At 46.6% G+C, this 505,076-nt stretch overlaps 1 protein-coding gene across 1 annotated transcript; it reads left to right on the forward strand.

Annotated features, from left to right (window-relative positions):
• The first annotated feature begins 27,709 nt into the window (after positions 1–27,709).
• Positions 27,710–325,858, forward strand: CPB2 (carboxypeptidase B2). The gene is made up of 11 exons (XM_069640447.1): positions 27,710–27,846; positions 106,096–106,171; positions 172,695–172,819; positions 172,919–173,027; positions 174,933–175,034; positions 187,233–187,337; positions 189,347–189,457; positions 245,786–245,879; positions 267,895–268,097; positions 280,984–281,068; positions 325,578–325,858. Exons 1-11 carry the CDS (start codon positions 27,776–27,778, stop codon positions 325,760–325,762), a joined length of 1,266 nt encoding a protein of 421 aa, XP_069496548.1. The 5' UTR covers positions 27,710–27,775; the 3' UTR covers positions 325,763–325,858.
• The last annotated feature ends 179,218 nt before the right edge of the window (positions 325,859–505,076 follow it).

The following is a 505,076-nucleotide window of genomic DNA, read 5'->3' on the forward strand; positions in this document are numbered from 1 at the left end:
GGGGTGGTGGGAGACATGGGTGGGGGCCTGGTGGAGGCTGCCCCTGGTGGCTGGGGGGTGGGGGTGGTGTGAGACATGGGTGGGGGCCTGGTGGAGGCTGCCCCTGATGGCGGGGGGTGGGGGTGGTGTGAGACATGGGTGGGGGCCTGGTGGAGGCTGCCCCTGGTGGCTGGGGGGTGGGGGTGGTGGGAGACATGGGTGGGGGCCTGGTGGTGGGTGCCTCTGCACTGCTGGAGGGGTGGGGTGGTGTGAGACATGGGTGGGTGCCTGGTGGAAGCTGCCCCTGGTGGCTGGGGGGTGGGGGTGGTGGGGAACATGAGTTGGACATGGGTGGGGGCCTGCTGGCAGGTGCCCCACAGTGCTGGGGGGTGGGGGTGGTGGGGAACATGAGTTGGACATGGGTGGGGGCCTGCTGGCAGGTGCCCCTGGTGACTGGGGGGTGGGGGTGGTGGGAGACATGGGTGGGGGCCTGGTGGAGGCTGCCCCTGGTGGCTGGGGGTGCAGGGGGACATGCGTTGGGGGGGAGTAGTGCAAGTTGACATGTGGGTTGGCTGGTGGGCATGGCCATGGTGGGTGGGGTGCCTGCATGACATGTGCTGGGTAGGCCCCCGTGGTGTGAGCCACCTGCAGGGGCCGTGGAGGGTTTAGAGGGAACACCTGGGAGGACCCACACGTGCAATTCACGTGTGCTGATCCCCGCGCACCCCTGTAATACACGTACCCTGTTGATATTGCGCACACCTGTAATACACGTACCCTGATGGAATTGCGTGTGTAACTTCCCGCGCACCCCCGAAATACACGTACCCCGCTCAATCGCGTGTGTAACTTCCCGCGCACCCCCGAAATACACGTACCCCGCTCAATCGTGTGTGTCACTTCCCGCGCGCCCCCGAAATACGCATAGCCCGCTCCCCCAGGCCCGATCGCGTGTAAATGTTCACGCGAACCCCTGAAATACACGTAGCCCGCTCCCCCAGGCCCGATCGCGTGAAGAAGTTCACGCGAACCCCTGAAATACACGTAGCCCGCTCTCCCAGGCCCGATCGCGTGAAGAAGTTCACGCGAACCCCTGAAATACACGTAGCCCGCTCCCCCAGGCCCGATCGCGTGATGAAGTTCACGCGAACCCCTGAAATACACGTAGCCCGCTCCCCCAGGCCCGATCGCGTGTAGAAGTTCACGCGAACCCCTGAAATACACGTAGCCCGCTCACACAATTGCTGTATGTTGCCACTTTTGTAATGCGCAGGGACGCTACCGCCTGCCTTCGTGTGGCGGACGTGTATCGGCTTGTGCGGGTCTTTCGCTGTGCGTGGCTTTGCCCTATTTGATTCCATGAATACGTGTAGTTCGGGTGCCTGTGGGCGTTCCGTCTGCTTCCCTGCAGTACATCCCCAGTTATGCCCTTGTTTTCGCGAGTTGTTCCCCATTCCACGCGTTACGCCCTGTGTACCGCCCACTTTCTAGTGTATGCGCCGAGGTTGTGCGCTTTCACTGTGCGCGTCGCGCACGTCTTTCGGGATGTTGCAGTGACGTGTGCGCCATGCACAGGTTTGGCGCACATCCCGAGGTAAACACGCGCAGGGACTTCCATGAATCGCACGCGTGCGCCTGTTTTTTTCCGCTTGCGCCTGCTTGCGCGAAGATTTTTGGCGCACGTTTGTTCCATGAATCGGCCCCTAAATCTGGATAAGCTGATGGAATGGAGCCCACACGGTAGTGCCAGCTGAAGTCAGCTTTTTTTTCCCACTTGATACCATTTTGCTGACTCATGTTTCAAACCTACAGTAGTGCTTTCTCAAGTCATTGGCAATTGCAGGCGCAATAGCAAGTGAAATGAAGCCTGTGTGATGCTGACGCTCTGGTTTTTGACAAAAAACATTAAGGGTGACTTTTGAGCGAAAGCTGAAGCGTCCACTACATAGGCCTACAATTAAGTTACAGTAATCTATTGCACTTAAAATTGCCAAAGCCTTGAGAAAGCTTCATTTTAAGCTGAAAACAACATCAGCAAAATGGCATCTTGCGAATTAATAAGATGTCTTGTACTAGCATGATCGCGAGGGCCCACTCCATTCAACTTGCCTTGATGTGACCATGTTTTCAAAGGACTGAATGGAAAACACTACAAACTAGCCACAACTTGAAATACTGTTACACTGGCGAAGCAGCATATAATAGAAACACAACTAGAAGAGGCAACACATGTGAGAAAGATTTAGCAATCTGGCATCGTAGCTTCAAGGAATTATACATTTAAAGTGGAAGCAAGGAGGCAAATCAGACAGAGGAATTCCTCCTGATCATTTCCAGAGCGCCTTCCAACATTATGAAGAAACAAAAGTCAAGTAAGATCCATTAATTAGGCAAAGATTAGACATCTGAACACCCAAAGGTCAGGCAAGCCCTGGTACTGTTCTTAGGAAACGTCTTTAATGATATTACTTCAAATAAGGACTGAAGCCACTCCTGTATCCTCTGTATCTTGCTCGCCCTCCCTCCTCCTTCGCCCTATTCATCCCACCACCCACCCGTCTGTAACCAGCACCTGGATGCCTGCGGGTTGTGCCGCGTTCTACAAATGCAAAAACAAATAAGCAGGAACTTATGGTGGATTGGCATAATACTGGGACATCATTTGGGGGTAACCAGGGGTCGCAGTTGCGATCCTCTGAGGTTTCCTTTGCTACCCTTGTGGTCTCCCTTGCTACCCGTAAACAAAAACAAAAAATGAAAAAAAATTATTTAAAAAAAATTATGTTTAATGGCTGTGGCTAGTGCCTTGTGGTTTCTGGAGTGGCTGGCTTTCTTGTTCAGGCTTCATTAAAAAAAAACTGGGGGTTCCACAAGTGTAACACTTTGAGCAGTGACCCTAAACAAGAAAGAATAGGAATAGCAAATTAATTGTCTTTCTGGAATTCTATACAATAATTGCTAGACTCATTAAAGGTTTATTTAAGGCACACTTCAGGGTGTGAGTCAATGATTTAGTCTTTTCTTAAACACCTCAACTCAGCCTTTCATCCTTCTGAGGTCAATAAATGAGTACCAACACAGGTTGGGTGATATTGTAGGTATATTTGTTCTGTATAAATCGCTTAAGCGTAAGTGCTATATAATAACACATCATTATCATTTGGCCTTAGACGTCTGCTTGCATTCACAGTAATTTGGTAATATGGGCCTATACACGCTGATATTAACGATACATATGGGGATCCATTCTTGTATCAAATGGATATCACATTATAGTGATATTGTAACCAAATTGTTCATGGTGTAGTTAGGAACAATGCTATGTGATACCACTTCCTGTTTTGTCAAGGGGTGAAAGGTTGTGTTCCATTGCTTCCTGTGATGTCACTTTGGGATGGGGTCAAATTACATCACTTCCTGTGATGTCATCAGAGGTCAAGGGTCAAGTGATGTCACTTCCACTACCCCTGGCATTTTGGTGAAATGACGTCCCTGAATACCTCGTATAATGAACCCTGATACGAATTCTTATACACGTTTATTTGCTAAATATATTTGCAGAGAGACTCTTCCCTGATTGTAGCAAATATCCTAAACAAGCGATGTTATCTCATTTGGATTCAACATTCATTTGTAAGCCGATGAGGCAGTGTTATTTTCATTTCCATCCTTCAATAGATCTCATGTCCTCTTACTACTGAGTCATGGATGGCCACTATCTCCGCCTTGACCACTCCGAAAAACAAAGATTCATATTGCATACATGAATGGTAGCTTCAAACTGTTGCTGACCACCGTTTACTTTGAAACACTGCCATGATAGCCCATTTCAGGCTGGTTTGTTGAGTGGGAGGCATATGCACTCCCTTTCTACATGTGCTTGTGTGCATTGTTCCGTTTGGGCTACTGTCTACTGTATCTTCTTGCAATGTAGATATGTTTCGCGCAGTGCTTAAAATACGTTCAAAGGCTTAGGGAATGGTCTGACTTCGATGGTCCATGTACTCAAAAGCACCCTGGTGATATGCAGAAAGCACTACCAAAAGCCAATCAAAGAGAAACGGGTGTACATGTTTGCACACAGCTCTGTTTTTTGCAGCACACCTGTTAGTTTTGACATTGCTGTGGAAAGAAAACAAGCTACCACATAGAGCTCGATCCAGAATTATGCATCTTACTTCATTTTACAACCTCATTTATAATGGGACGGCATGTCATCTGAAGGAGGAAAAGTGAGGCGCAATGTTTTTTCGCCTCCATTTAAGGCACTGTCCCATTTTGGAGCGGTGACGAGCCGTAGAAGGAGCATGGAGCGAAGATTAAACCTCCACCATCTGGACTCCCCCATCTGGTCAGTTCATCTCGAGGTACCCCTGCAATAGAGTTTCCTGGGTCTGGTACGCAAAAGACAATACTAATCCGTTAGTCAATGCCGGGTGCATAATACTTTTTCACGAGACGGACAGGAAAATGAAAGAGTAAAAGCAAGTTTGCATTACTGTGAGTCTTTACTTCTCTCCTCCGCTTCGTGAATGTGTAAAATTGCCTGCAGGGGACCACACAGCACCTACGTGCTAATGTTGGTGCCAGGGGTGTTGCTAGGCCTGGAAAAGATCCTGGGCTATGCTGATGTCGGGGCTAGCTATAGCCTTTTGATTGTAGCCCCTACGCTTCTATCCGGGGCTACAACCAAAAGACACAGGGCTATAGCCCCCCCACCATCCCCTAGAGACGCCTTTGGTTGGTGGTCCCCTTGCCTACAATTTGCATTTCATACAAAATAAGGCGTTTAGTGTTTCACCAGAATAAATCACAACCCCTCTCTGCCGCAGTCATTCAGCTGGCCAGCGGGTCAAGGTTCTGATGCATGTAGCTGCCCTGCTCCAACTGCACGGACGGTTCCCAGATACGACCTGTGACCTTTCAGAGTCCGTAGGTTGTTTGTCTAAGACTTGTGTACACAGCTGAGTGGGTTGTTGTTTAACAAAGTTCAGAAAGCTGGTAAACAGAGTTTTCAGAATTACAAAGCCATGCACCTGTGCCTCCAAGCAGGCTCTTTTTTGTCGGCAGGATTGTTTTTCCGCTATAGTTTCTTTAGAGGGTATTGTTTGAACCTATTATGATATCTTAACTAAAATCTCATTTAAGATGTAATAACATTTTTATCACACACATCGTGATGCTAGCATTTTATAAAACACAAACGAAAAATGTCAGTTTAAATCTCAATGTTCTCCAGGGCCACGTCTCTGAGCTTTTTGCATCCACTCAAATCTCTCAAAGACTCATGTGAAACATGAACTGCCAAGCAGCAGGACAATAAGCCACTCTCCAGCTCCATAGAGAACACTATTCCTCCTAATTAAGAACTTCCCATCCGCAGTGCACGCGCTCATTCTGTCGCCATTTGGTGAAATGCTCTGCTCACAGACCTTTACATTCAACATGTCTCCCACCACGGCGCAGAGGGCAGCTCACCATGCAGCGGTCAATGTATTCCCCAGTCATTGCAAATATGACCTGATCACACATTATAAACTACACTGACTGGCCCTCACCCAGCATTAGTTTCGGGACATAGTGTATCATTTGAAAAGTTATCAAACACAAGAAACTGCACTGCCTAGCAACAGCGCTCTCCCTAAACTCTGTCTCTCTCTCGTGGTGCCTTTTGATTAGGAGTGTGACAAATAGTGAAATTCCTATTCGACCGAACACTGAATAGTTGGCCCAACTAGTATTTGGTTGCTAGCCGAATAGTGAGCTAATTATATATATATTTTTTAACACAACATGTCCCAGCATTTGATAAACACCACATGAAAATAAAACAGGACACCCAATTGTGCTTTCATGTTTATTTTACTAACCTTATATAAGAGCACAATTCATTTCATTGAAAGAACCAGAAAAGGCAAAGAGAATTAGTTAGCTTACTTTACCCACCACAATATCTAATTAATATAATTTCCTCTCACTAATATTGTACCGTCCCGCCCCTGTATCCCTGTGACAGGTTGGCTAAAGCTTTTGGCCCTAGATATTCTAGCCAGCAGCTTACCTGCCTTATCCCCTTCACCATATCGCCTAGTCTGGATATTTTCGGATATGTATTGTTTACCTGGCCAGCCAGTTCATGAGACTTTGCCCGCTGCTGATGTATCAGTCCCAACACAACCCCATTCTGTGTCCTGCCATTTTCATTCTCCAACCCCTTTAATTGCCTCTGAACCTCCTTCAACTCCCGCTGAAGACCCTTAAGAGCTCCAGCCAATGCGGAAAGAAGCACCCCTCTCAGCCATACCTGAAACGCCTCCCAAACTGTAGAACTCAGACACACTGAGCCCTCATTGTTTGCAAAGAATTCAGCAATGTTAACGTGTAGCGTCTCTGCCAGGTTTGCATTCTTTAGCACAGCCGAGGCCATTTTCCATTGGAGCCGTGGACCATGGCAATGTGCCAACACCAATGACAGCACAATAGGGGAATGGTCAGATAATGTTTGAGGACAGATGCTACAATCCTGAACCACTGACATCAACTCAGAGGCAATGAACCAGAAGTCTATGCCTGACCTATAATCATGGACTGATGACTAGTGGGTATATTCTTTTGCACACAGGTGCAATTCATGCCACAGGTCTACCAGGGGAAAGTACAACAATAACTGTCAGAGCATCTGGGACGCTCTGGTCAGCACCCGTGGGGCACTATTTGTTCTATCCACTACATTATCTAGGATAGTATTGAAATCCCCTCCCCAAATAATCAGCGCCTGATCAGAATTCATCAATGTGTCTGAAATTTGCTGGTAGAGCTCAGGGTCAACCACATTCGGGCCATGTACATTGACCAATAAGATCAGTGTGACTGTCAGAGCGCCCCAGACTATAACATAAAGGCCCTGTGGGTCTACAAAACTCCTAGAGAAATGAAACCTCAGATAGGAATGCACAAGGGTAAGAACGCCCCGTGAATGCGAGCAGTAGTCAGTGTAATATCTCAAGGGGCCATAACTGCGTGAGAACGTTTCATGAACCCTACCCAGGGCAGGCGTTTCCTGGAACATAAGTATTGTGGGCCCATGCCTGTCGACATAATAAAGTATCTTCCTGGCCTTAACAGGGTTATTAAGCCTGCGTACATTCCATGTGAGCAGTTCAATCAGGAGTCTGCCCCGCCTATTACATCACTTGCCATGGTCGCATGTATACGTCCAGTCACACATTGCACTGATCAACGATTGAGTTACAGCTGCCACCAGTTTAACCGTGAAACATTTTAACTTCAACTGTGAATGTGAAGTTGGCAAGGGTGAACCCGACCGAGGGATGTTGACGAGAAGGGGGCAAGTTTAAAGTCCCAGGAAACAGTTTGTTGACAAACGTGAGCCCGGCCGAGGGATGTCCACTAAGAATTGTTTGAAAAGACATTAAGAAGACAAGTGCACTGTCCTGATTGTCATTTGGGGTCCCAGCCCGACCGAGGGAGAAATCAAGAGGCAGTATAAGGCTAAGAGAAGTACTATCCCGTTTGTCATTTTAGAGGTCCGAGCCCGGCCAAGGGAGACCCAAGGGTGAAAAGCTACCATAATTCATGGAGAAAATAACTGTTATACAATTTGTGGAATACAATTTGTGAATGGGTCAGTGCCCAGAAGAGGGGGACCAAGGGGGTGAATCTATCACCTGAGAAATACGTAGAGTAGAACTTTGAGTTTGTTTGTTTGTTGTTTTTCTTGAGAATCCTATCAGGCCCACAGGATCAGGAAATCAAAACCCCAAAGGCCTTGACATCGATAAGAACTGTTATAGGATCTAAAACCGGAACAGGGAGATCCAAGACATGAAAGCCTATCACCCAAGATATCAAGGAACAAGGGTCAGCACCAGAAGAGGAGGATCCAGGGGTGAAGAATCCTCACCCAAAGCAAAAGCAGAAAACAAACTTTCATTTTGTTGAAGGAACTTTTTTTTTTTTATTTGAACACCTCAGGCCCTCCAGACCTTCAAGGAAACAAGACTTGGCCATCAACGGTCCTGATAGCTGCGAAGGATACTGTCGACTCATGCTGGGAAAGCTTCAGTGTGTGCTCTGCACCAATATTCCACTTTACCCCATGCTCAAAACGTGGGGAAGGAAGAACCAAGCTACTGCATCCTGACATATTATTTGAGAACACTTCTTTCTTTTCTTGAAAACCATCCCACACCCTTTTTTGTATTAGCTGTAAGGTTTGGCAATAGGTTTCTCAGTATAGGCCCTTTTTTCTTTTGACACAACACCACAAGGACTGCATTATTTTCATTTGATGGTCGACGCTGGTTCCCATCTTAGATTTAAGTTTAGTATAGGTGTTTTTCCACCCTGCAAACATTGTTCAATAAACACCCTTGTACTGTGATCACTTGTGTCTGTCTTTACTGTTGCCACCATGACTTCCCCACATATGGTGTCAGGTGTGGTACATGATTCAACTGATAAAATTGAAAACCCATGCTAATAATTGTGGTACCACCCGAAGGGGAAAATAGAATAGTTGATCTCCTAGACTCTGACTGCGTATCCATACTGAAAGAGGTATCATCAATCCAGTTACTTATTCCATCTAGTCAACAGGATGTATGCTTCAAAACTCAAGTCCTACTGGAAACCTTTCCTCTATAACACTATAACATACAACCCTGAGACCAAATAATTTGGTATTTTTTTCATTAGACCTAGTGCACTGAATCCTCCTTCCTCTGAACCTTTTGTTTTTCAAGGTGTTCAGTCTTCATTGGCGGCAGGACCATCAGGGTTACAAATCAATCTAACCCAATCCACTCCTTCGATAGATTCAGAATCAGAGGACACCAACGATTTTGAAACCTTTTACGATGGAGTCGAGCGTTCTTTTTTTATCTGATTCAGACACTACAGAGGGAACCCTCACACCCCCAGAAGAAATTGCTGACCTAACCAATATCATTGTCCAATTAACAGCCTATCAGATACAGGCCGAAAACAAGCTGAAAGAGAATTTAACCAAACATATTGAATTGCATGCAAGGCCTTCCCTCCTCCAAGGCGTACTCCAACCATATCTCGAAGGCTAAGATTTGGGAAATTCTTTTCGGAACTTCCAACTCCTGGCTTAACAACAAGGGTGGGAGGATAACCTCAAAAGATGCTATTTGGGACCTTTGCTAAAGGGGAACTCCAAACTTCATATCAGCTACTCAACCTTGCACAAGGAGCCTCCTTCCTGTCCATCAAGGAAGGCCTATTAAAAAGAGTAGGGTAAACCTGCAACTTCTATCAGCAGAAATTACGAGCCATTAGGTTGAACCTGGAAGAAACTCCTTTAGAAATGGGTGAACGTGTTAAAAACACGGTGGCCCTATGGACCAGTGATACAACTCTATATGAACTGACAGAGACAGAGATTACCTTGGAACAATTTACCAACTCCTTGCCCCCTTTTTTTTTTGCAAAAGTCTGTCCTTCAGTTGCACCGACCTACTCTAGCCATGGCCATTGAAACGGTGCAAAACCATTCAGATGCGGCCAAATAATTCCACCTAGCCCACTAATGGGAAGATCGAAGAGACCATAAACCCGTCCATCAGTCTCAACCCCAAAGAAAAGATAAACAAGGAGGGTCATATAAGGTCAACAAAGTATTGCCACGGGAGAGAATAGAGATCAGGAAAACTGATACGAGGCCTAAAGAGCAAAGTAGAAGGGAAGAAATAAAAGGAAGCAAACCATCTCCTCTGGTAGGTTTTTCCTGTAGGGAAACCGGACATCTAGCTAGACACAGTCCAAAGAATATAAAAGACGAACCTATGGAAATAGGTTGTTTGAAAGGTGAAGAGTGGGAGGAAGCCAAGGAAGAGTTGGATACCTTTAGCATCTGCTATGTCAAACCCCTACCAAGTTCATATATGAAAATGCTTGGGTAAATGGGAAACAGGTAAGGGCCCTAATCAACTCGGGTAGTAAGCAGACCGCTATACGGGCCGATTTAGTTACAACAAAAGACCTAGACCACACAGCCCTAGTCCAAGTAACTTGTGTACATGGAGACAATGAGGTATACCCTAAAATCCTAGTACATATTGAAATCCGGGGTGAATCCTGTAAAATGCATTGGCCATCCTTCCAGGACTCCCCGAGGGAAGTTATTCTGGGACAAGACTTCCCCATCTTCTCTACTCTCTTACAGGAGTCTCCCCCTCCATTCAGAGATTTTTTACCGCAGAGATCTTGGCAAGAGACCTACGACTCCCAAAACACACATGTATGGGACTGGGAAAACTCAGAACCAAAAAAAACCAAGACCATTGAAACCCAGTTCATAGGTTATTATCGGGAAAGTGATAAGACCACTATACCTTTACTTAATAAAAACCAATCAGTGGGATATGCAAGAATCCATGCACATCTCTCATCCGTGTTCTCTGCCCTGACCAAAGAATAGGCATATCCACCTTGCATAGGGGAAAGATATGTGAGAAACTGAAGGTGTCTCCCTAGCTGGTGCCCGGGGGTCTTCCATCCAAGTGGCCAGGACAAAGCCATCGCTATTGGATCCAGTTCCTGTAGGTGGACCAGTGAGGGAGGATCACCTGGATCGGGGTTCTCGGGGAGTGGGATTTGGACACCGACGGGTGAGACGCTGTATCCCCCTTCTTTCAACACCTTTTCCCCATCCTACCACGTAGGACATTCGAAACCTCCCCCGCTTTCCCGACATGAACGCGACATACCAGAGAACAGACTGACACCAGAGCCATTTAACAGACATGTCACAATACAAGGGTGAGGCAAAGTCAGGCAACTAATCAGAATGACACCCACCTGATGGCCCTTTCCCTTCCCCACAGGGATAAAAGGTGGAGCAGGAGAGCACAGTACGAGCAAGGCACACCGCACGACAAGACAGCTATCCAGGTCTGGCAGTTCAAGAGGAGGAGAAAGGCAGTGAATATCGAGAGGCTGAAAAGGAGAGACACAACCTTGCCCTTTCCCACGCAGACCGGCAAAACCTCTGCAGAGGGAATCGTAAGACCGAGGACAATAGCCCAAGTGTGCTGCAACAGATGTCAATGGTACATGGAGCGTGTTGACGCTGATAAGCAGGAGCAAGAGAAAGTCCTGCTACCATGGTACCGGCCTTCACTCCAGTTACAGAGAAAGCCAAGTGATTTATCACTGCCAGTGAGTCGAGGGGACAGCCGATAAGAGCCAGGCTGTGGTGGATGAAAGTTGCGAAGTGGCAAAGTGAACTAAGTTCAAAAGAACTGTAAACGTGTTGAGTGGAGACCAGCTGCAGAGTGAACCGGCACCATGTGCCGGTCTGATAGCACAGCAAGTAGAGCACTCGCTTTGACATCCTGCAAAGCCTGCAGGTGCAGGTTGAATCACCAAACTAAGCCTTTCATCCTTCTGAGGTCAATAAATGAGCACCACACACTGTGGGAATAATAAGCAGCGCTCAGATGCCTGAGGGTTCGTAGCGCTATATAAATGCTAAATTATTATTATTATTATTATTATGTGGGTGCTAACTCGAGAGACTCTGGTTGATCCACATGTGAATGAAACTACAGCAACCAGAAGGCCGTAGGAGAGCCGCCAAGTTAGGTCAAAGTGGTCATACAGGAGGTCAAGCAAAATCCCTGTACACTTGAAAGTCTTGGATCTATGAACTTGAGAAAGTTCACAACTGCAGCAGTAATGGTGGCATCCCAAAGGTGGTCTTGTGACACTCAGTGCATGTTTCATCTGAATAGTAATTCCCCAACAGTATCTTTCAGGTATGTAGTTCACTAATGGCTCTTCCGCTATTGTGGCTATGTTAAGTTATGTGGTCTAGGGTTAGCCCCAACTGGAGCAGCAGCTGTGCCAGCCACACAGTGCTCTGGTCAGGTCGGCTCTTTCATGCACCTCACCAGGACTGCAGCGATGATGGCAGCCTTCGTGCCTTGAGGCGTTGTGTTTCAGAGCCTGCAGCGCCTGCTCGTCCTGCTGTTCAGGATGTTATGTGTGCACAATGGGCAGGATGTGTTCGGTGGCTCCAGCACGCAATCCACATCCGCTGTCAGCTTGCGCACGCTGCCATTCTGTCCTTCCCCTAGGAGCCGCTATCAGACCACAGCCTCACGGGCGCCCATCGCTCACCAGGCTTTATGCTCAATTTCACATCTTAGGCATCATCGCCTGCTGCCACTCTCAGCCACCAGATCTGCAGCAACCGAAGTCGGATCTTCAAAAAATCATCCAGTATGGAGCCGCCACAGTAAGGAGTTGGGCGCTTGCCTCAAATTGCTCTGCTAAGCTGATCAAACGGATGGTATTAGGGCAGGATATTGTCGGACGTGGAGCTGTGAGATTAAGCAGCCATATTTGTTGGTGCTCAGCAGCACCCCCCATGTTAATCTCTGAGAACATCAAAGTTGTTGAGGTTTCCATTGGGAGCCCTGTAATGTTCTTTATGAAACCATTCTTTATCACTAATAGTTTATTGGTCTTCATGTGCCCCGAAAGGTTGCCTGCCGGGCCTGAAGCCTGTATGCTTCAATGGACGCTTTCTAGGTACGACCTCCATAGTCTCTGCCAAATTTAGCAATCGATACACTCAATTTCTTCAAAACCACATTAGCATTCTCCACGTGTTCATGTCAGGAGCCTTTTGTGTTAAATATCAGCCCAAGGTAGTCAGAAAAATGTGCTTGTTCAATTTATTTTACCCTTGTGCATGATCTTGATACCGTGATTACATTTCCACTTCCTTGAGATTAACATTGTTTTAGTCTTGGAAGCATTCACCTCCAAACAATTATCTTTACAAATATCTTTAAAGATAGAAAACTGTTTCTTTAGGTCTTTGAGGGTCAGAGAAAGGAGTGCTGTATCATCAGTGGACATCAAAGAAGGACACATCACAGCTTAACGACTGAGCATCGGTGGGTGTTACAGCCTTGGTGCACTCCTTTTTGTATCACAAATACCTGCAAGGTTTTACCACCAACGCCCCATTTAACCGTGGCCTCATTACTGCTGTATAATAAATGGATATTGATATTTATATTTTATTTCTATCGCGCTCGTACACAAGTGTTTCAGAGTGCGACAAGGCAAGGGAGGGGAACAGGGGAGAACAAAACAGCAATCTTACTAGGCCCAGTGGCATTGAGAACGCGCAAGTGCATGGGAGAGGGGGAGGGTAAAAGTGCATGGAAGGGGGAGAAGTGGAAAGTGCGAAGCAGAGGAGAAACAGATAAATAACAATAAATAAATAATAAAGGCAACAAACAGTGGTAGTGCAGCCAGCAATTTACAAGTGCTAGGTTAAAGGCAGCAGACAGGGTAGGCCTGATAAGTGCAGGAAGAAAAAGGGGGAAGGGGAGCTGTATGGGTACAGATACAGACCCCAGTGCAATGGGTGGCCCGGAGGCAGTGCAGGAGGGTGGCAGGTGAGCAGGTACCTGGGCCCAGAGGACAGAGGATAGCAGTTCAAATGGGAGCAGGAGCTTTTAATTTCCATAAACACTCCCATAACCTATTTTAAGGGACACAGTCAAATGCAGTTTTCAAATCTGCAAACATTACAAAAAGATACTTTTTTCGAAGGACCAAATATTTTGCAATATTGAGATTTAATCGAAGACATTGATCAATTGTGGTAACACAGTGGTGAAAGCCTGCCAGGAGGTGATTACTAGGTCTTTCCTCCATAATCCAAGCCTCCAGCTGAGATAGCACAACTTTAGCAAAACGTTTACCTCCTGAGTCCAGCAAGGAAATTGGGTGAAAGTTAGACGGGGACTCACGACCCCCTTTCTTTGTTATAAATTAGCACAATCTCTGCACTTGTCCGGGATTTAGGGATATTATTGGACATTTGAGTCAAGTATGGCGTCCCTATTCTAGGTTCTGATTCATAGAAATCCATAGGGGTTTTATCCAGAACAGCGGCTGTATCTGATTTTATTTAGCAATTATAGTGTTGTGCACTTCTTCTACAGTAAGAATGAAGGGATCAGATGTTACCATTTCCTTAAACTGTGGATCTAGATTCTGACGATCCCTCATGCCATCTGCACTATAAAGCTTCTGGAAATTATTTACCCATATGTCTGTTGGGTAATTTTCTTTTCCGTAGTACCGGAGTGAATCAATTTCCAGAAGCTTCGATTGTCCTTTTTGTGAATAGATTCTAACAATTTATCAGATTGAGTTCCTATACTCCCGTTTTTATTTTCTACATGGTATTGTTATATGTTGTCCTTGTTAAAGTAAGATCTGCTTTATCTCTGTTATGTATAGATGTAACACAGCAGATTAATGTATCTTTCACACCCCTTAATTCCTTGTTATACCAAGGGCATTTTTCAATCGTCCTTGGTGTATTGACCTTACATAGATTTGTAACATCTACCTTGCCCCTCTAGCCCATTTGATCTCCACCTTCTCTTCTCACTTCCAGTGTTATGCTGATGACATGCAGCTCTCATTGAAGTTTCCCCCCACTGCCTCCTCTTCTTCCTCTCCTTCCCAACTGTCTGACTGCTATTCAGGCATGGTGTGCTGCTAACGATCTCTGCCTTAATGGCAGTAAGATTAAGATCCTACTCATTGGGACCCCAGCTCCCTCCTTCCCTCTTACTCTCTGGCTGCCCTCCATGGGCCTCCCAACCCCCTCTTGTGAGGCAAGAAACCTTGTGTCATCTTCGACTCCCCTCTCTCTCCTTCTCTCCTCACATAACAGACCTCGCCAAGAAGGCCCACTTCCAGCTGCACATCCTCAGAGGCATTCTCCCTTTCCACACCTTCCCCAGAAACTCAATGTCCCGGGAGCTCTGGTCCTCTCTAGGCTGGACTACTACAACAGCCTCTTCCTCAATCTGCCTAAGCCCTCCCTTTGCACCCTTCAACTAATCCAGAATAGGACTGCAAGACTTATCCTTGGCCTCCAGCCCAGGGACTGCATCTCTACAGCCCTAAATTCTCTCCACTGGATCCCGGTTGCTGCGAGGATCAAGTTGAAGACCCTCTGCATCATCCACAAGGCTTTCTGGGCCTCTGACCCCATTACAGTCAACTCTCTCTCCCTAAATACCTCCCTGCTAGAGCCCTTTGGTCTTCTAGCTTCAACTCTCTGCAGATCAGATGCTTTTCCAAGCAGAGAGTGGCGCATAGATCTCTCTCTTCCGCAGGTGCCTCCCTCTGGAATGGCCTCCCTGCGTCTCTCAGACTTGAGCCGTATCTCCTTAAATTCTGGGAGCTTCTCAAAGCCCTCCTTTTCTCTTCCTTCTTCCCTCTCCCCTCTCCTGCTAATGTTCCCCTCTGCCTCATTTTGACTCGCTGCCTGGTTCCTTCTGATTCATATAGGGCACCGGGCCCTCCTTAACCAGTCTACCCCAGCACTTGGTCTCCCCTCAACTGCCTCCCTCCTAACCTGCACTTGCCCTACCGGGCTCCCTTCCCCTGTGGAACTTTCAAAGGTTGCATTGGCCGATTTGTCACCAATCATCCTTCCGTTGAATGCTCTTAACTTGAGATTACACCATGTTTGGGCCATTTCTCATGCAAATGTGTGCTGCATCTTGGGTTTACCAGCCACCAGTTCTGGGATATCGCATGTCTCACCCTCTTCATCCATCAATCCAACCATTATATCAAGTGGTTCAAATTGGATATAAATGTCTCCAACGAATATTATAAGATGATTAGATAAAAAGTTGGATAATCTTCATGCCAAATTCTAATGGCCGATGGTTATATACATTAATCAAAAGTATCATTTCGCTTTTAACTCTAATGTGGAGTTGTTGAACGTCTGGGCTTCTGCTTTTGACTGAGGTTACCACTGACAAATCTACCCATGTACGCAGCAATCCACTCGGTCACAGTCCATAGCTTACCACCAGTACCTTTCTCTGACTCTCTTCTTTGTATGTATATATGTAAGTGTGGCTCCAAAGTGTCTTTTGTGAGCCTTCTCTGTCTTCTAATATGGGTCTATGGTAGCTTAGGTTTAACCTGCAAACTAATCAATGTGGAGTCTCCTGACCTATTATGCATGGTTCTTGGATTCAAAGGGGGGGTCTACATATTCTCATTTTGAATATATATGTCGGACAGAATCATCAAGCAATAACACAAAAGTGGCCCTGGCTAAAATAACCGAATGCACTGAGAAGATCTCTTATAGGGCCATGATATTTTTGGGTGACTTCAACTGCCAATTTGAAGACACTCATTTGTCTTCAATGGATCTGCCCCAAGAGGATGATGCGTGCAAGCTCCTCCCCTGGTTACATGATATTATGAATAATGAAATAATAGCTAATTCCAAAATAACACATTTCTTTTTTGTTGTTTTTTTGGGGGGGGGGGGGGTTTCCCACCAAAGCCCCCCCCTTTTTAATAATACTTTTCCCCACCCCCAAAACCACTATTCCATCTCACAACCCCATTTGTAGTTCTTTCCAGAATTGTTATTTTGGTATTAGTTGTTTTTTCATTTGTTATTTTTACATTAGTTGTTTTGTATTCGATGTAATCAATGCATACCTCTCCCCCATCACGCAGTTATCCCTTTGCAGGATCGGTTCATGCAATCCTATATTCGCATGGATTAAGAGCCTATAGTGATCGGTTTTCAGAGGACTTTCCAGCTCACCCTCTTTTTGGCACCCAGGTAAAATCAAGTTTAATTGACTATATAATGGTGTCTGTGGATTATTGGGGTTCATTTGATTGATTCGATGTCCTTGAGCGCTGGGAAAGCAACCACGACCCCTTGATAGTGAATTGTTCACCAAATACAGATTGCCTAAATAAGTGCACTTCTCCATCTGAAAAGTCTAGAACTGACGTACATTCGTATTTAAAAACCATCGGATGGTCTTCCATTAGGAATAGCGCAAAGTTCCCTACTATATATGCAACTCTTTTACCCTTATTGCAATGGCACTCTTTCACACATTGATTCTACGATTCCTTGGTAGAAAGGTTGCTACCTATCTTGACGAGAGAAGCTCGAGTGAGTGAATCTGACTAGAAACAAGAACGATCGAGGCTGGTAAGACCAAGAGTGCAGAAGAGCTAAATCTGCTCTCGTTTTAGTGCTGAAAACATAGGATGGAAGAAATTCGGGAAGAGTCAATATCCTAAGAAATGGATATAAGACTTTATTACTAAAAAATAAAGCCGATTACAACGAGGCACTCTGGTCTGCGCTATATACTGCAGTTATGGCGCATAGCAAGGACTTCTGGTGCCTGGTAAGTACTGGCTCTAATTTTGAAGAGAACCCTGGGCTAGGTAATGTTGCTCCCGATGTGGGATCTAAAGACTTTGAGTCACTTTACCATCATCACCATTTATCATCATCACCATCACCTCCCTGGTCCCCGTTATGTCCGTTGTTGCCCCCTTTCCCTGGTCCCCCGTGATGTCCATTGTGGCCCCCCTCCCTTGTTCCCGTGATGTCCGTTGTTGCCCCCCTTCTCCCGTGTGATGTCTGTTGCCCCCCTCCCCGATCCCCCATGATGTCTGTTGTTGCCTCCTCCCTTGTCCCCTTGATGTCCGTTGCTGACCCCCCCTGGTCCCCTGTGATGTCTTTTGTTGCCCCCTCCCTGGTCCCCTGTGATGTCCATTGTTGCCCCCCTCCCTTGTCCCCTTGATGTCCATTGTTGCCCCCTCTCCCTGGTCCCCCGTGATGTCCGTTGTCCCCCCTCCCTGGACCCCCTTGATGTCCGATGTGACCTCCACCTTCTCCCTGGTCCCCCAGTAGTTTGTTTGCCCCCTTCTTCTCTGGCCCCTCATCCTGCTTTTGCCCCCCCCACCCTGCTTAACCTGATCTCTTCTTCTTGCCTTCCCCTTCTCCCTATCCCTTCTTCCAGCCGCCCTTCTCCATAACCACTGCTGGAGTTCTCTTGATACACTATGGTTTCACCATCACCGACCTGTTGCCATTGATTGGATTTGACACATTGGGCCTGATTCACAGAGTGTTTTCCTATGGGATTACGCCATCGAATATTGTTGCTTCACCTTCTCAACTCCCATGCTGGACCTCCCCTGGATGTTGTACCGAGGGTGGCCCTGAACCATTCTGTGGCCATCGTCATCTTGAATCCCTGCTAAATTTTCTTGTTCCCTGCAACATTATGTGTTTTACTGACCTCTGCAACTGTATTCACTCTCCCCTCTGCTTCTCCGCTCTTTTTCACTGTTTTATTCTCTGCTCTTTCCCTCCTTACTTTTTTCTATGTACTTACTCTATCAAAATAGTCCTCGATCTAGTATGATAGCTTGAAATGTTTGTCTCCTCCCCCTTCCCTTACTTGTTTCTTTCCACCGCCCCTCCAGCACTACCTGAAATGTCGTCTGGCTAGAAGTATAGTCGCTTGTTTTGTTCTTCACTCCAACGCCCTCTTTGCCCCCCCCCCCACCTATTGTTACATTCCGGCACTACCTCAATTGTCATCAGGCATAGTAAAATAGCCGCTTGTCTGTCTCATTCTGCTTCCCACCCCCATCCCGTCCTTTTCATTGTCAATATCTCTTACTCTATCACTAATGTCTCGTGACCTGTTTGATAGCAGCTTGTTTGTCTCCCCCCCAACCCTCATTTGTTTTCTCTGCCCTCTCCCCCTCCGGCACTTCAGCACTATCTGAAATGTTGTCAGGCCTAGTATGCTAGTCGCTTGTTTTGTTCTTCTTCTTCTCCCTATACTCCAACCCCCCCACCTATTGTTAAATTCCGTCACTACCTCAATTGTCATCAAGCATAGTAATGTAGCCGCTTGTCTGTCTCATTCTATTTCCCATCCCCCACTCCCCTCCATTTATTGTCAATAGCTCTTGCACTATCTGAAATGTCGCAGGCTGATTACGATAGTTAATTTCACATTCTGAATGCATCAAGGACTTGTAAAAATGTCACTGTATTCTCCCCTTGTTCACTCTCTGCCTTGAAGCACTTTGAAACACATTGTGTATATGCGCCATATAAATAAACAATCAATCAATCATGAGTGTAGCCTTATGTCGACTCAAAATGAGGATCGCTGCAACACTATGAATGAAGTGCTAAACCCCATTGATGATACAACCCAAGTTATTAATTTTACTGCTGCTGAAGTGGAGCAGGCTATTCTTTCTCAGTATTATGGTGAAGCTCCTGGGCCAGATTACTTACCAGCTGACCTTTTTAAGAGCAATCCAGACATATGAGTCCGTTTTTTACTACATTTTTCAATGAAGTAAATCGAATGTCCATTCCCCCTAAAGTTGGAGGGGGCAACAATAATAGCAATTTACAAGAAAGGTGACAGAGATTCTCCTTCAAATTATAGACCCATTCATCTGATTCACGCTTTAGGGAAAATATACTTAAAAATCATGTTGTGCTGCCTTGAGGAATAGGCTGATAATTTCAATATTTTTTCGCATGCCCAGGCTCAATTTTGCAAGGGAGTGTCAACTGCAGACAGGTATTTAGGTTGGAACGTATTCTTCAAAAAACTGTGATCCTGTAAGCCCAATCCATATATTTGACTTTTGTAGACGTATAGATGGCGTGCAATACAGGGTCTAGAAATCCCTTATGGGAAACTCTAGATGAACTCTGAGTACCTGCTTGCCTTAGCAGCACAATTAAATCTCTGTACCCAAATAATTAAGCGCGAATGCGGTGGGGCTCCGTGGGGCGAACTACAGTCTACACAAATCCAGAGTGAGAATACTCTCATCTGACTTGATGGTATATAAGGCCCAGTCTTTACTAGCTATTTCTTTTGGAGACGAATTGTGAGGCCACATACCATGTATTTCCCTTCAGGTAGCTGGGAAAAATGTTTGAAGCATCTCTTAGGACTACCCTGGAGCGCGCCTTCAGCCCCAACAGCACTTGAACTGGGACATATAGAGATCAAATATGAAATTATGCTGAAACCCTTATTACACTGGCTTAAGATTTGGAACTCTGTGGAGCTTATGCTTTATCGAGAGGGTCTCGCCAATGTACTAGATTGGAATGGTGACAGATGATTGCCGTGGTTCAAGTATGTTAAATCAATGTTCTTGAAGCTTGGTCCTAAAGTATTGTGGCTTGATCCATCTAGATCTGGTCTGCAGTCCAAGGCTGTTCTCAAGAGGCATTTATATGATGGGGCCTTGAGAACTAGGTTGGACATATATTATGCGGACCACCTATCAGCTAACTATATTCCAGTTAAGTCTAGGTTGGCAATGGAACCCATCTTGCTTATCAGGTGGATAGGAAGATGAAGTGTATCTATACAAAATGTCGCCTTGCCATCCTCCCTCTTGCAAACTTCACTGCTCATTGGGAAAAGGATAAGTTGACATTATGTCCAGTCTGTGCCACCCATGATGAAGACAAATTGCAATTTATATTTATTTGCCTTTTGTTTGATGCTGCTGGGCGTAAGTGGTTCAAACCAATGCTGAATCAGTTTGGTGCGCGCGCTAATGAAACACTGCTCCTATTTTACAGTTGTTAATGCAGTGTCTTCATTTTTTTAAATTGTGGCTTTTAAGTTGTTGTTCCCTTCTCTGTATTAATTATGTGATGCTGCTGTTCATTGTGATTATTAAGATTTTATGCTGTTTTAATACTTTTTCTTGTTATGTAAAATTAATGGATTATGCATTTTCTCATACCTCTGGGTGGAGTGAACATGTCTGGGTGCACAATGAAGTCACCTTGTGTTGAAGCAAATGGAGTAGGTTGCTCTCGCCCAGCCATTGTGTGGTCGAGAATCTTCTGATCCTGTCCATGTCCAGGCCTTCAACATTGTGGTGGTTCCATGCGTCTTCACTAATTAGGCGTTGAAAGACTGACGCGTAACCCTCACCTCACATGCTTTTGGGGGGTGCCTCGCACAATGTAATCACTTCACTCACACGCCAAGCCCCTTACACACGCTCATACACTTCAATGGGCTCTCGCTTGCCAAAAACAAAATCATCTGTTTTCACCTGCCCAGGGGAGAAAAAAGGTTGAGAGTTATGCTGACACCTCAGATGAAAGGCTGAAGGGCATTCTAGTGAACTGGTAAATTCCCACCTGGGGAATTTATCAGCCATTATGAAGGCTGTTAATTCCTTCAAGTTTGTATGCAGCGATGCCTGATGCCATGCGTTCCTAATGTCGAGCTACATGAATACTGTTGCATTTCCCACAAGATGCACGAGTTCAGAAAACTTCGGAAGAGGGTAGCTGTCCATAACAATGTTTTTGTTGAAGCTCTTCAGGAAAACACATAGGCGTAGCTTCTCTGATTCTTTCTTTTTGTTAGGACAACCGGGCAAAGCCAACTGGTCGCCTCTATTGTCACTAAGGTTCCTTTCGCTTCTATGTCTTGAAGAAGTGTCTGTCATTCTTTTCTGACAGTGACTGGGACAGGCTGCACCTTGTTTTGCACTGGTGTCATGTCTTTCCTTAGTATTATCTTGCGCCGCAAACCTTCAAAAATGTCTTTGTGGAATTTCAGAATCTCACTCATGGGCTCTGCAGCTATTGAGTACACTTGTTCTTTTCTGCAAAGGTCAAGTTTTATTTTTAGGCTTCTTTGTTCATGCCATTCCAGTCTAGGATGACCAATGTCAGTGGCATACATTCTTCTTGGTGCTCTACCCTTTGAACGTTTGTTGACAAAAGTTGTATCCTGTTAGCTTGAGCTTGTTCCCCCCGTAAACTCTAGCTCTATGTCCGATGGCTTCATGGCTTGAGATGTAAATCCTTGGCACCGACGCATTTATGAGACATCAGTTTATATTTTTTGTAGAGCACAGGCCAGGAGCTCTGTCTTCTCTTCCATTGCCCGTCTCTCTTCTGCCTGCATATGCCTCTTTTGTGTGCACCCGCCACTCCCCAATGCTTACCGCGTCAAACGTAGTGCGCGCAACGGCTCGGAGCAAGGAGGAAGAGAGAGAGCTGCATGTCACAAGCACCTGTAAAATACAGTCCTTGTCATTTCATACACACGTGGCAGGCAGCTGGTCGCTGCAGGGCCCCCATGAGCGTGGGGCCTGGGCTATGACACAGACTGGCCATGCCTAGGGCTGGCTCTGCAATTTAGAAAGATGTATGGAGGATGTCACGTTGACAGTTTGGTTCTGGGGCAAGGGGGCGGGATGGGGCAGGGGCGGGAGAGGTAGAGAGAGAAGCGGCGAGGGGAGGCATGGGAAAGGGCAGTAACATGTAGAAAATCAGAGAAAAAGATGTGCTGTGTTAACACTGGTCTCCCGTGTCTTCTTGCACTGTGGAGCGCTGGCGCCGTAGTAGGCGGTCCCTCACCACAGGCCCACTGACACTGGCAACGAAGGGGAAACACGCCCAAGCGCCGGAGCACGAAATACATGGAAGTGGAGGTCCACAGGCGGTAGAAGCACCCGTGGCTGCGGCGGTGAGGGCATTGCTCCACCCATGATTTGAAGAAAAAGGAGGTCGGATCGAACCCAGGGCTGCAACAGTGATTGTTGGAAGCAGCAGTGAGTGGGGGAGGGAAACAGGAGTCGAGCGGTGCTCGTGCCTTGCGGCGGCTGTTGTCAGGAACCAATCCCTCACACCTTCCATCACAGTGTTCGTGCCTTCACAGGCAGCCGTATGAGGTACTAGAAGTGTCAAGGGGATAGAAGGAGCCGTGATTCCTTGTACGTTCCAGATATGTCTGCACAAGATATTCCACAGGCTGTCAATAAGGATGTGCAGGCAGTGGTTCAGGAAGCTCCACATGCTGAAGCACCATACAGACTCCCTGACTCTCTTGCTGTGGAGTTACCTGGAGCATTTGATGTGGCGGACACAAGCAATATGGGGCCCAGGTGGGCCAAGTGGATTAGAAATGTTTATTTCTACATGGGGGTAACAGGGCCCATAGATGATGAAAGGTAAAAATGCCTGCTCAAGTTGGCTGTGGGTGCCGCAACCAGGGACATCGTTGATGAAATGCCTGTAAACTAAATTAACTAAATCCAGGACTTGAACGCTGCATTGGCTGCTTATTTTACACCGCATACCAACGTTGACTATGAAACATCACCTATTTCACAGTACAAAGCAGGCGAAAGGTGATACAATGGACGCCCATGTCATGCGCTTACGAATTAAGATGAAACATTGTGACTTCGCGAATTACTCGCATACAGAGGCCCTACGCTCCCAGATCATTGCAGGCTGTGAATCCCAATCTTTTTGGCGCAAACTACTTCAAAAAGCTTGAACACTGGACAAAGTCCTAACCCTTGCAAGGGCAGAACTGGCCGTAGACATACAGGTCGAGAGTTTCAACATGACCACGCCCTCGGAAATGGTACACCGACTACCGAATGACAGCAGACAAGAGGAACCTTTCTGCTATCAGTGTGGGTATGAATATCCGCATGAGGGAACTTGCCCGGCAGTCGGCCAGAGATGCTCCGCCTGTGGCAAGGAAGGACACTTCAAATCAGTATGTCACGTGGCAAGAGAGGGCAAGACAGGGGGAGAGAGTCCAGTGCTTGCTACAGGCCCAGACCCCTCCTCACGGTGACACAAACATCACAAGCAGCTGGCCATTCTCAACACAGGTCAAAAGAGACAGAACCGAGGGAGCAGGAATCTGGCGAGGACAAATACAGGAAGGACAAGAAGGAGAGACAGAGGTGCATCACATGCTCAGAGCCGGGCCGAAGATCAAGACGCCGCATGACGTATCTCATTGAACAGTCTCACTCAGACATGAAGATCAGTTAGTTTAAAGGTGAGCAGAAAAAGAGGGGATACGTGTACGCTCTGGACAACTCTGCAGCAGCTGAACATAGCCCTACCCTCCTCATGGAGCTCAACAAAAGACCAACAGAGTTCCTAATAGACACCGGCATCACTGTAAACGTGGTCAGTGAACAAGTGTACAACGAATTACAACGCCCCCCAAAACTCAAATCGGTGACTGTAGACATATGCTCCTATGAGGCAATCGCTCCCCTGAAGTGCCAAGGACAGTTTGAAGGCACCTGCCGATACAAGTCACAACAAAAGAAAATACTAATACATGTGCTTGCACTGGGGTTGAAAGCGGATGCATAATCAGTTTCCGAACAGCAACAGACATGGGTTTGATACACGTGCTATACAAATTAATGGTGCACAAGTAAATCGACCCCATGAGCATGGTTAAGGAGCTGCACCCCAAACTATTCAAGGGGATAGGAAAACTACATAACAAACAAATCAAATTGTACATAGCCGAGGAAGTCCTTCCGGTAGCACAACACTGCAGAGGCATACCCTTCAATATACAGCGGAAAGTAGAGGAGGAACTGTGCAAACCTCTGGAGCAAGCTATAATTGAACCATCCACAGGCCTCACAACATGGGTATCCTCCATAGTCCCTGTTCTGAAGAAGTGCACAGACACTATCCGTTTGTGGACATGCAGAGACCCAACCAGGGCATGAAAAGAGTGAGATACATGGTACCGCTTATCACAGACATGATACATCTGGTGAATGGTGCCAAGGTCTTTCCAAATTGGACTTCCAAAAGGGCTATCACCAGCTGGTACTAAGTCCAGAGAGCCGAAACATAACAACATTTGTGACATCTTGGACTCTATATATACAAAAGGCTCAGCTTCGGGATGTCCTCTGCAGCCAAGATTTTCCAATCCGAAATCCACAACGTAATTAAACACATCCCCAACTGTCTCAATTACAGTGATGACATTTTGGTCTTCGGCACTTATTTAGGGAAGAATGACGAAACCCTATCTAGAATGGGCATGGCATTGGAAGCAGCCATTCTCACCCTCAATCCGGACAAATGTGAGTTTAGAAAGGGCATACTAAAATTCCTCTGTCATTTATTTTCGGAGTTAAGATCCTTTATGGGTCTTGCCAGTTATTGTACGCGGTACATCAAAGACTTTGCCACAGTCACCAAACCACTTTGTGCTCTGACCAGACAGAATGCCATCTTCCAGTGGTCGTAGGAATGCCAGCAAGCCTTCACGACAGTTCGCGACCAAGTGCCCTGTGCCGAGAACATGTCGCATTTTGATGCCAACCGAAAGTTGGAAATGACAGTCGATGCAAGCCCGGTCGGTCTGGGGGCGATTTTAGCCCAAATTGACCCAGATGACCAAAAACACGCCCACATAGTTGCATATGCCAGCCGCAGCCTATCAGCGACTGAACAAGCATACTCTCAAGCGGAGAAGGAGAGTCTCGCTGTAGTGTGGGCATGCAAAAATGTTCATCTTTTCTTGTATAGCAAGCCATTTAGGGTGGTGAGGACCATCAAGCGCTGCTTTCCCTATATGACAACCCCCAGGCCAAGATGTCGCCCAGCATAGCTCGGTGGGGACTCAGACTACAAGATTACTCATTTGAAATAGTTCACAGGCCAGGGAAGGAAGAGAACTATCTATCCCATCATCCGAGAAGCGTATACACGCCTGAACCATCAGCGGCAGATTGCTACCTCTGGTACCTTATTCAGGAAGCCATACCCAATGGCATCGACACAGCTGCCCTCGCCCAGGAGACGGAGATGGACCCAGCATGCCTCATCGTCAGTGAAGGACTCAAATTAGGGTGGTGGCAAAGGGCTAAAGAAAGAAGTCGCCTCAAATCAGAGGACGTCAGGAGAGAGGTAGAGAGACTTTTACTGGTGAAGGAGGAATTGGCTTTGTCTGAAGACAACTTACTACTAAAAGGACATAAGATGGTGATCCCGGCCTCACTCCGAAGGAAAGTGGTGGAACTAGCCCATGAGGGGTACAGAAGTATTGTGCCCACAAAGCGCATGTTGAGACAGAAGCTCTGGTTCCACCAATTAGATGCGCTGGTGGAAGAGGTGTTAAAAGAGTGTCCGACCTGTTGCCTCATCACACCAAATAGAAACCCAGAACCACAACTAATGTCCCAGTTACCGGAAGGTGTGTGAGAAGCAGCGACAGCTGACTTCCCATCGAACGAGGGAAATATGTCCTAGCCATAATGGGCGAGTACTCTCGATATCCAGAGGCGCAGCTAGTTTGATCCACGGCAGTTCACCATGTCATCCCAGTCATGGACCTCATCTTGACCGCATATCATCCGTAGTAGAGTAAAACGGATAACGGGTCCCCATTCGCCGGCCAGGACTTTGAGCGCTTCAGTGCATACATAGGCTTTCATCACCAGATCTGCCACTATGGCCAAAGGCGAATGGCTTAATCGAGCGTTTCATGGTGAATCTTAAACAGCACTACAAGTGGCCCGGCTAGCTACTCAGGGACTATCGGAGCACTTCCCACAGTTCCACAGGGAAAAGCCCAGCGGAGGTAATGTTTGGGAGAAATGTTTGCACCGGCTGCCACAGCATGGTCCACAAGAAATCATGCGGCCCGATGACAACAAACTAAGATATCACAATCAAACTGCCAAGCAGAGAATGAAGGAATATGCGGAACTGCGCAGGAAAGCTCGGGACTCCACGTTGGAAGCCGGAGAGATTGTGATGGTGAAACAGCCGCAAAATCACAAACACACAGCTCTGTTCAAGGATGAACATCTAGTGATCACTGCAAGGAAGGGCTCGATGATCACGGTCCAGGGCGACCATAGATCCACCACCAGGAACTCGTCACACTTCAAGAGGTTTCTACTAACCATCTCATGGTAGTCCTGTGGGAGAGGGGACCTTTCTGATGAGCTTTTAATGGACAATTCATACCACAGAGCTTGAGAACACCCCGACACCTCTGGCGGGGAAGACTCCAGTGAGCTTGAGGAAAGAAGGGTGAGAGAGACAGAGAACTCCAGACCCCAATGGACTAGAAACAAAATGCTACGTCTCATTGAAGAAATGGGTTGGGACTCATCATCCCAGGGACGTTTTGCACCCCCGTTGGGGTATCTGTTTAATTTGAGGGGATGTCATGTTGACAGTTTGGTTCCGGGGCAAGGGGGCGGGATGCGGCGGGGGCAGGAGAGGGAGAGAAGGAAGTGACGAGGGGAGGCACGGGAAAGGGCAGTACCATGTAGAACTTTGGAGAGTAAAGATGGGTTAACACTGGTCTCCTGTGTCTTCTTGCTCCACTGAGCGCTAGCGCCGGGGGAAGGCGGTCCCTCACCCCGGGCCCAATGACAGAGGCCATTTGCTCATATTTGGAACGAGTTCCGAAGCATGAATAAAACTAGTGCGCCGGACAGAAGTAATACCTGAGAAAGCACCATTGGTAATGCACACAAGCAGGAACCCACATAAGTTCTCTGGAACTGCACCCATGAATGAATAAACAGGAGCAGGTTCCACGCTTGGTTTATTTACATAATAGGATGCAACAGCTATCTACCTGACAGTACACACGACTTTTGGACCAGACGCAATGCATGTGTTTGTGTAGCGTTTTGTTATTCAGGCCCAAACTCTTATCATAGAAATACACGAGACATTGCTAGGTTATGTTTACATGAGTGAATTCAGCTGGATAGATTTGTTTAATTGCAAACTGACCATCCTCTAAATTCGCTGAAATTATTTTATTATATCTGCAGCAGAGATTAGGGACCTCCAGATCAATAAAATGGCCGCCGTTCAGAGCAAACAAAACATCACTAACCAACTTCCCAGCAGGATCTACAAGTTTCACAAAGACAGAGGGCAAAGTATTTTAAATGTTAACCACTGTGTAAACATTTCTAAAAAAAAAATCAATTCTATGCAAAGATCGCGAGACCCGTCGCCGTTCGCCCCCAGTGGGTCTCATCTCTTGGCTGCGAAGGACGGAGGTCTTGAGGCATGTGGCGTATCCTTCCCCTTTTCCTCCTTGCTCTTTGCAACCAGCTGAGCGATGTCACCGCCTTCCAAAGGTACATTTCATTTTAAGTGTTAGATCTCGGCTGGGGAAAAATGGGATCTGCTTCGAAAAGGTCACACATTACGTTGCTGTTGCAAATGGATCTGTTTTTTTTAATCTCCAATGCATTTTCATTGCTTTAAATGTGCTTTGCTCTCTGAACTTGCACGTTATCTCTCCAAAACACCCCTAATCTATAAATAATCCTCCCCAACCCCTTTTGTTATTTTCTGCAATTTAGAATATCTCACCGAAATTCATTTCTCGGTTTCCAAGGAGATTTGCTATTTTTTTGGTTATTTCTTTCGGTTTATGGACATTAACTCATTACAAGTAATGCACGACTAGCATGTGCAGAGTAACTTGTCAATTATGTGTAATTTTTTAAATCACCTCAGTCTATTGAATTTGCCTGTTATAGAATATTTTCGCTGAAATATTTAAAATAGAAAAACCCTGATTTTCTTTTGCCATTACATCTGAAAAGGTTGGTAGACTCGTCGTCCAGGGTGTATTTGTGATTTCTGTAAAAGCAGTGTAGTCTCTTGATGATTAGCCTAACATATAATTATTTCCCCAAATCCAGAGACAAGCGCCCTGATTCACAGAGCAGTGGAAAGTGTATTTTTGCATTGCAAAGTCACTTTGGTCATGGAGGTCAATTAGGGGTCGCCAGGAGGGGTCGCAACTGTGACCCCTGAGGTCTCCCTTGCAACCCCTAAAAAAGAAAAAGGGTTTTTTTAATTTTAATTTGAGGCTCCTGGGTTGTGCAGCATGTGTCTCTTTGTTTAAGGAGTGGCTAGTTTTCTGATAGCGATAGCCGGTAAGATAGCTCAGTGGGTTGAGCGTTGGCTGCTGCAATGTGTGTGTGATCTGCAGGTTCGACTCCCAGCAAGGTCAACTCAGCCTTTCATCATGCTGAGGTTGATAAATGAGTACCAACACAGGTTAAGTTATATTGTATGTATATGTGTTCTATATGAATGCGCTTAAGCGTAAGTGCTAACACATCATTATCATTTGGCCTTGGACGATTGCTTGCATTCACAGTGACGGGTAATATCAGTCTATATGCACTGATATTAACGATACATATGGCGATCCTTTCTTGTATGAAATGTATATCACTTTACAGTGATATAAACATATTTTTTGAAGTGTACTTAGAAACAATACTTTTTAATGCCACTTCCTGTTTTGTTGAGGGTTGAAAGGTCGTGTTCCATCCCTTCCCGTGATGTCACTTCAGGGTGGGGTCAAATGACACCACTTCCTGTGATGTCATCAGAGGCCAAGGGCCATGTGATGTCACTTCCGCTACCCCTGGCATATTGGTGAAATGACATCCCTGATCTGTGACTGAGTAAAAAGGAGATATGGCTGCTGGATCCTCTGCCTGATCTAGTTCAGGGCAGAGGCTAGCTCTTTAGCTGGCATGATAATGTGGTCTGCATGCAGCAGGTTTAGGGTGTAGTGTTCCCATGCAAGGATTGGGTAGACCACATTTCGAAGAATTTGTCAGTGGCTTCCATGATATTGAAATAAGTATCTTGGGAGTCCACCTTGTAGCGCTGTAGAAGAAAGTGATAACTGTACATACCCAATATCAAGAAGAGGTTTTGTTTGTGCTCTTAAATGCCAATCCAGATGTTCTTATAGGCTGAAGAGCTGGCATTGATTAAGCGCTTAGGTCATGCTCATTGTTTAGTTTTGTGTTTTATGCTTTGATGTTTAAGGTAAGTAGACCCTGATGGATCCTGCCAGTATGATCGCTGATTACAGGTGATTGGGTTAAGTGGTTCTCATTTTTGCCAATATGGGATCATTCAAGCGATCAGGGGTGCCTGAGATTTGAGTGTAAGGGAAGTTAGTTTTACATGTATAAGTGAGTCCCAGCCTACATTCAAGGATAGCAATGATTAATTTCAATTCTTGAATTGAACAAAATATTATATTGGTGAGAATGTTTGAAAATTGGCACAATTATCTATTTTGGAGTTTGGGATCATTGTTAGTGTGTGGTTTGCCGCTGTCTATCCTGAAGTGACAAAAACACTACATCAATAAACCACCATACTTTCAATATGGTCGACTGTTACATGAGAGTTCCCGCCTCTCTCCGTCGTGCACCCTATAGCCTCTTTCCAATGCTCTGGAAGAATCTCTGAGCCGTGTGTTTAGGGTGTGGCTTTATCATCTCAAACCTAAGCCAACAGCTGACCCTTAAGTCTTCCCTGGCTCATCTAGTGGGAGACAAGTCAAACAGTCAAGTTCAACTCTAAGGTGGTGAGTGGGGTAGACTAGGGGTTGGGGAAATAGTACTACTCTGGATAAAGTGATATCCACACAGAGGTCTGGTGAAAATATACTTTATTTCATTTAATTTACAGCAGAGCGTTCACAAAGTCTCTAGGAGTGTTCTTATAGAGTGACCGTGCTCATTAGGGTTTAGAATAAAATCAATGGTCAATCGAGAACTTCAAGAACCATGTTTGACAGTTCATAACCCTGGGGGCTACCTCAGAACATATATGTGCTCAAACGGGATTCAGTCCTTTTCAGGAATCAATGGAAGTACCAGAGTCTGTTGTCCTGTGCAGGATACCCACCCTCGTGCTGTGCGCGGCCCTCAATGGGAAGTTTAGGACCCCATATTAAAGATGGAGAGCAAAGTTAAAGATAGGACTTGACTTCGGAATCATTCAAGCCTTTCTGAAGGCAAGCTGAATGTTTGTGCCCTCGGGTTGCACTATTCACAGCAATTTAAAACCACGGGCAGACAATGTTTGGTACCTTGCAAGGTAAGAGGTCAACAGTGGCGTTTCCTATGTTTGATTGTCCACTGGTGGGTTTGGTCATCAAGAAGAGATCTTCAAGTAAGAAGGACTCATGTGAAGTCACTGGGGATGCTGTTGTGCCAAATGGAAGGGCTGGAACTGGGGGTTAGGTGCAGTTGTCCATTTAATGGAAGGTAACTGAGAAGGGCTGTTCTCTAGGTTTGTAGGGTGCCATCATAGTCTGTGATAATGAACTAAACTTCCTCCACTATTTGAAGGCATTGCTAATGCATGAAAACATCAAACAGACAGAGATGTGTTTTAGATTCATGACATAGTTATTTTTAAGAAACCAAATGAAAGTGTTTCCTCTGATAAAGTGTGAATTGTCTGTTATGAGGTTTCTTATATCACACTTCATTAAACCGTAAAATATTCCACAACCCTGTTAAACCATTCAGTCTCGAAAACATTTTATGCGACCGTCACCTCTTTCATTCCATACTTTAGCAATAGAAATCATTTATGCACAGTTGCTTGCTTACTCTTGGTACTATATAGCATTTGGTGATAGTCATGATGTACCCCCCAACAATATTGTCCTTGTCTGTGGAACAATAAGACTTTTCACGTTGAGGAGCAAGCTCTGTCGCTCATATAGTTTACACAATTGTCATTGGTTGTCCTACTAATTATGTCTCTATGTGCACACATTTCTTTCTGTGGCCACTGAATTCTGCAGGGCCTAAATAGAAGACTGGCGGGACTGTAAGGCTGTAGAAAATGTTGGCGCCATAGGTAGAAACGTTCTCTAGGAAGCACGTCTTATTGAAAAGGGCAAGGGATATTAGTCCTTGGGAACACAGCTTCTCATTGTTGGTGCTTATAATGTATCATACTGGTGCCAGATAATTTGACAATCTTGGGATGCAGGTGGTCCCAGTTAATCTGCATGGGGACACGGCATGCAGGTGGAAGTATAATCTTATGACCCTTTGAGAATAATAGTGAGAAACACATCCTGGTTATTTAAAGGAACCAGAGGTAAGGGGCGCATGGATCAGTGGATACGTTGAGGCAGTAGATAACTGTTGTTAGAGTGAAGTTGTTATGAAATAGGAAAACACACTTGATCCACCAGGATAGATGTCCAGCATTGATGCCAATGTACTGGTTGGACTGTACTGGAGGGGCCATTACTGTAGAGTTTGCAGGTGTTACAGTTACTGAGCATGTACAGACTAATTTCTATATGCGGCTCACAGGAAAATCCAAAAACACATAAAAATCCACCACTATAGTAGAGTCAGCGGATCACTACTGTTTGTCTGATCAAGTGTGGAAATATGGCCAGGAAAAAATGCTGGCTCATAGAGTAAGTGTGGGTGCCGTACTGGCAAGAGTCTCAATAAATTAGCAATGCGTCCGAGAGTTAATGGCAAAAGATCATGTGCGACAAATGCCTTGAAGTCTACAGAGAAAAAGAAGAGTCAATGTTCCTTCACTGACAGTGCAGTACACTGGGTCTGGGTGCGCACCGCAGTAAACATGCAGCGTTATTACCTTTACTTAGTAGTGGTAGCCATCTAGAGTGGTTTGGCTGTAGAATCCTTTCTTCGTTCCAAACACATAGGAAGGCTGGAATATTATCATGCAAATAGGTTAAAAGTGAGGGTATAACCATTGATGAGCGCACTTAGGCTGCTTGAAATATGTAGTGTGGCAGGCTGCGTCTTCCGAGCCAAGGGGTCTACCCACAAATAACCCCTATATATGAATTAAGAAAAAATATTGGTTGGTGTGGGAAAGTCGCACTATACATCTATATTCACACTTTGAGTATATTTATAACTTTAGTTGCAAAAAGTCTGTGTACACTATAAATCAATCATTAGCATAGAAATAATGAGTTGATCATCTTGTTCAGAATTTGTTATCGAGTTCCAGCCAAAACGTGTTTCAACATTGAGTTGGGCTTTATCCCGGGTGCAACAGCGTGCAGCACCCGGGATAACGCCTGTATCATTGTTGAGGAAGGAACGGATCAATCCGTTAGAAGCAGGATTTTTTCAGGAAGTAACTGCAAGCAATAAGGAGAGTAAGCAGTACAGAGATATTGATGGGTGGCTCAATACACTTTTGTGGAAAACTTCACATTAAGCAAGGATAGCGCGCACGTAATGGTGATTTAAGAGATAACAAATCTTTAACTCTTTTGGCCTTGAAAACGACTCAATGTCGAAACACGTGTCGGCTGGATCTCGATAATAAATTCTGAACAAGAGGCTCACCTAATTATTTATATGCTAATGATTGATTTATGGTGTACACAGACATTTTGCAAATAAAGACATAAATATACTAAACGTGTGAATTTAGAGAGGTAGCGCGACTTTCCGGCACCAACCAACATTTCTAGATTATTATCCGCCATAACATGAAGGACCTGAAACTCTTCCAGGGATGGCGGGCCAAAGAGCTACATGGCTGTGTAAAGAGACAGGAAGCTGAGTAGTGTATATTTAGCTCTACAATAACTAAGGATGTTGGTTCTTAATGGGGTGTACATACTAAATTTGGAGGATGTTGGTGCACCAAGCCTAATGCTCCCCAATGGTACATTTGATAAATAGCACCACTCCACTAAAGAGATCCCATTCCAAATTGGGGTACAACCAATGACCACTCTACAGTGCTGTGCAGGTCTCAAATTTGACCTGCGAGTTTTATGATCCAGCATTGTTCTATTCTCATTAGTCATTTGTCTACTGGTTCACCCGTCTCATTAGGTTTGACAGTTTTTCTCGTGGTTCATTGTACATCTCAGTCGTCACGTTTCATCTCCAAATAGTTTAGCACCATTGGTGACTGGGTGTTGCCTGATTTAATGCACGTACAGTGTTTGCAACTTCTCTGTGATTTCACAAATAGTTTAACATTTTTCCCCCATAGAATTTCAAACATGGACAGGGGATGAGATGCACACATTTCTTGGTCTGAAGTTTGGTATGTGTCTTAAGAGAGCATTGATATTGATATTTTATTTCTATCGCACTCGTACACAAGTGTTTCAGAGCGCGACCAGGCAAGGGAGGGGAACAGGGGAGAACAAAACGGCGATCTTACTAGGCCCAGTGACATTGAGAACGTGCAAGTGCATGGGCGAGGGGGAGGGGAAAAGTGCGCTGGAAGGTGCGAGAAGTGGAAAGTGCGAAGCAGAGGAGAAACAGATAAATAACCATAAATAAATAATAAAGGCAACAAACAGTGGTAGTGCAGCCAGCAATTTACAAGTGCTAGGTTTAAGGCAGCAGACAGGGTAGGTCTGATAAGTGCAGGAAGCATGAGTAGGTAGTGATTATGATGTCCTTGGCTCTTGCGGGAACGGGCAGGAGATGCAATTTCCTCATAGGTGGTGTCCACGTATGAGTTTCCATCCCGATGGCAATATCGCTTCTCAGTTGTCCGTAGGATTTTTGCCTCTTCTAGAGGCAAACATAGGGAGGTCTCGTAATCACTTGTGGCTTCTAAGAGCATCCAGGTATTGCTGTTTAGATTTTAATCTCTGTGCTGTATGTGGAGAATGTCAACAAGACTGCAATTTCAGGCTCTGGTGTTTTAGACACAGGGTTAATCAAAGCCTTCAGATCGTGTATCGAGCTTGTTTTTTAACTGCTCCGAGCAGCTGTCTGGGGCATCTGGAGTCTACGCAGTTAGCAAGGATGTTGGCTGCTTTTTATACATATTTGCTTCAGGCTTAAATGTATTGTCCACAAGGCCAATTGTGTCTGTGTGGTCTGTTAAAGTAAAAGGGGATTTTAGTCTGTTTCCTCCCTAAACATTTTAGTTTTCAGGTTAACATCTTGAAGGCGCAGCCTTGATAATATACAAGGTAGACAGTGTTCAGCAGTGGCTCTTCCGGTAGGGACTAGATTTCTCAAGTTCCCATTGTTACATTTGGTTTCTTTGGGTGGCGTATAGTTTTTTTCATGGGAAGCAACCGCTGTCATTTAGATGGTGCCATCAGTGTTTGTGGTTCTTCTCAGTATGTCGGTCTGCCCAGGAACTGAGCAGCAAGTCGCTCCTGGGAGCAGGAGAACATTGAAGGCATGTGACTTGACCGTGCCTGCCAGGTCAAGGGAATGAATCACCATTTGGCAATTTTTCTCTGGTCGGTAGAAGTCAGGTGACCACAATTACCAGGCACAGCTTTGCCATCAGTGCAGTTCCTTGCAGGGATCAGCAGAGCTTCCTTGTGATTCGTCTTCAGGTAGGCATTTTCTACTGTCATTCCTGGCTCATCCTCAAATGGATGCAGGTCATTGGGTTCTATAAGATTTTGTGTGTAGGATGACTAAGTAACTCAGCTGCTGATCGCAAGCTTATATTAATTCATACTTTTGTCTGTCAACTAACCACTTGGTGGCTAACTCATTCAACCTTTGCAGGCTTCTTCCCAGACTTTTTCTCAGATGCGGATTCAGGATTGGCTCCAGACACCATTCACAAAATGTTCATATCTGGTTTAAGCAATGATAGCGCTTGCTTTCTGAGGTAGACAATAGCTATTATTATTATTATTGTTATTAATATTATTATTATTTATTACTTCTATAGCGCCACACGCCCATTGGCCTCAGAGCTCACATAGAACAAAGGACAGACAGAAGAACAAAAAAGCAATCATAGGACTATAATGGGACCAAAGAAAGAAAGGTTCAACCCAGTTCAATGTTAAAAATGTGTGTTTTCACAGCTTTCTTAAAGGAAATCGAGGAGGGCAACGTCCGGATCGCCAGTGGCAAGACATTCCAGCAGGGGCGTTGCTAGGGGGGGCTAAGGGGGCTATAGCCCCTGATCTTTTGGTTGTAGCCCCGGATAGAATCTCAGGAGCTACAGCCAAAAGACTAGCTAGCCCCCAGTCCCAACAGTTCTGACATCAGCTTAGCCCCGGGTCTTTTCCAGACCTAGCAACTCCCCTGCATTCCAGGCTTTAGGGGCTGGAACACTTCAAAGCTTGCTCCGGCAAATTATTCCACTTTAAATCGTGGTTGAACGAGTTTCTTATCGTTGTTAGAATGCAACGTTCTTGTGGCTTCTGCGACTTCCAGACGATTCTTCAAGTAATAGGGGCCTTGCCAGATTGACATTTGTAGGTCAAGGACATAAGCTTGTGGGTAATTCTATGTTAGACTGGCAACCAAATGTAATGAGTGTCTGGCCTGTGTGAGGTGGTTCTGTTTAGAAAGCCAGAGAGGGTAGGCAGGCACCAGTTTCTGATGCTATAGTAATGTTGTTCCTAGATTATAATTCATATGCATTTCAGAGTGGGGTGCAGCCCACGTTATTACGCCACCATGCTGGGCGCGTATTGAACTAATGGCGAAAAAAGAGACTTAGGCTAAGCAGCCTTCGGTGTGTGCTGCACATCCTAATTACCACTCGAGTCGTTCTCTTGAATCTTGATAACTTTGTTCATCATTCACTTGTGCTTAGTAGCAGCTGTCTGTGGATATCTGGTGTGTGACACCGAAATAACACACCTCTGAGAAATTCAAAAGCAACAAGTGATTTATTTGCAGATGCAAGTCTTTTGTATATGCATTTCGGACTATTAGGAGTCCTTCTTCAGGACGTTTAGCTTAATCAGATCAAAACCAAGGTTGCCATTCAACCCACAGTTTATACATCATAGACAACAAAAAACATTCACACCAAAATTGATTCCGATGCAAAAATGATTAACAGAAGATATCAGCAGTAATTGATTTCAAATTGTTGATTGCATGCAGGACACATGACAAGGACAAACACAGCACATTAATGTTTGGTAGAACATTCAAGCCAACAAGAGAGAGATAAAAACACCATTTCAGAAATCAGTTTGTTCGTATGTTGGCAGCCAAAAGCATTTGGTCAACATCTATATTTATCAGTATGTGTGGACTAAAGATTCCCGTGCCTTATGCTTTAATCATTTAGTTCTCTACAAATTCAGAACTATTAGAGAATATGCAATTAAGAGTGGTACTCTTATAATCTAAATGTGTTTCTCGTGATTTAGCCAGAGTAGCTCTGTGTTGCTGATTCCTATATCTTCGAGTCTTTCGATGAGTGTTTCATGGTCGTCTGTGTCAAAAACAGCTGATAGATAAATTAGTATTAAAGTTGATTTGACATTGGAGCCTGCGTTGGTTTTTAGATCGTCCCATATTGATAATGATGCTCTTTCCGTTCCTCTCATGGGTCTGAACCCTACTTGTATCTGGTCTAGTGTCCATTTGTTTTCTACATGTGCCAGGATTTGTTTGTAGATGTAGTTTTCTAGTAGCTATGCCAAGTATGGAATATTTGGGATTGGTTGGTAGTTGGTTAGGTCTTCCGTGTTTCCCGATGGGTCTTCAAGGAGTGGCTTGATGTATGCCAATTTGAAGGCTTGTGGTGGCACAGCTCCTGTTGCTAGTGAGTGGTTAAAGAGGTTGAAAAAATATTCTGCTTGTGTTTTCTGGGTGAGGATAGTCTTGTATACGACTGGTGGGCAGGGGTCTGCTGGGGAGCCGGCTTTGTGGCTCTTGCTAACCAGGCTGTTGAATTTTTCTGTCGATATTGGTGGGAGGTGGTTTAGTCTAGTAGATGGTTATGGTGATGGCTGGTAAGGGGGGGTGTTGCTGTTTTAGGCATGCTCTTAAAACTTTCTGGGTGTTTGTTATTTTATTTTTGAACTGGTCTGCAAGGTCATTGCATAGTTTTTGTGATGGGCTAGTGTGTTGTTCCATGCTGTTTGGTTTCTTATTTCATTGATAATGGTGAATATCTGTTGGGGGCAAGGTCACGAAGGAATGAGAAGTAGGAGAACTGACACCACAAACATGCTTTTAAAGACCAATACTGGCATATATTGGGCAGAGCCACCATGAAAGAGACAAGACATCCCTCAAAGCTCTTTACAAACATTTTATCTCCTCTCCTTAGAGTCTCTTAAAACAAATTACAAAGTTGACTGAAGAATCTAAGAACAGAGAGGTTTAGAGATACAGATCTGCCATGCCTAATTTTCTGCCATAATAAGTTCAGGAAGACCTGGTCCTTATCCTTACTAAAATAGTTCATTCTATGTACTCTAAGAGCTGGACAGTATATAACCAAATGCATCAACCTTTCATTCTCTCCCGGATCTGTGCAAAAACGACATTGTGACAATAATCCACGACTATCTCCTCTAATGGTCAATATTTAATTAGTAGGCAGGACAGTAAGCCGGAATCACATAAAGATATTTCTCAAAATCTTGTGAGGGAAGTGAGTAAAATATCGCTTTGTCATGCCCACTATTTTTTGCGTTGATAGGATTTGCAAATAGAGTCGAGACACTGAAACCAGATCTAGTGTCTTGGCCCAATCAACGTGTAGCACACGTTTCTTCACTTTCTGGGGATTAGACAATAAAGTGTCCAAAACGATCCCCAAGTTCTCCAATGAGGCTAGACATTCTTGATAAAAAGTATAAATGAAACCCACATAGGTTCTTCCTTCCCTAACTTCTTTGCTAATTAGACTGTAGAGACTATGTCCCGCACTCATGAAAAACTTTCTAAAAAGGGACAACCTTCGCCATTCTACTCTACTTAGATTGAATACCCAATTCATAATGTATGACGGAAAACGGGACACATTTAGGAATCCAGTACATTAGGACTCTCCACATCTTTGCTTCATTTAGATCCACTTCCCGTATGGCACACTTTGGGAAGAATTCAAGGCCATAGCACATGCAGGGGGTAACTTTGGCTTTATAGAATTTTAACACAGGCAGCAGGGAGAATTTCCCATATTTTATACCAATCTTCTTCATTTAGGCAGCCTATTTTAGAGACTTGACTTTAAGATAGTTCCTATAAAACATTTTGGTCTGATGCGTGATGATGGGTAAACACAGATATATAATATCCTTTTTCTCCTGGGTTTTATTATGATTCAAAAACCATGAGAAATTAGAAGATTTCTTTATTTCTTTTGTTTATTCATCACCACAATCAAAGACCTTTGTGGGTTAATACGCAGGGCGTTCAACGGAATATATTTACTAAAGGCCTCAATCAATTTTTGTACACCAATAGAGGTGTGGTCGAACAAGATACAATCATCTGCGTAGGCTGCCCACGTGATTTTAAGGCCACCAATTCTTTTGGGGGTGGGAGGGGTGCCAACAATGCTTTCTCAAGGGCTAGGCCCACATCAGCTACATAAAGATTGAAAAGACGGGGTGCTAACAGGCAATCCTGTCTGAGGCCATTAAAAGTGGCAGTGGGAGTTTACGAGGTGACTTCCTGATTCAATCTAACTTGGATAGAAGACTCCTCATGAAGGTGTGTCAATATACTTAACAACCCCTGGAATGCCCATCCTAGTTTCAGCCAAAGCTTCCTGTGATTGACCAGATTGATGCAGCGTATACCGGGGCAGTGATTAACACCCCATGCCATTCGCTGCATAGAACATAGCATTAGGGCTCCACAGTCCGTCCCCATATTTTTCCTGAATCAAATTTGGCGGGGTCAAGTATACTATTCTCTGTGCACCATTCCACCACATGCTCCAGCACTAGCCCTGCAAACATTTTCGAATCTGCGTCCATCAGCACAATAGGGCTGTAGTTATCCGGGGATAACTTGTCCCCTTTTTATATATCGGGATCACATATTAGATCTTCCAAGTATGAGGGGTATAACCTACATCCAAACTATCTTTTAAGAGAACAGCTAGAATACTCGCCCATAACTGCCTACTTTTTTTAAACATAAGGTTTGTGAGTTGGTTAAGACCGCCAGCCCTCAACGAGCTAGCTTTTGTAATTGCTCTCTCTCGACCTCGTCCACAGAGAAAATCAAATTCCATGCATTTGCTTTAAGTGACTGCCAATCCCACCCCCACCCACTTCTTTGGTACTATGTAATTCATAAAAGTATCCCCTCCAGATATCCCCTCCAGGTTTCTTCCGCTATGGGGTTGACCATACTGGTTGAATTACTTTTTAGGTTTCCAGGCCATACAGTAGAGTAGCTACTACATTTTGAGTCCAAAACATTATGGCTGACTTGATAGAGAATTTACCGTATTTAAACAAGATTAATCTTGTCTGGCTTATGGCTGAAGTACATTTTTGTTCAATTTTACCCAATTGGGAGTGTGCAGAGGGAAGGCCATCAAAGATAAGGCCCAAGTATACATAATTTGGGACAGCCTCAATGGTGGTATTCTTGATTTTCCACTCCAATTTATTTCGGCGAGATCCTCTAAGTGCATACAAGACAATTTGTTTTTGTTTGCTGTTGACAACCAACTCATTAATGCTGAAGTAATTACAGTGGGCTGTCAACAAGTGTTGTAAACCAATAGGTGTTTTAGAAACTAGTACAAGGTCGTCTGCATACCAGAGGGCTTTTACTTCAACACCATTCATTTTTGGGGCATCAGCTATTACCTTATCAAAAATCCATTTGACATCATTGATGAAAAAATTTAATAGAGCTGATGCAAGAATACATCCCTGCTTCAGCCCTCGTTCTGTCGCTATCGCAGCTGATAGCAAACCCTCGGAGTTCAGTCTTATATGCACAGCAGTGTCTGAATGTAGAGCATAAATGATGTTGCTCAGCGTGGCTGGACATTCCGCTTTGATAAGTTTGTTCATAAGTTTAGATCTAGAAACTGAATCAAAAGCGGAATGTAGGTCCACGAAGGCAAAATACATTGGTTGTCTGGTTGCTTGGGCTTGCAGTTTAATAGCATTCAAAGTGATCAAGTTAACAGCGGTCCCCAACCCAGCAACGAAACCTGTTTGTTTAGGATCACGCTGATGCGCCTTAGCGGCCCAAATATTGAAATTCCTTAGGACCAAGCGTGAGAATATTTTTCCAGGCGCATCCAGCAGAGCAATGGGGGGATAACATTTAGGGTCCTTGCGATCTTCTTTTTTGTATATTGGAACAATCAATGAGGAGCGCCAGGACCTGGGTAGCTTTCTGGATGACAGAATATGTTGAAAGGTGGTGTTAAGAATAGCCGCCCAATGTTGCAGATTTTGCTTAAACATGTAATTCGTGAGTCCATCCGTGCCTGCTGCTCGTGATGATGATGATTTATTGATGAATTCTTTCACAATATCTTCAGAACATGTTAAATACCAACGATGGGAATATCTATTTGTATAAGTATAATTACTCATGTGGTCGTCAGAATAAAGTTCGGTAAAATGCGAGAGCCATTCTGCTTCAGGGACCCCTTTGATTTGATGAACAACTTGAGTGTTAGTGTTGCATTTATTTAGCAATTCTCAAACCTGTGCTGAGTTTTTATTATGACACGCTGACATAAAGAGCTCACCATCAATTTCAAAGAGATGAGCTTTCCTAGAATGAGCCCAATTACGATACGAACATTTAGCCGCTTTAATTGCCCTATCTCTATCTACCAGATGTAAGTTACGTAATTTCCGCAGCTCTCTTTTATAGGCAGTTTTCCTCTGTTGTAGAGCAAGATCAAAGCCATGATTGTGAGTGTTCGAATGTCTGCTAGTACACGGTAAGATGTTCCTAAATGTATCTAGTACATCTACATATGACTCAAACCCATTCAACCTTTGACCATTCATGATGGAATCATTCAGTGAAGTTAACTTGTCTTTTGACCATCTAAATCGATTTTTTGCATTATTAACCACTATCATTTGTTTGGACCACTTCTGTAATTTGACGATTCTCTGGTCAGAGATGGTATACAATGATAATAAATGATGATCACTTTTGATTTGTTTAACTATTGCAAATTTGCTAGCAGTTACAAAAATGTTGTTACTCAAAAAAATATAATCAATCGTGGACATGGACCCACCTCTTTCCCAAGTATGATTTGGCGAGATATCACCTTGAATGGCTCCATTGGCCATTCTAAGATTTAATTCATCTGAGAACCGAATCCATCTCTGACTTTCTCTACTAGACTTCTTATTTTCTGACTGGATGCACGTGAGGTTTAAGTCACCCACCTCCAAGCTAGCAGAAATATTAGTGTTCTTTGCAATTTCTTCAAAAAGGGTAGACAAGGCATGGTAGAAAGCATCATCTGTAATCCCAGCAGGGTTACGAAATAGATTCATTAAAGCATAGGTTTGTGTTGCATAAGTGATTCTAACTAGTTGGATAACATTATTTGGTGACATCCAAGCTGAAATTTGAAATCCCCTGCTAGATTTCAATGCTACCAGCAGGCCTGATGTAGGTCTGCCTTTGCCTGATGTAACGGCTGGTAACAGAATGAGATCATGATAATCCCACACCGGAGTTTGTAACATCCAGGTTTCCTGTAACGCCACAATGTCAAAGCAGTTCAACTCATCATTTGCTGCCCACTTTAAATGCAGAAAGCCTCTCGTATTCAAACTTGCCAGCAAGATTTCCTCCCTTTTCTCATTAGTTAATTGTTACGATTGGATATTAGATGGCAAAACTTGCGGCGAGCTGTTCTCTCTAGCACAGAAGGCGCATAAGCATGTAATTGTCTCAGTCCCATGAGCTCTGGACAATCTGCAATCACATGTTCCAGAGTTTCCTTAATGGAATGATTGTTACAAAAACGACACCAATTGTCTTCAATATTAATTAGATTTCTTCGAGCTTGCACATCACGGGTGGCCCATAAATTAAAACGAAAGCGTAATATTGCATTTCTCACTGAAGGAGTGGTGCTTTACAGAGATAAGATTCAGTCTCTCTGTATCTCTTTGGGCCAAACACGTGATTATTAAAATCTTTATATTTTATTCCATCATATGCAGTTTTTTCTTTGCACGGTCTGGATTAAACACAAAAGTATCAATTAAAGGATTACGAGTATGGTGGTGCAGTAAAATCAGCATTAATGCTGCAATAACTCTGTTACTGAGGCATTTCACTACATTACTACCGCATTACCACACTGCTGTACTATGCGCTTGAAGGTAAGGTGGAGGATAAACCTCCAGAAAAAATCTCGAGGTAAATCCTCCACCTTACCACAATAAATCGGCAAAATCGGTGGAATTACCAATGGCAGTCATTCTACCGAAATTCGCAAGTCTTCCTTTGAACGCCAAACATGAGAATTTACACCACCCTACCGCCACTCATAATCCCGCAGTAAATCCGTGGGACCAAGTGGCTGTAATGGTAATTCTGTGGATTTACTGCCAGTATACCACCAAACTCGTAATGATGCCCAATATTTTTAATGACCAGGCAGTGAACTATTTACAGCTAGTACTTGCATGAATCATCATGTTCATCTCCTTCTCTAGAACATTCTGCCTACGACTGGTTCATCTCTCAGATGCATGGGCTAACCCCAAATAGCCGACAGGAGGTTATTATAATAAAGGTGGAGCAATTTTAAACGTCTGCATTGTGAAGAGATATTATGAAGAGTAAAACAAGGCAAAATTGCCTTTACCCTTCACTTCTGTGCTGTTTTGCAAATAAATCAATGCAGCTTGAAAATCACGCTTTTCAGGCAGTGTTTATTAAAGGATTCCATTGGAATGCTCCTGCTATTTAGCAGATGCAAATGTGAGGTGGATTGCATAGGGATCCCTTGGTTATACACCTGCATGAAAGTCCCATGTAGGCATACAACTGGGTGCTCTTCCGAGACCAGGGAAAAAGGCAACGGGGAGATGCCAACTCCTCTTTATACCCCTACAGTGCCTTTGGAAATGCTCGAAAAATGCAGAGTAAATCATTATGCCTCTGTTTTACTCCTCCATTTAACACAGAAACCCCTATAAAATGAACCCCCTATTGTTCTTCCATATCCATGAAGTATGGTGAACAGGTTACCGGCAATGTTTCACCTCAGTCATTGGTTCATGTAGTCTTCATCAGGATAGTTCTATTCTTGCTATCAATTACTTTGTATTCCTTATACCAGTGCTTTGCCTTGATACCTATACTGGACAGAGCATAATTGTATCTATTGATATGCCTTTTCTTTCACCAAATAGACAATTTGATGAGTTTCATATAATGGAGGTGTTAACATACCTAGTGGGATCACCTACAAGGAACATTTACCCGAAAGGTTATATCTAAACCAGGCCATTATATGGCACCACCAAGCTGATTTCATTGGCATCAAATGACCTACCGTTCTTTAATGCTCACCCAAAATGAACACGTGTGGAGGCCCAGCCTTATGACCACCCATATTTAATGATGTCTTCGCGACCAATCTAGCACAAAGTCTCAACATTCCCAATGTCGTTTTGCATGTGTGTGCAGATGACTCTCAGCATCATAGCTTATTCCATGAAAGTAATGTAGATCATCAGTCTTATGCAAGTTGCCTCATGTATGTAAAAAAATGGGTGAATATAAACACCCTGTGTCTAAACAGCTCTAAGACAGGGATTCTATTAGTCGGCCCAATTGACCCAAACATTGGCTGTCTCCCCTTTTTGTAGCCATCGGCACTGGGACTGCCTTCTGCTACTAAATCAAAGGTTGCACTCAAGGAATTACATTTTATTTTTTATGTGTGTTCTGATTTCGCAAATAATTTCGCAAATTGACAATAAAATTGAACACACCGAACAATAGAAAGTTTTTGAGAAACATAAGGCAACTCAGTTAAATACAAAGTCACAATCATTATCTAAAACCACATTGCACTTCAGCAGGCTAAGACTGCAGAGTTATTAATACATAGTAAACATCATTAGCCAAGATCGTTTTTTATAAGTTTGGATAGAGCCAAAGTCAATGATGTAAGAATGCCTGATGGCATTCTGTGCCAAAACAAATCAGATGTTTAAAAAACTACAGAGTTAATGGAAGGACTTAAAAGTAAACAACGATGTTGCTAGTAACCTGTGCATTCGCCTAAATAATGTCTGTCCATGTTTTTTACAAGATTTACATGAAACTGCCATGTTGGTTAGCCCTGCTCTTATGTTTACAATTTCACGATTTAGGAAAATGTTGAGTCGTAATCTTAAAAAACATGTATCTATGATGCAAACTGGGCAATTTGAAAATTATACCAATTTGTTTTCTTCCTCGGGTAGTAGCTTATTGAGCTTGTATTTGGCTAGTCCATCGTGGGTGTTCATCCAGTCAGTTCCCCAAAGTTTTAATGGAACAGGTTTTGGGCATTCTTTAAGGGTAAAGGGGTCTATGTTGAAGTAAACCAACAGAGAATTGCATTTGAATGTGAGCATATTAGGAACATTCTCTTACCGCGTCTCCTGCGAGTTTCTAAATAGGCAAAAAGTTTGTTCTTAGAGAGAAACAAAATCGCGGGCTAAAGTAATAACAGATTCCACTGTATTCGAGACTTGAGGCCCAGTTTGAAGCATATTGATGAAACAAGGACACAGTTCGGCAGGCGAAGAAGAGTCATCCATAACAGACCCTCAAGTTAAGGTAAACATGACCAATCTGACGTGTCATAATTCCAAACCGCAAACTAAGCTATGTATCACTTTGCCGTTACAGAATTCTGTTAAAGCAAAGAGAAATGGCAAGATCTGTTGCATATGTACCTCCTATGCGCAGAATGGAGTAGCATCTACTTCCTAAGAGGAGCATGTAGCAAGTGTGAGCTGTTCTTGTCGTATATTTTAAACCCTAGCTATGTGACTTATTTTACTTGCTCCATTTTCTACCCCTCAAGAAACCAGTTGAATGAAGTAAGCTTCTTAGGGCCTGATTCATGGTATTATTTGTGCACAGAGAGCGTGGGTGTGGCTTGCGCAGAGGGCAGGGAAGGGGGCAGAACTCGTAAAATGAGGACGAACAAGTGCAAATGTGGGCGTTACGAGTGACGGCCCGCAGGCAGGCCATCGCATGGCCTCTATTGCACGGAACAATACATATTCCTAGATCCGACCGCACAACCTCTCAACAGGGAAATGGCCATGCAAAGCCCTCATTCTATCCGCCACCCGAAGGCTGCCGTACAGACACTTGCGCATAGGATTCACTGCGCAGAGGTAAGATCGGGGGTTGGATTCAGGAGTGTGTGTACACAGCCGGGGTTCCAATCTAACTTAGGGGTGCGTGTATGCAGTGTAGCGGGGTGCAGGAACGTTTTACGGGGGTTCGCACACAGATTTTCGGAGCTTTACCTGAGTTACGATAAATCGTACGCATGTTGTCCGGGTGCTGGTAACAGTTACAGGGGACCACAGGCAGGGTCCATGAGATGCAGGCCTGTTTGCGGGTGACCGCATGCACTGTTTTAAGGGTGCATGTATTGAATACCGGGGAGCGTGCAAAGGTAGCTGTTCCTGGCTGTTTTCGCCTTATGTGGGGACATGTCGGGGGCGTTCATACAGCAACATGCGGCTACAGTTACTTTGCACGAACAATCCAGGAATAAGCTGGCCCGCGCAGAGTCGTTCTCAGCGCGCAAGCTGCAGGATTTCTGCACACCATTCCATGAATCGGGCCCTATGAGTCCGAAAATTAATGTTTGTTTTCCAAATAGTCGGCTCTTATTAAAAATTACATCTGATACAACAATCTCAACCCCAGTTTCATTGTGAATGCAGTCATTCTGTCAGCCTACTACCAGATGGGACTGATTAGTGGGGTCTACCCTCTTAACATACTATTAAGCGCAGTACCATGTGGAATGCACTGTACCGAGTAGGAAACTGATAGCCCATAGTTTATCAGCACAATACAGCACCCTTTTTTTTTGGAAAGATGTCAAGGAATGCCAAGTGCAACTGCAACCAAGCGAAGTTATTTATTAATGTGTACTGTGTACAGCGCCTCTTGCAAACCATTGCCAATTTAGTGCATTCGCATTAAGGCAGTGGGTTAGAAGCAGTAAGGGAAAAGGAGCGGATCAAGATGGGGTGATGGAAGTGCATGGTGGAGGCACACCTTCACAGCAATCCAAGGTAACACATTCCCTTACTCCTTCGTCCTCGCCCCTTTCCTCCAAACCTAGGGGCGAGTACCAATACGTGTTGGGAAGATGGCATGAATGACATCAGATATGACATAGGTACAGAAGACATGTGCATACCTGTACAAGCTCCCTCTGCCAAAGATATTTCAGAGGACTGCCTGCCCTGACAGTGTACCCAGAGAACAATGCCTGCATAAGACTTCAGGTTTTGCCCAAGTCACTCCCTGCAGATGTCTTCAAGTGGGCCACGATTCTGGACAGCCACGGACACTGCTTTCGCACTCACTGGTGGGAGGGGGCAGGTAATAGGGTGCCAGCAGGAGGCTGGGAGGTGAACTGAGCACCAGTGGGGAGCGGGGCGGGAGGCATCTTCCCCTCTACCCCACTCCCCTGGCTCTGCCACTGGACCCTCTGCACCTGCTGTGATGTATTTTCCATGTGATCCCCCTATACTTGCTTCTCTCGCTGGGTAGATCTTTCCCAGTGCAAACCATAAGCTGAGCGGCGGGACTTTGTGAAGGGCAAGTCTACATTTCTTTTTTCACGGACACCTGGCTTAGCATGGGTTAGTAGGGATAGTGTAAAAAGATCCCGCAAACATGCAAGATATACCAGCCCAAAGGTTAACTGAACAGTAACTGTCAACTGTATGATCACCACAGCAACATGTCACCCTATGACATAATGCTGGCCGGTGACCTTTGTAGCATGCCCTAAAGGGTTCCATGCTGGCTAGAGCAGCCACATCCCAACAGCCATGCCTGTGGCTTCACGGAAGACTGACAAAGGGTCAGTCTTTCCCGGGGTTCGGCAGCACCGGGATCGCAGGCACAGGCAGGACCATCTCTCAGACCAGATGGAGGCAAACCTATTCACAGCTCTAACACTGGAGACTCCAAGCCCAAGAACTACCTAGCTGCAGCAAATGACCTTTTGCACCCCAGCAGGGGATGAGGGAGATGTTTTTATCTTCAGAATTGGAGGGATATTTCTCATGATGCTTGGGCACGGTAGATGATTGACAAAGTGTATTGACTTCCTCTTCCCCTGCCCCCTCTTTCTTCACTATCAGCCAAACCCTTTCCTCGTACGCAAATTACTGTATCTGAGAGCTTTTGAGTGGGTTATACCACAGGAGGAAACCAGGGATTCTGCTCTGGATTTTTCACAGGTGAAAATGATAGAGCTGACTTTCCTTACCATCCTGGATCTTTCCATGTTCAACCTTGCTCTTCCCAGAGAGAAGTTGAACTTGACTCTCACAGGGGGCCAGGTTCTTCAGAGTGACACTGCGGATGTCTCCCTGCACATTCATATTTGGGCCCGCCATAGCAATGGCCACAGTTTCAGAGTGTCAGAATTTCTCGAACAGGAACCTTCACTTTCATCACAAAGGTCTCTAGAGCTTTTCCAAATTGATGGGAACCATGGCGACTCCTCTCCAGCAGTGGGCGGTCACTGTCCATACTGAACGAAGCAGTGTCCCCTAAACAGACCTCTTGCCCTTTAGAAGGTTCAATCCACGTTGTTCATTCTAGGCCTTTCTATAAACTAGAAGAAATCTCACCTCAACCCTTGTCAGAAGCTCCACCTCATTGGCTTCCTGTGGGACACCGAAGGGGCAGGGATTTCCTGCCCCCTACGGGCATTCAAGCCATCTCTGGCACCTCTGCCCCTTTCAACTACTGAACATCAGTTCCAGCCCTACTTTATCAGAGGCTCCTGGAGCTCCTTTCAGCCTGTGTGTTGGTGGTGGCCAAGTTGTTCATCGGGATCAAAGCACCTTTTGCCAATTGGCTGTCGTTCTAGTGCTCCTTTCAGGGTTTGAGAAGCCTGATTGGTGGTCTCATGTGCCGCACCTTTCGGTGGGGGTTTGCTTACATGCCCCTGACCCTCCTGTCTGTTTGAACATGGATGCCTCCTTCGCAGGGTGGAGAGCAGTGTTGAGTCATGAGCAAACTCATGATCTCCGGACTTCATTGCAGCAAAAGTTACATATAAACCTCTTGGTGCTGAAAGCTGCTTTTTTAGCCCGCTGGTTATCTCTGCGTGCCTTGCAGGGCCCTTGTGTCCTGGTACACAATGACATCAATCCGCTATGGTCTACATCAACAAACATTTGAATTGGGCGATTGCGCCTGCCATTTATGAGCCAGAACCATTGCATTTGATTACAGATAAGGAGAAATAGCATATGAGGAGACACACAGCTTGTAGGTGTTGTTTGGGTATTTGCCAACCCATTGATTGCCCATGGCCATGCTAAACCCTATGGCCATTCCCACCCAGTTCCTGCCCCTTCCCCGCCCAAAACCCGTCCTCATGGGAATTCTGAGCTTGCTTTAATCAAGCCTTACCATCGAACTTTGCACTGGAAGTGTCTGCCAGTAGTTTTTCACAGCAGTCTTCTGAGAGTTAATGACTTAATTGGAGTTGTAAACCCGCTTTTGGTGTAATAAAAATGTATTAACCAGGTCTGCCTTCAGCTACTCGATGTATAAGCCGTATGCCTGTCCTTCACTGAAGTCCTGTTAAAAACAAGCATTGGCAAAGCTAAACGTGTTGGCTTGTGTATAAGTATTAGGCATTTGCCAGGCACTGCTATTAGATGTGCAGGTACTTGCACCATTTTGCACCTGTTACCATCAATGGCCAGTTTATACCACTAAGGCAGTGCCTGGCAAGTGCCTTTCCCATGCCTACACAAAAGCCCAAACTGTTGGTATTGCTAATGCTTGTTCCATTTACAGTTCATCCCTTATTGTGGAAGCACATGTACTCAGTTTACAGGCTCACTCCCCTCGTAAAGGGGGAACTTAGTAACCTGGTCTTGCCAGACATCTGGATCCAACTGTTTGTCGGCACGTTCACCATGGCTTGCAGTATGAAATGCCCCTTCTTTGTACCGCTAACGGTTCAGGGAAAACACTATTTTTCTTTCCCATGTAAACAACAGATTCTATACGCATTTTCCCTATATCTCTAACAGGCAGGACTTTAAGTGGGCTGGGGCCAGCTGAGGCCAGCCAAGCCCCGGCAGGCTTCGAAATCTTGTTATGAGGCGGGGCGCTGCCGGGGCTCCCTAATCTCCCCTGGCAGCCCCGGCCACTACACAACAAGGATTTTTTAAGCTCTCGCTTAATGCTTCAGAAAAGAATGCCTTTCATACATAAATGTGGTGCCGCACCTGGAAGGCATCCCTTCAAGCAAGAGATGCCAGTGGGCCGGCGCCACCATTATGGAGAGAAACATGAGGCAGCTGGAAGCAGAGGCCTTGTTTTCTAAATCCTGAAGAGCCTGCACGTTCGCAGGAGTTTCAGTCTTTGGGAAAAAGGCCTCTGTTTCCAGCGGCCTCACCTTTCAGCCTTAATGGTGACGCTGCCCCTCCCCAGCTGGCGAGGGGGCAGCGGCTCCCTGAAGGTTGAAAAGGCGAGGCGCTGTTCCCTGCCAGGCAAGCCTATAGAAAATAAATTCAGAGATCAGCACCCTCTCCCCAAAAGGGGAGAGGGTGCTGAGCTCTACAAAAGGCTGCCTGGCGGGGGTGCCTGTAGCCCACTGAGCCGGGGCTTATCAAGGGGGCATGGCCTAATGAGCTGGCAGGTGACCCCCCATAGTTAGGCCACGCCCCCTTGATGAGCCCCGGCTCATTTTGCAGTGCGACTTAAGGTACTGCTAATTGGGAAATGGATATACACGCCGAGGAGATCCCCGCACTGTCACCTACTACCCATAGCCCCTCTGTGGCTGACGAGGAATTGCTACAGATCGTTGGACCTGGTGGGCTCTCCTCACCAAGGCTTCACTGTGTCCTGAACCTGTCTGAGACAGCCAGGAAGGTAAGCGGTTCACTCCTACCCCAATTGCTGTACTTTGTTATTTGGTCCCTGAGAACTGAATTTGGTTAGGTGGGACTCTCTGATGACAACCTGTGACTTATATGGGCTGCTTGAAAACCTTCCATTTAAGTTATTGTGTTTCTGACCTTGGAACCACTCCACGCTTCACGGGCCTCATCATGAATTGGGCAGTATCCCGGCGGTGTTACCACCAGATTACTGCTAAACGGTCCGCCGCTATTAGCGCTGGATCAAGGGTTGGGCGTTAACTGTAATTCCCCATTGGGTCCACTGGACACAATGGGGAATTTTCGGTGCAATTAGCGAGCGCTAATAGCGTGGCGCTAATTGTGCCCGAAAATGGGAAGCTCTGAGCTGGGGCTAAACACGCCAGACCCATGGTTGGACGGGCCCTTAAAAGCAGCAGTAAAAATAGTTACTGCTGCATTTAAGGGGTACCGCCGCATGTACCTCTGTCTCAACCATTGGGAACTGTGTGAATTTGCACAACTCCTTGTTCTACTAGCAGAATCTGGTGACTAAGAACCCCTTCCATGGCCTAATGCAGATCTTTCCAACGCTATGCCAGCTTCATGCATGAAGGCACCTCAGCAGTGATCTGCCGTCACTAGCCCATAAACAATTTGAGATTACGCAATAGGTACATTTTCAAACAGTGATGGAGGATGGCGGCTCGTATGTCTGCTAGACTGATTAGTGATCTTCTGGCTTGGGCAAATAATTAATTCAGTTTCACAGAGATACAAATCATGCTTTTGACAAACCTGTCTTTTGCTCCCAAAAGTGGGTCATGGAATTCTATACCAATGAGGAGTTACACGTTCTTGTGACTGTTCCGCCAGATGCCTCTGATGAGCAATCAATAACCTCACCTGATCTCAAAGTGACAAGAACACTAACACTGCCTCCACGATACTCTCCATCACTTATAGAGGCCCAACTCCAACAAATAGTGTGCGTAATCTTCCATCAGTCAGTAGATTGCCTCCAGCATTCGAAAGTACTACAAATTCAGGAGATGTCACCCTCCAGAGGGAACACAGGTACCCTCTGCTGTTGGGTACATGCAAGGCAGCTGCTTCGTCTACGTCACATGCCTTCTGCAGCCCTGCTGCTCTGAGGACATCTTGGGCTGACTCTACAGCTCACAGGCTAAGCCGCCATCCTCCCTCTTGCCTCATTGGAGGAAAGGGGATGGGATGCAGCCGTACGTTAAAGTTACTCACCATGGTGACTACTGCACTCCTAGTACATAGTCTCTTTTCCTCCATACACCCTCCCTCCATTCCCACCTTCCGATGTTAACACTTGATGCAAAAGGGACTGGTACCTGGGATATGGGTGTGCCTGAAGAGAGGTGCTGGCAGACATGTTTGGGCCATGCATGAGCTGCAGCTCTTGTTTCTAAATTATTGCTGCACCAAGTGGGGCAGCCAGGTCTCTGTAGGGACGAAGTTGTGCAGGTATGGAGGAAAGGGAACTCTGGACTAGGAGCACAGTAGTCACTACAGTGAACAACTTGAACTTACTCTAACATTGGTGAGGATTCTGAGGCCAATTATTTACATGGACAAGCACCTATATGAAGTGAAGTGGATACTGATTTGGGTTTGAGAGTACCAATATCAATGGCTCTCCGAGCTCAGTTGGTGATAGCCCTTTATCATTTGACTGCAAATAAACATTCAGAAGAGAAGCTGTTGTGCTGTTTGTTTATAAGAGAAAGTAGAAATCAACTGGAAGTCCATCCTTCCCATCCCTCCCCCACACGTGTGTTTATTTATTTTGTTGTGTTACACGCACAAAAAAACAATAGGCATCAGGGCAGGAGACATATACATTAAAGACATAGCATAAACCATGAGACATGACTACTAGTTAACCTGGAAACTGGGGTTGCCATGGGTGTATTTAAACAGGTTTGTTTTCAGAGCCTTTGGGAACGCTAGCAAATTGCTTTCCAAGCGCAATGCCGGGGGTGGTGGGGCCATTCCAAACTGTAGCTGCCCTATGAAGAAAGCATTCACCATTTACTCTCACCATCCTGGGGCGTGGGCAATTTAACTGCATCATATTGCTCGATGGCAATGCTTTAGTCGGCTGGTAAATAGTTATCCTCTTTTTCAAGTAGTCTGCTGTCGAGGTCTGGACAAAAGACAAGACACGATTTGTGCTCACAGGTGTTTATTGAGACACCTCTTGTGTTATCATACATGGGGTATTTATAGTTCTGGGCAGGGCTAGATGTGTACTCACTGCAGTCCAGTCCAGGGATGTAGTTGGCTTAACTACATGTGAGTGTGTTGGCATTCACACACTCAGGTTAGCCAGAGCCCCCACGAGACTACCCTTAGTCTTGGTATTATGCTCTGGCTAACTGGGGGCCCCTGGGGCAGGCTCTGCCTCCGCTGTAGTCTTCTGCTAGAAGGAGCACTGGGGCTGACTCACCGCCTAGCCTCTGGCAGGTTCTCTTTGTCTTCTCCGCCCGTTTCATGGGCTTCAAGCTCCACCCCCGTTTCGCTCCGCAAATCTCCCGAGATCATGTGTGTGTGATCTCGCGAGACGGAGTCCCACACACCTCCCTTGGTGGGAGAAAGGCAGACATTAGTTCATGACAAAGTCAGTGAACCTGGTGGGCCTTCTTCTCTCTCTTCGGGGTCTCTCCAGACTGGGGATGACGCCTGGGTCTGGGTTGGTGTTGCGTGGTGCGTCCAGTGGTGTGAGGTCCCTTTGGGTTGTCTCCCAGTGTGGTTCTCGGGACTGGGGTAAGGGGCTGAGGTTGGCATGTTCTCTTTGGTCCTTTCCTCCTGAAGCGTCGATTTCTAAGTGTTGATGATCACTGACCGAACCCCATTGGTCTTGGTCGCTTCCAGCTCCCGTGGAGGGGTGGTCCATAGATCCTCTCTTATGGTACACAGCCACTCTTTCTAGGTTCCATCGTCTTCCGTCACTGGTGAGGATGTGATTGGTCCCTTTGTTGGTTACTTCAACTGCCCTGCTATATTTGGAGCCGGTCATGGTGTCTTTTTTGGGCAGGCGTATCTTTACAAGGGCGCCTTCACTGACCTCTGTGCGATGGACCACCCGGCGTTTCTCACTTTGGGACTTCATTGCTTCTTTGTTCTTTTGCATGCGTAGCATGCGGAGCACAATGTCTCTCATGTCTATGTCTTCGTCTTCTCTGATTTGATGTAACCACAGGGGTACTAGCATGGATGCAGCCCTTTTCCCCCTCAACAGTTGAAAAGGGCATACCCCGGTGATTGCATTTGGTGTGATGTGGTGGGCTGCCACGGCCTCTTTCACTATCTTGTGTGGTTCTAGGCCTGATGCATATGCCAGTTGCAGAGCGCCTTTATCAAACAGTTCACCCTTTCCACCAGTCCATTTGCTTGTGGATGGTACAAACTTGCCTTCAGTTGGCGAATGTTGTGCTTCCTCAGGAATTTTTCCATTTCTCTGGAGACTAACTGCACACCATTGTCAGTTACGATCTCCTCTGGGAGCCCTTCCGTCTGAAACACAGTGCTGAGCACCTCAAGGACCGTGCTTGTGGTGATGTCTAGCACAAATTCGACCTCTACCCACTTGGAAAAATAGTCCACCATTACTACCCATATTTCTGACCTGGCGACATGCCATCTAGCGGGACGATGAAGTCCAATTCTAATTTGTACCAGACGCCGTGTGGTATCTCTGTGGGCACCATGGGTGCCTGTCTTACTGTGAGCCGCTTGTCATGTTCGTGCACTCGTGGCACCTTTCAATCATAGCCCTTATTTCTTGATCCATTCCGGGCCACCAATAGGCGTCGCGTACTCTGCACCTCGTCATGTTGCTGCCCAGGTGCCGCGAGTGTGCTCTGCAGAGTATCACTTTGCGGATGCTTGTCGTGGGAATGACACGGTTACCTCTCAGTACCAATCTGTTCATCATTGTGATCTCATCACTAACTTTCCAATACGGGTGGAGACGGCCCTCTCGTTCGGCCATCCTTCACAGACCCACTTTGCTACACGGTGCAGCACGCCATCTTGTTCCATTTCTTCTTGCCAGTGTCGCTCGCCCATCTCCATGAAGTCTCTGTTTTCTCAGGTCACTTATGGAGGCCACTAGGCATTCGTCTTTGAGGAAAATGGTCCCTGGGGTGTTTTGGTCTGCAGTCTGCTTGGGAATTTTTCCAGCCTGCAATGTGGGTGATCTCATAGGTGTACTCCTGGAGTTTCGCTGCAATTCTGGCCAGTCTCGGGGTGGCTGTTTTGGTGCCGCTGGGGCTCAGCATGTGTATCAAGGGCTTGTGGTCAGTGACCAACCGAAATTTGGTGCCCCAAACGTATGACCTGAAGTATGACCTGAAGTATTCAACGGCCCAGGCGCACGCCAGCATCTCTTTTTTGACAGTGGAATAGTTTCTCTCCGAAGTAGAATGTGTTTTGGACGTGAAGGCCACTATATTTTCTGTGTCGCCCCTTTTCTGGGTGAGTGTGCGCCCAATCCATCAGTGCTGGCATCTGTCGTGATGCATGTTTCCCATTCAGGATTGAAGGGTTTGAGACAGGGTGCGTGCAGGATCCTCCTATTGATCTCTGCGAATGCCTCATCTTGTTGCCATTCCCATATGTAGGTTGCGGCCTTTTTTAGGAGATCCCTCAGGAGCGACATGGTTTCCGAGAACCTGGGGATGAACTTCGCATAGTATTCTGCGAGCCCCAGGAAGGACCGAAGTTCGTCCTTTGACATTAGGGCCGGGGCATTGGTTATGGCTTCTAGGAGGTTTTTCATGGGACTTACCCCTTTCCTCGAGATGCAGTAACCCAGGTATTCAACTTCTCCCACGTTGAAAATGCATTTTTCGTGGCGCAGGTGGACACCCGCATCTTGTAGCTTGCTTAGTACTTCGTTCAAGGCTTTGTCGTGAGTGACAGTGTACTTGGCGTAAAACAGGATGTCGTCCTGGAAGTACGAAACATTTGCGATGCCATGCAGTACTGAGTTCATCGTCCTGGAAGTATGAAACATTTGCGATGCCATGCAGTACTGAGTTCATCATCCTCTGGAAGGCCAAAGCTGCTGAGGACCGGCCAAACGGCATACGTGTGTATTGGTAAATGCTGAAAGGGGTGATGAAGGCAGTGAGCGGGCGTGGGGACTTGTGCAGGCTTATTTGATGGTATGCATCTTGCATGTCAAGCCTTGTGAATATGGTTGCTTCTTTCATCATGAGCACTATTTAATTGATGCTGGGAAGTGGGAAGCTGTCGGTGACCACCTCCAAATTCAAACTGCGTAGGTCTATGCAGACTCTCAGCTCGTTGGAAGACTTTTTCTTGAGTACCACCGGACACAGCCATTCTGAGGATTCCACTGTCTCTATCGTGCCTTATTTGCCCATCTTCATGAGTTGAGCTTCCAGTGCTGACCTCGCTGTGGCTGGAACTGGTCTGACTTTGTGTTTCATTGGAACAGCATTCGGTTTTAGGTGAATCTTGTGTACATAGTCTTTTATCTTCCCTGGCGTTTTGGAGAACAACCCGGGAAACGCTTCTCTCAGATCCGGCGCTCCTTCTGCTGAGACCAGCAGCACTTGATCTGGGGTGCTGGGGTCTAGCTGTATGCTTAGCTTTTTTTGGTCGCCCCATCCCAACACTGCTAGGCCCTGGGATGAGAAATAGACCCTTGTAGTGGTGGTCCTGTCCTTGAATCCAATTTTCGCCTTTATATATCCTAAAAGGTTCACTGTGGCCCCTCCGAATACTGTTGGTTTCTGTCTGGTGCTCCTAATCTCAAGTCAGTCCCATCCCATCATTTCTTTGTACGTCTGGATCGGGAGGTTGGTGAGGTCCGACCGTGAATCTGCCATGACCCGCGTCTCCATCCCATCCACTTTCACGACACAGTGGGGTTTTTCTCTCCTGGCCTGGAATGCGTTGACCATGATCACCATGGGCCTGTCATGCCGGTCGTCTCTAGAGTCCCTGTCGCCGTCGACATGAGTGACGGCCTTCCCCCGCCACGTACAGGCTGCAGCCACGTGGCCGAAACGTCTGCATTTGGAGCATTCTTTATTCCGGCTGGACAGTCCGGGTCACTTGCCATGTACTTGGTGCTGGTGCATCTATAGCACTTTGGTACTTCTCTTTTCCTGGGAACTTTATCTCTGGCAGGATTGTGGGGCTGTCTGTCCTTACGGGATGAGCAGTCAGCTCCGGGACTGGTGAAGGCCCTCTGACTTCTTTGCGCCTTCTGGAGGTTTCCTCTTCAGCCCTGGTGATCTGTATTGCCTTGTCCAGATTAACCTCTTTCTCCTGAATAAACTTGTCCTGGACTTTCCTGGAATTCGTGTGGACAACCAGCATGTCGCAGATGACTTGCTCGATGTTGTCGCCGAACTCACACGATGCTGCTAGTTCTCTCATTCTGGTGATGTAGTCATCTACGGGTTCATTGCACTCTTGTTTCCTGGTGTTGAATTTGAGTCTGTGAAGCACCACATTTTGTTTGTTGGTGAATCTCTTCACAAAGTGCGGCAGACCGCCTCCCTGTAGACATCATCATCATTGTCCAGCACGGGCATTGCTTTAAGCACTGCAAAGATGCGCTGTCCCTCCACCCCCATGGCTTTAGCAGCATGGCCTTCTTCCTGGCAGGTGCGTATTCAGCACCGCCTAGAGCCTCCAGGTAAGTGGAAAACAGCGGCTCCCATTGCTGCCATGGTATGGTGGGGGTGCCCGGATAGGCGAGGAACGCGTGGGGGAAGCGTAGCGCCCTGCATGGTCTGCCCGGGTGAGCTCTATTCCTCATCACCAATTATGTAGAGGTCTGGACTAAAGACAAGACACGATTTGTGCTCACAGGTGTTTATTGAGACACCTCTTGTGATATCATACATGAGGTATTTATAGTTCTGGGCAGGGCTGATGTTTACTCTCTGCGGTCCAGTCCAGGGATGTAGTTGGCTTAACTACATGTGAGTGTGTTGGCATTCACACACTCAGGTGAGCCAGAGCCCCAGGAGACTACCCTTAGTCTTGGTATTACCCTCTGACTAATTGGGGGTCCCTGGGGCAGGCTCTGCCTCAGCTGTAGTCTTCTGCTAGAAGGAGCGCCGGGTCTGGCTCACCGCCTAACCTCCGGCGGGTTCTCTTTGTCTTTTCTGCCCGTTTCAAGGGCTTCAAGCTCCGCCTCTTTTCGCTCTGCGAATCTCGCGAGATCATGTGTGTGTGATCTCGCGAGACGGAGTCCCCCACATCTGCGTTGCACCATAAATGACTTGGTGGTCTACGACAGCCATGTTAAAGTGAATTCTAGCCCTGTTTTATGATACGAATTGCATCATTTTGCACCACTTGCAGTGTATGCATGTCTTTCTTGGAAGCTCTGCCCAACAAAGCATTACAATTATCTACTTTCGATAAAATAGCAGCTCTAGCTAATGTTTCAAAGTTTTTAATGGAAATTAAAGGTCTAATTTTTCTCAAAAGCCTCCGGTCATAATGCGTAGTATTAGAGGTGGGCGAGCCTGGCATGGGCCGGGCTGGCCAGGGCTCAAACAAGGATTCCTCTCGTTTTGGGCCGGTACCCTCGGACGTCACAGTCCTGCCACAGGCCCCCCTATGGCTGTGCAGTGTCCAGTCCACATCGCTTCGAGGAAAGGCGAAGGAGGAAAAGAAAGGAAAAGCAGCGTTGCGTGCAAGTACCGCCCACCAGGGAGTCAATGGAGAAGCCTTAAAGAGGCAGAGGGGAGGGTCTTTTGCCCTTTTTTCCTATCAGCTCTTTAAGGCTGTTTCCGTGAAGTGGCTGGGCAGGAGACTGGAGCCCTACCAAAGCGATAGGTTTCTTTCACCCTCCCAGCCCTATGCATTCCTCACTTCTGTTCCCGAGGCTCCCCGGTACCCTGGCCACCATTTATTGTCTTTCCTTATTCTGTATTTTTTTCAATTTTTGCCCACACTGCTGCAGTCCGGGAAGAGGGCTGCAGCAGTGTGGGCAAAATTCGAAAAAAAATACACAATAAGGGAAGAAAAATAAAGGCAGTCCTGGGACCCTCCCTGCGGCACCTGAGTAACCATTATTTTCTTTCCTAATAGGGCTTTTTTCCATTTTTACGGCACCGCTGCAGTCCGGGAAAAGGGCTGTAATGCGTGGGCAAAATGGATATAAATACATAAAAAGACCAAAAAAATGTGGCACTGGTGGTCACCCTCTGGATTTATATGGCTGCACTCTTGGCCCGGCCCGTGGTGGGCTCCTAGAGCCAGGCCTGACCCCCACGCTCGGCCCTGGTTCGGCCCCGCCCAGGATTTCCCTATCTCCCCCAGGTCTACGCAGTATGCGCTCTCCCGTTTACTTGGGCATCAGCACTCACAGAGCAGTCAAGGTATTTTCTTAGGGTTTTCACCTGTGACTGGGTTTTGATGTCACATCCATCTATCATGAAATTTGCGTATCTAGTGTCTAGCTTGTCTCTCATGCGTGTTGACCCAAATATTACTCTGTTTCAGCGTCATTTAGACACATCCAGTGCTTTGTCATCCACTGTTCTACTGTTTTAAAGATAGCATTCAATTTAGCAGTATCCGCGTCATATCTTCCCTCTGATTTAGCAAAATCAGCGCAGTTTGTGAAATAGATGCTTGTATCTTCCTGCAGCTCACACAGTGGTTTTATATACAAGTTAAACGAACCAGGCGACGGATATGCTCCCTGCAGGACTCCGTAGCTAATAGGGGCATATACTCTGAATCGACATCACCCCAGTGAGTAGCGAACACCCTATCTGTCGTGAAGGAATGAATCCACTTGACAGCTTTGGCTGAACACTTGCCCTCTTTCCTCAATGTGTTGCTTCTTCTCGTGGATTTTATAGCCACTTCTCTCCCCCACTCTAACTCTTCTTTACTTAAATCCCTCAGTGAGGGTGTTTGCTTCTTTAAACAGATATTTAATCGGCTCTTGGTCTGGGTTGGTGACCGTTCTTGAGAATAATTCAAAGGTTGTGCTCGTGCTTTTGTGCTTGTCAGTGAATTATGTGAATTTTAAGAAAATTACCTCAAGAAACGCTTTCCGGATTAAAGAAAGATGATTAAAAATACTGATGAATTTGAAACTAAGGAAAGTAAAAGTGAGGAAATTAAATCATAACACTAAAATAAACAGTGTAAAGTAAATATGCAATACTTACAATGACCACAAGAGGGATGTACTCTCAAACATTTCAGGTTATAGGTGAAAAATAACTGTACACCCTGTTTTGGCGCCGCCGTTTCGCTGCGGGCCGGTTCGGCGCGGCCAGAGCGGCCGATTTGGCACGCCTATTCCGGCGGAGGTGGCTTTCTGGTGTGGGCGATTTGGCGCGAGGGACGTTTGGACGTGGCTGACATTGTAGCCACGTCTAAACTCCCTCACGCCAAATTCAAAAGCATAACATGCACAGCCAGCTGCCCCTGCTATTTCAGGCCCGGGAACACACATAGCTCTTACAATGCACTCTCAACCTGCAGACTCCTTTTTGGCTTACTGCACAAAAACCCATACTCATTTAAAAGTGGAAAAGGTCGCTTTAATGTGACAGGCCAAAGCTTACAATTCAAAATGCTTAACTGGCTCCAATGGCCTAACAAACTAAATAAATATTTCAACAAACAATTAAATAATTAAACATTCTCCTTTTTCATTTTCATTTTCCCAACAATTAAATAAATAACTCAGCTATCTCCTCCCTACTTACCCCTTGGAGCCTACCGTCTCCTTGCCCTTTTCCCAGGCGTCCCTCTTTCTCCCAGGGGCCATGCCCCTCCAGGCTCAATACCTGTTCCCTCGGGGTGACCTGCTTGTGCAAACAGCGCCACCCCATCCTTTCCCGTGTCATTCCCCATTGTGCTTCCCTCCCCTCACATCAAAAGGGGCCATGCCCCCGGCACCAGAAAAACCCTCCCCTGAGGAGTTCTTTCTGCCCCACTCCCCCCCCCCTCCTCTATCCTACCTCCAACTTCTTACCCAGTCTCCCAGCCAGGAACTCAAGTCCGCCAGGTAATGATTATTCCCATACATGGACAAGTGTACTCCGTCCTCTCTAAAAATAAGGAGCCCTTCATACGTTATTTCTTTGTGGTCCATCACTTCTACCGCCACCGAGGCACAAAACTTAACCATTTCCCTGTTTATCCCTTTCCTAGTCCTCTCTATTGCTCCCTCATTTCTCGCCCCCCTCCAAACTCTCCGCGGGAACAACTTGGTCCAAACCACCTTTGCTTGAGGCCACATTTCCCTCATCCAAACTAAATCCCTCTTCATTTTCCTTCGCAGAGAGACCCCCGTATCCTTCACCAGGTCATTCTCTCCCGCGTGAATAATCACCACCTCTGGAACCCCATAGCGTTCCCTCATCCCTGCTAATATAGGAAGCAGCTGATCCCAGCGCAGACCCCCCAAACCGTGCCATCTCAACACCACCTCCTTATAGCTGCATCCCAGCTGCCTCCCAAACACCCTTTTCTCCGCCTCTTTCCCAGCCCACTTAACAATTGAATGGCCAACAATCCACACTTGCGCCAACTCCCCTACCTTTCGCGCAGCATCTGAAAAAGAAATTAAAAATCACTGACGAGTCAAAACATTACAATAAAAGCAGTCGTCCCAAAATCCTTTCCCTCCTTTCTTCAAACATTCCCCTTATCAAAATCCCTGACGTACCCCTTGTATTTCCCAGACCTCCAACGCCCCAAGCTTTTCACTTTGTCTTCGGAAAATCCCAACCTACTGCCTTCAGATGCTGCGCCCATCCTAAAAGAATGAGTCCCAAAATCCTCTGCCTTTTCACCCACTGCCTCCAACGCCTTCCTCAATACCCCCAGCACATGTGCCGCTGCCACCGGTGATCCATCCTCATGCTGAAACACCAAGCCTGTCCTACCCCCACAACGCTCCTTCCACACCATTCCTACCTGTACTGGACATAAATCCTTACTCCCCCTACCCAGTAGAACCCAAGAACCCCTCCCCTTCTGGTCAGTCTTGGATCTTCTGATCTTGATGTCCAGACCTTCTTCTGTAATTCGAACATCTTCCCATTGCAGTCCTCCTACCCCCCCTTTTCCCCCTACCAACTCAAAAACCCTGAAAGCCCCAAAAAATAACCAAGTAAAACAAGTCACAAACAATTCCCCTTCCCATACCGACCAGCAAACTCCCCCCACCACCTCGATCAGCCTCTGCAACAATTCCGCCGATATCGGCCTCCTCTTATCTTGTCCCTCTTACTCTCCCTTGCCCATCCTTCCAACATCCTATTTGCCATTTCCCCCCCGCTTGGTTGAAAACCCCAAAACCATTTCCCATAGAAAGCAATCCCTGCTAACTTCCCCGCAATCGTTGCCTTTGACCACCCCCTGTCCATACACCTCAGGAGAAAATTCATAACATCATCTCTCCTCCTCTCTTCCGCGTCCCATCTACCCTTCCAACTACAAGCTCCCCCTCTAATAAAATCCTCCCAGGCCCTCCTATATGCCTCCTTAGATGCCGAGGCCAATGACCCCTCCACCAGTGAAAGCGCTCTCAGCTTCCTATCTTCCACAGCTCCTCCGGAATCTGTTGCCCCTCCTGCTCTGCATCTGGAGCCAATCCACGGAATTTCTGCCATTGAAAACGAGATAATGCATCAGCGATGCCATTATCCTTCCCCGGCACATGTGTTGCCTTAAACACCACATTCCATTCCATGCAGCGCAGAACAAATTCTCTCATCAGTCTCACCACCCTCTGATCCTTAGCTGACTGCCTGTTCACCACATGAACTACGCATTCATTGTCAACATTAAAATTCACCTTCTTGTTTTGAAAATCTTTCCCCCACAACTGCAATGCAACTAGTAGTGGAAAAAATTCAAGAAATGCTATACTCCTTCCTTCCTTCAACCACCGCAATGGCCATTTCTCCGCACACCACTTTCCTCCCCAGAAAACTCCGAAACCTCCCGCTCCTGCTGCATCAGAAAATATCTGTACTTCCCAAGTCACTGGGTCTCCCTGCAACCACATTGACACTCCGTTGAAACTCTCCAAAAAGCGCAGCCAAATTCTGCAATCCTCCCTCACTGTCCCTGACACTCTTATCCGATGATGTGGGCACTTCGCTCCCGCCATAGCCCTCGCCATGTTCCTGCAAAATGTTCGCCCTGGGGCCACCACCCTGCATGCAAAATTCAGATGCCCCACCAAACTCTGCATTTCAACCAGCATCATTTTCTTGGCCGCCACCGCTTTTTCCAACAAAACCACCAATTTGCTCACCTTGTCGTGCGGCAAGCGTGAGGTCATGGCCACTGAATCCAGCTCAATTCCTAGAAATGTCAATACCACTGCCGGCCCCTCTGTTTTGTCTTCCGCTAAGGGCACCCCCAGCTCCTCCATCAGCTCCTGAAACGACTGTAGCATTTTTTTACAATCCTCCACTCTTTCTGCCCCGCTAATGAAAAGAAAATCATCCAAATAGTGCAGCACACTCTCCCAACCCGAACTGAATGAGAAGACCCACTGTAAGAAAGAGCTGAACCGCTCAAACAAAGCACAGGAAATTGCGCACCCCATTGGCAAGGCTTTGTCTATATATATACATTCCTCAAACTGCAAATCCAACAACCAAAAATCCTCCGTGTGCACCGGCAATAACCTGAAAGCCGCCTTGATATCACACTTGGCCATGAAGGCCCCTCGCCCTTCCTTCCTTATCAGTTCCACCGCCTGGTCAACACTGGCATACACAACTCCACACTCTTCCGGGGCAATAAAATCATTAACTGACATACCCTCCGGCCATGACAAATGATGTATCAGTCTGAACTCCCCCGGAGCTTTCTTCGGCACCACCCCCAATGGGGATATGACTAAGTCACCCGGCAGGTCATCAAATGGGCCCACTATCCTTCCTGCCGCTATTTCTTTGGTCAATTTATGTCTCACCACTTCAACATTTTCTCTTGCTGACTTCAAATTTTCAGCCCACCTGCGCACTCTTGGGCCCTGGTACCCTAATCTGAACCCCTGACAGAAACCCTCCCTCAAGATCTTCGCCCCTTCTCTGTCCGGATAAAATTGCAACCATTTTTCGAGCACCCCTACTTTAATTTGAGTAAAAGCTTTTTCCCACAACCCCTCTACCTGCCCCCCTCCCCCTCCCCCTGTCTCCCTGTTGGAAACACTGCGTGAGAGGGTGTTTTCCACCACACTTGCTACACTCGTGCCTGACCTACACAGGGTCCTTGTGCAGCCGTCCTTATTATACCCCCAGCACGCTGCTGATGACTGCCCCCTACCTCCTCCCCCCGCCCCATCATAGGCGGGGCGACCAAGAAAGGGCCGGAAAGGTACGGGCAGCCCGCTCGCCGTGTGCAGCATCGGGGCAGGCCTCGTTGGAGCCATCCATTGCAACCAGAGATCCATGTCTATCTCCCCCCAGACCACCTGACTGTCCTCCGCCAATCTCGCTCTGAATTCCTCATCATACCTTACCCATGCACAACCCCCAAAACTCGTGAAAGCCTTCCTGATAACATCCATATATTTGAGCAGAGCCACGCAACGCTCTGGAAATTTTTCACAATAAACACTGGCATAAATGATAAATGCCGACGTCCAATTCTCAATAGTCACCGGGACCCTTGGGCGCGACGCCAGTTCCCTTTCTTCTTCTTTAGACCCCTCTTTTGCTCTCACTTCCCTATGCAGCAATTTGAACACATCTACAAATTCCCCCGCCTGAATCTTCTCCCTTGTCGTTGCCATCAAGTGTGCCCCCAATGGTTTTGTTATCCCCATGTACGGCAATTTTTTCTCCTTTCCTTTCACTTCATTCTCTTTTTTATTTCCAGCTTGCACTTCAAGCACCAATGGCTCCATCGCCTTGTCCGTTTGGGCCTCCACTGAGCACATGCTCTTTTCAACCCCCAAGGCTCCAATGGCCTGCACACCAGCTTCTTTCCTTGCCCCATGCAAATTCGTCCTTTCATTCCCCGTCACCCTTCTCGTGACCCCTCTCTGCCATGCAGATGACCATTCCCGTTCCTGCTCACCTCTTTCCACGCCTGCCGTCTGTGGTCTGGCGTCCACCCCGATGCTCCTCATCTCCTTTCTTAGAGGGCTCCTACTGCGGGGACAAAACATGTCAACAGACTCACCCAGCCAATAATTTCCCCGACCCCCTACCCCCCTACCCCCCTGCACCTGCCTTTCCATATCCCACCTCAAACTTCTTTTCTCCTCCCCCCTTTCCCTTGCCGATCTATAACCTTCTACCTCCCACTGCCCCACATATTCCTCCAATCCAACTTCATCATCCCTTATATACCACTGCTGATGCGAGCTCATGCTCGAGTTGAGACGATCTTCTTCTTGCGAGCCCGGGGCGTACGCCCCGTCACTTCTTTGACGTCTTCTCGGCGGGGCCGGGGGGACCCATGCCTGGTCCTCTTCTCTCGGGCGAGGCGTTCCATCCTCCACCCTGTAATCCTCATTGCTAGGGGCCGTGCTGCTCCCTCTAGGCTCTCCTTGTGCTGATCGAGGCGGGGCGTACTAAAACCCTCAACCTCACTCTGACCAGCGGGGGCTGCGCAGCGCCCTCCACCCTCCGTCCTCCTACCTATGGGGGCCATTCCGCGCCCCACTCTAACCTCCTCAATTGATGGGGACCACTCCCACCTTCTCCCTCCTGCACTCTTCTGCAAGTATTTACCCCCTCCTCCCCTCTGCCCTGCCATCCACCTCTGTACCCCCTCACTCGCCTCGCTCGGGTTCTCAAGAGCCCTCTCCATCTGCGCACTCCTATCTTCCCTAGGGCTATTACTCACTCCCTCCCTCAGTGGCTCCCCACCCGAAATCATCTCTCCCTCAGAGGCTCTCCTGTCTATCTCCCTTCTCAACCTCCTTCCCCTGGATTCCCATACCTCCCCTCTCCCCGCCGCGGGGGTGCAAGCCACCACTGCCGCGAGAGCCCCATCAGCCGCGGCTCTGCGCTGCGGCCTGCCCCCCCCTACCTCCTTCGCACCCGTGACCTCCCCCACCGCCCCCTCCAGCTGGGCCTTAGACGCCCGGCTAATAATTTCAAGGGCCTCCCTCAGGGCCCTAGCATCGACCATACCCCTCTCACTAGCTCCCTGTCCCACCATGGTGCACTACTCCTCTTAGAGTGCACTAATATTCCACCCTATGAAGCTAACTAGCTAAGCCCCCGAGCCAGAACCTACCCTTGGAATGTCCTTGTAAACTAGCAACCATTAAAATAAATTGCTATAAAGAAAGAATTAAAAATACCTTATAATACTATATAAGGATAATAAATAATTATTACCCCAAAAACGAATTAAATTTTTATTTTTTTATTTTTAATAAACCCCTAATAACAATTGCCTAAATAGCACCACTTCACAAAAGGAACCCCTGTATAAAGTTTGCACCAAAAATACACCCAGATAAAATATACTTAGGTATAAGATTTTTTTTTTTTTTTACACTGCCCCCTGCTTGATACACGACCCTAAAGCACCGTCTTAAAATTAAGACACGGTCCCTTTAAGAAAATACCGTGCCTCTCCTCAGGAGAACGCAATGCGCGCCGCTCCAGGAAAAGAAGCCGACGTCCCAAACCTAAGCAGAACGCTGGGTCCTGAGGAAATATAAACCCGCGGTAAATCCCGCTCCCTCCCAACACAGATAAAAATAAAATCCTAATCCCTCCACCCCCTCCAAGCCGTGCAGAGACGCCCGCCCGGCCCCCGAACACACAGAAAACGCTCCCGCCCGCGACCCGCCCCAACACGCAGGTAAGAAAACAGGGGTGTCTTATTTACGGCACCCCTGAATGAAAATAAATAATTTCTCTTTTTGTATTTTTTTTTTTTTTTTTTTTTTCAATAAACCAAACCCACTAAACCCTACCCTACCTCACCTGACTACGCTCGCCCACACAACTAGGCCTGGCTATCTCAGGGAAGGCTCGGGAGCAGGCGACCTGGACTGACAGCAATCTTCAAGTCCTAACCGTCGCCTGGCTCCCGAACCTTCCCTGAGCCCCTTAAATACCCCGGGAGGCGCTCTGCCTCCCACGGCCACTCGCTGGCCGTGTGCAGCGCCAAAAACTCCCCGGGGGGAAACGCTTCGCGTTCCCCCCGAGGCCCCCCTTCTCTAGCAGAGCACATCTACCCATTCCTCAGTTCCAGCAACCCTGCTATTCGAGTAGTGAGATGCCCACACAAGCTGTTAGCATTGCAGCAGCCCCTGCTATTTCAATAGACTTCTGGCTATTTCGTCAGGTTCTAGAACACACCAAAACCTCTGACCATGCAAAACCTGGCGCGAAGCCCTGAAGCTGCTTTTTATGTGCTGAGGCCCACACTCCATTTTGCGAATGCATCGCCACCCGTAAGTCAGACACAACGGCTCTGCGAGGGCACATAACGACCAACATGTGTCCCTTTTTGCTGCTCCAGTACTGGTGCACACGGATACCTAGGGAATTCGGCCCACCCTGATGCACCAAGAATACACTGCCAGCACTGAACTTCGCGAGCAGATGCAGTGACCCCAGCTTTAATAGTGATGCCCACGCCACTTTGCCATTACACCAAAACCTAAATCCCCGTGCACCTCCTGATTTGCAGCTCCGAAGCCAACAAAGAACTCGGTTAATGCACCCTAACCCTCTGTCCCTCCCACAAACCCCAAAACCTCGACCCACATATAGCTCTGATAATGAGCCTCAGACCGGCCTTGCAGAACGCCCTTCCATTTCAGTACTAACACCCACTGCAATCATTGAAATGTCTTCTTTGTTAAATGATGACGCTGAAGGTGGCATCTTATCATATTAATTAGCGATGGTTAGTTTTACGCAGTGTTCGTTGTCTCGGAGCAAAGTGTAAACCTAGAAGTAAACATAAAGTAGTACCCCCGCCCCGCCCCAACACACACACAAAAACTAAGCACTCATTAAATAATGCACGAAAGACACATAGTGGGCAGAAAGAACCATAAAGGGTGCATACGTAGTTTGCCAGCATCCCTCGCACCAAAAGATCCCAGCGGCGAATCGGCCCGCTGCGCCAAAGCGATCGCGACGAATTGGCCTGCGCGGAACTGGCCACGCCAATACGTCCTGCTCTGAAAAAGAAAATGAAAAAAGAAGAAAAGAACTAGCATTGACAAAGGCAATAGTTTTGTTGTTTGCAGTTGTTCTTTGCATTTTACATTTATAGTTACGAATGCAGTAAATAATTGGGCTCTACAAAGACAATAATTCCAAACCTGTCTACAAGTTAGTGCTGGCAGACAAATAACACAAGAAATAGACATAATGGAAAGACGTCTCTTGATTGTGGTGTTAGGAAGTCTTTTACTATGTGTGTTACTAATGCTATATACCAGCAAACACTATAAGGTAATCATGGTAATTTTAAGATTTTAAGGTTGAGTTACAGTGGAGAGGTTGGGGTGAGCTAAGGTGGAAGGTGGAAAGAGTGAGCTAAGGAGGTGCATAAGTGTGGGTGGGATTAGTGAGGGGTTAGGAAGGGTGGGTGTGATAGAATATGATGAGACAGGGTGGACAAAGGCAGGTGTACAGTGGGATGAGGAATATAGTGGGGGTAGAGGGTAGAGTGGAGTTGGGGATACATTGGGGTGGGGCATGGGAGTACAGGGGTGTGGTAGATTAGGGGTGGGTGTAGATTGGGGCAGAGACATAAAGTGTAGGATTGAGGTTAGTGTAGGTTGGGCTAGAGTGTGTAGAGAGTGATGTGGTGGTGCGGAGTGTGGTGGTGTTGAGTGTGAGCTGTGACTGTGGTGTTGTGAGGGTGTGGGGAGTGGTGGGGTGTTGTAGGATGTTGAAGTTTGGGGTTTTTGGAGTGGCAGTGTGTATGGAGTGATGGTAGGAGATGACACTGGCAGGAAAACAACCAAAAAAGGAGGGAGAGAGTGCTATGTGCTTCTGCCGGCTGCTTAGGACTCGCAGGAGAGAGCGCCCTGAGGCCTGCGGGCATGTGGCGCAGTTTATAAGAATACCAATAATAAATAAATACATTCTTCCCTCTTACCACTGAACACTATGTACTGATGTGCTTATCTGCCACTCTTCGAAGTTGTGTGGCTGTGAGGGGCCAGGCAGTAATCTAAGTGGTATGCGAAATGAAGGGGACTCTAACCAGGCACAGTGACCTTAATGTTGGCCAGGGCCTAGAGTAATGGTTGTGGCCTAATGGGGGCCGCACCACTCAGCACAGTCTCAGATGGTATTGTTTGCATCCAGCTTGCATTTTGTAAAGTAATTTCTCTGGGGTTTGTAAATTAATCCTTTTATCACTCAATATGTAAACCATTCAATCAGTGAGTAATTAAATCACCCTCATTCTCTAAATAAGATACCCTTGAAAACAGGGAGCAGGCACAAGGAGCACCAAAGTGGTTCCTGGCAATTTGCATAAAATTAAAGCGAATTTAGGGAACATAAAAATGACCCCAGAATTGAAATATGTCTGTGATACTATTTCAAGCAAGAAACCCTTCTGGGCATGTGATGCACACTGGGCTTTCTGCTCATTTAATATATCACAATAATCACCCGAACCTCAAAATGTCTGCAAAGCACCTGGCATATGCACTCGTTTGGACAGGACCTAAAGTTCCATGTGAAGCTTCGGCTATTCCGTTTGGGCCAATGACGGTTCAGCCCCCCCTTGCTTACCACAAGTCTTCTGAATTATACTTTGCACAGAGTTGCTCATGGGTGACAGCGGGAATCCTGGTCTGTAGCCTTGTTTAGTGGCATAGGAGGCAAATGGCTGCAGAAAGGCAGAGCCATGTTCCTCAGCCAGGCACGTGGCAGCCAGTGGGAATATGCATTATGTTCAGTGACAACAGGGGGCGGAATGAGCAGCAGTAGTGTATGGAGAGGAAGGATCTGGACGAGCATCAGCATGGCACCCAGGAACACCCTGCAACAGTGGGTCCCTCTTGCTTGCAGGTCACCGTGAGAGTAGGAGGAAGAGGGACCGCTTTGGCAGTGATGCCCGTTGCAGAAAACCAATAAAGTCGCAGCTAGTAATTAGGCATTGTGTTCCCTGTTTTCCCTGTTGCCATACCAACCAGAGAATCTTCTTTCTAAGATCCCTTGCACTCTCCGTTACCTGTAGCAATGTTTTGGCCACGTAGGTTGTGCTAGCACCAACACACAGCATGGTTTGTAGGCTCCAGGAAGAGGGGGATTTCCCTTTGATGGACACAATATAAACAAAGGCACTGCGTGCACGGAGAAACAACCCAGCTTGCAGAAGCCAAGTGTTATGTTATGTTAAAGGTTCGTATACCGCGCACTGTCGCTACCTGCCTGGTTTCTTGGTGCTCCGGCTGATCTGTAAAGCAAAGTGGAGGGGGCAGGTTTGGTTAGTAGGAATAAGCAGGAGAAATGTGCAAGAGAGCTGTGATGTGATGTTGGCAGCTTCAGTTCGGTTGACACTGTTTGGTGAGCATAGGAGTGTTTTCAGTTGGTAGCCGCCATGTGCTGTTGGGTGAGACTATGGGCCTCATCACGAGTTTGGTGGTAACCCTTAAATCCGGCGGTAGCGCTATTACCACCGGATTTAAGGGTCCGCCAAATCAGGGCTTCGGCGGATTTCTCCCCAGCCCTGAGCTAGGGGGAAATCCGCCAAAAATTCACGCTCATACCGCCGGCGGGAAATCTGCCGGCGGTACGAGCGCGAAATTTCCCCATTGAGCCCAATGGGGAATGGGGCATTCCCGAATGGGCTCAATGGGGAATGGGGACTTCCGATACCGCCAAACCCGTGATCCGGCGCTAATAGCGGCAGGGGGGTTTGGCGGTAGGGCAGTTACCGCCCAACTCGTGATGAGGCCCTATGTGTAGTTTGTTTCATTGTTGTGGTGATGTGGTGAAGTGTGTGCAGTTTGTTGTGCTGTAGAGGGCTGGTTGTTTTCTCATCACGGTTTGAGAGGTGTATTGCGGAAAGATGAGTTTTTTAGTAGGATTGGTTAGTGGCAGGGTCTTATCCTGCCCCTTCTTTTTTCATTGACTGTGGCCCATAGCCCTTCCCATTGCACAATCTGGTGTGTAACATTTATCGCTCCTAAATTGCGTGCAGAGGTGTGGGTCCTCCATAGGGCTTTTCAGTGGTAGTACCTTTTCTACCCGCAGTGTTAAGACTATGTGCTGCCTTCCCTGTTGCATAATATGGTGGGTAGCAGTTACCCTCCCCCTCACAGGTTCCTTCAGAAGGAGGTGTTCTCTGGGCCCTGTTGTCCATCATTCCGTGTTCGGGACATCTCTCTCTCCCCTTTTCCTCTAATGCCCTTTACCAGAGGACCAATTAAGCTGGATCCCTCTCTCTCGCCTGTTTCCTGTTTGACCTCTATAGGGAATGGTATGTCAAGGTCTTCCTTCCAATCAGACACCTCCCTTTGCCTGTATTCCATTCCTTTCCGTCCTACTCCCTAGTCCTCCTCAGTCTGTGCTCTTTTGCATGGTGCTTGTCTGTTGTTCATTTGTTTTCATCCTTTTCATCAGAGTTGACGAGCCAGGCTTTTAGAAGTTTTCAAAAATGTTGGTGGTCCTTCATAGTTCGTATTTCTCTGGGGAGGGAGTTCCAAACTTTTACGGCTAAGAAAGAGAATGCTGGCCCGACAAGTTTTTTTCCTCCTGTATGATTTCGGCTCAAGGCAGATGTTGTGAGTAAACGGACAATTAAATAGCATATTTGAAACATATGCACACATCAAAGCAATTCGACAGACTTTCTCCAAATACAAAACAGCATTGATTTCTCTTGGAAAATACCATTGAGTTCAACTTAACCAATCATTGCCCAACATTTATGTTAATGTTAATGTTAAAGGATATTTATACCGCACACTATCACCACCGGAGTGGTCCCCTGGCACTCTGGTGGCTCTGAAAGAGGAAAGGAGGGTGATTTAGTGGGAGGAAGCAGGAAAAGTGCAAGAAAGCAGTGATGTGCTGTTGGCGGCCACAGCCCGGTGGGTCCGTTGGCTGGGCCTGGGGTGTTTTCGGCCGGTACTCGTCGTGTACTGTTGTGCTAGTCTATGTGTGTTTTTTTTGTTTTGTTGTTGCAGTGTAGTGAAGTTTGTGCGGTTTGTTGTGCTGGAGGTTTGTGCTTGTGTTTGGTTTGGAGTTTGAGAGGTGTATGCAGAGGGGTGAAATTGTTAGTGGAATTGGTTAGTTGGCATCTCTATCCTGAATTGGCGTGTTGGGCTCGCGCAATCTCACAAGATGGTAATAAAGATCAAAATAAAGATCACAATCTTTTCACAAAGTACATTTCGGGAGACCACGTTTCTTCAAGCTGGGTTCTTGTCGGGTCTTTTAACCTGGACAACTTAACTTTTAGAAGGATCGCTTTTGTTTTAGCCATTCCAGTAGCCTTACCTTTTCATGAACCTCCTTCTGCTGCCTGGCTATAATCCCCTTTCTAATCCAAAATCCTCTGGTGCTTGTCTGTTTCGCAGCAGTAGCCGCCATCAGAGGTGGACCCATTTCTGGATTTGAGTTTAGGTTTCCTATTGATTTATCTGTTCCCCAGTTATTCAAATCAGTGCACAAGGGAGTACCTAAACCTGAATGTTCTATTTCAGCATTTTCCCTTTTATAATCCTACACTCCATACTGGCTTCCTTCTCCCACCCAACTCCCATACTTGATGTGGCGGCAGCAGTGCTTTAAGTGGGCCGGGGCCTACCGGGGCCGGGCCCCGGCAGTCTCCAAAAAGTGGGGCTGAGCCGGGGCCCTGCCGGGGCCCCGTCCCACCGCCCGCACCATTGGCAGGATGCATTATCCCGTCGCGGCCGCAGCCGCGACGGGATAATGCATGCGCCTGCCATGAAGTCAGGCGATCTGACAGAAGTGGCCGTGACTGGCTGCCACTTCTGCCAGTCATAGTAACTGCATCTGGTGACCCCTCGCGCGAGAGGTCACCAGAGGCAGTTACTGTTCCTTTGTTTCCCCAGGTCGCCGAGGCGTCTTTAACCCTCGGCGAACCTGGGGATTCCTCGACATATTTCGAGGTTTATAAAAGATGGCTTTGAAAGTACACATTTCAAGCCATCTTTTATAAAGCTTTGTGGACGGACAATTTTGTCCGTAGTCAAAGCTTTATAAAAGATGGCTTGAATTGTGTACTTGCAAAGCCATCTTTTATAAACCCGAAAACATGGCCTGAAAACTAGGCAAACCGTAAGGTACGCAAACAAATATATATACATGTTATATATCTGTGTGCGTACCTTACTATGGTTTGTGTACTTTGCAGGCCATCTTTTCTAAACATAGAAATATGTAACATATTTCTATGTTTAGAAAAGATGGCCTTCAAAGTACACAAACCATAGTAAGGTCCGCACACAGATATATAACATGTATATATATTTGTGTGCAGACCTTACGATTTGCGTGCTTTTTAGGCCACGCCCCTCCCAGAAGCCACGCCCCCAAATGAGGGCCCCCTCTCGATTTCTTACCCCACTTAAAGCCCTGGGCGGCAGCTCCACGTTTATGAAACAACATGAGTGACTCAAGAGCGAGTAGAGCATTCAGCGAAAGGTTACCATATCGTGGCCGTGGAGGGCCAACCATGTGTTCATGGGCCAGCACACCACTCGTCCTCTCCCACTGCTCGAGCTGCAAGAGCAATCCTCACTGCCATCACGCTGGGAGAGCCAGTGGCCCACTTGAACACCCCAGAGTGTCACTCAGTGTGTGGGCACCATTGCTTCCATCAAACTGCAATATGGCGGTACAACATTTGAAGACTTTGATTGCCACCGCACGGCTCTTTATAGTACATTATTACGAAAAATGTAACCAAAGATTGGACACAAGGCAAATTATATGAGGCATTAAAGGAAGCACGCGTCTTGTACCGACTGTGAAGATGGAATACGCAATCACACAGAGGTGTTCACACGTTGGGGGGCAACACGGCATTCGAATTTGGATAACTGGATTAATAAGCCGTAGTATAAAAGGACACGAGGACCTGCAGGGAGTCTTCAATGTGCGGCTACCATCTTGGAGGCAGAGAGAGGCAGTAAGGAGAGTCTAGGAGAGAGGTGGTCCATGGGAGAGACCAGAGGAAGAATCTGAGAAGAGAGAGAGAGAGATAGAGAGAAGAGGAGTGCGAGGTGGAGAAATGTGGGGGAGGAGGGAGAGAGAAGCTACAGGGCTATATCTCAGATCCTGGCAAAAGTCACACTCCATAGATTTGAAGGAGCCACCATCCTGCTGATCGCTATTTCTCACAATCAGCGGCGGAGCCCAGAGGAAGAGAAAAGAAGCATTGGCAAAGCCAATACTTTTGCCATTTACTGCTGTTCTTTGTATTTTGCATTTATAGGCACCAGCGTGCAAGGAGGAGAGTGCAACGTTTCAAAGGAGAATGCGATAAGAGGCGCAGGAGTGCAAGAGAATGAGAAGGAAAGAGAATACAGTAAGGGAGAAAACGATTGAGAGAGAGTGCCATTGATGATGAGCAAGAGGATATGTGCGCGAGAAAGGTCGAAAGTGAGAGGGTAAGAAATAAAGTGAGAGTGTGAGAGGAAGGATGAGAGGGGGAAGAGGGTAAGGTGGGAGAGAGAGAGGGAGAGAGGAAAAAGCTAGAGGGCTATATTTCCGACCCTGGCACAAGTCAGATGACAGATTGAAAGGAGGAGAGGGAGCCAGCATCCTGCTGATGGCTATATCTCGATCATCAGAGGATCCCAGAGCAAGAGAAAAAAAGAAGACAGAGACCCTGTTTGGGGCTCTTTCCCAGATGTTGGGAGGAGACAAACACTGAGACAGAACCAAAAAGATCACATCATCTGGCTGTTGGGTTCAAATAACACAGCCTGACAAAATTCCAAAGCAAGGGAGTAGAATTTCTTGCTGCTAGAAGTGTGTCAAATCCTATCATCATCATCCCAGGTGGGAAACTCGTGGCTAGGGGTGATAATATCAGAGCCGAATTAGCATTCTATTCAAGGGGGAGAAAAGTCTTGCTGGTACGTAGAGTCAAGAGTATTGCTGGTATGTGAAGTCAAGAGGTTAGTTGAGTGATATAAACACAAGACCGTGAAGCCAAGAGGCATGCTAGGGTGCTGTATCCTAAGATGGCAAGTGTAAACCAAGAAGCATACTAGGCATGTTATATGTCTGGAACTATATGCTCATTAGGAAACCAGGCATTTTCCTAGTTAGGGACTTTAATCACTCAGTGAACCATCCTGACACCTTTAGTGCCTACATCCTTTATTGTTTCTAGGCCATTTAGCTGTTAACCTCACCAATTCTTATATCATACAATATAATAAAAGGCCAAATGTATGTTTGTACGAAGCCGCTGCCTTACGCATACAACATTAAGACTCCAAGTTCCAAGTTCATCTTCCAGGTCGAACAAAATGTGTTTTTCAACAGTATCACCGCTAGAGGGAGCTGTTGCCTTACACATACAAAAATAAGACTTCAAGTTCATCTTCCAGGCAAACAAAATATTAAGTTGCATTCACTAAAAAAAATATACATTTTTAAAAAAGACATATAAACAGAAATTCAATTGATTAAGCACTATTTCTCTTACAAAATAAATTACTTTTTTTCAATGTACTTATGTATTATGTAATTATTCATTGTAATATTTCTTGGTTTGTATTATTATATCAATAATATTCTTCATGTACATATTAAACTTTTTTTGACTTAATTTTACTTTATGCTGTGATCTCATGTCTACTTCGAATCATGCTGCAGTGAATTGTATTACTCTGACATCCCTCAACAATATATATGAGTCCAAAACCCGTAAGTGGAATCCAAGACAATGAGGAGCAGATACAACAATTGGCCGTATGTACCTTGTTGAACTTTCAACAGATTCTGTGAGATTTTGTTTGAGGTTACTACTCCTCCACGTAAAAGGAGCAAGACCCATTGCAATCCTTTTTCTATTAACATAAATACATTAAAATATACCACATAATATATTGACACTCTGAAAATGTCTTCCTTTAAGCACATTAGCCCGTGTACACAGCTTTCCCACTAATATTGAATAAAAGTTTACAGCAGCCACATGATCTATGCCTTTGTAAGCATTACTGCATAGACGTCCGCTCGCACTCTGATGCAGTTTTGGACAATCAGTTCTTAGGAATCTTTTCTTTTAGACCAGATCAGGTTCCACCTTCCTGTTTATTTAACTGCTTTTTTAATGCCCATACAGTATCGAGGAAAGGGGACAGGACATTGGAGTAAAAACATTTACTCATCGTAGTGACTTTTGTGGAATCTATGTCATCACTGTGCTGCCAATAACTGCCCCGACACAAATGTCGATGCCAATTACGGCACGGCACAATGATCAGATAGATCACTTCCCCCCCACAATACTCCAATCTCTACCCCACTTACCTGTACCGTGGCACACTTCTGTGTGCCGCCGACTCCCTTGTACCCCTGCGGCGTCCTCCCACTTACATGGGGCGGTGCTGATGCTGCATAGTCCTTTGTAAAAGAATTGTTTTTCTTTTTTCTGTCCCCCGCTTACTGTAATGGTAAGCGGGGGACAACCCCGCAACCGTGACTCCCATTACTGTGACTAAGGAGAGCGGGAGACCCCCCGCAACCCCTGCTCCACATGAGCGCAGAAATGGGAGTCGGCATACTCTAAAATGCTGACAGGACAGTAAAAGTGCAGTCGGCATTTTAGAGTCACCGTTTTTGTATGTTTACACTTCTGTGCTCCTAGTCCAGAGTATTGTTCTCTACAGCCACCCTCCCTCCAGCCCCCTCAAATCAGTTACCTTAGACCTTCAGAGCTGACGTGCAAAAAAAGGGAGACTGATGGTTAGGCACCAGGGGGGCACGGCGTACGCAGCAGAGACACGATACGCTGCAGCGCCCATGTATGCCATTGAAAATGTAAAGGGGCAAGCATTTTTGCAGTGCAAAAGGCTCTGATCCAGTCCCCTTTGAGAGACGCCCATACATTATGGAGAAAAGGGGACTCTGGACTAGGACTTTAAAATTCACTACGGTGAGTAACTTTGTCTTATTCACCCTTTTTGTTTCTGCTTTGGAAGGGACCATAGAGCTCACCACCGGGATGCTCCCTTCCACACATGAGTGTAGACCAGTAACAGACATGGGATACTTGAGCAGCACTCCCCAGACCAAGTGGGTGCCGTTACACCAGGCATCTGTTTCTTTTTTTCATACTTCATAGCCCCTTTCTCTTCCTTTGGTGGTGACTTTTTCTTCACAGAATTATGTGGTTCCCCTTCTTTTACTTTGCACAGTAAAGCGAGTGACCTACAGTTAAAAAAGGCCACCTTCAACGAAGATACCTTCATGTTGGTTTCTGAGGAACTCCAAGCTGGCCATTGCTGGGCCACCGGTTGGACTCCCTGACTACTGGATCTGTAAAGTATGCTACTGGACAGCTGTGCTGTATTCAGCACCTGATCCCATTTGTCTCTGACCCAGCAACATATGATATAACTTTGATGGCTTAGCGTTAAACCTGGGTTCAGAGAGAACATAGAGATATACTCCTGAAGCAGGCAAAGCTTTGCAGGCCTGTCAATTCCTGGGAGTTCTTTCTGGAGAGACTGTCCTCCCTCCACAGACCCTTGTGAGGCACTGAGCTGAGTGGTCTAGAAATGGCTCTTGCGCTCACCCTCCTCCCCGTCTAAGACCACGAGCAGGGCTGATAACTCCTCGCAATGGGTTTGTGGAGAAAAAAAACAGAAGGCCTCATTACGAGCATGGCGGTAGCCGTGCCTGTATGGCAGGCACGGCTACCGCCATGCTTGCTACCGGCACTGCCTCCCGCGATTGGGCAATAACCGGCCCATTACGAGATGAATGGGCCGGTAATTGCCCATTCGCGGGTGGCGGTATTGCCGGGCACCCGATCCCCATTCTGCTCCATAGGGCAGAATGGGGGTGGGGAGCATGGATGCGCCGGCAGCGTTGGTAACGGTGCCGGCGCAATTACGAGTTATGCTCACGGGTGCCGCACAGCCCACCAGGTAAGACCAGGCGGGCTGTCAGGAAACCGCAAGCAGAACTTGTAATGCGGCGGGACGGTATGAACGGTGCCGGTGCCTTACCGGCACCGTTCATACCTTCACCGCCAGGGTCCTAATGAGGCCTATGTTGAAGAGAATAAAGCCTGTACTACTGCCACCCGACGCAAGGGGGAGCGTGCCTGCAGCTGCATTTAGTTCTGTATGGATCAAGCTTTCACTCTTCAAATGCATTGTTGTTCAGTTATTTGTACGCAGGTATTGAAGTTATATATTTCACTTCGTATAACAAAGCCTTACCGTATGTTGCCAAAGCAGGGTGGTAAATGCATTGCCATCTAATGTTTGTGTCGGTTTATCATTACACAACCTGCTGTGAACTTAACCTGAGGTTTGCAGCTCCGGTATACGTGGTTTAAGGAATAACACACAATGTTGTAAAAATGTGTATATGGCAACTTTTGTGGCACACCGTTTTCCCCCACTCACTTGGCAGGGGGCTTTTTCATTTAGATGTCATGTCCGTCGCTCCCAGCCCCAACATTTTCAGCAAAGTTACTCCACTGGGTATAACATGAGGGAGAGAAACATGAAAGTACCCCTCTCAGTGCTTAAGGGAAGGTTTCCTGTGTGGTGTTTATTCTTACCAGTTCTTGTCATGTGTGTGGTTGCAGCCACAGGAGCACAGTTCTCTAGTCAGAAGCCTTTGCAATTGCAGATTCACATGTATGCACTGTTCCCAAGATTGCCCAGGATCACACCTTCTCACCCAATCTTTCTTGAACTCCGGGACGTCCCTACGGTGGCAGTGTTGCCATTTCTTGCTCAGTTACAAACAGGACGCTTTCCATTTTTCATTCCGGTGCAGTTTCATGGCTGGTGTGTTCGCTCCCCCATATTGCCTTATACATTACTAGTGTGCAGGCCCAAGTACACGGGCCAAAGTGCAGGTTTTCATTCACACAGTAGGACCACTATATATCCTAAGCCTACAGCTCTCTCTAGTGGTGGCAACAGGCATAGCTATGCAAACGGGACCACTGTATATCCTAAGGAGCGTCAGGGCAGCCTCTATTGTGCATGGCGGCATCGGACAAACAAACAGCTGGTCTTTTATTATTGTTTGATAGCACCAACCACTTCCCAGTACCTATGTGACCCGCTATATCAGCGTAGTCAAAGTTGAAGTGCAGTGACCCTATTTTAGGGGAATATTGGATGCTGAGTACAAACTCTTGACACCATTTGGAATTTGCCACAGTCAAACCTTTGCGGAGTAACGGATTTCCATCTGCTAGTGAAAACCTTCCACGGTTTTTCAAAATGTCGGGAACTCAAGTGAATGGATTCTCCATTAAAAGGCAGCTCTACTAATCCGCATCCCTTTCATAAGGCGCTGTGTGTCCTAAAAAGTGGTGTTAGAGGTATCTAGCCAGACAGAGCTGCCAGCCCTTCGGGTACATTAATGAATCGCTAACATGTGTAAATAAACATGTAGGTGTACGTTCTGATTTGCATGACCTACCAGCACGTAAGGTCACAGAGCTTAGCTACCTAACAGATCATTTGTATACACGGAGAAAATGTACACCTGGAGGTTTGAACGCACTTGCTCTCAGTCTCGGGAGGATAATTCAGGGGCAACGTGCTCTCCTTGGAAGCAAAACAAAGCAGAACAACACAGGTTCGATTCCCGATCCGCGCTAAGAATCTTCTGGGTAACCAATTATAATGATATGAAATGATGCTTTAAAACACATGCTGCCTTTAGAATAAGTGTCTTGATGATATAGAGTTGTCACTTGCACCCTGATGCAAAGCAACTGTCCAGGGAACGCATACTATTTACAACAATGACTGTTCAGCTCCAGCCTTTATGGCAATGCAGCCATAAAGGTAAACATATATTGGGCTATTGCTTGGTCCTTCATACCTGGTAGCAGTGTTTTGGCAGTTTCAGAACTGCAGGCTAGACAGCTGGTAACCTGACGCAGCTGTAGTATGCATAGAAATAAATCTATGGCTAATTTTTAAATGTGCAAATGGAAAACGTAGTCATTTGTCACGTAAACTCCCTTTAAGGAACCCTCCGGCCCTTGGGATAGGAACTTCGTAATATACAGCTAGGTATAATGTCGGAGAGAGTATATGTTTCATAAATCAAGTCTCTAAGGCATAAATGTATCCTGGAGGCAAACGTGTGTGGGGACATCACGTGATCGCGGGAGCGTGTTCTCGCGAGATCTCGCGAGACGGGATCTCGCGAGCCCACGCTCCGCGGGAAAACGTTCCCGCTTCAGAGTTGGCGACCCTGCCAGCTGAAGCGGTCGTGCAGGAGCACCGCTCCTGACTACATGAGAAGGAGAGTGAGTTGCAGAACTCTCACCACAGCTCCTAGGGCATAACACCACAGCCACTGGAGGCTTCATGGGAGCCCTAGGAGTTTACAGCGTGCCACCGGTGAGCACAACCCATCCACAGTGAAGCAACTGGGGAAGCACAGGACTTGGTCGCATTGAACAGTGAGTAAGCGCCCCGCGCCACCAGGCCGCCTTAGAACCTCTCCACTTGTTGCCAGTCAATAAAGACTGTTAGAAACCCTACAGCGTCCTGTCATCTATTTAGGCCACAACAACGTGTTTTAGCTTTAAATTCTAAAAAGCTAGTAGTGAGGGGATGAGGGTGGGCTGAGTTGCTACTTCTCGCTGAGCTCAGCTCATCGCCCGCTACACATGTTGTCAGGACCCTTGGGCCCCACTCGCAAGGCATCTTGGTGATCCAGGGCTACCTGCAACTTATAAAGGATGGGTAAAACCCTAAAAAGCAGTGCAAAATCGAGGATGTTTGCCTCACTCCCTGCCCCACCCCCATATGTGCAACCATTGGGGAAGCTCGGCGGTGAATGGCCTGATCCTCTTTCTAACTGGTGTAGCGACGCGGCTGCAGCCTTAGAGAAAGAAAGGCGGGCCTGAACGATAATAGCTTGCACTCATACGATCACAGTGAAGCTTGACTTCTTGCTCTCAAAGCGGGCGGAATAGCTGGGAAGGCTGTGGCCTGGAACGGGAAGCAGAATGGAGAGTCAGTGATGCAGAGAACTGCTTGACGACGTTAGAGGAGAAGCTTCCGGTGGCCGCAAGCGGAAGTGACAATGCCCGTGGCCAGACTGGGGGATCAAAAGAGCCACACACAATGTAGTAGTGTGTATGAATTATGGGGGTACCCGAACGGGACCGCCTGGGTTTCATGGACGTGTTTGCGGTGTGCACGGTGCCCAGAGCGCTCCCAGACAATGCTCTATCTGATTTTCTTTGGGGGAGATCTGATTTTCTTTGGGGGAGCAGGCACACAGGGCTCCAGGACCACATCCCCTATTAGGAGAGGTTCCAATCAAGAAACTCCTCCATTACCAGGACCGGGATTCCATATTACGAGCTGCATGAGGCATGGAAAGGTTGCACTCATAGCTCTCAACTCACACGCTTTTGGCAGGTGTCACCCGCCTTGTAAACAGCTCTCTCACCCGCCAAGCCTCCTGCACTCCCATTCGTTTCAATGGGCCTCTCACCCGCCAAAAATAAAATCGGGTGTTTTCACCCGCCTTTGCGACATAAATGGTTGCACTAGGTAGGCAGAAGGCACATAAAGAATATGCCACCGTCAAGGCTGCCCTCAGGATGCAAAGTATCAAGTTTCCAGTGCTACACTCTTCAAAATTGCTGGCACCTGTAAAACTCACTTTTGTACTTCCCCCAACAAACCCATGCAATACATTGAACATACGAAGCCTGGTGCTGGTCAAGCAAGGTATCCCCCGCAGAAGCGTTGCTAGGGGGGGCTGAGGGGTCCATAGCCCGGGTCTTTTGGTTGTAGCCCCGGATAGAAGCTCAAGTGCTACAACCAAAATGCTAGCTAGCCCTGAGTCCCGGCAGTCCCGACATTAGCTTAGCCCCTGATCTTTTCCAGACCTAGCAACACCCCTGCTCCCCCGTGATATGGCATTGCCAGATCGCACGGCCCCTCAAATCCGGGTTCATTGATGGGAGAACTATTAGACTGAATATCTACATGTGTCCTAGCTGGAGGGCACTTTGGGTAAATCATTCAGCAGACTCCTTAAGTGCCTGGCATACAACTGTGCTGTCAACTGGACCTCACCCTAAGGAACGTTTCGTTTGCACAGGTACCTCTAGACTTCACTTTATAATTATGGAGCACACAGAATTAAGGGCATTAGACCTACATTCACTCCACTTGTTAATTCAACGTTGCATGTCATGGAGACATCCGGGGGCAGTTTAGGCCCTTACGAGGATTCAGAGCTGTTTAGGCTTACATGCCACAGATCTGCGGAGCAGATTTCATTCCATTTCATCATATACACAATTGGCATGCCCTTCCCCCCAGAACTGTTAGCAGCCGCAGCCACAGTGGTTTGTGTTCTAGAATCTTCTCTCTCACTTAGCGCCTCCTGTCCTCTACCAATCGAAAGGTTGCATATTGTTTCATCTGTTTGAAATGTGTGGTATGTTTGCATAGCACGTGGAAGTTATAATATTTGAGCAAGGGGGTGAGAAGCCTATATTCCCCTAAAATTGAAATGCTGGAGTATCGCTTGTCCTCACTCTCATCTGCTCCCCTGCCTCCCTCTACCTCTCGTAGGCCCTCCTTAACCTCCTCCTCTCCTCCCACTCTCCTGTCACACCTGATGAGGTTTCCAGACAAGTCCAGTTTATGAAAGTCTCACCCAAACAGGTGTCTCCCTTCCCCTCCAGAACCATTAGGACAACATTGACTCTCTCGCCCCAGCCCTGGGCCTATCTCTGCAACCACTCCTTTGCCACTGGAGTTTTCCCCTCTACTCTCAAGCACTCCTTTGTGCACCCCCTGCTCAAAAAGCCTTCTGCCGACCCCTCCATCATTGTAAACTATCACCCGATTTCTATCACTCCTTTCCTGGGCAAACTCCTGGAGAAAATGGCTATTTCCTAGCTAACGCTCCACACTGAATCTGTTGGTTGTCTCCATGACCATCAGTCTGTCTTCAGAACAGCCAGAGGCATGGAAATTGCACTGCTGAACACCCTTGAACATTTGCTCTCTAACCTTGACTCTAACTCTCCCCCTGTCCTCATCCTCCTCGACCTTTCTTCTGCCTTTGATATAGTGAACCACAAAATCCTGATCACCCGTCCCCGAGATAACCTGGGCATCACAGATCAGGCTCTGGCGTGGCTATCCTCTTTTCTCTTGGACCGACTTTCCCAGGTTGAACTTCCTCTCCTCCATCACACTATGAACATGCGGTGTTCCCCAGGGATCTATCCTCTCACCCTGGTTTTTCAATGTCTATCTGGCCCCCTTGGCCCACGTGATCTCTACCTTTTCCTCTAACTTTCAGTGTTATGTGGATGACAAAGGGTTGTATACGAATTGTTTGTTTTACAACTGTTCGAATTACAATTGACCTTTTCACAATTGACCAAATTGTGAAGGTCAATTGTAACATATATGCGGGGGGAAACCCCCCGCAACTCCCCACCCAACGCAAACCCTCCCAAAACCCTATGTATATATATATATATATATATATATATATATATATATATATATACGGTCAATTGTGAAAAGGTCAATTGTGACCCTTTAAAATTGGTCAATTGTTCTTTCGAACAATTGTAAACAAACAATTTGGGTAATACCATGACAAAGAGCTCTCTTTCAGGATATCCTCAGCCTTTTCCTCCTCCTTGCTCATCCCAAACTGTCTTTCCACTATTCAGGCATGGTGCGCCTCTAATGATCTCTGTCTTAATGCCAGTAAGACGGAGATCATTCTCATTGGGACCCCTGCCCACGCTTTTCCCCTTTCACTCTGGCCGGTATCCCTTGGCCCTGTGCTCTCACCCTCTTGTGAGGTAAAAAACCTCAGGTTCATCTTCAACTCCACTCTCTCCTCCTCTCCACACATCACGGACATCGCCAAAAAGTCAAATTTACAACTGCTCCTCCTCAGAGGTATTCTACCTTTCCTCACCTCCCCCCAGAAGCGCACTGTCTCCACAGCCATGTTCTCTCTAGGCTTCACCATTGCAACAGCCTCTTTCTCAATCTACCTAAATCTACCCCCCGCCCTCTGCAACTCATCCAAAACAGGACCACAAGACTTATCCTTGGCCTAAGCCCAGGGACCGCATCTCTACAGCTCTAAAATCCCTCTACTGGCTCTCAGTGGCTGCAAGGATCAAGTTCAAAACCCTCTGCATCGTCCACAAGGCTTTCTGGGTCCAGGGCCTGTACTATCTCCAGCGCTCTCTTCCTAAGTACCTTCCTTAAAGAGCCCTCCTCTCGTCTACTTCCAATTCTCTGCGGGTGAATCGCTTCTCCAAGCAGAGACTGGGTGGTAGATCTCGTTCCACTGCAGGTGCCGCCCTCTGGAATGGCCTACGTGTCACTCTCTGCTCTGTTGCGGAAGGTCCTCAAGATCATCCTTTTGTCCTCTTCCTTCTCTCTGCCTCTCCCCTTATGACCTTTCCCCTCCTCCCTTTCTCTCTGCCTTCCCTTTGCTATCCTTCCCTTCCTCCTGCTCAATTACGTTGACTGGCTGCCAAGTGCTCCTCTGAGTCATATAGGACACCTTCCCCCCCCCCCGTCCAGTCCCTAGCACTTGCCTTCGGCCCTCCTGCACTTTCACCTGGCCTTCCTTGCACTTCCGGGGCTTGTTCCCCTTGGAGGACCAGCCTTCCTTGCACTTAACCCAGGGCACTGTTGCACTGGGTGCACTTCTCCCCGTTCCTCTCCCCTGCACTTCTTGTCTGTGCACTTGCACAATCTAAATGATACTAGTCCTATTAAGATCATGTGTCTTGTTCTCCCCTGTTTTCCCCTCCCTGCCTGGTTGCGCCTTGATACACTTGTGAATTGGTGCATTATAAATAACCTATCAATCAATCGCCTATGTGGTGGGAACTACACTGTTTTCGCTTTAGTTTGCCTAATTTCTCTGCTGCATGCAATGCTTATGTCCTATTGAATGAGCTGATGTTATGGGTGTATAGAAATTATTGGTGCTCTTTGCAGGTGATTGTTTCCCTGGCGCCCCGTTACGTGATGATACCTTTTTGTTTAACCTGCTTGTGTTTTGACCTTAAGTGTACCTGGCATTTGGAGAGACCAGGAGAGGGTGGGGGAGATGTTAGATGGGAATTGTTTAATCCGTTCTATGTCGACATTGAGTGTATTATCGAGAAGAGGTTACACAGTAACAAATGCAGGCCTAACCCTTCTACATTTCAAGGCTACGATGGAATGTGAAGGAAGATTGTGTTTGAGCCTGCCTTCCCCTGCTGCATTAGAATCAATGGTTTATAGGGCCGGTGCAAGGAGATTTCCCGCCTTAGGTGAAAGGTAATTTTGCTGCCCCACCCGTTACCAGCTCTGTCCTGACCATAGCATCCTCTACTCCAAGATGTGTCTTCACCCCTTCAAATACATGCCCTGCCTACCACAATCACAAAGCACTGTTTTGTCATCATGGTTTAGATGTTTTTTTCATAACATGGTCAAATCTAAATAATCTTACACACAACACAACACTCAGGCAGGAGCATGAAAAATCCATGATATCAGGTATAATTAAAAATAGTGACCATTATGCATCCCTGCACTACTCCCCCTTGCCCACTAGACCCACACACACACACACACACACCCGCTTCTGTGAGCCATTTGACTGGGCAAATGTGGGCCACTTTCATGGCCTACAGTTGGTGTCTTAAAAGGATGTACAAATCAGGCATCCACTTCCTTCCAGCAACCCCGCGTGCTGTCCACCAGCACCTCGAGATTTGATGTGCAACTACAGCTGGCTTTGTTTGCAGCATCTTTGCCCTACCTCTTCTACTTTCATGACGGCGATTACTTAACTAACTAAACAGGAATAGCACTGGCACAAACAATACAAAACGTATTCACACACAGAAGTACTGCAGATGCATCAGAATTTGAAACATACCTGACATACAGGTAGCCCTCTCACAAAGATCAGGCATAGCAGAGGAAGCAGCATGAAAACATTCACTCACACACTGGACAGATACATCATAGACAACAAAACTGCATGCAACTGTCACAAACCGAATAGGGGCAACATGGTTAACAGCAGTGCCAGCTTCCCTCAAAGGCACCCATAACAGTCACTACGTAGGCAGCAGCACTGTAAAGTACCACAAAGTAGGTGCTTTCTCCCAAATACAGCAGATACAGTTACTACATGGGCAGGGCCAGCACAGGCCTCCCTCACAAACAGAACAGGCATAGCATAGACAGGGCCAGTACAACCCTTTCTTGGAAAGGTACACTAGGGATAGGGCCAGTGCAAGCCTTCCTCAAACTATCAGGTTCAGCATGTGCAGGGGCAATGTAAGTTTTCTTCCCAAACGGTGCTGCATGATTGATGCATGAAGGGTATGCTTCTCTCACAAACATTTCAGCATGGGCAAATTAAGGTTTTCTCTCAAAAAGTAGAGCATGGGCATGGTCAATGCAAGTTTTCATCATACACAGGTAAAGAATGAAGAGGGTGAGTGCATGCTTTCTTCACACGCGGGTAGACATGCAGCATGGACAAGGCTAATACAGGTTTCCCTAATGAATGTATTGTCAAGCTGTGCCACCGTGGATCCCTCGTACCTGTACTCCTTGATCTTCTGCGGTCTATGTTCTCCAATGTTCCGGTGCCCCTCCTAGGCCACAGCGCAGTATGGTTAGGGAAAGTGCCACTGGCTCCCCTATCTGCATAATGGAACACAGCCAGACACAGGGAACTCTCTTCCAGCACCACGGAGAGCAGAACATCTGTGTGTTTAACGTGTGGCTGGAACGGCACGAAGCGTCGACGTGGAATGTTCAGCAATGATCGAGAAGGAAGGTAAAGAATTGGTAAAGGAGAGCAGAGAGAACAAGGTAAGGCAGAGGGAGGCACCAGGCGGCAGACAGGAGATCCGGAAGGAGCAAGACCTCTGACCGGTGGAAACAGAGAACAAGGGCTCATAGAGAGCCAAGAGTGTCACCCTTTCTACACATGGAAGAGATTATGATGCACGGAGTGCGGTGTCGCAGTGCCAGTTATAGTGGTATGAGACCGAGGCTCATCCCATAGAATGCCGTAGAATGGGCACCATGGCAACCCTCCGTAAGCAAAGCATGAAACCCAGCAGCTGGTTTCCCACACATGCGCACAGTGTCCAACATGGCTGCATCCATAGGAGAACATCAAGGTCCCGTACTGTGCTGTGACAGGCCCAGGGACAGCCGATCATGGAGACACCATCAAGTCCTCCACAGCAGGTAGGCATGTCGCCGCAATGCAAGCAGCGTCATGACACGGATACAGGGACAGCATGGGCTGGAACAGGTCAACATTGCCTCAAAAATGGGTAAAAATACAGCACGGGCAGGGCCAGTGCGAACATCGCTCTGAAACAGGTACTCCATGGGTAGGCTCATTGAAAGCTTCCCTAACAAATAGGTATAGCCTGGACAGGGACATTTCATGCTTCCCTCACAAAGAAGTAAAACACGAACGGGTCCAGTGTAAGCCCTATGAAGATGTGTAGTGGTACAGCATTCTGAGGCCACTGCAAGTTTCCCTTAGAAACATCTGTCTGCAAGGGCCTGTGAACATTTCTCTCATAAATGGGTACAAATATAGCACAAAAAGGACCGGTTGGCCTGGATAAACCTTCGGGATGCCTATCTGGCAGTCCCCATTTTCAAGCCACATCAGCATTTCCTCCAGTTTCTTTGGCAAGGACACAACTGGAAGTTCACCTGTCTCCTGATCTGACTTTCTTTGTCTCCCTGGCATTTAACCAATCTGCTCAAGCTGTTGGTTGCCAAATTGCATGAGTAGGGAGTCAGACTGATAGTATACCATACCAAGAAGATATTTGCTTGATGGTGCACAATGTCCACTGGCTCCGCTCACAGGTGAAGGAAGTGAAAAGTCTCCTGGAAGGATTGTTGTTTCTAGTGAATTGGAAGAAATCCGAGATAGTCCATTCACATAAGTTGGAGTTTCTAGAATTCATGATAGACTCAGTTCGCAGACCCTTAGTCTTCCATTGCAGAAGGCCAACACCATCAGAAAGAAGATCAAGGTAGTTTTAGCCAAGGATCTGCTATCCTTAAGGGAGCTGGCAAGGACAGTGGGGCGACTAGCGTCTTGTTTCCAGGCAATTTTCCCAGGGCTCCTGGATTACCGGGCCCTACAACACCTGAATGTTCAGCATCTCAGGAGATAGTCGGATGCCTGTTGCAGATGCTGGAGGAAGATGGTCAATGAGCGGGATCAAGTTACATATCAACTGCTTGAAATTGCTATTGGGTTCCTTCACAATCAAATACTTGACTCAGGACAAAATCCAGTGTTGTATCCTTTTGAAGATGGACATCTCACCCATCCGGTACATCAATCAGCTAGGAGGTACGAGATCCAAGATACTGATGGAACTAGCCAACGATTTCTGGCACAAAGGATTGTGCCAGAATGTACAAAGGCTTGAGTGTGACTGCAGAATATCTCCTGTATTTGGACAATCAGGTGGCAAGTTTGAATTTCATGTATCTCAGAGACCCCAGCAACTAGCAATTAGACAAGTCAGTGTTTCACAGTTTGGTGCAATTGAGATGACCGTGCATGATAGATGTCTTTGCATACAAACTGGACTGCCAATTGGTGCTCGTACAGCTGGAGACCGGATTTGAAAGCAGCTCCGACAGACGCTTTCTTATTGGTCTGGGATCCCGGGATGTATTACGTTTTTCCCCACTTTGGGGTGCAAGGACCTTAGCGCAATCCAGGAAGCAGCAAACAAGACTACTATTAGTAACATCAACCTGAAGGAGTCAATTAAGGGGTTCCCAGATCTTCTAGATTTGTCTTAAGACAGACCAATCCTACTTCCTGATCATCAGGACATACTGTTGGATCCGGCAGGGCATCCACATCCCCTGGTCATTAAGGGAGCCCTCAGACTAACGGTGTGGTCAATTTCAAGAGTACCTGTCAAAAGCCAAGACTTTCGTGAGAAGCTGAACACTTTATCGAGTAGCCGTGGGATCCTAAAGCAGCAAAATCCTACAGAGCAGCCTGCGACAGATGGCATAGCTGGTGCCTGGCAAGGGACGTTCATTCAGCTTCAGCTGATGTGATTCACATGGTCAATTTCCTTGTATCCCTGGCGGTGCAAGGAAAAGCATATTGAACAGTGAATAAGTTTAGATCTGAACTGGGCCGGGTACGAACGTGTCAGGGACAGACCTGTAGATGAGCATTCCTTGGTTTGCAGGTTGCTCAAAACAGTGATATCCCTTCATTCCTGATTCCCAAATACTTTATGCTCTTTCTGGGTTCACTGGATGACTGCAACCTATCCAAGAAGGTCCTCTCGACCAATGTAGCGGTGCTGTTTTGCTTGCTATCCTGCAAGAGAGTGTTTGACTTGGGCACCTTGGAGATAGACAGTAACTCTTATTCCCCTGAAGGAGTGACCTTTCACATCAAGGGAAGAACCAAGACAGCGATTAGGTTGGTTACTTGCCTGGCTCTTTTGGCTCATCCCAAACTTTGTTCAGTCAGAAGCCTCAAGGCTTACAAAGCGAAGACTGAACGTCTCAGACCGCTGGGAGATTTACGCAAATCCTCCATAGCAGTATCGGTAGCTACAGGTGAAGCGGTGCATGCATCAAGCAGGTATAGACACAGCCTATGTCGGTGCACACTCAACGCGAGGGGCAATTATTATTATTAGCATTAATTTCTTATTACGTGCAACACGCCCAAAGGGATCATTGCGTATAAACTGCATCTAAGGTCTTCACTGTCGGGGCCTATGAGTCTATATTTTACATTCACAGTAATAAGTAAAATGAAGTTTATTTGTGTGCACAGCTATATTAATGACAAAATATGCACACTAAGACCGAAGACGGACAATCAACCTGTTTTTGCGGAAGGTCTACGAACCACGACTCAGCTCACTGTCCCTTTGAAGGATTCAAAATACCTATTTGTGGGGCGTGGCCAGGCACCGTTCGTAATGGAGGCATAGCGCGCTAGCTCTGGCTCCGTGAGCACGTTTTTATTTATATACTCCGCAATGATTCATTTTTAAATATCAGCAAAGGGCCGCTAATACTTTCAAAATCTTCCTGGTGGCCCTTGGAGCTTTGGAACACCGCAGCTGCTCCATAACACAGAGATCCCGTGACTCGCAGGCTGACGTTCCCATCAGCTGCTCTGCTGAACTCTGAACAGAGAGTCCCCAATTCAAGCGGGTTACTATTTTCAACATAACACAGACCCAACAACTTTCTTAACACCATACGCTGTTTATTGGAAGTGTTTAAAGGTACAGAGCATATTTTCTATTTTGCTTTTATACAATTGCTGAGATAAATTATAACTCCTTTCTTAGCCTAACACTAAAAGTCGACAAACTCTATTTTTAAAGGCTATAGAAATTTTGTGGAACAAACTATATTTTGCTTTGCCATACCTTCTTCTTGTGGTAAACTCTGGCTATTATTTATACCACTACTACTCTTTTTGGAGAAAACCCTAATAATCATTGCACATTTTATGCCGGAATTGACTCTTCTCACACAATAAGCAGGTCTTTGGGCTGAGCAGATAGGAAACGCTTTTTGAACATATTGAACTTTATTTTGTAGAGAACTTTGATAATAAAATTCTACCTCGTCGCCAATTATTAATTCCTTCTCACCTTTATTGTCAAAGGTTGGTTAGGCCTGTACTTTTCATCAATTCTACGTTAAATCGCTAAATTAAGCAATATATGCTCAAAATGGCGTCTAAGAAAATTTAAGTGAAAGATATAACGATTTTCACCCCTAACAAAAGGTCTAAAAGTGAGTCACCACCACCCAATGAAGATACTTCTAATGATACCATGCAAGACATTCTTATGGAAGTGAAAGCATTAAAACCTTTTATGGAAGCAACTAACATTAAGTTACAGCAGATGGATGACAAATGGACCAACTTCGAGACAAGAATAACTGAAGTGGAGCAAAGAGTTAGCAACGCCGAAGATGTGACAGGAAGAGTACAAATACTCAAAAACACTGTTAAAACACTTCAAAAACATGCTAAAAACCTAGAAAATTGCATTAGACTGAATAATCTGTGAATTATTGGTTTACAAGAAGGAGCTGAGGCAGATAACCCTATTCTATTCACAAATACCCTCCTAACTACAATTTTGGAGCTTCCATCCTCAATTCAACTGAACATTCAAAGGGCTCATCGCATTGGTCCCTATATTCCAATGCAATCGTAAAGCACTGATACTACCAACCCCTCAAGAACGATGATATTTGCTCTACTCGATTACACCCATGTTACTATGGTTCCAGAGAAAGCCAAGCTCAAGAAACACCTCACATGGAACGGGAGGAAAGTTTTAATCGCCCAAGATGTTTCCAGCGCCACAGCTAATAGAAGGAAAGAACTCCTAGCCCTTAGACCTGCACTCAAGCAACTTAATGCAAGATACAGCATCGTGCATCCAGCTATCCTCAAAGTCACCCTTAATGGTCGTACCTCGTCTTTTCAAGATCCTGTTGCCCTAAGGCACTTTATACAAAACCAAAGGAAAGACGACATGGACACATCAAGACCCCATACCTGATACACCTCATCTACCATCTCTTTCTTCATTGCCTATTGCTCTCTGATGTTCCTGCTCACGGGGTGGGATGCTGGTCTGGCTGTCCTCCTTTGAGGCTCCTCCTCCCCCAACACATTATTTCTTCAATGATCAGCATAGATAGAGTGGTCGTTTCCTGTTAACCACTACTATCATCAAGACTTTTAAAATTCCATCTTCATATTTTCTATGCTGGTCATGTTGGACCTCCCCTCTCCCTTTCGTGTTATCCCTTATGTGTCCTCTAGGAAAATATTCATGCAATTGTTGCTAATTCCTCACATTATATTTAACGTTTTTGCTGCATATATCAGGTATATCAAATTAATGGTTGTCTCTCATATTAAGGTATTTGTTAGCCTATTTCCATTTGTCATCATTTATAATAATCTCAACACTTGAACATCTACTTTTTCATCTACACCTATGCCGCTTAACATAGTCTCATGCAACAATAAAGGTTTACATAACCCAATCAAAAGACAAAAAGTACTATCTCCCCTCCATAGATTGAAATCCTCGATTGCCTCTATTCAAGAATCACATCTTTCTAATGAAGAAGCTACAAAACTCAAAAGACATTGTGTTGGTCAGGTTTCCCCCAGTGCGGCTCATGGGAAGAAAATGGTGTTATCACACTAATCAACAAAGCTCTTAAATGTAATATCATATCTAATGAATCTGATGATCTAAGAAGATGGGTTCTACTTAAACTATCTATTGACTCCAAAAATACTCTATACTAAATATTTACGGCCCAGCATCTCCAGACCCTAACTTTTGGAAGCTACTTAGAAATCGTATGCTTCATTGCAACCCTCAAAACTTAATCGTCTGTGGGGACTGCAATCAAATCATAGACCCGTTTCTTGACAGAAGATCTAAGGTACAATTTAGTAATTACTCATCCCACAAGCAATTCATCAAATTTATAGCTGATCTTGGCCTTGCTGACACATGACGCATAGCTCATCCCACTGACTCTGAATTTACTTTTCATTCCACACCCCACAACTCTTTCTCTCGACTTGATTATATATTTATACCTAATTCCATGGTTAGCCTTCACCTCACAGCTCAAATAGAATCTATTACCATCTCTGATCATGCCCATATATTTATCCGACTCACATCTCCAACTAACCCTAAATATTCAATAGGTGGAGATTTAATACTTGTCTATTAAATGATGACTCCTTCTCACCTTTCATTACTGAACATCATAATAACTATTTTGCTGAAAATATAAGTCTTGACACATCTGTCACAAACAACTGGGATTGCTATAAGGCAGTTCTTAGAGGCCATATAATCTCTTTTGTCGCTAGCAAAAAAAAGAAACTTAAACAAGAATCAGAATCTATCGTTAAACGGCTGAAACCCTTAGAAATTCAATTTGCAAATAACAACTCTCCCTCCATTTTTAAAGAGATTCTTACTTTACGATTCCAATATAATAAAATCATCACGCAATATTCTTGTACTAATATGCTTAAATATAAATCGAAAATATATCAGCTATCTAATAAAGCTAGTAAATCTCTAGCGTCTTACCTCAAATTAAAAAAATAGAGGTCTATGGTAGTTGTCCTTAAAGATCACCTGGGAAACAGGAAATTCTCAGATAAAGATATTATCAACATATTCTCTAAATTCTACTCTAAACTATATACCTCCGAAACTCCTCTTGATAACCCCTTCATAGATGGATTCCTTCAAAACATACCCAGAACCTCATATCCCTCATTAGATCTTCATTCCCTTAAGGCTGCTATCACCGCTGCTGAAATACTTACGGCTATTAAACATCTTAAGAAAGGCAAGGTCCCTGGCCCTGATGGCTTCCCCACTGATTTCTATACTCACTTTTCCAATCTTCTACTCCTTAAACTCGGTGAACTTTACTCTCAACTTATTTCACAAGAAGAAGCTCATGGATCATTTCTAGAAGCCACACTTATAGTATTCCCTAAGCCCAATAAAGACCCAGAACTCCCTCAAAACAATCACCCCATTTCCGGATTGTAAGATTTATGCAGATATCTTAGCCAATAGACTCCTTTCCTTCTTACCTAATCTTATAAAACAAGATCAAGTTGGATATATCAAGAATAGAGTCTCAGCCTCCAATATTAGACACTTTCTGGATATTATAGATCTTATTTGTAACACTACAGAACCCCATGTCGTAATAGCTTTAGATGCGGAGAAAGCATTTGATAGAGTGGAATGGAACTTCCTCTTTAAAACTCTTGAAAGGCATGGTTTCAGTACACCTTTTCTGTCTATGATAAAAGTCCTTTATTCTTCACTTAAAACGGCTGTCTTTGTCAACGGACAATCGTTGTCCTTCTTTCCCTTATCAAGGGGGACACGCCAAATCTGCCCCCTTCCCCCAATCCTTTTCATACTAGCTCTTGAGCCCTTCCTTGAAACTATTAGACAAAATGAAAACATCATTGGAATCCAATACAGACACATTCATGTCAAGACAGCATCATATGCAGATGATGTCCTACTGTTTCCTAAAAATCCTGAACACAGTGCCCAACACTTACTAAATACAATTTCTGATTTCTCCAAAGCTTTGGGTTATAGACTCAACACTGAAAAGTCTGATATCCTTCCCTTTAATGTTCACTGCACACCTCACCATACAGTCCCTCTTGGAATGAAGTGGTGCCCTATAGGCCTTAAATATCTCGGGGTCAACATTTCTGATTCCATCAAAAGCATTTGTAAGCAAAACTCGGATGCTATACTCACTAGAGTAAAAGATCTAACGACCTTGTGGTCCCCACTATTCCTATCCTGGTGGGGTCACTTAGAGGCAATAAAGTTGATGATATCATGATGATATCACCCATCATTCTCTATCTCCTATATATGCTGCCCATTTCCCTTCCCCTATCCTTTTTCAAAGCTATTGACTCCTGCTTAACTAAGTTTTTGTGGGGGAGGAAAAGGAATAGAATTTCATTAAACAAACTTTAAAAACTCCGCTCCTGGGGAGGGGTTGGTTTTCCTGACTTTAGAAAATATCACATGGCCTTCGTCATTAAACAAACAAAAATGTATTTCCGCCAGGAATAACTGATGCATTTAACCAATTGGGTTGGCCTGGAGAGAGTCATGGTTTCCCCAATCTCCCTTGCGGATGTCCATTTTATAAAAGGCAAAAATAAATTGACTACCTACACTTGTATTCGCCAATACATGCTATACCTCAAACTGTACTTATTCCCACTCTTAAATAAATCATCCATCTTCATTTCCCCTTACATGTGGCTTAATCCTCTTATTAAAATTATAGGCAAAATGATATTGTGGGGATCAGGGCAGGTATTAAGTTTTACAATCAATTCTTTGTGCAAGATGTTCCTATGAACTTTCACGATTTTGCTATCAAATATCATCTACCTATATCATTTTTGAAGCAGTTTGTGATGATTGTCAGAGTCCTTTTTGACAATTGCGAACTTTTTATGCATGACTCCAACATACCAGATGCTCTAAGACTATTGAATATACTAAATCCTGATCTCACAGCCTCATTTTATTATAAAATGTTCATCAACCGCTGTGGCTCCAATCTTCTCCATGATGACTGGAATAATGACTGCCCATTACTAGATCATCAACTACGTTGGCCCTTGCAATGGAATTGCATTTCTAAAATCACTACCTCAGCAAGTTTGACTCAAACCCTTTTCTTTTTTCAACATAGAGCTTTTGTTACTCCTCTATCTCTTTTCAAGTATAAACCTATACCTAATGATCTTTGTTGGAGTTGCTCACAAGCTCAAGGATCGTTTAAACATATGTTTGTAGAATGTCAGCATGTTCAAATCTTTTGGCTCAATGTGTGGAATACAATCATATCCATTTTTAATCTCCATCAAGAGTTCTGTTTTGAATTTCTTCTTTATGGTAGTACATTTCTAAACACTACTCATACTAACACATATATTAACTTTCTGTTTGACTTATGTTTAATAGTGGCTATCCAAACTATTACTAGCAATTGGAAAAACTTAACTCGTATTCATCATAAAATATGGTGGAATAGTATTTGTAATATCCATAGATTGTAACATTGTATTGCATCTTCTCCTGAATTGTTGTGTAAACACCAGCACAAATGGCAACCATTTCTAGACTACCTATCCAATGCTGTACCTCACTAATGTTAATAGCATCACCAGTTATGCATGACTTAATTAATGACTTTGCATTCTCTCACTTCCTTTTATTCTACCCTCTCATGTATGTACGGTCCTGTCCTTCAGTATGTCTCTATTCGTCCCCCTTCCCCTCCATTTTTATCACTTAAAATGTATGTAAAGTTTATTATCTAGTTGCTGAGATGTGCTTGGCACCTTTCTTATACAAAACACTTATATACAATTGTAATTGTATTATCTCCATATTATTGCTTACTGTATACTTTCTATATTTGTTATGATTATTAACTGCCATGTGTATATATGTATTTCAATAAAAACCTTTGAAACCAAAAAAAAAGAAAATACCTATTTGCATTTCAGTCCGGTCCATCCCACAAGGACAGTCTAGCATCTAAATGCTAGACAATTCTAATCTGATCAAGCGCACCATCAGTGAGTTAAATCTGTGCCTCTCCAAGCATGTGATTGGAGACCATCCTGAGTGGGAAGCACCAGCAAAAAAGGTCCTTAAGCTATGCTTGTTCCCAGTAGAGGGGCCCCCCATTTTTGCAAATTAATTAAAATACACCATTGCACACATCTGAATAATGTATTATCATTAGTGCCTAAAATATATTACTTAGACAATGTGTGTATGGAATTGTGCGTACATTCACAGTTTGGAACTGATTTCTCTAACATTTTCTTGGGGTGTACCTCACCTCACCTCCAGACTCCTGTTCATGCTGACTGCACATTCGCTCGAGAATTCGGGGGCAAGCAAGTACGCCCCACCACAGTACAAAATCACCAGCCGCCACCTGCTATCGGGCATCACTCAGTAGACAGGAGCTATTGCTGGGGGATCCAGGAGCCAGTACACAGCACAGCACAAACTTCCACTCAAGAGGCAAACGTCTCATTTTTGCCCATTATATATGATCCTATATTTTTAAATGTGTCCTAATTCTTCCTTATTAATATTCTCAAATACCTTAAAGTTAATGTGACACATTCACGTTTATAAGGTACCCGTTGGCTTGGGGAGGCAAAAGTAGCTTCTGGTAGCTGCTGGTTTCAAGTTAACTTGCCTCTCCTAGACTAGAAGCAGGAGCTAAATACCTCCCAGCAATTTCGAACCCTGCAGAAGACCGCACAACTCGCCTATAGAGCTGCGGTAGCATGTCTCATAGTGATCCTCCTATGCAGGACATGCTTTGTTAATGATTCCTAGATCTGAAAGGTGCATATGTTTTATATTTGCGCCATATTGCAATAGGAACATATATTCTATTGGCAAATTTGTGTTTGTCCTGTGCACTTTCTTCAACTGTGAAAGGGAAGTTGAATGAAATTTGCATGTTTAACGTATAGAAGTGTTTGTTTCCTATGAATTTCCCAGCAACAATCTCGCACGGAACAGCACTGATTAAAGCTGGATTTGATCAAACCTCAACAAGTAGGAGGTCCCTGCTGTGTCTTTTCTGGCCCAAAGTTTCAATATCTCTTTAGCTTACCTGGCCCATAGTTTCCACATTGTAGAATATTGATAAAGATAAACAATGGGAAAAAGATTTTGCTTTCTTAAAAGAGAAACTGTTTCCTTGACACCAAATGTCTGCTCATTTATTTATTTTATTGTTCATTTCGAGTGGTTTCTAAGTCTGGATCGGGATTTGTACCTGTGTTGCACTGCGTGTCTTCTTTCCAAGACAAACACGTTGCCATACAGGTAATATCTTAGGGTTGTAACAATGGATGCCCTTTATGTGGGTTTGAAACAAAAAAAAGTGCTAGTTCCCAATATAATTTCATGTACTTAAACTAAACAAACCTATCCTGAATCAATCCACCTATACCGTGATCCTTGACCCAATCAATCAACCAACATTTCATAACAAACATTTTTGAAAATCAATAATTGTTGATTACAAGTCAGCTGCCACAATCATTCATACATATAATAGTACACACAAAAAATGAAAGCAGTGCATAATGATTATGAGTTGAAACACTGCAGAAATAGGGCAGGGTCATTATCCCAAGCGCTAATTAGCCCTCCAGAGGTCTATAAGGCTACTAGCAGATAGTGGCAATATATGTTTTGGAGTGTTGTGGTGAAGTAAAACATGTTACTTTAAGGTTGTGTAAAGTGAATAGGCAAATGAGTTTGTCAATTAAATGTGGCTTTATTTTGTAGTAGTCAAATACCATAGGTGCCCTTATAAAAGAAGCATTTCAATTGCAAACTTGGTTGAACTGAAACAAGTTGAACATGGAATCCGGGGAGGAAGGATAGCTCAGGGGCAACGTGTTTGTCTTGGAAGGAAGACACGCAGTGCAACACGAGTACAAATCCCGATCCAGGCTTAGAAACCACTCAAAATGAACAATAAAATTAATAAATGAGGAGACATTTGGTGTCATGTAAAATGAAACGCCTTCTCTTTAAGAAAGCAAAAGCTTTTTCCCATTTAACTTTCTCTTTCGTGTGTTAAATAGAATGTTGCAACAAAAAAAAGTCCTCTCAAAAAGGAAGTGTCTTTTTGAAAGATATCTTGCCTGGTAATTGCATCGTTGTTTCCCTTTCTGCTTTTGAAGACAGAGGGCCTCATTATAAGTTTGCCTGTCTGGTAGCAACCGTACCATTAAGCTTGCCGGTACCGTTGTTACCGGACCGGCAAACTATGAGGTCTGACCTGGTGGGCGTTCCGGCACCCGCGAGCAGAGCATGTCGGATGCACCGGCACCATTCTGAATGGTGCCGGTGCATCCAACCTCCCCATTGAGCATTTTTTCCGGCACCCGCGAATGGGCAATTACCGGGACTGGCAGGGTCGTAATGACCCGGTAATTGCCCATTCGCAGGTGCCGGAAAAAATCACAAGTTTGGAGGCAGCCTGCCGGTTTTACCGGCAAGGCTACCGCCAAACTTGTAATGAGGCCCAGACTGTTCAAAACACAGACAATACCAGTAGCTATTGATTTCAAGCTGAACATCCTGATGTGATGAGAGGAGGTCAATAATGATTTCCATGTGCTAATTAGCAATATTCTACAATGTGGAAACTATGGGCCAGGTAACCTAAGGAGATCTGGAAACTTTGGGCCGGAAAAGACACAGCAGGGACTTCCTACTTGTTCAGGTTTTGATCAAATCCAGCTTTAATTACTGCTGTTCCGTGCAAGATTGTTGCTGGGAAAATTACATACAATATCGTGAGACCCAAGCATGCATCCTGGCAGCAGGTATTTGGAGCGGTTTACCTAGTGAAGTATGTGTCCAGCAATTATACTGGAAACATATTGAAGCAAGACTGCAAGAGGAAGTACATGGACTGCATGCTTTTCTTGCACAGCTGGCAATGCAGATTTTCATGCAAGTGTCACATATCCCAACGATCGTTTTTACTGTTTTTCTATAGAAATAAAATGGTTTGATTGTGTGATTTTTTTTAACAAGGATGGTCTGTATATTAAAATCCATTTTATGTGTTTATATGGTAGATGACCAACGAAATACATGTTATGTTGTCTATTAATGCAAACCTGTGACATACAATCAAACACAATGCAATTCTCATCCATTGGGCCAGGCATCAGCTACATGTTGTGGAGATGGGGTGTTACTTTCCCACCTGCTGTTCCATTCGTGTGCTCCGAGAGCATACATGGGATCATATCTTCATGGTCAGTGGGTGGCAGACTCATTCCCAGCACTCTCTAGGACCTAAGAGTCTTTAATGCAGGCAGGAGATCTATGAGAACCACTGTCTGCTGGATGCTCACATGAAGCCATGGTAGATTTCAAATTAAGTATGTCAGGCTCTTTTCCCATCACCAAGCTAACTCTCACAACAGTGCTTGAGCACTGATTGTAAAAATGGGATGACTCGTTTAAACGATTGTTGAGTTGGATGTTAAGCAATCCTGAGGTTAACTTTTGTGAAAATAACCAAGATAGAGACCAGAACAACTGTGCCTCCACTGCCAGGGAACTTGAGAGGATGTTATTTTCCATTTGCCAGCACTAGAGAGCATGTTAAAGGGATGGGCTACCACCTTCATGACTTTCTCCCCCTGACTTTTGAATGGATTGCTCTGCTTGCCTTGCCACCTGTCTTGCCTGCTGGTTGACAGCCCTGGGCTGAAAGGGCCAAACTCATGTCCTGAGAAGGATAGAATAACATTTAGATCAAGCCAACCAATCAGTAAACAAGCCTGCTGGTACAAGAGGGTATTAGAATTCTATGCGGAAGAAACCATTGATTAGTGTAAATAATCAACAGTAGTCATTGGGAGAGAAGGAGGTAATGGAGAGTGGATCTAGCTGGAGATGAGAGACACGCGGCATGTGAATGGACAGGGATTTGCACTAATGACCTTGATGTAATCAAGAGGCAGATTAGTGGGGGTGTATGATTTGGCCAGATTTTGGTGAGAGTTTGAGCCTTAAAATAAAAAATGAGGGGACTCTGACGCATCATAGGAAGCGAACACTTCCATAAGTTAAATATGCAAATTTCATTCAACTTCCCTTTCACAGTTGAGGAAAGTGCACAGGACATATACACATTTTCCAATAGAATATATTTTCCTATTGCAATGCGGCACAATTATAAAATGCACGCACATTTTAGATATAGGAATCATTAACAAAGCATGTCCTGCATAGGAGGATCACTATGAGACATGCTACCGCAGCTCTATAGGTGATTTGTGTGGTCTTCTGCAGGGCTCGAAATTGCTGGGAGCTATTTAGCTCCTGCTTCTAGTCTAGGAGAGCCAAGTTAACTTGAAACCAGCAGCTACCAAAAGTTACGTTTTCCTCCCCAGGCCAACGGGTACCTTATAAACGTGAATGTGTTGTTGGATCATACCTAATGTGCAGAAATGTTAATTTTGCCTCTTGAGTGGAAGTTTGTGCTGCGTTGTGTACTGACTCCTGGATCCCCCAGCAATAGCTCCTGTCTACTGAGTGATGCCCGACACCCGGTGGCGGCTGGTGATTTTGTACTGAGGTGGGGCGTACATGCCCCCGAATTCTCGAGCGAATGTGCAGTCAGCATGAACAGGAGTCTGGAGGTGAGGGGAGGTACACCCCAAGAAAATGTTAGAAACATCAGTTCCAAACTGTGAATGTACGCACAATTTCCCACACAAATTGTCTAAGTATTATGTTTTAGGAACTAATGATAATACATTATTCAGATATGTATAATGGCGTATTTCAATTAATTTGCAAAAATGGGGGGGCCCCTCTACTTGGAACAAGCATAGCTTAAGGACCTTTTTTGCTGGTGCTTCCCACTCAGGATGGTCTCCAACCACATGTTTGGAGAGGCACAGATTCAACTCACTGATGATGCCCAACAAGACAGAAACACACGTGCAAGGTTGATGGTGGCGCGCTTGATCAGATTAGAATTGCCTAGCATTTAGATGCTGGACTGTCCTTGTGGGATGGACCGGACTGATATGCAAATAGGTATTTTGAATCCTTCAAAGGTACAGTGAGCTGAGTCGTGATTTGTAGATCTTCCCAAAAAACAGGTTGATTGTCAGTCTTCGTTCTCAGTGGGCCTCATTACAAGGCTGGGGGTAAGGGGTTAACGGCACCGGTAAGGATACCGGTGCCGTTAACCCCCTACCGCCGCATTCCGAGGTCCCTTAGCGGGTCCCACTAAGGCCGCTGGTTTTACCAGCCGCCCTTAGCGGGAGCCGCTAAGGGACCAGGGAGCTAATAACGGGCCCGCTATTTGCGGGCCCGTTATTGGCTCCTTCCCCATTCCCATTGAGCCCTATAGGGGCTCGAATGGGAATGGGGAATGGTTTTCAGAATGGGGACTTACCGGGTCCTCCAAGGTTGGAATGACCCGGTAAGTCCCCATTCCGACTACCTGGACCCGGACACGACTTTGGAGGCAGCCATGCTAATAGCACCATGGCTACCTCCAAACTCGTAATGAGGCCCAGTGTGTATATTTTGTAATTAATATAGCTGGTACTAAAATGTTGTACACACAAATAAACATCTTTCTAAGTCACTGGGCAATCGGTGAACGAAAAAATTACACAATAGGTCTAATGGGGCGTTTGACAGAGCCTTCCTTGTAGTCAGTTAACAAAGCCAGAGGCCCAACTTTATAAAGCTAAGCTTGTATGAGGAGACATCTGGCAAGATTCCAATGAAGGACCCAGGAGAGTCTGTGAGGAATCCAGATGTGTATTTATGTTTCTGCATGACACTGGTGGCTTGTTGTGAGAGTCTTTGTACTATGGGGACAGAAAGGTAAATCAAGCAAATATGCCCAAGGAATGATATGATATGATGTTGCACAAGTGTTTCAAGGCGCGACGAGGCAAGGGAGGGGAAACAGATGGAGGACAAAGACAGCGATCTTACTAGGCCTAGTGACATTGAGATCGCACAAGTGCAGGGGGGAGGGGAAAAGTGCTGGACATGGGGTCAAAACAAGAAGTGCAGCCAGCAGGTGGCAAGTGCGAGGGTTAAGTGCAGACAGTAGGTGTCCAATAAGTACAGGTAAGGGGATTGTTGGGTTGCAGATACAGACCGAAGTGCAGGGGTTGCCAGGAGGCAGTGTGGGTGTACAACTGGGCGGGCAGGGACCTTGGCCCGAATTCAGAGGGTAGCCAGGTGACCAGTGCAGTATCAGACAGGAGATCAGCAGGGGAGAGTAAGAGGAAAGGTAGAAGCAAAGAGAAAGGACTTGAGGTGCTTCCGGAACTGGAGATGTTTCTGTTTCAGTTTCAGAGAGGCAGGGACGCTGTTCCAGAGGGAGGCACCTGCTGAAGAAAGAGATATACCCCCAACTCGTTGCTTGGAGAAGCGACTGACCCTCAAGGAGTTGGAGGTGGAGGAGCGATGAGCTCGAGTAGGAAGTTATTTCCGAAGAGAGAGTTGGAGGTAATGTGGTCCCAGGCCAGAGAAGGCCTTGTGGACAATCAAGAGGGTCGTGAACTTAATCCTTGCAGCCACTGGGAGCCAATGGAGATATTTCAGGGCTGGAGAGATATGATCCCTGGGCTTGAGGCCAAGGACAAGTCTCACAGTCCTGTTCTGGATGTGTTGAAGAGGGCGGAGTGTAGAGGCAGGCAGATTTAGAAAGAGGCTGTTGCAGTAGTCCAGCCTAGAGAGATCCAGAGTTCTGGAGAAAGTGAGCGTCTGAGGTAAGGTGAGGAAAGGAAGAATACCTCTGAGGAGGTGCAGTTGGTAGTTTGACTTCTTAGAGACGTCAGAAATGTGAGGAGAGAAGGAGAGTGTGGAGTCGAAGATGACCCCGAGGTTATTAGCCTCACAGGTGGGAGCAGGAAGAGGGCCAAGGGAGGCCGGACAGAGAGTGACAGGAAAGGAAGGTGCAGGTGTGCCAATGAGGAGGATCTCCGTCTTACTGGCATTAAGGCAGAGGTCGTTGGTGGCACACCACTCCTGGATTGCAGACAGACAATCCAAGATGAGAGAGGGAGAAGAGGCGGCAGAGGGGAGCCTGAAAACAAGCTGGGTGTCATCCTCATAGCACTGAAAGTTTGAGCAGAGAGCAGCAAAGTGGTGGGAGAGGGGTGCCAGGTATTTGTTGAACAGCCAGGGAGAAAGAATAGACCCCTGGGGAACACCACAGGTAGAGAGTGAGATAGAGTAGAGGATGGACCCAAGTTGGACCTGGGAGGGTCAGTCCGAGAGGAAAGAAGTCAGCCAGGCCAGGGCCTGATCGGTGATACCGAGGTTATCATGGAGACGGTTGAGCAGGATGGCATGGTTGACCATGTAAAAAGCAGAAGAGAGATCGAGTAAGATGAGGACAGAGGGATGATTAGCATCAAGGTTAGAGAGCAGGTCTTCACAGTTGTTCAGGAGAGCAGTGTTTGTTCTTTTGGCTGCTCTGAAGCCAGACTGATGGCCATGGAGACAACCAACATATTCAGTGTGAAGATTAAGCTGGGAAATGGCCAGCTTTTCCAAGAGTTTGCCCAGGAAGGGAGTGATAGAGATCGGGCGATAGTTAGCCGGACAGGAGGGCTCAGCTGAGGGTTTTTTGAGAAGAGGGTGAACAAGAGAGTGATTCAGCGGGGAAGGGAAGGTTCCAGTGGCCAAAGAGTGATTGCAGAAGTCAGCCAAGGCTGGAGTGAGGGTGTCAATGTGGTCCTTGATGTTTTTGGAAGAACAGGGGAGAACCTGTTTGTGTTTTGATGAGACTTTCTAAGGTCGGACTTGTCTAGAAACCTCATCAGGGGTGAACAGAGGAAAGGCAGAGAAGGGGGAGGAGTGGTGGCCGCAGGAGGCCAGAAATAGAGGAGAGAGTAGAGGGAGAAGGAGGAGAGGATGAGAGGGTAGACAGAATGTCCTGAGTTTTAGAGATGAAATGAGAAGCCGGGGACAGGAGAAGTAGAGACGGCAGCAGAATTGGCCAGCTCCTTGCCGATTTCAAAAAGTTTGGCCGAGTTGTTAGATGCCACAGAGACGCGGGCTTGGATGTGAGCTCTCTTCTTAGTGAGGACAGAGAGCCGGTATTGCCTTCGGAGCAGGCGGCAGGCCAGTTTGTCAGAGGATGCACAAAATGCCAGCAATTTCCTCTCAGCCACACTACACTTGTGTTTAAGGGTGAGGAGGTCTGAGTCATACCAGGATTTGCACTTGACTTTGGGCTTCAAGCGGATCCTCATGACATGGGCAAGTACATCAAGAGTATCAGAGATAGAAGAGTGGAGCATGGTAAGGGCTGTGTCAGGATGTGAGTCATCCAGAGGTGGAGGAGGGGGAGAGAAAGTGGCGGAGAAAGCCACAACTGACACATGCTTCATGGGTCGGATGATCGAGAAGGTGGGTGGCAGTGTGTGGGTTGGCTCGGCCTGAGGGGTAGAGAGAGAGATGAGAGGAGGGGAGAAAGTGATCACTCCAGGAGAGAGTAGTGGTGAGAGAGTTAGAGAGGGGGATGTCTGAGGAGATCAGAACATCTACAGTGTTCCCTGCAGAGTGAGTCGGGCCAGAGGGAAGAATAGAAAGAGATAGTCGGTCAAGTGGCACAGCGAGTAGAGTGCTCGCTTTGTCATCTGTGCAGAGCCTGCTAACGCAGGTTCGAATCCCAGCAGCGCCAAACTCAGCCTTTCATCCTTCCAAGGTCGATAAATGAGCACCACACACCGTGGGTAATAATAAGCAGCGCTCAGATACCTGAGAGTTCGTAGCGCTATATAAATGTGAAATTATTATTATTATTTTTTATTATATAGAGTCGCAGAGGTCGCGAAAGAGTCCAGAGGAGGGACAGGAAGCATCCAGGTGGATGTTGAAGTCTCCAAGGAGGAGGAGTCGAGTGGTCGAGGCCAGGAGGGAGGAGGAGCGGTCCGCCCACTCGGAGAGGAATCATAGAGAGCGTAGGACACAGACCTATGACGCCAGCACAAGAGATCACCATTCCTACCATTCTACTCCCTAGCCAACCTTCACACAATACACACACTCACTTTAAGTTGCACGACCCACTGAAGGTTACCACTGGCAAACCGGCAGTAGATTACAAATCCTACTACACATTTCGATGTGGATAAGGCTGCAACAGCAGGCACTGTCCCAATGACAAAGGGTTGTTTAAAAGCTGCCGACCACACTCAAGACATACAATGCAAGGTTTCACTAACCTATTGATCATCCACCGCACGCACACCGACGCTACAGATGATTGATCATCCACACGGAAACACCCCTCATGATATCTTTGACCAACCACCATGTGATTGCATTCCACAACCATCAGACCATGGTGCACCACCACCAACACTGAAGCATCTCCGCAAACATGCATTTCTGATTCTCTGATGCCTTGAACTACACGCATTGCACACCTCTGCTCCCCAAAGCAAGTGTAGTTAGGGCACACAATCTTGTAGCCTGCATATGGGAAACTAGATAATTAAACATAAGGACACCAGATAAACTTCCAGACTTTACCAGACTACACTCAGTTCCAGTCTACACACACCCAATATAGCCCACAAGACCCAGTCAAGACCTCCTGCGTCATTCCACAACCGATAACCTTCCTGCATATTGCATATATTTGCATGGCTCCTGGCAGAAACAGCCCAGAGAATGAGCACATGACTCATCTATCTACACACTACCCTACTTACTATAGACACAGGTGTTGAGGAAAATTGTGCAACTTCTGCCACCCTAAGGGTGAACCCTTCTCAGGAAACTCTACACCCAACAAATGTCAATGTACTAGTGAATAGAGGAAGCAGAACACAGTCCCCCGCTACCTTTACACACAGAGGCTTTCGGGAAGGTAGCAAGACCCAACTTCCATTTTGAGGCCGCTCTTTACATGAACACCCAGCCAGCAGATGACACTCCAATACTGAACATGAGCTGTCAGCGCGAAGAGACCTGTAAATAGTTGCACTTAAAAGATGCCAGTTGCATAACTTGATAAAAATAGCTGATGGGCTTTGAGTGTACAGCCTATTGGGGGAATTGTTCTGCAATGTCTGCCATTTAGTTAAAGCGAGCGTCCAACGTGCATATGTTCCTCTGTTTATGTAGATATTAATTGAGCAAAAAAAGCACCGTACTTGCTGCATTCCTTGTCTAAAATGCTCAAAGCCTTGACAATCATGATTTTCAGAATCAGTGTCGCCCTTAATGCATTTTCTAAAAGCGTTATTTATTTAATTCCTAGTGGGCAGATTTTCTCAGTTACCCCACGGACGGACACGCAGGTGGAAGTGCTGAAGAATGTGACTGCCATGATTGAGGTACAGTATGGAGCCAACAGGGCACCAATCTAGTTTTGAGTGCATGATGAAATAAAAGATTACGAAGACCACTCAGCAGTGCCCGCTACCTTGTGCCATATTGGGTTACCTTCAGCCAGAACTGGGTTTTTGGCCAACAGAACTTTGAATTATGGAATCTGTAGCACAGAATCATCTCGCAATTTGTTGGCATGCATGATTTCTGGCCATCAGAAGGTACCTACTTCATTCAGCTTAAGAACAAGAAAATCTAATTTGTGGACACCCAATTCTTTATAAAAACTTTGCAATCTATTGGAGGAGTGAAATATTTAATTTGAACATTTAGGAGTGGCACATTTTTTTTGAAAACCTTATGAAAAGGCACTGATCACTCATGTTGAATATAACCTGCTATGAATACTAAGTAGCAAAGCAATAAACAACAATAATGTTTAGTTTACAAGCATTCTCCTTGACTTTTATTCAAATATTTCAGAGCACTAAGCCACACAGCCAGTTTGGCTATCATCCTGTTGCAGGGCGCAGATGAACTACTCCACTAAAACTACAGTTCGCATTGTGATTGGGCCGACACAATACTAGGGGCTGGATCTTGCGACGTCAGCTATTGAATTTTGGAAGATAATTTCGCCATAAGGTTGACATATGCTTGCAATTTGTCATCTTTCAGCTTGAGATTGATGTATGGATCCTGGGCCATTTGTTACAACCTTTGTATCGGTTGCTCCAGCTCCTCAATTTCTGAAACACGTTTCGTGTCAGTGTCTGCTCTGGCCCGCACAATAGTTTGTGGCTTTGTATCTCCTCTCCCCCTCTCTTACTTGTATCAGTGACTGCTCACGAGTATTGGTGTTGCTCATTCAGTCAGCAGTTTCATTCTCTAGAGCTGGTCTGCAACCTGTGGCTCTCCAGATGTTTTGCACTACCACTCCCATGATCACTCCACATTAGCTATGCTGGCTAGGGCTGATGGAAGTCATAGTCCAAAACCTTTGGAGAGCCAAAGGGTGCAGAGCGCTGCTCTAGAGGTTTCTCCAGTGTCATGATCTTCCTCTCTGACCTTCCACATCAAAGTTAACAGATCCTGGTCTCGATCTTGCAACCTTGCTGTAGAGCTTACCTGAAGTGGCAGCTTCTTTCCTTGCCCCTGCCAGCGCACCTCTGCCTTTACTATCCCGCACACACTCCTACCTACGCTTCCCCATCTCCATCCACCTTCCTGTAATTAGAAGGTCTGCGGCTCAGCAGATCTATCATGTGGTGGTGACCAACACAAACGATCAACTTACAATTTTTCCGTTATTGCTTCCCCAGAAGGGTTGCTTCAGAACATTATCAAAGAGTGAGAAGAGCTATGGCGATGTGTCACAAAGTAGGTGAAAGACTTTGAGAAACATTGACCCTAATCTTTTATTAAGTTATTTATTTATTTCATGTTTATTTGGATTTTTTCAATCCATAAAACCATCACAACAAATTATATCATGTATACAAAATACATCAATTCAGCATATACCAACGAAAATCTAACATAAATTCATATCAACGATTAAAGGACATACAGCCTACAATCACATCAAAAGAACAATAATACAATATATAATATGATTTATCAGAAATTACATTAGTCAGCTCAGGGAGATATTTAGATCATATCCATAGTGCCACTTGAAGATTGCGCTCCAAACTCCAGCTCATCTTGTATCATCTTGTTGTCTATAGCCCTCATAAATGATATAGGGTGTTCTTCATTTCAACACACACTCCTGCTATATTATGTCATTGTCTCCATCATGGCTATCTGATCTGCTGGTAAAGACTACGCAACATTGCATAGAAAAAATAGGGGCACTAATGAAGAAGAGCTTGCTGAATAAGACATTTTGAGTCCTGATGAAGGCTGTATAAAGAATACAGTGAGGGACATGTGGTGACTGTGTACCTACCCCATGTCAGAGACCGAAACACAGAGTGTCAACATTTACATTGGTTACACCAATTTTGAAAATTGACAAAGACTCAGTACTACAACCTAAAAATGGCAAGTGGAGCATGCCATGCAGACAGATGGCAGATGTAATAGCAAGTGTTGTTAAGAACTAGCCCACTGCTGTTCGATTTTAAATATAATGCTACAAGAGGGGGGCCAACAGTCATGTACTGAGGCAGCAGACTATAGAGCTCCTGCTAGATCCGCCAACTTGATCCTAATAACAGTCTGGTGGCTAAGTTACAGTTACATTACAGCTGAAACGCCACTGACTAGTTGGGCTTGTGATTGCAGAGTGTGAGCGCACGGAGAGACCGCAGTGTTCGTATCATTCAGACTGAATTAACTAAGGTGGTGGCGAAGCACCCTGCCAGCCCGAGGAAAAGATACTGATCTGCGCTGCCGTGAGGAGCACCCAAGAGGATGCGGATTGAGCTCGGGTGCAGAGACAGAGAGACAGACGGGCTGGCAGGTGAGACGATGAACGCCACTGGTAGCTGGTACTGCCTGGCGGCGAAGTGGCCGCAGGCAATGACCAAGGCACTATCCCCTCGACGGCTACGTGAAGTGGCCTGGACCAGGCACCGCACGCTGGCCTGATTTTAGCAGCTGTCCTGAACGCAACAGCAACTCTGCATGAGATCCTGCAGAGGGCCAAAATTGAGCCACTCTGCAAGGGGCAGTTGAATGGAGCCAGAGCTACACATCACTAATTACGGCAGCCTGCCTGCACCGGACACCAATTTACCACATGTGTGCTGTGGGGGAGAGTATGAGTAAGAACCGGCTGTGCCCCTTTGACGGCGGCCAGCGGTCCTGGTAGTGCTCGTGCAGGTGGGTCCTCAGTGCTGCACCAGAATAGGGCACTGATACACAGCGCCAGCACACACTTTGAAGCTGCATGCAAATTGTAAAAGACCCCAGAGCCTCAAGAAACTGAGATAGCATGGACCTCGATGAATGAACTGAGCAGTGGTGGCAGAGACGCATTGCTACCACCTAGAATGCGACAGAAGTGCGTAATCTGACTTCTCAGTGGAGCGAACCACGTTAAACGTGCTGGAAAACACCCTGGTACCGGGTGTCGGAGGGGCGACACGACCACGGGGAAGCACGCAACAGCTCGCCAATACCCTTAGGGGCACTAAACTTCCTGGCCCTGGAGGAACAAGAAGACCATAAATCAGCCACGCAACCCTCGCCTCACCAGCCCCATTAACAGCCGAAACATACTGAGTTACACTGGAACTAGAAACTGACCTACGCAGCCTGTATAACATGCTGGGCTGCGTAGTGGGCTGGCTCTGGTGATCCTGAGCACAAACCACATCTACCCCAATCAAAACAATCATAGGCAAGATCACTGCTCGAAATGCCATACAAACAGGGTAGCGGTAAAGTCAAACAGACCATCATGGAAGCCTATGCTCACAAGGATGAAAGTGGTCCAAACCCCCCATAGACCCCAACACAGTGCAGCCCAACCCGCAGGTGCAACATCAAGAAGAAGGCCCTATCCTGGTGGCGATAGCAGCACTAAATTCTGCGCTGGAACACAAAATGGACGCAGTGATACTGGATGTGGGCTTACTGCGTCAAGATGTGTAAGCCCTGGCGGACAGGATGGGCACTGCAGAACACCAGGTACAAGACAAAGCCATTAACATCACCAGTTCCCAAACCCAAATTATGAATATGCTGGGGAGAATACAAACCTTGGAACAGAGAGCTGAGGATGCGGAGTGCAGAGCCCGAAGAAACAATATCCATATAATGGTCCTACCGGAGGGAGAGGAGGGGAAAGACCCTACGAACTAAAGAAATTGGCACAGGCTCACTGTCACAGGCATTAACGGTAGAGAGAGCCCACAGATCCTTGGCTAAAAGGCCACCTCCTGGTTCCCTCTGCCCCGAGACTGGTGATAGCTAAAATCATGACCTTCAAAGACCGGGAAAAGACCGGGAAAAGATCCTTACTTTTTCGAGAGAAGGGGGCACAATCACAAGGAACTCCTCGAGGTTGACAATCTACCCCGATTGTACGGTACTGGTGCAGAAGCGCAGGGCAGTGTTTGGTCCAGCAAAAGAGCGTCCCGGGAAGGCTAATCTGTGGTACATGTTGCTATAGCCTGCACAACTGCAGATCCTACATTTTTGAGACTACCACAGAAGCCCACTCCTGGATGAACGAGCAGGGACTGTCTCAATTAGCGGCTAGACATAACGACAACACGCCTGGATGACCGAAGGTGACAACCTTTGCCACAGTGGCCTGGGTCACAGAGTGGACCCTCGCAATCGATATGGAAATGGGAGACTCACGTGTTCAAGTTGCCGGTGGCAAAAAAGCAAACTGCCCTCACAGACCTTGAAGTAAAGTTCAGATGCAAGTTAGAAGGCATTGAGCTGCTGCATGCTACTCACTAACAAGTGGGAATGTGCAGTAAAGGCAGCTAAGCTTGAGCATGGGAAGGGTGGCTGGGCATTCGTTTACAGTTGAAGTTTGTTGGTTAAAAGTTGAAGTTGAGACGGGTGGATACATGCTTAATGGTGGGCAGTCAAGGGAGAGTATGTCGGTCATGAGTACACAAAGGATGGTCAATGGTGATTTTAGTGCAAACCTGAAGGTAGGATTGACCCATTGAGAATTTTGCCATTCAATCGTGTGGGATACTAGAGCAAACGCTGTGTTCAGTGGTACTGGGTGGGGTGGACACACACTCACGATGACCTACAAAAGATGGAAAATTGGCTGCATAGAAGGGAAACAAATGGGCAGATGGGAAAATGCAGGCTCTCACATTAATTGGTGTGTTACGACTTGAGGGCAGGACCATAGTCACAGGAAACGTAAGGGGGGCTCAATAATTATGTCAAAAGATTAAGAGAGTATGCCTGGTTGAATAGAATGAAGATGAAAGTTGCGCTATTACAGGAAACACACTTGACAAGTGACAAAATGACCATGATTGCAAAAAAATGGGGGGTAAATGGTTCAACCTATTCTACCTACGCCAGAGGGTGTTGACATGGGTCTCTCCCAGCATTCCCTTCCAGCTTTTAGCAGTCAACAAGGACGAAGAAGGCAGGTTGGTGATAGTACATGGCCTGTTGGAAAATAGAGATGTATGTTTTATAAATAAATATTCTCCAAACCAAGATGCCATAGGTTTCATTTGGTCACTAGGTCCCCAAATATCACCATATAGAGGAGCTGCATATATCTGGGGTGGTGACTTTAATTGTACACTTAACCTTCTATTAGATAGGTCAGATGTCAAATTTATAAGACCAGCCCCACCAGCAAAAGCCCTAAAGGCCCTCCTAGGCCACCTAGATGTGGTGGACATTTGGAGGGAGAGGCACGGAGTAACCTGTGGCTACTTCCACTGCTCCGCCCCATACAATACATATACACAAATAGATTATGTCTTCACCGGAGCAGAGAACTTGGGCGAATTTGCAGGAATCGAGTTTAAGGATAGGAACCCTCTCGGACCATGCCCCACTGATGGCAACATGGGTGCACACAGCCGATAGACCCCCGATACCAACATGGCGACTGCGCGCAGAAGCCCTGTTAGATGAGGGTTTTCACATTCATTTGTCGCTGTGATAGAGAAATATTTTCAGGTAAACACGGGGAGTGGTAGTGCGGGGCGCAGCAATCAGAAAGATGCAGGCCTTAGAAAAGACATGCTGAGGGAACTATCAGATATAGAAGAGGACATCGCTCGGGCAGAAATGGAGGCAGGATTGACCACGGTGGAACCGGAGGAGCTGGTGTCACTGCGACTAAAATGCATAACAATATGGGAGAGGCTCAGGAAATTGGACTACATGAAATATACAGAGAAGTTGCATGCAGACTGCTGGTCTGGTTGACAAAACGAGAAGCGCATAGAGACGCGATTAGCGCAATGCGGGATCTGGACGAGGAGAGACCATCAGAACCCAGAAGGCATCAATGAGGTCTTTTCCGTATTTTAAGAAGGATTGTATTCGTCTGTCCAGAGCCTAGAAGGGAGAGACAGACTGTTGATTTGTTTGTGTTACTTTGTGTTCTAGTATTGACTTGATAACTGACTGGTCCAAGTTAGTTGTGTCGGCCTGTTATGTGGGTTATGTGAGAAAAGAGGGGTATCCTATGCGAGCCCATGCGCATTCGAAATAGTATTCCTCACAAATTCCCAATCCTATAATGATTGTGAGGTACACACTTGTTGGTGTTTATACAGTGTTATGTTTTAATTCAAATAATTCCACATTCATCATAGATAAGATAAATCTTCACTTAGTGTCATTCATTATTGAGCTTGTGCCTGTAACTTTTTGGGTGACTTTGTGTCATTCTTAAATAAACCTGTACCAACATTTCTCCCCACATGCTATTGTTTCGCCCTTCCTTGGGATTTGTCAAGGCACTGAATAAATTTTTTTGTGTGTCAAATTGATTAAAATCTACAAATCATGCAAACATTTGGTATCACACATTTGTTTCTTGTAGCTCCTGAATGAACAGATTTCCGTGGTTCTGAGGAGTTAAGGAGGGGGGAGATTTGGTTAGTCTTATCTGCTGGTGCAAAGGAAGGAAGCACCATGCAGTTAAGGCATTTGTGATTGTTCAGTTGCTGAGAGGCAAGCACAAGGCTCACCTTTGGTATCGAGTGATGAAACTTTTTCTGAGGTCCTGGTCAGCAATCAGATGGCTGTAACTGCATACAATCCATCTCTTGGCATTTGCCACTCTTGTCTGCGACTGTTTATATCAATCCCTGTTATTTGACAGAATGAAAATGAATTATTGTAACATTTTGGTTATGTTCTGTCCATCATTCAATTAAGCCAGGTTATAGGCATTTTTACTTTCCATTTATTTTTGGTGGTTGAAACGTTGTTCGCCCTCTTAAGTGCTCCCCTGTGCCTTGTTGGCTGCTGGTGTTACACGGGGTCAACTTGTGAGCGGTTTACTCTAAGCAGTGGGGATCGTGGTGGACCTCGTTTTATCTAAACTCATCAATTGTCACTACGAATATCGTTCACAGACTCTCCACTGCTTAGAGTAAACCGCTACCAAGTGTTTTGCTCACCGATTTGAATCGCGATTTCCAGACAAGGGTATCCAGGGATTCAAGAAACATCAGAAATTGGGCAATATTCTTCTAGATATTATCAGAAGTTTTTGACCTTTTGGATCGGGCCTTGACAAAACTACCACACGAGAGAAATAGGGCACCTTCAGTTCAACCTTTTTCCCATCCTGATGAAGGCCAACCACTTGCCAGCTTTACGGATCAGCTGACTAATGGCCTAAACACTGTCGTTTTGACTCCTTCTTCCCCAGTGTGTAGTGTCAACACTGTAAATATTGTACTGTTATGTACCATGCTCACATGTTATTTGCTCACCACGATCCCCAGATTCTGTAAGGGGTTACACATGTTCACTTGCACTCATATCCAGCAAATTTGACTGAAAAAAACATCAATGTATATATTTTTTACAGATATTGTTATGTTATCAATTTGTGTCCTGTTTTGAAAAACAACTTTGAAAATTACGTTTTATGCATTAAAATAATTGGGCAAAAAGCCAAATTGTTTATACTTCAATCTAGAACGATGTCTTTTATTGTGTAGGTTCTAATGTGAGAGTGTACATACGTTCAGTCACCCAGATCATTTCTTTATATAGCAAGTGGGAGGATGAAATGGGGAAAGCACTCACTGATGAGGAATGGAGGAGAGCCCTTCTGTATATTAAAGGGGTTTCCAGAAATGCCAGATTTCAATTAACACAACTGTATGTGACACACAGAGCATACCTAACACCGTATAGATTATCCAAAATGGGTAGTAGAACAGAGCAGACATGTCCAAGGTGTGCCTCTGTAAATGCAGACATGTTAAATATGTTTTGGGCATGTCCGGTGATTGGGAAATTCTGCAAGGAGGTCACGGTACGAGCGGCCACTGGTGGAACCCAAATGCATGCTTGGCCGCCAGAATTCTGCCTATTGGGAATATTTATGAGGGGTAACAAACAGTCGGTACACCTAGCTAAAATGAAAGATTTAATGTGTATCCTGGCAAAGCGCAGAATCGCAGTGGCCTTGAAATCATCCACCACCCGAAGATAGAGACATGGTGGGCCGACCTGAGACGCTGGTCGTTCACTGAGTCAACCGTGTGGCATGGAGCATTGCAAATAGGGATGCATGAAAGCCGTGTGAGGATTGAAGCTTGGAATGCACTGGTACTTACAATGTTCTCTTCTTAGGGAGTGACCTGACCCAGTGAGTCCGAATGGGCAGTAGTAGCATCACCAGCATTCTTGTATACGGCACACAGGTCTGACCTGCCAGGCGCAATGGCCCAGTAGGCAGAGTTTTCACGGAAGCAACAGCACTGGTAATAATGGTGCTAGTGCTTCCGTGAACCCAATCCCATGGAGCCCTATCGGACTCCACAGGAATCGTGACTTCCCCAATCCCCCGCCTGATATCCCGGGCTGCCGGGACTTGTAATGTAATATAAACGGTGTTACAAGTCCGGCGGTAACTCGACAGTAACAAGGCCCAATGTCTCTGATTACATTCCCTCCTCATTTACTCTCTCCCTAGCATCAGCTTCATACATTATACTTACAAATATTAATATTATTAATAATACAAATATTAATAATAAAATAATATTATTCTTTTTGATTTTTAAACACCATTTAACTCTCTAATACATTCTCATCCCATTTGTTTAACCTCCCCACTCTAGTTCAGAGAAAGGAAAGGATGTAACACATGGGTGCACAACATATGACCCGTGGGCCAGTTGCGGCCCACCATGCTGTTTTGTCCGGCCCGCGAGGCACAAAGACTTTCCTAATGGAGGGCGGCCCGCAAGCCGCATCGGCCGCCCTCCATTAGGAAAGTCTTTGTTGTCTTCCGGGCCGGACAAAACACTGGCCGTCATTGCCTCAGCACACACGCACCACATCGCTCCTACGAGCCATGTAGTGCGTGTGTGCTGCACCAATGGAGGGCCAGCACTACGGCTTGCGTGGGCAATAAGGCTTGATGCCGGAAGGCATATCAGCCTTGCTTGCCACGCCAGCCGTAGGACCACTCCACTTACCTCGCCAGCGTTCCAGCTAGCCTGCCTTCCAGCACGTCCGGTAAGTGGTCTGTTTGTTTGTGTTTGTGTGTCGGGTCTGTTCTGCTGTATGTTTGTGTTGTGTATGTTGAGATGCAGGGGGTGTCGGATGTGCATGAATGTTTGTTTTTGAATGTTTGTGTTGTGTATGTTGAGGGGGGTGGGTGGGGGGTGTCGGATGTGCATGAATGTTTGTGTTGTGTATGTTGAGATGGGGGTGGGGGGGTGTTGGATGTGCATGAATGTTTGTTTTTGAATGTTTGTGTTGTGTATGTTGAGATGCGGGGGTGGAGGGAGGGTGTCGGATGTGCATGAATGTTTGTTTTTTAATGTTTGTGTTATGTATGTTGATATGGGGGTGGGGGTGTCGGATGTGCATAAATGTTTGTTTTTGAATGTTTGTGTTGTGTATGTTGAGATGGGGGTGGGGGGTGTCGGATGTGCATAAATGTTTGTTTTTGAATGTTTGTGTTGTGTATGTTGATATGGGGGTGGGGGTGTCGGATGTGCATAAATGTTTGTTTTTGAATGTTTGTGTTGTGTATGTTGAGATGGCGGGGTGGGGGGTGTCGGATGTGCATGAATGTATATTTTTGAATGTTGGTGTTGTGTATGTTGAGATGCGAGGGTGTGGGAGTGTCGGATGTGCATGGATGTTTGTTTTGGAATGTTTGTGTTGTGTATGTTGAGGTGGGGGGTCGGGCGGGTGTCGGATGTGCATGAATGTTTGTTTTTGAATGTTTGTGTTGTGTATGTTGAGATGGGGGTGTGGGGTGTCGGATGTGCATGAATGTTTGTTTTTGAATGTTTGTGTTGTGTATGTTGAGATGTAGGGGTGGGGGGTTGTCGGGTGTGCATGAATGTTTGTTTTGGAGTATAAGTGCGGTGTATGTTGAGATGCAGGGCCTGTATGTGTGCATGCTTGCTAGTTTGTATGCTGATTTGGGGGGTGGGGGGTTCGGGTCTGTATGGGTGCATGCTTGAGAGTGTGTGTGCTGAGTTGGGGGTGGGGAGATTCAGGTTTGTATGGGTGCTTGCTTGAGAGTGTGTGTGCTGAGTTGGGGGGTGGGGAGTTCGGGTCTGTATGGGTGCATGCTTGAGAGTGTGTGTGCTGAGTTGGGGGTGAGGGGGTTCGGGTCTGTATGGGTGCATGCTTGAGAGTGTATGTGCTGATTTGGGGGTGCGGGGGTTCGGGTCTGTATGGGTGCATGCTTGAGAGTGTGTGTGCTGAGTTGGGGGGTGGGCGGTTTGGGTCTGTATGGGTGCATGCTTGAGAGTTTGTGTGCTGAGTTGGGGGTGGGCGGTTTGGGTCTGTATGGGTGCATGTTTGAGTGTGTGTGCTGAGTTGGGGGTGTGGGGTTCGGGTCTGTATGAGTGCATGTTTGAGAGTGTGCTGAGTTGGGGGGTGGGGGGTTAGGGTCTGTATGGGTGCATGTTTGAGAGTGTGCTGAGTTTGGGTTGGGGGTTTGGGTCTGTATGGGTGCATTCTTGAGAGTGTGTGTGCTGAGTTGGGGGGTGGGGGTTTCGGGGGTGAGGGGGCCATGGGGCATAGTGTTTGGTTGAGGGTGAGGGGGCCCTGGGGCATAGTGTTTGGTTGGGGTGAGGGAGACATGGGGCATAGTGTTTGGTTGGGGGTGAGGGGGACATAGCGCTTAGTGTTTGGTTGGGGGAGAGGGGGCCATGGGGCATAGTGTTTGGTTGGGTGTGGGAGCCATGGGGCATAGTCTTTGGTTGGGGGTGAGGGGGCCTGGGGCATAGTGTTTGGTAGAGGGTGAGGGGGACATGGGGCATAATGTTTGGTTGGGGGTCAGGGAGCCATGGGGCATAGTGTTTGGTTGGGGGTTAGGGGGCCATGGGGATAGTGTTTTGTTGGGGGTGAGGGTGCCATGGGGCATAGTGTTTGGTTGGGGGTGAGGGACATGGGGCATAGTGTTTGGTTGAGGGGTGGGGGCCATGGGGCATAGTGTTTGGTTGGAGGTGAGGGACATGGGGCATAGTGTTTGGTTGGGGGTTGAGGGAGCCATGGGGCATAGCGTTTGGTTGGGGGTGAGGGGACCATGGGGCATAGTGTGTGGTTGGGGGTGGGAGCCATGGGGCATAGTGTTGCACTCCAAGAGTGAACCCAATAACAAAGCTAAAACAGGCACAGTTAGGAGATGTACATCCTTTGATTTTTGAGGAAACCTGACTCAACGAAGGCCATACTCCTCTTAGGCAACAGACGATATACAATAACTAAATAGAAATAAATTATAACAATGGAAAATGTGTAGTACAAAATGTAAGTTTGAAATGCAAATAAAAATCGTTACCCCTCAAAAACATATTCTTTTTCCATGAGTTTAATGCAAATTGGGGGTTGAAAAAGCCTCCTGCCACGCCCCGCCTACCACCCCGCCCACATTTACTTTTCGGCCCACTACAGCCCTCATGTAAGGTACTTTCGGCCCTCTGTCAAAATCAGTTGTGCACCCCCGATGTAACAGGACCTACGAAAGCACTTTGTCCTTGGTTTGCTCTATATGGCTCCTCTTTCAGAAGCAGAATGGTGATGCCTGCTCATTCCTCAGATTATCCCCCTACAACCAATTGCATGAATCCCCGTGGCCCAGGGATCCATTTGCACCTTCCACAGCGGTGTCAGGTATGCCAGGTTGGACATCTTTTTACGGTTATGTTGACGAAATGCACCCTGAATATAATAATAACAGTATTAATTCTGATGTTTTATGTAGCGCCACTTTCATGGGCAATCGTTTTAGAGCCCTTGGCCACCAATGTTACTTATTACCATCATTACTATCCATGATGGGGTACACAATTTATCAACTGGTGAGGTTGGGGGGGACAGGTGAAGAGCTCCCCCTCCAAGGCAAGCAAGTTGCGCTTGAGCCACCTTCCTTGGTAATAAAATAATGATTAATAAAGAAATAAAATATGCAATCTCAACATTCCCTGTAGGCATCCCTTTGGCCCTCATTTTGAGGTTGCCACCAACCCTTTTTTTACTGTTACCGCCGCCTGATATCACAAGTGGCGGCGGTAACAGTTACTTCCCATTTCCGTTGAGTCCCACAGGACTCCATGGAAATGGGGACACGGAAGCACCGACACCGTTGCTAACAATACCAGTGCTTCCGTGACAACCATGCCGGTAGGGGCATGGATCCATGGCCCCTACCGGCATTGTTGTAGTATGGCAGTCCAGAAAGGGTGCCGGTATTTTGCTGCCATCACCCTTATTTCCGGACCGCCATACTTGGAATGAGGCCCAATCTGTCAATGCCCTATACAAAGGCATGATAGTGATCCTTGTTCTGCAGGACTCAAACAATGGTCTGTCTTTAGTGAGGAGGGTAGATTGTGCCTAGTGGAAGGTTGATGTTAAGAGTTGTCTGTATCCCACTGTGTCTAGAGAAACTGTCTGCTAGTGTAAGTCCTGCATCCACCATTTGCAAATAGTGGACACATAACTCACATGCAACATTTTTTACATCAACTTTCCGCTCGTCCACAACCTGCCCACTACACGACATGCAGCACCATTGTTTCGAGCCCTGAAGAGGTCATGTGCCAAAACATGTGTTGGCGCATTTCATTCAAAATATTGTGTTCAACCCCACAGTTACAAGAAAATGGGCCTCATTAAGTTTGGTGGTACTTCAACAGTAACTCTGCTGAAATACCACCAAACAGATTTACTGTGTTACTGTCACTTGGTCCGGCAGAATTACCATTGGATTACAAGTGTTGGTAGGCAGTGTTAGTCCCCATGGGGATTTTGGTGGAATTGCCACCAGTGGTAATTCCACCAGTGGTAATTCCACGAATTTGCCAATTTGTGGGTGGTGAGGCAAAAATGGCCAACCCCATAGTTTGGTTACCTCCAAACCCATAGTTCAGTGGTGCGGTAATGTAGTGGTAATTTATTACCACTGCATTACCACCGTTTTTGGCCACACTGCAGAACTCATAATGACGCCTAATGTGTGTTCTTGTTTTAGTAGTTGCTGCATTGCAAGAGGCACTGTGTTCACACGCAATTCCCAAAAATAAGGAATATTACTGCCACTGTAAGGAAGCTTCAGAGCCCCAAATTGCCCTCTGTTTGACATAATGTTTTATCTTATGCCTCCATTTTAATGATCAGAGCACTCCCTAGAACCACTCCACCCCTCCTCTCCAGGTATTAGCCCTGCTTGGGGCTTAATTTTATACATTTTTCAGCAGTGCTCAGATCGCTGAAGCGCTCACCCAGGAACCTTCCGTGCTGAGGTCCAGCCACCCCCCCCCCCCCACTACCCGCTCTCGCTGCATCTGATTGGTGTTTCCAGGCCACGAGACCCAGAAAACTAAAAAGACATGGCAAGGGCAGGCAAGCCTCCCATTGCGGGTTGCAAGCCACAAAGAACACTCTTCAGGGCCTTGCAGCCCTCCAGATCTCCTCCCCAGGTATTACCCCAGCTTAGGGCTTGATTTTATTTATTTTTCTGCAGCTTTCCAAGGACCCTTTCAGGCCAAGTCCCAGCAACTCCCCCCCCCCCCCACTGCCTACCCTCACAGCCTCTGATTGTTGTTGCGGGATCGATGTGATTTTATCGAACCCAAAAGTAAAGAATGACATTTTAACGAACCCAAAATACAGAGAATCTGTTTTTCAGGGGAGCGGGGGGGGGGCTCCCGCCGAAGCACCCTGTTTCCCCATGTTCAATACCCCATCCTAAACCCCTCCCCACCATATTTAAACCCTTACCCCACCCCAACATATCTTTATATTTAAAAAAATCTGTATTTCTTCAGTATTTTGTTTTGATTAAAATTTAATTCTCTATTTTGGATTAGGTTAAATCACTTGATACCACCCAGCCACTCCTCCCCTTCCCACTGCCCTCTCTCACTGTCTCTGATTGGTGTTTCCGGCCACGAGACCCGGAATACCTATTTGAGCCCTCTTCCTAGGTCACCCTTGTCCAGGCAGCCAGCTAATGGCACAGGCAAAGGGCTCCTCCCTGGGCACCTCCATCACCTGTTTGCCTGTTTGCACTGGGCGCCCCAGCCCCTGCCAGGGCTCACCCCCGTCTGCTGCAACATTCAGGTAAGGGATGATGAATTGTGTTCCCTTCGTACTGCAGCAGGTCTGTTAAGTGAATTAGCAACTGTCTACTACTGCAGGTCTGTAATTTTGAATTTAGCTACTGTTTTGCGCCACTACCCATCATCCTTTCCCACAGGGATACTACTGAAGGCCTGCAATTTTTTATTTAGCCACTGTCTAGTACTGCAGGTCTAGTCCTGCTTCTCCTTTCCACAGGGATAGTACTGTTGGCCTGCAATTTTGAATCTAGCTACTGTTTTGTACCATTTCCCTGCATCGTTTCCCACAGGGATAGTACTGTAGGCCAGTAATTTTGTAACTAGCTGCAGGTTTGTGCCACTTCCCTGACTCTTTTTTACACAGGGATAGTATTTTAGGCCTGTCATTTTGAATCTAGCTACTGTTTTTCACCACTACCCTGCATCTTTTCCCACAGGGATAGTACTGTAGGCCTGTACTTTTGAAGCTAGCCATTGTCTAGTACTGTAGGCCTGTAATCGTGTATCTAGTTGCTGTCTTGGGCCACTACTATACATCTTTTTGCACATGGGTAGTACTGTAGGCATGTACATTTGCATCTAGCTACTGCTTTGTGCCACTACCCTGCATCATTTTCCACAGATACAGTACTGTAGGCATGTAATTCTGAATCTGGCCACTGTCTAGTACTGTAGGTCTGTAATTTTGAATCTACCCTGAATCATTTTCCACAGGGATAGTACTGTAGGCCTGTAATTCTGAATCTAGCCACTGTATAGTACTGTAGGTCTGTAATTTTCAATCTAGCTACTGTTTTGTGGCACTACCCTGCATCATTTTCCACAGGGATTGTACTGTTGGTCTGCAACTTGGATCCAGCTATTGTCTTTTGCAGTAGAACTGTAATTTTGAACTAAGCTACTGTTCAGTGTCACTACCTTGCATCTATTTCCACAGGGATAGTGCCACAGGCTTGCTTTTAGCTCCACAGGAATTAGCCACTGCTTCTCTCAACTCACATGCATGCCCTCTCCTCCTCCTCTCCAAGCCCCCATACACAGTACACCACCTCAGAGTTTCTCCTGCATTCTCACAGAGCTAGCGTGGACATAGCACTCGACTATGGCTGCTCGTGTCTCTCTTCCTACAATTGCACCCCCCCCCCCTTTAGGGCTGAGGCTGCAGGTGCTCCGCCCTGCCGAGCAGCTCCAAAGTTAGAGTGGCACGCTGACACTCCAAAAACCTCTGCACCCACCCACCCAGACCCCGCCCCTACTCACCACCCCTCCTTCCTCAACCTAGCCCCCGCCTAGGGAGAACACAGTTCCCCCCACCTTCCCAGTCCAACCCAACCACCCCTTCTACACAGTCCTCCCATCAGACTCTCCCAGACCACCTCAACCTCACCCGGCCCCCTTACAAACCCCTCCTCTTCCAGACCTCCTTTTTGCCTCTCACATACCTTCCTCCCATCCTCTCAGCCATGTCCCACCCTTTGCATCCATAAATGCTGCCCTGGCTATCCCAGCAATTACTCATCAATCTGCTGCCCTGCCGACCCTCATACACACACCTCAGGGACCCCAGAATCCCCTAAAACTCAGCCACTGCACTACCCAGGCCTTTTCCTCACTGCACACCTCACTCTATCCCTCTTCTAGACCCATGACACCCTGCCCCCTCCCATACACCCTTATGGCCTCCCTCAAATCACCCAATCCAGTGAAATCCCTCTTCAGCCTATCTGAAAATCACTCTGGGCTGTGAGACCAGACACCCTCACCCTGCCCCCCCCCCAGGGAATCCCCCTAATCCAGTATCCGACCATAGAATACACTTACCTGGCCTCTCCCTTACAACATCGATCTGGCATGACTTCCCCAGTCGCTGCCCTGCACACCTACCCTCGCCCCTCTCCAACCCAGCATCCACACCCCTTTCCAACGCAGCATCCAAACCCCTTTCCACGCCTCAGAACAGGGATTCCACCCCACTACCCACTCACTCACCCCCACCACCATTAATCACAAGGCCCGTCAATTCTGTTATGTGATGAATCCTGCTAATCCCTCACTACATCCCTGCCTAACGTCTCCGAGGAGGAGGCCAGGGAAAGGCAGATGCTTCCTGATCCTGACCGTGGGGGTGGTGTACTGTGGAAGGATCACCTTGGAGGAGATACGGCCCAGGGTGGTGAGGAGACCCCCTGGGATGAGACACAGTATTTATCTTTAAAAGGGTAGGACCTTTTAAAGGTACCAAGATATGTAATGGCTTATTGTTGTTACGATGTGTCTGAACCACTCCTTAAACCTGTTGATGTGAGTAAAGCTTATGTGACATCATTAAATATCCCAAGAAAGGAAAGACCGGTTGAGACTTCCAAGGTCAGAAATCCCTTTTACTCCCAGTAGTACTGTTAGGAAAGATTTCTGTAAGTGTAATTTTCCCTCCATATTATGGATCCCCCCAAACCTTTTGCTTTTGCTTGGCTGACCTAACCTGACGTTTTGCACTGGAACACAGCCTTCAGCTGCGCTTTCCTGGACTTTTGCTCATTTGTTATGGGGAAACTCACACGTCTTCAGGCTGTCAGTACTGGGAAACTATGTTTAGTCTTTTACTTTGTTGCCATTTCTTGGTAACTTTTTTATCTGTGCACCAAGTACCTTACCTACCGCGCAGAGGGGTCTTTTCGTTTTATGGGGTCTTTTCGTTTTATGGCCCTAGAGACACTCTAAGGAATTTTTGGTGGTGAGACAAGTGTACATAGGAAGAACTGGTGGCAGCAGTTTACTTTACTGGTATTTTTACCTCTTTTTATCGTACCATCCTGTGTTTATCGCGATTGGTCCCTGACAGTCGCCAGTGCCGAAAATGGCCATGCAACAGTCTTTTGTTCTGTCCTTTGGCCATCTTGTCCCTTAGCCTTCCCACAGGTCGAGCTGACTCAGGACTTTTTTATATTCAGAAGGGAGACCTGCCATTAAGACTGGCAGAGAGGAGATATACCATTATAGCATAGGCAGAGGAGATGCTACGCTAGCACTCGCAGAGAAGAAATGTCCCCATAGTACATACTTAGTAAAGATGTGTCATTTGCTCGTGCCATGGAACAGAAGTGCAATTAGCATGTTGAACCGAGATGTGCCGTTAGCATGTGCAGAGACAGGATGTGGAGTTTGCACATGCTAACTACACATCCCGTCGCTGCACAGGGTGTGCAGTTAGTAGGTGCAGGGATGGGATGTGCAGTTAGCATGTGCAGAGAGGGTATGCCTCATTAGCATGTGCGTAGAGAAGGCGTGTCGTTAGCATGCACAACTCCGGGCACATGTGTACATTTAGTACGCATGTACAGAGAGCTTCCAACTAGTATGTGCACAGACAAGATGCACCATTAGCAGACGAGAAGAGATGTGTAAATAGCATGCGCAGAGAAGAGATTTTAGGTCACAGTGGGTAGAGATACGTCCTGTCAACGCGTGCAAATATCAGGCTTGCTAAACAGAAAGTGTTCTATCATTACGTGAAAACAATCTCTGCCATTAGCATATGCATATAGATGTGCAAATTACACAAATGTGCTCTTCAAATGCTAAAAGCACATCTCTGTAAATGCTGAAAATAGATGTGCCTTTACCAATGTGCACAGAGTATGGCACGTGTTGTACTCGTTAGTATGCGTCAAGAGGTGAGGCGTAGCAGCATGTTTCGAGGAGGATATATGCCATTATCAAGTGAAGTGGTGTGCTGTTACTATGTGCTCAGACGGGATGTGCCGTTTGCATTTGGAGTGAGGGGCTCGGCACAAGCCGGACAACTTTGATCTACAACACTTTTGATCTACGGGTCTGATTTTACATATGCACTGGGTGTATGTGTTGGATAAGTTTTACTCTCTTGCAGAGGAGAAAACTCATTTTTACCCTCTTGAAATTGCATTTACTCTCTAATTTGAAAAATCATGCGTAAAATACTCCCACCACCTCAAAATCTTATCTGGAGCACTGGTCGCTAGGTTGTGGTCCTCGGCCCTCTACTGCCAAATTTCAAAGGCCTACCTCCTCTCGGTCACAAATTAGGAGAGTGCGCCACGGCTGCAAGACTGTTCAGTCCATGTGCCACTATGCTGTGGTGATGGTCGCTGTGGGTGTCTTGCCTGCCTGCTCGCCTGAGCCCTGAGTCCTGCTGCACCGGAATTTTCTTCATCCTCCCTGCGTGAGCGGAGTAAAGGCTACTGTCCCGTCACGGATAACCGTCCTGTACAGCAGCCCCTGAGAGCCGGAACGACGATTAACGGTAGGGTTTGAACCTACCAGCGACCTCGACTAAACTGGCCAAGTTTGGTCCAGAGTGTGCAAAGGGGCGGTGAGTACTTGCTTAACTTACCGGTGGCCCCTGGCACATCCATTGTACTTTTACACATGACGATTCCTTTTAGATCCTCACTTTGGCTGGGATAGCCTGCTCACCATAGCTATTCCCGAACATCGAAAGTTGCCCTACCTATAAGGGAAGACCCTCCTTGAATAGTGGGACTTTATTCTTCATCACCTCAAGCCCCTTCCCAAACTACTGCAACCCCCTGAAGAGGTACCATTTTCGCTCTTTTGCACGACCGCGCGTTGTAATTGTACTGCTGTACTTTTGAGCACAAGGCTCCCCACTTCGTAAGGCTGGACTGCTTAAGTTAGGGATTTGATCCTGAAGTCTGCCCAATGCAATAACTGTGTTAACCCCCCTAGTATTACAGGTTGTGGATGTGTTTTCCCCCTTACCGCATTAGGCTAAAGTGATTGTATATATGTTACATAGTGATACGCTAGTGTGGTAACTGTTTCTCTATTACTGTGGTTATTCGTGGTTGATTATAAGGCCTATAATAAATGTATATGTTTTTTTGATATACACCTGTCTTACAGTATTTGGTGGTTCGTTACTGTGTGTGCTGTTTGTGGACTTCCAATCACTCTCACCCCTCCTGAGACCTAGTCCTGACTGCCCGCACAGCTACCTGGATTGGTCTGGCTTGTCCAGAAGGTTCCCTGTTCCACTAAACCTCTGCCCACCAGGTCAGAGACAGGAAACCTATAAAGAGAAATAAATCTGCATTTAAAAATAAAAAGGAAGCCTAATTCTGTTAGTTGGGACTACAAGTCCCACAATCCCCTAAATACTGAGACGAGAAAGAGGGCTGTGAGGGGTCAGAATTGCAAAGCAGACAACTGCTTGCATTTGTATTCAATTTAAACATTTGTATTAAAGATTAAAAAGTGCAAATTAATTCTTACTAAACCTACTCTTTCAGGGAGTTCCCTACCTAGTCTAAGGGATTACTCCTAGCATAACAAAATCTAGCCCCCACACTAAACAACAAAACATTCAAAGTAAATCATAAATAACATAAATTAATGAATAACCAACGACCAACAATTAGGATGACCTTCACCTGTCATGGGTAGATCCCTTCCCCTGGATTGTTCAAAGTCACTTCCTCCAAATGTTCAAAGTCTTGAACCAGTTCTTGTAAATTCCAAAGGAAACAAAAGTTCACCAATTAAAAATCCAATGGTAAAAGTTCTTCAGCTTTCTATTAAAAAGTTCCCCTTCCAATTACAGCTACAAAAACAGCACCAATGGTAATCCTGGATATCCTCTTTCCAAGATTGTATTGCCACAGTTCAAAGGATAAAGAAACAACTTCTGCTTCAACAACTTTCCATTTATTTATTTATTGGTTATTTATAATGTGCCTATACAGCAAATGGTGTTTCAAGGCGCAGCAAGACAAAGGGGGGCAAGGATGAAGAATAACAAAAACGGTCCTACCATGCCTTGCGACATTCGGATTGTGCAAGTGCAGTTACAAAAAGTACAAGGGAAAGGGGGATGGGGAGGAGTGCCGGTCAGAGCGTAGCATGCTAATGCTGTTTATTTATACATTTATTCATTGTAACATTTATAGCAGCGCCCAGGACCCTGAATTATCACAGCGCTAGCTACATTAAGTGCAAATTGTCAATTTAAAGGAAGCATGTTTTGGCAGAGCTGCACCCCATGGTACGGAGGGCTACATCAAATATGCTGGTACAAGTAGGTAAGATGCAACTATTAGGATGGGTGCACAAATTGGGAAAGCCTCCCCTCATGGTACAGGGGGCTACATCAATATGCAGGTATACTAGGTAAAATGCAACACTAGGATGGGTGCACAATTCGGGAAAGCCACACCTCTTGGTCAGGGGGGCGACGTAAAATAGTAAGGTAAAATAGGTCCAATGCAACATTAGGATGGGTGCAGAATTTGGGAAAGCCTCACCACATGGTCATGGGGGCTATATCAAATAGGGAGGTACAAATAGGTAGTACAGCGAAGGCTGAAAGTGTCAATCGTGTGGTTGAAGTTAAGTAAAGTACAAAACGCAGCAGGTACAGAAAGGTAAACAGCGGTATCATTGTGAGTGTGCAGATTGGAAAAGCCTCACCTTGTGGTGCGTGGGGCTGGAATGCAGGTTAATGGGTGCAAAGCGATGACCCAGAGGGTACACAGTCCAGCAGAGCCTTACTACATGGTGCAGGGGGGCTACATTGGTACATTGGCATGGATAGCGAGATGGGTAGCAAGCAGACAAACAAGGGTATAGTAAAGTACCCGTCGGAAATGTATGCAGCGCTGGGCTGCCGGGAGGGTAGAGATCAAAAGCAATACAATCTAAATTGTAGGCAACATCAAAGTGCAATGTGGTTTCCGACAAGGTGTGGAGAAAGGGATAGTGGGCCATAAGGGCATCAACCTAGTTTGGTAAGGCCATTACACTGGCAGGTGTTACTGCAGTCACTGAGTCAGGTATGCAGATTGTAAGAGGATTCAATTCAGCACTACAGCTAAGTTAACGCCTAGTCTAGAATACTGAATGAAAACCCTTATTGATATATCTTTATGTCCAGTTCATGCGTTCTGGATGACTACCCCTATATAATACCCCTCTCTTGGGATCCCCCTGACCCCACTGAGCCAAGAAGTAGTTCTGTTTTGCAAGTTAAAAAGGTTTATTTGAAACTTTAAACAATATGGATATCACACTTTATAATAAATTAATAATTGAATAGCACACTTAATCTGATATGATAAAGATCAACAACGGAGAATCTGGCACTAGCACACTTCTTATAATCACTAATGAGTTGACATGAAATGGATAAGGTAGCACACTGGTAAATAGGAACAAAAGTATAATGTGGTAGAGGATGCTTTATGTAAGCTCAGGTGGATGCAATATTCAATGAATGCAGTACAGAAAATACTCAATATGATTTCAACCAAACAATGTAATCACTTTTCTCTGGCAATCCCCTCCCCCCTTGATGCAAGGCAAGGAAATGGAAGGAAAACACACAGTTCTCAGAAATGCAATCAATGTAAATCAGTTCACCCCAGCAAGCTTACACTACAGAAAACAGATAGGAGTTTTGAAAACACAGGCAAAATGCTTTGATATGTGCTAGCAATGGATGAGAAATATGCTGGAAATGCTTTTAATTCCCTTTCAGAGGTTCAGGGTGAGTGGTATCTAGTTAATATTAGTCCAGGCTCACACTAGCAATGATGCAGGGATAGTTAGCAGGTTAAACGAATTTCTGGCAAATGGAAGGCAAGCAGCAGCAGTGTTCCTCGATTGCGGTAAAACTATAAGGCGGTTCTAGGTTCGTAGGAAAGCCACGATTCTAACCTTTCAGATGAAAGTTATTGCAAATCTCTAGCACAAACGGTTGCGGAGATATGAGCGATTTTGTGAAGGTCGTTTTTAAGATTTGAAATTTTAAAGTTCAAAATGACAAGTGCAGCTTGCAACTAGGAAATGACAAGTGACAGCTTTACAAATGACAGGTGACAGTTAGGAGGCAGTTCTACTTAGATTAAATAGATTGAATTATATTATTTTAACTAGGAGATTGGTTCTGCACAGTTTTCTAGGTACTCACACTATATTCTTGAGTGAAATGGGCCTCGCCATGGATCTGGTCAGGTTTTAAACTCGCCTCTGGTCTCTGCACTTCACAGTGATCTGGGTCAGCTCTCTCTGGTTCTCTGGTCTGGGTCTCTAGTTCTGGATAGATTGAAGTCTCTAGTTTGGCTCTCTGGAGGTTTGATGGAGGTAAAGTATGGATTTTTCCGGCAGAGCTTCCAGCGGCAGATGGATTTGAAAATCCCTATCTGTCCTGTCTGTCTGCTTTTATGTGTTTAGAATGTGGGTGTGTTCTAGCATCACTGACCCTACCTCTCTCTCAGAATTATGGTATCATTTATAAAATTTTCACATGTCCGCTCTATGAATGATCCATCTTTTTAAAGTTATGTTCTGGCTCCAAAGGGGTGTGGTTTCCTCTCAGCACAAGGTAGAAATACTGGTTTATCCAGTTCTGCCAAGCCAGCTTGCTCTCACAGGCAGTGCTCCTCCCAGCTTCTGCCAAGAGGAAGCTACATTTTACGACCGCTGTAATAAAACCTTTGCCTGAGTCAAGACAGGCTTTGTTCAGAGCTCCTGTAGAGCACAGGTAATTCAATTATCAGATAGATGGCATATCCTTAGTGTGAGCAGCAAAAGGGCAGCTAGGCCTGGGAACACAGCTGTGACTCAAGTTTCACTCCTGATGGGGGTAGTTGCCAGGCAGAATTGGAATCTCTTTAAGCCAGTTTCAGATAAAATGTCACTTTTTGTTCCCCAGTTTCTGCATTCAAATAAAACTAAACATTTTCACATATGCAGCTAGAATGCTGATTCTAAGTGCAAAACTATGACATTTCAACAGTTACAAAGGCATGTGACACCAAACATAGGTCACTCATTTAATCTAAACATTTTCGATTTTAGTGTCTTTAAATCCAGTGCAACTTAAACTGCTGACTCCATAGCAGTTTTGTTATAAGCATTGTTTTGGGCTCTTCATTTCCCAGATTTTGTAGGCACACAACACTCCATTCTACCAAATGTCTGCTGGTGTCCAGTGAGTTTTTAGATGTGTTGCAATGTTTAAAATAGACAGTTTGAGCCTGCCTTCAGAGAAACACAGGGTGGTTTTAAACTGCCGGCTTTTGGATAGTGGTGAGTACTGGTACTGCACCCATTTTTGGGATTTAAGAAAATGAATTCCCAACAATTCTAGGTTGCATTTGGCAATCAGCATTGCCATTCCCAATGGTTTCAGACTACTGTGCGGGTAGTCCAATGGTGATTTTAAAGCGCTTTGAAGCTAACCGGCGCTACTGTTTTTCCTTTGGCAACCCATTTCCCTCATGGCAACCCGGCCTTTCATTCTCGCACTGGTGGGTGGCAAGTGAGGCAACCATTTCGGTGTGCGCACAAACTGCACAGCTTTCCTGGATTTCGGCACACATGTGGGTTTTCCGCCATCTTGAATTTTCTAAGCCCACAGCACCAAATGTTGTGGCATGATAGCTTAAACGTGGGTCAGGACACCCAACAAGCCCCCCCCACGTGACTGCCCCTTGAATTTGAGTCGATGGGGAGTCGCGTGCCCAAGGGTTTTGACCCACGCACCGGTCTGTCCGCATAATCTTCTTCCTCTTCTGTGGATGGCACAGTTCAGCATCTTCTTCTCCATCCGGTACTGATCGATCGGTTCTCCTCGCCAGTCCTGATGGGAGTATTGGGCGGTCCACTGGGCCCATTGGATCTTCGTTCCCGGTCTCCGGATCGTCCTCCTTGGCCAGTCTCAAGGTCTTCTTTCTCCTAGGACGACAAAGGAAGAGCGGAAATACCTACTCATAGACGTTTTTCCACCACTGTTGAGATGGTGGGACAGCATATGCATTTCATCATGACGAAACATCACATTCTTATTTTGATAAAAAACAGTATAACTAAGAGACAGTTTCATGCAAATCACAATATTTTAGAGACTAGATGTGGTATGTTTTATGATTGGAACAGAATTAGTCTGAGACAGTACCCGCTAGGATTCCAGAGGATTCCTCCAGTTGTTGCAGAGCGTGCCTGGGATGGCAACATTTCAACTGGTTTATGTGGACCCACTTGTCTTCCCCCGCTGCCAAAGGACCTTTGGGGATGTGGATTTTGTAGGCCACAGGGGAGATCTTGTCGATGATCTCAAAGGGTCCCTTCCATGTAGGCAAAAATTTGCGCTGCTTGGCCTGGTTCCTTTGGAAGTTGTATAGATAGACCCGGTCCCCCACCTGATATTCCGTCCTGGAAGTTTTCAGGTCATAGTGGGTCTTCATGCTATCAGCTGATCTTTCTAGATTCCGCTGAGCATAAGCAAAAGCATGTTGGAGGTGTTTCCTTAAATTCTCCACATACTCATGAGTAGTGGAGGCATTTATCAGTGTCTGCTCTTGGGTCCTGTAGAGCAAATGCTGAGGAAGCACCATCTTGCGCCCAGTCATCAACTCAAATGGTGACATTTTGGTTGCAGATGAAGGGGTAGATCTGATAGCCATTAGGACCAGAGGTAATCGGATATCCCAACTTGGCCCAGAATCTGCCACAAACTTCTTTAATATGCTCACAATTGTCCGGTTATATCTCTCTACTGCCCCAGAAGAAGCTGGTCTATAAGCAATATGCAGCTTTCTCTTGACTCCCAGTATCTCCCACATCTTTGTCATTACTTCACTGGTGAAGTGGCTACCTCTGTCTGACTCAATCCTTTGAGGTAGACCAAAACGGGAAAAGATGTGGTTAATCATCAAGGCAGCTGCAGTTTCTGCCTTGCAATTTGGGGCTGGGAGACATTCCACCCACTTGGTAAACAAGCATGTCACAGTCAACATGTACTTATTCCCCCTAGCCGAGCGAATCACAGGGCCTACAAAGTCGATTTGTAAATCTGACCATGGCAGTGTCATGCCCCTCTTTTGTAAAGGCGCCCGGTGCGTAAGGGATGATGGCTGAAATTGTGCACACACAAGACACCCCTTCAAGTATTGGTCGAGGTCCTGCCCCATGTGTGGCCAGTATGCAACCTCTCTTAAGATTTCCAATGTTGTGTGAAACCCCCTATGACCGGCGGTGGCCGCATCATGGGCGTGACTTAACATCAGGCTTCGGAATGAGGTAGGAACCACCCACTGATCGTGGCCAGCTTTGGATTTCCTTACCAACAAACCGTCTTGGATTCGGAACATTTTTGGACATTTCATCAACACTCTTAGGTCCTCTTTCCCAATGTAATCGGTATCCGTCAGGGGAAAGTTCTCAGGGTCCTCAAGGTGCTGGTAAAATTTACCAATTATTGGATCCCCCTTCTGAGCCGTAATCAAATCAGCATCAGGGGTCTCCTTACTCCATTGTGCAATTGAAAGGTCGTTGTGAGCATTTGTCTGGGACCTAGTGATGGCAGTGACCTGGATTTCCCCCAACAGGGACTCAATCTCAATTAGATCCCCTTGGATGGCTCCGGTTTTGGCCAGCTGATCAGCTAAGTCATTTCCAGTTTTGTCTGGTCCCTCTACTTTGGAATGACCCTTGATCTTTTTCCAATAGATGGTCATCTCATTCGAGGTGACCAGATCATCAATGTTTTGGATCAACTTCCCATGTTTCAAGGGTTTGTTGTTAGCACATAACATGCCTCTGGTTTTCCAATTAACCAGGTGCTCCACGAACCCGTTCCGTACATAATCCGAATCTGTGATTATGACCAGTTCGCGGAGTTGATGCTGGACAGCAGTGAGGATGGCCTGATGCACAGCCATCAATTCTGCCACCTGACTACTTCGGGGACCAATTTTGTATCCAGCGGAGGGTTCTGGGGACTCATTCACCCATGCATTCCCTACGCCAGCCACCAGTTCTTTCTCCCCGTTGTTGTCAACATGGTAAGAGCATCCATCCACATAGACAGTGGGCATTCCCTCACACTTGTCCTCTTCAAAGACTTTGTGTGGGGAATTAAGGTATGCCTCCGTGTTGTCCTTTATTTTTAGACTTTCGTCCTCGAGACAGTTTTCTCTGGCACAATCATGCAAGTCAGCCAGACCTTGCGCGAGGGGACTCTTCTTGTTTTGGCCATATCTGACCTCCACAGGAAAGCCTTGCATTGACAGAATCCAGGAAGTAATTCGGGAATTACTCACATTTCCGGCCCGGATTCTGTCACTTTGGAGATATTGCAGAGGCTGGTGTGGAGTCTCCACTATGATGTGTTCCCCCTGGATAAACGGGCGGTAATTCTTCAATGCCCACACCGTTGCCAGGAGTGCCTTCTCACAATCGTTGAATTTTTCCTCCACAGAGGATAAAGTTTTGCTCGCATAGGAGATTACTTTATTGACCTTGTCATGCTTTTGGTATAATACGGCCGTCAAGCACGTATTAGAGAACCCTGTCTCCAGGAAGAACTCCTTGTTTCTGACAGGGTAAGCTAGGCAAGGCGCTTGTGAGAGGCTTCTTTTGAGTTGTTTTACTGCCTCGGCTTGTTCTGGACCCCATTCCCACTTGACCCCCCCCCTTCAGGAGATGAATCAGGGGTCTGGTGATCTCTGCGTAGCCCTCAATGAACTTTCTGCTGTAATTAGTCAGTCCAAGGAGGCTCCTTAGTTCCCGCAGCGTTGTGGGGTCTTTCAGTTTCTGAAGTGCTTCCACTTTCTTTTCCTGGGGACAGAGGCCCTGAGGAGTAATCTCATGCCCCAAGAAATTAACACGGGTTCTACACCACTGTGCTTTCTGAAAGGAAAGTTTTGCTCCGGCGGCCCTCAACTGTGTCAGAACATAACGGATCTCCGCTATGTGTTCCTCCACAGATGAACTTTTGATGAGGACATCATCTACATAAGCCAGGTTACCCCTCGCACCCAGGTCGGGCATGGCCTTATGTAGGAAAATGTTGAATTCATTGCCGGAGTTGAGGTATCCGAAGGGAGTCCGGGTCCAGGTGTACTGCTGGCCCCCAAAGGTAAAAGCCAGTTTGTATTGGTCCTCCCTGCTGACAGGCACAGTCCAGTATCCATTGGTCAGGTCTATTGCAGTGAATACCTGTGACCCCTGGATCTGGGCCAGCCCTTGGTCAATGTAGGGCAGAGGCCATCGGGAAGTATGGACCCGTTTGTTGAGCTCCCTGAGGTCAGCGCAGAGTCTCCACTGGCCGTTTGGCTTCAATATTCCCAGCACCGGATTATTGAAGGTGCTGTGGACTGAACGGATTATTCCCCGGGACTCAAGGTTCTTAATTATTTCCGTAAGGGACTCCATTGATGCGAGAGGCAAGCGATATTGCTTCACAAACACAGGAGTCATGCCAGGGTCCGTGGGGATTGTTGTTGTGTGGATGTCAGTGCGACCACAGTCATATGAGTCTACCGCAAAGAGATCTTGGAAATCCAAGAAAACTTGTTTCAACTTTTGCTTTTGTTCCAGAGTCACACAGGCATCAGCTAGGTTGACTCTCTCTTCCACCATCTGCCTGAAGCCTGGAAAGACTTCTGGTTTGGCTATCTCCGCGGCCTCCTCCAGCTGGGTGGAGAAGTCCCTGGTCAGAGTGCTGATTTGGACCGGAGGCTTCAGGTGGGCAAGGCAGCCTTCATGAACCTGGAAAATCACCTCATCCCTCCTGAATTCACAAGTCACATCTTCCTTACCATAAGGGCAGGAAGTGTACACCAGGAAGTTCCCCCCATGCCGGGTAAAAATCCTGTCTGGTGTTGTATTGTCCTCACTGTCACTGTCAAAACAGTCCTTGGGGATTGGTCCTAACAGTTCATTTCTAAGATCAATGGAGAAATGTCGGTCATCAACCGCCATTCCAATAATGGTGCCTGCGGCTAGAGTAATACTCTTTAAGTCGCTGTTATCCACCTCTATTAGAATGGTGTCATGTTCTATGTTGACTAATGGAGTTGGGTTTACCCCCAACCCTTGCTGTTGGAGAGAAGCATTTAGATGTATGTAAGCATCAGGGTTTTTCAACTCTTGTCCCCTTTTAACCTTCACTTCCAGGGAGAATTGTCGGGTCCTTTCTGGGATGGTGACTTCCTCTTTAACCTGAATTTCAACTGCATAAGGTAGCAATTGAGCTGACCTAAATGCTTTTTCTGGATCATCAAAGCCCATGGGATTATCCGCTAATCGGGACCAAGCTTTGAAGTTTATTAGGTCCAAACTAATGGCAAAGCGATTGAGAATGTCACTGCCTAAGTAAAAGGCGGCAGGGACGTCTCGCACGACCCAACAATTGTGGACTATGCTCTTGTTGCCAATGGAGATTTTGAGCATACACCTGCTTGGCAGGAGATGTTTGGAATTAGGTGCTTCCAGGTCCATTTCCCATTTGTCTATCAGTTTGAAGGTGGGAATGGCTGGATCTTTTGGGAGTTGGCGGAACATGGCTTCGCTGATGAAGCTCTTACCGTTGTTCACACACACTCGAGCGAGAACAGAGTCCTTCCCATCATTTAACTGAACAGGGATGAACAACTGCTCTCCAATTTGCTGAATATCAGCCAGGCTCTGAGCTGATTTCACATCTTTCTGGACTATAGGAGTGGGAGTTTCAGATTGTGGATTGGTATAGAATTTCAGAGTGTTTCCTTCCAGCGTGGAGTACCACTTTAGACTGGAAGGAAGGTTGATTTTCAGAAATAGAGAGGACCCTCCACCACCAGTCTCTTGTCCTACTGCTATTACTGTCACGTCTGGAATTTGGCTATTCTGGAAGTGAAATTCTACTTGGTCAGATTTTTGTTCAACCATGTGGCAGGTGCCGTTTAAACTAACATGGTTGACACTCTGTTTTAATTTTATTGGTCGGCTAGTCTGGGTCCAGAGGACCTTGTTTACACAATCTATTAGGGGTGACAACCTTCTCAGGAGGTTATTCCCTAGTAAACAAGGTGTGCCCTCCGGGGTCACAACTATGACCGGGTGTTTCAACTTGTGTCGCCCAATTTTAATGTCCAAGTCTGCAGTCCCCTCAACGGGAATTTCCTTCCCGTCAAAGTTCTGTAGTTGTCCCGGAAGAGAGGTGAGAGGAATTTGGTAATTCTCTCCCCTTCCTGCATTCAGTTCGTCAAAGGCCCTTCTGGACAGAAGGGTAGCTTGAGATCCAGTGTCCACCAGTGCCGAGATTGTACCCTGCCCCCGTACTTGTACCGGGGCATAATATCTTCCCTCCTTCTCCTCAAGGGGGCACAGGTAATGTACATTTTTGGACAACTGGTGGGCTAACTTTCTGGTTTTGGACATTGCTAGCGAAGAGATTTGGGCAGAATTCTGTGGAGAGTCTTGGGAATCTGAAAGAAACAGTTGGCAACTGGAGATCAGAGCCATTGTGGGTTCCCCTGGTTCCGGTTCTGGGCCGCCCCCCCCCTTTTTGGAGGCAGTCCCCAGGATGGGTTTGACCCAGGGGATTTTCTTGCTGTTGGTTCTGGGATGAGATGGTGGGCGGCGGTAGCTCAGTCTCCACATCTCCCCAGTCTGGATTTGCATCCCTAGGGACCCATTTTTCTTTGGGAGGAGTTCCCCCCTCTCTGAAGGAGAAGATCCTTTTCTCAGGATCCTCTGAGGATCCCTCTCCCTCAAATTGGAAGATCTGTACCTCCTCCTCAAACTGAGTCTGTTTGGGTCTTTTGTTTCTCCTACCCCCCCTCTGCTCCTTAGGAGGCAAACTTTCAGGGGCAAGAGATTTTGTTTCCGGTTCCTGGGTTTCCAGGGGCTGTTTACAAGTGAGGAAGGAAGCTTCCTCCAAGGCTTTACACCCCCCTTCCCTTTGTGCCTCCTCCCTGGGAACCGGTGAGTTATCGGGGTGCTGCCCCGTCATTGTTCTGGAGCACCAGGTCCAGAGTTGGGTGCGTTCTGCGCCGGCACGCCCATCTGAGGGTTCTGCTGAGCCCTCAGTATGTGACCCAGATCCCGCGCCATGTTTTGAACCTGGCGCTCTAACTGGGAAACCCGCTCAGGCTGATACGGGGCCCTGTTTTCTCCCCTGGGCTGATCCCGGGAAGGGTAGCTGTCCCTCCTCTGGTAATACCCCGGGTTGGGAAGATTTGGGTACCCCTCCACCCTTGGCCTCCCCTCTCCCGGATTCAGTGGTCTGGGCTCAGGGAATTGGGGAAAGAAGGATGGATGGTTTTGGGGCTGAAAGTCGGGTGGATATCTGGGGAAAAAGTTCTGCCCAGGGTTTGGTAAATTTCTGCCCTCCTGTGGGAAGTTTGGAGGGAAGTTCCCTGGGTTAGGTGCTTGGCTGGATCCCCCCCCTTGGGCTGGAGGAGTCCACACATAACCCAGGATGGGTCGATTTCCCTTGTAACGGGGACTTACATAATCAGGAGAGCGAGGGACCCCATTTGTGGGGCTGCCTCCTTGGCTCCCTGTCTGTGACTGACCCGAGGACCTTCTGGGCCTAGCATTATTAGGTGCAGGTAGGTTTTTAGGCCCCCCCATCTCCAAATCCAAAACGGGGGTGAACTTTACCTCTGCCACCTTGGCAGCAGCAGGGGTGCTGTTGGCTTTGGGGTTTTTCTGGGCATTACTTTTGCTATCTATCGGTTTCTGCACCTCATAGATCCGGGTAGCCTGTTCAATGACCCAGTCTAAAGATCTTTTCTCGTGAAAATCCCTCACGAGCTGGGTCATGATATATTTGGGCAAGGCATGGAAAAACGTGTTAATAAATTCCCTGCTATCCGTGCGCACCCTTCTTGTGGTCTGTGCAAAAGCACGCTTTAACTCCTGCACAAATTCTTGTGGGGCCTGATCCTCCCCACATTGCAAATTGTAGGCTGCCTTGCGAGCCTCTTGAGGATTTCTGTGAACAGAAAAATGTTTCAAGATGGCCGCCTTATAGGTGGACCATCTTAAATGATTTTGGTCCTCCAGCCCCGCAAAGAAACTGGAGTATTCCGGGGAGAAGGTCCACTTTACATATTGAATACAGCTTTGGCTGTCCTTCAAATGGAAAGTCTCCATCGTTTGTTCAAACAACTCTAAGTGCTCCCAAACAGAATACTTAGCGTTCTTATGGTAAGGCGTGATGACGCTCCTGATCGCCTTAATCTGCTTTAAGGGGTCCTTAAGCAAGGCCCTTTTTGCCTTATTGGCCTTTTTGGTTCGGGTAACCCTTGTCCATTCGTCCTCGGACTCAGAGGCACTGCTCCCAGAGGTTCCCGTCTGTTCTTCCAGGTTTTCCCGGATTCTGCGAGCCTGAGAATGGCTGGCAGAATGTGGGGACCTGGTCTCCTGTGTCCTGCGCAGTTCAGAGGAGTCTTCAGATTCCTCCTTGCTGCCAGGATTTGATGGGTACCCCCTCCACTGACCTAACTGGGCAGAGGTTTTCAGGATGCCCTTAATGGGCCTACTCTCCTGGGGTTCCCCATTGAACTGTACTGTACTTGGGTGCCCATACCCGGATGCCCACCCCTCCATTCCTGAGTGGTACTGGCCTATGAGCCCCATACTCTTAGCTGGATAGTAATCTGCCATCCCTGCGGCCCTGTGCTCATGTGCGCCAGGGGACATGGGGGTGGTAGAGTCCAGGGACTGGGGGAGATGAAGGCCCCTGGTGTTAGGGCTCCTGCGGTTATGGTCAGGAGTCTCTCTTTCCCAGTGGACCTCATCTCTATCCGCCCCTGCTCCCTGTTGCAATGCAAGAGCCTGCATTTGTGCTTTCAGTTCCTCTGTTAAGGCCTTACTCGACTCTATCAGTCTCTCCTGCATCGCTACCTGTTGTTGGAGCCTATCATTGTGTTGACAGAGGGCCTCATTTTCCCTCTGTGCTTCCTGGTTGGTCCTGGAGAACTGGGCCAGTCTTTGCTGCAGGAGGGTTACCTCCTGAGCTGTGTCCCTATTGGCCTGCTCCTTTCTTGCTAGAGCATCCTCCACCCTCCTGGTGTGCTCTAGCAAGTTCTGGTGTTCTTTTTGGAGGTCACCCAGTCCCTGGTGGGTCAGGTGATTTTCTTCCATTTTTCTTTTTAAATGGCAGACTTCCTGGCCTAAGGTATCCCTTTCCTGACTGAGAGCCTGCATCTGTGCTGCCAGGTCGTCCCTTTGCCTTTGGAAGGCACCAGCATTCTGGCGCTCCTGATCAAACTCTGCCTGGGTATCCAGATCTTTCAGAATTAGTTTGTTGCTCTCTGCCTTCACTCTATCTAGGTGGCCTTGAAGGGTGACTACCTGCTCAGCACATACCCTGTTGAAGTCCAGTTGTTGCTCCAGCTTTTTCTGGTTTTGCAGTAGGGAGTCCAAACCTTCTTGGTATTCCTTCTGCAAGGCCAGAAATCTGGTATCCTGTTCTACCTTTTCGTGTTGCAGTATATCCATATCCTCCTTTATTTTAATGATGTGCTGCCTGCTGTCATTTTCTGACTCCTGGCTCCTCTGCAGCCTCTGCTCAGAAGAGTCCAGATCAGATTGGGCCTTCTGTAATGCCATCTGTTACCTATTTGCCAGATTTTGGCTTTCAGCACATTTATCCTGCATGTCTCCCACGTATAGGTACAGGTATGCTGCTATCCTGGCAATCTTATTGTGTTCCTCTTTGGCTTTAGGAGCCATATATAGTTCACTCAGGGCCACATGTAAGGGACCCTGATCTCTCTATATATCTGACCTTGTTTCAGTGACCTGTTGTGTGATGGCCTGCAACCACGCATCCTGGCCCTGTTCGGTCCATTCACCTCTCACAAATAGCTTATGCAAGAGGTGCTCTCTGGCTATTTTCATATCTACCAAGGTCGTCATTCTAGAGATTGGTCTCTGTCCTGACTTACAGAAGTTAGTATTTTATTTTTGCAGAACAGAACTTTTCTTGGAGTGTCCCTTTTGAGGAATGCTTCACAGCGTAATGCAGCGTGGTGGTCCGACCGGATGTATGTATCCCGTCAGTTAGCACACTGTATTAAGCTGCACAAGTGGTAAATCTAACCCAACGTCTCGGCTCGAGCCCCCAATTTGTAAGAGGATTCAATTCAGCACTACAGCTAAGTTAACGCCTAGTCTAGAATACTGAATGAAAACCCTTATTGATATATCTTTATGTCCAGTTCATGCGTTCTGGATGACTACCCCTATATAATACCCCTCTCTTGGGATCCCCCTGACCCCACTGAGCCAAGAAGTAGTTCTGTTTTGCAAGTTAAAAAGGTTTATTTGAAACTTTAAACAATATGGATATCACACTTTATAATAAATTAATAATTGAATAGCACACTTAATCTGATATGATAAAGATCAACAACGGAGAATCTGGCACTAGCACACTTCTTATAATCACTAATGAGTTGACATGAAATGGATAAGGTAGCACACTGGTAAATAGGAACAAAAGTATAATGTGGTAGAGGATGCTTTATGTAAGCTCAGGTGGATGCAATATTCAATGAATGCAGTACAGAAAATACTCAATATGATTTCAACCAAACAATGTAATCACTTTTCTCTGGCAATCCCCTCCCCCCTTGATGCAAGGCAAGGAAATGGAAGGAAAACACACAGTTCTCAGAAATGCAATCAATGTAAATCAGTTCACCCCAGCAAGCTTACACTACAGAAAACAGATAGGAGTTTTGAAAACACAGGCAAAATGCTTTGATATGTGCTAGCAATGGATGAGAAATATGCTGGAAATGCTTTTAATTCCTTTTCAGAGGTTCAGGGTGAGTGGTATCTAGTTAATATTAGTCCAGGCTCACACTAGCAATGATGCAGGGATAGTTAGCAGGTTAAACGAATTTCTGGCAAATGGAAGGCAAGCAGCAGCAGTTTTTACATGTGAAGAAATTTGCAAATCGCGGTAAAATTCGCGAATGCGTGTTCCGCGATTGCGGTAAAACTATAAACGGTTGCGGAGATATGAGCGATTTTGTGAAGGTCGTTTTTCAGATTTGAAATTTTAAAGTTCAAAATGACAAGTGCAGCTTGCAACTAGGAAATGACAAGTGACAGCTTTACAAATGACAGGTGACAGTTAGGAGGCAGTTCTACTTAGATTAAATAGATTGAATTATATTATTTTAACTAGGAGATTGGTTCTGCACAGTTTTCTAGGTACTCACACTATATTCTTGAGTGAAATGGGCCTCGCCATGGATCTGGTCAGGTTTTAAACTCGCCTCTGGTCTCTGCACTTCACAGTGATCTGGGTCAGCTCTCTCTGGTTCTCTGGTCTGGGTCTCTAGTTCTGGATAGATTGAAGTCTCTAGTTTGGCTCTCTGGAGGTTTGATGGAGGTAAAGTATGGATTTTTCCGGCAGAGCTTCCAGCGGCAGATGGATTTGAAAATCCCTATCTGTCCTGTCTGTCTGCTTTTATGTGTTTAGAATGTGGGTGTGTTCTAGCATCACTGACCCTACCTCTCTCTCAGCTTCTAATTGGTCAAACTTCCATTTATCATTTGATTGGGGAATGAACTGTGAGTCAGAGGGATGTCATTTTATGGCTTGCAGATAGGACACTCCTCTGTCAGATTGCACACATTCTATATTTGATAATAAAAGACATATTTCACAGTTACACAGTTGCTTGAAATTACATATACATGGTGTGGCTGAATTTAGCCATGTCTCTGTCCAAATCTGCTGTTTCTAAGAGCTTGCATTCAGAAATGGCACATAATTGACTTTTTAACTGATTTTTCAATTTCTGACATTGACCCAACTTTACATACATGTGTGCAGGGAGTATGGACATTAACTGATGAAGTTTCAGATTTTTAACATGCATACATTTAGAGTAATATCCACTTTTCCGCTAAAACCCCCCTGAACATACCACCGGTTCTAAAAACCTCTTAAACTGTGGGCAGAAAAATCACAAGAATTATGGTATCATTTATAAAATTTTCACATGTCCGCTCTATGAATGATCCATCTTTTTAAAGTTATGTTCTGGCTCCAAAGGGGTGTGGTTTCCTCTCAGCACAAGGTAGAAATACTGGTTTATCCAGTTCTGCCAAGCCAGCTTGCTCTCACAGGCAGTGCTCCTCCCAGCTTCTGCCAAGAGGAAGCTACATTTTACGACCGCTGTAATAAAACCTTTGCCTGAGTCAAGACAGGCTTTGTTCAGAGCTCCTGTAGAGCACAGGTAATTCAATTATCAGATAGATGGCATATCCTTAGTGTGAGCAGCAAAAGGGCAGCTAGGCCTGGGAACACAGCTGTGACTCAAGTTTCACTCCTGATGGGGGTAGTTGCCAGGCAGAATTGGAATCTCTTTAAGCCAGTTTCAGATAAAATGTCACTTTTTGTTCCCCAGTTTCTGCATTCAAATAAAACTAAACATTTTCACATATGCAGCTAGAATGCTGATTCTAAGTGCAAAACTATGACATTTCAACAGTTACAAAGGCATGTGACACCAAACATAGGTCACTCATTTAATCTAAACATTTTCGATTTTAGTGTCTTTAAATCCAGTGCAACTTAAACTGCTGACTCCATAGCAGTCTTGTTATAAGCATTGTTTTGGACTCTTCATTTCCCAGATTTTGTAGGCACACAACACTCCATTCTACCAAATGTCTGCTGGTGTCCAGTGAGTTTTTAGATGTGTTGCAATGTTTAAAATAGACAGTTTGAGCCTGCCTTCAGAGAAACACAGAGTGGTTTTAAACTGCCGGCTTTTGGATAGTGGTGAGTACTGGTACTGGACCCATTTTTGGGATTTAAGAAAATGAATTCCCAACAATTCTAGGTTGCATTTGGCAATCAGCATTGCCATTCCCAATGGTTTCAGACTACTGTGCGGGTAGTCCAATGGTGATTTTAAAGCGCTTTGAAGCTAACCGGCGCTACTGTTTTTCCTTTGGCAACCCATTTCCCTCATGGCAACCCGGCCTTTCATTCTCGCACTGGTGGGTGGCAAGTGAGGCAACCATTTCGGTGTGCGCACAAACTGCGCAGCTTTCCTGGATTTCGGCGCACATGTGGGTTTTCCGCCATCTTGAATTTTCTAAGCCCACAGCACCAAATGTTGTGGCATGATAGCTTAAACGTGGGTCAGGACACCCAACAAGATCAAAAAGAGGGTGCATAGCTGCAGTCTTACCCTTAGCAGCCTATCTTGTGAGGCAGAGCAAAGCGGTCTTCATGCAATTAATACGGTTAGTAATGCTCAACCTGGTCCAGGAGCGAGGGAAGAAGTTGGTGTAGGGTCAAAGAATGTGCACCAGGCCCTGACAGGACCAGACAGGCATGTAGGTGCAGGCCTTAAACAAAGGCCTTTAACAGGGCCGGATTCAGAGAGGAAGAGAAACAAAAGATGAAGAGTGCCAATCGGTGGACCCCAGAGGCGGGTCCATGGAGGGTCTGCAAGCTTCAGTGTCAGTCGGCATGCATATGGCTGCCATGATTAAAGGGTAAAAGAAGAGCAACAAAATAGGAAGCGGGCCAATCAGTGGACCCCAGAGGCGGGTCCATGGGTGGTCTGCAGGCCTCAGTGTCATTCGGCATGCATCTGGCGGCCATGATTAAAGTTCAGAATAGCTTTTAAAATTCTAAGCCCAATGAGGCCTACCTGTAGCTGCAGAAGACATGGGGGGACTTCTGAGGCACTCCAGTACCACGTAGATGTTGGTAGCAGGCGAAACAGGAGTGACAATTCCATGTATTTAGGACCTCTGTAATGTCTTTAGTATAATTGTCAGGATGCTTCTTCTTAGGGTGTTGTTTTCCTCTTGACAACCACCCTTCTACTACTGTTACAGTGGAAACAGGCTTCTTTGTTCCACAGCATGCCACTACTTCAACCACCTTTAGTGTAATATGCTCTGACACTGTTATACATAATCACAGTTCTGGTAGTTCTGCTTCAACTTGGTAACTTAGAATTTATTTTAAAGACAAGACTCTTTGACCTCCGCAGGTAGGCAAAGCACTCTTCTTTCCTTTTTTTTTTTTTTTTTTTTTTTTTTTTTTTTGCAACTTTATTTTAGAAAAAGAAGAAAAGACAATAACATATTCACAAAAAAAAAATTACATACCAGTTCACTGAAACATCAAAAACAAGAATATTTTAAATACAAAACCCAACCCAACCCACAGTTCACATCACATTACCTATAAAATCAAACTCAATACAGATCCAAAAAAGTCCCCCATATTTTTGCAAACAAACCATTCTTACCCTGTTTCCTATATATACATTCCTCCATAGCTGCCAAATCTCGCATTTCACTTATCCACAACTCTTTCTCCAATGCAGCAACAGATTTCCAATTTCTAAGGATAATTTTCTTACCCACTGCAGCTCCTCTAAATAACCATTTTTTCTGGCATTGAGAGAGATCATCCAAGTTGAAGTCGCTCCCCAGAATGATTGTCTCGAAATTAAAATCAATTGTCACATCCAGGATTTCTTCACAAATTACACCGACATCATTCCAGAACCCTCGAACCTTCACGCAATCCCACAACATATGCTCCATTGTACCATTCTCCTGAACACATGCCCAGCATTCCGGACCATCCCTTAAACTTCGCCTCCACAATTTTTCCGGGGTCCAATAGACCCTATTCAGGATCTTAATCTGTCTTGTCCGCTCAGTCAAACTCAAGGAACACAGTTTGACATTCTCACACATCCGTGTCCAAACTTCCACAGAAATGTCCGTGCCAATTCTCCTACTCCATTCAAATCTTAGAAAATCATTGCCTTTATATTCAAGCAGAATCTGCCTGTATACTCTGCTCGCTAAGCCGCCCTCATTCACCAAAGATTTCCTCGTAAGAAATTCCAGGTTCAGACTATTTTGAAAATCACACACACCAACAACCAACTTCAGTTTCCTGTAGTCTGAAAACTTGAAACCCTCAATGCGAAATTCTCTCTGCAAATCTCTAGCGCTTTTCCATTCACCCTCAGTGAAGAGGTCACCAACCCATTTGACACCACCTAAAAACCATTCAGGCCAAAATATTGTTTTGCCGTTTAGTTTGATAGAGGGATTCATCCATAATGACGCATTCGGATCTCTGCATGCATCCACACCTAACAATGCATTCAGATTCTTCCAGGAATTTCTCAATGATGTAGTCAATATATCTTTCACACCTTTCGATACTGTGGTCAACAATGCCCTAGGTGACAAAGGGCCATTAGCACTCGCCTCGGCCACAGCCCACACACTAGGATTTGTTTCCATGAAGTCAACCACAAAAGCACAATTAAAGGCTAGATGATAGGCCCTGAAATTTGGTACTCCTAACCCGCCTTTCTCCAATGGCAACTGTAACTTCCACAAACTCAATCTTGGCGGTTTCTTGTCCCATAAAAATCCTTGTGTAAGCCTGTCTAATTCTTTCCAATAAGAAGCCTCAATATTCAATGGGATCATACCTAAAATATAGTTGATTTTAGGGGCGGACACCATCTTCAAAGCGTTAACCTTCCCCCAAAGCGAGAGATACAGTAATTCCCATCGTTCCAAGTCATTTTTAAAAGCCACAGTAAGCATATTCATGTTCACTCTTACCAAGTCACTAATCCTCGGAGTGATCCAAATCCCCAGATATAACACCTTATCTGGACACCAACGAAAACCCAGATCAGTGACATATTTTTTGCTACATCCAGGAACCAGCGGCATCACTTCCGATTTGCTCCAATTTACTCTATAACCAGAAATCTTCTGGAATGAAGTTAAGACATCCATTAATGCTGGTAAAGATAGATGCAAGTCCCGCAGGACCAAAAGTATGTCATCTGCAAACAACCATATTTTCTGTTGTAAACCCCAACACGAGACACCGTCAATATCCAGTTCATTTCTAATAACAGCTGCCAAAGGCTCAATCGCCAGAACAAACAACAAAGGCGAAAGCGGGCATCCCTGTCTCGTCCCCCTTTCCAGACTAAAAGGAACAGAGCGGATCCCATTGGTATTAACATCTGCTGTCGGCTCCGAATATAAGAGCCTGATCCACGATCTAAAATTCACTCCAAATCCCAATTTCTCAAGGACTAAGAACAAGAAATCCCATTCCACCCGATCAAAAGCCTTCTCCGCGTCCAATGAAAAAACGGCTGCATCCCCTGACTCATCCGTCGCCTTATTAATCGTATGGAATAAACGCCTGATGTTGCTAGATGTTTTTCTCCCTTTCACAAAACCCGATTGATTTTCATTGATCAACTTCGGGAGAAGATCCTCCACTCTAGAGGCCAAGATCTTCGCCAAAATTTTGTTGTCCGTGTTAATAAGACTAATCGGACGATAACTCCCAGGAAGCGTCTCATCCTTTCCCTTCTTCGGAAAGACAGATATCATGGCGTGTCTAGTCGAAGGCGGCAGTAGGCCACTAGCCAAAGAGGATACATACATGTCCCTAAGTAGATACAGGGCTGAATCCGGCAATATCTTGTAGAACTCAACCGGAAAGCCGTCTGGCCCAGGTGACTTCCCAACATTTAATTTGCTAATAGCCTTCTTAATCTCATCCAATGTCAGGTCCTCCTCTAGTGTCTGCGAATCAAAATCAGAAACTCTAGCAAGGTTCGCCCTCTCAAGAAAGTCCACACTCCCGAGTGGTTCATCGATTTCACTCTTATATAAATGCATGTAATAATCCCGAAAAACACTGTTAATTTCATTTGGCATAAATGTGATCCGGCCATCTTTATCCTGAATAGATGCAATCGACCGTTCAGATTCCCTCATCTTCAACCTATATGCTAACCATCTATCACACTTCTCACCTTTCTCAAAGTACTCACATTTCAGGTTATGGTATTTCTTTTCCGCTCTCTCCTCAATTATATCACTAAGTTCTCTCTTTAGTTTTTTCAATTCATTAAGACCATCTCTGTCAAACGGGTCAGTCATGACCACCTTAGATAAATCACCAATCCTCACCTCAAGTTCCTTCTGCCTACCAGAATTCTTCTTTTTCAATCCACACGTCAAATTAATCAGATAACCCCTCATAGTGCATTTCAAAGCTTCCCATACAACCTCAGGACTCAATTCGCCCGTGTGATTTACTGAAACAAAAAAATCAATTTCTGCCCTCAACTTCTCCACCTCCTTATCCATCTTCAAATACGTATTATCCATTCTCCAAGTATATTGCTTCTGAACAGGACCTCCCAAGCTAATACACATCACCACGTGTGCATGATCCGTCAGTAAGATTGTGCCTATTTCACTGGATTTATAGTTCTTCGTCATTAGTCCAGCTGTCAGCAACATGTCCAGTCTAGAGTAAACCGAATGTGCACCTGAGTAAAAACTATACTCTCTAGCATGTGGATGTTCCAACCTCCAACCATCCCGCAAAGCATGTTCCTCCAGCAAGTCCTTCAGAGAAATCAAATGGCGGTCACTATGTCTATAATTTCCAGACACACTTCTATCCAAATCATTATTCAAAACAGTATTAAAGTCACCACCAAGAATTATATTATCCGAACCCAAGTCTTGAAGCGTCTGAGCCACCTTCCTAAAGAATGAACCATCATCCACTGATGGGGCATAAATATTACATAGCGTCACAAAACAACCTTGAATATTAACCAGCAAAGCCACCATCCTACCCTCACCATCTGATATTTCCCGTACAATCTTCAATGGAGTATTCTTCCTAATTAAAATTGCCACTCCCCTTGATCGAGTGGAAAAACATGAGCCATAGACCCTTCCAACCCAACCTTTATTAAGGGTACTGACTTCATCTTTAAGCAGATGAGTCTCCTGAATAAAACAAATGTCGCACTTCAGCTCTTTCATGTAATTCATGATCTTTAGCCTTTTCTTTGAATTATTTAGTCCATTAACATTCCACGTAAGTATACGTAAATCATCAGCCATGTTCACTGACCCACTATCAACGCCAAATTCACCAAATATAGGATCCACTACCAAACCAGAAAATCTTAAAAGGTAACTACAAGATGTGAACAAACCCTCCCCCCCTCTGAAATAGAAGCAAGTCAGCAACAACAGACAAGTACTATACACTAGATATAACATTCTAAATAGCCCAGTGTCCTGGACACCCCTCCTATAAGCTTATGAACATTATCTATAGAAATAATCCCCCCAAAATTTACCAACTAGTCAAACGCCACCTTATGTATATTAAATTCGACCTTGACAACCATCCATATATTTGTTACAGTTTCCATATCTCCAAAAGCATTTCACTCACCAATTAAGCGCTCATCCCACACCACTGATAACACCTCTAGCAACATGCATCAGCCTCAAATAAACCTAACAGTATCCCAAACCCAAGAGTCAGCCTCTTTGACTTTTCTGTCTGTTTTATTGCCACCAATATAACCTGCCTCTGCTTACAAACTGCTTTTCTTTGAACTGCACCCGTCTCAGCATTACAGGTTATTGAATGAATCTTCTTAAAAGCACCCAGCTCACTTCCACGGCTTCATTCACACCTTCTTGGTTCCAGTAGCTACCCTGAAGCTGTATTGCCAATCTTCCAGCTTTGGATAACGATGTCACACTTGTTTCAGAGGACACTGGGCCTTTAACAACTTTAACAACCTCAGAATGCAGGTGGATGGATTTCAATAGGGTGGGGTTCACTATAGAAAGGAGTTGCTCAGTGCCTTGGGTAATGCTTGTTCTTTGCATCAGTTCAACCACTTCTACGTTTGCTGAATACTTGTTCTGGATGTTTGAAGTTTCACTCTTCAAAAGGGAAACATATTTATGTACACACAGCCACTCTTTAAGGAAGATGTTTAACTTTAAAGACCCATAAGGAATTGTATTCCTCTTGATGGCATGGAGTTATACGCTGTCTTTAATCAGGAATCACAATTGTCCACACGTGACCTCTCTTTGATAGAATATGCATTGTAACAATTTTGTGAAAGTCAGCTTTAGGTTTTCCGAGCGGTTTAGAAAGTGCTCCCCTTCTTATTTGGAGACACGCGACCACTCAGGCTACTCTAAACAGTTCAATAATGGAAAGTGAAAGCTTTTCTTTTATACGCAAGCACTCCGACTTGCATTCGAACTGCGCGTGGTACATTTCCATTGTCAGCAGGACTCTTCACAATTGACGAACAGTTTCTACTCACTCTTTATTTTTGTTTTTATTCAATCGAACACAAACATATAAGGGGCCTCATTACGAGTATGGAGGTAGCCATGCCACTAAAAGTGGCATGGCTACCTCCATACCGGGTTCCAGGTCCGTGTCTTGCAAAAGGGGACTTACCGGGCCATTCCGACCTTGGAGGGCCCGGTAAATCCCTTTCACAGGACCCGGGCCCGGTACATCCCCATTCCCATTTGAGCCCCCATAGGGCTCAATGGGAATGGGGAGGATGCTAACAACTGGCCCGTTAATGACAGGCCTGTTGTTAGCATCCTGGACTGCTAGCAGGACACGCTAAGGACGCCTCGTCTGACCAGGCATTCCTTAGCGGGTCCCGCAGCAGTCCTCGTAATAGGGCAGCCCGTAATGAACGGTGCCGGTCCCATACCGGCACCTTTCATTACAGGACCGCCAGGGTCCTAATGAGGCCCAAGGTGTCTGATTCCACCCACCGCCCACCCAGCATAACATTGTACACATCAGCAATACATAAGACATTGGTTTTGCCACCATTCCACCCTACGGTATCAGTCCGCTGTTGCAATCAAATATTGAATATATGGACCCCAAACCTCCGGCGGGCAAGCATGCAGTGGCAAAGTTCAGATAAAAGCAGTCTCCACATTATGACAATTTGCAACATCCTGAAGCCACCCCTGTACCCTGGGGGGTAGCCCTTACCCCAGGCCATGGCCACCCTCCTGCAAGCTACCACGAGCAAATGCCCCGCCAAACTCTGCATCCCGGGCTGCAGGGTCTTTGTGCATCCCAACAGAGCCATCATGGGGTCTGCCTCCAACGGTTCTCCAATGATCAAGGAGATTTCCATTAGTACCTCTGACCAAACGTCAGAGACCCATGGACACTCCCAGGCCAGATGCAGAAATCCTGCCGGTGCAAAGCCACGTCAGGAACAGGCAGCTGGTGCAGCAGGGAAATGTCTGTGGATCTTGGCCAGAGAGTGATAGACTTGATGTAGGAAATTGAAGTATATTAGCTTGAATTTGGATAGTGGTACCATCTGGGTTTGTCTCAATATATATGCCCAATCCTCGTCTTCTATGGTCTTGCCCAGGGCTCTCTCCCACCGTCTCCTCTGTGCCTCCCAAGGTATGTCTGACATAATGCTGCTATATATCTGCGAAACCAAGCGTCCCTCCCCCTGGGATTGAATCACCCCCTTCAATAGTGGCCACGCAGAGAGTTGCGTGGGAAACGTAATGCCTTGAGCGTGTGCCGTACCTGGAAATAGAGAAAAACATCCAGCGCCGAGTCGCCCCCTTGTTCCCTTGCCTGCTGAATCGAGAGAAACTCACCACCGACCAAGAAATACCCAAAGGTGACAATACCAAGTTCGCCCACTGCAAATAGGCACGCTTGCTCGTTATGGCCACCTCAGGCACATGTCGTACCGGGAGGAGAGGCGAGTGCAGAATAGAAACATCAGTTTTCCCTGCAATTCTTTTCCAAACCGCACAGGTGATCTTAACAATGTTCATGGTATTGGGCGATACCCGGGATGCCCCAAGAATGGTCACACTCAGCAGGTCTGGGGGAGGGCAAGCACTCTCTGTACATGCAGCCTCACAAAATGAATGGCAAACCAGTGCCCAAGAAAGTTTGCCTGCGCTGCCTAATAGTAAGAACGTTTGCCTGCGCTGCCTAATAGTACCAATCAAGGTCTGGTAGAGCTAAGCCCCCCTTGCCATTGGTTGTATTAATGTGGTATACGCCACCCTCACAGGCTTTCCCACCCACAGCAAGTCGAGGATGAGCACACGCAATAAATGGAAAAACCTACCTGATAGCAGCAGGGGGACACCGCACAGGTGATCTTAACAATGTTCATGGTATTGGGCGATACCCGGGATGCCCCAAGAATCGTCACACTCAGCAGGTCTGGGGGAGGGCAAGCACTCTCTGTACATGCAGCCTCACAAAATGAATGGCAAACCAGTGCCCAAGAAAGTTTGCCTGCACTGCCTAATAGTAAGAAAGTTTGCCTGCGCTGCCTAATAGTACCAATCAAGGTCTGGTAGAGCTAAGCTCCCTTGCCTTTGGTTGTATTAATGTGGTATACGCCACCCTCACAGGCTTTCCCACCCACAGCAAGTCGAGGATGAGCACACGCAATAAATGGAAAAACCTACCTGATAGCAGCAGGGGGACATTGAGGAAAAGGTACAGAAATTTAGGGAGCACGATCGTTTTGACAATGGAAATGCGACATATTAGCATGAGCGGGCGTGCCCGCCATCTCGCCACTGCCTCCTGGAGCTTCCCAATTGTTCTCCTGTAATTGTCATGAAACAGGTCATCCCAAATGCGAGATACCTGCACCCCCAGGAAACGAACCACGGAAGACTCCCACCCAAGGTCGAATTCATCATCAAACCTCTGTGTCCCCTCTGTGAGGGGGAACACCACAGATTTGTTGTGATTGATCCTCAAACCTGAAAATTCCCCAAACCTCAGCACCTCCCACATCACGGGCTCAGGTTGTTAGCCAGGTTATCGATAAAGAGGGCGCAATCATCCGCATACAAAGAGATAATCAGCCTGTGCTGGCCAAGATTCAGCCCCCTCTGAACATGGCGCTCTCGCAGGATCACTGCCAGAGGCTCCATCACAAGGGCAAATAAGAGTGGGGAGAGCGGGCATCCTTGCCGCGTCCCCCTTCCCATTTTCGAAGCTTTCGGAACACACTTGCCCTACCACAATTTTCACCAAAGGGTTGATATATAGTAGAGAGATCAGTTCAATAAAATAAGAGCCAAGCCCTAGCTGCTGAAGTACTGTGAACAGGAAGGGCCACTCAACTGAGTCAAAGGCCTTTTTGGTGTCTAGAAAAACAGCGACCACTTGAGATGTTTGCTCAAGCGCAGCAAGAACCCCGAAAAAACGCCAATGGACAAACATGGTGTTCGTCCTAGGGACAAATCTGGTCTGGTCCGCCAGCACCAAGCAGGGCATACAGAGGGAGCAGCAGGATCGCAAGCACTTTAGCAAATATTTTGTTGTCCACATTAAGGAAATTGTCTGGTACGAGGCACAATCCTAAGCCGGCTTCCCCTGTTTGTGTAACAGCTCAATGTTTGCCTCACGCAGTGTGGGAGGAAGTGTCCCGACAGCAAGCGATTTCTCATATACCCACAGAACCATCTCCAACTCAAGCACGGGCAACCCCCAACCCACCCGAATGCCCCCCACCCACAAACCATAACCAGTGCTGTGCTCAGGGCACAATCCGGTTTACCAACAGCCCCGGCTAGCAAAAAGATGGGTCAGTGATACATAAACAGTTGCTAAACCATTCTGCAATTCTCTCCCCGGAACATCTGTCAGGAGACTCTGGCTCAGGGGTCCTCCCGGCCCTGGTCCCTGGCCCTATTCCAGGGCTTCGCTCTGTCAGGGTGGAAATGCCCACCAATCTCGTCCAGGAAGGAGCTTGCAGCCGCTGGGGAGGTAAAGAACTGTGTCTTCCCATTGTGCTGGATATGGAGCTTTCGCTGGGAATAGCATGGAGTATGGAATACTGCAGTATCTGAGGTGCCGTTTGACCCCCGCAAAGGACCATCTTGATGCCTGCAGCTGCAGATAAATCTGGACCTTGTCGCCGTCATATTGGATGTCCCTTTTCTGTCTGGTCAGGCAACTAATCGTAACCTGATCACTGTAGTTCAGGAGGCAAGCAATGATGGGGCGGCGGGCAGCCCCTGGTAACGGTCGTGCAGCCAGAATACAGTGGGCCCTTTTGACCACAAACAGGGGAGAGAGTTTGGGCCCCCAAAGACCTCTCTGCACAGAGATTCAACGAATTCCACCATCTTGATCTGCCCGTGACGTTCTCTGATGCCAACCAAGTAAATATTGTTTCTACGGGTCCTTCCCTCCAAGTCCTCATTCATAGCAGCCACCGATCTGAGCTGTACCCCAAGGGTTGACACCCTGAGCCCCAGCGATGTCGATCCATCCTCCAGGCTGGATACTCTATGCTCCACTTCATCCAGGCGGTCGCTATGTTTATCCATCCGATGTTGCAGCATGTCGACCTTGGAGGAGACCTTGGAGGAGAGCGAGTCCAGTTTGGAGTCCAGCCCTCCAATGCCCACTTTAAGGTCCAGCAGTATCTCCCTGATGGCCAACTCTGGCCCCGGGCGGCCCCTCCAGCCATCGCCCCTCGAGTCCCAATGCCTCTGCCTGTTGCTGTGATCTAGGGCTCTCGGAAAATGGGCCCCCCTTGAAGGTTAGCTTCCTCTGCCCTTTCCCAGTTCACCTGCGGGGGGAAGTTCACCTGCAGGGAGGTTAGAGTACACAGGGGAACGGGACGCCCTATGGCTGGCAGGGAGCCCGCTCCTCCGAAGCCCCCGCCTCCAGGCCAGGGGCCAGTATCCTCGTGCCGGGTCCCACAATGTTACACTCTGCTCAGTGTGGCCTTCTCTCAACGTGAGCCAGCCAGAAGGATGTATGGTGGTTGTGCAATCCAGTCCGGCCCCCACCTGAGTACCGCTGTCTCAACCCCATCAGGACCAGCTCAAGCGGCCTCCAAAAAGGGGGCAGAGCGCCCACTGGCACCTCACCAGGATCACAGGGAAGACCGGGGTCTACCGGGGTTCCAAGGGGGAGGGCCACAGGCATGCGGAGAAGATCAGGATATTCAGGGCCCCGGGAGCAGGCTCCAAACTGCCTCTGTGCAGCAAGAAGCGTGCCAGGGACTGTGGCTGAAAGCTGCCATACAACCAAGGATCTCAGGAGCGAGAGGAGCTCTGTGACTGCATGGCAGGGACAAAGTCACCTACACCAAGGAGGAGTGTGTGTCCAGAAGAAGCCAGAAGCAGTTCAAGTCCTGCAGCACGCGAAGGGAGCAAGACAGAAGCCGGTGAGTCTTACTGAGCGGTCTGAACCCTTGCACGAACAAAGGCAGGCAACTGTAGACAAGCAGAATCACTCGTGTAGGAGTGGAAGCAGTAATAAACCAACCATTGATTGTCGGACAATGGGAGGTTACAGAAGTAGCACTTCCGTGTGAATAAACGTCTTCCGTAGCACTCACATAAGAGTAAAACACTCTGAACCACTTCAATTGAATCTTAAACCCTCTGAATCAGATGAAAGACTGGTTGCATGTTCTTAAAAATAACTCTTAGGTAAAGGTTAACCAAGGAGTCAATTATGAAGCTGTTGAAGATGATGTGTCGCTGAAGGAACAAGTTACTTACCTGTAACTGTTGTTCTCCAGCATGGGTCTGGCATGGATTCACATGCTCATGAATATTCCCCGTCGTCAGGCTGGGAATCCTCGGTAAAGAAAAAACCAGTATCAGTTTCGTTTCTGATCTGTCTTTCGTAGTAATAACCAATCACTGGTCTCTGCGTCATACTGACCACAGCCAATGACTGCCCTCTACCTAAGCACCGCCTCTGGCAGCCATCTTCAGATTTGGAAGCACGTGAAGTGGCAGTATGACCAAGTGAAGAGCCGCAGAGGGGTAGGCGGGAGGGTTCGCATGTGAATCCATGCCAGACCCATGCTGGAGAACAACAGTTACAGGTAAGTAACTTGTTCCTTCTCAAGCATGGGGTCTGGCATGGATTCACATGCTCATGAATAAAGAATACATAGCAGTACACACATGCAAAACCACGGGAGGTGGCAAAGGCTCAACATTAAGCATTACATCAAACCCAACATTAAGCATCTTACCTCCTCACCAGGCTCACCTCAGGCGAACAGGTTGCGCAGCACTGCTTGGCCGACCCTGGACTCCTCCCTGGAATCCCGATCGATGCAGTAGAATTTCGTGAAGGTGTGCGTCGACCTCCACGTAGCAGCCCTGCATATGTCCAGCAGGGGCACACCAGAAAGGAACGCCGTGGTGGCTGCGATCGCTCTGGTGGAATGGGCTCTCGGACGGCCAGGCAGCGGTCGGTTTGCCAACCGATGACAGTACATGATACAGCCGGAGAGCCATCTGGAAATGGAAGCCTTCGAGAGAGCCTTCCCCTGATTGACAGGTCCAAAATTCACAAAGAGTTGTGACGTCTTCCGAAAACACTTCATGCTGTCCAGGTAGAACTTCAGCGCTCTAGCCACATCCAGCGAGTGAAAAGTCCTCTCAGCCGGCGACGAAGGCGACGGGAAGAACACAGGCAACACCAAGGGTTCATTGAGATGGAAGTCCGACGGTACCTTGGGCATGAAGGAGGGGTGTGTCCTGAGCACTACCCTCGGTCGTGAAAAGTCAAGTACGGGGCCTTGCAGGAAAGGGCCTGGATCTCTCCCACCCGTCGTGCAGAGGTGATGGCCACAAGAAACGCTGTTTTCCACGACAGAAACTTCAAAGGGGACGAGTGCAGAGGCTCGAGCGGAGGTCCCATGAGCTTGGTCAGCACCACGTTGAGCTCCCACGCCGGGGCCGGAGCCTTCACCGGCGGGAACGATCTGAACAGTCCCTTCATGAACTCTTTCACCAGACGATGAGACCACAAGGACGTCCGGCCCGTGGTCCTGGTGTATCGGGAGATCGCAGCAAGATGAATCTTGATGGACGTGTGTGCCAGTCCAGCTTTGGCCAGCGTCAGCAGGTACGGCAGTACCTGGGGAGCCGTAATCCGTAGCGGGTTGATCTTCTGTGCGTGGCACCAGACAGAGAACCTCTTCCATTTGTGTCCGTAGCATTTAAGAGTCGAGGACGCCCTGGCCTTTGCAAGAACCTCTCTGCAGTCGGCCGGTATGTCGTATCCTCCAAACTCTAGCGCTGCAGGAGCCAGGCCTGCAAGTTCAGCGATTTCGGGTCGTGGTGGAGGATGGCGCCTCCTTCCCTGGAGAGTAGATCCGCGTCCACCGGCAGCCTGATTGGCGGGGACGCTGATAAGTCCAGAAGGTCCGGGAACCATATCTGCCTCGGCCACGCAGGTGCGACGAGGATCATCCTGCACCGTGACCTCTTGAGCTGGTTGACGAGCCGGATTAGCAGTGGCAAAGGAGGGAACGCGTAGAGGAACAGGCCCTCCCAGGGGAACGAGAAAGCATCGCCCATGCTCCTCGCCTGGGGAAACCTGCTGGCGAACCTCCGGCACTTGGAGTTCGTCGCCGTCGCGAACAGGTCGATCTGGGGTGTGCCCCACCGTCGGAAGAGGCGATCCACTAGATCCTGCCGTAGTTCCCACTCGTGGCACGAGCGCAGCTCCCTGCTGAGTGAGTCGGCGATGGTGTTTTTTATCCCTGCCAGATGAAACGGCACCAGAAACATCCTTTGGGCGACCGCCCAATGCCACAGGTCCTGCGCCTCCTTGGACAGTGCTGGGGACCTGGTTCCGCCCTGTTTCCTGATGTAAAACATGGTGGTGGTGTTGTCTGTGAAGATCCTCACCACCTTGCCCTTGAGGGACGGAAGGAAGGACCTGAGGGCCCAGAACACTGCACGGAGCTCCAGGACGTTGATATGGAGGGACTTCTCCGTCGGGAGCCAGAGGCCTCTCGCGTGCAGATTTTCGGTGTGCGCTCCCCACCCTTCCAGGGAGGCATCCGTGGTCACTGTCTCCTGGTGGTCTGGGGTCTGGAAGTCCATGCCCGCCGTCAGATGCGCGCGGGTGCCCCACCACCGGACCGCTCGGCGGAAACTCTCGTCGAGTGTGATCCTCTCCTCGAAGCCGCCCGTCGTTTGGATCCAGCGCGCGTCCAGGAACTCCTGCAACGGGCGCATCCGGAGCTTGCACATGGGAATGAGGTAGATGCAAGAGGACATCATTCCGAGGAGGGACTTGATGGGCCTCACCTTGGCCGCGTCGGAAACAAACATCCGCTGTACCTTGCCCAGGATGGACCTGGTCCTTTCCTCCGACGGGGAGGCCAGAAGGGACACTGTGTCGAGCTTCGCTCCCAGAAACAGTGCGTTTTGCGCGGGTACCAGGTGGGACTTGGCGTAGTTCACGGAGAATCCCAGGTCCGTGAGAAGTTGGACGGTCCTTGCCGTGTGCTCCACGGCGAGGTCCCTCGTCTTGGCTCGGATGAGCCAGTCGTCCAGGTAGGGGTAGACGTGGATCCCCTCGCGGCGCAGCTGCGCCGCCACCGGTGCAAGGCACTTGGTAAATACCCTGGGTGCCGACCGTAGTCCGAAGGGGAGGGCTTTGAACTGGTAGTGACGCCCTTGGACCACAAACCTGAGGAATTTTTGGTGCCCCGTTAGGATGGGAATATGGAAGTAGGCATCCTCCAAATCCAACGACGACAGGAAGTCTCCTTCCTCCAGCTGACCCAGGACGTGCTGGAGGGTGACCATCCGGAACTTCTGCGCCTTGATGAACTTGTTCAGACGTCGCAGGTCTAGGATGGGGCGCCATCCTCCCGTCTTCTTCTTCACGAGGAAGTATCTCGAGTAAACTCCAGAGCCCCGAAGCCTCTTTGGGACGAGTTCGATGGCGCCCTTCCTGAGCAACGCCTTTACCTCCAGGAGAAGCTGAGGGAAGTGAAGCTCTCTCCTGGCCACGGGGGGGACGCGCGGGCACCTTCTTTGAAACTCGAGCGCGTGGCCCCGGGCTAAGGCGTCCAGCACCCAACGGTCGGTGGAGATGGACTCCCACACGCTGACGAAGCTCGCCAGCCGGCCTCCCACCGGGGTGCTTCGGTGGGGGCCCGACCCCACGGCCGGTTCAATCCTGTTTCGACGAGGCTTTGCCGCCTTGACCTCCTTGGCGACGACGGCGGGGTCCTCCAGACTTGCCTCGTCCTCTGTAGGCCTCTTGAGACGACGAGCGGGCCGCTTGATGGTAGGTAGAGAAACCGCATCCGGAACCTTTGGAGGCGCCCTTGCCTCCGCTGCTCCGAAAGGGCGTCCGTCGTTGCTGTAGAACCCCAAGGGCCCGGGCCGTCTCAGTGTCCGCTTTAATGGCCTGAAGGGAATCGTCCACTGTTTTCCCAAACAGGTTGTTCCCATCGAACGGCATGTCCAGGACTCTGGTCTGTACGTCTTGACGGAAGTCCGTAGCCTTGAGCCATCCACGCCGCCTAAGGCACACGCCGTTGCCCAACTGGCGAAACCCAGTGTCGGCGATGTCCGTCGCAATAGTGATGGCGTGGTCCAACGCCACCTCACCTTCCTGTAGGATCTCCAGGGCATCCGCCCTATTGTCGTCCGGTAGGAAGTCCAGCAGGGGAGCCAGTTTGTACCATAGCTCCCTGTCGTAGCGGGCCACGATAGCCAAGGCGTTGGCCGCTTTAATCGTCGTCGCTGCAGACGAGATGACCCTGCGTCCCATAGCATCCAATTTCTTTCCCTCGCCGTCCGGTGGGGAAGTCGATGTGGAGGCCGCACCCCCCCCGCTTTCTTCCTGGCCGCCGCAGAGACGACGGAGTCCGGGGTAGGCTGCGCCCGGAGGCACAGGGGGGCCGCGTCCGGGACCCGGTACTTCTTTTCGTACCGGTCTCTTCTAGCTGGCGTCGTGGAAGGGTTCTTGATGAGGGCGAGGCCCTCATCCCAAATGTCGTCCAGTAGAGGCACCGCGAGGACCGTCTTCCTCTTGGCCTCGCGCCGTTGATAAAGGAATCCTTCCTTTTTCTTCTCCTCAGGGCAGAGTTGGAAAAGCTCGGATGCCCTGGCGATCATGGAGTGGAACGATCCAATCTCGTCGGGCGGAGAGGCCCTGGTGGGAGGTGACGACGGGAGATCCTCGTCGTATACCTCGTCGTCCGTACCCGTCGCTGCCGTGTCAGTCCCCGTATCATCCCCTCGGGTGGACAGGGAGGAGGGCTGGACGGGTCGCGACGGCTGAAAAGGAGGTGGAGGGTGAATCCTTCTTTTCTTGGGAGGGGGAACACCAGAAGGTCCCGGTTCAGGATCCCCCGACGGGAGAGGTTCCTCCGTCGGCAACGGTAGTCTCGTCCTTATCTCTGAGCATAAGGACTGTATAGCCAACAAAATGGCCGCCGAGTTGTCTTGCGGCGCTGGCAGAGGGGAATCCGACGGGCGATCAGGGGCCCCGTCGGCACCCTCGACGCTGTCGTCGTCACCTGCGTCGGGATCCATCCCGACGGGCCGGTCTTCATCCACGCCAAGGCCGTGGCTTAAGACCTCGATCAGCTCTTCCTCTGAAGCCGAATCTACGACAACGCCCTGCCCCCCCTTTTTCTTCCCCGCCGGGGATTTCACGGGGGTCCTATCGATGGGCACAAAAGAGGACTCCCTCTGAGGTGGCAGGGAGACTCTGAGCCCCGAGGTCGCCACCACTGGTGTAGCCTCCACAGGCTGAGCCAGGGCCGCCGCGACAGTATCGATAGAGGGCTTGGCCGGATGGATTAAGGCCTTCACCACCTTAGGTGCGCTCACCGCCTTATCCTTGAAGGGGGGACACTGCCTCGCTCCCCCTCCGATGGGGCCTTCGAGCTCGACCGGGGCCTCTCCAGGAGCTTCGCCGGGTGCTCGCCCTTCCTCTTACCCGACCCAGAGCGTTGGCTCGTGGCTGAAGGTGCCGGGGAGGGTGCGTCCTGCCTGGCGCCCGTAGAGCCCGACCGTTCGGCGCTCCCGGTGCCAGCGGACTCGCGGTGCTTGGCCTTGTGTTGGACCTCCGTCGCCGGGGCGTCCTCAAAGGTCTTAGAAGGCCGCTCGGATTTCTTCCTCTTCTTCTCGCCTGACGGGCTCTTCCCTTCCAGCCAGTTGGCGAGGCGTTGGTGGCGGTCCTTCATGGTCCGCTCTGACATATTGCCGCAAAACGCACAGTCCTTCTCCACGTGCGTCTTGTCCTCATGTAAGCAGTAGAGACAAAAGGAGTGTTCGTCCTCCTTAAAGACGTTCTGCAGCTGGCATCCAGGGCAGACCCCGAACAGCTTTCCGGGCGTCGAGCTTCCCTTCTCCTGGGCCATGTCCGGGCCTGAGAAGCTTCTGGAGTCCTCCAAAACGTAGCTCGACGAAATCTTTACCCTTGAGGGGCGCAGACGAATCCGACATGGGTCCCCGTTGATCGGATGGAGAGTCGGTGGAGCTTGAGGCTCTTTTGACCGGAAAAAACGAAGTTTTGAGAAAAAAACGTGAAAAATAGCACTAACGCTCGAGAGCAATAGCACGAGGATCCCAACACATGAACGTGTGGTAAAAATCTGAAGATGGCTGCCAGAGGCGGTGCTTAGGTAGAGGGCAGTCATTGGCTGTGGTCAGTATGACGCAGAGACCAGTGATTGGTTATTACTACGAAAGACAGATCAGAAACGAAACTGATACTGGTTTTTTCTTTACCGAGGATTCCCAGCCTGACGACGGGGAATATTCATGAGCATGTGAATCCATGCCAGACCCCATGCTGGAGAAGTTAAGTGACTGAACATTGAATTGTGAGTTTTAAGGGAACCAGCATTGCCCAAGCCAAGAGTGAAACAGGCATTGCCCAAGCTAAAGATGAAACACATATTTTTTCAAATCCAAGCATGTTGCAAGCATTATCCTAAGCCAACTGCCCAGGCCAAGAGTTATGCAAGCTTTGTCTTCAGCCAAAAGAGACTAACAACAGGCATACAAATAAGCTTCTTTGGTGAAAGAAAACAAAAAGATGAATGCAAGGTTGTTAAAAAGTATGCCTGCTGAAAATAAATGTTCCCTAAAAAACTCACATTACTAACGCCATAAGTAGGAAAGGTAACATTACACCCTTAAGGGTAAAAGTTTAGGTGTTGTGGCAGTAAGACAAGAGTGGCGAAGAGGCTGCCCTTTTGACAGAGTGATTTTTCAGTGATTTTTACTTGGAAGTGTTGAGGAGCACTAAAGTTCTTGTCTTTTCTGAAAAACTGTTCAAAATCATTAAGGGGCAAAAATGGTTGTGGTAAATACTAATGCTGCAGAAAGACAAAGGGCAAAGAGACTGCCCTTCTGAAAGGTGAATGTTCATAGGAAGAGTGCCTTGCCTGCACAAAAGGTTTTGAGGAGAACTGATGTGAATATTATCTTTTCTGAAAAGTTACTAAAATCACAAAGTTGCAGACTGTTGAAGCTGTGATAAATCATTTGTTGTCAATAGATTTAAAATTCAGAAGCCCAGTTGAATGTGGAACACTAAGGGGCAGACGAGTAGACCTGCTTGTTGAATTCTTACAGAAGTTAACCTGATATGAGAATTATCCAGGTGGAAGTAGTGGTGCTGTGAAGTCATCCTGACAAAGATATACACCTTGATTCATAAAGCCATAAAGAGAGACTTGAGAAGTGCTACTAAGAGGCTGTGTTTCATTTACCTTGCCAGAGGTTGTGTTTCTTTGAATCTGACAAGGAATTGCATGTCTTCTATATCATTTCTAAGTTGTGGAAAAGCATTGTGACCCAGAACATCATTGATGCTATTTGGTGAAGTGGAAATCATTATTCCAGGAAGAAGAAGACATCTTTCTGTTGGTTGAACATTGTTTAAAGGATGTTTTCTTTGACAATGTGAAGGCATCAAGAATTAAGTCAGAACTTTGTTGCAAACACAGATTTCCTTCTTTCTTTATGTTGAACATTGGAACTGAACTTAACTTGAAACCTGGGGAAGGGGTGCTCACCCACATTATGAGGAAAGACTGTGAATATGTGGGAAATATCATTAGTGATGTTTGTTGTGAATTGCCATATATTTTCTTGTGTATTTTATGTTTAAGTGTGACGGCCAGATATCCTTTGTCAGAGTGTTGATAGGCAGGGAAATCCTCATCAAGGTAGGGATAGTGAGGCATTTGATTAAATATATAATTTTAAAAAATGGCGCATTTTGAGAAATTATCCTAAAGTTGTCCGCCTCACATTTCTGACCCCTCACAGTAAGGACCCTAACCTCACAAGCTCTCTTCTCACATTCACTGTCAATACACTGAGCCTTCCGCACCACACCCCGGAACAGAGACCGTATTCCCACCCCTAGTAAATCCTCACATCCTCACAACTAAAACACTCCACTCTGCCCCCTCAATCCCTCCTTCACTACAAACTGCCCTCACCCACGGGACTCCGCCAAGGGGATCTCAGATCGAGCCCTCACCCACCCTATCGCCCACTTTACCCTTGTACCCCCTATCTGTGGGCAGCCAACACCATTCTCCTTGACATCCCCATAATCCTCCCCTCCTCAAAGCAAACACCCATCTTAGCATTGGACTAACATGCATCCTAATTAATGCCAGATCTATCGCTCAAAACTGCCACAACATACATGACTTAATAACCTCTGAAGGCCCTGACATCCTTTTCATCACAAAATCCTGGTTCTAAAAGGACTTCCGCCCCATTGCGCATGAGGCCTTCCCTCTGGGCTACACGCTTATCATGCACAACAGAACCAGCAGGTCAGGCGGAATTGCCATCTTCTGCAAATCCAGCCTCTCCATTTGACACTCCAAATAACAAGCCTATAACTCAGACTCCGAATCCCTCCTAGTGAAGTTTCTCATCAACCCCACACTTACTCACAGTTTCCTTCTCATATACAGAACCTTGGGCTATAACCAAAATGTTACTGATAACCTCAGCGACTCCTTAGCGGCCATCGTGGTTACCCACCCCTCCCTCACCATGCTATGGCTTTCCAATATATAGTTCAATGTCCCACCTAACCCTATGACACAAACATTCCTGGATAAGCGGTAAGCCTTCCACCTGACTCAACTGGTATCAGGCCCCACACAGTCTGCAGGCGAAACCCTAGACACAATCTTTAGTTCATCTTGAACGGAACTCCACGCTCCCTCCTCTGCCACTAATCTGGACGGACCATGCAGCCATTTTCTTCACCCTCGCAACAGAAGAGTCTCCTTCCTCCTCGACTAACCCACTATGGAACAAGGTCAAAGTAACCCCGGACGTGGCTGACTCCCTGCTGGCCTCCCTACCCTCCCTTCCACTCAAAGCAGGGTAGCTCCCCAGCCTCCACTTGGTGTAAGGTAGCCATATTTTACATTTAGCCTAATTGTGTATGGTAGCCATACCTTGCTTTTAGCCCATTGTGTTAGTCAGCCATTTCTTGCAGTTAGCCTAAAGGTGTATGGTTGCCATATTTTGCATATAGCCTCAGTGTGTAAGATAGCCATACCTTGGTTTTAGCCCACTCATGTTAGTCAGCCATATCTTGCATTTAGCACAAGGGTGTAAGGTTTTCAAACCTTGCTTTTAGCCCGCTTGTGTTGGTCAGACATAGCTTGCATTTTGCCTAATTTGTGTAAGGTAAACCTTACCTTGACTCTAGCCCATTTGTGTTAGTCAGCCATATCCTGCAGTTAGCCTAATGGTGTAAGGTAGCCATATTTTGCATTTAGCCTAATTGTGTACTATAGCCATACCTTGCTTTTAGCCCATTTGTGTTAGGTAGCCATAACTTGCATTTACCCCTATTGTGCAAGGTATATAGATGTAACCCAGGAAGTAGATATGGTTGCTTGCTCAGCTAACCCATTTCTCCTCCTGCACACTGCACCTTCTTAACATAGCAGAAAGCACAGGCTCATTCCACACTCCCTGCACTCACATATAACACAAACACTATTATACAGCACCTCTGCCATAAGAATGAAGCTACCTTTATTGACTGAAATTCGAATTGTAGCTCCCCCCATAATTCTCTGTCTCCTTAACCACAATCCTCCCCATTTAATTCATAGTATACCTCCTCTGTGGCCATCCACAATGAAATTCAGACATGGAAGATTAGCAGGGTCTTGGCCACACTCACATAACTTTAATGGCTGAAATGCACACAGGCATAACAGCACCTCCCAATTTCCCCACATTTGGACTCTTGTCCCTCTCAGGGTGTTAAACCAACGGTGCGTTGGGACCATAAGTATGGTGAAAGGTGCTATACAAATATCAAAATGAATGAATGACAATGGCTCTCCAAAGCTCATAGCCCTCTCACCTCTTTCAGATCCTTCTGCAACAGACAAGGCCGCTCCCCCAAAATGTCCACCCCAGCCCTCAAATTCCTCAAAACCCAAAGCCTCTTCCTGGAATGCAGATGGCGGGCTGACTCTTCTCCACAGAATAGAACTTCATACACCCAACAGATCTAAGCCTACAGGGCAGAAATTCGGAAGGCCAAAAAATCCTTTTACTAGTACAGAATCACTAATTCCCCTAACACCAGCAGGGAACTCCACAAGATCATCTCAGAATTCAAGGACCCTCCTTTCACATCCTCCTCCCTATACCACACCCAAGCACTCTGTGACACTCTCTCTGACCATTTCCACAACATAGCAATGGAAAGAAATCTCACCATCAGCTCTAAATTAGCGTCGCTCCGGCCCCGCTCCTGTGCACCCACGTCCGGGCTCACAGACCCACCCACCATCCTCCCACTCCTCTACTCCTTCTCCCCCATCTCTCATCCTGAATTCCTTAAGCTATTAGCCAGCAGCCGTCCCTCAGGATCTCCTGGAGTTCCCTGCCATCCATCTCTTCTAAAGGAATTCCTTTCCTCAACCTGTGCTGGCAGCATTGCAAGATCGATCATTAACACATCCCTTGTTGCCAGCAGTTTTCAAGAATCTCACATCAAACCCCCGCTCAAAAAACCCTCCCTTAGCCCACTTCTACTGGCCAACTACAAACCTATCTCAAATAAGCCTTTTATTGCCAAACTAACTGACTGAACAGCATACACCCAGCTGTGCCTTTTCACTGAAACTAACCTTCTCCTTTACCCACGCCCAGTCCTGCTTCGGACACCTACAAGGAACTGAATCGTGCCTAGTCTTCATCTGGGATGATCGCAAAAGAACCTCAGACTCAGAAGGTTGTGCCACACTATTATTATTGTTATTATTATTAATATGGTATTTATTGAGTGTGGACCTAGCTTTGAGAAGCAATGGAGTGCTTTACAGAGGTATACAACAATACAGATACATAATGGAGCGCTTTACACAGGTATACAACAGTACGGATGCAAAACAGAGTGCTTCTCAGAGGTAACAGAACAGATGTACATCGAGGGGGTAGGATTCAGAGGGGCAAAGAGGAGGGGTACAGCTGTACAGGGTTGCAGGGAGGAGAGGGCGGATGGCGTCTAGCGGGTCAGGTGGTGCGACGGGCGACTTGTTGGCCTAGGTGCTGAGGAGGGGCGGCACGTTGAAGAGGTGGGTCTTGAGTTCTTTTCTGAATTGTAGAAGAGTGCGGCAAGTCTAATGCTGACGAGGAGGAAGTTACATAGTCTTGGGGTGTAGGCAGAGAAGGCTTGTTTTCTGGTCCTTTCCTTTTTGTAGCGGCAGATTTCAAGTCTCCTCGTGTCATGGATTCTGGTGGTGTGCTGTCAACCAGAGATGCTGAGTTTCTCCGCGAGGTAGCAAGGTGACTTGAGTGCGACTGCCTTATAGTTGATGCAGCAAGGCTTGAAGGTGATTTGTGAATGCAGTCCGAGCAAGTGAAGGTTAATGAGGGCTCATGTGATGTGGCCGTATCTTCATAGACCCTTGATGAGGCATGCGGCCGCATGTAGGACACTTCTCAGGGGCACAAGAGAGGAAGACGAGAGGCCTTTGAGGAGTGCATTGCCTCCATCCAGGAGGAATACGACCAGTGCTTGAACAGTGAATCTAAAGCTGTCCGGAGGGAGGAAGGGCTTGATTTTCTGCAGGAGGGAGAGCTGATACGAAGATGTCTGAGTTTTCTTAGCTATGTGTGTCTTGAAGGAGTGGTGTTTGTCGATGTGCAACGTGAAGGACTTGGCGCAGAAGTTGATCTCGGGTGTGAAGCCCTCAGAGTTCATGGTTGATAGCCAGGACCGTATGTCTGGGTGTTGTGGGTGAGGACTAGGAATTTGGTGTTGGAGAGGTTGTGCTTCCAGTATGCACTAGACATCCAAGAAGGGATCAACGAGAGGCATGTTTTGAGCCTATGGATGTCCTTGATGGAGTCGATCTTGAGGTCTAGCTGTGTGTCATCAGCATATTAGTGGATGTGGATGTTTTGTGTGGAGGACGATGGAACCCTGCAGGATGGGTATCATTGGCAATCTAGAGGAGTCCATCTGAACAAACATCTGGCGGTTGACAAGGTAGGACTTGAACCAACATCGAACAAGGTTGCTGATTCCCATGTGCCGATATAGGGTGTCAATACGTGCCTGGTGGTCTACTGTGTCAAAATTGGGTGAGATGTTGAGTAGAACCAGGAGGCAGGGGTGGCTGCCATTAAGGATGTTGATGGCGTTGTCGACCACCTGTATGGTTGCTGTCTCCATGCTGCATCTGGGTCTGAACCCAGATTGATGGGTTTGGAGGAGATTGTTGGTTTCTTTAGTAGAGAGAGGATTTGCTCTGTCTTCAGGGTTGATGGGAAGGTGCCTTGAGTTAGCAAGCTGTTGTTGATCTCCAGGTAGGGAAGGAGAGCGTCTGCGGAAAGGGTCTTGAGGGTGGATGCTGGGAGGATGTCATCTGTATATGATGTGGCTTTAAGGGTGGCCAGGGCTTCTACTAGGTCCTCTGTCGAGAGTGTCTTGAACGTTGTCCAGGGTGTGGAGATTTCGCAAAGAGTGACTTGAGGTGGGTCTGTTGATGCAGAGCTGGTGTCTACGTGCTGGTAAATCTTGCTGATCTTGTCGATGAACATGGTGTTGATGGAGGTGGATTTCTCAATGGAGTATGGTGTGGCAGGGTCAGGTAGCGGGTTAATTCAGTCCTTGACCGCTGTGGGCTCTGCTTTTGTTGTCGGCTTGTGCTATGGTGTTCTTATAGTAGGAGGCCTTGGCAGTGTTGATTAGTTGTTGGCGGGTTGTTCGGAGTTCCTTGAGGAGCGCCAGGTTGGATGCGATCCTGTAGCAGTGCCAGGTTTTCTCTTGTTTCCTGATGACTCTTTTGCTGAGGTTGAATACTTGCCTGTACCAGGCTGCTGACGGTTTTGGTTTGTAGGTGCGTTTCTTCAGAGGAACGTGCCAGTTGATGGAGGCTGAGAGGGTGGCGTTGAGTGCTTCCAGTAGAGAGTCGCAGTTTGGTTGGGGGTGTTCAGTCCAAGGTGGAGGTTGGCGAGGTCTTCCGTGAAGGCTTACACAGGGAACTTCATGAAGGACCTGAAGGTTTGTCTGATGGGTTTCTACTGGGAGTGCCTGATTGAGGTGGTGTGCAGGATTTTGAAAGGCACAGCTAGGTGGTCCGACCAGTCAAGCAGGAGAGGAGAGCTGGAGTGGAGTGAAGACAGTGCAGTGATGATTAGTTCGAGGATGTTGCCTTTCTCGTGTGTTGAGTCTTTCGTGTGCTGTGTGAGGCTGAGGGTGTCGAGAAAGCTGAGGAGAGCTTCCTTCATTGGTTTGGTGGCCTTGTTGCCTGGAAGGTTAAAGTCACCTAGGAAGAGGTTGCCTGGATACTTAAGGGACATGGTGGTGACCAGTGTGGTTAAGTCTCTGATACCAGACTGTCTGGCCGCAATTCAGGACTTGTGTGCTGCCAACAATATCTGCCTTAATGCCAGTAAGACTGAGATCCTCCTAATTGGGACACCTGCTTGCTACTTTCCTCACTCTCTCTGGCCACCCACTCTGGGCCCTCTTCCTACTCCTTCCTGTGAGGCCAAGCACCTTGGTGTCATCCTTCTCACCTCACATTCCTGATGTCTCTAAGAAGTCAAACTATCAGCGGCACCTCCTCAGAGCTTTTCTTCCTTTTCTCACATTCCCCCGGAAGCTCAATGTCTCTAGAGATCTGGTCCTCTCTCGGCTGGACTACTGAAACAGCCACTTTCTAAATCTGGCTGCCTCTACTCTTTGACATTTACAACGTATCCAGAACAGAACTACAAGACTTGTCCTTTGCCTCAAGCCCAGGGATCGTATCTCTCCAGCACTGAAATCTCTTCACTGGCTCCCTGTGGCTGCAAGGATCAAGTTCAAGGCCCTTTGCATAGCTTTCTGGGGCCGAGGACCACAATACATCCAACTCTCTCCTCCTAAGCATCTTCCTTCTCGAGCCCTCCGCTCATCCACCCCTAACTCTCTGAAGGTCAGGCGCTTCTCCAGGCAGAGAATGGGGGTAGATCTCTGTCCTCGATGGGGGCCTCCCTCAGGAACAGCCTCCCTACCTCTCTCAAACTTGAGCAGGACCACCTAAAGTTCCGGAAGCAACTCAAGACCTTCCTTTTTTCGCTTCCGCTTTCTCTCTCTGTCTCCAATGTTGATGCTCCTGTCTGCTGCACTAACTAGTTACCTGGCCACCCACCCAGGCCCCTGCATGGCCAGTTGACCCTTGCAATGCCTTTGGCCTGCCAACCACTAAGGGGCTGTATCTGCGGTATTGTATGTTTTTACCGAGTAAAAACGTCTGCAAGCCTCAAAAGACCGAAAATGCATAGCACCAAAGGTTCGCACACCAAAAGTTCGAACCTTTGGTGATATGCAGTTAAGGTAGGTACATTTTTTTTATAATAAACGGGGGCTGCGGGGTGTCCCCCGCAACACCCCACTCACTACACTTTACAGTATAGTGAGCAGGGGTTGCGGGGGACATGCATTTTGCATGGGAAATGTACGAACCTTTTGTGGTGCGTACATTTCGCATGCAAACTTTTCTGTCGCATGAAAACCAGCTGTGAACGGATCACGCAGATCCGTATCTGCAACCCTACAGCCCCCTGACTCCCTGCACTTATTGCGCCACCTCCCTGGCAGCACTTATCGCGTTACCATTGCACTCTCCCTCCCCACTTCCCTCCCTGGTTCCTCTCCTCCCCACACCCCTCGCACACATTGTGCGAGCTGAATGACAAGGCCTAGTAATATTGTTTGTTTTGTCCTCCCTCTGTCTTCCCTTCCTTGTCTTGTCACGCCTCGAAACACCTGTGTACTGGCACGTTATAAATGTCATATCATATATCATCCCTCCTGCCAAAAACAAACAGAATAGGGGGATCCTCCTTCTCCATCCAAGCACCCACAATATGGAACTCTATCCATTTCCTCTCATATCCCTCCATTCACCTCATAGACATTCACCTCACCTTCCGGAAGGCACTCAAGATCTGGCTCTTCCCATCTGCATCATGATTGACCTAATCCACCTCTTAGGTGAATCTTCACCTCCAGACAGGTAGGTGCGAGCATCGATGAGTCACATGGGGAGACATCAAGAAATTACTGAGCATGCACAGAAAGGATTCACTTAGACCGGCATGATAGGACCTGCACTCAGTCATCAAAACAAGAAATCAGCCATGATTCACGTATCGCACTCTATCTCAATGGAAGATAGCAGTATCGCTGCATAGGCACGGCCACCCACCCCATACATCAGCATTCATCAACTACTTGAACTCATATTTATTTATTTATTTATTTATTTATTTATTTGCAGGAGAAACAATGCTCGTTTGATCACAAAAGAACATAAAATACATAAGAAACCAGATTTGACAGAAAGCAGTGAGCTTCTTACAATGGAGTGAGTTTGAGGTTCATTCTGATCAGGTTGTGGAAGGGAGTAAATGCAACAATCACCAGGGACAATACATAGGTGGCCACACATAGATTAAGGACATCCAACATTGGACAGTTTTAAGTGTACGTAGCTCGTACGGCCAGCTTTGCCTGGGATGTGACCATGATTGGTGAAGTGCTCGAGAGGAGGCAGACAAAGTGAGGGACATTGGTGGGTTAGAGGCGAGGGGAAAATGTTAGCTAGCAGGCAGATGTGAGGTATGTTAAGAGGGTAACATGGAGGCGAGAGGTAGGCTTTTAGTTTGGTTTTGAACAAATCAGTGTATATTGTTTTTTGGATGCCTGGGGGAAGAGAATGCCATGGAAGTGGAGCAAGAAGAGAGAAAGAGGGGAAGCTAGAGGAAGCACAGGGAGGACGAGGAGCAACGGGGCACTCAACGTATATCACACATCACTAGGATGCAGCTAAGTCCCACAAAATAAAATGTGGTCTACCTGGGCACATAATCAGTCTTCTTGACTTGCGTACACTCCCGACAGCCCATCACAGCACTGGTTCATAAGCTAGTTCTCCATGGGTGGCAAACAGGGACTAAGCCCCCCCTACTTACCTTCTTACTGGATAAAATGCACACACACATTCTAAAATCCTCTTACTAATTTCTCATACCTCAGACTTCGGTCCTCCAAGGGCGTTCACCTAAAGTGCTTTGAGGCCATAACAATGGCAGTATGCGCTATACAAATTCCATATGACATAACATGAGATAACATCTGGACAGTGGGAATAATAGAGGCGAGGAGGTATAGAGAAATGTAATGAGCTGGGGCTAGTGGAAGTACAAAGGCACGAAGGGGCACATACACACATCCGGTTATAAAGGTAGAAGGGCATTGAGAGAGGTGAGAATAGTGGAAGAAGTATGAGGAATGATTTTGTAAAATTACAGAAAACGTGCTGTATGTTAGGGCTGGGCGTGTTAACACGTGGACCAGTGAAATCCAGCCATGGTTTCAGTTCCCAACACATGTGAAATGAATATCTGGTGAAGTTTCTTGTATGTATATTTTTCTGACACATGTCGTTTGTGGGTACCCTGAACACCTGGCTGGATTGTTTCTCTGGCTGGGTTGACGAGCTCCGCTCTGTCGGTGTTCTACATTCAGCGACGCCTGACAGCACCACTGACTGACTGGCATCAGCAATCAAATGCAGAGAGACAAGACACTGGTTCGCACATACGCAAATTGTGTTTGCGCATGTACCTAAGTGCCAGCGGAAAGACAGCACAGGTGTATTTACACCAGGGCGATTGAACACTGCTGCACGCGCATGTGCAGAGGTGCCGCAATACCGCCCTTATAGGACTCTCCAAATATGTGTATTTACAACCAAATATAGTGTTATAATTGGTCATGATTAAGTGTTCACAGGAAAACAATGTAATTACACTAATGGGCCAACCCAACCTTTTACACGACTTGCATACTTGAGTGATTAAGATGGGAAACATTCGTGGAAACATGGTTGACACCCCTGTGGCAAATATAGCGGGAGAGAGTGGAAAAAGTGGCGTCCACACATTTGACACACAATTTGCCAATGGAGAATAATCTGTAGCTCTTCGCAATTCTATTAAAGCAAGCATTGGCAAAGCTAACAGTTTTGGCTTTTATGAAGGCATGGGCACTGCATTTTCAAGGCACAGCCATAATGCTACTACCTGGCCATAAAATGGCAACAGCTGACAAATTGTGTTAGTAACTGGACATATGATTGCAGTGTCTGGAAAATGCCTATCTAATGCCAATACAAGAACAAAACTGTTTGTTGTCAATACTTGTTTTTAACAGGAACTCAGTGCCAGGAACAGATGCAAGGGCACACATACTGGTTGTAAATCAAATGGATGGACGCACATTCTTTTAAGCCATTTTTATTACACAAGTACATGGTTTACAGCTGCAGTTAAACCATTATCTTTCAGAAGACTGCTCAGAAAACCCCTCAAAGAGGCGGGATGTGTTTTGGGACAAGAGAGGCAGGTAGTGGGTGGGAATGTCCATAGGGAGTAGCATGGCTGTGGGTGGACAATGGGTGGGTAAAAATACCAAACAGCACCCACAGGCTGTGTGTCCTTCCACGCATCCCATTGTTCCCCTTTCTTACTTCCCATGATCCCCCTCTGGCTTGTATTCAGCGCTTGCCGCACCCCTAATAGCCAAAGCTAAAATTGTGGTAATCCAGCAGCACACCAAATCAATATATGAAAAGGATTCAATAGAAGAATTAGTGTGCCTTGACATACCGTGAAGCTCTTGGACGTTTTGTAAACTTATTGTAGCCATAAATGTAAGGCTAATTGTTAAACGTCATAACTCTTCCGAGAAAGTTATAAATATGTATATAAATGACTACAGAGTTTAATTTGCCCAGCATGCCAATACAAGCAGTTAGGATTAAATGGCGTTTGATATGTTTAAGAGCAAATGTTTTGTGTTGACCGCAGAACGAGCAGGCTCAGATACTTTTCAAACAGTAGTTCGCTCTCTGGAAATGCTAGTATGTGGCCCGTGGCAAAGACATAGGGCCTCATTCCGAGGGCGGAGGTAACCAAGCCGCTATTTGCGGCATGGCTGCCTCAGAACTCGTCCAAACTCCGGCCTGGTGAATGGAGTAATTACCGGTCCATTCCGAGGTCGGAGGGGCCGATAATTCCCCATTCACCAGGGCCATTCCCCATTCCCATTTGAGCCCCCATCGGGCTCAATGGGAAGGGGGAAAGCGGCAATAACGGTACCGTAAATTACGGTACCTTTATTGACCCCGGAGTCCCTTTGCGGGTCCCGTCCTTACCGCCTGCTTTTAGGACCAGCAAAGGGAACTCGTAGTAGGGCGGTAAGGGTTTAACGGCACCGATCTTGTTACCGCTGACCATTAACCCTTACCGCCCTACTCGGAATGAGGCCCATAGACGTAGCAAAGACATAGAAGAAATACTGAAACATAAGCAAGAGGAGCAAGGGTGGCAAATTAGCACCTAGATGGCTTTGTGTGCCGTAGTTAGTGCTTTAGAAGTTTAATTACATTACATTGCAAAGTATAGGACATGTCAACATAAGCCTGACTTTGCCACTTCGTGCTTCTATTGCCAGTATTTGCTGGCGGATCACATTTTTATGTGCAATGAAGAATCATGCCACGGAATACAATCAAAGGAAGGAATGATACACTGGCAAATAACCTTCCAAAGTTATGAGGACTTTATCTAGAGGTAATATAATAACACAGTGGCCCTCATCAGGAGGTTGGAGGTAACCATGCCGCTTTTAGTAGCATGGTTGCCTCCTTACCGCATTCCGGGCCCGGGTTCCTCAAATGAGGACTTACCGGGCCATCGCAACCTTGGCGGACCCGGTAATTCCCCGTCCAAAGAACCCGGACCGGGTCCATCCCCATTCGAGCCCCATAGGGCTCAATGGGAATGGGGACGGAGCTAACAACGGGCCCGTTAACGACGGGCCCGTTGTTAGCTCCCTGGTGTCATTGCGGGACCCGGAATGGACGCCTGGTTTTTCCAGGTGCCCACTGCGGGTCCCGCGAAGAGACCTCGTGGTAGGGCGGAATGGGTTTACCGGTACCGGAACCTTTACCGGTGCTGGTAAACCCATTCCGCCAATCTTGTGAATAGGGCCAGTATCGTGTGTTAATGAAAATATGTACTTTGTTGTTGCTGCTTCCATTTGCTGAATTGACAGAGATATCTGCCTAACTGTATCTGCACATAGATGCCAGGTTTCACTACCAGGCTTGAGATAAAACCCTGCATTGCAATTTAATGGTGTGCTAAAGTTAACACACATATATTTTCATTGCCTTGAACGCCTTTTAAAAATTCTTAGGTTGTCCTCTGCCAACCGGACGCCCCAGAAAACATCATGAAGAACAACGAGGTCCACTTCTACGCAAACGTGTCCGATGTAGAGAGCGTGACGCTGCTGCTGAACGAGTCCTCCATCAGATACCGGTATAAGAAACATAGTTATCCCTGTGAAAAAATAGCAAATGTGAAAATTGCCTGCACGAGTTACTCTATTGACATGCATCGTCTTTTCCTACTGTTTAGTGTTTTGGTGAATGACGTGAAAGAACTCATAGAAAAGCAAACGTTCAACGACACCGTGAGCCTCAGGAGCAGCCCAACCTACTACGAACAGTATCACCCCTTGGAAGAAGTAAGAGCAATCATGACGTTTCACCGGAATCGGTTTCCGGAATCGGTTTCACTTCCGCCCAACGTCATTACATGTCTTAACATTACAAGCACGGATAAACAGAGCAGATTCTACATCATGCCATACCTATGAAACATGCTAGTCTTCACTACAATGAGTTACTGAGGTTTCGATTCACCTTTTGCTGACATCACCTGCTTTCCTCGCATGTTGTTGAAAATGTGCTGCTGCGGAGTGGTTTATATATGGTCTGGTGCTTGGATGTAGGTGCCGTAGGGTCAATAGCCAGTTTCAGCATGAATTTATTACAGGATCCTGAGCACAATGTATTCGTGCACATTGTGAGCATCTGGTGGCTTCCTTGTGGTGGTGCAGACAAATTTGTGATCCATCGAAACTAACAATTAGGATTTGCCTTCGCGGATCTACCACGAGAGGGAGGGATTTGGTGTGTATATGGCATTCAGCATAATACAAACCCACAGCAACAGAAAGTATTGTCCAAGAACACATGCATTTCATTGATGTGTGCTGCTTCTTTTTAATCCAATGCTACAAGCTATTGGAGCAGCCTTAATCAATTTTGCACCAGAACTGTATGCTCAAGTAATTCCTTCCGCCAACAACTACAGAGTTCGATGCCCAAGGAACTTCAAAAGAGACACATACTTTATTCAGTAGAGAAATTGTAGATTTTGTATTTCATTTGAATAAGATAGCATCTGTGTTATTCTGACAAATAGTTTCTCCCATCATATTCAACTTTCCGCATGACCGGCAATATATAAATGTATATGAAGTTGCATGTATACCGGCAAAACTCTATGTTTTGCTAATATTGCTATAGGGAATGGAACTGTAGTGAACAGCACTGAAACTACATTTGAGGACTGTGACCAAAGTCACCCAGTTAATAGGAAAGGTTAAGGAAAATGGGCAGATATAGTTCCACGGGCTGTACGCGCTTGAACACTGCATGGTTCCATAGAGGAACTCAGGAATGTCCATCTCTAGAAAAAAGGAGTGTTCCCTTTACATCAGCAACCTTGCTCGATGAGCCCAGTGTCTTCCACCAACTATGCCGAACGGATATAAATGGAGGGTATGAACATGATCAGTCGGGGTACGTTAATGGCGCGTTAATACAAAGTATGGTTCATATGCACGCAGCGTCATTTGGACTCAAATGCATTATAATCAGATAATTGCTCATGGGTTTCATTAGCCAACAGGTGTTTGACACTTCGTCAGGGCTGTGTGGTGCAGCACGAGGATGCCAGCCACAGGAAAGTCCATGTATGGTGGCCACACTGGCCATGCATGCCGTGTCTTTGAATCTGTGGATAGGACTATGCTGTGTGTCGGGCTTGGAGCGGTTCCAAACTACAGTTGTGCTCACAACTGTGAAGCACGCGCTGGCTAACAATGGATTATTGGGTATAAATTGAATACTATAAATTTGCATTCAGGTAGCACAATGTACCATCTGAAACATGATTTGCATTAAGCCTCCGTTAAAGGACACTAACTCTCATGTTCAATTTACATAAGCACAGAGTGGGCTGAAGGCGCGATTGGCGCATAGGATCTTGAAGTTCAGTTCTCTCACAATCCCTCCCCTGTTTTCTTTAATAAGTGGAGGATCTGTCTTTCTGCACCATGTGTCATAAGCTCTCGCTGAAGAACCAAACATTCATTAAGATAGTTAAAATCCTGCAAACTGAAGGGGTGGGAGTTTCCCAATGCATTTCTCTCATAACCATGTTTTTGCTGTGGCTGTGGAGCAGGGTTGAGTGGCGGCCATGTTAATAGTCCTAGTATCACATCCCAAAAAGGAACCATTGTGACATGTTGGCAGTGTTGAAACCATTATTGTGAATCTTTTGTCTGTGTGCTTCTTTGCAGATTTACTCTTGGATGGAGCAAATGATAGAGCGGCATCCAAAAATGCTTGAGCAGCACCACATAGGATCGTCATTTGAGAAACGCCCTCTCTACGTTTTGAAGGTATGGATGGGACCTTGGAGTGGGTGAGACATGTGATTGAAAGAGGTGACATTGAAGGTATAGTAGGTATGCATGTGTTACTGCCTTGGAACAGAAAAGACAGAATGGCAAAGGATCTTTCTGGATGTCAACATGTATTTCACCCAGCAATGTGGGGATGTCATTGTCCCTGGTGTTTGCAGCCTCTGTGACTCAGTTTGCAAGTACAAAAGATAATTTTAGTCATATGTAGCCATTGCAATTGGTAAGCTTTATAAAAGAGCCAATACAAATGCACTGTGGTTGTTTAGTGTACCACTATACTAATGGAGTGAAATATAATTTATGGATGATTTTCAACAAGTAGGAATTCTTTAACGCCTGCGCCTTCTGCATTTTGCACATTGGTTCCTTGCGGTGGCACCTGGTCACCATTGAATTTCTGGCCCAGTGAGACAGACAGCGCATAGTGGTAGGGTTAGGGCACAGAGGAGCGACAACATGAAGGAAAATTGTCAAAGCCGACAACCTTAAAGGTTAACCAGTGCAAACTGTTCTGACAAGCTTTGAGCGAGAGAATTGCATATCAATGGCAGTTTATGGCACAAGGTAGCATGGTGAGCATGGAACATTTGCTTTAGGTCTGGATTTCAGCATATTATGGGCCAACAGTGACTGAGAGCTTTACTAAATTATCGTTGTTTTTGTTAAACCTGTTACTAACTGAACCTTTGTATCTTTCTTTTTCGCATTAACATCTTTTGTCAGAGACTAATAGAGACATGATATGGTGTGTACCTACTTTTAAAAGTGCCTGTGGCAATATGGTGTTACAGTTTTCCCTAGCTGACCATCATCTTGCTATTGTTTTTGCTTGCTGTTCGTTTTAATTAATTGATGAACAGCTTAATTTTTAAGCAAAGCACTTATCCTTTAGGAATACTATTAATCCATGCAATTGGATGTGTGCTCTTACCTTGAAGAATAGCATTTCTTAAAGTGTGTTTCCTATAAAATGTAGAGCCAAGTGGTTGTCATTAGCAAAGATAGAAAGATCCAAAGAATTAAAGGGACTCATGGCAAGTTAAAATCTACATTTGCTGTGTTCCTATTTAAATAAGTGTGCTAAAATGTCGACTCATCCAGTGTCCCAAACCAAATCAGAAATATCTCATCAATAAACTGCAGTGACAGGGCTGCATGGGACCTCAGCAGGAATATGTTCTCAAAGCAAAAACGCACCCTATCTCACAAGTCCCTAAAATGGTTGGTGTAGGAAGGAGGTGCAAACCTTGTCCCCATGGCAGTGCCTTGCACCGCTAGGCAGGAATTGTTGTCAAATGGTGAATGTATTGCATAAAAAAAGAAAAAGGTCAAAGTTGCTTAAGAAAGATCACACAAAGATAAATCGGGGTAGCTTTCAGGTGACTCTGAAGGAGATAGAGATCTAAAAAGAGACTGAATAAAAAGTAAGTGAAACAGATCCATGTGTGGCAAGCATTAAAGTGAGAAACAAGAATAGAAGGAAATTAATCAGTGATAAAGATGTCACTGTATGTGTGGGCTAACCAATAAAATACAATGACAAAAACATGAACATGATCAGAGCAAGCATAATTAAGACCCCTGCAACATTCGGGGAAGTCAAGTGAATGGGAGAAAATGTCAGTTGTTGGCTATAATTCACAATGAGAACCCTCCGTGTGCAGCTCAGAAAGGAATTGCATTTTGCAGATAAATGGCTGTATTCCCATTTTCCAGCTGCCTCTACTCCATTCTGTCCATGTACTTCTTTTTGGGCCACCATGTCTCTCCCCAGGCCTTGGCTTCTTTGCTCATCTCCTGCTCTGCTCCTTCTGGGGCTTTACTGAATGAGCTCCCTTTGTTCCCTTTTTGGTAAATATCAATGACTTAACAAAAAGCAAAACAAACGATTTGCCGGTCTATGCTTGAGCGCTAATCACAGTAGAGACTTTGGTTTCTGTCTGTAACATCTTGTGATGGTTCTGCATCCCTTCTTACAGTCCATGAGTTTACTCAGTCTATATTATTTGGGCTGGCGGGCCATTACCAACTTGTACAGCCTGCTGCAACACGTGTTATTGCTTAGGTAGATACTTTTCAAGGTTTGGGTATATATAAGTTCAAGGTCACCATCCAGCCATGGCAGAATATTCCAATAGCTAGTATGCACTCACTGCAGGGTCCATGCCCAAAGTGTTTGTGCCCCAACTCTCCTAAGAGAGAGCTCTGCTGAAGGGAAATTGCAATATTTGTAACTATAGCCTTGGCAAGCACGACTTCAAATCAAACATTAGAACAAAAGAGAATGATTAGTAATTTAGAGTGCACTGCCCAGAAAAGCTTGCGAAAAGTTGAAAAGGTTGTGACACGTTATCCACCCTTCCTGGAAATGATCGAGTGAGCTGTAAATGCAATACCTATCCCTAATAACTGGCTGTGAGGGCTCTTTCATGTGGAAAATGTCAGAAAAAATAGGCAAAATGGAACTTGGTAAAACACATTTTTTCCAGAACAATTGGCTTCAAAGCTGTAGGTTTTGGTTTTACATGTATATCTGAAGCAAACTCATGGAAAAGTCCAAAACCTCATGTCAGGACAGTCACAGTACACCAGAACAGCGTTTTTCCTCAGCTGCCAATCGTGTATATGCCAATCGGAAACATACAAGCTGGATGTAAACACTGAATCCCTAGTGCATGGTGCAGTGTGTCCCTACACAACTAGGGCCCAAGCTGAATCTTTAATTGGATACCAAAAAATGAAAGCAGTTTGAAATTCTATGCCAAAATAAATGAACACATCATTGTTTTGGTCCTATCAAAAATAAATGTACCAGAAAAAATACAAAATACAATTAGATTTTCTATTATGTGCTATGGAGCAGTCCAAGTCGATATGAACACATTGCCATACCAGTTTTTACATAGCCACTGTAATAAATACTAATTTGCACATTACCATGTCAATTTCGTTGTGCCCTCAAAAAACCACCAAGCCATTTTTAACATTTCAACAGTTATCCGCACATTACAGTGGTAGTGTTTACACCGCGACGCCCCCACCCCGCCACCCCCCCAAAATATATATTTGCACTTTCTAGATTTTGGTGAAAATGTTACATTGCGCCCACAAAACCTGCATGCCGGTTTGCACACTGCCATGACATTTTCAAATTTCCGCAAACAATGATAAGGCTGGTATGAATACTGCAATGAAAGATTTGCATTTCCCCATTTAAGCATAATTGTCATGAAAGAATCTACGTTACCTGCACACATTTGCTTTATGTATGCCCAGATTACCATGACAGTTTCTACATTTCCCCGGAAAATAAAACGTTATGCCAGATTCCACTTTACCTCATTTGTCACATATTTCCAGGGCAGTTTCTACAGTGCCCACATGCGATTGCCATGTCTCTAGGCACATTGACATACCATTGTTATGTTGGCCCCGCATTATTGATTTCTCGATTGGACACAGGTAAGGCTGTTCCCTGGCTGGCCTGTCCAAAATCCCTGCGTGCCTCTACAGCCCATGTGATTACAAGGGTTAGAATGTCTGACCAGATCACTCGCATCCTGTCTGCACTACACTGGCTTTCTCTGCACTATGGCATCGAATTCTAGTTTGACTATTTTGCTTTTAAAATCCTCACTTTGGTCCAAATGGGGTATCTCAAAGAGAAACGTTGTATGGGTGGGAAAAGAGGTGCCCAGATTGATAATGACCAAATTAAGACTTTCATCTTTCTTTAATCAGGCGTTCACTGCAGTGCCATTTTAGGATTCACTCCCTCCCAAAATCTATTTTGCCCAACTTCCTCCAGTGGCGGCTGGTGAACTTTTTAAGTGGAGGGGCATAAATATTTCTCCCAGATATGCCATAGCGACCGAGCATAGCAAGGGAGCCCCAAACAATCAAGGGGAGATCCGCTCCCTCCAGGATTTATTTTTCAATAATGGGTTAAAATGTTGTAGTTTAGAGCATACTTTGAAAAAAAATGGGGTAAAAAGTCAAACAGTTTGCATCCCTGTCCCCTGGGCCCCACAGCGCCTAATACAATCAACGTGATTACATGTGTATGCAAGGCTCTGGGGGGCCCAAAGAGAAAGCATTTTTGAATGGATATCTATGATAGATGTCCAGTAAAAAAGTAACAAAATACCATCATTGTCCCCTGGGCTCCAGCACCTCAGAAGGAGAGCTGATTTTGGCAGGTGGGTAGGGGGATTGTGCAGGAAAGGCATCTTTTAAATGCCTTTGTTGTACAACCCTCCTTCCTCCCTTACCCTCCACTCGCCAAAATCAGATCAACAGACCAACACAAACACACACATTCACACAGTACCCATCACCATACACTCACTCATAACACAAGCTTACACGCATCCATACACATATTTAAATAAAAAATGAATGAACCTTCTACCCCGTCCTAAAGTTTCCTCCACGGCGCTCCAGCTCCTGCATCATGAACAGGAATCGGGAAGCAAGAACTTCCTGGTTCCTGCACATGCATGCAAGGGACTGTGCATGGGTGCTGAAACGCCCCACTCCAGCCTGCTCTGTGTCTACATGTGCAAGGAGGTGCAGGAGCCCCCCCCCCTCACACATGCAGACATGCAGTTCCCCAGCCAGCATTTCCCATTTCCCAGGAGCTATGCAAGTCTGGCAAAGAAAAACACCCTCAGCCTTGCACAGCTCATTGAGCATGTGCGGCTGAGGAAACATTGTTTCCCTTTGACAGTTCAGCCAGCCCAGGACCACTCCCTCAGCAGGAAAAAGCAGCTGAGGGAGTGCTCAGTGTTTCAGTGGGTGAGGGGGCCACTGGGTTAATGCCTCCCTCACCAATTATGGATGAGCCTCCCCTGCCCATGGCGCCCCCTGCCCGCTAAATCTTTCCTTCATTTAAAAAAAATAATTAAAAACATGTTTAGTTTTATTTTAGCATCTCAGGCTGGGGTCTCGTGTCCCCACGGGGATGAGCCCGCTCCCCCCCACCCCACAGTGGGGAGGTGTGCCCCACAGTTTGAAGACCTCTGCTCTACAATGTGACACGAGGAGAACAGGTTTTGTCCAATCATCAGCAACTTCCTCATATGATACAGAGGAACTTTAAATAACAACAAAGAGGAGGTTCTAGAATGGCTGGCAGTGGAGTAGCAGCTTAACTCAACTGCACTGGACCTCTCCCTGAAGCTATTTATATTGAAATTATAATGAGCTCCAAGAAAAAGATTGGGGAAGCAGAAAATCCAGCCTCCAAGAAATCTAAACAAGTTCCTGAGATGGAAGAAACCCCTAGCCTTGGCGATGTCTACAAAACCATTCTTCAGGTGGCCCAGGATGTCAGTGATATTAAACTGACAATGGCTGAGCTCAATCTGAAAACCAGTCAGCTGGATGGCAGAGTCACAGAACTAGAAAAATCCTCTTCAACTATGAGCTCTGAGATTGCTGGCAGCTTCCAGGCATACAAAAACCTACAATCTGACTTGAAGACTGAAAGGGAACAACACTTGGATTTGGAGATGTGAATCAGAGCAAGAAACATCAGATTGGTTGGTGTAGAGGAGTCAGATGGAGATGAGGAGGATCTGCCATCCCTGGTCTTACAGATTTTTAAAGACAGTTTCCAGTGCTCTGCAATCAGGAATGAAGACATAGATAATATCTTTCGGATTGGTAAACATCTGGGGAACAGAGCTCGGCATTTTTTGGTCACTTTTTTACATATAAGATCTATGGAACGTTTGATGAAAGCTGCCAGACAGGTTGGGAAAGCCTTATTCAAAGGTAGATCTGTTTATGTCTATCCTGATTATCATAAGGAGATCCTACATAGAAGAAGATCTTTCCGGAGTGCTAAAGAACTGGCTAGTCAACTCACTTTAAAAGCCTTTCTTAGCAGAAATAATGTTCTTACTGTTGTGTTTCCTGATGGGGACAGAAACACATCTGATCCTGCATTAGCCTTAGATTGGCTAGAAACATACAAGAGGGGCCTTCCAGCACCACCCATGAACAGTGAGTGACATTGTTAGTGTCCCCCCGCCCCACCATGTCTGTATATTTTTTAATTATTATCATTATTTTTAACTATGTTCTTTTGATATTCGCTTTTTAAAATGGCGCCGCCAGATTTTGGCAGTTCACGTTATTTGAAATTATTGTGGAACCCCCCCACCATGCCATTCGATGGAATCGAATTGCGTGCCTTTGGATCCCGACTCACGGTGATGTACCGCGTGAGGAAAGGACCTTTCAACATTTGCGTGAGACGTGTGCGTGTATGCGTCATCACGGCCGTTGAATACGGAAATGCCGCTCGCGTCGTGTCCAGGAACCAGCTACGGCGACTTCAGGTGTGGATGGTGCGGAGACACTGCGTGCACGGCCCGGCTCCGACAACACCCTTCTTCCCCGGATTCCTGGCGGTAGGTGCTGGAAGGATTCTCCCGATTCCCCCTTGAGGGCTGTGTCCGGACTCTCCAGTGGCGCTTGCGCCCAGGAATGGCTGGGAACCTCCGGACACGGAGAGCAGCATCATCTCCTCCAGCTTGGGGTATGTGCTGTCCATGTGGGGCTCGGGTTGTCAGGACTGTCACCCTCGTGTCAGGGGCTGTGGTATCCTGGGGGCGCTCCCGGGCTGCGCAGGATTCCCTTGCAGCTCTGTGCCCCTGGGGCATATGGTAATCACAAGCCATCAATTGCAAACAAGGCCCTTTTTCGGAAGACTTCTGGTGGGACTGTTAGACTGCCATATTGCCTGTCCGGTCTTTTCTTTGATTCAGAGCCAGTGCAGTCATCTTACAAGCATGCAGACATCCGCTCCTCACTTAATATATGATGAGATATTATACTTCATGGCTGAGACTACAGCTGTATTGTGTTGTGCCCAGGATGCAGTTCTTCCTTTTACTCCGCTGTGGTCACATTGGCACGCCTTCACTGCTCATGAAGTTGGGAAGTTAAAAACTTGTGAGGAATGTCAGTGTTATTTCAATTCCGGCAGTCTTCAGTCGCCTAGCCTTGTGACCACAAAGGATCTTGTTTACAAAGGGGACTATGGAACAGACTTCTGGTCAATTATGGCTGATTTTAGTACATGTGCTCATTACTTTGGCTAGATTAACCACCAGGAGGCACTGCCTTTTCTGTGCTATCCTACACATATTGTATGTGGATATCCAAATGTTCCTTTACCCATTACCTTTTAACTTTTATTGAAAAGTTGCCATTGACGTGTTCTTAGCCGCCTCAGATGTTTCGATGTTTGCACCATAGTGATGGGGTAGCCTGGTGTGCTGATATTGATGTTCGATGACACTGTTTAGATATTCATGAATGGTATGACCACAGTGCTTTTACATAGTATATATATATATACATTTGAAGTTACCTTTCTAGCCTTACTGTTTTTTGCACGGTTCTTTCGATGTTGTGAATAGGTGCAAATTGGTTTTTGTCCTATTCTGGTTACTGTTGAGTGTGGGGTGGGGTTTGACTGTATGTTTTAAAGTAGCGATTGTTTGCTATACCTATTCTGTGATTGTCAGTGTGATTCTCGATGGTGGGGTTTCTTCTTTTTGGGGGGATGACTGGGGGTTTAGGTTTTTCATTCATTACTAACTATTGTTATCTTTCTTGGCAGGGTTTTCTGACCACATAGATGTCTTTTATTGCATCATAGGGAGGGGTCCTGGGGATGGTTCTCAATGTTGTTCAATTTTCTTTTTGGGCTGAATAGACTTCACTGTCTTGTTCGTTCTTTTTATTTTTTGCTTATTGTTTTTATTTGTTTTTGTGTTCCTTTTACTTTTGATTTTTTTGATATTCGTAGTGTAAAGATGACTTCCCACTCAGGTGGGACTTCTGATGACCTACGTATTATTTCCTGGAATGTGAACGGGATCAATAACCTGCTCAAGAAAAAGAAAGTGTTTCAAATGTTGCAGGACATGCATGCAGACATCCGTTTCTTACAGGAGACTCACATATTGGAGGATGAAATATCTGGGTTGGAAAGGGAATGGGTTGGTGTAGCTGTTGGCTCTTCCTTCACTTCCAGATCAAGGGGGGTGGTTATTTTGTTTCGAAAGAAATTGCCTATGAAAGTTATACGCAAAATTGCAGACAAAGAAGGTCGAATGATTGCGTTGTTGATCGAGATTCAGGGGGAATTGTTAACTCTCTGCAATGTGTATGCTCCTACGGTGGATGATGGATCCTTTTTCAGAATGGTGGCACAGACTCTTTTAGAGTTGAATAATACTAATGTTCTGCTTGGTGGTGATTTTAATACAGTGATTGATCCGAAAATGGATAAGAGTCAGAACGGCCGTGTACTTCGTTGCGATCATCATTACCGGGCACTTAGGTCGCTTTTAGAGGAACATAGTTTGAATGACATATGGCGTCTAGAGCATCCGGACAAGAGGCAATACAGTTTTTATTCCAGTGCACATGCAGTGTTTTCTAGACTAGACATGTTTTTCACTGGTGGGACAGTTTCAGACAGTCGGGTCTCTACCGATATCGGTAATATTGTACTGAGTGATCATGCCCCTGTTGTGTTGCAATTGAGACTTAAATTTCAGTGTAAAAGAAGCTTCTCATGGAAAATGAATACCTCTATTCTATTAGATGATGATATTTTGGACCGGATCGTTACTGAAGCTGATTATTTTGTTAGGGTGAATCGCTCAGAAGAGATCAGTGTGGCAAATACATGGGAGGCCTTTAAATGCTGTATGCGTGGTGTGTGTTTAGGGCTGTCTAGTGGTAAACGGAAGAGAGAAGAGGGTAAGAGGCGTGAGCTTGACTTACGTATTGGTGAAATTTCTCGGGATCTGATGCTCGATCCAACAGATTCAGTGAAACTTGCTGAATTGAAAAAACTCAAAAAAGAAATGGAAGATTTTTTGTCAATGAGGTCCGAGCGTAGTTTGTTCTACTCTAGGTGTACATATTTTGAGAAAGGGGAGTGTTGTGACAGATGGCTGGCATACCGGTTGCGAAAAAGGATCTCAGAGTCGGCTATAGCTTCCATGATTGACAAGAAGGGTAGAATCACTTTTGATCCAATTAAAATTAACTCAATCTTCTGCGATTTTTATGAGAATCTGTATGGCGATGAAGCTGGTATTACAGGTAGGGGTGAGAGCTTTTTTGGTAATTTGAATTTGCCTAGGATCCAAGTTGCTGAGCGTGATCTTCTTGGTGAAATGATAACAATTGATGAGATTAAAGGCGCAATTTCCGGGCTGAATGTGGGTAAATCTCCGGGGCCGGATGGCCTTCCATGTGAATTTTACAGGGTCCTCCCGAACTCGGCTTTGGAACTCCTGAGAGATATGTTTGTGTCGAGCAGAATAGTTGGGTCGTTACCTAAGAATACTAACCATGCGTCGATTTCGGTCTTTTTAAAAAAGGATAAGGATTGCAATCAGCCAGCTAGTTATCGTCCAATCAGCCTTATCAATACAGATAACAAGATCTTGGCCAACGTTCTTGCTTTACGCTTAGGACAGTTCATGCCGGTTTTGATTGGGGAGGAACAATCTGGTTTCATGAAGAGTCGGCGTACGTCCAGTAATATCAGGAAATTGTTGTTAACCATGGAAATGGCGGACAGATTGGTCGGTGATGCAGCCATCCTGTCCTTAGATGCTGAAAAAGCTTTTGACAGAGTTAATTGGAATTATTTATACTCGGTATTGAGGGAGATGAATCTGGGAGAGGATTTTATTTCCTGGGTAGCTCTTTTATATGCCAGTCCGACGGCTGACGTTAAGACTAATGGAGTGGTGTCGGAACCGTTTTGTTTGAAGCGGGGCACGAGACAGGGTTGCCCTTTTTCTCCTCTGTTATTCATTTTAGCGATTGAACCCCTCGCAATTTACATAAAGAATGAACCGAATTTACAGGGCATTGAATGTTGGGGTGTGGTGCAAAAGGCATGGCTTTATGCTGATGACCTCTTGTTGGTGTTGCAGAATTTGGACATGTCCCTGCCATGTCTGATGAGGATTTTGTCGAATTTTCATGATTGTTCTGGATACAAGGTTAACCACCTGAAGTCAGAAGTGTTGCCTCTGTCTAACAGATGTGATAAATCCCTGGTTGTGGGGCTGGGGTTTACTTGGTGTGATAGGCGCTTACGCTACTTAGGGGTATGGTTGACAGTTCCAGTCTCCCGTATGGTTGATGAAAACATGAGTGTGGTGGTACAAGATTGCAAATTGGTTTTGGAAAAGTGGTCTTTACTTAATCTTTCACTATGGGGTAAAGTCAATGCCCTGAAAATGAATTTGGCTCCCAGGATTAACTTTATAACCAGCATGCTTCCTCTAAGAATAAAGTGTAGTTATTGGAAAGATCTAGACCGCCTTGTTCAAGAATTTCTATGGGACAGGAAACCGCCCAGACTTAGTCTATGGAAATTGCAGCGTCCGATTTATTTGGGTGGTCTAGGAGTTCCGAACTTTAAGGCCTACCATTTAGCATTTTCTGCTCATTCTTTTGTTCCGTTTTTGGATGGTAAGCTGGACAGATGGGCGGTGGCGGAGTCGAATGCATATGAGCCACTGGGCCCGGAAGCACTGTTGACCACTAACACAAAGATTCCGGGTGGTAGTTTGTTAACCACGTCCCTTTTGCGCAACTCTTGGATTGAGGTCTTGACATTGCTAGGTAGGGACGCTTTTAAGTGTAAGAATGCCTCTATCTGGCTGAATCCTAGGATTAGAGATAACTCCAGGACAATTTTTTGGCCCGAATGGTTCCTAACGAATGTTAAAAAGGTCTCCGACTTGGGAAATGATGTTCGGTGGCTGACTGCTGCTGAGCTGAGAGAGAGATGGAGTTTTGAGGATTTGTCGGACTCGGCTTATAGACGACTCAAGAGGTCTGCCGGTGAGGTGGACTGGTCTGACTCCTTTGACATGACTATTTTTCTGACGGATTCTAATGGACAGGGAGGTGGTTTAGCCAGTAGGTTATACAATCTTTTCGTGTCGTATTTTCGGAACAATGACAATTTACGGGAAGTGTGGAGCGAGAGAATTGGGTCTGATATTGATCTTGAGGCCTGGCAGAATATATGCGGAAATGTCTCATTATGTTCGCTGAATCTGGGCGAAAGGTCTAGACAAATTAAGATCCTGAACCGTGTGTATTGGTGTCCGGAAACGTTACATAGAAGGGGTATGACTGACAACGCTGATTGTTGGGGTTGTGCTCTGGAAGTGGGATCATTGGAACACATGCTATGGGCCTGCGTGCGGGTCAGGGCTTTCTGGATTGACATTTGTGATGTGTGTGTCAGAATCTTGGGTGAAGGGTGTGTCCTGGACTTTAAGACAATGATCCTTGGGGAAGATTCTGAGCTGGCTGAAGTCAGCTCTCCCCTCAAGAAATGGCTTTTCAGAGCAACCATTGTTGCTAAAAGGTTGATCCTTCGAGGATGGAAAGGTCGGATCCGTCCGTCATTTGAGGAATGGGTTCAAGAAATGCATAGCCTGTCTAGAACAGAAAAAATGATCTACAAATTGAAATTTAAGTTGTCCTCATATGAAAAGATTTGGAACATGTTCAATGATTTTATTTGATCCGTTTTTTTTTCTATTCCTTGTTGTTCCTCTGTACTTTGATGTTGGTTTTTTTTGTATATACTTGTAAATAAATAAATAAATAAAAAAAAACAACAAAGAACTGTGTGGTCTGCTATGATGCTCCATGGTGGATCATCATAACAGAGTTTGGAGGGTCACGTGCATATGCAAAGATATCTACGGTCACTGCATACATGAACGGTTCACATACATACACCTCTGGTGCACTCTTGAGCCGGTGTCACAAAACAAACCCTCCCCTGTGATAAAGTCTCCCCCGGGAGACAGAAGCCACCGTGCAGTACTTGCAAATGCCATTGACTAGGGGCTTGCATCTAGCATCTCCCCTTTACAATACAGGCTTATGCACCAGGCGTGTCATATGTCACACTATCAGACACACGTGTCAAGCATGACCTGAATGTGTGAAGGTTTTGCTTTGCTATAAATTGCTTTCCAATTCACATGCATATTTTATCACAGACTTTGCATTTGCGAGAAGTTTCTTTTTTGGCTTATCGTTCACTGTTGTAGACCTGATTAATCGATGGTAATTATGTATCTAATTATTTTTTAGCTTTCTGGTAAAGAGAAAACTGCAAAGGGTGCTATCTGGATTGACTGCGGCATCCATGCTAGGGAATGGGTGTCCCCTGCATTTTGTATGTGGTTCATAGGACATGTGAGTACAGCATAACATTTTCTCTTCTTACTGTGTGTTTATAAACAAATCAACTAAATTGCGTGATAGGATTTCCCAGGGCATGTGTTATAATTGTATATCTGAAATTCACAATTCCAAAACTAACATGTGTGTTCCATATGGCAGAAACAAGTCGCTAATACTATTCAAGACTTTGAACATTGTTCTTTCTTCAAACAACCGAACCCGCTGAAACAAATGAGTGAAGCCTACGAACCAGACCCTCTTAGTACAAATATTTAAAGAAATAGTTAAAAAGGTATCTGTAAAACAATTCCACGAACAACTCTATTGAGAAACATTTTCCGAATCTAATGATTTAAAAAGGGGACTAGTACTATTCCCAATGGGTGCAATTGCTGTCAAATGATTCAAACCAAACCCAACATGTTTCTGCTTGAGGAGTTGTGGCATTCATCAGGGAAGGAGGGCACATATGTACTGTGTCAAACATGTGGAAATATATTCAGTAGTATGCTCACAGGTGTAAGACCATTGAATACATGACCCTCAGTGGGGGTGCACAAGGGGACTTTACTTCCTCTCTGGAGAAGCCTGCCACCCACCCTAAAGAGGCATGCACCTGCCATGTGACTAGGCCCCAGGGCCTGCCTAAGTAAAACGAAGGAAAAGGGGCAGTGCAGTCTATGCATCGTAATCAATGTGTTTATAACTATTGAACTGACAGTATTGTCTGCTTTACAAAATAGCAACTTCTTATTTTTAGATTTATAGTTTGCTCATTGTTTTGTAGGAAACAGCCACAGCAAAACAGCTGTTTACAGGAGCAGTAAAGAGCATACGTGTGAGCTATGTTAGGAAGACTGTGTCCAACTAAAACAAGCGGCTATGTTAAATAAGCCAAAGAATACTGGAGAGTGACCCTTGTGGTGTTACTTCAAAAGGCCCAAAATACATTTTATTTTTGAAGAAGCTTTTATTTATTTCAACATATGTAATGCTACAGTATTGTAGCCTATGGACAATGGGCGACTTGTTAGAATGAAATCCCGTTCTTTTTTGACTGAACATTTTGAGAAATCCTTGATATTGTTTGACACATTTTATTCTCCTTGATATGACAAAAATCAACTTAGCTATGAGTTTGTTTGACGCTCAAACTTCAAATCAATTTGAATAACTTTGGGGTATTTTAGTATACTTGGTGTATAAATGTGGGGTTATCTACCGCTGAGGCCTAGCCTCCTTCTGCGATCAAGAGCCTCACAGCTAAATATCATGAGACCAAGGGGCCTAAATATGAAGACGCAGAATTGCATAAGAGGGCAGCGACTTTGTATCGCCGGTCCCTAAAATGTTCTCTGGGATATGAATTGTCCCTCGATTGGTTTCATAAACTTGACAAATGGTCCATGTTATTGAAAATGAGAGCTAATTCCCTACCACTAGAAACCGAATGCTATATGTGAAGTGGCTCCTGCGATGGTGCTTGCAAAGAGGATTTTATTTACTTTTTACTTTTTTGTCCTTTTCACGCTGCTATACGGTGGACCTTTTTATTTCTAATATTTCTAATATTTCACTCTTCGAGTATCAGGCGAGTCCAGGTGGCTGTCTTTCGAGTGCGAACGCTGCGCGCAAGGGATGGGCAATAGGTGTAGACCGGTTTTTAGTTAATCCTTTTGGAATTCGACAACCAATGTTACTAACTTGAATTTGATTGTCTTTATGTGTTATGGTGTATTGTACTGTTATGAAGATATGTCAATCTTCAAAATAAAAAATGGACACATTTTCCATCTGTGTGGCAAAATAAATCACCATGGAAATTGTAAATAAGAATGGGCTGAGCAGGAAAGATCAGTCGCTGTGTAGGGGCAAATGCTACAGAAACAGAAACTGCAGGTGACGCAATTTCTTTTACAGAAAAATGTTATCCTGTGCTGTTGCCCATGATCGTCCATAGAGCGTGTGCTTTATTGTATCTAGATATTGAAACGTGTGTTCTGCATTTTCTTGCTTTGCAGGCAACCGAATTCTATGACAGAGACTCGCTTATGAATAAGCTTCTGAAATATCTTGACTTCTACGTCATGCCTGTGATGAATGTGGATGGATATGAGTACACCTGGACAAAGGTGAGTTCACTGCTCCCGTTGGAGTCTGACCAAGCAAGCAGCCTTAGAAAGTGGGGACTGTAATTAATTACACTACATTTCAACTTGCCCCACCTGTGTTATTTATGGGAAGAGTGCCTGCATAGAAATCCACATTGCCACACCCGAACAGCATTTCCTTTACATTTTAGTTTGGACCCACAGTTAGTGCTGCTACAGTGCCACTTGCATGCCAAAACTATTGGCAAAGCAGCGTATATTGGGGAGACGACACATGAGGTGGGACTCACACCCTGCAGGCGTCCTTTCTCTATGTGGCCACCCCCTACGTGACTGTACGCATGCCATAACCGGTCTATATGTTTGCCAACTTCCCATCCATCTGCTCTCTATCCATGCTCATAGAAATACCCTTGACCTGCATTACAAGAATCATAAGTACACTTAACGTGGCACCCTTTTTAAAATAAACTATGCAGCATCGCCTTTTCAGTATTCAAATTGGTGGATGTCAAAATGGCCGCCCTCAGCTCCTCTCTTAAATCTCTACTGGTGAAGGGAACGGGAGGCAGAATACCTGTACACCCATAACACAAGGGTTGGCTGCCTAGCAGCAAGAGGCCAGACTTCCAGATACACACCTGCCCCACAGTGAAGAACAGTGCCTGCGCACCCACCTTCACTGTCCCATGAGTATCAAGTCTGTTCACTGCTGGGGAGGGTGGGATTGGGGAGGGGCCTGGAGTGGGACTCCAGTGGCACTTCTAGGACTGGTGGTTGTACACCTACAGCAACTCTCAAGCTCTGTGTCAAGTCCAAGGGATTCCAGCATTAAGGCTCAGAGGAGCACCCGACCAGCATCAGAATGTGTGCGCTGCCACGCCCGGTGCACCCACATAGATCACCAGTAGACTGGCTATTGGGAACAGGCTCCCATGTCTCCCAGAGGGACCCACCTGTCGAGTGTTTTACTCCCGACTGCCCTATAGCCGAGTCACATCTAGCTCCATAGCCTGGGCGCTAACAAGCTACAGCAGGTTAGCCGACCTGCCCTTGTCTGTGCTTGCCCCCTTTACTGTTAAATGTGTTAATGGCCCCTTGTTTCTTGTGCTATGGAGGCCACAGATGACGTGAAAGGGACACCCCATCTTATAATGGGTAATGTGTCTGAAATGTGCAAGACCGGTAACTAGCCACAGTCACTAGGCCTTGCTTTATGGAATTTCTCAGGGCCTGAAGGTAATTAGTAAAGGAAAGGACATACGCATGTATTTTGACATCCATCAATCCTCCCACATACAAACATTACCAGTATGTTGTTAGGGCTGGAGAAAGCCCAGGTCTCCATCTTTTATTTCTTTGGGAAAGGGATCTTTTTCCAGAGATACCACCCTAGAGATGTTAGCTCATGGATCTGCAAAGCTAGTGGGTACAATTCTGGAACTGGAGCTACATCTGTTTCTTGGTGGCAATCAGATTCAGAACGCCTTATTTATGGAGAGGGGAGGGCTCTATCAGCAGGTGGCCCTGCAAATGAAGCAGTGCCATGCCAGCTTTGGTTTGTGTGTAAGTATCACAAAGCCGAGCCAAGAGGTTCTTATATAAAGGCAAAATGCATTAAATCGTATTTGTGTACTTTAGAAAATGTGGACCAAGGAGGCAACTTAAAAAAGGGAAAACAACTTAAGTCCAAATGTCACTTTTGTCTCCTCCCCGGGGTGAGCTAGAAAGCAACGGAGTGCTGTACACGTCTACATATCGTTCTCCTTGTGGTTGTCCTTGACCGGAAATAGCAACTCCCTACTTCTATACAATGTAAAGGCTGTGTTTATGTCTGACCTTCTCCAAGGAAATCACTTGCTCACAGGCATACATAAGGAGTGAATCATTGCATAGGGTGGCAGCACATTTTGAGCTATAGGCAAGGATTGCCGGAGCATTTCCTATTGTGCCCCCTATGGGCATCCTCCTTCTGGCAGACTCAGATTGGAGGGGGACCTGCTAGCCCTAGCAGGACTTTAACTATGCCCCTATAGTCCTGGTCCACCACTCCTACTCCCACATCAATTCCATATTTTAAAACCAGTCCTGACTTTGCTGTTATCCATCAGTGCCTAAAGGATGCTAAATTATTAGGCAAATGGAAACCAAAGCGCAACCGCCTGACAAGATGGCCACATCCTCATTGCTACATCAATCACATCTACTAGAAGGAAGCATGAATGACCTCGTAACTCTCACCCCCCTCAAGGTAGCTCTTGGAGATTGTGGGTAGGCTTCTAGGACTCTAAGGATCCCACTTCTGACACTTCTATCATGCAGCTGAGTGTCTCTCACACAAAGGAACAATGCAAGAATTATCATTCAACACAATTTAGGGAATGTGTAGATTGGGGTAAAGGTGGGAACTCGGGGAAAAAGTGAAAAAGAACTTAAATCAGAACGCTGCTCTTGTCTGACCCCATCAGTCGCAACCTTTAATCATTGAAGTATTTCTTGTTCTTCCTGTTTTCTTGGTGATCTTGGTAGATGGTTTGAGGGTGCTGGGGACCTCTCCTCCCAAGTCCCTCTGGTCTGAAATAGGGCTCAGTCCCAAAAGATTGGGTTGAAAAAAGTTTCTTGCAAATTGTCAAAGATGTAGACACAACAGAGGTCACCCCTGAGATCCTACTGGCATTGTCCTTGGATTATCACCCTCTTCATTCTCAGGGTCATGGTGCTGTGCTCCCTTCCCCTCCCCTCAGCCTCCCAATACTATATTTATTTTCTACTCAAGGTTCGGGCACATGCTCATACCTAAAACGCCTCTGTTCCGAATTCTTTCCACCACATCAACTGGCTTCGCCTTCACCTCCTTGATGCTTCACAATGCAATTGTTCACCCACTTCTGGCTCCCTTTTTTTAAGCTTTGGGTTCACCTCTACTACCCTGATTACCTTAGGGCCTAACTTACCATTTCCTGCAACCTTCTGCTGATGTTCACTTTCCCCTCCTTCACTCTTCCCGACGGCTTCCTTCCTTCCTTTCCCCACCCGATGTTCTCCTTCACCCCTTGCCCAGGCCTGGCAGCATGAACCTGCCTCTCCAGGATCTGATCTGGTGTAAGGATAAACCCAATCCTTATCAAGATTCTCTTTTTTTCTGAGTGGCTTGAGCACACCTCGGGCTCATCACGCATCCAATTACTTCGAGCCTCAACTGTTTTTACAAACAAACTATCATTCTTCCAATTCTTTACCCAACGCATACAGAGCCCACTTTCCTCAACTACTGTCATTCTGCCCTTCTGAGGACTCACACCAGGGATGTCATTTCACAAAAATGCCAGGGATAGCAGAAGTGACATCACACAGCCCTTGACCTCTGATGACATCACAGGAAGTGATGTCCTTTGCCCCACCCCAAAGTGACATCACAGGAAGCGATGGCACACAACTTTTCCCCCCTTGTCACCCCTTGACAAAACAGGAAGTGGCATCACAGCATTGTTCCACGGTACACTACGAAAAATATGGTTACGATATCACTGTAATATGATATTCATTTCATACAAGAATGGATCGCCACATGTATCATTAATATTAGTGTGTGTAGGCCCATATTACCAAATTACTGTGAATGCAAGCAGACGTCCAAGGCCAAATGATAATGATGTGTTATTATATAGCATGCTTAAGCGCTTTATATAGAAGAATTATACACACAATATCACAAAACCTGTGTTGGTACTCATTTATCGACCTCAGAAGGATGAAAGGCTGAGTTGGCCTTGCCAGGATTCAAACCAGCAACCTGCAGATCACACACACAATGCAGTAGCGAGCGCTCAACCCACTGATCTATCTTACCAGCTATAACTATCTCACCATTATAGTACAATTAGCAATTACGTGTCTGAATGTTCTGAAAGTCAGAAAGCAAATTACACACTGTATTGGATATCATTAAACTGGTAAGTGAGACTTAACAGCAGGCCAGTTCATCTACAGGTCTGGTGCAAAGTTGGCCGCATATCAAGCCTGTGTGGATCTACTTTTCAGGCTTCAGAGTTTGGCAAAATACATGCCATTGGGAGGGTTCATAACTGTGTATTAAAGCATTTAGAGTAGCGCAGGGAAAGCAGCCACTCAGACAGTATCCTGTACTCTGGGCACTGGTTACCTTCTACATACAAACAAACATCCTGAACAGCATGCCAGGGAGCTACGAAAGATAGACACATTACAACAACGCATTAATTGTGGCAAAATGAAATCAAGTGCCACTTTGTGTGCAATGGTAAAACATGTCTACACTATACACACGATTTTAGGCACAAGGATTTTGTCAAGTGAACGAAAACACCAAGATGGACTGTCTTGTGATGATCGTAACAGAGACAACAGCATAAAAAACCTTCTATAACTGCAACTTGCGAAAAGCAAAATACTTAGTCCGAAATAGATGCTCATTCTACTTTAAATGCTTTTTGGAAGTTTTTGTCTTCATTGTGAATTTGAGGTGTTTAAGAACAGACTAAATCAGTGAATCACCCCCTGAAGTGTGCCTAAAATAAACCTTTAATGAGTCTAGCAGTTATTGCATAGAATTCCAGAAAGCCAATTTATTTGTTATTCATATTCTTCATTATTTAGGGTCACTACTTAAGTGTTACACTTGTGGAACCCCCTCTTTTTTTTAAGATGCCTGAACAAGAAAGGCAGCCACTCCAGAAACAAAGAGCCACATGCCAATGGCCACAGGCCAGGACCATCCATTATAAGGGGTAACAAGGGAGACCACAGGGGTCACAACCGACCTCTAGTGACCCCCAAATGATGTCCCTGACTCACACACACCACACTATCACAAACATACCTCTTTCTGGCTACATAACCCTTACTGATGTCTGTCTGTCAAAAGCTTCCCCTGCTCCCCATTTCTTATCCTCACTACTCTTCCATCCTTTTTTTATTTTTTACTTTCATTTCCTCTTCCCTCCTTAAGGTTTGAGCATCCCTGGCAGGGACACAATACGCCTAACTCCTAGACAAGTCAGGAGCTTGGGGACCACTACAGTGGTGATTTGGCACTGAATGAAAGCTCCATAACATAACAGTTAGACATTTAAATTAAAGAGGAATATTGCAGTTCTGGTCACTGCCTGACTCAGAAAGTGCCACCAAACAACGAGGAGATGAGGGGGAATTAAACTGTTTGACCAAACAAACCCCCTGATTTAGGTACACCTAAACATCATAAACTAAAGACTTGGTCAACAGTATGTCGTCACAGGGTGAGATGTCCAACCTCACCTAAGGAGAACCTGAAAGGGGAGAAAAGTTAATTTCCGGTACCTCTAAAAGGTTAGTAGCCACCTAAGTGGCTACACAACAAAAAGTAGATTAAGAGTAATGCACATTGAACAGATTATTCACATATACATTTTATTTAAATATTCAACATTAATTAAGAATCACGATTAAAATGCCAGGGAGGCATAATCCATCTCCCAATTAATACAAATCTTTGGCACAGTCCATAAGAAATTGCACAAAGGGAAACAAAAACACAATTACAACAACATAAGCACACCGGGATCGGGAGTGTGCATAAACCATAAAGAAATGTACAGTTGAAAAGTTTAAAGACAGGAAAGCAAAAATGTGTGTCTAAATCAACTGTCTCTTATCAGCCCAACCTAAAATAAGTTGTCTAATATCCAAAAATGAAAAGCTAAATTCACCACTTTGTCCCACACTCCTTCACTCCCATTCAACCCAACATGTTTCATTCCTCACTCATTCTGAACACACACAGTCAGGGGAAATTCATCATGCACTTAAAAACAATTTGTGCCAAGGTTATCAATAAAATTAGCGAAGGTATATCAACGCCAAAGGACCTAATTGATTGCGATCAGGGAGTGGAATACTCTCAAAATGTGCTCAACCGAACCACGCACTGGTAATGTCAGGTGGGTGTTGACTGCTTAGAAGCACCAACAAAACAGCTATTTCCTGCTACTGTGGTGAGCTTCAAATTTCCTCCAGTGGAGGGTGGACATCAAACACCTGTGAACAAACAAAGAGATAGAAAGACCAATGAGTAAGACCTCTCTCTCAACAGACTGTTAAATCACATTGTCTGTGGAGCTATCATATGCTCCAATTTCATACACCGAAAGGGGCGTCCTACCATGGAAAGGTTCATTTCTGTTAAAAAAATACTGGCGAAGGAAGGTCTAGGGATGGAAAGTTGTCACTCATTCTATCTGGTTATCAAAAACTTGTTCATCTAGCCTCTACCGGGAGCGGAATGAACCCATTCGGGCAAGTCCCAATGAACCGAAATCTGCCATACGAAAAACCAGAAACATCAGCCAACCTGGCTCTAACATCGAGTTCAGCGAGATTACCAAAAAGGGGACTTCAATAGCGCACCCTAAGAAGGTGCGGGTCACGAGCCTGTGATGGCTGGTCCCGCACGGCAGGGACTCTCAATCAGTCCAAATTCAATCACAGAGTCACTCTTCGATTGAAATGAAACGACCTGTAGATAATGCAAATTAAGTAATATTACTCGTGCTGAGGGCCAACTTAAATGGGGAATAGCTTCAAAGCTTGTTCCATAACAGTAACTCTTGTGTCATTACCTTGTGTTCATTCACGGAGCATATATGTCATGTTCAGCTGGGGGCGTGGCTACGAGGGCCATGTAGGAGTACGTGGTCTGGAGGAGCTCCTGAGATCCTGAAGTGATCCTGGCGAAATAGTGCATAACAAAGTGCCTATGACTGCCGAAAATACACATGCTGGTGTGTGAACGGGACGGCCGTGCCCAATGAACTTTTGGAGTGCATAGGAGGGATGGCGACGGAGTTTTGAACACGATAAGACTGGGAGCACCGGGGACGGAGGATGAAGCAAAATGGCCGACCGATGGCCGGAACAAAGGAAGGAGTCGGCCGCGTGACGGCCAGGCCATTGAAGCGGACAGTGCGCGCATCTGTAGTGTGCGCGGAACGAAGGATCCCTGTGACGGGATACAAGCGCGGATCGGCCTGAACCTCCGAAGTGCTGTGGACAGAAATTGGTGGGGTGCCCTGCACGTGTGGCTGAGGACCCCTCGCGTAACATAGGAGGGGTTCGCGAACCGCTGGGACGGCTGTGGGTCACAGCGGCGGCATCCGCTCTCACGAGCTGGATGGGGACAGGAGATCCCTGGTAGTGCGATCACAGCGGTAACAGTACATCGGGAGGACTACAATGTATCTAACGGGCGCATAGCCCGAGTGAACGAAACTGAGCGAGAGGTCCCACTTGAGAGTTCCCGAACTAAGGCAATGAGGAGGAGCCACGGTACGGCTTGCAGTCAGCGGGAGGTGTGCAGACTGATAGAAGGACTTCTGCAGAGGTGCAACGGCAGCGCAGGGTTGGAGTGCGCTTGCACACGTTAAGCAGCAGCGCGACTGGGAGCACTCGTGCTCGAACGCGCAGGAGGTATTGCACACGCGGCACGGCCCGCGTGCGGTGCCCCCGCAGCCTACAACAGGCGTCGGCCCTTAGGCAGGTAATAAGGAACTGGGCCGCGCCGCAACATGATAACAGTAGCGAGGCACTGCGAACGAGAGGCTTTGCTTGGGAAGTTCACAGTGTTCTGCACCGGACACCCTTGATGACACGCACGCTTTGGCCATCACAGGCCTCCTGGTGCTGCCAAACAACTGAGAAGAGGGAAGAAGGTGGACTTGTAGGCCATCGCGGGCTGCCCGGGACGGGTTTAGGGGGAGGCTGGATGTGCCTTTGAGGAACTGACGCCCCCGCGCCTGGGTGGGCTGGTGATATTTGGACTGTGCTTGGCCCTCCCCCAGCCCGTGGAGTGGCCGGAGTGGTGTTCATACAGCTACGTGGGACAGCGCAACCCACTGTGGCAGACGGGGCTCGGCTGGGTGTGCCTCTGGAGTGGCCCCCTGAAACCTGATCCAACGGTCGCAGAACCATGTCCAATAAAGCTGTGAGACCGAAGGGCAGGCAGCCCACACTGGACGAATTCTCCAGGACGTCCCCTGGTTCGGAAAGCTCCAAAAGCAAGGATAAGCCTTCTGCGGGCGGCATGCCTGTCACGGGCACTAACCAGGAGGTCCTGGCTGCGATTGCGGACCTGAAGGCGGCTTGGGAGGCCAAGCTTGAACTAGCTGTTACTGAGCTGAAAACGGCATTGGATCTTAAGGTTGGTGAGGTGCAGGAAGAGGTGAATTTACTCCGGCAGGACGTCAGATCCCTGGCGGAGCGCACTGAGACCCTCGAGAAAGAGGTGAGCCCGAACACTGCGGACTGTACCTCACACAAGGCAGAATTGCACGCCCTGGTGCAGAGAGTGGGCAACCTGGAGAACAGGGCGGAGGAAGCGGAAGGACGCGCCCGACGGAATAACATCCACATAGTAGGCTTGCCAGAGGGATCAGAGGGCCATGACCCCACAGAGTTTATCGAATCCATGCTGCTGCAGGAGATACCTGGAGGAGCTCTGTCTCAGGGATTCGCGGTGGAACGTGCGCACAGAGTTCTAATGAGGAAGCCGCCGCCAGGTAATCCACCTAGGCCAGTAATTGCCAAGATCCTTAACTACCGGGACCTGGAAAGGATACTGGAACACTTCTGAAAGGGTGGAACAATTAAACGAGGGGCGGCAAACATAACGGCCTACCCGGACTATACCATGATTGTGCAGCGGAGTCGCATGAACTTTGGGACCGTTAAGGGAAGATTGAGAGAAGCGGGCCATAAATACATGCTGCTTTACCCGGCGAAATTGAAGGTTTTTCACAAACACAGGACCTTGTTTTTTGAAACTCCGGAGGATGCCATGGGATGGCTTGAGCGCAGGGTTGCCCCCAGGAGCCCGACATTCAGATGGGAAAAGGAGATGGAGGAGATAAGTAGTGAACGATGGGGACCCCATGGGATGGAGCGGTGTAGGACTATGGGACTTGATTATAGTCATTGGTGCGGCCATTAGGCAGATAAGGCCAGATTTCTCAATAATATGTGGCTAGCACTGTGACTATTGCTGTTATGAAGAGCCTTGCAGAGCTGGTCTTTATACCCCATTTAGTATTCATAGTTAAGTGGCCATTAGGGCGACTTCACCCTACTGAGCCCTGGGCATAGGTTTGTGCTTGCAGGGCTAGATGTGGGGGTGCCTGAGATCCAGGGATGGAGCTGGGCAGCAGTTGGGGAGTGTGGTGTTGGGGAAGGGATGGGTGGGGGCAGGGGAGGGAGGAGGGGAGTTTGGGGTGTATATAGTTATGGGGAGTTTGAGTTTGTGTCTGAGCCTACGAGGAAGAGCTAGAGGGTTGTATCTGTATCGCATGGGTGGGCGGGATTGGCTGAATGGAAGCGAGGAGGATATTAACGAGCTATGGGAGATCTTAAGATCGTAACCTGGAATGTCAGGGGACTTAACAGTTACTTAAAGAGGAACAAGGTCATGCTGTATTTAAAAAGACAAAAGATATTGCATTGCTGCAGGAGACGCAGCTGACGCGAGGAAAATTGGAGCTGGTTGGGAAAAAGTGGAAAGGTATGGTAGTGGGTTCCCCGTACTCTGCCTATGCTAGGGGAGTAATGATTTGGGTGGCGCCGCACGTTCCGTTCCAGCTAATACAGTAAGTTGTGGACACTGAGGGGAGGATGGTTATAGTGAGGGCGTTGGTAGAGAATAAAGAGGTGTGCATTGTAAACACGTATGCCCCCAATCATAACACGGCGGCATACTTCAGGACTTTGTGCGCCAACCTGGGTGCGTGTGTGGGTGGTGCGGTTATCTGGGGAGGGGATTTCAATTGTGTGCTGAACCCCAAGGTAGATAGATCTGATGGCAAGATTGAGAGGCCCACCCCAGCAGCTAGGGCATTGCAGACGCTGCTTGACGATTTCGGATTGGCAGACGTGTGGAGATTAAAGCATCCTACTGAGAAGCATTATTTCCACTACTCAGCCCCGCAGCAGCTGCACACAAGACTTGATTATGTTTTTGCCACGCCAGATGTGGTGATAGAGACTACTTAAATAGAATATAGGCGAGGGTCCTATCAGATCACTCGCCTCTGGTCCTATGGTGGCAATTTTGGCAACAATATGACACTATCGGTATTGAGGTAGGGGGAGAGAAACATCTGATATCCCTGTATGCGGACGATTTGTTATTATATTTGAAATATCCTTAGGAGAATCTACAGTATATTCTGGAGGTAATGGAGAGGTATGCGGGGCTGTCTGGCATATTGGTGAATCCCCAAAAATCTAGCATATTCCCGCTGGGCAGCTACAAGGGAACCCCCTTAGGAAGACTACCAGTGTTGCCAATACCATGGGCGGTTAGTTCCTTCCGCTACCTTGGAATAGATGTGTACCACACGGCGGAGGAGGAATTTAGGCATAACACCGAGATAGCCATAGGAAGAATCCGTAATAGTATGAAGTTCTGGGAGAAGTTGCCCTTAGCAATGATGGGACGAGGGGCGATGCTGAAAATGGTGGTCCTGCCTAGGCTTTTGGATTATTTTAGCAATATCCCATATATGATACCCAAGAAGTTTTTTGTCAAGTTGAACAGCATGTGTAGAGACTTCCTGTGGCATGGGACCCGGAATAGAGTGGCGCTCTAGAAGTTGGAGAACTTCCATGAGAGGGGGGTATTAAACTGCCTAATTTTGAGGTCTATTATGTAGCTGGTCAACTGCAACATGTGGCCAAATGGCTCTCCGATGAAGCAACCCCCGAATTTAGGTTGTTTGGGCAGGACTGCATCCCGTTCTACCTGAAGGAAATTATCTGGTTGCCTGGCTCAGAAATGAAGGAGCTTCAGGGGATGATGTTTCTTGGGTGGAAAATGTGGCGTAGAGCATGCCGGATGATGGAGGACCCGTACCCGTGTCCCCCGCAGGTGCCGCTGGTTCCCCTGGCGGGGGGGATCAGCAACTGAGGGTGGTTATCAGAACCTATTGGGAATCGGTCGGGCTGGTAACGGTGCGGGATATTTGGTAAGAGGGGACCATCAGAGATTTCGAAGGACTAGGGGAAGAAGCGGGCTTGCATAAGGGCCAGTATGTCACGTACCACAGGTTGGTGCAGAACATTCGAAATACGTGGCCTGAGACAGCATTGGCGGGGGCACCAGATGCCACTATGGGGATAATATATGACATATCAGAAGGGGGGCATGAGATTTCGAGATTGTATGAGATGGTAATGACTAGGGTTGGGAAGGAGTTGACACATTTGAGATTGAACTGGGAAGCGGAGGTGGGAGCCCAGATGGAGGATAGGATGTGGGAACAAGCCATGGGATACCACAAGAAGGTATCAGGAAATGCCAGATTACAACAAATACAGTTGTATATAACGCACAGAGCATATATGACCCCTATGCGAATATCTAAGTTTGGAAATGCGGGGCGTGCCCTAAGTGCGACCAGGAGAACGCTGATATGACACATATGTTTTGGGCTTGCCCAGTAATTGAGTTTTTCTGGGGAGAAGTGGCACAAAAACTGGCGGGGAAAGGGGTCACGATCATTATAGATACGGCCTGGGCCTGCCTACTGGGAGGGTTCCCCAAAGCACGGAAACTTAGACATGTTGGGAAATTGAAAGATTTGGCATATGTGCTTGCAAAGCGGAGGATTGCCATGGGATGGAAACAGTGTCATAAGCCACGGGTGGAGGTGTGGTGGAAGGAATTGCAGAAATGGGCGGAGGCTGAAACGGTGGTATGGCAGGAGGCATGTAGCATGAGTGGGGAAGAAGAAATGGGCACCCTTATGGCATGGAAAGTATTAATAGCAGGACTGTTTGGAACAATATCGGATTCTGCGGATTCAGAAGAAAGTGATACCCTGCCACATGCAGCAGATACTGAATGTGTAGGACAAACAGGCTCTTGAAGGGGGGTGGGACCGGGGGAGCAGAGGTCAAGACTAAGTGATATTAATGTGATGGTTGTGAAATACACTGCTTCTTCAATTTGTATTGTTTGTTGGTTTTGGAAAAATTAATAAAATTTGTTTAAAAAAAAAAATGAATTACAAACTGTCGAGATGAGAATGTGTTAGAACATCAACAAACATCACAACAACGTTTGGCGTATACACTGGAGTAACACTGAATAGTGTCTTCACGTATAGTTCATCACAAAATAAGTTTATATTGGATTTAACATTAAAATAAAGTACATAAAAACAGTAAAATGTCATACAATGTGCAATATGGAAACACACATGCACTATATATGAATATAGTTATATACATCAATTTCTGTTCTCATTTATACAATGCTCTTTCGTTGTAGCCAGTATGTTCCTTCATTTTGCCTGTAACTTACGCTGTGATACCTCCGGGTTTGGGCGTACAAACAAATACAATAAATAAATAAATACAAATATAATTTCAATGTCATAAAAAAAAATAATAATAATAATATATGTCATGTCCAGCTCTAGTGGGGACAGTTACATCAATGTCACTCCTCCTGGCTGGGCGTATCTGTGGATACTAGGAAAAGTATATGGAGAAATGTTAATTCTACTGTTAAGAAGTGCACCAGTCTCCAATTATATCGTGTACGGGACCAATTTTAATAGCTGCCCTGCTGCAATGCTATAGGATATACCTGGCCTGGGATAGAGGGCTGGTCTTTTTCTCCACAGCTGTGAAAGAATGATCTTCCTACTCCCTGGCCAAGCTGCCCTAGTGAACTCGAATCGCTAACATGTTGCCCAACACTACAGTGAGCCCTAAGGCAGCCTGCAGTGCAGCAAAACCATTGGTTGCAGCAATATCTCATGGGTGATGCTAAAAATGCCAATGCAGTTGGGAAAAAAGTAATGCATAGTACATTCACTTGCAACCGGTATAGGGAATGTGTTCAGTATGTAATGCAAGATAAACCGAAAGAGCTAATAGGGTGAATTTACCTAAACCCAAAAATTCAATTCTTTCATTTGGTTTACTTTCCAGTAGGTGGAATCTTCATGCACTCACTCCAAGTCACGTAAACCACCCATTTTCAGTCAATTACTTACACCGTTCATTCTGTAACTCCCTCAGGTACTCATCCACTCATTCATTTAGTCACCCATTCATACTCACACATGCAGTGGTGTGGCACAAAATGTGGGGGCCCCCTTGCGAGCCATGCTGAGGGGACCCCCCGTGTCAGCTCACAAACAAATCATGGGTCACGCCACACTCTAGTCCGGCCTAGATTACCACGCTTGCGCAATATGCACAAACGTTCTGCTGCAGAGGTACGCTGCACACTGCCCTTGGAGAAAGATATAAATATGTGTTTTAATGCATTATACAGCATTATAAGCATCTGAGAACAATTGTCTAAAAAAGTAAGAGCATTTGCAATTGTTTTGTAGAATAACCCAAATCCAAAAATCCAATAAATGCAAGTCACGAAAAGTGCACAGGAACATTAATGCTTTAATTAATTGAATACTTTCTATTAAAAATGTCATGCCACAATGAAAGCATGTCCAACTGGCTGCACAATGTAGACCAGTCCAGGTACGTAATAGCATGTTACAGTAAAGCATGCCAGGCCACATTTAGACATACATAGACTGGCTGCACCAAAATGCCAGTTGAAGAAATAACACTTATCATGGTTATTTTATCACAGATTCCCAGAAAAATATACAATGCTACAGTAAGAAACGGCTAGACTGGCAGCACTCAAATGCCAGTCTAGCCAGGTAATTACACTTAGCATGACTTTTTTTCAGAGATGCTGAGTTAAAGAAAAGTCAAGCCAAACTATGAAATAACTAGACTGGCTGCACCAAAATGCCTCTTTAGCCACTAATCCCACACATCATGCCTGCTTAGCCTGGACATGGATGTCCATTAGGATCTATCCCTCAATCTCGCCCCACACCACCCTCCCACACATCCCCTCTCCTTCCCACCACCAACCCCAAACTCCAAAATGAGTTCCTCCGTCAAGAATTACCTCCATGTCCCTGTTCCTTGTCCCAATGCTTACGTGTGAGGCGCCTTGCCTCATAGGTATGTACTGGGATGAGGAAGCGTGGGTCTAGGAGTAATGAAGGTTATAGGTAATTAAGCCAGGCATTACCTCCGTGTCCCTCTACCTCATCCCAGTACTTGTGTAAGAGGCAAAAATGCCTCATACACAAGTACTGGGGCGAGGAAGAATAGGACTTGGAGTAATGAAGATTATCAATAAGTAATCAACATTAAACACAAGCAGTGGTGCAGCACCATTGAGCTGACTTGGCTACAGTCCCCCCGACCCCCTAAAATGTTGGGCTATGTTGACTCGACCTGGCTGCCCTACAGAGCGGTTTCCGGACAGAACAGGACACAGATGGTAAAGGGCGCCTGGGTTTCTCTGTTAAGAAAGGCCCACCAATTACTAACGTAAAGCATTACACTGTTAGTACCTGCAATCAAATGCTTAATTTTTTAGGAAATTCAAATTGTGATGTGGGTTTAGTACTTGCATACCAGGGGAGTGATTCGAAGGGTAGAGAGGGGACAGGAGACCACTCATTCTCACCGCTGTCCACAAGTGGGTGCTTTCAGACCTAAAGGAGAGAGTTATCTGCATGTAACATTGAAGCTGCACTAGAATAGTCTCATCAGAATGTGAAAAGAAGTTAGATGCCCCACACAAATAAATGTGTCCCTCAACCATCACTTGTGAAGTTAGCACCTCTCCCATCATTTGAAGGGTTAGCCCCCAAAATGTATGCTTCGTTGCGCACCTGTACTCAAGCACACACACCTTTCACCATACACACACACGCACACCCAGCCAACCATACATTTAAGTGTGTTCCCTTTCACCATATAGGCACACCCAGGCAGCCACCCATACAGTTAAATGTGCACCATTTCACCAGACAGGCACACCAAGGCAGCCACCCATGCATGTAAGTGTGCACCCTTTCACCATACAGGCAGACCAAGGCAGCCACCCAAACATTTAAGTGTGCACTTGAAACACTTGTGTATAGGCGCGATACAAATAAAATATCATATCATATCACCCTTTGACCATACAGGCACACCCAGGCAGCCACCATACATTTAAGTGTGCACCCTTTCACCATACAGGCAGACCAAGACAGCCACCCATACATTTAAGTGTGCACTTGAAACACTTGTGTATGGGCGCAATACAAATACACTATAATATCATATCACCCTTTCACCATACAGGCACATCCAGACCTTCACCTATACATTTAAGTGTGCACCCTTTCACCATACAGACACACAGGCACACCCAGCCAGTCATGCATTTAAGTGTGCACCCTTTCACCATACACTCACACAGGCAGCCACCTATACATTTAAGTGTGCACCCTTTCAACATACACTCACACACACCCAGCCACCCATACATTTAGGTGTGCACCCTTTCACCATAAACTCACATAGGCACACCCAGGCAGCCACCCATATATCATGCACGCACTCATTCAGGCACATTACATTATATAGATATATACACACACTTACATGCACGCACACACATTAAAGAAAATAAATGTTCTTACCTTTAATCCATTGGTCCAGAGAACGAGGCCTTCAGCTCCCTGCAGCACCCAGGAACGCTAGTTCCGTTACCTGCAGAGGATCTTGTGGCCTCCATGTCATGGGGTTGAGGGGAGCCCTATTACTTCAACATCATAGGGCTCCTCCCACCCCGTGACATGGAGGCCTCCATCCTGGAGGCTCCCATGTCATGGGGTAAGGGCAGCCCTCGGACTTCACAAAAAATAGTTTCTTTTTGAAGTCACCCTGCCTTAACTTCAAAAAGAAACTAGTTTGTTTTATTTCATTACTATTTTTCTCTTTGAGGGGCCTCCTCCCAGGACATGTACTGCTGGAGCCCCCGCAGCAGAGGGGCTGCGGGGGACCCCGCTACGCCAGCACTCACATACAAGTACTCACTAGCTCACTAAGGCGTTCCAGCATTGTATTGTGCAGGGACTTTGGTTCAAGACAGACTTGAGGTCCTTGCTCTGTGAAAAATGTATACCTGAAATTGATAAATTAGAAAGACTCATACTCTGCCCTAAAGATAAACGGTATACCCTAACAACAGGCAAATACAACAAAAAAGCACAGGGAGCAAAGTGCTCCCAACAATAAAATAAGAAGGACAGACACAGAGATCCTGCTTCTGCTTCCACTCACACAACTCCACAGATATGTTCGGATCAGTGGTAGCGGCACAGTAGCGCCGCAAGAAAGCGCTCTAATATTTATTACTAAGCTGTAGTGAAAATGTAAGGGCATAAACTTTGTGAAATACAAAAAAGACATAATTTAAATGTTAAGAAATATTTGTGTTCATTTAAAAATACCCTCATTGGCAATGGTATTACTACTTTTACTCCCTACAAATAATTTTAAACCCCACTTCAAAAATAGTGCGTAAAATGCTGCCACTCCAAAATCTTAACTAGAGCCTTGCTCTAGATATGCACACATAATGAATGATTCGGGTGATTTCAAAAAGATGGGTGCGTGTCTCTGCAGTGTCACGCTTCCTAAAAACAGTCACTCTGACTCACTCCGACCCACTCTGCAGGGCACACTATGGATGTTCTGATCTCCTCAGACCTTCCCCTCTCTATCCCTCTCACCAGTCTTCTCTCCTGGAGTGATCACTTACTCCTTTCCTCACAGCTCACCCTCTCTACCCCTCAGGCCAAGCCTCCCCCAGCATTGCCACCCACCTTCTTGGTTATCCGACCCATGAAGCATGTATCAACTGAGGCCTTTGCCGCCTCTTTCTCCCCCCTCCCCCTTTGGCTGACTCACACCCTGACACAGCCCTTTCCATGCTCCACTCTGCTATATCTGACACCCTTGATGTTCTTGCCCCTGTTATTTTCTCATTTATTGTTTTTATTTATTTACTGTTATCCCATGTACTGCAGTTCCGGTCTAACAGATTTTGAACAACATTTCCTAAGTGACAATTTAACATCCTACCTCATCAAATGGATGGATATAGATTTTCTGTTAGTGGTCTAGATTCCTTGTCTCCATATGGCCGAGGCAAAAGACTGTAGCGTGCTGTGTGGCAAGCCTCTGGGCTGTGCTGCATGGAGCGCAAATGGATCAGGAGGGAGGCAGCCGGGGGGTAGGAGCCGGCAGCTGGTAAGTGGGTGGGGAGGCGGGAGGAGGCAGAGCATGCTGTGTAACAGTTAAGGTTCAGGGAGAATCCCCAATAGGGAACAGGAGAGGGGAGGTTACAAAAGGCTGCACCTGTGGAATGCAGCCTTTTGTGCTGGAATCCACAGGTATGACCTTTTGTAAGCTCAGTTTATACATAGATCCAGATTTTCTTATCTTCCTATATTCCCTCTCTTCCTTTGCATTGTGTCTCCCCAAAGTCAACTTTTACACAACCAACCCTTGGTTCGGGCAGATGGCTTAGAACTCTCAATGATCCACCGTCCAATGTGTTCACCGTGGATGAGAAGAGTAGGTGGAGCAGAAATTAGCACAGATAGTGTCAAGAATAAAATAAGTGATATAGAAATAAGATGAGCTATGACGAGCACAAAGCTGTGATTTCAAAAAAGATTTGAAGTTGGAGATGAAGTTCGTGTTAGTCTACTGGATAGTTTAAGAGTAGTCACAAGTGTGGTTCCATCTGTGTAAGGTGGCAAGCGTGTATCATGGTGCGGCCGATGGAAGAGTGTGGAGCAATAACAGGATATTGTGAGACAGGCATGGTATCAAGAGATGACACAAACAACAAGCGTTACAGTTTCTTAAAACCTTTATTGAACATTTTGGGTTGGTTTAACGCCTATCCTGCCCTATAAATAAGGCAGGGTTTTCCCTATCTAAATAAACTAAGAAAAGTCTGTGTCTGTAAGTCCAAACCAAAAAGCTGTCTGAGTCAAAACCTATGCTTTCCCTCATGTCTAATACTAAACAAAGTGTAGGGATGTTCTTAGTTTACTAAACGGTGTCCAAAAACAAATATGGAGCTAACTCTAGCTCCCTTCCCCAAGTTCAGTACACAGTTCCAGTATATGCTTGTTTCAGCAAATTCGCCTAGCCTTGGGATTTCCTTCCCCAAGTCCAAAACGCATTTGTTCATGACGTACAATGTTCTGTTAATTTCACAATGTGCCACCAGAGCTCAGGATTCCCTTCCCCAAGCTTAATGCACTTACAATAGTCAATTTGTTCACAATAGTTGACAGGAGCTCTGGGTTCCCTTCCCCAAGCTCAAAAGTACTTCTCCTCAAGGTTCAATTGTTACAATGTTCAACAGGAGCTCAGGGTTCCCTTCCCCAAGCTCAAAAGTACTTATTTCCTAAAGTGTGTTTTTCATGACTTCAAATGTTACGGGTTGGTTGGGGCTCCCTGGTCTTGGCGTAGTTGACAGACCACACGGTCCACCCACTACAAGTCACGCAACCAGTTGCCCTTGTAGTTTCTTAATTGTTTCCTTAACTGGGTTCTTACTTGGTTTCTTATTTGGCTTCTTTCTTGCCAAAGCTTTTTGTCCAAATATTCACTGTTAGGTGACTTGCTTTCTTTGTCACCCTTTCTCATATATTCGATTTTGTCGGCTCCCACTATTAGCCTCTTTCTCTGTTTAAAAGGATTTCCGGGTTGAGCTTTTGCTCACACTTCACCGCTCCTAAAAGCACTTCTGCTGTTTTCTAACAGATCTTTATTGAGTTCTTGCTTGTATTACTTTCAATTCACATTTAATTGTTCAAAGACCTTCATACGCTTATGATTTCCTTATGCGCAACTACTCTGTTACCTAGTTTCCAGACGGTACATTCCTGGTATCACATTCACTTATTCCCTCATTGTCTCTAGATCAGAGACTTTCGACAATGTGCCGGCAACACGTGACCACTCCGATACAATGTATTTCAACAGCTTTCATCGGCAACTTTCATTCGCTCGCATACCGGCTACTTTCATTTACGTGAAACTCACTGGTCGCACTGCTGGATATCACGGCTTATCCGGTCACACAGCCTTTTACACCTGAGGCCAGGGTGTGAAAACAAAATCAAAATATCGAGGCTGAGTAATCCACAAGGAAATACACCGAACACGGGTTACAAAGGAACATACAAAGATCTTTAATTTATACTGAATCAGTTACAAAGAACAAAACAAAATCAGATAGCTATCGGCCCTCAGTGCAACACAGCGAACTGCAGCGTGGTTCGGTGTATTCAGTGAGAGGCGCTGTACATTAGAATTCGTTGCTCTTTTATACCATTTGCGAACACGATGTCCAACCCTACTTCGGGTTAATATTCCTCTAATACATTACTGATCTAGGGTTCATGCCGAGTTCGCATATCCACATGCAACTAGTTTGCCTTTAATACATACATCAACAAGCCTACACGGCAACTGTGTACTTTGGGATTCCCCATACAAGTCTTCTCAAACATTAATACAATGTAGTTAAACAAGTGTTCTTACTTAGTTCAGTATTTGAATACATTGTTCTTAACATATGCTCGCGGATTAGTTTCATTGACGTGAGTAATCCTTTATACACAGGTCAACGAAGGACAAGGTCTCAGTTCACGACCTCAACAAGTGGCCTGCAGGCAAGTTACATATTAGCTACACACAGAGGTCAAGACGGCCATGTTGTATTTCGGAACGACATCGTCCACCATTTTAACTCACAGGGTGACTTTACAAACCAAACCTAAAATGGCGGATTAACCTAAAATGGCAGTTTACATTGATTCTAAGGTCAGACCTTGGAACACGGATTTCTTCGCAAGTGGCTTACAAGCAGCTTGGCGTAGGCCAATATACACATATTCGTTGCAATAGGAGGCACGATATAATTTCTCATTTGACAAACCCTCCTTTTGGCCTATGCCAAGTGCTAAACTACTTATGATCTCCTTGCAAATAACTCCATGCATCATCGTCCATGCACCCTGAATCACTGTCAGAAATATCTATTGCCATCAGATCATTCGCTAAAATTTCTTTTAACACGTATTCCTTGGAAGTTTTATCTGGGGCATACAATTTATGTCCTATCGTACTTACCGCTTGTGCGCAACATCCCCCTAGCATCGAACATATACTAGGTAGACACTGAATACAACAACAAAGGAACAACAGAATTCCCAAAATGATCAGTAAGACCGAAAGTACCTTCCAACCCCAAGATCGCAAGAAGTCCCAGAAGGATGCACTAATATCCCAGTTTCCCTCGGGTACATGCACTTATGAACTAAGGACGTGCAGATTCTGTATTGCATTGAAGATAGTTGGGGAGGAATCTAGCACACAAACACAGCAAGCTGACCCCACTAATTTACACACTCCACCACGTTCAGCCAGAATGACATCTAATGCCATCCAGTTCTGAAGCGCTACTAGTCTTATCGCTTTCTGTTCTAATGTCATATTAAAGAGTATGTCCGTGGTCCGGTTGATGGTTCTTTCCAGTACTGTCGCTAGTCTTCTGATATCCTCGGAATTCGCTATTTGCCCCCAAAAAGGCACAACTGATTTTGCTATATCGCCCAAGATTTGTGCTGAAGTGTCACCATTCTCGTCCCGCCGTGGACGAGCCTTTGAAACCTCTATTGTACTAGCTATAAACACCCCCAGGTAACAGGATCCCTAAATAACAGGTTCCCTGACAATCCCTGGGCAACCATGGAAATGCTACATTACTGCAAACAAAGTAGACAGGTTCGCCTACATACAAAGGTCTGTCTTCCCCAGTCAAATTTGCAACGTTGGCACAACCTTTAAAATCTCCCATTGACTGAGTACCATTCCTCTGTATGCAAAAAGAAACTGAATCGGGGCTATGGTTAACAGTGTAAGAAGGAGGCATGGCATCCTTATTGCCTATTGAAGCCATCTTAAAGGAAATCAAGGATTGGAAAGGACGAGACAGTCTATCAGAATGCCTAATAGAAGCAACGTTGTGCTTACTCCTATTTGTGAAAAGCGAGCATCCCAGGGGAGTCAGAACACGTTTCTCAAAGCTATTCAAATTAGCGCCATCAAAGTTACCCGAGATGCTATCGTTCCAACGGCCAAAGAACAGTGCTCTTAGAGAAGCATAACAAGCAGTTGTCAAAGGTAAAGGATGAATATACCAATCTAGCCCCTTATCCCCATGTTGCGGTAAATGTGAGCAGACCCAACAATTAGACTTATTAAAAATGGCATGCGTAGCATTCATTATAAGTAGCAGAGTATTATTGTGGTACCTTGGTCTATGCTGGGAGTCCCTAGAGAACAGAGTTTGCAAATATACAAAGGGAGTAGGAACAGTAGGTACATTTCCAGTCGGTAACAAGGATTCTAAAGGATGCATTTCCTCGAGGTACCATAAGCCTAAGACAGTGACTATTATAAAACCAAATATCATTATAAAAACACAGCAATACGTTTTCGGGGCCCAAGCTCTATGTCCATTGTCCCGGTTGGTCACACAATCATTTACAAGTCCCATACGAGCGGTAGCGGTGGCAGGCATTATGGTCTTCAAATGAAAACCCCATTGTTCTTTGCTGGCGACCTGCCGGCCACGCAACTTCTTAGTCCTTCCACAACCCTAGCCAACAGAATCCCCTTTCTCAAAATTGGGCAAAAACAAGCCCTCGATGATCCTGTCCTTCTCCGAATGCACAGCCGAACCGTGCCGTAAGTCTATTTTCTTGGATGCAGATTGTACCTTGCTTTTCCCGGTACTGATTGATCAGAAAACAATGTGTCGTCACTTCCCGTTGGAAGCAACGTATCAGAGACAAGTGAAGGTGCCGAATTTGAAACAGCAGTTTCCGGAAACAAAACCTTTGGAGAGTGTGGAGACGAAATGGCTGGTTTCCCAAGCCTCACAGGCTCAGAAAGATTCACCGATACACTCTCAATGCTATCTACTGCTTTGGGATCGTTGGTTGCAGCGTTAGCGAGGGGTTCTGTTTCTTCTGTATCGTGTGGCACTGGGTGAGGAAGTTTCTTGACGTGCGATGCATGGATCCAGTTCTTTCTTCCGGAAACCCGCACCACCGTTTGTGTGACCAACAGGACCTGGAATGGGCCCCGGCAGCGAGGTGCAAGGCAGGAAGAGCATTCAAATGCCTTGATGAGCACCCAGCTTTCAGGCCGTATGCTGAGGCCTGGCCCCTCGTATCGCACAGGTAAAGCCTCTCGCACCTGGTGATAAATCAAATACAGGTTTTTAGTTAACTGGCTGCAATAATCTGAAAGTAATACATTTTCAACATCTCTCAAAGATCTACATTTTGGAAGGTTCCGGATATTGGCAGTTCTTCCCATTACCACCTCAAATGGAGAGAGCCCAGTCTTAGTTTGAGGAGTTGTACGCATGGATAATAACACGATCGGTAAGGCGTCCGGCCATTTTAATTTAGTGCCGGCACACATCTTAGCGAGCTTGTTCTTGATGATACCATTGTGTCTTTCTACTAGTCCGGCGCTCTGAGCGTGTCTGGCCGTATGGAACCGTTTGTCGATCTGTAATGCCGCACATATCTGCAGAATTACAGCAGCGACAACATGTGGACCATTGTCCGACCAGATGACTCTTGGTAGGCCAAACCGTGGGAAGTACACTTTTAAAATGGTTTTCGCAGTAGTCATGGCTGTAACATCTTTGACAGGGAAAGCCTCAACCCATTTACTAAAAGCACAGATGACCACTAATACGTACTTCATATTATTACAGTGTTCCATTTCAATAAAATCAAAGTGGAAGACTTTGAAGGGGACAGAGGGTGGCCCAAAACTTCCCCTTGGAGTTGCTGTCCCCTTTCCCACATTGTGTTGTAGGCAAATCATGCAATCCTGAACATAGCGTTGGGCAGTTTTCGAAATTTTGTCATTTACCCAAACTTTCTCTAACATTTTCGTTACTTTCTGGGCACATACATGTGTAGAACAATGGGCCATGATGACCATCATCATTACATAAGCGTCAGGGAGTAGCCATTTCCCTTCAACTATGTCCACCCAACACCCGTCATCATCGAGTTTCCCCAAGCCCTCAGCCCACCTCTTGAATTCTTCTAACGTGGCATCAGCTTGGATATCCCGTACAGACCCAACACTCTCGTCCATTACATAAGCATTTCCAGTCTCCCTTGAAACATACATCTCCGTAAAGAGATCGGTAGCAGTTTGTCTAGCTATCTGATCAGCGAAAGCATTCCCTTTTCCTATGTCATCTGTAATTTTTCGATGTGCTGCACATTTCATAACGGCTAACTGAGTAGGGAGCGCAAGCGCTGAGAGCAGTTGTACTATTAGGGAGCCATGTTGGATTTTGGTGCCATGTGAAGTTAAGAACCCCCTCTCTGACCAAAGTCTCCCAAAGTTGTGAACCACCCCAAAGGCATACTGACTATCAGTATATATGTTTACTGTAAGCCCTTCGGAAAGTTCACAAGCTCGGGTCAATGCTATAATCTCTGTGGCCTGCGCAGAGTTATGCGTGATTCTCTTGGTTTCCACAACCGTGCTTAATGTGGTGATTGCATAAGCAGCGTTGGATGTACCATCTGGAAGTTTGAAGCAGGAGCCATCACAAAACAGCTCTCCTTGCGGATTAGCCAAAGGAGTGTCTTTCAAATCAATTCCACCCTTTGTCTCTTGTTCGGTAGTATAAAGACAGTCATGTGACTCTTCATCGCCGCAAGTAGTACCTTGCGGGAAAGGTAGGAGTTCAGCCGGATTAAGAACACAACACCTCTTAATTTGGATGTGAGGAGCAAACAAGATCAATTCATATCTCGTGAACCGTGCGGACGTGAGGTGTTGCGTTTGGGTTCGGTACAGTAGAACATCTACAGAGTGAGGCACCATCAGGGTTAGATCATGGCCTAGGACCATTCCCTCACTCTGTTTTAAAGACGCAGCAGCAGCAGCGACAGTTCACAAACATCTTGGCAACGCGCATGCTACAGGATCAAGGGCGGAAGAAAAGTAACCGCACGGCCTATTCTTCCCTCCATGTTCCTGCGTTAATACAGCCAAAGCACATCCATCACATTCATGCACAAACAACACAAAGGCCTTTCCATAGTTTGGTGTGCCCCGAGCTGGTGCAGAGCATAATGCAGTCTTGAGCAAATCAAACGATTGCTGGTGTTCCGCGTTCCACGGCAATGGCAAAGAAATGCCCTTCTTTGTCCAAGCCAACATCGGTTTGATCACTTGTGAAAAATTCTGGATTCACAACATACAGTAAGAAGCCATACCTATCAATGCTCTAACTTCCTTCTGTGTATTTGGAACAGACATGCCAGAAATGTGTTTTATACGTTCAGGTGTCAATCTTCTTCCCTCCTTTGACAGGAGATAGCCTAAATAGGCGACCTCCTGGCAACATTATTGAAACTTTTTAAGCAAAGTTTTGTGACCATGCTTAGCTAGATGAATAAGCAATAACACAGTGCCCTCCTTACAGGCGCTCCCAGAATCAGCAGCTAAAAGCAAGTCTTCAACATACTGAAGCAATGTACAAGTAGATGGCAATTCAAGGTATCAAGCTGCTCTTTCCAAGCCCTACTATAGATGCTAGGACTCTCTGTGTACCCTTGAGGTGCACGAGTAAATGTGAACGAGCGTCCCCCTAAGGTGAACGCGAACAAGTATCTACTATCCTTGTGTATAGGAATACTAAAGAAAGCATTCTTTAGATCCACAACACTAAAGTAAGTAGCTGTAGCTGGAATCATGTTTAATATTGTCGTCACATCAGGCACAATTGCGGAGCGACGACTTTATTAATGGCACGTAAATCAATTATGAAACGGAATGGAATTGCATTATCGCCTTTTTTGTACATGGGTAAAATCGGACTATTGCACAAACTTCCTGAAATTTCCTCAATCACCCCGCGATGCACAAAATCGGAAACAATGCATTTCAAAGCTTGCTCGCCCTCAACTGAAATCTTATACTGGGGAATGCGTGGCAGCGCAATCCCATGTTTCAAAACTATCTTAACAGGCTCAATCTGTAAAACAGCGACATCGTTGTCGTCAACAGCCGATAAGCTCTCTGGTACATCAAGGAATTCTGGCGGCAAAGGTCTAGTCAAGAATTGCGAGACAGAGAATTGCTGTGGTGAAATCGTCAAGCGCACTCCATCAGAAGAACAATAAATCACTGCATTTAATTCTTTTAACAGGTTCAACCCCAGCAAATTCTCTCCACAATTCGAAGTCAACAGAAATGGACAGTGGTCCGTGAAGGGACCCAAAGAAATAGGTACCGGCGAAGAAACTGGACAAACAACTGGCGTGCCAGAAAACCCTACAGAAACATTGGTTTGCCCTGACAGTGGAATGTTTGGAACCCGTGAATGATCAATGGAACACTTCTGTGCTCCAGTATCTATCAAAAACTGATGTTTCCTATTTCCCACCACCATTTCAATGTAGGGACCTTTCTGATTGACGGCAATAGGAGTAGGTTCCAAACCCTGCTTCCGGCAATCCTAATGAAACAGAATATCATCAAAAGGAAGCTCTTCAGATAGATATGCAGCAGAAGGATGATCAAATATGTTCCTAGTATCTGCACTCAAAGTCTGATTATCCTGTGAAAAAGGTTGCTGAGGATCCTGTGCAAACTGACCTCTACCAGGGCCCCTACACCCGGGCGACCTCTGGATCGTCTACCCATATTCCCAAATGTGTTGTTCGACCTCTGTCGAAGGACGGGGCATTGTGCACGCCAATGACCCTCTTGTCGACAATAGGCACACTGGTTAATGTTCACAGGACCCAAGGGCACATTCCCTTGTGGAACATACTGACCTCTAATCTGCGAACTACCCCCTCTGGGGCCTGTAACAATTTGCTGTAATAGTACTTTAGTCTTTAAATCACCTTTTCGTTTTTCAACTCTATCTTTTTCATTATTGACACGATTCTCGTAGTACTGACCCATATGCAGTGCTTCTGATTGGGACTTCGCCTGCCAAGCGCTCTCAGAAGACATAATTTTGACTGGATGTCAGGCAGCAATCCACGCACACATTTTTCCACAAATAACCTTTTCCCAGACTCTGTGCCTAAGTCTTGTACGCTGAAATCCGAGAATACCTGTTCGAACCGATTAAAGAACTTGGTAGCACCCTCAGACTTCCCTTGGACACAGGCCGTAAGTTTGTCCCAAATAATTATTTTCTCGGGAATTATGGTTTTTAATTTTGCAATGATTCTATCAGGCAAAGTTAGTATCACCTGGGGCGGTCTTTCACCAGCTGGTCTTTCTCCATCGAATCTAGTTATATTTGCCCATGTATCTCCCAACTCTGGCACGTCGTCTATAGTCCTAACTTGTTTCCACAAATCTACGGGCAGGAGTACAGGAAATAACAAATCAATATCGCCTATGGTGAACACTGAGGACTGCAAGATGGACTCTATTTCTTTATAGAATCCTGTCGGATTTTTCCTAATATCAGGAATAGATTGTCTAATAGTGTTCACTTCTTGTCTTGAGAACGTGAACAAACTGTGATATATAATGTGCAGGAATGTTCACAGCGACTATACCCTTTGCAGCATCGGCCGCAATCTCAACCTTCGGGACAAATGACAGAGGAACCTCTCTCATAGGCAACTGAAAAGTAGGTGAATCCGAACGCTTACTAAGCAACAGAGCTAAGTCGAGCGCTAAAGCAGTCGAAGAAGTGTCAAGTGAAAAAGCTCTCTTATAAATACTCAATAACTCTGTGGGACAACTAATCTTTTTTTTTACACAATCATCCTATAGGTACTCTATCATTACCTGTATCATTTTCCTCTGCATTTCTGGCGTATACTGACCATATGTGTCATATACCTCAACTGGAGTTATCGACATATCTGAAATCCATTTAAGCGCGTCCTTCGTACAAATTCGTGCTTCCTCAGATATCGATTTTCAACAAGGAAGGAACTGTTTCTGTACATACATACTTTCCCCCTCGTCATCCTCATTCTGTAACCTTTCCAACTCCTTTCTATACTCAAATAACCTCTCGACATGCTCATTTACTTTCTCCACAGTGTCTCTTGAAAAGGCTAAAGTGTTTAGATCCCTTAACCCTTGCGGGAGATCTGCATCATTGAATTTTCCCCACATTACACATAAATTAATCCCTAAACCTTCAATAAAAACATTTTTCTCAGGAAAATTATCCATATTATAAAGTGTGGCAAAAACATTAGCTTGATCATCCCTCACCATACAATGCTTAGCCCATGCAATCAAATCACGTTTCTTCTCTGGTGGTACAGTATTGCGAATGACAACCTTCGACCCCGCACCTTCATCGACTACAGGCGGCACAAGACCACTTGGAAGAGGGGGAGCAGGCAAATTCAATGGAGGTACTGTTACTGGTGCAATAGGAAAGGGTGGAGGAATAGGTGGAAGAACAGTAACTGGAGGAAGAGGCGCAGTAGGAGGAGCAGGAACAACAGGAACAACAGCAGGTAGAGTAGGAATAGCAGCAGGAAGAGGCAAAGCAGCAGGAAGAGGAACATATGGAGGTGGCGCAGAGGCACCAGGCCTTCGTTCATTTAATAATTTGTCGATTAATTCATCGGAAACATTAAGATCTTTGGAAGGATAGATTTTCTGAATTCCAAGTGAGAAAGCCCTATCCATATTCCTAGTCGACTCAGAATGTTTATCTTGGTCATACAATAATGCTTTTTCGGCGTTCGTCTTATGATGGCGGGCATGTTTTTCTCTACTTTTAAGTTGCTGCAACGCTTCTTTTTTCCAATTCTGCAAAACATCAAATGCTGCAGGTCTAGCCTTTTCTTTAATAGAATTGACTCTAAATACTCAATACGAGGGATTTCAAAACTACCATTGATTGGCCACTAAAGTTCGGAGGCATGTCTGGTTTGTCTGTGCCAAATATCATTAAACACTATACTTCCAATGCCATGCTTACAGTACATAGTACACGCCGGCGACCCCTCCTGTGGTGCCGGACGGCTAAATTCCAAAGATTGTCTATCACTGCGGAATAACGCCCTGAAGCAGGTAGACAATTTCCCAGGCATATCAAATTATTCGTGTTACCTGGTCAATAATTGTGTCTGCAGATACAATATGCCAAAATCAAATTATCAGGATTATTTAAGAGTCGGGTCACGACTTACTTGATCGATTTCCTAAGGAGGTCTGATCGGATTTCAAAGAATCTTACCTAACTAATCTTACCTCGTGTGTGGTGATTTCAGCAAATCTGCCCGCCTCGATAAGTGGACCCTCGTCAAGATGCCGTTCTCGGACCACAAGCTAATCGTCCAGGGATTGGGTCATGCAGCGCTGCTGAGGTGTCGCGTCTCGTTCAGTGGGGCCCCTTTTTGTCACACCTTTGGATCGCAGTCCGATAGCGAGGGTCAACCTTCGATAATCCGGCGTCAATCTTGAGGGTCCCTGTTCGGGCGCCAACTGTGAAAACAAAATCAAAATATCGAGGCTGAGTACCCCAAAAGGAAATACACTGAACACGGGTTACAAAGGAACATACAAAGATCTTTAATTTATACTGAATCAGTTACAAAGAACAAAACAAACTCAGATAGCTATCGGCCCTCAGTGCAACACAGCGAACTCCAGCGTGGTTCGGTGTATTCAGTGAGAGACGCTGTACATTAGAATTCGTTGCTCTTTTATACCATTTGCGAACACGATGTCCAACCCTACTTCGGGTTAATATTCCTCTAATACATTACTGATCTAGGGTTCATGCCGAGTTTGCATATCCACATGCAACTAGTTTGCCTTTAATACATACGTCAACAAGCCTACACGGCAACTGTGTACTTTGGGATTCCCCATACAAGTCTTCTCAAACATTAATACAATGTAGTTAAACAAGTGTTCTTATTTGAATACATTGTTCTTAACATATGCTTGCAGATTACTTTAATTGACGCGAGTAATCCTTTACACACAGGTCAACGAAGGACAAGGTCTCAGTTCACGACCTCAACAAGTGGCCTGCAGGGAAGTTACATATTAGCTACACACAGAGGTCAAGACGGCCATGTTGTATTTCGGAACGACATCGTCCACCATTTTAACTCACAGGGTGACTTTACAAAGCGAACCTAAAACGGTGGATTGACCTAAAATGGCGGCTTACATTGATTCTAAGGTCAGGACCTTGCAACACGGATTTCTTCGCAAGTGGCTTACAAGCAGCTTGTTGTAGGCCAATATACACATATTTGTTGCAATAGGAGGCACGATATAATTTCTCATTTGACAAGGGTCTCACCTCCTGCCCCAAAGACATTCCTGGGTAAGCTTCCTGGCCCAGGAGGATGAGCACTGCTCTGCCACAATGAAGGGACCGACCCGCCACACGGTTCCCTTCTTCAGACCTCGTAGGCTTCCTGGAGACACGGCTCCCTTGCCACGCTTCTGAAACACTGCTTTACTCTGCAACTTTTCAGTGCTCCACTCTCCACAGGCTCATCACGGGCAGGACTGGACTTCCTTCTGCTCTCTCCTGATGACCTTCCTTCTGCTGTGTGCTCCACCTTTTATACACCTAAACCCTATCAGTGGCTTCTTCCTCTTCTCAGTACTTTGTGGGAACTCATGGGGTAGAATAGGTCATGAGCGGAAATAGCCCATGAAGGCTGAGGGAAGATAGGGTAAATCCTTGTTAGGAAAGGGGGGTGCATGCCTCGCCCTTGGGCACTCTCCTCTTCATATTATAATTTTTTGGGAGTAGAGGGAAACTGATGGATTGGGTTTTACAGTAGGAAGTGTTTGTTCTCCTTTTTTCCCCACACCTTTTTTCCCCACTACCTGAATGGTGATAGGAAGTAGATATTGTTTGCTGCTGTTTTGTTCTCGTCCTAGCATTTGATTATGGTTTGTAGTAGGAACGTGATATTACTCCATATTGCCTCTTTCTGACCCCTGCACCTTGTAAGAGTGAAGCTGGAAGATGGCAAAGGGTTGGCAATAACCCATAAACTTAGAGGGAAGGTGGGGAAGGTCATCATAATGACGTAGGGAATACTGCATCTCACCCATGGGCATTCTCCCCCCAATCCCCAAGGACCTTCCACTCAGGTGATCCTCCCTCGTGGATCCACCCCTGGGATCAAGATCTGGTATCCTTGCCTCTCTCTTGGTTACCAGAGAGGAGGTCCTAAGAGGGATAAATGTATCAGATTTCTCACAATGGGCCTTATTACGAGTTGGAGGTAACCTGCTGATGCTACTGGCAGGGTTGCTGCCAAACTCGTAACACCATTCCGCCGCCCGACAGCTTCTGTGCTGCATGAGTGCCAGATGCTGCAGGGTTTGCTTTGGTTGGTTGGGTCTCAGTCTGCTGCCGGTTTGTGTCTGGGACATAATATTACTTCCCATCAGGTGCATCTCACTGGTTTCGCTTGAGATTCGGATGTCTCTAGGAGAAATCAAAGTACACTGTATTTTCTTGTGGATGCATATCTGGAGAAAAAAGGTGGACTGCGTAGATGGCTGGTACTAGGGCTGGCAGGAATTGGGGTCATCTCAACTGCCCCGTGCACCCCAGGGTTAGAACTGGCTCTGGATAGTGGGCCTCACACCCCCAGCTGAGAGGGGTTCCCATCCCATCTTCAAAAGGCCAGGGTGCTTGCACTGTCACATACTTGCACCCTTTTTCCTAAGTCCTCCTCTTCTTCCCCCTTTCCCTTTCAACTAACTGGCTGGGGATATTGGGAAGAGAAATTCTACTTTGGCTTATATTGTACCCGCCCTGTGTTCTGCTGTAAATTAAAATGGTTGTTAAGGCCAAGAGCCACTTCAGGGTGTAGGGATTTGTTTCTTTATTCCTGGCCATCCAGACTAGTGATGGGCTTTTAGGTAAACAATGGGGTAGTTAATTTTTCTGTGATGGAGTTTGCATCTTTTCTTCTTCATTTTCTACCTGCAAGAATGCTGCACCAAGCCCAACAGCAGGGACATCTGAAGAATGCATTCTTTGGTGATGTCAGGCATAATTAGAATAAATCTTTTTCACAGGGCTCTCTTTAGTTAGTTATTGCCGATCTCAGATGTGGTTTCCAACTCAACGATGTTGGAATACCCCTTCTTCAGTTTGTTGTTCAGGGGTCCTCCTGTTTCTGAGAAGTTTGGAATAAAGCAGCGGTAGTATCCAACTTAGCCTAGAAAGGCCCAAATGCCCATCTTCTCAATAGGTCAGGGTACTTGCTGGACTGCTTCGACCCTGTCTCTCTAGTGAAGTACTTTCCCATTTCCCATCTCGAAACCCCAATATTTGACAGATGGATGGGCAAGATGGCTTTTAGTCAGGTTGGTGGCTAGATGTGCCTTTCTCAACTGTTTGCAGACGGCCATTAGATATTGGAGATATTGCCTCCAGGTTGCGCTATACACCATAATATCATCAAGGTAGGACATGGTCCATCAACCTCAGCAAGGTCGCAAGGGCTCCATGTTCTGTCTTTGTTAGCTCAACCAGGATAGTTACTCCCAGCAGTCAATGAGCAAAGGGGTCTTCTGGGTATTATTGCCATATGGTAAGAGCAAATGTGGTTTGCTATTTCGCGTCCAGCTTTTGAGCTAGTTTATCTGGTATAGTTGGGAGGGCCAATGAGGATCTGCCTGTTGTACTCTGTAGCTTAGTGGGGAGACTACTTCCATGATGGTATATGGCCTATGCCACCTGGCTTACAATTTGTTTTGTGTGGGCAGCAACAAGATCCTTACCTGGTTCCGCACTTGGAACATATTTAGCCTGACATCTCGGTTGCATGCCCTCTCCTGCCGGCTTTGGGCTTCCCAAAGATGGGATTTCACCATTTGCTATAGTTTCTCCATGTATTCTCTGGAGTTGCAGATTATGGGATTGTCACTAGTTTGCCGACTGTGGGGACCCTCCCATTCCTCTTGCAGCATATCCAGGACATCAAAGGGGTTCCACATGTACATCAGCTCGAACAGGGAGAACTCAGTGGATGCCTGCTTGTGATATTTTCCTTACTGCGAACAGAGCTCAAGGAATTAGATCATTCCCATTGCGCCCCTATCCTGAAACCAGCTTCCTAAGGATGTGCTTCATGGTTTTGTTGAAGCATTTCACTAGACCATCAGCCTGGGGATGGTAGATGGAAGTTCGTAGAGTTCGGATCTTCGGCATGAACCTGCTCCACTGGTCTGTAAGAATTTCTCTGGGAAACCTCACACCTATGAAGAAATGGTGAAGTGCTTTTAGTATAGCTTTGGGGGTGTTAGTTTGCATTGGGAAGGCTTCTGGATATCGAGTCACCGGATTAGGACCAGTACTGGGGGATGACTATGACCATACAAATCATGTGGAAGGGCACCTCAATGATTGGGGCCTTGGTTACATCATCAGGAGAGGTGTTCTGTCAGATGGGACAACAAGTGCAGAACTGTTTGGTCTCCACATGTACTTCTGTGTCTTCTCTATGCACAGATGCCCTACTGTTGGATTGGAGTGGGCTAATTCAAATACCGCCTTCTAGAACTGTTTTGCAACCAATGATTGGTGATAGTTAGCACCATCTTTTCTGGGATTCACATGGACTCCAGACAAGAGTCCTCTTCTTTCTATGAAATGTGGGGTCTTCAGGGTTTGGCTCTCAGCCTCCAAAACCAGGTTCTTCTGAACTTCTCCCAGAAGTGGATACGTTCTCTGAGCCCCTGCAAATTCAACCGAAGTAGGCCCTGGGAGGTCTCATGTTTGGGCATTCATTTTACTGAACCCTGCTTCTGCTCTGTCAGTAATGTCAAGCGTTTCTACTGGCATATTAGGGACTTGTATCTTCTTGGATATAAGTTGGGGGATGGGTTGGCCTTGTTTAACGTTGAAGGGTGTATTCCCAAGGTTTAATAAGATAACCTTGACCTCTCCTCTGTAGTCCTCGCCAATCACTCCTGCTCCCTCCTCCAGTGAATACTTATGGGCCAACAATGAAGTGTGTAGCCACTCTTCCATATGGTACCTCTGGTATCTCCATTTTCAGTCCATTCCGAACCATGGCTTGGCCTCTGGGAGAGATGATTACTTCTTTGTCTCCATGTAGGTTGCACCTTGTGTCTCCTGGTGTGAGTCTGGTGGGAAGCCGGGCTGTATTCATCAGTCACATAATTCTTAGCACCTTGGATGGCAATGTACAAACTCTGTATCAGGGTCTAGAGGATCCGGATCTACGTGATCACTGAGAAAAATAATTCCGAATACAAAAATACTGATTTTCTTTCTGCACATTTTCTTGCAATTATGTGCGGATGAGACCCCCCACAGCCTCCTCCCATACTCCCCTTATATTTTGTATTACCCTATACCCTCCCACACATATAATTGCATAGAAATGTGCTTTTCGTAATAAATTCTGTATTTTTGTCTTTGAAATTGTCTTCAGCTCATTAATTGACTGATACAGAGGATCCCACAATTACACCATGTGCTATAGATGGCACAAGAATCACTCCAAGGCTCAGAGGCAGATGAAATGTTTTTATGTAACAGTGACCGGCTGGTCACTGTTGCACAGATGGAGGAAAGGAACTTTAGTATTCCATCACGTTCTTCGGCAGCCGAATGCAGCGGTCTAGACTATATTCAAGATGGCCACCCGCATTGCGGCTTTCCTTCAATTTACCGGCAAACTTGCAAAGCACACTGTGTTGCAATGCTTATCCTCCAGATCCTTTAATTGAGACACTGGGCTTCATTACACGTTGTGCGGTAAGGGATTAACGTTACCAGTAAGGGAATACCGGTATTGTTAAACACCCGCTAAGTACGGTGCCACTAATAGCGGCTAGTTCACGGGCGCGCGACCCTTCATCCCGTAAATAGCAGCATGGCGCTAATAGCACACCATCACAAGCCATCCGGACATGCTAATAGCGGCATGGTAAAGCCCCAAAAACCCCTTACCGGCATGGTGCTAATACCGGCATCGCGAATCACCCTTTAAGAGAACTGAGCAGTGTTCCCACCTGCCACAGGTGGACACAATCAGCACAGGTGGAGGCAATGTGGCTGCACAAAAGGAGCACACCACACCCCTTCCCAAACCAAGATGGTTCCAATACTAGCAGCATTACATGGGCTAGAGGACATGATTGCAGTGCAGCAGCAACAACAACAGGCAGCACAGAGGAGACGCAGGAGGACGAGGAGGAGGAGGGCAAGACAGGCACAGCAAGCACCACCAGGGCACCTAGTAATACCACAGAGGCAGCCACCAATCCCCAGGATCCGAGCCAGTCCATTTAACCTAACCCCTGAGCAGATACACACGCTGTACCGTCTGGACCGGGATACCATCACCAGCATCGTGGACATGATACATGACGACATTGTGAGCCTCATAGACATCAGAACTGCCATCCCACCTCTACTGAAGGTGGTGACTGTGCTCCACTTCCTGGCCACAGGCACCTACCAGCATACAGTGGGGCAGATGCATGGCATCTCACAACCAGTATTCTCACGCACGCTGAACTAGGTACCCAATGCCCTCCTGAAGCATGCACGTGAACACATATTCCTGCCACAGACTGCCCAGGAGATCTCAAACGCCAAAGTTGGCTTCTATTCACTGGCAGGCATCCCAAGTTGCATCGGGGCCATCAACTGTACCCATGTGGAATTGGTGGTCCCACATCACAATGAAGTAGTCTACCGAAACAGAAATCGATTCCACTCCATCAATGTCCAAATGGTATGTGACGCAAACAAGATAATCACACATTGTTGTGCCCGATTTCCCAGATCAACCCATGATTCTATGGTCCTGCGGAACTCAACCATACCACGCTACATGGAGCGACAAGCCGGGCAACGTTCGTGGCTACTTGGTGAGTACCAGGGCAAGCACATGGCAGTGTGATTGGGGGGGAGAGATACATACTCCAACTGGGTGTGATTGGGGGGGGGGGAGATACATACTCCAACTGGGTGTTGACTGTCATCCGTAGGACAAATGGACATACAGATGTACGCCAATGTCCATCAGGGAAGGCCACAATGTACTTGAGAAGAACCCACATGCAATTTGAAGCTGCACAACATTGAGAACAAACCAGGTTTCCAAATATTACACATCCATCCACATCCACATTGCACATCATGCCACACCACATAATAGACAAATCAGCAACATGGCGTCAAGATAGTTATACAGAATAAGCGCAGCACAACATGAATACAGCAATGTGCCCTTGAATGCATGCAAAGGGATCACCCCTAGCCATAGCATTGAACCACACAACTATAGCACCAATGAAGTGATGCTTCACAGCATGGCAACATCGATGTCGGAATGGCAGTACACTAGCAGTCTGGTACCAAATTTGCCTGGGCCCATGAATCGGGCATGTCCACTTGCAGGGTCGAGCTCACCTTTTCACATTGCAGTCACACAGATCGTCTGCATGCATGCTGGTAATCGTGGATTTCAATCACAATGCAAAGTCGATTTGTGTGATATGTACAGGCTGCTCTTGAGGTGAACAGTAACAGGTCCCCATTCTTCCCCCCATACAGGTGATGCCGGCTATCCCCCGAAGAGGTGGCTCCTTACCCCTGTACGGAACCCACAGAACAGGCACGAAGAGGACTACAATCGTGCACATACCCATACCCGCGTCGTGATTGAGCAGACAGTTGGCCTTTTGAAGACACAGGTGCATAAGCAGGTCGGGTGGGGCTCTCCTGTACGGCCATGAGAAGGTGGCCAAGATCACCATGGCATGTGTCATGCTGCACAATATGTGTATCAGACGGAATGTGCCACTGCCCCCTAACGTTGAAATGCAACCACCTGATGAGGATGATGATGGTGATGAGGACGGAGGTGACGGGGATGCTGGTCATGCAAGAGGCGATGCCCAGGAGGGACGCGATGTGCGACAGCATCTGATCAACCAAATATTCTGAGACACGTGGTTTAACTCTGTAGGATGGATATGGGTATTAGTGCACTGGTGTCTGTGGTGAAGCGCACAATGGACCCTGTCACCAATAAAGTACACATACACAATGACGAAGTCCAAGCCTGTGTTTAAACTAGTCACCAGTGTATTAAGGTATAATGAGATGAAAAAGTGCATGTCCCCAACTATCCCACCACCCTTTCACCCACCCCCTACAACATTCCAGAAACACCCTTTCCCCCTTCTCCCCACAACACTCCCGAAACACCCTTTCCTCCTCCCCCCACAACACTCCCGAAACACCCTTTCCCCCTCCCCCCACAACAACCCCATGTTTGGCTTGCACAATGTTGGTGTCCTGCTGCACACATGCCAGCTAGACCCTGCTGTCCCTATTTCCCATTGCCACCACCACCATTAGGAGGTTGGGATGATGTGCGCCTCGTGGTGCGCATGGAGCGACGGAGGGGACTTGTCTGCCTTGAACTCGCAGATGATGAGGGGGCTGTCTGTCCCTGTGGTGGTGGTGGGAACTGGCGGTCCATCGCGTCCGCTATGCGCGTGAAGACCTGCCTCAGTTGGCCAATCTCCATGCACAGCCTGTTGGTACAGGCTTCCATCTCCTCCCTCGTGTGCCTAGCAGTCTCTGTGATCTCCCCCCTGAGATGGGCAGCCTCTTCCACATGCTGCCCAACCAGCACTGTAATGTCCTCCTGGCGCTGCCTGATGGTGGCCAGGTCATGGCCACTGTGGCCAGCAGGTGAGGCCACCGGTGGGCTCCAGCACCCTCCCGTGTTCTCTTCACCAGACTGGCCATGGACACTGGATCCTGGTGTAGGCCGTGGAGTTGCTTCTGGGCTTCCTGGGGGGTGAGGGGTGCATTTGCATGGTGAACACTATAAGGTCCTCCACATCTGACAGCGGCACTGTGGCTGCTGCCTCACCAGTGGAACTTGTGGCAGCGGAGGGTGGGCCCTCCGTGGGTATAACCTGTGGTGGGGGGTTCACATCAGTGGGTGTGGCAATTGTTGCTGGCGTAGACTGCGGTATTGGTGCAGTGGCACTCTTGCGATTTGTTGACCCTCTGCAGGGGCTCACTCCTCCCTGTGCCCCTTGATGTGGTGGGGGTGTCCCCTGTCTCCTGTGTCCTGGGTTTTTTCTTGGCAGGGGGAGCCTGAGTCGCAGTGGCAGTTTCTTCGCTGTCTGTATGTGAGCCTGTGGGGGACAAAGAGGGGGATGGCATTGGTGATGGTTCAACGTGCTTCATGCAGATTCAGTTCATCATGCTGTTCTGTGCATTGGGACTTCATTGGTGGGGATTCAGGTGATGGGGCTGTTGAGTGGGTCATCCATGCATGGGTCTGTGTGGCACTTGTCTGTGGTGATGCGTGCATGTGTGTGTGTTGGGATGTGACACTCACATGGGCAGGGTTGTGTGCATGTATGATTGTGGCCGCATCCATAAGGTGAATCTGGGATCACATTTGGGGGGTGCCTCAACATTCACAGTGCATTGTTTCATGTGTACACTCACCTCCATCGGATGTAGTGGCCACACCATGCTCCATGCTCCCGACTCCCTCGATTGATTCAACGCCAATCGTGCTGGTGCAGGTCTCCTCCCACTCCTTCAATTTAATTGGTGAATCAGCGCAACCTCCTGTGGCCATGGCCAGCTCGCGGTTCGCAGACAGTATGCTGGGGACCCGGAGGCGGAGATTGTCCCACCGATTCCTGCACTCCCTGACGGTGCGGGTGGTGGTGACCACCGCAATCACTTTCAGGGAGACCTCTGCCCAGATGGCCTTTTTCTGGATCAGAGTCTCCCGCCGCATGTCGTTGGCAAATACCACATCAGAGTTTACTGCTAGGGTCTCTGTCAGCATTATGAGTTCCTCGTTCGTAAACTTCTCTTTACGCTGGCGGTCGGTGTTTTTTTTATGGCCTTTGGCATGGTGAGGGGATCCTTGTGGCTTTGGGATGGCACAGTTGTCGAAACAGGTCCAGAAGGCAGAGGATGGCAATGGATTGTGTTTTTAAAGATGGCCGCCGTGCTCTTTCCCGTTCCTGTGCGATGATGCTATTTCCGGTTCCGCTATTTAACGGTGACCGTTAATAGCGGTGACCGCTATTTGCGTGGTGCAGGAGGTCGGAAGTGCTATCAGCGCTTTCGTCGGTGCCGCTAAGGTTTTTTTTGGGGTCTTTAACGGCATGGCAGTAGGGTCATTACCGGCATGGCGCTATGCTCGTGTCCGCGTACTCGTAATGGTACGCAATTAGCGGCCTCTTGCCAAGGCGGACACGTTAATAGCACCATGCCGGTAAATGCTGTTTTTTACCGCGTACCGTGTAATGAGGCACACTGTTTTCATTGTACCCTCTGGTACCTCGCTTCCTTGTTTTCTTCCACCCTCTTCTGCTTCATCACTCGCGGATTTCTCTCTAGCCTCCACTCCCTGTGCACTCTATACATATAAAGCAATGTTTGGTCTTTCTTCAGAAACCTTCTGCCTCATCTACTTACCTGGAGGTTCTCAGCTCTGTGCCTTTTGAGTATCACTATAGCCTAAATTCATCATATGGAATTCCTTTTCTGTGACTGAGCTAACCACAGCTGCAACAAGAAAACTTCAACAGCAAGGGTCTTTATGCCTACAGGCTTTTCCCTCTACATTCTGGATAAGTCCTACTTGTCTGCCGCTTTGTCCTTTGAATTACATTTTACACAGGGTCATAGTGGCGGCGGGTGAGGACTGGCCCTATCTCTTCCAGGAAAAACTATGTGATAAGTCAAAGAATAAGAAAGCATCCCTCAAGACCCATCGAAAGGGATCAGAATAATCAGACACAGGTCAGAGTTGTGAGATTTTATTGAAATCCTTGTGGGCCCTAGGGCCGTCCCTCTTACTCTTGTCTAGATTTGAACCTCCTGCCTAACTCATACATCACTAACTCCAGGTTAGTAGGTACAGAAAATTGGCCCCTACTGTCTAAAGCTGCCTTCGACCAGATGTAAAGACCTAAGGTTAAAACCCCTTTTCGCACTAAATACTCTAATTTGGAAATTGTGCTTTACAGACACTCTGTTGGATTCAATCTTTCTCCTATCATGCTGACTCAACTACGTCCTTCCTGAAAGTTCTGCTTATCAACACAAGGTTAGCTTTTGCTCACGGGATGACATTCATTCCATTTTGGAAGATCTGAAGCCTGATGTTCTATGCATTACAGAAACCTGGTTTAATACCACCTCTGGGCCAGATATAGTCCAAATGCTCCCCCCCCCCACCCCTGCGTTATGGCATTCTTCAACTTGATCGGCCGGCTCCCAAAACTGGGGGTGGAGTTGCCATAATGTTCAAGAAGTCATTAAGATGGTCAACCATTGCCTTAAGTCATAAACTACTGTGTGAATTGTTGCTAATTAGGATTCAGGTCTCTCCTGAAAATTGGACTCACTTCCTATTAGCCTATTGCCCCCATGGCTATGCTTCTAACCAATTTCTGGACGACTTCACGCAGCTAGCTGATGATCTTTCCTTGACATACTCTATATTAATCATTCTTGGTGATTTTAATCTGCACCCTAACAATCCTTTTGATCAGCAAGCTAAAAAGCTGGTCTCTTCTTTAGCTGACTGCAGTCTTGCTCTGAGAAATCATTGTCCCTCACACACTGGTGGGAATCAATTAGATCTTATTTTCCCGGAATCTAATACTCTTCAGACCTTTACCCCCAAACTCTGCTGTGGTCTAATCATCATCTGCTCCCCTTTTCGCTCCTTCTTCCACTGTCCACAGTTAGATCTAAGGTCCTATTTAAAACCCTGACATCACTGGTCCAATGTTTCTCCCGACGCTATCGCTAACTCTATTGAAGCTCTCACTGAAATGGGCATTGCAAGTGATATTAATCCCTGCCTTGCCTTGGTTTATGCCTTAAAAAAGACAACGGACTCCCTGGACCCCCCTAGGGTTTCCCCCAAACATGCCTCTCGGTATTCATTGGCGCTCTATAAATGTACATACAATACAATAATGTGATAGCTGTCAATACACACTTTATCCCTAAAGCTTGTTTCTTTCACCATAAAAACATAAATATTTAACAAAATACTCAAACAATCATCACTATATAAGAATTGTGCACTGCCTCTGGTGTTCCAAGAAAATATAGCCTGGTGATGATGCCCCCCCCAGATCACTTCACAATTTATTGCTGGACAGTGTCTCTGGGAGCATTCCCAAGTCGTGTTCGGCAGTAACCTTATGATTTTTGATCATGTTTTGAAATTGATACATTTCTACCCTGACGGATATATGTGATTTTGAGGTTATCATATTCGACTCCCTTCCCCATGGTCGCATCTATGCCATCATCACATATTCTGTCAAAGTAAAAGCCCATTTTTAAAAAGTCTGCAGAGAAATCCATGACCAGGTTAGCAAAGTGGTTAGTATAGAAGTGAATAGAAGTTCCTTGTGGGGAGAATTCGATGTAATCAATATCTGCCGAGGTGACAACCCATAGGAGTGGGTTTGTAGATAGTAAACACAGAATCACAGATCAATTTAAATATAGCAGATGGTCTTCCTCTGGGAAAAGTGCTATCACTTAAATGATTTGTGTTTCACCACTGTTGGCATTTTATGGTTTGAGTTGTGGCTCGGTGGATAATTGCTGTCGTACTGCTTCAGTCGAGGGGTCGTGCAGACCTTCGATAAACAAGTTGTGACAGGCGGAACCAGCCAAGCCACTCCCTTCCATCGCCAGCAAGGCAACAGATGTATCCACGCACTCACTCAGCTCAGCCTCAGTTTGTCGAACTAGCCAGTTATCGAGGGTACATTCATTTTATTTCTTTTTCCTTCTTCCCCTTTTGTTTCTCAGCTTAGTAAGTTCACCGACTTCATATTTTCCATCATCAGTGTCTTTCAAGATATAGCTAACTGATAGCTAACTGAGTCGGTGCCCATTTTTATGTTGTTTTTATTCCACTAATTGACATGTAGCAGTGGATTTCTTTTTGTTATACATTTGCCATTTTAAGGTGCTTTGCAAATTATAGCGCATTATTCATCCTGTGTACCAAACAACTGCAGATCCCAAACAGGATATAACAGATGCAGCAGCTTAAAGGATAGTTCCGGGACTTTTTTTTATTGTTCCTACGGTTCGGCCATGTGTTTTTAAGCATAAATCGGTAGATCGTAGAAAACTTTCCTATGGATCTTACCCGACTTTTCGTCCATTAACGCACTCGAAATCAGCCGCCATTTTGTGATAATCCTATCATTTCCCCCCATCGACCTGGCTCACCTGCGTTTGCGGCACTAAATCAAATCCCCCGCCTCTGAGCCTGACATCAGCAGACGCGTACCGCCCATTTCCCAACGCCAAAGCACGTTTCGTGTCAACAATTGCTGCGCCTCAGCTAATGAAGTGTCGCCATGGAAATGGCAGGACGCCTCTTTCCTCAATAAGTATAAACACACCGTTTCACAACACACAGCAGCAGATTTTCGATTCCATTACTCTCTCTGTGTTACTTTGAGTATTCTGTGACTCGTTTCTGTGCTCTGGTCAGCTACCTTCGCCGCTTCTAGGCCTTGTGAATACCTGTACCATCTCTGTAAATTATTTTACTTTCTTTACCACACAATGGCTACAATAATGCCGTATATGTACGAGCCCGAGTACACCGAGGAGGAACTACTGGAAAGGCAAGCACGCGAAAACGATGGGGATTCGGACGGCAGTTGGGAGGACCAGTCAACGGATGAAGAGCCTGGACCATGTCGCATGGACGGCGTCTCCACCTGGTGCACGTGCAATCGGTGCGAGCTAATGCCAACTGAGGAGGAGAACTGCTGCTGCCGTGAAAATTCCGGGTGCTTGGCCTACATTTCGGAAGGCGAGCCAAGTCCCACACCATCACCGAGCTGCCAGAGTTCAGGGAAGCCTGCCTCTCACGGACCGTGTTGAGGATGATGATGGTGCTTATGCACGAACTTCGCGGCACTGTTCGTCCGTGTAATCCGAGTAACGAGTAAGTATACTCTGGTTGTGATGTCAGTGATGACACTACTATTTCATGGTCGTCTCCCACATATACAATTACATCTACATATCATTCGAACGCATGTAAATTGGTTCCATATTGTGCATTTTCTAGATAGAATTTTTTTCAAAGCAGAATGACATTTTTTACCTTCATCGACATTGATAAGAAAGTTTTGTCATTTTAATACCGTTTGCATCTTTCTTTTTCACCGGTGGTACAGGCTGGTGGCCTATCGTTGCTTCACTTGGTGGCTTCACGGGAGGCTCGGACACCGCGTTCGGAGAGTAATACCTGCCTGTGCGGTACTTGCCATTAGACAACATTTCCCCAGCGACAGTGGACAATACCGCGGATTTTCCCTGGATGTGCTGCAACCGGAACTTTACAATGTGTAATGTTTATTATTTATGTTCAATTGAAATTAAGATCTAAAATAAAACCCAACATATATTTTAACAATGGTTGTTTTGATTTTTTAAATGAATCTAGTGTGTCTCCATTGAATAGTCTTCCTGTGCCTTGTCTTGTCACACCACATGTCTCCGGCCAGCATCCTCCCTCACGCTGGCCGCCCACCTTCAATCCACATAACCGTTGAACCCATATGCAGCAGACATACATATGTTATTTTGCGGGTTGGCATCAAGCCTCCCGGCCTTGCCTCCTCCCCCAAAAATACTTACCACACCACTTTGTTCAAGCGTTGGAAATAAAAGGCCGTTGGATTTTATTGATACAAAACATGGTTATAGGTAAATAATCAATATGGTTGATCATAATAAATCATCCTTTTGGGCACCGGGTACAGAGATGACCCCCTCTGGCCCGTGCCGCCTTGCCACCACAGGCCAGCCTGCTGCTGACTAACTGCCTAGGCATCCAGGGTCTCCAGGGTGAACTGCACCCATATATGCTCCTGGGAGGGTGAGGTATTTATAAACTCACCCCCCTGCCTTCCATGTACTAGATCCTGCAGCCTGCCTCTTACATGCAGTTAGATGGCCTCTCCTTGGTGAGGCCCTGCGGCAAACGAGTCTTGTCTGCACGACCACCGCCCCAATCCACCCCCCGCCCTATCAAAGGCAGTTCGCACCGGGGTACTTGCGCTGGCAAGTGGAGCTGTCAGGGAGCGATAAAAGCCAAGAGGTGCCAAAGACCATGTACACTTCAAAGTGGTCTATAGAGCATGGGTTGTTGTTCCCATGTCTACCTCCAGACCCCGTGTCTCCTGCCAAGCATCCCCCCTCACGCTGGACGCCCCCCTGCAATCCACATAAGTGTGTCTCCATTCACGAGTCTTCCTGTGTCTTGTCTGCACGACCACCGCCCCAATCCACCCCCCCGCCCTATCAAAGGCAGTTCGCACCGGGGTACTTGCGCTGGCAAGTGGAGCTGTCAGGGAGCGATAAAAGCCATGAGGTGCCAAAGACCATGTACACTTCAAAGTGGTCTATAGAGCATGGGTTGTTGTTCCCATGTCTACCTCCAGACCCCGTGTCTCCTGCCAAGCATCCCCCCTCACGCTGGACGCCCCCCTGCAATCCACATAAGTGTGTCTCCATTCACGACTCTTCCTGTGTCTTGTCTGCACGACCACCGCCCCAATCCACCCCCCGCCCTATCAAAGGCAGTTCGCACCGGGGTACTTGCGCTGGCAAGTGGAGCTGTCAGGGAGCGATAAAGGCCAAGAGGTGCCAAAGACCATGTACACTTCAAAGTGGTCTATAGAGCATGGGTTGTTGTTCCCATGTCTACCTCCAGACCCCTTGTCTCCTGCCAAGCATCCCCCCTCACGCTGGACGCCCCCCTGCAAACCGCATAATGCCACGACATATTCACGTCATTCATTCACAAACACACCCCTGTTTCGAATTCTTTATAACCCACTTCATATTTCTAATGAGAACTTCTTTGCGCTTTGCTAGTCAACCCGTGAAGGTGCTGGTTATCTGCTCTTCATCTCTGTGAACTTCCGTGACCACTTCGAGCAAACTCGTCAGATGCAACCTGTGAACTGCTCCCTGTTCTACGACAAGAAACTACTCTGATCCCTGCATCTAACTGTTTGTTCGTCAAGGTAAGGCCATGTACCATAATCATTTTGCGTCCAATTTTTTAATTTATATCTATTTGCTAGTAGTCATCAAATTGCATCCATGTTTTCTTTTCGTTCAAGACAGTACATGCAAGGAACTAGTCACATGTTCTGAGTTTAGTCAAATTATTTTTCTATTTTTTTTAAAGTTATTCAAATACTTATCCGCATGTGAATAACGTGTATAGTTCCAAGAACCAAAACGAACCTTGCATTGAACCTTTTATGTGTCATTTAATTTTTTAACACATTGGTATTCGTAGAGAATTGTTGATCTTTACTTTTCAGAACTTTCCACAATGCCTGCCTGTTCCATTGGCGGTTGCCCTTCGAAGACCCATAAAAAATCTGAAGGTACTATAATGCATGTTTTCCCTAAGACAATAGATCAGATAAGAGAATGGGTCCGATATTGCGGATATCCACCGTCTGAGCTTGAAAGTAGAGTCCTAGAAGTCTTTGCGGACAAGAGGGGTGATCGATACCGCATCTGCAGCAGGCACTTTAGCTCAGACATGTACTACACATCATTGCTAATAAAGAAGAACACACCGCGAGCGAAGCGAAAATTGCTCTCAACCGCTATTCCCACTCTATTCGTCCACATCCCTCCACTGGTGAGTCAAGTTTACGGATTTAGCTCTCGGCCTTGCGGTAGTGTGTAGCATTAGCTAACAATAATTTCCCCATTTATGTATCCACTCAATATGAAGGCGGAAGATTCTCCATCCGTGTCGTTATTGCAGTCATCAGCCACTTCAAGCGCCTATCGGGTAATCTTACTTAGCTATTCTGCCACTGACTTGTTTTAGGCATGTAAATCAATAGTTTTAATTTATCGTGTAATTATTTTACCTAATGGTACACCCTAGTACTCGTCCTCTAGTCTTTGTTTTCAGTTATAATTATTGTTATCCAAAATAATGCAAGTACTGTCTTTCAGGGAGATGCGGAGGAGTCCAACGCATTGACGACAACCGTTGATGTCACTCAGATGCTCGAGGTACGTTTCCGGACAGTTCCATCGATGGAGATCATCAGATCTTGCATTCTTGTAGCGTGATTGTTACACACAATGTTTCTTTCGTTTTTAGCCATTGATATGTCCTTCTGTCGTCGCCCTCCTATGTGTCTTCTTTTTTCAATATTGTGTTCATTACTAATGAAAGTCCTATGTTTCAGGGAGTCGATGGAGCATTAGTCCAAGAACAAGGGGGAGCATGCAGTTACGGGTCGGCGCAATGTTCTAAAAGAACATCACCCCTAGTAGTTGATGCAGATCTCTGGGTGGTGACACTTCCAACGATCGAGCAAATCGAATCATATTTAGATATCCATTACTTATTTTAGACAACTGATCATTTGTGCAGGTCTATTTAGATGAGCCGTTGACGCCTGCACAAAGTTTATGTTCTTTTTAACAAAATAGAAAACCATACTAATGCAATTACTGTGTTTCAGGGAGTTGCTGAAGCGTCATCTTCAATAATATCATAAATGGAAGTGTATGCGGAGCCCGAGGTATGGATCTTGACAGTTCCATCTAACTAGATCAACAATGCGTGAATAATTGTCGTTTGAATGTTCTACACAATGCGTTCATTCGTGTTTTGCTATTGAGATGTACGTGGGTATTGGTCCCCAAGTACATTTTGTGTTTCTAATATTATTATACATACTAATGAAAGTTCTATGTTTCAGGGAGTCGATGGAGCGTCAGTGCGTGATGGATGTGCTTATCATGAAAATATAGTCGTTGCAGCGCAAGAGGAAGTGGAAACATGCACACACGAGTCAGAGCAACAGCGTCCTGATGTTGAAGTTCGAGGCAAGAATGTTTCAAAGAAAAGAAAGCAAAAGAAGGTTAGTGTCCTGGTCACTATATTATGTTGTTTTTCACTGTTAATAGTTCAATACTGTAAGTTGTGTTTAAACTGAACATCCCTTTTCCAATCTGTCCTCTAGTTGCGAGTGGGTGTACGAACTAGATCTACACAGACAGTGAAGCGAACGAGAGATGTTGCTTGTCAAACCTTTTGGCAGGGACTTGAGACTGGAGATGCATCGTGCCAATGGGAAGAATATGAAGTGATTGACAACAGAGCTATACCACCACCAGCCATTGATAGTGAATGTCCTCCTGGTAGTTCGGATGCAGTCGGAGATCAATTCACAGAATCCACACCCGCAAAAACTAAGACCGCAAGAAAGTTGAAGAAATTGTTTTATTCACCCATCGCCGGAGAAGGAACAGATGTTGCAATGGAAGAGAATGAAGTGGACGACAATGAAACACCATCAATATCACTGAACATAGCGGAAGACGATATCAGAGATTCTACCTTTCATGTGAGTGACATGTCCTCAACGTTACAGGCCGAACCAGCTGGGATGCAGAGTGACAGTATAAGGAAAGAGGCCAAATTCATTGTATTCGATAGTTGTTTGATTGATATTATTATGAGGTTGAAATGTGGGCATTCGGTTGGTGGGGAAGTATGTGGGGAGCCATTGATTAATGTGACTCGTGCAATTCGAGGCACTAACCTTAAAATACATGCCACCTGTACAAAATATCATCCTTTCTCATGGTCTGCACAACCCATGCTGGGGCAACTGCCAGCAGGCAATCTACTTTGTGCAGCGGCCGCACTTTTTAGTGGTTCAAGTTTTAAAAAGTTAGAGTATTTCTTTCAGTTTGTGGGAATCCATTTCATTGCGAAAACTCAGTTCTACAAATACCAAATCGATTATCTATTTCCAGCCATTAGCGAAGCTTGGAGAATGGAAAAAATGTCTATTGATAGTACATTCACGGGCAAACGGTTCAGGCTAGCCGGTGATGGACAGTGCGACAGCCCAGGATTTTCAGCCAAGTACTGCACCTACCACTTTCAGGACATGGAAAGTAAGAAAATTGTGAGTTCGGTGGTCGTGCAGGTGTCACAAAGTACATCCTCAGTGGCCATGGAGAAAGTTGGCTTTGTAGCATCATTGCAAGAACTACAATCGCGGGGAATGGTGATCGACCTGATAGCCACGGACAGACACGTTTCCATTGCCAAGACAATGAGAGAAGAGTACAAAAATATAAATCACCAATTTGACGTATGGCATCTTGCAAAAACAATCAATAAAAAAATGTCGGCTGCAGGTAAAAAAAAAGATATGCAAGGTATTTCACAGTGGTCCAAGTCAATCAGCAACCATCTTTGGTGGAGCTCAAAAACATGTGGAGGGTCGTTGGAAATTCTACTGGAAAAATGGCGGTCAGTAATGCTACACTGTAGCAACGTTCACCGATGGACCACAAACCAACATTTCCACAATTGTGAACATGGCCATTTGTCCACAGAGGAGGCACGGAAGAAGAAGTGGTTGATTCCTTCATCACCCACTCACAAAGCCATTGAAAAGATTGTATTTGATAAAACTATAACAAGAGATTTGAGGGGACTCACGGAATACTGCCACACAGGAGATTTGGAGGTGTTCCACAATATGTGCCTAAAGTACAGGCCAAAACGATTGCATTTTGGCATGGAGGGCATGATAAATCGGACTCTTCTAGCGGTCTTGGCACATAACCATAATGTTGGCCGTCAACAAAGTAGGACGACCGGAACTTTAGGGACGCTTCGCTACAATAAGGCCTTCACTAAAAGAAGTAAACAATGGGTGATCAAACCAGTGTTTCAGGATATGCAATATGAGTTTATTGAGAGACTTATTGTTGATGTCCTAGATAGGCACATACATGGAGTTGTGAACGAACCTGTGCAGGGGACAACTGCATTGCCACCCAACATTGCCTCTGTTCCATGTCCACCTAAAGCAGAGCTCATTGAGAAATACACATCACGGTTTAAATGATTGTAATTTTATTGTCTGTTCTCTCGAGTCTCCTCATGTTGCAGGCCCATTGAATATGTGTATCTATGTAATGTGTAAATAAAAGTGATTGCCCAGTGTACATGCAATGTGTCTCTCCACCGTTGCCCCTCCCTTCTACGTGCAGTTGTGCTAACCACCCGGGTGTCACCTGTGACTTTGCTCTGGAGTCTCCTCATGTCGCAGGCCCATTGAATATGTTTAGCAATGTATTGTGTAAATAAAAGTGATTGCTCAGTGTACATGCCATGTGTCTATCCAACCTTGTTCATTTGCGCATTAAATTAAACCAAACAGTAATATAAATCATTTTTCAAAAAATATAGAATGTCTCCGTATTTATGGGTCTCTGGGGCTGCAAATGCACGCAGACAAAATGCAAAGATGGAGTGTAAATTTCAAGTCCTGTGAGATGGCCTTACACTGAATGTAGCTAACTAGGAATGTGTGCTCGTTCAAAGTGAAGGTCAGCTGCTTTGATTTTTTTGCTCGGGTGCCGGAATGGCCCACGACTCAGTATAAGGTTCTATTGTTATTTGACCTTGACAGGCCGGGACCATCCCGAAAGACTTCTTTTTGGGGGTGTGGTGCAATAACGTAAACGATAATGAATATAATTTCAGAAACGAAAGCCATTTAATGTTCGTTCATTAGAAGAAATAACGTTGGCATAGAAGGAGTGGTATTTCGGGGCTGCCCTACGCACAGACACAATGGAAAATGCAAATATAATGTAAGTAACTCTTTAGATGAGTTTATACCGCAATTTAATTACTATACAGTAGCTTTAAAGACGGGTTAAGTTGTACTTGTTCGTTCTATGTGGCATATTGTTTTGTACCGCGCTCTATCTTGAGGAGAACCATCTCCTTTTACGGAAGAACCTCAAAACCTTCCTCTTTGCTTCTGCTTTCTCTCTCCCTCTCCCCTGCTACAACTGGTCCACTGTCTGCGACCTCGGTCCTGGGCCCTTCCACTCTCCACCTGCACTGCCTCCCTGTCAACCCCTGCACTGGGGGACTGTCTCAGTATCCTACAGCCCCCCCTTCCCAGCACTTGTTCTGCACTTACCTTGCACTCGCCACCAGCTGGCCCTATGTATTTATTATTTTATGCTACTTACCTTGTACTCCACTTCCCCCCTCCCCTTCTCCTTGCACTTTTACCTTCCCTCTACCCCTGCACTTGCGCGATCTGAATGACACCTGGCCTAGTAGGATCGTTGTCTGTCTTCTCCTTGTTCCCCCCCCGCTCCCTGCCTCGCCACGCCTTGAAACATTTGTGTATAGGCGCGTTGCAAATGCCATATTATATCATATCAGTGACAAAGTGGTCCACTGGCGCTCAGGCGGCTCTGAAAAAGGCGGAGGAGAGGGGGTGGGTTACTGGAAATGACGTATAATACCCAGTTGCACTGTCCTAGCTATGAAATAATTTCCCGACCTAATATATAAAATGAATAATTTTAATAAAGATCTGATGGTGAGACTAATTTCATTTTTTATGTTTTTAAAACAGGTACATCCTTCATTATTGTATGTGTCACGAGTACCAGACACCGGCGGATGGCTTTTACAACCGCCAGTTGCTTCTCCGCGTGAACAACGTTACCACCCTGACCATTTTATGGGACGATCGCCAAGTACAAGTATGCCCTTGCGCGGTACTAATGGCTAGATGCAACATACATACCGTTGTGGTGGGCTAGTGCCTCGTTGTTGGAACAGCCATGCGATTATCAGTGCGACCGAAGAGCTTATTTTATCGTAAACCAACACCCTGTGTACTGCACACGAACATCGCTTGCCTCAAGACGAACTATTTTGGATCGAGAGCAAAGAAAAATGCAAATCGCTGATTATTCTCTAAACATTTGATGTCAAATAAATGTACTTTACCAAATTTACAATCTTGCGGTTTGATTTAAAAGTACAGTTTCATATTCCGAATTGTGGCGCGCTGTGTTGTGAGCTGATCTGTGTTGGTTTCCGGGTTCTGTGTGGAGTCGCGTAGAAGACGCCTGGGCGCGTTTGCCTACGCAGCACAGTCACGTCACGGATAGAGGCGGGGAATATGAATGTTTTGATAAAGTCTGTTTCAGGGGCGGGGGATATGATTTAGTGCCGCAAACGCAGGTGAGCCAGGTCGATGGGGGGAAATGATAGGATTATCACAAAATGGCGGCTGATTTCGAGTGTGTCAATGGACGAAAAGTCGGGTAAGGTCCATAGGAAAGTTTTCTACGATCTACCGATTTATGCTTAAAAGCACATGGCCGAACCGTAGGAACAATAAAAAAAAGTCCCGGAACTATCCTTTAACGTTTTCTGCTTTAGGCTCTATCAGCAGGGTCCATCACTGCGATATGCACGGCTTGGCCATCTATGAATCATTGAGGCAGACGGGGGTATGGCACAGCTGACAGGGATACAGCGTGAACTGCCACTTGCGAAGGTAGGATCATACAAGGATTATGGTAGCTGCCAACTGCACTCTCCAGCACTCCTCAGCTATGCTCTCAATATAGCCAATGTTGGGAAGGAGAGAGGGTCTTCCCACTCGCCTAGGCGATACTGAATGAGAAATAAATGCTAGAGAGCACATCCAGGAAGTAGTGGGGAGGGGAGTGCATATGAAGGTGGGTGCACAAACCCACTTGTGCATACATTAGAGGCTATATAGTAGATGCAAGTTTAAACGCCATCTTAGTTAGTGGCAGCCATTTTGAAACATAGGCAGAAGCATGGCAAAAAGCATCAAATGTGTTAGCATTAGATCCTTTGCATGAACACGGGGTACGACATCCTTTCATCGCGGGATGTCTTTTCACAGGGTTTTTTACAGCTGATTTTTTTCTGAAAAAACGTATCAAATTTTTTGGGGGTGGTTAAAAAATTATATAAATTGCGTGTGGGTGTACGGGAATATAAAACAAATTAAAGGGGATGGGGAGTTTGGGGGTAACCCCCCAAAAATAAAAAAATTAAATATTCGATTCGTTTTTTTGAATAAAAATCTGCGGTAAAAAACCTCGCGAAAAAACATCCCACGATGAAATGACATGGAACCGAACACGGACATCACCCCCACCCTGGGCAGGTATCAGAGATTCTGAAACCCTTCATTGTGTTAGGAGTTACAGGCCTTTGTGCCTTGGGAAAAATGTGCTCTGCAAGGTCATGAGAAGGGAGAAAAGCAGCTCTTGGCAGCTACCATCCCACAGAACAGATAGCAAGGCCCTCTTGCCCCCAAAGATCCACACACGAGACATACAGCTTTGCAATGCGTTTATCCCAAGCCCCTGCATACCACAGTGCCATCCAAACCCAGACCACTGACTATACACCCCTCGATCAAGCACTAAGATCAGAAAGCAAGACTATCTCGCCTTCACAAATGGGTCACGTAATTTGTGCACCAAGGTGTAGGGTGGTTTCAAATTATAGCCCAAAACGAAGGTAGAAGGCCTTGGAAATTGCTGATCTGCCTGGGAGTGAGTGAAGTGTGTGAGTTAGTGTGACCTCGGCTATCCCCCCAGGCTCATCTCTGTGCCTGTCAGGTGCACTGTTACAGCAATAAAATAACATTGTTTTTTCCAAGTAACTAGTTAGGCCAACCTCATCACGGATGATGAGCCCAGCAGCACCCACGGGGACGAAGATGGACCGATGAAGATGGACCAATGGCCTGGCATCCCCTAAGGAGCAGGCCCTGCATGTATAGCGATACACCAATTAGTGTTGCAGAAATGTACTGTATGAAATTATGCCATCAGTGACATTGTTTGTGCTTATAACGTGCGGAACATGCATACAGAGGGCAGAACGTTCGGCAGCAGCAGAGTTATTTGCTGATGCACCTCTATTTTGTGTAAAAAAAGACTTGTTATCCTTTCAAGCAGTGTTCTGGGCCTTTTTCCCTAGCAAGCTGTATTTTTTCTGGTGTGAGCGTATAAGGGTGTGCCTTCACTTTCAAAAACCAGGAAAAATACTCCTGCTTGAAAAACAATGAACTACATTACATGTTTTGCAGTATATTTTTACTGCCAAACTTCTTTACTGTTACCGCCACTTCCTCCTGCAAATTCATCATGGATTATAAGTGATGATATGGCGGTGTAGTTCCCCATTTTTGGAGTCCATAGGACTCCATGTAGAAATAATCAGATTTACCACAAGCAATAATTCCACCACAGAAAATCTGACACTTATTGAGGTACAGTGGAGGAGTCCCTCAAGTAATGTGGTGCAGGTAAACCCTCCACTTCACTTCCAAACTCAGAGTTTGGCAGTTCGGGAAAAGTAGAAGTAAGTGCAGGGATGTCGTTCAGTGGTCGCCAGGGGTCGCACGTGCGACCCCTGAGGTCTCCCTCGCTACTCCTATGGTCTCCCTTGCTTCCCCTAAAAAAGAAAAAAAAGAGACCTTTTCTTTAATCTTCTTTTTTAATGGAAGCTCCTGGGCTGGGGCCAGCACCATGTGGCTCTTTGTTTCCGGAGTGGCTGGCTTTCTTGTTCAGGCCTCTTAAAAAAAGGGGGTTCTACAAGTGTACCACTTTGAGCCGTGACCCGAAATAAGAAAGAATGGGAATAACAAATAATGCGTCTTTCTGGAATTACATACAATAATTGCTAGATTCATCAAAGGTTTATATCAGGCACTATTCAGGAGGTGAGTCGCTGATTTAGTCTGTTATTAAAGACCTCAACTTCACAATTCAGATAGAAACTTCCAAAAAGCATTTAGCATAGAATAAGCATCTATTTCGGACTTTGGGCCTCATTATGAGTTTGGAGGCAGCCATGGTGCTACTAGCACCATGGCTGCCTCCAAACCGGGTTCCTGCAATGGGGATTTACCGGGTCATTCCGACATAGGAGGACCCGGTAAATCCTCCTTGCAGGAACCATTCCCCATTCCCATTTGAGCCCCCATAACGCTCAATGGGAATGGGGAGGGTGGTAACAACGGCACATTACAAGTGTCCCGTTGTTACCTCCCTCTTCCCCTCGCGGGACCCGGAAAAGATGTCTGGTTTTGCCAGACGTCTGATCCGGGTCCCGCAAAGGGAACCCCGTAATCAGCCCTGACGGAATGAAGGGGGCCGGTCCCGTACCGGCCCTCTTCATTCCGTCAGCGCCAGGGTCGTAATGAGGCCCTATGTATTTTGATTTTTGCAAGTTGTAGTTATTGCATGATTTTTTTCTTTCTGATGTTGTCTCTTTTATGATCATCACAAGACATTCCATCTCGGTGTCCTCGGTCACTTGACAAAATCCTTGTGCCTAAAAGCTTGTGTACAGTGTAGAAATGTTTGACCATAGCACATAACGTGACCGTTGTTTTCATTGTGCCACAATGAATGCCTTGCTGTAATGTGTCTTTCTTTCCTATTTCCATGGCATGCTGTTCAGGATGTTTGTTTGCATGTATGACATGTAATTGCTAATTTTACGATAGCCAGTAAGATAGCTCAGTGAGTTGAGTGCTCCCTTCATCGATGGGTTTATGATCGGCAGGTTGCAGGTTCGAATTCCGACAAGAACAATTTTTGGGATCACTTCAGCAAAAATGACCTTGACTCCATGCACACTTTTGGGCATAAATTTATGCAAAATAATTTTCTCTCTCAGTCTGTTGCAATTTTATACTTTTTTTTAATTGTTCAAACAAAAAAATATATATGATTGTAATAGATGTCTCTATTCGAATTTCTGATTTCCTAAATACTCAAAACATAAATCATTCTACAATTTAGCATTTCTTCATGCTTAGTAGTGCTTGATTTGAATACAGCAATCAACAAACAAAAATACTTAAAACTTTTGAAAGAATATCACACATTGTTCATCTGTGAGTTCATTTCCTATTGATTCAAAGAGATATTAGTCCATATATAGTGCTTTCTTTTGAACTTCAGGCAGATTGCCCATTTGTTGGTGTAATTCTCTAATGCACAACGCATTTCGGGCAATTAACGCCCTTCATCAGGTGCGAACAACTGTCTTGTTTCAATGTAATGATTTCTGAAAATTAAAGAAACACATATTTCTAATCAAAACCTTTATCCATGTTTTTTCAATGATATTTTTACTGATTTTATTGCATTCATCAGTATTGTTTTTTTTGACCTGGTGTACCTGTAACTCTAAAGATCTTCAGAGGTCTGTTGTTTCTGTATGAGTGGGTTTTGTGCCGGGAACAGTCGCTAGAAAGTAGCGTTGTGTTCCAATCACAAAGCCCTATTGACTATCATTTCAAAAAAGTTATGTGTTTAGCACCCTTCCAGTTTATATGCTCACCTCTGTATGGTGGCTTTTCAAGGCAGCCGTCTTGCAATTCGTCAAGCGTATCCGCCCTGGGTTGTTCGTTTTATCCTTTCTTGTTCTGCTCGTCCTAGTTCGCTTCTCAGTACGATGTTCCTGACGTGTCCGCTCCTGGATGTGGAGTTCGAAATGCTTGTATCGCCTTACTCTAACTTCGCGGTCACGTTACTTATGTTTGTTGTGGTGGCCGTGTTGTACTCAGTCCGTTGTTTCTTTCCATGTGTGAGAAGGTAACTGGCCCTGTTAGTTAGGCGGGCGCCATCTTATAGTGTCTTAGGATGTTCGAGTGATTGTGTAGTTTTGTACCTATTCTTTCTCTCAATCAATTCTGGCTGCAACTACCCGAGTTTAAGTGTCCTTACTCCTTGTGCACTCACGGTGGTAGAAACTGCATTGTGGTGCATCTCTCGTTTTCCTCCTTGTTTAGAGGAGGTTGCTTGCCTCTTCCCTCTGGTAGACGCGATCTTGTAGCGTCCTTAATGGTTCCGATCTGAACCTTGTATCTTTACTCCATGCCCCGCACGTTGTTCAAGATTCGCAGGTTATGTTTTGAAGTGTTTAGAATTTACCAATTATTTTAGGGAATGTCCACTTTAGCAATCGTTTTCCATTTTGCAAAATCTTTGTTTTTGTTTGCACCTTATAGGAAGCAACTTAAATCCCAATCGGCATTCATACCGTTCGGCTGCATGGAGTTCAGTTTTTCGATCCAGTAGGTTTCTTTTTGTAACAGCATTTTATTAAGATTTCCCCCTCTTCTTGGTGCTTTTACTTGTTCAAGAATGATAAACCTTATCTGGGCGATGTTGTGTCTCTCTTTCTTGAAATGTTGGGTTACTGGAGATTTGATGGCTCATGTCCTTATGTTTGATTTGTGTTCTGACCATCTTGTTTTTGCCTTCCTCATTGTCATTCCTACGTAGTATATTCCACATGGGCATCTAATGCCATATATAACGTTTTTAGAGTCACATGTGGAAGAGTGATGAAGATTTATCTTGTAACCTTTGTGAGGATGGGTGATAGTGTTGCCCTTGATTAAGTTATTGCAATTGTTGCAGTTATGGCACTGTATTGTGCCTTTATAATTTTCCTGAGTTTGACAAGGCCAAGTCAGCCATTTATCCTTCTGAGGTTGCTAAGTGAGTACCAGCACAGGTTGTGTGATATTGTATGTATATTTGTTCTATATAAAGTACGTACGCGTAAGTGCTACATAATAACACATTGTTATCATTTGGCCTTGGATAGTATGGTAATTTTTATTTGTAAAGCACCTATACACAAGGCAAGTGTTTCAAAGTGCTCAAGGAGGGAGGGAACAAGGGCGAAAAAACAACAGTCATTCAGAGCCCTTGAATTTCTGAACGATACAAGTCTGCACCGGCACAGTAAGTGCATATAATACAATTAACAGTGTAGATAACAACAAATAGGTCTGACAACGATTCTGCAGTTTTTCCAAGTGCATTGAGGCGTCACCATGCAAGGAGGGGAGACAGGGAAGATAGATAGACGATCTTCAAGGCATGGTACATTCAGATCATGCAACTGCACTGACGGTACAGGAGAGGGGGTCAGGGGCACAAGTGCAGGGGAGGGCCACACAATACTGCTACAGTGTGAAGTAGCAACCTGCATTGAAGCATGATACCCAGGAGGCAATTAAATAAAAAGTCAAAAGAGAAGTATGAGTTTCTAAGGAAAAGGTACCTTGGAGAATGTGTCACAACACTTTGTTGCCCCGCCCTCCCATGGGGTGATGTAAAATATGGGCATTCTGTAGAGAAGGTTGTTTGAGAGTAGGTTGGGAACTTTCCATGAGCAAAATATTGGGAGTCCAGAGGTATTGTTTGCTTGTGCATTACATTTCTCATGGACTGTGACAAAAAGCCATGTACAATTTGACACGCAAATACAAAAATGTTTATATGTTTTGTCCCAGTGTATAAAGAGTTTTCTTTTATCAAAATAGAATCGAATGTGGAGAAAGAACCGGTCCAAGTATAGCTACAACGGCGAGTGTGTTGGAACAGACCTGAACAGGAACTTTGACGCAGGATGGTGCGGTATGTTCACGGTTTATTTCGTCTGAACTGTGTACATTTGTAGGAATTCTAATCATACATGGCTACTGTCCATGATTGGTGAAAGGCATAGTATTATAGAGTGTTCAGATGCACTTTTACTTCCAACTAACATTCATCTGCCAGCCTGGTCAAGCACTTCTCTGTTAAGTGATCACACATTGGGGCTCATTTTCAAGTTAGAGGGTTCAGGAAAAAAGTGGCAGTAATACCATTACTCCCACTTTTCACACACTGCCAAACTACAAGTTTGGTGGTGGGGTGGGAAGATTTACCTGCAGCTCCGAGCTGCCAGTAATTCCGGCACCCAACTACCAAAAAATGATGATATTACCATCACTGGTATTACCAGTGCCAGTAGTACTGGCAATTCCACTACTGGCACTTGTAATCTGCCGGTAATTCCGACAAATCAAGTGCTGGTAATGGTAATACTGTTTGGTGGTATCCCGCCGGATTTTCTGGCGGGATTCCACCAAACTAATATTAAGGCCCATTGTTTTATTTTTTATGATCGATAGCTAGACTGACAAGATTTTCTGTAACAAAATCTAAAATCATTTTTCAAAGTCAGTATAACGGAACTTGTCAAGTGATATCAATGGATGACCCCTAAAAAATATAAATGACAGACCAGAATGACTAAGCCCGCATATGGGTTAAAAATGGCAGTATATCAACGTTTTTTGTTCCAACACTGACTGGTATCAAGTCAATTGCAGAATGAAACTCCTCCATGGGAAAATCCCTGTATCAACACTTAGGATGCTTAGGAGCAGAAATGCTCTGGGGCAGCTGGGAGCAAAATCTCAACAGTGCCAAATTATGGTGAGACACCTAGAAGAAAAAACAGGGTAGGGCATTTACAGTGGGACACATTGGGGCAAAATTACAGTGGAACACATCTTACAATATCCCAGTGGGCAAAATTTTATACTGGTAAAACCAACATACTGCTGTTGGTTTTACCAGTATAAAATGCCATGCCACAGTTAAGAAATAAATCCAGACTGGACCTACCAATGTGGCCCACTACTATGTGGGAACATGCATCATGCTGCCTACACCCTTGATGCCTGTAAAAAATACCATGCCACACTAGAGAATCATGTCCAAACTGGACCCACAAATTTGGACCACTATCAAGTAGGAACACTCATCATGCCATCTTCACCCTTGATGCCCAGGTAGACATGCCATGCCACAATGAAGATTTGTCTAGTGAGGCTCCAACAATGTGTGCCAGTATCACGTAGGAACACTCATCATGCTGTGGGTACTCTTGAAGCAGAGAAAAGAAAATTCCATGCTGCAGTAAATAAATTTGTCCCGACTGGACCTACCAATGTGGGCCAGTACCACGTAGGAACACTCATCATGCTGCCTTCAACCGTGATGCCCAATACAAAAATTCCATAACACAATAAAAGGTATGTGCAGGCATGATCCGCCAATGTGGGCAAGTACCACGTAGGAACACTCGTTATGCTGCCTACACCTTTGAAACCCAGTAAAAAATGCCATGCCACAATGAAAATTTGTCCAGACTGGACCAACCAATGTGCGTCAGTAACACATATAAGCACTCATTGTGCTGCCTTCACCCTTGATGCCAGTAAATAATGCTATGGTATAGTAAAGAGGCATGTCAAGACTGGACCCACCAACATGTGCCAATAAACCTTTGGAACACTCATTATGCTACTTTCACCCTTGATGCCCAGTAGAAAACTGCATGTCACAGTAAAGCAGTGTCAAGACTGGACCCAGCAATGTGGGTCAGTACCATTTAGGAACACTGATTATGCTGCCTTCACCCTGATGCCCAGTCAAAAATGATATGGCATAACAAAGAAGCATGTCCAGACTGGACCCTCCCCCTCACCCAATGTGGGCCAATGCCACTTTGGAACACTCATTCTGCCAATTTCACACTTGACGGCCAGTAAAATAAAATGGCATGCTGCAGTAAAGAAATGTCAACACTGGACCCACCAATGTACCACTTAGGAACACTGAATATGCTGCCTTCACCCTTGATGCCCAATAAACGAGCATTGGCAGTGCCAACAGTTTGGGCTTTTGGGTAAACTTGGGAAAGGCACTTGCCAGGCACTGCTGTAGTGGTAAACTGCCCATTGATGGTAGCAGGTGCAAAATGGTGCGAGTACCTGGGTATCTAATAGCATTGCCTGGCAAATGCCTAATAGCTATACACAAGGAAAAACTGTTGACTTTGCCAATGCTTGTTTTAACAGGACTTCAGTGAAGAACGTGCATAGTGCTTATAAACCGTGAAAGCAGACCTGGTGAGACATTTTTATTACACCAGTAGCACTTTTACAACTGTCATTATCCCTCAGAAGACTGCTTTGAAGAAACACTGGCCTATACTTTGAGTGCAAAGTTTGATGGTAAGTCTTGATTAAAGCAAGCTCAAAGAGTTCCCATGAGGAGGTGTTTTCGACAGCAACTGTGTGTGAATGGCCATGTGTATTAGCATGTCCATGGGCAGTCAATGGGTGTCCAAATAACCACACAACACCTACAAGCAAGGTGTCCCTACTCATATGACATTTCTCCCGATCTGTACTCTAATGCAATAGTGTTGGCTTGTTGGTGGAGCAAGCGCCACCTAACCGCCCAAACTAAAAATGCTATGACACAGTAAAGGAACGTGTCCGTACTGGAAACACCAGTGTGGGCCAGTACCACTTAGGTACACTCATTATGCTGCCTTCACACCTGCATGGCATATTTTACTGGGCATCAACTTGATGCCTACTAAAAAATGCCATGGCACAGTAAGAGCTACCATCCCTCATCTAAACGCCCTTTTCCACTCCCTCTACTCTGCCACCCGAGTCAGAGGCCTGCTCCCAGCGACTGGCGCACACACTTCAGAAATCACACAGCATCATTCATGCTTCATTCACTCTCACATTAACAAACACGCATCAGCATTCATATGGCATTCATCATTCATTTGTCACTCTCACATTCACTCACACTGCACACCCATGCAGCATTCATACGCTCTTCATACGCTCTTATTCACACACACCCAAAAAAACATGCACCCACTTACAAACACAAACACTTGGATGCATGCACACACAAATGCATTATTTGAATTTTATTTCCTGCAGCCCCACTCCAGATTCCAGTACTCTCGGCCTTGTGCTGCCTGCTACAGTGAAGGCCCGCTGGCTCCCAGGCAGCATACAACAGGAGCTAGGAAGCAGGGAGTGCTTTCTGGCTCATGGATATGTGCAGTTGAGCCAGAGCGCCTCCATCTCACCACCCCTCTGCCCAAGGATGGCGGGGTGGGGCAGGAGCGCCCCCTCAAACATTCAGGCCTACAGTACCCAGACTGTATCCCCAAAGGGCCATGCAAGGGTGGGCAAGCAAAATGTCCCAGGTATTGCATGGCACAATGTGAATGCGCATTGGGGTGCTGCTAAATTATTAAAGAGATACCATGTTTCCCTTTGAGAGTTTAAGCCAGCTCAGGAGTACTCCCTCAGCTGCACAAAACACCTGAGGGATCACTTAGTGTTCACACTGGACTGGCTTGTCTCCTCCACAATGGTTGAGGGTGCTGGTGGGTTGGCGCCCACATGCCCATTATGAACGAGACGCCAATGGGGACAGCACACATTTCCCTATTCAAAGGTTATGGGCGGCATACATCTTTGATTCAGTGGAAGAACGTCCTGAGATATGAAATCTAAGATGCTCATTTAACCTTCCTCAGAATTTTGGTTGTCAGGCTGAGAGTTGAATCATACCGCCCTCTAACTTGCACAAGTGCTGTGTACAGTGGGGTCTGATAGGTCTTTTGCTGGTCAGAGTGACTACAGTCAGGCAATAAATAGGGTTTGCCAGGTGTTACCCTCTCACACAACCCACACATTGCCCCACAAAAAATGAATTCCCCCAATCCTTTCACCCCTGTTACCTATTCAGTTAGCTTCATAACTATGATTTCCGAATGATGCTGGAACCCTGTAGGGGTTTCTTTCTGGGGAGGTCAGTGAGGTAAGGGGCAGGACAGATAAACAGTGTGTATTCCTAGACTTGCCACAAAGCTGTGTGCCCAATTATTGGCCTAAAGGGGGTGCCACGCCTGCAGGAATTAAAAGAGAAGCTTTCATACAGTATAGGAAAAGGGGATGTAGGATGGCAAATCCAACAGCATTGATAAGTTGAATTTGCAACATGTCTGGTTCCTTACTAGATACAGATTGCTGCTAGAGCTCATCGGAAAATTCTGCCCGCTAGCTAAAAATGAACCATGACACATACTACTACTGGTGGCTCCATTAAAAGCAAGAATGAGATTTGTTGCCCCAGAGGCACGAAATGTGAAGGATGCCCTCCCCAGTCGCAAGTACTCCCAGGCCTATATGCACCTATCCTTGGTCAAAGATTATGATATGCGGATAGGCTGTCGAGAGGAAAGTGACCATCTGCCACTATATGTGAAGCTGAATATCCAAAAGTAGAGACTACACACCATTTGTGCAGCAATATTGAGGTTAATAATGCTGCTAATCAGAAATTTTGGAACCCCACCAAATTAGAAAAAGCTAATGTGATCGCTGTAAAGGAATTGAAAGTTTTTATGTTTCATTTGGAAATTAAATCAGATGAAGCCTCAAATGACATAATTGGTCAATTTGAAAATTTGGTGAATAAGATCAAAGAAGTCTCTACTAACAAACGGAAGTATTGCAGCAATAGTGAAAGATGGAATCTTTCGCATGGAAAGCATAATACCTATGATTGGGAAATTAACAAGGCCAAAAGCTTACTCAGACAATCAATTACATTTTTTGTAAATTCCCAGAAGAGTGATGCCACGATACAGATAAAATGGGCAAAAAAACAATACGGATGTGGCCGCGAACCCATAAAAAAGATAAGGCAAGGGAAGTATGGCAGAATATTGCTGCCCATGCCCGGAGTAACAACCACCAGGGCATGTGGAAGACAATAAATGATGCTAAAACAAGAAGTTTACCCATCAATAGCGTTGTAGAAAGTGACTGGATTTCACATGTAAAAAACACCATTGGATCTTACGCAATTCAAGGTGAAGGATACAAAGTAATCCAGTCTCAATGGCACAGGAATTTCACTGAGGTTACCTTAAAAAGAATGATAGAACAATTACATACATCTAGGGCTACTGGCCCCGACAGGACCTGTAATACCCTTTTACGTCGGGCACCTGAGGAATGGGCAAAAGCTCTTGTTATTCTGTTTTGATGAATAAGTAACTATGGGATGATTCCTGAGTCCTGGCGAGACAGCATCATTCTCCCTATACATAAAAAAGGAGAGTGGAAAGACCCCAAAAACTACAGAATGCTTGCAATGTTGGATATACCAGCAAAAATATCCGCGAAAGTATTGCTGGAAGAATTGAATGAGTGGATCTCTGAGAACATGATCCTTCCGATCTATCAAGAAGGCTTTCGTGCCAAATCCTTCATGATTCACAATATCATAAATATAGTGTCAGCGGTTGATAATTCATGGAAGATGCGAAAACTACCCGTGTATGCAGTATTCATTGATTTTACCGCCGCGTTTGACACCATTGTGGGAGAGAAACTGTGGATTAAATTAACTAAATGGGGGATTCCGCCGGGGTTACTCTAAATGATCCAGTTGTTATATTCTGACACATCTGTCAGAATCCGACTGGATGGCAAAGGCTGATTATCTGAGGCAATCCCCATAGTATGTGGGGTGAAACAAGACTGTAGTTTAGCAGCCACGTTATTTAATCTTTATTTGGCTGACTGTCTGAACGAGATGGGGGTGTTATCTGCTGATGCCGTGAGGATGGGCAGTATATAATTAGCTTGGTTAGGGTATGCCGATATGACTTAGTCCTGCTGGATTATACGCCAGCAGGTCTCCAAAATAGGCTAAATTGCTTGATTCAATTTGCTGAAAGCTATGGTCTGGTAATAAACATAGCTAAAACGAAGGTGATGTCATTTTTAAGCACAACAAAGCAATCGCGCTTCAATAAATGTACGTGATTTGTGAAAAAAGAAGTGATTGAAAAGGTTGAATGCTATAGATACCTAGGAGTGCTAGTTGACCACAAGCTATCATAGAGACCGCACTGGCTAGAGACAAAACTTAAATGTACAAAAATTGCAGAAGCCATGAGCCAATTTATACGAAGACAAGGGGGTTTCTTGGTGAATACTATTCTACTACTCTGCAGTAACTTGTGAATATATTTTATTGGAATGTGATTTTAGATAGGCAAGAGCTATTTTAGAGTATAAATCTGCTATGTTGTATGTGAAGTTGAGTACCCTGACAATTAATACATTTGTGATGGAATTGATGAAAAGTTTTAAGAAAGGAGAGAATGGTAGACATTTTAAAACACTAAATGCACTTTATTTAGCGTATGCTAAATGAGCCAAAGGCAATGCGTCTAGATGGCTATTATGCTCGCAGGCAAAGGTGAAAAAACTGTTACAATGTGAGATCTATGGCTTTGCCAAAGAAAGAGATACAATACACCTTGCTACAAAATCAACTAACAGCCTTTTATTTAGAACATTGGACTACTGAGACAAAGAAACCCAAATATCAATATGAGTTTCCCCATCAGTCAATTGTTAGATCTTATCTTATGTTCATATTTGACAGATGTGACGCAATGGAGATATTAGAAGACAAAATTGGCATTAAGAAAAGGTTAAGATAATGTAGATTATGTGGAATGGCAAATATTGAGACGGCTAAACATTTGATATGTTATTGTGAATGTCTCAGTCAACTGCATGAAAAATATTTGCTAAGATATAAGAACTCCTGTTTAGTTTATAAGATAGAAATGATATAGCAAAGATTGGTGGAAGGGAATGTTACTAACTTGATATTTCACATGATGAAAAAAATGTTTAAAAGAGTTATCTGATGGTATTTATGTATGATAATTTTATTGATTAGAATTGGTGTTAGAAATTGAAAGATGATTATGTTTTGTATATGTAAAGCCTGTTTTGGCTATGAACATATTAACAATAAATAAATGGTCAAAGATTATGGCTAAAGCTATGGCAAGAGGGTCTTCAATGTGTTCTATGGAGCAGGTTACATCATCCCTTGGCCTAGGGTTCACCAGTTTTCATAAATCGTTAACACAGAAATATTACCCACCTTTGGATGCCAAAGTTAGCATACCATATTATGGTTCTTCATCCCATATTCAACAATATGGAATAAAAAATGCACATGGCAATGGAGTTTGTTGACATCTCCTGATCACAAAGCTGGTTAGATGTTCTCAACATTGGATGCCATCGTTCTGGGACAGTACTCTTTGACTCTGAACTCTGAAACGACAAATTCACTCTCAGAACCCGCCCTGCCACTTCATCCAATTTATTTTCATCAGTTTGAATTGCCTTCTCAATGTTGATCGTCTTTTGAGCAATGCCCACATGAAAAATATTCTGTGATTAAAGGATTGTTTGTATGCCACTCGTGCATTCCAGCTAGTAAGGGCAGTCCCCTGCAAATTGCTATGACTTCCTTCTCCTGGAAGCTGATCTTCTCAGCTTAATACATTCTTCTCTCCCATCCTTTCACCTCCATCCTGCAATGATGGAGAGTTTTGTAATGTGTCCAGGAAGTAATAAATGTAGTTAAGAATCAGTGTAATTCAGTGATTATGTCGAAACAAAATGATGCATGGGGATCCTACAGACTATAAGATTGTATAAATGGTGATGGGAGAGTGATAGTCTGCCTTCTTCTTAAACTCTACCCCCGCACCATATATGCATAACATTAGCCAAGCACCAACCTCTTCAGTATATATAACTATATCTTCCATGTTCTACTTTTCCCAATGCAGTTTACTCGGTGCTGTGAGTTAATAACTGCAGCCCCATTATACAGCATGCCAGCTTCTCTGGACCCACCCGCACTGCACTCCCCTTCACACCTCCTTACCCTGCCCTTCGATGCAAGTAACATGTTAACATATGACCAGTGGGTTCCCTATTGGGACTCGAAATGAGGTTTACAAATGCAACATATAAAGAGTTGAAGAAAGTATCCACCTCCCACCCCTACCCTACACCCATTTCCACTGAAATGTTCACCTCATTCACAGACTTAAAAGCTACCACTTGACACACTTGTGTATAAGCGCGTTATAAATGCCATATCATATCATATCATAACAGGGCCAATAGAAGAGGTAGGAGCGTGGAGCCAACTCTGAGAGCTGGGAAACATTGCGGCCATCCTGTTGCCTGATGAGCTACGCCCCTTGAAACTTTGAAATAAAGGCCCCTACTTTAAAAGGAAAACCAAAAAAAACTTTTCAAATGATCAAGTCCTCAATACACTTCAGTTGGTTACATTTAAAAGTCTCAAATTTGAGATCCCTAATGATATGGTATGATAGGTTATTTATAACACGCTTAATACCCAGAGGTTTCTAAGCGCTGACCCGGGGATCAAACCTGTGTTGCTCCATGTCGTCTTGCTTCCAAGGTGGGCACGTTGCCGCTGAGCTATCCTCTCGAGACAAATGTCTATTTTAATATTTCTGAGCATTTTTTCCCTCTTAGAAATCTATTCAACGGGATGAGTTTCAACAGAGGCTTCGAACTTGTTCTTCTTCCTGCTGCAAAAACAAACCAACTAAAGTCCTCCTTTTCAACATTTGGATGTGGGGGATAGTAGTCTTCATCATGTCCTATTATCCGCCCGAGAAATCTCGATGTTTACATTCCCATGGGCCTCTGCAGCACGGGCAGAAGCTCACAAATATACTTATGTGCTAGCTTGACAAGAAGCAGGATGAGATAGCTGCTTCAGAGTATCATCTGGGTGACCGTGCGGACACCGGAAGTGTCTCCAACAAGAATCGAATCAGGAAGTGCTGCAGACTCTCAATTCGCCTTCATTTGAATGGAATCCTCTTCCCCCCCCATAGGAAAACAAATGCTTGCGATTTGATTCAGTGGGATTACCCTCCAAATTATTTTTACAACTTTATTTGCTATTGTGGGATAATACTCCTTACATTCACTAGCAGATTTACACACTTGACACAGCAAAAAATATATATATTACGAGCAGAACATAAAGGCGCCACAGGTATAGAGCAGGGTCTGATAGTTAGAATAACAAATCTAGATTATATAAAAATGCATGATAGTCTCAATTATCAAACAATGTATCTGGAATAAAAATATTCGTTATTATTAGGTTAAGAGTGAAGGAATCATAATATCTCTCAAAAAGCGGCCACAAAAATGAGGGAGACACATAAAACACAAAGAGTATACGGAGAAGAGGAAGTGTGCATAGTTTTCTGCACTGAAGTGGCAGAGTGGGTGTGTCTTCCTGCAAATTCAGACTCGTCTTTTGGAGGCTGTCGCAATGAGCAAGGGTCTGAGATAGGCAGTTCCTCTGACCTGACACAAGTCCATCAACACCTATTTTTTAATCATCAACATTACATGGAAAGATTTTCAGATCGTGCAATGTAACATGAGGTTTTCAGTATTCATGAACTAGTTGTTAGCATATCATTTTCAACATATATATTATAATTTTTAGTAAAGACCTTATTAAGATTTTGAAAATACTAAACTTCCTGTTGTAGCATTTGATATTACACTTCCCTTACATGATGTAAAAGAGCATTCTGTGATAAATGCAGTTCATTCCGGTGAAAGTGAAGGAGACAGACAGACAGGTAGCATAGTGGTTGCTATAGACTTTTTTTCAACAAGAAAATAAAGAGAAAACCTAACTTTCCCTATCTCTGAGGGGTTTCCCGCCTGAACTAAAGTGCTAATGGGTCTGTCAGAATGTCCTTGTAAATTAAAGAGTCCACCGTCATGTGTCAAAATCTCTAATTCTGTCCCTTTCCCTTACAACTAAACCAGAAGGTTGCATCAATGTTCTTGGTCCAGGAGAATGACTCCCTTCTCCTGGACTGGATAGCGCAGTTCTGGTTGCAAGTTCTTAATCAGGGGGAATGACTCCTTTGCCCTGGCTCTAATGCTTTGCAAAAGACTACCAATCCTATGGCAGTCTGTATCAGAAAGTTCACTGTTTCTTCACTCCAGGGAGAATGCTTCCTTTCCCCTAGATCAATTATGCCCAGCCCAGCACAGTACCTATCCTGCCAGGGGCAACTGACTCCCTTCCCCATGTTAGTTTGATCCTTCTGGTTTTACTGTGTCATACAAAACCAGGGGGAATGACTCCCTTCCCCTGGCCTAAGGTTCAGTGTTCAACTTTGTTCATTGTCAAGAGAATGACTCCCTTCTCTTGAATGTGGCTTTTCTTCAACCTGGGGGAATGATTCCCTTTCCCGGGTTTCTTGGTCCTTCCTTAGCAGCTTTGTTTTCCAGGAGAATGACCCCCTTTGTCCTGGTATCTTTCCTTAACAGCTCAACACCACCAGGAGGAATGACTCCCTTAGCCTGGCCTTGGTTACCAGGAGAATAATTCCTGGTATCTTAAGAGGATAGTTCAACACTACCAAGGGCAATGACTCCCTTCCCCGTGTCTCTTTACACTTGGCTTCACAGTTCTACATTATCAGTCTTTCAGTTTGAGGGTCCCGTCTCTAGACTTGGGCAGACTTGATTTACTCTCCTGCCAAGTACTGCCACGAGGAAGATTGATTGCACTTCTCTTCTCTCGTGGGTGCGGGTCCCAGACCCATATTTCTCTAATGTTGTAATCTGGTTCATTGGCGCGGTCCAGCTTCCCCATGGGTCTAGACATCGGCTCTGCCAGCTTCCAAGTCGGTCCTTCATCAGTGGACAGTGTAGGGACATCTCCACTTTCTTGGGCAGCATCCTGTTCAGCAGCCTCTTCTGTCATCCACGGCATATCGCTTACCCATTTGCGGCTCCTTCAGGGATGCCTTGACAATGCGCTTAGTCGGTTACCACATTTTATCTCAGTTTCTTGAATGTTCTTTTGTGGACCACTAGAATGCTCACCCTGGCTCCTGGCAGCATTCGCCATAGTTCTGCACCTCCTCCTCGTCTAAGACCTCATCACACTAGACACTCTTGGGTTGTCTGGACTCTTCCTCACCCCACTAGATGTTAGACTGATGACCCTACACATATACATTGGGACATCAATTATTGTGTCGGGTTGTAAAGTGTGGGGGGGGTTTGTGAGTGGTGATGGTGTGAGGTAGTTATGCAGTGTTCTCCCTAGATGGTTGTCCTTCTCCCCAGAGGGGGAGTCTCTCCCAATGGGAACCACCCGCTCTGCACCACCCACAGGGGGAATGTTGGGTAAGGGCTTTACCTCCCTGGCCTCATGGGAAGGGACTCCCCCTCGGGGAGAAGTGACGACATCCAAGGATTCATCACATACCCTTCCCCTAATGCATCTGGCTCTCCCATCTGAATAGCATTGTTGTTGACCAGCTTGGATGGTGTTGGTCCATTGCCAAGTGGGTTCTACCACCTTACATCCTTCCTCCTCGCAGGTTTCAAAAAGGGGATATCTAATGGGAGTCTGATTGATTTCAGTTATCAGATTTTTAAACGCGTAAAATTCGGTGCCTATAATTGTCTCCTCTGTTAGCCCTGGTATTACTGCCGTGTTGACGATGGTATCCTTACCCATGATGTTAATAGTGACTGGAGTCCTGGGGTAGACTTCTTGGTCCCCATGGATGTATGTAATTTTGACGGGTCTGCCCGGTTGAATTTGGTCTATTATTGCTGAGACCGGGATACCATTAACCCTAATAGATGTGTGTGTTTGAAAGGGAGTGGAGGGACAGAGACAGTTACTAGTAACTTCCATATCTGTTTCTTCAGAATGCGTTAGTTCTTCCCAGTCTTCTCCTCCCATTCATGGGCTCTTCCTTTTGATTTTTGGGGCATTATCTAGCCATATGCCCTCTAGCTCCACAGGAAAAGCAGGTAGTGGACAGGCTTTTCTCTCTGAGCTTGTTTTCTTCCTTCTTTTCTAGTTTTCGGGTTCCCATTTTGGTGGTTTTAATTATAGTTTTTTTCCCACCTTATGAGGTATGGTCTTGAGCTTTAATTTAAAATCCCTTCATGCGTCCACAGCCTTATGCATGGATGGTAACTATTTAGCGGCCCCTGCGTGGGCTTGGGCAGTTTCAATGGTCATATTGTATGTGGGTTTCATTAAATGCAACACTGCCTGTTGTAAAAAAGAGGGCAAACTATTAATTAGTTGTTCCAGGGCTAGGGTTTCCATAACCTCTGTTAAGGTTTTTTGCCCCAGCCATTGGGATAGAGTATTCTAAATTCGTGCTCCCAGCTCATGGGGTGTTTCGTTCGAGCTTAATTTAAAGCTTCTCTCTATAAAAGCTGTTGGTCTGGCCCACACTTGCAGCTATGCTATCCAGCCCCTCCTGGAATCGTAAATCAGGTTGGATTTGGTGGGTCACCACACGATCTAATAGTACCTCCATAGCTGTCATTTTATAGGTTGGAGGAAGAGTGTCTGGTATCTCCTGACATTTCTCTTCCTGGTCTGAGTTTGACTCATGGGAGGATTCAGAGGTTACTTCTCCCAGTCTTTAGACTCCCCTTCATCTTCTGGGTGTTGGTTGGACTCATCTGATGGATTGCTAGGGGTCGTTATTTTAATGTAGATCTGATAAGTGACCACAGAGGACATTCATGCAATCTTTCCATTGTCTGTGTATTGTAGCAGGTTTTCTCTGGGTATTTTGAATGCAGAGTCAAATTCCCTGTCAATTTGTCTTCCAGAGTGACCCTTTTTGAAGAAGAATGTACAGATTGTGCCACGTTGATGCGTTGGTGCCCTATGGCCTGGCTGTAGATAATAGACTGTTTTGTGTTGCTTGGATGAGAATATGCCTTGCGCAGTTGTTTGTTCCTGTCCATGTGTTTCTTGTATAGAGCAGTTTTAGGTGGCTGTTCTACATGAAGTGTATGGTCTTATTGTAGTATTTCATGATGAAGGGAAGGTGGTGGTGGAAGCTATTTGGGAGCTGATGTTTGTTGGGGGTGTAAGATTAATGTAAAGTGTAAATTGCCTTGAGTAAGGCTTTAAGGCCTTCTTTTAACATAACGCCCGCTTTTTTTAATCACTTGAATAGCAGAGAGGAAGAGGAGGAGAGGAATGCGACTTGCATTTCCGCCACCTTGCAATTAAACGCTGGCAACACGTCGGACAGCATTTCATTGTAACTGTGAACGCTGCTTACCATGCACGCATTGCAAGCAGCGTTCACAAGTGAAATTAAATACTGTCCGACCTACAAGCAGGTTGTGCAGCGTTTAATTTCACTTGTGAACGCTGCTTACCATACAAGCATGCCAGGCAGCATTCACTCGCTTGCACAGTGAAGTGCAAATGTGCAGGACAAATTTCAGCGTGCACATGTGTTCACCAATTTTGTCCTGCACATTTACACTACCCCATGAAAATGATATAAATTTGTCAGCAGGAACCTGGCTACACATGAGCGTAAACGTACCTGGTCCCCACTTTCAAATTATGTTTTTGGAGCAACATAAGCCCCTTAATGATTTGTGGAATTGTCTAAGATAATCTTTGTTTTCTGTCTTAATCAAGAATATGTCATAATATACATGCTAAATAGAAATATTGGCACCCTGTATCAAAGGGAATCGATACATGGTGATGGCCTGTTCTTCAGACATGTTGAATAGTCTGATGCTGGTCCAGGATTTCTAGACTCTCTTCCCCATGCGTTGGTTACGGTTGACTGAATACTCCAATAAATGCAGGTTCCTTGCTATTAGTATGTTTTCCAGCTAAAGCTCCCATTATTCAATTTTTATATTGGTCAATTTGGTTTGCATCATGAGGGCATAGGTTTTGAACTTTGGTGGTGTTTGCACTTTTGCAATGTTCCTGCCTCATTGAATGAGTATAGAGAGCTGTCAATGTTCACGGAATGTAACAGAAACAAAAGCCTCAAGGCTCATTTGCGGCAGACAGAATTGTTGAACAGTGAGTGCCATTAGGATTTAAAAATCCACCTTAAAAAGTTGTCTTGTTTTGCTACAAAGCATACATAACAACTATTCTGACCCAGCACTCTGGGCCACCAGGGGACAGGCACTCAAAAAGTTAAGGAAGTGATAGAATCTGAAAGGTGAACACTGGAGTGGGAGAATTTGTGGTAAGAAGGGCATCTAGTCCACCCGTAGACACCAAGGGCCTGATTCATGCAAGTGTTGCATAATGGCGAAATCCTATAGGAAAATGTTCCATGAATCAGGCCCTAAGGGTTCAGGATTGTTTAACATTAGGACCTTTGACAAATCCTTGGATGTCTGCCCTTCTCCCCTATGGGGAGCCCCTTCCCATGAGGCTAGGGAAGTGAGGTTGCTAGATAGTCCCCCTAGAAGTGATATCCAGCGGGAGGATCTCATGGGGAGGGTTCCCCTTATGGGACTAGGGACGACTCTACGAGGTGAACGCTCCCACCCTCTGGAACACTCTCCCAGATCACATCAGTAAGGAACATTCACTCCTGGTATTAAAAAAACTCCTAAAAACCTGGCTATTTAACAAATATACCTAACTGACTTTTCTGATGTTTACTGTTGTCTACTGCTTTTGACTGTGTTTCACTACCTGTACAAGTACAGTGATACCTATGGGTATGCGCGCTATATAAATGAAATAAATAAAATAAAATAAATAAATGCGGTATGTCCACAATACATCCCAACCTGCCCCATCCTCGCTTCTTGGGCACAGTACGCTAGTCCCCTACAATTCCATGTATTTCTGTAGAGTAGATAGTCCAACCCTTGTGAGAACCACTGAGATGAGGAAGAATAGGGACTACTTGACTGAAGTTTGCTGGAAAACTGGGATGAGGAAGAGTTCAGCAAACCCAATAGAGAGAGACCATATTCATACTGGGATGAAGAAGATGCGCAGAGCCATGAAGGGCGTCCAGGACAGAAGGACCAGATGGTGAGTAAGCGAACAGAGGCTCCAGGCACACCTAAAGCCTGGAAAGCGTGGAGAGTACTGCACCACAAAGGGCAAGATTGGTACTGCGGGGCCACCTCAGACCGTAGGAAGTCTCCGAACAGCACAAGAAACCCGCAACAGAGTGCAGGTGCTGAGGAAGAGCTGGAACTGCCCACAGACCAGCAATGCAGGTAAGCATGGACCCGAGGAGGCAGTAGAAAGCCAGAAGGGGCAAGAGCAACAGAGAATAAAGATAGTTGTGAAGAAAGCTTATTAACCAGTGGGACGCATGATATTACATGGTAGGAGAGTAAACCAAGTCTATCAAAGAAGGAGCATACGCAACATAGGCCAGTCTGGGAGCCGCACCCATAAAAAGCAAAAGTCATCATTGTTCTTCATAGTCACAGTACCTGGCAGGGTAGGGAACCAGGGTGGCTGTGAAGTAGAACCTGAAAAGGGCCAGGGAAAAGGAGACATTCCCCCTGGTGTTGATGCACATTGTGAAAGAAGCCAAGAGAAGGCACTCCTTCTCTTGGCATTGTGAAAAGCCTGAAGAAAGGCCAGGGGAAGGGACACATTCTGTCATGAACCGTCGCCTGCGTCCATTCTGGACTTCGTGGTCCCTGACCCATAGAGGACTGAATGCTCTGATCCTCCCAACATGGCCGCCTGACACAGAGCGCAGCTTGCCAGTCTTTACGCGTCATGCTCAACGCTCTATTAAATAGACATGCCCCCGCGGCTCTGTGCGTCTCAATGCTACCACTCGCTGTAGTTGGACGTGTGTTGCCGGAGTTCGCTCGGGGCTTTCTTCCGTATCCTGATTCCCGATTCCTTGAATCTTCCTCCTTTCCTTCCCTTTTCTCTGACTTACCTTTGAGCTTCCTTCCTGGATTTTCGCCTGCACTCGGGTCAAGGCGTTCCGTGCCTCCAAGCCCGGACAGTGTTCCTTCCTGGTTCCCGCCCTGCACATCTGAACGTCTCCTGGAGCTGGATTACTATCCTCATGCTGGACCCCGAAGACCTGCACACAGGTTTATACAAATCCCAGAGCGTGCGAAAGAAATCATCAAAGAAGGTCGCAAGCAAACAAGAAAAACAGGTGAGAAGGGGAGAGACTTATGACAGATTGAGACGCCTAAAAAACGACATGGATACAGAAATGGAAGCCGCGGTTCAAGACCTCATGCGAGGTATGCAGGAACTAACCACAGAAGTCCAGAACCTTAAGGCAGTGAATGCTGCTTTATAGCAGTTAGTCTTGTCTCGTGACTCTGCAACTAAGGAAAGTGTGTTATTGGGAGGAGTAGTGGACAAATATGATGGCTCTTCAAAGAACCTTCGTGCCTTCCTTGATTCATGTTTGGTGCACTTCACCTTCAAGCCCTACTACTTTTCCACTCCAAGAGCAAAGGTGGGGTTTATGATCTCACACCGCACTGGTAACGCCTTGACCTGGGCAACCCCCCTCTAGTTAATTTGGGCGACGCCCATGTGGATGATTATGATGGGTTCGTGGAAGCCCTAAAAGCCATGTTTGATCGTTCAGAACAGGTTTACAGTGCTCACGAATGACTGAATTTCAACAAGGATCCCAGGATATGCTTACCTATGTGACCCGCTTCAAACAACTTGTGAAGGAGGCTGATTGCTCCAAAGAAGCCAGTTTCACCCTCTTTCGAAGAGGCCTGAATGAAGAAATAAAGGACGGGTTAGCCAGGGTAGCTCGCCCAAGCTCCTTCCAGGCCCTCATGGATCTTTCCCTACAAATCAACTTTCGAATCCTAGAAATAAAGGCGGAGAAAAAGAAGTCTAAGTCAACATTCCAAAAGGCTGCCACAGACCATCCTTACAGACCAGAGCCCGCAGCTTCTCCAACCTCGGATCCAGAACCCATGCAACTGGGGGCCTTCCGTGGACCCATTACCCCACAAGAAAGGATGTGCCGGATTCACACTGGTCTGTGCATGTACTGCGCCTCCGATAAACACCTCGTGAGAGAGTGCCCTATCGCTCTTCCACAGCATTCGGGAAACGCCAGCTCCCGATCCTAGATGGGGCACAGTTCCGGGTGAAAGGTGTCTGCTCCACATCAAATCCTTCCTTGAACTCTCCAAGACAAAATAATCTTGTGATTCTACAGGCATTCCTATCGCCTTCCAAGAAAGAATCTTACCCCATCCTGGCATTAGTGGATTGCGGAGCCATGGGCATGTTCATAGATCATGATTGGGTTACTACTCAAACCATACCAAACGAAACAAGAGAGACTATGCAACCTGTTAAAGCTATTGATGGAAGACCCCTGTCTTCAGGACCCATAACCCTTCAAACCAAAGAGATTCTTCTTTCTATAAATCACCACCAAGAGAGGATTAAATTTGATATTATAAGATCTGCCCACTATCCAATGGTTCTAGGCATGCCCTGGTTACAAAAGCATAACCTCTACATCAATTGGGCAGTAGGCTCTTTGTTTCTTGGTTCAGAATATTGTATGTCCCACTGTTTGTCCCTAGACACCTCACCAAGGTCCTCTGAAGACTCTCAAGAAACTCAGCAAATTCCAGTCACCGTCTCTAACATCATCCGGATTCCCAGGGCCTACCAGGCTTACACCGATGTATTCTCAACAGCCATTGTGCAAGCTCTACCACCCCACAGACCTGAGGATTGTGCCATCGACACTGAACCTTCAGCCGTAATTCCTTTCGGAAGAATGTTTATTTTGTCAGAACCTGAAAAAAGGGCCCTCCGGGAATACCTGGATACCAACCTGGAAAATGGAACTATTCGACCATCCATGTCCCCAGCGGGCGCTTCCCTTTTCTTCGTTCCCAAGAAGGATTCCAAGGAGCTTAGGCCATGTCTGGATTACCGTGGCCTTAACCATCGCACTCTCAAGGACCGTTACCCATTGCCTCTCATCTCGGACATCCTGGAAGCAGTCAGAGGTGCAGTCATCTTCACAAAACTAGATCTCAGGGGTGCCTACCATCTTATCCATAAAAAAGAAGGTGATGAATGGAAAACAGCCTTTAGAACACCCTTTGGCCATTTTGAATACTTGGTCATGCCCTTTGGACTTGCTAATGCCCCAGCAATTTTCCAACGTTTTATGGATCAGGTGTTTTCTGATATGCTGTTCCTCTTCGTCATTGTATATCTAGACGACATACTGATCTACTCCAAGGACCATTTGAAACACGAAGAGCATGTAAGAGCAGTCTTACAACGTCTACGTGAACATAAGCTCCTGGCCAAACCCGAGAAGTGTCTTTTCCATGTATCTACTGTTCACTATCTCGGATTCGTCCTTAGCCCAAAGGGGATTGGAATGGACTCTTCCAAGGTGGACTCCATTCTATCTTGGCTGGTTTCAACCACTGTAAAGCAAATTCAATCCTTCCTGGGGCTTGCTAATTTCTACAGGAAATTTATACCAACATTTTCTGAGATTGTGCACCCTATTGTCACATTACTAAAGAAAGACACCCCCTTTCAGTGGACCTCAGCCCAAGATTTGGCGTTTCAACGGTTGAAGTCGGCATTCACACAAGCTCCCATCCTGGCTCAACCCAACACTGATCGACCTTTCCTTGTTGAAACTGATGCCTCCAACTACGCCAATGGGGCCGTCCTGAAACAGGAACTTGGCGACAAGTTAGAACACCCCATCGCTTATCTCTCCCGCACCTTGACTCCCAGTGAAACTCATTATTCCATCCTGGAGAAGGAATTGTTAGCCATTCGTCAAGCCTTCACTGATTGGCGTCATCTCCTTCTGGGAGCCAAACACCCGGTACAAGTCCGCACGGACCATCGGAATCTTCAAGTCCTACAATCCCTAGAATGTAGAAACAGTCGCCAAGCCCGTTGGGCCTTCTTCTTTGCCCAATACCAATTTCAAATCCATCATTTCCCTGGAACACATAACATTATAGCCGATACCTTATCCAGACGTCCTGATTATGAAACCCTTGAGGATCGAACCTTCCCTAAGATGTTTCCTAACACAATATTTGTTCAAGCAATATTTGCTCAAGCAATTACTCTCGTGGAAGATATTTGAATCCAAACTCAGTCCTCTGAACCTTGGAAGGAGTTTAGGAGAAACAACCGATGGAATCTCAAAACAAAAGACGGATATCTATTCAAGGATAATCAGTTGGTCATCCTTACTCCTGGACTGAGACAAAAGATCACAAGTCTATGTCATGATACTTTCTATTCAGGACACCGTGGCATAACCAACACCCTCCATCCAATACAAAGACAGTTTTGCTGGCCAAGGATGAAGGATGATATCAAGATCCATGTCCAGACTTGTGCAGTCTGCAATCAGAACAAACATGACAATAAAAGACGAGCAGGTCTCATGCTCCAACCAGCACTACCAACAAGACCCTGGGAAATCATTGCCACGGATTGTATCGTGGAACTACCTTCTTCCAGGGGCTACACAACTATAATGGTTACCATTGATTTGTTCACACATATGGCTCATTTTACGCCTCTATACAAACTACCATCCTCATCTGAACTTGCTGGCATTTTCCTAGAACACATATTCCGGCTTCATGGGCTATCTTACAAAATCATTTCTGACCGAGGACCCCAGTACATATCCCAGTTCTGGAAACAGCTATGTCGTATACTGGGAATCCAACGTACATTGTCTTCGGGTCATCATCCTCAGACCAATGGAGTTACCGAGCGAGTAAACCAAACCCTGGAACAATATCTTTGTTGTTTCGCCACCAAAGTCCAGGATGATTGGTCACTTTTAATACCTGTGGCCGAATTTGGATACAACAATTTGGATCACTCTGCTATCAAGACCAGTCCCTTCTTCTGTAGTCAAGGATTTCATCCTTCAGTCCTACCGTCCATTCTTCCACATCCTACCCCAATTCCTGTGGTTGATTCCTGGATTGAAACACTAATCAATGTGCACAAAGAAGCAAAGGAACACCTAGAAAAGGCCCGAAGAGACGTTAAACATTATGCTGACTCCAAAAGAAGGCCCGGGCCTTCCTATTCAATAGGCAATAAGGTCTGGTTATCCTCGAAACCCCTTCCTCGTCACCTACGACCAAACAAATTGGCTCCCAGGTATTATGGGCCCTTTTCTATAAAAGAAATCGTCAATCCAGTGGCCTTTCGACTCCGACTACCAGAGTCATGGAAAAGGATTCATCCAGTCTTCCACACTTCCCTGTTAAAACCATATGTTCAGCCCTCTCAAACTGCTCCAAGATCTACCCCAGTGATTGTCAATGACCAACTCGATTACGAGGTCTCCAGAATCTGTGACTCTAGGTACCGACGTGGTCAACTACAGTATTTGGTCGAATGGAAAGGGTATCCTCCCAGTGAGCGCACCTGGGAACCCATGTTAAACATGAATGCCCCCCGCTGATTCAAAGATATCATCTCATCCATCCAGGCAAACCCGGAGGAGCTGGGCTTCAGAGGAGGCATACTGCCATGAACCGTCGCCTACGTCCATTCTGGACTTCGTGGTCCCTGACCCATAGAGGACTGAATGCCCTGATCCTCCCAACATGGCTGCCTGACACAGAACGCAACTTGCCAGTCTTTACGCGTCATGCTCAACACTCTGCCAAACAGACACGCCTCCGCGGCTCTGCGCGTCTCAACGCTACCACTCGCTATAGTTGGACATGTGTTGCTAGAGTTCACTTGGGGCTTTCTTCCGTATCCTGATTCCCGATTCCTTGAATCTTCCTCCTTTCCTTCTCTTTCCTCAAACTTACCTTTGAGCTTCCTACCTGGATTTTCACCTGCACTCGGGTCACACGTTCCGTGCCTCCGAGCCCAGACATTGTTCCTTCCTGGTTCCCGCCCTGGACATGTGAACATCTCCTGGAGTTGGATTACTATCCTCACGCTGGACCCCGAAGACCTGCACACGGGTTTATACAAATCCCAGAGCGTGCGAAAGAAATCATCAAAGAAGGTTGCAAGCAAACAGGAAAAACAGGTGATAAGGGGAGAGACTTGTGACACATTCCCCCTGGTGTTGATGGACATTGTGAAAGAAGCCAAGAGAATGGAGTCATTCTCTTGGCATTGTGAAAACCCTGAAGAAAGGCCAGAGGAAGGGAGTCAGTACCCCTGGTAATGGTGAACATTGCGAGTAAAACCAAGAGAAGGGAGTCATTCTCTTGGCATTGTGAAAAGCCTGAGAAGAACCAGAGGAAGGGAATCGTTCTGCCCTGGTGGTTTTGAACATTGTGTGAGAAACCAAGGGAAGGGAGTCATTCCCTCAGGAATGTGAGAAAACCAAGAAAGATCAGGGGAAGGAATTCATTCCCCCTGGCATTGTGAACTGTATGGTAAATGCCAGGAGAAAAAAGTTGTTAATCCTGGTGCTCTAAAAAGTATTAAGAAACCTGAGGAAGGTTAGGGGAAGAGGAAGTCATCCCCCTAACCATGTGGAGCTGGTTGAGCTTTCTTTCGCCACGTGCGCTGGTTGAAAGCCAAGCTAAGGAATCTTTTGAGACTTTTTTGGAGCTTTTTGAAGAACCTTTCCATTTCATCTCCTGAAACTGTGAACTTTGGTTTATCATCCAGAAGAAGGGAGACATTCTACTGGACCAAGAAGGTCACCACGTTTTTTAGTTTGGTTTATAGTGTAAAGGGAATAAATAGGTCTTGACACACAACAGTGGACTACTTGTTTTGGACGGACATCCTGACGGAATCCTTAATATTTAGTTGAGGTAAGGAAACCCCTCTTAGTAATAGGGACAGGTAGGGTTTTCTCTTTTATTTGATATAATAAAAGTCTATTGCCAAAAATATGCCACCTGTGTGCCAGTCTCCTATTTATACATCCTTACAGACCACAGGCAGTATTAACTTTCATGAAGCTTCACGTGAGATCTCAGGCGACCTAACATTTGCTCTTAGTGTTAGAATTAGCACTCTTTAAAAATTATAACAATGTTCCCTTTTTCTTTAGGCCCAGGCGCATCCAGCAATCCATGTCACGACACGTACTGTGGACCTTTCCCGTCATCTGAACCTGAAGTTGAAGCTGTAATTAAGTTTCTGAAACAGAATAAAGAAATGATTAAGGGGTACATAAGTATGCACTCATACTCCCAAATGGTTTTGTTTCCATATTCATATACAAAGGAAAAAAGCAAAGATCATGATGAGTTGGTAAGTGTTCCTGTTAACAAATTCTACTTCCCAAAGCTCTTCTTGGTTGTTCGTTTTTTATGTTAATTTAACATTGATTGCATTTATGCTGGTCGCCCTCCCAGAAGTAGGTCTCTAGTCTCTGGAGGTTTGCACTAGGCAAATATTTAATTAGCTGATTTCATGCAACTTTCCACATTTAGGGCCCGATTGCTATGGTTGGAGAAGATTCACAATACCAAGTAACTTTGCCAGCATAACAGATTTGCAAACGGATGGGCCTTGCCCACATATAAACATGAAATCTGGGGGAAAGACACCAACCCAGCAGAACACTTCCAGTCAGGGGCAGGTTGCTGGGCAGATGCCGAGGGCATAGATGGAGGCCAGCAGAGGCAATCAAAGAGCCATAAATACCAAATGTTTTGCAAAAGGTGCTTCAATTTTCCCCAGGATCTCTAGGGATAGGGTACATAAGGTAGCACAACAGTATGTGGCATTCCACGTAGAGCATTTTACACATAGGAAGCAAGCAGCCTGACCCAATCCATCTCCTAGTTCTGACTGGTTATACCCTGCCCTGAACAGGCAGTAGCTGAATTAAGATTTGCAACTGCACATCCTGCTATATATCATCCAATCAACAGCCCAAAAGGGAAACGTACAAATACTGCACATTTATAATGCTGACTACACGTTTACTGCGCAGTAGGCATTATAAAAAATTCCAACTCCCATTACTGCGACCAAGCGAAGCAGGGTTTGCGGGGGTCTCCCCCGCTCTGCTTGGTTTCTGTAATGGGAGTCCGGGTCGCGGGGGTGTCCCCTGCATGCTGCTGTGGTAAGCGGGGGAAAAGAGTGTAAAAAAAGATAAAGGACCCTGAACCGTCAGCTCAGATCCATGTAAGGGGGAGGAACTGACGCCGCAGTGATAGTGGGTAGTTGGCGGCGCACACAGAAGTGTGCCGCCGTAAAGTTAAGTGGGGGCGGGTAGGGCAATGCGGGCCGGGGCATGCAGGCAAAAGTGATCTATCTGATAACTGCGCTGCGCTGTAATTGGAGTCGACATTGTCATCGGCGGAATTACAGGCGGCACAGTGATCACATACATCCGCCCAAAACCTTAACCATGCCTCTAATAGTTTAAAAAATAAACTACCAAACGATCATGTCGCAAACCCATTTGCTAAGTTATGACTGAAGAGAACACTGGTCCAAAACCAATGCGTCTCCACTGTCTTTTGTACAGTACAGCCTTAGCTGCAAATCTTACTCACAGGAGCTCAGGATACTTTGCTCTTCATAAAACAGTCGCCTGACATAACTTGGTCACCATACACGACCTGAATTCTCCGATACACCACCACTTTTTTTTGATCATGTAACCATGCATCTTTGCCAGTAAAAAAGTAAATGTAGCAAAATATTGAGGTCAATCCCATCATGGTTCTACCACAAAGCAGCAGAACAAACAGCAAACAAACGTGGCACATGAAAGCATCTGATCGGTTGCAATTCTTCATGGCAGAGATGAAAGCTTTGGATAAAGTAAAAATGCATTCAGACATGCAAAGATCAGTCTGAAGCATTCACCAAACAATTACAAAAGAAGTACTCAGAGTATAATGAGATACACTTAGGGCTCGATTCAGGGAATTACTTGCACGGTTCAAAGTGACTTTGCACTGCTGGAAAGTGACGTTGCACTGCCGACACAAACCCTGATTCATGGAACTGCAAAAAGTGTATTTTTGCAGTGCAAAATGATTTTGCACTAACTTTGCACTGCTAAAATACACTTTTCACAGTTCCATGAATCAGGGTTTGTGTCGGCATTGCCTCCATGATCTTGCACCCCCCTACCTTGTCCAAAGAATTGCCAAACACACCGCCATGAGACCTTTGAGAACAGGTTACACTAACATGATTATCACTCCCAAGACACGAAGAGTCCTCGCTGGGGGCACTAGTTTTCCCACGATGACCACCTCCCACTGGAATGCCCTTCCCACTCACCTAAGAGTGATCGAGTCCCACCAAGCATTCCACAAAGCAATCAAAACCAAGCTTTTTGTCTGAATGTGGCACTCTTTACATCTCGCCGGATTGTTGGGCGGATGTGAGACGTTTGAGTTAAGTAGCACGTTACACTGTTAATCATGATTTATGTAATAACGACTGTTATGTAAAACTTACTGATGCATGTAACTATGAACCTCACCTGTCACCTATGATGTCAATTACTAATACACCTGTAATCAAGAGACCACCTTGGTTGCCTGTAACCACTTAATCAAGTTTCATATACATTTCATGTAACAGCGCCTCACTGCCTCGGGGCTGTAAGCGCGCTATACAAATACTAAATACATAAATAAATAACGTCACTTTGAACCGTGCAAGACATTCCATGATTTGGGCCCTTAGTGTTTGACAAGTACAAAGAAAACTCAATCAAGAGTATGACAAGGCAAAGCAGGCTTCAAAGAATTGTTCTAACCCAGTACAAAATCAGGAACAGCACAAATATAGCTAATGTAACTATGAAGATGCTACTTTCACACATTGGGCCTCATTACAAGTGTGCCGGTCCGGTAACAACGGTGCCGGTAACCCTACAGGCACTGTTGTTTCCGGACCGGCACACTATGGGTTTGCCTGCCGGAGCCGCGGTGGGCACGCCGTCACGGTAGCACCGGGACCGTTAACAACGGTGCTGGTGCTTCGTGGTCCCCATTCCCACAGAGTCCCATAGACCTCTATGGGAATGGGGATTTACAAATTACCGCGTCCGACTTCCCGGACCACTGGGGTTGTAATCCCCCAATGTTACCGGGAAGTCAGGTGCCGGTCATTTTTTTCGGGTCCGGAGGCAACCCCCCAGTATCACCGACAGGGTTACCGCCGGACCCGTAATGAGGCCCATTAACTCCAAAGGTGAAAGATCTGCTTACCTAACTCAAATACAATGCTTCAGCATGCATACATGACTGTTTGATATTGTGTTTTTTTACATGTTTTTACTGTGCAAAAAATCTTTTATGAATATTATTCACAATAAACAATAAAAAAAGAAATTACCAAAAAACCTGTGCAGTGGGTGTCATTCAGAAGTGGCTGCTTCACATTGTTCTTTCGACTGTCTTAGTAGTACACAAGAAGAAGCAGACATAAACAACTTTTTCCTGCCATCAATGTCACAGAAAGGGGAGCTAAAAAACTGTATATATTTCCAGAGGACACTGATTTTTGATTCTTGCTAAAAGAAGGTATCCAAAACTCCTCCCCTGAATCTTACTATGTGCCTACTTCAAAGCACATTATTTCAGTTGCAAAGATATTCCTATCACTACACTGCTTAAAAGCTTCTTCGTACCTCCTTTTTTCTCGACCTTACACAGGCAGTTCTTCAGCGAATAGCAAAATTTCATACTGAAAACCATTTACTGGGGCAACTTAAGCTACCATTTTGGCAATTCATTCACTATCAGGTACTGATACTGGATAAACTAGAAGCATTCATTGGTCATATCTGTCTGCCCAGAACCAATACAACTGAACATGCAGAGTTGTGCTGGACTATGTTTTCTAAGAAACAGATGAGGTGGGAAAGGTGGTGTGTTCTTACCTGCACTGAAGAGAGTCAACTACCAGGTCATGATTTGCAACCAAGATAACTAATCACGGCCAACAATTCCATCTCCCACTGGACATGGATGAAACATGGAGTACGAAGAAATAAGTCACATTCTCTGTGAAATACCATGTGCCCTAGAATCTATTCTGCAGGTTATAAGAACCTTGTGTCTGAAAAACAGATGCAGTCTATCTTGTAAAAGTTTAGCAAACAACCTCCCTTATACAGACATGTGAGTGTGGAGGAAATGTTGAACTATGTGTTATGATCCTAACACTGTACAAACCCTTCCAGAGCCTGACAGTTAAGATCATTTCAACACAGAGATGTTAATCACAATGAGTGTCCTACTAAAGGATGCAATATAATTATATTATGTCAAAGTTAGCAATTTCAACAGATTAGTCCAATTGTGCAATCATATTTCACAATTTACAATAAAGTAACACTCTCCTGTTCCTGTGGGACATTCAAAGCACAAATGAGGTTTCATATTATAAATATGGACATTTGTGGGACAGAATTGACTTCAGAGTAAAAGTTGTCAGGACTACGTTTTTATGCTTGAAAAGCTGTTTGCATCTGACTGTAGAAATAAAAATCCATCCATAAGATATATTGAAGATTTTATGAACTTAGTTGGTGGCCATCTTGATGACATCACCAATCCTAAACACCATTGCCACCATGGAAACTGTTCATCTGTTGTCTAAGAAACCTGAAGGTACCGCTAGTATGTGGGGTTCTGTCATCCAGGTGGCCAGGACACGGCCATCGCTTTTGGATCCAGTTCCTGGGGGTGGACCAGTGCGGGAGGATCACCTGGACGAGGGGTTTTCGGGGAGTTGAAGTGAGTCACCAAAGGGTGAGACGTGGTATCCCCTTCCTTAGAACACCTTTTCCCCATCCTACCAGTTAGGATACCTGGGAAAACAACCCCCCCTTTCCCGACACAAACACTTTCTCACAGACAGCCCACCATGAGTGACAGCGGACTAACACCAAAGTCGTTACCTGACCTGTCCCAACACCATGGTCAAGCAAGATCAGGCAATTATGGGTCATTTCAAACACCTGACTTCGATCACACTTCCTCAGGATAAAAGGAGGAGCACACAAGCACACTCTGAGCGAGGCAAAACACACAAGGAGATAGCAGGTCCCAGGTGGAGATTTAATACCAGGAGAAAGATGGCGAGAGCAGAGAGGGTTGCAAGAAGGGAAGTACCCTTGAACTCTAAAGACCGTTATTTTCGTGAACCTTGGAAAGTAGGAACATGAAGACTAGGAACAAAGGCTGATAAAAACCTCTGCAGTGTGTCGGAGGTACCTGGGGCTATCCCGCATCGATAACCCAGGCAGGGAGGAGCAATTGCCACTGTGGCACTGTCCTTGGCTCTTACAACAAAGCGGCATCAGAAAAGACAGCACAGCCGGTGAGTCTGAGAGACTGATACCAAACCAGCTTGTATTTCGAACCAAGGTTGCAAGCAGCAACTTTGTATAAAGAGAACAGTGTGAAAGGCGTTTTGTGATGAGCAACGCTTTTATATAAGTGAAAGCTATCAAGACTGAACTTTTGAGGGGTCAAGCAAGAGTATCATATAAAGATTGGTCCGGCGCCACGTAGGTGCTCATTCGAAGGTCTCTGTTAGTTATTCAACTGATACTTTATGTTAACAAGGAAGAATGAGATCAAAGTGGTCATACAACGGGTCATGCCAAACCCTGTGTACATTCAAAAGTCTTTGATCGTTTAAAGTACATTGAAATTGGTCCGAGCTGGGCTGATGGAGACTAATTGAAAGGGATCTGAGCCCGGCTGAGGGGGATCCAGGGTGAACCATGAATCACCCGAGAAAAAATACTCTGATATTGAACTGTGAAAGGGATCTGAGCCCGGAAGAGGGAGATCCAGGGTGAACACCCTACATGTGGATATCGGTCAATGGAAATTAAAAATGTTTTGGTAAGGCAAGCCCCTTGCGGCAAGAGACTTGCAAGAGGTAAAGAGGACTGGATACAGAAGGCCCGGAACTGCGAAATTGAAGCCACAGAAGCCAGAGTGTGAGCTTTGCTTGAGTTCCCCGCCTTGCCCTGTGCTGAAAATGTGGGGAAGGGAGGCCAATGGCTGAGCATCCTGACATATCATTTGTGAACACTTCTTCCTTTTTAGGAACACTAATCTACATTATTTGTAAATTATTGGTAAGGATTGGCAATAGGTTTTTTAGTATAGACCCTTTTTATTTGACAAGAATTCACTAGTACTGCATTATTATGATTTGATGGTCGGAGTTTGCTCCCATCTGTAGATTTAGGTTTAGATAGGCCTTTAACAAACCCTTGCGAAATTTCAATAAACACCCTTGAACTGTGGTCACTTGTGTCTGTTTTACTATTGCCACCATGCGTTCCTTACAGTTGGTACTATCTAATGATAAAAGACCAGTACCACCTATTCCTTGCTAAAACCGCCATGAACTTACAAATTCTCTTTGTGAGAAGGTTGTTCACAGTGGCAGGAGCCAAACGTCTTAACATAACTTAGTTTGATCTTGCAAAAAACACTTCTGGATATTCAGTTAAGAACCCTATCAGTCAACCCTCAGTTTATCAATGTAGGAGATCTAGAATTACAAAAAAGAAAATATTGCAAGAAGAAGTTTCAACATGAACTGCTAAATAGAGCATTATTTAGCAACTTTAATGCGGTGGATACCATATATGGTTTGACTACAGTTCTATGTGATTTAGTAATGTGCCAAAGTGATGCTACTGAAGAGCATCGGCTAGAGTCTGTTGAAAGAATATTCTGTTACATGATTGGGAATTCCGCAAGTTACATTAAGGTTCTGGGTTACGACATGTGGTTTGTTATGCAATCTACTACATTGGTAATTTTTCAAATGGGATTCCTTCTGAAGGAGATACACATCAGCAGATATGAATGACATGAAGTGATTGAAAGGGTGGGAGCAAACATTGTTTCCTGCTCAAGTCTCCTGACAATGGACCTCATCATCCGACCTGGTAACACTCAGCCAGGGCCCTAGGTTTCTCAATGGGAAATGTTTTAGTACAGTACTTAAACTTTTAGGCGCTTAAAATTAAGAGGGTGCTTGCGTTTTTCAGTAAGGGCATCCACATTACGCAGTGGCCTTCAGACACAACAAAGAGAAATAGTTGAACTGCTACCATCACCAAGGACTGAAAACGTAGTACTTTAAAAAAGCCTGTGTTCATCCCTTACCAACTCTACTACGTGTTATATGGCCCCTCTTCTGCAATGTATGCTTTAATCCATGAACACATTCAGATTTATGTGATTAGGCAATATATGAATACTCATTGTGATATATGCAGAAAGTGAAGGTAGTTTGCTTCTAAAACACAACTGCCACTGTGATGCTCAGAGCAAATGCTAAGCTAAAATGATGAGGGACGAAGGGAGAGGAGTTTGTGGAAATAAATGTACTGGAAGAGAGTTTGGGCATAGGGGCGATATCAGTGTTTAAGTACCTACAAATCAAAGGGGTATGGACATCAGGGAGGTGGAAGGAAGCACTGCAGAGGGAACTGACATCCACTGAAGTGGTACTGAGTACCAGCACATTCATGAGGGGCTTGATCTCACAATTGTATCAGACCCTGCTTGCTGCACGGGGGAGTGGATGTAGAGATGCACAAGAGGAGATGGTAGAGAGATACGGGAGTAGACCTGTCTCAGGAACAATGGAGAATTTTGTATAGGATTGCCAACAGAACGTCAATAGCATGCCAGTACAAACTGCATGGCATTTTTGCATTACACTACTGCATAGATGGCAGTGGGACCCAGTAAGGTTATCAAAGATGTTCCCGGGGATAGACCCCAGATTTTGGAGAGGTTATGGCCAGCAAGCCGATTACTGGCATATGTGGTGGGGGTGCAAGCAGGTCCAGGGCTTCTGGAAGGAGGTCCTTGGATAGATAAAAGCCTTGGATGGGATAGAGAGGAGCCTGGATCCCCTGCTGGTGCTGTTTGGGGTGGAGGTACTAGAAGGGGAGTGGAGAAGGTTGCCACATATGGCCCATTTAGTTGCGCGTGCCTGCCTGGCGAGGGGATGGCAGCGGGCACTGCTCCGCAATGAGCAACAACGAGCCCGGAAAGCCCAAGATATATATGAGATGGATCAGTTGACAGGGCTGCTACACAATCGGAGACCATCAAGAGAGATGGAGTGGTCCGCCTCCCTTGATAAATATGGCCTGGTGAAGGAGCGGCCCAGGACTGAGTGAGAGGTGGAAGAAAGGTGTGTTAGGGTTTCACCCAATGCAAGTCGGGGGTAGTTGTACTGATAAATGAGATTTGTGGTCTGGACTCCTGGCCTGACAGGAGAAAGTGGACATAAAATAATGGTGCACTGACTTCACCACCCGAGATGGCAGGGAGGGGAGGGAGGTGAGTTGGGGAGGGTGAAGCGGGGAGAGGTGTTTTTGGTGGGTTGGGCAAGAGGTGGGTTTTGGTGGTTAGGGAAAAAGTAGCAGTTGCGTAAATGTCACTAGTATGATTCCGATTCTGTTATGCATGCTTCTGCTGTGCTGCAAATGCCAATAAAAAATATATAAAAAAAATATTGATGAGGGAGAGGGACGGTGCTACAATCAGGCTTTTCTAGATGGATGCCTGGGGATCCAACAGCAGAGGCTCGCCATTATGGCCATGAAAGCTCAAATTATGGCCCCATTGTAAAAGGGTATGGGCAAAAAGGTCACTTGACTTGGAGAGGCATACAGTATTGCACTGGGCCTGAAGGGCGTCATTTTGATGGCTTGGTGGAGCCGAATAAAAACATCTGACTGATCCAGAGATTGGTCGATTGGCTCTTTGACTCCATGGTGATGTGTGCATATGGGGGAAACAGATCAGTGATTTACCACATTCATGCAGTGAATCCCAGGTTTCTGAGAAATCCACTGCATGCTGCATGCATGAAGACAGGGGGCATGGTAGAGATAACAAGCATTGGCAGAGCAAACAGTTTGGGTTTTTGTAGTTGTTTATTTCATGTTACATTTATATGTGTGAATGCAGTAAATATTTGGGCTCAATTTAGTCAGTAACTCCAGAAATGTCTGCACATGAGTGCTTTAAGAAAAATAGCATTCGTAATAGACATAGTAGAAATACTTCTCTTTGCGGAAGTGTACAAATGTTTTATATTATGTGTATTACTAATGTTGCTTGTCAGCAAACACTATCTTTGGAAATTTTAAGATAAGCATGGTGATTTTAAGGATGAGCTACGATGTCAGGGGTACAGGTGAGCTAAAGTGGAAGGGAGAAGGGGTGGGCGAAGTTGAGATGTAATAGGTTTGGATGAGCAGGGTAGGCATGGATGAGCTAAGATTAGCAAAGCTAGGCTGAGGTGAGTTAGAGATGGTGGGTAGGTGTAGATGAGCAGGTGTGAGGCACAATGAGTTGGTGACGAGTGGGTGTGCAAGTGGGGGTGGACAGGGATGAGGTAAGGAAGGTCGCAGTAGAGTGGGGCATGGTAGTATGGTAATGTGATAGGATGAGTGGGGCTAGGCAGAGGTTAGCTAGGGTGGGTGGGTTGTTGGGGATAGGGAGGGGTGAGGTAGGGTGGGTATGGTAGGTTTGCATGGACAGGGGTGAGTCAGGGAAGGTGTGTAGAGTAGGGCGTGTGAGGTTATGTGGGACTGCATGGGGACAGAGAGGGCTATGGTATAGAGGAGTGACATAGGGTCGGAGTAGAGAGGGTGAAGAAGGGTGAGTGGGGTTAGAGACGGGAGTGGAAGGATAGATGGGGTAGAGTGGAATGGGGCAGGAGTGGAAAGGTGAAGAGGTAGAGTAGAGGTTGCGGGCAGAGTGGGGGAAGAGGAGGTCATGGGGCAGAGGGTAGAGTGGAGGCATGGTGTTAAAGTGGAGTAGGTTATGATGGGGTGTAGAGTGGGGTGCAGGGTTGCTGTGGTGTGGAGGTCTGTGAAGTGCTGGTGTTAAGGTGAGGTGTGGTGGGGTGATCTGGTGTGTTAAGTGGTGGTCTGGTGGGTGGCAGGGTGGAGTGGTATGTTAGTGTGGAGTGGTGGTGTTCAGTGAGGTGCTGTGGTGGTGAGTTTTGGTGATGTAGAGTATTAGTGTGGAGTGGTGTGGTTCTGTGGAGGTTAGGTGTGTGGATGTGTGGAGTGGTGTGACATGGCAGTGTGGATGTGTGGAGTGGTTGTTTCTAGTGGAGGTGTTGAGTGGAGTGTAGAGTGAAGTGGAGTGGTAATGTGAAGTAGTGATGTGGAAAGGGAGTGAATGAGTGGTGTGTAGTGAGAGATTGAGATGTAGTGTTGGTGTGCAATGGTGTTGTGGAGTGATGCAGAGGTATTGAGTGGGGGTATGGTTGTATAAGCAGTGAAGAGTGGTGGAGTGCTGGTGTGGTGTGGAGTGGTGGTGGTGATGTGGAGTGGCAGAAAGAACGCTAAAATAACCTCCTTCCAATGCAAACTAGTCCCAAGAGAAGTCACACAATGGTAGAACCTGGCGAGAAACCGACCCACATAATTATCAAGTAAAATGAACCCATTACTACTTTCACAACTTTCAAATGCTCATAAAAAGAACAGAGAACATTCAGGCCACCACAATGCAGGGCCATATGGCTAATCGAAGTTACTGAATGGGACATGCTAACTCGGAAACAGTTTTGCTCGCTTTGTGGATCGATCTCTATTCAATTTAGTTCAGTTCACTTCAACTTTATTCAGCGTATCCAGCATAAAATCATAAACGAAAAACAGTGCAATAAAAATATAATCAATAAAACACAATCTCAGTAGTCAATCAGAATTTGGTCTAAAATATATAATGCAAGTTCATTTTAAAGATAAAAAGAGCAATATAGCTAAGATAATAAAAGACATTTGGATCTTATGGAAAGAGCTCCCACGTGGAAATTGGTCATTGGTCTAAATAAATACCATAAGGCTAGCCGACAACTTCTAGAACCCAGATTCCCCAACACATGAATTAAGAATTACTTACATTCAGACGAATACAAAGGACAAAAAAAGAGAAAATGCATCAACAACTCGAATTTTAGCACAAGGGCAATTTGGGTGACCTTGAAACATCAACATTTCAGGAAGCAGTAACAGTGTTCAGGTCCAAATAATTAAATCACAGTTTGATGATTAAAACACAATGTTTAATCTGAAGTGACAAGAGCAAAGAAGGCGTGGTACCTGTGCAACTCATAAGAGCATCATGCATTCTATTGATGGGTTTAATCGACCCAATCTCAGTTCTATCAGATGAGTAGACCAGCAATAAGGCAGTCTGGTGTTTTTTAATAGTTGAGGTACATAAAGATGAATAGTTGGCTAAGTTAGAAAAGTCAAGTTAACGCAAACTAATTTTAGAGAGATCTTTTTTAACGTGTCTGATGCAAGTTACTACTTTGCCAAAGATCGTTAACTATTGACTGTGCAAAACTTGCTTTTGCATAAGCTATCAGTATTCAAAATAAAACAGTTGGCGCTGCACAAGAAATTGGTCAATTACATAGGCAAGATTCTGAATCGTTTATCAAATAAAATGTGTGTGGTTTGTAAGGTGCGTTGCCTTTAAAACTCCGAAATTCAGAATCGTAAAGATTGACTGAGTGGACTTTAGCCTCACACACATTCAGCAATTCTGCATCATGTCAATTTGGTAAGCCCTGAAACCATGTGCAAAATTAAACATTCCCCCAATCGCTTGTTTCATCCGACAAGATTGTTTAGTTACATGTAACATGTTACATGTTTCATGTTTCACGTTAGAGGGAGTAGGGGAAAATCTCAACCCAAGATAGTCAAACACTTTCACAAAAGGTATTCTCTCATTCAGTGTGTGGGAGAAAATATTGCACTCAACTTTTCTGGCATATTGCTATTCATGTGATGGCTAAAATATATAAGAACATCGGTTGTTTTCCTGTTTTGGAGTGTGGATTGCAAAGAGTGTTATTGTGAGAAGATGTATGTTGTCAGGGTTATGGTAACCTTTTCTATGTGGCAATCTAGTTATGGCAGAACGTGTGCATTTCTACTGATGGCCAACATATGTCCTCATAAGAAAACACATGACTTCACATCAGGAAAATATTTCGCAAATTAAACTGTGATTAGTGAAATGCCATTGGCAGAGTGGTCTCACGGCTGCCTTTTCCCTTGTTTCCGCTGTGTTTAAAGTGAATATGTACAGTGATCTGGAGAAGTAGAGGCTCCCTGCACAGTTTGTATAGTGGGGGAAATGTACATCTTAGATATATAAGATTTATAAATAAATAAAATAAAATACAAATACAAAGATATAGGTGCAATACTCACAATACTCAGTGTATTTAATCTGCGAGTAAATAAATGCGCTATGAGAAAGAAGAGGGAGGCGAATAGCACAATGTTGTTTAGTACGGATTTGCATAAAATCAAAGCATTTTGGGAACACAAGAACAACCTCAGAATTGTGCATTTTAAATGTCTTTGATAGTGATTTAAGCATGAAACATGAGTGTGTAAAGCAGACTCGTCTCTTGGCTCATTTCATTTGTCAAAGTGCACCGAAGTCAATACATGGCAGTCACAATTTCATCAGTGTCTGCCATTTGTTTGGACAGACTGTGCCTAGTTTTTGCAGGCATATTAAAACAGAACGCAACTCATGAACAGGTCCAGAGTCTGCAGGCCTAAAATAGCCCTGCCTCGTGGCATGGAGTGTTTCATCACGGGTGCAGAATTCTGCATTCCTCCGGTGGTGGAGCGAGATGTCACAAAGCATTGCAATATGTGGCTGCGGTATTTCTCCAAGTAACATTATTTTGCCTGGAAGCATCTCACATCTGTCAGCATCATAAAGGAACTTTTCAGTGGAGTGGAAGTATGCCAACGTGTTGCTTTTCAGGATGCCATCTTGAAAGTTAATGGACGTGGAATGTCTGAGATTACTGAGTTGGCTCTCTCAAACTGCTTGATTATAAAGAAAGGAATAGGTTTTTTTTGTTTTTTGTACTATGCAGTTGTTATAATGTAATGATGGAACATTGTGCTTTAATACGTCAATGGCTTATGAGTACTTTAATTTTCCTCATTATAATTCATTTAATATGCATTGTGTTCAACTGTATAAAATATATGATTGTTCTTTTTCTTTTGTGTATTGATATATTTTCTTAAGAGTTTGTTGAAGGCTTCATTGCCAAACATAAAAAAAAGGAATTGAAATGTAAATATTTTTCTTTTCAGTTACAAATCGCAAATAAAGTAGCAGATTCCATCAAGTCTACATATCGGAACAAATATGCATATGGTTCTGGTGCACAGACAATTTGTAAGTATCATTTAATGACCCATCAGACACACCTGAGGAGAATTGTGAACAGCAGTGAGGGGCTCCAAGCAAAAAGTCAGATATACCTCAATCCTGAGGAGTTCTTTCTGAAACTGAAAGCAGATATGCCAGTGACCCTCTGCAGACCCCGCTGCTACTCCGGCACTGACCCACACACAGCTCTGCCCGTGCGCCATGATTCTGACTTGCAGCACCACCTGCTATTCCATCATGGGCACAGCTTTGTAAAATTGGCTTACTCTTGACCCTGGCTCACCACTTGACCTCAGCCTGACTTTGGTGCCTCCTGCCATTCCGGAACTGGAATCCACATGCATTCCTCCCCGGGCAACTGTAGAACGACCCCCAGCACCTGCTGCTAGTCCAGTACAGGGAACCACAAGTCGTTTGGTCAATGCGCATGAATCCTGATGTGAGGTATCATACCGAGTTCCTCCAATGAACCTCAATGCCAATATCTAGCCCGGGGGTCCACACATAGCTCTGCCATCCCACCTACTTCATGCACTGCACCATCCATGCCATGCTGGTACTGGAATGCACACACATTGCTTCGAGTGAATTTCAATATTTGCACCCAAAACTCCTTCCTGCTATCTCAATACTGAGAATCAAAGGCATTTTGCTAATGCACCTTGTTCCCCATGTGCAACACCCCACACAGCTCCGCCAGTGCATCACAGTCCTGACCTGCATGAAACCCTGCAATTTCAGCCATGCAGCCCCCAAAACATTCAGTAGTGCACCTCCATCCTAACCTGTGGCCCTAGCCTACAGATCCACCATTGGGATCTACACACTGCTCTGCAAATATAACTCTACACTGAGAACTGAGATCCATGTGCAGCTCTGACAGTGCACCTCTGTCCTACCACTCAACACTCCCTAATATTCGAAAATTGGTACAAGCTCTGTCAAAGCAACTCACTATTTTCCAGCAGAACCCCTTGCTATCTCAGTATTTCTCAAGCACATCTCTGCCCGTCCCCCACACAGTCCTCATCTTCCATATCACCAGTGATTGCTAGTCCAGCAATTGGGTACATCCACTGCTTTATTAATTCAGGTCAACGAGACCTATAGCAACTGCTGCTATTCGAGCACTGGTATCCACAGACAGTTTTAGTCAATGCACCTCGATCTTGACCCTCAGCGGCTCCTGCTATTATATTCTAGTCGCTAACTCTAAAGCATCTGGGGACATGCAGTTCAATCCTGCGGTCCAGCCGCACTAGCTATTCAGCTGGGACCAGCATATGCTAGTGGGCACTTGCTAAATGCTTATCCTTTTCTGTGTCCTCTAACGCGGCGGATTTAGCAGTCGGACAAGGGACAGCAGCCAATGGGGCCCCCCTGCTTCCCCTTTCTCACTTCAAAGGCAAACAGCCCTGGCTACACGGGGCCTCACATTGAGAGCTTATCTCTTTGGCAGATGTATGTGATTTCTTCAAAAATATGTCACCTAATGGAGATTTCACCGAATCCATTTCACCGAAAAACGAGATCAGTGAAGTTAACAGGTGAATGGCAGTGGCCATTACTGGGACACTTTTTGTTCTTAGAATTGTATAAGGTTTTAATATGCTATAATTGCTAGTGCATTAGCCATTGGGGAGGAGGAGCTTGCCGAATTAGCTGCAAACAGTGAGAAACAATGATCCTGCCATGCATTTTAATTCACCTTGCGTCTTTACAAAATTTTAAGTAAGTTCTTATTGAATTCCCTTTGGAATGTGATGCTTCCTTTCAGGATGGGGAAAATAAAGTTACAATCATATTTGGGTAATTGTTCATGTCCCACAGTGTGAAAAAAAAGTTATGGTAAAAGCATTTACCACCATTTTTCACGACGCACAGGATTTTGGATAATTTGACAGGCAAAGTTCGAGAGCAGAGTCGACTTAAAATGTTTGCTTCCTATTTCAGGCCCACCTACCGAATCTGCTCGGTCTTCCGCAAGCATGTATTTTTATGCTGCTGGAAGACCAATGGATTCCTGTGGAATCTGCCTGATATTTAAACCTGCTAAAATATGGCAGATTCAAAAGGTGTCCATGGTAGATGGCTCACACAATCTTGAATTGCGGGTAGCATTTACACTTTTTCTAGACAAATAGTGGAGAAGTGAAGAATAAAGGTGATTTCACCTGTGTTTTCCTAATTAATTTCCACTAAGTGGTTAAAACAATTGAAATTGCATGCAGGGGACCTTTTGTACAAAATTGGAAATAGATGTGGCCCCCTTTGTGCAATTTAGGATTACAAACAAAATGTCCCCATACACTTGTTTCTCCAAACATCTAAACATTGTCAGATTGGTTTATCATGTGACTCTGGCACTCGTAAAACCATCTGTATAAAACAGACTATTATTTTAGGACTTCAAACCCAAACATGAATACATAGTTGTACCAAAAACTATGTATTCATGTTTGGGTGAAATTGAAAGGGGAGAGTAGATGGGAAGAAAAGTAGATTGATGATTCTACACTACTTGTCTTCTCTTTTGCTCTGGGTCTTGTACTGTGTTTTTCAAGGTCAGTTTATGCATATTTGTTGACCAAAAGGTGACCACATTTGATTCTTAGTGATTGACTTATTGGGATTCACCTCTCAGGCTCTAGCTAGAGTTATGCATTGAACAGTTTTCATTGTTCATGCTGTGACAAAGCCAGTTTTCCTTGTGGGGAAGGGGAGAGTAAGCTAATGAAAGTAGGGAATCGAAGGTCAGATGGATGGGGACAGATGGGTGATGTACAGAATGGAAGATGAAAAGAGTTAGGGTCTTATGGAAGATGAGAAGGGAATGGATGCAAGAGGAGAGCATGAGGTTTTGGAAGGGGTAGCATAGAGTATGCTATTTCTGAAGGATGAATAGATGGAAGGGTAAAGCAGCTTTCCCACTTAAGCAAGATTGAGTGGTCTTGGACAAACCACTTTATGTCTACAAGATCTAGTGAGATGAGCTGGCTGTTTCATTCCAGTCATAGCTCTAAACACACAACACGATTAGTAGAAAAGAGAACTTTAACATGAACTCCTCCCACCTTAAACTGCCCCTAGACAGTGCCCTCTATCAATCTTGCCCACTGGGTCCTTTGCCTTAAATGTTCCACTGACAATGCCACTAGTCAAGTGAATGCAGCGCAGGTGGCAAAAAAACTGAACACACTCAAGGGGAGATGGCTGCTGCCAACTAAAGCAAAGGACATGCAGATGGAGGCTACAGGCTACACCGAAAGATGAGGAATGCACTCTTTACAGTCACAGATCATAGGCAGAGAGTGAAAAGGGATAAGAGGAAACCTGACTGCCCCATGTTCTTTAAGAAAGCCTAAAAAGGTACTGCAAGGTAACGATAGGGACTGCCCTCTATGTGGGATGATGAAGGGCTAATAAAGTCATACAAACCAAGTAAGGCAGGCCAAGTATGAGGTCACCGTCCACCCAAATGATTGAGAAGACCAAGCAACGAAGAAGCTCCAAGGAAAGTCGACTAGGCTCAGAAACACGTCGCCATTTTGGCTTTTGTTAGTGTACATGAAAGCATTGATTTTTGTCGATTGTTCATGTGCAGCTACTACTCCCAAACTCTGTGTGCAGTGTCCCTTCATTTAAAAGACTTCTTGTTGTTGTCCAGTCTTCATTTTCGTCGTGCACTTTTGATCTAATCGACCAATTGCATGTGCATGTATAAGTGGGGTAGGGCAGTTGCGGGGTGGGGGGTTTGTGGATGTACACAGGGAGACCCCCCCCCAAACTAAAATAAAACTTGGAAAATTGCTGTTTAACAAAAGTGCACGACCAAAAAAGTATTACAAAACACATAGAACTCTCTGTGCCGAGTTTTGGTCAAATAGAAGTGTGATACGCTGGAAGTGCTTTTTTTATCACAACTATTTGCTGAATGTTCTCTGTGCTCCTTTTATACAGGAATATGCAAGGTGGCATTTTGAAAATGTACATTTAGGGAAATTCTTTAAGTGCACTTGCCAAGTATTCCTGAAAATCTCAAAACCATCCTTCTTAGACATGCAGAAGATTTCTGCCGACAGCATCTCAGACAGACCGGGACACCTTCCCGTCAAATATCCCGGCGCTGGAAAACCTATTCAGGGACCTGATGGAAAAGGTGAGGGGGTCGAATGTCAAAACAAACAGGAAAATAGAAAGCTGATAGAAAAGAAAATTGGTTAGTGCAATTTAAAAAGTCCAAAACAACTTTGTGATATAAAGATTGAGGCTCCCACTTTGAAGACGTCCATGGAAAGTCTGGAGGGAGAATTAACACTAAAGGATCAAGAAACAAACCTTCACAGAACCCCCCAAAATCCAATCGGAAACCAAACAAAATTATTGGTCCTAGGCAGAGAAGGAGAACCTACATGAAAAACGGATGAAAGGGATCTGTGCCTTTCCCTGCAGGGTGTTTTTGCCTTACGCCCCTGTCCAGGGTCTAACTTTGGCGTGGTGGCGAAAACAACTTGCTGTGCCTGTCTCTCCAGCGGGGGACACACTCACGTACCCCCTGAGGCTCAACACGCCTTTGCCCCTCCCAATTCCCTCCTCTCATCCAAAGGAAACCCTCGCAATTCTCAATCTCCCACTTGGCACACTCACTCCTCCCCTCTCCCCCTCTTTTCCACTGCCTCACCTCCATTCCCTCTGGCAATCCTTACCTCCATCCCCGAAATAAGGCAGACTTTTAAGCTCCTTCAAGGACACAACCTCATGTATGGTTTACTGCTGACGGATTAAGCAAGGATGGAATATTAGCGTGCTTTGCTTTACCAGAGATCTCCTGGCTCTTACTGATACCTAGCGTACTGACACCACAACGCACGCAGCCTCGCTTGCCATGCCATTAGGCTATGAAATTCTCCCGGCCGACCGGGCTCCTGCTAGAGGCGATGGTGTTGCTCTTTTATATCGGGAGTGACTAAAAATCCATCTTTCCAAAGTGGTGGCTACTGACAGTTGCAAGGGTCCTATGGACAAACTTAATGTGAATCCAACAACATCAATCAGCATCTTTGTTTAAGAAAGAACCCCCTGTATCAATCCCCAACTTTGAAGAACAACTTTTGGCCATCCTTAATGATAATATGAAACCTAGTACCTGTGTGGCATAAGAATCTTGGTGGAGAGCCTTTGTTCGTCTATTGGATTATAAACTGGCTATTCTCGCTGCAAAAACAAATACTTACAACCAGCGAATTCTTAACGCAAAATCCAGCTTCAGTGAGTTAGTCATAATTCTCAAGGAGTTGGAGGGTAAAATCTCCATAAAAAAAAACTCCCATGCTATATCAGACGTCTGGTTTCAAGACATCCAAGATGAGTTGATGCTTAAAGCGGCAAAACATGAACAAGCAATTGAAATTCACAGGCTGCTGCTCAGGGACACGACATCATGGCCTTTCGAGTCAACTGATAGGCCGGCAACCTTAGTTGATATCCTTTGCTTTACCTTTCAGCAGATTTCGGAAAAAAAGCACGGACCATTATTGCTAGCCGAAAACCACCCCTTGTTTGGGTGACGTTTGCCACGTGCAAACTCTGGAGGATTGTCTTACTTACTTCTGTTATACAGACGATCAATGCCTCGTTTCAAGAATCTTGTGTAAATGACTGCTTTAAAGAGGCATGGATTACCCCATTTCTCAAAAAGGAACATCTAGATCCTGCAATTGCAAACAATTACAAACCTATCACCAATGTGCCGTTCCTCTTGAAGATCATAGATAGGGTGGCATATTTGCAACTGCAGAAACATATTGAGAATTACAACATCTTGGGGTACCAGCAATCTGGGGTTACAGCAAGGAAAATCTACCTTGCGGGACTTAAAATCTAACAGGTCTAGGGGGATTTTTTAGGACAATGTAGCACTACTGTTAATGTTGGACCTGCCCACGGCCTTGGACCTCATTGACCACTCTCTCTTAGGAAAGAGGATGGTCGACATGGTCAAGTGCTCCGATAGCACTGTGGCCTGGATGAAGTCCTTTCTAGGCCCTAGTTCAGTGAGAGTGGCTGTGACGGACTCTAAGGCCCGTTCGGTGGCTCTGGACTGTGACGTCCCCCAAGGCTCATGCCTTTCTCCTTTCTTATTTATTACTAACTGGGGTACCCGGCATTGCCCGTATCCTCATCAAGTGGTGTCTCATGTGCCCTGGAGGATGTTGCTCTTGTCCTCTTGTCAACAAGTCTTGCTTCCGTTTGCTCCGGTGTCTCATGTGCCCTGGAAGATGCTGCTTTTGTCCTCATGTCAGCAAGTATTGCTTCATTTTGCTATGGTATCTCGTTTATCCTGGAGAAAGTTGCTCTTGTCCTCTGGTCGGCAAGTCATGCTGCTGTTTGTTGTTGTGTTTCAGAAGCTCTTGATATGGATTTTCGCTTTGCATCAGATGGAGCTTTTCCAAGTGATGTTCGTTTTTTGTGTGACATATTTCAGTCACTTAATGTCTTCAGCACATTTGAGAAAATGTCCAAGAAAGATTGATTGATTGTGCTCTCTTCTCGTGAATGAAATTAAGTAAACTGTAAATTTGCCATTTCCCATATTTTGAGTGGCATGATAAAAAAAAGATTTTTTTAATTTTAATTCCCTTTAAAACCGCTTTCATAAACAGTTTTGAACTGTAAAATGTTAAAACAATAACCAACATATCAAACATTTTGCTTCAGACCCTTTTCCAAATTATGCCTCCTTCTAGTAGCTACTGTAGTGAATCTGGGTGAACATCAGTAAATGATGGTGTCTTCGGAGTACATTTTTTGCATGCAAACATAGACCACGATCTTGCCCCAGACAAAAGAGGAATCCATACAAAATTTGGTAGACGTGGGTTCAACGGTGTGGATTTGTATAGCCGGACAAAAATACAAACACACATATATATATTCTGCTTTATATATAAAGATCTGTATGAGGCCTCTTTTTAATTTGTTAGACAACATCGGTGTATCATACACCAATTACGCCAACAACTCATATTCCTACTAATTGACAGGTGACTATGACCACGACTCACAAGCAATCTTCTTGTTGGTTCCGGACCAAAGCTCAAAAAACTTGACCCCCGGTATGCCCAGTTTTCCATTGCTGGTTGCACAATCCAAGTCGTCCGCCATGTAAAAACTCTGGGAGTCGTTTTTGACTCTCAGTTAACATTTTCCAAACAGGTGGACTCTGTTAGTTCTTCCTGTACGTACATTAATAGACTTTTGCAACAAATAACACCATATCTTACTTAGGAAAATAGGGTACTTTTAGCTACTGCTCTAATCAATTGAAGGTTAGATTACTGCAACAGGCTACTTGCCGGCACCTCTAAAGGTAATCTTAACAAGCTGCAGAATACACATAATTCAGGGCCATTCATGGGCTGAAACAAAGAGAACATGCAACCACAAAACGGCATTCATTACATTGCTTGCCAATGCAATTTCGAATTCAGCACAAATTACTTTAATTCACACAAAAATGTATCGTGGGCACATCACCTCAATATCTGAAACATCGACTACACATTAAAACCCCTATGAGAACAGTGCCTTAAAACAGTAGTATGCTTCTTGTTCAGCCTCGTTTTCAAACTTAACCGATTCAAAGCCACAAGTTTCGACACTTGGGCACCCAAAGCATGGAAAGATCTACCAGCCCTTTTAACTCCTCTGCTATTTTCATTTGTGTTTCTTTTAATGCTGCTACCTCTCTTCTGAAGGGAAGCCCTGTGCTTGGCTTGCTGCCTGCATTTTAATTTATTATTTATTTATTTTTTACATTTTTTTCAACGCCCAGACCCGAAGGTGGGTGTCAAAACGCAGAAGCTGAATCCACCTGCTCTTTTGTCCTTGTACCGCGGGGTACTGTGAGAAACCCAAAGGTGTCTCACCCGCTAGTCCCAGCGGATCTCTCACATGGCCAGGGCATGGCCATCGCCTTTGGATCCAGAACCTGGGGGGGGACAACTGCGGGACGATCAACTGGGTGAGGGGTCCTCGGGGAGTTGGACACCAAATGGTGAGATGCGCTATCCATCTCTTCCCTGTAACAACTTTATCCCATCCTATCCGATAGGATATTTAGAAACTCAACACTCCTGTACCCCCTTTGCCTGCATGAACACTTTCTCACAGACAGCCCGCTCGGGGAAAAAACAGACTCACTCCCAAGCTTTGTACATGACATGTCTCAATACTATGGTCAGGCGAGGTCAGGCAATTAGTGACAATCACTCACGCCTGACTTTCATTACACTGCCCCACATGGATAAAAGGCTTAGCACGAGAGTACACTCTGAGCGAGGCAAAACACAGGAAGCTACAGCAGTTTCGAGCTGGCAGTTGAACACGGGGAGAAAGACAGCCAGGCAAGAGAGGTTCGTGAAAGGGGCAACACCCTTGACCTCGTTGACAGGAAGCTGTTGCTTTCAAGAAACCTTCAAGGCAGAAAACATAAGACCAGTAAACAAGGCTAAAGAATCCTGAATTGTGTGTTGAGATTTCAAGGGTCCTCCTGTGTAACTGATCAACGGGGGTGGAGCAGCAGACACTGTGGTATCATCCTTGGTTCCAAGAAAAAAGAAGCGACAGAGAACAACACAGCCAGTGAGTTGGGGAAGACTAGTCTCTGTTGAAGTCAAGGTTGCAAGCAGCAACATTGTAAAGTGACCGCTGGAAGGAACATTGTTAAACGCGTGTGATGAAAGACGCGAGTGAAGCTAAATTGCTGGTGAATATTAGAACATTATAAGAAAAGATGCAATACTGTTGACAGAATTGTCCGGCACTGTGAATGTCCTCAATTGAAGGTCCCTGTACAGTATCTTGACAAAAGGAAACAAAAGCAGAATGATGTGAAGTATAAATTGTGTGAAGTGAATCGAAGTGGTCCCGCAACGGTTTAAGCAAAATCCATTGCACATTCGAAAGTCTTCGATTCTGGAATCAATAGGGGATCTGAGCCTGGATGAGTGGGTGTTAAGATGGATTTCTGAACTCTGTCCTGGAGGGGCAGAGGTTCAGAAGGCCAGCCTAGTTTCTTGGAACAGGGTAACCTCTGGACAAGCCAGACCAATCAAGGTAGCGATTGCGGCGTTCAAGACTAGGTCTCAAGAGGGGTGAGGGTGACTAAAAGCCCGCAATGAGCACACAAAGCAAGGACACTTACAAATTACTCCAAGCAGGTGTTATATTAAAAATATTGACACATTTATTACAAGGCCTTTGTAATATTGACCATACCAAAGAATCACGATAAAACTCAAGTAAACCAACACATCACAATCAAATACAGTATATATACAATTACCGAAGGGTCTAAAGAGTTAGAAGCACGAAATATGCAGACCACTTAGATGGGGAGGAAAAGAGGCAGTGCAAGTAATCGGTTAGAGCCAGTTCGCCTTCAGAGACCACCTAACTAGAAGGAAGTCCGAGCCCTACGAAGAGTGGAGCCTTGTGCTCAAAAGTACCTGCACACGCTGGTGCCGATGGGCCAAGGGGAGTCTCTTCAAGGAAGTCAGGCAGTTCAGAGCGGTGAACAAAGGAGGGCTAACAGATCTCCGCTACTCAAGCGGGGCCTCCACTTGCGGGCAGAAGCAGAGCGCGAGTATGAAAAAGGTGTGCTGTTTAACACAGTGAGGAAAAGCTACGGGCTACTGCAGGAGGGTGACCAGTTCCTAGCGTTGCTACTCACCGGTCCCCGATGCAGGCAAACCCAGGCTTCTCCGCGTCAGTTTCAGTGGTGGCAGGTTCAGATACGAGCAGGGGACGTCTTGGCGTCGTGTAGATTCCGCAGCAGCAGAAGTTAGAGTTGAGGATGTCCCAAACGCAGTGAACCCGCACAGATTGTTACCACAGCAGGGCAACGAAGCGGCTGTGTGTATTTCAGCCCAATGTACACTTCTCACTTCAGACCTGGGAATGCCAAGTGTACGAATCGTGTGAGAGTGTCAAGGACTCGGAATACAGCAGCAACCTGACGGCGGTTACAGAGCAAGACTCCGGGGTAAGCTGGTCAGTCCACTGGATGGCCCAGAGACGCTTCCGAAGGCTTACGTGCAGGAGATGATGAAGATGCCGAGAATAGTTGTTCCCACTATTCCAAAGGGTCGAAGTACCAGTACAGGCCTTCTCGTACGATCAGAGGAAGAATGGTTTCACAGAGCGACAGCAGTGCAGAGGAGCAGTCCTTCAGTGGGTCACCAGCGATTCCTCGGTTTCAGCCTCGTGGTTGCAGGATACTTGGCTCCTGTATCCGTAGTTCGTGAGAACTTCGGAGATCGATATGGTAGTGGTGTTTCCAGCCTCCTCTTATCCAGAGTTCCCTTTGCGCCAAAACGGAGGGGACCCAATGGGAGATCTGCTCACAAAACAGTCACACCATACGTGGACCTATCACGGACCACGGTGGTCCCATGCATTCAAGACACACTAGACTCTCTGGCACCCAGGATGTGTATTGGGACCAGACATCCCAGCCCACATCCTGGAGGCACACACAAGGCCTGTAGAAGCCCGCAAAAGCATCTGTGTTTCGCGGGAAAGTACATGCCCAAATAAGTAAGGCCCCGGGTCGGCTCGACCTGGGGAAGGTGAAGGGGGCAAGACGGTCAGCGGGCAGGACAAAGAGCCTCGTGGTCCGGCCATTTTGGAAGCCAGGCCACCATTTTGGGCTAAGCGCGAGAAACACGCTTAAACATCCAAAAGGAGCTCAAAACACAAAGAAACGATCGCTGCCACCAGGCCCGTCCGTGATTCACTTGCACCGTTCGTTAACAATCCAAAGAGAGTGTCTAGGGCCTGTAGAGTGACTAGAGACCCAAGAGAGCAGTAACTTAGCTTACAGTGCCCTCTTGTGCCATGTTGCGCGAAAGCTGCAACATGATAAAAGAACTACGGAAAACAACGTTTCTTGGTACTGACTGTCTTAAGGGCATGTCAGTTTCCCTGTAAGAATGGAGCGAAAGCCCAGAGGAGTGCGGCAGAAGCCTGCACTTCTCCGGCAAAGTCTAGATCATGCTGAAAACAACAGCAACAAGTTTAGGGGTTGCCACATGGAAGGAAAATTACCCACAATTAAGAAATCTTTCCTAACACTGGGATCTATGGTCCGATCCTGAACGAGGGAGACCAAGTTGTGAAAATTGTGCAAAAAGGGATCTGATCCCGAATGAGGGGGATCCATGGTCTGAGCCCAAATGAGGGAGACCAAACTGTGAACATTTTAAAAAAGGGGTCTAAGTCTAGACGAGGGGTCCCATGGTCTGAGCCCGAAGCAGGGAGACCAGTCTTGAACTTGTGAAAGTGAAATATTTACAAAGGAAAGGAACTTTTGTGTTTTGTTTGCTGCATCAGGCCCTTTGCATTAAGAGACTGCCATTGCGAGAGAGACTTTGGCGGAAGGCCCTGAGGCCTATGTGTTGCATTGTTATCTTGTGGCCAAGAAGCTAGAGTGTGTGCGAAGTCTGCACGTGCCGCCTTGCCCCATTCTCAAACGTGGGGAAGGAACGCTAACTGCTCAACTATCCTGACATTGTTTCTTGAACACTTTTCTTTTGCATACATTTTTATCACACACCATTTTGTATTTAGAAGTATAGATTGGCAATAGGTTTATTAGCATACACCCTTTTATTTTGACAGACTCCAATGGGACTGCGTTATTATTATTTGATGGTCGTAGCTTGCTTCCATCCTTAGATTTAGGTTTAGATAGGTGTTTTAGCAATCCATTGAAGTTCAACAAACACCTTTAAACTGTGATCACTTGTGTCTGTCTTTACTGTTTGATACCATGCCTTCATTACAGCATGCAGCAAGATGCTAGAACTAGATCTAAGTGCACGCTCATGGTAAATTTGGGTAATGTAATTCTTGAGGTACATGGGGACCTCATTGTAAAAAACGCAGTGGTGGGCGATGGAAAGGGTTTTGAAATCCACTCAGGCTTTCATGGGGAGACACTGGGAGTCTCATCTGGTGGCTGAGATGTGACCAGAGCGTTTGAGGCTGAGGGAAGAGCGTAGTGCTTTATTTTGGAGTAGTTAGAGTTTGGACATGTTGGCGGAGGAGGTACCCATGAGTAGTATGTTGCAATGGTTGAGTTTCAAATGCATGTTTATTTTATACATGACAGAATGGCACTGATCTCTTACAAGCATCACTCTTGCTATGAGTGCATTAGCAACCCCAACACAGCCAGCCTCCGAGACTAAGGGCCTCATCACGAGTCTGGCGGTAACCCTTAAATGCGGTGGTAGCGCTATTACCATTGCATTTAAGGGTCCGCCAGATCATGGCTTTGGCAGATTTCCCCCCAGCTCTGAGCTGGGGGGAAATCCGCGGCAAAATTGCTGATTTTCGGCGTGATTACTGCCGGCAGGAAATCCACCGGCGGTAATAGCGCAAATTTTCCCCATTGGGCCCAATGGGGAATGAGGAATTCCCGAATGGGCCCAATGGGGAATGGGCAATAACCCTTCCGCCAAACCCGTGATGCGGCGCTAATAGCGCCGGGTGGTTTGGCGGTAGGGCTATTAGCGCCACGTTACTGCCCAACTCGTGATGAGGCCCTAAGACTGTGAGACTGCCTCCCTCCCTCTAGCTAGCTACAGAACAGAACTGCAATCTACTGTTAAACAGAGCAATGACGCATAAAACATTCCATGTCAACCTACATGCATTCTATACTACGTGCATGCTATGGTTATGTGTGGGCATACATAATTTCAGCCAGCATAGCATAATCGTATACGGTACTAGAACACGGTGACATGACATGTACTCTATTCTATTCTAAGAATAGAACATTCCTGTCTCTTCGCACATCGATACAGTCTCATGCAGAACGAACGAAAGCAGAGCAGCAGTCAAGGTTGTTTCCTCTGTGCTAAAGGATATATCTGACAGTCTGCCAAGAGTCATTTTATTATGGAAACATCGCTTCCACTGTGTCCGTCTGCGAACACAATTCTCTCTCCGCGCTCAGCTTGAGCCAGATTCATGATGGTCAAAACACAATAGCAATAACACCTAGAAACACACTACAATGTGCATTCTACAAAATAGCAAGCTAAATATATCTGCATAGATTTCAGCAAATATCAATCTATAATCAAAACAAACTATAATTCATACTAAATGGATGCAAGAATGAATGAATGGATGGATGGATTAGCCCACGCTAAACTAACATAGATAAATACAGACTAACAGGGTATGTGTTGTAGAGGGTGGGCGAAAGATGGCATTAGCTGCAGATTCCCCTATGAACACACATGTGGCCCGACCACTACGGAAGGATTTGATCCACATGGTGGCTTCCGGGGAGAAATGGAAGTGCTGGCTGAGGTGCTGGCACATAATGTTGTTATCGACAAGGTTGAAAGCCACAGAGAGATCAAGCAGGAGGAGGATAGCTAGATTTCCGGAATCACACATGGAGGCCATTTGTATTTTTAAGTGCATTAATGCCATTTCAGTACTGCACTTAGGGTGAAATCCAGATTGCCTTTTGCCAAGAAGAAGGTTACTCTCCAAGAACTGCTCGACTTGGGTATAAGCTAGGCCATCCAGAATCTTTAGTAAGAAGGGTACTGTGGTATTGGGGCAGTAGGTGGTGGGGATTGAGGGCTCTAGGGAGTTTTTTAATAGTGGAGTAAACCAGGCAGATTTGATGCTGGAGGTCACTATGCTCATAGAGAAAGAAGCGTTAGCAAACTCGGTGATGATGGAAGTGAGTGACGGAGCACAGAGCTTCATTATGTTGGCTGGGTAGGAGTCGCCTTTGCAATTAGAAGCTGCTACTTGCTCCTGGGTGCCTCGGCTAAAAGTGAAAAGGGGGGTATTAGTGGTGAGGACCCCACTAAGGGGGGCATCAGGATCAAGCACAGGTGCGCTGTTAGCGAGTATGGCCTCTTTAGTGCTAATTTTTGTTAGTAGTGACTCAATTTTATGAGTGAGGGCGTTTTGTATTGTGGTACAACAGTCTTTATATGAACGCATGCCAGCGATAGGTGGGATGGGAGTTTCCAGCTCTTTGAGAATTGCAAATAATTATTTACTGTTGGCGCTTGCATTAGCATTCTATCATTGTAACTATTAGATTTGCAGGTGAAGACCGCTTTCTTGTAGTTAAAGGCCGCAGTCTGGCAGTTCTTTTGCGAGGGGTGTTTTTTGCATAGGTGTTCTTGAGCTCTTTTTTCCCTTCGTAGGAGGACCAATTCGTCGGAGAACCAGGTGTTGTTGGCTTTGTGAGGTTTAAGAATTTTAGATTTAATCAGAGCATGCCGGTCGAGTGCCTCGAGCAAGCAGGCTTGATAATGGCTGGCCAGGTCATGAGCAGAGTGTGTTTGGGATGGGGCAGTGGTGTTGAGTGCAGCAAGGAGAGAAGATTTTAGATCCTCATGCTTCAGAATGCGTGTGCTGCGTACTTGAATAGGGCTCAGTGGAATAGGAAGGGTTTTGTGGATCTTCAACAGGGAGAGATTAAAGAGGATGACGAAGTGGATGGACCACAGAACCGGTTCAATGGAAGATATGTTGATGTTTGCAGTGGCCTTGAGTATCTAATCCAGGATGTGTCCTTTGGAATGGGTGGGGAGCATTAAGAGTTAGGTGAAGGTCAGTTGCTTTGGGGTCAGTGGCATCATTATATCTAAGGTTGAGGTCTCTTAGGATGATGCATTTGGTGAGGGGTTTCATAAGTGGTGTGATCAGGAGAGGGATGTCGAGGTCAGGAAGGCTGGGTCCGTTTGGTTGCCTATAGATCAAGAGCCAGTTAAATGTGGTTTGAGGGTCAGTGGTCAACTTCAAGAGTAGCATTTCATACCCTGGGGTGGATGATAGTGGGCAGGTGCTGATTTTTAAGGAGGATTTGGCTATGGGGGCTACTCCCCCTCCTATCCCATCTCGCCGGTCTGATCTGTACATCACATAGTTAGGTGGGACGGCCATGGAGAAAAAGGTATCAGAAGCATCCTGTAGCCAGGACTCTGTGGTGGCTAGGACATTGAGGTGTAGCTCAAGGATGAGGTTGTAGATTTCAACCACATGTGCACCTAGGGAATCTCACATTGAGAAGTGCACACTTAAGGGATTCTGTTGGCTGAGAGGTTATTGTTGAACTAGCAGGTATTGCCATGTGATGTGTCTTGTCGGGAAGCGTAAGTGGAGGAGGGTTGGTCCTTGATCTTGGCCTGGGGGCTCCAGGGGTGGTGTGCTGTGTGGCAGTAGTGATGGTGAGTGTTCTAGCTTGGAGTCTGTGTAGTCGGGGTGCGCCCAGGCATGGTACCGTGTGAACACTGGTGAAGTCGCTGGAGATGGGTTGAGAGTACTGTAAGGCTTGAGCAGTGGGGTGGTTGCGGTGGGCTGTAGCCTGGTGGCGCATGGCACTGGGTGGTGTGGCAAAGGAAAGTGGGGGACAAGGTGCACACCTGATAGTCAGTAACTTAGTAAACAAAACTGGTTAAGTCCCAGCAATGCGAGTTTTAAAGTATAGAGGTGCACGGGAGGAAATAAAGCCTTGGCACAATGGCTTAATATACAAATTTAAAGAGAGAAAAGCAACCTAGTCTGGATCCCATGCACACTATCAAATAGCCACCTAAAGGATGGTAATAAGTAGTTAAGTAATAGAAAACACTCCAGATATTCTATTGTTAATTGAGATATAACTTCTACACCGAATTTGTAAAAGCACACAGTCAAATTTTTAATTGTATATAACATTCAAGTAGCGAGATGGGCAAAACACATATTTGTTATGAACAAAATGATCGGATTTACGCTTTTCGAGGAATCAACCTCTTCATCAGAAGCCTGAGATGCATTTGCTCCTAGATGAGAAGGTTTACACACGTAATAGAAGGAAAAATAATAAAAAATAAACACAAAGGAGAGAAAAGCGAAAGCAGTACTTTTGATTAGATCATCAACCAAGGTATTTGTGAAAAACCAAGCTTTTACTATAGTGTAAATAACCAATACAAAAGTTCAGATACGCCAATGAATCTAATCCGGGTGATTTGGTTCAATCTCAGTACACTTTCATTTGGTCAACAACTATGATAATTGTGAAACATGAAGGGGGGCGTGGCCTAGATCCATGGGCTGAGGACGCACTTCTCCCGAGCTCCTGCCCCGATCCTGGAACTGATCCTTAAAAGAACTTCCAGCCGGATCCGAGGACGAGAATAATCTATATGTCCAGCTGCCTCACCCGATCCTGCACCATTCGAAGGTGAAATTAGAGGAAAACAGAGCCGGCAACATTTAAAACGCGACCTTCGCGCTTCGGTCCCCGGGAATCCAAGATGGCGGCCGCGACTCCGTCTTGAGCCCGCAGCCGAGGAGAGCCCGACAACTGAGGGAGGTGACACCCATGGCTCCGGAGGACGCAGAGCCGTTGACCACCTGCGCCATCGACGGCGCTCAGACATCGGCGCCCCCCATCCCTGAGCCGAGACTATCGAGAGGCGCCTGCCGCCCGGGGCACATCGCCACTGAGAGGTGAGGAGGAGAAGGCTGGAGCTAGAGGCCCGGGTCGGTGCGGGCCCCTAAGCGGACAGGGAGCGCCGCACGGAGTGGCACACAGAGCCTTCTGGGATACCAAGGCCCTTCTTGTGACCCGGCAGCTGGGAGGACTTTGCTGCCGGGCTACACTCATCCACGGCGGACAATTCGGTCCACGGCGCTCCGACTCGGGCACCCCAGACCACCACTGGGCCTTAACAGACACCGGCAGCCCTGCAGGCGGCGACCGCCATACGGCCTGCACACACGACCCGGTGCAGACGACCGTGAGGGACACAAGCCCCCCCGGGTCCCCTGGATTTAGCCAAACCATAACGTAACCCCACGAGCCCCGTGGCAGGAGCCCACACGGCCTACCCGCGCAGCGCAATCTGAGGACCGACACCTACATAGAGCTAGAGTGCCCAGCCCCAGCTGGAAGTGGGGAAGGCACACCGGCCACAGTGCCCCGCACCCACCACGGCTTGGACCACACCAGCGGGAGGCCAACGTTATGACTGCCTAACCACCCCAAAGAACAGTAGCCACCAATACTCCAGCACGACCGGGAATAAGGGGAATAAGGCCATTGGAAGAGGCCACGTCATTGCGAGATCTGGCGAAGACAGCCACAGGCCCTATGGCATGAGAACACGAGAGTGAGTCCCGAGGTGGAGCGAGGAACAGGAAGCCCGGCAGCGGGGGAAGCCAACTCCCAAAGGCAAACTGAGGGCCGCTTCGAGGGCTCCCTCACAATAGACAGGCCCAAACAGCGACAAATAACAGGGGCAACAACTGCGCAAATGACTCAAGAGAAAGGCCCAACGAACTTGCTACTACCACTGGCAACAACGGCACTGCATACCCCTCTTGGAATACTCAGCCGTAGGCCCTGGTGAACGGGCGACCCGCAGGGCCCCACGGTTACTTCACGCCGATCACAAGCTTGAAGCGGACATCACATAGCATCTCACCAAAAAACCCTCTATAGAGAGAATGTCACCTCCAAGGCAAAAACCCAAGCTTGTCACAATGGATTCCTTCACCTCAGTTAGACCAAAACAACAGATGCCACAGGAGACAAGCGCTGCCGAAGAATTTCCGACTCAGGCAGATCCTCGAGACTCCCAAATCCTACAGGCGATAGCAGCACTAAGGACATCCATGGAAGACAAGATTGGCGAAATAAAATCGGACATTCAACTGATGAGACAAGATGCACGAAACCTAACCGACAGGATGGTCACCGCGGAAGCCTCCCTGCAGGACACCGAGGAGACCACATTGGAACTTAAAGCGAAAGTCAAAAAGCTGGAATCTACAGTAGCTGGACTGGAAACGCGCTCAGAGGATGCGGAAGGCCAAGCCCGCCGCAATAATGTCCGAATACTAGGGATACCGGAAGACTCAGAGGGCCCCACCCCACCGAATACATTGAATCGCTGTTCCTGCAGGAAATCGGGGCAGGCAAACTCACCCAGGGGTTTTCCGTGGAGCGAGCACACCGATCCCTTCAAAAGCGGCCACCCCCCGGTTCACATCCGAGACCAATAATAGCAAAAATCCTAAACTTCAGGGATCGGGAGACCATATTGAGGTTCGAGAGAGAAGGCGGAGAGATCAGAAGGGGCGGGGCGTCGATAGTCATGTATCCCGATTATACCCCTGTGGTACAATGAGCAAGAAACTCTTTCATACCAGTAAAGGCCACCCTAAGGAAACTCAACCTTAAATACATGCTGCTATATCCAGCGAGACTCAAAGTGCTCCACAACGGGAAAGCAATCTTTCTGGAAACACCGGCGGCAGCAAATCTTTGGCTTGAACACAACAACCTGGCTGAAGATGCGGAAGGAACGACGAGAAGCAATAAACACCAGGGCAAGGACATTGACCACACGAGAAGCTGAATGACACATTTACTATGGTTACAATCTCGGAATGCACCACATCGCCACACTAGGAAGGCGACGCAAATGGGCAGGAGCTCGAAGGCCCACGTGCAACACTACCAATGACCCACCCCAACCAAAACGGTGCAGGTAAAATACCTACACACCACCCGAGCCGGAAGACCTGGATAGGACTGGAAGGCCCGGGAGCCCCCGAGCGTCGTGAGTTGGTATCGACTGCTAGGGGCAGTTTTTTGTTGTTCTTTTTCATTGATCCATTCCACGGGATGGAAGTTGTTCAAGTTGGGAAATCTCCGAATGCAATACCACATCTGGCGGGACGGGGGTCTGACCCGAGCGCCGAGATGGGCTGGACCTTGCAAAACAGTGCCGAACTGGCAGCACTGGACGTTGCCATCCGCACTTCCGTTGGAAGGAGGGGTTCCCTAAGCTTTTTACGAAACCAAGATGGCTACACACATTAGATTATTGACTTGGAATGTAAGGGGCCTAGGCACCTAACTCCGCAGGAACAGGATCAAATCTTACCTACACAGAAAGAGAGTGGACATAGCTCTCCTACAAGAGACTCACTGCACCGTTGAAACCGACGAGAGACTCAGAGAACACTGAGGGGGACAAGGCTATGGAGCCCCCTACTCCAGATTCGCCAGAGAAGTGTTCATCTGGTTCAACCCCCAGGTACCGTTTCTCCTACGTAAGATGGTGAAGGACCCTGAAGGTAGATATTTGATCATATGGGGAACGTTAGAACAAAGAGAAATATGTATAGTAAACTCATACTTCCCCAACAACAATATCCCAGCCCATTTAAGGGTACTCAGCACCCAGATGTCACAATATCGGGACAGTTTCTTCTTATGGGGAGGTGACTTCAACTGTGTCCACAATCCTGATTTAGACAGGTCTTATCCACCGGTAAGCGGCTTTCCCGCCGCCACCTCATCCCTGAATGTCATGATCGATGATCTAGATCTGATTGATGCTTGGCGGGACCTTCACCCGGGCGAAAGGACATACTCATACTACTCTTCCCCACACAAACTTCACACGAGGTTGGATTATTTTTTCATAAGCAGAGAACACATGCCTCAGATAGGTAGTACGCAATACTTGGGGAGGACCATCTCTGACCACTCCCCACTCCTGTTAGACTGGCAACACAACAGTCCTAGACCGCCCATCCCTATGTGGAGAATGTCTGTCGAGGCCCTGAAAGATCCGACCTTCAGGGAGGAGCTCCAAGAATCCATAGAGAATTATGTGGCAGAAAACACAGGCAGTGTAGACCACATAAGTACGCTATGGGATGCTCTAAAGGTGGTGATACGGGGAGAGGCAATTGCAAAAGCAGGGGGCATCAGGAGAACACTTCGGGAGGAATTGGATCAGAAAGAGTTGGAAGTCCAGCGCCTAGAGTCCACCCCTATTGACACACTGGGGAGGGAGGAGGAACTAAGTTCTCTCAGAGAGGATTGCTCTAAAGCATGGGACAGACTGGCCAAGTTCGATTTTAGCGTTAGAACTAACAGAGCACATGCAGAGGCTGATAGGCCGGGTCGGCTACTAGCATGGCTCTGTAAAAAAGAACACCCTAGGCATGCAACTACAGCACTACTGGACGAACAAGGCACGGAACATAGAACCCAACAGAGCATAAATGACACTTTTCAGCGCTTTTATGCACAACTATACTCCCACACACACAAGGTCCCTCAAGATCAGATACTAGATACCCTGGAAGAAATCGGCCTGCCCAAATTGTTGCCAACACAGTCCGAAGCCCTAGACTCCGACATCACACCGGAAGACATTACAGAGGCTATCAGGTCCCTCGCTACTTGTAAGGCCCCAGGGTGTGACGGGCTCCCCCCAGAATTCTACAAGGCATATGAACCCGCCCTGACGCCCTTACTGCACCAGGTCTTCTCAGAGACATTTGAATCTGGTATCCTAACTGACAGTATGAGGGAAACCTTAGTGGTCCCGATGCAAAAACCCAATAAACCCTCCGATAAATGCGACTCCTATCGCCCGCTTGCCATGCTTAACTATGATGTTAAAATATTGACGAAGATACTGGCAAAGCGACTATCTAGAGTGATAGGTGACATAGTGCATGAAGACCAGAATGGTTTTGTACCTGGGCGTAACACGTCCTTAAACTTACGCAGGCTTCAGCACATTATAGCTGAGACCAATACAAGCGAAAAACAACTCGCATTACTATCCCTGGATGCAGTTAAAGCATTCGATTCCATTTATTGGGAGTGGCTGGTGGCGGTTTTGGAGGGTTTTGGAGTTGGCCAACGATTTATCAGATGGGTATTTATCCTGTACAATGAACCTAGGGCCAGGCTGAAATCTGGGAAGTATGTGTCAGACGCATGGGATATCCGCAGGGGCACCAGGCAGGGCTGCCCACTTTCCCCCATGCTCTACATCCTGGGTCTAGAACCCATTGCAATCTTCCTCAGGCAGCAATTTTTCGATGCAGGAATTAGGCTGGGCGGGACAGATCACATTGTCTCACTATATGCGGACGATGTACTGATATACGTTAACAACCCACATCTCAATGTCCCAACACTATTGGAGGTCCTTGATAACTATGCCAGAGTCTCGGGCATACAATTTAGCAAAACGAAATCCTGCATGTTCCCGTTAGCAGCCTTGAAACATAAAACCACAGAAGAGCTCCCCTCAGTGGGCATAAAGTGGGAGACCGAATCTTTCCGTTACCTTGGGATCCAGATAATGCACACCCCAGAACAAATGCACATACAAAACACGAAAGCTGCGATACCCAAACTGCGCAAGTCCATAAGTTTCTGGTCTAAGCTTCCACTATCCATGCTGGGCAGGGCCTCAATAACCAAGATGATCATTCTACCCAGATTCCTGTACGGGTTCCAGAATGTGCACTCTTACATCACCAAACCCTTTTTCCAGCTTTTGGACACAATCATTAAGGAGTTCCTATGGGGGAAAGGCAGACATCGGGTGGTGTCATGGTGCCTACCCCCGGAGCGCCAGGCCAGGCCCAGCAGCCCTGGGAGCAGGCATCATGCCCCCGGGTAAAAGCCCAGCGGCCCCTTATAGGGGCTCTTTGGACTCTGTCCTGGCCCTGTTGGCGCCAGGCTCATGCTGGACATCAGTCCTGGTGCCATAGGTGCCAGGCTCATAAAGGAAGGTGTTTTGTGCACTTACCTGATGCAGACCATGCTGCAAGATTCAGGCCTCCCTGAGACCTGAAAGGGACTATTTTTTCATTGGGACTATTTTGCCACTCGGGCGTGGCCAGGGAAGGATACTTACCTGGAACTACTTTGGGGGCTATTTAAGCCACGCCCAGACAGTAGCTCACGCTTCGCGTTGTTCAGCATCCAAGCAGCTGAACGCTCACCGTGTCTGCTCCTGCATCTGGTCTCCAGCCACGCCCGCCTCGATCGTGGAACACCTGTAAGGAAAGAAGAGAAGAGAAAGGTGAAAACCAAGAATTTTATCAAACTTCTTACCTGCATCCGGAACCTTCACGCCAGCGTTCCTGTTCCTGAGAAAAGACTCATTTAAAAGCACCGCGTTGCTCGCTGAGCGTCGCGTTTCACTCACCTGTCCTCGGGAGTTCTTCTGGCTCCACCGCGACTGTCTGCACCGGTCGCCACATCTCTGCGCCTAGGGGAGAGAAGAAGAGACAAAAGGTGAGCAGAAGGAACATATGAGGAAAGCCTAATTTTCCGCCATAACACTTACCGGTCTTCTGTTGGTGGACCATTCCTCATTTCGGGTCGGCGCTGCTTCGTTGGCAGGTACTGCACCCCGGCCCCTATGGGGAAAGGACAAAAGATATTACTGGAGGAATATAAAGACATTAAGAGGGATCGCCTCCATCGCTAACTCACCTGAGTTTACCATCGGCAATTCAATCCCTCAACGCATCGCCTTCATTCTGCACCTGAAATAAAGGACAGATCACAGGTTAGGAAGGCAACAGAAAAGGAGGCTCAACACTTGAACTTTTGTAATCTTCATACTTACGGCGTTCCGCTCGGAAAAGTCAAGTGGATTTTGCCAGCGCTATTCTGAAAACCAGTGAAGTAACTGGACTAACATGCGCCCCTGCACCAGAAGCAGGATGGAGAGTTCATCCTTTCAAACCATAAGGTGAGCTTCAACCAGGGATTTCGGAGGAAGTTAGAGAAGAACGAAGGGGGGAAGGGGGGAGCAAGCACACTATTCTGCAGACTGTTAATCCCCTTTCTCATCTGCAGAAGGATATTCCTACGGGCCAGACAAGCAAGATTTGAGGGTCCTGTTCAATCGGTGTTCCGAGTTCTGCGCATCACGCTCGAAGAGGCCACAGCAACCCAGACTAGACCAGCGCCTCCGTGGGAGTCAGTTGAGCGTTACAGGTGGCACTATCTACCTTAGTATTACCACACAGACAAGGAGGGATCCAATTACCGAGCCTTGAGAAGTACTACCTTGCAGCCCAGTTAAGTCACGTAACCAAATGGTTAGCGGATGGGACTACTTCAGAGACCCCCCTGCTACAGGCCATGATCTTCCCAATCCGTCTGAAGGAACTGATTTGGGCCCCTCAAACTTTGCTACACGATCAGCCTTTTCTGGCAACCCTGGGTAGGAAAATATGGCATCGTACTGAGACGACACTACACTGGAAGCAACCATACTTCCAAGAAGTACCAATACTTTCTGGACTCGACAAATCTGTCACCACCCTCCACACCATTAGGCTCTGGGAGGACAAAGGTGTATACACTTGGGGTGATCTGTACACTGAAGGCATATTCAGGGACTTCACTGAGTTGCAAGAGGTAGAGGGCGTTCACGCTGGCCAATTCCTGTGGTACCAAAAGATTTGCAAGATAGCACGCACAAAATGGGACACCTGGCCAGAGGAGCCTGAGGCAACCCCCTTTTTGACACTACTATACAGCCTGAGTGAGGGGGGAAAGGCAATATCTCAAATCTACAGTCTTCTCGCTGACATCCCCAATCCCTGCAGTGGTACACTAAAGACCCGCTGGGAGTCAGACATGGGACAAGAGCTGTCCGATGTGGAATGGAGTAGAGCGCTGTCCTTCCCGAAAGAGGTCTCTAGAAACCAGAGATTTTGGCTCATCCAATTAAATGTACTTTATCGCACATACTTAACCCCGAGCAGGATTGCAAAGTTCAATAAAACCGCCCAGACACAGTGCACCTGGTGTGGGACAGAGGGAGCGGACCTAATCCACATGCTATGGAACTGCACCAAAGCACGTAGCCTCTGGTCAATGGTGAAAAGAACCTGTGAAGAGGCGGAAGTCACTAGGTATAAATGGACCCCAGCCGAATGCCTCCTAGGCTGCTACCCCAGATTGGCCAAACTCAAATATATGGTTAAGCTGATGGACTTGCTATGCATAACAGCCAAGAGGACTATCGCCATGGCATGGAAACGGCTGGCAGGGCCGAACCACAGAGCACGGCGCAAAGAATTCAAAAGATGGGCGACCGCCGAAACAAGAGCTTGGGAGGACAGCGTGGCTAGATACACGGACGAGTCGAGTATGGCCCTGGCCGCATGGAAAGACACCATGTCCAGACTGTTTCATTCCTCCGATAAGCCCCCCTGAACAATCCACCAGCCCTATCACATGACCTAAATGGTCGACCAAGACACTCGAAATCAGACCCCTTCAGCATTGACATTCTCGGAAAAGCCCATACCCATGACCGTGGCCCCCCAGCCACTCCCCCCGGCTTGCGACCCAATCGCTCATCACTTGCCCCCAGACCGGAGATAGTTAATGTTTGATGTTCTTGTTATGTAAATGTTATTGTTTATTTGCAAAGACAGAATTTTAGTGACCAAGTCGGTCAATCTGACTGTTGTTTGTAATTATAAATGCCAATAAACAAATTTCAAAATAAAATGATAATTGTGAAACAAAAGGCTGCTTAAAATAATGTGCATTTCCTGCGTTAATATTCAAGATAACAAACGACTCCAAAAGAGGGATAATTTAGTTCAATCTGGGATTAAATGGTAATTTACTTTGTAGAACGACTCCAAGGGATATATTATCCATGCAGGGTACTGAAGCTGTTCAGATTGATATCTACATGCACATAGCAGCTGAACATGCGTCTAGGTGACTCAATCAGATTCCACAATTCATGAGGAAAAGCACACTCACCCGTGTGAAAATGTGAGCTGTGCGTAGCTGTCAGGAAAGTCCCAACCAAGGTAGTCAATGTTAGAAAAGAGGCTTAGAAAGTCCCAAAGTGCAAGGTATCTAGACCTAGACAAAACACACAAATGCCACAATAGGAACAGATTAATACTGAAAATGGCCGTGCATTTCAGAGAATATATGGAAAGGAACATATGTTACGAGAATACGTACCACACAGCATAAATAAGTGCCGTATGGCGAGCTTCTAGCTCATTCAGTAAATGGTAGCTAAGCCGACCAAGCAATGGAGGGCGATACTCATGTGTATCCTCATCCACATAGCCTAATTGGGAAACACATATATGAGGTATTAGGGATGCGATATGCTAAATATAGTCGAGATGCTGCTACCTAACCTACGGTAGACAATATGTACCCAGTAGTAAATATACCTCTTGTATCCTGATGTAAAGGCACACTCAAATCATGAGCATGGATGTCAGGAAAGTGCACAATATTAAATGCACTTGCGTGAAGGAGCCCGGTTGTCAGGCGCGCGGGATGCTGTCAGTGGAAAAAGTCGGCATTTGGCCAAGAAAACTGTCCGATCAGGGCTCCCTCTACCTAGAAGAGGACATATGGCTCAGTTCAGCTCACATTATCTAGACACATATATTAGAAGAACAGTAGCCGCACAATGCGGTCGTGAGTTTAAACAGGAATCTCGTATTAATGTACCTCATGGCAACAGTTCAGGTAGTAAATCAAGACGCTAAAGGAGCTGCTCATACGTCCATGGTCACAGTAACCATGGAAAATGTAAAGCAGCATACTTCTATGCTGAATGGGTGAGTATCTAACAACATTAATGACAGACTAAGCTCAAGGAATCAGCAAATCGCGGTGGCCATCTTGGGAATGTAGGATGACTAACAGTAAATATGCTCCAATATACAGGAAGTATTCAGAATACTTTGAAAACAACCGATGTTGGGCACAGAATATATAAGACGCATGTTAAGTTTCATGCGCATATATATACACATTTTAAAATAGTATCTAAGCAGGATACGCAATTCACAGAATGAAAGCATAAATTAAAGATAAATCATAAGTAAACATAAAGGTGGTATACACCGGAGTAAAATCGCATTCAACAGAGTTTTAAATTTAATCATTTCCATAATTTCTCCCATTTTCCTGCTGATTCTGAACATAAATGCTAAACAATGGACCTGTTAAACCACGGTTGGTACTTATAATGTGACATATTAAGTTACAGCGATGTATCTCGTACCTATATCCATTCTTTCATTTGCAAAGCAAAACCACACAGGACATTTTTCGACATCTGATCAATATTGACATATGTATAGCATTATAGGTACATACCTCAGCATGATCATATTCAAAAGGTTAACAGTATTCTCATTTAGGAAGAAGATCAAAAGTAAAATCAGGGTAAAGTCCATATATTGGTTCAAGGGAGGTGTAGCCAAATTTAGATAAAACAACTCAAAGAGTCATTAAGTCCTCTAGGTTGCAAGGTGTCAAGTTGATCAATCCAGAATTTATCTCTCTATGTTGGAGGAGAGAGAGATAGTCTCCACCCCGTTGGGGCCTTTTCACCACTTCAATCACTTGGAACTTGATTTGCGCTATGGTGTGATTATTTTTCTACAAAGTGGCAGGCTATTGGTGATCTCATATTTTTGCATCTGATGGTAGACTTATGTTCCGTCCACCTGTCTTTGACGGCCCTAGTGGTTGGCATTTAATACAGTATATTACCCCTGCTGACAGGCAGGCGGAGAAATCTTGTATCTTGATCTTCTTCCCAGTGCGTGGGTGGGAGATGGTGTCACCCTTTATCACATTATTACAATGTTTACAGTTAAGGCATGGAAAGGTGCCTTTCTTCTTTCTTTTCAGTAGTAGTTGTTTGGTCTTATTCGGCCTCTCTGTTCTAACTAATCTATCCTTTAAGTTCCTACCCCTTTTAAAGGCCATCATTGGTACTTTGGGAAATAATTCCAATAAGGTAGGGTCATTATGCAAGATGTTCCAATTCCTCTTTATTGCTCTGCTAATTTCAAAACTCTGACATGAGAACTTCGAGATATAGAGTAGAGGTATAGATTTGTTTTTTACTTTAGATGACAGCAGTTGTTCCCTGCTGAGTGGAATTGTCCTTTCTACTGCTGTGTCCAATACTTCTACTTGGTATCCCCTTTCCTCAAATCTGTCAATAGGTTTAGAACATTCAGAGTCAAGACTTTCTGGATCTGAGATAATCCTTTTCAAGCAGAGCATTTGGCTATAGGGAAGACTACTTATCATTGGTTTAAGATGGAAACTTGTGTAATGCAACAGATTATTCGCATAAGTAGGTTTATGGTATATACCAATGCTGAGTAGTCTGCCCTATAGCCAAATGCTCCACTTGAAAAATATGAGATCACCAGTAGCCCGCCACTTTGTAGAAAATAATCACACCATAGCGCAAATGTAGGGGGTAATTCATAGAATTTAGCGCAGTCTGCGGCAGCCGTGTGCGGCAAAACCCATTTGGACGCACAGCGTATTCATGTATACTAACATCCATAACCAGCCGTGGTGCAAAGTGGCGGAGCGACCCTGCAGCAGCGCAAGTTACGCCCCCAAACCCGCCCTGTGCACCAAAAACATCGCACAAATCCCGTACATGGCGCAAAGGCCAGTGGACCAGCATACAGCCCCCCAACCACAAAAATGTGCTAAAATGCCACACAGCCCTCATGCGTGGAAAACTCCCTGCACGCCCCACGGATTATGCGTACCCCACTCGCGCCAGCAAAATCACGTGGAAAACTCCCAGCGCACCCCTCTGATTATGCGTACCCCGCTCGCGCCAGTGAAATCGCATGGAAAACACCCCGCGCACCCCTCGGAATATGCCTATCCCGCACGCGCCAGCGCAATCGCGTGGAAAACTCCCTGAGCACCCCTCGGAATACGCATACCCCGCTCGCGCCAGTGACATTGTGTGGAAAAAGTCCCCCCTGTGGTGTGGGCTGCCTGTGGGGCATGGACTGGGGTGGATGGTAAGTCTGCGGGCCATTGGGAGGGTGGATGGGCTGCCTGCAGGGCATGCCCAGGGGTGGATGGGCTGCCCAGGGCCATGGGGAGGGTGGATGGGCTGCCTGCGTGGCATGCCCAGGGGTGATGGGCTGCCTGCGGGGCATGCCCAGGGATGATGGGCAGCCTGCGGGCCATGGGGAGGGTGGATGGGCTGCCTGCGGGCCATGGGGAGGGTGGATGGGCAGCCTGCGGGTTATGTCCCGGGGTGATGGGCTGCCTGCGGGCCATGGGGAGGGTGGATGGGCAGCCTGCGGGCCATGTCCAGGGGTGATGGGCTGCCTGTGGGCCATGGGGAGGGTGGATGGGCAGCCTCCGGATCATGCACAGGGGTGATGGGCTGCCTACGGGCCATGGGGAGGGTGTATGGTCTGCTTGCGTGTATTCTGGGGTTGCACGGGGAGTTTTACACGTGATTGCGCTGGCGCGAGTGGGGTACACGTATTCCGAGGGGTGCGCAGGGAGTTTTCCACGCGATTGCGCTGGCGCGAGCGGGGCACGCATATTCCGAGGGGTGTGAGGGGAGTTTTCCATGCAATTGGCCTGGCGCGAGCGGAGTACGCGTATTCTGAGAGGTGCGCAGGGAGTTTTCCACGCGATTGGCCTGGCACGAGCAGTGTACGCGTATTCTGAGGTGTGCATGGGGAGTTTTCCACACGATCGGCCTGGCGCGAGCGGGGTACGCGTATTCCGTGGGGTGCGCAGAGAGTTTTCCACGCGATCAGCCTGGCGCGAGCGGGTTACGCATATTCCGGGGGTGCTTGTGGAGTTTTACATGCGATCAGCCTGGCGCGAGCGGAGTACGCGTATTTCGTGGGTGCGTGTTGAGTTTTACATGCAATTACGTGGGCGCGAGCGGGGTATGCGTATTCCGAGGGGTGCATGGGGAGTTTTCCATGCGATTGCGCTGGCGAGCGCGGGGTACGCATATTCCGAGAGGTGCGCGGGGAGTTTTCCACGTGATTGGCCTGACGCGAGCGGTGTATGCATATTCCGAGCGGTGCATGGGGAGTTTTCCACGCGATTGGCCTGGCGCGAGCGGGGTATGCGTATTCCGAGGGGTGCGCAGGGAGTTTTCCACGCGATTGGACTGGCACGAGGGTGGTACGCATATTCCAGGGGTGCACGTGGAGTTTTACACACGATCGGCCTGGCGCGAGCGGGGTACGCGTATTCCGGGTGTGCACGTGGAGTTTTACATGCGATTACACAGGCGCGAGCGGGTTACGCGTATTCCGATAGGTGCGCAGGGAGTTTCCCATGCGATTGGCCTGGCGCGAGCAGCGTACACGTATTCCATGGGGTGAGCGGGGAGTTTTCCACCGATTGGCCTGGTGCAAGCGGGGTACGCGGATTCCGATGGGTGCGCAGGGAGTTTTCCACGTGTTCGGCCTGGCGCGAGCGGGGTACGCGTATTCCGGGGGTGTGCGTGGAGTTTTACACGCGATCGGCCTGGCGCGGGCGGGGTACGCGTATACCAGGGTGCGCATACAGTGTGGGCCCTCCCTGGTGTGTCTCTCCCCATGCCCCGCAGGCAGCCCACACCACAGGGAAGCACCCTACACCCCTGGGCATGCCCTGCAGACAGCCCATCCACCCTCCCCATGGCCTGCAGGCAGCCCATCACCCCTGGGCAGGCCCTGCAGGCAGCCCATCACCCCAGATCCTGCCCCACAGGCAGCCCACATGGCACCATGCACTTGGGAGCCCTGACACATGTCCCCCCCACCCCACCCAAATAGAAGGCAACCTGTCAGCAGGCCCTGACTCATGTCCCCCACCCCACCCCCAGTGACGGGCACCTGCCAGCAGGCCCTGACTCATGTCCCCCCATCCAACACGGCATCACAATCCAGACCCATGGCCCTTCTGACAACCCAAATTCCAGCCCACGCCACCCCAGTCCTAACACCCAACCAAGCATTCCATCCACTCCACATTGAATTCCCCATGTCATGATAGAAAACAAATAACCAGCATGCCCATGAATACATGTCCCTCAAACCCACACAATGGTGACACATGACTGAGTAAAACCACATTGTGACATGCACAAAACTAATGAGAGAAGACCACACAAGTAAAGTATGGAAAAAAACTGTATCAAATCATAAACTAAATTAATAAAACAAAAGCACACAATAAGAAAAAAAAGTCCGGAACTCCAAAAATGATTTAAAAAAATTAATGCTGTAACCAATAAAATCCAAAGTAAAATGGCTCCAATGGGTCCGTCCCTCAAACAAAATTCAAAGTAAAATAAAAAGCAAAGTATTCCACCATGGGTCAAAAAAAAAATATCCAGGTCCATAACTATTTACAAATGAACATCCAAGGATCCATGAGCCCAACAATCCAAAGGAAACCTAACCTAAATCCTACCTAATAAATAGCTATATACAAAAAGGCGGGGCATACACCAGGCGCCCCAAAAAAGAAAAAAAGGAAACCTACACATAAATAACTATTTACAAAGGCGGCGGGTTAGTCCGACGGCTCACTCATTGATGTCCCGGCCCAGGGCATCATCGAACTCCTCTTCAACATCCCGTGCCTCTTCCCTGGCCCCGAGGTATCGCAGGGATGCAGCCATGGCCACCTCTAACTCCCTGCGAGTTGCCTCGAGGCACTCAGCCCGCCTCAACGCCCAGCGCATGGAGTTCTCTGCCCTGACCATTGTGAGCCGTGTCTCCTCCGCCTGCCGCCGCTCCGCATCTATCTGCTGGCCCAACCGCTGCTACACGGAAGACACTCCCAATCTTGGGTCCTCCTGCCCGCCGGCTGATGCCTGCCCCTGGGATGTTAAAGGCCCCGAGCCATGATCACTCCCACACTGAGCCTGCTGCTGCCTCCAATGCAACTGCCTCTGGCACCACAACGGCCTCCAAGCTGATGGAATCCTCTGGTGCCGCCGTGCACGTGCCCTGCTTGATGATGCCGGCATGTCCTCCATCTGTTGGGGTCCAGTTGGTGGGGTGGCCACCCCTGCTGGACCTCCAACTCCCGACTCTGGCAGGGATGTGTCCTCTACCAGCCTGTCCGCTGACTCAGGAGCAGCTCCACAGGGGGGGCCCAGGTGATACTTGGGCAGGAAGATGGCACAGAGGACGAATGGCGCATAGGGGGTTCAGTTGAAGGGGGCGCAAGACAATCCAGCACACATAGAAACTGAGTGCCGACGACCTGTCCTAGTAGGTAGACGCGGCCAATGAGGTATTCGAAATGACATGCATTGTCCAGACGAGAACCCTGCACGCCGTCCCGAATACCACGTTGGCGCAATGCCACCCCAGCCAGGCAGGCTCAATCCGGTCACAGATTGCAACGTCCTCAGGGAGAGGAAGGCCAGTTGTTGTATGCGCATCCCCTCCCTGAAAACGGGTCTGGACGGAGGAATCCTTGCTGGTGCCGGATGATGCAGTCACAGGATTGGGGACAGGATTACACACAGACACCTCCGCGGCGGCCTGTGCTGCCTCCTGTCCCTGCCCCTGGACTGCACCACTAGTACCAGTGGAATCCCCCCTCCATGCCCCGTGCGTGGGCCTTCCACGGCCTCCTCCTCAACCAAACCCCCCACCAACCTGGATGACTCCGTGCCATCTTCCTCCATAGACCCCTGTGGGGGCTCAGCTGCCCCTACTGCTGCCGAGGAGTCCACCTCCAAACTCAGCCTCTTGGACCTTCCCTCGGCAGCTGCGGCCGTGGACGCGCCACCAGACTCCTCACTCCTTGAAGAGATGACTACCTGGGAGGGGAGCTGGGCCTTGCATCTCCGGCTGGTGCTGGGATCCCTGCTGCTGTGCTCCACAGCACCGTCTCCGCCCTCTTCATCAGTTGACACTGCAGACAGGGAGAGACAGAAAACAGTTATATCAGGGCACTGTACAATGGTCTGATACACACATGACAGTTGTACATGAGTGGTAGTGTCAAATTTTACAGATGGCATCCCACTCCCCAACACACATATCATTTGAACCCACACACATGCGCAAATTAACAGGAATGTTGCACCAGGCAGCAGCATCCATACACACATAACAACATGAACATCCGAAGGTTAGCCTGACGTCACAAGCAACATGGGGAGTGCTGAACACATGCACACACGCCACCAGACAGACATGCATCTGTACATCTCCACCACCTGTCACAGTGCAGTCATCGGCAACTATGTCGCATCTGCCAATCAGCTTCCTACATGTATGTGTCACATGCATCCATGGCGTATCACAGTCGCACACATGTCAAACACACACACACGCACATGTACACTGTGCACGTGCATGAAGGTGGAACCAGCATCCATGTGTCACACCCCAACCATGGCATAGTACATACACAGAAATGCTAACATGTGTGCGTCTCCACATGCACGTGTGCATCATGCTTTGGAACACATACACCATTGATGTGCATCCCACATGACTGGACTCACATGTGGCAGGCTCATGTCCCTGCACATACACATCCATACATGGGCCTTTCCAGACATATGTCCAAGCTGCAGACTCCTGGCACACCTCAATTTGCACTGCGTCCAAACAATACGCATGGACACTTACCGCTCGACTCCAGATGGGTCTGCCTCTCAAGGATCTGGAGGTGAAGCGCTGGGCGTATGCGTTCCAGGACCCTCACGTGGTCGTTGGTATGGCGGACCCGGCACCCCTCTGCATCCGCTGCGTCCAAGAGGTGCCGGGCCTTCCGGAGGGTCCTGGACCTGAATTCCTCCCAGCGCTTATGAACGTGTGGTAGGTCGTGGGTTGCCACCCCCCTCCGTGTTGATGGCAACCACGATGTCCATCCTTGTCGGCGCGTGTTCTTCCGAAGAGGGCATCATAATGCACCAGGACTTGCTCCACCAGGATGCCAACCTCTCCTGCTGTGAAGCTGGCAGCGCTCTGCCTCTCTGGCTGGGGTTGCCAGTGGTCTCTGATGGTGTTTCCCCCAACATGGCAACCCCCGAGGCAGGTGTGCGTGGGCAACTGGGTCCTGGTGCTGGGCTGTGGAGCGATGGAACTGCAGTCGGGAGTCTTATGTTCCAGCAGGGGTGGTCACAGCAACTGGACCCCTGCAGATGGCTGACGTGCAGGCACCAAATAGCAGGGCACGTGGCCAGCAGGCAGGCAGCAGCAGATGGCTGGTGGGAATTGGCTCGAGGCTCTGGGGGTCAGGAAAATGGTCTTCTGGGCAGGAACGTGGTCTTACGTGTGTTGTCGCGTGGCCAGCTTGATACGGAGTGATTTTGCACGTGAAAAAAAGCACGTCAGCGTGTAATTCGAGGAAAGGCCCTTAGCGCGTAAGCGGGTATGTGACGTGACGCGCACAGACGTTTCCCTCAGCACGGGTTAAAGGTCCCACATGTGTTTCCATCGCTCTGTACGTGCTTTTTGTGGAGAGCAGTGTGTGTGTTTTCCAGACGTTGGGGTTCACACGCGATTACTTCACAGCGGCTACAGTGCATACTTCTTCTTTTGGCAGGGGTGTTGCCTACGCGTTCTTCTTCTACACGCAAGGCAGACGGTGAGTCGCACACGCTAGTTTTCCTACTGCGGGTGTCCCTGTTTGTCGTGTACCCCTTTTTTTCGGTCATACTAGCCCCCGTGTTGATCACGTACGCATTTTTTGTGTTCCTGGCTCCCACAGCATACTGCATGTGTTTTTTTACACGCGCTTGGGCTACAGGGGGTCGTGTATCTCTTTTTCTTGCTTTTTTGGGATGCCTGAGCGTTGCGTGACCCATCATTTTTCCTAAGGGGCCACAGGCAGCCTTGCAGGAGCACAGAGGTGCCGTTTGCATCACGTACCTTGCCCCCCTCACCCAAGTTGCCCAGGACAATTGTTGTGTGCACTTCCCATTGGTACTAGTACATCTGTGCCATGGTTGGGAGGCCACAAACAGTGAGGGGCGCCTCAGTTGGGCGGCCTCCATTTGCACTTTCCCTTCCCTAAGCGCTGCGCTTGTGCGTGTGGTTGGGGATGTGGGGGCACCATGTCCACCGGTATGCCCCGCCGTGTTGCAACATTGTGCAGGACACATGCTGCCACAATGATCCTGCACCCTACTGGATAGAGTTGCTGCCAGAGCAGTCAAGGGAGCAGAAGCGTGTCTTGAGCACTCCAAATGTGCGCTCCACTATGGGCCAGGTTGCAATATGGGCTGTGTTGTATCTTACCTGGGGTGGGGTGGTTCTGTATTGGCATCATCATGTGGGTGCTCAGAGGGTAGGCACTGTCCCCTGGGGAGGTGATAATGGTTGTCATTAGTTTGGTTTGTATATTTGTCTGTGTGTGACATGCATGCATGTGCACAGGCATTTGTACTCACCAATGAGCCATGTGTCGCCATGCTTCACAGCTTCCAGGTCCCGGCTCAGGGCGGACATTCTGTATATTAAACTGTCATGGGTGGACAGAGGATAGTTAGCATAGACATAAGTGATGATCCCCTGTGCATCGCATACAACCTGCACATTGATGGAAGGCCAGTGCCTGCGGTTGCGGTGGATATTCTCTGTGGCCCTAGGTGGAAGTAGGGCCACATGGGTGCAATCTAGGGCACCGAGCACTTTGGGTAATTGTGCCACCCTGTAAAAGTCCTGGACCATGGCCTGCCTTTCTGAGGGTGTTCTGGGCATGTATATGTGCCTGCGGACTGAGGGTCACGCAGTCATGATTTCCAACACCTAGTGTAGGCAGCGTGACTGCGTGGGCTGTGAGACCCCCCCCCCCCACTATGGCAGTGGTCTGCTGAAATGACCGAATGGCCAAGAAATGCAGTACATTGAGCACCCTTTCCAAGGGGCTCAGTGCTTGGGAGCACAAGGTGGGGATGTGAGGTCATCCTCCCACTCCTGGACCAGGTCTAGGATGATATGAGGTGGAACCTAATACCTGCCATAGACCTGGTAATCAGGCATCCCAAAAAGGCTGGTCCTGTGCAAAAAAATGTGGTGCCTGGCTATTCTCCTCCTCCTCCGGTGTCCCATTATCAGTGCTGCGAGAAATGGGACATTCACCGTAGCTGTATATACGTGTTTGTTGTTTGCGTGCACTTTTATACTGCGCGGGGACGCTTCCGCCTGCATTCATGTGGCGAACGTGTTTAGGCCTGTGCGTGTCTTTTGGCGTGCGCAGGTTTCCCCGATTCGATTCCATGAATACGTGATGTTCGTGAGCGTGTGGGCGTTCCGTTTATTTTTTAGCAGTACTTCCCCAGTTATGCCCTCATTTTCACGCATTGTTCCCCATTCTGCATGTTCCGCCCCGTGTTCCACCCCCTTTTTGGTGTGTGCGCTACACGTGCGCTTTCGCTGTGTGTGTCGCGTTCGGGATGTCGCAGTGACATGTGCGCCACGCGTGAATTTAGCGCACATCCCGGGAAAAACACACGCAGGGCCTTCCATGAATCGCAAGCGTGCGCGTGTGCTTGCTTTTTCAGAGACTGTCGCTCTCACGTAGAGAAAAATTCTGAATTGATCAACTTGACACCTTACAACCTAGAGGACTTAATGATGAGTTTTCTTTGAGTTGTTTTATCTAAATTTCAAGGGAGGCTACACCTCCCTTGAACCAATATAAGGACTTTTACCCTGATTTTACTTTTGATCTTGTTCCTAAATGGGAATACTGTTAACATTTTGAATATGATCATGCTGAGGTATGTACCTATAATGCTATACATATGTCAATATTGATCAGATTTCAAAAAATGTCCTGTGTGGTTTCGCTTTGCAAATGAAAGAATGGATATAGGTAGGAGATACATCGCTGTAACTTAATATGTGGTTTAACAGGCCCATTGTTTAGCATTTATGTTCAGAATCAGCAGGAAAATGGGAGAAATTATGGAAATGATTCCATTTAAAACTCTGTGAAATGCGATTTTACACCAGGTCTAGGATGATATGAGGTGGAACCTAATACCTGCCATAGACCTGGTAATCAGGCATCCCAAAAAGGCTCGTCCTGGGCAAAAAAATGTGGCGCCTGGCTATTCTCCTCCTGCGGTGTCCCATTATCAGTGCTGCGAGAAATGGGACATTCACCGTAGCTGTATATACGTGTTTGTTGTTTGCGTGCACTTTTATACTGCGCGGGGACGCTTCCGCCTGCATTCGTGTGGCAAACGTGTTTAGGCCTGTGCGTGTCTTTTGGCGTGCGCAGGTTTCCCCGATTCGATTCCATGAATACGTCTTGTTCGCGAGCGTGTGGGCGTTCCGTGTATTTTTTAGCAGTACTTCCCCAGTTATGCCCTCATTTTCACGCGTTGTCCCCATTCTGCGTGTTCCGCCCCGTGTTCCACCCCCTTTTTGGTGTGTGCGCTACACGTGCGCTTTCGCTGTGTGTGTCGCGTTCGGGATGTCGCAGTGACATGTGCGCCACGTGTGAATTTAGCGCACATCCCGGGAAAAACACACGCAGGGCCTTCCATGAATCGCAAGCGTGCGCCTGCGCTTACTTTTTCAGAGACTATCGCTCTCACGTAGAGAAAAATTCTGAATTGATCAACTTGACACCTTACAACCTAGAGGACTTAATGATGAGTTTTCTTTGAGTTGTTTTATCTAAATTTCAAGGGAGGCTACACCTCCCTTGAACCAATATAAGGACTTTTACCCTGATTTTACTTTTGATCTTGTTCCTAAATGGGAATACTGTTAACATTTTGAATATGATCATGCTGAGGTATGTACCTATAAATCTATACATATGTCAATATTGATCAGATTTCGAAAAATGTCCTGTGTGGTTTTGCTTTGCAAATGAAATAATGGATATAGGTAGGAGATACATCGCTGTAACTTAATATGTGGTTTAACAGGTCCATTGTTTAGCATTTATGTTCAGAATCAGCAGGAAAATGGGAGAAATTATGGAAATGATTTAATTTAAAACTCTGTGAAATGCGATTTTACTCCAGTGATGAGTAACAACTTCCTTCTCTGCATACACCTCTCAAACTCCAAACCAAACACAACCACAAACCTCCAGCACAGCAAACCGCACGAACTTCACTACACTGCAACAACAAAACAAAAACACACATAGACTCGCACATCAGCACACGATGACTACCGGCCGCATACACCCCAGGCCCAGCCGACGGAACCACCGGGCTGAGGCTGCCAACAGCACATCACTGCAATCTTGCACTTTTCCAGCCTCCACCCACTAACCCACCCCTCCCTCCCTCTTTCAGAGCCGCCAGAGCGCCAGGGGACCACTCCGGTGGTGATAGTGCGCGGTACAAATGACCTTTAACATTAACATTAACAGTGTATACCACCTTTATGTTTACTCATAATTTATCTTTCATTTATGCTTTCATTCTGTGAATTGCGTATCCTGCTTAGATACTATTTTAAAATGTGTATATATATGCACATGACACTTACCATGCATCTTATATATTCTGTGCCCAACATCGGTTGTTTTCAAAGTATTCTCAATACTTCCTGTATATTGGAGCATAGTTACTGTTAGTCATCCTACATTCCCAAGATGGCCGCCACGATTTGCCGATTCCTTGAGCTTAGTCCATCATTAATGTTGTTAGATACTCACCCATTCAGCATAGAAGTACGCTGCTTTACGGCTTCTATGGTTACTGTGACCATGGACGCGTGAGCAGCTCCTTTAGCGTCTTGATTCACTACCTAAACTGTTGCCATGAGGTACATTAATACGAGATTCCTGTTTAAACTCACGACCGCATTGTGCGGCTACTGTTCTTCTAATATATGTGTCTAGATAATGTACGCTGAACTGAGCCATATGTCCTCTTCTAGGTAGACGGAACCCTGATTGCACGGTTTTCTTGGCCAAATGCCGACTTTCTCCACTGAAAGCATCCCACGCGCCTGACAACCAGGCTCCTTCATGCAAGTGCATTTAATATTGAGCACATCCATGCTCATGATTTGAGTGTGCCTTTACATCGGGATACAAAAGGTATATTTACTACTGGATACATATTGTCTATTGTAGGTTAGGTAGCAGCATCTCGATTATATTTAGCATATCGCATCCCTAATACTTCGCATATGTGTTTCTCAATTAGGCTATGTGAATGAGGATACACATGAGTATCGCCCTCCATTACGTGGTTGGCTTAGCTACCATTTACTGAATGAGCTAGAAGCTCGTCATACGGCACTTATTTATGCTGTGGGCTGCGTATTCTCGTAACATATGTTCTTTTCCATATATTCTCTGAAATGCACGGCCATTTTCAGTATTAATCTGTTCCCATTGTGGCATTTGTGTGTTTTGTCTAGGTATAGATACCTCGCACTTTGGGACTTTCTATGCCTCTTTTCGAACATTGACCACCTTGGTTGGCTCACATTTTCACACGGGTGAGTGTGCTTTTCCTCATGAATTGTGGACTCTGATCGAGTCACCTAGACGCATGTTCAGCTGCTATGTGCATGTAGATATAAATCTGAACAGCTTCCCCGCATGGATAATACATCCCTTTGAGTCGTTCCACAAAGTAAATTCACATTTAATGGGTTTAGATCACAGATTGAACTAAATTATCCCTCTTTTGGAGTCGTTTGTTATCTTGAATATTCACGCAGGAAATGCACATTATTTTAAGCAGCCTATGTTTCACAATTATCATAGTTATTGACCAAATGAAAGTGTACTGAGATTGAACCAAATCACCCGGATTAGATTCATTGGCGTATCTGAACTTTTTCATTGGTTATTTACACTATAGTAAAAGCTTGGTTTTTCACAATTACCTTGGTTGATGATCTAATCAAAAGTACTGCTTTCTCTTTTCTCTCCTTTGTTTTTATTTTTTATTATTTTTCCTTCTATTACGTGTGTAAACCTTCTCAACTACCAGCAAATGCATCTCAGGCTTCTGATGAAGAGGTTGATTTCTCGAAACGCGTAAAGCCGATAATTTTGTTCATAACAAATATGTGTTTTGCCCATCTCGCTACTTGAATGTTATATACAATTAAAAATTTGACTGTGTGCTTTTACAAATTCGGTGTAGAAGTTATATCTCTATTAACAATAGAATACCTGGAGTGTTTTCTATTACTTAACTTCTTCTTATTACCACCCTTTTGGTGGATATTAGATAGTGTGCATGGGACGGGAGGGATCCAGACTAGGTTCTTTTTTTCTCTTTACTGGGTGGTGTGGCACCCAGGATGGCATTGGTATTGGGTACTAACACAGTCCATGGTAGTGAGCATTGCATCAGGGATGGAATAAGTGCTGGTGGAGGTGAGATGGCATAGGGTATGCCACAGCTTGCTTCGGTGAGCAAAGATCCCAGGTGTGACCTTGGGAATGAGGTGGCAGGATCTGGGGTGGGGAGCTAGCTTGGCAGCTGTTGTGCACCGGTGGGACTGCACACTGTGCAGGGGTGCCAGTCCATTCTAGTGTAGGCAAAAAAGGAGATGGCGGTGGAAGAGTGACGTCGAAGGAGGCAGGAGGAGGTATTGTAACCGTGCTTTGCAGCGCCTCGTGTGAGAGAATTGCTGACCCATGATTCTGGGCTGTAAGAGAAGTCAATGGGCGCATTTAGTACATTCAAATGATTAGACCTGTAGAGCGCTACAGCACGTACTGCAGTAACATTGCAATCAGGAGATTTCGGGCCGTGAGGGGGCAGCAAAGGTCTTCTTTTTCCTCTTTTGCCTACCATTACATAGACATTGCTTCTTATAGAATCATATTCCCCTTTACCTCAAAACCATTGTATCTTTGCCAACTTGTGTCATTCCTGCCTTTCCATCTCCCTTCCTTTTGCTCTCCTTAATTTTTCTCCACATGCTACTTACTGTCTGGGTACCCTCGCGAGGGCACCGTGAGTCCAACGTAGTGTGATGCTGTATAAATGCTTTATAACATAATATATGCAAGGTGCACTTTATAATTTCTGTTCAATATTAAAAAGATTTCTAATACAATTCTCCCAACATGAATAAAAATGTCCCTTCGCAGCAAGTTCATTGGTAACATTAACAGATAATGTTATACTTAACCTTTCAATGCTGAATCAGGAAGGGATTACTCAGATAACATTCAGCTAAACAAAAAAAGCCAATAAACTCCATGCCATGACTAAAGAAAGCTATCAAGTTCTCAATATAATAGGTAATAACAATCATTAATGTATGTAACTCAAATCAGGCATACATAGGTAAAGCAAAACAACCATTGGCAAACATAACGATTTTGGATTTTGTGTAGGCATGGGACAGGAATTTGCCATGCACTGTCATAATGGTACTACCTGGCCCTAAAATGGCATCAGCTGAAAAGATGTGAGAGTACCTGGCATGCGATATCAGGGCCTGGCAAAAGCCTATCTAATACCAATACACAAGCCAAACCTGTTTGCGTTGTCAATGCTTGTTTTTAACAGCCCTGAGTGCAAGCAACAGATGTTAGGGCACACATATTGCTTATTCATCAAGTGGCAGAATGCACATGTGATTAAGACTTTTTTTTACAATAGTAGCACATTTGCCACGGCAATTAATCCACTACATCTCAGCAGACTACTTAGCAAGAATGCGGTCAAGCTCAATAGAGCACAAAGGTTGATATTACTTTTTGATAGAGTTTGCTAAAAGAGATCCCAGGGGTGTGTGTTTTGGGAAGGGAAGACAGGTAGCACCTTGGAGTATCCAGAGGGATTAACATTGCTATGGGCAGTCAATGGATGGGAACATAGGCTGTGTGTCCGTCCTCACATTGCATCATTCGCCTCTCTGTACTCCAATGTAACGGTTTAAGCTAATAGGTGGTGCGAACGCACCACCTAAAAGCCAGAACTACAAAGAAGAGTAAATCAAACACTGGTCTGTCAAGCCTCAGGCATCGTTGACACTTTCCAATAGATTTCCAGCGAAGGCAACCAATTGCAACAAAGTCGCACAAGCAATGTTCACCTCCCAGCAAATCACAAGAGGGATAATAATGATACATCACTACCACTTGCCATACCAGTAGTGTATGCTTTACAGCAGGAGTCTGCAACCTGTAGCTATCTGGATGTGTTGGCCTATGACTCCCATGATTAACTGTGCTGGCTAGGGCTTTTGGGAGTTGTAGTTCAACATATCCGGAGGGCTGATGGTTGTAAAACCTTGCTCAACAGGGTGTTGCTGAAACTAAAGTAGCACCTACAAGCCAATACCTAAAGACATCACATTCAACTTGAAGAAAGAAAATTACATTTGATAAAACACAATTACATTTTTAGTTTTGGCTATTAGGTGGCGCTAAAAGTGCTACCTTTGAGCCGAAACTATTGTCATTAAAAGAAGAGCTTTAACATAAGAGCTTCAAATATAAGCTTTGCATGAGGGTCTCTAGTGCCTTTCGATGCAGATGACATATGAGGATGGATTTGCGTTGTTTGGCTATGTGTCCCACCCATTTACTGCCCATCTCTAAATCAAATCTATATGATTTTCCTCCCATTCCCACCCATCTCCACCTTAAACCACACCCCTTTTGCACTATTTACCTGCATTTGTATTGTGTGCTGAATTTGTCAGCCATTTTTACTTCCAAAATGGCGGCTGCCATGTGTTAATGTTAATTAAAAAAGTTATTTGACTTGATTGATGCTTTACAAAATATTTACTGCAGCTTTTAAGTTATGTTACATGTTACATATTTTAATGTATTTTGTACTAAAAATAGAAAAGTTACTCTTATAGTTATGTTTTGTAAAACAATGCCTCTCAAAATGTCCATGTACTTGATTGTGGGTGTGGGTGTCTAGTGTTTTCTGCTGTAAGTAGTACCTGATTTGACTCAGGGGGCAACGTGCTCGCCTTGGAAGCAAGACGACTTGGAGCAACACAGGTTCGATCCCCGGGTCCGCGCTTAGAAATCTCTGGGTATTAAGCACGTTATAAATAGCCAATCATATCATATATCATATGCTGTATGTTAGTGATGTCAGTAGGATGCGATTGGTTCTGCAGTATATGATTTTTTTGGGCAAGTTAGCCATTTCTTATTCAGCTTCAATGCCTCCCCCACAAACAAATGTGAATGGGGGCTCCCACTCTGTTTTTGGTCTGCGGTTCAGACCTCCTCCTCACTTCGATCCTCGCAAGGGAATCAAACACCCCAGGCAGTCCACTCACCACGTGGGGTCCTTCGCCGGAGAGGCCCTCTATGCAACACTCCTCATCCGGGTGCACAGTGGGAGTCTCAGAGCTCACCGCACCCCATCACCAGCCAGGCCGCCAGGTCTGATGATCTCTCTTCCTCAAGGGAGGCGCTGGGACACCATAACCAGGGGATGTTCCTTCCTTTGCTACCAGTTCCTGGGGCCTCGGTGAGGAGCAGTCACCCCACTTCACAATGCTGCACATGAGCGAATGCCTCCAGGCGGGTTTAGGGAGTTTGGATCCCCCTCAATGCCTCGCTGCTTGTTCTACACCCGGCTGCAGATTGCTGCACTTCATCAGTAGAGATTGCGAGTTCAGAGGCATGCCGATTCAGGAAGCCTAGCTGTCCCCTTCTTCCTGGAGACACACCTCTTCTTTTCCGTGGTCTGCTCCCAGTGAGTGCCACCACCAGAGCCCCATTGGGTTGCGTGGGGTATGTACCCCCTACCACACCTTACTCCACTCTGTCGGGGGACACATCCCTCAGTTTTTGTGACCCTGGTTGCATTCTGTCATGTGATCAGCAAAAAAAGTCAATGGGCCTCCTTCTGGCTGTGCCGGTCCGGTAACAACGGTGCCGGTAAGGCTACCGGCACCGTTGTTACCGGAGCGGCACTGTACGACTCAGCGGGCGGGTACCATCCCGCATGCCAGGGTCAGACATGGTTGGCAGAATGGCACCCACCCGCAGAGTTACACGGAAGCACTGGTACCGTTATTAACAGTGCCGGTGCTTCCATGGTCCCCATTTCCATAGGACTCAAATGGGAATGGGGATTTACACTTTACCGGTGCCTGACTTCCCAGAACGCTGGGTTGTAATCCCCCGGTGTTACCGGCAAGCGAGGCATCAGTAAATATTGCACCGGCAGGGTTACCGCTGGACTTGTAATGAGGCACAATGAATTACTTCGCAGTATATATTGTGCGTGGGTGAAATTCAACATTTCTGTTGGAAATCATTCTTCCCTGGGCAGCAGGCCCTGCTGCCACTCTGAGCCCCAAGAGAAGGGCACATAACACCCCATTGTTCTGCTTACCCAAAAGCACATTGTTCCGGGGTGAATGGAGCCTGGGACCAAGAATGGCAGCACTGGAGCCCCAGCCATGGCAAGGGGCTGTGCTGAGATCACACCCAAAGCACAGGGCTGTGCAGAGATCACACTTGGAGGTGGGACGCAGGGCTGAGATTTCACCCACAGTCAGCAGGTTGACAGTGCTGGAATATTACCCACAGCTGGAGGAAGTGCTGAGATCTCACTTGGACCTGGAACTGCGACGCAGGGCTAGGATTTCACCCACAGCATGATAACATTGCTCAGATCTCACCCACTGAGGGGGTCGGTGTTGAGATCCCATGCAGGGCATACCTGAGCGGGGATCAGACACAATCAGTATGACTGCCGCCCCCTGGCATAGACCGTGCTCACATGGCATGGGCCTGCTGGCCGTCGCAGGGATCCTTAAGTGCTGGTACAGGGACGGGTAGTTTCTGACATAGGAAGGGTTTATAGTCTGACACTGGGTATTCCTGTAATCTGTCCTGCCTAAGGGAAAAGCTGTACCTAGCCCCCTTTTCTTTCAGCAAACGCCTTCGCCACTGTCTACTAGCCCTACTCCCCGCCTCCTGCCTAACATCCAACACTGTCTCCAAACCCCTCCCTCTGTGCACTAGACCACGCACTCGCCCTACTAGTTCGCCTGCCCCACTTGCATATCTACTAGTTCGCCCCCTCCCTCTTATCTGTTGTTTCCCTGCTCCCCCTGCCCCTCTTGCCTTAATCTGTCAGGAGAAGTCGAAGGTGCTTTTCTGTGCATTCAGCAGTGGAGAGACCCCGCCTCCCAGCCAGTCCCTGTGGAGGTGTGTCGCCCAGCTACTTAACTGGAGGTGTAGGTTACTACCACTCACCTCCATAATGTGGGAGAGGGGAAACGAAGAGGCCAGAGGCTGTTGGCATTTTATAGGGATATTGAAAGCACACAGAGGGCATTCTATATTTTCACCTGATTTTCTGTTCGCTGCTTTTTGATTTTGCTGAAAGTCCATAGTTTCCTCCCTCCTCCAGGAGGTTTGTGTTTTGCTGGAGCTGTTCTATGGTGGGTGCCAGCAAAAGCAGGTAATTCGCATAGCAGGAACCCCTTCAGACTTTTACATATGATGGTAACAGGTTCAAAATGGTGCGATTACCTGGCCATCTAATAGAAGTGCCTGGCAAATGCCCAATACCTATACAGAAGCCAAATTTGTTGGCTTTGCCAATGCTTGTTATAGTTTCTCTCTTGAGGAGCATTTCACTTTTATTGGATCGCATGCCCTTTTTTAAAGTGATACTTTACTGGAATTGTATATACCAACTGTGTATTGCTTTGCTGTCGTTTTTGTGTCCTTCTAAAGTTTATATTGTGCTATTTAGAAGTGCATTTGATCATTTTTCTTACGCCTTGCAGGAATTCAATCTGGGTGAATGGTCTCTCCTCGCTGCATGCCTTTCCATGATGTTTTTTTAAAGAAAATATTACTGACAGATGTGTCATAACTGCTCAGGTGACCTTTGCCCTTTTCTCCCTGCTCCAGATCTTGCCCCGGGAGGTTCGGACGACTGGGCGTATGACTTTGGTATCAAGTACTCCTTCACTATAGAACTTCGGGACAAGGGCACCTATGGATTCTTGCTTCCTCCACAGCTCATTAAACCAACCTGCAGTGAAGGGCTCACTGGCGTCAAAATAATTGCTTCTCATATCGCCAAACAGCTGTAAGGCACAGCACATTTCAGGAGGAATCCAGGGCGCTAAAATGCGCGATTACAGATGTGGTAACCAACACATAATAAAGTTGCCAACAATGACTACAAATTGAGTCCCTGTGTATGTGTGGATTGACTAGGCATGATAACGAGTAAAATGGAGGTGGGAGCTTAGCAAGTATCACCATTCAATTCACTATCCTCTTCACATTAACTTACTTTTTTTAGTTGTTTATTGTGTTTCTAAACGTTTCACATATGCAACTATAAACATGTAACACACATACGAAGTTTCAGCTTAGTCATATTTACAATGCATCTGTGTTTCCTATCATCAAAAACATCCGAATCCATTATAATCCAAAATTAAAATCCGGTCATAATAATATCCTAACTCTCCCATCTAAAAAACAGCCTTCCACATCAAACCTTTCTCATTTTTAGTATCTCAAGCCTGCATTTCAGCTAATTTAACTTAAATCGATTCAAAGAATCTCTGCTGAAGTTCAAATTCTCCTCCAGACACAGACAGAGGTAGATCATGGAGTCCTAACCTTTTCTCTGGATTGCATCTTTGACGAGAGATAATGAAAAGACTAGAAGGAGCAAGATTTGGGCATTGAGGAAGGTGTATCTGAGTCATATTATTCTTTGGTTCGTACAACTACTGCTCACCTACAATCACAACGGCCACACATCTGCCACTGACGACTAATGCACCGCCTCACCAAGTAATGCACCGGTCTCAAAGCTTATTGGTGCACTCAACTAAGCACACCAAACAACATCATCCCAGGACCACTTCGATGGACTCGGGGGTTTTCAGAATTGAGGGCTCTGTGATGCAGGATGAAGCAAAGAAGAGTGCAATTAAAACAAGTGGTCACACGTTCATGAAATGGTGAAAGTGTACCCAGAGACCTCTGGGTGTGCCTACCCTGGGCTAGTAGTGTGCCAAATGTATAAGTGCATCTGTTAAGAAAGTGAGCGGCCAACGCTTTTTTAATAGCATATGCGAAACTGATTATAATGTAATTGGTCTTATGTAGTGCCCTTCTGCCAGTTTTGGTGACCTCACTGTGTATGCGTCTGTAAGAAAAAGGAGGGTGCCATTAGTGGGACAGTGGGTGAGGCAGATGCGAAACCTGTGGTGTTGATGAGTGAAGAACAGAAGTACCCAGTTCCTGTGTGCCAATCTGCTTTCTATAGGTTTGGAGGAGACACTTAGGAGTAGGCTAACCATAGGAAAGAGTCCAAGGTCTGACAGACAAAAGCGCTTTCGGTCTAGTTAGCCATTGATGTGGGAAAGTGTGATGGTGCAAAAGAGCAGTGCTTCGTCATGGTTCGATTAATATTGATGTGCTAAAGGCTAGGTAGCCCCGTGGCTGCCGTCTGTGGGTGATGTGTGTGTGGTGTAAGGTGATAGGAGATTCACTAGCTCACATTGCCACTCCATCCCCCTCTTTCTCAAATAGATACATTTTACCCTATGTGCAAAAAAACAGGGGTCTACGAATTGGCAAATGAGGGAAAGTCTGGAAACTCCACTCATTGAGCTACATGGGTTATGCAAGGCAAAAACCTTTAGCAGGTGTTTTTAGTACTTTGGAAAAGATGGTTTATTTTCCCACTTCTCAATATGATTACATGCACATGTTATGCTACGAGGAAAGCATCCGAACAAAAACAGGTGCACTTGATCGCGTTGACATCTAGAGCGATCAACTGGCTTTTCCTTAAGTACAATTCAACTCGCCATGATTGATTTGCTCAGGAGTTGGATTCCCTGCATTTGTTAAGAAGTTTTCCACTGGCTGCTGCATTGAAAGTTTTTGTTTTCGCTATCCAACCTGGCTAGTTCCAGATGTTCAGATTTTATTTATTTACAAGCTCTTAAAAAACATATTTTTTGTCACAAAAAATTGTCTTAATCTGAGTTCTTCTTTCTCTGAAAGTAGGTACCGCGAATATATTGCTAAATAAGCTTCAATATAATTGGTCGTAAGTTTGTATTTGTATTTATTACGTTTTATATAGTGCTTTACGCCAAAGCGCTTTACATAAGGACAAAAGAGAATACATAACGAGCATTAACAACATATGAATCAAGTATCAGAAAACAGTACATGGAACAATTTACATGAACAATATGGCATAGCCTGAGTGGTATTGGACCGTGGTGAGAGAGGCAGCAAAGATATAGGATGTGGTGTAGGACCGTGGTGAGAGAGTCAGCAAAGGCGTTAGGATGGTAATTGGAGGAGGTAAGATTTTAGAGAAGTGCGGAAGGAGGAATAGGAGGAGATGGAGCAGATAGGGAGAGGGAGACGGTTCCAGTGGAAAGGGGCAAGAAGTTGAAAAGAACGAAGCAGGATGGAGCACAGGGTGGGGGAAGAGGAGTGAGTAGAAAGAGATCGGCAGAGCGGAGCGGGCAAGAGGGAATATAGAAAGTGATGAGAGAGGAAAGGTATGGTGGGGCAAGACCTTAGAGGGATTCAAAGACGAGGCAGAGGAAGCTGAATTTGAGATGGGAGTGACAGGAGAGCCAGCCTAGAGAGGAGAGAGAAGAGGAAATGGAATCGTGAGGAGAGAGAAGGCAGAGCGAATGGATGGCTGAATGGTAGATGGATTTAAGAGGGGTTAGATGTGTGGAGGGGAGACCGAAGAAGAGAGTGGAGCAGTAGAAGAGTCTAGAGAAGATGAGGGAGGAAATTAGGAGTTGAGTACCATCGAAGGTTAGGAAGGGTCAGACTTTACGGATGTTATAGAGGTGGAATCGGCAAGAGTGGGCAGTGAGAGAGATATGGTGAGAGAGGGAGAGGTCAGAGTCGATGTGAAGGCCAAGATTGCGGGTGTGGGGAGAAATGGGGAGTTGGGAAGGGGAAAAGAGAATGTAAGGAGGGGGGGAGGGGACACTTAAGATGATTTTAAAATGTTATCTGTCTTGGGTTCAAACCCCTGACTATTGAGACCAATTGTGGTCTGAAGTCCAGCTACTTGCAACCCCGTCATCACCAAAGGTTTTACGTTATTAACATTTATTTACTGCTGTAAACTCAGTAAGCACGACCAAGCAAAACAAAGTGGCGTGAACTCCTGCGGCAACCACGAGGCAGCCCCTTCCTCATTGTAGACAAGCCAGAGAGATATCTAACCGTAACCTAACCACCTTAAACGGTTGGGTAGACAAGTTAAGAGGAAAACTGAGGGAGATTGCATGTACAGAAGAAGATCCAGAAAACAACAGGGAAAGCTTATAAAGCTAGAGTGCACGGTACAACCGTGTTTGTCCTTTGAACCGTTAACAAAATCCCATATGGTAACACAAAAACAACGGTTTTATAGGAGAGAAGGTATTCAAGGTGCATCAAATGTATGCAAAAACAAATAGGTGAGTTAAAGTGCTCACACTCAAATGCATGAGAAGGAGGGCCACCTGGCTCGGCGTACCTTGCCCTAAGGAAGAACACCCTGACCCTGACGGGGTGCCTATCCCTCGGTTGCGCGTGGTGTATCGCCTACTAAAAAGATATAGAGGAGAGTACTGTCCCTCAACCTTCTATACTGGTGGCGATGTCTGGAGACAGACACGAGTAGTCCAACAGGGACATCTAAAAAGTGGTAGACTTCAGCAGGTGAGACAACGTGCAACAAAACTGTATATTAGATCTTGAGGCTGCTAGAATGCATGGATACAACCTGCGAGACAGGTCAACTGCTTCTATTCCATCCAGAATGTATAACTTTAATAATTCCCGTAGGTCATTGTGGTTGGAGTATGAAACAGTGCTGCTGGAGACACCACTGGAGGGTATAAAAAAGCAAACCCAGCAAAAGGGCTGTAGGGCTAAAAAATGGCTCTTATAAAAAAGGTTTAGCTCGCTCTGTGAAAGTGAGTGTGCTACAATTAGCAATTTTTAAAGAGTACAGAAGAAGACCTGCGAACGAACCCAGTAAGAGTAAAATCCAAAATGGAAATTCAAGATTGGATCAATACTCTTGAAAAAGCACAGAGTAACAAACTCACAAAACATCTTCCGCCAACCTTCAACAGATTGAAGACTCCACTTCCGTACTGCACAAAGTTCCCAGACAAACAACTAAGAACAACCTACATGCGAGCACGCTTGAATCTCCTCCCAACACGAGAATATCAGGCCATCAGACTAAAAACAGCCATTAAAGAATGTATATTATGTGGCGAGTCCAGCCGACCGGAAACAGTAAGACATTTACTAATGCAGTGCTTGGAGCTAAGAGAAGTACGGGCAAGCTATTTGAATAACCTGTGCACCGACTTCGTGGGATTCTAGGATGAAGAAGAATCACTATGGTTGAATTAACTAATGTCAGGAGAAAAGACGAATTGGTCGATAGCAATAGTGAAAATTCTGGAAATCGCTTTTCACAAGATAAACGCACAAATGGCCGCAACTTCCACGCAATCAATCGGAGAACTATCTGAATGATTGCGGTGGAAACGGACTCTAACCCTTCAAGAGGGGTTCTGGTTTCATTTCTGTTTAAACTAACTCTCGTTTTCCACTCCTGGACCGCAAAATGATTCTTTGCTTCTTGTGCGTGTCTTGCTTTGTGTACTTAAATTGTAACTTTTTTTGGTCCTATCTCCTCGACATTTTCTTCCTTTGACATTTTCTTCCTTCGACTCTTTCCTTTTTGCTCCTACTTCTCCGTTTCCTGCAATCTCTTATCTCCTAAGGAACATTAGTCATTTCTTGTAAAAATTACTAATGTGATTATAAACAAGTAAATAAAAAAATAAAAAATAAAAAATTGTAGACAAGCCAGAGGAGTAAGAGTACAGGCTGTGACGAGTAGCCCCCATATCTCTCCCTGGTTTACGTCTGCGTCATGGATAGCCCAGGGGGCAGGAAGGTGCATATCCTCGACCTGGGGGGTACCTCGCACTCCTGTGACATCACTTGCCGTGTGATGAGAAACATAATCACCCAGGAGCAGTGTTGGAAATGGAAACCATTTTTGGGTGGAACTGTCACCTCTTTGGAGGGGTGGGTCTTTGGGAAGGTGGGGGTGGGTCCAAGGGGCGTTGCACCCAGCCAGGTTGCGCAACACAGTATCTCTTCATCGAACCTAATCCAAACGATTTGCATAAAAGCAAAGAGTAACATGGGAATGTCCCACTGCTTCATTAAGAGATGTCCCACTGCTTCATGAAGAGATATCTATTTAAGCTATATAGTAAAAATGTATCTTTCTGTGCCATCTCTACATCATCTTTTCTCCATTTCAAAAGCTTGGAGAAAACCTTTCTTTTTACAGATAAAAAAAGCCATTTGTTCGGTAATGATTCGTGTGCTGCAAAGTATGCAATGCCATGGCAAACCAATTAAATATCCAAAAAGGAAACATGAGTGTGATCTCAAATAATCCTTGCAAGCACCAGCATTTACAAAACAATATAAAGGCGATGAGAGGGTAAACATGAAAGCATTTAGCGCTTACCTGTTTAACTTCTCCTCTGCCTTTATATTATTTTGTAAATCCATTTAACGGACGCCGGTGTTTACAAGGATTATTTTTCTTTCTTCCCAAGGAAAATAATCCTTTTAAGCACCGGCAGGAAGAAAGGAAAATAATTCTTGTGTTCACCATCCGGTAAAACTTGAAACATGGCTAACGGGGCCAAATCTAAAGTGGTCATCTTTTCGAAAGACAAAAAAAATGAAGGTCATGCAATGGTCTTTGAGGGCAGAAATGGTTGAGTGGGTGCCCGCTATACGATACTTGGGGCCTCATTACGACCCTGGCGGTAAGGGGTTTACGCCAGCGTTAGCTGCGCCGACCCCTTACCGCCAACTACGAGTTCCCAAAGCGCCATGGTCACTTTAACGCCCGCTTTTTGCGGGCGTTAAAATCCATGGCGCTATGGGACCTTGGTGTTAATTACGCCACCGTAATTAACGCCTTCCCCACTCCCATTGAGCCCTATGGGGCCGAAATGGGAATGGGGAAGGGTAAATGGGACAATGGGGACTTACCGCCCCGCCAACCTCGGAATGGGGCGGTAAGTCCGCCATCCGCCATGGCGTAAACGGACTTTACGCCATGGCGGAAAAGTCCGTCGATGGCCGAAAAAATCCGCCAGGGTCGTAATGAGGCCCTTGGGCTATAATCTATCCAACACTGCATCCATTGACATGTGGAGAACAACGCTGGAGGCTACCGGGACAGGGAAACTAACATAAAAGTAGGACTAAGTCTTGAAAGTGGCTGTCAAGGAACTACACTTCAGTAGCTTTTGGAGGAGAAGGGGGTTTAAGTGTTACTGTTCCAAGAAACACATTTTATAATTAATCTATCACAAACTAACACTATCTTAAGTTGTAAAATTCTGCATTTCTTCTGAGCGAAATTGTGCATTTCTAGCTGCCACCAATGAAGACCTGCTACAAAAAACCACGACCACTGCAGTTCCCAATGGGAACATAATCTTGAGAAAGGGGGACAGAGCACCAAAGACTGGGACAGTCCCTGCAAAACCGGGACGTCTAGTCGCCCTAGCTAAGATGTCTCCTTTATCGTCTCATATGAAGCACATTATGAGGATCCTGTGCAGAATTTAAATTCTTCCAGCTTTAAGATAAGCCTGTGTTGCAGTATGGGCTAGACATGGCCCCCTCAATCTTGGTCCATGTCTGGATTCCATTCAAGGTTCTCTTTGAAAAAAGGTGTTGGGGCTCGCTCCATCAGTCCTGAATGTGATTATTCGACATGAATTGAACTTGAGTTACTGTCTTATTTTAAGTTTCTTAGCACTCCGCCCAATTCTCTGCATGTTGATCTGTACCAGATTATGGCTCAAGGCTCTGTTCCCTCGGTCAACTTCTACAGGGAATAAATGCTTGATCTATTGGTGCGTATTAGCTCTACAGAGTCTGAGTTAATGGGTAATCCCGATGCAGTCAAATTTAAATTGTTTAGGTATGATTGGAGAATACGCTTGAATCCATATCGAGTTATTCACTGTACCCGGAGTATGCCAGGTGTCCCCGTAGAATGGGTCAGTTGTCTGTCTGTCTCAAATGTTTCCCATGTCCCAAATCTTGCAATGTGTTTCTAAGATTTAGGCTGAAACTATTCCACACGAAGGAAAGAACTAAGAATTGGTGTACTATACCCCAGTGGCCTGTCGTTTCTGTAAGGGAACAACCACTATTGAGATGATGAGACAGTGGATCCTATGTTGCCACTTTTTGAGTACGATTAGAGGGATTTGTTTCCGTGGGAAATGGACAGTTTTGCTACGGAATACTCTAAGGAACTGTTCTGGTCACGGCTCATGCGTGGTGAGAACCTATCCCTGACTATTGCACTTGTTCGAGCCTTTTAAATAAAATTGAATTGATGTGTTAAAAATTGTATGTATATATATGTAAGTTATTATATGTAAGTTATATGTAATTATAAGTTTGCCGGTCCGAAAACAAGGGTGCCGGTAAGCTCACTGGCACCCTTGTTTACGGACCGGCAAACTATGAGTCTGCCTGCCGAAGCCGCTGTGCCCGACAGGTCTGACCCTGCCGGGTGCAGCGGCCACAGTAGGCAGACCGGTCACAGAAGCACTGGCACCATTAGCAATGCTGCCGGTGCTTCAGCGTCCCCATTGCCATAGAGTCCTAGGGGGATCTATGGGAATGGGGATTTTCATTTTACTGGCGCCTGACTTCCCGGGTCGCCGGACTTGGAATCTCCCGGTGGCACCAGGAAGTCAGGCGCTGGTAAAACCTAACGAGTCCGGCAGCAACCCACCGGTAGCACCGGCATGGTTACCACCGGACTCGTAATGAGGCCATTGATCACAATAAAAAGAAAATCAAAAAAACTTGAAACATAAGTGCAAGATTGTCTTACCTAAAGTAGCAGGAACTACAGAAGACACGGCAGGGCTGAGCATTACAAGATGGCAAGGGTTCTTCGGATAAGAAGTGGATCCCATCAAGGTAGGTAACACCAGCACTTCACTTCCACAAACACAATAATTGGCTGCTTATGATTGGGAGCTGAAGCTGCTATTCAGCTTCAGGCCAATCATAAAGATTACCAAACAGCCAATCATTGTTTTGGAACGGGCCAGCCAGGTGGTGCTTAGTTCAAACACAGTGTCCCAGTACTCAGAGCTTAGCATCAGGCTCCTTTGCAGACTCCAGGGCATTTGTTTTGCAAAAAGCAAACAGCCCAGTGGCTCAGGGGTGGTTTCGGTCACGTGTCTAGACAGAGCTCTGCTCTGGAAAGACAATTTTTGCCGGAGCTCAGCTCCGTCTTGTTCCGGCACAAATCCTGCCCTGCCCAGGAGAGAGCAGAAACTGGCCCATATTGTTCTCTTGGTTGAGGGTCTGCTTCCTGCCAATGCCTTATGCAGTGATCAACCATTCAGTTTGGTCTTGTACTAACCAAATGCCAGTGAAGTTGCTGTAAGCACTGGGCACGGCAGAAGAGGCCGAAACCCCTGTGCCATAAACCCACAACGGTGGAACAGTATACAAACTACCGATCCACGCTGCTCTAACTAAAGAAATGAAACAACCAGGCGCGAACCACCATGAAGGGGAGCTGTGACCTCTCCCCAAACCCTGAGATGGGAGTACACCGGAGAGAACAACTGGCTGACATGAGCGCCCCCCCACCCTGCCCAACGTGACACTGGGCAACGCACACCAAAGATAGCACTTCAGAAGCACTCAGCAAGATTAGCCAGACGAGGCCGCTGCACACTGGAGCTCGGTACAAAACTGTACAGAGCAGGGGAGCCCACATATGAATTTCCCGGGGGGTGCCCAAATATAGGAAGTGAGATCACCGGCAGTTATGGCTGCATTTGCACGTAGTCGCCAACTTGGTGCAAGCGGGGGTCGGTGGAAACATTGCCTAGCATGTACTGTATATACTAAAGTCAAGTAAGAAGGAGGTTTAAGCCTTCCAGTTGCATTCCAGTAAGCCATCACTGCCCCTACTCCACCCCTCTATAATCATCCAGGTTGTAGTAGCCCTCAAAAGACAGAGCAACACAACTAGGAATGGAGAAGGGGATGTTTGCTAAACAGAAGGTACAGCTGCAGGGTGGAGTACCACCACCAACACCAAAAAGAAGTTCCCAAATCAAGGGAAAACAAGTAAAGAAGTTTCAACATCCCGCGACAGGCAGATCTGGCATTGCCAGTTGGGGTACACTGCATGTAAGTGTAATGCTTTTGGGACTCCAAAAATTAGCCAATTTCTTTGAAACAGTACCCTATTTCTAACTGAGTGCTTGTTTAATACTTGATTAAGCTTATGGAATCCACTCTTACCCTACAACTTTCATGTTACCTTGAGTCAAAGTCTCTAGGCAGGCTTTAGACTTCTTAGATTAATGGAATCTGTGATGATTTATGTTCTCTAATCAAGTTAGGTAAGGATATTGGTCCCAGAGTAAAATAAGCAAGATAGCTAAACGGAACAATGCATCACCTAAAGATAGTTGTGTGCATAAAGGTTTTTCAATGTGAAGGAGTGGACCTGAAAACAAATGTATATTTACCATCTGCATTCTTGCATAGAGTGAAAAAAATGGCTTTGCCTCACTCGGATGAAGATTATTGTATTAATAAACCAGGGGAAAGAACTTCAAGTTGCAAGTTACTAGCCAGGCATAAAAAGCCACTCGCCCCCACACATACCCACACACCATTTCTTACACAGCACTAGCAAATTACCATTAGATAATAGCTAGTGGGAAGTGTGAATTTTGAGGACCAAATATACTCATAGTTAAAGGGTGCTTCTTGGTTGATCTAATGTTTATACATTGCTCGGATACGCCAGAGGTCACCTAGTACTGTCCACTACAGTCACACTGATGGAGATTTAAAACACTGTACCCTACACTGAAAGGACTACTTCTAAGGGCAGTGAGGCCATCTGTAAACTCTCATAAAGCTATTAAGAGGGTTGTTCACTCAGGAAACACCAATTTCTTAAGGTGTCTCCAAAAACCGGTATGGCCTGTACTGAAGTCCCCTGTCAGGACCCTGGTGAATGTGTGAGGGTACATCAAGGGGTTGGCACCCACCACCCACTTCATGATGGAGGTCCTGGAGCAGTGTAGGAAGGGTCCCCTCCGCAACACAAGGAGTGGGCGGCATGGGACAGCTTCATAGCATCATAGAGTGATGATAATGGTGGCTGGACTATCAGTGAGATGTAATGGAATAGAATTTAAATGCCTACAATATTAGAGTACCTGAGCATTTCCTGACAACACAGCCAATGATGGAACTCTGCTACTTGGTCATAATTTGGAGACAGCTGGCATACAGAGCAAGTATCAGAGGGCCTGGCAAATGCCTCTCCAGTGCCTACACAAAAGAAAAAAACTGTTGGCTTTGTCAAAGTTTGCTTCTCCTGCAGTCAACCCACACATGCTTACTGCTTATGTGTAAACCCAGCTACAATGGCACTATATATATCTGGGATCATAAAAGTGTATCAATAATCGGACATCATATTCCACTCTTGATAAAACAGAATACACCTTGGTCAATAATACATTTATCACAACTAGTAAGACGACCATTTCCAAACCCCTAACTGAGAGTTTTGCAAAAATAATACTAGTTTTCACCATTACTGGCCCCTCCTATATCGTGCACATCCCAGTACCCCTCTATTTCACACCATATCCCTCACTTGCATGCCATATGCCCAGGATTTGAACTCTATGCCCAATATTTTCAGTAGAACATGCCCCTCATTTGTGTTATTTACTATGCCCAGATGTGCGACCCTTTTGCACTCCTACATACCCCTCATTAGAATCATAAGATTTTAAAAATGTTCCTCATCTTTTGCGTCATCACATGTGCCCTCATTAGCTCTTTTACATCCTAAAATGAAACTCTATTCACCAAAATGTATGGATGCTATCTGTTCGTAGGAGGCAGTACAAATGTTTGATTTAAACAGGAATTCAGTGCAAGAAGCAGATGAAAGGACATACCAATTGAAGGCACACTTGGTAAAGACATTTTTATTTCACCACGATTTTTAGAAATTGAGGGACAGATGTTTCTAAAAATCATTTTGGGTTGGGTGTACCTCTACATCTGTGCACCCCTCAGATGTAGAAGTACACCCAACGTAAAACGATTTTTAGAAATTCTGTCTCTCCATTTCTAAAAATCGTTTTGGGTTGGGTGTACCTCTACATCTGTGCACCAGGGGTGCAGAGAAGTAGAAATATACCCAACCCAAAACGATTTTTAGACATTGAGGGACAGATGCAAACAAGAGCCTCTTGCTTTGCATCTGTCCCTCAATTTCTAAAAATCGTTTTTTACCCGGCTTTTACCCGGGCCAGAGAGAGACACAGTATGGATGGAACAAAGGGCCATCCATACTGCGTCTCCTCTCGACCCGGAGCACCCGCGTACTCGGCCCCTTGTACAGAGTGAGCAATCGTATAATGATTGTGGCAGGGTCGGATTGGCACCTTGGCCTTTCGTCCCTGGGGCGTGGGGGCCGGTTTCTGGCCATGCCTGGGCCGATTTGGAGAAAAAAAATAGAAAAAAAAGATGTATTTTTTCCATTTTATTTTCTTTCAAAAAGCCTTTCATCCTTCTTAGGTCGATAAATGAGTACCAACACAGGTTGGGTGATATTGTATGCATATTTGTTCTATAAAAAAGAGCTTAAGAGTAAGTACTATACAATAACATATTATCATTTGGCCTTGGACGTCTGCTTGGATTCACAGTAATTTAGTGTATTTAGGAATAATGCTATTTGATGCCACTTCCTGTTTTGTCAAGGGGTTAAAGGTCATGTTTCATGGCTTCCTGGGATGTTACTTTGGGCTGGGGGTCAAATGACATCATTTCCGGTGATGTCATCAGAGGTCAAGGGTCGTGAGGCGAGGGGTGGCCCACTTTTTTGAGGCGAAGGGTGGGCCGCTTTATTTTAGGTGACCGGGCCTATTGCTTGTCTCAGTCCGACCCTGAATTGCGGGCATGTGCTGCATGCCGTGAGAAAATGAGGAAGCCTGCCTTGTTACTCTGCGGGTGAAGCAGTGGCAAAAGAGGCTCTGCCTCCAACATGGAGGCTTCACTTTCGCAGGCTTCCTTTCTTCTGCAGTCTTCCGCCCCTTCCTTTGATCTGCTTCCAGGGACGCGGCCCGGCTAAACTTGTCCCTCGACCATGGTCGTCTCCACCTCCTGCATTGTTACCACCATAGCTGCAGTTAGGTCCTTTTCAGGACGCGCTATGCTTACGTATGAAAAACAGAAAATATTTAATAGGCACCCACAGTAAGAATTATTGCCCCTTAATAGGAGCAAATGTTGGGTATTTAGAAATTGGCAGGGTGCTTTCCAAGTGGAATGATATGTCAAATTGGGACTACAAGCATTTTCGGTCTCTTGCTAATACAGTTTTAAAACACAAAAGTTTTTTTTAAATCTCACATTACTTTGTATGTTACCGCTGTACTGTTGCATTCAGGGTGGGGATAATAAAGCTATAATCATATTCTTTTCGCTGGACAAGTTCCAATAACAATATATGTATAGTATGGTTAATGTATACATTTCTATTAAAACTAATCATGGAAAGCCAAATATGTGCTCAAACTAGAGCGAGTGCTGAGAAGATATGTGCTAAAGTGCCTAAATTGTACAATGGGTTCAAATCCCTGGTTCACCACTTGACCGAAGTGTGAGATCTGAAACATTTAATCTTGCAGCCTCTTGTCTTCCAGAATTGTAAGTTTATGGAAGTAATTCAGTTTGAAGCTGATGCTACTAAAAAAAAGCCTTGCTCATGGCAACTTCTTTCAGCGCAACTTCAAATGATGCCCTAAAATACCAGCGACTGATTCTATTATTTGTAAAGCTATTTTCTGCGATGACACTTATGATTATGTCAATATGGAAATTAGGGGTTTGCAAGTCTTCTGTTGCTCTAGATCTCGGAAATCCTTCAATAGACTCAGGAGAGAAAACGAACAGGCCCGAGCCCTCTATATAATGCTCGTATGTGGTAAACTGCCATTTGCCACTAATCCTACCGAAAACGTGTATTAGAGGGGAGAAAGAGGGAAAAAATGATGTTGGACGGTGCTAGCGGCAAAACAGACTGTTCTACTAAACCATTATTTAATGTTACCCACCCTACTCTCCAGGTGATCTAAAATGTTGGCATGTAGCTAGTTTGTCTCTTATAGCCTAGCCAGATCTCCTGGAACCAGAGATGCCAACTTGTAAATGTACTGGTGTGTGGTGGTGAAGCTTCTTATAACAAAACCTTTGGCCATGGTGTTGTCATGAGAAGTGACATCACTGGGCATAGCATCACAAGAAGGTACATTACAGACACATGACTGTGGAGATGTGTTGGCTAGGCCTATTTTTTTTAATGATGGTCTGCTTTCTACCAAACTCAAAAAGATTAGATGCAATTTTTTAAACGAATCTGTTATATTGTGCCTTCTCCTGGTGTTGCCGTGTCCCAGTTATGGAACTCTGTAAAGGAACCCTGAGTGCATTTCATGTTGGAATGAGAGGAAGAGAAGTGTCGGTTGGAGACTGGAGAGGTGGCTTCTACCAGTGCTGGGGGTTGCTAAACCTATTTATCTCAAATAAACTACATTGCTGACAAAAGACTGTTTGGTGAGGAGCATTACTTCATTGGCGACGAGGAACTGTGATCCCACGCAAGCAACCGCCAGCTCACAAGCACTTTCCCTGCAGAGTGTCACCTACTGCTCGCCCTAGCTGGAAAATATCAGCTCTGCCGCTCTCTCACCCCTCAAGAAGTAAGGACTGTGAGAAAGGTGAACAGCGCTGCTGAGAGGAAAGTTGTGCCTGATTCCGTGCCAGGCTACCGCTGGGGGTGGGGCGACTCTGATCGTGAGGAGGAGGAAGTCGCTGCTGCAGCGCACGCTCACATTTGCAGAGGGTCATAAGGATAGGTTTTGAGGATTTGCGGCCAAAGTACGGGGGTGTAGGCTGCATGATCACAAAGCACGCGGGCAATGAGCAATACGGTCCTGTACCTTCAGGCAACTAATTACGTCTGAGTGCCGCAAGAGGGTCCAGTGGGCAAGGATCTGCAGAACGTTCTGCCTTCAAACTATTGTATGGGAGCTCCAAGCTGGAATAATGCTGACAGAAGGCTCGAAGAGAGGCCCCAGCAACGTATTTGTGGCATGATGATGAGCAAGGAAGTGAGAAGAGGTGCGCTGAAATAGACCCAAGTCGTGTCGGAATAGGAAGTAATTGCAGTGTGCCTTACGCTTTACGTCACTCGCCGGTTGCCAGGGCAACAGCACTCCAGTAAAAGGAAAATAACACTCAGCTTGAAATATCAAAGTGCAGCGAGCAAAAAACTTTATTTCGCTGCAAAAGTGACCACTTTGGAACGTTATTCAAAGGTACTTAGAGGATTAGATTTTTTTCAGTGTGGTTACAGAAGGAAGTGACTTATACTGTTCAGTTCGATTATTGTAGTTTGGCGGCATTATACACAGCCCATAATGGCCATGCCAGGTGTTCCAGGCCCTCCAGCATTCATGCCTTCGCCTGGTACCATTAAAAGTGAGTGGACACAATGGAAGAAGGGCTTCCTCCACTATGTCAAAGCTGACTATGGGAACTGTCAGAAACCAGAGGGTGTCTCACCAGCTAGTGCCCAGGGATCTCTCTCTCTCTCAGGTGGACAGGGAATGGCCATCGCCTTTGGACCCAGACCCTGGCGATTGACCAGTGCGGGAGGATCACCTGGGTGAGGGGTCTTCGGGGAGTGGGGGTTAGACAGCCAATGGTAAGATGCGGTATTCCCCCGTTTTTTGTTCATCTACCCCATCCTATTTTATAGGATTTACCGAAGTCCCATATCCCCCCTTTTTTCTCGCAAACACTGGGCAGAGGAAGAGGATGACTGTGAGCAACCAGAATAACTCTCTGACATGTCCCGTTAAACGGGTCAGACAAGGTCAGGCACTTTACACTAAGTGCATACACCTGATACCAGAAAAAGAATGTGTTTCTTGCACACCCCTTACTTCGCCACAGATATGACTCTCAAAATTGCTTGATAAATGAGTCCCAAGTTCTGTTTGATAGTGATCCAAAGTTGTTTATTACTGGCCCTAAATGATTACACGTGTTTCGGCACTTCACTGTGCCTTTTTCAAATCAGGGCATATCATTTGTCCTTTGCTTGTTTCCGTATTTGCATAGTTGCAATATGAAATAAAGTACTGGGTTAAATCCCACCTGAAAATTAGTGTCTCTCACGTCGGATAACAGGGACTCAAAAGTGATATGACCCAAAAAAGTTCCTCATGTGAAGTTTTTACACCTGATACCAGTTAGCTCTCCTCACACGAATAAAAGGCAACACCTAAAGACACACTCTGAGCATAGCGGAACACGAGCATGAGCAGAACTTCCGGGACGAGGGCACACCTGCTGGAGCAGAGCAATGGACCAAGGGACGAGAGCAGCAGCCCAAAAACCCCAAGGGTTCCCTACTGCAGGTCATTGCCTCCAGTAGACAGCAAAAACATGTGGAGAAGGCCAGATCGTATTGTGTTCCAAGGATGCCAGCGACCCTCCCGTGTGAACAGCAGGAGTTGGGGAGGCAAGGACAAGCATGTGGTACTAACCTTGACTCGTGAATTGAAAATAGCAAAATAAGAAAGAAGCGCACACAGCCGGTGAGCTGGCAAGCGACCTGAGAGACTGGTGTGTGTTAAAGCAAATGAATTAGCAACATTATATCAAAAGTGAAGGCTGCATGCGTGTGGATGAGACGTGAAGAATGGCAGACCTATTAAAATGAACTTTGAAGTAAAAAGTAGCTGCGAGATCAGCGATACTAAGTAACGGAGTGGTCTGGAAAAAGGAAGTAGCCCATTGGTAAGTCTCTGTGAAAGGTACATTGTTTGAAGTTATAAAGCAAACAGACAGCTAAAGCAAATTAAGAGAAAGTAACCATAAACATTGAGTCAAAGTGGTCCTGCGGTGGCCTGGTAAAAGCATCATGCACATTCAAAAGTCTTTGAAAGGGGTCCGAGCCTGATTGAGGGAGAACCGAAGTACAATAAACTTGGGGAAGGGAGCCCCCTTGCAAGTTTGTGTTGAACTGTGATGTGAGAGGTTTGAGCCCGGCAGTGTCACGACCCTCGCCCAAAACCCCCTCTGGCAAACCCCTTGGCCAGGTGGAGTCAGGACTCGGGCCTCTAGAGCATGGCATCCTCTTCAAAAGCCCTCATGGGGCCAGTCCTGGCGCCTATGGCGCCAGGCTCATACACCATAAAAAACAATGTGCCTGGGAACTACTTTATTGTATTGTCAGTCAACATGGAGGCATCCACATAGCTTGGTTCCCAAGAACCAAGCTATGTGGTCTAGTGTTTTGGGTGTGGTAGCCTAGGGACTACTTTACCTGGACTATTTTGTTGGGGCTATTTAAACCACACCCGAGCAAGACAACACGCTTCGCGTTACTTTGCAGCTTGCAACGTGACGCTCACCGTGTCCAGCTATTCCCTCGAACCTCGGAGAAGCAGAACCTGCAAGGAGACTTAAGGAACATCATTAGCAGCAGCATCTTACCTGCAGTCTTCATCTTTAAACACTCGCAGCTACTTAGAACAGCTTCCTCGAATCTGCACGCCTCCCGGACAGAACGACATGAAAGAGGAAGATAGAGGCAACATTAAAGAAAGCAGAAGAGACATTTACAAATTACGAACTGCTCAAAAGGCTTACCTGGCTGGTCGCCTCTCGGCTCGCACCACTCCGGACATTCCACTCGCTCTGAAGAACACTGCGACGTACAAGGAAGGAAAACACAGGTTAGCAAAGGCAAGACTTTGCAGCGATGCATATAGCGTTTACTTACCGCATCACAGCGCTCTCAATGCGCCATAATTTACCAGCAGGGCTCAGCCAAGCCATTTCGCCGCACTGAAGCTCTGCATACCTAAGGGAGAAAAAAAGAGACATTTTAAACAAAGAAAGGCATGCAGGATAGCAACAAAACTGAAGAACAGCAATAAGACCTACCTGAACAATATCAAACGGGCCGGCGTCAGTGAAGTAACTAGACCGCACTCGCCCATGAAAGACAACGCCCCCCTGCAAAGAAGGCAGGACGGAGAGCATGCCTAATTCTACCACAAGGTGAGGAGAGGGCGCCAGAGGGACTGAAATCATACGGGGGTGGAGGGAGGATACTTACCCCAGTCGGTCAGTCTTGAACACAGTCCTCCTGTATTTTCGGGCAGAACCTTCTCCCAGACCACATCAGGGCAAAGCTGAGAAGCATACCAGCGAGTAACCCAGCTGGGTGGTGTCCCAGTGGATACCAGGTGAGCGTAACAGAACGCAAAGCCTACCATAACAAATCTACCTGGGTGCCATGGAGACATCAGAAATGGACCAATTGGCCCAATTACTAGGAGAGCTTCCTGCTGAGGTTCATTCTGCCCGACAAGAGACTAATGCCCTCCGGAGAGACCTAATAGTGACCAAAGAACGCACTGAAGAGATTAGCAGGCAATACTTGCAATCACAGGCAGGACAGACGCCTCTACCTGGAAGCAATCCAACGATGCAAAACCCCACCATACTACCCACTCCAGTACAGATCACGTTACCTGGAACAGTGCCCCTGGCACCACCAGAAAGGTTCTCAAGCGACCCACGGAAGTATGCAGCATTCATCAATCAGTGGCGCCTTTAATTTCTTTGTAGGCCTGGAGCATTTCCAAACGACCAAGCTCGGGTAGCTTTTGTCTTATCATACCTGAGTGGTAGTGCAGCAGATTGGTCGGTGCCGTTGGTAACCCATGACGATCCTCTATTACATGACTTTGGGAGGTTCCAGAGAGAAATGGAAAAACTTTTTGCTCGCCATACCCAGGAACAAGCAGTAGACAATGAACTCTTGTCCCTCCGACCAGGGAATCAGGACTTGTTATCGTACATTGCTACCTTCAACAGACTGGTTGCTAGGTGGCCAGAAAACAAAAGAACCACGTTATTCCATCGAGGCTTACGAGGCGAATTAAAGGACGTCTTAGCCCAGGTGGTTGATCCACCCAGAGACTGTGCCGAATTCATAAATCTGGTCGTGCAGCTAGACCACCGGTTGCAGGACCGAAAAGCAGACTGGTCTAAGACGGACCCTTGGACCGTGTATGTTCGACCAAGGGAAAACACACCCTGTGTACCTGAAAATGCTGTAGAACCCATGCAGATTGGAGGGCTACGGCCTCCATTAACAAAACAAGAGCGGGACAAAAGAAGACAACAACAGCTTTGTTTGTATTGTGGGAAACCAGGACATTTCCCTGAAGGACTGTCCAGTAAAACCCCCAAGAAGAACAGTCGGGCCACAGAGAAGGATGAAGCTAAGGAATCGGAAAACTACCAAGCTCGACAAACGTAGAGGTCAGTTTGTCGAGTGAAAAGAAAGAGTTGCTGACCTCGCACTTTGCAATACCAGTGATCTTAATTAACACCAACAGTCGTCAAGAATGCATGCCGTTGAAGCATACATCGATAGCGGAGCAGTTGGAAATTATATTGATCAAGAACTGGCAGCAGAGATGGGGCTTCCTTTGTGTTCTAAGCCAACTATGGACAAGGTAACCACCGTGGATGGGACAGAAATCGCTTCCGGACCAGTAACCCAGTGCACAGCCAGGGTAACCTTGCTGTGCCAGAACGGACATCGGGAGTCTATTTCATTCGATCTCATCAAGGCACCTCAGTTCAGGCTAATACTAGGGATGCCATGGTTGGTTGCTCACAACCCTTTGTTAGGCTGGCGGGCACGAAAATTGACCTTCCCTGGTGACTTCTCCCCTGCCTGCTATTACCAAGAGGAGAAACCTGACGTCTATATCCCCATGACTCCTGGAGCGACAGTATCAACCCTGGGAGCAACTAATACCTTGCCAAGTGAATACCATGATTTCCAGGATGTTTTCCGAAAGGACCAAGTCAATACATTACCGCCGCACACGCCCTATGACTGTCAGATCAACCTTGTTCCTGGTGCACAAATCCCTTGCGGCAGGATCTACGCTCTCACAGAACCAGAAAACCTTCATTTGAAATCCTATTTAGACCAGTACCTTGCAAACGGATTTATCCGTCCTTCGAAGTCCCCCGCAGCCAGTCCTTTGTTGTTTGTACCAAAAAAGGAAGGAGACTTGAGAACCTGTATTGACTACCGCGCATTGAACCAGATCACTGTGAAGAACCGCTACCCCTTGCCACTTATCCCTGAAATGCTAGACCAAGATAAAGATGCCCAGATTTATACCAAATTGGACCTCCGAGAAGCGTACCACCTGGTCTGAGTCAGAAAAGGAGATGAATGGAAAACCGCCTTCCGTACTAAGTACGGCTTGTTTGAATATCAAGTCATGCCCTTCGGGTTATGCAACGCTCCTGCGGCATTCCAATATTTCATGAATGACGTCTTAAGGGAGTTAATTGATGTGTGCACCTTAGTTTACATAGACGACATCTTAGTATACTCAGCCTCAGAACAAGATCATGTCAGGCACGTTTGTTCAGTCCTCACCAAGCTCTGTCAACATCGCTTGTTGGCAAAGCTTGAAAAATGTTTTTTTCACGTCACCGAAGTAGAATTTCTTGGTTTTATCCTTACTCCAGGAGGCATCAGAATGGACGTGCACAAGGTAGATGCCATTCTGAAATGGCCTTCACCGACGTCTCTGAAAGGGGTACAAAGCATGCTGGTCTTTGCGAACTTCTACCGCCGGTTCATCCCAGACTTCTCTCAGGTTGTGCACCCAATCACAGTACTATTACAAAAAAACAATAAAAAGTTTGCTTGGACCGAAGAAGCAGAAGAAGCCTTTCAGGAACTTAAACAAAGGTTTACCTCTGCTCCAATCCTGCAACATCCTTGTCCAGACCTCCCTTATGTCTTTGAAACTGATGCGTCCAGTCTCGCAATGGGGGCTGTCCTTTCACACAGAGACCCGGAAACCGGCCAGCTACATCCTGTGGCCTTCTGGTCGAAAATGTTCTCACCTCCAGAGATTAATTATGCCATCACGGACAAGGAACCCCTGGCTATCAAATCCGCCATTAAAGCCTGGAGGCACTACCTTCTGGGGGCCAGACACACCATTATAGTCATCACAGACCACCGAAATCTGCAATATCTCAAAACAGCCAAGGCCCAGTCCTCGCGCCAATTACGGTGGGCCCTTTTCTTCGCCGAATATGATTATATAATCACATTTCGACCAGGAGTCAGAAACGGAAAGGCAGATGCCTTATCTACCATGGCATAGATGAAATAGTATATACAACTCCAGACCCAGTACCAATTATACCTGAAGACAAACTCTTGGGTATCACGACAGCCTTAACACAAGCAGAACTACGAAAAGAAATCCAACGGACAATGAATCCTGATGCCTACCTCGCATGGCAAACTCAAGGAGAACAATATACCATCAAGGACCATCTACCCTTTTTTAGGGATCGCCTATATGTACCCAAGAAGGGATTACAACAGCATATTATTTCAAACTATCACGATTCACTGATCGAAGGGCATTCTGGGATCGCCAAAACCCTAGCTAAGCTGAAAGAGAACTTTTGGTGGCCTACCTGGCGTAAGGACATCATTCAGTATATTCAGTCCTGCGGTGTCTGCGCACAAAATAAATCACAGAAACAAAAACCATCTGGTCTCCTACAACCACTGGACATTCCTCCAGTTCCATGGCACACTCTTTCCCTTGAATTCATCACTAATCTACCTCCAAGCCAAGGGTTCAACACCATCCTTGTAGTTGTGGACTTATTCTCGAAGATGGCCCATTTTATTCCTCTCAAAGGCCTCCCAGACACAGCCACTTTAGCAAAAGTGTTCCTGGAGGGCGTGGTTAAGCTACATGGCTTCCCTTCGGTTCTGGTCTCTGATCGAGGCAGCCAGTTTGTTTCAAACTTCTGGAAAAAATGTTGTGCAATGGCGCAGATCGACGTTCGGCTATCTACTAGTCACCATCCCCAAACGGACAGCCAAACCGAGAGAGCCAATCAGACACTCGAGCAATATTTACGGTGCATGCTGCACCATGAACAAAGGAAATGGAAAGAACTACTATGGAAAGCCGAATATGCATATAACAATTCTTTGCATTCAAGCACGGGACAAACGCCCTTCTATACCCTTTATGGCAGACATCCACGTACCTCTGAACTAGACCTCCCAGCCAGCTTGGAAATGCCAGCGGTAAAGACTCTACACACAACCATTACTCAGGCTTTCAAAAGGGCAAAGGAACACCTTATTCATGCCAAAGAAAAACAAAAGAGATTCGCCGACCAACACCGGAAAAAGGCCCCTGATTATCAAGTAGGAGACAAAGTTTGGTTAGCCGCTAAATTCGTACCCATCAAGGGAACCCGGACCTTTCATCCCAGATTCTTAGGACCCTATACCATTAAGGCAATTATCAACCCAGCAGCCGTGAAACTGGATTTACCACCTAATCTACACCCGTTATTCCATGTGTCCCTCCTGAAACCAATGCAACCCGGCACACGGATTGGGACACCACCTCAGCCCATACAGAAGTAACACCATGGGAGGGGCCTTAGGGGGGAGTGCTGTCACGACCCTCGCCCAAAACCCCCTCTGGCAAACCGATTGGCCAGGTGGAGTCAGGACTCGAGCCTCTAGAGCCTGGCATCCTCCTCAAAAGCCCTCATGGGGCCAGTCCTGGCGCCTATGACGCCAAGCTCATACACCATAAAAATGTGCTTGGGAACTACTTTATTGTATTGTCAGTCAACATGGAGGCATCCACATAGCTTGGTTCCTAAGAACCAAGCTATGCGGTCTAGTGTTTTGGGTGTGGTAGCCTAGGGACTACTTTACCTGGACTATTTTGTTGGGGCTATTTAAACCACACCCGAGCAAGACAACATGCTTTGCGTTACTTTGCAGCTTGCAACGTGACGCTCACCATGTCCAGCTATTCCCTCGAAACCTCGGAGAAGCAGAACCTGCAAGGAGACAAAAGGAACATCATTAGCAGCAGCATCTTACCTGCAGTCTTCATCTTTAAACACTCGCAGCTACTGAGAACAGCTTCCTCGAATCTGCACGCCTCCCGGACAGAACGACCTGAAAGAGGAAGATAGAGGCAACATTAAAGAAAGCAGTAGAGACATTTTCAAATTACGGATTGCTCAAAAGGCTTACCCGGCTGGCACCACTCCGGACATTCCACTCGCGCTGAAGAACACTGCGACCTACAAGGAAGGAAAACACAGGTTAGCAAAGGCAAGACTTTGCAGCGCTGCGCATAGCGCTTAGTTACCGCATCATATCGCTCTTAATGCACTATCATTTACCAGCAGGGCTCAACCAAGCCAGTTCACCGTGCTGAAGCTCCGCATACCTAAGGGAGAAAAAAAGAGACATTTTAAACAAAGAAAGGAATGCAGGATAGCCACAAAACTAAAGAACAGCAATAAGACCTACCTGAACAATATCAAACGGGCCGGCGTCAGTGAAGTAACTGGACCGCACTCGCCCATGAAAGACAACGCGCCCCTGCAAAGAAGGCAGGACAGAGAGCACACCTAATTCTACAACAAGGTGAGGAGAGGGCGCCAGAGGGACTGAAATCATACGGGGGTGGAGGGAGGATACTTACCCCAGTCGGTCAGTCTTGAACACAGTCCTCCTGTATTTCCCCGTTTTAAGGAAGAAAGTGAACCAGAGTAAACTGATAGAGGTAGCTTATCCTTTGGAGAGGCTGATGAAACACCTATCACTGAGGCAAAGAGGGAAGAAGAAACTACCATCCTTCCCGATCTAGCCTTCGCCCAGCAAAAGGATACAGCACTCGCAGAGGCTTTCTTACAAGTGATTCCTGAGGGAGAAGGACTAGAAAAAGGGATTACTATATAGAAAGGAAACCTCCAGAGAAGGCCTAAGTAAAACTCAGTTAGTAATACCCAAAACCCATCGCAGGATCGTGCTAGTGATTGCACATTCTCATTTGACAGGGGGAAATTTAGGACAATCTAAAACCCAAGCTCACATCAGTGGGACATTCTACTAGCCAGGTATCCATGCTGATATAAAGAACTTCATTCAGACATGTGAAATATGCCAGAAAACCAGCGCACATATTCGCTTACCTGCCCGTCTAAAACCCTTACCGATAATAGAAGAACCTGTCTCCTGAATTGGGATGGATATCATTGGGCCGTTGGAAACCTCTAGACTGCGTAATAAATATGTTCTTGTAATCGTTGATTACGCTACCCAGTATCCAGAGGCTTTCCCCAATGAGGAACAACACAACCCAGCACATTTGAAAACACCTACTAACATTCTTTTCTAGGGTTGGTTTCCCCAAGGAAATTGTATTGGATCATCTAACCTCAGTTTACCACCCCCAAATGGACAGATTGGTAGAGAGATTTAATAAAACCCATACAATGATTTTGAGAAAATTGGTAGATGAGGATCGGAAGGACTGGGATTGCGTGATCCCATGGGCCCTATTTGCAGTAAGGAAGACTCCCACAGGCATCCACCGGATTCTCTCCTTTTGATACAGTGGAGAACCAAGAGATGTCCTAGACATGCTCCGGGAGACCTGGGAAGAGAGAGAAGAGGCACCTATTCCCCTCCCAGAAACAGCTACCCGATTGCGAGTGCACATGAAACTCATCCAGAGTCTAGTCCACACTCACATGGAGAAAGCTCAAGCCAAACAGAAGTCCACATATGACAAGAAGGTGAATTTAAGATATTTTTCAGTAGGACAGAAGTATTAGTCCTCCTACCTACCTCTGAAAATAAACTTGTCTCAAAGTGGCATGAGCCATATGAGGTGCTAAAGCAAACAGAAACCTGTACCTATAAAATAGCCCAACCTGATAGAAAGCAAAAGACCCGCCTTAACCATGTAAATGGAAAGAAAATTCTTCCGCTGCCACCTCCTCGAAATTGTCTCGTTTGGTACGGGAGGAGATAGACAACTCTGAGCTTATTCCTCAGCAACTATCTAGACAGAAACAAGAAGATTTGAAGAACCTTATTATGGGATTACCTGATGTATTCTGCGAGAAACCAGCAAGAGTACATGGTACTTATCATCATATCAGAACTCCAAAGGAAAAAGTGGTCCATTTAAAACCTTATAGACTCCCAGAAGCAGAAAAACAAATAGTGGTTGAGGAAGTGAAAAGAATGCTGAAGGCAAACATTATCGAGCCCTCTTCATGTCCATGGTCCTCCCCTATTGTGTTGGTAATTAAACCCGATCATTCTTGGAGGTTTTGCATAGACTTCAGGCAGGTCAACGCCATCTCCGCCTTCAATGCCCATCCTATGCCAGGCATCGATGAGTTAATAGATATACTTGGAAATTCCACATCCCTATCAACCCTAGATTTGGCCAAGGGATATTGGCAGGTCCCAGTACATGGACCTGATAGGGAAAGGAGCTTTCTCGACACCCCAGGGACTATTCCAGTTCAAAGTCCTCCCTTTTGGCCTGCATGGGGCCACAGCTAATTTCCGACGACTTATGGACAGGATGTTACAGCCCTACTCCGATTTCCGTGGGGCCTATATTGACGACAAAGTCATGTATAGTCAAACTTGGGAAGACCATCTTTTTCATCTTTCTACTATTATGAGAACCCTCAAAGAAGCCGGTTTAACTTCCAATCCATCCAAATGTAAGCTGGCTTAATCGGCCGTGAATTACCTAGGCTTCTTTGTAGGGAATGGCATTGTCCAGCCCCAGCAAGAAAAAGTGAAAGCACTCCTAGATGCCCCCATGCCCAAGAGAGACCTCAGGGCATTGCTAGGATTGATTTGTTATTACCATAGGTTTATCCCAAATTTCTCAGATAGAACAGCCAGGTTAACAGACAAACTAAGAAATGCTGAACCCCAAAAAAATTCATTAGACCGATGAGGATGATGCATGTTACAACAACCTAAAACAAACATTGTTTCAGACCCCAATCCTAAAAGTAGTAGACTTTTCAAAATAATATGTGTTACAAACTGATGCCTCTCTCACAGGGTTAGGAGCAGTTTTATTGCAAATATACAATTGATTAGAACACCCCATCCTATTCACTAGTCGTAAAATCTTCCCACGTGAGAAGAATTACTCTGTATTGGAATCAGAGGCCCTTGCCATCAAATGGGCAATCCTCAATCTAAGGTACTATCTTCTAGGGAGGAAGTTAACACTTGTAATCCAACGACTCACCTTTAGTATGGCTAAGTCAATGAAAGGAAACCTTGAATCATGCGATGGTTCTTAGACCTGCAACCTGACTTTTTTACTGTGGAACACCAAAAAGGTAAAGAACAGGGGAAGGTTGATTTCCTTTCCCATTTTCCCTTTTAAACAGATGTGGCTACATCGCATAGGGGAAGGGTATGTGAGAAACCAGAGGGTGTTTCACCTACTAGTCCCTGGGGATCTCTCTCTAAGGTGGCCAGGGCACGGCCATCTGTTTTACTTTAGCTTGGCCACGTGGGAGGCCTCGTACTTATGCTCCCCGTGCCCCAGCAAAATCAGTTATTGGACTTAGGTAGGCAAAGAATTACACATAAAATATTGGTTATAGTTATAATATAAATGGCATGTTATAGGCCCTTTGCTAACTCATAACATACATAAAGAAAAATAAACACATAATCAGTTATACATAAACAAAGAAAAAACTCATCACCGTTATGATAGTTTACTGAAGACACCTTCATCTTGGCCACTACGACACTGCTTAGTCCCATAGCAGGAAGCCAAAGAGATTACTCATCCTAACGGGATCTGGAGCAGAGCGTCCTCCCTCTCAGCGAGACTGCATCGCCCGGGGTCCAAATTCCAACTGCTCTTCTCTTTATGGCGCTACTTTAGATCCCCACCCCTCACGGGTTACCATGCTGCCCTCGGCCGAAGAGCTGACAATAAGCATGAAGCGCAAAAAGAGTGGAATATACCAGATAAAAGCGGAAAAAACCCTCTTCTCTCCTTGCTTTTGTTTCCATTACCCCTTATCACTGCACCTGCAGAGCGCTCCAACTCCCTTTCTGGCTTGTCCTTCGGTGGACAATACAACAACTATTCTCCCCGGCTTTGTCATCTGACATAAATATGTGACCTTGTCTTTGTCTTTGCAGCAGAAATACATGTTTTCTTGCTGAGCCCACGGAAATGTAGGCTGTTTCATTGCGGTGAATGGAAGTGAATATCTAAGATGGCGCCTTGTTTTCTGACTCATTTCGCACACGCACTACACTACACCACTTGGAAATTCAACTACCATAACCCAATGGGCAAAAAGGAGGTTCCCAGAACCTGCCAAACAAACGCCATAAATTCAGAATGCAAGAAATACAACAACAGCAACAAACCAAAACAGCGAAAATACCCAAAATCCAAACTAAAGCCAAACGCATTGCTTTGGAAATCCAGAAAAATATTTGACCCCACCAGTCCCTGTCTTTATCCTGCATCACTCGGGCAACTAGATCCCTCAAATCCTTAACATGGTATTCAATAGAACGGGAACGATCTTCTAAGTCAAAACAACACATCCACTCCACAGAGTTACATCCCAAATTATAGTTCAAAAACAGATAATCAATAGCTGCTCTATTTTGCAATATAGCCTTTCTAAAATGTTTATCATCTAGCAACTGTTCAGTTAAAGCCTGCAAAGTCTCATTAAGCCCTTTAACTACCAGGCAAGCCAATTTAATCATAGTTTTATATCCTCCAGCTGCTAGTACCCAAATCCCCACTAAGGAAATAGCTCATGCTAACACTTCAGTTTCAGACAACAAATGAACATCGGAATTACAATCAGGAGATAGGGCGGTATAGGAGGCAGATCGAGCAGACCGCCGAATAGCTGGGCGTAAAGGAAATACCATCAAGCCAAGGCGTGTTAAAGTGCAAGGACCACCTGAAATATTAGCAGGAATATATGAATAGGTTTGGTTCCCACAGGAAAACAACCACCCTGCAGGAGGTTTCACTTGCCTGTCAGAACATAACAGTAAAATGACACCACATGTTATTAGAAACATCAATGCAAACAGAAGCCGGTCGAGCGCATACACGTCGCTCAAATTCCGTCCTTTTTTTATCATAGTCTAAGTTCAGCTGTTGGCATTTGCCAACAAAATTCGGATTGAAAGTCATTTGATAACAGACATCAGCAGGGGCAATAGTGTGAGTAATAATACTTGTCATATTTCTCCATTTGCAGTCCGTGTCTGCACAAGATTTACAATATTCATACAGTGAAAAGGAACTTCGCACATCAGAGTTCTCAACCAAGGAATCCTTATGCAAGACTCAAAACAAAGTCTGTAACACTGGGACAGGCATTGGTATTGCCACAAGGCATGTGGAAACCAAAGAAGCAGAGTCATCTCCATCCGACATACAGAAATGTGAAACGTTCAGTACCCGTCGAGCCAGGTAAACCCATATATTTCTGCCCGAGGAGTGTAGGATAGTTATTTTGCACCGAGGGTATACAAAGCGGAAAGGTGCAAAGCATCGCACTTTCGTCCACATTGTTTTCTCAAAGCACTGCGGTATGCCTCAAAGGATGCATCATTGGGATCAATAGTAGTAGCAGGCGTGTCAGTCAACCAAATTACCGACTCCATCAGCAGAATGGAGACATTTGCCGCTTCCCCCAGCATGTCCCAGACCCTCCCAAAAATATTCCACTGCGCCTCACACAGGATCTATAAATCATAATTCAAAAACAAGATATCAGCAGAATACATCACTTACGTAAATAACATTTGTCAGCGGGAATATGAGTCCATTTCCTTTTTTCAGGTTCCATTCCAAGAACTACTTGATCCTCCCCTGCTGCAATCACATCAGCCGGAACGGGCGGACCATTAGGTTTTTCGACCCATACTTTAGCACCCAGCACCATTTTGTCTGACGACCCAAAACCCTTGTCCCCACAAGTAGTTAATACTGTGGGTGGCTCTCCTTTCCTCATCATGGATAACTTCACAGGCACTATCATCAATTGGGCCACTCGGTCTCCCTTATGGATAGGCAACATGTTTTCACCACTATTTATGAGAATAACCTTGATTTCTCCCTGATAATCTGCATCCACAATCCCTCCTAACACTTGAATGCCTTTCAGGGCTAATCCGGACCTAGGTGCAATCAATCCCATATGTTCAGACGGAATTTGCACCCCAATACCCGTATCAATTACCACAATACCTCTGGGCTCAAGCCGGATTTCTTCTCTTGCATGCAAATCTACCCCAGCTGTTTCAGGATTGGCACAATAAGGAGCTAATGCACCCAGAGACATTTCCCAATATAACAAAGTTTCCACAGCTTTATGGGTTCTAAATTGTAAGACTGGCGTCAACATGCGCATTTATGGAGTCTCACCGTTCGCAATCAGACGGTTATTCAATATTTGAACAGCATCTAACACACGTTCTAGCCACCCTTTCAAGGTACGCTCATCATTTTTGCGCAACTTTTCCTTCAACAATCCATTAATTCTCTCAATTAGCCCTGAAGCCTCAGGATGAAAGGTGACATGAAAAATCCATTCGATTCCTTTTTCTTGACAATGGTCTAAAACGAATTCTCCCTTAAAGTGGGACCCATTGTCTCTTTGTATTTGCAAAGGAATACCATAGTACACAGCCACTTGATCTAACAATTTAATCGTGTTCAATTGTGTGGCTCTTTTATATGGTAACACCATCAAGTAACCAGAATACATGTCCACAATGGTGCATGCATATTGACATCCCCTGCTAATGGGCATCGGACGGATATAAACGATTTGCCAAATCTATCCAGGCAATTTACCTCGCTTGAATGTGCCTTGAACTATATGTGGAATAGATCTTTGCTTCTGATGTTGACACATGGGACATTGTAGGATTATTGTTTTCACAATCTCTAATGGAATGCTGATTCCCCTGACTTGTTTGTTTTGTTTGTTTTATTATTGGTATTGCGCACCAGACCCAGGGGTAACCGGGCGCATTGCATATGACAATTTACAGCTTAGTTACAGAATCACACAGCAAAAATGAGACAGAAATATATACAAGGCAAAACACAAATAATAGTACAGATATTTACAGTCCTACTCAGACAAGAGGTAAATGCTGAGAGATAGGTGAGTGCAAGAATACAAAACAGTGGATGGTCGGGTCATGCGGAATAGGTCAGGGTAGTTAGTAGTCTATTATATGTCCACGTTTTTGATCCAATTTATAAGGTTGTGTCGGAAGGTGGGATATGGTTGGTTAGTTTGCAAGGTGGGTGTTAGGGAGTTCCATAGCTGAGCTGCTTTGACCTGGAATCTGCAGCCACCAACTCTGGATAGTTTAAATCTCGGTGTTGAGATATTGTTAGAGTTTGAAGACCTGGTGAGTCTTATAGGATTTATTCTCGTGAATCCCGTGGAAAGGTAGCAAGGAGCGGCATTATTAAGGCATTTGTAGACGAGTGAGGTTACTTTTAGCTGGATTTTCTCCTGAGTTGAAAGCCAGTTATTGGCTCTTCTGAATTCAGTGATGTGGGCTCTTCTGGGAATGCTTAGTGCTGCTCTAAGTGCATTATTCTGCAAGATTTGAATTTGATAACTTCCTTGCTAGCCCCAATGTAGAGTGAGTTGCAGTAGTCCAGCTTCGATAAAACTAGCGCTCTAGCAAGTGTGATGCAGCTATTGTTAGATAAGAAAGGTTTGCCTGCCCTGATCAGTTTGCAGGTGTAAGCGGTGGCAGAGGCCATCGTGTTGACCTGTTTATTGAAAGATAGGGTAGAGTCCAAATAGACACCCAAAGTTTTGACCGCGTGAGCGGAGGTGATTTGATTATTGTCAATATTGAAAGAGGAATAGTTAGGGCCAAGTTTTTTTTACGGTGGAGGGTGTGCCAAGAATAATGATTTCAGTTTTATCATCATTCAGGCATAGTCCATGAGTGGCCATCCATGCCTGGATGATGAGGTACACCCTGTTCACCAAGGCCAAATCCTTGTCATAATCACCAGTAAGTGGTAGGAGAATCTGAGTGTCATCTGCATAATTAGTGTAGGTGATACCAAGAAGGTCCAGATCATCGAAAAGGGGCTTCGTGAAGATGTTATAGAGTGTAGGAGAAACACACGATCCCTGGGGCACGCCGCATGTGATGGGATGAAGTCAGCTGCTGCTGTGGTGGAGAAGACTCTCATGGTCCTGTTATTGAGGAAGGATTGGATCCACGCTGTGGCTTCTTCAGAGAAGTGCGCAGCTATGTCCAGATGCCTACAAAGGACCTTGTGGTCGACAAGGTCGAATGCCGCTGATAAGTCCAGGAGGAGGAGTAGGGCGGGTTTCCCTTGATCCCTCAGCTCGTCGATTTGTGCCTTTAGATCTAAGAGGGCTGTTTCGGTACTGTGCTGGGGACGGAAGCCAGACTGCCGTACTCCTAGCAGGTGGTTAATTTCTAAATGTTTCTGTATTTGTGAGTATGCCACTTTATCTATGATTTTTAAGAGGAATGGCACGGTGGTGATTGGGCAGTAGTTTGTGGGTATGGCTGGGTCTAGGGTCTGTTTTTTGAGCAGTGGGAGTACCCAGGATTCTTTTAGGTTACTTGGTATGGACCCTGTTGCGAATGAGGCGTTGATAAGTTTTGAGATGAAGGGAGCCAGGTTTCTGGCTGCGTCCTTTATCAATTGGGCTGGGCATTGGTCTCCCTGGCAGTTTGATGGTTTGAGTGACAGTATAATTTTTTCAGTCTCAATAATGGATACTTTAGAGAACTTGAAACGAGGAGTGTCAATGTTATTTTTGGGAGGGGTGACAGCTGTTTTGGGCATGGTATCAAGACTAATGGAGGATTTTTTCTTGCCAATTTTGGATTGGAGTATTGTCACTTTGTTCGCCAGGGCTTGCTGGATATTGGTACACCATAGCTTGTCTTTAACACAGTTATCTGGCACTGGGATGGGAGATTCTATTTCCTTTAAGATGATGAAGAGTTGTAAATTTCCCGTTTAGCCGACAGAATTTCCTTTTTTATAGAGGATGGATATATCCCTTAGCATGTTTTTATTTTCTTCCAAGGGTTGTAGTTTCCATGCAGCTTCGCATTGCCTTTTTTTGGTACGGAGTGTTTTCAAGTGGGGGGTGTACCATGAATTGAGGTGGGCTTTAGGTTTGCTTTTTCTCAATTTAAGTGGTGCAATTGAGTCCAGTGCAGAGGACATAATTTTGTTGTACTCATTCACTAGAGTTTCAGGGTCCAGGCTGTTTGGTAGTGAGTTGAGTGCAGGAAGATGAGTGGGAGTAAATTATTAGGGGTGATGTTTTTCTTGTTCCTTGTCGGGATAGGTGGTGCTAACTGGATGATAGAAGGAGTAGGTCTATTGGTTTCTAGAGCAAATGTTATGAGGAGGTGGTCTGTCCAGATTTGGGGGGAGATCGATAGGATGGCGTCGTTACAGTTATGGTCTGCCACCCAATTGAGTATCCTGCCTTTGTTATGGGTAGGGTGAAGCACTCTTTGTGAGAAGCCTAGTTCTGAGAGTAGATTGGCCACTCTGCTTGCCTGAGGGTCGTTTAGATCGTTGAAACCCAGGTTGACAGCCCCTAAAAGGATAACCTGTGATTAATTTTTTAGGTTGTGAGATAGAATGGTAGAAATGTCCTCCTCGAAGGTTCCAATGGGGCCTGGAGGTCTGTAAATCAAATGGATGGTAAGGGTTTGAGAGTTGTTAATGACTAGCTTGGCTGTAAGGCTTTCACAGGATTTAGTGTAATTAGATGGAGCTAGCCTGGTAGATAAGTTGGATTTGACGATAAGTGCTATGCCGCCTCCACGGGCTTCGCTTCTATCTGATTTTAGGATGGTATAACCATTTGGGATAGCTAACATTATGGCAGGTCCTGCAGCGGCATGAAGCCAGGATTCCGTGATGGCCAAGAAGTCAAGGTTTTCGGTCTGGATGAGATCAGCAATCTCAATGGCATGAGCAATCATAGATCTTGCCTTAATTAAAGCGCATTTAATAGTATCCCACCTGATAGTAGCTTTCTCTCCGATGTTAAGGATTTCAATCAGGCGATACACCCTGGTCTCGGCCTGGTATGCAGTGCACAACTGAAATACTTATTTTTATTATGTCTATAGGTTCAATATTCTGAGTGATATACCACTCATATCACACGCCTTCTCAAAATACCCCCAGGTCATAATGGACCAGGAATCAGGCTGGTTGGTAAAGGTAATATTTATTTATTTATTTAAAATTCAAATTAAACATATGTTTTAATATATGGGGCAAGCAATCACCAATGGGGTGACAATACAAATTGGAGGTATGTAATGCAGTTAAATTCACTTTTAGCAACACAGAAGGAAAATACAGAGAAAATAACACTTTTGGCTTTTTTGAAAAGATAGCACTTAGGTTAGGATTTCCCCCTGCAAAATTCTCAACCCACAAATAAACAATTCTAAACAGATGTGAGGAAGCAGCAGGTATTCAGGTATAAAGAACAGGAAACAGGATTTGAATACAACCTTCCCTCCCCAAACAAGAGAGTAAAACGTTTTGGAAATCTTACACTTTTAAAATGACATTCGAAAATGGCTGGGTGAAACAATGAATGTGTGCAAAAATCCTTAAACTAATATACATTTCTATGGGAGCGAAATTAAACAGAGGCTAACAATTGTGAGCTATAGTATGAGCAGAATTAAACACTTTGAATCTTAATGGAAGTTTGAAAATCATTGAAAAGCATAATCACACATGTAAAATTTTGCAGAAATGCGAATTCCTGCCTAAAATTCACTAAACGGTTTTTAAGAGAAACGGGTGAAATACATATTTATATAGTGATGCCCTCTGAGAAAATCAGATGAACATGTTACATATTTCGTGGGTCACATTTCAATCCAAGTCCCAAATCTGTGAGACCTGGTTTAGGCTTTCTGCGACATTTTGGCAATTTTAACCATGAAAGATTTGGCCTAACATTTCCCAATTTTGTTCATAGAAGCGCAATTACCCCTGGAATATATGTACAAAATATCATGTGCGCAAATTCAATACTTTCCCCACAAACGGTTATTCTTCACAACTTCTGTTCCTTATGCAGTACAGGGTTCAATCTCGTCTTCAAAGATAGAGCATAAAATTAGAGTTAAAACTACCAACTTTCAGATTTCTCCTCATTCTTGTGGCAAAGTTAAATGTCTTGAAGTTTAGTTTCAAAGTAAGCATTTTAAACCAAAAAGTCGCTAGTCAGTTTTCTTTTCTTTTTCCCAAGTGTAAGCAAGTGTCAAATCCTTTGAAGTAAAATGAAAGGCCTCCCCTTGAGAGTGAAACTTCCTACCCCTCCGACTGGAAGGGGGCTATTGTCTTAGCCTGGGGCAAAGATGAATGTCTAATGTAACTTGAAAGGCACCATTGTTCAGGGTACTCAAAGCCTCCCAGCAGTAATTAGCCTTCTTGTGCCAATAGCGGAGGTGTCAACCTTTCTCAGGGTCAGCAATGACAGAGCAGGGTTTTTTTTTTCTTTGACATAGTTTGCCATTGGGTTTTTGCTTTAATGTACACTTTTAAATCTTAACTTAAACATATAGAATTAAACAGTTTATATGTGTGTTTCTAACAGTAGCAAATCCTTTTTACATTCTGGAATAATCAAGCCTTTCCATCATGAGATACTTTTAAAATAGGCGATTTTTCTCTTCATTCAGGCAAAAGCACATTTAACTTATTTCTTTTAAATTCGATTTTCCTCTGCAGCAAATACCCATTTTAGTCAGCCATAGTCCTTCTCTTGAGTGCTGGAATTGTTTGCAGCATGGATACATGTATCATGCCTTTGTTTTGAGTCTTTCTCTAGACAGCTGATTTTTTTTTATACTTGTTGCAAAGTTTTCGCCACGTTTCCCATGGAGAAATGAAAACAAGGGTTCCTGGGTTCTTTTCAAAGATACATTTTCCTGGAGCTGTCATTCAAATGAGGCCTGGTTCCTCTGAGCCACACTGGATGATCCTGAACATAGCAGGTCCTTTCTAATCATCATGGTTTATGAGAAATGAATGGATTTGGCACCAAAACAGCACTTTTTAAGATTAGGAAAATGTCATTTTAAAAGGCATTTTCGGGTTTTCAGCACAATGATGCTGTTTCATTCACTTTGCTCCATGTAAAATGTCGCAGAGCCCACTGGCATGCTCCTGCAGTGAGGACTCTGTTTTCACCCCACCTGAACTGTGTGGCAGGGTGTGCAGCCTTTTTCCGGTTGTGGCACAAACGCAGTTTTAAAGATTTTGGTGTGCACAGGAGTCAGTGCGGTCATTTTGGGCTGTTTCTTTCACCATTGCAGGAAAGTGATATAGTGAGGCCCATTGGAGTCGGTCAAAATATCCCACACCGAGATGTCCATCTTCCAGTGGGCCCATTTAGTAATCCCTTCCCAATCCTCTTCCTCAGCCCTTGGGTCCATGATCAAATGTTTTGCATGTTCATCTGCAACAGAACTGAACCACTGATTTAATGAATCTGTTGCACAATGTGTGTCTACATGGTACACAGTTACTGTAGTATGCATTAGCATCTCAGCAATGTCTTGCCACAATTCTTTCCCCCATAGTTCTTTAGTATGAATCTTCCATCTATTCTTTTGCCAAGTAGGCAATCACACCACCACCCCATTCGCGATGGACCATGAGTCCGTATAAATGTAACAACTCCTGGGCGTATCTTGTTTCAAAGCCTGGTACATTGCATACAATTCCGCAAATTGGCTACTCTTCCCTTTGCCAGAAGTAGTTAACACCTTTTTCAATTTGGGATTATAGGCTACAGCCTGCCAATGTCACTCTACTCCCAAATACTTGGCTGATCCATCAGTAAACCAGGCATGTTCAACTTGCACACTCGATAGCTCTCCATATGGGATTCCCCATTTAACGGGAGATTCACCAATTGTCCCTTCTTCCACAGGTTCCAAGTCTGCTAACGGAACTCCTGCCACTTGTTTGTGTAATTTTGCTACTCCATCCTTTCCTGTCTTGGCACGGTCTTGTATGTACCATTTCCATTACTCGCCTCTTGTGCATGCCTAATCCGATGTGTTTTAGGAGAGCTTAGTACCCATTGCATGATAGGTATTTCTGGTCGGATGAATACATCATGTATCCACAAGTGCCCAATAACAGGCCAATGGTTGCTTCTCAGAGTATATCTGTCATCAGCTTCAGGCAACTTGCGACTCCAAATCACTAAAGGCACCCGCTTCTGTCCTGTTTTTGCCACATACTCCAGTCGACATATACATCTTGGACGGATACGTTTAGTTCCACCTCTCCGCCCCTCAATGGCCATAAATCAAGTACTTTCTGAATGGTGTCTTTGGCTAATCGGAACGCTTTATCTTGTTCCTGACACCATTCAAGATTACATTTATTGCGTGTTACTTTGTAAAAAGGTGCCAGAATCTGTCCCAGATGGGGTATATGTTGTCTCCAAAATCCAAACAGCCCAATAAACTGCTGAGCTTGTTTTTTAGTCCTCGGTGTTGAAAACTCAAGGATCTTTTGTTTGGCTTTGGGTACCATTTCCATTGTGCCACTGCATTCTCAGAAAATTGCTGTCTCTGCTGGACCTTGTGTTTTAGTCTCATTTATTTCCCATCCTTCCTTCCTTAAACCGTCCATAGTAAGATCTAGATGCACTTGCACGCTATGTTCATCTTTCCCTTGGATTAATATATAGTCAATTTAGTGTACGATCTACACATCCGGCTTGCACAGGATTTTGTCCAGGTGTTCTGCCACCAGCCGGTGACAGATTGTTGGACTGTGCATATAACCCATTGGTAAACGTTTGAACGTATACTGCCTCCCATTGCAGATCAATGCAAACTGCTCTTGACATTCTTCAGCAATTGGAACAGTGAAAACGGCATTAGCAAAGTCTAACACTGCATCCCATGTTCCCTCGGATTTCTGTACATTTTCTATTAGAGTTACAGCAGCAGGGACTGCCGGAATAAGCAGAGGAGTATGTTTATTCCACTCACGATAATCAACAGTCATCCTGTAGCTTCCATCCGTTTTTTTAACAGGCCAGATCGGGTTGTTCCAAGCCGTGATCACGCGACGCAACACACAGGCTTCCACATACCCTTTAATGGTTTCCGAAATCTCCTTTTGCTCCTCAGGAATCCGATATTGTTTCATGGACACTCTTTTAGTGACTATCGGAAACCTGCACCGGGGGCATCTTTAATTGTCCCACCACCACAGGGGTACAAGTGAATGCACTGGGCCGTAACTGATAAAGTTTACCTCCCAATCCGAGTGTTAATCCTTCCAGAATGTCAAATCCAATAATGTATTCGGGAACTGGGACAACCAGTACTTGATAAGTGTCCTTTTTCAGACTTCCGATTTTCATATCTATGTTTGTTTGAACGGCAGGGGATTCTTTGCCCCCAACCCTGTAACTTTGAAATGTCACCCCTTAAACCTTGAAGGATTTCCATGTATTAATGAGGCCTCTGCCCCGGTATCAATTAAGGCGTTGACCTGCTGTACGTTGGCTGACTTCCAAAATAATTTTACTTTGACATGAGGCCATCTGTAATTTGGACATTTGTTACAGGAGTTTGACCATCATCCTATTCCTATTTTGAGTGCATGCTTTTGGATTCTATCTCCACCATTGCACTCACCACTTTCTGCAGATCAGCATATGTCGGCTGAGATTGCGTGGACATGTCTGGCGACACATCATCTCCCTTCTCAGGAGGCGATGCAAAAGAATTCTCCTCCCTCTTAGGTTTATGTACTTCTTGCAGTTTCACCTGTTTATAACGCTCTTTCCCATCCAAACCCTGCTTTTTTTACAGTTGATACATTTCTCGTGTTTCAATCCCATCAATATCCCCTCCTGGCACCCCATCTTTCAATAATGCTAGAAACATATCCTTTCTGGATACGCGTGAATCACGGCTGTCAAACCTCTTCCCAGGAGTGTGTCTTTCACTTCGCCCCTCCCTCTCTCGATCTCTGGGTCTTTCCTCTGTCTTTTCCCATTCTCCTAAATCCGCCAATTGTCTAACAGCATCCACCACCTCATCTGTTATTTTGCCAGTCATTCCCACTAATAGGGACATTATGACATTCTTATACGCGGGGGGGCGGTGCAGATAATAGGATTTCTGGCTGAAACATACAATGCTACTAACCCCATATGTTCGGGATCATCTAAATGGATTGCCTATTTCATGGCATGCTCCCTCACTCTTTGAATAGCCTCTTTCAGCGTCTACCATTTCTTTTTCTCGGGCGGCCCTTTATTCACTCTGAGGTGGTAGGATACATGCGATTACATCTTTGGGTCGCTAATTGCAGCAAGGACATTTGAGATTCTCCCCCATCGGCCTCTCGCAGAGGGCCTACACGTAGAATCTCCTGTATTTGGACTTCCTGTGTCAAAGGTAAAAACCGGGCAGAGTCCGTTGCATCTACGTGAATACCCGCCGCCTCGCCATTGAGTAACCTGACCATCCAAGCTAGCAAGGGTTCTTCGGTCCTCTGCTTTAATCGGTTAACTATTACCCCAATTTCTTGCTGTGAATAATCCTCAAGTGCGGTCATATCCATCACCCCTACACAGGGATTATTGGGATTACGACCCATCTTTCGTCGTATCACAGGGTTAACAATTACCTCTTTACAACTAGATTCCGATTTGGATAACACCTCTGGTTCTGAACCACTCTCAGTACTAGTCCTATCAAATAAATCTCCATCCCAATGACCGGGAGCCCAATCCACCTCTGCCGTAGCAATCACAGTGGCTACCTTATGAGAATTCACTCTCCCTCGTCTCTTTTTGTATTTATAACGAGCCCCCTTCACAGCACCTCGCTCGGCTACCACATGATATTTGTCTGCTTTATCATGATAATATTTCTTCTGGAGCTGCTGCATCAATGCAAGTTGTTTTTCAGCTGCCAGCTATTTTTCCAATTTCAGGACATTCGCCTGTAATTCAACATTTTGCTGATGTATTTTGCTGTCCTACCTAGAGCTGAACACTCCTTCCCTTTTTCCACCAGCACCTGTTGCAGACAACCCACCACTTCAACCAGACTTGCCTCTCCTCTACTAGTGCTCCATTGCTTGCTCAAACCTGCACCACATGCCCAAGTATGTACGACTTTGTCATACGGATTCTTAGTCCACCCCTGAATAGTCACATCAGGGCAGCCTCCGCCTGTGGAGGTTACTTTTTTCCTAAATAGGGAACTCATATTACCAAATGGATCTTACACATCCCTATCGTTAATACCTTACCACACACTGCTCACTTCCCAAACTTTTGCCTCTCTGAGAACAATATCTTTTGCGTATATTATATTATATTGGCAGGAAACGTTGGCATAAATGTCAGCACAAAGACCCTGCTCACAGCGCCAATTGTTTTTCTTTAGCTTGGCCACATGGGGAGACCTTGTACTTATGCACCCCATGCCCCAGCAAAATCAGTTATTGGACTCATGTAGGCAAAGAATTACACATAAAACATCGATTATAGTTATAATATAAATGGCACGTTATAGGCCCTTTATTCACTCATAACATACATAAAGAAAAATAAACACATAATCAGTTATACAGGAACAAAGAAAAACTCATCACTGTTATGATAGTTGCAGAAAACACCTTTATCTTGGCCACTACGAAACTGCTTAGTCTCACAGCAGGTAGGCAAAGAGATTATTCGTCCTAACGGGATCTGGAGCGAAGCGGTCTCCCTCTCAGCGAGACTGCATCACTCAGGGTCCAAATTCTAACTGTTTTCCCAAGAGGAAAACCCCTTCTCTTTATCGCGCTACTTTCTATCCCCACCCCTCATGGGTTACCATGATGCCCTTGGACGAAGAGCAGACAAAAAGCATTAGGTGAAAAAGAGTGGAATATTACAGAGAGAAGTGGAAAAAACCCAGCTTCTCTCCTTGCTTTCGTTCCCATTACCCCTTATCACTGCACCTGCAGAGCGCTCCGACTCCCTTTCTGGCTTGTCCTTCCATAGACAATATAACTATTCTCCCCAGCTTGGTCATCTGACATAAATATGTGACCTTGCCTTCGCAGCAGAAATACATGTTTACTTGCTGAGCCCACGAAAACGTAGGCTTTCATTGCTGTTTCATTGCGGTGAATGAAAGTGAATATCCAACCTGGCCGCGCATCGTAGCAATGTTGTCTGGCTCATTTCACACACGCACTACACCACCGCCTTTGGATTCAGACCCTGGGGGAGGACCAGCGTGAGAGGGTCACCTGGGTGAAGGGTCTTCAGGGAGTGAGGGTGAGGCAGCCGAGGGTAAGTCGCGGTATTCCACCCATTTTGTTTATCTACCCCATCCTAAGTCCCAACTCCCCCACCCCTTTTTAACAAACACTGGGCAAAGGAAGAGGATGACTGAGAGCAACCAGACTAACTCTCTCACATCGTACTGGACATGTCCTGTTAAATGGGTCATGCAAAGTCAAGCACTTTACAGTAAGTGCATACACCTAATACCAGTTAGCTCTCCTCACACGAATAAAAGGCAAGACCTAAAGGCACACTCTGAGCAAGGCGGAACACGAGCAGAACTTCCGGGATGAGGGCACACCTACTGGAGCACAGCAACGGACCAAGGGACGAGGGCAGTGGGCCGAAAACCCCAAGGGTTCCCTACTGGAGGTTGTTGCCTCTGACAGACCGCAAAAAACATGTGGAGAAGGCCAGATCTCATAAGTGAAGATTGCACTGTGTTCCAAGGACGCCAGGGACCCTCCCGGGTGAATGGCAGAGTTGGGGAGGCGAGGCCAAGCCTATGGTACTAACCTTGACTTGTGAATTGAAAATAGCAAAACAAGAAAGAAGTGCACACAACCAGTGAGTTGGCAAGCGACCTGAGAGACCGCTGTCTGTTAAAGCGAATGAAGTAGCAACATTATATCACAAGTGAATGCTGTATGCCTGTGGATGAGATGTGAAGAAAGGCAGACGTGTGAATGAAATTTGAGGTAAAAAGCAGCTGTGAGATCACCGATACTAAGTAACGCAGTGCTCCGTGTAAAAAACCTGAAAGTGTCTCACTTACTAGTCCCCGGGGATCTGTCAACCAGGTGGGCAGGATCGCTATTGGACCCAGTTCCTGGGGATGGACCAGTGAGGGAAGATCACCTAGATGGGGGGTCCTCGAGGAGTGGAAGTGGGACACTGGCGGGTGAGACACGGAATGCCCTTTCCTATACCTTTTCCCATCCTACCCTGTAGGCTACTCAAACACTCTACGCCCCTCCCCCTTTTCTGACATGATCACTTTCACCCATCGCGAAATAAGATAGACAAACGCCAAAGCAAAAAAATTATCTGACATGACCCAACACCAGGGTCAGGCAAAGTAAGGCAATTGACCAGAATCACACACACCTGATGGTCCTTTCCCTTCCCCACAGGGATAAAAGGTGGGGCCCGAGGGAACAATACGAGCAAGGCAGACCGCACAACGAGAGAGCTAACTCAGGACAGCAGTTCATGAGGAGGAGAAAGACAGCACGAACCGAGAGGGTGACAAGGAGAGAAGCGACTTTGCCTTTTCCGAGTCAGGCCCATGAAGCCTCCACAGAAGGAAATGTAAAAACCGTGAGCAATAGCCAGCGTGTGTTGCAGCAGATGTCAGCAGTACACAAGGCCCTCCTCCACTAAGAATCAAGCTGAGGGGAGACACTTGCCACTGTGGTAACGGCCTTGACTCCAGAGACAAGAAAAGCCAAGTGGTTCATCACAGCCGGTGAGTCGAGGGGAGATAGGATAAGAAACCCAACTGTGTTTGAACAAAAGTAGCAAAACGGCTAATTGAAGAAGGTACAAAGAACTGTTATTTTGATACGAGAGGGGAAAACCAGCTACAGAGGAGTCAGGCACCACATAGGTGCTTGCTTCAGAAACTCTGGGTGAATATCCCATGGTTGAAACTACCGTTACCCGTTACCAGTAGGCCTTGGGAACAGCGCAAGAAGAGGGTCAAAGTGGTCATACAGGGGTCTAGCAAAAACCTTGGTACAGTCGAAAGTCTCTGACCGGAAAATGAAGGTAAAGCTAACGGAAGTGAATCCCGCATTTTGTGAATTGCAAAAGTTGGCAAGAGTGAACCCGACGGAGGGATGCTGATGAACAGGGGGCAGAGTCTGAAGTCCCAATGTACAGTATATTGACAAGAGTGAACCTAGCAGAAGGATGTCCACAGTGAATTGTTTAAAAAGACATTAAGAGTTGTGAATGGCACAGATGAGATTGTGTTGAAAGCCGTAGTGAACCCGACGGAGGGAGGCTGACATTTGAGCGGTGTCTGAGGCCGGGAGAAGGGGATCCAGGGGTGAAGAACCATCACTCTAAAGACAAGTAGAAAATAATTTTTGTTTTGTTTTTTTGACTATAACAGGCCCTCGGAAGCAAGAGATTGAAACACTGAAGGTCCCAATATTGAAAGGAACTTCCTGGGGGATCTAAGCCCGGAAGAGGGGGATCCAGGGGTGAAAAGGCCTCACCCAACGTGCAAGCAGAAAGGAACTTTTGTTTCTCATTTTTGGAACACATCAGATCCTCTGACGCAAGAGACTTTTTGTAGAAAAGAGACTTAATCACTGAAGGCCTGATAGTTGAAAGCGGAACTGTTAGCGAGTGCTGGGAAAGCTCGAGCGTGTGCTTTGCTCCAGAGTCCTACCTTGTCCCGTGCTCAAAACGTGGGGAAGGGAGGCCCCGACTACTGCATCCTTACTTATTATTTGTGAACACTTCTTTCTTTCCTGTGAACTCTCTCCCATACTCTTTGTTGGTATTTAAGTTAAGGATTGGCAATAACCCTATTATTTGACAAGACGCCACTAGGACTGCCTTATTATTATTTGATGGTTGTAGGTTTGGATTAGGCATTTTTCCAACCCGCGTATACAGTTTAGTAAACACCCTTGAACTGTGATCACTTGTGTCTGTCTTTACTGTGGCCACCATGAGTTCCTTACAAATGGTGTCATCAGTGGGATCTGATTCAACTGATAAAAATTGAAACCCATGCTAATAATCGTGGTACCATCGGAAGGGGAAAATAAAATAGTTGATCTCCTAGATTCTGATCGCGTATCCACACTGATAAAGGTGCTGTTCTCTCAGTTCTGTATTCCACCTAGTCAACAAGATCTATTCTTTAAAAAACAAGTGTTATTAGAGGATTTTGAAACTTTATCAACAGAATCGAGAGCTGTTTCTTTTCAAATTCAGATACCACAGAAGGAACCCTTACACCACCAGAAGAAATGGCTGGCTTAGCCAACGTCATTGCCCATTTGGCAGCTGATCAAACACAGGCAGAAAATAGGCTCCAAGAAAATGTAACAAAGTTAATTGAATTACAAACCAGGGACTTCCAGATGGTCGCAAAGCGGAGGACACCGTGAGGTGGCGCTCTGTCCCTGCCGAAGCCTGAAAAGTCTCAAATCAGCTGGAAAATCCCCTCCCCGGGACATAAGCGGCTCAGATCAGAGACGTACCACTGCTCAGCAAAGGAAAGAGCAAATGTGCAAAGCCCCCTAGCAGACACAGCAAAGGCATATGTGGATCAGGCAAGGGCATTGTTACGCTCACCTGGTATCCACAAGGACGCCACCCAGCCTGGTTAGATGATTTGCACTCTCAAACCCTCTCCCGGTCCCTTGGAATGGCCTCTGGTTAAAGATGGGTCTGCAATATAGGAGAGCTGGATTCAATACCAGATGTCTTTATGTTTTCTCACCTCCCTTGGCCTCAACTCATTCCTCCCCTTGGGCACCTCTCCTCACTTTAATATTGTAGTAGGTGGATTCTCCATCCTGCTCCTCATGGCAGGGGCGTGTAGATGTGGTGGGGGTGAGCAGCGACCAAGTTACTTCACTGGTGCAAGCCCCCCCTGTGGGAATCCAGGCCTGCTGCGACTCTGTAGGTTTGCTGCTTTCCAGTCTTTATATGCAGTTCTTATGTTCCTCTTAGTTAGAATAATAATGTCTTTCCTTTTAGGTATGGAAAGGTATTTTGGAGTTCTCATGCAGTTTGAAGATGAGCATGGGCCGGTAGGCGAAAGCGCAATGTGTGCGATGCTGTCCGGTGAGTAATGCGCGATGCGCTGCGCTGTTTCGCCTTTTATATTGCTAACCTGTGTCTTTTCTCTCCTTGCAGGTTGCAGTGTTCCTCGCTGAGCGCCGTAATGTTCCAGCAATGATACTGACCAGGAGATGACTACCCAGGTAAGAGTTGTGTGGCTTTCTTCATTCAGAAGGAAACGTGAGTAAACGCTTACTAATGCTGTCTTTCTTTCTCCTCTTTCCAGGTTATGGTATTCCAGGATGCATGCGGTGCCGGATGATGGAGTTCGTACCATCAGGTGAGTGGAACTGAAGTCGGCGATGGATTGAAGACAGGATACTGTTCCAGGTAAGTTTCATAGTGTTCTTTCTCTCTCTGCAGGTCCTTGGTTTCAGGTAAGCTGGCATCAAAGAACTGGACACAGTGAGGGTTACGCTGCCGACAGCAGAATAACGCAAAGCATGTTCTGCTGTTTGGGTGTGGTTTAAATAGCCTCAGGTAAAGTAGTCCAGGTAAAATAGTCCCAGGCCTGCCACACCCAAAAGACTAGACCGCATAGCTCAGTTCCTTGTAACTGAGCTATGTGTGTGCCTCCATGTTGGCTGAACCCCCCCCCCCCCAAGTTAAATAGTCCCAAGTAAATAGTCCCAATCTAATGTTGGTCTTCATGATGGTTATGAGCCTGGCGCCAAAGGCGCAAGGACTGACTCCAAAAGAGTCTTGGATGAGGTTTTTAGGCCTTTGACCTGGCCCTAACTGGAAGGCTGACTTGCCAGTGAGGGCCAGGGGCAAGGGTCATGGCAGCACTCCCCCCCAAGGCCCCTCTCACGGTGGCACTTCTGCCTGGTCCTGGTTTGGCTGGGTAATTCTGATGGAACTTTTTAATTAAGCATGGTGCATGGATGTATTCACTAGGTTCCCATGATCTGTCTTGAGGGCCGTATCCCTTCCAATCAACTAAGTAGTATAGTTTGGATCTGGTGTATTTTGAGTCTAGGATATCCTTTACTTCAAACTCTGGTTCTCTGTCAACTAATACTGGTTTTGGTGGCGTTGTAACCCGAGTACCGGGTTGTACCGGTTTCAGGAGTGATACGTGAAACACAGGATGAATTTGCATAGTGGGTGGTAGGGCTAATTTAACTGCCACTGGGTTTATTATGGATTCAATAGAATAAGGTCCCAGATATCGGGGACGAAAGGTCCGAGTCCCTTTTATGGGCACATATTTTGATGCTAACCAGACCTTGTCTCAAATTTGATAGTCGGGGGCTTTACTACGATGTTGGTCAGCAAGTTTCTTTTGTCTGTTCTTGGCTTGGAGTAAATGTTCAGCTGCTTCTTTGAAGGCCTGGGAAATAGTCGTATGTAGGGTTTTAACCGCTTGCATTTCCAAAGGGGTTGGGAGATCCAAAACCAAAGTACGTGGATGTCTACCATATATAGGGCCTCATCACGAGTTTGGCTGTAACCCTTAAATCCGGCGGTAGCGCTATTACCGCCGGATGTAAGGGTCTGCCAAATCAGGGCTTTGGCCCCCAGCTCTGAGCTGGGGGGAAATCCGCTGAAAATTCGTGCTATTACCGCCGGCGAGAAATCCGCCGGCGGTAAGAGCGTGAAAATTCCCCATTGAGACCAATGGGGAATGGGGAATTCTAGAATGGGCTCAGTGGGGAATGGGCAATACCTGTTCCACCAAACCCGTGATCCCGCGCTATTTGCGCCGGGGGGTTTGGCGTAGGGCTATCAACGCCGGCGCTAATAGCGCCGGCGTTACCGCCCAACACGTGATGAGGCCCACAGTGTAGCAAGGGGTTTGTCCAGTGCTGGTGTGTAAAGAATTATTATAGGCATATTCAGCTATCCATAACAAGTCCTTCCAATTTCTTTCCACTTGATGTAACATGCAACGTAAGTATTGCTCGAGGGTTTGGTTTGTTCTTTCTGTTTGGCCATCTGTTTGAGGATGGTGATTCGTGGATAGTCGAATGTCAATTTGGGCCATTGAACAGCATTTCCTCCAGAAGTTGGATACGAACTGACTACCTCGATGTGAGATCAAGACCGATGGAAAGAAATGTAGCCGTACGATTTCCTCCAGGAATACTTCTGCTAAATTGGATGTATTTGGAAGACCCTTAAAAGTAATAAAGTGTTCCATTTTAGAGAACAAGTCTACAACTGTAGTGATACACAAAATTGCAACTTTGCCAATCAGGGCTTTAGATGACAGCATTAGCCGCTGAAAGCCAATAGTGTATTCAAAGTATGTGCCAAAAATGCTGACAGTAGTCTGTTGTAGCACTTCCATTATGCAGTAGTGAGCTACAAGGAATATGCAGGCCTAGTATGAGTGATAGGTCACATTATGCATTGTTGATAGACAGGCAGGGTGAGGGCCCCAGCTCTGTAGCTAATAGACATTTTTGGAGTGTTTGGAACATTATGGCACCTATATAGCGCTTAGATAGCCAGTCTTAAGCGCTATGAACACTAAGCTATGAGTGCATGCCTTTTAGAGCTTGCAGATGGGGTTAATACATCTCGGCTTCCCTTAGAATATTCTGCCTCTCTAACGGTAGCCCTGTAAACTAATCTCCCTTTCTCTGGGAAGGCACTGATAAGACATTCCTGAGCTTTCGCGCAGATGGGCTCCAGGGAGGGGCACAGAAAAAGGAGCACAGTGGAAATTCACAGAGCTGGGTTTTTCCATGAGCCAGCCTATATTTTGCACAGGGAAAGTTCTGGAACTGTGCGTCATGGACGGACAGCACGAGATTATAAAATATGCATGCTCACATGACTCAGGTGGGAGATCGACCTGTGGACTTGGTTCGAGCAAGATCAAGTGCCCGGTATTTGGAGCTCTGACGGTACCCTACAGCGCTGTCCTCTGAGCGGGGCTTGTTACAGCTAGCTTATGAGGGCCAGGGTCTCCCAGTGCTGATTGAAGGGGCGTAAGACTGTGTTTCTCTATGTTTCTCTATGTTTCTCTATGTTTCTCTATGTTTATCTAAGTTCTATGTTTCTCTATATTTTGCATTTCTCTAAGTTGTGTGCTTTGTAATCTTCTCTAACTTGAATCCCAAAATGTAAATGAAATTCACTGTTTAGAATAAATACTAAAACTTATTGAAGGTGTCATTTGTCACTAGCATGAGTTCACTGCTCGGCACAATAGAACCTGTATTTTGGGCTGAATTGGGTAATTATTGCTCCCAAGGGCTGGCCCCGAGGAAGATTTTGCCCATATCAAGACATTTGGTGGCAGCGGTGGGATTTGTGAAGAGCAGTGCCTTGCTGTGAAATGACAAATTGTGTGAGAGAACACAGTGCAGAGTGAGGAGCAGGCTGTCGCATTTCCTTGGTGGTCTCACTGCAGCTCTGAGACTTCAAAAGACAGCAATGTTGTGTCGGCTTGCCGTGGCCGATAGCTTGTGTGGTTAAGACTCCCTTCAGTAAATCAGTCGTGACTGACTTATTGCTTGGGAATGGAGCCAGGGAGTACAAGGCGATAAACAAGCGGGAAATGGCTTTGTTTAAAGCGCTCCGGTGAATGGTCAAGAAAGATGTATGTTCAATTAGGAAAGAATTTTATCATGCGGTTTCCCCAGTTTAAAGTTGTAATTTGAAATGCAAAGTGAGACGGAGTTCTCAACTCTATTCTGTCATGAGGGCAGGGGAAAATAGTTGCAAGGATTTGACATGCAAATTGTGAATAGATTTAACCATTGACTCAGCCCCAGTGTGCTAGCGAGTGGGGGGCTGTAATGTACGGAGGCGAAGGTTCGCTTTTTTAATGTATGCTTTTGAAGTGTTGACATTCCTGAAGATAACGTGGGGAATGAGCCGTGCTTAGGAGAAAGAGTAACATCTGTGTTGAGAGCCTAAAGGGTTTGTTTTTCTTTTGGCAACTGTAAATTCCATGTGCTGGTGGTGCATTCTGTTAAAAGGAAACACACTAAAATGACTATATTGAATTTTAGCTGTGCCATACTTATAATGGGTGAGAGACTCACTTAAAAAAGAAAGTGAGTGAATGGTATTTGGATTTTCGATTTTTGTGTATTGATTTGAAATTGCAGAATCAGTTTGCAATGGTTTGGGGGGAAAAGACAATTTATATTTTTCTAAATTGCCTCTAAATTGCCCCTGGAGTATTTTTGACTGTTCCCACGCTATGCCATGGATTTGTACTGTTGCCTTATAAGTGATGTATGTTTTTGGAAATAGTGACCTGTTGACTGTGATACATGGTGAAAAATGTTGTTGACACATTTAACAGCCCACAAGCAATATAGAGTGTGGGTTGCTCTTGCAGAGAAAAGAAAAAAACGTGCAGGGAGCTGCACTACACATGGCATTTTTTAAATGCACTGAAATAAGTGGTTATATTCTGGCAATGGTACAACGGAATGAAATATCTATGTGTGATAAGACAGCACAAAGATTTAGTGGGTTGCGGGTTCTTTTTAAAGATCGCACATTGCATTGGAGTGAGCTCGTGAAGCCAAACTACAAGGTTACGAGGAAGAAGAAAAAAAATGTATGCCTTTAAATGGGACATTGATCAGTTCAAAACAGGCTAAAAGACGCTTTGACATTTTGCAAAATTACATGGAGTAGAATCTGATGACAAGAAAAAGTGCCTCTTTTGAAAATAAGAGTCTTGCTGTGTGTGCAGAGCTTGTGCCTTGAAGATAACTTGCACTGTCTTGGGCGAGGTGCGCGAAGAAAAAAAAAACTGTTGGAGGAAGGCAGAAAAAAGCAGAATACTGCGCTCCTGTTTAGTGAAATGGTGTTTACAGAAGCTGGCAGATATGGGAGCTTTTCTGAGTTGCTGGAACAGTGCAGGAAAGAGTTAATCTGGGTGAACTGTCTGAAACGAGTGCCTTTCATTGAAGCCGCCACAGTTTAAGAGTTATAGGCAAAGAGATAAGCTTGCTGCGTGCTCATGGCGCTGCCAGGTGCACAGGAAAGATAAACAATGACATTCCTGCATTCCATCCCCTGTGAGAGACACCGTCAGTGTGAGCAAAAACTGAGGAGGGGGATGCAAAGACAGAAATGCTGAAACAGAACTGAAGGCAATAATTGCTGTGAGTGAGAAAATTGAAAAAGAGCACAATCTACCGTATACATGCTGATGTACGCATGCTTTCTAACAGCATGCAATAACAGAGCTGATTAGAAGTAAAGAGTTTGCCCAGCATCAACACTGGATGGAAAACAAACGCTGCATGCAGAATGGCAGATGGGCACATCACATCTGAACACTTGGGGAACCTGTGCATCTGTGAATGGGCTAAGAAAAGACAGCTGCCCATTTCAAGAGACATTGCTGTGCAAGCTGCATTCCAGTGCTCCATGTGATGTGAACTGAAGTAAAGCGCTGTGCACTGGAGAAGAAACCTCTAGGCGCTTTGAGAAGTGAAAATACACAGCTGGCAAAAATGCAAGCTACATTGCCAGGGCTGGAGTAACTGACAAAGACATTATGGTGTTCCAGATGGAAGCAAACTGACAAAGGTAGCCGTTTTGCAAGAGACAACATGCAGAGCGGGGCTTTGGAGTATAACATGAACACTGCACATTAGCCATGATCCAGAAGCCTCACGGCTTAGTGCAAGAATGAATGATTTGTTGAAGCAACAAAAGAAACTGACTTAGACTATCGCGCTCAAAGGGGTGGCCCAAGAAATCAGCAAACACCCTTTGAAAAAATGACAAGTGGAAAACCAGAGGCTTGAAAGACACTAGCTGTATGGAGAAAAATAAACAAAGCTGCTTGTGCAACTGCAGGCGGTATTGGACTGAAAGACTTTACCTTTGAAAAATGGAGTGATGCCAGCAGGGCAACCTAAATCAAGATCATGAGACACTGGAAGCAAGTTGGCGCCTGGCATTAGTGATCGCTCTGGTGACAAAGGAAAGCATGGATCCATTGAGAAGTGCGACCTGGGTACTTATTATATGGCTTTTGTAAAATCACAGATCAGTCTGAAGTACCATTGACCAACTATGATCGCATTGCACAAATGAGTTTGTGATTAGGCAGTTACACCCCGTATGGTTGAGTGTAAATAAGCCCCCAGAAACATGCAGAAGGGTGACAAATAATTGCAGTAGCAATGATAAAGTGTGTAGTTACCTGATGAGACTTCTGAAGGTGGGGGTGGCGTTAAGGGAAGGGGTGGATAACGCTGATATTGAAGTTTTGATGACATCCTAACTTGAATAACAATGACATTGTACTTTTGATGAAATCCTAACATTTCTGTTTGTATTTTGCCTAGGCAAAAAACCAAGACAGTTGCATGCCATGATTGGGGTAGATGTGTGCAATTTGCGGGTGACACTGATCAGTCAAGCAGACGCATTCTCAGAGAAAGCGAGTCACGTTGAACGTGTCCTGCACCGCACTCAATGCTGCTACATGCATGACGTATGAGGACATTTGTTCTGCAACCTGCGAAAGGTGTCCAACAGAGTAATAACTTTTGCTGAACTGGCACGGTGCAGACTTGGCTAGTTATCAAATATTTGATGCTACACATTCAAATGATTCAGCTGATATGTTTTGCCTTTCTTGTTTAAAGGACTGTGGACAATGAGTTGTGGACTGTAACATCATGCACCACAAACAGCTGTGTGACACAGCACTTGAATGCTTACACATTGAGAAATGTTTTTTTAAATGCATTTTTTAGATGAATCTGAAAAAACGAAATGGTTTTGCTCTTCCAACTGAATTGCTTTAACCAGAGATGCTTTGCTTTTTTGAAAGAAAAAAAAAAACTTCTAAGTTGCACGTAGGCAGGAAAATGATTTATGAATTGTTGGGGCAGCAGGATTATGCAAGCAGGAGTGTAATTTATTTTGAGATAAGATGAGTGCGCACATCAAAGTCACCTGTGCGCAGGTTAAGATCCTTAATTTGAAGTAATGCTGCCAAGTGTGTGAGCTCTAATTTGAGATGGTAATCTTTGAAACATTGGATACTTTTGCAGCCAGCCTTAAGGCAGGTAAATGAAACCATGACTGACTTAATATTTGATTTTATGACAGTGTGTGACACGGTTTTTGTTAAACCAACCAGTTTCATGTTTTTGTGGGGACGGCTGTCTCCAGCACACTAATGCAAAGAGTCACCTTTTGATTGTAGACATGTGGAATAATTCTTTGGAAAAGCGCTACAAATGAGTATCCACATGGAATTGCTAGCGTACTGGCCTGGCACATTGTCGGGCATCTTTTGTCACTGACTCATATGACTGGTGTCTATGAAATCCTAGGCCCAAATGTTTCAGTGAATGGATACAACGTTTTGTTTAATTTGTTTAATGTGATGTTTTTTCTGACCAAGAACTGCAGCGAGTGTTCTCGCCAAGATTTTATGGACTATAACTTGACTAAATGCATTTTACACAATGGTGTGATGAAACAGCCACTGCCGGATGGTAGTATGGTGTTTATAGCTAAAACTAATATTGTATATGGTAGATATCCCACTTGAAGAAGGGTATTCTCCAAGTTACAATAGGTAGACACTGTGAACATGTTAGATTTTCCAATAGTAAGGCAACATTTAAATTGTAGGCTGGTAATGCACACCTCTATTATTAGAGTGATACACTTAGACATAGATTTATCATGAGGCAATGTTTCCTTAGTACTACCAAGCTGCTACAAATGGAGTCCATTTCTATGGCCCATCACTAGAGTGCGCGTAGCTAGGGAGCTAGATTCATTAATTGCACTAGCAGCGGGGAGTAACAGGAGCTTTATATGCTTGTGACATAGAAACTGTGCACAATAAGCTAGCCACTATGGGTCCTGATGCCAGCTCTGCTATAGAACTTCTGGCCTAGTGGGGCCCATTGATACGCCCAACACTGCTACAAGTATTGGCAACCAATGGAGATGGCAGAATTTTAGGTATGAAGACATTTTTTCTGCCATAGGGCAGGTCAACAAGACTGCTAAATACACATGATGCATTTTATGGCAAACATTGTTAAATCAGCAGGTGTTGGCTTTTTACTGGGTGGGGGCGACCATCCTCCACACACTGGCACACAGAGCTACAGTTACCAGCATACATATGGATCAAATCGCTTGCTTTTGATTGCATGAATAACACATGCCATGCTTGATGTAAATTAGTAGAATTGTTTTTATTTTGATAACCTGGTGCCCATGGGTCACCTTGCTCATGAAATTAGATGGTTTCTGGTTGGGTTCCACATACATGGGGGAAGTGTCTAATCACACAGCCCATAGTCACGTCTGAATGCCCTGGGATCAGGGGGAGGGTAGGCCCTTAGAGTGAAAGGCTGCCAGGTTTAGAATTGGTAACCATACATAAATGCAATAGTGCATTGTAGATTAGACTACACCGGATTGCCTTGACATTCTAACTGCATGCTGCTTTTAACTGACAATCAGGTATACAATAATTATTTAGGTATTTTTGTGTAGGCCAGGTTTTGGCTAGAGTAAATGTCCATGTTCACTTTGTGTAGGTATTTTTTGTGTAGGCCAGGTTTTGGCAAGGGTATATGTCACTGTTCACTTTGTGTACATTTTTGTTTAGGTAGTGTTTTTACTAACCTTGCATGCCACGCTGACTAACCGCTAGAAGATAATTTGCTTAAACCTCTTGCAAAGCCCCAAGGTCTTTATCACTGTACTAAATACTATATTGATGAGTATTAGTCAGCATTGTCGCACACACTTTGAATAGGGGTGGAATGTAGTGATACACAAAATTGCAACTTTGCCAATCAGGGCTTTAGATGACAGCATTAGCCGCTGAAAGCCAATAGTGTATTCAAAGTATGTGCCAAAAATGCTGACAGTAGTCTGTTGTAGCACTTCCATTATGCAGTAGTGAGCTACAAGGAATATGCAGGCCTAGTATGAGTGATAGGACACATTATGCATTGTTGATAGACAGGCAGGGCGAGGGCCCCAGCTCTGTAGCTAATAGACATTTTTGGAGTGTTTGGAACATTATGGCACCTATATAGCGCTTAGATAGCCAGTCTTAAGCGCTATGAACACTAAGCTATGAGTGCATGCCTTTTAGAGCTTGCAGATGGGGTTAATACATCTCGGCTTCCCTTAGAATATTCTGCCTCTCTAACGGTAGCCCTGTAAACTAATCTCCCTTTCTCTGGGAAGGCACTGATAAGACATTCCTGAGCTTTCGCGCAGATGGGCTCCAGGGAGGGGCACAGAAAAAGGAGCACAGTGGAAATTCACAGAGCTGGGTTTTTCCATGAGCCAGCCTATATTTTGCACAGGGAAAGTTCTGGAACTGTGCGTCATGGATGGACAGCACGAGATTATAAAATATGCATGCTCACATGACTCAGGTGGGAGATCGACCTGCGGGGCTTGTTACAGCTAGCTTATGAGGGCCAGGGTCTCCCAGTGCTGATTGAAGGGGCGTAAGACTGTGTTTCTCTTTATTTCTCTATGTTTATCTAAGTTCTATGTTTCTCTATATTTTGCATTTCTCTAAGTTTTGTGCTTTGTAATCTTCTCTAACTTGAATCCCAAATGTATATGAAATTCACTGTTTAGAATAAATACTAAAACTTATTGAAGGTGTCATTTGTCACTAGCATGAGTTCACTGCTCGGCACAATAGAACCTGTATTTTGGGCTGAATTGGGTAATTATTGCTCCCAAGGGCTGGCCCCGAGGAAGATTTTGCCCATATCAAGACAACAACTACTAAAATGGTGTTGAATCCTTGACTGGGAGGTAGATCTGTAATGAAATCAAGGGGCAGTGTGTGCCATGGTGCGGGAGGAATTTCCAATGGTTGAAGAGGACCAGCTGGTTTCTGCTTTTGGGACTTGTTTTGTGCACACACACCGCAAGATTGGATAAATTGTATGATGTCTTTACGCCATGTGGGCCACCAATAGTTTTGTTTTACTTTAGCTAGAGTTTTGACAATTCCAGGATGACCTTCAATCAGGGAATCGTGATAACCCGAAATAACCTGCTCTTGTAAATCTTTACTTTACTTAGCAAGTATAGACGGTTCCTAAAATATGGTAACTGGTCTTTAATGGTGTAATGTTCTCCTTGAATACACCACTCTTGTGAGAAAGTGGGATTCATTAGGAGTTGGATCTTGTTTTGGAGTTCGCTTTGTTGGGTGTCCTGACCCACGTTTGAGCTATCATGCTGCAACATTTGGTGCTGTGGGTTTAGAAAATCCAAGATGGCCAAAAAGCCCACAAGTGCGCCAGAATCCAGGAGAACCACGCAGTTTGCGCACACTAAAATGGTTGCCTAACTTGCCACCCACCAGTGCGAGCAGGATGGCCCGGGGTGCCATGAGTGAAATGTGTGCCAAAGGAAAAACCGCACTTTAAAATCACCTTTTGTTTCCCTGAATGCCAGCTCAAAATGCCTATTTTCAAACATTGCAACACATCCAAAAATCTCACTGAACACCAGCGGACATCTGGCAGAATGAAGTATGTGTGCATACTAAATCTGGGAAGTTGAAGAGCCCCAAAACAATGTTCATAACAAGACTGGCTGAGCTCTGCAGGTCTGCAGCAGCCTAACTGAAACTGGATTTAAAACTACCAAATCGAAAATGTTTAAATTACCTGAGTGACCTACTTTTGAGTGTCACATAGTTTGTCACTGTTGAAATGTCATAGTTTTGAACTTAGAATCAGCATTCTAGCTGCATATGTAAAAATTGTCTTGATTTAAACTGGGGAACAAAAAGTGACATTTTATCTGAAACCTGGCTTAATGAAACTGAATTCTGCCTGACATCTACCCCCACAGGAGTTAAAACCTGCTCAGCCACTCTTCCCCTTGCCAAAAGGAGTTGTCACCTCTCTGATTAGATTAGGGGTGGAGCAGCTACAGGGAGTTGAACAAAGGCCTGTCCTGGGCCCAGGCAGATGATTTATTAGGGTAGTCGTAAATGGCTTCCTTTTGAACAAAGCCCTTCCTTGACTCAGGCAGATGGTTTATTGGGGGGACTGTAAAACAGCCTCCTCTTGGCAGAAGCTGGGAGGGGCAGGGTCTCTGAGCTTGGCAGAAACTGGATAAACTGGTTTCTACACCATGTGACCTGAAAAGACACACCCCTGTTGGCCAGAATATGATTCTAAGAAAGATGTATAACTCATGGTGCGGACTTGTCAAAATTATTTAAATGATACCATAATTCTTGCGATTTTTCTGTGCACATTTTAAGACGCTTTGCGAATTTGTGTGATGTTCTGGGGCAAAACCCCGCTATTTATGGATACTACAGACTCTGTGTTTAAGATAGAGACATGGGAATTTACTGGAGTATGTATGGACAGGCCGTGTATATGTGTATAATTTTTAATGAAGAACCAAGGTTGCATAGCCCACTAAAATCGAAAATGTTGCCGTTTCTGAATGCAAGCCCTCAGGAAGAGCAGATTTGGGACAGAGACTACCTCATGTGATAGGTAATATGTACATGCAATGACAAACCACTATGTATTTGAGAAATGTGCATTTTGATCAAATATAGATTTGTGGGCAAACTGACCAGGGGAGGATCCTCTGACCCATAAAACCTACAGCATCACTCTGACTCACAGTTCCTTCCCCAATCATGGGAGAGGGGAGAATTGGGCCAATGACAAGTTGAAAGAGGGGCTGGCTAGTGATGCTGCACACACACCCACTCTCAAAAGACATAAAAAGAGCCAGTGGAAGCTAGAGAGACATTCAATTCCATTTGCGGCGGAGCATGCTGATCGACGACTTCACATCCAGAGATCCAGACTTCAAATCCATCAATCTCCAGAACCTGTAGAAGTACCTAGAAAGCAGAGCAGTATCCAGAATCCAGAGAGGCTAGACCAGCAGAGCAGAGCTGACCCAGACCGCTGTTCGCAGAACCAGAGAGCTGACCCAGATCACTGTGAAGTGCCGAGACCAGAACCGGAGTCCAGTCCAAAACCTGACCAGATCCGTGGCGAGGCCTATTTCTAAATATATTGTGAGTACCTAGCAGAACTGTGCAGAACCAATCTCTTAGTTAAAATAATCTAATCCAAACTATTTTAATCTAACCAGAACTGCCTCCTAACTGTCACCTGTCATTTGCAAAGCTGTCACCTGTCATTTTCTAGCTGCAAGCTGTAACCTGTCGCTTTGAACTTTTTAAATTTCAAATCCGAAAAACTACCTTTATTTAATCGTCCGTATCTCTGGAACCGTTTGTGCTAGGAATTTGGTTTAACTTTCCTCTGAAAGCTTAGAATCTAAGCTTTTCAACGAGCCTAGCCTACTCCTTATACTTTCTCCGTAATCACGATTCTCGCACCCGCGAATTTTGCCGCGATTTGCGATTTGGCCCGATTTCTTTACTTGTAAAAAGATAGCTGCTTTTGCCTGAACTACTAAATTTCGTTTGCCACTTAAGAACCATCCCTGAATCATTGCTAGAGTGAGCCTGGACTAATATTAACTAGATACCACTCACCCTGAACCTCCTGAAGGGAATTAAAAGCATTTTCAGCATATTTCTCACTGCATTGTCACCATATTCAAAGCACTTGGGTCTGTGTTTCAAACCTCCTATCTGTTGTATAAGCTGCTGGGGGGGAATTGAACTGAACTCTATTTGATTGCATTCCTAAGAACTGAGTCCCATTCTATTCATTTCCTTACATTGCATTAAGGGGGGGGGGTGAATTGTCCAAGAAAGTGATTACATTGTCTTTTGCTGAAATCCTATCAAGTTATTTTCTGTACTGCATTTCATTCCACATTGCATCCATTTGAAACCATAAAAGTATTGTTGCTATCGTATCCATCCTATAACCACTCATCATTGATTATAAAGAAGTGTGCTAATGCCGGACTATCCATTATTGATTACTGCTCAGATTAAGTGTGATATTCAATTATTAATTTATTATAAAGTGTGATATACATATATATTGTTTAAATTATCAAATAAACCTTTTAAACTTGCAAAACAGAACTACTTCTTGGCTCAGTGGAGTCAGGGGGATTCCAAGAGAGGGGTGTTATATAGGGGTAGTCATCCAGAACTCATGAACTGGACGTAAAGATATATCAATAAGGGTTTCCATTCAGTATCCCAGACTAGGCATTGACTTAGCTGTAGTGTTGAATTGAATCCTCTTACAAAGGAGACCAGGTCCCCACATTCTGCCAGCCATTCCCAGGCTTGCAGAATCCGGGAAAACCTGGAAGGTCAGACAGGAACCTCTGGGAGCAGTGCCTCTGAGTCAGAGGATGAATGGACCAGGGTTACCCGAACCAAAAAGGCCAATAAGGCAAAAAGGGCCTTGCTTAAGGACCCATTGAAACAGATTAAGGCAATCAGGAGTGTCATCACGCCTTATCATAAGAACGCCAAGTACTCTGTTTGGGAACACTTGGAGCTCTACGAGCAAATGATGGAGACTTTCCATTTGAAGGACAGCCAAAGCTGTATTCAATATGTAAAGTGGACCTTCTCACCAGAATACTCCAGTTTCTTTGCGGGGCTGGAGGACCAAAATCATTTAAGATGGTCCACCTATAAGGCGGCCATCTTGAAACATTTTTCTGTTCACAGAAATCCTCAAGAGGCTCGCAAGGCAGCCTACAATTTGCAATGTGGGGAGGATCAGGCCCCACAAGAATTCGTGCAAGAACTGAAACGTGCCTTTGCGCAGACCACCAGAAGGGTGCGCACAGACAGCAGAGAATTTGTCAATACATTTTTCCATGCCTTGCCCAAATATATAATGACCCAGCTCGTGAGAGATTTTCATGAGAAAAGATCTTTAGACTGGGTCATTGAACAGGCTACCCGGATCTATGAGGTGCAGAAGCCCATAGAAAATAAAAGCAATACCCAGAAAAATCCCAAAACCAACAGCACCCCTGCTGCTGCCAAGGTGGCAGAGGTAAAGGTCACCCCCGTTTTGGATTTGGAGATGGGGGGCCTAAAAACCTACCTGCACCTAATAATTCACAGCCCAGAAGGCCCTCGGGGCAGTCACAGACAGGGAGTCGAGGAGGTAGTCCCCCAAATGGGGTCCCCCGCCCCCCTGACTATGTAAGTCCCCGCTATAAGGGAAACCGACCAATCCTGGGTTATGTGTGGACTCCTCCAGCCCAAGGGGGGGGATCCGGCCAAGCACCTAACCCAGGGAACTTCCCTCCCAACTTCCCACAGGAGGACAGAAATTCTCCAAATCCTGGGAAGAACTTTTTCCCCAGGTATCCACCCAATTTCCAGCCCCAAAATCATCCATCCTTCTTTCCCCAATTCCCTGAGCCCAGACAACCTAATCCGGGAGAGGGGAGGCCAAGGGTGGAGGGGTACCAAAATCTTCCCAACCAGGGGTACTACCAGAGAAGGGATAGCTACCCTTCCCGGGATCAGCCCAGGGGAGAAAATAGAGCCCCGTATCAGCCTGAGCGGGTTTCCCAGTTAGAGCGCCAGGTCCAAAATATGGCACGGGATCTGGGTCACATACTGAGGGCTCAACAGAACCCTCAGATGAGCGTGCCACCGCAGAATGCCCCAAACTCTGGACCTGGTGCTCCAGAACAATGACGGGGGCAGCACCCCGATAACACACCGGCTCCCAGGGAGGAGGCACAAGGGGAAGGGGGGTGTAAAACCTTGGAGGAAGCTTCCTTCCCAACTTGTAAACAGCCCCTGGAAAACCAGGAACTGGAAACAAAATCTCCTACCCCTGAAAGTCTGCCACCCAAGGAGCAGAGAGGAGGTAGGAGAAACAAAGGACCCAAACAGACCCACTTTGTGGAGGAGGTTCAGGTCTTCCAATTTGTGGGAGAGGGATCCTCAGAAGATCCTGGGAAAATGATCTTCTCATTCAGAGATGGGGGAACTCCTCCCAAGGAGAAATGGGTCCCAAGGGATGTCAATTCAGACTGGGGAGATATGGAGACTGAGCTACCGCCGCCCATCATCTCATCCCAGAACCCACAATACCGAAATCCCCTGGTTCAAACCCATCCTGGTGACTGCCTCCAAGAAGGGGGGGGGGCGGCCCAGAACCGAAGCCAGGGGAACCCACAATGGCTCTGATCTCCAGTTGCCAACTTTTTCTTTCAGATTCCCAAGGTTCTCCACAGAATTCTGCCCAAATCTCTTCGCTAGCAATGTCCAAAACCAGAAAGTTAGCCCACCAGTTGTCCAAAAATGTGCATTATCTGTGCCCCCTTGAGGAGAAGGAGGGAAGATACTATGCCCCGGTACAAGTACAGGGGCAGGGTACAATTTTGGCACTGGTGGACACTGGATCCCAAGCTACCCTCTGTCCAAAAGGGCCTTTGAGGAACTAAACGCAGGAAGGGGGGAGAATTACCGAATTCCTCTCACCTCTCTTCCTGGACAACTGCAGAACTTTGACGGGAAGGAAATTCCCGTTGAGGGGACTGCAGACTTGGACATTAAAATTGGGCGACACAAGGTGAAACACCCGGTCATAGTAGTGACTCCAGAGGGCACCCCTTGTTTACTAGGGAATGACCTCCTGAGAAGGTTGTCACCCCTAATAGATTGTGTAAACAAGGTCCTCTGGACCCAGACTAGCCGACCAATAAAATTAAAACAGAGTGTCAACCATGTTAGTTTAAACGGCACCTGCCACATGGTTGAACAAAAATCTGACCAAGTAGAATTTCACTTCCAGAACAACCAAATTACAGACGTGACAGTAATAGCAGTAGGACAACAGACTGGTGATGGGGGGTCCTCTCTATTTCTGAAAATCAACCTTCCTTGCAGTTTAAGGTGGTATTCCACACTGGAAGGAAACACCCTGAAATTCTTTACTAATCCACAATCAGAAACTCTCACTCCTATAGTCCAGAAAGAGGTGAAATCAGCTCAGAGCCTGGCTGATATTCAGCAAATTGGAGAGCAGTTGTTCATCCCTGTTCAGTTAAATGATGGGAAGGACTCTGTTCTCGCTCGAGTGTGTGTGAACAACGGTAAGAGCTTCATCACCGAAGCCATGTTCCGCCAACTCCCAAAAGATCCAGCCATTCCCACATTCAAACTGATAGACAAATGGGAAATGGACCTGGAAGCACCCAATTCCAAACATCTCCTGCCAAGCAGGTGTATGCTCAAAATCTCCATTGGCAACAAGAGCATAGTCCACAATTGTTGGGTCATGCGAGACGTCACTGCCGCTTTTTACTTAGGCAGTGACATTCTCAATCGCTTTGCAATTAGTTTGGACCTAATAAACTTCAAAGCTTGGTCCCGATTAGCGGATAATCCCATGGGCTTTGATGATCCAGAAAAAGCATTTAGGTCAGCTCAATTGCTACCTTATGCAGTTGAAATTCAGATCAAAGAGGAAGTCACCATCCCAGAAAGGACCTGACAATTCTCCCTGGAAGTGAAAGCTAAAAGAGGACAACATTTGAAAAACCCTGATGCTTACATACATCTAAACGCTTCTCTCCAACAGCAAGGGTTGGGGGTAAACCCAACTCCATTAGTCAACATAGAACATGACACCATTCTAATCGAGTTGGATAACAGCGACTTAAAGAGTATTACTCTAGCCGCAGGCACCATTATTGGAATGGCGGTTGATGACCGACATTTTTCCATCGATTTAGGAAATGAACTGTTAGGACCAATCCCCAAGGACTGTTTTGACAGTGACAGTGATGACAATACAACACCAGACAGGATTTTTACCCTGCATGGGGGGAACTTCCTGGTGTACACTTCCTGCCTCTATGGTAAGGAAGATGTGACTTGTGACTTCAGGAGGGATGAGATGATTTTCCAGGTCCATGAGGGTTGCCTTTCCCACCTGAGGCCTCCAGTCCAAATCAGCACTCTGACCAGGGACTTCTCCACCCAGCTGGAGGAGGCCGCTGAGATAGCCAAACCAGAAGTCTTTCCAGGCTTCAGGCAGATGGTGGAAGGGAGAGTCAACCTAGCTGATTCCTGTGTAACTCTGGAACAAAAGCAAAAGTTGAAACAAGTTTTCTTGGATTTCCAAGATCTCTTTGCGGTAGACTCATATGACTGTGGTCGCACTGACATCCACACAACAACAATCCCCACGGACCCTGGCATGACTCCTGTGTTTGTGAAGCAATATCGCTTGCCTCTCGCATCAATGGAGTCCCTTACTGAAATAATTAAGAACCTTGAGTCCCGGGGAATAATCCGTCCAGTCCACAGCACCTTCAATAATCCGGTGCTGGGAATATTGAAGCCAAACGGCCAGTGGAGACTCTGTGCTGACCTTAGGGAGCTCAACAAACGGGTCCATACTTCCCGATGGCCTCTGCGCTACATTGACCAAGGGCTGGCCCAGATCCAGGGGTCACAGGTATTCACTGCAATAGACCTGACCAATGGATACTGGACTGTGCCTGTCAGTAGGGAGGACCAATACAAGCTGGCTTTTACCTTTGGGGGCCAGCAGTACACATGGACCCGGACTCCCTTCGGATACCTCAACTCCGGCAATGAATTCAACATTTTCCTACACAAGGCCATGCCCGACCTGGGTGCAAGGGGTAACCTGGCTTATGTAGATGATGTCCTCATCAAAAGTTCATCTGTGGAGGAACACATAGCGGAAATCCGTTATGTTCTGACCCAGTTGAGGGCCGCCGGAGCAAAACTTTCCTTTCAGAAAGCACAGTGGTGTAGAACCCGTGTTAATTTCTTGGGGCATGAGATTACTCCTCAGGGTCTCTGTCCCCAGGAAAAGAAAGTGGAAGCACTTCAGAAACTCAAGGACCCCACAACTCTGCGGGAACTAAGGAGCCTCCTTGGACTGACTAATTACAGCAGAAAGTTCATTGAGGGCTACGCAGAGATCACCAGACCCCTGATTCATCTCCTGAAGGGGGGGGGTCAAGTGGGAATGGGGTCCAGAACAAGCCGAGGCGGTAAAACAACTCAAAAGAAGCCTCTCACAAGCGCCTTGCCTAGCTTACCCTGTCAGAAACAAGGAGTTCTTCCTGGAGACGGGGTTCTCTAATATGTGCTTGACGGCAGTATTATACCAAAAGCATGACAAGGTCAATAAAGTAATCTCCTATGCGAGCAAAACTTTATCCTCTGTGGAGGAAAAATTCCACGAGTGTGAGAAGGCACTCCTGGCAACGGTGTGGGCATTGAAGAATTACCGCCCGTTTATCCAGGGGGAACACATCATAGTGGAGACTCCACACCAGCCTCTGCAATATCTCCAAAGTGACAGAATCTGGGCCGGAAATGTGAGTAATTCCCAAATTACTACCTGGATTCTGTCAATGCAAGGCTTTCCTGTGGAGGTCAGATATGGCCAAAACAAGAAGAGTCCCCTCGCGCAAGGTCTGGCTGACTTGCATGATTGTGCCAGAGAAAACTGTCTCGAGGACGAAAGTCTAAAAATCAAGGACAACATGGAGGCATACCTTAATTCCCCACACAAAGTCTTTGAAGAAGACAAGTGTGAGGGAATGCCGACTGTCTATGTGGATGGATGCTCTTACCATGTTGACAACGACGGGGAGAAAGAACTGGTGGCTGGCGTAGGGAATGCATGGGTGAAGGAGTTCCCAGAACCATCCGCTGGATACAAAATTGGTCCCCGAAGTAGTCAGGGCGCAGAATTGATGGCTGTGCATCAGGCCATCCTCACTGCTGTCCAGCATCAATTCCACAAACTGGTCATAATCACAGATTCGGATTATGTAAGGAACGGGTTCGTGGAGCACCTGCTTAATTGGAAAACCAGAGGCATGTTATGTGCTAATAACAAACCCTTGAAACATGGGAAGTTAATCCAAAACATTGATGATCTGGTCACATCGAATGGGATGACCATTTACTGGAAAAAGATCAAGGGTCATTCCAAAGTAAAGGGACCAGACAAAACTGGAAATGACTTAGCTGATCAGCTGGCCAAAACCGGGGCCATCCAAGGGGATCTAATCGAAATAGAGTCCCTGTTGTGGGAAATCCAGGTCACTGCTATCACTAGGTCCCAGACAAATGCTCACAATGATCTTTCAATTGCACAATGGAGTAAGGAGACCCCTGATGCCGATTTGATTACCGCTCAGAAGGGGGATCCAATAATTGGTAAATTTTACCAACACATTGAGGACCCTGAGAACTTTCCCCTGACGGATACCGATTACAACGGGAAAGAGGACCTTAGAGTGTTGATGAAATGTCCAAAAATGTTCCGGATCCAAGACGGTTTGTTGGTAAGGAAATCCCAAGCTGGCCATGATCAGTGGGTTGTTCCTACCTCCTTCCGAAGCCTGATGTTAAGTCACGCCCATGATGCGGCCACCGCCGGTCATAGGGGGTTTCACACAACATTGGAAATCTTAAGAGAGGTTGCATACTGGCCACACATGGGGCAGGACCTCGACCAATACTTGAAGGGGTGTCTTGTGTGTGCACAATTTCAGCCATCATCCCTCACGCACCGTGCGCCTCTCCAAAAGAGGGGGATGACACTGCCATGGTCAGATTTACAAATCGACTTTGTAGGCCCCGTGATTCGCTACCGCCGGTCATAGGGGGTTTCATACAACACTTGAAATCTTAAGAGAGGTGGCATACTGGCCACACATGGGCCAGGACCTCAACCAATATTTGAAGGGTTGTCTTGTGTGTGCTCAATTTCAGCCAACATCCCTCACACACCGGGCACCCCTCCAAAAGAGGGGAATGACACTGCCATGGTCAGATTTGCAAATCGACTTTGTAGGCCCCGTGATTCGCTCCGCTAGGGGGAATAAGTACATGTTGACTGTGACATGCTTGTTTACCAAGTGGGTGGAATGTCTCCCAGCCCCAAACTGCAAGGCAGAATCAGCAGCTGCCCTGATGATTAACCACATCTTTTCCCGTTTTGGTCTACCTCAAAGGATTGAGTCAGACAGGGGTAGCCACTTCACCAGTGAAGTAATGACAAAGATGTGGGAGATACTGGGGGTCAAAAGGAAGTTACATATTGCTTACAGGCCAGCTTCTTCTGGAGCAGTGGAACCCTACAACCGGACAATTGTGAGCATATTAAAGAAGTTTGTGGCAGATTCTGGGCCAAGTTGGGATATCCGATTACCTCTGGTCCTAATGGCCATCAGATCTACCCCTTCATCTGCAACCAAAATGTCACCATTTGAGTTGATGACTGGACGCAAGATGGTGCTACCTCAGCATTTGCTCTACAGGACCCAAGAGCAGACACTAATAAATGCCTCCACAACTCACGAGTATGTGGAGAATTTAAGGAAACACCTTCAACATGCTTTTGCTTATACTCAGCGGAATCTAGAAAGATCAGCTGATAGCATGAAGACCCACTATGACCTGAAAACTTCCAGGAAGGAATATCAGGTGGGGGACCGGGTCTATTTATACAACTTCCAAAGAAACCAGGCGAAACAGCGAAAATGTTTGCCTACATGGAAGGGACCCTATGAGATAATGGACAAGATCTCCCCTGTGGCCTACAAGATCCGCATCCCCAAAGGCGGTTTGGCAGAGGGGGAAGACAAGTGGGTCCACATAAACCAGTTGAAGTGTTGCCATCCCAGGCACACTCTGCAACAACTGGAGGAATCCTCTGGAATCCTAGAGGGTACTGTCTCAGATTAATTCAGTTCTAACTTAAAATATCCTACATATCGCCTATCAAATTCTGAGTTTCTCAATGTGGGTGTTTTCGTTTTGAATACAAAAAGAAATGTGCATGTTCATATGTTTTGACTATAAATTTATATGCCACCCCACTATATCAATGGTGGGGGGAAAATGTCTATGAATAGGTATTGCCGCTCTTCCTTTGTCATCCTAGGAGAAAGAAAACCTGGAGACTGGCCAAGGAGGACGATCCGGAGACTGGGAGGACGATCCGAGGGGCCCAGGGTACCGCCCAATATTCCCATCAGGACCGGCGAGGAGAACCGATCGATCAGTACCGGATGGAGGAAAAGATGCTGAACTGTGCCATTTGCAGAATTGGAAGAAGATTATGCGGACAGACCAGTGCGTGGGTCAAAACCCTTGTGCACCCGACTCCCCATCGACTCAAATTCAAAGGGCAGTCGCATGGGGGGGCTTTGTTGGGTGTCCTGACCCACGTTTGAGCTATCATGCTGCAACATTTGGTGCTGTGGGCTTAGAAAATCCAAGATGGCCAAAAAGCCCACAAGTGCGCCAGAATCCAGGAGAACCACGCAGTTTGCGCACACTAAAATGGTTGCCTAACTTGCCACCCACCAGTGCGAGCAGGATGGGCCGGGGTGCCATGAGTGAAATGTGTGCCAAAGGAAAAAGCACACTTTAAAATCACCTTTTGTTTCCCTGAATGCCAGCTCAAAATGCCTATTTTCAAACATTGCAACACATCCAAAAATCTCACTGAACACCAGCGGACATCTGGCAGAATGAAGTATGTGTGCATACTAAATCTGGGAAGTTGAAGAGCCCCAAAACAATGTTCATAACAAGACTGGCTGAGCTCTGCAGGTCTGCAGCAGCCTAACTGAAACTGGATTTAAAACTACCAAAAATCGAAAATGTTTAAATTAACTGAGTGACCTACTTTTGAGTGTCACATAGTTTGTCACTGTTGAAATGTCAGAGTTTTGAACTTAGAATCAGCATTCTAGCTGCATATGTAAAAATTGTCTTGACTTAAACTGGGGAACAAAAAGTGACATTTTATCTGAAACCTGGCTTAATGAAACTGAATTCTGCCTGACATCTACCCCCACAGGAGTTAAAACCTGCTCAGCCACTCTTCCACTTGCCAAAAGGAGTTGTCACCTCTCTGATTAGATTAGGGGTGGAGCAGCTACAGGGAGTTGAACAAAGGCCTGTCCTGGGCCCAGGCAGATGGTTTATTAGGGTAGTCGTAAATGGCTTCCTTTTGAACAAAGCCCTTCCTTGACTCAGGCAGATGGTTTATTGGGGGGACCGTAAAACAGCCTCCTCTTGGCAGAAGCTGGGAGGGGCAGGGTCTCTGAGCTTGGCAGAAACTGGATAAACTGGTTTCTACACCATGTGACCTGAAAAGACACACCCCTGTTGGCCAGAATATGATTCTAAGAAAGATGTATAACTCATGGTGCGGACTTGTCAAAATTATTTAAATGATACCATAATTCTTGTGATTTTTCTGTGCACATTTTAAGACGCGTTGGGAATTTGTGTGATGTTCTGGGGCAAAACCCCGCTATTTATGGATACTACAGACTCTGTGTTTAAGATAGAGACATGGGAATTTACTGGAGTATGTATGGACAGGCCGTGTATATGTGTATAATTTTTAATGAAGAACCAAGGTTGCATAACCCACTAAAATCGAAAATGTTGCCGTTTCGGAATGCAAGCCCTCAGGAAGAGCAGATTTGGGACAGAGACTACCTCATGTGATAGGTAATATGTACATGCAATGACAAACCACTATGTATTTGAGAAATGTGCATTTTGATCAAATATAGATTTGTGGGCAAACTGACCAGGGGAGGATCCTCTGACCCATAAAACCTACAGCATCACTCTGACTCACAGTTCCTTCCCCAATCATGGGAGAGGGGAGAATTGGGCCAATGACAAGTTGAAAGAGGGGCTGGCTAGTGATGCTGCACACACACCCACTTTCAAAAGACATAAAAAGAGCCACTGGAAGCTAGAGAGACATTCAATTCCATTTGCGGCGGAGCATGCTGATCAACGACTTCACATCCAGAGATCCAGACTTCAAATCCATCAATCTCCAGAACCTGTAGTAGTACCTAGAAAGCAGAGCAGTATCCAGAATCCAGAGAGGCTAGACCAGCTGAGCAGAGCTGACCCAGACCGCTGTTCACAGAACCAGAGAGCTGACCCAGATCACTGTGAAGTGCCGAGACCAGAACCGGAGTCCAGTCCAAAACCTGACCAGATCCGTGGCGAGGCCTATTTCTAAATATATTGTGAGTACCTAGCAGAACTGTGCAGAACCAATCTCTTAGTTAAAATAATCTAATCCAAACTATTTTAATCTAACCAGAACTGCCTCCTAACTGTCACCTGTCATTTGCAAAGCTGTCACCTGTCATTTTCTAGCTGCAAGCTGTAACCTGTCGCTTTGAACTTTTAAAATTTCAAATCCAAAAAACTACCTTTATTTAATCGTCCGTATCTCTGGAACCGTTTGTGCTAGGAACTTAGTTTAACTTTCCTCTGAAAGCTTAGAATCTCAGCTTTTCAACGAGCCTAGCCTACTCCTTATACTTTCTCCGTAATCACGTTTCTCGCACCCACGAATTTTGCCGCGATTTGGCCCGATTTCTTTACTTGTAAAAAGATAGCTGCTTTTGCCTGAACTACTAAATTTCGTTTGCCTCTTAAGAACCATCCCTGAATCATTGCTAGAGTGCGCCTGGACTAATATTAACTAGATACCACTCACCCTGAACCTCCTGAAGGGAATTAAAAGCATTTTCAGCATATTTCTCACTGCATTGTCACCATATTCAAAGCACTTGGGTCTGTGTTTCAAAACTCCTATCTGTTGTATAAGCTGCTGGGGGGGAATTGAACTGAACTCTATTTGATTGCATTCCTAAGAACTGAGTCCCATTCTATTCATCTCCTTACATTGCATTAAGGGGGGGGGGGTGAATTGTCCAAGAAAGTGATTACATTGTCTTTTGCTGAAATCCTATCAAGTTATTTTCTGTACTGCATTTCATTCCACATTGCATCCATTTGAAACCATAAAAGTATTGTTGCTATCGTATCCATCCTATAACCACTCATCATTGATTATAAAGAAGTGTGCTAGTGCCGGACTATCCATTATTGATTACTGCTCAGATTAAGTGTGATATTCAATTATTAATTTATTATAAAGTGTGATATATATATATATTGTTTAAATTATCAAATAAACCTTTTAAACTTGCAAAACAGAACTACTTCTTGGCTCAGTGGGGTCAGGGGGATTCCAAGAGAGGGATGTTATATAGGGGTAGTCATCCAGAACTCATGAACTGGACGTAAAGATATATCAATAAGGGTTTCCATTCAGTATCCCAGACTAGGCATTGACTTAGCTGTAGTGTTGAATTGAATCCTCTTACAACCCTGTGTCAATGTTGTCGTAAGACCCAGGAGTTTGTCTTCTGGAATGATGGCTCCTGGATCTGGAGTTATGTATACCTTTTCATCAACACCGTTACAAGACGTCAGCCTTTCCATTTCGGACTCCTGGCCGGTAGGTGATCACATAGTCATATTCAGCAAAAAAAAGAGCCCACCGCAGTTGACGGGATGATTGAGCCTTTGCTGTTTTTGGGTATTGCAGGTTTCGATGATCAGTTATGACCGTGACAGTATGTCTAGCACCAAGGAGATAGTGTCGCCATGCCTTGAAAGCTGATTTTATAGCCAAGAGTTCTTTGTCTGTGATAGCATAGTTGGGTTCGGGAGGTGAGAAGTTTCGTGACCAGAAGGCCACAGGGTGTAACTGTCCAGTTCCTGGGTTCCTTTGCGAGAGAACAGCTCCCACAGCCATGCTAGAGGCATCTGTTTCAACTCTATAAGGGAGGTCTGGGCGAGGATGCCGTAGAACTGGAGCAGAAGTGAATTTTTGCTTAAGTTCTTGAAAGGCCTTCTCTGCTTCTTCGGTCCAATGGAACTTTTTATTGTTTTTTCTCAATAGTGATGTAATTGGATGCACTATTTGGGAAAAATCTGGGATGAATCAGCGGTAAATGTTTGCAAAGCCCAACATACTCTGGATTCCTTTGAAGTTGGTGACGGCCAGTTAAGAATGGCATCTATCTTGTGCCTATCCATTCTGATACCTTTTGGTGTGAGTATAAAACCGAGGAACTCCACTTCGGTGACATGAAGAGCATTTTTCGAGTTAAGCATACAGTTTATGCTGTCGGAGTTTAGAAAGGACGGAGCAGACATGCCTAACATGGTCTTCTTTTGTAGCAGAATACACTAAGAAGTCATCAATGTAAACTAGGGCGCAAACGTCGATGAACTCCCACAAAACATCATTCATAAAGTACTGGAATGCAGCGGGAGCGTTGCAAAGTCGAAAGGGCATTACCTGGTATTCATACAAGCCGTATTTGGTACGAAAGGCGGTTTTCCATTCATCTCCTTTCTTCCCTCGAACAAGATGGTACGCCCCCCTAAGGTCCAGTTTGGTATAGATTTGGGTGTCTTTGACTTGATCCAATAATTCGGGAATAAGGGGCAGTGGATAACGTTTTTTTACTGTGATCTGGTTTAATGCGCGATAGTCGATGCAAGTCCTCAAATCTCCTTCCTTCTTAGGTACGAAGAATAAGGGACTGGCTGCCGGTGATTTAGACGGGTGGATAAATCCATTTGCCAGGTACTGATCAAGATAAGATTTCAAATGAAGGTTTTCTGGTTCAGTAAGTGCATAGATTAGGCCACAAGGAATTTGCGCACCAGGTATGAGGTCGATCTGACAATCGTAGGGCCTGTGTGGTGGTAGAGTATTTGCTTGTTCTTTCTGGAACATGTCTTGAAAATCTTGGTATTCATTTGGTAGAGTACTAGTCACACCTAGTACAATCGCCGCCGTACTGGAAGTAGCAGATGTACATAAGTCTGTTTTCCCCTTTTCTTGGTAAAAACAGGTGCGAGCACAATCATCGGAAAAGGCCAACTTCTTGGCACGCCAATCTATTAGAGGGTTGTGAGCTACCAACCATGGCATCCCTAAGATTAGTCGAAACTGAGGAGTTTTGATGAGATCGAATGCAGTAGATTCTCGGTGTCCATCCTGCCACAGTAGGGTTAGTGCTGCTGTACATTGGGTTACTGGTCCGGAAGATATTTCTGTCCCATCAACAGTAGTAACTTTTTCAGTAGTCGAGTTAGAGCATAAGGGAAGCCCCATCTCTGCTGCCAGATCTTGGTCTACATAATTCCCAACTGCTCCGCTGTCTATGTATGCTTCGACAGCATGCATCCGAGATGGTTGTTGGTGATTGATTAAAATTACTGGTAATGCAAGTGTGAGGTCTATGGCTCATTCTTCTCGCTCGACAAGCGGACCTCTACGCTTGCCGGGCTTGGTAGTTTTCTGACTCCTTGTTATTATCTTCCTTCTCTGTGACTCCAACAGTTCTCCTTGGTGGTTTCACTGGACATTCTTTGAGGAAGTGGCCTGATTTTCCGCAATATAAGCATAATTGCTGTTGCCTTCTCTTGGCTCTTTCAGTTTTAGTTAAAGGGGGCCGTACACCTCCGATTTGCATGGGTTCTACCATGTTTCCCAATGTACGTGGAACATTATCCTTTGACCGGACATACACAGCTCGAGTGTCTAACCTTATCCGGTCTGCTTTTCGGTCTTGTAATCTGTGATCTAATTGCACCACAAGGTTGATGAATTCTGCACAGTCTTTAGGTGGGTTAACCACTTGAGCAAGGACATCCTTTAGTTCCCCTCGTAGACCCTAATGAAATAGTGTGATCCTTTTTTCCTCAGGCCACCCAGCTTCAACAACTAGTTTGTTAAATGTTGCTATATATGTAAGCAAGTCTTGACTTCCTTGACAGAGTGACAAAAGTTCATTGTCTAATGCGTGGCCTTGAGTATGACGAGCAAAGAGTTTTTCCATTTCCATCTGGAAACCCCCAAATTCATGTAACAACGGGTCATCCTGACTTACCAATAGTACCGACCAATCCGCAGCACTACCGCTCAGATATGACAAAACAAAAGCAACCCGCGCTTGGTTGTTAGGAAAAGCCCCAGGTCTGCAAAAAAAATGAAAACGACACTGGTTCATGAACGTTGCGTACCTCTTGGGGTCCCCTGTAAATAGTTCAGGTGGAGCTAAAGGAACTGCCCAAGGAAGGGTTATTTGTACTGGATTGGTAGAAGTTGGTACAGGTGCTGGCAGAATGTTACCAGGCAATGGGGTCTGTCCTGCCTGTGATTGGAGCAATTGTCTACTTATTTTGTCGGTACGATCCTTAGTAACAATCAAATACCTCCTAAGAGCACTAGTTTCTTGCCTGGCTGAATGTACTTCAGTGCGTAATTGTCCCAACAACTGAACTAACTGGTCAATCTCTGAAGTCTCCATGATGCCCAGGTAGATAATATTATTGAGTCTTTGCAGTCTGTTACGCTCACCTGGTATCCACAGGGACGCCACCCAGCCCTGGTTGGATGATTTGCACTCTCGAACCCTCTCCCGGTCCCTTGGTAAGGCCTCTGGTTAAAGATGGGTCTGCAATATAGGAGAGCTGGATTCAATACCAGATTGTCTTTATGTTTTCTCACCTCCCTTGGCCTCAACTCCTTCCTCCCCGCTTGGGCCCTCTCCTCACTTTAATATTGTAGAAGGTGGATTCTCCGTCCTGCTCCTCATGGCAGTGGTGCGTAGATGTGGTGGGTGAGCAGCGACCAAGTTACTTCACTGGTCCAAGCCCCCCCTGTGGGAATCCAGGCCTGCTGCGACTCTGTAGGTTTGCTGCTTTACAGTCTTTATATGCAGTTCTTATGTTCCTCTTAGTTCGAATAATAATGTCTTGTTTCTTTCCTTTTAGGTATGGAAAGGTATTTTGGAGTTGTTATGCAGTCTGAAGATGAGCATGGGCCGGTAAGCGAAAGCGCGGTGTGCGCAATGCTGTCCGGTGAGTAATGCGCGATGTGCTGCGCTGTTTCGCCTTTTAGATTGCTAACCTGTGTCTTTTCTCTCCTTGCAGGTTGCGATGTTCCTCGTCGAGCGCCATAATGTTCCAGCAATGATACTGACCAGGAGAGGACTACCCAGGTAAGAGTTGGGTGGCTTTCTTCATTCGGAAGGAAACGTGAGTAAACGCTTACTAATGCTGTCTTTCTTTCTCCTCTTTCCAGGTTATGGTATTCCAGGATGCATGCGGTGCCGGATGATGGAGTTCGTACCTTCAGGTGAGTGGAAATGAAGTCGGCGATGGATTGAAGACAGGTTACTGTTCCAGGTAAGTTTCATAGTGTTCTTTCTCTCTCTGCAGGTCCTTGGTTTCAGGTAAGCTGGCATCAAAGAACTGGAAACGGTGAGCGGTCCGCTGCCCACAGAAGAATAACGCAAAGCATGTTCTGCTGTTTGGGTGTGGTTTAAATAGTCTCAGGTAAAGTAGTCCAGGTAAAATAGTCCCAGGCCTGCCACACCCAAAAGACTAGACCGCATAGCTCAGTTCCTTGTAACTGAGCTATGTGTGTGCCTCCATGTTGGCTGAACCCCCCCCCCCCAAGTTAAATAGTCCCAAGTAAATAGTCCCAATCTAATGTTGGTCTTCATGATGGTTATGAGCAAGGACTGACTCCAAGAGAGTCTTGGATGAGGTTTTAAGGCCTTTGACCTGGCTCCAACTGGAAGGCTGACTTGCCAGTGAGGGCCAGGGGCAAGGGTAATGACGGCATTCAGCATATCCAACTAGCAGCCTAAGGCTGCCTTCTAGCGGGAACCCACTTCAATCCCACAGCGATATACAAACCGACCGCCCCGCGGGAGGGGCGAACGGGTAGCGGAGGACCAAGGATGATAAAGGGTGAACGGAATCACAGAGCGGCCCCCCAGCGCAGCGGGCACCGAAGTGGGTGCGAGGGACATGCCAGCGCCACTCAGTGAAGACAGCCAGGAGGAGAGGCATATGTCGGAGTGCCGGGCCGCGTGGAGAAGCTGGCAGAGCCCCACAACCCCGGTATGTCTCTGACCTGCCCTCCCCCAGAGACAACTGGCCCATAAACCAAAGGTCCCCTGGCCCCCGCAGGAAGAATAAACAGTCAGGCATCACCGCCAGGGTTGTGCAGCCCCACAGACAAGAAGCAGTGAGGGTGCGAGTTTAGCTACAACAACGGAGCTATCACAGCCACCGGTGCAGCCCGCCTCAAGTCCCCTGGAGGGAAGGCCCCCTCTAAGGGCAGGCCCAGGGGAGCCACATGCAGAAGCCCCTCCTACATGCTTCCAGGCCCACGCAGGAGGAAAGGGGGCACAGGCACACCCACGCCGCCCGAGAGCCCCCCTTGAATGCGGAAACAGCGTGGGGGACCCCGAGTTATGCGAGGGGTATAACAGACCAGGCACCAGCCCACAAGAGCAACAAAGGCCGGACCAGGGGGAAGTAATCAGGGGGCTAGAGGAAATTCCATGCAAAACAAGCAACCAACGCAAGGGGGCAGAAGTAAACTGGGCTGGCATGGGGGAAGGATACAAGAAGCCCCGTAGGGCCGAGACAAACAAAAGAACCCCAAGAGGTACTCTCCCCAGCAAAGGGCAAGACCAGGTATACCCCGGCCGGGGCTGCACAATCACCCCATCAATAAAGGAAGGGCCACCAGAGGCCCTGAAAAGCGCCCTCGGCCACCACTGAAAGGATAGTCTGCTTCTCTAGCCCTCTAGCTGCGCCAACACCAAAGTCAACAGAGCCGCCCACGAAGCCACCCACAGGACATATCCACCTGTAGCCTAAGGGGATATGTCGAAAAACAATAGGGGAAAGAAGGCCAATGCCCAGTGAAGGAGGGCAAAAAGCCGCAGGATGGGGCCATCCAGAGACTGTGGAGGAAAGATGGGGCCACAGCCCGATGAAGAGCAGGAGGTGGACAGAGAGGCAACAGAGGCCCCCCCAGGAAGAAAATACAGAAGGGGGAAGGGTCACAAAACAATTCCTCGAGCATTGCTTCCAAGATTTCGGGAACCGAATGGCTAACACCATCCAATCCCAAATGGACAAAATAAAGGACGACCTAACGGGGCGTTAAAGGAAGTGCAGGGAGACCTACACCAGCTCGAAGCTAGAGAAGACACTAATGAAAAAGCTGGAAGACAACTCTCATAAGGTGGAAGAACTAATGGACCGCTTAGCCAGGGCTACGCACAACCTAGAGATCCAAACAGAGGATCTTGAAAACAGATTGAGGAGATCAAACAGTAGAATTAGAGCACTTCCAAAAGCGGTCCTAGCGGGGAGTTGCCCCAAAAAATAACCCAAATCTTTGCCGACTTAATAGATGCAAAGGACCCGACGGAAATCAAGATTGATCGCCTACATCGGGTGGGCCCAAAAAGAAGCCAACCCGGGGCTAGACCAAGAGACATCCTTGTAGCAATCCACAACTACACCCAAAAAGAAAGAGTCCTAGTAGCAGCGAGAAGAGTGAAAGACCTAAACTTCAACGGTTCTGCAATCCAGCTATTCCAGGACCTGCCCCAGGTCACGCTCACCATAAGGAGGATGATGCATCCAATCGTACAAGAACTGACAAAAAGAAGGTTCCCAGGGAAAACAGACCTCAAAATATGTTTTGTAGCGAAATCTTATCCTCAGTGGCAAACTCATGGGACGCACTGGCAAAAAGCTCGAACATGACTACCTTCCCGTCACCCCTAATGCCGATCTTCAGAAACCCGCAGTTCACGCCAGGATTGGCCGGAAGAGGTTTCGAGAGATGGCAGGCAGGAGGCTGAGTTAAGATAAAGGACATGTTTGAAGGACGAGAAATAAAATCCTTTCCCCAATGCAAATCTGATTTTGAGGTCAGAGAAAGCGAGAGATTTCGCTACGCCCAACTGAGACATTGGCTCCTGGACCCCAAAGGGAAAGAGGCGGCTACAAAAGAGCTAACCCCATTTGAGAAGTTTGTTACCACCATCGCAGGAGACAAACACTTAGTGGGGGTCTATATATGCCATAATCAAAGGAGGGGAAAAGGGAAGGGAAAGAAGCTTCATGTCCAAGTGGCTAGAACTATGGGAAAACATACCCAAAGTCGTATAGTCATTACAAATACAGGAAAAATGGCTCAAGATGATGTACTAATGGCACCTTACCCCCACTAAATTAGCTATATTTCACCGGGCAACATCGAAACTCTGCTGGAGGGAATGTGGGAAGGGAGCTGGAGGTATATCTGAGGGAATGCCCAAAAATCCACCCTTTCTGAAAATGATACAAGAAGCAGTGAAAGAAATTCTAGGGGTGGAAGAGAGGGGCAACATCGGGCTGTTGATAATGGGTCTGGGGGATAGTCTGTCTAACCTCCCCATGAGAGCACAATGCAAAGTCTATGCGAAACTGGTCATGGCGGGGGCCTTGGGCCAGGCCCTCAAATGGAAATCAACGAACGCACTAACATTGCACAAATGGGTGGGGAAGGTATTGGAATTTGTAGCCATGGAGTGGATGTCGTACTCCCTGCGGGGAAATCTCCACACATTTTGGGGAGAATGAAACAGTTGAATATTTTACTTATCACTTGCATGTAAATTTGGTGAGAAATTAGATGAGCATATAAGGGACCAATGTATGATCCATTGTTGGAATGACAAGATAAGGGAAGAGTTGTGGCTCAAGGATATACCAAGTTTAGATGAAGTCATAGGAATTGCCAAACGTGCAGAGCATTTAATGGCGTGGGTAGCTGAACTTACTAAAAAAAGAGAGGAAGAATCCCATTACAGAGGTATTGAGGGTAGGGGATGCTGGAAAGGGGAAGAAAAATAAATTCAAGGGCAGTGGGCAACACCCCCGAGATCCAGCAGATGGAAAGGGAGATAATTCGAAGGGAAAAAGGGGGATGAAAGGTTATGTTTTAGGCGTGTCAGTGCCAGTCATTTTACCAGTTCCCCAGTTTGCCCGGTAGGAAAATTACGTGCTCTAAATGCAAAAGATGGGGGCATGTGCTCCTGTCTGGCGAGGGAAAGTCAAGCAGCAAAGAGAGCTGCTAGTTGGCTCTAGCACTAGGGAAGCTTTTCATTGTCCCCAGCAGGCAAAGGTCAGACCAGTTGGCAGCACCCACATGTCCTGGCTGCTGGGAGAGAGAGGAGAAAAAGTAAAGCAATGCGTGGACGATAGCAAGCATTGGGATTAAGCTGCCCCACGCCAAAAAAAAAAGAGTTTCTTCTCCTCCCTAACCCACTGAAAAACTGCGTAGAAGATAGAGATCCCTTGCACATGGTCCCTAAGGTGACGAGGGCGAAGGGGGGGGGGAGGAGGGGAGGAGGGGTTGGGGGGCTGGCAAGAGTACAACCGAGTTGAGACCGACTCCACACACAGTGACGCTCAGGCACCCCACTTACCAACCAAATACTGTAGTAACTGATTTCACTTTTCTGAAAGGAGGTTACCACGGCTCACGTGGTGGTCAAGCTATGGGACAATTCAGCAATTCTGCATGAGATGTACACTATATAAATGATAAATAGTATTACGCGTGGAGCAAACACTGTATTAAACTATGTATGTGAGGCTTTTGTTGTGTAGTTAACACTAAACAGGATTACTTCTAGGCGATCCCAATTTTGGAAGCCAAAGCACACAAGACCCATTTAGGTAGAGTGATGTGCCCAAGATCACACAGATTGGACAACAAGGGAAGGATGGCTGTGAGCCCACTTGTTCTGGTTTCATAGTTTGAAAATGTGTGCACTTCACGATTACATGTTTTCCCTTGTATCGCTAGTTGTCCTGGGTAAAATATATTTGTCAGGTTCTGGCTATTTAACTCGCATCATTCCGTTTTCTTGTACAGTATTTGTAGTTTTATTTTTCAACTGTAAACTAAGGACAATACATACCAGAATACAATCTGATGCAAGAGTGAAAGTCAGGACTCAAAGAGCATCTCACATAGGCCAACTTGAGAGGTATTTAATATGCATATGTATTATCCTCTGCTCTTACTCAATATTTCAACCAGCAATGGATATGATTGATGGATGATATGACTACAAGTTGCATTTCCACACACAAATCAACTTACATTAAGTTACATCACTGGTGGCTTTAAGTTTTAGAAAAAGGTTTTCATTCAAATTGGTCAATTTTTTTTAGATACGTTGGAATACTGTGTTCTAAGAAAAAACAGAGCCTTTGGGTATGAATTATCGCATACACTTGCTCTGCCTGAGGTATCAGCGTGACATCAGGTGCGAACATCAAACTGTTAATTGCCCCAAACACACAACTGCGCCCCTGCCCTCACTCCAGGTTTATGGGGAGCTGAAAACGGATGTACCTGAGTCACAGATAAGTGAGTGAAGAGGGAGGAGCCAGGCTTGACCCAGTTATGTATAAATGGAAGGTTGCTTTATTTTTTCAGTTATAGAAAGGAAGATAGGTTAGGAGAGCAGGGTAAACGCATCTTTCTTGTTCAGCTCTCTATCTCCAAGTCCTCAACTGTCACTCCTGGAACCTGGAGCACACCCAGGTTCCACATACCTCATAGCATTCCAAGACAGCACTCTGCTCATGCACTCAGGTCACCCAGATCAAGTACCTAGTCACTACACAACTCCTTCCTTAAAAGAAAACAAACCAAAGGTTTTAGGTTCTCAAAGCAATGCCGACGGGATAAAAACAGACAATGGCCATCATTACAAGTTTGCCGGTCCGGAATCCGGTGTTACCGTGATAGCGGTGACATCCGTTCCGTGACCGCATGGAAGCATTACGGGTTGGCAGCCGCACGCCTCAGCACAGTACGGAACCGGTGCCACTGCTATCACGGTAACACCCACGGAGACGGATGCACCGGGAGAAATGCCAGCAGAACATCCGCATCCGCCACAGCCATGCCGGTATCAGCGTAGGCGAAAACACCGGTACCGGAAATACCGTGATCGAGAAAAACGGCAAGAGAGCCGCGGCCATTACATAAATCACAATCCACTGCAATCTTCTGGAACCACAGCTTCTGTGACTGCCTAAAATCATTCAGGAAGATGACATCAAGGATCCCAGCCATCCGGCAGTGCAAGCCCCGGTTCAGTGAGGCTGAACTCACTGTGCTCATTGAGCACATAGTGGAGAATGCTGAAGATCTATTCAACGCAGACTAGAGGCGCTCCACGCAGCACAGAAGGAAGGCCATATGGGCTGAGGCTGCCCAGAAGGTCTCAGCTGTGGGGGTGACTGGACAGACAGTAAAGGACTGCCATAAGAGGTGGGACGACCTGCGGCTGCGGGTCAGGAATATGCTGTCAGCCCACAGACAGCATGCCACAGGAGGGGGACCACATTCCCCACTGAAGCTGCAACCGTGGTAGGAGAGGTGCAGCAGCGTGCTGCACCTTGAAGGAATTGAGGGGATAGGCGAAGCCGAGGCGGATCAGACACACCTGGCGAGGCTGGTAAGTACATAGAGTGCAAAGACATGAATGTGAATGAAGGTATGCCCCTTGCCCCCCAGCAAGGCACACAGAGCCACACAGCACAGTCCCCATCAACCCTACCAAACCCGACAGCCCCATGAACCTCCCCCCCAGCAAGGCACACAGAGCCACATAGCACAGTCCCCATCAACCCTACCACACCGAGCACCCACATCAATTCCCCCCCCCAAGCAAGGCACACAGAGCCACATAGCACAGTCCCCATCAACCCTACCACACCCGACACCCCCATGAACCCCCCCAGCAAGCCGCACAGAGCCACATAGCACAGTCCCCATCAACCCTACCACACCCGGCACCCCCATGCACCCCCCCAGAAAGGCACACAGAGCCACATAGCACAGTCCCCATCAACCCTACCACACCCAGCACCCCCATGACCTCCCCAGCAAGGCACACAGAGCCACATAGCACAGTCCCCATCAACCCTACCACACCCGACACCCCCATGAGCCCCCCCCAGCAAGGCACACAGAGCCACATAGCACAGTCCCCATCAACCCTACCACACCCAGCACACCCATGAACCCCCCCAGCAAGGCACACAGAGCCACGTAGCACAGTCCCCGTCAACCCTTCCATACCCAGCACCCCCATGAACCCCCCCAACAAGGCACAGAGAACAGAGCCACATAGCACAGTCCCCATCATCCCTACCACACCCAGCACCCCCATGAACCTCCTCCCCCCCAGCAAGGCACACAGAGCCGCACAGCACAGTCCCCATCAAACCTACCATACCCAGCACCCCCATCATCCTCCCCCAGCAAGGCACACAGAGAAACATAGCACAGTCCCCATCAACCCTACCACACCTAGCACCCCCATGACATCCCCAGCAAGGCACACAGAGCCACATAGCAAAGTCCCCATCAACCCTACCACACCCGACACCCCCATGAACCCCCCCAGCAAGGCACACAGGCCACATAGCACAGTCCCCATCAACCCTACCACACCCAGCACCCCCATGAACCCCCCAGCAAGGCGCACAGAGCCACATAGCACAGTCCCCATCAACCCTGCCACACCCAGCACCCCCATGAACCCCCCCCCAGCAAGGCAAACAGGCCCCATCAACCCTACCACACCCAGCACCCCCATGGACCCCCCCAGCAAGGCACACAGCCACATAGCACAGTCCCCATCAACCCTACCACACCCAGCACCCCCATGGGACACCACCACCCGGACAGCCAGATGGCGTGCAACCGAGTGCAACCCCTGAATCACACACCTGAGCGCAGCACCCATCAATGCATGTACCTGCATGCATGTACCTGCATTTCCCGACACCGCCTGTAGACCAGCATGCACCGCCGCTGAATCGGTTCCATGTAATAATGTCGCCACAAAAATCTCGCCATGCAAAAATATCGCCGAAAAATGGCCGTTTTTTGTGGCAACATTATTGCATGGAACATGCGGGGGACACCCCTGCAACCCCCAAACTTTTTTTTTTTTTAAATAATTTTTTTTTTGCCCCTGTCTCCATATATATGGTCACCCAAATAATATCACCACAACATTTTCCCGGCGATATTATTTACGGCGACCATATATATGGCGATATTATTACCTGATACCAGTGAATCCCCCTGCTGCCACTCCAAGTACACCTGCAAGTGCTGCAGCACCACCAAGCCAAGAAGAGTGATGACGTGGAAAGCACGCATGACCATCAGCCACTGAGGCACCAGGGTCAGGGAATGAGGGGTGCACCTCCACACCTGAGCAGCTGGGCACATTTAGCCCGACCGGACTGCACAGTCCAATGCATTCACCTACACCATCTCTTCAGGAACTTACCATCCGGCTGCAGCGCATTGAAGAGCGTCAGGATACGCTGACGGGACTCGTGGAGCAACAGCTTCAGGAGTCAAGGCTCCAACGTGAGGAGGTTAGTTTGCAGCGGGAGAGCAATGAGACCTCCGTGCGGCGCCTACAACGCGCAATAGGGCGTTTTGCCACTACCAACATGGTGTTGTCGAGAAGGGTTAGAGAGGGCAACAACATACAATCCAACATTGCGGAGACAATGTTGCTGGCCCTGCAGGCCATCATGGGCCACCTGCCCCCAGCAAACCCTGCTTTGCCCTCCGCCACCAGCACTCCTACGAGCTCTGTGACCAGCAGCCCCAGGAGGAGGTCATCGCGGCTGGTTGTAGCAACTGTAAGGACAATCATGGGCCCAAGCGTGGGAAAAAATAGGGCATACGGTGTGACATGGAAGTCACACATGTCGTGATGTGGTCCTGGTCGGTGGGTGGTTATGTTGGGGAGGTGGGGGTGGTCCATAGTGGGGTTTGTTAGTTGGGGCCTGGTTGGTGGGTGGGTACATTGGGAGGCTGGAGCTAGTCCACAGAGGGGTTTGGTAGTTGGGGCCTGGTCGGTGGGTATGTCGGGGAGGTGGGCGATAGAGGGGTTTTTTAGTTGGGGCCTGGTCGGTGGGAGGATATGTTGGGGAGGTGGGAGGTCACGTGTGGACATTATACCTAATTACACCTGTTCCATTTGTTAATTACTTAATATACTGGTGTGCAAATGCAAATTACGAGTGGACAATCTCCTTTCGTGTGTGTTGTAGTCATTTAATGTAAGTGTCACAAACTGTAGTGCAGCATGTGCATTTAGAGTTGATCAGAACAAATTGTCTACGATTGCTCCCTGTGTACGTAGGCCATCAATGGCACCCCGGCCTAGTTGTCCACCCATTCCATCATCATCTTCATCCTCATCTCAATGTCCGGGGGCAGTGGAATGTTCCTGTGTATGCACAGATTGTGCAGCATGGCACATGCCAGCACAATTTTGCCTGCCTTCACCGGGCTGTATGCAATGCGCTGCCTGATCGGCGAGGCAGCGGAAACTGGCATTCAGCAGGCCAAAGGTCTGCTCTATCACGCCACGTGTCTGTATGTGTGCCCGGCTGTAGGCCTCCTCATGCCTGTTCCGTGGCCGTCGGACAAGCGTCATGAGCCATGGCGTGAGTGCATATCCGGCATCACCTGCATGGGAGTGACAGTGAAGAGACATGTTAGTGTTTGTGGCATTACTGTTTGTATCAGATGGCATGTCTAGACTCACTGTATGAAATCAGCACAGTGATCACTACAACCCACAGATGTCCTATCTGGTATTTATATGTTGGACATATCTATTCTGCCCACTTGGGTCACACATTCCTAAAGAGTCAGTTTTGTCTGATGGTTACATTCGTGAAGTGATGGTAGGCAAGTACTTGTCTCAATCATTGCAATGTGCATGTGTTCAGATGTGTCAGTTTGCTCATGTAATGTAAGGTGCTGGGCAGATCTGCATCAGGCATATGCAGACCACACCAATGAGGTCACTTCTGCGGACAGCAAGAGGTGCACCCACCGTGCACATGGGTGTAGCTAATGTTTATTCACCGGGGGAGATACACACAACCACATGTTGGCATTGCATGTTGTACCACTCCATGGCTATGGTATTCCTAATGATGGCCAGGGTATGTATTGCCGTGACATGGCATAGCGGTAAGATGTGTGGACTCTAGGGCCTGTCTGTCCCTCCCTCTGCCCCCCAACTACACAGGGGTCATGCATTGGCAGTTTTACTCACCCAACAGCCTGGGACACTGTGGTGCTTGTCTATTCTCCCCGCCTCCCCCAAATACACAGGGGTCATGCATTGGCAGTTCTGCTCACCCAACAGTCTGGGACACTGTGGTGCTTTTCTATTCCACCCCCCACCCAAATACACAGGGGTCATGCATTGGCAGTTCTGCTCAGCCAACAGCCTGGGACACTGTGGTGCTTGTCTATTCCCCCCGCCCCCAACTATACAGGGGTCATGCATTGGCAGTTCTGCTCACCCAACAGCCTGGGACACTGTGGTGCTTGTCTATCCCTCCCACACACCCCCCAACTACAAAGGGGTCATGCATTGGCAGTTCTGCTCACCCAACAGCCTGGGACACTGTGGTGCTTGTCTATTCCCCCCCAACTACACAGGGGTCATGCATTGGCAGATGTACTCACCAAACAGACATGTCCTTTGTCCAGCATAAGCCATGTACCCTGGCAAAGTGGGGTTGCGCAATACCATCAAGTTGTGTGTGGACCCCGGGAAACGTGCACAGCAATGCGTGATCACTTGTTGGGCATCACAGACCATCTGCACGTTCAGTGAGTGAAATTGCTGCCGATTGCGACAAAACGCCTCATTTGCATGTCTGACAGTGAACTCCACATGCGTACAGTCTAATGCGCCTATGCAATTGGGCATGCCGGCAAAGGCATGTAAGGCCACTTTGGTGGCATTGACCTGGGCAGGGGTACGGGGTAGGGTAATGTGGTCTGACACATGGCGCAGCAGTGCATCCAGTACCTGGAAGAGTATCCTGGAAAAACAGGGTTGTGACAGTCCGTGCAGCTCCCCAACTGTGTGCTGATAGGTTCCAGTGGCAAGAAAGTGCAGTACAGACATTACCTTCAGCAGGGGTGGGATTGAAGTGCAGATGTTGATTCTGCTGCTGATGTCTTCTTCAGTGAGGGTGACAACTGATATTATGGTGGCCCTGTCAAGCCGGTATAATGAATTTATTTGACTTAGGGTCAGGTTCCAGGGTGAGGCCCTGAAGCAGGGTATTGCTGACTGCCTGCGGGGTGATACCTGCTGTACAATGATGTTTGGAATGGCCACCGGGTTCCTCATTTGCCGCCTGTGCCTATGCCGCCTCCTCCTCTGCCTCAGTGCTGTTTCTATCTCCACTGCTGCTTGCAGGTTCCCTATCCCAATTGCTGCTAGGGCGACTAACAGCATTGTTGTGTTGTAAGGTGGGTTGGGTGTGGGTGTGGCCCTTTTGTAGGCTCCCAGTGGCCTAACTGTGCCCATCTGGGGCCTATTGCAGCTCATCTGGCACTGTTTAACGCCTGGTCCGCGGTGCCAGTGTTACAGGTATGGTGTTTCCGGTATTACCACCATATATGTGGCAATGTTTCCGTGTACGTGGTACTCGTAATGTACCCGGTATTGCGCCTTGCCGGTAATTGGGGTAGCTCGGCCGAGTCAACCAACTGTTTCCGGTCACGATGCTACCGGGTGCAGTAGCACTGTGGGGGTCGCTTTGCAGAGATGGTGTTTCCACCATCACGGGTCAGAATGTGCACGTCTGGAAAACAGTGCCGGTGTGGTTCTACCTGCACCGTTGATTCCGGACCGGCATACTTGTAATGAGGGACAATATTTTAAACAGACTTCCTTTTGCCGTGGACAGCCACCCCAGTGCCTCAGGTCTTCTACAACTATGGAGTCATCACTAATTCCGTGACAAAGATCTCCTCCCATGTGGCCAGGGGATGGCAGCCGCTATCTGATACTGACCCGGGGGGTGGTATTATGAGTGAGGATCATGTGAGAGGAGACGACTGTCAGGAAAAGGTGGTGACCCCATCAGGAGAGACACAGTATTCTTCCCTTCATAGAAAAAATATGATTATATCGCGCCCATACACAAGTGTTTCATGTCCTAACATTTTGATGGCTTGTTGTGACTATACAAGCCCTTCCCATTGTAAACCCTAAAACCCTCTTCATGAAAAGCCTTGCAGGCAAAATATCATTCATGCCATCATTCACATAATATTAATTTAACATCTCTTGTTTCTTATGATTCTCTGAACAGAAATCTGAACAATATCACATTGGAAGTCACAGAAACTCTATGAACTTCAACTCCCAGAAAGCCTCAGGTACTGAGCAAGGAAGAGGAAGAAGGAGTTAATGCGGATCAAGAGAAACACCAAGTTAAAAATGTGGACTAGTTGTTTTGAGGAGGTCCGAGTGAGCAGGATATTTAAAAACGTCCCTTTTAAAAATGAGAGACCCAAAGGAGAAGGAAGCATGCTGGGAACGAGAGAAGCAGAGCAGAGACAGACAGCTGTACGGATACGGACCAGGTTGGAGGAAGCAGGCATTTCCACTCTGCTGCTCACTAGCGTTCCATACTTCTGTGGCGCAAGGTGAGAACTGCTGAAGAGCCAGCAGCACCAGCGGAGCTACCAGGAGCGCGGTTGTACAAAGGAGCAGCAGTCATGATGGTTTGTGAAACCGGTGCCGCCCGGAGAGCTGGAAGGAAGTCTACACTGCAGAGGAGGCCGTCCTAGAGTAGGAGCTTCAGCGCAGTAGCGTACAATGGGTCGGAGACACTTCAGTACACCGATGATTCTACCCAGAGCCATTGGGGACCCTGCAACGTTCCGACAGGGACATGAACAAACAAGATATTTGAATATCGAATCAGTTAAATACAAAGACAGCACTTGAACAAATCCCCAAACATGAGATGTCAGTATGGGGAAAGGTGGAACAAGTGTTACCCCAAGCAAATGAATAGTAATGAAGACATAAAAAAGCAGAACTTGAACAAATCCCCACACATGAGATGTCAGTGTGGGTAAAGTTGGAACAAGTAAAACCTCAAGCCAATGAAGTAGAAAGCACAGTGAAGTAACATAACTGTGTTGAATTAAAAGACAGTGAAGTCAAGAAAAGTCCTGGTGAAAGGAACACACCAGACAGTGAACATTGGGAGGCAAGGTACCTGGCAGGAGAGTACACCAGGGGATCTGTAAGACCTTGGGGTTTCCTGGCAGGAGAGTATACCAGGAGGACCAGACAAATTGTTTAGAGTGAGGGAAGACCCCTGGCAGAAGAGTATACCAGGAGGTCCATGTAAGTGGTATAAAGAAACATATTTCTTTTGCAAAGTATATAGTAAAGAACAATAGTAGAGATACTTTTGCCATCTTTAAGAAATTATTATTTGAAAGAGACATTTTCACCATCCATAAGAAACTGTTACTTGAAAGAGACACGTTCGCTATTCTTAAGGAACTCTCGCTTGAAAGAGACATTTTCGCCATCCTTGAGAAACTGTTATTTGAAAGAGATACTTTTTCCATTGTTAATGAACTGTTACTTGAAAGAGACACTCTTGCCATCCTTATGCCATTCGTAAGAAGCTGTTGTTTGGATGAGACACACGGGCCTCCTTTCGCCATTCATAAGAAACTATTGTTTGAAGGAAACATTTTTACCAACATACTTAAATAATCCAGGGGAAGGGAAATCAACCTCTGGATCCAAGGATTACTCCTTGAAAAGACTGTTTATGTTGATTTCTTTACTTGCCTTGGTTATGAACATTTGCTTTGCCAAATATAAGTCAGATACATTTCATTGCACTCTTAGTTGTTCATTCTAGTTTGTGGGCCAGATTAATATGGTTTTGGACACAAGTGTAAGGATAAAACTCTCAGGTAGGCAGGCGGGGCTGCTAGGAGTTTGCGGATTCAGAACTCATGCAAAGCCTAACTCCTTCCCTTACCGAAAGAAACACAGGCCCAGACTGACAGCAAATTCAAACTGCGGTTTATTATAGCCAACAGGGATCAGAACAAGGAGTATGCTCCTGGCACGTCTCAGGGAACCCTGGCTCGCAGGCCAGTTTTAATAAAATCCACATCACAATGACGTCACAACCTCGGCACTTACTATAACCTATCGAGCATGTAGATTGGGTGCTGAGCAAGGTTCCCTGTAAGGTGCGCGCGTGTGCGGCCGCGCACCTTTGAATTTAATGCCGCGCATATTATTTTCTTTACCGCGCAGTGCTCACGTATTGATTTTTGTTAACTACTCACTTTATCATCAGGCCGTCTCACGGACACAGCATGGAAGCAGTATGCCAGTCACTCAATCAATGCTGCTGATATTATTGGCTCACCCAGGCCAAAAACAATTAGAGGGGGAGCATTGATTGGCTGTAGCAGCGCTTCGCTGCACGTGCTGTGCTGCTACAGCCAATCAAACACGGTTGTTCCCGGGGCGTCTCCCACTCCGACTGTTCATGTGCTTAATGCTTGGCACCTTCGTTGGAGCTCTCAGTGAACCGTTTGAAGCTGATCAGTGTGCAGCTCGTGCTTCAGCCTTTTTTTCAGACCCATACCAAACTGGCCAGTGAGCAGTGGCACAGTGGTGGGCGGCACGGGCATGCCCTTTACATTATGCTCTGAGTCTGCACAAGTGAGTGGGTGAGTACTAGTGCTGCGCAGCATGCGCATTATGTTTCCTGCTCTGGCCTTCATTACGGGGCTATGAATCATGTTACGCTGCATGCATTGGAGGCCCCCCGCCCTCACTACAGATTCAAAACCAAACCCACCAAGTGAATACGAACCATCTCCTTGGAATAGAGCCTGTCTCCGGGTCCTTCCAAGTCCTGAGGTTGGTGATAAAATGTCTCTCGAATCTTCCGTAATAGTGGAAAACCTATCTCAGTGCCGTCATTAATGCTACACTGAGGAGGGATGTCAGTCAATTAGTAACATGTGGTGTGAAAATGTCTGAATAGTGTGAACACAGAAAAAGTACTGGCGGCAAGGAGGATCGGATGAAAAGGGCAAAATAAGTTTTGCTGACTCTCAGGACGATGACATGGACAATGAGGAAAGTGCCCTGGCATGGAGAGACTGCAGGTATTGTTGACTGCGAGTATACAGGTGCTGCTGACCGTGCTAGTGCGCAGAGCGAGATAGCGAGGCATGTGAAATAGCGAGGCTTGTGAGCTTAACATCATGTTTACAAATCACTGTTTAAATAGAACATTTGCACAAACACTCTCTGCTCCGTGAAACGAAGCCTGAGTTCTTCCTGCAGTTTCCAGGGCAGCTGCTTTTTCTGCACAAATAGCATGGAAAGAAGCAAGGCTGCCAACACTTTAGTGTTCGTGCTGATCTCCCTGCAATTTTGTTCACAGCAATGGGTGCAAAGCGGGCATAGGTATACAGGCAGTCCTAGGCGTCCATGCCTTTTTGGACCCCTTAGACAAAACAAGCAGTAATGTGAGCCACCATGTACATGCCCGGCAAATGGCATTGCAAATTATCTGTAAGGCCAAATCGATGTGCACAGAGGTGCAGTCCTATTTTCAGCACATGGCTCAGTTAAGATGCGGAGCAGAATTTACGCACCATCCTCAAAGTGTGTGCTAAAGTACAGTGAAAATGGCACAGAATGCACTTTACTGACGCAGCGCTTATCTCTGCGAATAAATAATGTTCAGGTCATTTTTTAATGGGCCCTCATTGCTCTGTCCCACACCACCCACTTTGCGACCTCTTCAGACATTCTGTGACACTTCAGACACTGTGCCCACGTAGCCCCCTCTGTTCTCGCCATTCGGCCGACCTCTTGTTCACTTTACCAGTGGACGCATTCACACCTTCTGTGCCTCTTTATCCATGCTATGCTCCCTACCCCCACTGTGAAGACATCCTCCCGTCCTAGTCCCTATCCCTTCCTGACAGGGTCAAGTACCTGCCCCTTTCACATTTCTTAAGTACCGGCATAGGGCCTTGTAGGCCTCAGGTATGCCCCTGGGAACTGGGGCTAGCCGACACACCTCGCAGTTAAAGGTTATTCAGATGATTGGCCACTTCTTCCACAATCTTCTCGTATTAGTGATTTGCCCGCCATTTTTCCATTGTCTTCTGGACCAGTCCGAGGGGGAGGGAAGTTTGAGGGTCAGACGTCTACCTTCAGGGGAAATGCTTTTAAAATCACAGAGAAGTGCTGAATGGCGTCGGCAAGTGTTCTTTTTCAGGATGTCACCAAAAAAGTGTAAGCTGGGGAAAAAGTAAGAAATGTCTTTTGTGAAACAATGCTGAACACGAAGAGAGACTCCCTAAGTCAGAAAACTGCTTTGTCAAATAGTGCTGCAAGCACAAAAGAGTTCCAATATCTAAGAGCTGTCTTTAGTCAAATAACTTTGTATGCTGAGATAGACAGTCCCAAAATATGAGAACTGTCTTTTTTTAAGAAAGGTTGCATACTAGGGAAGGGATTTTGAAAGACTAGTCTAGGACTATCTTTTATCAAACCACGTTGCGTGATGTAAGGACAACCCAAACTTTAAACAGTGTAATTTGTCAGAGATGTGCAGAATTGTCTTTTTGTCAAGCAATGCACATAGGGAAAGAAAATCTCAAGGCCCAGAGAAAGAACTGAGTAATACATGTTCAGATTTTTATCTACCCCCCTCTTGCTTAACTCAGTGTGGTCCAACTGTGCGAACAATAGAACTGAACAAAGGGACGATCTTCTCTGTGAGATTCAAACACAAGAGACTCCACGCAAATCTCAGTAACAGACACATTGACGCACCAAGCTCTCCCATCGAGGGGCTATACAAATATACAAGCCAGGAGATTGTTGCGTTGCTTGGAGGGGCCCTAACCCTGGGCCCTCCTCAACCTTCTTCTATTATGCTCTTTCTTCAATAGCTCCACTGCTCCGATTCTGCTGCAGGAGCTACCCCACCAGATTGTCGCTGCTTCAGCCCCCTGCCCCTGGTCCCTCACCAGTCAGACACACTCACACCAGCTCCGAAGGTCCCAGTTGCCACGCCAGCACCCGAAAATTTGAGAGACCTTAATGCTAATAACTTATTTAGAAAATAGCACGAGAAAGAGAAACCACTTTGAAACACGCTTTAATGAAACTTTAAGTTATATACATGCATTTTATATGCTAATGCTAACTGTTAACGTTGAATAGAACTGTGTTTCAGTCAGCCATGATGTGTCCATGTATATGACATGAAGCAGTGGCAAAATCAATGAAGCTATTTTTGTTTGCAATTGAGTGCTTCTGTGTGAGCATTACAGAGTGGGTTTTGTGTTTTGTGCTGTACTTTTATGTGTGAAGACTGATGGTGTGGGTGGGTCATCTCAGCAAAGAAGGCAAGGCAAGGACTGAATTGTCATGAAATCATACCACCACATACTAGGTCCTCCTGACTCAGATGACTGCTGGCTTCGGGAAGTTCTTTAGTAATTATTTGCTACTAACTCAGTAGTACTGTTTGTGATGTTGCTTATTCTGTGTATTTTCCATAGTCTTGATTTTTGCTTGGATTCTCTTTGCCCAGTAGCGGCTCAGGTCCCATTGATGTAACCTTTCCTGCGTAATGTAGCTTTCCGTCCATATCTGTTCTAGTTTCGACCTATTTTGTGCATTTATGTTGGCACTTGGCAGGTGCCATCCTACTGTGTGGCCTTTGTGGAGAACACACTTGTCCAGGGCTTTGAGGATCCAATATTGTAATTCTTGCAGCAGGTCTGCTTTCTGGGTTTGAGATTGTAACAGACTTGTCACTGGTCTGGCTGGCAGCCTGGCACTATGTCTAAGTTGTCCATGTCCTTCAGTGACCTGTGTGCTGTTGTTGTTGCTTTCGTGTGTTTGGGAAGAGTACTTATCCATCCATGGATACTGAACACAGGGTGACACATTTTATTTTGCTAGCTTGGATCTAAAGTCACTCATGCCAGTGCGCCACCATTTATGAATGGAGGTAGTTCAGCAAACCAACCCCGAATTTTGTGAAACATACCTATACCCTGCTTGGTGTGATAGTGACCTAGGCGGCTAGAAAAGTTTGAAGTAACATGCAATTGGTTCCACTCCATTTCTATCGCCAAGCCAGCCAACTCAGAGCCCATTGGCCTCCATCCAGCTATCAGACACACACACCATGTGTGATCTTGGGCATGTAAGACAGTACAAGCTGGCTGACAGTGACACCATGTGTAATCTTGGGCATGTAAGACAGTGCAGCCAGGCTGACACATAGCAGGATGGAACGCCACATATTCCCTCATCACAGGGGCTGCTTGCCTAATTAACTGGAAGTTGTTCCCGTCCTTCAGATTGACACAGGTGGCTTTCAGGAATCATGTCATATCCTTCCCTTTAGGTGTTTATATGAACACATAACTTCAAACCATATGTTTTCTAATGGGCACTTTTTAATGCATGTCCTCCCATATCTATTAGCTATGCTTTCACATACACACGCGTGTACAAACATATGCACGCACTCTTTTCTCTCTGTCTCTGTCTCTTTATAATTACAAGCTGGGTTGTTTCTCTTTCATAATGACTAACGAAGTTGGAGCAAGGTCAAATACTCACTCACTCCAACTTCCTGATGTGATGGTAAAGGATGCTTGCATCCTTTCCGTGCCTCGTGGGAGGAGATCAGCCAGGATCCTCGGCTGTTGCAGTCTTATTTTATTTTATATTCGGGGAGGAACAATGCTCTTTCGATCACAAAACAACATATAATAGATAGGAAATCAGATTTGACGAGAAGCAGTGAGTTTCTTACAATGCAGTGGGTTTCAGTGACATTCTGACAAGGTTGTTGAGGGTGGGGGAGCACCCAAATGTCCCCTGAAATAGAGCTTGTGCCACAAATTCACATTCCTCACTTGCACACTGTGGAATCGGATCACTAAGCACTTGCTCACTGGTGGCCCGCCAGCGCCGACCGCCACCAGCAGTGCATCACTCGGTTGCGCACATGACTGGAAAACAGCCCGCACACAACTATTCTTTGGTGCACACAGCCCAAAAAAATTAGAGGGAACATTGGTGCTGAGTGATAGTCCACCTATGGCGGAACCTATAGCTGTTATTTAATTGGTTCTCCCATGTCAGATGGCTGGCCTGGTTCGTCCCCAAAAAGTGCTACTTCTACGATGTTGCAGTGTGAGTGTCTGATGATTGGTTCTAGCCCCTCGCTACCCACCTCTAGGGTCCTGTATTGTGATTGGTTAGAGCTGTCGCCCCCAGGCCAGGGACCCAAGTCGGTTCTCAGCTTGAAGTGTATCTTTTCAAGGTACAAGAGCAACTATGTGTCTGCATTGTATCGTGTGTGCACCACCTAAGACCAGGAGAGTGCTCATTCTCACCATGCAACACTCGGCTTCTTGGTAGCAACTTTCACAGCTGCTAGTTTCGGTTCATAATCAGCTCAGCTGACCAGCTGATCACATGTCCAGAGACCGTGCTTTGGAGCTCTGCAGCTCTGAATTAGTCTGAATTCCGAGGATTTCTTCACATTTATTGCAGCCAGTGCTACTGTCGTTCATGAAATGGAATGTCCCTCAAATCTTGGTGGCCTTGGCAGCAGGTCTTGTCCCACACGTTCGCTCTTATGTGCTGCCTGAATTCGCTGAGCTCAGCTTCAGCGAGAGTCTGCGTTCTGTTGTAATTTTCCCAGGACATAACAGGCTTCTACATTGTGCTAGCTATAGTGTCCATAGGTTAGTGGTTCATGGCTCCGCCAGGTCCCTCCAGTACACTTCCATAGGGTTTTTGCATATAGTGAGTAAGCCTGAGGAAGGTCGTCCTTTTTTTCTTTGTAAGGCTGGGTTCAAAAAGGTTAAGGATCCGTTGTAGCAGGGTGTCTCAATCAGCCATGTTTCTTCCCACATAGTTTCTGTGTTTCCTTGGATACCGAAACTTTGTTCCTTCTGGCGCATGAATGATAGCTTTCACAAAGTCTCTTATTTCTTCATCAGTCAGGTCTTTGGGTTTCCATCCTGGTTCAACATCAATCATGATCTTCATCCGTATGGCCTTTTTTTTTGCAGTTTTCTGGCACTGGGAGATTATTATCTTGATAACACAGAATCTGAGCAGTATCATCACTAGCAGGGCTCCTAGGAATTTGAATGCATCTGCCATCCATTGTGGACCCCAGGAGGATAGTGTGTAACACTCACCTGAATCCCTCGGAGGCGCAGGTCTGGGCTGGGGGTTCTCAGAGTCTTCTAGGGTCACGCGCAGGCCTCGAATGCCTCCCTGGAAAGGCCCTTTCCTCACTGAGATCTTCATCTGAAGGGTGAGGTGTCTGCAATTATGAGAGCAAGGGGTTCATATGGATATATAAGCCTGACTGGGTAAGCTGCCTCCCCTTCCTGGTACTCCCAAGTAGTTCGTAGGCTAAATGTGCTCACCTTATGTAGGTGAAAGCGGAGCTCTCCATCCTGCGTCTGTGCAGGGGCGCCGAAGCCAGTTACTTCACTGGTTAATTGTCCAGCCTCTTGGTTGCAGAGGATGAAGGTTTGGAGCTAGGCCGTTGTTAGCAGCACGAACGGCGGTAGCTTGAATATGGAGGTCCGGAGAGCGATGGAATGGCGAAAGTATTGCAGGCAAGTAAGTAGAAAATGTCAATTCGAAGTTAAAAGCACTTCTTAATGTCTCTTTTCCTTTTTCAGGTCGCAGAAGCAGCTGGGTAGAAAAATGGATGTCGAGGAATGCACCGAGGAGTGAGAAAGATGAGCGCTGCCCAAAATACGTGCGTATAGATGGAGTTTTGTATTTCTTAATGATGTCCTTTTGTTTTGCAGATGCGAGTAGCAGCGTCGGCGGAGGCGAGAAGAATGCAGCGCAGGTAAGGAAAGTTTCACGGAGGTTTACTAACCAATGTCTTTGCTTCCACAGGATGCCGGAAAAATGGAAAGCTGCAGCCCGTGGCTTGAGATGCACCGATGGACTGGGTAAGTGCTGCGCTGGTTTTTATCTCGTGCTAACCTGGTGTTCTTTTCCCTTTTCAGATGCTGCTGAAGACGAAGATGGTATTTCGGAAGGTAAGATTGCGGATTTCTCTTCCCCAGATGCAGAAGTTGAAGATTCTCTGGAGCTGACACGGTGAGCGTCCTGCTGCTATTGCAGAATTACGCGGAGCATGTTGCTCTGATCGGGCGTGGTTTAAATAGCTTACTGGAGTGCTTAGGTGTCTCCTTCCACAGCAGCCTGGCCCAGGTAAGAAGTCCCAGCTTCCAGAATAGTTCCAGTATCCAGTCCCAGGGAGTGGTGCTGGCCACACCCAGAAGGTAAAGTAGTTCCAGCCATGGATGGATGAGGATTTCATCCTGCAGGTGAGTGAGCAGCATGGTCTGCAGCAGGTAGGTCCACCCAAGCACCATTCCTTACATCATGAGCCCGGCACGTCCTGTGCCGGGACTGGGTCCCCTTATGAGCCTGGCACCACTGGCGCCAGGACAAGGTCCATACGGCCCCTATGGGAGCTGATGGGTGCCTGGAAATGAAGTTGTGACCCAGCTTCCGAGGCAGTTGGGCTAAACCTGACTCCTTGGAGGCTGCGGTCATGACAGCACCCCCCCTCAAGGCCCCTCCCAAGCTTGTCTTTTCCGGAGGTTTTGGCTTGTTGGGAAAAGCCCGATGAAATTTTCGGACTAGACGAGGTGCATGTACATATTCTGAGGGTTCCCAAGATCTCTCCTGGGGTCCATATCCCTTCCAATCAATCAGGTAGTATAGTTTTGATTTGGAAATTTTGGAGTCCAAGATGTCTCGAATTTCAAATTCGGATTCTCCGTCAACTTGGATTGGCTCAGGAGGTTTAGTCAAACGGGTTCCGGGTTGCACAGGTTTCAGGAGAGAAACATGGAAGACAGGATGTATCTTCATTCGAGTAGGTAATTCTAGTTTGACGGCCACTGGGTTAATCACGGCCTTGATCGAGTAGGGTCCTAAATATCTTGGGTTGAAGGTGCGTGGCCCTTTTAAAGATGAATGTTTAGTGGACAGCCAGACTTGATCTCCTTTTTGATATTGAGGAGCCTCTTTTCGATGTTGGTCTGCTCCTTTTTTGTATGATTCTTTAGCTCGTTGAAGATGAGCTGTGGCTTCTTTAAATGCTTGAGTTATCGTCGAATGCAGATGGTCAACAGCAGGTGTTCCGAGAGCTTGAGGTGGGTCCAGATTTGAGGTTCGAGGATGACTTCCATACAGCAGGAAAAAAGGGGTTTTTCCCGTCCCAGAATGGATTGAATTATTGTAAGCGTATTCAGCAATCCAAAGGACATCCTTCCAAGTACCCTCGGATTGATGCAACATGCAGCGCAGATATTGTTCTAAAGTTTGGTTAGTTCTCTCAGTCTGCCCGTCGGTTTGAGGGTGATGGCTGGTGGAAAGTCGTGCATCAATTTGTGCTAAACGACAACAACTCCGCCAAAAATGGGAAATAAATTGGCTCCCTCGGTCAGAGATTAGTACTGAAGGGAAACCGTGCAACCAGACAATGTTTTCAAGAAATTCTCAGGCTAGAATGGAAGCTGTAGGTAAACCCTTCAGTGGGATAAAATGAGCCATTTTTGAAAAAAGGTCCACGATCACTAGAATTGTGTTGTATCCGGAGCAAGGGGGTAAATCCGTGATAAAATCCATCGAGAGCGTGTGCCAAGGGCCTGGTGGAATGTCTATTGGACGTAGTAATCCTGCTGGTTTTTCCTTCTGACTCTTGTTTTGTGCGCAGATACCACAAGAAGCCACAAACTCTTTAACATCTTTCCTCCAAGATGGCCACCAAAAATGCCTTTTAATTTTCTCTGAGGTTTTGGCAACTCGAGGATGTCCTTCCATTAGAGAATCATGGTAGCAGGTGATGACCTGTTTTTGTAAGTCAACGCAGGGTAAGAATAGTCTTCCTTGGAAATACAATAGGTTCTGATCTATTGTAAAATCCTTTCCTTTCAATTGCCAATTCGGGAGTTATGAGTTGATTGACCCTTGCTTTAATCTCTTCGAGGGATAGTGTGTTGATTGCTCCTAGTATCTTTTGTTCAGGAATTATTGGCACCGGCTCCGGATTAGCTGTAAGTTCGTCTACCCCTATCCGGGAAAGGGCGTCTGCTTTTCCGTTCCTAACGCCTGGTCGATATGTGATTACAAAATCGAATTCTGCGAAGAATAAAGCCCAGCGTAGTTGCCTCGAAGATTGAGCTTTAGCTGACTTCAGGTACTGGAGGTTACGGTGATCCGTGATTACAGTTACTGTGTGCCGGGCTCCCAAAAGATAATGCCGCCAGGCCTTAAAGGCGGATTTAATTGCCAAGAGTTCTTTGTCCGTAATTGTGTAGTTGATCTCAGGAGCCGAAAATTTGCGAGACCAAAAGGCTACAGGGTGTAACTGGTGCGTTTCGGGGTCTCTTTGTGACAGCACCGCCCCCATTGCAAGACTGGAAGCGTCTGTCTCGACGATGTAGGGAAGTTCTGGACGGGGATGCCTTAAGACTGGAGCAGAGATAAATTTGGCTTTTAATTCTTGGAAGGCTTGTTCGGCTTCTGGAGTCCACTCAAATTTTTTATCCTTTTTCAGAAGAGCCGTGATAGGTTGGACTACCCGAGAGAATTCAGGAATTAACCTTCGGTAAAAATTAGCGAAGCCCAGCATGCTCTGTACACCTTTCACGGAAGTTGGGGAAGGCCATTTGGTGATAGCATCCACTTTTCTTGAGTCCATGTGAACTCCGTTGGGTGACAAGATGAACCCTAAGAATTCCACTTCCTTCGCGTGAAAGGTGCACTTCTCCAGTTTAGCAAACAAGCGGTGTTGGCGAAGTCTCTGTAAAACCGCTGTGACCTGTCTACGATGATCAGTTTCTGAGGCTGAGTATACCAGGATGTCGTCAATATAAACGACTACGCACACATCAATAAGTTCTCTGAGGACATCATTCATGAAAAACTGGAAAGCGGCCGGTGCGTTACATAGTGCGAAGGGCATTACTTGATACTCAAATAATCCATATTTAGTGCGAAAGGCCGTCTTCCATTCGTCGCCCTCCTTAATGCGTACCAAATGGTAAGCTCCTCTGAGGTCTAACTTTGTGTATATGCAGGCGCCTTTTACCTGGTCCAATAATTCAGGAATCAAGGGCAACGGGTATCGGTTTTTGACTGTAATCTGGTTCAGGGCGCGATAGTCGATACAAGTTCTTAGGTCACCTTCCTTTTTCGGGGCGAAGAACAAAGCTGAGGAAGCCGGGGATTTGGAGGGGCGGATGAATCCGTTAGCCAAGTACTGGTCCAAGTATTGCCTGAGATGGAGGTTTTCTGGTTCAGTGAGGGCATATATTCTACTGCACGGAGGGGTGGACCCAGGTATTAGGTCTATCTGGCAGTCGTATGACCGATGCGGAGGCAGGGTGTTGGCTTGATCTTTCTGAAAGACGTCGCTGAACTCTTGGTATTCCAGAGGTAATCGGGGGTCCTCGGAAGTGATGGCTGCTAGCTTGATTTCGGGCTGAGGATAACAGGTTGAAGCGCATTCTGGAAACCGAATTACCTTGGCTCGCCAGTCTATCTGAGGATTGTGCTTTTCCAACCAAGGCATTCCCAGAATCACCTGAAACTGCGGGGCCTTGATTACATCAAACACGATCTTCTCCCGATGTCCGTCTTGACATAACAACGTTACCTCCATGGTGGTATGAGAAACTGGTCCGGAAGCTATTTCAGTACCATCCACTGTAGTGATTACGTCCTTTACCATCTTGGGACGTAGGGGAAGATCCATCCTGATAGCCAAGTCTTGGTCAACATAATTACTGATTGCTCCGCTATCAATGTATACTTTGATAGCATGCATGCGATCTGGTCTATTGGGACTTATGAGGACCATAGGCATTACCAAATGCGAGGGCAAGGAACTGGTTTTAAGGCTCGGCAAGCGGACCTCTACGCTTGTCGGGCGAGGTCGTTTCCCGATTCCAGTTTCTCAGCATTTTTATCAGAAACTCCTACGGTCTTCTTGACCGGTTTCACTGAGCAATCACGAAGGAAATGTCCAGAATTCCCACAGTATAGGCACAGCTGTAATTGCCTTCTTCTTTCCCGTTCTTTCTGAGTTAATGGTCCTTTTACTACTCCTATTTGCATTGGTTCCACGGAGTCATTCCCTTTAGCGGAGCTCTGAGGTCTTGAAAGTACCCGGGTTTCAAATCTGGATCGATCGGTCTTCCTGTTCTGTAGCCGATGATCTAATTGGACTACTAGGTCGATATAATCTGAACAGTCTTGCGGCGGATTAACTACCTGTGCTAAAACGTCTTTAAGTTCCCCACGTAGACCTCTGTAGAAGAGCGTGATTCTCTTATCTTCAGGCCACCTGGTCTCAACCACCAGTCTATTAAAGGATGCTATGTAAGCCAGGAGATCCTGATTACCTTGTCTGAGTGACAGGAGTTCATTGTCCAAGGCCTGCCCCTGTGAATGTCTTGCGAACAACTTTTCCATACTGGTCTGAAAGTCTTGAAAGCTATAGAGGAGCGGGTCATCCTGTGTCACGAGAGGAATGGACCAATCTGCAGCACTACCGCTAAAATAGGAAAGTACAAACGCTACCTTGGCTTGGTCCGTTGGGAATGCGGCGGGTCTACACAGAAAGTGCAAGCGGCATTGATTGATGAATACTGCATATCGCTTTGGATCACCGGAAAAACGTTCGGGCGGGGCCAAAGGCACATTCCCTGGCAGATTAATTTGCACCGGATTACTTGAGGTTGTAGGAGTGCCGCCCCCTCCATAGGGAGGCAGTGGCATCTGTCCCGCTTGAGCCTGTAGCAACTGTCTGGCCAGATCATCCGTCCGTTCCTTGGCAATGATCAACTCCCTTCGTAAAGCGTTTGTTTCTTGGCGAGATGCGTGTACTTCTGCCCTTAGTTCCCCAAGCAATTGAGCCAGTTGATCTGTGTCCGAGGTTTCCATTGCGCCTGGGTGGGAAAATTGTGGTAGGCTTCGCGTTCTGTAACGCTCACCTGAATCCCTCGGAGGCGCAGGTCTGGGCTGGGGGTTCTCGGAGTCTTCTAGGGTCACGCGCAGGCCTCGAATGCCACCCTGGAAAGGCCCTTTCCTCACTGAGATCTTGATCTGAAGGGTGAGGTGTCTGCAATTATGAGAGCAAGGGGTTAATATGGATATATAAGCCTGACTGGGTAAGCTGCCTCCCCTTCCTGGTACTCCCAAGTAGTTCGTAGGCTAAATGTGCTCACCTTATGTAGGTGAAAGCGGAGCTCTCCATCCTGCGTCTGTGCAGGGGCGCCGAAGCCAGTTACTTCACTGGTTAATTGTCCAGCCTCTTGGTTGCAGAGGATGAAGATTTGGAGCTAGGCCGTTGTTTGCAGCACGAACGGTGGTAGCTTGAATATGGAGGTCCAGAGAGCGATGGAATGGCGAAAGTATTGCAGGCAAGTAAGTAGAAAATGTCAATTCGAAGTTAAAAGCACTTCTTAATGTCTCTTTTCCTTTTTCAGGTCGCAGAAGCAGCTGGGTAGACAAATGGATGTCGAGGAATGCACCGAGGAGTGAGAAAGATGAGCGCTGCCCAAAACACGTGCGTATAGATGGAGTTTTGTATTTCTTAATGATGTCCTTTTGTTTTGCAGATGCGAGTAGCAGCGTCGGCGGAGGCGAGAAGAATGCAGCGCAGGTAAGGAAAGTTTCACGGAGGTTTACTAACCAATGTCTTTGCTTCCACAGGGTGCCGGAAAAATGGAAAGCTGCAGCCCGTGGCTTGAGATGCACCGATGGACTGGGTAAGTGCTGCGCTGGTTTTTATCTCGTGCTAACCTGGTGTTCTTTTCCCTTTTCAGATGCTGCTGAAGACGAAGATGGTATTTCGGAAGGTAAGATTGCGGATTTCTCTTCCCCAGATGCAGAAGTTGAAGATTCTCTGGAGCTGACACGGTGAGCGTCCTGCTGCTATTGCAGAATAACGCGAAGCACGTTGCTCTGATCGGGCGTGGTTTAAATAGCTTACTGGAGTGCTTAGGTGTCTCCTTCCACAGCAGCCTCGCCCAGGTAAGAAGTCCCAGCTTCCAGAATAGTTCCAGTATCCAGTCCCAGGGAGTGGTGCTGGCCACACCCAGAAGGTAAAGTAGTTCCAGCCATGGATGGATGAGGATTTCATCCTGCAGGTGAGTGAGCAGCATGGTCTGCAGCAGGTAGGTCCACCCAAGCACCATTCCTTACATCATGAGCCCGGCACGTCCTGTGCCTGGACTGGGTCCCCTTATGAGCCTGGCGCCACTGGCGCCAGGACAGGGTCCATAAGGCCCCTATGGGAGCCGATGGGTGCCTGGAAATGAAGTTGTGACCCAGCTTCCGAGGCAGTTGGGCTAAACCTGACTCCTTGGAGGCTGCGGTCATGACATAGTGCTCCAAACCAACTGTCATCGTCCACTTCGTCAGTTTCATCAATCATTTGATTCTGTAGTTTTGTCAGCATACCTATGGCCTCTGTTAAAGTAGCATTTTCTTCGTCGTGAGAAGGTATAAATGTGCAACATGATTCTCCAATTTTTTCACAAACACCTCCATCCATAGCTGTGATCATGTCAAGGATATATCTATTCTGGAGAGTCATTAGTCACATTGCCCTCAACTCTGCTTTGATTGCGTTGAATCCTTTTATGGTTGTGTTGATGGTTTGCAGCAACTCCCATCTGGTTATCTGCAACCATTTAGTATTTCCTCCAACTTGAACTTGGCATAAAAATTGTCGTGAACACTGATGAGGTCAGGCTGTATAGTCTGTGTTCATACGAGATTGCATGAAAAGCTTCTTCTGATTTAGCCGAAAAGTAATTCTCTCTCTTTATTCTATTCATCAGTTCCACAGATCTCCTCTTCCTCAGGTAGGCATCTGCTTTTGGGAAGCTGTCAATATTCAGATCACTTTTTGGAATTACCAATGCTGGAAAATGGACATTCACTATTGTGCATATACCTCCCCAGTTTCTCGGCAGTCCGATATATGCTTTGGATCCACATGCCCAATAATGATCCATGATTACTCCGGTACCATGTACCATTCCTGGAGTTTCAAAAACTCGTCCACAGTTTTGATTCTCCCCTATTTTCTTCTGCCATTATTCCTGAAGCAGATTTTTGGGCTTTCCAATGGTCCTCCCCTGTCTTCGACCCATGTCAGTAGTTTAGCAAGTTTTGGCCATAATGGCTTGCATCAATTTCGTACTATGTTGATGGTGGGCTCGTAGTGACCGAAGACCATCCATGCTCTGCAGATCACTACTCCTTTCCCCCATCCATCTGGTGAAAGCACTGTTCCTCAGATTTGCATTTGACCTCTGTTCTTCCACTTTCTGGCTTCTTCTGTAGTTTTTCCTTAGACGTTTAGTTTTTGATTTGCCTCTCTTCTGATCTCTGCTCCTTTAAATCCAGGCTTCTCGTATCTGATCACAATGTGCTTTGTTTTTCCATTGTTCCTTGTCTTTATGTCCCGACATAATTGTCTTCATTTGGATCAGTTGCTTCTGTTGCCCAGTTTAGTGAGGCATCACTTCCCATGAACTGGCCTCTGGTCTTGCAAATTGCTACGTGTGATAGACAGTGCACCGTCTGCACATCTATTTCAAAAGCTACAAAGATCTTTGATGTCCCCATGCTGTAAGGTAGGAGTGCACAGACAAAGCATTCCTCCTCTGAATTCCAACTTTTTTCACATGCTGGTACCATATGTTATTTCCCAAGTGTGCTGTGCTGTCCAAGTAGTCGTTTAGTTCTTTATCATCTCCTTGTACGCTTCTCTTGATTCTCAAGGTTTTCATGTAGTTTGCTAAAATTACGTCCTTGAACACATCCGTATGGCTTCTTCGTGCTGGAGGATTCTCAGGTATCTCAATCCATAGTGCAGGCCTCTTCATCTGTACCAACTGAGTAGGCAAAGGTCTGGCAATTCTTTCTTTTTCCTCTTGCCTTTTCCTGGCTCTGGACGGCCATATTGATTATGCGATCATCTGTGCTTGTGAGATTGTGGCTGGGCTTGCACTTACCCTCTTCAGTGCTGGATCAGGAGGTGCTTATCAATGCTGTCTCAGTTGGCTTCTTCTCCAACTCCTTTTGTTTCTTTAACAGTTCAGCTTTCTCCATTTGTCTTTTCACTTCACTTGTAGGAGAGCTTCTCATCGTTGGTTGTCCAACCTTCTCCCCTTCTTTGGCCTGTGGTTCTGCAGTTATTGACACTAGACCTGGTGTGTATGCACTCATCGTTTGCATGTGTGTGGTTGTCAGTAACCTTCTTTCATTCTTACTCTGCCGACCCTGTCTCCAGCTTTTCAACTTGCTTGTCACTGCAGATGTGTCATTGCTAATCACATCCATTTCAAGTTCACTCACTCCTTTGTCAGACCTTATAGGAACTGGAATCACTATAAAGGGTCTGGGTGCTTTTGTGGGTGTCATGCGTACATCATTAGGTGGGTGCACTGGAATCGGAACACTTTGTGCACCTATGAAAAATGCAGTTCGAATCGTCGGTGACAATAAAACAACGATGAATACAATGCATAAATACATTATGCCCCTGTAGGTTAGGCGGCAGCACTTAGTTCTGGAACAATAAGTACATCTCTCCTGACGATGCTGCTGTTTTGATTTCCCATCTCTATCATCTAAGGAAAGAAGACTAACGTTTAATACATTCTATGCAACAATATCTCTGGATTCTGCTGTCTATGCTTGTCGGTTGCAGGTACTGGAACAATTGTACTCCTTTGTCTGGACAATGGATTGTCTATTGTCTCTGGATACAGTTCTCCTTTCTGTATTCGAAAAATTTCAAGGCAATAAGTTCAGAAAGTCATTTATTTTACTGTACATGTTCAAAATACACAAGCTCCCAGTCTATTCCTCTTATCTGTTTCACCCCGGAAGACATGACGTGTCCTTGACAGTATAAACAAGAGTGAAGTCTCTGGCAACACTTTCTCGATCTGTCCTTGGGCGGAAAATCTTAGTCTCCTCCGGAAATTCTGATGATGATTAGAAAGTTCAACTTGCATCACAATACCATGCAGGAGCATGCTCATCTGTGTAGAATTAGCTGGGTCTCTGATAAAAGTGAGGACGTCAACACCGGCGGGCCTCCCCACAAGTTCTGGAAAGTCCTCAATTAGGCAAAAGAAAACATTGCTCGCCAATCTGCTATCTTCTGGTGACAGGGACATTTGTCTAGTCCTTGCTGAATTCTGGAACTGCTTGGTACTCACTGTGAGCAGCTTCTGTGATCTCGATGGGTGTGAAGAGCAACCTGAATTAGGATTCTGTTCAGGATTACACTCAATCGTTCTGTGTTTGATGGATCTCGAAGAAATGTCAAGACGTCAGTGTGTCTTCTGACAAGATCTGGGCAGTCTTCAATTAAACTAAAGAATAGCACGCCGGCAAGCCTAGTCACTTCTTCTTCTGCTTGGGACATTTGTTTTTTCCTCTCTGTATTCCAGAAGCAGGAGGAACTGCTCAGTGATCACAGTGAGCAGCCTCCTTATTGTCTTTTCGTTTTCAGGGTCTTGAAGGAATTCAGTGATGCTAGAGAGCCTTCCCACTAGTGATGGGTATGATCTCAAGACTAAGTCAAAATAGTTCAGAACGTCTTTAGTGATGTCGCTGCTGTGGGACACCATAAGTGAGTCCAAACAATGCTCCTGTTTGGAACGAGTCTGGATACCGTATTTTCCTCCAATTTGTGTGTCCGTGATCAAAATTTGGCATATCCTTTTCTTATCAAGGCTTCGGTGTGCCTCAGTCCAAAGTTCAAAGTTAATAACCTGTGTTGTGGCTTATGCATGCAATTCTCTTCTTCACCCTGCAACTAGGGTGCACAGAGAGTCAGTTTTTTATGTTCTTATCCCCTTTTTTGCATAGAGGAAATGTCCAAAATTAAGCCACAACCTTGCACAAAAGTTATTTGCCTTTGCTTTGCTGGTCATGCGTCCTTCCTCGTCATGAATCTCGTCTACACGTGCTGCGGTTCTTCCCTGTCGTCTGTAGTCTCTACGTGTTGGGTTGCGGGCAGTGGGCCTTCTCCAATATATGGCTTGATGTCACCCAGGAACATCCAAGCTCTTCTTCCTTGTAGCTTGACTGCAGAGGGAGTGATGTCTTCAACTGTGAAGGGTCTGTTGAACCTTGGCTCGTCCCACTTCTTTCTCGTATGATTCTTCACCAGGACCGTGTCTCCAGGGAAGATTGGTGGTACACATAAACTCTGAATTGAGTTTGCAGTAGTATCTCCTTCTGTGTTCTGTGCTGCCCTGCACCCTTTTTGTCGGCGCTGCAGCTGACCTGAAATTACAGTAAGACAAGATGTCATTCAATCCAAGTAATTTTGCATTTCTGATCCTAAAATTTCCCCTGTTGGCTGAGCATCACATCTAGCTCTATCTCGGGGTGTCAATGGAGTGTGCATACTTCTGCATGTTGCTATTTCGTGTGGCGTAAGATGATGGTCAGAACCACGCTGGTTTCTGAGTGCGTACAGTGCCAATGGAAGGCAGTGTAGCCATCCCTTCTTTAGAGTAAGCTTCAACTTGGCTATCCTTTCCTTTAACAAGCGGTTGAGCTTCTCACATATCCCATTACCTTGCGGGTGATACACCGACGAGAACTTGTGCTTTATACCAAGCAGCAAGCTGATCTGCTCAAATACTGCATTAACAAAGTGAGGACCATTATCTGACCTCATGACCTGACATACTCCCCACCTGGGAAATACCTCTCTCATCAGAAATGTGGCCGCACAGGTAGAATCTGGGTGTGTACATGGACCTGCTTCTATCCATCTAGAGAATGGACACACCACAACAATTAGATACCTGTACCCGTTACATACTTGAATCATATCGGCATAATCAACATGCAAGTGCTGAAAAGGTCCATTGGGCCTTGGGATGACTCCTCTAATGACTCTTAGTGTAGGCCCAGCTATGAACTGTTGGCAGATTATACAGTTCACCATGAAAAAAGCAACGCGTTTGCTAAATTCGGTATAAACCAGTCTTCAGCGATCGTTGCTGTTAGATTTTCTTTTGACATGTGCGCTGGATAATGCAATTGTTCCAGTGCTAATTTTATCAGGGCTATAGGCATCACTGGTTTACCAGTGCTGTCTTGTCACCACAAGCTTTCTGAGGGGTTTAAAGAACACCCTCACTGCTTCCAGGGGTACTTATCCTCCTGCGGTGCTTCCCCTTGGAGTTCCATTAACTGGGTTTGCCCCATGTTACTATAACCCTCAGGTTCACTTAGTGCAACAATTATTTTTTCATTTACATCAGTTATTTCCACATTCATTATGGTTTCGCCCTTGAATGCCATATGCTTGGCCTCCGTGTCTGCTGTTTGATTTCCTTGTGAGATAAAATCTGTCCCTTTCGTGTGGGCAGCGCTTTTCACGACTGCTTTGCCCACTGGGAGCTGTAGTGCCTTAATGAGCCTATCCAATAAGGCTGCATGCTGCACTGGCGTGCTGTCCGCTCAGAGGTAGCCCCTTCTTTTCCAGCGCACTAGGCCTGCGTGCACTGTCGACGTCACATAGGCGGAGTCGCTGTACACTGTCACTTCCTGGTCTGCGTGATTCTCGATGGCAAGTATCAACGCCAATATTTCTGCATCTTGTGCTGAATAATGAGATGGTAATCGTGCACTAATGAGTACTCGAAATTCTCCATTGGCCGGGTGCTTCATCACAGCAGTGCCTGTGTATCTTTGTCCATCAATTTGATCAATTCTTGAGGAACTGTCAACAAAGACAATTTCCCCTTCTGCCAATGCATTCTCTTTCACTCTGGGAATTTCATCATAGAATTCTTCATAGTTTGCACAGTCACAGATTGGCTCTCCGTCAGTGACTGGCTCTGCTATAAACATAGCTGGGTTGGTTCACTATCTTATATCGAATTATCTTAATCGATGGATTAGATATGATCACTTCATAAGCAGAAGTCAATTGGCCTTTCGGTTTCTCTAGAATGGCAAATAATGCGTGCTCGACGTACAACGTCATTGAGCATCCCATCACAATGGTTGTAGCCTTCTCTATGGCGAACGCTGTGGCAGCTAAACTTTGTTCGCATGGGAAGTGGCCTCTCATCACTCGGTCCAAATTCCCACTGTAGTATGCCAGGGGCTTGTACTCCAATGTGGTTCTCTGAGTGAGTACTGCCATCATAACGCTGCCATTTGTGTGTGAAAACAAGTAGAATTGCTCCGCATAATTGGGAATCCCTAAAACTGGTGCTGTGCAAATGGCTCACCTGAGTTCAGTAAACCCTTCTTCCATGGTCTCAGACCATTCAATTTTTTCTTTCGTCACCTGTGCCTTCTTTAGGGCCTGTAACAAGGGCTTGGTATATGAGCAGTAGTCAGAGACCCATGCCCTAACATTATTGCAAAGACCTAGAGAAAACTGCATCTGTTTTATCGTGTGTGGCTTGGCTGTGTTCAGTATGGCTTCAGAACTTTCAGGAGTAACCCTTTTCCTCTCATGCGAGATCAGCTGGCCTATGTACAGCACTTCTTACTGACAATATTGTAACTTCTCTTTGTCAACTTTATATCCTATCTCAGCCAATATAGTCAATAGCTGAATAGAATCTTGTTTGCATCTTTCCCCTGTCATGCTGCAAATTAAGATGTCATCCACATATTGCAAGCCAACACTCTATAATGCAACATTGCTTAAATCCATCTGCAGGACTCTGTTGAAAATCAAAGGAGACTCACAGTACCCCTGGGTAACCTTGTGCTTTTCAGACGCCTCTGTCTGAATGTAAATGACGTCAAATCTTGTGAGTCTTTGTGCAATGGGATTGCTTTTTCAAGTCAATCACTGCGAAATATTGTGCCTCACCAGGTATATTACATAGGATTGTGGCCGGGTAAGGGACTAGAGGGAACTCTGCCTCTACAATATCATTTATCAGGCGTAAATCTTGAATTGGTCTCCACGATCCTCCCTTTGACTTTTTAATCGGATAAACTGCAGTGTTGCATGACGACTCTGACATCACTAAGATGCCCTGTTCCATCATAGCAGAAATTGTCTTAAAAATCCCTTCATCTGCTTCCCTAGACACGGGATATTGTCGTGCCTTTGTCAAAATTGATCCTGGTTTCAATTGAATCCTCACTTCTCTGACTCCTTTCAATAAGCCTATGTCATAGGGGCCTGTGGTCCACACTGAGACATGCACCTGGGCCATGTCGTGATCAAAATATTCAGGACGGTTCTGTGCCAGCATCATTCTCTGGGGGCACCTCTCTTTTGATCATTCCCACCCAAAAAATAAGATTTACCTCAACTGTTGTTTCCTCAACAGATGTTTGTTCGTCAAACAGATAATCATCAGTGACGTCAGTCAATCTGTACCCTTCCTCAATGGCGATTAGGGTGCACCATTGTAGCCTTCATCATCACAACCATCGATCAACGCCATCTTCCCTCGCACTATGGCTGTGTGCATTGCCAAGGGAAATACGTGTCCCTCTTCCTCATGCATAGGTATTCTTGGTCTGAATAGAAACTCATCCGGGGTTCTCATGGTTTTGCCTGCAAGGCCTGGTAGCCTTGCCATTAACACACGTACTCCATACGCAAATATTTCTGGCTCCAATGGGACAGCCCTCATAGCTGTTTGTTCCGCGTATGCTCTAATCATCTTTCATACGTTCAAATAATGCATTCCTGGAGTTGAACATACTATGCCCTTCTCCGTGAACGAGATTGTCATGTTTACCTTCGTAATTAGGTCCCGTCCCAATATATTTACTGGAGTTTGTCTCGAATATAGCAGTGGCACATTCATGTCACATTCTCCTATAGAGACTGGAAGTTCATTTGTAAAAGGAACACAACTTGTTGCTCCTGTGAAGCTCTGAGTATTAATGGCATCGCCGGACAAGGAAAACTTACCTTCACGTATGCACGAGCATGTTACACCTGTGTCAACTAGGAAAGAATATTCTGTATCCCCTATAACGACATCTAGCCTTGGTTCCTCGTGAGGGTTAGGTGTCACTGATAGGATAGAGCACATCATGTTTCCCAGTGAGCTGTCCTAATCCATATATATCTTTGTCCCATGCTGAATGAATGGACTTCCTCCATCACCAGTGTTATTTCTCATCCCAAAATTCAGTACCTGTCCTGCACTTGTTTTCTGTGACAGTTGCATAGGCGACTGCTGAGACTGTCCTTGTGTAAAATGTGTCATATTCTAAGGTTGCAAGATTTGTTGTGCTCCCGGTGCTTGCTGCTGCACCGTGTGATTTTGTGCAACTCCATTTCCAACCTGCGGTAAAAACATAGGTGGATTCACCATCCTTACTCTTGTTCCTTGGTCGTTTTGCACCATGCCTTGACTTCTGCATGTGCGTGCTAGATGCCCTGTCATCCCACACATCAAACATATTGGCGGTGGTCTGATTATTTGCCCATTTAACATATCCTGATTGCCATTTTGCATGTTTTGAAAACCTCCCTGATTTTTTTGAAAACCTCCCCGATTACTCTGCCATCCTCTTCCTCGAAAGCCTCTCCCTCTGGGGTAAAACCCATTACTGCCCTGAATAACCTGCTGTTGATTATTGACCTGCTGGATGTTCGATCTGTCTGTGCTAGTTATCATTGCCCCATCATTGGCATACTTTGACAATTTTTTCTGCACTAATTTTCCCTCTTTGGCTTTTCATGCAGCCTCTTTTTTGTGATTCTTCTCCTGCAGCAATCTGCAATAGTGAGCTATCGTCAACTGTATTTCAGACCACGGTTTGGCCTCGATTCATACCAACTTCATGAGCTGCTTCTGTATCTGATCTGGCACCCCTTGGCATAATATATGGTAAAACACAGGTATAGATTTCCCCCAAGATTCTCACGTTTCCAACACCCAAGCGTCTTGGAAATTCTGAATGTAAAGCAAAGGATCCTCTGACTCCTTCATTTTTCGTGTCATTATGGCTCCCATGTCAGATGTATCTGGGTATAGCAATCGTAATGCTTTCCATACCGCGGTGCTGCAATTGTTAAATGCAACTCCATTGTCTGCAGTACTAAATGTAGTCACGCCAGGATAACCTGCACGTGGCCACACATCGTCGGCTCGATCACCAAGTATGGCGATTAAAAGACCCTTAATATCCCCAATAGCCAACGTGTTCACTCCCGTCATTTTTTCCAGTTCATGTATCCATTTTCCAGCTCCCGATGTTAACATTGAAAGCTTATTTTTCAGATTTTCTCGATCCATGTGTGGCCATGGAATATACTGTGGCCTCGTTCCTCCTTTCTTGAGCAACGGGAATTGTAATACATGGCACTCCTTTTCCTCTCCCATCATTTTTCTATCCATTGCAGGGGTGATAGTCCTGCATCGCCGTCTACCTGGCAATGTCCTTAGTCGGCTCACATAGGGTGGTGGAGACACCCCCCCTCTGACCATAAGATACTCCTTTGTGTCGGTCTGACTGTGTGGCTGACTCTGATGCCTTAGGTGCAGACTCGCTAGAATCTGACCATCTTATCCCTTTTCCTCCAGAGAAGCGTTTTTTGCATCTTCTCTCTTCTTCCTTTTCCTCATATTCCTCACTTTCTGCGTCTGATATTGTCTGTGCCCAACTCGTGCAACTTCTCTCATCCTCCTCATTCCTGTTTAGCATCAGCCTATCTAAAGACAGTTCTCTGTTTCTGCTACTTCCAGAGGCATGCTCAGTATCGTACAGCCAAGTGCTCTCAAGCCTCTCGTCTTCTCCTCTCCCTTGGGGCACTTGATCTAACCCCATTTCATCATATATCCTATCGATCGTTTCTCCGATGCTTCTGGTGTCGAAGTCATCTTCGATATTTGCCCTAGACGTGCCTGGTACTGAATCGTACTCAGGAAAGAATTCTTCTATGTCTTCCCAATCTACTACTGGATCAGGTTTTTTAACCTCTCTTTCCAGATAGATATTCAAGATTGCGCACTCTCTGTCTTCGCTTACGCTCTAGGTTGTCATCGAATTCTCTGCGCTTCCTCGCTTCCTCTCTGACCCCATCTTCTTCCTGTTTTTTTGCATCTCTATGTTCATTTGCCCTTTGTATTTCCTCATCCCTTTGTCTTTTTATTCTCTTCTTCCTTATCTTTTGTTCTTCTTCTATTCTCCGCTGTTCCTGCCTGCTCTGATCGTTAGCTCTCTGTTTATGATCGTGTTTCCTTTCTTGCTCCTCGCGATACAACTGCTCTCGTCTCTGCCTATCTTTTTTCCTGATCCTTTCGTCTCTCAATCCTTTTTCCTTTTCCTTCTCTTTTCTTTGTAAATCTTCTGGCTCTCCCTTTTGTCTCACGTCCTCAATGCCTTAACCATCGAGTTTCAACAGAATCTGACCCCCCATCCATTCGTTCTGTGTGAATGCTATCTCATCAGTTCTATCCTCACATCCTTTCCATCTCTTGCCCTCCCTCTCGGTATGTAGAGTTGTACTTGCTTGTGCTTGATCTCATTTTTCTTTCTCGTGCCTCTCCTTGTCCCTCAGGACTTTGGAGGTGATATCTCTATCTTTCTCAGGGTTTTCGTCACTTCTTTGTGTAGGAGACTCATATGCCGGGTTGCTATATCCCGTGGCTGCTTTAAGTTCCTTCAGCGGGTATAATCCTTCGTCTTTACTGGCTTCGATTTTTGTTTCAGATGGGGCGGGTGGCGCAGAAGGCATCTCACCCCCCTGTGCGCATACTTTACGTACCCAATCTAAGGGTGGCTCCTCCTCCTTATCCTCTTAGTACATCTTCTAAAGCTCTAAACTAGCTAGGCATTTGTCTAATTTTTTGCCAGTGTACGTGGCGTGCAAATATGTCATCATGTGTTGCAGGACCGTTTTAGATAGCGATCCTTCTTGGGGCCATGGCATAAACATTTTGTGGCTGGTTCCTTTAACCCATTCTGCACTGTACTTTTTCAGTTTAGGTGCATGTTTTGGCAACTGCTTGCACAAGTGCATTAATGGTATAACGTCTTCCATGCTTAACATGCCGATTCATGGAATTAATGTGCGCTGAAAATTTCGGCGCAAGCGTGCGAATCGCAGTGCAAGTGCGAAAATCGCAGTGAAACCCACGCACAGTGATTCATGGAAGTCCGTGTGCGTGTAAATCTGTGGATGTGCGCTAAAATTGTGCGTGGCGCACGCTGGCGCACACGTCTCCAAACTGCGTGCGCTAAGCGCACATAGCGCAGCACACACAACAAAATTAGGCGGAACAGGGGGCGTAACACGCGGAATGGGGAACAACTCGTGAAAATGTGGGCATCACAGGGGAAGTACAGGAGGCAAATGCGCGGAACGCCCACACGCGCGTCTACAACACGTATTCATGGAATCGAACGGGGCTAATGCGTGCGCCAAAAAAGACACGCTAATCCGGAAACACGTACGCCAGCAGGAAGCAGGCGGACGTGGACCCGCGCAGCATAAAAGTGCACGCAAACAACAAACAAGCTCAGACGCCAAGATGAATATACCATTCCTAGCAGCAGTGGTCGTGGGATACCGCATGAGGAGGAGGAGGATAGTCAGGCCCAGAATACACCCAGAACCAGCCTTTTTGGAATGCCTGATGACCAGGTGTATGGGAGGTATAGGTTTCCACCTCACATAATACTCGACCTAGTGAGTGAGTGGGAGGATGACCTCACATCACCCACCCTGTGCTCCCAAGCACTCAGCACCCTGGAGAAGGTCCTCAATGTACTGCACTTCTTGGCCACTGGATCATTTCAGCGGACAAGTGCTATAGTGGGGGGGGGTGTCACAGGCCACGCAGTCACGCTGCCTACACCAGGTGTTGGGCATCATGACTGCACGCCCATCAGTCTGCAGGCACATATACCTGCCCAGAACACCTGCAGAAAGGCAGGCTGCCGTTCAGGATTTCTTTGGGGTGGCACAATTCCCCAAAGTGCTAGGTGCCATTGATTGCACCCATGTGGCTCTACGCCCCCCCAGGGCATCTGAGCACATCTATAGAAACCGCAAGCACTGGCATCCCATCAACGTGCAGGTAGTATGTGATGCTAAGGGAATCATCACCTCAGTATATGCCAACTATCCAGGGTCCACCCACGACAGTTTAATTTACAGAATGCCAACCCTAAACCGGGACCTAGAAGCTGGGCGGCATGACGATACATGGCTGCTTGGTGAGTATAAATGCCACTGCACATGCATGCATGTCAGATACTGAGTAATGTCACAACCCCATTAATGATACCCATCACCACCTCCCCAGGGGACAGTGCCTACCCTCTGAGCACCCATATGATGACGCCAATTCGGAACCCCACCACGCCACCCTAGGTAAGATACAACACAGCCCATATTGCAACCCGGGGCGTAGTGGAGCGCACATTCAGAGTGCTGAAGTCACGCTTTCGCTCCCTTGACCGCTCTGGTGGGCAGCTGTTTTATGCTCCCCCAGTAGTGTGCAGGATCAAAGGGGCCTGCCGGTGGACATGGTGGTGCCCCCACATCCCCAACCACATGCACGCCCGCTGCGCATGGGTGGGCGGAAAGTTCACGTGGTGAGGCAGCCCGTACGCAGCTGGTGGCTAATTACTTCACCTAAAATCACACCCCTGTGGAGTGCACACAGCCCTGGCACACACCAGCTGACAATCAATGATGATGACATAAGGGACACTCAACTGTCACAACCATACATCCTGAAATTGGTCACCTGGAAGTGTTACATTGTGTGCATCCCTACCTACCCAAATACCACCAATGCTGTGTCATCAAAAGACATACATCTATGCTGCGAAATTCATTACCCCCTTGCTAAATACAACATGAGAACAGCGCCATGTCACCCAAAACCTCTCCTCAGCTCCACCACCAAACACACCATGGCATGTCATGCAATGTGAAAGCAAACAAAGCAATGCACAAGACCTGACACAAGTGTCACAAAGTACACTGTCCCTAATGGAAACTGAAAACAAAAAGCGTCTAAACTTAAAGACACTCCCGTCCCCTGCACACCTTACAAGCTGAAATAAATCAGTCAAATTTCATAACATTTGCACTTTTATATATAGAAAGAATTGTCAATTTAGAACATAGGTAACAAAATATCTTCATAAAAGTACAGAAAAAAGGTATCAACTGACTTCCAATATGGCCAGCATGAAAAACAAATCAAACCAGACAAAGAAATAAGCTCACAATTTTGAACTGCAGCTTCAAGCTCTACGCGTTTCGGGGACTATCCCCTTCTTCAGGAGCAAAAATATCTCACAGTGGGAATGTTGTCAAAGAAAATAGAGTCTCTGTCTGTGCATCTGTCTGTGCACGACGTACACAGAACCAGGATCCCTGCGAATACTCCTGTCGTCCTCAACAAGTGAAATGTGATTGCCGAACTCTAAGGCAAATCAATAGCCAATCCAATCCAAATTCAGGACTTCCAGTACCCCGCATCGAATGTAAAGCATCCTGCTGATTATAGAAATGTATAATGCAATTCCAGAAGCGCACCTCTTCACCTCAGATTCAACGGCTCCTCTCCAATTCACACGTAACAGATCTGTTTTTGTTTTATGTTTAACACATGCTCCAGTGTCAGGGCATGTATTCCTCCCCAGCACCCAGAATTGTAATAAAATCTCTCTAAATAGTTATTTAGTTTTTGAGTAATTAGGTGTGCTCTGATAGAGACTTCTTTTCCTAATGGAAACTGACCACACACAATATGCTCCCAGTAATGTATAACTAACAGCACACATTACCAAATACTTACCACCAACACAATGCTGCAACACACCATGGAAAAATGCAAAAACATGACAGTACTAAGTTCAAGTAGTGGTAGTCTTACAATCTGAATATGCCAGCACATCGACCCCTAACAACTGTAGAGTGTTGCTGCCACGCAAATGTCTCAGTGTACTGCATACAACATGAACTGCATCTGCAAAGTAGACGGCCTTGTGAAGACATGAGGAAGGAACCTGCAGATTAGAAGGAAGACATGGATGCACAAGCACATATCAATACACCATGCAGTGTGCAATACAACAACAATATCCACTAGGGATGTCTACACAGTATTGACCACAGACTGCCCACACAGCTCATGGGAGCCCAACGTCCCTGTGTAATTCACTGTGACTTGGTCACACCCTTTGCAAGCCCATGGACACGGGAAGCAGGAGGGGTGTGTGTCTCACAAACCCAAGCATCTAACCCAAACTCAGGACAATGCATGTGCCCAGCCGGAAGACAGTGGATGCCCACTGGGAGCCACACAAGGCAACAAACTGTAAAAAAAAAAATCAAAAATCAAAAATGGCCATGTGTGGGCCAGGAGGGTGGGGGAGGCCACCCAGGAGGTTCGAGGACAGGGTGCACACCAACACCCACCTGTGTGGATGTTGCGAGAAAAAAAATACCTCGTTGGGCTCATGGCCTGCACGGCTATGCCATTGTGGGAGAACTGCTGTCGCTCTGCTCATCCTCTGCTGCTGCATCAGGAGGCGGTGGCACTATGGGAGGCAGCCCACGCAAAGCCCTGGTATGGTCCTCCATGGCAGCAAGCATGCGGGTCCGTAAGGTCTGATTCTGGAGGATTAAAGTGCGGAGATCCCCATGCAGCACATCATGGGTTGCCTGCATTTCTGCACGCATGGCCTCACGTGATGCCCGGATCTCCTCACGTGTTGCATGCAGCTCAGCTGAGAGTGAACGTGTGAGCTGCTTCAGCTGCTGTTCTGCCCTAACATTTCGAGAACCCTCAAGTTCAAGCAGACTCTGCCTGAGGTTATGGAGTTCTACCCTCAGGTCTTCCCTGTGGCCCTGGGACTCTATTGATATGGATTCCCGCAGAGTCTCCAGTGCCGCCCGTCTGTCCCTGTTGGACGCCAACATGTCTTCCCTGTGTGATTGGCAAATGGAGTCTGTTGCCTGCTGTTGTTGCTCCATCTGCCTTTCAGGGGGGATAATGGGAGTGGCCACCCTCTCCATTGCCTGAGCCATCATTTCTACTGATGCTGCCTGTTGGGTTGCCATACCGTACATGGAGTTTTCCCATACAGTATTGCCTGGTGGCGCACGGCCACCGCGTCGACGGGCACCACACCTGTTTGGGGCAAGGCGATCTGCACCTTGCTGTGCTGGCACTGCCTGAGGCTGCAGGACTGCATTCCCCCTCTGATCTGCTGGCCCAGGAACAGATGCTGTGGAGTGTGACCCTGCATCCGTAACCACCAAAGGCGGACTTACCAACACTGACATCCCCATAGAGGGTTCTACCCCGGTGCAGGTGGGTTGGATAGAACAGAATCCCTGCCAGAAACACTTACCTGCGACGGCACATAAGTCTCATCATCCGACTCAGCACCTGAATAGAGTTCTGGGGAGGTGCACCCAGAGGCACCCCTGGACAGTATGGTCTGCAGTAACATTGGGTTTTCACCCACCACCACACCACGTCCCCCACTGGTGCCCGGTCGTGCCTGAGATTCCTCCTGGGTCTGCACCATCTCCTCAACCTCAACAGCACCAAGTGCGTCATCACCTGCAAAAACATGAAAGACAATAAATGGAAACAGGCATGAGCACCATAGCACACACATAGGCCGTGACAAGCCAGAGATCCAGTACATGATTTACACATGTCCCACATGACTATAACCCTGCCATGCATGCACTGTCAAAGAGTTGGAAGTGGAGTCAAAAAGGCAGACAGTGGGGAGAGCCAGATGCAAATGCAACACATTTGCAGCATGTTAGGTAGCACTGGCATCACACATCAGGCTGTGAGTGGCATGCCCACTACACATACATGACACATGCCACCACACAGATGTCATGTAGCATAGCCATGGTAAATTACAAAACTACAGCAATATGTCAGTGAATGAGTACTGTCACACATCCATGTCACATCGACATGATGCGAAGATTGATGCTGAATAGTGTTGCAAAATATGCATGCGCCACACGCAAACACATCCAGTGTCCAATAACACAGTCATTGTGGGCTGATCAATGGTTGGTCACTTTAACATTACAGGAAACATCTGTCATCTTCCACATGCAAACAGGCCTTAATAATAAATGTCTGCAGCCCAATACTCCATTGGCCTGAATGGTGTAATCATTAACATAACCAGGAAAAAGTAGTGGCCCAGTGTGGGCTGTAAACAATGACCGAAGCATATCACATATGTTGCAATAGGGAAGAATAATGCGTACTAAAAATGGGAGAGTGGAAACAATCAGCCTGAATGAACACTTACAAAATCTGACCAATGTAGTTGCAAGATGACAGTTCAAGGTAAAGTGCACTGATCTGGGCCTAATTGGCAACTGTGGGCAGAAGGGATACAGTCATACCCAAATCCAAGGCACGTGAATGTATGGGAGGAAGCAAATGGGTGACCCATAACACTCAGGAGTACACACCCTCACCTGGCACTCAATCAGAACCCGTCACCCAAACAACATACACATGGATTACACACACACGCATGGGCACTCACCGGACAATGCGTCGTAATCAGGTAGTTCTCCCACACATTGGATCTTTTCCTCTGTGACGAAGGTTCCAGCAACAGACTCATGCTCAGTGAGGTCATTGTCCTCTTGTGGAGACCCACCGCCAGTCACCAGAGTAGCAGCATGATCTGAGGCCAGCTTGTTCTTTGCTCTGCGTTTCAGGTCATTCCACCGCTTGCAGCAATCATCAGCTGTGCGCCTCACAAATCCAAGGGCAGTCATGCGGTCCACAATGGTCTGCCAGTGTGCCCCACGTTGACTAGATGTGGTCTTGCACCCTGCAGTCACCAACATTTTGTGGCTATGTGCCGACACATAGCTCACAAGTGCATCAAGTTCTGGGTCATTAAAGCTAGGCTTCCTTGACATGCCGGAGTGTGTAGCCGTGTCTGGGGTCTCAGCCTGTTGTGCCAGAGCACCCTTATTCCTCTTTTTCAAAGGTGGAGCGTAGCCTGAGTGGCTTACGCCGCTCTGGTCAGTAGGGGCAGAAGTACCGGTGGACTGGGTAGTAGGAGTGTGCAAATGCACAATGACCATAGGCCTTGGTGCAGGCATTAGCAGAAGTGTGATGTTGGTAGGGGGAACGCCAGTTTGATGGACCTGGACCGACACTGTCCTGGCTGGGAGACTCAGAGCTGGGGTGGATGGAGCTGCAGCTGCCCCTGCAGCCTCCCCACCCTGCCTACTTGGGGCAGCAGAGGACATAGCTGCCCCAGATCCACGTGGCTTGGTGACACCAACTTGCACCGCCACACGTGGGCTAGACTTGCTGACCTGGAAGTCGACCTGGGAGTCATCCTGTGCCAGGTCAGGTGCCACAATGGGCTGGTCCAACAAGGGCTGAGCTGGGATGGTGTCAGCCACGTTTCCCTCAACCATGGGGGGGGCATGGGTGTCCCTGATTGGTCATCCACACATGGGGGTCTAGGGGCACCCTGCAAATCCCGGCCACATCCCCTACTTCGCCCCCCACGCCCACCTTTTGAAGGTCGGCCACCTTTGCCTCCCTTACCGCTTGGTCGCCTCCCAACCATGGCTCTGATATTGTTGTGCGTATGGGAGTAGCAGTAAACTAATGTCCTGGGCAATTGGGGGTGAAAGGGGTAGGGTACTAGATGGAATTCGTACCCTAGTGCTCGAACAAGGCTGTCTGTGACCCCTGGGGGAAGATGACGGGTCACGCAACGCACAAGCAGCCCAAAATCAAAAAATAACGTGCACGCAACCCCTCGTAGACCACATGCGTGAAAAAATGAACCCGCACTATGCTGTGGCACCCAGAAACACAAAAATAAGCGTACGCGTAATACACGCAGCCTACAATGACCTCTGAAGGGGTACGCAACACACGGGGCAAGCACAGTTGGTAAATACGTGCGCGACTCACCATCTGCCTGGAAAAAGAACGTGAAAAAGACGCGTGTGTGTGCCTTGGCAACACCCCCGCCAAAAGAAGAATTGCACGCTCTCTGAGGAGACAGGACAAAAGAAGAAGTGAACACTGTTTGAAGAAACAGGCCCAAAAAGAAGAAAGAACGCTGTCAGAGGTAACAGGGAGTACGAACTTGAAACGTTGTGAAGTAATCGCGTGTGAACCGACAAGAAGTACAGAATTCACCCACTCGCTCTCCACGCAAAGCACGTACAAGGCAAAGGGGTCCTACACGTACCTTTTAAAGCGGCCCACACGTACAGCGTCACTTACGCGTGTACGCGCTAAGGCCCTTTCCTCCAATTACACGAGCTGACACTCGTACGTGCAGTTTTTGGACGTGTACGATGAACATGCACCCGTGTTGATGGAAACGCCCGCGCGCGTAATGTCACTTACGCGCGTAGGCCCTTTCCTCGGATTACACGCATCCAGACATAGACGTGCAGTTTTCCACGCGTGCTGCCACGTCATGAGGGAAACGCCCACGTGAGTCATGTCACAGAAGCGCTTACGCGCTAAGGGCCTTTGGTCCAATGAAACTGCGTACGTGTGCTGACGCGCTTAGGCGCGAAGGGCCTTTCCTCGAATTACACGCTGACGTGCAAGTTTTTCACGTGCCAAATCACTCCGTATCAAGCTGGCCACGCAACAACACACGGAAGACCACGCTCCTGCCCAGAAGGCCGAATTACTGCCCCCCAGAGCCCCGAGCACACTCCTACCTGCCATCTGCTGCTGCCTGACTGCCTGCTGCCCACGTGCCCTGCCATTTGCTGCCTGCACGTCAGCCAGGGGTGCAGTTGCTGTGACCACCCCTGCTGGAAGCGAAGACTCCCGACTGGGATACCATCGCTCCACAGCCCAGCTCCAGGACCCAGTTGCCCACCCACTCTTGCCTCTGGGGTTGCCATGTCGGGCACAACACCATCTGGCACCACTGGCAACCCCTAGCCAAAGAGGCAGAGGGCCACCAGCTTCAGTGCCAGGGAAGTTGGTGTCCTGGTGGAGCAAGTCCTGGGGCAGTATGATGCCCTCTTTGGAAGTTTGCATGCCGACAATGAAGGACGGACCAGGATCTGGATCGACATCGTGACTGCCATCAACGCGGAAGGGGTGGCAGTCCGCGATTTACACCATGTCAAGAAGCGCTGGGAGGACTTCAGGTCCAGGACCCTCAACAAGGCCCGGCGCCTCTTAAAGGAAGCGGATGCCAAGGGGCGCCGGGGCCACCTGTCCGACCACCAGATGAGGGTCCTGGAACACATATGCCCAGCGCTCCACATCCAGGTCCTTGAGAGGCAGACCCGTCTGGAGTCGAGCGGTAAGTGTACATGCATACTGATTGGACGCTGTGCGTGTGGTGGTGTGCCAGTAGTGTGCAGGTTACACATGTCTTTTCGTAGGGCCATTTAGGAATGTGTATGAACAGGGGCATGAGGCTGCCACATGTGAGTCCTCTTAGGTGTGAGACACATCGATGGTGTATGTGTTGGTAAGCATGCTGTGCAAATGCAGGTGTGGTAGCACACATGTTTGAATTTCTGTGTATGTACGTTGGCATGGTTGTGGTGTCACACATGGATGGTGGTTCCTGCTGCATGTATCGGCACTTTGTACATGTGCATTTGTGTGTATTTGACAAGTGTGCAACTGTGATGCAACATGGATGCATGTGACACTGATATGTAGAAGGCTGAATGCCAGATGTGACATGTATGGCGATCGCATCACTGCAACAGTTGGAGGAGATCTAGACATGCATGTAAGTGTGGTGGTGTGTGTGCGTGTCTAGTGCACTCCCTGTGTTTCATGTGATGTCAGGCTCACCTTCGGCTGTTCATGCTGTTGTATGTGTATGGATGTTGCTGCCTGGTGCAATATTGCTGTGGACATGCTCATGTGTGTGAGTTGAAATGACATGTGTGTCGTGGAGTGTGATGCCATGTCTGGCTTTTGACACTGCCACTCATGTGCAACTGTCATGTGTGTATCAGACCATTGTACAGTGCCCTGATGTCTGTGTTTTATCTCTCCCTGTCTGCAGCGTCAACTGATGAAGAGGGCGGAGAGGTTGCTGTGGAGCACAGCGGTAGGGATCACACCACCAGCCGGAGACGCAAGGCCCGGCTCCCCTCCCAGATTGTCATCTCGTTGGGGAGTGAGGAGTCTGGTGCCATGTCCCAGGCCGCAGCTGTCGAGGGTAGGTCCAAGAGGCAGAGGTCGGAGGTGGACTCCTCGGCAGCAGAAGGGGCAGCTGAGACCCCACAGGGTCCAACGGAGGAAGATGGTACGGAGTCATCCAGGTTGGTGGGGGGTTTGGTGGAGGAGGAGGCCGCGGAAGGGACACACACGGGGTCTGGAGGTGGGGATTCCACTGGTGCTAATGGTACAGTGCAGGGGCAGGGACAGGAGGCAGCACAGGCCGCCGCGGAGGTGCCTGTGTGTAATCCTGTCCCTGATCCTGTCACTGCATCATCTGGCACCAGCAGGCATGCCTATGTCCAGACCCGTTTTCAGGGAGGGGATGAGCGCACGACAACTGGCCTTCCTCTCCCTGCAGACGCGGCTATCCGGGACCGTGTTGAGCCTGTCCTGAGTGGGATAGCGTTGCGTCAACGGGGCATGCGAGGTGACCTGCAGTCTTTTCGTGGAGAGACTGCACGTCGTCTTGCATGCCTCTTTGACCACGTTGACCTACTGGGACGGGTCACCGGTGCTGGATTCCTCCGTGTGCTGGACCTTCTTGCGACCCCCTCCTCACCTGAACCCCCTACACGCCAGTCGTCCTCCATGCCATCTTCCCACCCCTGTATCACCTGGGTACCCTGTGGAGCTGCCCCTGACCCAGCGGCCAGGCTGGTGGAGGACACATCCCTGCCACATTTGGGAGTCAGACGTCCAGCAGGGGTGGCCACCACGACAATTGCACCCCAACCGGAGGAGGACGTGCAGGCAGCAAGAGCCAGGGCGCAGGCACAGGCACAGCAGCAGCAACATGGTGGGAGCAATGATGGCTCGGGCCCTTCAACATCAGAGGGGCAGGCATCGGCCATAGGGCAGGAGGACCCCAGATTTCAAGTGTCTTCCGTGTGGCAGCGGTTGGGCCACGCCATAGATGCGGAGTGGCAGCGGGCGGAAGAGGCACGGCTCACAATGGTCAGGGCGGAGAACTCCATGTGGAGGGCCCTGAGGCAGGCCGAGTGCCTCGAGGCAATTCGCAGGGAATTGGAGGTGAACATGTCGTCGTCCCTGCGAACCCTCGGGGCCATGGAAGAGGACATCAATAAGTGAGTCGTCGAACTAGCCCGCTGCCATTGTAAATAGTTAGATAGTGTTAGGTTTCCTTTCTGTTTTTGTTTATTTTGGGGCGATTGGACAATGCACCACGTTTTTGTATATAGTTCTTTATTAGGTAGTCTTTTTTGTAGGTTTCAGTTCATTTGTTGGGCTCATGGACCCTGGATTGGTGATTTGTATATAGTTGAACAGGGGATTTTTTTTTTTTCATTTCACAATGGAGCAATGGATTTCACTTATTTTTTTCCCTTGGATTTGCTTTGTTGGACTGAGACTTTGGACACATTTTCATTTGGACTTCTTTGGATTCTGATTTCATATTTTTGATTATTTTCTGGACATGCTGCGTTTTATTTCTTCTTCACATTATTGTGTGTTTTCTTTTCATTACATTCATTTTGGATTCAATACATTTTTGTTTCATACTTCGGTGTGTGGTATTCTCTCATTGATTTCATGCATGTCATGATGTGGGTTTTCACATTCACTTGCACCCATTGTGTGTGTGTGACGGACATGTGTTCATTTACATACTTGCCATTCGGGTTGTATCATGTAATGGGCATTTCTATGTGGGTGGATGCAATACTTGGTTGGGTCTTTGAGCTGGGGTGGCATGGGGTGTGATGTGGCTGGCCATTAGGCCCATGATTGAGGATCGTCATGACGTGGGGGCAGGGGGACATGAGTGGGGGCCTGCTGGCAGGTGCCCCTGACTGATGGGGGTGGGGGTTCTGGGGGACATGTGTGGGACATGAGTGGGGGCCTGCTGGCAGGTGCCCCTGACTGCTGGGGGGGTGGGACTGCTGGGGGACATGAGTGGGGGCCTGCTGGTAGGTGACCCTGACTGCTGGGGGGTGGGGGTGCTGGGGGACATGTGTGGGACATGAGTGGGGGCCTGCTGGCAGGTTCCCATGACTGCTGGGAGGTGGGGGTGCTGCGGGACATGAGTGGGGGCCTGCTGGCAGGTGCCCCTGACTGCTGGGGGTGGGGGTGCTGGGGGACATGTGTGGGGGCCTGCTGGCAGGTGCCCCTGACTGCTGGGGCTTGGGGGTGCAGTGGGACATGAGTGGGGGCCTGCTGGCAGGTGCCACTGACTGCTGGGGGGTGGGGGTGCTGGGGACATGTGTGTGACATGAGTGGGGGCCTGCTGGCAGGTGACCCTGACTGCTGGGGGGTGGGGTGCTGGGGGACATGTGTGGGACATGAGTGGGGGCCTGCTGGCAGGTGATCCTCACTGCTGGGGGTGGGGGTGCTGGGGGACATGAGTGGGGGCCTGCTGGCAGGTGCCCCTGACTTCTGGGGGATGGGGGTGCTGGGGGACATGTGTGGGGGCCTGCTGGCAGGTGCCCCTAACTGCTGGGGGGTGGGGGTGCTGGGGGACATCAGTGGGGGCCTGCTGGCAGGTGCCCTGACTGCTGGGGGGTGGGGGTGCTGGGGGACATGTGTGGGGGCCTGCTGGCAGGTGCCCCTGACTGCTGGGGGGTGGTGGTGCAGTGGGACATGAGTGGGGCATGAGTGGGGGCCTGCTGGCAGGTGCCCCTGACTGCTGGGGGTGGGGGTGCTGGGGGACATGTGTGGAACATGAGTGGGGGCCTGCTGGCAGGTGACCCTCACTGCTGAGGGTGGAGGGGTGCTGGGGGACATGAGTGGGGGCCTGCTGGCAGGTGCCCTGACTGCTGGGGGGTGGGGGTGCAGTGGGACATGAGTGGGGCATGAGTGGGGGCCTGCTGGCAGGTGCCCCTGACTGCTGGGGGATAGGGGTGCTGGGGGACATTTGTGGGACATGAGTGGGGGCCTGCTGGCAGGTGACCCTCACTGCTGGGGGTGGGGGTGCTGGGGGACATGAGTGGGGGCCTGCTGGCAGGTACCCCTGACTGCTGGGGGTGGGGGTGCTGGGTGACATGTGTGGGGGCCTGCTGGCAGCTGCCCCTGACTGCTGGGGGGTGGGGGTGCTGGGGGACATCAGTGGGACATGAGTGGGGGCCTTCTGGCAGGTGCCACTGACTGCTGGGGGGTGGGGGTGCTGGGGACATGTGTGGGACATGAGTGGGGGCCTGCTGGCAGGTGACCCTGACTGCTGGGGGGTGGGGTGCTGGGGGACATGTGTGGGACATGAGTGGGGGCCTGCTGGCAGGTGACCCTCACTGCTGGGGGTGGGGGTGCTGGGGGACATGAGTGGGGGCCTGCTGGCAGGTGCCCCTGACTGCTGGGGGATGGGGGTGCTGGGGGACATGTGTGGGGGCCTGCTGGCAGGTGCCCCTAACTGCTGGGGGGCGGGGGTGCTGGGGGACATGAGTGGGGGCCTGCTGGCAGGTGCCCTGACTGCTGGGGGGTGGGGGTGCTGGGGGACATGTGTGGGGGCCTGCTGGCAGGTGCCCCTGACTGCTGGGGGGTGGTGGTGCAGTGGGACATGAGTGGGGCATGAGTGGGGGCCTGCTGGCAGGTGCCCCTGACTGCTGGGGGTGGGGGTGCTGGGGGACATGTGTGGAACATGAGTGGGGGCCTGCTGGCAGGTGACCCTCACTGCTGAGGGTGGGGGGGTGCTGGGGGACATGAGTGGGGGCCTGCTGGCAGGTGCCCTGACTGCTGGGGGGTGGGGGTGCAGTGGGACATGAGTGGGGCATGAGTGGGGGCCTGCTGGCAGGTGCCCCTGACTGCTGGGGGATAGGGGTGCTGGGGGACATTTGTGGGACATGAGTGGGGGCCTGCTGGCAGGTGACCCTCACTGCTGGGGGTGGGGGTGCTGGGGGACATGAGTGGGGGCCTGATGGCAGGTACCCCTGACTGCTGGGGGTGGGGGTGCTGGGTGACATGTGTGGGGGCCTGCTGGCAGGTGCCCCTGACTGCTGGGGGGTGGGGGTGCAGTGGGACATGAGTGGGACATGAGTGGGGGCCTTCTGGCAGGTGCCACTGACTGCTGGGGGGTGGGGGTGCTGGGGACATGTGTGGGACATGAGTGGGGGCCTGCTGGTAGGTGAACCTGACTGCTGGGGGGTGGGGTGCTGGGGGACATGTGTGGGACATGAGTGGGGGCCTGCTGGCAGGTGACCCTCACTGGTGGGGGTGCTGGGGGACATGAGTGGGGGCCTGCTGGCAGGTGCCCCTAACTGCTGGGGGGTGGGGGTGCTGGGGGACATGAGTGGGGCATGAGTGGGGGCCTGCTGGCAGGTGCCCCTGACTGCTGGGGGTGGGGGTGCTGGGGGACATGTGTGGAACATGAGTGGGGGCCTGCTGGCAGGTGACCCTCACTGCTGAGGGTGGGGGGGTGCTGGGGGACATGAGTGGGGGCCTGCTGGCAGGTGCCCTGACTGCTGGGGGGTGGGGGTGCAGTGGGACATGAGTGGGGCATGAGTGGGGGCCTGCTGGCAGGTGCCCCTGACTGCTGGGGGATAGGGGTGCTGGGGGACATTTGTGGGACATGAGTGGGGGCCTGCTGGCAGGTGACCCTCACTGCTGGGGGTGGGGGTGCTGGGGGACATGAGTGGGGGCCTGCTGGCAGGTACCCCTGACTGCTGGGGGTGGGGGTGCTGGGTGACATGTGTGGGGGCCTGCTGGCAGGTGCCCCTGACTGCTGGGGGGTGGGGGTGCAGTGGGACATGAGTGGGACATGAGTGGGGGCCTTCTGGCAGGTGCCACTGACTGCTGGGGGGTGGGGGTGCTGGGGACATGTGTGGGACATGAGTGGGGGCCTGCTGGCAGGTGACCCTGACTGCTGGGGGGGGGGTGCTGGGGGACATGTGTGGGACATGAGTGGGGGCCTGCTGGCAGGTGACCCTGACTGCTGGGGGGTGGGGTGCTGGGGGACATGTGTGGGACATGAGTGGGGGCCTGCTGGCAGGTGACCCTCACTGGTGGGGGTGCTGGGGGACATGAGTGGGGGCCTGCTGGCAGGTGCCCCTAACTGCTGGGGGGTGGGGGTGCTGGGGGACATGAGTGGGGCATGAGTGGGGGCCTGCTGGCAGGTGCCCCTGACTGCTGGGGGTGGGGGTGCTGGGGGACATGTGTGGAACATGAGTGGGGGCCTGCTGGCAGGTGACCCTCACTGCTGAGGGTGGGGGGGTGCTGGGGGACATGAGTGGGGGCCTGCTGGCAGGTGCCCTGACTGCTGGGGGGTGGGGGTGCAGTGGGACATGAGTGGGGCATGAGTGGGGGCCTGCTGGCAGGTGCCCCTGACTGCTGGGGGATAGGGGTGCTGGGGGACATTTGTGGGACATGAGTGGGGGCCTGCTGGCAGGTGACCCTCACTGCTGGGGGTGGGGGTGCTGGGGGACATGAGTGGGGGCCTGCTGGCAGGTACCCCTGACTGCTGGGGGTGGGGGTGCTGGGTGACATGTGTGGGGGCCTGCTGGCAGGTGCCCCTGACTGCTGGGGGGTGGGGGTGCAGTGGGACATGAGTGGGACATGAGTGGGGGCCTTCTGGCAGGTGCCACTGACTGCTGGGGGGTGGGGGTGCTGGGGACATGTGTGGGACATGAGTGGGGGCCTGCTGGCAGGTGACCCTGACTGCTGGGGGGGGGGTGCTGGGGGACATGTGTGGGACATGAGTGGGGGCCTGCTGGCAGGTGACCCTCACTGGTGGGGGTGCTGGGGGACATGAGTGGGGGCCTGCTGGCAGGTGCCCCTAACTGCTGGGGGGTGGGGGTGCTGGGGGACATGTGTGGGGGCCTGCTGGCAGGAACCCCTGACTGCTGGGGGGTGGTCGTGCAGTGGGACATGAGTAGGGCATGAGTGGGGGCCTGCTGGCAGTTGCCCCTGACTGCTGGGGGGTGGGGGTGCTGGGGGACATGTGTGGGACATGAGTGGGGGCCTGCTGGCAGACGACCCTGACTGCTGGGGGGTGGGGGTGCTGGGGGACATGTGTGGAACATGAGTGGGGGCCTGCTGGCAGGTGACCCTCACTGCTGGGGGTGGGGGTGCTGGGGGACATGAGTGGGGGCCTACTGGCAGGTGCCCCTGACTGCTTGGGGGTGGGGGTGCAGTGGGACATGAGTGGGGCATGAGTGGGGGCCTGCTGGCAGGTGCCCCTGACTGCTGGGGGATAGGGGTGCTGGGGGACATTTGTGGGACATGAGTGGGGGCCTGCTGGCAGGTGACCCTCACTGCTGGGGGTGGGGGTGCTGGGGGACATGAGTGGGGGCCTGCTGGCAGGTACCCCTGACTGCTGGGGGTGGGGGTGCTGGGTGACATGTGTGGGGGCCTGCTGGCAGGTGCCCCTGACTGCTGGGGGGTGGGGGTGCAGTGGGACATGAGTGGGACATGAGTGGGGGCCTTCTGGCAGGTGCCACTGACTGCTGGGGGGTGGGGGTGCTGGGGACATGTGTGGGACATGAGTGGGGGCCTGCTGGCAGGTGACCCTGACTGCTGGGGGGTGGGGTGCTGGGGGACATGTGTGGGACATGAGTGGGGGCCTGCTGGCAGGTGACCCTCACTGCTGGGGGTGGGGGTGCTGGGGGACATGAGTGGGGGCCTGCTGGCAGGTGCCCCTAACTGCTGGGGGGTGGGGGTGCTGGGGGACATGTGTGGGGGCCTGCTGGCAGGAACCCCTGACTGCTGGGGGGTGGTCGTGCAGTGGGACATGAGTAGGGCATGAGTGGGGGCCTGCTGGCAGTTGCCCCTGACTGCTGGGGGGTGGGGGTGCTGGGGGACATGTGTGGGACATGAGTGGGGGCCTGCTGGCAGACGACCCTGACTGCTGGGGGGTGGGGGTGCTGGGGGACATGTGTGGAACATGAGTGGGGGCCTGCTGGCAGGTGACCCTCACTGCTGGGGGTGGGGGTGCTGGGGGACATGAGTGGGGGCCTACTGGCAGGTGCCCCTGACTGCTTGGGGGTGGGGGTGCTGGGGGACATGTGTGGGGGCCTGCTGGCAGGTACCCCTGACTGCTGGGGGGTGGGGGTGCAGTGGGACATGAGTGGGACATGAGTGCGGGCCTGTTGGCAGGTACCCCTGACTGCTGGGGGGTGGGGGTGCTGGGGGACATGTGTGGGACATGAGTGGGGGGCTGCTGGCAGGTGACCCTGACTGCTGGGGGGTGGGGTGCTGGGGGACATGTGTGGGACATGAGTGGGGGCCTGCTGGCAGGTGACCCTCACTGCTGGGGTTGGGGGTGCTGGGGGACATGAGTGGGGGCCTGCTGGCAGGTGCCCCTGACTGCTGGGGGATGGGGGTGCTGGGGGACAAGTGTGGGGGCCTGCTGGCAGGTGCCCCTAACTGCTGGGGGTTGGGGGTGCTGGGGGACATGAGTGGGGGCCTGCTGGCAGGTGCCCTGACTGCTGGGGGGTGGGGGTGCTGGGGGACATGTGTGGGGGCCTGCTGGCAGGTGCCCCTGACTGCTGGGGGGTGGTGGTGCAGTGGGACATGAGTGGGGCATGAGTGGGGGCCTGCTGGCAGGTGCCCCTGACTGCTGGGGGTGGGGGTGCTGGGGGACATGTGTGGGACATGAGTGGGGGCCTGCTGGCAGGTGACCCTGACTGCTGGGGGTGGGGGTGCTGGGGGACATGTGTGGAACATGAGTGGGGGCCTGCTGGCAGGTGACCCTCACTGCTGGGGGGTGGGAGGGTGCTGGGGGACTTGAGTGGGGGCCTGCTGGCAGGTGCCCTGACTGTTGGGGGGGGTTGCAGTGGGACATGAGTGGGGCATGAGTGGGGGCCTGCTGGCAGGTGCCCCTGACTGCTGGGGGATGGGGGTGCTGGGGGACCTGTGTGGGACATGAGTGGGGGCCTGCTGGCAGGTGACCCTCACTGCTGGGGGTGGGGGTGCTGGGGGACATGAGTGGGGGCCTGCTGGCAGGTGCCCTGACTGCTGGGGGGTGGGGGTGCTGGGGGACATGTGTGGGGGCCTGCTGGCAGGTGCCCCTGACTGCTGGGGGGTGGTGGTGCAGTGGGACATGAGTGGGGCATGAGTGGGGGCCTGCTGGCAGGTGCCCCTGACTGCTGGGGGTGGGGGTGCTGGGGGACATGTGTGGGACATGAGTGGGGGCCTGCTGGCAGGTGACCCTGACTGCTGGGGGTGGGGGTGCTGGGGGACATGTGTGGAACATGAGTGTGGGCCTGCTGGCAGGTGACCCTCACTGCTGGGGGGTGGGGGGGTGCTGGGGGACTTGAGTGGGGGCCTGCTGGCAGGTGCCCTGACTGCTGGGGGGTGGGGGTGCAGTGGGACATGAGTGGGGGCCTGCTGGGGGATGGGGGTGCTGGGGGACATGTGTGGGACATGAGTGGGGGCCTGCTGGCAGGTGACCCTCACTGCTGGGGGTGGGGGTGCTGGGGGACATGAGTGGGGGCCTGCTGGCAGGTTCCCCTGACTGCTGGGGGATGGGGGTGCTGGGGGACATGTGTGGGGGCCTGCTGGCAGGTGCCCCTGACTGCTGGGGGGTGGGGGTGCTGGGGGACATGGGTGGGGGCCTGCTGGCAGGTGCCCTGACTGCTGGGGGGTGGGGGTGCTGCGGGAAATGTTTGGGGGCCTGCTGGCAGGAACCCCTGACTGCTGGGGGTGGTCGTGCAGTGGGACATGAGTAGGGCATGAGTGGGGGCCTGCTGGCAGGTGCCCCTGACTGCTGGGGGGTGGGGGTGCTGGGGGACATGTGTGGGACATGAGTGGGGGTATGCTGGCAGATGACCCTGACTGCTGGGGGGTGGGGGTGCTGGGGGACATGTGTGGAACATGAGTGGGGGCCTGCTGGCAGGTGACCCTCACTGCTGGGGGTGGGGGTGCTGGGGGACATGAGTGGGGGCCTGCTGGCAGGTGCCCCTGACTGCTTGGGGGTGGGGGTGCTGGGGGACATGTGTGGGGGCCTGCTGGCAGGTACCCCTGACTGCTGGGGGGTGGGGGTGCATTGGGACATGAGTGGGACATGAGTGCGGGCCTGCTGGCAGGTGCCCCTGTCTGCTGGGAGGTGGGGGTGCTGGGGGACATGTGTGGGACATGAGTGGGGGGCCTGCTGGCAGGTGACCCTGACTGGGGGGTGGGGTGCTGGGGGACATGTGTGGGACATGAGTGGGGGCCTGCTGGCAGGTGACCCTCACTGCTGGGGGGTGGGGGTGCTGGGGGACATGTGTGGGGGCCTGCTGGCAGGTGACCCTCACTGCTGGGGGTGGGGGTGCTGGGGGATCAGTAGTGCAAGGTGACATGTGGCTTGGTTGGGGGGCATGCCCATGGTGGATGGGCTGCCTGCGGGACATGACCAGGGGTGCAGGGTAGTCCCCTGTGGTGTGGGCTGCCTGCAGGGGCCGTGGAGGGTGTAGAGGGAACACCTGGGAGGACCCACACTGCCAATTCACGGGTAGGACTCCCCGCGCACCCCCGAAATTCATGTACCCCGCTCTGACAGCAAAATCGCGTGTGAAACTTCCTGCGCACCCCAGTTATACACGCACCCCACTCGCACAGGGCCAATCGCGTGAAACTTCCCGCGCACCCCCGAATTACACGTACCCCACTTGAACAGGGCCAATAGCGTGTGAAACATCCCACGCACCCTCGAATTACACGTACCCCACTCGAACAGGGCCAATCGCGTGTGAAACTTCCCGTGCACCCCCGATTTACACGTACCCCGCTCCGATCGCGTGTGAAACCTCCCGCGAACCCCAGGAATACACGCACCCCACTCGCCCAGGGCCTATCGCGTGTGAAACTTTCCGCGCACCCCAGGAATACAAGTACCCCACTCGCACAGGGCCAATCGCGTGTGAAACATCCCGCGAACCCCGTAATACACATACCGCACTCGCACAGGGCCAATCTCGTGTGAAACTTCCCGCGCACCCCAGGAATACACATACCCCACTCGCACAGGGCCAATCCCGTGTGTAACTTCCCGTGCACCCCAGTTATACACGTACCCCAATATATAGCACTTCCTTCTGACAATATTGCAGTTTGACCTTGTCCACCTTGTACCCCTTGTCAGCAAGTACTGTCAGCATGTGTACTGAGACTTTCCTGCACTCATCTTCTGTCTCACTGCAAATCAAAATGTTGTCAACATACTGTAGGACGATGCTTCCTGTCTCTTCTATTTTGCTTAGATCCATCTGGATCACTCTGTTAGTGATCGAAGGTGACTCGCAGTACCCCTGTGGCAAGCGAGTATGTTTCCACTTCTGGTTGCGGTACATGAAGCTGGTGAGATCTTGTGAATCTGGGTGAAGTGGTATTGAGAAAAATGCGTTCTTTAGATCAATGGGTGGCTTCTGCCGGAATGCCACACAAAATTGTTGCTGGATTTGCTGCTACTGGATACTCTGCTTCTACAATGTGACTAAGGGGTCTTAAATCTTGTATGAAACGCCATGATCCCATATTGGCCTTGCGCACAGGGTACACCGCTGTGTTGCATGCAGATTCTGATGGTTCCAAAATGCCTCTCTCAATGAAGGCACTGATAATTTCATAAATGCCCTCATTTGCTTCCTTGGTTAGGGGATACTTTTTTACTCTGTGTAATATTGCACCTGGTTTCAATTTGATTTTCACTCCCCCTATGCTCTTGATGCACCCCACATCATAAGTACTTGTGGTCCATAAGCTGTCTGGTACTTTGGCCATGTCCTGTCCTCCTCCCAGAATGAGGGTGGCGCCTCTTGCGCCATCGCCATCCTCTGTGGCACCTCTCTGTAATGGATCTGTAACCAGAATGTTACACTAATTTCGAACATCATTTCCAATTCCAGCCTCTCTTACCCAAAAATGTTCTCATTGGTCACTGATGTTAGCCTACATCGCTCTGCAACTGCAATGATGGCTCTCCATGCCCTCCCGGTGTCATCTGTTGCATGTACTGCAAACCAATCCTCCCTTGCCAACACTGCCTCGATCTCGATGGACACTATTGTTCCCTCTGGCTCATCCAATGGTATCTCTGGCCTGAACAGGTACTTGTTTGGTACTCGCCACACCTTTCCTGTGAAGGTGTAGACCTCTGAACGCACACTCCAAAGTAAATGCAACCCGCTAGGGAATAAAGCAAGGAGATAGTTTTGCAAGGATAACAAAGTTTAATATATTATAAATGACAGCAAAGAACACTGCTGCCCGAGAGCGCTCTGCCAAAAAGTACACAGGCAGCACACTAAAAAGGCCAAACGCATCATCAGTGACAAAATTGTATACAGTAGCTATTCACACAGCTGGCTGGTGCAGACATATACTGAAGCCTGCTCCATAGGGGATGCCAGCCGCTAATTGGCTGTTTCTTCCCAGTCGATCTTGGTGCACGTGGGTCAGCAAGGCTCATCCTCACAGTGAAGGTCAGAGCAAACATTAGAAATACTATCTAATCAAAGCTTAACAACAGGAACTAGTTATTCATTCATCATGGCAGGCACCTGAACATCATATGAAAGCGGTGTCTGAGAGAGAGAGAGAGAGAGAGAGAGAGAGAGAGAGAGAGAGAGAGAGAGAGAGAAAATATAGTTATGTTGACCCCCACATTCAGGGCTTCATTAATACCGCGGTTCCTGCACCCAAAGTCTCCCCCCCGGGGGATTGATCTCTGATTGATCCTCCCTGGTACCTCATGTTACATGGGACGTGTGTTGCTATTGGGAAGATATACAGTTGCACGTCTGTAGATATCCAGTGGACACCTTGGAGATGTTAGGACCTGGGGGTCGGGTTAGTAGAGGGTGGCGGGCTCCGGCCTGGCTAGGTGGACGTCTGAGGCCCAATGGCAGTTTAGTGGAAATGGATCGGTGCATCGCAGGGCCTGGTACGGTCTCCCGCTCTGTGCCGGGCACATTCCTTAATGTGATACTAGACATTTGCAACAATGGAGGGAGAGAAGGGAAAAGGACTTCCATGGGAACAGGGCTCGTGCGGAGCTGGCCTGGTGTGCTGATAGCTTGGCCCTTCTGTGTGAACTCGGGATGCCAGTGCCGCAGTTCTCAGTATGTCGGATCTGGGCCTAGGACAAAATGGAGTCGCTGGACAGGGGCGTGGCTAGTGCTATTCACCTATTTCTATGCGCTACAGGCCTTTATACGCACCCTGAAGGTGGGGGCTGCTCCCCCCTTGTCTTCATATGAGGTTTACCTAATTCAGATGCCCCTAGGGGGGTGGGATAGGATAATTTCCTTCTCAACATTCCCCCCTTTTGTTACTCCTACAGTAACAAATGCCCCCCACCTCCATTTCTTCGTTCACTTGCCCTCCTCTCAGCTTCCTCACATGCTGGGCTACCTTTTAGGGGCATCCATGTTCTACACACGCTCCTCAGGCTTTCCACGCGCTGTGCATATTGTTCCGTGGTACAGGTCATGTATATGCATCCCTCATTCCCTATCAAATCTACCCACGCCTCCTTATAATTCTCGGGGTCTGGTGGGGGTGCAATAGTCGTGTGATATAACGTGTCCACCTCATCCCCAGGACCATGGTATATAGCAACCATATGATATTTGGGACCATCATTTTCTCCCGTTTGTATTTGCACTTCGTGTGTATCATGAGGCACCTTTTTATTATTACCATTCCCAATTGACACCATCATCATTGCACTATTAGCTACCACCTTTGCACAACAGCGGAGACCCAGCTGGCATATGCAAAAAATCACCAAAAGGAACAAGATAATAGAGATCAGCATCTTCATAGTTGTTCTAAACCAGGACAGTACCCGGCTTAATGCCATGTTTACCCAGTCGTCCTGTATTCCTGCTTCCTTTTTCATTTTCATTCCAAGTTCTGGTACTGCTGCTATTACGTGCGATAGTGTCCCAGTCTCAGCGTCTGAAGAAGGTACAAACGTTCAACATGAACTCCCGATCTTTCTGCAAACCCCGCCCTCCATGGCAGTGAGGAGGTCAAGGACATAGTTGTTTTGCATTGTCATTAGCAGAAGTGCTCTCATTTCCACCTTGATGACATTAAACCCTTCCTCAGTGTCATTTGCCAACTTGATCAGCTCCCAACGAAAGATTTGAAGCCAATTGGCATTTGCTCTTGCTTGGTGCTGGGCACAAGAGATGCAAAAAATGTCTCTGCGGAGCTAAAGAGTTTGTAATCAGCGGGTATTTGTGCGAGCAGGTCAGAGAAATCTTGGGACAGATAGTTGGAGGACCGTTTCTTCCTGAACAGATGGTCATGGCAGTCTTTCTCTGGCAGGATGCAAAAGCTTGGGGGTGATGCTGTAGGAGTTACTTCGGTTGACTCAGCCGGTGCTTTTCCATTGTCGGGCAATGGTGCCCCCTTTAGGTGCTTCTTGGGTACTACCAACAGGGCTGAATGTAGAGTTGCAAGCGAGCAATAGTCCCTCCATGATGGCGGGAGGTGCAAGTACGCTTTTTTGCCACAAACCCAGTAGTAGTTCATCAGCGCAGCAGTTCCTTTTTTGAGCTCTGGAATGATCACTGTTCTGTTACAGTGTTGGTTGGACCCTACAGAGACATCCCCTTCACCATAGAAACAAAGTTCATAATTGTCCTCTTACTGTACACTGGTTTTCGATGGCTGTGACCCACGTTAGCTCTGTGATATGTTCGGTCCATATTTGTGCACGTGTTTTCTCTGCGAATACCAATATATTTTCAGAATGACCACGGAGTCCCTCTGCTTTGCACATGAAGGTTGTTTCTCGACACTTGTTTTCCATAAATATTGTTCCTTCTATGGCTAGGAAGGGTTCCTTGAAGCACTTTGGATCTGTTGATCGCACCTTGCATTTGCGACTGTCTGGATCCACAAGGTTTTGTTTCACGCTGCGTGCCTGAAAGGTGCCCTTCAACCTACATAGTAAAAGGTGGATGAGACATTGTGACTCTGCTAAGGGTACCTCTTGAGGTACTAAAACCTTGGGCACCCACATGTGTGCGGTATTAAGAAGCACATGTAGAAACTCCTGTTAGTAGTTCGCCTTCCCATGGCACTCATGTCAGAGTACCAGCTATTTGAGTGCCCTGGATGGCGAAGGTCCTCCACTTTATCCAGTCCTAAACCATTGGTATGCATCATATTTCTACTGGCGTGTTTGCACTTTTCTTCTATCACTGCGCAAGGGAAATGGTTGTTTCTCTAACAGGGTTGTACGTGACCTACTTTTGTTACATAATGACCTCTGTACACATGGTGGTAATAGCTGGACCATTAAGCTATTACACAGTGTGGATTGGGAGTCGTTACACGTGGCATTTGTGGTGTTAGGCATTACAGGTTGTTCACTACTCATTGGAAAAACATCATCATGTATATTCATTTGTTCATTTAGAGTTGTGGGGTAAGAAGAATTATTACTACGTTAGAGACTGAGGTAGGCAACATGATAACTACTGAGGTAGATTGTTGAACTGTAAACATTCTGGGGGGTGTGAAAGTAACATTTGGTACATCTAGTAGGTTTTCAGTGACATTGTTTTTGAGTATAGGAACACCTGGGGCATTTCTTGTTGCATTTTTATGTAAACTTGTTAGGTTCAGGGATATATTATCGTCCCACTTCCATTTGCCCCATACCCCCGTTCTTTTATATGGGACCCTTAGATAAAAGATGCTCCCCAATAAATCCCCAAAATAAACATTAATAATGTGAAAAGTATTGAGCTAGCTGAAGTGCAGGCCACAATTATAGCTATATGCTCTGGTTGAGCTAATCCTACTTCTACTGCTATCTACATGTACATTTTTGATGAGCGGAGTCAATTCCATCATTGTGGCACCTGTGGAGAGGAGTAGAACGGGGTGGGAATTAATAGAAAGGTAGACGAGATGAAGGAAGATTAGGAGGAGCGAGAGAGAGAGAGAGATTGATTTATCATTGCTCCTGCTCTAACAGCAATGCATGTTCCTTTTTACATATGTACATGCAACCATAAAATATTCCTACTGAGCTGCTAGTTAAGGCATGGCAGTGGTTGTCTGGTTCTCAGTCTGAGTGCTTGGGGATAGGTTACCTTGTGCTTTTCTGACATCTGAAAGGTGAATCCAGTACGGCAACCCTTTCACTTTTACAGCAAGTGGGGGACAGTACACTACCTCATATGGTCTGTGGAACCTTGGCGAGTTCCACTTCTGAACGAAGCTTCGTACATAGACCCATTCTCCTGGCAATAAGAGTTGCAAGGGGGTGATTTCTGCTGGTGCCCTCGTGGTTGTTTCACTCTCTGCTGTGAACGGGGGTGCGATTTGTTTTGATATACATCATATTGCACGGGGGAGCTGGGTGAGGTACTCTTTGAATTCTTCTCCTAGGACTGTGGCCGTTCTGTGTGCATCAGAAGCCCTCCTTACTGCGATAGCAGCGTTTGCATATGTCGACCAGTTACTATTGCATGGGGGGACAGCTGGTGGTCCTTGCAAGGCTGTGTGCATAGCTGAAACAGTGCCAAGGGCAGGTAGTACACCCAGTTTTTCTTCAGTGAGCTGCATATTCTCGATAATCTACTCTTGAGGAGACCGTTTATTTTTCCACCATCTCATTCGCTTGCAGGTGGTAAATTGAGCACATCTTGTGTTTCATCCCTAGAAGGGATGTGAACTCTTTGAACAATTAATTGAAGAAGTGTGCTCTGTTATCTGATCGTATGACCTCACACACTCCCCATATGGGGAACACCTCTCTCACTAGGAACTTCGCTGCACACTTTGCATCTGGGTGGGCACTTGGCCCTCCCTCCACCCACCAAGAGAAGGGGCACACCACCACAATTAAGTATCCGCCCCATTACATCTTTCTCCCATGTCTGAGTAGTCAATGTGCAGCTCACGAGTGCCCCGTAACGTTCTTAGAGTCATCCCTGTGCTGAACACTTGGCACGTGGTACACTGGACCACCATCTTGTTAAGGTATTTCTGTAAATTTTTTAATGAACCAATCTTCCTGGAGATCGGCAGCTATATGCTGTTTTGAACTGTGTGCTGGGTAATGTAGTTGTTCAAACATTATGTATAGTAATTAAGCTGGAATAACAACCTTTCCAGTTGCATGTTGTCTCCACAACAGATCAGTGGGTGACTGGATGCAGCCACGTTTAAGTCAGAGTTCTTGTTCTGCACCCGGTGCCCTGCTTTGTAATTCTATTATTTGAGCTATGGGGAGTGCTGTGTATGCGTCAGATTTATGTGTTTTTTCTTTACTTGTCAGGATGCATTCTGCACCACCCATATCTACAGGGAGATACGCTGCTTGTAACGCTGGTGTGTTTCCCAAAGATATTTCGTCTGTGTTCTGTGTCTGTACGAGGCATTTGACGACGGCCACCACTGAAAGTTCTGCAAGGGCTGAAATCAATTTGTCTAACAATTCTGCATGTTGCACTGGTGATCCGTCCACCCTCCTGAACCCTCTCCTTCTCCATCTGGACAGTACAGCGTTCACCGTCGTGGTGACGTACGCCAAATCAGAATAAATTGTCATGCAGCATCCTTTGGATGAGTGAAGGGCTTCAATGAGTGCTACAGGTTCCGCTGCCTGTGCGGAATAATGCATCGGCAATCGTTTCATGATCAATGTTTCATACTCCCCATCTTCCAATCTCACTACGGAAGCCCCTACATGTTTTTCCCCTGTGTCCTGGTCAAGGGACGCTGACCCATCAACGAACAACACTTCTCCCTCCTCTAGGGTGTACTCCTTTGCCTTCAGTATGTCATCACCTTCTCCCTCATATGTTGCACAGTCGTGTCCTTGCATGTCTTCGACAGTGCATGGCTCTGTAAGGAACGTGGCATCTTACATCTTACCACATGGATATTTGGGCTGGACAGAATTATCTCATATGCTGACGCTCTTTGTGTTGTTAGTTTGGACTTTGATTGTTCTAGTATTGCGAACGGTGAGTGCTCGATGTATAAAGTGACGGAGCACCCCATGACAATGGTAGAGCTTTTTTCAATTGCAAGCGCCTGTTTGCAAGTGAACTGACCCTGCATGACCGAGTCGAGTGTGCCACTATAACAGGCTTGTGTCCTATTGAGCTTTTCTGTGTTTCTGTGTCAGTACTGCAGTCATGAGGGTGCCATTTGAGTGTGAGAATAAGTACAATTCCTGATCATAGTCAGGCGTCGCTAGTACTGGGGCTGTTGAAATCTCATTCTTCAGGTTATTGAAACTTGTTACCGTTTCTGCTGTCCATTTGATAAGTGCTTTCTCCTTTTGTGCTTCCTTTAGCCCTTGCAGGAGCGGCCTGGTGTAAACTGCATAATCTAATATCCAGGCCCTGTAGTAATTGCAAAGGTCCAGGAACTTCTGCATTTCTTTTATGGTGCTTGGTTTGGCAATGGCAATGGCACATTTTGCGTGACCCAATCGCCCTGATGTCTGACGTGTCTGGGAATTGTGTTCGCAGTACCTGCCAAATGGCAGCTCTGCAGTTTGCGAACGGCAATGCGCTCTGTTTTGTATCATCGCCCCCTGGGAACCACGCCCTTTTCCATATGTCATGGCTATGTCACCCAGTATCGAAGCCAATAATCACATTTATGCCACCCACTGCCAACCTGTGACCCGCTGTCAGTTTCTCCATCTCATGAATCCACTTCCCAGCTCCCGCACTTAATGATGGTAACCTACATTTGACATTCTCTGTGTCTGTGTGTTTCCAAGGCACAAACTGAGGCCTCGTCCCTCCCCTTTCCAATAATGGCATCTGTAAATATGCTGTCCCCTCTTCTAGGGTCTTTCGGTAGAGCCGGCCTTTATTGGCACCCTCTCGTCCTCAACGTCTGTACATATGTCCTTTGGCTCTTATGTGGGTACTCGCCACGCTTCGTCATGAGCTCTAGACAATCGTTCTCTTTAGTGTGCCAGTGCGGCCTCCTCTCTCCTGCATCCTGGGAGATCCCTTAGTCTATTTACATATGTGTTATGAGCAGGGCACCTATCGGTGGCTTGCTGTGTTCATTCTTCTAGGTCGGCCCCCCTTTCTGCCTGTCCGTATGATCTACACTCCACCAATGCTCCTGCCCCTGTCCCCGTGGAGTCTGCTCTGCTCCCCATTCTCGTCACCACTGTATCTATCGTCATTGTCGGATCCAATGTCCATGTTGCTGCAAAAGGCCTCGGAAAAGTTCAATCTCTGAGTTGTCGAATCAATGTCAGTTTCTGACCTAAGATCAATATCCACCAGGTTATATTTGCTGCCTCCTGCCCATACCTCTAGGCGTGCGGCACTGCTTCCTCATGTGCTTCTCCCTTGCACATTTGTACTGCTTGGTTCTACCCGCCTCTCCTCCTTCCGTCTATTTCTCTGCCATTCCAGTGAAACTTGTTCGCCAACTGCCTTGATTGCTTCCTCCCCCTTCCGTGCTTGCTCTCTTGCTAATCTATCCAAATGCAACTTCCTCTGCTCCATTTTTGCTAACTTGCTTTTTTCTTGATTGCGATCTCCCTTCGTCTCTCTTCTTCTCTATCTCCCTTTACCTCTTCTCCCTCATCTCTCTAACTGCCCTCTTCCTCTCCATGAGCTCCCATTCTATCCTTTCCTCCCGCTCCTTTTCCATCAGATCCTTCTCCTCCTCCCTTCTCCGTTCCCTGTCCTCTCGTTCCAGTTTCTCTTCTCTCCTCCTTTCCGATACTCGCGTTCCAACCTGATTTCCCTGTCCGTCTCCCTTCTCTCCTCCTCCATCTGTTCCTCCCAGTCAAGCCTTTTGCGCTCCCTTTCCAAACTCTCCATTGCTTTAGTCGACCCTTCTGCCTCCCCTGTGGTCTTCCCTTTGAGTTTCAAGAGTATCTGTGCTGCTATCCATTCCTCCGTACCTATGCCTTCAAATTCTGCCTGTGCACGCTGCAGCCCCACCTTGTTCGCCTCTGCGCTGCTAGCAGCCTGCTCTACACCCTTTGGTTTGTCCTCTTTAGTATATGGTGGAGGTTTGTATATCGGGTTTCAATATCCCTCTGCTGCTCTTAGTTCCCTTATTGGGTCCATCCCCTGTTCATCGTCTGTGTAATCAGAAAATATGCTCAGAGGGGCAGGGGGAGGTGCGGAAGGGTGTGATCCCTCTTCCTTCACCCCGTGCTGGCTTAACATCCACTGGCGCCTCACTCCTTCCCCCTCTCCCTGCTGAAACACGCACCACAATTCAAATATAGCCATGCGTTTGGTTAATTTCTTCCCTTTGTACGCACTCTATATGTGTGTCAATAGCGATTGCTGCAAGTCTCTGGAGAAACTGTCGCAGGGCGGCCATGGTTTGGTAAATTTGCCTTCTGTGTTTTTAGACCATTCTATACTGTATTTGCCAATCTTTTCTTTATAAGGTGGCAATGTCTTACACAAGTGCTGAAGGGGGATCACTCCCCCGCTGCTTCCCTGATAACATCTTTGACACCCTTTTTACCTGAGCTCAAGTCGAGGTTTTCGATTATCTGCTGTTCGGGAAAAAAGGGTTAGAATGCAATAATAATACATTCCAAGTTGTACGAGCCCCTTCAGCTCCACACTTTACCAGGCGTGCTGCATGCACCGCCGCTCCTCCACAATCGCTGCCTCTCTCATGCACACCACCACGATTTTGCGCATGCATCTTCCGCGCACCACGACTGATTCTCCTTGTCTACCAACCCCAAGTTCTCAACGCTAACTCCTCACCGTTAAAACTCTCGGTCCTATTCACCGACCTCAGGGTGACGTCACCAAGCTAAATCATAATACAAATAGATGGACGATCGTGCACTCACAACAATGACCCATTACCCAACCCCACAGCTGTCTTCCTGCCGCTCCATGGCAGAGTACACCGCTATTCTCTTGTGATTGAACTGCACCCGTTGCGTCGCCTAACATGTGAAAGGCCTCTCTCCAGGAGACTTACCGGCCAATTCACCTTCTGCAATCTAGGATAGCTCCAACTAGCCCTCACAGGAATACCATCATCTATGACTTGAGCTAAAACGCCCAACCCACAGGAATACCTTTATTCATAACTTTTGTCATCCAAGCCTTCTAAACCCATGTCTCAGGGAACCCCGGCTCGCAGGCCAGTTTTAATATAATCCACATCACAATGATGTCACAACCTGAGCCCTTCTCCAACAAACCTATCGAGCATATGTTTTGGGCGTTGAGTGGTAGTCCACCTATGGCGGAACCTATAGCTGTTAGTTCATTGGTTCTCCTGTCAGATGGCTGGCCTGGTTCGTCCCAAAAAAGTGCTACTTCTACAATGTTTCAGTGCGAGGGTCTGATGATTGGTTCTAGCCCCTCGCTGCCCACCCCTAAGGTCCTGTATTGTTACTGGTTAGAGCTGTGGCCCCAAGACGAGGGACCCAAGTTGGTTCTCAGCTCGAAGTGTACCTTTTCAAGTACAAGAGCAACTATGTGTCTACATTGTATCAGGTGTACACTACCTAAGACAGGGAGAGCTCTCGTTCTCACCATGCAACACTCGGCTTCTTGGTAGCAACTCTGTTGCAAGCCATTGTCTGGCTGTGATGGACTGCTTCGCTTTCCCCGCTGCTAGTTTCGGTTCATCATCGGCTCAGCTGATCACGTGTCCAGAGACCGTGCTTTGGAGCTCTGCATCTCTGAATTAGTCTGAATTCCGAGCATTTATTTCACATTTATTGCAGCCAGTGCTACTGTAGTTCAGGAAATGGAATGTCCCTCAAATCTTGGTGGACTTGGCAGCAGGTCTTGACCCACACATTCGCTTTTCTGTGCCGCCTGAATTTGCTCAGCTCAGCTTCAGCCAAGGGTCTGCCTTCTGTTGTAATTTTCCTAGGCCATAACAGGCTTCTACATTGTGCTATCTATAGTGTCCATAGGTTAGTGGTTCATGGCTCTGCCAGGTCCTTCCGGTACTCCTGCAGCTCCATAGGGTTTTTGCATATAAGCATCTGCAAGCCTTTGAGCAGGATCTCTTGCTTCTTGCGGTTTCTGCATTGCAGGTTAAGCTAATGACAAAATAATAAACATGAAGACAATATGTACATGTGTCTGTCCTCTAACTTATAGAACTGTACGCAGGTGTTCTTCGTGTGTTCGGGTGCATGACTGTGTCCCGATGTGCTGATGCCACATATGCTTCATGTCTAACGCTGCTATGTCGTGACGTCTCTAACAGCGTTATGTATGGCTTCTTGGCGCTTCAGTCGAGACTGTCAATGGAGGTGTCTTTGGTCGCGTCACGTGATTCTTCATCCACCTTGGGCAATGTTTTCACTGCACCTGGGTTATAGGGTTGACGGAGTGGATACCTCTCAACGTACTTGTCCATCATGGGGGCGCTGGATACCGGGCCGAAATGGTGCAGGCGGTCGTTCTTTCTTCGGTTCTTCTTCCGACTCGGGTGTCTGTTGGGAGAGGAAGCAGGGATAGGCTTCGATCTGCACTCTTCACAAGTACAGTTTTTAAGTTTGACGACACGACACAGACTGATCTTTAGTTATAGTTTCCTAGGCAGGGAAACTCTCTTTAGGATAGGGACGGAAAGGCCTTCATCCAACCCTTTTTGTTTAATAAAGATGTCTGTTGTTGAAAGCATGACCACTTTGTGTACACCTCTCATTTCAGACCCCTCGCATATGATGTCAGGAGTGAGATGTTGTACAAGTTGATACAAATTGGGAACCCACTAATACAACACTTCTATTCTCATGCTGCTTATAATCCAACAGTTAGAGGAAGGACATTTTTCACTTAATGTTAAACCCATGATACTATTTTAAGCCTTAAACAAAAGATCTTGACGAAATTTGCTTTCCCCATACAACATCAGAAACTTCTTTTTCAGGATCGTCCTTTGCAGGATAATTATAAAAGGTATCAGATTATGAGTTAAGACCCAATTGAACAATAAAAATGGTCATAAAAATACACATAGATTTACTTCATCCGCATTTCCAGGCATCAAACCCAGTCTTAAGCAATCTAATAAAACTGCACTAAAACAAGAAGAATTAGATGATTCCAAGTCTGCTTTACTTGACACAATAGAGGTCGACCCCTCTCCTGAGGCGGAGGTAGTATTTTCCTTCCTTGACCAAGCATATAAGGGTTCTGATACCTTTTCGACCTCACCAGATATGACATTATCTTTGGAAGAAGACCCTTTAAAGGGTAGCAAAATGTTAACTTTAGAGAATCCTTCAGCCTAACTAACAGCTCATCAAATTCAGGCAGAAAATAGATTCCAAGATGGGCCGGAAACAATTGCTGCACCTTTCCAAAGACCCATATTACCAAATGGAGTCTTACAACTATATAGAAAAGGGGGAAATTTGGGAATTCTTTTCTAATATTTTGAATGACTGGAGAAACAGTTTCAGTGGGCAGATCAATTAAAATCATGTTACTTAGCCACTCTACTGAGGGGAGAAATTCAGGATTCATATCAGCTATTGAATCCGTTAGGAACCACACCATGGGAGGAGATCAAGTAGGGATTATTGAAAAAGATGGGACAAACAGATTATCTTTATAAATAAAAGCTTAGAAACATTAAATTACAACCTGATGAAACTGAAGTAGAGGTAGCACTAGGGTACAGAACACCTTGTCTCTATGGTTAGGAAACAAATCCTTACCAGAGGTAATAGTGACCTTAGCGATAGAACAATTTATCAATTCCTTACCACCCTACTTACAAAACGCTATTTTGCAATTTTTTTAAATTAAAAGAACCTAGTTTGACGTTGGCCATTGAAACGGCTAACATTTTCACAGAAGCCTATCTTCACATATGAACTTTTTATAAAGTTGAAGGGACCCGAAAGGGTTTTTCTGCTCCCCTCCTTTAATAAGTAAAGACAAAGTGCAAGACAGTTCTTATAAACCCCTAGTGAAATAATTATTTAAGGAAACGAGAAGACCTCTTATAGTTAAGGAAAAGGGAGAAATAAGGACTGAGGAGGGATACAGTCATGATGCCTACCTCCAAGGAGCCAGGTCCGACCCAGCAACCCCAGAGGCAGGCATCATTTCCCCCAGGGGAGTGCCAGCGGGCCCAAGCTGGGGCCCTTTGGACGCAGTCCTGGCGCCTTAGGCGCCAGACTCATGTTGGACCCCTGTCCTGGCGCCTTAGGCGCCAGGCTCATAAAGCTAGACATGTGTTCAAGTGTTTTTATGTGCACTTACCTGATGCAGACCATGCTGCTACATCCAGGCCCTCTTGAGGCCTGAATGGAACTACTTTACCTGTGGGACTACTTTCCACCCGGGTGTGGTCGGGGAAGGATACATACCTGATCAGTGGAAGGATACACACTTGGAACTTCTTCCAAAGCTATTTAAACCACACCTGATCAGCAACTCACGCTTCGCGTTGTTCTGCTCCTCGCAGCTGGACGCTCACCGTGTCAACTCCTGCATCTGGACCTCAGCCACGCCTGTCAGTATCCTGGGTCACCTGCAAAGGGAGACAAAAGACCTTACCTGCTAAATCAGCACCACGGAGACATCACACCGACGATCCTGAAAAGGAAGACATCATTTTTAAAAGCATTTCGCTACGATCGCTGCAGCGCTGCATTTCACTCACCTATCCTGGACGCCTCCATCTTCAGCAGCGTTCATCCGGTTCCACAGCCACTTCCCAGAGCCTAGAGAGAAAAAGACAAGAACAAGGTGAGAGAAGGAAAGGATTAGGAAAAGCTCAGTTTCCTTCTAAGACTTACCTGTTGGGTCATTCCCATTTCATTTCGGGTCTTGCCGCTTCCAGGCATTTTCCAGACCCCGGCCCCTATGGGGAAAAAAGACAAAGGCATTGAATGAGCGAATGCAAAGACATTTCCCGAGCGCTCATCCAGAACTTACCTGTCATTTACTGGAACTGCACGTTTCACTTCGGGTCGGCGCCATTTCTCCGGCATTCCGAACCCCGGCCCCTAAGGGGAAAAAGACATAAGCATTAGCGCTTGCTGCAACAAGACAATGAACAGTATTATTAAGCTTGGACTTTTGAACTTGCAGCAGAACTTTTACAGCGCCTTACCTGAATAGTCAAGCTTACCTGAACTCCCATCAATCCTCAATCCAGTGAAGTAACTGGGTTTCAACGCGCCCCTGCATCAGAAGCAGGATGGAGAGCTCATCCTTCCTGACCATAAGGTGAGACTTCACGGGGAATCGTGGAAGGGTATCGTGGAGGGTTGGAAGAGAGTGGGAGGCTTGAGCATAACTCAGTCAGTAGGTAATACTCCCTTTTCACGCACAGGGGAATATTCCTGCGAGCCAGAGAAGCCAGAGTAGAGGGGCCCTTCCTGTCCATCTTCAGTGTCCTGCACTTCACCATTGAAGAAGCACCACCACTCGAAGCCAGACCTGCGCCTCCGTGGGAATCAGGTGAGCGTTACAGAACGCGAAGCCTACCCACAATCTCCCACCCGGGCGCTATGGAGACTTCCGAGACTGACCAGCTGGCCCAGCTTTTGGGGGAATTGCGGGCAGAGGTGCACTCAGCCCGCCAGGAGACTAACGCTCTCAAAAGAGAACTGATCCTATCCAAGGAAAGAACAGATGACCTAGCCAAAAGGTTATTACAGGCCCAGGCAGGACACACTCCTTTACCCAATTCCGGAGACATTTCCACATCAATGGGTTTGAATAACCCGGTACAAATCAATCTACCTGGACACATGCCTTTGGCCCCGGCTGAACGTTTTGCCGGGGATCCCAAGAAATATGCCGTCTTTATGAACCAATGTCGTTTACACTTTCTATGCAGACCCGGAGCCTTCCCTAACGACCAGACCAAGGTAGCCTTTATACTATCTTACCTCAGTGGCAGGGCTGCCGATTGGTCTATTCCATTGGTAAATCAGGATGATCCCATTCTCCAGAATTTTCAGGGCTTCCAGGCCAGCATGGAAAGATTGTTCGCTCGACACTCTCAAGGACAGGCCCTTGATAACGAACTGCTATCCTTACGACAAGGTAATCAGGATCTTCTGCCCTACATTGCCACCTTTAACAGACTGGTTGTGGAAAATGGATGGCCAGAAAACAAAAGGATCACATTGTTTCATCGAGGCCTGCACGGAGAGCTTAAGGATGTTCTAGCTCAGATAGTAAACCCACCCCAGGTCTGCGCAGACTACATAGACTTGGTGGTTCAACTTGATCACAGACTTCAAAACAGAAAAGCAGATCGGTTCAAGTACGAAACCTGAATACCGATCAAAACCCACGCTAACTCCAAGAGTACCGACGTATCCGAACCTATGCAAATCGGTGGTGTTAAAGGACCATTAACGCAGAAAGAACGAGAGAGAAGGCGGCAAATGCAACTTTGTCTGTATTGCGGGACTTCCGGCCACTTTCTTCGAAATTGTCCAGTTAAACCACCTAAGAAGGTGGTTGGAGCTACTGATAACGAATTATTGACACCTGATTCGGGAAACGACCTAGCCCGACAAGCGTAGGGGTCCGCTTGCCGAGCTTGAAAACTAACTCTTTGACCTCGCATTTTGTCATGCCAATGGTGCTCGTGGACCCAAAACAGCCTCAGCAGTTGCATGCTATAAAAGCATACATCGACAGTGGAGCTATTGGAAATTACATAGACCGTGAATTGGCTTCCAGAATTAAGCTTCCTCTCCGCCCGAAAGTAACCCAAGATGTCATTACTACAGTAGATGGAACCGAAATAGCCTCAGGGCCTGTAACGCATTGCACTGTTGAAGTGACACTGGTGGGTCAGGACGGACATCGGGAAGCAATCGTGTTTGATGTGATCAAGGCCCCACAATTTCAAGTAATTCTTGGAATTCCTTGGTTAGAAACACATAATCCCAGAATTGACTGGCGAGCAAAGAAGATAAGTTTTCCTGATTGTGAACCAACTTGTTATCCAAGAAATCCAGCTATGGGTCTAGCCTCAGCAACTTCCACCCCTGTACAGTTACCGTCAGAATACCAAGAATTCCAAGACGTTTTTCAGAAAGAACAGGCTAACACGTTACCTCCCCATCGGTCTTATGATTGCCAAATCGATCTGGTACCCAATGCTCAACTACCCTGTAGTAGGATTTATGCTCTTACGGAACCTGAGAACCTACATTTGCGTCAGTATTTAGATCAGTGCCTAGCCAATGGTTTTATTCGCCCGTCCAAGTCTCCTGTCTCTTCAGCTCTGTTCTTCGTGTCGAAAAAAGAGGGCGACCTTAGAACTTGTATAGACTATCGCGCCCTAAATCAAATAGCGATTAAGAATCGTTATCCTCTGCCCTTGATCAGGTGAAAGACGCTTGTGTGTACACCAAGTTAGATCTCCGAGGAGCTTATCACCTGGTGCGTATAAAAGAAGGCGACGAATGGAAGACTGCATTCCGCACCAAGTTTGGGCTCTTCGAATATCAGGTGATGCCCTTCGGTTTGTGCAATGCACCTGCCGCCTTTCAGTACTTTATGAATGATGTTCTTCGGGAACTTATCAATGTCTGTGTCATTGTTTACATTGACGACATCCTGGTGTACTCTTCTTCGGAATCTGATCACAGAAAACATGTTAGGGCAGTTCTTGAGAAATTTCGCCAGCACAGACTATTTGCAAAACTTGAAAAATGCGTTTTTCATACCACAGAAGTTGAGTTTCTCGGATTCATCCTGACACCTCAAGGAGTCCGAATGGACTCGCGAAAGGTGGACGCCATCCTCAAATGGCCATCTCCTAGCTCGGTGAAGGGAGTTCAGAGCATGCTCGGCTTTGCCAATTTCTATCGAAGATTTATCCCGGAATTTTCCCGAACAGTCCAACCCATCACAGCTCTCCTAAAGAAAAACAAACGCTTCGAATGGACTCTTGAGGCCGAACAAGCCTTTCAGGACCTGAAAACCAAATTCACCTCTGCACCTGTATTGAAGCACCCGCACACAGATCTCCAGTACATTGTGGAAACCGACGCATCCAGTTCGGCCATGGGAGCTGTTCTATCGCAAAGAGACCCAAAAACTAACCAACTACACCCAGTGGCCTTTTGGTCCAGAAAATGTTCTCCTCCTGAAATCAACTACGCAATTACCGATAAAGAGTTACTGGCCATCAAATCTGCTTTCAAGGCTTGGCGTCACTACCTTCTCGGGGCAAGACACACCATCACCGTAATTACGGACCACAGAAACTTACAGTATTTAAAGACGGCCAAAGCTCAATCTTCACGACAACTCCGATGGGCTCTATTCTTTGCGGAATTTGATTTTGTAATTACCTATCGCCCTGGCTGCAAGAATGGAAAAGCGGACGCCTTATCCCGGATTGGCATGGAAGAACCTAATTCGAGCTTAGAACCTGTGCTCATCATACCTGAGCAAAGAATCTTAGGCTTAACTTCATTGCAAACTATTGAGGACATCCAAACGCAAGTAAAACGACTTCTAGACTCTTCAACCTTACTGGAATGGAGTCAAAAGGGTCCTCATTACACCGTTAAGGATGACTTACCCTACTTCCAGGAGCGGTTGTTTCTGCCAAGTAAAGAATTGCAAGAACTTGTTATTGCCCATCATCATGAATCTTTAATGGAAGGACACCCTGGTATCTGCTAAAACGGAGGAAAAAATCAAACGCCACTTCTGGTGGCCTTCTTGGAGAAAAGACAAAGTCTTTTGTTCTGTCTTGCGGAATTTGCGCCCAAAACAAAGCTCAAAAGAAAAGGCCAGCCGGCCTACTTCAACCCTTGGATATTCCACCGGCACCATGGCACACCCTGTCAATGGACTTTATAACCGACCTGCCTCCTTGTGCTGGTTACAACACAATCCTTGTAATTGTGGACCTCTTCTCCAAAATGGCCCACTTTATCCCTTTAAAAGGTTTGCCTTCAGCTTCCACCTTGGCCAAGGAATTTCTGGAGAATATAGTTCGCATACATGGTTTCCCTTCCGTATTAGTCTCGGATCATGGAAGTCAATTTATCTCCCATTTTTGGAAGAAGTGTTGCCGATTAGCACAAATAGATGTGCGGTTATCCACCAGCCACCACCCCCAGACCGACGGACAAACCGAGAGAACCAATCAGACTCTCGAGCAATATCTTCGGTGCATGTTACACCAATCTGAGTTGAATTGGAAAGACATTCTTTGGATCGCAGAATATGCATACAACTCAGTGCATTCTGGAACCGGACAAACCCCTTTTTATACTTTGTATGGTCACCATGCTCGGACCTCTGACCTAGATCCACCTCTGACCCTGGAAATGCCCGCAGTAAATCATCTGCATTCCACAATAACCCGAGCCTTCAAAGAAGCTGCAAGTCATTTACAGCAAGCCAAGAAAAAGTATAAAGAAAACACTGATTTGCACCGAAGTAAAACTCCTCCTTACCAAGTAGCAACTAAACATTTACCCCTCAAGGGCCCGCGAACCTTCAATCCCAGATTCATAGGACCTTACCCCATCAAGGCTATAATCAACCCAGTGGCCTTTAAACTGGATCTACCGTCCAACATGCGTATTCATCCAGTTTTTCATGCATCACTTTTGAAACCAGTACAACCAGGAACCCGATTGTCCAAGCCTCCAGATCCAGTTCAAATTGAAGGGGAATTAGAATTCGAAGTTAAAGACATTTTAGACTCCAAGGTGGTAAAGTCGAAACTCTTCTATCTTGTTGACTGGAAGGGATATGGACCTCAGGAGAGATCGTGGGAGCCTAGTAACCATGTCCACGCACCTCGATTAGTACAAAGGTTTCACCGGAGATTTCCGAACAAGCCAAAACCTCCGGAGGAAAGAACCTTGGGAGGGGCCTTGAGGGGGGGTACTGTCATGATGCCTACCTCCAAGGAGCCAGGTCCGACCCAGCAACCCCAGAGGCAGGCATCATTTCCCCCAGGGGAGTGCCAGCGGGCCCAAGCTGGGGCCCTTTGGACGCAGTCCTGGCGCCTTAGGTGCCAGGCTCATGCTGGACCCCTGTCCTGGCGCCTTAGGCGCCAGGCTCATAAAGCTAGACATGTGTTCAAGTGTTTTATGTGCACTTACCTGATGCAGACCATGCTGCTACATCCAGGCCCTCTTGAGGCCTGAATGGAACTACTTTACCTGTGGGACTACTTTCCACCCGGGTGTGGTCGGGGAAGGATACATACCTGATCGGTGGAAGGATACACACTTGGAACTTCTTCCAAAGCTATTTAAACCACACCCGATCAGCAACTCACGCTTCGCGTTGTTCTGCTCCTCGCAGCTGGACGCTCACCGTGTCAGCTCCTGCATCTGGACCTCAGCCACGCCTGTCAGTATCCTGGGTCACCTGCAAAGGGAGACAAAAGACCTTACCTGCTAAATCAGCACCACGGAGACATCACACCGACGATCCTGAAAAGGAAGACATCATTTTTAAAAGCATTTCGCTACGATCGCTGCAGCGCTGCATTTCACTCACCTATCCTGGACGCCTCCATCTTCAGCAGCGTTCATCCGGTTCTACAGCCACTTCCCAGAGCCTAGAGAGAAAAAGACAAGAACAAGGTGAGAGAAGGAAAGGAATAGGAAAAGCTCAGTTTCCTTCTAAGACTTACCTGTTGGGTCATTCCCATTTCATTTCGGGTCTTGCCGCTTCCAGGCATTTTCCGGACCCCGGCCCCTATGGGGAAAAAAGACAAAGACATTGAATGAGCAAATGCAAAGACATTTCCCGAGCGCTCATCCAGAACTTACCTGTCATTTACTGGAACTGCACGTTTCACTTCGGGTCGGCGCCATTTCTCCGGCATTCCGAACCCCGGCCCCTAAGGGGAAAAAGACATAAGCATTAGCGCTTGGTGCAACAAGACAATGAACAGTATTATTAAGCTTGGACTTTTGAACTTGCAGCAGAACTTTTACAGCGCCTTACCTGAATAGTCAAGCTTACCTGAACTCCCATCAATCCTCAATCCAGTGAAGTAACTGGGTTTCAACGCGCCCCTGCATCAGAAGCAGGATGGAGAGCTCATCCTTCCTGACCATAAGGTGAAACTTCACGGGGAATAGTGGAAGGGTATCATGGAGGGTTAGAAGAGAGTGGGAGGCTTGCGCATAACTCAGTCAGTAGGTAATACTCCCTTTTCACGCACAGGGGAATATTCCTGCGAGCCAGAGAAGCCAGAGTAGAGGGGCCCTTCCTGTCCATCTTCAGTGTCCTGCGCTTCACCATTGAAGAAGCACCAGCACTCGAAGCCAGACCTGCGCCTCCGTGGGAATCAGGTGAGCGTTACAGGATACATTCAAAAACCTACCTCATTGGTGTGTTTTTCATGTGGGAAACCTGGACTCCTAGCTCGACATTGTCATTCTAACAAAAAGGAGGAAGCACTGGAGATTGGCTATATGATGGGAAAAGATTGGGAGAAGGATGAATTTGAGCGTAAAGCCGTTTGGGTATTGTGCATGTAATGGGCGGGGATGAAGAATAACTCTGACACCAAATAATCGAACCAACTCAGGAAGATGGCAAAGGTTGCTGTTTTATTAACAATTATCTAAAAGGGGGAGTTACAATGGACATCAACAGAAGTTCGCTAGAGCTCTTGCTAAATTTCACATAAAAACACATTTATATACTAAATATTCATCATACGTGACATCACACTACGTGGCAAATGAGAAAAACCTACGAAGGGTTGTGATAGGCTCAAGGGGAACATCTAAGTATACTTTCTATACGGGTGGGATTGTGATTGGATATCTACTGTGAGGTGGACAACTTATGCCTACCTCTAAAACATGTAATCTTCAATACTATTAAGTACACAGTATATCATTGGTTCTCAAACTATAAGACCCTTTGTTATATGGCCCTCTACAATTGGTTGGCACGCTTGTGCCATGTCTGGGACATTTGGTTCACTTAGCAGCACGTGAGCTCATACCCAGGTGCCAGGAGGTGGACTTGACTTTACCTCCCCACCCAATTAGCCCAACGTCTCTCATCACCCATGCTTTCTGCCATGAAGATTGTCTTTGAACTTGGCTTTGCAGAGTATTCTTGTCTCTGGGAATATAAGGGAGTGTGAGCATGCACTATCGCTGTTCTAGAACTTCAAGCTCAGCTCTACTTCCATCCATGGCTCACGTGACAGGAGACCACAATTTGGTCCATTTTGCAGCATTTAAATGTCTTTAATGAATAAAACTTGGCACGCATGGTGTTCTTTCTTTGCACCTTAACAAAGGATGATTCAGCTTCTCACGCTTACTGCCTTTGAGATTACAGCCTAGGCTTCTTTCTCTTTGACACCAGGCCAAAAAACCTCGCCACTCGTATCCACGATCTCAGCTCATTCTTGCTGCAACACAGTTCTCTGCCTTTCCTCTGCATGGGTCCGGGCCTAGTAAAATTCATGACACCGATGTCCAGCTTGTATACAATGGTGGCTCTGTCTGCAGTCTAGTCACTACATATAGCCAGCTTCTAAGATTACTTAGTCTACTTGAGTTGCTATATCTGTACAGTTATTGAACGGCTTTAATTTTCTGCAGTGCATCACACGGATGTAATCTTCTCTTCGCATATGAAAGTTTCCTCGATTTCTAACTTCGTCATCAGCTTCTATAAGATCCATACATTTTCTTCAGCCAGTATTCTCCAGGCATCACGCTTGTCTCTCGTGCTATCATATTGGAAGTCACAGAAACTCTTTGAACTTCAACTCCCTGAAAGCCTCAGGTACTGACACCAGTTAATGCGGATCAAGAGAAATACCAAGTTAAACATGCGGTCTAGTTGTTTTAAGGTGTGAGTGAGTGGGACATTTAAAAATGGTGGCTGCTTCAAAAATGAGAGACCCTAAGGGGAAGGAAGTGAAGCCCTAGACGAGAGAAGCAGAGCTGAGGCAGACAGCTGTACGAGGAAGGATTGTGCTAGAGGAAGCAGGCATTTCCCCTCTGCTGCTTGCGAGAGTTCCATACCTGTGTTATGTGCGGCCAGAAGGGACACTGCAGGCACAGGGAGAAAACCGCTGAATAGCTGGCAGGCCTGACAGAGCTACTGGGAGCTCGGTTCTGCAGAGGAGCAGCGGTCATGCTGGCAGTTGAAAGCAGAGCAGCCCGGAGAGGTTGAAGGAAGTCTGCACTGCAGAGGAGGCCGTCCCAGAGCAGGAGCTTCACTGCGGAAGCGTGCTACGGGTCAGAGGCGCTTCAGTACACTGGTGAGTCTACCCAGAGCCATTGGAGACCCCAGGGTTTATCGCCAGGCACATGAACAGACAAAGATATTTGAATACCGAACCAGTGAAATACAAAGACAGCACTTGAACAAATCCCCAAACATGAGATGTCAGTACGGGGAAAGTTGGAGTAGGCATTACCCCGAGCAAATGAATAGTAATGAAGACATAAAAAAGCAGAACTTGAACAAATCCCCATACATGAGATGTCAGTGTGGGTAAAGTTGGAACAAGTAGAACCTCAAGCCAATGAAGTAGAAAGCACAGTGAAGTAACATAACTGTGTTGAATTAAAAGACAGTGAAGTCAAGGAAAGCCCTAGTGAAAGGTACACACCAGACAGTGAACAATGGGAGGCAAGATACCTGGCAGGAGAATACACCAGGGGATCTGTAAAACCTTGGGTTTCTTTTGGCAAGGGAGTATACAAGTAGGCCCAGACAAATTGTTTGGAGAGAGGGAAGATCCCTGGCAGTACAGTATACCAGGGGGATCAAGAATTCCTGGCAGGGGAGTATACCAGGAGGTCCATTTAAGTGGTATAAAGAAACATATTTGTTTTGCAAAGTAAATAGTAAAGAACAATAGTAGAGATGTGTATGCCATCTTTAAGGAATTATTATTTGAAAGAGACATTTTCACCTTCCATACGAAACTGTTACTTGAAAGAGATATTTTTGCTATTCTTAAGGAACTCTCGCTTGAAAAAGAAATATTTGCCATCATTGAGAAACTGTTATTTGAAAGAGATACATTTTCCATTCTTAAGGAACTGTTACTTGAAAGAGACACTCTTGCCATTCTTAACAAGCTGTTGTTTGAAAGAGACACGTTTGCCATCCTTTCGCCATTCTTAAGAAACTATTGTTTGAAGGAAACATTTTTGCCAGCATACTTAAATAATTCAGGGGAGGGGAAATCAACCTTTGGATCCAAGGACAGGATACAGACTGATCTTTAGTTTTAGTTTGCTAGGTAGCAAAACTCTCTTTAGGATAGGGACAGAAAGGCCTTCATCCAACCCTTTTTGTTTAATAAAGATGTCTGATGTTGAAAACATTACTACTTTGTGTCCGCCTTTCAGTTCTGACCCTCACACACCTCTCACAAACATACTACCAGACACAACCCATGTGACTACATACAATTATACCATCAACCAACTCAACAAAGCTAACTACAACCACCACACCTTTTCCTAAAAACAAATAAAAGAAATGAAAAGGATAGGAAAGTCACTTATAAAACAAAGAACACACACAACAATCGCATCCACAAGTGAGTGGTGCGACAACCAGCACGCAACCACGGGTTGTACATTCCGCGTGAACACTATGGCATTTTTAAATAGGAAAAAATGTTCTAGTACCACCTTTGTCAATATTCAAACTGTTCTTCCTGTGTATCACAACACAACATTACAAAACCCTACCTCTCTCTGTCGAACCAGCAACATCACTAAAACTGCTCTTACTGTGTGTCGAATACAGACAGCACTAAACTATTACTTCTGAGTGTGTCAAATCTTATCACTCTCACATGTCAACCTCATGACATCGCATTTCTTTTGCTTGTCAAATCTAATCAATCTCGTGTCATTCTCATGACATCACATTTGTATTGCTGCCGTCAACCCTATGGCATCTTTTGATAACTCTGTGCCAACTTTATGACTTTGTTCACGTCATTGCTCTTGTGACACTTACTATTTTGTCCACTGAATGCCTTTACTCTTCAGTCACTATTCCAACGATAAACTCCAAAACGTGTAGATTCTCAAATCAAGATATAATTTACATTGGCACGAAACAATGCTTGTGTTTGTTATTAGGAGATACTTTGTATAGTGCTCTGTGAATCTCAATTGTGTTTTTGCTTAAGTTGTTCACAGTGTCTATATATATCTTTTAACTTATGTATTTGTTTTCTAACATAATGGTGTTTTCGGTGATTGCGCTGTGTTGGTCCATTTGCCACCTGGAGGGGCGATACAAAGTTGTTAAGTCACCAGAATAAATACAGTTGTATATCAACATATTTACTTTTCATTATTTACTAATTTTTGCTATTCACTTTGTTCACTGTTATTTTAATTACGTCCGTTGCTTTAAGCATTTCATATCAAGATTGAGAGAGAGACAGTGATGAAAAGAAAGTGGAAGGAGAAAAATGACATGGACATAGTTCATTTTAACCAGAGGGCGTGTCGTTACTTTCGCCCTTTACATGTTCTATTTACTTAAATCACATTATCATTGTGTCTGAACCTCATCCGCGGTGCCGCTTGCGCATTCCTGTTCAGTCTGAGGGAGTGTACTATCGCGTGCCCTCCTCACATCTGAGAGGTGCACCCAATATTTCAGTCCCTTAACTTTAACTGCAGTGGGCGTACTATAAATGACCTTGTAGGGGCCATGAAACCTCGGTGAATTCCATCTCCTCACAAAGCTCCTAACGTAGACCTGTGCTTCTGGCACCAGTGGCCCACTTGGGCTGTCTGCAGCTGGCATGGTAGTATCAGTTGCTGCATTCTCAGTAAATGGTGGTGCAATTTGTCGCGCTATGCTGCGTACTACGCGCGTCAGCTGGGTCAGGTATTCCTTAAATTCCTCTCCCAGCACTGTGGCAGCTCTGTGTGTGTCTGATGCTCGCCTAATCGGGGAGAGCGGTGTGTGTATTCGCCTCCCAGTTACAATCTCATGGGGGCTCAGATGGTGGTCCTTGCATGGTTGCGTTCTGAGTTGAAACAGTGCTAGGGGTAAGCAATACACCCAATTCTTTTTCAGCGTATTACACAATTTTGATAGTTTACTCTTAAGTAATCCGTTGCTCTTTTCCACCACCCCATTCGCCATCGGATGATAAATGGAACACAGTTTGTGTTTCACCCAGAAGAGTGACGTCACTTCCTTGAAAAGGTCATTCACAAAGTGTGTGCCGTTGTCTGATCTTATCACATCACATATTCCCCAACGAGAAAAGACCTCTCACACCAGGAACTTTGCTGCACACTTCGCGTCTGGGTGGGGACATGGACCCGCTTCCACCCACCTTGAAAAGGGACATACCACTACAATTAAATACCTTGCTCCGTTACATCACTCTACCATGTCAGCATAATCTATGTGTAGTTCTCTAAATGGCCCTACTAGTCATGGCAGGGTGCCACGCAGTGTTCTCAATGTCATTCCTGAAGTGTATGTTTGGCATGTTGTGCATTCTACTACAAATTTGGACAAATGTTCCTGTAAATTGGGGACAAACCAATGTTCCTGGATGTCTGCAGCAATATGTTGTTTTGCTACGTGGGCTGGGAAGTGCAGCTGTTGGAATGCCACCTCTAGCAATTCTACTGGCATCACTACCTTTCCTGTTGTCTCGTGTCTCCAAATTAGGTCTGTGGCTGATTGTTTGCACCCCCGTTTGCTCCACAACTCTTGCTCCTCCTGCGGTGCTCTCCTTTGTAGTTCTATTACCTGCGCTATTGGTGTGTTACTGTACGCCTCTTTTAATGGCTTTTTAGTGGCTGATTTTACAACGCATTTGATTGTTGGTGTTTTGAAATATGAGGCCTCCTTCCCTGCTGCGTCGGCTGCCGCGTTTCCTAATGAGACTGCATCTGTGTTGTTGGTATGGGCTTGGCATTTCACCACTGCCACTACCGATGGTTCTGCTAATGCATCTATCAGTTCAGTCAATAATGCGGCGTGCTGTACTGGTGAGCCATCCGCTCTTCTGAACCCATTCCTAGGCCAGCGGGACAGCCCTGAATGGACTGTGGTTGTTGCGTATGAATATATTGTTACTGTGCATCCTTTGGCTGTATGCAGTGCCTCAATCAATGCAGTTAGTTCTGCAGCTTGAGCGGAGTAATGGGACGGGAGGCGCTTCTGGACAATTGTATCATAGCCATCTTCCTCCATGCGTACTACTGCCATCCCTACGTGCTTCTCCCCTGTTTCAGGGTTTATCGATGCTGACCCATCTATGAAATATATCTCTCCTTCCTTCAGGGCGTTATCGCTCGCTTTGGGAATGCCATCGCCCTCCCCTTCATAGGTGGCGCAGTCGTGTTCCTGCATGTCCTCTTTGGTGCATGGTTCTGTAATAAATGTTGCTGGGTTTACTGTTTTGCACCTGACAACGTGTACGTTGGGGCTCAAAATTATTATCTCGTATGCTGTTGCTCTCTGTGTTGTTAATGTTGATTTTGACCTCTCAAGAATTGCAAATAAGAAGTGTTCTGCATATAGTGTTACCGAACATCCCATCACGATTGTGGCGCTTTTTTCAATGGCAAAAGCTGCTGCAGCGAGGGACTGTTCGCACGCGAAGTGTCCTTGCATCACTGCATCTAATGTTCCACTGTAATAGGCCAATGGTTTGTGTCCTAATGATGTTTTCTGTGTGAGCACTGCTGTCAGTGTTCCATTGCAGTGTGAAAATAAGAAAAATTCCCTCTTATAATCTGGGTTCGCGAGTACTGCAGCATCTGCAATGAGGTCTTTTAATCTAAAGTACTGTGCCATCATGGCATGTGTCCATTTTATTGGGGCCCTACTCTTCTGTGCTTCTTTCAATGCTTGTACCAGTGGGCGTGTGTATGCTGCGTAATCAAGGATCCATGCTCAGCAATAATTACATATGCCAAGAAATTTTTTGCATTTCTTTAACTGCTTTAGGTATGATCATGTTACGTATAGCAGCTGCCCTGTCTGGGAGTGGTGTGCAGTCATAATGTCGAAAATAAAAAGTCGAATGACAAAAATGTCAACAAAAAAAATGTGGAAAAAAAAGTCGAATCTATTATTTTTTTATTTATATGTATTTTTGGGGTTTGGTAAGTATAAAAAATGGGTAAAATAAAAAAAATTCAAAAAAGGGGGGTTGGAGGGAACCCCCCCATTTCGAAAAAAAAACGTATTGAAAAAAAAAATGGGCTTTTTTTTCCGACATTTGTTTTTTGACATTATGACGTTCGACATTTTTGTTTTCGACCAAATGACTATAAACCTCTGGGAGTATCCGTTTTCCATCTTTTGATATTAGCTGTCCGAGGTATACAATGTCGGCCAGGCAGTATTGCAATTTTCCTTTGTCCACTTTATACCCGTTGGCAGCCAACACGTTTAATAGTGTTATGGAGTCTTCTCTGCACTTTTCTTCTGTGGGGCTGCAGACGGGTAAATCGTCTACGTATTGTATAATGGTGCTCTCTACATCTAGGTTTCCAATATCTTCACGCAATACTCTGTTGAAAATGTTGGGGCTTTCGCAATACCCATGTGGGAGTCTGCGATGTTCATACCTGTTGTTTCCTAGCGTGAATGCTGTCAGGTACTGCGAGCCTGGGTCGAGTGGTATGGAGAAGAAAGCATTCTTCAAATCCACCACAGTAAAACATGTAGATTCTTTGGGTATGCTGCACAATATTAATGCCGGGTTAGGCACTAATGTGAACTCTTTGAATGACGTCATTGAGTGGGCGGAGATCTTGGATCATCCTCCACGCCCCTCCTTTTGCTTTTTTGATCGAGAAGATAGCCGTGTTACAGGGGGAGTTTGATGGCACTATAATACCCTGTTTTAGGAGTGCATTTATTGTTTCACTAATCCCTTCTTCTGCTTCTCTGGATATGGGATATTGTTTCAATCGTGGCGGTATGGCACCTGGTTTTAGTTTTATCTTTATAGGTGTCACCTCATGGAGTAATCCTACATCGTGGGGGCCTGTAGTCCAAATTTCAGGCGCCACCCTTGCCATGTCTTCCTCAAATATTGTCGGCGGGGCATTAATGCTAGCCATAAGTGGGTTGTGTATCTCTCTGTACTGAATCATGATGTCACATGGTATGCTTATTTCCATTATTATCTCTCCATCATCTTCGTTATCAGTGAACAATTCCTCATCAGTTATGTCTCTTAGCATTATGTTGGGGTCTATGCATAACAGTTCTCCACTCACACCCATGCGCGTCCAATCCTATGACCACAATGCGTTTGCTTGATACCTGAACTGCCTCGATGTCTGTGGACATAATCGTGCCTGGCACAACATCTGTGTGTGCAATTGGGCGGAATATAAAATCTGATGGTGTTCTCCACTCCTTTCTCGTTATCTCTGGTACCACTCGGGCAAAAAATGTGATGCCATAAATAAACATGTCTATGTCAATGGGTATTCCTCGCACCATAACTTAATTCATCACTGTGCTAACCATCAACATTGCTCGTACTGGGCATACTCCTGGAGTGGAGCACACTATTCCCCGCTCAGTAAACGAAATGCTCATGTTCAGTTTACTTACCAAATCTCTGCCCAGTAAATTGGTTGGCACGTCTTCGTGGTACAGTAAGGGTGCGCGCACGGTTTTTCCCCCTACCGTTATTTCAAGATCTTTAGTGTAAGGAACTTTTAAAATAGCCCCAGAGAACCCCTGCGTTTCCAAATTCCTTCCTGAGAGCGGAAACCGCCCTTCCATAAGACATGATTTCTCTGCTCCTGAGTCTACCATGAAGATAAACTGCTTGTTTCCTATCTCTGCCCCGGCTATTGGTTCCTCTTCTGCACATAGGGTGGTGGATAGGACTGGACACGCAAGTGTTCCCTGTGGGCTGTCCTAGTCTGCATACCTTTCTTGCCCTGGTACTGAAAAGACATTGTCTCCGACCACTGTCACGCTGCGGAACGGCGCTGGTGCGCCATTTGCAGCCGTTGCGAAACAATTACTATTTGCATTCCCTACAGCGTTTTGTCTCGCCATGGGTTGCTGTGCGCTGTGGTGTGGTTGTGGCTGTCTTTGCTGCATTTGGGGTTCGTTATAGCACTAGTCTTGTTGTCTTCCCCATCCCATTGGTAATCCATAAGGGCTACCTGGGTGTGTGCATCCCCATCCTAGTTCATTTTCCATGGGATGCTGCCCTTGGAAATACCCTGAAGGCCACATTCTGCAATCTCTTGAATAATGTCCCCATCTCCCACAGTTCCAACAAGACCCTTGCGGTCCTCCTCTCATCCCTTGCCCACCAAATCCTCTATTCCACATACCTCCAAATCCTCCTCTCTAGCCACGGTACCCACCTCTTCCTCTTGCCAGTCTTTCTTGCCACTGTGGTCCGCTGTATGAATCCTCTCTGTCCACGGTCCTTGTTCTCCTGCTGTCCGCAACGCTGCTATTGTCACTGGCCTACTTCCCGCTCCTTCATCCCCCTCGTTTTCTCTATCTGCGGCTACGCTGGTGTTTACGGCGGCGACCTTCACCAATTTGTTCTGCACCAGTTTCGCTTAGTCTGCCAGCCTTTTCTGTGCTATCTCCTTTTCCCTCTCTTTGATCCTCACGCAGTAGTGTACAATTATACTCTGAATCTCAGGCCAACCCTTGGCTTCTATCCCAGCTATTTTATCCAAGGCCTTCTGTACCTCCTTCGGGAGCCCTTTTTTGATGATAAAATAGAACAAGGTGGTGGACTGGTTCCATGCCGTGCCAGTTTCGCTTCTCCATAAATCTTGCACCCGTAGTATGAATTGCGTAGGATCCTCGTTTTCCTCGATTGTACACTGCATCACTAAATGTAAATCTGGAATGTCTGGAAACATGCGCCGCAATGCGTCCCATACTTGCACTCGAACGTTGTTGAACGGTGATCCATCGTGGCGGTCACAACTCATTGTTACTCCTGGGAATCCGGCCTTCTCCAATACTGCGTCTGCCTGATCGCCAACTGCCGACACTAACAAACTTTTTACATCGCCTATGGCTAGTGACACACCTGCCGTGTTTTTTTCAAACGCGTGTATCCATTTCCCAGCCCCTCCTGATAGTGGAGGGAGAACTTTCAACAAGTTATTTTTGTCCATTTGGGCCCATGGGATATAGTGTGGCCTACCTGCTCCCTTATGTATCAGTGGCATCTGTAACTTATGTTTCTTTCCTGTTTTACTTACCTTCACTTTATTCACCAATATATTCCCTGTTCGCTGTCTTAATCTACCCTGCCACTGTGGCAGTGATGGTTCGTCCCAATCGTCAAGCTGCGATGGCAGTGGAGATCCCACAGCGGCTGCTGCTTCTTTGTATTCATCTAAGTCACTCCATATCTCTTCTATTTCTGTATTTTCTTCGCCATTCTCCTGTCTTTCCCCTTGCTGGCTTTCTGGAGTAGCTGGACATATAATCCTCACTGCACTGGTTTCTCATTCAGATGGAACAGGAACTCCCCTGATCTCCACTCCTTTTCTCGCCCTTGTGGTATGTGTGTCCCTTGGGATGTTATGGATCGTGCTGGCTCTGGTGTTGTTGGTGCTAGCTCCCCTGTTGTGCTTGGTGGGGGTGAGAGATCGGTTACGGATAATGGAGGCACCTCCCCTCCCCCAGGCAGCATTTGGCCCTTATCGCAGAGTGCCCTTGGCCGTGTTATCTGCATTTGTGCATGCGCTAGCTGGCGGTCTAATTCTCCTGTCAAGTGTGCTAAATTCACGGGGGGTGTGCTCGTTGGGCCAATCAAACCTCCTTTGTCATAGGGTGGTGGTGCTGTAGCTACCGCTCCATTTGAGGGAGTGGCGGTGGGACATGCTGGTATGTACAGGGGCTCGCTGTATCCTACTGCTGGTCTTGTCATTAACGGATATATTTTAGTTGTATCGCCCTCAGCTGTGGTTGTGGTGCACTCGCCCTTTGGCGTTCCGCTTACCTCTTCCTGGGGTTTTTGTTTTTCAGTTGGTCTTTCTTTACCTACCTCTACTGTGGGGGTCACTTCCTCGAACATTCGCCATAGATCCAGCACTTCCCTTCTATTCTGTAACTGCTTCCCCTTATATCTTGCTAGCAAGTGCGTAGACACTAAATCTAAGACTCTCTTATCAAATGACCCTCCTTCTGGCCAATTCGGCGTTACACTGTCTCCTTTTATCTCTGTCAACCACTGATCATGGTACTTTTGTATCTTTTCACTGTATAATGGAAGGTGTTGACAAATATGAGCTAGTGGTGTTATTCCCCCCATGACGATGTTTTCTCCCCCAAATCACCTTTCCACCCACTCGTCCTTTCTTTCAGACCAACAATATATCAAGTGCTTCTCAATTACTAGTAATTTTTATGTATCAACATTCACTGTTACTTTTGTAATTATTGCATTTCCAAATTCAACAGTTCACTTTTGCATGTGCACCACTTTACCAATGTATCAGTTACAATACTTTGATACTTTTGACCAAAACAATAGACAGAACATGGAAACACATAACACATAACATGCACATGCACTACCTGCAGGCTTTTATTTCCTCTTTGTTCCCGTTACCAAACTTTTCCCCTTTCCACCTACTCTTCTCATTCGCTCCCCACCCCTTACACCCTTTTACTCTTCCCCAAGAATTCTTTCTTACACGCAAAAAGAATATTCTAAATAACTACTCCGAGTCTACTCAATATACGAGACCCCTACTATTTTCTCTTTATCTTCTCTTATTTTATCTGCACTGGACGAGACAATGCTACTCGGTGCCGCCTTCTACCCCGTTCGGGCTAGGATACCTCTTCTTTTCTTCTTTTCCCTTCTCACGAAACCTAATGGCCATATAAAGGACAGATCAGAAAGGCCTAATCATCACTCACACAGGCCCTACTTTTCACTATAACCCATTACCATCTGTTCCCCTGTTCCCTCCTATTCTCCCTTACCTTTCCTTGGTAACCTTCGCAACCGGCACTCACGTGCTCAGTCAGGTGATCCGAGGGTCACCGTTCGCGGTCCGACCCCAGTTAGGTCCGCACCCCAACCAAGCCGTGACCCGCCTCGGCAAGCAGCTTTTCAGTCGGGTATTCGTCAACCGGGAACCCTTGACCCTTTCTTGTAGTGCGCACAGGCTGGTCGGCAGCGGAGGCGATGGTTTTGCTGGGGGGCGTCCCGGATCCCGCCGCACAGTGCGGGCCTCGAGGCACCTCTCCAAATCACGTCGCAGGGGGTCACCAAATGTTTGTGCCCTCCCCGTCTTCCACGTGCAAGAGAATAAAACGGACACTCCCCGGATGGGGAATAAGGCAAAGAGAGCAGGCTGCGAGAGTTCAAGGAAAAGTTTATCTAGATCTCTGAGAGCGCTCTGGCAAAATTAATGTTATGGTACATTATATAGGAACAATGACATATCTAACATATGATGCTACGTTGGACCTGGATTGGTCAGCCAGGGTGGTGTCTTAGGTGTGGGCATCATCTCTTCCTCCTGGTTGGTTGCTTGGTTCGCGGGAGGATGGACGTCAGATATCTGTGCTCCGAATGGGTGAAGGTCAGGTCGCCGTGAAGCAGGGTGGTCACTATCTAAGCTAATGAATACATTCTAAATAATGCATGCACTAAATAATGGTTGATCAAAAGACTCTCATTAGTTTATGATGTCACTATACAAATCACACAGGTGTCTATATCATCTATAGCATTTGGGTAATACAGGTCACAGGTTTAAGAGTCTTGACCACTATAATACTCTCATTGAACTGTAGGGTTAGTCTCACAAGAATCTCAGGTATGTGGCATTTGTTAGTATTAAGCATGATATACTGCAGTAGGGGTCTAATGTTAGTTGGGGGTCTGCTGGGTGGGCATCATGGCATGGTCGGTGCTCTGGCACATGAAAGGAATATCTTGCAGGGACACAGGGTCAGAATGGCAGTAAGTTTCCATCGGCGAAGGGGCGGGGGTGAGGACACGTTTGTGGAGATGAACGAGCTATGTGCTTAGTTCATGCTGGTTCACATGCAGGACAGTGATCTCAGAGGAAGACTGATGTGATACATTTATTAGTTGTTGCAAATACCTCTGGCTTCAGCGTGAGAATGGAGCCGCGGAGTTTTCCAGTCATGTTTGCCTGATCACAGTGAGGAGAGGGAGAGAAGCATTTTGTACTATCGCAGTGAGGCCTGGTCACCAAGATGGAGTCGAAAGGGGGCACAAAAGATGGATGCCCTGTGTCCTGCTCAGTGGTCCCAGCTACACGAAAGTCAACGAAAGTTAACTTCGCATAAGGGCAAGGGGCGAACCCACTACTGGAGGCACTTGGTCCAAGCTTTGTACTGAGAAGTGAAGGCAGAGAGGGGCCTGCTGGCGCCTCGCTCCCACACACGGTCCACCACCACTAATATACATGTGTGCGCTTGTGACAATGGAAAGTGAACAATAAGGTCCATGGCAATGGTATGTCAGGGAACTGTGGACATTCGGTGGATTGTAGCAGCCCCACAGGTTTACAGCGAGGCACTTTCTGCATGGCACATGTGGGGCAGGTGGATAGGATCTGTTTTCTCATATTGGGCCACCAACATTGATGGGATTAAGATCCAAAAGTTGAGGTTTGTCCCTGATGGCCCACTACTTTGGAATCATGATATCCTTGCAGGATCAAATGTTGCAGTTCGGTAGTGGGGAGATTCAATCTACCACGGTAGAATCCCAGACCGTCTTGATTACTGAAGAACAAAGAATACCACAAGGAAGCAATTTTTGGATGCAAGGTTTGGGCAGCCTTCACTGCGTCCAAGAAGGTTTGGACTGCCAATAAGAAATGCTGAGCAGGAAGAATCTTGGTTGGTTGAGTGAGAGGTATCATACCGTTATCCAAGTTGCGAGATAAGGCATCCGCCTTAACATTCTGTGTACCAGGTACATGAGAAATGGTAAACGTGAATTACGAGAAAAACAACACCCAGAGCGCCTGACGACTGTTAATGCAGGACAAGGATTGCAGGTATTGTGCGTTTTTGTAATTGGTACGGATCTCGAGTGGGTTCTTGCCTCCGAGGAGATGGTGCCTCCACACAGTGAAACTATCCTTAATGGCCAGGAGTTCTTTTTCTATGGTTGCATAGTTCCGTTCACTGGACATCAGCTGCCAAGAAAAGTATGCAATGTGATGTTCAAGACTGGTCTCAGAATTACACTGTAGAAGAACAGAGCCAACAGCACATGCAGATGCGTCTGTTTCGACAATAAATCTTCATTCGGGTGTCGTGAGATGGGCGCCTTCATGAACTTTGTTTTGATATTTTGGAAACCTTGTTCTGCTTATTTGTCCCAACAACAAAATGACACCTTTCCATAACAACTGTGTAATTTGTGTAGTCTTTTGAACAAAGTCTGGTAAAAAAACGCCTATAGAAATTAGCATACCCCAAGAAACGTTGGAGTGCCTTGATATCATGTGGGCTGGACCATTCCTTAATGGCTTTGATCTTCTTGGGATCCATCTAGATGCCGCTTGGGTCAGTCATGTCACTTAGAACTTCTATCCGCTTATGATGGAATTCGTATTTTCTTCCTTGGTGTACAGATGGTTATCCTTCAACCTCTGTAGGACCTCAGAAACATGCACCACATGGTCATTGAGGGATTTTGAAAAGATGATGATATCGCTGAGGTACACCCAAGTGGTTAAACCGAGCAAATTAGAGAATATAAAATCCATAAAACACTGAAAAACAGCTGGGGAAGTGCATAGACCAAAAGCTATTAAGCAATATTTGAAATGTCCCAAGGGAGATTTAAAAGCGGTCTTCCATTTGTGTCCTGGCTTAATCCTGACCAGATGGTAGACACCACGTAGGTCGATTTTCGTGAACACAAAGGCATCGTGTAAAGACTCCAATATATCTCAAAAAAGAGGCAGCAGGTATCTATCTTTTATGGTTATTTTGTTCAGCAGGCGGTAGCCGACAAGGTCAAAGGGTACCTTCTTTCTTGGGCACAAAGAATAGAGGTGCCCCTGCTGGGGATTGTGAAGGCTGAATATAGCCTTTCTCAAGACACTCCATGGTGCAGCGCCATAGTTCTTCTTGCTCTTCTGTAGTAAGTGAATATATACGGCCATGATGGATCGGTTGTTTGGGACGCAACTGTATTTCACAATTGTAGGGACGTGACGGAGGCAAGGGTATGTCTTCTGGCAGAGAAAAAACCTTGTTGAAACCAGCATATTCTGAAGGCCATTTCTGACAGCAAGAGATCGACTGGATGGGACTTGTATTGGTAACAGAAAACTGGATTGAAAGAGGCCGAGAGACAGAAGAACACTTTCTGGTACAATAGTCAGAACAAAAGATCATGGTCTGAGTAGCCCAATTAATGAAGGGGTTATGGAAGACCAGTCATGGCAGGCCAAGTACGAGTGGATACGAGGGGGACTGAATGAGATTGAAAGCCAGTGTCTCATGTTGGTGGTTAATAGTCAATATAACAGGCTCGGATTTGTGGGATAAGGGATCTGAAGCTAGTGGTGTCCCATCACTCCCCTCTACCACTGCTATGCGTACCTTAGGATGGGGCTTTACCCCTGGCTGTTATCGGAATCTCTCATCCATATAGTTGCCTGAGGTCCCTGAATCGACAGGAGCCGTGGTGTTCAACATCCATTTTTCAGTGCCCCAGGACACTGTTACTTGCAATATAAATAAGTGACGGGCAGAAATGGCATGCACCATTCCCGTAGGAAGGCAGGGCTGAATAGCTGGGCTTGTTGATTCCTTCCCGACTGACAACAAGCCGCTAGTTTCCACCTGTTTTAGCAGGCCGAACGGAACAGCTGCTCAGGGAATTACTCCCATTTGCACAATACAGACATTCGTTGTTGGTTCTTCATCTCCTTCTTTCTGCCTTAGACAGGGGGCCTCGTACAGCACCCAGCTGCATGGGTTCTACCCCAACATCCACTGAAGGAGGAAGACTTCTTGGAACCTGGGTTGTGGGCGGAACGGGTCTGTTATAGACGCTTCATCGACATTTTGTAGATCTTTCTGTCAGGCGGTGATCTATCTTGATCACTTGGTCTATCAAGGACTGGATCGTAGCAGTTTCTGGTGCATGGACTAACTCGTCCTAGTATTCTTCTCTTAAGTCTCTATGGAACAATGACTTTTGTGTCTCTTCTGGCAATAGTGCTTCATTAGCCAGTTGACAAAACCGGCTAATGTAGAGGATTATGTTCTGTGATCCCAGTTTAATGTCTAGTAGATGATTTTGGGCTATGGCTGCTGGATTAGGCGACTGAAATGCCACCAGAAAAGCTTTCTCAAATTATATGAAAGAATCCAGAATGGGATTCTGAGCCAACACATACAGTGTTGCCCAAGCCAGGGCATTCCCAGTAAGGTTGTTTAGGATATATCCTATTTCGGCAATGTCATTCACAAAATGCACAGGGTGAAACAGAAACTGCACACTGCGATGGTTACAGAACTCAGCAAGGGTCCTGGGGTCTCTATTGTACTTGACTGATCCTGAAGTGGCCATAGTGCTTTCTAGCGAGTGGCGCCACAGTGTTCTGTGCTATAGTGTCTTTTAGCAACTGTTTTTCTAGTTTGAGGGATGCCATTTTCTGGTGAAGCCATCACTTCATCCCTCAATTCTTGAACTGCTTCCATATCCATGTTTTCTGGAGGAAGGTGTCTCAATCTTTCAAGCAGATATGAGCGCTGGCACGTACCTGAGCGCCAATGCCCTTGACAAGGGGTCGCTACATTGTCTATCGCAATCCAAATGAAGAAAAAGGCGGGACTAAAACACACCCTACACCTGCCAACTGAATAAGTAATTGATCGGAGGCTGGATGCAGTGTAGATCTGCCTACACCACGAAAGGGTGCCCCAGATTAACGTGATGCAGGAACAGTGCCAGGCATTGGACTGGGGCACCACGATGGAATAGCACTTGTCAGCAAAATACAAGGCGAAGCAACAATGGGCTCAGAACAAAAAGGGAAAGTAAACAGGCCAAAAGAGAAAACAGGACTGAGGGAGAAAAAGACCAGGCAGAGGGCAAGGACAGAAGAACAGCACAGACCGGGTCAACGGAGAGCAGAGCGAATCACAAGGGAGCGTTGACAACAAGAAAGTTGAGACGTGCCGATGTAGGCGCGCCCTGTTCTTTTATGCCTCTGCGTCATATCAAGGTTGTTTGGGCTTGGTTGCCCAACAAAGCTGACTCACTGTACATGATTGGCTAATGGATGATGCATCATCCGGGAAGCAGAAGCAGAACATTGGGTGCCCCGCCGACCCAAGTGACTGCAGTCTAGGGGGCCGTAGTCACCCCTGCATGCCCGGGAATAGCAGACTGGAGGCCAGGTGCTAGGCGGTTAAGTGTGGTGCCGTATAGGCCGCTGCCAAAGTGGATAAAGCAACCAACCTCCTTGCCTGTGACCGGGGGATTTGGAGAAACGCCGGCGCGTGACAAGTAACCTGGAGGATCTCCAGAAGTTATTGTTTTGAAAGAGACAATTATACTTTCACTATCCTTAAAGAACTACTCTAACTATCCTTATCAAGTAACTGCTTAAAAGAGATAAGTTTGCCATCCCTGCGAAGTGGTTATTTGAAAGAGACCATTTTGCTATCCTCAGGAAGTGATTGTTTGAGACATTTGTTACAGTCTTCAAGGAATCATTATCTTCAAGAGACACTTTTTGTCATCCTGCTTGAGACATCCAGGGGAAGGGAATTCTCCCTCTGGATCCAAGGATTACTTTGCTGGATTTAGTTATTTGTTTTTGAACACTTTTTACCAAACTTACATCAGAGACGCTTTCCTTACACTTTTAGTTGTTCATATTTTGTGTGAGGGTCAGATGAATGTTTTGGACACAAGGAAAGTGTATATAATTTTGACGACGAGACACAGGCTGAACTTTAATTTTAGTTTCCTACGTAGGGAATCTCTTCTTAGGATAGGGACAGATAGGCCTTTATCTTACACTTTTATCTCAATAAAGTTGTCTGATGTGGAAAATACTACCACTTTGAGTCCTCCTCTCATTTCCAGACCCTAACAATGGACAGGACAGAACACTGGCACATCCACTGCAGCGAGCTACAGCTCTCTAACTGACCCCTTCAGAATACTCCAACGGTCACCCACCCAACATTCCATGCTGACATCACAGCATACACAGCATTCCAACATTGCAGACACAGCCCTCAACCTAAGCTACAGTACCTTGCAAACAATTCACCACATTGACTGTTTCAAATACATCATATATAGGCCATAGTAAAATTACGCTTTGAACTTCAAACCTCACTTTTAAATCACATATAACCCTATATGTAGGCAACAAACTCAAAATTGTGTTCCAGCATATCACTAATCAACTCTACTTTCAATAATCGTTACTCTAAAACACTTTCTGTCTGACTTATGTGCCCTTGTATTAATTTACTTGACTCAATCTGCACCTTTAATAAAATGTAAAACCCTTCACAATTTCTTCACATGTTAGGTAACACTGACTTATTAATAAGTCAACTGTGTGCAGCAATTTCTCCTATCAATATTAAAGAGGAGGAATGCTGACTTGTTGAATAAAATACATAAAGTACCAGTAATGAATTACAACTCTTGCGAGCTGCCACCGTTCCATTAAGTCAAATTGATCTCAAAGTTGTCTGTAAATCGTGCCCAACATTATAAATAAATCAAGTTAAACAGTAACGGTAATCTCACTTGCAAAAATGTTATAAAATACAGAAGAAATCCTTTTCTGCTGCTCCACTCGATTACTGCTGTCATCAATTTCACCAGGTGCCACTTCATTTGATAAGATTATTTTTTTCACCACGCGCAATTTTCACAGTACCTCACAAGGCATACATTAGTTTTCAAAAAATGCTTAGCAGAGTTTGCTAATGAAAATTTGTTTGGTTAGCAAATTGACCCATTTGATTAGCAATTGTGTACTAAACAGACCTTCAAGGATTTTGCGGCATGAAATGGCAAATTTTGCAGCATGAAATGGCAAATTTTGTGTCACAAACCTTTATTTATTGCGGCATTTTTGCGGGACATTTTGTATTAACTGGAGGGTGTAAGATTGCCACATTGCAGGAAATAGGCAGAGTGCAAGGCTAGAAGAGAGCCAGGGTATCATTATCATGTATCTTTTGTATTAATTTAATAGAAAGAGTCCCAGATGTCTCTGGCTTGGCAGAACAGTGTTTGATTTGGCTACATTTCTGGTTAAATGTTCATGCCTATGTAATAGTATTAACTAAATTGATCATTATCAATTGTAATGTTAAAAATATTCCCCTTCTATTTTCTCCAATCCCCCAAACACCCACACACCTCTCTCACCAACACACATCTCACCAACTCTCCATCAAAATTTACATTCCTTGACCTCTCAATCTGTCATACAAATACTTGCGTGCTATGTCACACTGTCAAGTCACAATTTGCACTGCCCAGCCCCTGCCACACTCCAAATCATACTCCCAACTCACACCTTACACTCTACAATTCCTCCCGCAATATACAGTCCTTCCTGCATCTTGCATCCTTTCTCCCATTCTATCGCACTCTTCCCTCATCCTTTTCCCCAAACTGCAGCTCACTGCCTCTTTCTGGCCAACCGCTTCCTCTCTGCTTTCTGGCTCACTGACCACATGCTCCCTCTACTTTCTATACCCCTGCTCGCTCTCAGATTTCTGGCCCACCGCATCATTGCTTCCTCTGCTCTCTTGTGCAGCGCTTCCTCCTCTGACCCACTGCTCTCCCTCTGCTTTCTTGCTATCACTTCACATCTCACCCATCACTCTCCCTCTCTCTGATAGTGTAACCATTTTTTTTAAATGTAGATTTTGACCCAGTTCCTCAAATAATGGGGCATTTAAAAGAAAAACTGAGGATATGCTATTTTTAGACAACCCATTTTTGGAAATGAGCAGGTCACCTTATTCTCAAAGGTGACCGGCGCTTTTCTACAGGCTTGAGCTGTACCGCAAATTGTGTGCTGGCCAGCTGCCTTGAATGGTGTTCTGGGTTGTTTGACCGAAGTGTAATTATTTGCGGCGGAATTGACCGTAGTCAATTTCGCTGCAAATTGATTTGCACTTCAGTCAAACAACCCAAAATGTACCTTTCACCACCACCCCTCCCCCTCCCCTACTTATCTGCTTGGTCGCTGCCACTTCCCCTGCAACCCTGCGGAGCCAGATCCATCCCTCTAACGCGGGTCGAATCCGACTCCGCAGGGTCCCTTTTTCGTTATTTTCTTTTTTTTCTGTCCCTGCCTCCAATTTTGAGGAAAAAGGGGAAAACACTTCTGCAACCACACTAGACCAAAGATACTGAACATGGGGAGCGGGTGACACCCCCGCAACACATGTTCAGTATTTATAAAAAATCGATCGAATAGTACTGGACGAAATAGGTCAAATTGTAACATTTGATAGATTGTTGTCATCAAAATGGGCAGTACTTTGAATAGAATCGCTCTCCCGACAGTGTTCTGCAAGATCCCAGCGCCTTTCACAGGGACAGGCCCTCCAGGTGCCTGCCGCTGTAAAATGCGACCCAAAAAATGCATTTTTATCCTGTTTGAGGAACAGAAATGCAAGCGACAAAGCAGTGGTTCATACCTTAAAAGAAATACATGACAGGGTCAGGAAAGACCCTGTCATGCAGTGGCAGCCCCATATCCCATGCGCGTAGGGTTGCCTACAATTTTTGCACATTTAAAAGTGCATCTTGCTTGGAAATGAGGAATGCGCTTTTAAATTGACAGAAACGCCACTTTATTTGATCAAGGAGGTGAAAAAGGCCATCTGAATGGGCGCACATATAAAATGTGCACATTCATGTGTCCCTTGTGGATTGGGTTGTACTTTTTTGGGGCGCAAGTGATGAGATGTGTTAGCGCATTTCATTTCTTGTGTAAAAAGAAAAGTTGAGAACCTGGCACCCTGAGTATTATTTTTTTTAAAAACAGTAATTTTTGCAGATTACTTTAAAATAAATGTAAAAAAAACAATATATATATTTTTTAAAACATGCTGTTTTTGCACAAAACGGCAATTTTTGCGGCATTTTGCGCAAAACGGCTGTTTTCGTGGCATTTTGCGGCATCGGAAAATCGCTATAAGCCTGAGGGTCTGACTAAAAATGTTAATGTGAGCAGAAGTTATTTGTACCCATGACATGAAATGATTAAAAATACAGCAGTTTTGTGAACCGCTGAAATAAGACATTAGTGAGAGGAGTCAGGCCAGGCAAATTCTTTAAACTTCAGCTAGACCTGCAGGTCGGGTAACCTAGTTTACCTATTCAACCTAAGAGAAATGCACTTGACCCATAGCAACGGAGGACAACAAACGTAAAATGTAATTTCTGTAAAATGGTGCATGTTACTACAAAAACACTTTATGTTTGGCAAACTGCTGCCACCCAGAGGCCAGCCATGCACAGTGAAACTTGTATTTGACATTTACTGTAAAGTAAATGTTAAATAAAAGTTTCAAACCTCTCTTGTAAATGCTACTCGCCCTTCATACAATCTACTTGACTGTGCGAGTGAGCGAAAGACTTTACGAGCCATAGATGAGTGTCTGTAAAATGTAAAAGGTTAGCTACATGAAGGGACTCAAATAGATATGATAAAAAGGCTCTGAAAACAGTTTGGCCAGCTGTCTTCTTCAGGTGGTAATATATAATACAATCATAATCATAAAGCAAAGCGAGCTCTGGTGTTTCATATTGCAGTAGATCTGTATTTAAACAGACTGAATGGAACTATTGATCACTGCTTTGCATAAGCATCTAGTTCGCTTTGTGTATCCATTATGTAAGAAGAAAGAAAGACTAAGCAGAGTGGAATGCATAGCAGACAGACAAATGGGAAAATTAGGTGGAATATTGTAGTTTGTGGTTATCTCACTTTCAGGGTACCTGGTTTAAAGCAACAGGGTGTTAATATAGAATCTCAAGCAGTTTGGGTTTGCTCATGGGTTGAGCACCAGTTGCAAGATATATGCAACCTGCAGGTTACAGAACTAGGTTTTCCATCAAAAGCATTCGATCATGTTATCATGTACATTTTTAAAAGTGTTCACTTGTCAATATGATCCATTTCCCCAATAAAACGAAATATAGCTGACACTATGAAATGTAGATACACTAACCTAAACTTCACTGTAAAGCATGGTGATGATGCAGTGTTTTACAGCATCAATACTGTAATTATGCATTATGTAACAACTTACATTATTGGAATGGAATTGCATGTCTGTCTTTTAAAAAAATTTAACGTTGACACATACTGGTCTTTGCCAGACAGGATATAGAAAGGTTTATAAAAGTATCATCCTAATTACTTCTGGTTTGCAATTATTTAAAAAAGTAAAATAAATTCTCTCCATTAGCACTCCCACACATGCCTTTGGCACTTAGGAGTGGAGAATATGATTACTACTGCACTTTCTCTCCATTAGCACTCTAAATGAAGAGAGAAAAGAGGGTGAAGAGAGCACTGAGGACATGCGAGGAATGCGGGGCGAGCTATACTTGCATTGAAGAAGGCAACTTAAATAGCTAACTTTGCCACACAAGCGTCCATTTGATTAGCAAACCTACATGATTGCCTAGCAAATTGTTATGCGACACTGCCTATTTTATGCCTTGCCTCATTCTGATCTCTTTTCATTGCCCACAACCAGAGCAGACAATGTTCTTCAAACTGACCTGGAAGTGAGACGAGGTCACAGTGTGCCTTATGTCCTAGGTTCTTTACTAAAATCCAATCTCCTGCATTATGGAAATGGACTACTCAGACACTGAACATTCTGCATCCGTCGAGTGAGCTGCAATGGCGCCAACCCCAGTGAATTCCAGCAAGTCATGCTGGAACACACAGGACTTCATCCAGCACTTGGAGGAAAACTGTACTCTGAGCACATATAGTGCCTGCAACACACCAGCTTTTCTCTGTCTCAATTCCAGATTTGCCAGCCCATGCAGTGTCGGGATCACTGCACGGCTGCAACAGTTTACATGCACCTGAACCCCTTGAGATTTACGAGCGCAACAATGCTCCACTAGTGCTTGGAACCACCTCTCACTTTCTTTTCCATTTTCGTTGTGGCTCCAACTCATGTCCATGGTGCACCGACAGCTGTAACTGTTACACTCACCTGGTCTCTGCAGAGGCGTTGGGGCACGGTTGAAGCCCTCCCTGAACTTGAATCACCCCCTTCAGGCCTCTCCCCCAGTAGATAAGCTGTGAGCAGTGGTACGTGGTGATACTGCTCCTGCGTGGAGATAAGAGTGTGTGAGTGCGCTAATCTGTGATTGTTTTACCTCTCAAACCCTTCACCCCAAAGTACGGTTTCTGTGAGCATACGCCGGCCCATATAGCTCACCTGTGAATTATGGAAGATAAGCTATCCGTCCTGCTACTATTGGCAGGGGCGTATCGAATGGGATCTAGTTCCTTCACTGATCCCTGATAAGGATTAGTCTAGTCCAGCTGCGACTATGCTTCGCCTTATGATCAGTAAGTCTTTCTTGAGCTCTTGTGATGCTGTTCGTTCTCTTTAATATCTGCATATGTTGCTCCTATTTATGCCCGCAATTATGTCTCTCTTCTGTTTTCTTCCATTAGATGGAAATGCGGCCTCAAGGCAGCTGTGAGACGCGGCCGGATGGAAGATGGATGCAACCGCAATGCTTGACAGCAGGCAAGTGATGGTTTAAGGGAAAGCGCAAAGTATGGTGAAGCGCAACCTTAAACTGACTGTTTTTTCGATGTCTAACCTTGTCTTCTGTTTTTCCTTGCAGGCGCTGCTGTCAACGATGGAGCGTGTCTTGCTGCGGTGCCAAGATGAAGATATTGGCGTTCAGGAAAGTATAAAGATGAATACTTGGTTCGCCGAAGAGATGTACAGGTAAGAACAGCTTCCCCCAGTTGGTAAGTATGCTGGCAGGAAGCAGGATGTCCAGGAAGCAGGATCTTCAAAGGTAAGTCTGACCTCAGGTGACGGTGAGCGTTACGCTGCTTGCAAGTGCAGAATAACGTGAAGCATCTGTCTTGAGGATCGGGCAGTTTATATAGCTGAGATCGTGGGCACGCCCATTAGGGCTGGTTTACCAGCCACACCCTGCCACTCCTAGAGAGTGAGTACATGCAAAGGAAATCCATTAGCAGCCACACCCAAGAATACACTTGTGGCTGTTTAATGGATGGAATGTTCAAGGTTAATGCATTCTGCTTAATGGATGCAATGTTGAAGGTTAATGCATCTGAAGTGCTATGTCCATAATAAAAGTCTTTTGGTGTTAAATGGATGTTCTTGTTTACTTTTGTTCATGAGCCTGGCGCCAGGACAGTGTCCACCTAGGTCTCCTGTGCATGTGAACCCTGCATGCCTGTGCCCCTGACTTCACGACCATGACAGTAACACCCAACTTGCTTCACAAATGGACTGCTTCCCTCTGCAAGTCCAACATGGGAGAGACAATCTCCTTCTAGTACCCCAATTTTCGAACTCTCTCACTGTCCCATGCCAGTAATCACTACCTCCAGCTCCTGGCTGTGTTTTTATTATTATTATGGTATATATCGAGCACGGACCTAGCTTCCAGAAGCGACAGAGCACTTTACAGAGGTATACATCAATACAGATACTTAATGGAACGCTTCACAGAGGTATACAACAGTACAGATGCATAACGGATCGCTTTTCAGAGGTAACAACAGAACAGATATACAGCGTGGGTAGGATACAGAGGGGCATAGAGGAGGGGTACAACTGGACCAGGTGGTGGGGAGGAAAGAGGACGCATCTAGTGAGTCAGGTGGCACAAGAGGTGACGTGATGGCCTAGGTGTTGAGGAGAGACTCCTGGAAGAGGTGGGTCTTGAGTTCTTTTCTGAATTGTAGGAGCGTGGGGGCGAGTCTGATGCTGACAGGGAGGATGTTCCATAGTCTTGGGGCATAGGCAGAGAAAGCTTGTTTTCTGGTCCTTTCCTTTTTGCAATGGCGGATTTCTGCACATGTCATGGTTTCAGACGTGCACAGTCCACCGAAGATGCTGTGTCTCTGCAAGGTAGCTGGGTGACTTGAGGGAGACTGCCGTATAGATTTTTTTTTTTTTAATTGAATTATACAAACAACCAAACAATACAAACCGAACAAACAGTGCATGCTTCAACAGTTTCATTACACTTTCTTAACTTCTAACCACTACTTCCCTTAACCCACCCCCCTTTACGAGTCTATTGCATTAAACCTTCAGTTTCCACAACCTGTGGTTCATTCTCCTCTTCTACAGGCTCTGCCGGGTCAGCTAATGACCCAAACAGTTCGGCTATCAGTGATTTCCAGGCCATCAGGGACTCATTCTCCTCCTCCCCCCCTGTGCTACTCGCTTCTTGCCATGCCACGGTTTCGGCTTCCACCCATTTTTGCAAATCTCTCCACCACACCTCTACCTTTGGCACATGGCATGACTTCCATTCCATGGCAATCCTCCTCTTTGCAAGCATATAAGCCAGATCCCTCAGCTTACTTACGTGCCTGAGCTTCTGTGGTCTGGGGAACCCCCCCAGCAGACAGGCCCACACTGTATCCACTACCATCTTGACCCCTTTTTCTTCCAGTTTCTCTTTCACTCCCCTCCAGAATCGCTCTATGGTCGGGCATGACCAGAACATATGCACCATGCCCGCGTTCTCCTCATCACACTTGGGGCATGCTTGCCGCCCTGCATTTTCAAATCTCGATATCCTCCAAGGCGTCATATATGCCCTGTGCTTTATGCACAGCTGAATCTGTTTCAGCCTCGCGTTTCTAGGCACCTTCTTATGATACCCCTGCACCCGTGCCCACATCCCGTCTCCCATCGGGGCTCCAACCTCCATTTCCCAGTCAAGTCTCAACTGCGTGACCTCCTTCCCCACTTTAGACATCAGCATTTCATACAATCTGGAAATCTCATGACGCCCCTCCGCTATGCCATATATCACGTCTATGGTGGCATCTGAATCTTCCTCCAACACAGATTCAGGCCATGTTCTCTTAATCCTCTGTACCACTCTATGATACGTAATATACTGGCCCTCGTGCAACCCAGTTTCTTCCCGCAGCCCCTCAAAAGTAATACTAGAGCCCTCCCGCCAAATATCACCCATTGTTGCCACCCCAGCCGGTTCCCAGTGGTTCGTGAGTATCATTCGTAGCTGTGCGTCTGCCCCCGTCAATACAACCAGTGGTATCTGCAGTGAGCATGGGGACGGGTCCGCCATCATTTGACATGCCTTGTGCCACACCTTCCACCCCAGTAGCATCATTTTAGGGCGCCCCACCATTTCCGCCCTGGGTACCCACATCATCTCTTTCAAATAAAAAGGTGCACAATCACGCCCAAACAGCCTAAATTCCAAGGTCTTTTCGTCAGAGAGCCATTTGGCAACATACTGTAACTGGCTTGCCACATAGTACGCCTCATAGTTGGGCAGCTTTATCCCTCCTTTGTCATGGAAGTTCTGTAGCTTCCATAACGCCACTCTATTTCGCGTGCCATGCCACAAAAAGTCCCTACACATGCTATTCAATTTGGTGAAGAACTTCTTAGGCATCAGGTACGGTATGTTCCCGAAGTAGTGTAGGAGCCTTGGCAGGACCACCATCTTTAGCATTGCTCCCAGCCCCATCATCGTCAAAGGGCAGCTTTGCCCAAAACTGCATGCACTTCTCAATTTTTTTAGTGACTATTTCTGTATTGCACCTATGCTCTTCCTCCACGGTGTGGTATATATCTATCCCCAGGTACCGAAATGTGCTAACCGCCCACGGCACTTGCAATACAGGTAACCGCTCCGCTGGAATCCCCATGTACCCCCCCCCAATGGGAACAAGCTGGACTTCTGGGGGTTCACTGCTATGCCGGACAGCACAGCGTATCTCTCCAGCACTTCTAGGATGTACTGGAGATTTTCTTCTGGGAATCGCAAGTACAGCAGCATGTCATCTGCATATAGGGAGATCAGATGCCCCTCCCCTTTCACCTCGATGCCTATGGTGTCATATTGCTGCCTCAGATATATTGCTAGAGGTTCCAGGGCCAGTATGTAGAGCATTGGAGACCACAGGCATCCCTGTCTAGTACCCCTGCTGAGCTGCCACCTTTCCGATATCACAGATCCTGTCCTAACGCTAGCCAGCGGTTCGCTATATAACATTTTCGCCCACCTTACATATCCAGGCCCTAACCCGTAGTGCTTCAGGGCCGCAAGCAGCCATGGCCATTTAACGGAGTCAAAGGCCTTGATTGCATCCAAAGACACAATTGCCATTTCCTCATCTCTTTCTCTGCCTAACTCAATGATTCTCTGGAGTCGCCTATGATTACTGGTAATGTTTCTAGGAGGGACATAGCCCGTTTGATCCGGGTGTATTAATTTGCCAATAACCTTCTTCAGTCTATTTGCTAAGACAGCAGTTAATATCTTGCCGTCTTGATTCAGCATTGACAAGGGTCTATAGGAACCACAGCTGTGCCCAGGTTTATTAGGCTTGGGGAGAGGTATTACGACAGCCTCTCTCAGTGACTCCGGTAAGCGTCCCGTCTCAAACGCTTCGTTTAACATCTCTAACAGTGGGGGGAGGACCTCTTCCATGTATACTTTGTAAAACTCACTTGGGAGTCCATCTGTCCCTGGGGTTTTACTAGTAGGCAGCTGCCTCACCACCTCCCCTAATTCTTCCAAGGTGATCGGGGTATCTAGTTCCTCTCTCTCCTCCTCGCTTATCTTGGGCAACCCCTTATCCTCAAGCGTTTCTTCCATCATAGCGCAACTACTTTCCCCGTCATCTCCATATAATACCTTATAATAATCCACAAACGCTTGATTAACTCCCTCCTGGGTGTCCTCTATGCTACCGTCTTCTCTCTCTATAGTCCTGATTGTGACTCTGGGGGTCTCACTCTTATATAACCACGCCAAAAGTCTCCCCGGTTTATCACCTCCCGCATGCTGTCTCTCTACGTATTTTTTATAATTAAGGTTACACAATCTCTCCCAATATTCTGCACATTTTTGCTGTAGCCTAAGTGTCAATTCCAGCTTCTCTGCTGTATCGTCTCTGCCCCTTAAGGCCTCTTCTGATTTTTCTTCCATCTCCTGCAGTTCAGCTAAAACCCCACCTTGTAGGCCCTTGGATTTCGCTATGGCTACCCCCCTCATGGCAACTTTAAAGGCCTCCCATAGTGTTCCCGCGGAATCCACGCTCCCAGTATTTGTTTCAAAATAATTCACAATCTCCTCCCTCAAGTCCTCCCTAAAAAAGGGGTCTCGCAACGCCTCCGCTTGTAGGCACCATGTCGGGATCCTCGCTCTCGGGGGGCAGTATTGCCATGCGAGAATCAGGGGCGAGTGGTCCGAAAGGACCCTGGCCTTGTACTCTATTTGTGCGATCTCCGCTATCATTTCGGGTGATGTGAAGACATAATCCAACCTCGTTCATAACTGCTGTGGGGCAGAATAATGTGAATATTGCCTTTCCTGGGGGTGCCTCACTCTGCATGCATCCTCCAACCCAAAGTCATCCAGCAATGTCTGTAACGCCCTGGTTGCAGGGGCCGGTCTATCCATCTTCCCATCCGATCTGTCCACCCTCGGGTTCAATACGCAGTTGAAGTTCCCTCCCCAAATCATTGCGCTTCCTACGCATACGCTCAAATTCGCACTCAATGTTCTAATGTACGCCGCTGTGTTCTGGTTCGGGGCATACGTGTTAACAATGCTTATCTCTCTGTTTTCCACCAGTCCCCTCAGCATAACCATCCTCCCGTCTGTCTCAACCACCACTTGCAATCGCTGAAAAGGGACATGTGGCGCCACCCAAATAAGCACTCCTCTTGCATAAGCAGAGTACGATGAGCCCACCAACACCCCTTTCCACTTCCCAGCGATCATGTCCATCCTCTCTCGTGCAAGGTGGGTTTCCTGCAGCAATGCAACATCTATTTTCTGCCTGCGCAGGTACAACATAACTTTGTTCCTTTTTAAATAGCTGTTGAGCCCCCGCACGTTCCATGTAAGTATCTTAAGGTCCCCCATGGCCTGTACCAGTTCCGTTCCCCCTCCCCCAGGTGCAGTCTGACTTTGAATTCCAATCCAATCTGTATAGGCTCGCATCCCATTCTAAATTCCCTTTAACCAAAAACACACCAAACTTCCTATTCCCCCTCCCTCCCGCCTCCCCTCCCGTTCCCCAACATCACACCCCCCAACTGTTGCCCAGCTCCATCCCTGGATCTCAGGCTCCCCCGCATCTAGCTCTTTCTGGCTCTCGGCTGTACTCGAAGCTCTGCGGGGTGAAGCCGCCTTAGTGGCCAAACTGCTAATACTACAACTATAATTCGGGGTGTAGGGTGCTTTCGCCCTGCTGCTCCTATGACAGATCGGATTGACTACCCATTGCTATACAATTTGAATATATGTACACGCTGCTATATTCCAGTCCTTCAAGTCTGTTACAATCAGTGGTATTTTATCAAAATATCAACCTCCTACAGCCGCGCCCATTGTTCTTAATCTTCATCTAGGCACCCCTGGGGTGCTCACTCGATGCCTTAACAGTATGCGTACCGTATCCCAGTCGCTTATCGCATCCCTCTTGGGTCTCTTCCGTGTCTTGTTCCGGGCAGCCCTGCTGATCCAGCCACGTCGTTGCTTCTTCCAGGATGTCAAAAAAATACATTTTGCTCTTGTGCACCACCTTCAATTTGGCGGGGTACAGAAGCATATATTTTATCCCAGCCACACGCAGCCTCCTTTTGATTGTTCGTTCTGCCAGCCCCCTGACATCTTGCCTCAGCAGGGAGACTTCTATGCCCACTGCGTCTATTTTAGCCTCCAGGGAAGTGCGCAGGTCCAACATCGCACCCCCCAGGAGTCTTTAAGCTCCGTGATGGCCTCTAAAATCTGATGGTTATCAGCCACTGTGGTGCCCTCCGCTGGTACCATCGAGCCTTTGGGTGCGATGGCCGTAGGAGAATGTTGCGTTTTGGCAAAAATATCCATTGTGGATTGTTTATTCTTGTTCTTGCTCAAGGCCCCTCGCGCCGACATTCTGCGGCCTCCGTTGGGCCTCACTATCACGATTCAGCGACCTTGTGCCTTCCCAACCGTCTTTTCCACCCTTATCAGCTGTTGTAGTACTCTTCAAGCAGTCGCACCGTCCGCCGCCTCTTGCCGCAGCTTACTGCTCATCGATGCCGAGCGAGCGCTTCCTATGTCTGTCGTGGCGTGGCCCATCTGTTCGCACCCCTGCTGCCCGTGGGCTCTTGCCTTCTGGGTCAGCACGCAAGCCATCGTGACACAAGGCTTACCGCCACAGGGGTTTCGCTACGTCTCCACTTCGCCATCATCATTCTTTCCCCGCAGCTGCCGTCTCTATTCTGCCGCTCTGGGTGCTCCAGTTTCGTTTCCTTTGTTGTTGGCCATCTTGTGTGACAATGGAGCGAGCAGCCGCCGTCGTTCGCCGAGCAATTCCTCCAGAATTCCACACACGATTCACTCGGACTTTATACAGTGAGCAGAACACACGTTCCCATGCATGTATAGTCAATTTTGGAACCAGTAGCGCGTTTTTGAAGGTAGTTTTCACGGATCATATGTCGGATCCTCCGGAGCTGCTCAGGAAGCACGTCCCACTCCATGGCTGCCCAAGCTACGCCCTGACTGCCGTATAGATGATGCAAGATTTGTGCGTGCCGTGGGAGCCAGTGAAAGTTGATGAGGGCCGGGGTGATGTGATTGTGTCTGTGTATACCCTTGATGAGGTGTGCAGCTGTGTCTAGGACACGACTCAGGAGCACGAGGGAAGATGACGGGAGGCCTTCAAGGATTGAATTGCCCCATCCAGGTGGGATAGGACCAGAGTTTGAATGGTGGATCTAAAGCTGTCCGGAGGGAGGAAGGGTTTGACTTTCTGCAGGAGGGAGAGCTCATACCAAGCGTGTGTGTCTTGATGGAGAGGTGTTTGTCGATGTGGAACCCAAGGGACTGGGTGCAGGAGGTGAGCTTGGATGTGAAGCCCTCAGAGTTCAGATAGCCAGGTCTGTGTGTCTGGGTGTTTGGTGTTGTTGGTGAGAAGTAGGAATTTGGTCTGGGGGGGGTGAGCTTCAAGTATGCACTGGACATCCATGACTGGATCAGCGGGAGGCAGGTTTTGACCCTAAGGATGTCCTTGATGGAGTCGATCTTGAAG

Source organism: Ambystoma mexicanum, chromosome 7q, assembly GCF_040938575.1.
Source record: "Ambystoma mexicanum isolate Mex_15411 chromosome 7q, UKY_AmexF1_1, whole genome shotgun sequence".
NCBI classification, from domain to species: domain Eukaryota; kingdom Metazoa; phylum Chordata; class Amphibia; order Caudata; family Ambystomatidae; genus Ambystoma; species Ambystoma mexicanum.

Bases quoted from the DNA above. Each gene is read 5' to 3' on its own strand.
- CPB2 (XM_069640447.1), top strand. From the start codon at position 27,776: ATGTGGCGTATCCTTCCCCTTTTCCTCCTTGCTCTTTGCAACCAGCTG. The intron at 27,847-106,095 runs GTACATTTCATT...TTTAATTCCTAG, and splicing joins GATGTCACCGCCTTCCAAAG to TGGGCAGATTTTCTCAGTTA. The intron at 281,069-325,577 runs GTAAGTATCATT...TCCCTGCTCCAG, and splicing joins TTCTGGTGCACAGACAATTT to ATCTTGCCCCGGGAGGTTCG.